This window comes from Cricetulus griseus (genome assembly GCF_003668045.3).
Source record: "Cricetulus griseus strain 17A/GY chromosome 1 unlocalized genomic scaffold, alternate assembly CriGri-PICRH-1.0 chr1_0, whole genome shotgun sequence".
In the NCBI taxonomy this organism is placed as follows: Eukaryota; Metazoa; Chordata; class Mammalia; order Rodentia; family Cricetidae; genus Cricetulus; species Cricetulus griseus.
The window spans coordinates 219,449,922-219,937,860 of record NW_023276806.1 but is presented as its reverse complement, the minus strand read 5'-3'; the positions used below and the strand labels follow the sequence as shown (position 1 = coordinate 219,937,860).

The 487,939-nt window shown below is 40.5% G+C and overlaps 5 protein-coding genes across 6 annotated transcripts; 2 read left to right on the top strand and 3 right to left on the bottom strand.

Annotated features, from left to right (window-relative positions):
* The first annotated feature begins 1,235 nt into the window (after window positions 1-1,235).
* On the top strand, window positions 1,236-263,685 carry Ppp1r9a (protein phosphatase 1 regulatory subunit 9A). Its single transcript, XM_035451403.1, has 20 exons — window positions 1,236-2,621; window positions 149,820-149,952; window positions 155,385-155,505; window positions 164,582-164,686; window positions 179,498-179,633; window positions 185,001-185,066; window positions 201,711-201,866; window positions 213,872-213,925; window positions 216,604-216,833; window positions 218,147-218,243; window positions 218,339-218,510; window positions 233,112-233,269; window positions 233,717-234,020; window positions 243,420-243,507; window positions 243,602-243,685; window positions 254,452-254,737; window positions 256,586-256,705; window positions 258,727-258,909; window positions 260,211-260,409; window positions 263,558-263,685. The coding sequence occupies exons 1-20, from the start codon at window positions 1,236-1,238 to the stop codon at window positions 263,683-263,685; spliced, it is 4,206 nt and encodes a 1,401-aa protein (XP_035307294.1).
* A 5,029-nt stretch (window positions 263,686-268,714) lies between these two features.
* Window positions 268,715-292,770, bottom strand: Pon1 (paraoxonase 1). Its single transcript, XM_027389881.2, has 9 exons — window positions 292,697-292,770; window positions 286,221-286,291; window positions 284,404-284,459; window positions 283,894-284,062; window positions 280,748-280,874; window positions 277,475-277,675; window positions 275,977-276,058; window positions 272,099-272,227; window positions 268,715-268,873 (listed from the first exon to the last, which is right to left on the bottom strand). The coding sequence occupies exons 1-9, from the start codon at window positions 292,768-292,770 to the stop codon at window positions 268,715-268,717; spliced, it is 1,068 nt and encodes a 355-aa protein (XP_027245682.1).
* A 23,983-nt stretch (window positions 292,771-316,753) lies between these two features.
* On the bottom strand, window positions 316,754-344,265 carry Pon3 (paraoxonase 3). Of its 2 annotated transcripts, XM_027389882.2 has the most exons (9): window positions 344,192-344,265; window positions 342,635-342,705; window positions 335,945-336,000; window positions 330,704-330,869; window positions 326,473-326,599; window positions 322,553-322,753; window positions 320,665-320,746; window positions 320,317-320,445; window positions 316,754-316,962 (listed from the first exon to the last, which is right to left on the bottom strand). In XM_027389882.2, exons 1-9 carry the CDS (start codon window positions 344,263-344,265, stop codon window positions 316,804-316,806), a joined length of 1,065 nt encoding a protein of 354 aa, XP_027245683.1. In that variant the 3' UTR covers window positions 316,754-316,803. The 2 variants fall into 2 exon arrangements, with proteins under 2 accessions (XP_027245683.1, XP_035307708.1); XM_035451817.1 differs by lacking the exons at window positions 335,945-336,000; window positions 342,635-342,705; window positions 344,192-344,265 and having other exon boundaries at window positions 326,473-326,565; window positions 330,706-330,866.
* Window positions 344,266-347,876: 3,611 nt separating this feature from the next.
* On the bottom strand, window positions 347,877-381,834 carry Pon2 (paraoxonase 2). Its single transcript, XM_027389883.2, has 9 exons — window positions 381,687-381,834; window positions 371,991-372,061; window positions 358,887-358,942; window positions 355,809-355,974; window positions 355,159-355,285; window positions 352,162-352,362; window positions 349,976-350,057; window positions 349,125-349,253; window positions 347,877-348,501 (listed from the first exon to the last, which is right to left on the bottom strand). The coding sequence occupies exons 1-9, from the start codon at window positions 381,758-381,760 to the stop codon at window positions 348,343-348,345; spliced, it is 1,065 nt and encodes a 354-aa protein (XP_027245684.1). The 5' UTR covers window positions 381,761-381,834; the 3' UTR covers window positions 347,877-348,342.
* A 64,986-nt stretch (window positions 381,835-446,820) lies between these two features.
* Window positions 446,821-483,319, top strand: Asb4 (ankyrin repeat and SOCS box containing 4). Its single transcript, XM_027389884.2, has 5 exons — window positions 446,821-447,007; window positions 455,098-455,397; window positions 477,305-477,795; window positions 482,018-482,131; window positions 483,131-483,319. The coding sequence occupies exons 1-5, from the start codon at window positions 446,821-446,823 to the stop codon at window positions 483,317-483,319; spliced, it is 1,281 nt and encodes a 426-aa protein (XP_027245685.2).
* The last annotated feature ends 4,620 nt before the right edge of the window (window positions 483,320-487,939 follow it).

Here is a 487,939-nt window from a genome sequence, read left to right as displayed (position 1 = left end):
ACTCAGAGAAACCTTTCTTGTTTGCCTGCATGGGCCATGCATGCATCCTGGGCCAGGAAACGAGTTTGGAGCTGATTTAAGTGAAAGTGTGGCCTTCCTCAGCTGATGGTGCATGAGGGTGATGTGTTTCGGTCTAATGTTAAGTCAAACCAAACCAAACCAAAATGAAAAAAAAAAATGTTTAGAACTGCATTGACTACTGGCATATTGATAGAAAAGCAAGCATGCATAGTGTTTGCCTTTTTCTTTTTCTTTTTTGTTTATCCCTTCAGCTTGTACTAAGTTAGGGGCCAGAAGGAATAGACAGTTCAGGGCTGTGGAAGGACGTGTCATGGTATACTTGATTTCTCACTGTTATGTCCTCATGCATTTACTCCCATGAGACTCTGCATCCCACACCCTGATTAATAATAGCCTCTTGGCTAGGAAACTTCTCAAGAATGCATAGAACAACTTATAGTGGAACTTGATTGACATTCCAGAACTTACTTTTTGTTTGTTTTGTCTTGGAATAGCACTGAAATTGTTACTTTGAGCAGGTTGTAAATGAGAATATTGGAGCAGAACCACCAAATAAGCCTCTGTAGGCAACATAGTTTGAAAACATAGACTCCAAACTTTTCCCTGCTCTTCAGGATTGTGGAAACTTACCAAATGAAATGGCCATTTTGATGACTTTTTGAGGAGTATCTGAATTGTCAAGTTCTTTCACAGTCATTCACAGAAATATCCAAACAGGCTAAAGCATTACTGTCAAGTGTAGGGAAGGGGTGGGGAGGAATAGGAGGTGGTGGTTTGTAAGGTTCTCCAAGTTATGTTTGAAACACTTTTGTTACCAATGACCATTCAGAATAACTTTTTAGCTTCTTAACCTTAATGTCCCATTTGGAAGTAATGCACTAGCAGTGCGGCTAAACCACTTGGGACATAAAGTGTATGTTAAATGTTGGTTGATTAGTTGACTAATTAGAAATTCAGATAAACACATGAATTCAGAAACTCGTTCTTTTCTGTTACAGATGAACCTGTAGCCTTGCTTTGAAAAAGCCATTTTATGTAACTCTTGACTGTGAATAAATTGCTAACACCCCCGTTGGGATCATCCCTGGAAAAGCCTGCCATTTGAGAGGTCCTTTACTTGCCCCAATCCTGGGCATTAGGAAGAGAGTGTTTTTCCTGTCTGTTGTTTTCCCCCTGATCATTATGAGCGTTGGCTTTTCACCCTTGAAGTAAAAATGTTGAAAGCCGAGTCTTCAGGTGAAAGAACCACTCTCAGAAGTGCCTCTCCTCACAGGAATGCATACAGAACAGAGTTCCAGGCACTGAAAAGTACTTTCGACAAACCTAAGTCAGATGGGGAACAGAAAACAAAAGATGGAGAGGGCTCCCAGCAGAGCAGGGGTAGGAAATATGGCTCCAATGTCAACAGAATTAAAAATCTATTTATGCAGATGGGTATGGAACCCAATGAGAATGCTGCTGTTGTTGCCAAAACTAGGGGGAAAGGTAGACCTTCATCCCCTCAGAGGAGAATGAAGCCCAAAGAATTTGTGGAGAAAACAGATGGCTCAGTGGTTAGGTTGGAGTCCTCTGTTTCTGAACGAATTAGTAGATTTGACACAATGCACGATGGCCCTTCATATGCTAAGTTCACAGAGACTCGGAAGATGTTTGAGAGAAGTGTGCATGAGTCAGGGCACAATAATCGCTACTCCCCAAAGAAAGAGAAAGCTGGAGGGGCTGAACCACAGGATGAGTGGGGTGGTTCCAAGTCCAACAGAGGTAGCAGTGATTCCTTGGACAGCCTGAGTCCCCGGACTGAGGCTGTCTCCCCAACAGTGAGTCAACTGAGTGCAGTGTTTGAGAGCACTGAGTCTCTGGGTGCCATCACTTCTGAGAAGGCTGAAAACAGTGACTACTCAGTGACTGGGCATTACCCTCTGAATTTGCCATCTGTTACCGTTACCAATCTTGATACCTTTGGCCACCTCAAGGATTCTAATTCAAGATCTTCTCCAAACAAACACGGTGTTGAGACGGAGGATGCTCAGGGTAGTGCAACTCCCGAAGTGGCTTGGAAAGGTACCTCTCTAGCTTCATTGCCGAGTGAAGAGATACAGCCGAGCAAGGAAGCTGAGGACGTCACGTCTGCTCAAGAGACTCTGGGCAGCATTGGCAAGGATATTGCTGAAGAACCCTCTGCTGAGAACCAGGCAATGCCGAAGTCTGGTATCCTCTCCCCACAGAACCAAGCTTTAGGAGATGCTGAAGCTAGTGTGGTGGGGAGTGGGACAGCACAGCCACAGAAGAGAGACCTTACAGGTGGTGATGTAGCCTCTCCCGATGCTTCTGCTTCCAGCTGTGGGAAAGAAGTACCCGAAGACTCAAACAATTCCGAGAGTTCCCACGTATACATGCATAGTGACTACAACGTGTATAGGGTGAGATCCAGGTATAACTCAGACTGGGGAGAGACAGGCACTGAGCAAGACGAAGAGGAAGACAGTGATGACAACAATTACTATCAGCCCGACATGGAGTACTCCGAGATCGTTGGGTTGCCTGAGGAGGAAGAAATCCCGGCAAATAGGAAAATTAAGTTTAGTTGTGCTCCGATTAAGGTGAGTATGCTTTTTCAGATCATTCCCTAAGTTCCCTTTCAGCACTGGGGCCTATGCAGGATAGAACTGACAACTACTAGGTTTTGTAAGAAATTCCAGGTTGTTGGTATGCACCTGTTGTGGGGTGATTTCAGGCGTGTGGTGTTGGGGAGGCATCAGGTTGTTTAATGTGATGTACGGTGGGCATAAAGCAAGGGAGAAATAAGCAAGTTGAAGAAGTTTGTGAGGTACATTCCAGTGGCGTGGAGTCTGGATACAGGAACACTGAAATACATCTACTTTTACAAGGGGTTCCTTAAGATTCCAGGTCAGTAATCACATTCTGCGTCTACATTGCAAAATACCGGGTATAAGGCACACTGGGGAATTCATGCTAGCCTTGAAATCATTTTCTTTATTTACTTGCTTTAATGTGTTGGAGTTATTCCCTACTTCAGTGTAAGTGGATCGTGATGCTGAACTTCTTTATTTCTGTTTGAACTGCTACTTGGTTGTGAACATTTGCTTTGTGGAACTATATTAGCTGACAAATACTTTGTATGCAAAGCCGTGACTATACACAACTTCGATTTCAGAAATTGTTGATGTTGCTTTACAGTGAAGTTTTGTGAAAGGAAGCATAGCCGACTTGCCATTCGTGGATTTATTTTTGCCGCTTAGAGACTGTATAGGTGCCAATTGAATTCGGGTGTTTTATTCTAATGCTTTCACTTAAGTAGCATTTAGTGTAGATGAAGAGCAGAAAGTGTCTGAGCAGCGGGTGTGGGATGGCTGTTATTAGTGGGAAGGAGTCTGGGGTTGAGTATCAGAATCCCCTGGAGTGCTTCTTCACGGTGTGCTTGCCCACCAGATTGGTCCTCGGACTCTGGCATCATCTTTTCGGGGAGCCTGGGGAGTTGTGGTGCAAGTGTGTTGTTTGATACCATATTCCAGGGTGTCCATGCTCTACAGATGAGAGACCTGGAATTTGATAACGTATCTTTGTCAATTTGCTCCTCAAAACCTAAAGTCAATTGTTTTTTTTTATTTTTTGTCATATGAACTTGCATATGAAGCTATAAGGTAGACAACTTACATGGAAATGCCCCCAGAAAAGCCTGCTACTTCTGTGATTATTATTATTAATAATAATATTAATATTATTAATATTCAAAATATTATTTTGAAAAGCAGTAATATTCTATGTAGTTCTGTGTAGATGCTAGTAAGGCGGAGTTTTACTTTATTAGCATAAGGTAATGCCCTGGGTTAGAATGACCACATGCAGTTCGTCTGTGTTTAAAGAGATTTAGTTTGAGAGTAAGCTGTGCTTTTGTATCTTTTAATACTTAAGTCTCTCTGTTCACCTGTCCTTGGGGTTATTCCCACTTTTAGGCACCATCTTCAAAGGTATCCTTTCCCAAGCCTGTCCAGGGAACCCCCAAAGTCTACTATTTATCTGTTCTTTGAGCATCATCTTTCTTGCCCCCCCCCCCCCAGGAAGGAGCCATTAAGGTTAAACTGTTTTAAACTGAACAAGAGATGTGTAACTGAAAAACTCTTCAAAGAGTTTGTTAATCCCAGCCACTGACTGCTTAATGCAGGGGAATAGCAGATTTTGAATTTATCATTTAGTGTGTCAGCCATTGAGCCTCATGGACTATTAGCCTTGTATTTGGGTCCTCTCATGCCCAGAACATAACTGCGTAGTATGTTTTTGTGATGGATTTTAAAGGATTGCCATTGATGTGAACAAACCAGCTCGTTGCGTATGAAAATTTTAAATTCAGACTTTCTGGTGTCCGTTGCTTATAATAAGTCTGTTGCTTCTTTCATGCAAACTGGGTTTCAATATAAAAGAGAGATAATGTGTGCCTTTAGCTCTTTTCATAAAGAACTTGGGTCATGGTAAGATTTGAGTAACTGAGGGCCTTTGGCTTTCATTGCACAGTTAACGGGACTAGTTGGAGAGAATTAAGTTTGCAAACAGAAGTGTCATTCTTATCTCTTCTGGAATGAATAGGACAATTACTCTTTCTTGTTGCTTTCCTTGTTTAACATGAAAGTGGATACACTGGGACATTTGAAAGCTGCTTTCTACTCAGGGTGGAGAATTGTTCACTCCCCCCCTTTTCTCCCTTCAGAAGATTTGCTAATTTAAAAAGCAAATCCAGCAAGTACTGTTGTAGGTTCACCATGTGTGTACCATGCTGCTAGCTGCAGAGAACACTCACTTCTGTCCGAGTAGCCTGTGTCTGGGATCCAGTAGTCAGTCCTTCATACATTTTATTTGAAATAAACTCAGGTTAAATAGTGTCATAAAACTGTGCCCAACTGTCCTGTGTCTTTTGCGTGCTTTGATAGTTCTTGTCTATACTTGATGTGCTGTGACAGGGATTCAGTACGTTATTTGAAATAGGATACATTCACCCATTCACTGTGCATGCTTGCTTCTCTCCGTAAAGCTTTATTAGGCAGTGGAGAGTTAAGATCAAAGTCTTTTTCTTTGATAGTTTCAAACACTTTCTCTTTGAGAAGCAATAAAGAGCATGTTCTTTACAGAAATCATGTCTGAGAGTTTTATATTCTTGTTAATCTTTTTCTTTACTAGGCAAAATTTTCTCAACAAAAGTGCTTCATTAGTCTTGCGTATGAGCTTTGTGGGTGTGATATTGTCTCTAATGTCTAGTTCAGTTCTCTTATAGAGATTTTGAATAAATGTTACCTTGAGATGTCTTAAATCTGGACCCGGAAAAAAACCCAACCAAACAAAAATAATAGTTGATCTTTGCATTATATTCCTTGTACTCATATTCCTAGTTGTTTGAAAATGGTTAGATTCACTGAGACATGGTGGCACATGCCTGTAGTCTTAGGACTCAGAAGGGTGGACCAGCTGCGTTGAAAGTTCAAGGCCATGATGGGATACATAGTAAGAAACTACTTCAGTGCTCGCCCCTCATCCAAAAGATCTGATTGTATTGCTGCCTAACACTTAGAGTAATTTCCCTATCTTTCACAGGCACAATTGTTTATAATTGTATAGGTTGATGTATTTAATAGGGTCATGGAATATCATAATATGATTATTAATAGAAAATACAAACCTTACCTTGAAGATACAGGGTAGGAGAATGTTATGACCATGTTAATTTCAGGTATAGAATTATGTTTTAGTTTTCGTAAACTTCTCAAAACTAAAGAATTTAATTAAAGGAATTTAATTAAAGCAAATGTGCTTTATATCAGTGAAGACCAGCAAAAGTAGCCTTTGTCACTATTTTTTCTATCATTTTAGAACATTTATTGAGCCTCTAGTATGTATCAGGAAGACTGTGAATAAAATCCATGAGAACATTTGTCCAGAATTGTGGGCATCTCATTAACAAGGCTTTTCAGTCTTATGTGCTGTGACCTTTGTGAGGCCACCACAGCCTCATTAAGGAACTCATAAATAACCCTTTCTCTTTTGCTAGAAGCCTTAATATTCTTTAGGTTTGTATTCTTGAACACTGCGCCATCTGAAAGAGAGTTTCTGAACTCCCAGCAAGTATGAGATTGCAGAATTAATGTTACAGTGCATTGTTATACCTGCTCGGAGTGCATCTCAAACTGTGTTGCTCCTTAGTGATCCTGTATTTGAATGACAGGCAAGAGCAGAGGCCCTTTTTCCCATTATAGGAGTCTTGGAAGATGATAGTTCTCTGTGTACTCGCTGCCTCGTGGAGGCTCAGAGTCACTGTCCTGGGCACAAAATGCTATTTGTTCAGTTCTGATGTTCAGAGCAGAGTTCTGAGACCCAACTTTTTGTGTTTGTGGGGGCTTTAAGTTTCAACAGTGCTTCTTAAACTGAAATATCCATGTGAATCACTCAGAGATCTTGTTAAAATGCAGATTCCGTTTCTGTAGGTGTTCCCTGAGAAATTACCTTGGTGCAGTGATTTGATCCTGAATACAGTGCTGAGCCATTGCAGAGGCGATGCAATAGAAGCAGTCAGCAACCAGGTTAAAATGACTGAGTCTGGAATTTCTCAGCTCAGTTTAAAACACAGACCCAGAAGCAAGAGGAGGTCGATCCACTTAAGACAGGAAGCATAGTGCAGTGCTTGCTTAGTATCTCTTGAAGTTCATGCTACCCACTCGTCTCATGAACTCATGGGTACATAGTGCTCACTTGTCTTTCTGTTTTCTTTCTTTTTGTGGTGAGTCTTGCTATGCAGCCTAAGCTGGCCTTGTCTCTCTCTTTCACACCAGCCTTCCTATGTTGATGGCAGGGCTCGGGACCAGAGCTGATCCCGGGCAGAAATCATTTAGTACAATATCAACGTACTAAAGATACACTGGTCAGTGTTGATACGGGACGGGCACACTGGGTATAGTGTGGCTTTGCAAGCTTGCCTGATGATTAGCCACAGGGTTTTCTGTTTGTTTGTTTTCAAGACAGGATTTTCTCTGTGTAGACTAGACTGTCCTGGCACTCAGAGATCCACCTGCCTCTGCCTCCAGAGTGCTGGGATTAAAGGTGTGCACCTCCACTGCTCGGCAAGCAGTTTTATTTGCTTTCCTTGGGGCTGTCCCTTGCCATTCCAGAAAAAAGAAAAAAAGAAAAAAAAAGCAGTTGGGGTGTCTGTAGTGGGTAGCTTTATATAGGGAGGTGGCACAGTTGTCCATCTAGAGATGACCTGAGATGACGTCATGTTTTAGTCCCTCGGCCTCTTTCTTTTTGCCATATTTTCTATGTATTCTAATTTTACACTATCAGGTGGTTACTAACTTACCTGATGTATTTTATATTTTAAATATCTCATCAGAATTTTGTCTTTCTCTACCAGTTTACATACTCGTATCTATACATACCCAAGCCTATGGTGCTTCTTTCTCATAATCTATTTCCCACATTTGATGTTACTCCTTAGGACATTCATTCAGCATATTTGTTTATTTTCATTTTGGGGGGTGAGGATGGGCAGCGCTGGGTATTGAACTTGGGGCCTTAGGCATGCTAGTCAAACAGTCTAATGATGAACTAACTCTCCAGTCTCTATGTTTCCTTGACCTCTATAATAGAATTTAATATTTTAAAATACTGTTATAAGCTTATTTAACAGTAGGTCTGGACTAGAATCTAAGAGTTCATAGTTGCTTATTTGCTTTTCTGTTCCTATTTTGTTTTTGGAATAGGATCTACTTAGGTAGCCCTCCCTAGATGGCCTGAAGCATGTTTTGTGGCCGAGGGTGGTCTTGAACTCTTGGCAGTTCTGCTTCAGCTATCTAAGTGCTGAGATTGCAAGTGTATGCCACCATATCAGAGAGGTTCTGCATTTCTAACTAGGCCCTAAGTGGTATCGATGCTGCTGGTGCCCAAACCCCAAACCAGAAGCTGTCCATAGGATGCTCAACAGTCTGCTCCTCAGATGTGGCTGTGCTAGCAGCTTGTGTGGAAGAGGATTCTTTGCCCATGAAGTAAGACTAAGTTGCAGTTATATAAGGCACCCTGTTTCCTGATGCCAAAGTGGATTATGATCTTTGAATTCAGAGTGAGTTTAGGTCATTAAAACACCACACCCTAGACCCTCCTGTGGCTTTCATTATAAAGGGAGAGAAGGAGGAAGTATTTGGTTGACTGAGAAATTCCGTTTCTTTCATTCTTTAGGGCATCTAAATCAATAAGCTTCTAGAAGAAAATATAAGCATTGTCATCTAAATTAGTTTGTTTTTATTTGGATTACTTTGAAGGCATAACATTGAAATTGGATTTCCTCTTACATTTTGATGTTTTATAAAGTGACTATGGTTCGTAATGAGGCAAATGAAAAATGCCAACTAATTGAATATACTATGCAGAATCAAATAATATATGTAAAAATCAGTCCCTTGCCTAAAATTCAACACTGTGTTGTACTCTTTGTTCTTGTTCACCGAGCAATTACCATTTGTTTAAAAAGAGATTTTTTTCCTACAGGAAATTATGTTTGATGTTTCCTTGCATTTCATAGCAGAATTTGAAGTTTTTACGAAGCATAACTGTTTTGTCTTTGCTCTGAACTTTCTCATATGAACACAGGTTGCTGGATTCATGAGCTTTGTAATTAAGATGCCAAATTTTGGGGGAAAATAACTGTTACTGTTCATAGATAGCTTACCTTATCAATCCAACTGCTTGTCTGAAGTAATTTGATTTAAATCTTATCTGCATTTGATTCTTCCCAGCGTCTTCATTACCACACGCAAAATGGTAGCTTAGGGATTTTTTTCAGAAACAAATTAAATTCTGAGCAAATGAACAAACAGTGCTACCCTAGACTCAGAAAACAATTTACTGCTTTTATGATGCTTTATAGTTTTCTTCCTGGTCACTTTTTTAAATTTCCCAAGTGCTATTCTCTTCAAGTTGCTAACACAGAATCTTAGAGCTGCAACTACTTAAAGTAATGTAAGTTCCTAGTCCTTCAAGGAAGCCATCATTAGCACTTCCTGGAACATCATCTTTCAGCATGAATAATTCTTCTTATGTGGAGTTTATTCTTTGGAAGGTAAAAGGAAAATTAAAAGGAAGGTCATGCTAGGTATCTGTTCCCTTGTTTTTGTGTATTGAATGTTGATTTTCAATTTTGTATTGAAATAAAATTCAAACATCCTAAAAATTCAACATTTCTAACATACAATTTATTTTTTTTACAGTGTTGTTCAGCCATCACTGATATCTAATTCTAAAATGTTTTCATCATCCAGAAAAACAGCTTCAAGCTTGTTGTTAATCATTGCCAGTTTCTTTTCCTCCATCCTTTGGCAAACGGTAATCTACTTCCTATCTCCATGATGTGGCCTCTCCTGGATATATCATATACATGGGGCAGGAGCTTGCTTTTTAAGAGAAGGTTGGAGATACAGTGAACATGGCTTGTTACATTAGAGAGGATGCAGACTACAGGGAAGTCTAGACAGCAAAGACAAGAAGACACATACCATCCACCTTTTCATGTATTCATCAGACAGAGAAGGTTCAATACCCAGGAAAGCAGAATGCAAGGTGGATGGGGAAACTGGTGACTGTATGACAGAGGGTGACTGGGATAGCTCCCTTGCTTGGGACAGCACACTTCCCTTTCAGGGAGAGGTGTTTCAAAGCAAGGTGTTGGAATGCTCAAGGGAGACCAAGTTGTCCTCCATCCTTGAGTGATCTTTCTACCTCTGGTTCGAAATTGCTGGTATTAAAGTTGGGCACCAGCTTGCTCGATTTGTGGTCCTGTTCAAGTGCTCTAAAGGGCTGCTGTTGGAACAGGAATATGTAATTCAGCACAAGGTTTCAGAAAGGCCCACTTATGCTGATAACTGATTTCCATTGTTAATGCTGTTTTTCTTTTTTCTTTTTTCTTTTTTTTCATGGAAGAAGGAACACTTTCCCCAATGATACTATGTTGTTTCTTTCCTACTGTGTTTTGTTGTTGCTTTCAGTATCTTTTATGTTGATTGGAATTCTCTATGGGCAAACTTCAGTCTTTACTTAAACACTGTCATTGTAGATTTCACAAGCTTACTTGCTGTAGGAAGGCATTTCATTTCTGTATTTATTTCCATGGAAACATACCATATATATTGCTCTTAACTGTTATTAAGCGATAATGATAAAAATATCTCTGAGAATTAATGTGGTTAGTCTCTAGACATGGACAGATCTGCCTCTTGAGGCTTTGGATTTCTCATGTGTAATTGAAATTATCTAATTTGTGGGTTTTACTAAGATCATTGCTTATGATAGACTTTTGTAATTCTCTGGTTGTATCTTAAATGTAACCATAGTGGACAATAATCAGATATATTTGTAACATTATTTGAAAGAGAAAATTTAAGGGTACCTTTTGTTAAGCTGTTACAACGAATAACTTACATTGCTGCTGAATCTCATTTGCACGCAGACTTCTACTAAAATCTTAAAAGTGGTTAAAATATTAAATTGAAGGAAGTCATTTTGATAGAGTGGGTTTGAGAGCAGTGTGGCTTTTGAAAGTATGGGTTGACTATATATTAAACCCCTGCTGAAGAACCAAGAAGAAAGAAAGAATTTTTGGTGATCTAGTTGCTGACATATTAATTGCTTCCATTCACTTTTGTTCTGGAAATAGCTTCATAGCATAGTTCAGCATGATTGAAGTATTGATAATTTTTTTTTTTTGCACAGTTCCTAAATTTTCAGCTTAACTTGCTGGTTCTTTCTCACCAGTCTGTACAAAGAAATGGAACCGCTTATGTGTAAAGACACTCAGAATTTTTATATCCTAAGAGGAAGTTTTGTTTGCTTATTTAAGTCTATGTCACTGGGATTTTAAAAGGTGTATTTGTAGTGTTTGAACTAATCCCTGTGTATTTGTGGAGGAATGGAGGAAAAGTTAGGCAAGAAGTTTTATACAGTGTGCTGCTTTGACTATCCCAGCTCTGGGACTGACCTGACTGGGTAGACTGAATGACACAACAATACAGAAAGCTGGGATCCGGTGGACCCTGCTCTCTGCAGTGGTCCTGAAACTCAGTATTTTACAGAGGAGGAACAGAAGGGGAACAAGGATCTGGGTAGCTAATCTTTTAGGAGGTCTCCATAGGAGGAGCAATCTCAGGTTGGAGTTGTGGAAGTCTCTGTATACAAAGCCAATGTCTGTACTTGGACCAGGGTAAGGCCTTGCCATTCTCATGGATCTCATTTGGGTTCTGGACATGACTATGCTCATGTCAGTAATACACATCACACATACTGTTCCCATGAAGAAAGTATCTATTTTCTCTTAGAAAATTTAACACTGAGCTGTGACCTTAAAAGCAAATAAGTCTTAAAAAAATAAGACTAGCTGCTTGATACTTAACACCTGTCTGTTAATCCTAGCAAGAGGATTAGGTATTTAAAGTCAACTTCGCAGTTAGGTTAGTGTTCTATGTGAGACCCTGTCTCAAACCAAAGCATCACAATCACCATCACCATCATCATCATCATCATCATCATCATCATCATCATCATCAATGGTAACAAAAAAGAAAGGCTGAAGCTGGCAGGTGGCAGATACATTCAGGATGCTGAGGCAGGAAGGCAAAAGGATTGAGAGTAGGAGGCTAGTCTGGACTATATAGCTACACTTTGTCTCAAAAAAAAAAGGTAAAGCCTAGACTAGAAATGAAAATGTAAGATGATGCAACAGTGTGTTAGTTACTTTTTCACTGTGATGATAAATATCTGGCAGAATTGATTTAGGAAAGCTTTGCCTTGGCTCGTGGTTTCAGAGGGTATAGCCCATCATGGCGGGAAGGCATGGGGGCCAGAGTGGTACAGTGCTTGCCAGTGGATAGATGGCGAGGAGCTCCTTGAGTGGTGGCAGACTTGTGGCAGAGTGTTCAACTGGAATCAAAAGGCATCACTTCCAAAGGTCTACCCTAATGACTTCCACCGGCCAGGGTCTGCCTCGTAAATGCTCCACAGCTGGTAGCACGGACTCCAGACTAAGTATTCACAACAGGAACCCAGACAAGAGGAGAGGGAGTACTTTTTAAATTCAAATGTAACCAAGTTGGACAAATAGAATTGAAGAATGATAATTGTCCATTTATGTTGCTCTAACAGAGTGAGTTCATTTAGCTCCTGAGTTCAGAGACTGGGAAATCTGAGACCGTAGTGGTGGCATCTGGCAAGGGTCACGTAACATGACCAAGGTGAAGGGCACTTGAACACATTGCACCATCGCATTCACTTTGATGACCACAGGTGCTCTCACTAATGCAGTCCCCTGGGAAAGGCATTGATATCTTTGAACAGCCCCTTCTCTGTTGTAGCTATAATCCCTGTATGGGAACTTTTGGAGGGTGTGCACAAACCATTGCAATATTATGGTTGAAGTCTGCACTGATTTTAAGTATCTGTGTATAACTCTAAGTTAATGTTTAAAATGAACCAACATCATATTTGTGTGTGTGTGTGTGTGTGTGTGTGTGTGTGTGTGTGTGTGTGTGTGTGTTCGCATGTGCGCACGCGTGTGCGTGCGAGTGTGTATGCATGCATGAAACATCTAGAATTTAAAAAGATTATTTAGGATAGATTTCAAAAAATACAATTATCAAATTACTTTAAAGCCCTTGGTACCTGTGAGTTTGAGGGAAGCCCGGTCAACAGAGTGAGCTCCAGGACAGCCAGGGCTATATGGAGAAGCCCTATCTCAAAAAATAACAACAAAAAAGATTTCTAGCTGGGCAATAGTGTCACACACCTTTAATCCTATCACTTGGAAGGCAGAGACAGATGGATCTCTTGAGTTCAAGGTCAGCATGATCTATAAAGCAAGTTCTAGGATAGGCAGAGCTAGAAACCCATCTTGAAGCAACTAAACAAACAAAAATCCCTTGGTACATCCTAACACATTATTCTTCAGAAAGGTCGTGTTCTCATTACATTTCATTAGAGTATTTTTTTTTTTTTTTAGAATATTTGTACCACCAAGCATTGTTTTAAAAATTTCTGTAGGTAGCTGTGGCTGCTACTTATTATAGTTTCTGTATATTGTGTTGATTTACCAGCAAAGGTGCAAACTTTCATTTGTTTGCAGGCCATTTTATTTACTTTTTTTCAGGTGCAGCCATTGCAATTCTTAGTCAGAGTAGGCATTACTCTCCCACTAAACTATATCCCCTAGGTAGGTTTTACTTTTCTTGACAGCCAACCTTACCCACATGGCCACAGTTACGCTCAATGACCTTTTTCTTGAGTTCTGTGCTCACTGCCTTCTGGGTCAGTGATTGTTTGTAACGCTTACATTGCAATGTTATTTGTGTTAGCAGAAAGTAAAAATAACTCATATTTCCAGTAACAGGGGAATGGGTCAATTTGTCATGATGTCTGCATAATGTGTTACAGGATACTGTGTAGCTCACGATTTCTTTATAGAGTTTTAGAATATTCATTTATTTTATGTGAGTGTGTGTGCCTGAGTGTGTATCTGTGTATCCCAGGTATGCCTGGTGCCCCTAGAGGCTAGAAGAGGGTGTCAGATCTTGTGGTATTTGAGCTACAGTTTTAAGCTGCTTGGTGTGTGCTGAGAATCAAAACCAGGTCCTCTGCAAGATCATTAAGGACTCTTAATTGTGGAATCATCTCCATGTTTTCTAAGATGACTTCAGAATGAGTACTCACAACAAACAGGATAGTTACATACTTAATATATATTTTAAAGCATTTTTTATTTTTGAAAAATATGCATCTATGTTATGATAAATCTTTCCGCCACCCACTTGAGTTCTGCCCACCACGTAGATGGCCAGAATAATACACAGAGACTTATATTAGGTACAAATGCTGCTTGGTCAATGACTAGGATTTCTCATCTGCTAGCTCAGTCTTAATTATCATAAATCTATATATTTATTTTATAAGACTTATCGGACACCTTCTATTGGCATCCTCATCCCAGGATCACATGTTGGCTCTGGAGGAAGAGAGAAGGCGCCCACTTCCTTCTTCTCTTGTTTATATGTGAGTCTCCCTGATACGTCATTTCCTGCCTGGATTATCACTTCTTTACTGCATTCCCCAGAATCCTCCTTAACTCCTAGTCCCGCCTAACTTGCTGCCTCATTGGCCAAACAGTGATTTATTCAATAATCAATAAGATGAACATACATGGAAGTATATTCCCCATCACATCTAGGTCAAAGATTGTAGATCATGTAGATCAAAATCTTAATTTGGTCTCTTGGTGGAGAGAATCAAGGTGAGTTGGAAGGATAAAGGTGATGCTTGAAAATTGTTTATGCTCTTCTAGGTTTACTAGACTTTCAATAATGAGTATGTGTTCCCTCTTACAAGGACTGGGGATGTAGCCTGGCATGCATGAACCCTGGGATCAATCACAAGCTTGTGGTGCAGGCCAGTAATCCCAAGCACTCTGGTGGTGGAGCAGCAGCGAGATCAGAAGTTCAAGACCATTCTTGACTATATAAAAAGTTTTAGGCCAACTTAGACCACATGTGATCCTCTCCAAAAAACAAACAGGGTCCAGTGAGATGGCTCAGCAGGTAAAAGAGCTTATTATTTAAGCCTGAAGATCTGAGCTCCATCCCTGGATCCCACACAAAGGTGGAAGGAAAGAACCAATGACACACACACACACACACACACACACACACACTTACACAAATCCTCCTAAACAGAAAACTTATTTCATGGAAAATGGTGATAGGTAGATGCAATTGGATCAGCAATAACAATTTAAAGAAGTTGACAAAAATATTTTAACAATTTTTGTTATTTTAATTTTATTAATTTTTATTTTGTTACTATGTATTACTGTGTGCAGAGATGTGTGTGCATACACCATGGTGCATGTGAAGGTCAGAGGACAACTTGTGGCAGTTGCTCTTTCCTACTATATGGGTCCTAGAACTTGAGCTCAGATAGTTGGGCTTGGCAATATGTGCCTTATATGCTAAGCCATCTTGCCAATGAGAAATACTTTTAAAAGTTTTTTAGTGTAATTTTCTTTGGAGGACATATCACAGAAAATAACTGTGGTTGAAGGTATTAAGAAAATTGCTACACTTACTATGAACCTCAGATTGAGCTCAAACTCACAATCCTCCTGCCTTAGACTATAGTCAGCTGCATCCTCAGTCCAAGGCAACACTAACAGATACAGCATCTAAGGTCTTAGCTGCTCTCTGGGAAATGTTTATTGAGTGCTGAGGTTACCTGCGTGGGTTACCACGTCCAGCTAAATTCATTAAGTTTATTTGATTGTGGGAGCAAGGATGAACTTAGGGCCTAAAGTAGGTAAGTCCTCTACTGTTCAGCTGTATTCCCAGGCTGAGTTCATAATATTTAACATTTGATTAAATTGATCGTGTGTTTGTGGCTAAACTTTTCAAGTATGAGAGGAAAGAGTTTTGAAATGATGACAGTACCATTTCTGTAGGCATTAGGTGTTTCCCTTGAGTTCGGCTATTGCTTTGATATTATGTTGTGTGATTTAAAATATTATTTTGGAAACCAGATATAGTGGATTTGAAATGCATCCAACCTTAATGAACAATCTGAACTAAAGATAACAGTGTGAGTTCCTGTCTAGAAAGGTGAACAGAGATGTCAACACCAGTGTCTTGCTTCCATATAGCCCCGTGGAAAAGAATCACACACAATCAGTTGAAAACAGGATTTTGAAGTCTAGGCCTCCACAGAGTCCCTTTGACCATGTTTCCTGTTCTGCAACAGCAGCCAATATGTAGTTTCCTGTTGTTCCTGACAAAAGTATTGGCTGAGAGGAGATCTGTTTGATGTATGAGTGGCCTGTATAGTAGTATATAATATTTTTAGTTCGAGTCAGAGAGTCACTTCCTCTCATGTATTGGACTGCTTCCACCTATGAAAATAATGTTGCAGCATATAGATGATGAGAAACACATATTTGTTGTGCAGCAGAGCTGTGAAATTACAAATTTAAAGTATTGCTTCTGGTCTAATTAGATTAACTGATCATTCTTACTGTAGAGTTTTCAATAATCTGGCATCTCATGAGTTCTAGTGAAGTCCCAATTCAATCATCTTACTGTGTAATCAGAAATTTTATCATCACTTTTCATTATGTGTTTTTTATCCTTTCCTGAACATAACTAGTGACTTGTGTAGTATTCCATGGACTTCTGAGTTGTGGTAGTGATTCTTGGCTGACCCTATATAAATATATAGAACTGCAAGGACCTTTTCCTTTAGGAAGAGGCAACACTAATGGATGCAACATCTAAGGTTTTAGCTTAACTCTAGAAAAATGATTACATTGGAAAAAGACTTTACAGTTCAAGGATGAAAATACTTTTCCTGATTATGACTTTGAACAAATTTCTATAAATTTCTCATCTGTGGAGATTCGAAGCAGTGATATTGCTCGTGGCTAAGTATGCATATGCCAAGTTGAGCAGAACATTGTGTTTTCCGTGGAGGTTTTGATGAGTGAAGAACTTTGTATTGCTGGCTCCCTCTCTAAGTAGTGAGTAGCACCTGTTGGGAATGGCAGTGACTTCAGGAAATGGACCATTTGCAGAAGGAAGTATCTCCAGGGAACTTCAGTTGTGAGAAACCAGGTTTTGACTCTTGCCATAAGAAATTCTTACCTGAAATCTAGACTCCAGGTGATTCAGTAGAACCCTCAGAATCTATTCTTGGTATTCAAGGAAGGTTGAAATAAACTTTGCGTAAAAAAGAAAAACTTTAAAAATATCCAGATGAACGCCGGGTGTTGGTGGCGCACGCCTTTAATCCCAGCACTCGGGAGGCAGAGGCAGGCGGATCTCTGAGTTTGAGGCCAGCTTGGTCTACAGAGCGAGTGCCAGGATAGGCTCCAAAGTTACACAGAAACACTCTCTCTCTCTCTCTCTCTATATATATATATATATATATATATAATATATATATATATGTGCATGTATGTATGTATGTATGTATGTATGTGTGTATGTATGTATATATCCAGATGAGTATTTCTGAAGGCATCTTATTCTGTATTTAATATTTAGTTAAGTGATTAGTCTGAGTTCACCAGAGCAACAACCAATAGAATGTCCTCTCTCTCTCTCTCTCTCTCTCTCTCTCTCTCTCTCTCTCTCTCATGAATGCCCAGAGAAACTTACTTAGAGAATTAGCTGGCCCACAAGTTTATAGAGTTTGGAACATCAATGTGCAGGGTGGGTTTCTACACTAGAGAGCTGATGTTGCTGGCTAATTCCTTGCTAGCGGGCAGCAGTGTGGTATTGTTCTATTATTCAGGGTTTCCAGCTAGCTGGAAAAGCCAACACAGAAGGAAATCTTACCCAAAACCCAGTCACAATCAGGCATGATGGCAAATGTCTATAATCCTAGTACCTGGGAGGTAGAGGCAGGGTGATCGGGAGGAGTTCAAGGTCATACTTGGCTACATAACGAGTTTGAAACCAGCCCAAACTTACTTGAGACCCTGTTTCAAAAATCTAAGTAAGTAAAATAAAATGGATATGCCATAACAGAAACATGTAGAACAATGGGATGTTTGACCCAGCACTTAGGCATCAGGCTTCATCCATAGTGTTAACCATCAGTCTGTTGTATGATCTATTCTCTGAAGCTGTTCCAGGAAGAACCATGTGTTTTCCCATGAGTCTTATTGAGGAAATTGCTTCTGTGTTGTCTCTTTTTTCTTGGAAAAGCTGCCAAAGAAGGGAACTTCCCCATGCATCCTAGTGCAAGAGCACATGTTTGAAACCTGATTCTACTGACTAGTGGGCCCCTATGCCCCAAGCTTGGGTCTCATTAGACTTCTGAGGCTGGTCTCCAGCTCCTGGGCTCAGATGATTCTCAGATCTCCCCAGACTATCCCAGTAGGCACACAGTCCATATCAGTTGCCCTTCATTTTCTGTCCCTTCTCTCCCCCACTGGAGGGGCCAAGTTGGAATGATTATAATAGTATTTGTCATGTATGCTGGTTGTATGATTTATTTATAGGTAACGTCCTTCAAGTTGGCTGCTGAGGACCAAGGTGAATGATTCCATTACAGATTGCAATCTTTCTAGCCAAAGCCCTGGTTGACTACAGCTATGTGCTCTCTTTCATTTGGGAAATCTCAGTCTATTGCCCTGTAAAGTAATGACAGTTCATAAGTAAAAGAAAACGTCATTAAAGTATGGTTGTGTCTGATATGGCTATGAAGGAAGAAGGGTGGGTATTCATTTTGCCTTAACTTTATTTCTGCTTTGAGTGATCACTCAAGCTTGTAATTAGTTGTGAGAGAATCTGAAAATTGAGGCTACCTCAGAAAGTTGTAAAGGTATTTAGAACCTCCAGCAACTCACCAGATCTTTGATAACGTAAATGTGCGAATATATTTGTATTCTTCCAATGAAAATAATTGAAATTTAATTAAAGGCTGTAATTGAAATCAGGCAGTGGATATAGGAGCAAGAATAGTTAGTTAGAGGGCAGCCTGGGCTAGTGAGACTGTGTCACAAGAAAACAAAACAAAACAAAAACGCCTTCTCCCAAAGGCTATCAAATTATGTGTTTCCTACAATGAGGTTTCTTTTGGTTTTGGTGATTGGAGAGGCATTTGCTTTTGGGTCCCATCTTTGCCTTCGCTCCCATAGTATTGATCTTAGAAGTGTGTAGTTTCCGCTCTAGAGCTTTGCTGTGAACATTGGTGGTTGGGTGTTCCATTCTCTGATGAAATGCTTAAAATGTATATTTTATCAAGTCTCTTCCTACATTTCTATTTCCCTCCATCTTTCTTTCTTGAGACTGTCTCTCAAGTAGCCAAGGTTGGCCTTAAATTCCCGAGCCTCGTGCTTACATGGCCTGAACTGTGATGGCAGGCACACACCTTCATGTCCGGCTTTTCTTTTTTTTTTTTCTTTTCTTTCTTTCTTTCTTTCTTTCTTTCTTTCTTTCTTTCTTTCTTTCTTTCTTTTTTTTTTTTTTTGGTTTTTCGAGACAGGGTTTTTCTGTATTGTTTTGGAGGCTGTCCTGGAACTAGCTCTTGTAGACCAGGCTGGTCTTGAACTCACAGAGATCTGCCTGTCTCTGCCTCCCGAGTGCTGGGATTAAAGGTGTGCACCACCAACGCCCAGCTTCTTGATGATTTGTAAATAGTTAGTAATAAGCTATATGAGAAAAAAAGGCCTTGAAATCCTTCCTTTCTTGTTTTGCTTGTGTGTGCGCGCATGTGCGCGCTCATGCTTATAAATTGTATGAAGATAACTGACAGTTGTTATTAAGATGAAATATGAAATGGCTTTGCTTATTCGTACAAATTTGTTTATATGCAAATTTTCTTCAGGCACAATTGGCTCTTAATATTACCCCAAAGGTTTCTGTATATTTGGTTTTGAATATATAGTAACTTTATTTGGGATTACATACATATTTGGAGATACATTTTTACAGCATTCTTGAGATGGGCATGTTGGTGAATACTTGCAATCCTGATACTTTGGTGGTAGAGGCTGGAGGATCAAGAGTTAAGGTTACTCTGCTATGTCTGATAATAATAAAAAAGTGAAAGTCAGTGTTATATTCAACATGGACTTGTTAAAATAGACACAATCTTCTATGTTCTTCTAACGCTAGCCCTCCTTTTTAATTTCCTGACATGTTCTTATTCCACATTGCTGAATCTGACAAGCCACTGTCTTGTCTAGGGTCTGCCGTATGCCAATCCCCTTATAGCAAGTGCTCTTGCAAGAAGCCACATCTCTGTGGGAGAGGTAGGCACCTGAGCCAAGCTGGAATTCATTGGGAGTGGCACCCTGATGGAGGTGTGCTCGGCTTCCTGGGAGTGCAGAGCAAGGGCACCAGGCTTCCAGAGGCAAGCCAGAGAAAGCCTCTGAGAGGAGGGGAAACTCTATTGTAAAGGTGCAGTCAGTTTTAGCAGCTAATGAGACAGATGTGCCACACAGCCTTAAGAGCACAGAGAGGAGAGAAAATGTTGTCTTTTGAAGACTAGTTTAGCATTGCTCATGCTCTGTAGGGCCAGGCAGACCAGGAACGTTCCTTCGGGCTGAACTAAGTGTTTTGTCATACTTTTTTCTGAGATGTGTCATTTACTCTGGGAGTTTTGAATGTGGGCAGGACTGTCTAGGATTAGAGAAACCACACTGATAGAGAGTGGAAGGTGAACTACATGGGACATACGTGAGCGGGGCATGGAGGCATCCAAGTGAACAGGCTGTATTGTTGGGGTCTAGACTACTGAAGAGCAAGCTAGGGCAAACTGGCCTAGAAAGATGGTGAGAAGTGCTATTTTATATAAAACCAACCCTCCATGGAGGCTCCTTTGTGGGTCTGGAAGTGGTGAGTAATGCTGTTTTGCATAAAGCAAACTTTTAATGGAGGCTCCTTTGTGGGTCTGGAAGTTGAACCCAGGGCCTCGAGTTTGCTGGGTAACCAGCAGTCCACATCCTTCTGAGTGAAAAAGCTAAGAACAGTGATTTGAAAAGTGGCACTTCAAAGACATTTGGAAACAAGGTTGGAAAAATATTTGAGAACTACAAAGGCTTAACAACTATGCTCGTAGATGTGTAGGTAGTTCATCAGACTTGGGGACTGGAGAAAAAGGATGGACCCAGACAGGGAGGAAATACTTCCAGTCTGGAATGGGAAGGGGGCACAGACATTCCTTCCAGCAACTTTCTCGTCTTTCTGGTAAAGTAGGGTAGCACTACTGAACTATAGCAAGTATGGGCTTAAAATAGAAACTTGGCGCAGTGCCCAAGGTTATTGACAGGTTGCGAACCAGAGATCCTGAGAGCCCTGCTGCGTTTGCCCAGGTCACGCAGAGGCTTACTGTGTGCACACTGAGGAAGTGTGTGGATGGCCGGTGCCTTCTGCAGAATTACTTTGCATTGTTCACCCTGAGCCTTTCTTTTCTTCATCTGCAGATCCCTTGGCACCCCGCCCCTCTTCTGTCTCATACAAGAACTGTAATGAGCAGGAAACAACCCCCTAGAGCAATGTATGTGAATACTAGTTTCCAGAGGCAGGAAGCCAACATAGTTTCCCTTCCACGTTTTTTGTCTCTACTCAGACATGGTTTCATGGTATAAGCCTGAGCACAGCATCTTCCTGTCTAACTCATGCTGTAAGATTCACTAAAGAGAGCATGCACATGGGTCTTGTGCCAAAAAGTATAGCTAGTATTTGGATAATATACTGTGTGCCTTCTTCATTCACTTTATAACTAACTTTAGTACGTGACATATGTTTCCAGGAACCAAACTTCACTGTATGATGTTGGACCAATAGGAAAGAGACTAGTATCTGTCAGAATGATTGCTTCAAATGAACTGGATCATCAGATAAGAGCTGTAAGAATATCATCCGTGATGGTTGAAATGAGGACTAGCCCTCATAGGCTCATGTCTTGATGTGGTCACGGAACTTTAGGATATTGACCCTTGCAAAGAAAGTACAAACTTGAGAGCAGATAGCTTTACTTCACTTCCGGTTCGCACTCATTGGTGTGTGTGTGTGTGTGTGTGTGTGTGTGTGTGTGTGTGTGTGTGTGTGTGTGTACATGTGCATGCTTGTGTGTACTTGCGGAGGTTAGAGAACAGCTTGGAGACAGTTCTCTCCTTCTAACTTGTGGGCTCCAGTGACTGAACTAAAGAGGTCGGGCTTGCTGGTAGGTGCCTCCCCACTCTGCCATCTTGTCAGTTCCTATATGCTGCTTTTTATTCACAAAGAGATTGGACTACATCAGGGCCATATGACCTGTTACTAGGAGAGGTCTTAGGGCTTTTACCCATCCACTCTTGTTCCTTGTTTTCTTTTGTGACTGGTGTTACATGCCTGTGAAGTGTGTATAGCCATGCAACAGAGCAAACCAGCACACTGGAACTTGAAATGTGACGGGGATCTAAAGCCAGTAAAAAATTAACTTTGTCTAAAAATAAACGCAGGGACATGCACAGACTTTTTTTCGATGTTGTATGCATTGGTATGCACTCATGTATATATTTCTAGACACATGCATACACACACACACACACACACACACACACACACACATGCACACATTTTTATATGTGTCATTCATAGACTCACAGTGTTCTGCATCATGCAGGATAATGTTAGTGTTTTAAAGACAGATATGTTAGTAAACGAAAAAACAGATGTAGTTTTCCATGATTCTTCTTGAAATGTGCAAATTTAAAAGGAGCTTAACTCAGATAAATTTATTATATTTCAGTTTTTAGCCAAGCCTTCTCCTCTGAAATACGACCAAAGTGAAGTTAAAATATTCTGAACTATTTGCAGAAATACCACTGAAGCATGAGCGTATCAAAGTGTTTAAGTCCTGAGTGAGTTTAGGTAGACAGGCGGCGATGAGAATAGAAGGGGAAGTGGGAGGCGTTCTCCTCCCGTCTCAGCTGTGTGAGACACAGTTCCAGTGTGCCCAGGAAGAGGGATGAATACTGCCATGTGTTTCTGTTGCCAAGACCCAGTGGTCTTTATCCCAGAAGAAATGGGGCTTTTTCCTTGTTCCTGCACAAATTTTTATGTGGGGACAATCATATTTAATGATAAATATAAAAAGAGCTGACATTTACCTGGCTGGACTATTAGAAGCTTTATGCTAATTCACTTGATCCTTACTGGCCCTAGTCTTTCCTCAGTACTGGACTCCCTAGCACTGAGGCCTTCAGCATTGAACCTGCAGTGTGCCAGACCAGTACATGGCCTGCCCAGATCTGGCTATTGCCTGGGCTAGCCTCAAACTTACCATTTACTTCTTAACTGTCTCCAGGGGTGTGGCATCCTTCTAACTTTAAGTTCTGATTGCCTGCTATGAGGTAACACAGTCAAAATGGGATCAATAGAGAATACAAAGATCTATAAAGAACATTTTTCTTGAGAGTGTACACTTAGAGTCTGGCCTCAGAGAATTTTTGTCAAATGTTCTGGGTGGAAGACTAGAAGCAGAGTGGTAGGTAGCTCCATAAATGCAAGTAAATTAGGAGACGGCCCATGAACAATTTGAATGTGGAATTCTGTTGGACAACAATTTGGACTTTTGCTGGGTCTGTATTCTCTGCCCAGAGGAGAGCGATGGGCCAGGGATCAGTAATGTGTTTCCTTGTATCAGGCTCACTGGCTACACAGAGCATAATAGAGTCACAGCAACACACTTAGCAATTTGATGTCAGTCCTTGCTGAGAGAGCAGTGGCTTTTGTTGAATCTTCTTCTAATGAGATCTTTCAGGATCCCTGACTATAGTGTGAATTTGAGAGCTTCTCATCTAGTGCTCAAATCTAGCCTGAATTTTATCATCCAAGTAGTTCTCTCAGGTTTATAGAAAAGAATGTTTTCCCAGCCTCCTTTTTTCTTTTGTCACAAAGATTTGGCCTTTGAATTCAGAACAGGTTCTGAGGAGTTAGGAAAATATGTCAAAACATCTATAGTCATCGATCCACAGAATCGTGAACGTGTTGTATGTAGTCTGTAATCTATGATTTTTAAAGCTTTCTCCAGTTTTCTAGATTACTTTTTAAACTTAGTTTTTTTTTTAAAACATATATTATCATCGTGTGAGAGAGAGAATGGTGTAGGTGTCTGCCACTTTGCATGTGTGGAGTGAGAGGGCCGCTTTCTGGAGTTGGTTCTCCCTGTCTGCTGTGGATTCTGACTTGGGGCATCAGGCTTGTAGGCAGGTGCTCACACCTGATCATCAGCTGCAGGTTACCTTCTTAGTATTCACGTTTCCAGAAAAATGCATATAATTCTTTAATCATATATTCATTTTTACAATTCATTTGTTTGTGTATGTGACTTGGTGAATTTCTGTGCCCAAGGAGACCAGAGGGTATCAATTCCCTGGAATTGGAGTGACAGGCAGTTGTCAGTTACCTGATGCAGATGCTGGGGAGCAAAGCTTGGTCCCCTGGAAGAATAATAGCAAGTGCTCTTAACCACTGAGGCATTTTTCCATCTCCAATATAATTTTTTTGATTAGCAATGTTTCTAATAGAATATTATATATTAAACTTGGAATATAATTCAACGTTAGGACATACAGATTTCAGATTCATTGATCATGTATGTTGTGTATGTGATATTGGTCCTTAGCACTGAAAATTTAATTCTTTGTTGAATCCGTTTGGGAAACTTTATACTTGGCAAAAATCCAAAATAATAAATAACGAGATAATTTTTGTTTTGTTTTTCAAGACAGGGTTTCTTTGTGTAGCCCTAGCTGTACTGGAACCCACTTCGTAGATCAGGTTGGCCTCAAACTCACAGGGATCTGCCTCTGCCTCTTTCCCCAGTGCTAGGATTGACTTTATTTTGCAATTTCCGAATCTGCCAACGTTTCATACCATACAGTGGGGTTCGTTCCAACCAGCAGAGCAGAGGCAGGTTTAGAGACAGGCTTAGAGAGTAGAAACAGAAAAGGAAAACATGTTGGTCATCTGAAAGTGTCATTCTCAGTTGAGATTAAACAGTGTGGCACAGTACCTGATAGTGAGTGTTGGGCTGACGTAGTCCCTTGCTTTGTGCAAAGACTGACGCAGAACTCTTATCATGTAGAATTCGGCCTCCTTGTGAAATCTGCCTGCTACTCCTCTCCTGATTTTTCAGGTCTGAGAACTTGCTTTGATTCTGAAATTTGGAATGTTCGCTCCGGCAACTCAGTTTTAATTTTCCATCTGATTTGTTGGGGCCTATTATGGTTTAGATGGAAACAAAGGCCTTCTATAGGCTAAATATTCAGTATTTACTTATAGTTAGTATTTACCTGCTATTCTCAGAGAATCGCAGGACTGTCCCTAGAGACCACGAGGTTACATTCTAAACTTCTCCCTTTGCCCTGATCTTTCTTGGGTTGTTTGGCTGCTGTGACTTTGGGAACACACTCTGGGAAAGTAAGTTGTGTAGGTTTAGGACAGAGTAAGAAGTAATTCTTCCTTTGCATGTCTGCAAGGTCAGTCCCCACCTCTTCTGCTTCAAGGCTGTGCTGGGGCTGTGCAGACTTGTGGTGAGACACGCTGCGCTGGGAAACAGTGATTCCTGCCTTTCTTTTCTTTTTTAGGATAGTGGTTTTAGCTAAGAAAAGGAAAAGCACAGCTAAGGTAATGCAGCTTCTGCCCAGAATAAAGCTAGATGATATTGGCGCACAGACCGGTTTTGCAAGTTCATTCCAGAAACCAGAGTCTGGATTGAATTATTTTATTTCATTTTTTTGAGGATTCCAAATCAGCTTGGAATCAGTTTTAACATTGTGCTGTCCATCCCATGATAACCATACTGTTGAAATATTCTATTTTGTTTAAATATTGGTAAAAGTGAAACAAATATTTTGGGAAATCTTTATATTTGGGAGAGATACTTTGAACAGCAATTTCACCCTCCAGAGAGAGCCCATTTGCGTAATTAAGTGTAAATTAAAGCAATTTCCCCCAATAACTAGGTTTAAATGCTGCTGTATGGCTACCAGAGAGTACAATGGGCATGGGATAGATGCTGTTCCCATGAACTCCTGCTGGTAATCATTAGCTAAGCAGGTCTTGTGGGTCTCAGGTTCCTCTTTTGTGAGATGCAAAGGTTCTTTTAGTTGGTCCCTCTAAAGTCAGTTTTCCTCAGCTCCATCTCTATGTGATATTCCTTGTTCACAGTCCACCTCTTCCTGGGGAAGCTTTATGGCTGTCAGGTGGAGGTGGGTAGCATCCTCCCTCCTCAGTGATGCTTGGACGCCAGGGAATCAGTGTGCTGTTCTCACCCCTGTGCCTTCTGTCTTAGTCTTATTTCTTACAAGGCACTCCTTCTTCTTACATCATTAGAATCTTCCACCAAGTATGCAGTGTGTGTGTGTGTGTGTGTGTGTGTGTGTGTGTGTGTGTAGTAGTAGTAGTAGTAGTAGTAGTAGTAGTAGTAGTAGTACTAGTAGTACTAGTAGTACTAGTAGTAGTTAAAAGGTAATGTAACAATTCTAATAAGAAATTTTAACTAATTGTGGAAAATATTTCCAAACAGTAAAATACCATTTTTTAAAAATATGGTTTATTTAGTAAATTATGTGCCCTTGATTATTAATTTGCTTCCTTGGTTTTGGGTAAGTCCTGTTCTTAGAACAATCCTAACCCTAACCCTAACCCTAACCCTAACCCTAAGCCTAACCCTAACCCCAACCCAACCCCAACCCCAACCCCAAACCCCAACCCCAAACCTAACCCTAACCCCAAACCTAACCCTAACCCTAACCCTAACCCTAACCCTGAATACTTTACAAAAGTAAAACACATTATACTTTCTTTTGTCTTCATGGTTCTTGCTTTTTTCAATTAATATTATGACAGTTAATAGCCATGTAAAGTCATACCACGTTTGTGGGGCATTTTTCAACAGTTTTTTAGTATAAATAAATTTATAATTTATCTTCTCTTCATTGGGGATTATTCCTCCCCCCCCCCAACACTTTTGCTTTGATTTCTGTGTCCTGATACATCTGTGCACATCTGTAAGCATTTGGGTTTTGATCTCTCCAAGTGCTGCCTGGAACCCCATCCTGCCTAAGAAGTGGGTCATGTGTTACTTTTCTAAGCTCCTTGGACATCCGTCTAGGATGGGTGGAACCAGTATGGAGGGACACAGATAGTATTGCTGCATTCCAGCGCCAAGTCCAATATAAATTGTCACAGCTTGGAATCTGAAAATCAGTATCTGTATCCTCCATTTCAGAGTTCTAGACTTTCTGTCCCCCCCCCTCCGCCTTTTTGTTAAAGACGTGGTCTCATGTAGCCCAGGCTACGAAGGTGACCTTGAACTTTTGAATCCTTGCTTCTGCCTCCCAGTGTTGAGATTGCAGATATGCTACCATGTATGATGAATCTTCTGCAGACTTCCTTAACATTGCAGTGACAAGGTTTCCTGGTTCATGTGGATTGTAACACAGCTCTCCTGACGTCTGCTGCCATCAACATGGAGAACTACTCTTCTCTTCGTTGCTTCAGTCTCAGAAGCTTCTCGTGACCCACTTATTCAGGTGTGGTTTCTTCTAGAAGGAATGGTTTGCAAATCTCTTGGGATAATTCTCCTAATTAGAAATCAGAGAGGAGAACTTTTATATAATCAGCATTGTGATCAAGTAAAAAAATGCAGACTTGAGAGACAGTTTTCTGAGACAGCCACAGCCATTGACTCAGCGAGAGACCCAGGCTGTAGCTGTAAACAGACATGGCAGTATGTATTAAGACAGGGTGTTGGTGGGATTACAGGAGGTCTTGAGTGTGAGTCTAAAGTAGATCATGCTTGAGGAAAAATGTTGGTACCCTTCTTCAGATACACGAAGTGTGTTCTGTCCTTGGTCCTTGAGGGAAGTGGGGTTGCACCATAGTTCATTCTTTTGTTTTTTTTTTCTTTCTTTCTTTCTTTCTTTCTTTCTTTCTTTCTTTCTTTCTTTCTTTCTTTCTTTCTTTCTTTCTCTTTCTTTCTTTTTTTTTTTTTGTAAGGAAAATCATACCCAGGATCTTCTCATCTTCTAGTACTGAGCTGAATTTCTGGTCCCCAATGTAATGAATGTGTCTATACCATAAGATATTTTGGTACAGGAGAGGATTATAGTCACTAGCCTGCATTACAGAGGCTATAGATACCTATTCACTAGTTGTAGGATATGTTTGGCATGCCCGTAAACATCTGTTTAGGAAAATATGTGCTGACTGTGGCAGTGCCGTTGTCCCTATAAGAGTGTATCTCTAGTTTACCACAGCTATTGATAAGTTCCTAGCTTTGCATTTGTCTTTCAATGTATGTATGTATGTATGTATGTATGTATGTATGTATGTATGTATGTATGTATGTGCCATGGTATGTGTGAAGGTAAAAGGACTTCTTGGGGGAAGTCAACTCTTCTTCTACCATGTCAATTCTAGGGACTTTAGGCTGAGCAAACACCTTTACTCACTGAGCAATCTCTCTGACCCTCACCTCCGTGTTTTAAAAGAAGTATTTAAATGCTTATTTTTTTCTAAGCAGGAAAACAATAAATATTTTACAGACAAATACATTATTATTTGTTCACCTGTACAGCGCTGCTAAGCCAAGGACTCATTAATATCCGATGAAGCTGAGTCACTGGGAAGCATGGGGCATAGTGGAAAGATGTTGGATATGAAGTGAACAGGGTCAGGGTTAGTACTTGTCTCTGGTACTTTCTAATTGTGTGACTTAGTGTATGACTGTTTGCAGCAGGGGTTGCTTTATCTAGGAAAGGGACATTGATACTTTTTTGCAGTGTTATGTTGGGAATTAAATATGCACGCATGGACACTTTTGAAATGGACAAGTATTATCCATATTGAGAGCATCTACATTGCTAGATCCATTATCATGGTAATATGTAGAGCAGTGCCTGTGGCTCTGTGTTTAGTAAGTACTTGCTGAATAAATGAGCAAGGGGAATACCCACATGCAATTTTACTGCTTTCTACTGATTTTGGTTTTGTGGCATTTTCATTCTGTAGCCCACATTAGTTAGGAACTCACTGCATAGCCCAGACTGGCCTCAATCTCTTTAGTATTTTCTTGCTTCAGGCTCCTGAGTGCTAGGATTATAGATGTGTGCCAGGGTACCTGGTTTAGAATTTTCTTTTAAATATAAGTTTTAAAGTTATCCCTCTGTATTTTTCTTCCTTCTGTATGCTTCAAGCCTTCTAGTAAATAGATTTTTGGCAGAAGCAAGATATTGCAAATAACTATTGCTCAACATTCCAGTGAGCTGTAGAGCACTTTAGTCAACAAAGCAGGTTGAGTGTCTGAATTATTTATATTGTTAAACAGTTGACATAAAAGCTAAGTGTACTAGTCAGGGCTCTTAAGAGGGACAAAACCAATAGATTGTATACATAATTATAAGGGGAATTTATCACATTGCTTTATCTGATCAGTGGCTCCATAACCTTCAATCTCCAGCACCCTCAAAAACATGCTACTTTTGAACCTGCACGGGAACGTGAGTCGTGTGAGTTTCCTTATTCTGCTCCCACTTAACCCACTTAACCCAGCCCCATCCTGTTGGGTGGTGAAGCCCACCTTCAAGGTAGTTTGTGCCTGCTCCTTGGAACCCCCCCCCCCCCACACACACACACAGAGAGAGAGAGAGAGAGAGAGAGAGAGAGAGAGAGAGAGAGAGAGAGAGAGAGGCATCTCTCAATGTAGTCAGGTTGACAACCACAACATGAATTATTTATTAGGCACACTGTCTAATCAATCAGGGAGATATTGATTAGGCAGATATTATGTGTTTACACCCAGGGGATTATAGGATGTATCACGGGCAAGACTAGTTTACCCAGCCTTACTGTATGCACCAAAGATGCGTTCTCCTCCTCCTCCTCTCTCACCTTGACCTATTCTGATGACTGGCAGGTTGTATCTATGCAGAGTTTTGTTCTCTGTCCTTCTGTACCACCAGGGCTTGATACCACCTCTGACACACTAGCCCATGAGAGGAAAAGACAAAAACCATGGTTTAATGGTATTTTTACAGAAAAGAACTCGACACATAGACGTGATGGCTGTTCTCAGTTAAATTCTTCCAATATGTCATGCCCTGTGCTAATAATAAGTAACATAGGCAATAACTGGTTAATCCTCTCATGATACCTACAGGAATCAGCTGTTGAAATTTCACATTTTACATATGAACAACAGGAATCTGCACAAAGTTAGACCGTTTCCGTGGTATCACGTGGCCATCCATTTCTCTCCTCCAACTTGGGATGATGAGTATAGTGTACATGCTGCTTTTCCTTTAAGTGCATTTGAGTTGCTGTGAACTTAGCCTGTTGAATCTCTGTGAGATTCTCTCCCTTTCTAACTTATCCCTGTTGACTCCAGAGACTTCTTTTTCATTTGTTCTATGAACTGAAGAGGATGCTGTGAAGATCAAGCTTTGAAGTAAAAATGAACCAGTGCTGTCGGCCCCCAGTCATTAACAATAACTCAGGGACCCCTCCGAGTTCCTTGAAATGTCTTCATTTACTTTACCTTTTCTTCTCAAGCATAATTTTTCTTAAAAGACCATGTAAAATCAAGAAATAAAACAATATTGATAATCATTGTATTATCAACTTTAGATTAAAGGACTTTCAAAATGGAAGACAATCTGATTTAACATTAGGAAAATTATTTTATGAGTTGGAAATTTAAAAAATGAAGTTAGGTGACTAGAAATTTTAGAGTGTAAACTCTGGCAAAGTAGACCTCGCCCAGGTCCCCTTCTTCCTAGAAGAAACAGGTCCATGACAGGGACAATACAATGATAAAGCAGAGAAAGCTGGAAATTGTGAGGACTGGTGTTCCACACACTGGAACTGTGCCACAGGTCTCCTTATGTAGTCCAGGCTAGCCTCACATGGGCAGTTGTCTTCCCTTAGTCTTCTGAGTGCTTGGACCACAGGCATCCACAGCCCACTTCTCATCCCCTTAAAAAGTGTGTTGGGCTTGCTTTGTCGTTGCTTATGAAGGACCAACTCTTTTTCTAACTGAGAAATAGCAAGACAGTTACACTTAAGAGATGAGTGAGGGAGAAAAGAGATTTCAAAAAAATGAAGGAGCTTAGGAGCTGCTGCAAAAATCAAAAAGGCAAGCCTGTTCAGAATTGGCAAGGAGAGGATGAAGCAGCGATCAGGTGTGCTATAGGGAGAGGCTGGGACATGCACACTCACTCGGGTGATGGTGCGCCGTGTCTTTACCGGTATCTTCATTGTGTGTGTGTGTGTGTGTGTGTACACATGTGGTGCATATGTGAATGTTCAGGTATTCTAACGCATGCTTGCACCTCTGGAGATCAGAGGTCAGTGTTAGCCTCTTTCCTCTATTGCTCCTTCCTTATTTTATTTATTTTTGAGACAGGGTCCCATTGAGTCTGGCACTTGCTGATTCATGTAGACCAGCCTGTCAGCAGGTTCTGGGACCCTGTCTTCCTGCAAACCCAGCACTGGAATTATGGGCTCAGGCCACTGTTCAGGGCCTTATCTATGCCTGATGAGGATCTGAACTCAGGATCTTATGGCTGCTCATCGAGCACTTCATTTCCTAAGCTGTTTTCACATCTGCACACATCATTATGCCTTATGGGTGGATCTGTATCTGTGTGTGTCCTAAGAGGACTCACTGATAAGTCTGCCTTCCACAGGAGGACTCACTGATAACTGAACTCCATAGGAGGACTCACTGATAACTCTGCCTTCCATAAGAGGACTCACTGATAACTCTGCCTTCCATAGGAGGACTCACTGATAACTCTGCCTTCCATAGAAGGACTCACTGATAACTCTGCCTTCCATAGGAGGACTCACTGATACCTCTGCATTCCATAGGAGGACTCACTGATACCTCTGCATTCCATAAGAGGACTCACTGATAACTCTGAGCTCCATAGGAGGAATCACTGATAACTCTGAACTCCCCAGTGACTTTCTTTAAGAAGATAGTATGTTTGCATATTTCAGAAAGGAGCATATGTAAAGTTTCCTAGGACATAATTTGATATTAAAATAAATGTGAAACTACAGTAAACTATTACATTTTTAAGGTTTTGCTTGCTTTGTTTTTGTTTTGCATGGGATAACCTATTTTTCTAAAAGTAGAAATCACTTTCATTTGTGATCCTAGAAGGTTTGTGGCCTACCAACCATGGGGAACCTTATTTTAATTTAAGTATCAAGTTCTTCAACCAAATTATAACTTTTATGTGTCTTCAAGTAATCTTTTCAAATCCATCTTGATGATGAAACACTTTTAACTATTGTTGTTTTTAGAGAGGGTCTTATTACATCGCCCATGTTGGCCTCCACTTCTGGATCCCACTGTCTTAGCATGTCAGATCTATTTTCTTTCCTTTCATGTGCATATACATGTCATGCATGCATGTGTTAATGTTTACTTTCTTGCACCGGGGACTTATTTGTGTTTCTATTGCTGTGAAGAGACACCATGATCATGGCAACTCATATACAGGAAAAACATTTAATTGGGATGGATGGCTTACAGTTTCAGATATTGCGTCTGCTATCATCATTGTGGGACCTAGTGGCACGCAGGCAGACATGGTGCTGGAGAAGGAGCTGAGAGTTCTCTATCCTTGATCAATAGGCAATAGGAAGTGAACTGAAACACTGGGTGTGGCTTCCTCAGTGACACTTCCTCCAATAAGACCATACCTAATCTAACAAAGCCACACCTCCCAATAATGCCATTTCCTCTGAGCTTATGGGACCAAATACATCCAAATTACCACACCTAGATATGTTTAGAGGCCAGAGATCTGTGTCTGGTGTCTTCTTCTATCTTTTCTTTATTTTTGAGACAGGGCTAGATTGGCTCAAGCCCCAGGATTCTGATGTTTTTGCCCCCATCTGGTGTTATAGGTGCATTCCTAGCTTTTATGTGTGGGCCAAGGATCTGAACTCAGGTCCTCATGCTTCTTCTGAAAGCATTCTACCTCCTGAGCTGTCCCCCTCACCTCTAGGTAAACTGGGAAATGAGAAAAAAAATCACTGAAGTCTCAGAGAGGCAATATGAAAGCAGTCAGGACGAGCGTGGGCTTGACTATTTAGTTCTAATTTTCACACCTTTGTGACTTTTTTGTCATTTAATGTGTGCGTGTGTGTATGTGTGTGTGTGCGCACACGCTTGCACGTGTGCACATGTGAGCATGGGCATGCATGTTCCATTACTCACATGTGGAGGTCAGAAGGTCATTTTCAGGAGTTGGTTTTCTCAGGGAAACCATGCAAGTCTCAGGGATTGAACTCACGTGGTCAGACTTGACAGCAGGCACCTTTACCTAAGGAGCCATTTGACCTTTTTTGATCTTTATTTCCTCGCATACAAAAAGGGATAATTTCAGGATAGTTTTGTAGGCTACAAAAATGAATATAAAGGGCTTAGATTTTTGGCCTGAGATCCAATATTCACTAAATCCCGAGTTTGTCTCTGCCTTTCTCTTCTCAGCTGTGATCTGCCTCTGACTCTTAGTCCGTTTACCCACTGAAAAGCCTTACAGTGCTGTGAGGACAGATTCATTCTCTATTCTCATCAGGAAATGACTTCCTCCTAGACTTGGACTGGTGAATGTAGTATGTGTACCTATCCAGGAATAAGACAACTGTAGATGTAAAAAGGCAGAAGTAAGGAGACTGGAGGGTTGGCTCAGTGTTTAAAACTCTTGCTGCTTTTACAGAAGATCGGAGTTTGATTCCCAACACCCACATAGCATTGCTCACACTGCCTGCAATCAGCTTTGGAGGGACCTGGTACCTCTGGCTTCTTTCATACCAAGGATGTGAGTATACTCACACAGACACATGCACATAAAAAAAAAATCATTTTCAGAAGGCAGGCAAACCAGATGAGTGGTTCCAGATGTTTACTTTTGTAAGTAAAGCAAGATAGAACACAGTACACTCATTTCTGTAAGTTTGGTCTGAACCTGCTTTTACATGACAGAGAAAAAAAAATGGATCCAGAGATTGTGTGCCAGCAAAACTGGAAGTACGCATTTAAGCCCATGCTTTAGGAAGTGCTTGCTGGCTTAAAAGGTTGGCATAGTTTCTTTAGGTGAATATTTTCACTTAACATCCAAGCCTGGGTTGGGATGCTCATGGTTAAATATAAAGGAGCTCATCTTCTAGCTGTTTTGAGTCTGTTGTATTGGTTCTGTATGAGCTAAAGGGATGTGGAATTGTAGCCTTTACTTATCCTTCTTGGGTTGTTTGGTTTTTCTTACAGATTCTTTGTGAATTTTCTCAAAATTGCAAGTTTACTCAAATTGAGATTGCTGATTAAGATAATTTTATAAGCGTTTTTATTTATAACATCTAGTCAACTGTTTTCATCTCTCTGGGACAAGCAGAGGCCATCCCATACCCCCCTGAGGGGTATAGTTGTCTGTTAGTAGATTCTGTGAATCTCTCCTTCAAGATTGTTGGCCCATAGATTAGACTGTAAATAAGGATTTTCTAAACTTTGTTTCTACAAACAAATGCTTTGTGTTTTCACATGAGGATTTCCTAGCTTCTTCCACTTGGGATCTGTAGAAATTGTGGGAATGTTCCTTAGTACACAAGGTAATAATTTCTTAGGGGAAATCAGAAAGCAGTATTTCCTGAGATAAGTTAACTTTGGTTAGACCCATCATTTCTTTTGCCCTCGAAGGGCTGTTTCCTAACTGTCTACAAGGAGACTTCCCAAGCACACACAGTGTATGGCGGCATCTGTGGTGTCCACTGTCCCTTGGCCATCTGTCCTGAGCTACTGGGGGTGGAGGGGGGCAGGCAGTATGTTGGATCTGACACGAATAGAAACAGGGTGGAAATTTAACAAAGGAAGATCTTCATCCTTGTGACATTTAAAAGACAGATCCATGAATAAATGCTTCTATATAAGGCAGGCAGCGATCACTTAAAACAGAGGTTAGACAATTTGATTTCTTGGCAATATGGAGGAGACACAAATCACCGAAGGCCAAATCGTACTACATCTTAGTAAAACTGAATGTTGGTTTTTAACATACAGCAATTCTATTTTCTGGCTATCTTTGTAAAGTTACCTTTGCCTCTGCCCGTAGCAGTCATTGTCTTAGTGATCCTGCATCTCTAGTCCATTCTAGTCTAGTCCACTCTGAACCTATCAGCCTATCCTTTCGAATCCTCCCCTTTTCCTAACATGAACTTTTTTTTTTTAAACTGGTAGTACCTCTCTCCGTGTCCTTAAAGATGCATTGAACTTTTCACATGTAATGAGAGAAATTGTTTTGACTGCAGTAAAAATAATGTACTACTGAAAACAACAGAGGGTTCTTCTCTGTTTCTTCCCTCGGTTAACGACTCTAAATTGTCTTCAGGGGGAAGAAGGCCTCTCAGTTCCTAAACCTGCAAAGACAGTTTAGTCTGAGCTTTGACACCAGTGATCAGAGTCATTTTCTTTGACAGATTTGCTAATTGTACAAATTCCAGTTTTATAGCCATTTAAAAGAAATGCAGTTTTTGTTAGTTCTTTGAGTAGTCCATGTAGTTTTTTATTTTCCTCTCTGAACTCCTCCCAGGTCTCCACCACCCAGCTTGTGTGCTGGCTCCCTCCCTCTTCACCTCTCACAAACCAAAACAAAATACCCCCCAAACAGAAAAAGAACAAAATTTGCCCAGTTTTCATTTTTTGTCCTCTTTTATGTTCTCTCATTTTCTCAAATAAATTACACTTGCATTTGTTAGTAATATTTTAGATGCCTCTGAAAATTGAGAATTACTGTAGAATTTTGGTGAATTTCATGCTTCCAGTGAATAGGGACAATGCTTTATGGATGTGTGCAGTAGATAACACATGGGAATTCCTGGTTAAAATTTCAGATGTGTGCAGTAGATAACACATGGGGATTCCTGGTTAAAATTTCAGATGTGTGCCGTAGATAACACATGGGAATTCCTGGTTAAAATATCAGATGTGTGCTGTAGATAACACATGGGAATTCCTGGCTAAAATTTCAGATGTGTGCAGTAGATGACACATGAGGATTCTTGGTTAAAATTTCAATTCTCAGTCCAGATTCTCTGGCTGGTTCTGTGATGTTCTGTGATGGGCTGTGATGCCTGTGTAGCGTGATCAAGTACTTCCTGAAAAAGTTATGGTATTGAAGAGACAAACTTGGTCTTGAAGACCTGTGGAATTCTGTCTCTTATGTGAGTCTGCATATATCTGTCTTAATGACATGAGTGTATACCTATATATCTTACCAAGAGAAGAATGTACATGTAGGAAACGATGGTAAAGTCATTCAGAAATGTCAGCTCCCTCATTTCACTCAGGATTAAGTATTCCCATGTAAGTCGTTTAACTTTTCTGCTTTCCCTTCCCCGGACAAAAGGGTGATTATATCTCCTCAAAAAAGATTGGGAGCCTTTTTGACATGTACAATAGACAGGAACTCCTGAGGTCAAGTGAACATAGCCAGCGTTATCTGGATAATTAAGTTTGAAAGTCTGAAAAAGACAAAAGAGCCCATACCATTTTATATTTTAGGGAGAACATTTAACTAATTAAGTTTGATTCATTGCACTTGTCCCAGTTCACTGAAAAGCTGCTGTCTTTGTTTTGTATGATATTGCCATGAAACTGCCACTGCAGTCATTTTATTTTATGCCCAGTTCTTAAATATCTTCTTGCAGTTAAGCCATAGCCAGGAGACAGTGATGTTCTATTAATGTTTATCAGTTAAATTACTCAGAACTATGACATATGCCTTTAAATTTGGAAATGTGCTGTCAGATAAGAAGCTATAAACATATAACTATATTTTGGTCAGACAGTTTAAGATTTTAAAGATTTTCTTAGTGACAGATTTTGGCATATATGAAGCACTGTAGGGAAAAACAAAACTTGCTGACAAAGAGGTTTGCTCATGTCCTTATGCATAGGCTTACTTCTTGGGTTTTGTTTCATTAGTTTGAATATTTTTAGTTTTCCTTTTTAAGTTAGTAGCTCTCAATAGTTCTGGGATCTAAATACAATGTTGAGACCTCTAGAGATCCTTAAATGGCTCAAAATTATATGTGACAGTAAACCCATAGATTTTACACTTAGACTAGGAAATGCTGAAAAATCTACTGTGGTGTAGACTGAAGTGAAACACAACGGACAGATAAAGGGAAGCCCAAGTGGAGCATCACGTTTGGGCTTTGAGTATGTTGGTGTCTTCAGTTCCAGAGATACTATTACTTAAGGAGATTGGGATTTTTTTTTCCCCAACAAAGGGAAATTGTGTGAAAGTACACACTTAAATATCAAACCATTTCCTTTGTCTGGAGTGGGTATATGGAACTTGGGGAAGACAGTAAAGTTAGTTCCTGCCTTTTGGAGGATTATTAGAAACCTTAGGGTTTGTCATGGAGGCCATGTGTGTGGGGCTGTGTCCACTGCTAATGTGAGAATCCCATAGTCAAAATCAGGTGACAATGAGGCTCTGGCATGTCACTGCATGGGGCTGTGTGTCTTCTCCTTGTAGAGCAGTCATTTCCAAAAGGTTAACGTTTCTGCGACATTAGGTGTGTCCTTTTGACAGGTACCCTTTGGTATCCCACCTCACTGGTGGCCTTTCTCACCTTTATCTAAAACTTAACAAGGATCCCACATGTCTAAGTGTGTTGAACAGTGAAGGACACATGTTTTTAAAGTCTGTATCTCCACTGGCTTGTCTCCTTCTCTGTTATTTGTACTTTTTCTAAAAAACTTGGGGTAGAGTGACCCCAGACTCAAATAGTATATAAGAGCAAAGAGCATTTATTTACCAGCATATGTGGGGTCATTCACCTGCCCAAAATGGTGTGGACCTTGAGAGGAGTGTGCAGTTATGTCATCTCAAATATGATTGGTTAAACAAGTAGCAGTTATGTTAGTATACTTTTCATTGGCTGAAGTTTTATCTTCAGACACATTTGGGTAAGTTTCAAGGGGGTTGCAGAAAGTGTCCTTGAGACACTGTGAGGCTGATTCGGGACTTTTTCCTGTGCTCTCCTTCCTCCCTGAATGTAATTTGTTGATAAATGGCCCTTTAGGGGAGAGACCCCTCTATGTCCCTCTCAGAGAACTGGAACCTCGATTCAGTAGTGAGAGTGGGCGAGTTTAATGCATTCAGGACATGCTGGCAATCCCAGTACTTGAAAGATGCAGGCAAGAGGACAGACAAAGAGTTCAAAGTTATAGTGAACTAAAGTGTAGCCTAAACTGCAGTGCTAAAAACCCAGGAAAACAAAATTTCTTTCTTTTTCTTTTTTTTTTTTTTTGGGAGTTTGTCGAGGAAGTTTGACATTCCTACGTCTTCACATTTTATCTAGTTTGATAATGCAGGAGCTGGATTGTTTAGTCAGACAAGTAGGCCAGTTCTGTAGTCTCTTTAGTTTTGATGGTCTTTCTTTATTTTTGATGATCTTTCATTATTTCTGCCTCACAAACTCATTTTGTTAAATCTCTAAAGATGGGTAATGTTTGGCATCAGTACAGGCTCTCCCTACTTTGTGTTTCATGAGAAGAGAATAGGTTTTCTTATTGATTTGTACCATGTAATATAGAACTGATTTATGAAACTGCTTAAATGGCATCTTTTAAAGCTGGGAATGGTGGCACATACCTGTAATCTAATCACTCCAGAGATGGAGGCAGGGTTTCAGAAGTTTAAAGCTAGCCTCAGACACATACAAGTTCAAGTTCTAACCTGTGCTACATGAGACCATGTGTTCAAAAAACAAAACAAAACAAACAAACAAACAGAAACAAAATCAAAACCAAAACAATACAAAACCAAAGGGGGAAACAACCAAAGAAACAAAACACCTTATTTTAGATGGATTGGCGTTCCTTTGAGCCTGGGATTAAAGGTGTGGGCCATCACACCCAGCCCCAAGTAAAGCAGTGTTAAGGTTTTGCTTACTTTTACCCATCTATTCTGAGAGAGCACCTATGCACTTCACAGGCCTCTTATAAAAGAAAGTTTATAAGCAGATAAGACTCATTTTTAGAGTAGAAATTGGCTTAGTGGTCAGGCTATTTAATGGTAGGTCCTTATTAACATTAATCATTGACCAGCCAAAAGTGTGGCTTGTGAGTGTCGATGGAAATGGAGACTTAATTTGTACTTAGTGTACAAACAACATCACAGCTGCCCAGCAGATGCTCAGTACGTTTGGTCCTTCATGAGCTGGTAGGACTTTCCATACAGAATGTTTCCTGACGTCCAGGCCAATGTGCCTCAATGTATTTCCCTCCCAGGCTCTGTGGTGTCACAGGAAAGCTTACAATTAATTACCCGATGCCTTTTCTTCATCCATCTCTCCCTTGCAGAGTTAATGTTCCATTCATGTCTTTATTCTCAGGTGCTAGGTGACTTCTTGACCGATGGTGGATGCACGTAAAATGCTCACTAAATGATTATGTTCATCTTGTTCAGATCTTTGTTTGTTGTTAATTTGTTGGCATCACGGGAATAAACAGGTAAGTCCTGAACTATAACTGGTGGGCATGTTAAACAGGAGCTCTGAGAGAAGTAGTTCCATGTCATCCCCAGAGCAGAGCCAAGTTCTGAGATCACACTTCTTTTTCTAGTCTTATTGATTGTGCATTCATTTCCATTCACAAAAATTGAGAGCTGGCTAAAATCCCAGATTACAACAATTTCTTTTCTTAATTGACTTTGTAATTTTCAAAGAAAAGAGACATTTTTGGGGGATTGCTGCCCAGATTCTCTTTAAGGCTTTTAGCAGTATGATTTAAAATACCAAGGATGTCTATAGCTACATATTTTGTAGCTCATAAAGCTGGAAAATATAGTTAATGAACAACTGCTAGAAAGTTAATAGAAGTAGTTAATGGACAACTATTTGGAGGTAGGAAAAACTTTATTAATATCTGAACTAAATCCAGGGATTTTTCATCATCACATTGTAAATGTAGTTTGTCTATCAGTGAAAAATGGTATCAAGATTATTATTTCATTTCACCTATGTATAGAACCATTTTCTTATGTTCAGTGTTTAATACTTACAGTGGCTGGGGTAAGTTCTGTGAATTCAGATTGTGTTAAAAATAAACAGCCACTTTTAAAGCCTGTCATTGCTTACTGTTATGTAGTTGTTACTTCTGAGTGTGGTTGGCAGAAATACTGCCTGGAGGAGATGCTGGTGGTGATTATTTTGAGGCAGTAGTCTTGTTGTGTAGCTCAGACTAGCCATGAATTCATGATCCTCCAGCCTTAGCCTCCCAGGTTCGGGATTATAGATATGCCTAACTTGCCCATTCTAGCTTTAGAAAATAGTTTGGATGTTTTTCATAGTTTTAATTTTTTAAAATTTAATTTAGAAACAATCTTATTTTACATATCAATGCCAGTTCCCTCTCCCTCCCATCCTCCCATGCCTCCCATGGACGCCCCCTCCCATGCCATCCCCCATCAACTCCCCAGGGAGGGTGAGGCCTTCCATGGTGGATCATCAAAGTCTGCCACATCATTTGTGGGAGGGCCTATATGTTTCTGGGCTGAGACAGTATCCCTCCATGGGGAATGGGTTCCCAAAGTCCATTTGTGCACTAGGGATAAAGACTGGTTCCACTGTTAGAGGTCCCATAGACTGCCCAGGCCTCCTAGCTGGCACCCACATTCAGAGGACTTGGTTTGGTCCAATGCTGGTTCCCCAGCTTTATGACTGGGGTCTATGTGTTCTCACTTGCTAAGATTATATACACTTATCAGTTACAAATTTAAATACCTATTTTTTTGTTGTTTTTTGATAAATACCTATTTTTATATTTAGTTTCTAAATTCAGTTTGTCAAACACATTATTTTGCTGTAAGTTTATAAAATTTTAGTAGCTTAAGGATTTTGAGTACTATTTAGCTCCATTTAATCACTTTTATTATTTGTGTCATTTATTTTACACACCAACCACAGTTTCCTCTCTATCCTCTCCTCCAGTTCCCTCCCCTCACCTCCTTTCCACTTCTCCTCTGTCTCCATTCAGAAAGGGGCAGGCCCCCCATGGGAGTCAACAAAGCAGCTACATTCAGTCTTAAATGACCTAAAATTTTATGAATTTATTTGGTTTCTTTCCATATTTTCATAGGAACTGACATAATTTCTGGGGCAGTGAGTTGGCTCAGCAGGTAAAGGTGCCTGCTACCAAGTCTCATCACCTGAGTTCAACTTCAGGACTTAGTTGAGAAATGGTGAGGAGTGACTCCTACAAGTTGTCCTCTGACTTTTGAGTGCACACATTCTTATACATGTGCACATAAAATAAATAAATGTCATAACAATGTTGACTGCAATAATTTCAGTGGGTCAATTAAACTCCTGGTGCCTTCTAAGCTATGTGAACTGAGTTGATAATATTTCTCTTTATAACCATGAATCTAAACAAACCAGTTTTTCAATTTTTAGTTTTCATTGGGATTTAAAGCATTGCTGAGCTGTCATCCTAATAGCAAATTCTTTTGTTGTAAATATTTGGAATATGATGGATTTTTGTTCTGGAATATCAGTTGGCATACTTCATTTTCCTATGTATTTTTTATATTTAGGAAATATTTTCTCTGGTTCACATCTAACTATCCTTAGCATTAGTTTAATTTGAGGAATTTTTGTCTAATATTTGAATTGCATGAGGAACTTGGGCAGGATCTGTAGGGATTCTGATTCACTTGTTTCATAATTGGTCAGTTTGGTATAAGATATTCTTGTCAGTTCCTTCTCACCCATCTCTTCACACTCTTTGCTGTAATATACGATAAGACTCTATTTCTTAAAAAAGCAGTATCTTCAGATCTTTGATCTTAATGGAATTCCTGTCTCTGTCTTTCTCATACCATCTGGCAAAAGTGTAGGTGTCTTACTGATAGTAAAAATGTCTGATTGGGTGGGCAGTGGTGGTGAATGCCTTTAAACCCAGCATTTAGGAGGCAATGGTAGGTGGTCTCTGACTTCAAGGCCACCCTGGTCAGAATGAGGTCCAGGATAGTCAGGGTTACACAGAGAAACTCTGTGTTGATAAACAAAAGCAAAGCAAAAAGCAAACAAACAACAACAAAAACCCAAACAAAACACCCACCTACCCACCCACCCAACCAACCAACCCAACCATAACAAAATCCCAAACCAAATCAAACCAACAACCAAGTCTCAAGGGTTCGGTCAGTTACAGCTCCTTAGGTCATTGTTTTGATGCTGAGTGCAACACTTTGAATTCTATCACTCCCTGGGCTCTTCTTCAAGTGACTGGTGTGTGTATTTGCTGAAGTCTGAAGAGAACAAAATGAGTTCTGTTGAATGTACATGGAAAGCACGCCGAATGGTATCTTTGTATTATAAATGATAGCCTCTGTTCTTTCTGGGTTAGAGTCAAATAAAGTGGAGGGAACTTTGGATCTCTTTTTGGAAATAGGAGTAGATAAAGGGGAATCATGAAGTGACTATATTCTGGCAGGTGTTTTACGTGGATTGATATAAGTTCATTTCATGCATGCAATAGCTCTTTATAATGTGATTGACAGATAATTGTGATTGACAGGTTGGCGTCCTGATGCTTTGTCAAAGGTCACCAGCCAGTGTGACCCAGGGTTTGAATCTACATCTTTGTCTTTGATTTTTTAATCTTGATCTAGTTCCTTGTCTTGCAGAAGTGAAATAAAAATACAGTGAAGATTGTGATGGACAGGTTGTTTACAATGCATGTTTAGTGAAGAAGTCTGGTCAAGTGCACTCCCTACAGTCTTTGCTTCAGGTCTGTGAACTCCTTTGTTGGCAGGGTGATCATCCTTTATTGAACTGGCCTCTTGGCAGGTTCCCATGGACTTTTCCCATGTAAATTAGTTTGAAACAGGAGAAGGTTAGAGTCAAGTAATGATGGGATAAGTTTAGTTCAGAAGGGAAGCCCCACGTTAACTGATTTCCAGAGTCAGATTGATTTCTTTTCTTTCCTCTGCTTCATAAGAAAGCAAAGTTTGCTAAAAAATTAGCAAGGTTTGCCCTCAGAGAGAGAACTAAGCCTCAGGAAGCTGCTGCCCCTGTTTTCAGGTAACTGGTAAGTCTTGGTCCTGTCAGATGCTTGGTGATTTTCAAAATAGAGTGACTAACAATATCTTATGTTCTTTTGAGAACCCAGTAAGTTGTCAAATTATAACCCCGTCGTTATTTCCATTTCATTTGTAAGTAAATAAAAAAACAATACAAAACAAAACAAAAAAACGGGCAGCCAAATGTGCAACTAATGCAGAAGGAAAAATGGGAGGGAGGATTAACTACGAAGTTCCTTATAAAGATCAATTTAGAGGTAGGAGTTCTGGCTGGTTATCTTTCTAGGGAGTTGAAGACTCTAAGGAGTTATTGTTATTTTTAGAAATGACTGTTTCCCTTTGCTAAGACTATTTTGAAGTATTTGTGGCCATTGCAGAGCCATATTTGGGCACAGTTATTCTTTAGGACAGCAAAGTGCTATTTAAAGTATGACTTAAAATATTTGCAAAACATTTGTTGTTTACTATTTCGCACACTTTCATTTCAGTTGTGATTTGAAGACACATCCTAGAATGTGTTCATGTTGATAGAATCAATGTGTTTAGTTTTGGGTTCTCCTACCCTTCTCTTGTCTTTTCTGTTTTTGAGACCTGGATAGCCCTGCAGGACTCTCCTTCCTTAGCTTCCAAGTACTGGTAGTACAAGTTCAGGTTAGTCATCTTTGCTTATCTTATGAAGCCTGCTGATTAGTAAAGAGAAATTTGACCGCTCATTTTGTGTTTAGCAGGTGTCTTTTGCAAATGTCCTGAATCTTCTGCTAAGTTACTATAGATACAGAAGAATTCCTGGGGTTCTTCATGCCTCAGGTAACTCCTTGGTCCTAATTTATGTCTTACTGTACATCAGGAATGAGAGATGTCCTCCTTCTAGTTCTAGAGAGAGGTGATAATTGGGAGGGGGGATACAATTAAAGCATTGTAGCTACATGTGTCACAGAAAACCCAATAATGTACAGTTAATACACAATAGTAGTTATAATGAAAAAACTCACTTTCTTAGAATCACTTTGTGTATAGTCTATGTAGTTACTACTTCTTTATATAGAATGAATAGTTATGTATTTGTTTATTTAATAGTGTTGACGTTTTGATACAGGGTTCTGCTGTGTAGCCCAGGCTGGCTGAAACTCTGACTCCTGACTCATCTGAGATTAAAGGTGTGTGAACCATTATACTTGACTCTGGATGAAACAAAAAACCAAAAGAAAGCATAGTTTGTGTTGAATCCATCTCGAAGTGAACTCACATTGTACTTTTGTGCTGTTTATGATCCTAAATTTTTGTGATCCATATGACTCTGCTGTTTTTTTCTGCTTTTAATTCCATTGTCTACCATCAACTGTCTGAGCATTCCTTAGGCTTTTAAAGAACTTCCTGTTAAAACAAGATAGATATTATTATATTAGAATGTAAATTGAAATTAATGGATTAAAAGGACTCTTTCTAGATATAAAATTTTTAAGAGTTTCCTATATTGGGAATGTGTATCTTGTGATGCTAGTGTGAGCTTCTTTTATGTTTTCCTATAAGAAAACCTTACCTTTCTATTTAGAGACACAAAGAAGTTATTCCTTACAAGAAGAAAAAAATCAAATTCTATTTATTCCTGTATGGGATTCAACCAAATAAGTCAAGTTAAAAATAAAATAATTAATGAGCAACATTATTTCTCATTAAAAATACATAGAAATGATGCCTGTATAATCTAAAACATGTACTTCAAGTGCATTAAAACCTACTTGTTTTAAGCTAGGTTTTGGGTGCCTGAGTGGCTACTGAATCATTGACTTCTGCATTATGGGACTCAATATGATTTCTGTTTCATATTAACACTCTTCTTGATTTCTGCGTCTTCGGGTTTCTGGACAGGCAACAGAAGAACATCTTTGTGGATTTGTTTTCTCTTCATATAAACTCTATTGGTGGAATGATTTAATTTTGACTATATTTACATATATTTACATATTCAAAATTCATCTAAGAAATTGCTTAAACACAGGGAGAAATATAGCATGAATAATAAAAACCCAGAGACAGATATTGGGGTTAAAGCTGAAGATCATAGAAGCCAAACCACTAGAGGCTTCTCACCTCTACCAGTGCTCAGATGGAAGGGGTGACCCACTGAACCTCAGACTGAACTCTTTCCACCAAACATCAGCATGTAATGCCTCCTGACTTATATTCCTCTTTCTGCTCAGCCATATCACTCCTGACTCCACCTCCCTAGTGCTGGATTAAAGGTGTATGATTCCAAGTTCTGGGATTATCTTTGTATGAGCTCTGTTTCTCTGATTCACTCTTAAGTAGCTCAGGGTGGCCTTGAACTCATAGAGATCCATCTGCTTTGTGTCGATGGATTAAAGGTGTGTGCCACTACTCTCTGAGTGCTGGGATTAAAGGTGTGTGCCACTACTCTCTGACTGTGGCTCGATTTGAACTCTGATCTTCAGGCAAGCTTTATTAGATCATAAACAAAATATCATCACAGAGAAAAATCTATTGAAGATGTTGTTTTTAGGGAGTCAGGCATTGAGGTTTACAGAGCCACTGAGCCTTTATACATGAACAAACATTTCTCAGAAAAGTAAAGTCAGCTATGCTCCCTATTGGAGACTTCCCTGTATGAGCAGGATTCTTTTGTTGTGTAAACTTAGCATTTCATGCATTGGAAAGGGATTTTTAATTTACCAGTTTAACAACACTAAATTTACATTGGTCAAACATGGAGAATTTGTAAGCCTTTCTGAGTTTTAATATGCCAGGTAACTTAGTTTTTTAACTGTCATTTCTACTTAATAACAGCTTGAGAAACACTTCATACACCATAAACTGCTTTTAATGGATTTGTAGAATTCTTCAGATGCCACCCTTAGAAGTTTCAATTATCCTGAAAAGAAACTGCACAACAGGTCACGTCATAGCCTTATCATACCTACCTCTCACAGCTGCAAATGTCCTTTGTTTCTTTGCCTCTGACTGCTCTGTACTGTTTATATAAGTGGAATAACAATTAACAGATGGCCCTTTGTATTTCCTTCTTCTCTTAGTGTAGTTAGTCTTCAAGGTTCATCCATGCTGTAGCATACATTGACACTTAATGCTGTTGTATGGTCAGAAAAGATCCCACTGTATAAATATACCACATTCTATATACTGTTCCTTAGTTGATATTCAGATTAGCATTCCATTTCGGTTATTATGAATAATGCTTCTCTTTATATTTGTGTACAGGTGTTCAAGGAGAAGTAGGTTTTCTTCTTTAGTGTATATATCTAGGATTTTTTTTAGTATTTGAAACACTGATATTTCTTTGTTAAACATGCTTCTGTATAGGCAGTTTCTGTATAGATACTTCCTCATCAATTTTATCTTGGAGAATGTGTTAGTTACTTTCTGTGTTGCCATGACAGAACGTCAGACAAAATCAGCTTAAGGATGGATTTACTCTGGCTCACAATTCTGCGTACAGTCCATTGTAGTAGGAAAGTCATGGTGGCTGGAGCTCAGGGCAGCTTGTCTCATGGCATCTGTAGTCAGGAGGTAGAGAAAGGTGAAGGCTTGCCTTTAGCTCCCTATCTATAGGACCCCAGTACATGGAATGGGGCCACCCACATACCCATGATTAGAGTGGATCTTCTGCCCCAATTAATCCCACCTAAAAACTCTCAGCAGACATGTGCACAGAGTGTCTCCATAGGGGCTCTAGGTGCCATCATTGACTATGAAGATTAACTACATAAAGTAGTTGGTTTTCTCCTTCTAGCTGTTGCAGTGAAATCTTTCATACTTCTAATTTCTTTCTTTCTTTCTTTTTTTAATTTGAATTAGGAACAGGATTGTTTTACATGACAATCCCATTTCCCTTCTCCCACCCATCCTCCCCTACCCACCCCCTCCACTAAAACCTTATCTGTCACATATCTTCTCCGCTCCCCCTGGATGGAGAGGCCTTCCATAGGGTGTCATCAGAGTCTTTCCTTTGGGATAGGGCCTAGGCCCACCCCCATGTGTCTTGGCTCAGGGAGTATTCCTCTATATGGACTGGGCTCCCAAAGTCCACACCTATGCTAGGGATAAATACTGGGCTTCTACAGGAGGTCCTGTAGATTGGATAATAGGTATAGAAGAAGGAGAAGAAACCCAACTCATACTTCTAATTTCTTAAGCAGCAAATACGATAGGAAGATCTGAGCAATTTGATAAGCTTGAAACACCTATCTGTCTGCTCCTGTTTTCGAATTCAGCAAATATTTATCAAATGCTTACTTTGAGAGTTTGTACAAGAACTCGAGGTTCTTGTGTCTTTTGAACAGCCAGTGCCATTTGTAGGGCTCTTTGAGGGACAAACCAGTAAAAGGCATTCATCAACAGTCAGATACCAACACAGTGTGTGCCCTGAGTAGTGTCTAAGTGCCTGAGGACCTCAAAGGAGTTTTTCACTGGAGGACAAGGTGCAGGCTTTGGAGTATGGGTAGATTTCATAAAATTCATACTTTAGCAACTCTCAGGATTCACACAGGTATTAATGCACAAATGAGATTTTATGATAAAAGCTACTTGGTCATCAGTTTATGCTTAACTGGATGAGTTAGTTGTCAAAGTGAGCAATCAAGAGAAGGTTGGGATGCTTTTCTTCCATTCTATTTCTTCTTCCCCTTCTTAGCCTTTTTAATTAAGAGACAATATAAAACAGGCTGATGTAACTCAAAGTCACTTTTAAATTGGACTAGTTTAGTTACCTTCAAAACTCTTTGGTACCAGAAAAAGTCAGATTTCCATTCCTTTTTAACTATCAAATGAAATGTGTGTGACTCTGGAATTCCCATTGAGGACAATCCCTGGTCATCACAGTTGTTTTTAGGTAGGAGTGCTTGCCAAGTAATCAAAAGCCACTGGAAATCATACTAACAACTACCAGAAGAAAACCACAGTCAACTTTGCTCATCTGTTAAAAATTTCAGGATTTAAAAATTGATCCACATGTAAGTCTTTTTCTGCCCCGCTAAGCCCTCATTTCCTTTAAAAACCGATTCCAGGCTGAGTGTCATGTTATTGGCCCATAATTCCAGTATTTTGAAGGCTGAGGCAAGAGCGTTGAGAGTTTGAGACCAGCCTGACCTATATAGTGTGACCAGGCTCACAAAGGAAATAGCAAAACAAAATAAAACAAAAAGCTCACCTGATTTATTTCATTAAAATTTTTCTCACACTATTGTTTTTGCACAGTAGAACCTGTTACGTGGTTTGTATTCTTACTATGATTTGGTTTCAGATTAAAATAAAGAGAGATTTGTGTTATGGGCACAGTTATCCTGGTGCACAATGAAGGAGACTGTGCCATGAATGACAATGCTGATTTCTTCTTAAACTGTGTTGCAGGCTCACTTCGAAACCTCATGCAAGCTAATTAATGCTCTACTGCTGAAATGTTCCCAGCTCCCTATTGTTTGTGATGGCTATCCTTGGTTGTCAACTTGGCTACATCTGAACTAACTAAGACCCAACCAACTGGGGTATTTTCTTAATTAAATAATTTGAAGTGAGAAGTATGTACGTATGTATGTATATATGTATATATGTATATATGTATGTATGTATGTATTTCGGTTTTTATAGACAGGGTTTCTCTGTGTAGCCCTGGCTGCCATGGAATTCACTTTATAGACTAGGTTGGTCTTAAACTCAGGGATTGGAAGATATCTTTTAATCCAGATCTTTGGGGTGAGAAGATCCACCTTTGATCTGGGTCACACCTTCTGCTGGCAGCCTATATAAAGGACATGGGACAAGGAAGCTTACTTTCTGTGCCTGCTTGCTCTTGCTGGGCAAATCCATTTTCTCCATTAGTATTAGAGTCTACTTTTTGAGGGTTCTTGTGTATACTAAAGACAAGATAAGACATCCAGCCTCATGGACAACAATACTTGTTCCAATAGTATTTTTGGACTTTCCATTGGTAGACAGCCATTGTTGGGATAGTTGAACAGCAGCCTGTAGGCCAGTCTAATAAAATTCCTTTCTGTATCCAACTATCTATCTATGTGTCTATCTATGTATGGATCAATTCATTGATATGCCTGTATATAGATTTAGTCCATTGGTTCTGTTCCTTTAGAGAATCCTGACTAATACAATGCCTAATGAGTTTTATTTTGAAAACAAACTTATTATTATTGTACATGTGTTTGTTATATATGTGGGTTTGTATGCTTAAATGTGTGTTTGGAGGTCAAAGAACAATTTTGTGGAGTTGATTCTCATCTTCCACCTATGTGTGGGTACCTGGATTAAATTCACTTTGAAAGATTTGCACAGGAAGCTCCTCCAGCCATTGAACCATTGCACTCGCCCCATAATGCCCACTTTCAATTTATAAGTGCAGTTACTTTTTTTTTTCAGACATCCTTGGCTTTGTAGTCTACTCATTATTCATGGTCTTGTTGTATTTATTTGGTGAATTGTGTTTATTTGGTTACTTGTCTGTTCTGAGTTGTAGTTGCAGATATGTAAGTGGGTAAGCTTCACATTGACTTAGCTTTCATGGTTTTTTTAATGGCTACAACAACATATTACCAGAGAGAAGGGAAACAACCTTTCTTAGATGAAGCCCTGCATTCCTAATATATGCTGTTAATGCTTTTCTTCCTGCTACAAATGTGACAGGCTGCTCATATTCTGGCAGTGACCTCTAGCTTGGCCTTGCCTTAGCTGCTATGATGGCTCTTTGTGTGAGTATTTTCTCCACCTTCCTTTTGTCATAAGAAGCTCAGTGTTATCCCTTGAACAATAGATTTATGATTCTTGTAGCATTAGCAGGATGCTAATGCTTGTTCCAGCTGTGTTTCCTGGGTTTGGCTTTCCTTCCCAGGCACTGGCCTCTCCAAGCAAGAAGAAAATGAATGGAAAATGAAGTAGTTTTCTCTCATGTGTGCTGGCGTGACTCTGAGAAGATTGATCTGAAGATAGGTGGAGAGCATCTGAAATATTTTTGGTTTTTCGTCATCTGAATGTTATTGCCAAGTCACGAGGCTGCTCTGATGCCATCAAGGAGGCTGCAAGTTAGAAGGTAGAGGGGCTTGCTGAAAAGCTATCCCGGTTTAAAGTTAATCTGCATTTTCTCACGATAGGTTTCTTTTTCTCACATTCTCTTGAAGTCTATGAAGAACAAGTGAATAGGTGCTTAATGGCAAGCAAATGCTCCCAGACAGAGTGATTTAAAACAATAACCGGAAGTAGAAATTACTTAACACCTTACAAGATGTTTCCTTGCTCAAACCAGTGCTGAGATTTCATTTCCTTCTTCTTTTTTTCTTTTACGAGATTTTAGTCGCTTGCCTGTTATCCTGTGGGGAAAGAAGAAATACTAAATACTAGAGTAAGAACTGCATCCAAGACGTCATGAAATCCACTGCTCGTGTTTGCATATTTTGGTTGTTGTTTTTTACTAAGGTATATCTGCCGTACATCCTAAGAGCCTCATTTTGAAAAGGGTCTGTTAGGTGAATATGGGGATGCTGACTATCCCACTGTGTTCACAGATATAGAATTTGTATTGGGAAGAGAGATTACAGATTAAAGAGTATCTTGTGTAAAATCAAGCATGAGGACAGGCATGGGAAAGTCTGCTCAGTGGGACTTGATTGATTTTAATATGCCTGATGGAACCTTGGCATTTGGACATGATTATGATTATTATTTTTGGCACAATAATCAACTAGTATTGACTATTGTTAAGGAGAGATTTTAAAATCATATGCTAGGTAGATGACTGTTAGGAGATGTACCGTAATACAATAAGCTAAAAGAACAAGTTTATTGAGAGCTAAGGAAGTTTGAACCAAGCTTTCCCTTGAGGTGTAGATATGATAGGATGGAAGTGGACAGTAGAGACGTGGAGTGATGGAGGTATCAGACGAATACGAGTGCAGTTAATTACTCAAGGAAGAGTTGTCGTGCTGAGAGAGCATTTGTAACCTACTGTCGAGGATGGAGCGTGGTGAGACGAGGGAGGCGAGGAAGGAGAATTATGAGTTTGTAAGTTATACAAAGATTCAGACTCAGGAAATCTCACACTAGGATGGTGAGAGTTCTTTTTCTATGATATTCCTCCCAGAATAATGAGTTCTGAGTTGGAAAAGAGGATTGTTCTGCACTGAAGCCTTTGTCCACACACTAGGCTATAAAATGCTCTATATGAGTTTGATTAGACTATGTAAGTCTATACAGGTTTTGGAGCAGAGAAGACAGAAATGCTGTTTTATAGATATTAATTTGAGAGGCTGTGGAGGTGACTCAGCAATTAGAGCACTGACTCCTCTTGCAGAGGACACAGGTTCAATTCCCAGCACCCACATGGTGGCTCACAACTGCCCTTATCTCCAGTTCCAGTGATTCTGACTGTCTTCTGATCTCAGAGGCCACTAGGCATGCATGTGGTACATGCAAAATGCATGTATGTATATGTAAGTGCAGGGAATACTCATACACATGAAATAAAAAGTAATAAATCATTCTTAAACAGTAATATTGGCTTAAGGAAGTACAGGGGCTTTACTGGATCTGCTTTGATTTGGGCTCCTCCAGTGGTGTCTTTTCTGGGTGAACTGAGTATGTTTTGGAGGGTCTTCACTGCAGTGTGACACCTGTAGAGCTTGTTAAAATTAAACACCTTTGGAGGTTCTGGTTTTGGAAAGAGGAACAGAGGGCTCAAATCTTTATTTCTGAAAATAGTTTTGGCAGTTCTGAGATAAATGAAGACAGTTTTTTGTGGAAGATACTAGGATTGTCATAAAAGGAAAAACAGAAACTAAGGAATAATTTTGCAAGGAAATGGAATTTGTGTTTTAGACAAGTGGAGGATGATCTTTCTATCTACAGTGAAGTTGGTAAGATAGCCAAGGAGAAAGAGCTTTTGTTGTTGTTGAGTCGTGTACATCTGTCTGTGTATGGTTGACATCCCAGAGGAGGATGTTGCAGAGAGAACAAGCACATAGCCTTTTCTTCTCATTACCTCAGAACATTGGGGGCACTTATGGATTTCTCTAGAGAAGTTCCTTTAACACAGCTTCGTTCTTGTTTCCTTCTAAAAGATCATTGACATTCTTGGTTTGTTTTCTCAACTTCTGGGAAATGAACATAAATGTTTTTTGGCAGACTCAGCTGGTCTTGACACGGCAAGTAGTATTTTCACCTCTTCTAGATGGCTGTTCAGACTATCCGGTAGAGCACATGAAAATAATTCTCAACCAAACGGAGTGCTAATAGTCACAGCAGTAATTTCTGAGCAGAGCACATACTTACTTGGCTCTGGGCCTTCTATTCCTTACTGTTTCCATACAGGCATTGGCATCTCAGCTGTCCACGTAGTCACTGATACAGCCTTATTTGTGAGCCATTCCTTCTTTGTGTGTGAGAACCTCAAAGAGTTTTTCACATAATCTTAACTACTATTTTACATTTTCAGAAGTTAATTCTAATTTTTCTTAATTTGGAAAATGAATACTCCTTTGCACCAGTTAAAAGGGTGTGGACGTACAAAAAGTTCTTGTCTCTAAATCAAATAATCAGTGAGATTGTACTTAATCCTCAAAATTGCTACAAATCACAGTGATAGAGGAAATTTAGTCTAATAGTTCATTCGCAGATGAAGAAAAGCTTGAGATCGAGAAAAGGATCGAGACCTTTGGACAAGGGCAAACTTTGTAAGAGTTAAATATGTCTGTTCACCCCTGGAAAGGCTGGCTGTCATCGAAACTGCACTGCGTGAATGCATGTGGCCTAATGTAAAGTGACTCGTTCCTAAACACACTCAGAAATGCAGGCCATGTTGAATCCCCTGAAACCTCACCCCTACACAGACACTTTCCAGCACACGAGCTGCTTGTGTTTCAGAAGTTTATGTGTAAGGCAGCTGCTTGGAACTCAGAACACATCCCCCAACCCCATATTGAAACAGTATAAAAATATTGGCTGTGTTCCCAGACCAGCTAGCAAACCTTTTTTTTTTTTAAATCCCAAATGTATGCACCTTTATTAACTGTATGGTTTTACTTTATTAAGTTGACAGTTTTGATTCTGTGAGAAAACGCATCCAAATCATTTGAAAAAGATGGGTTATCTGTTTGTGCTTATCTGGCCCAGAAGATGTCACTGGGCATGTTGGTAGCCAGAGCTGCACTTGTAAATAGCTCCTTTTGTCAACCACAAAGCAGTGCATTGTTAGGTCCCTGTGTGTTGATTGTTTCTGAAGGTGGACTCAGTTTCCCTTCTTACTCTTTTTAAACTTCCCTCCTGTGGGTTAGAGGTTGTTTGCATTGATTTGGCTATGAAATGGCTAGTGTTCTTATATTCTAGAACTTGAATTAATTGGTAATGTTAATTGTCTTATATGTAAAAGACACTCACTAGACACTGTTTTTTTTTTTTTTTTTTTTTTTTTTTTTTTTTAATGGATTCTTTCACAAGGATGCTGATGATTGGTGTCATACAGGCCAAAAGCTTGAACTGTTAAATAAATTATCAATGATACAAGCATGTATGCAAATAATTGTAGCATTACTTATTGTATTTAGTCTTAATCCTTTGGAATTTTAGAACCATATGTATTAAATTACCTGTTATGTTGTAATTAATATGCTTTATTTAAATTGTATTTTGCATTGATTGGTCATGTTTTATCAATAAATGGTTTTTAAGTTTAAAACGTCCTGTTTGGGGCTGAAAAGAGCTAGGTACAGTAAGCCTTGTCTACAACCCTAGGTACTTAGAAAAAAGAGGCCAGAGAATCAGGTGTTCAATGTCATCCTCAGCTTCATAATGAGCACAAGCCGAGCCTGGGCTAAATGAGAGCCTGTTTAATCCTTTGTTGGTGTCCCTCCTCCTCCCAGAATAAAAACTAAAGCTCTTTTAGGTTGGGCCTTTTATAGAATGCAGTATCTTGATGGGATTGCTGTTGCCTTGGAAAGAATTAAGGATCAGGAACCTCTTGTTTGTTTAATCATTTACATTTACTCTGTATTATTTAATATCTATTTCACATGGTTCTCTTCTAATCTGGCATAAGATAGTCACAAGACAGACATGGCCACTTCATCTGTCATATTCTTGCTAAAAAAAAGTACAGAGACTAAATCATGATTAAGTAAGTTGAAACATAGTATGTGGGGATGTTTTGTAAGGGTTGATAACTTGGTTAATAGATTGATGCTAGGAGAGTCCAAAAAGGCAAAAGTCAAACATGGGTTTTGGGTCTAAGAAACTGGAGGCTTGTAATTATATTTCTTTACTATGGGGAAGATTGTAGGAGATGGGGGCTTGAGGAGCAGGGGGGCTGGAATTAAGAGCTTTTTTTACAACTGAGTTTGAGATACTTTTGAAATTGAAACTGTATGTTCCGTAAGCATTAAGGAAACAATTCTGGGTTATAAAGACAAAGTTTGACAGGAAGACTCTGAAGGCACAACCCTGGTATAGTTCATTATTGAAGGTGGGAAGTTAAGGAATCAACAAAGGAGGACAAGCAGAGCAGCCCCTGGTCTTTCAGGAGAGGTAAATACATGCTGCCCTGCAAACCAAGCTTAAAAATGTTTCATGAAAATGGGAAAATTGATTCTGTTAAATGCTGTGCATTATTGAACTAGTATTGGAATTAATCGTGATAGAGGCCATTGAGGGAATTGTGATGTCTCATTAGAGTTGTTTCTATGAACAGGAGTTTCTCAAAATGTAGGCAGTGGAGGACCTTGAGTTCCATGGGACATATTTTTTGTTTCATGCAGGGGTTGAGGAAAGAGGGAGACGCACCACATCAGGAATGATAGAGCTTATGGAGAATGGTGGCGTTTGTGTGTGTGTGTGTGTGTGTGTGTGTGTGTGTGTGTGTGTGTGATAAGGGATATGGTGTGTGTGTGTGTGTGTGTGTGTGTGTGTGTGTGATAAAGGATATGTGTGTGTGTGTGTGTGTGTGTGTGTGTGTGTGTGTGTGTGTGTGTCTGTGTTTCTGTGTGATAAAGAATATGTGTGTGTGTGTGTGTGTGTGTGTGTGTGTTTCTGTGTGATAAAGAATATGTGTGTGTGTGTGTGTGTGTGTGTGTGTGTGTGTGTGTGATAAAGGATATGGCGTGTTTAGCCCTAAAGTCTTGGGAGTAGTTTGTAGAGTGATGTCTATGAATGTGGACGGCTGGGACAGGATGACGGAGCATCTGGTTAAAATGGAGAAGTTCAGGTCTTCATCTTAACCTGTGCATTAAAGCGGTCATATAGGTCATTTTGCTAAGAAATAATATAGAAAGAAGTTGTTTCAGTTTCTGAGATCTAGTAGATATGGGGCCTGCATGTTTTTAATCAAATTGTGATTATGGAGTGGACTGAGTTTTATGTGGCACATGAATGCTTATAGAAAAATAAATGCTTGATAGACAGTGCGTGTTACAGACTTTCCCTTCAGTGGATTTCTGAAAGCCTGATAAATCACTGTAGGTGTGAATAGTACTTCTCCTCTGGGCTGCTTTCCTTAGAGGCTTCTTTATACTTCTGCATTGCCAGTTAATTCCTCAAGATGTTTCCTGTCTTGATTTTCTTTTTTTTCATGAGTGCTTTCCCCAAAATAAACACCAGTTATATTTAGAATGAAATAATGACAAAGTATAAGGGGAGTCTGAACACTATTTCAACTTTTCTACATTTCTGCAAATTCTAGATGGAGTTATTTTTTATTATTAATTTGACTTAGATGTATTCAGAGCAGTATTTTTCTTAGACATCAGAATTTTTAATGGGAGAGTTGAGTTATTAAATTACATTTATGGAGCTTTCTGAACAAATTCTGAAGTGACAGTTTGTTTACTATTAGAATTTACTTGTTTGAACAAACTCCTATGTGTTTATAAATCAAATCAAATTTGTTTGTAAGTCTACCACATCTATGTAAATTCAAGATCACAATTTTAGTTTTTCAGCAATAAATTTGAGTTTAATAAGGAATAGGCACATTCTGAATCCCCCCCCCCCGTGCATCCCTGTCCGGCCACTTCATGTGAATTTTGTTGGACCTTTGTCAGTGCGACGTGTATAGATTACCCTTATATTTTAGCACAACATAATGAGCAAGTTAGTAAATTCTATTTAGCAATGGATTCAAAGGCCTGACAGTACTTTTAGGTTATTTATAGCTAATATGAACTTCATTTTATTTATTTATTTTTTTGAGAACTGTTTTCATTTGACTTAGAATTACTTCCACCCGGTGGAAGATCCCACTGGATCTTGGACAGTTATTACCTCTTAATTTTCCATAAAGGATATATATCTTCTCATTGGTGGCTTGGTAGAAGAAGAAAATTTGTTACTTAAGAATGATTAGTTTTGAATTGTTACTGTCTTCTGTGTCCTATGGCTTGTTATTTAATGTAGTGGAAACCACATTCTAGAATTGAACTATTTTTTTTTTACTGAGTAATTTCCTCAAAATAAACTTAATTCCTTTTTAGAATCAAATAATGATATGGTAAGAGGAAAAGAATAGTTGTGCATAACTGCTGTTGTTTTTGATTTACCTTTTTGGCTTTGTTTTGCCTATTAGTATTTAGCTGTGAAGACTAAAATAGTAGATCTGAAAATTCATATGCATTGTAAATTGATGACCTCATTGTTGTTGTAAATGTCTACATCAAGCCTTGTTTAGGAACTTTGATCACAACTTGTAATTCATAGACAAATTCACTCTTCTTCCCAGCCCAGTTGTGTTTATGTCTGTTATGTTTGTTACTGTTCCTAATCCTCTTATGTGTTAAATGTAGAGATAAGTTTCATTAAATAAAATTTATATTGCACAGGACATTCTCATGCTCTTCTGCTCTACTCTGTTACAGTGTTGCAAGTAACCTAAATTCATTTCTTAGCATCAACTAGGTATAGCTTTTCCTGTCCTCGTATATTTCCATGGTCTTCCATACCTGTGGGAACTTTTATTATACCATTTTACATGAAATTAACTTGTTTTTAATTCTTATGTGATTAGTGAAAATAATGAGTACTACTCAAAGCCCACTGGTCTTCACCATCAAATAATATAATATAGGTGTGCAGTGCAGTCATTTATCCTTTCGTCTAGTCATTTCTTCATGGTAACAGTGTTTCAGGTTCTGAACTGCTGTTGTATATTCAATATAAATAAAAGGAACCGAACCTTGCTTCCCAAAGTTTCCAGTGTGGTGGAAGAGGTCATACACAAGCAAATAAATAGTTTTACTTGTTCAGCTGTGTTGAGAACAGCATGAGGTGGGGCTTGCTCAAAGCTTTTAATGATCTCATTTGTGCGTAGCTGAAGGAAATGCCAGCCAGGTATTGTTCCTTTGGTCTTTATTGACAGCTACCCTTCCCCTTGTCCATGGAGGGTGTTCTACTCTTCAGTGGACCTTTGGAGGTAGGTGGTCAACACTGTGCTTTTTAAAAAAGATCCATTTGTATAGAAATTTTTCATTTCAGTTTCCAGTTTAGGATTAGTGTTACATATGTATGTATGCGTGTGTGTGTGTGTGTGTGTGTGTGTGTGTGTGTGTGTGTGTGTGTTTTATGTATGTATATATGTGCACATGTATATCCAATTATAATTTTCTATTTTTAGTGTTTTCAAACTAATGTCCATATTTTCTAAGTCATGAATGGAAATTAAGGCTGCAAGAAAGGGTTTTCATGATTGGGTAGCTGCTCCAATTTTTCTCTACTTCTCTCCAGAAAATGGGATTTTAAAGACTATTAAAAAATAAAATATTCATCTTTATTTGGCAGGTGGGAGAAGGGAAATGCTTTCTTTCCCCTTTCTCAGGCACTTGCTCATTGTTTTCCAAGTTGCTTCTTATCTTATGTATATTCAGATCACCATTCTGAATTCCAGCTTAATTCTCTTGGTAAAACACTGTCCCTTGAAGGGCAGTTCTTTTCTCATCTTAAGTTTTCTTAATAATAATAATATAGCTTAAAGGTAAGGAGATAATCCTCATGTGTATGTCAAACTTTGTTTGATTTAAAAACCAGTTACAGGGATATTTGCAGTTGTTTCCCGGTCTTGTTACTTTGGATTCTCCTGGGCCAAGAGACCTAGGAGTTTGTCCAAATGGGAAACTCTGGTTACAACTAAAATACCAGGAGATGCTGTTAGAAACAGATGTTGGGAAGATGTGGACATATTCCACATGTGTACATCACTGCTGTGAAGATTGCTTAGTTCTACCAAATACAAAAGCAAGACCAATAAGGAACGTTTGCAGTTTGATAGGATTTCCATATCTTTCTATATCCTAGTTTTTATTTTAGACCCAGGGGATTAAATTATGCAAGAAATGCTAGCATTTTTTTAAAGAATCTGTTGTGTAGAACACATTAGATATTTTGGAAAATATTTTCAATAAAGTTTTTAAATGGTGACAACAGTATGAACTTATGTAATTAGTGAACTGGTTCGAGGAGGTAGTTTTCAGCAGGTTTGTTTAGGCGAGAAAGAGAGTAATTAATGTCCTTTAATATAAAGATAGGATTTGCATTGTCTGAATTTTGTTATTCTTACATTTTTTGTTAAAAGAAGCAGAAATGAAATGAGAAGATAAGTTTATAAAGAATGAAATTAAAAATTATGAATAAATATATATGGAGAATAAACCACAATCACACTCTCATACATAGAAATAATAATGGGTCTTAAAATATAACAAGTCTTACATTAAATATATGTTGAGGATTTTATTTCACTATTATTAAAGAGGGAACCAAGCAGATTACAGTTCCATAGACAGCCAAGAAATACAAATTTGTATGGAGTAAAAATTGGCTTTTCTACACTGTTTCTGTTGACTGAACTTCCATGGGACAGGGTCTTTCCTTCCTCTCTTCCATTTGCTTGTTAGTTTATTGTGATACTAGGCCCAAACACAGTCCTCCTGCATGTTAGGCCAGCATTTTAATGTTGGGCTATAGGTTCAGTTCCCAGAATTTTTTTTCATCTTCACAGATGATTTGCATTGCTCCCAACTGTACCATTACTTTTAAGCTGTGGAATGGGTGGGGACAATGGAAGGTTAGATGTGGGTGACAAGGAAGACTCTACTCTGTTTGATCTTTGTCCTCCTCTCCCTCCAGGAGCTCAATGTTGTATTTTTTCTGATAGCTCATAGTGCATTCTTTGCCTTTCAATATAGACTTTACTATAGAACATGTCTTCAGGTAGCAGTCATCTTTCCTCAAGTCTTCCAAGTGATTCTGGAGGATTCTGAAGCCTGAGCACTACTGTTTTTTATGTAGTGGTGGAGAGATTGAGTGTATTGGTGGCATTTACAGTTCATATTTTCTTCTGTCTACACATTATATCGTGAATAGTCTATTCATTATTTGAAAAAATTTAGGTCAGATTGCCCTCATTCTCTGTAATTAAAACAACTTTTTAAATTAGCGTACAAAATAATGGATTTTTATTCTGACATACTTGCTATCGCCTGTAGTCATAATTTTTCACCCTTTTATGGACTGAAGAGGAATTGTACATGCCATCTATACCTTGAAGTAGTTGTGAAGTTTTTGACATTATTAGAAAAAACTACGCTTCATAAAATTGTGCTTCCTACAATGGTTGGTTGATGAGATAGATGTTCATGTTTCTAGTTTATCTTATAGTGGGGTTATCTGAAAGTAGGCTTTGCTCAGATCAGGGCTTAGTTATTTAGGAGGCTATAGATACGAAAGAGTGCTGGATGTAGACGGGTGTCTATTTTTCTTTTATGTCCCTTACTTCATGATGATAGTAAAGGCAGCATCAAGTGATCAAGGCCCTCGTGATTTCAAGAGCCTGCTGTCTGGATCTCAGCCTTTTTTTAAATGTATAAAATCAGGATGATTGAATTGAATAGTGTGCAAAGTCATTTTAAGCACTCCGATCAAAGGGCATGTTGTTATCACATGGTAGAAAACATTGTCATGTGTGTGGTAATTGAGAGCGGCTTACCATTTTCCTTCCTCATTTTGCCCTTTGCTTTTCAATGTCTGATTGGCAATGGTTTCTCCTTTTAAAATCTCTCTATGGCAATACAGTTGACCACTAACAGACTGCATGTGTATAATGCTTGCTAATTAAAAGTTTGTGCAGAACTGGTATGCCCATGGGCTTGTTATAGCAATGACAATAATGGATACATCTCCACCTTCTCACCCCAAGTTTCCTTGAGCTCTTCTGCATGTATTTATGCTTGGGTGTGGTGAAGGGTCAGCCATGTAGAGGGAGATTTCACGGAAAGAGTAGGTCTAAGGTGATCTGGAAGGCACTGCCACGGATTGCTCTTCATGGTCTCTGGGTCTGCTGATCTTCCTTCTGTCCCTTTGGGAACAGTACAGCACAGATGTCACATGAAGAATCTATGTTTTTAGTATTTATTTTTATGAGTACAAGTGTTTTGCCTGTATTTATTTTGTGCACCACATGGGTCCAGTGCTGGTGGAGGCTGAATGGGGTGTTGGGTTCCCTGGCATTGGAGTTATGGTGGGTGCTGGGGACCAGATCCCTGTCCTCTACCGAGACATCTCTAACCCAGCACCCTCTGTTCTTAATACATGGAAATTTTGTCATGAATGGGTGCAGGATTCTTTCCAGTACTTATACTGCATGTGCTGAGCTGACCATAAATATATTTTAAGTTGTGATTTGGTGAATTATATTCTTGAAAAAATGAATTAACTATGCATTTTTGGGTGGAATAATACATGATCAAAATATAATATCTTTTCAAAATAGTTTGATTTAATTTTCTGATTTGAATGATGAATTCTTTCATGTTTGTGTATCTGGGAAATTTTTCTTGTCTCTGTTTTTAAATTTTATTAATTTTTCTTTTTTGAGGCAGGGTTTCTTTATTAGTTGTGGCTGGCCTCAGACATGGGACCTCTTGCCTGGGTGCTGGAATAATTAATTGCAAGGTGGGAGGCACTACCATGTCTCGCTCACCTTTAGTTTTGAAGAATGTTTCCACTGATTAAAATTTTAGGTCAACAGTTCTGGCCTCTCATTAATTTAAAGGTTACTGTGTTGTTCCTGCCAGGATTGTCCACAGACTCTCCTTTCCTCCTCATGTCTTGGCTGCTCCAAGGAAGCTTCCTGCTATCAATGATTTTGAGTAATTCATCTTAATGTGTGAGGAGCCATTTCCTCCAGGTATCTTGTGCAGGAGCAGCTTTGTTGAACTTCCTGTATCTGTGAGTTTACACCATTCATGAAATGTGGGCATCATCTGTCATTGTTTTCTTCATATTCATTCCTTTCCCTGACTTTTCCTTCCTCTCCATTAGGGATTCAGATCCCAAGTATAACTGGGATCTGACTTCTTTGATCAGATCAGGGCTTAGTTATACTTTGTTATACTTAGTTATACTCTCAGTATAACTAAGAGTTTCTGACTTCATGATGTTCTCTTTAGTATTTAAAATTTTCTTTTATGCCTCTTCAAATGTATTAAGTTTAATAAATATTTCTTCTTCATTGTCTTCTCTGCTGTTCATTCCATCCTGTGTATTTTTTACTGCAGACTGACTTGTCTTTCCTAGTCTATGCTTTTCCCTAAGTGTTTGGCCAGATAAATGCACTTACAATGGCAGCTTCACTGCCTCATCTGTGATTTTTACAATTTTCATGTCTTCTGTGTTTTACTTGATTGATTTTTTTTCTCAGCATAATGGTTCCAAGTCCTGCTTCTTTAAGTGTTTGAGAATCATTGGTTAGATTTGGGCATTATGAATGAGTCCTCTGTGTTGGATGCTTTTTTATCCCTGTAAGTGCTTTTTAAAGACAAGATGCCATGTATCCCACATTGGCTTAAACATGTTATGTAGTAGAGGGTGACTTTGAACCCCTGATTCTCCTGTCCCCACCTCCCTTAAATGAATATGCCATCATGCCTGCGTCCTGTATTTTTAAAATTCAAACAATTTGAATCATTTGTTTCTGATTTAAAACTTTATTTTTTAGTAGGACAAAGGCAGTATTTGGTCAATAGTCTATTATTCTTTACTACTGCATCAAGGACTTTATGAGTATTTAACTCCATGCTTAAAATTTATGTTTTGCAGTATGGCAGGAACGAATGGATGCACCTTGAGGGGAAATGTTCCTTGACCTCCGGCTCATGCTGTTCTGAAATTAGTTTGTGATGAAATATTGGACCTAAATACTTTGCTAAAAGGTTAACATTTCTAAAGGAAAATAGAGAACTTTTTCAAGTCTTAAAGATAAGAAATGATGTTTTAAACAGGACACAAAAGTCTAACTGATAAATTTGACTTTGTGAAAAGATAAACCTTCTTATAGAAAGACATTGCCAGGAAATGGGTATGAAAACTAGGGAATATGAGGAAATATTTGCCATATACATACTGAACAAAAGAGGCATTTAACGACTTTGAAAAGAAGCCCCACAGGTGTGTCAGGTTTTCAGATTGTCAGCCTTTAGTGATTCCCTGCTAATTTGCGCTGGTGTGTTTTTTACTTCAAGCTTCTTCAAGATACTGTCTTCATAAAAATCTGGAAATTGATTGGATATTATTTCTTCACATGCCCTTTCTGACTTTGTCTCTCCACTTCATGGATTCTAATTGATTCAGGTTGTTTAATGCTGTCCTTGGTTGTTTAATGTAAAAAGACCTGGAGGTCCCGGCCTCGGCCTCTCATGTATCCATTTCCAACTTTCCTAGGATTTTCAAATTACTCAGAGATTCACCTGAACATCCCAAGTGCTGGGATTAAAGGCATGTGCAACCACACGGCCATATTTTCTAATTTTTACTCATTCCTGGATTTAAATTGGGTGTTGGATGTTCTGTATTATGATGCTTGGTGTCCTAAATATTCTTCCTTTAAACTTCTTGAAGTCCCGTCTAAGTTACTGTGGTTTAATTTGATTTTCTGGAGATTTTTAGTCAAAGCTTTATTGGGGTGGATCTCCTGACACCTTTAAGCAGGGTAGGTTGGCTCTGCTGGATGTCACATTCCTTGGACATTTAAGTTCTTGTACTTTAGTCTACTGGAACTCAATGCCTCTAACCCAGGGAAAACACTCAAAATTATCCAGTTGACCCACCCTGCTAGTAATTTGCCCAATATTGTGACTTTTCTGACACAGACTTTAAAGGTTGACCATAGATTCATAGACTCAAGGGATCTCTGTCCACATATCTGGAACTCTTCACTTTGCTTCAGGTTCTCTAGCAATGTGTCCCACAAAGTTCAGTTTAGTTCTGCCTGCTGATCTTAGTGAGATGCGCATGTACCACAGGAAGTGCCTGGTGGGATGAGATTTTCATTCTCTTTGCCCCTACTTACTTAGGGATTGAGGGCCTGGACATTTTTTTGTCTCTGTGTGCAAAGTTATTTTTTCCCCAATTTTGTAGTTTACAGTGAGGGACATGCTCGATTTCATTTTTTTCCATTGTACCAGAAGTAGAGTGGGTCCTGTTTTTTAAATAGAGGTATACAGTCATGATGTTATGTTATATAGTCACGTGTTATCTGAGGTTATTTCTATTGTCCTGTAAGTACTCATGAGCGGTATCCTTTTGCCCCTCTTTTGTTGGAAGAAACTCCATATGGGACCTCAGTATAGAAAATAGGTAAAAACGCCATTGTTCTCACTTAAACAAGGTTTAGCTCTCTGATATTGTCTTTCTAGCCTTGAATTAGTCTTGTACTACTGAAAATAAAATCTGAAGACCAGTGAACTATTTACCTTTCTCATTTTACATAGGAGGAGACAGACTTCCAGAAGGTCAAATGTTTTGTTCTGAAGTAATGGATCTTAAGCTGTCTGCCTTCTGAGTCGTTCCAGTGTATGAAATAAGACCTCATATATCCTAACTGTCTCTTATTTTCCTTAGGCAGTTTGATTTTTTAAAAAAAGTCTCTCTGAGTTCGAGCTGTTTCAGCATGAGATTCTTAAACTTCATTTCTCATTAACATTTCTGTAATGCATTGGGTTCACACGGGCTCTAAGCTTGTTCAAACAGTTTTGGAATAGTTTGTTTTAAAACAGTGCAGGCTGGAGTATGTAGCGACATTGCCTTGTATAAATGAGTCTTTGGGTTCAATACCCAACCCGGAACCACAAAAGAAAAATAATGGGCTAATAGCATGGTTCGGCAGGTAAAGGTGCCTGTTTTCCAGCCTGGCAATCTGAGTTTGATCCCCGGAATGTCCATGATGAATGGAGAACCAGAATCCATAAGTTGTCTTGTGACATCCACTCACAGTCTGTAGCACTTCTATGCACACTTAACGCATGCTTATACATGCAGGCACTCATACTTGCATGCATGCACATGTACACACACACACACACACACACACACACACACACACACACACTTTTTTAAATTAAAAATTCTGGAATGTCATATCCAAACTTTAAATAGTGGATTATGGACTGTGACCTTGGATTGCTAGGGAAGGTGGTTTTTTTTTTTTTTTTTCATGAAGGAATAGTGGAATGTCAATGGCTTATTCTGCATTATTGGCAAAAAACTACTTTGTGTACTCCTGAGCTGCTTGCAATGCAAATCTAAAAATGGACAATTTAATGATTACATTCTGAAAGCCATTCTGTATTCAGCTCCCACTTTATCAGCGTGGCTGTTGTTAGAGAGTGGAGGCAGCCATTGTAGATTAGTGAGGGTAGCAAGGGTGGGCATGCATTAGTGTACCCCTTCCATGCACTGCTTGTCGTTAGCCTAGCCTGTATATATGGCACCTGCTCTATTATTGTACGCACTTTCTCTTAAAAGAGCAAACCAACAGAAAACACCAAGTAATAGAATTGTGCAAATGTCCTTACACAGCCTTAGACCCAAGACACACTGAGAAACATCTATGATGGCTATTACATACTTCATGAATAGCTGTCCACTGAACAACTGAATTATATCCAACCAAGCCAATAGAACATGTCAAAAAGAAATGGCTCACAATGTGTAACTGAGTTGTGTTTATTTATAGAAGAACAGGATAGCTTGTTGGGAAGAATAGCTGAATTATCCTGAGTCTGTCTGTCTGTCTGTCTCTGTCTGTCTCTGTCTGTCTCTGTCTGTCTGTCTGTCTGTCTGTCTGTCTGTCTGTCTGTCTGTCTGTCTCTCTCTCTCTCTCTCTCTCTCTCTCTCTGTGTGCTGTTTGTGTGTGGTGTGTGTGTGTTGTGTGTGTGTGTGTGTGTGTATCTTCTGTGAGCTGTGCAGGGAAGTTTGCAATCACCCATCTTGTGCCCTGGATACCCAGCAACTTGTTTTACACATAGGAAGTGTTTATGGGATGATCTAGGGTTTCGTGCACTGGGTGGTTTTACAGTATTTGCTTATAACAGGCTTACTTACCATGTCTTGGATAGCTATTGTCTTGTGGCTGTTGTTGATTTCATGTCCATTCTCACCTACATATTTCACACATGTATAGTTTATTTAATGACCTTTAGTGGCCATTTCTTCTCTAACACTTTGTAGTTTTGATATTTTTAGATCTTATCCTATGTAATAATTGTTGCTTTTTTTGAGTATTCTTTATATCCTAAATAGCCAGAATTTAGTTTAACTTTCTTCAGTCAAAGACCTCCCTTCCTTCTTATTAGAAATATAATGCATAACTTTTTGACTGTTTGAAAAAGGTAGGGTAACATTGGAAAGGCTTTCATGGATACCGTTTTGTTCCCTAACATCTGTATCAGGTAGCTGGAAGATAAGGTATGCATATGATATAGATAGACTAATTGGCTCTTTTCTGCTTATTAAGTTAAATACAGGGTTAGGACTCCATTCTTTTTGCTAATCTCTGTACTATTGTTAGATATTATATTGAAGAAGCAATAGATGATCCATTTGCTTTAATTAACTTTATGAGAACTGGCTTTCAATTTTGATTAAAGAGCATATAAGGAAATGGCATTTGAACTTTGTGGAACTAATACAATTAGAAAAATCGGTTATGACTTCTTATAAAGATTATAATGATAATTGTCTTTCTTGAGCTCTATTGTAACATCCGTGTTTAATCACTTGCTTCTGATATGAGCAGATGGTGAGAAAGCACGATTCCCAGGTCTGCTATAACTGCTGTGGTAATTTGATGTTTCACAGATAGGAATTTTGACTGGTGGGAGGCTGGTCAGGAATTCCTGTGTCTCAGGGGGCTCAGATTGCTTGGACTGGAATTGTACTTGTGCTTGGGTTCAGGGATGTCTGTTTTAAACACAGACATGGACTGGAATTATAAATGAAATTTGAATCTTTTTGTAAACCACCCCAAACCTCTTCCTTTGTTAACAAGTTGTGACTTAGCAATGCTGTTTCTCTTGAAGATATTGAATAATCATAACACTGATAGATGTATATTCTCATGAAAATGCATAAAAGTTGAAAGTCAAAAGTAGTCAAGCTTTTCATGAAATATACCTTTATGTCATGTGGTACACTGTCAGGGGCTTCATTCTGAGATTTAACAGATTGTATTGCCTTGTGGCTCTCAATCTTACCTGACATGAGGATAATAAGACAATATGTGAAGAGATTTTTGTCAATTTCATTCTTGTCTGGCAACCCACTTACTACAAATTAGCCAAATAGATTTTGATTTCTATATTCCCAGCTTTTAAGTTATTTTTTGCCATTTAAATATTAATGTTACTGTCCTCTCAAAGGTGGGGCCTGTATTAGAGCTATTCTGAATGTATGGAAGACAAAGGAATTCACTAACATCTGGAAGCCCGTGCTTCCCAGAAGCACACCTGAAAAACAAACAAATGTCTCTGTTGTTTCTGATTTGCTCTATTTGGGGGGAATATTTACTCCGAGTTTAAGCATGTACAAAATTATTAGAATGTTTAAGTATTTGTGCATCATAAAACCTGCTTTTTACAAACCAGGTAGTGTGCTGTTCAAGTAGCCCTTCTAAAACTGCCCCCCCCCTGCCCCTAGCTGCTGAGGCTGGCCACTGTGAGGGATCTGGTAAGGACTTAAGAAGATACCTTTGTAAGAGTGAAGGTTGGCATTCATCTCAAAACATACCACCCTGCTGGATAAGGAGAAGCTCCAGAACTGTCCAAAAATATATTTAAAATATGACTGTAGCATTTCATGTGTGCAGTGCTAAAAATAACCACAGAACAGGGTTTCTTTATGTATTATGGAAGTTCTACAGTGTTGACCTGAACTTTTCTATTAAGGGGTATTTGAAGCAGGGTCAGCATTATTTTTTGGTATTTGGGAGTTTGACCTGTAAGTGCTAGGAAAGAAGACTTAAGGTGCAGTTGGGATGGCTTTCTTCATAGGACATGTGGTGGTCAGATGAGGACTTGAGGCCAAAGATGGGTCAAAATTAGGGATTCCTTCTAGGAGGGCAAAAATTAGAGCTTTGATTGCATGCTTATTAGTGGGATTAGAACCACAACTAAAAGGACAATTTTCAGATTTCAAACTATTCCATGTCCCCATGGGAGAAACAGAATTAGAATTAAAGTGTAGGAAAGAAGCCTTTGGTATCTGCTCCTAGGTGAACTAGAACTGTGTGAGACAAAGAAAAGATAGTTGTCTTCAGTCTGAGATTAGGCAAGTAAATGGCACCCTGAGGATGCTCCTTCCTCTCTCCCCAGCCTTGTACTGTGAAGGGCTTGGTCATCTATCTCCCTTTAGTCCTTAGAGCCATGACAATTTGTAAAGGAAGGGCTCCTTGGTGTAACATTGCCCAGTGGGGGTGAGAGTGAGTGTGTGATGCAGTCTTGAGGTCTTCTTGTTGGAGAGTCGCCACTAGCATCATAGCCAATAAAAATGCTTTGTCAGTGCTTGTGAGAGGGGCCTTCAAAGATTTGTCAGCAAATCATCAGAACTTCACCTTTCACCTGACTGTCTCCTGTCTTCAGGATTCCATAGTAGGCTCTTTTAGAAAGATGTTCTCATTTATGGAAAACTTTAGAGCAGTCTTTGTGCATCCTTCTGAGGACAAAGACACATGCAGAGACTGTAACTAGTGCATCTCTCTAAAATGAATGCTCTGTTGTCACACAACATGATCACTTCTGTTTCCTTATTGATTCCAAGTGACACTATTAAGAAATTAGGGAGAATGTAAAACATAATATTTAAAAAAGATTTTTAAAAAAATTCTGAAAACTTTCACAAGGACACAAAAATATTTATTTTTGTCTTTTGACAGGAATCTTCTCTTTGGGTGAAAACTTTTAAATTTGTATGTAACTTCTCATGGCAGTCATTTAATGTGAGAGGTAACTCAAATCCAGCTCAATTACCCCTCAGTTTTCAACCTGTGGTGTCGGATACCTGCCTGTCTGCTTCTGCAGATCATACTGGCACTGTCTTCAAATTACCTATCTAGCGTTACCCCAGAGGCCATAGTTTGAGGAAGGCCCAGGTGTGGCTTACTTGGGTATTTCCCTTGTGCAGTTAAGAGTTGAAAACCACTGCCTCAGAACAGCCTTTGGAATCCTTGTTATAAGGCTGTTTAGTCAGAGGGGAAAAGAACAAATGCATTGTGATCCCCGTGTGTTCATTCAGATGGATGAGGCTACAGGCCCAAGTGAAGGCCTTCCTTTTGTGTTCTGTACAGTGTGATCTCCATTGGCACTGGAAACAGTCTTCAGGGTTGGGTTGTGTGGCATTTCTTGGTAGCACAGAAGGTAATAAATGGATTTTTTTTTTTTTTGTAGTCTTGCTGTCCTTGACTTTAGGTAAAAAGTTTACTCCTTGACAATAAAAAGTCTACCGTCACCTACATTTTTAGCATTTTATATGAGATTGGGCATGCTCATTGGTGGTATGGCCATAAAGTTCTATCATTTTAGGAATAAAAAGTACTATGTTTAGAATATTAGAAAAATATATGAATGGAATAGATCTGTGTGTATCACTTCAAACCAAAGAAGTTTGACAGCATTCCTCTTTGCTTTCTGGCTGAACTGTGATAGCCCAATGAAAACATTGGGACGACCCCCCCCCCCCCGCAAATAACAAAAGCTGTTAAAAAGAGTGGGAGAGAGAACACACCCAAATTCCAGTTTATCACCCAGAGTCTATGAGAAATGCTTAAACTCTTTAATGAAAACTTGCTTTGTCATTATCTCATTTCTGCAAAACTTTCAATAAAATCAACTGTGCTTTTTAAAATGGCCACTTATTCATTGAAGGAATTCCATGCATGTAGAGCTGTCTAGAGATTTTTGACTCCAAAAGAAACACAGCTTAATGAAAGCACTTTGAATGCTGTGTGACTGAATTTAAGTTTTTGCTTTTATTTTTCAAGAGTTGTACACAGTTTAATGAGTTAGAATTGTCATCCTGTACTCATCAGTTAAATATACTTTTGGTGAAAGACTTCATCCAACATACACTCCTGCACATTGCTACAGTGGAGGGAAGGACACACAAAGCTGGTACTTCCTACCTGCTTACAGATCTGTCGGGTGTTTCTCTGTGAGAAGTAGACCATGTGTTTCTGTCACTCAGCAGGAAGGAACTACTGATTATACTTCACAGAGATGATAGTTTTATTTTTAAATGGTAAATGACACTTTTGTTAGTAGACTGTGTTAGAATTGGCGTTCTGTTGGTTGTATTCCTAGACTCTAAGCACTATGTGGGTAGGGATTTTGACTGATTAGATCACTATGGAGTCCTCAAAGACGTTAAAATGCTTTGACTGTTTACTGTATTTTTTTTTTTAAATTCTTCATTCCTTTTAAGTAGTTTTTTTCCATAGGGCTAACTTTGATGACATTTATAATTTATGGAGGACACTCCATATTAAGAATTTATTTTATTTATTTCCCCCTTTCCATACTTTTTAAATGATTTAATTTTATAGAGGCTACCAGTTTTAAAAACAATGACTTGAATGTTAATGTTGTATCTTTGTCTTATTATATAATTTCATAAGCACTTAAATAAAAATTTAAAGCATTGAAAGCCATGTATTCATAATTAAACTTGCTAAGAAAATTCACTCAGAATCACAAGGGTAATCAACACTTTAATATACATTTCAAATCTAAAAAGCAAAAATTCCAAGGATGGTTTTGAATTACAGATCCATCTGTTGAACCTAAACATCATTTCATTTTCAGAAATACAGTTCTAGGCCATCTTAGGACCATATGTAGTGTAGAGGGTGATATTCACCACATCTGGTTATGGTCAGCATCTCCCCAAAGAACTGCTAATAGAATTTCCTTAAGATCTCCGGTTTAGAAAAGTGTCCTGGCTACATTTTTTGGAGCCTATATAAACAAAGACTATACAACTTACCAGCCTATACTTGTGAATTTTTACCTCCCTCAATGAACAGATGATAAAACTTAATCAATTTCCCTATCTGTTACTGATATATATTATTATTCCAGCTAAAAATAATATGAAAGTTGATGATGAGCAGATTGGACAACTTTAGAGTTGGAAAGCATGGTAGCATCTTTAAGTATTGGTACCATTTTTCCAAAGGAAGTTTTACAGAGTGTGTTTTTGTGCTTTGAGTCTTACATTAGCCAGATCTGTTATTTTTTTTTTTTTTTCAGGAATTCCTCTGAAAGTTCTGAACCTCTTCTTTTTCAATTGAAGTGAGAAGGAAAGAGAATTTCAATGTTAAGGAGACGCTTCATCCCTGTGTTTATGACACAGTATTCTCCTAGGCCTTTGGTTTGATGTAGTGCGGTGATCTGTTAACTCTGATGTCTAAAAGTACCTTCACAACACAACAAATTTGCTTGTGACTCATTAGGAAAATAGCTTCTGGTAATACTTTTCTTTTGGTTTTTTGAGACAGGGTTTCTCTATATTATTTTGGAGGCTGTCCTGGAACTCACAGAGATCTGCCTGCCTCTGCCTCCTGAGTGCTAGGGTTAAAGGTGTGCACCACCAACACCAGGCTGCTTCTGGTAATACTTAAATAAACCAGCCAACCAACAATCGTCTATTGCATTCCACTTTAAAGAATTGTTAGTTAAGTCCCAATTTTGATATAGATTGTAGGTCTGATGGTCTGTTTCTTCATAGTTTCTCAACCAGTCACTGTCTTACTACTGCCCTCTTCTCAGTGAATGGCATTATCAATTTTTAAATGACTTTCTTGAACTCTCGTGCCTTTGGAGTATATAAGTTTGTTCTAGACTGTAAAGCAGTGCTTTTCAGCGCAGGCGTTGGGGACAGGGAGGTGCTTTGCTGTGGGAGGTTGTCCTATGCAGGACATTTTTCATTGTTCCTGTCCTTCATACATTGATGTTGGTGCTGCCTTTTGATAATGTGCGATAACCAAAAATGTCTAGACATCACTGAATATTCCCTTGAGGGCACCATTTCTAGTGAGAACTATCACTGCTCCAGTATAGAAGGAGGTTTTGTGGTGTGTGGTTCCCTTTTCCCACACATGTTCCCCTAATTAAATGTATGGACCCAATAATTTTTACTTAATTAATACTTACTTCAAGTCCTTATTGTACTCTGTTGGAATGGTAATTTTAATTTTATAGATATTTTATTCTACATATAATGTGGACTAAGAATGGTATAAACAAAAATGATGACTTCAAGACTTTCTTAGATGTGTTTTAAATTTTGTCCTAGCTGGTTGTGGTGACACCAGCCTAGAGGTCTGTAATTCTAGCATTCAGAAGGCTGATGCAGGTAGCTCTTGCATTTGATGCCAGCCTCGAATGGATACATAATGACACTCTGATGACTGAAAGGGATCATCGTTTACCAGGCCCTTAGATCCTATTTTTATAAATGTATTTTGGTTAGGGTAGGCTGTTCTTCACAATAAACTCAATGTGTAGTGGCTCAATTCAATAAAGCTGGTTTCCTGCACTCATTATAGTTTTTCTGCTTCAGGTTGGTGGGGCTCCATCCAGAGATTGATGTTTTAATCTAGTGGAAAGGCAGTGCCCATTGTTAGCTTTCTCGTCCAGCGGGCAGGTGAAATTCTGTTGCAATAGAGGCGCCTCTGCTACCTTAAATACAGTGGTTTGGAGTGGAGTGTATGCATTCTACTTAAATTCCATTTGTTCTTGTGGTGAGAACATGGTTTCATGGCAACATCTGTCCCAGGGAAGGAGAAAGAGAGTGGATGTGGGCTCTCCTTTTAGGTTCCCCAGAGAAAGAGGGTGTTGCCCAGCCTGCTCTGGCATTGTGCTCTGGTTTCATTTCTGTTGCCATGATAAAACACCCTGGAGAAAAGCAACATAGGGGGCCAAATAGGCTTACAATTCCAAGTCTCAGTCTATCATTGTGGGGAGTTCAAGGCAGACACTCAGGCAGCTGGTCATATCTGCAGGCAGGAGCGGAGGGAAGGAATGCACCCGTCTCCTGTTTGCTTGCTTCTGCTTACAGCTGCTTTGTCTAAGGACCCTGTTTAGGGAGGTGTACAACTTTGCCAGATGCTGGGCTTAGATTACTGAAGACATAGCCTAATGAGGAGAATAAACACATACTCATAGACTCCTGATTCTTGAGTGTCAAGATGCCAGAGTAGTATATGTGGTTTGTGGTTCCCTTTCTACAAGCTATGTAGTTAGGCAGGAAGAAAGCAGAGTGGTCTACCAGGAAAACCATATTTCTTGCCAACTATGGTGAAAGAAAGACCCCTCCAATTTTATTATCACGAGCAACTTTGCAGTAAATAATTGATTCTATGACCCCCCTCCCCGACCTTCATATTAAGTCATTTATTGAATGATGTATCTTATTAAAAGCCTCAGAATGCTTAGATGACTTACAACGGCATGGATTTAGCCTTCTCCTGAGAGGGCATAAACCACACATGGTTTCTAGAATACAAACATCAAAGACTGGTCACAGCCATTAACTTTCATACCTTCCTCTAAACACACTGTGATTTCTGATCTTCCATTTTTCTTTGCAAGTTTGACAATATTTTAAGTGAAGAGAAATTTGTTCTTCTACTTTTGCTCATCCTTTTGGTGTCTGTCACTGAATCCCACTCATCATGAGTTTGTAGCAGCAGTTATGTAATATCCCAGTTGAAGGTTGTCTCTTAGTGCTTATCATTGACGGAGCTTTTGAACAAGACAGATTAACACTTTATGTGGTTAGAAGGAAGGCCTCGACATAGCTGCTTCTTCCTCTTCCTCCACCTCCACCTCTTCCTTCTTTTTTGACCTCCTCCACCTCCCCCCCATCAGATGTCTGGGTTTACCATTTTATAATTTAAACATAAACATTGTTATGGGAAGAATTATGTTGCACTATCCTCATTTATTCATGCACAGCTATGCACAAAATACAAAATACCAACATTAGCATTGCACACAGTAAGTGGTGAAAGCAGTGAATTGGTTTCTGTGTGAGAAAATGCAGCCTGGAACAGAATTTCCCCTTTTGGTGGCACTTTCTTTACTTAGTCTGAGTTGCTTTAAGAAACAGTGCTGCTTTCTGAAATTTTCCCTCTCTTGAAAGACACTTTTCATATTAGCACATTACTGCCAAAATATTTCATGCTAAATAGTTAAATCTGGAATGAGTGTCAAGAATAAATATCTGGATTAATTGTACCAAAATTAAGCTTGTACTTTTAAATGTGGAAATACAGGAAGTCTCTTTTGTGGGGTTGCTTGTTAAAGTAAAAATGTGAAAAACTTTGTTTAGTGTGCATGATCTTTCAGTAGCATGGCTTTTCTGTTTGTAGGCGAGTCTGTCAGATTCTGGTTTGTCATATGAGCTACTGATTCTCGGGAAATAAGTATGCTACCTATTTTTGTAAACAGAACAGTCAAGTTTAAGCCTAAGATGGAGGTTCAGATATGTGTATTTATCTTCATGTCCCTTTTACAGATTCTTTAAAATAGTCATATGCATTTGTCTTTGTTTCTCTGAACCTATTACCTTCTTCAGTTCCTTATATTTTTATTTATTTAATTAAAGTTTGTTAAATACATATTTACTACTAATCAGGAATTATTATCGGGACTGGTATTTTAAAACTACTTGAGGGAACAACCAACCCATTAAAATAATTCACAGTTGGGTGGCTTTAGATTATAAAAGAGGCTCCGTTCAGTGAGTATGCTTTAGCTTGGCAAGAGAGCACTTTCTGTGTGTTCCTCTTCCTTGTGAAAGACTTAGAGGAAAACACATAAAGTTTTAGGTTATGAAAATTCAAAAGGGAGATAAAACATTATCTGAAGTGATTGATACTCAGTATATACAAACACACATAATATGAATAGATGTATATGTCTGCATTTAAAGATATGTAAAATAGGCACATAATTTCAAGAAGATACATAAAAATGGTGCTAGTTGCACATTTTCTATGAATGAAGAATATATTAAAGATGGTAAAATGTATTTCTTACTAGATAGAAAGAACAACAACAAATGCTACTGCATCCCAGAATCCCAGTCTGATGGGGGAACACTGGAATCACCAGTTTTTGTTTGCCATCTGTATTTACTGCAGTATTGTGGAGGAGGCATTTTTTTCTTTCACTTATTGATATATATTGATTCATAGATCCTTTGTTTGTTTGTTTGTTCAACACCAAGCTGGCCTTGAACTCACAGAAATCTTCCTACCTCTGCCTCCCAAGTGTAGAGATTAAAGGGGTGTGCCACTATAGTCATATTTTCCCCTCTTTTTGTCTAAATAAATAGGAAAGGTTTTAAGTCTGACATTGTAAAACTATAGACAGTAAGAATAATTATCAAGTAAGGTTTACAGTCACACTGTCCAGTCCATTTGTTTTTTGCAAAGTTGGAGAAATTGCACTGTGTTTGAGCAGGTAAAAGGCATCTGTCAACTTTAGAAGTGTGTTTGGACTCTATAACCAAACTGTTATGTAAACCTCTATCCATCCATATGAAAGGATGGCATGCAATGACAAGTCATGAGGACTCTGTAGCCAACAAGATTTATCGTGTTTCATCCAGTCTCCGAGCTGTTCCCATGCAGAGGGATCAAAATCTACGTTACCTGTCCTGTAGTCTTTCTTGGCTTTTACTTTTCGTGTTTGCATCCAAGATCCTCAGGAGGTCTTCCCCAGTCAAATGTGATCCTTACTAATTTTGAAGGAATCCATAGCTTTTTGTTTCCTGAGGCAAAATCTGCCTCAGTGCAACGTATTTCCTGACTCCAATTCTAAAGCCAAGGCATCGCTAAAGTATATAGGCTGCTTTAATTCAGCGGTCTCTTCCACAAGCCAATGTTTCTCAGCAGCTGCTGTTTGCTCATGAGCATTCAAAAAATTCAGTCAACAAAGCACCATATAGGATCCAGGTGCCCTCTGTGTATTTCTCATACTTATATGTCTTATTATTTTTATATCACTTTATTCTTTCTCTAAATACTTTATTATTTTACACTTGTTTTTCTATGACTATATCCATGTTTTACTGGATCTATTTAACAGTTTTCTCAGTCTGGACTACTTTACTGCATGTCTGCATCCTTATCTGACCACAGGAGCCAAGCCCAACCCCACTGTGCAGCTCCACACAGGGTCCTGGCTGGGTCAAGCTCACAGTCAGAGGCTGGGAATCACATCTCTGTACTCCATGGCCTGCCCGAGAGACTGGGGGACTAGGAAGCTGTGTCTGGCTCCATGTTTGCATGTTTGAAACTTTTTTTTTTTAATGCTTTTTCAGATCCTAAATAGAAATAACTTGTCCTCACATTGCAGGCCATATGTAGTCGGAGAGCACACAAATAACAACATGGAGACTTATTAATTATGAAAACTCATCCATTAGCTTAGGCTTGTCTCACTAGCTCTTATAACTTAAATTAACCCATCTATGTTTTTAATCTACATTTTACCACATGGATGTTACCTCTCTCTTTCTGCGTGTCTGATTTGTTCTGTGTTTCAGTGGCATCTCCTGGGCACCTTGATTATTTCCTCTTTCTGTCTCAGCCTGGAAGTCCTGCCTATCTCTCCTGTCTAGCTATTGGACTTTCAGCTTTTTATTATACCAATCACAGCAACACATCTTCACGCAATGTACAAATATTCTGCAACATGCCACCACCACCTGGATGCAGAGCCTTATTTTATCCTATGGATTATAACCTATTAGTGAGGGTTAGTGTCTTTCTCCAGCTCACCCAATTTTAGCCTGTTAGAGGTCATTTGGCTACTGTTTCCCTTGAAAAATCTCAACCATGCATTTAGTTCTCTCTTCTTCTGTGGCACATGAAGACATTCACTCTTATTCTGTACTACTGTGTCCTTGTGCAAGAAGCAATTCTTTCCCCAGGAAGCAAGGCTTCTCTATCCCTGTGTGGTATTTGGAAACCAGATCTTTCCTCTTCATGCAGAAATGTGTGTTTTATGTGTTGCTTTGATGCTTTCAATAGAAAGACACCATAAGCATTTGGAAGACACGTACCAGCTTTTTTATTTGTCCACACTTAAGACCTGCCACACCTCTAGAATTGCTTAGTTTACTCACAAGGTAATGATGACAAGCTTCATTGATGTCTTCATTTTGCCTTCATCGCTAATCTCAGTTCCACCAGATACACAGTTCTGATTGGATGTTGTAAAGTAGCATGAGTATCCGAGTATCCGTGAGGGAAGTATCAGCAACCTTGAAGATAAACAGAGATAAGAGGCTGAAAAACAATGTATGTAAAGTGTTATGGGCCTTCTGGAATATATTAAAAGATGTAAGCTACTATGCTTGGATTCTTAAACGGAAAAGAAGAGGGATTGAGGAGGAAAATATGACTAAAGAAATAATGGATGAAAACTCACCAAATTTAGAGAAAGATTACTTTAATGATTCAAGAAGTTCAGTGAACACCAGAGAAGATCAATTCAAAGCAAGTTTTGTCAAGATAAATTGTCCGCAGACATATGAAAGAAAAATGTCTTGAAAAGCAAGAGAAACTGTCTCCTTACCCATCATGAAATCTTAGTTTAAATGACCACAGATTCCTTATGTGAGGAAGTCACAGATGCCAAAAGATAGAGAAATTAAGAAAAAAGAATAAAAATGACAGACACCAAGAATGTAAATGTAAGGCTTCGTCTCAATAGCACCATGGAGACTAAAGGACACTCATCAGGTCTGTTAACTACCTGATGACGTACATTTTGGAACTCAGATGAAAAACACTGGAAATATCAAAACACGAGTCTACCAATATCATTGCTAGAAGAAAGAGACAATATGAAGAGGGATTCCTGTCAAGGAAAATGAATTGTTCTGATACAAAAAAAAAAAAAAATTGAACATACCCAGGTGTGGTAGTGCACACTTGTCGTCCTAAGATTTAGGGGTTGAAGCAGAGGGATTGCCACAATTTTGAGGTAAGCCTGAGAAATATAATGAGTTCAAGGACAGAATTGTGTGACTCTGTCTCAAGCAACAAAAAAGCCTCAAAGGCTGCCTTCTGCATGTATGCACACAGAGTAGAATAAAAGTCATTGGGAAAGTTGGAAATCATGGATGTAGATGCAAGAGTTTTAAAGTTAACAGGTAAAGTACAGTGACAAGTAAAGGCATCTTAGTGTGCTCCATCTTAGAATGTAGGGTCCATTTAACATTCTGCAGTCAAGTAGAGTAATTTTATAAAGGAGAACATCACTTTATAGTCTGCTTAGTCATTTAAACTACAGGACACCAAGTACTGAATAATAATTAGGAAATTCCTCAAACAGTATGTGTCCATGAATGACTTACAGCTTATATGTAATGGTGAAAGAAAAGGAAAGATCAAAGCAAGACGGCCTGCTCTCACCACTTCTGTTCAACATTGTAAGCAGGGGCTAGCTACTGTAATAAGACAATTAGTATGGGTTTCCTAAAATCCTGGTCCCTGTGGCATCTGTGAAAATGCCTTTATTTGGAAGCAGAACTTTTGTAAGATCAATGGAGGGGATACTGATTCAGAATGGGTCTTAGTGCAGCATGACATATTTAATACAAGAAAACGTGAAAGAACCAGAGGGAAGACGGTCATAAAAAGATGGAGCACAGATTAAAATATTGTTTCATCAAAGCAAGAAAGTCTGGGACAACCAGAAGGTGGAAGAGGCAAGGCTGAATACATGCTGAGAGGTTTCTCGGGCACTGGCCCTACCAGAGCCTTGATTTTGTACTTAAAGATTCAAGAATTGAGACAAAGTACATTTATATTGTTTTAAGTTGCACTGCACTAAATTTATTATTGTAGCCCAAAGAAATGAACACATCAAGTAAAGAGAACAAAAACAGAAAGATTAGAAGCTGAGAAGTCCTACTGTCACCATCACTGATTATCGAGCTGAAAATATCCAAAGGACATGACATACAACTTCCAGAACTCATAAGGAAACTCTGATTAAAGAACAGGATTAATGTGATGGTCATTTGTATGCATGTAGCCTAACGAAACATGATAAAAAATGAAATTCAAGGAGTTACATCTGTAATACAGCCAAATCATTAGACTGAAAATATTCAGAAATTTTCTTAGGAAAATAAAGAAATAAAAAATGGTGATGTTAAGGCATGATCATGAGCTGAAGGAAATATTATTAAATCATCAGTTTTCCTAAAGTTTATTTATAGATGCAATGTAATCCCTATCACAACCTCACTCCTGCAGTATTATCCAATCAGGGCTCCTGCAATATCATCCAATCAGAACTCTAGCAGGCACATTTTGTGGGGTAGAAACCGGCCAACTGATTATAAAATTATGTAAAACAATAAAAATACATAATAATCATTATGTACTGTTTTACAAACTAAGTTGAATAATATATTGTGCCTGTGTAAACTTACAAAACTGTAGCAATTTGGCATTATGAACTTTTATTCACTGTAGAATACAGAAATAGAACCATTCCTGTATAGTCAGTTGCTTTGCTCTTAATGATGTGTGTGGCCTCCCATGTGCCATGCCCTATGCGTGTGACTCAGAGGGAAACCTCAGTGTCAGTCTTCACCTTCCAGTTTGTTGGAGACAGTCTGCTGTTTGATGTCAGGGACTGCCCTGACTAGCCTCCAATCTCCCTGGAGCAGTACTGACATTGCAGGTGTGAACGATGACTTCAGCTTCTGGGCTCAGGGGATGCGGATTGTGTTCTATGTTGCCATTTAGGCTGGAATATCAGAGTGTTTTTCCTCACACTTAAGAAGTGTTTTGGCATCTTCTGCCAGTGTCAAAGAAGTCATGGCAGACCAACTTGTATTTTACAGGTAAGGGAAAATCTCAGACCCTTTTTAATTCTTGACAGTAGTTAAAAGAAGAAAGAAAACATATTTTGAGAAACTTCAATGGGTCAACTGGATATCTACCTGAAAAAACAAACAAACGCACAGTAGCCATATTTTATCTGGGAAGAAATTTAACTGAATCATAGACAACCACGTCAACATTTAAATTGTGCTAAGTAGAAAATAGCATAGAACTTAAAATTTGAACCTGGCAGGGACTGGTGGCTAATGCCTTTAATCCCAGCACTCAGAGGAAGAGACAGGCAGATCTCTGTAAATCCCAGGCCAGCCTGGTCTGCAAAGTAAGTTCCAATACAGCCAGGGCTGAAGTCGGGTTTAAATGAGTTCTTTAGACCCAAGATAAATGATAAATAGTGATGGGGGAAGTGCTTCTGTGTGTTTGTCTTACTGGATGATAAATAAAATACTGTTTGGCCAATGAGGCAGCAAGTTAGGCAGGACTAGGAGTCAAAGAGGATTGTGGGAAATGTAGTAGAGAAGTGGTGTTCCAGGGAGGGAGTGACATAGCAAGGAGACTCATATTTAAGAAAGGAGAAACAGGAAGTGTCCCCTTTCCCCTTCGCCTGCCCCAGCGGCACCATGTGAGCCACCGGCAAGAGAGGGTGCCAGCGGAAGGCATCCTCTGTAAGATAAGTCTTTTAAAACATATAGATTTATGATAATTAAGACTGAGCTAACAGATGAGAAATCCTAGTCATTGCCCAAGCAGCTTTGTACCTATAATGTTTCTGTATTATTTTGTCCATCCACACGGTGGGCAGAACTCGGGCAGCTGGTAAAGACTGCCCACGTGGCTGTAGGGCTCGGGTGGCTTTTGGCAGAAAGATTTATCTTAACAAAATAGGTGTTTATTAGGGAAGCACTTACAGAGATAAGAGTAAATAACCGCACCAGCCTTTCTGCTCCAGAAGATGCAGTCTCTGTTCTCCTGATGCTCTCTGTAACCCAAGAGATTGGGAACCAGCCCCTCTTCTACCTGAGTGGGTCAAATCTATACCTGAAACCACGCCCAAAAGGTGTGGCCACCACTGCAAGTTTACTGTCAAGGCAAGATGCCAATACACAGGGCTACATAGAGAAACCGTGGAGAAAACACATTTCCAAAACATTTATTAGGGGATTTGTGTTCAGGACCTCAAATACTCTTTCAGTATAACACAGACCAAGCATCTCTAATCTAGACGTGCAAAGCTTTGATCACTTGACATCATGGTGGAAAATTTTGTACCTGTCTTGGTTTGATGAGTCACATTCAAAATGCAGGCACACTTAATGTGTAAAGTCATTTTCAGGCTATGGGTATAAGTTACAAATGAAACATATGCACTATATGTCATTGTCTCTTGACAAATATTCTATCCAACTTCCAGTTTTTAAATCCCAAACACTTCTGGTTCCAGGTATTTCAAATAAGGCATAGTAGAGCTGTTATAAGAAGACAGGCCAGTTAAATAGCTATGGGCATTGTGAATCATATTTTATAGAAGATAGTATATAAATGTTAATAAGTATAATTCATTATCAGAGTTCCAGTGTTCCTACCACATCATTAGAATGGCGAGCAGATAGAGTCACAGGAACATTGACACAGAGTGGGGTAAATGCCAAGCAGAATATCACTTAATATACAGTTTGGCGATTGCTTAAAAAGCTAATCACCTGGCATCCAAGACAACCATTCTACTGTCTGTTTACACAGGAGGGATGAGAACATGCACACACAAAGATGTGATGTCGACCTCAATGTTACTTGTAGTAGTCAAAGCTTGAAACAACCTGGTGCTATTCATAAGCGAGTGGATAATAGTGTTCTGTCTGTTCTGGAGCCTCCTACTCAACAATAAGCAGGAATAAGCACCGTCTCCCTATCTCTATATTGCATTTAAGTCAGACCCCCACAAAGAGAGCATGTATCTAATATACTACTTACCTATAGCTCCAGAAAGTGCAAAGAAATATGCAGGGACATAAAGCTGAGCAGTAGTGCCTTGCCCAGAGGTAGAGTGGAAAGTGGATTACAAAGGATGGACTAGCCCTTTTGCTTGTTGGAGTGGCAAGGTACCAGTAAAAGCAGCTTAAGGAAGGAAGATTTATTCTGGCTTACCAGTGGGTGCAGAGTCCATCATGGCAAGGACGGAGAGGCAAAGAGAGGCTCGAACTGTGATGGTGTGAACACGAGTCTGCTGGTCACGTTGTAGTCAGAGTCAGGAAGCAGTGTGATTGATGCTCAGTTGGTGCCTCTCCCCCTCCCAAATTTTAAATTCCCCCATCTTGTGGGAAGGTGCTGACTACATGCCAGGATGGCTTTTTCTCATTTGTCAACCCTTTCTGGGAAGACTTCACAGATATGCTCAGATGTGTGTTTCTTAGGTGGATCTAAATCCAGTCATGTTGGCAGTGGAGATTCGGAACACAGGATCACAGAGAAGAGATGGAGGACTGGTAGAACTATGTTCCCCTCCTCGATTATAAGGGTGACTTCATGGCTGAGTATGGATGAGAACTCAGTTGACTGCTTCAAATCGAGTCTTCATAAATTGGCAAAGGAAACTTTTTCAAATATTTCATTTTTTAGAGTAATTTTAAGTTCAACTTCATCATACAATAGAACTTCATTCTTTATTTGTTTCCCATGTGTTTTTATATATTTTTCATGAACGGTCTTCATTGAGTTTACTTTTATTGTCATTTTTATTTATTTATATTTTAGGACAACATTCAAATATTTGTATTTCATTAGTCCCCACATTTCTGCACTGAAAGCTTAGAGTCCAGAGATCACTGAAGTTTCTTCTGTCTCTGAAATTCTATATTGTGACTATGGATAAGTAATCTTTTGGGATGCTGAATTGCTTTGGAGCACTGGAACCAGACCAACAATATCTAAAAAGAGATCATGTTTAATCTTTTAAGATAGTATTTTACTATTGCAATCTATAATGTAACATGAACTAATCAGAATAAAAGCCAGTCAAAGATGAAATCCCAGTCTGGACTAGTTAGAATTCATAATCAAGAATATACACCAAATTAAAAGAGAAAATGTTAAAGGTGAATTAACATGTTGTGTTAAATATTTGGAATAATTTGAAATAGTGGTCACAATTTCCCCGCTGAAAGGAAGTTTAGAATGTAATAAAGCATGGCACATATCTGTTTCCTCAGCATTTGGGAAACGGAGGCAGGAGGATCAGGGCCAGCCTGCACTGCATAGTGTGACTCTGTTGCAAAAATTATTTAGTAAATGGCCCATTACTATATTGCTCATATAGCTATAGTAGTTAACCCAGCTAAATTTTAATTTGAAGTCACAGTGATTTAAATATCAGATACACTTTCTAGGACTAGAGGGAAAATATTGTAGTTGTCCAAATAGACAGTGAAGTTTGTGTGCAAGATTGAAGAAAATCTACTTATATTAACAACAAATGCTTTCTTTGAGGTTTAGCACTCTTAAAATATATGTTCATGAGTTCTCCTCCAGTGTACTTAATGCACAAAGAACATCCTGTCTAACATACACAAATAAGTCCTGCACACAGATGTCCCTGGCGACAGGAATGGAACTCTACAGCAGTAGTAGTAGGCGGGGCTGTATTGACATAATGCCCTCTTTGAGTAGAGCCTGCAGCGGGAAGGTAGCTTTGCTGACCAAACGTTGTGGTTTCACTCTTTAGCCCATGCTTGAGCAAACAAGGAGGTCAGTGTGAACAGTCTGTTTGCCAGTTGGTCTCAGAAGAAATTCTCAGAAGTTATTTTTAAAGAGCCAAGGCAAACAGAGCTTCTGTTTTGGGTGCATGTGTCACAGCTGAACCTTGTGTTTGAAGAGCTTCATTTGATACTTTCTGCCTCTGGGAGGGTACTCTCTAGACTCCATCCTAGACACTGGAGCATTGATGGATGGAACATATAGTGCCTCTGTGTGCTCTCTATTCCAAGTACATTCCCTCCGTCTGTCACAGTCATTTTCACATGGCAAGGTCGAGTTTTGTGGCTAGCAAGCATGATTTAAAACAAAGGCATGTCAACAACAGTTGAGTTGTATTGTTGCTATCTTTGTTAGTATGTCCTATGCAAATGGAACTTTCTGGCATTCTGAAAAGTGAGCAAGTATTAAGCCCATTGGAAGTCAGTCAGATTTTCATCATCATACAAAGAAGTATTAGCAGGGTTCCATTTTGGCTTTTTTCAACCAAGATGTTTCTCTTGTCTCTTCCCCTAATATCCCACTCGCCACTGTCTTCCTTTCTGTTTTTGTGTTACTTATATCCTTTTGCCTTCCCCCACCCTCTTTTTTCAGCTCCTCTTGCTCTCTACTCATGGTCTCCTGTCTATTTTCTTAGCCCAAATCTGCCTTTTATACCCCTTTATCCACAGGCATACAACATTAGAAGTTAGGATCTGCCTATAAAAGGAACATGATTTTTGCCTTTCTGAGTTTGCATCACCTCACTTAATACAGTACTTTCTAGATGTAGTTCAAATTCTGATTCAGGAAAAAAAATCCCCAGAAAAATAAAAAGAATCATTGTGATCAAGATAACCAATATCAGGCAACTAGTTATGGTATTAAAATTGTAAACCATTAGAACACACTTTGAAATGATACTTAACTGTTTAACCATAGGTGAACACAAGGAGTCCAGAAGGCCTGTTTTTTTATAAATGACTCGTTTTCCTTACTAAATCTGGTAAAGAACTCCTGGGTATGGCAGACTTGTGACATACTGTGGCTAAAATTAGGATAATTTCCAAACAGGGACATACAAGTCCTGGAGCACAGTCACCTATATCAAAACATCATTTTTACTGTAGCCCTGAGTTATTTGCCTTGTGGACAGTGATTTCAGACACATTTTGACTTGTTATTTCTGGTGCATGCTTTGTGAATGAGAACTGACATGAGTTGTTGTTGGCATTTAGTTTAGGAAGCGATTGCCTTGTATGTTGTGTTTATCTACAATAGTGTAAAAGACAGTAGGTTTTCCCGAGTGTGGCAGCTAGAATGGAGTGTATGCTCATGCACTGCATTGCCACAAGAGTGCCCATGACCGTGGCACTGTAGAGGAAGGAGTCATGGCCACATCATGTCTTGAGCCTCTCTTAGTCACTGGAGATTATCCTTCAGGGAGCATCCCAGGTTCCCTTGTACCAACTGAGTTCCTGGCCCTGTGCTGTTTCTCTCTTTTCAGGTGTTTCAGTGTTCAAATCCCAGCTTTGGAATTTAGGTTCACAGCCCTGGGTATTCAAACCGCCATCAGGATAATAGTGTGTAGTTGTTTCAAAGCACCGGTTTCTCTGAAATCGTGATTGTAAATCTCAAGCTAAGAATTCAAGTAAGAGATATTTACTAATCCATTACTAATTTCCAGTCATGTAGGAAAAATGCTTATGAAAAGGCACCATTCAACCTTATTTTTAGTTTGCTGTTGCTTAAATCAGCAGGTTGATTTAACTGAACTCTCTCAGCCTTTAGTGGTGTTCTGGATAGGCAGGAGATACTAACAGCGTTCATAACTCTCACACAACATGTTTGGGACCAGAGTGTCTGTGCTATCAGATTTTGAACAGTTTTCTTAGACTTCAGCTATGTTTCTAAAACTTGTCAGTTTCATATTTTTCAGTGTTTTAGATTTCCAGGTTAGGAGTGCCTGTGTTCCATTAAGTACCCCTGAGACTATGATCATGGAGAAACTATATTAATATGTTTTGTTGAAAAATGTTTTTATGTAACTTCTTTTTGCACAAATTGAGATCAGAGAAAGAGACTGACACATATTTGCATATTTTAAATGTTGATTTTCTAGACACTAATACTTTGTGTCATCACAGTAGAGTTTTTTTGTCCAAGATTTTGTTCTGAAATTGTGGTGACAAAGAAAGAAAGAAAGAAAGAAAGAAAGAAAGAAAGAAAGGGTGATGACTCAAGAATATTGACTCTGTAATCAACCTTCGCAAAGCTGCAAGATAGGAGCATCCCAAGTCAGGTTCACTACACTTTCTTCCTTTAAACAGCAGAAAATATATAGCAGTGTCCCCTCTTATCTATAGTTTTACTTGTTTCACAAAATAGTTCAAAAGTATTAAGAGGAACATCTAGAAACAAGCATTAATAACTTCAAATACTTTGTGCTGTTTTGAGTAGTGTCGTGAAATTTTGGACCATTGCTTTGTTCATTGTATCCATGCTAACTATATTAGTCTCCCCATATTACATATTAATTTCTGTTATTAGATCTACTACTCCAGTGTTGCAGTGCTTTTGTTCAGGTAAAAACATTGTGTCACAGTATCTGTGCCCTTCACCTCATTAATCCTATCACATAGGGTGATTATAATGTGTGTGTGTGTGTGTGTGTGTGTGTGTGTGTGTGTGTGTGTGTGTGTCTGTGTATGAGAAAGGTGATGATGATATATTGATACATTGTATCACAGTACAACTGTTTGTTAGTGTCTTTAGGGATTGATTACAGCATCTTTATGATAGCAAATATCCAAGAATGCTCAAGTACCTGAAATAGAGTGCCTACTTACATCCTTTGTCCAGATATGTTAAACCACCCTAGACTACCTGTAACACCTAACATGATGTAAGTTCTATGCATATATTGTTCCTCTGTATTATTTCCTAAATAATACTAACAAGAGGGAAAGGCTATGCATGTTCATTAAGGCACATTTTCCCTAACTATTTTCCATCTCTATTTTGTTTCAATTTTGGCTGCAGGTAGCTGTGGTACAAGACTGTATATTACTATAATTGTTTTAACATATTGTTACTGTTAATTTCTTACTGGGTCTAATTTTAAATTTAACATTTTTGGGGGTATATGAAAAAATTATACAGAGCTAAGCACTTTCTGCTGCTTGAAGTGTTTGTCTGAGGTCTTAAATGTGTTTCAGTGTATGAGGGGAGACTGCTAAAATTTTCTTCCAGTTTACCCACAAATCATTTTTTAAGTACTTCCCAAATTGTATGGGAGAAGCACCAAGTAGTTAGTGTTGAAACCAAGCACTCGGTCTACGCTGCTGTAGTAGGGTTGCTTAGTGATCAGACCATGGGATTTTAAGGCTGAGTGGCTCATGACCTGGTTCTGAGTGTGGAGTTCAGGAAGTGTGTGTGGGAAAAGGGCAGTTGGGCCTTCTGCTCAGAGGTAGCTATTAGCAAAGGAGTCATGTGAGGCAATGGACTGTCAGTCTGGATTATCAGAAGGGTATGAACCAACCTGGATATGTTGGGCTTGATTTGCAGTTTTATTTTGTGGAGACGGGGTAATAACTTTGTAATAGCTTTGGATGTCCTGGAACTTGCTTTAGAGATCAGGGTGGTCTTGAACTCACAGAAATCCACTTGCCTTTGTCTCCCCAGTACTGGGATTAAAGGTGTGCGCCATTGCCACCTGGCATAACATTACTTTCAGTAAACAGAAATGTAAATTTGGGAAATCATTCAAGTTAGTACTAGAAAGACAAGTAGAAATGGTAATGGTAAAGATCAGAAAATACCCTTCAATGTTCAGATTGCTCTCTATAGTTTCTGTGCTCAGTCATTGAACTGGAAAGGCTCTGAGCCAAAAACTCAAGGACAGAGTTGCTTTTCTGTTGCTGTGATAAGATACAATAACCAAGGCAACTTATTTGAAAGAAAGAGTTTATTTGGGGCTTGCGGTTTCAGAAAGTTAGAGTCCATGAGCATCACGGCAAGGGCCACGGCAGCACGCAGGCAGCCTTGGTGCTGCAATAACTTCCGAGAGCTTACATCTTTAAACACGACCATGCAGCAGGGGGCATTAACTGGGAATGCCAGTGACTTTGAAACCCTTAAAGCCTGTCCTCAGAAACTCAGCTCCTCTAATGAGGCAACACCTTCTAATCCACTGGTAACCAAGTATTTGAACCTATGAGCCTATGGGGCAGTCTCAGTCAAACCACCACAGTCAGGTTCCTGTCTCTTGACACTTCTTCAGTACCACATTTGTGTCTAGAAACAATGGCCTTTCCCCCAGTCTGTCCTTTTCTAATCCCACTGGTGAATATAATCATCTATGGAACAGCATGATGGGTAGGCATGATGCATCCTTGAAATCACAATCATCAGAGACAAGGTAGAGAATTTCAAAAGTAATGCCATCTTGGGCTACAGAGTGTGTTCTGGGCCACCATGGCCAACTCAGGAAGAGAGCCCTTGCCAAAGTAAAATCAAGAAAAGGACAGTATTTGTTGCTCAGTGTTAGAGTGCTTCTCTAGTATGCAAGGTTCTAGACTTAATACCCAGCCCAGCAGAAACAACAACAACATGAGGTGGGGCCATGGTGTGTATAAGGAACACAGAAATTAGTGTTTCTATTTGAAATTTGAATAACTGAAGCTCAGAACTCTGGTTCCCAGTTCTATGTCTCCTTTCATGCTGGTTGAGGTTGAGATGCAGCTTGTTTTTCTTATGGACACACCCACACCCCAGATGGACGTACTCACAGCTGGACATACCCCTGTTTCAGCCAGACATAGCCACACCCCAACAAGACACACCCACATCCCAGACAGACACTCCCACACCCCAACAAGACACACCCACATCCCAGATAGACACACCCACACCCCAACAAGACACACCCACATCCCAGACAGACACGCCCACATCCCAGCCAGACACACCCACATCCCAGCCAGACACACCCACATCCCAGACAGACACGCCCATATCCCAGACAGACACACCCACATCCCAGACGGACACGCCCACATCCCAGCCGGACGCACCCACATCCCAGACGGACACACCCACATCCCAGACAGACACACCCACATCCCAGACAGACCCACATCCCAGACGGACACGCCCACATCCCAGACGGACACACCCACATCCCAGACAGACACACCCACATCCCAGACAGACACGCCCACATCCCAGACAGACACGCCCACATCCCAGACAGACACACCCACATCCCAGACAGACACGCCCACATCTCAGCCAGACACGCCCACATCCCAGACAGACATGCTCACATCCCAGACAGACACGCCCACATCCCAGACAGACACGCCCACATCCCAGACAGACACGCCCACATCCCAGAAAGACACGCCCACATCCCAGACAGACACACCCACATCCCAGACAGACACGCCCACATCCCAGACAGACATGCCCACATCCCAGACAGACACGCCCACATCCGAGACAGACACGCCCACATCCCAGACAGACACACCCACATCCCAGACACGCCCACATCCCAGACAGACACGCCCACATCTTATCCCTTCTCTCCTCTGGTTACTGAGATCATACTCAGTTAATAGACTGGCAGCCTCATCAACAGTTCTTCAAATATGTGTATTACAAAAGAAAACCCAACTCTTGTGTGTTCATTTAGCATAAGCCTTTCTTTTTTCGATTGAATGAGAAAGCTGAGATTCTGAGGAACTAGCTCACCCAGGAAGACTTTCTTGTTAGTCTGAGAGGAGGATAAATGGAACTGATGGAATGCGCTCCCCTGTCTCTCCTGTCTAAATACCTGCATTTTGTGTCTTAATATCCCGACCAGTGCCGCCTCTCACATGTAGCCTTCTCTGGAGACTTCCACTCTATCTAAATCATATGCTTGATTCTCTACTTTTGCTCACATAGTGCATGTTCAAGTCCTTTGTGGCGCTCTTTTTATCAGTCTGCAGGTTCTTTGTGAACACACATATGTCATCCTTGCCTGGCTCAGTCTCTCTTCCATTGCTCTTTCTCACTAAAGCAAAATGTACTGTTTTAAATTCACCACATTTATCAATAATTTCCTTTATGGTTAAGTAATTTCCCTTGTTTTAGTTAATTAGTTAAATTAACTAATTAGTTAATTAAACTAATTTAGTTAGTTTTCCATATATATACATGGAAATATATATATATATATATGCATATATATATATATATATATTTCAAATACAAGATGATGAAGATACTCTCCTATATCCCAAGCACCTCAATTTTGTTTGTTCATAGTAAGGCTTGAAAACTCACTTGAAGTTGTTACTATTTCTTTTTCTGTCAATGTGAGATCAGCTTCGTCCCATGTGTTGGTATCTAGCAGTTCTAGTCCTATCTGTTGAAAACTGTGCCCCTTCCCTACTTCCATGAAGTGTGAGGTTGTCCTAAATGAATATATAAATTGAGTCTTTGGTCCTCAGTGTTACTCTGTTTGTGCTCTACTCGCCACTACGTGGACCCTTTCTGTATGATGGGGTCTTCACACTTGGTTCCTTTTCAGGATCACTTTGTTTGGTCTTGACTTTTTGCATGTCTCTGCATAATCAATCAGCTGGTTAATTTCCACAGGGCCCTTTTGGGATTTTAGACCAAGACCATACTATTCTATAGCAAAACATGGAAGAGAATTGGCCTTTTCATGTTTACTCTTCAGTCCATATAAATAGGTCATGTGTCCTGTTACCTACATCTTTTTAAATGTTTCAAAGATTCTTTTTGAATAAAAGTATTATATTAGGCCTGGAGAGATGGCTCAGCACTTAAGAGCACTGGCTGCTCTTCCATAGGATCTGGGTTCAATTCCCAGCACCCACATGGCAGCTCACAACTATCTATAACTTTAGTTCTGACACCCCCACACAGACATAAATGCAGGCAAAACACCAATGCACATGGAATAAAAATAAACTAATTAAAAAGTATCTTTTAAAGTATGTCTACACATACATTTCACCTAAATATATTTCTATTTAGTGAAGTCTCTCATGTAATATTAAAATAAAAATCATGTGTTTTTCTGTCACAGCAACAAAAATAAATAAATTGAAAAAGATGTAGCTTGTGGAAATTCTTATTTTAAATTTATTTAAAATTCAAGTTTCCCTTTGTGTGCTTTGGCCCTAAAGGTTTATGGCATCTGATTTATAAACAAACTGATCCCTCTATTCATAAGTTTGCAGGGTTACCGGTTTTCAGAATTATGGAATATTCTTATTTGGGAAGTAATGAACAGTTGACTTAAAGTTTCTGACATTTATTTATTATTCATTCATTCATTCATTTATCATTTACTTATTTATTTGTTTGTTTATTTATGTGTGTGTGTAGATCAGAGCACAGCTTACAGGAACTGGTTCTGTCCTTGGCAGTGTGCGTTTCTGGGAATGGAGCTGAGGTTGGGGCTTGGTGGCAAGTGCCTTCAGCTGCTGTACCATCTTGCAGCCCTCAAATGCTTGACTCCAGAGTATTTGTAGTGTTACTGTGTTCTTTTGTTTATGCCCTCATTTAATTATTTGCATTATCTAATGAGTGACATTATAATTTTTATTGACAGCAGATAGAAATTAAGAACAGGGATGTTAACTAACTTGTCCAGTTCCATAGCACAGAACCTTTTCATGCTATGATGTGACCAGGCCATGTCTAACCAGAATGTCTTCAGTCTAACATTTTGTCTGGTATCAACAACTCCTGAAGGCAAAACAGTATTTCAGGATGAGATGGTCATTGATTATGATAATGACAAACTGGAAGCTCAATATACCAGTTATTGTAAATTTTATTCTGTATGTTTATTCTGTATGTTAGCCAAGAAAGAAGATAATATATTTTGTAAATATTTTTATTTAGAGCACTAAAATCAGTTTTACTAGTTAAAGACATTTTTCCCATAGTGCGGAGATGTGATGGATACACATAGTACTTATTAATGTTGTGTATTTGTGAGGTATATAAAATATTTTATATTTAAGGACTGCATTGTATACAGAGCTCAGGAGTTTTCGGATTGAAAATGTGACATTTTAGCCTATATTTATATATCTTTCTCTTTCTGTCAGTGACTTTCTGCCATTTTGCCAAGTCTGTGGGAGTTTTATGATCTGCTGTCCTCTGAGATCTGTGGATTTGGGTAGCATTTTGCTGTGATTTTATTGGTTTTGGACTCAGGAACTAGAAATACAGTGAGTGCAGTTCACTATTCATATAACAAGATTTAAGGGTGTTTGGTTTTGAAAAGTTTCTTTGGTTCTCTTATATTTATTTCTATTTGAATAATGAATAAATGGAAGGAAACACCGTGCATGGTTTCTGGAGTTATGTTTAAATAACAGATCCAGTCGTCAAGGAAGGCTTTCAGAGTATAGATTTATGACAACATGGATTTTCTTAGAACAGGAGCAATTTCCCTCAAAATTTCAATGCCAGTCATACTAATTTTTCATTTTATTATTCGTTGTCCATTTTATTTCTTAAAAATACTTTTATCCTCTTATTTTTTATTTTTTTACATTTTTGTTGTTGTTTGTCTTTGAAACAGCACCTTATAGCTCAGGCTGGCATGAACTGGCTATGTAGCTAAGGCTAGCCTTGAATTCTTGACCCTCCTGTTTTTGCTTTTCAGAGGGTAACAATACAGGTATGTGTAACCATACTAACTTTTTAAACAACATTTCTTAGCTATATGAACATTTGCCTGGCCCGGGTACCATTTCATACTTAGGTAAAGGCCTTTAAAATTGGAAGAGTCTAAATTCCCTATTTTCAAGTTAGAGTGGAATGTAGAAAGACATGTAGATGTGCTTTGACTGTCTCCTGTGTACTTGAAGCTCTTGTGATGAGACCATGGGGTGAGCACTGCTTTAAACCGGAGCTGGCAAACTTTGATTCTGAAATAGACTTAAGGCCTGAACCCAGCATTTTGTTTGATGAAGAGACACAGAATAATATAAAAGAAGAACAAAAAATTTAGGAGAATTTTTAAGACACGTAAGTAAAAGAAATATTAGTGTGTACCATGTAATAAAGGGGAGCAGTTATGCTTTTAGCACATAGGTTTACTGATAAGCATTCATATTACATGATGAATAAGGTGTGGCTCATTCTAGAAAACAGACTGTATGTAGATTTTACAGGAAGACTTCTACAAAAAGGAAAGTAGTTATTTTTTTTTGCTATTGTTAGATGTTCTAAAGTAAGTGTTTGTTTAACTTTTTCAGATTGGCCTTGAACTCGTGATCCACCCACCTCTCCCTTCAAACTGGTAGGACTGCAGGCAGATGTTACCAGGCACAGCCACGATCATTAATCATAACTGAGGAATTGATTGGATTGAGAAATCTCTAGGACATTAGTGAGATGTATTTCTGGATGTGTCTGTGAGGGTGTCCCAGAAAGGGTTGTATTCTGGGGCTCTGGGTGTGTCTGTGAGGGTGTCCCAGAGAGGAGGGCTGAATTGTGAGGCTCTAGGTATGTCTGTGAGGGTGTCCAGAGAGGATTGTACTCTGGGACACTGGGTGTGTTTGTGAGGGTGTCCAGAGAGGATTGTATTCTGGGGCTCTGGGTGTGTCTGTGAGTGTTTCCTAGAGAGGAGGGCTGTTTTCTGAGGCTCTGACTTCATGAGTAGATTATTCTTTTAGTGATTCATAGTATGGTATATTTACTGTGAGGTGGTAGAAGAGGAGGGGCCTCGTTGTAGGGCTTCCCTTTGGTATTGTCTCAGACTGTGGCTGTATTCCATTTCCCTGCTCCCTAGCTGTTATACTGGGAATGGCCCACCATACCTTCCTCACCATGATGGATGGACTCGTTGGGAACTAGGATCCAAAACAAGTCCTTCCATCCTCAAGTTGTTTCCATTAGTAGGTGTTTAAATCTTGGGGGTAAAATCCGTACAAATTCATGCTTCTCATAGTTCTTTAACTAAAATTAATGGCTTTTACTCTGGGGAAGAAGTGACAGGCAAGCAGTGAAGCAAACTCCGCTACAGCCATGCAGACATGCTGAGAAGTGGATGGGGTCTTCCTAGGATGTTTACCAATGCGTTCACAGACACAGAATCGGCACCAATGGCCTCTATTTAAAAGGCATGTGCTACTTAGGGTTATAATAACAGACCGTCATACAGTATCACCAACAAGTGGCTTCATGTCCATTTGAATGGATGAAGACTAGAGACTTTTAATTACAGATGTGATACGTTTTCTTATATCTGAAAAATCTCCCAGATGCATCTTCTTACGTTAGGTTATAGGTTGGTACTGTTATAATATGCTATCAAACATTAATATACAGGAATATGTATATTACAGGATATTTATATTATATATATTTATATTACATATAAATATCCTGTAATATTTTTCTTCCTTTTCCTGTGTAGAGATAAATGATCTGAAAGAAACGCACACACACATACTTGTTCTTAAAGATTAGGCTAATATGAAAAGCAAATGTTAAAACTTCTGCTTTCATCTTTGATATTTTGAAACATTGGAAATCATACTTTGTATACTGATGAAATGAGAGGATTAGATAAACTGAAAATACACAGCTTTTCTTAGGCCCAGCAGAGCTCTGAGGTTCTAATGCAGTCAGGAGAGCTCCATACACCCACATGACGTCAGCCAAGCTCTGTGTACCTGGAGAAGCTGTCACAAGACTAGAGCCTGAGCTGGCTGGTGGTGGGGTCCTTAGGTGGTCATTGTCATAAATTTCTAGCCTGACTATGCAAAGGCTTAGAAATGTCTGCCTCTTAACCTTATGTGCACGCACTTTTCCTGGACAAACCCTATTGTCATCTCACAGTGGATGGCCAAGTGAGTTCCCCTGGTATCTCTGGCAAGTGATGAGCTGAAGCAATTGCAGATATATGCAGAACCTTCTCTTAAATATATGCTCCTTTTGGCTCAACACTTCATTAGAACCATACCTCAAAGTCACAGGAGTAGGACATTCCCTCCTTTGGGGAGTGGAGGAAGCCTTGAGTGAATGTGTTGTTGCCATGAGCACAGCCATGTTAAGGGTGCCAGTGCCTCAAACCCATGGGAACTGGCAAAGCCTTCTGGTCTATGAATGACTGTTTATGAAAGATTGACCGGTGTTTGTAGAACCTATCTATCACATTACAACTTCATCCTCAAAGATGACTTCAGCCTGAGAGTGCTCCCCTACAGACTTCATCCCTGGATTAAGGCAATCCTGCCTCCTGGTTGAGCTGTGTACCATAACCTGACTCTTATTCAGCTGCACACAATAAACCTGCCTCCTCAATTACATATAAAACAAAAGCGCACCATTTCCACCCTGCTTCTGCTGGTACAGCCTATGCACCCCCATAAGAGCACACAGCTCACCCAGTCCCAGCTCCACTGTATGCGTGTCTGTCTGTCCTTCATTCTTGTGTTGCCTTCGGCTTTCAGGACAACACTCTTAACACTTCAGTTCTCAATCATCTTGATGCTTGTATAAGGAAATAGAGAAAAAGCTGTGATGGTACCCTGTAGCTGGCATAGGTCAGAGACACAGGTCACAGAGACAGGTCTAAACAGAATGTACCTCTGTGCCCATGTGCTAACACCACACCAAGAAGGTTCCTGTCAGAAGAGTTATAGATAGATGGAAGGACTGCAATGCACAGACTCCCTCCAAGGAGGAGTGATGGAGAAGCCCATGGTTACAAAGGGAGACAAAAGGCACTGGCAGAACTCTCCTCCCCCAGTACCTGTCCCCGTGGCAGACATTTAGCTCAACAGCCAGGTGAACAAAACTGCTCAAACTGAAGGCTGCTCGAATGCAGCCTGCTTTGGAAAGAAAAATCACAAAGCATGCCAAAAATGGGATAAAAAGCACAGTCTTAAGAGGAAAAAAAGCAGTCCTCAGATATGGCACTCTATGCTGGAATTACCGTGACAGGCAATTTAAGATAGGTATAATTAATATGTTATGGGTTCTGGTTGAGGAAGTTGGCAATATGCAAGTCCTTTAGGTTATATAAGAATTGAGGTGGAAATTCTTAAACATTAAAAGGAAATGTTACATATGAAAAATAGTGAACAGAAATGACAAACATTTTCACTGTATCAGTCAACATGACCGAAGAAGGAATAAGGGAATTTGAAGGTATGTAAATAGTGACTACCCTAACTGATGTATAAGTGGCAACAACCATAAACAATGGAATAGAAAAGAGCATTGAAGAACCCCGGGACATTTTAAGAGGTGTAACCTACCCATAACTGGAATGGGTAGAGGAGAAAAAGGATAACAAGAAAGAAAACATAATTGAAGATTGATCATGGCCAAGAACCTTCCAAAAGAAAGTCAGAAAACTGTAGATGGAGAAGCTCAGAAACTTCCCAGGCGGCACAAATAGCCAAGTAAGCAGACAGAAGTGCAAAGCGCAAAGCCCACCCTGCTCACATTGCCAAAAGCCAGACAGAAAAATCTTGAACAAGCCAGAGGCAAAAAAAATCCAAACCAAATCAAACCAAAACCAAAAACCTGTTATCCCGCAAAGACTGTGGGGGATTGGCTTGACTATCCATGTGCCTGGATAGAGAAGCCTTGGTCATGAGCAACAATACAACTCTGAGGGAAGATCTCTTCTGGGAGAAGTAAGTGAGGGAAGACCCAGCCTGGTTGTGCGTGCTAAGGGCTGGAGGCCTTGTTGGAATAGGAGGGAAAGAGGCTGTTTCTTAGTACAGGTGTGTGCTCTCTGCCGTCTGTCTGCCATGATCAGGGAGCTGAGCAGCTCTGTGCTCTCTGCCCTCTCCACCATGTTCTAACTTGTCCATGGACCACAGTGGCTGAAATCGGAAACTATGAGTCAGATTAAACTTTTCCTTTTTTTTTTTTTAACTTTTTTCAACTTTTTTATTTGAATTAGAAGCAGGATTGTTTACATGACAATCCCAGTTCCCTTCTCCCACCTGTCCTCCCCTACCCCCCCCCAACTAAAACCTTATCTGTCACATATCTTTTCTGCTCCCTATGGTGAGGCCTTCCGTAGGGTGTCATCAGTGTCTGTTGTATCCTTTGGGATAGGGCCTAGACCCACCCCCGTGTGTCTTGGCTCAGGGAGTATTCCTCTATATGGAATGGGCTCCCAAAGTCCACACCTATGCTAGGGATAAGTACTGAACTGCTACAGGAGGTCCTGTAGATTTCCAAGGTTTCCTCACAGAAACCCATGTTCCTGGGGTCTGGATCAGTCCCATGCTGGTATTCTAGCTATCAGACTGGGGAGCAAGAGTTCCTGGATGTTCAGGTCAGCTGTTTCTGTGGGTTTCACCAGCCTGGTCTGGACCTCTGTGCTCTTCACTGGTCCTTCTCTGCATCTGGGTTCCAGTTCAGTTCGGTGATTAGTTATGGGTGTCTGCTTCTACTTCCACCAGCTGCTGGATGAAGGCTATAGGATGGCATATAAGTTAGTCATCAATCTCATAATCAGGGGAGGGCATTTAAGGTAGCCTCTCCTCCGTTGCTGAGATAGTTAGCTGGTGTCATCTTTGTAGCTCTCCAGATATTTCCCTAGTGCCTGATTTCTCTGTAAACCAAAAATGTCTCCCTCTATTATGGTATCTCCATTCTTATTATCATCTATTCTTCCCCTGACTCATACTTTCTGCTCCCTCATGTCCTCTGCATCCCTCCTCTTCTCCCCTTCTCATTCTCCTAGCTCCCTCCCCCCTCTTCCCGTGCTCCCAATTTGCTCAGCAGATCTTGACCCTTTCCCCTTCTCCAGGGGACCATGTATGTCTCTCTTAGGGTCCTCCTTGTTTATTAGCTTCTTTGGCAGTGTGGATTGTAGGCTGGTAATCCTTTACTCTATGTCTAAAATCCGCATATGAGTGAGTACATACCATGTTTGTCTTTTTGTGATTGGGTTACCTCGCTCAGAATGGTTTCTTAGAGTTCCATCCATTTTCCTGCAAATTTCAAGATTCCATTTTTTTTTCTGCTGAGTAGTACTCCATTGTGTAAATGTACCACATTTTCTCTATCCATTCTTTGGTTGAGGGGCATATAGGCTGCTTCCAGTTTCTGGCTATTACAAATAGTGCTGCTATGAACATCGTTGAACATATCTGGGAATAGATATTCACCAACCCCACATCTGACAGAGGACTGATCTCCAAAATATACAAAGAACTCAAGAAGCTAGTCTCCAAAACACCAAACAACCCAATTAAAAAGTGGGGTACAGAACTAAATAGACAATTCTCAATAGAGGAATCTAAAATGGCTGAAAGACACATAAGAAGGTGTTCAATATACTTAGCCATCAGGAAAATGCAAATCAAAACAACTCTGAGATACCATCTTACTCCTGTCAGAATGGCCAAAATCAAAAACACCAATGACAATTTATCCTGGAGAGGATGTGGAGAAAGGAGAACACTCCTCAACTGCGGGTGGGAGTGCCAACTTGTACAGCCACTTTGGAAATCAGTATGACGACCCCTCAAAATAATGGGAATCAGTCTACCACAAGATCCAGCAATTCTACTATTAGGCATATACCCCAAAGAAGCATATTCATACAACAAACTTTTCCTTTTAACTGGACTTTCTTAGAGGAAGGAAAAATCCAACTAACATGGGATCAGGAATACCTCCCCTTCTTCATAGATGTTTTACATGCCCACTATTTGTTTTGCTTTCTGAAAAATGATAGGAAATATATAATCCCTAGTAGCTTGTCAATTATATAGTTAAAATCAAGTAGAAATAGGCATAAAATAATAATATTAGTTTCAAAATTGTTATAAGAGAAGAAGTTAACATGCTGCAAGATTTGGGAAAGTTTGATGAATGACGCTGAACACTTATTTTATGTTTAAGCAATTAACTTGCTTTTCTGTTGTACTCTTGGAACTGACATCTGTCGTTTTGCTTAAAGTACTCATGGTTTTCATCCCCCAAACTTCGGTTTTATTTATCGAGAAACGAGTGACAAAATGTAGGCCATCTTCATCTCCACTCTTTCCCTCAGGACACATCTGTTCTCACAGTATATAATTTCTATTCTCTGAAGAGGTTATCTAATGTTCTCTCCATGTCTGTAGTTACAGCTCCGACCCTGGCTTGTCTCCCGTGATAACTGTGATGACCCCCCCCCATTACTTTCCTAGCATCTGTGCATTCTTCGCAGAAGGGATTAGCCCTGCTTCTCCCTGCTAAAATGTGCTACGCTTCTCACATTGCAATAGGGAAAAATCTGCCTCTTCAGCCTTTCTTCCAAGGGCCTCCCTCCATCTTTTGCCTCAAAGTATGTTCTGTGATTTCCAGGAGGAGCTATCCCATGAAATATTTTCCAAACTCATTAGACAGATATATCCATTCAGTGTCTCCTGGGTCTCTAATGTTTTGCAGAGTACACTTGAGAAGTCTTGGCCCTGAAGTAAGAATGTGAGCTTTTGGGAATGGGAACAGGAGGGAAACGCATGACTGAGGTCACCCTAGAAGTAATGAGCATGGAGAGTAGGACAGCTGCATATGAGGTCATGACATACATTAGTGGACGAGGCTCAACACGCTCATTTCTTCTCCAAGAATTTTAGAGTGGTCCCCTGTGTCTGTTTATAATCTGCAAAGACTCTGTCATGTAGGGAAAGGGGAGGGTAGCTTTCCTCTCTTAATCCCAGGAGAGAAGATCTCAGCCGTGTTTCTGGAAACCTGCATTGGCACAACCTAAAATCTTCTCGAGAGCTCTGTTTGATTTTGTGTCTGGTTGTGTTCCTCTTGACACTGTGTGTGCATGATAGTTTGGCAAATTTGGGAATAGTATTCTTCCATTTCTTTGGAATTTTTGTGGTGCTTTTTTTTTTTTAGAACCCTCTCTTTCAAAACCTATTATTTCTACTTATTTCATTACTCTAAACTATCAAGGTGACACTAGCAAGATGGCTTAGTGGGTAAAAGCGATTGCCACACAATCCGTAAGACCTCAATTGCATCCTTGGAACCTTTAGATGGAGAGAACCACCTCTGGAAGTTGCTCTCTGACATCCACTCATATACCCTCACCCCAATAATAATACAGAACATTTAAAAATAGGAGCATATATTTGATAATGCTTTCTCTCTCTCATTGTTTGTTTGTTTGTTTGTTTGAGATGGGGCCTCACTATGTAGCCCCAAGTGGCCTGAAACTCACAGTGACCCCTCCATCGTCTTATGTCTGGAGTGTTGGGATTACAGACATGGGCCACTCTGCCTGGGTATTTGAATAATTCTATCACCAAAACTTTAACTCATTCCATTTTCTTTTTTTTGTAGTTTTCTTGTAATTGGCAGGTTTTTTTTTTTTTGTTTATTGAAACAGGAATCATTGAGTATTGTGTTTTCATGGAGTAATGAATCAGTTTGAACTTATGAGATGTCAAAGCTGCTGTTAATGTTATATTTTGTTTTAGTTAGCATATTGAAATAATTAAAAACATCTCTCTCTCTCTCTCTCTTCTTTTTTTTTTTTTTTTTTTGGTTTTTCAAGACAAGGTTTCTCTGTGTAGCTTTGGAGCCTATCCTGGCACTCGCTCTGGCCTGGAACTCACATAGATCCGCCTTCCTCTGCCTCCCGAGTGCTGGGATTAAAGGCGTGCGCCACCAATGCCCGGCAAAAACATATTTCTTTAAACATTTCAATGCAAGTATAAGGATTTGAGGTACAGGGACCACTAGAAAGACTGGTCACTCAAATGGCATGGAGTGAATGGAGGTTGTGTTGAACCTCTACACACAGGGAAAATTACACAAAGTTATGTTGCACTTGTGTGGGTTCAAGAGAGCTGTCTATAGGCTTACTCACTTTGAGTTGAGAGTCCATCCTAACATCTTTCTTTCCAGATCCATCTCATTCCAAGGCCTGGCTATAGCTGAATGTGGGAAACAGGGCTGGCAAGGAAGGCTGGTATGAACTAACTTACATACACTAAGGTCTTAGTCTGGTTGTGTGTAGCTCATCCCCCACATACATACACACACAGAGAGACACACACTTCACACACACAGACACTCACACACACACACACACACACACACACACACACACACACACACAACACACACACACACACACACCACACACACACACACACACACACACCACACACACACACACACACAACACACCACACACACACAAACACACCACACACACACAACACACACCACACACACACAACACACACACACACACCACACCACACACACATACACACACACACACCACAACACACACAACACACACACAACACACACCACACACAACACAACACACACACATACACACACACACACACACACACACACGCTGATCTTACACTGCAGGTACTGGCTTTTCCAGAAGCTGCAGCACTAGATAAGGAAATGAAAACAGTAATGGGTAGGTTGACCTGTGACACAGATGTGTCATGTGAAATGAAATGGTCCCCCCCTTTTCTCGAAAAGTTGGATTAAAACCCTGTGTTCAGGTTTTAATCATGCTCCTGTTTTCAAAACTGGTTATGCTTTATTAGGACAGATGTCATGTTTCTTCACTAAGAGACCTTGCTGCATCAAATGAGTTTAAGAATGTATCCTGTGGCCCTGCTTTTGTATTTAGGTGTCTGCACCACTAAAATCCCAGTAAGTGAAAATAGCCAATGTGGTAAAGACACACTTCACTTATTTGGTCTGAAAAAATGCACATCCTGGATTTGTTTACACTTTAGATATTGTTTTCATTATTACACTACCTCTTCGGTGTGCCATACCCCTATGTCATTGATACTGTTATAGATAGGAAACCCTTGTTACCTAGATTAATGCAAAGCATTGCCAGGCTTGAATTCAGTTAGTAGGTTGTTTAATGTGAAGGAGAAAACTGCTGACAAATTCCTTTAACATCATCCATTTACTGAAATAAATTCCATGTTAAAATAATCTACCTGTTGAAATAAATAGACTTTGGCTGATTAGCTCTAATTTTAGAGGTACTGTGTTCTCTTATATGAAAACATTCTTGCTGGGGGAAAAAGTTTCCCGTAGGAGACAGGGAAGTTTCTCCACTGAGAGAGCTTGATAATTAAGTCTGTGAAACACACTGAGAGTAGACAGAGTAACAGAAGTTAAAGCCCCTTTGATTACATGCACGCACAGGGGACCTACACGAAACTTGAAGGGAAAAGAAGCAGATGATTGAAGTTTACAACGTAGCCTGAGCTACAGACAGGGCAGGATACTGGTCCTTATTTGGAGTTGAAGAAGGGAGGGAAGAAAATGTACTGGAGAATCAAGGTTTTTGTCATAGTCACCCAAGCAATACATTGTCTTAGCCAGCCTCAGAAGTAGATGGTGACTTGGAACCCCGGTGATGTGGACTCACAATCTCTTCCTTGGTGGCCAGATCCTGGGCGGGACTCATGAACACTCTGTTCCCTTGCAGAGGAGGAGGGCAAGAGATAGGAGGTGGGAGTCAGGGAGACCTTGGCCATCTCCTGTGTGACTCCGGCTGTCCACCCCACCCTGCAAGAGATCTTGGTTCCGAGGCTGCTTCTGCAGACCTTATCTTCTTACTTTGAAGTGTTCATGCTAGTGTCAGACTCAAGGATGTTGGTTTCTTAAGCCCAATGTATTTTAAGACAGATTTAGGCATTCTATTTCCAATACATTTTTTTTTTGAACCATACTGTTGTTGTTAGTTTTGTATTTGTTTCAGGAGATAGGGTCTCACTATAGAGGGTAGGCCAGCTTTGGGCTTCTCCTCCTGTTTCAGCCTCCTTAGTGCTTAGATACAGATGTGAACGCTATTTTTAAATGAGATTATTTTAGATCTTATTTTCACCGTGTTTAGGTAAAGGACTTGGGAAATTAGTTTCTGTAGAGTCACGAAGCAGATCTACAAAGACGAGACTGCTGGATTCTGTCTCCGCTTACGGTAAGGGACAGAATCCTGTTCTCTAAAGGTGTTTCTATGAGTGAAATTGGACAGTGACTTCTTGGCTTTCCCTCTCTTCTCATACAGTTGATGTGTCGTCACTTGGATAATACAGGAAGACAGGAGGGACTGACTTATTGAATTGTGCTGGACTCCCAGACCCCCAGTTCAATGACTATCCTTGTTTGTACCTTCTATAAAACTGAAGTGTTTTGGACTGTGCTGTAACATGGTGAATGGTGTTAGTGTGTGTGCTGTGTAACACTAGGATTGAAGCACATACTTTCCAAACCAAAGCTTAACTCCCCACTTCTCACTGCTTGCTCCAAGACATTTGTTTTCCACTCCTAATTCTATTTTGCCTCTTAGTAATTCCTCCTAGTTCTATCCTTAAATAACTAAGGCTCTCATTCATTAATTTGCACAGGTTTTTAAAGTAATTCTATTAGCTCAGACATCAGTTTGAGGAATACTTAAATTCCACTTATCTCAGAAGAAAAAAAAATAACAGGGCAGAGATTTTGTGTCTCATAGTTGGACTGAAAAGAGAAATGTGAAAAAGAATCCTTTGGAGGGGAGGGAGAACCAGGGGTTTACTGCAATTTAGTTGTTTGTAGTTAATTTCCAGTGGGGTCCTCCAGTGGCTATTCTAAAGGGCTTCCTCCCAGGCCAGCTCCTAAAAGCACACCTTATCCATCCAACACTCACACCTGGAGCTTACTCACACTGTGGCCGCCTCAAGTATGCTGGCTCCTCCCATATCCTCCTTTTCCCATCTCCTCTGCTGTTTATTGTCAGTCTGCATGTGCAGACGACTGCAATTTACAAGAAAAAATAAATAGGCGGAGATCAAGAATATAGTCTCTACTTTTCTGTCGTCAGTTTGAAAGATTTTAATGAGTACAGGTTCTAAATAATGTAAATCAGGAGCGTAAACGAGAAAAGGGACTGAAAAATAAAACACAATATGCAAAATTAGGCAGTATTACTGGCAGTCTTCTCCTGCTTGTTTTTGATAAAGTTTGAGGAAATTTTGGCAGTGGAATGAATTTGGCTGGAAAGGAGGGAGCTGGATTTGAGTGGATGGGGTTAAAAGCAGCAGAGATTCAAAAGCCATAGAAAACGCCGCAGGGGCTGAAGGTGAACAGGCAAAAGGTTTTGCCTCAGTAAAGTGGGAGACATGGTTACCTCATATGAAATACTTGCACAAACCATGCTTTATCCGATCAGAAATCAAGTGGAAAGGGTATGTTTAGTTTGAAGCAGCTAACAAAAGTTAATACAGTAAGCAGTAAGAGCTGCTGAGGAGGCTGTGGCATTTGCTCTCCTCAAGGCTGAGCCCTGGACTGTCGCTTTCTAGCTGGCTCACAGATGTCACCTGAAGCACATCTGCTTTTTTTTTTCCCTAGGTATTTATGTCCTGTGAATATGCGTGTTTTCCAAGGTGTTTTTGAGAGAGAAAATCCCAAGACCTACACGGGTAGTATTGGACTACATCCAAAGGATTCTTTCCATCCTGGATTTTAGTTTACAGGGACACCAGCTGGCTTTTATTTGCTACTACCCTAGGTCTTGTCAAAAGGCCAAAAAGCAGCACTACCAACTTCTCAATTCTTTCTTTCGCATGCCAGTTTTCAATTGCTTGTTTATAACAGTCTACCATCGTTAATTAAGTCCGGCAGTAAATGCCTGCACATTTTCTAATGAAAATCAACTGTTGGCCCCATTCTTTAGCCTAGATTCCAGAACCATCCCTTGGGTTTGTAAACCACCTGGCTCAGTGAAGTCCTCTTTCCTGTTCCATCTCGGGAAACAATACCCTGCAGCCACCTGTGAACTTGAGCCGGACACATCCTGATGTTTGCAATGGTCTGTTTCTCAGCCTCTGTGCTAACAGGTGGCCACTAGCTGCCTGGGTGTATCATTACAAGCCTGTGCACACTGACGAGATGCATGAGGGAGAGTGCAGAGGACTACACAATGGAGACAGCCCATAGATTCAACCTCTTTTTAAGTTTCTGGAGTTAAGATCTAATAGTCTCATTCCAGGTTATTTACTTTGGGAGAGGTCGGCTTCTCTTCCTAGAGCATATAAAACTAATTAAGGGACTAGGTGAAAAAAATGATCATCTTTCTTTAAAATAGCCTTGTTGTTGTTGTACATTTGTAGCACAGTTTTAGGTTCATAGTTGAAGTACCCATGTGCCTGCTTCTCCCACTCAGCCGCCTCCTGCTGTCAGCCTCTTCAACCTCTGGTCTCCCAGTGCTAATATTTTTTTTAATTCAATGGAACTATGCAGCCATGTCATTAAGAGCCAAAGTCAGTAATTTGTATTGGAGTTTCTCTCAGTGATACGCATTCTGTAGGTTTTGATAAATGCACTGGCATATATCGGCCACTGTATCTCACAGAATGGTGTCAGGGGACCCCCCACCCCCTTCCTCGAATACTCACCATTTCTACCCTAGTCCATGGCACCCAGTGGTCTTTTTTACAATCCTCAGATTTTCACTTTCCAGGGTGTCATGTAGAAGGAGCCATATAGTATATGAGTTTTTACTTACTAATATACCTTTTGATTTTCTTACTGTTTATCCATGGCTTGCTAGTTCTTTTCTTTAATCTCTGAATATTATTATATGTCCAATGTTATGTAGTTTATCATTTATCTATGAAAGGACATACTTATTATTTCAAAGTTGAATAAAACTGCCGCAAGCTTCTTCATACAAATTGTTTGTGCACCTACTCCCACCCCCATTTCCTTTGGGTGAATAACAAGGATGCAACTCCTGGATGGTGTTGTAACTGTTCCACGGGGTTTGAAGGAACTGAAAATGTTCTTCTGATGTAGCTGCACCAACAGCCAAGGGAGGATTTACTCTGAATATCCTCAAAGCTTTGGTTTTATACTTTGGCCATTTATATCCATGGAGAGGCATGGGGCATTGTTTTATTTTTCCCATGGCATGGAGCATCTTTTCTCCCGTTTATCCATCATCTGTATCTTCCTTGGAAGGTGTTTGCTCAGGTGCTTTCTTTCCTTCTTTGATCAACTTGTTTATTGTTGACTTTTAAGAGGTTTTTAAAAACCGTATTGTGTGGTTGCACACAACTTTAATCCCAGCACTCAGGAGGCAGAGGGGGTGGATCCCTGTGGGTTAGAGGTCGGCTGGACTACAAAAAAATTTCAACTAAGAGTATTACTGTTTAGTAAGTAGCTACAGAAGTACACATTTTGCATTCATTGCCTCTGACCATGTGAAGGAATTATATGTTAGCAACAGTTTTAACTTTAGGGAGATAGTAACTGGCCTGGAATCTGGAGAGAAGGCATTTTCAGACTTGTAGAGCATTAATTGGAACAAAGCAAACTGAGAAAGTAGTCAGGCCATGACAGAGGGAATGGGAAAGAGTGGAAATTCAAAAGGGTACAAAAGAAGGTAGAATGAATGAGTTTACCGGTTACAAATTCATTTAAAAGCTGACAACCACACATGGGACCACCGAGGTGATGATGCATCATGGAAAAGGGGTTGGTTCTTTGAGAAAATCAATAAGGCAGACAAACCCTTATTTGACCTAACTAAAAGAAGAGAGAGAATATCCAAATTAACAAAATCAGGGACAGAAAGGGGCTCATAATAACAGACACCAAGTAAATCCAATGAATCATTAGGTCATACTTTAAAGTCCTGTACCCCACCAAATTGGAAATTTTAAAAGAAATAGATAATTGTCTTCATAGGTATCAGTTACCAAAATTAAGTCAAGATCAGATAAACAATATAAATAGACCATAACACCTAATGAAATAGAAATAGTTATTTAAAAGTCTCCTCCCTACAAAATCACTCCAGCACCAGATGGTTTTAGCATATCTAGCAGACTTTCAAAGGAGAGTTAATGCCAGTACTCCTCAAACTGTTCCACAAACTAGAGACAGAAGAAACATTTCCCAGTTTATTTTACAAAGCCACAGTTACCCTGATACCCAAACTACATAAAGACTCAAAAAAAAAAAAAAAACAAAGCAAGAGAATTACAGACCAATTACTCTTATGGACATAAATGCAACAATACTCAACAAAATACTTGCCAACCAAATCGAAGAACACATCAAAAAGTTCATTCACCATGATAAATAGACTTCATCCGAGAGATTCGGGGATGGTTCAAAATACAAAAATTAGTAAATGTAATCCACTATATAAACAAACTGAGAGAAAAAAACAACACCCACATGATCATCTCATTAGGTGCTGAAGAAAGCATTTACAAAATCTACCATCCATTTATGGATGAGATTACTGATCCAAGGGACATATCTAAACATAATAAAGGCATTTATTTCCATTGAGCCTGTAACCAACATCATATTAAATGGAGAGAAACTCAAAGCAGTTCCACAAAAATCAGGAAGAAGACAAAATTTTCCACACTCTCCATATCTGTTAAATATAGTACATGACGTGTTAGTTTGAGCAATAAGACAACTGAAGAAGACAAGGGGATACAACTTGGAAAAGAAGAAATTAAAGTATTACTATTTGCAGATAGTATTATAGTATACATAAGTGACCCTAATAATTCTATCAAGGAAGTCCTCTAGCTGTTAAGTTCTTGCATCAAAGTAGCTGGGTACAAGATTAACTAAAAAATAGACAAATAAATAAATGAAATGAAATCAGTAACCCTCCTATATACAAATGGCATACAGACCGAGAAAGAAATCTGGGAAATGACACTTCTTACAATAGCCTCCAATAATATAAAATATCTTGGGGTAACTCTAACCAAGAACGTGAAAGACTTTCATGATAAAAACTTCAAGTCTTTGAAGAAAGAATTTGAAGAAGATACAAGAAGATGGAAAGTTCTCCCATGGTCATGAATCTGTAGGATTAACATAGTAAAAATGCCTATCCTACAAAAAGCAATCTACAGATGCAATGCAATCTCCATCAAAATCCCAATATAGTTCTTTGCAGACCTTGAAAGAACAATATTCAACTTCATATGGAAAAACAAAAATCCCAGGATAGCCAAAACAATGCTGAGAAAAATATACTGCTGGGGTCTCACCATCCGTGATTTCAAGTTGTTCTACAGTAAGGTATTGGCATAAGAACAGAAACATTATACAATGGAATCAAATTAAAGACCTGGATACAAATCCACACAAATCACGTGGATATGCTGAGATGATTTTCCGAACGGAACAGTTGACTGCACAGGCAATAGTTGCTCACATCAATAGTTGATACCTGGGACTTCATGCACTGAGGTGCTTCTCTAAGTCAAAGGTCACCATCAATCTGACACAGAAGCAGCCAACAGAATGGGAAAAGACTTTAGCAACTGCATCTGATAGAGGGCTAATAAATTAAAGAACTCAAGAAACTAGGTATCAAAAAACAAACAACCCAGTTAAAAATGCACTGCAGTTCAAAACAAAAAATTCTCAATGGAGAAAACTCAAATGGCTGAGAAACACTTAAGGAAATGTTCAACAATACCACCATGGAAATTCAAGTCAAAATTACTTTGAGATTCTTTCTTACATCTGTTAGAACAGCTAAGATCAATAACCTAAGTGACAAGTCATGCTGGTGAGATTGTAGAGCAAGGGAAGCACTCCCCCATGCTGGTAGGAGTGCAAACATATACAGCCACTATGGAAATCAATATGGCGTTTCCTCAGAAAATTGGGAATAATCTACCTAAAGACACAGTCCTATCACTCTAGGACATGTGCCCAAAGGATGCTTCATTCTACCACAAGGACACTTGCTCAACTATGTTCCTTACAGCCTTATGCACAGTGTCCAGAAAATGGAAACAGCCTAGATGTCTCCTAACCGAAGAATGGCTAAAGAAAACATGGTACAATTACACAATAGAGTATTACTCAGCTATTAAAAGAATGACATCATGAAATCTAAAGGCAACTAGACCCAGAAAGATAAATATAGTATGTATTCACTTATAAATGGACATTAGCTATTGAGTAAACAGTAAGCAAGCTACAATCCAGAGACCCGGAGAGGCTAGGTAAAGAGAAGTAGGCTAGGTAAAGGATTTCCCTGGGATAGGGAAATACAATAGATTTTAGGGTATATTGGGGGCCAGTGGCAATTAGAACAAGGAGGAGTTTCAGGTTGAGGAGAAAGATAGAAGAAAAAAATAACAAAACAAAACCCCAAAACTTAGACCCTTCATTACAAAGTATGGATTGATAGGCAGGAAGTACTGAAAGAGGTCTCTTTGAAGTAATGGTGTAAGAAGATAGCTGTGAGGTTAGCAGACTCTCCCTCACATCCAAAAGCAGTGATGTAGGGAGCTAGGAGCACAGTCAGCAAGTGTTTCCTCATCCTGTTTTTCTCAGAACCGCTGGGGGAGAAGATATACTAAGGGTTTCTTATGGAGTGTGGGTGGGTGTCGGGTGTTGGTAATGTCAGGGAAGTCCCAGTGACTGTAGTTTGAGTTAATAAAATGTAGGTCACATTTGTATTTCTGTTTTTCAGATGTCCATAGAAACAGCCAAATACAATGAAATGTAAATGCGTTTAAACAGCTACCAGATTCATAGCAACTCTTTTAGTCTTTGTGACTCCCTCTCCAACAGTGGACACCAACTAACGTGCCCCCATCAAGTGGTAGAGTCTATGAGAGTTGCTGATTTTGAAAACAAGTGTCCAGACATTTGCTATAGGATTCCAGGCTTCAGAAAGCACATGTGGCTCCATCCAAGGCTGTTGTGGTTTGTAAGAAAATTTGAGTGTTGAATGTAGTTCTCTGGCTTTGCTTCTTCACTGATGGTTGGACTTTATCTGAGCTTTCTAGATATGTCTGGTGCTTTGATCTGATCTGACTTCTGTATTTCTAGGTTCCTCCCAGAGCTGATGCTGCCAGTTCTCACACAGTGGTCAGGATGTTATCTAGCCTGAAGCCCTAAAGAGTGACTTTGCTTACAGGGACGCCAGCTGTTCAGTGGTTCTCATCATCGGTTTCCATCAAAGGCTTTTCATTTCTCTTTCTCAGAATAGTTTTTATAATATCAGGCTGTGTCATCTGATTGATCTGAATTTTGTTGATTTTAAAGAAGTTATATCCTGGGGGCTGGAGAGATGTCTCAGCGGTTAAGAGCACAGGTCACTTTTCCAGAGGACCTTGGGTTCAATTCCCAGCACTCACATGGGCAGCTCAGAACTGTCTGTAACTCCAGTTGCAAGGGACCCGACACCCTCACGCAGACATACATGCAAATAAAACACCAGTGCACATAAAGTAAAAACAAATTGTTTAAAAATGAAGTTATATCATTTAGATTAATATTTAAACATTTATGCCTGACTCAAAATAATGGCATCTTATAAAAATTAAGATTATTTTTTTAGACAGACACTGTTTTTAAATGATTCTGAAAATTGTATATGGAGTTACCTTTTATCAGTTCACAGAACCTAGAAGTTTGAGTTTTCTCAATTGTTTTATATGCCAGGGTTTACATTTGCAGAGTTAACAGTATAGAGAGAAATTTCTTTGGGAAATACTTCAGCCTGCTCTACAGAGCTAATTCCAGGATAGCCAGAGCTGTTACACAGAGAAACCCTGTCTCAAAAAAAATAAAAAGAAAAAAAAAGAAGAAGAAAAAGGAAAAAAGTATGTAACTTGACAATAATTGATAGAATAGCATCCAGTTTTTATCAAAGAACATATTTGGCTCTATCTTGCTTTTTGCATAGGGTATTGTGAGTTTATGTTTCTTTCCTAGCTTAGAACAATGCAAGGTTGGCTAATGGTTTTAAATTATTAATTAGCATAATTCAAATGTATAAATCTTTCTTTAAAATCTAGAAAGTCAATTTTGTGAGGCATACAAAGATAGTAAGGAGCAATGGAATCCATGTTTCAATCTTTCTTTGTTTCTTTAAGTGAATATACTTTAGCCAATATGATGCCTGGAACAAGGACAAATTCCTGTTCTTAAAGTTACACAGCAATGTTTAGACACTTAGTGTAAACTTTACTAATAAAATTTCAATTTCGTGTTCTTTGCTAATAATTTGAACGTGTTATATAGTGTATCATTTGGTAACTTTAATCTTTTGATTTTTGAGTTATGAGTGAGAGAAGCAGTTAGGATATAGACATATTTTGGTATTTATGTCAGAGAATTTAAAGCACAGAGTCATTCAGTCTCCTTCTTCCTGCTGGATACGTGAAAAACGATGTTCTGTCAGGTCAGGGTCTCTTTCGTCCCAAAGCTCATTGCTTCTCAGGTTCCCAGACTTAGTTATTGGCATCAGCTACAGCCAGGGAAACTTCGGAGAGCAAACTTGGAGACATTTCCAGCTTTCCTCTTCCCTCACCTTCTGTGTCCTTTCAGTTGCCAAGTACCATTAATCCTGCATCTGCAGTATCTCTTCTGCCCCCACTCCCTTCTCTTGTCACTGTGCCTGCTCTGTGTCATGCTCTCATTACTCCAACTCTGGAGAAATGCAGAAGCCTGGGAGTTGTCTTCTTGCCTTCAGCCTCTTCTCTTCCAACTCAACCTAGACTAAGCCCCAGAAGAGTGTTGATGCAAGAGGAAGGCTGGTGGGGAGGGGTGCTCATTAAAATGCTGCTGTGGTCCTGATCTTTCCATGCCGAGATGGATGTAAAGACTTGTTTAAAGAAGAGGGAATAAAACCCTTGTTTTCACGAAACCAAACCAAGGGGTGGGTGGAAATGAGCTATTCTCCTATCAGTGCGATGGTAATGTATGCTTGCCAGGTCTTTCAAGAAGAGACCTGAAGGAAAGGGAATGTGGAAACTTAGCCCTACACTGAGAGTCAAACTGCATTTTCTCTTCTATCATTGCTTCTGGAGGAATCTCATGTACATTTTGTGTACATGAAAAAGAAAAAAAGAGTGAGATTCAGGATTGGGGCACAGTGAGCAGCAGCTTAAGATGCTGCCTGGTTCATAAGGTTCAAATATGTTTTCTGAATGTCAGTGACACTGAAATGTCCTTCCTAATACGTTACATTATCGTGGTGTTAAAGCCAAGGAAGCTATTTTGGGGGAGCAGATATGGTGGTGCTCATTATAATTCCAACATTCAGGAGGCAGGGGCAGAGAGATCTTGAGTTCCTGTCTCAAAACAAAAACAGAAGCAGAACCAAGAAGTTGGGAACAGACTTTGGCCCAGCAGGCTGAGGGATATGAGCCGTGTTTTGTTTTAGATCTCATTCACCGCCCTTCCTTGCTGGACTTCAGTTTCCAGGTCTGTTAGGTGGAGTTAAAACCTACACTTCTCACCCTGCAAGTGCAAAGTGGCTGCTTGGGCAAGGCCTACACATAGGGACTGAGGGCTATTATCGATTAGAAGTCTGTGCATTTAATGTGTCTGTCCACAGTTAGACAGTGCTACACTCCCACTTACCCGTTTCTTTTGATAAAAGCTTTATCCTATACACTCTCATTCTTGACTTGGAGGCTCTAAACCCTGTTCATTCTTCCTTTGAAACATTTCCAGTTTCAGCTTTCTTGCTGCCACTTAGCACCCAGCCCTCCTGCTCCATCCATTTTTCTAGATTACAATGATGACATATAACATGTTAATTTTTCTCTTCTTCATCTGGCTTTTAAAAGACACACTCATCTCCTTAGAAGTAATGTTTTCCAGCAAATCATTACATAACCTCACGGTTCTCTCATGCCTATTTGATCATATCCTAATTTTAGGTCTAGCTTTTGGGAATTTCTAAAATCATATCATGTTAATTTTGCATCACGTCTCCTAGATTTATCATTGACCAGTTTTCCCCCTGTTTCTTACTACCTCTGACTATATTTCTCCTCAAGTCCTTACCTTTCCCAACAACACTCTTGGGTTTCTATACACTTTAAGACATTTCTTATTTTCCAACACATTTTACATCCAGCCTATATTTCACCCATTGAGTACTTACCATATTCCAGGATGGAATACCACATATTTGAAGCATTGCAGGAATCAACATAAAGCAACTCATGCAATTGCTTATCATCAGTGAATTGAATTTAACTGCTGTGTGCAAATATATCTTTATGGTAAAAATTTAAACATTTTCAAAAGGCATGACCCATTTATTATATATCTCACTTGTTTATTTTAGCAAGATTAATTTCCCATTAATACGTGTTAAGATTATTGTACATTTTATATTTTGGAAAGAATGACTTTTTGTTTTGGTATCTTTACTACCTGTGAACTTCTGAGCTTCAATTTCAATGCTTCAAGAGGTTCTTATCTATGTAATTAAATTGGAATGACAAAAGTTGAGTAATTTGTTAATTGTTTTGCAATTTTGCATTATCCAGGAACAAGCTTATAGCCACAGGATTTATGTGGTTTACACCCTTCCATGTAACAAGTCAATACATTAGTTTAAGTCATTTGAGGATAATTTCTGTGTAATACTGGGATACTGAGAGCACTTCTTCAAATCCTGATTACTCCAAACCCCAGAGCTCACAGTAGTCTGAGGTTAGTGAGTGTTGCTTTTGTAATGACCGTGGTAAACTTAGTGTTAGTAAATAACAGGCTTTTCTTTCTCTGATTCCTCCCCTACAATTTGATTTTGCCCCTGCATTTCTCAGTTTGTGCACATTGCACACACTGCTGTGCCACATTCCTGGAAGTTGCCAGGTGACAGCCAAGTCTGCCTGAAGTCATACTGATGACATTTACAGCTGCATATCCTGTCGCATCACCTTGGGAAACTTATCACCCCTCTCTCCAGACCCAGTATTTTAGCTACTATATTTTTTTGTGGGTATTTGATTTAAGAGCAGCCTTCAAAGGGAGAAAAACCAATCCACACAGCATTGAATCTTAAAAAGGACAAATCTAAATGGAATTGGGCATTATCTATGTCATTTAGACAAGCAGTTTCCAAGCCAGCCAGGTATAGCCCTACTAAAATTCTTGAGAACATGTCACATTACATAAAGAAGTGGTGACATTAGTAATGTTTATTGCCTTTGTTTCACTCTGTAATGCATACATTGTTTAATGACTTCACTCTTAATAAAAAGAGGCATTTATGACTCTACCAAAAGTCTCCTTAAGGAATGTGTTTGGCTTTTGTGCCCTTTGTTTCATCTGCTCTCTCACTCTTTTTTCTGCTACTTGTACCTTCCAAGTTCAGGGTTTTCCACTCAGCTAATCTGAGGAATTTCAAACATAATGTCACTTAACCACAGCTGCTTTAGATATGCTACAAATTATAATATGTGAAGTTAATCTTTTACTGAATCTGAAGGGAAAAAAGTGAAAACAACAAAACAAAACAGAGAAGCAAGCAAAATGAAGCAAAGTTAAACTGTCTACCGTACTTGAGCAGGAGTGGACCCCAAACTGTGACTTAGTGGTACGCACCTTGCTGTTAGTGTGACCCGAGAGGAAATGGTGGTGGTGGCTTCTTCTGCAGAAGTGGATAGTTATGTCCCAGTGTATTATTAGAAACTTTGGTTAGGGCAGAGAGGGTTGGTTGGGACTTAATCCATAAGCTCAGGTCCTTCCCCCTCTAGGGACTGGTGGATGAACTTGATGCAGTAAAGAAGCAGGCATGACTCTTCGAACCTCCAACTGGAGCGACTACCTCATTCATTAACAGCTCCCTTCAAAGTCACTTTTAGGCTTCTGCTTAGCCGCTTGTCACTTGCAATAACTTTCTGCATTTTAAAACCCATTGTATTCATTTTTTCATACATTTTATTATAATCTCATAGAGTAATTAATGATATTGAACAGCTGTTCTTAAATTTGCTTCACTTGCCTCCTTTTTTTTTTTGTCTCATTTTTCACTTGAGGTGTGGATAGATCACATCACCATTTGAATGATACTTCTTCTGGTTAAGTTGGAGTGACCACGTCATGCCTGTCCCATCTTTCCTTCAGCTTCTCTTGTGTCTCTGTACCTCTAAAGTTCATGGTCTCTTTTTGAGTTATTATGTGTATAGACATGTGTACCTATGACCTGAGTCCATTTAGAATTTCTTAAATGTACACTTTTCCAGGGCTGACCACTTGAGATTGGACAACCCATGTAGGAACTCGTCCCTTGGATTAAAGAGAAAAACACTCTTGCTCTGCAGAGCTACCTATCATAAGCTGGACTCTCTGGATGCTTTAAGTAAAGACAGTAGTCTGGGCCAAATGAAAACAGTTAACTAATTAATTTACAAATCCATTTCTTAGTATTACACATTATACTGGTAAAGGTAGAGAGTTCAGATGGAAATCAAAATACAGATCATTACAGTAGAATCCCAGGATAACAAGGGATTTAAAAAAAAAAGTTATTTGAATCATAAGGGAGTTCTAGGACGAGAACACACACACACACACACACACACACACACACACACACACATACACACAACTCATACATACATGCAAACACGTAAAAATCGTACATACATATACACACATAAACACACACATATACATAAATAGCACACAATAAATACACACATATAATATGCACATAAATACACACATGCACACACAGCACAACACAACACATTTTATATCTCCTAGCCTTTCTGGACTTAAAATAGGACTCAATACTACCAGTGTGTTAAAGTTTTCTAGAAACTTATAGAAAATTTAAAAATGCATAATGGAGCAGGCATCTTTAAAATGTTAAATGAATAAGGAGAAAGCTTTTGTTGGTATTTTAAGAGCTATAGTTGTCAATTCCTTTTTTTCAGTGCTGGGGATGGACCATAGCCCCTCCTTAAGTCGGGCAAGCCCCATTCCCCTGGTCCTGTGGTTTTGAATACTGCCACTAATGTGATGAAATGATGTATAGATGTTTAGAATTGTGACTTTGTATTCAGAATGAAATAGTGAATAAGGCATTATGTTCTGTCCCTTAACAACTGGATACAGGGTCAGTGCTGTGTAAGATGGAAAAACTTCATTATGTGTCCCAGGGTATTTAAACCACAACAACAGAGGTTCTTCAGGATAGTCAGTATAGAATTTTTCTAAAATCCTTCAGTGACTTGAACAAACCCCGATTCCCTCTGCTTCTCTTTTAATTAGACCTCCGCTTAGGCAGTTTAATTGAAGGGAAATTCTTCAGCTTACTTCACTTGGTAATTGTTCCACTTCTCATTTTCCTCTGACAAGGGCGATTGTTTAGCTCCTAAAGATGGGAGACGATCTCCTCCACAATGATGGAGCATTGTGAGCCAGGGAATGAATCAGGTGACCTTTCAGGGTGAGCGGAGCTGTCTACCCATGATTCTCTTCATTGTGTTCCAGATTCTAAAACCAGTGTCACCACACTCAGAGTCGCACCCTGCTTTTGTGAAAAGCGTGCAACAGTTGAAATTTGGCAGGGCATGAGAGCAACACCCAGCACTCCTGTGCCCGGTGAGAAAGTAACTGGAAAGTAGAAGCTCAGCTTCCAGATGAGGGTTTTGTCTCTACTCCTAGGTACAGTTGTTTGGGGCCGAGAGCAAAGTTATACATTTGATACATTTCCTTTACCCCCCCTCTGTGGTTCCTAGCAGCGCCACTAAATGCTTAAGGAAATAGCACAGCCTTTGCTGTCACAGAGTTCTTCTGCCTGTGTGTCTCCTGTTATGAGAGAAGGAGTGTTGCTTGGTAGCTATAGTGTCTGTGGGTGGCTTATCGAATGGAGGACTGCAGGGCTGTAGATATCTTGTAGATATTGTCAAAATAAACTTTTATTGCAAATTAACTGGCCAAATAGTGTGGCTCTGTGAATAGATCCTAAAGTCTAATGCACAAAGAGCAAAAGTGTGGATTTGAGTCGTGGCAACTTGTGTGCCGAGCATTGATGAGGTTTCTTGGCAGGGAAGCTGAAGGCTGTAGCCTTGGCAGAACTCTTGGGAGTGACTCGGAAAAACTATCACTCCTGGATTACTTGGTGGAAGAGAAGGCAGTTTCATTATTTAAAGACAGTTTCGTCTTGGATACTAATCTTGGATGGCGGTAAGCATGTGCCTTACTCGGAAAGTGCATCCCACCTATATCTGCTCACTTGCCACAGATCCCTCCGTGCACATGGGAAAGCTGTGGATGGGTCATGTTTGCACGTTGCTCGGAGTATTGCCTTGAGTTGTGCACACATTCACAGCTTTCTTAAAACTGAAAAAGAGCCAAGTGAATACATGGATGGTTTTTATCAGGAGAGTTGTGGGGATTTATGGGATTTGCAGTTGAGTCTGAAATATGTGCATAATGAAATACATATTATTTTATCATAAACCATCATCATTTTCCTTTATGTAATGGGCAAGATACAGTATTTATTGTCTTGAACTTATATGTGGGAAGCTCTCGCCAGTGGGAGTTTAGGTCAAGAGAGTAAAGAACAGAGCAGCTAAGAAGATGTTTGAGACCCACTTCCTTGGTCCTCCCTACCCAGGACTTCTTAAATTATTAACTTTAAGTGCACCCATCAAGAGCATTTATTTACATCCCTGTATTAGAGGATACTTCTGTTTTGATCTTAGTTGTTGTCTGAAGCTCTGGTGACCATGGGAACACTGCTCACAGCTGAAAAGCAGCTTTGGAGTTTATGAACTCAAGTCACAACACTTCGGTCATTGCCTCATTGTGTACCTTTGTTTCATTTGGTTTGATTCTGCAAGCACTTTACTTAGTGTATCTGTTGATTGACTAACACTGAACACCTGTCCAACCATGTGAACTCGTTCCTGAGTTTAACACCTGCTGTGAAAATTGTGTCCCTCCCGCGATGAGCATAATGCCCTTCTGATGGGGAAGTCCTTCTGTGCATGTTTTTCTTATTGATTGTTGAATAAAATACTGTTTGGCCAATGGCAGCAAGTGAGACAGGACTAGGAGTCAAAGAGGATTCTGGGAAATGTAGTAGAGAAGTGGTGTTCCAGGCCGGAAGTGACATAGCAAGGAGACTCATATTTAGCAAGGAGAAACAGGAAGTGTCCCCTTTTCCCCTTCCTCCTCCAGCGGTGCCATGTGAGCCACTGGCAAGAGAGGGCGCCAGTGAAAGGCATCCTCTATGAGAAGTCTAAAAAAAATATAGATTTATGATAATTAAGACTGAGCTAGCAGATGAGAAATCCTAGTCATTGGCCAAGCAGCTTCGAACCTAATACAAGTCTCTCTGTGCATTAATTTGGACCCTAACTCAGGTGGACGGCTGGTGTAGAGCACACACGTGATGGTGGGGCTTGGGCGGCTTTTGGTGGAAAGATTTATACACCCTTCATTCACTAGGAACACTAGACAGCATTTAATACTGTGCATTTTAAATATAGCACCAGAAAACACAAATGTGAAAACATGGCATTAATTAAAGAGCAGAATGAGTACTTGCATACACCAGGTTCAAAACAAGAATTCAAAAACTTACCTCATTTGATTTCAGGGAGAAACATTCTCCTTGGGTAACTAAGGATCTTAGGCAAGTCTGTGCTGCCAAATAACCACAAGAGTGCTATGCATACTGACTTTGGAATACAAGTTAATTTTAGCAAGTGGGTGTATTATAAGTATGGGATCCACAAATCAGAGTTGAATCTATAGCTTTATTTAATGTATTTAAGTTGTGGCGCAACTCATGAAGTTGCCTGAATAGTTACGGAGTCTAGAGGGCTAGTGGGAATCGTTAATTCTCAACTGAGCCACAAGTATACAAACCTCCCCTCCATCTACTCCTTCTTTTCTTCCTTCCTCTTTCACGGAGTCCATCCTTTGTTGTTTAGGCTGGTCTGTACTTCTCATTATAACCATGTTGGGTTTGAATTTGTGGTTCTGCTACTTGAGTTTCTCTAGTGTTTGGACTACAAAATATCCTTCTTAAGTACTAAAATTAAACACATAGTATTTAATAAAATAAGTTTTAATAAAAACTTCATGGTACTTGAGCTCCATTACCAATTTGATTTTCAGTTAAAGAAACTAAAGTTCTAATAGGTTAACTACTTCTTACAATTGATCTGCTACTATATTGTAGAAGTTAGATTAGACTGTAGTGGGTAGTCGCCCCACCCAGGGTTATCTGACCTGATAGAGCCAGTGTTTCTTGTCTGTGCTGGGACCCCTTTAAAGGAAAGACCGGGGTTGGGGGGAATCTTGCTCTCTTGTTCTGGCTTGTGTTTTGTGAGGTCAGACACCAAGGATTGGATAGGCAGCCTGGGATCAGCAGTGCTTTTGCTTTGTTTTGTACTTGTGAGTTTGTCTTTCCATTGTACCCTTTAACACATTTGTTATTATACTTGGTTGCTCCAACACTAGAGATAGACTTCGGTTGACTGTCCTGGTAGCCAGCTGTTTCTGTCATTGCTTGCAACTTTTGGAAGTTGCTCACTTGCACTTTCTGCTTACTCAGGTAATATTATTTTCCGTCTCAGGGCTTAGATGAGGTTGAAGATTAGATGGTCACGGTTTGTCTTTCCATTGCCCCCCTTAATACATTGGTTATTATAATTTTTGTAAATTCTTGCATCTCTGGAGTCCACATGTTTTGATTTTAATCTAATTTTATTTTTCTAACTCTCCAAATTCAATAGTTCTTAAACAAACACACCTGCACATACACAACAATAATAATGACAGCCAGTAATATTTTAAAAATTACTTTGTTTTATGATAAAATTTTATCTCGCAGCCCACACTATTGTGGAACTTCACATGTAGCTCCTAGGATGGTTTTGAACTTTCCATGGTTCTCCCAAGTTCTGGGCTTGCCATGGCGAGCCACCACTGTATTTGGCTAAACATAGTATTTACAAGAAACATTTTTTATAGAATACTAGGTATATGCCAGTCAGTGTTTACTGTTTTTGACACCCCAGAAAAAAATGAGGTTGCATATGTTGTAATTTGGACTGTTACAAGATAAGTTGACAATATGCTATTGCTTTTTAAACAAAAAAAACAAAACAAAACAACAAATCAGTTTTTTCCACAGATCAGAGTTATTTAATGTAGATACACAGCTTGGGTATAAGTGGGATATGGAAGCTACAAAGACTATATTTATTTATTTAGGTTTTTTAGGACAGGGTTTCTCTGTAGCTTTGGAGGCTGTCCTGGAACTAGCTCTTGTAGACCAGGCTGGTCTCAAATTCACAGAGATCCGCCTGCCTCTGCCTCCCAAATGCTGGTATTAAAGGCGTGCACCACCATGGCCCAGCCTATAAAATTCTCACTTGAACATTGTTTTGTGGTGTGTGTGTGTGTGTGTGTGTGTGTGTGTGTGTGTGTGTGTTTCACTAAAGAGCTGAGTTTGAAATCCAAGGGAAATGAGCCTCCTCCTAGATAATGGATGTACTCTCTGGCTTACCAGGTTCCATTTTTTCTGTCAGTGACTACAAGGCCTGTGCAGAGGTCCACCATGACAGCAGTATTGCAGAAACATGCCATGGTGTTTACTTGTAACTTCTACACTTGCATGTTCCATTCCCAAGCAATAACAACTCAAGACTGAATTAGAAAAGAAGTTGTTGAGTAGGTTCATAATTAGAAATGAAATCATTTTGATGGTTCTAATCTAATCTAATCAATGTCCTTATAAAATGTAAAAATTTGAACACATGTGGAGACAACAGGGACAAATAGAACAAAGTAAGATCATGAAGTAACACAGCAGAGGGACCAGTTACATGTCATAGAAAATGAACATGTGGCACCCTTTGTCTTGGCTTCCAAAATGTGGAAGAATTAAAATTCTGTTTCAGATATGAACTTCATGACACAGGTGGAAATCCCATAGTCTAAGATCCAAGTCCATGTGGTATAGACCCTGAGTCCATGTGGTGTAGACCCTGAGTCCATGTGGTGTAGGAGATCCAAACCCTGAGTCCATGTGGTATAGACCCTGAGTCTATGTGTTATAGGCTCTGAGTTCATGTGGTGTAGTCCCTGAGTCCATGTGGTATAGGAGATCCAAATCCAGAGTCCTTGTGGTGTAGACCCTGAGTCCATGTTATGTAGGAGATTGAAATCCCAAATGACCTGGAGCCGGTGCTCAACAGGTAAGGTCCATGCAAATGTTCAAGATCTGAAATGTGAAATACTTGTGGGCCCAAGCATTTGGGGAAGGGCATGCTCATCTTGTGTTTTAGTATGGTGCTCCATGTGAACCAAAGTTACTCTCTTAAATATCAAAGTATACAGAGCCAAGCATGAAAGATGCCAAAGCAGAACAAACAAACTAAAAAAAAAACAAAAAACGAAACAAAACAAAAAAAGAAAACAAGAGTAGACAAAAGAGTAGAGATCACGTAGAAAGGAGAAGGAACTTTAAAAATATTTGAAGGTTTTAAAATAACGATTTTTATGAAGAATAGGATTCTTCTGAAAGGGTGCTATTGAAAAGTGAAAAAGAAACATTAGAATATACTGTGAACAATTGAGGATTATCTAGGATAGTGAGGCTGAAACTGAGGAAATCCTGAAGGCACTGAGAGTAGGTTGGGAATGAGAAATGTCAGGTGGTAAAAGGTAGCACAGCTCACCCTGGGGTTCCAGTGAATTAAGACAGAGGAAAGGCCAGACCAACAATGCTAAGATGCTTGCCTAGGAGGAGAGAAGTACATGTGGGGATACAACCATGTGGAGAGTGCGCAATAGGGAATACATAGTCTTTCCCTAGGCACATCCATTGCACCAAAGTAAAGAGAACTGAGACACCCAGGGGAAAACATTCCCATCATTGGTCAGTAAATCTGATGACACTGAATTTCTCAGTTATAACAAAGAAACACAAAAGAATAACAGAGCAGTCTGGAAACCCTGAAAAATGATTTTCAGCTTAGAAATCTTCACCAGAATTGTCAACTCTGAGTGGAAGAAAAATATTCTCACATGTGCAGTATTTTAAAAGATTATTTTTATCTACTCCTCAGAAAGTGACAGGACTATACACCACAGAATGAAGGGAATTAATAAATGAAGAAGAAAGATATATTACTTAAATGAGATCCAGCAGAGCATGAAGGGAATTCCCAAAGTGATAGTGAAGTTTAGGAAAATATTTGGTCAAATGCCTAGAGAGCTTGCAGCCCAGATTGAAACAGTACCATAAAGACTTCAGCGGGGTGTCTAAGGCCAACAAACAAACAAGCTTGACACTGATGGAGCATCAGGGAGCTTACCCCAGAATATGGGGGCTTTTGTCATCCTTTTGGAATGTTTAGAGCTGAAGTAGTGAAAATACATAGAAATGCTATTCAAAAAAATAAAGGCAGTTACTAACTCTAGAGTTAACAAAGTTATGCAATGAAAAAGGTAATTTTATACATGAGGTGGCTTGAGAATAAACAACTCTTGTCCTGTAGCTTTGCCACTTTATATTATAGTAATATTTATTCTGCCCTATGTGTACGAAAAGTGACGTGTGGGGGAGTTGCTAAGAGTAGAAGTGGGCAGGATTCAGGAGTGTGTGGAAGCAGGGTAGGAGATTTTCTTTTTGTTATGCGCCAGGCCTAACAACACTGTTTGGATTTCATATTTTATACTGATAGCATTCTAGAAAAAAATGCTGATGCTAATAAAGAGAGCAGGAGTACGTTCTGGACGAAGATAATACATCCAGAAGAGGTTGTCAAGAAAAAGAGCAGTCTTTTCCTCCTCAGGCTGGGTGGATGAGGGAAGAAATCAGGGAACCAGTGAAATTATATCAGTGACCCACTTCAGGATTGTAGAAAAGAATATTCCGTGAACTGTTGAGTATTTTGAAGTGATATGCTCAGCAGTCAGTGAACCATGTCTCTCTGTGCTGACATGGGTGGTTAGGGTAGCCGCTGGTTTTCCTTGTTGGGCACTCTTCTGAGAGACTGAAACAAGAGCTGAGAGACAAGGACTGAAGTGGGGTGAGGTAACCACCCTCTGCTCAGGTGCTGGGGCCTTTTCCTCTCACACTGGGGTTGCAGGAGGTACCGGGCTGCAAGCACACACACCAAAAGGTCTCCTGCTCTCCAGAGCCACTGCTTCATTCCCTCCTGTTTCTTCCTGAGCTTTTCCCTTCAGGTTCTGATTTATGTCTGGGCACAGAGAATGAAGTGTGTGGGTGTGGGAGTGTAGGAGTGTGTGTTTGGGTGTGTGTGGGGGGGCGATGAGAGGGGAGGGGCGTGCTCCCATACAGGAGTATTTATGCCATGGTTCTCCAGGTTATTGGCTTAATTAGTTCACTTTGTTACCAAGGAAGTAACTTCATATTGTACCTGATTTTGTCTCGAAACCCTCTCCAAGTGCCTAAAGACTGTATGTGTCAACTTTAAATCCTTGCAAGCCTGGTTTCTTTCGTTAAATATTATGAAAGGACTTTTTATGCCAATGAGATGTGATTTGGCCTTAATCATGTTTGAAAGGAATGCTGTTGAATGGAGGAACAGCTTCAGAAAGGGACATTGAAATAATTGCTTGAGTAAACATAGACCACCACAGCCTTCTGATGGTTTCCTGTGAAATCATTCAGCTGAAGCAAATTCAGGCAGCTAATAAACGCCGGTGGTTCAGGAGAGGAAATGAACCGTCAGGGTTTTCTGTTTCATAGGAGCAGACAAAGGTACCCACTTGATGGGCTAGTCTCAAAGATACTAGCATACTACACTTTATTTATTTAGTTAACTATTTATTTTCAAATGCAACAGCATATTTAATGTAGAAAGGCAAGCAAGAGAAAAGTAATTTGTTGTGTGCCTGTGGGGGTCAGAAGACAACTTGTAGGAAAAGATTGTCTCCTTCTGTCTGTGGGTCCCAGGGATTGAACTCAGATCCTCAGACTTGGCAACAAGCACCGATACCTGTGTCACCATGTCATTGTCGCTAAAATGCTAGTTTTGTTATAACTATTTTGGTAGCATTCATCCACATGCAATTACAAGTTCAGGATCCTGATGAGGAATACTGTGTGTTTCTTTGGGGTATTTAGTCAGGTCATGCATTTTACCTCCTTTCAGTTATTACCCATTCCTAATTGGACGTCTGAACTATTGTTACTCTTTCCAGAGTACTATGAAATCACTATGTAAACTCTTCCGTATGTAAAGAAAGCAAGAAGTGAACAATAGCTTCCACCTTGACACTTGAAACAGCAAGGGAAACAATTCTTAGATGATCATGGGGATGATAAATCAGTAAAAGACAAGGATGGAGGAGAAGTCTTTACAGAATACCAAGGAGGACAGACGAGGTGCGAGCAATTATTTATATCAAACTGAAGGTGGGTTTTCTTTTTCTTTTTTTCTGTTTGGCTGCTCTTTTTTTTTTTCTGCAGATTTTTTTTTATTTGAATTAGAAACAAGATTGTTTTACATGACAATCCCAGTTCCCTTCTCCCTCCTCTCCTTTCCTCCCCTACCACCCCCCCCCAACTAAAACCCTACCTATCACATATCCTTTCTGTTCCCCCTGGATGGTGAGGCCTTCCATAGGGGGTCATCAGAGTCTATTCTATGAAGATGGGTTTTCATTGCCACTCTGTTGAATAGTTTCCTATGATTCCCTCATGTTAAATTCTCACAAAACTATTCCACCATGGCTGGGTGTGACTCAGGGCTACTGGTCCTGGTTTTCAACACCAATGACACCAGGGATGAAAGGCCAAAGCTAAGCAATCACATTTAGAATTTGTTTGAAAAATTTCAAATGTCTTGTAGAATTAGGAAGCAATATTGCTTTATTGTAAATTACAAGTATATTTGATGATCTTTTATAAAGAATGGAAAAATCATGAGATGTTAGGACTTGGAGAATAACTTGTTGTTAGCAATTACAGAAGGATTTATAATGTAGTGTGGCACACAAGGAGGAATGTTAGGTTGGGGTGTCTATGTCTGCCTCTTTCCCAAGCTCTTGCAAAGGGAAACAGCATTTGAACCTTGTCTGGAAATTTCTCAGGTTTTAAATGTTATTGTCTCCAGAACCTGTATCTAGTTGCATGTTTTTATTTAGCAATTTAGTATGAAATGAAATTGTGAAAAGTTTCGTTCAATTTACCCACTACTTTTAAGGAAACCATAGAAAATAAACATTTCATGGGGAAAAGGTGGGGCTGGAAAGCAGGTTCAGCAGTTATGAGCACTGAGAACTCTTCCAGAGGACCCGGGCTTTAATCCCAGCACCTGCATGCTGGCTCCCAACTGTCTAACCCAGTCCTAGGTGCTCTGGAACCCTGTTTCCCCCTCTAGGGTCACCAAGAATGCCAGTGGTCCATGGACATATAAATAGGCAAAGCATCAGTACAAAACAAAAAAGGAGTTTGTGAACAAGGTGAGCTAAGTGTAGTCTGCTTAGACCTTGTGCCACACCCATGCACATACACGTGGGGGTGGGGAGGGGGGGTGAGAAGGAAAATGTGTCTTTGCATATTGTGGTGGTTTGAAAGAAAATGGCCCCCAAAGGGGGTGACACTATTAGGAGTTGTGGCCTTGTTGGAGAATGTGAGTTGCTGAAGGCGCTGGCTTTGAGGTCTATTTTTCTCAAGCCTCCCTCAGTGTGACTATCAGTCAACTTCCTGTTGCCTGCAAGATGTAGCGCTCTTAGCCCTGGCATCACCTCTGCCTGTGCAGCACCATGTCCCCCTTCATGATGCTAATGGACTGAACCTCTGCAACCGTAAGAGAGCCTCCTCAGTCCAGTGTTAACTCCGTAGTTAACATTCGTTAACAGAGTTAGCATTAGTTAGCATTCGTTAACAGAGTTGCCCTGATCATGGTGTCTCTTCACAGCTATAGTAACCCTGACTGAGACATGTACATGGACAGTCATCGGAAGCAGCCCTTGTAGATCTGGAGGCTGTAATGCCACTAAACTTGGAAGAGCTCACTGGGCAGTTCCTGGTCTTTTTACAGCTGCTGCTCCGTACCATCTTGTGTCGTTTCTTCCCTCCATGTGTAAGGCAAAGCATCTGACTTGAAAGTCTGAAGGGTCAGGTTAGAGAATGCCCATCCTAGGTTTGGGGTAACTTTATGGTCTGTTCAAGGAAGGGGGCAAGGAAGTAATGTTGGGCCTTCCTACTTCTGCTGTTTCTTCCCTTTCCAGTGACAAGTATTGAAAATGTGTCCTGAACATGTGTGACTCTGCTGCAAATACAGAGAATAGCTGTGCTTCCAGGGTGTCAGGAGTGTTTCCCACTTGTTAGGTGAGAGGAAGCCACCTGAACTGAGCATCCTGAGTGCCAGCTGATCACAAAGAATAATTTAGAAGTCACGAAACAAACCACTGTTCAGCACCACCATGGTAATCAGCAACAAGAAATGAGTCTGTGATTCATTCCTCCAAAAAGGTGAAAGTGAAAAACAAAATGGAAGAAAGAAAGCTAAAATATCCCCAAGTTGGTAAATGTGGACAGTTCACAAATCTAGGTAGTCATGTAGCCATGAGAAAAATGAAGAGAATGGCTTTAGGTGAGGTGCAATCAAGTGGAAAAGCTGAAAGTAACCAGAGACAAAAGGAACATTGCCAAGTTAGGAACAACAAAGGGGAACGCACATTTCTTCTCCAACTCTGAACTAGAAAACACAGCAGAGGCACCGTTCGCAAGTCCTTGATGAGAAGGACTGTTCACATGCCTATGTAGTGTGAACATACCAGAGAGGGCCCCTTAGCAAAGAGACGGGAAGTGTGCGCCACCTTCCCCAGGGTGCTGACACGGAACTGAATGTCTGTGTTAGAAGAAAAGTTCAGGGGGAAAATCTGTCTTTGTTAAAGGTCAAATTGGACAGAGAATTCAGTTGTTTGTTGCTAGATCTGGGAAGGATTGTGTACTGAAAGGCAGAGAACAATCAAAAGGACACAGTAACAAAAAAGGAAATTTAGCAAAAACCTGGGAAAATGGACCTAAAGTCACTAAGAAATTATTTCTGCCAAGATTTACTTTTGCACATTTTTATCCTGGGACCCGGAGCACAGAGGACTGAATGGCAGTGATGGTAGCTCAGGGGCCAGTGCATGCAACTTGGCTCCACAAAAACTTAGTGTTTTGTCACCTTTGCTTTTAATATTTTTTTGTATATTTGACAATTACATTTTGTTATTTAAGGATTGAAACATTATAGGCCTGGATGTCCACAATGCACATCATCACCCTAAATGAATGATCTCGGAGACTTTCCAGGAAGTAGTCACTTTCTAAAATATTGTGTTTTTAGCTACCAACCAGTTTTTCTTTTAATGGATATTATCGTTGTTGATGCTGTCAATAAAAGGTATAGTGATAAATGTACTTTTGATCTTTTTCTAAGTTCATTATTTTGAGGTTTATGTGTATTTTCTGAATGTCACTATTGTCTGTGTTTGAAGCCATGTATTGCAGTGATAGTCCAGATTGCTCTTCTTGTGGGTGGTTTGCAGTTGATCTCTGTTACAGTTAGTGCCATAGCGGATACCCTAAAATAATGTCCAAGTGTTCAGGTTTCTAGTTTTTGTCTTCCCCAAATAGGGCCTGTTGCCAGTGACTTATCTTGAATTCCTTTCTATCTTGTGCAGTTGTAGATTTGCTTGCTAGAATCTGGTAATTATCATCAGGTCCCAGGGTTGTCAGTTCTGAATCCAGAGGGTCCTAAAAGCTTCCTCTAAGTTTGCTTTAGGCCTAACACTCTCCTAATTATTCTGTGTTTTTCTGTTTCCCTTCTCCATTAAAATATGTAGAGTAAAATTAGAAGTTGGGGCTGGAAAGATGGCTCAACACTGTAGACATTAACAGACATTTGCAAATCTAGCCCCACGGAATCAAGTACCCTCTCTGGCCCCCATGAGCTCAAGGCATGAACATTGTGCACATACTTGTAGGCAAAACACCCATACACATACAATTTTAGCAATTAAGCAAAAACAATAATATGGAGGCTTGTGGGCTCACATTTGAAAGTAGCTCATGATAAGTGGAAGCAAGAACATCATATTCATCGCCTTTCTGTTGCTGATACAAAATTTCATGATCACAAGAAAGAATGTATGTTTTGACTTTCTCTTATAGGGAAGTCATGACTGGCTGATCACATTGCATCTGTCTACAGGAAGCAGTTGGGGTGGGTGGGAAGTGAAGCAATGCCATCAACCCTCAAAGCCTGCCTCCAGTGATGTACTTCTCTGGCAAGTCTTCTGGAAGGTTCTATAGCCTCCCCAAACAGCACCACCAACAGGACACTAAACATTCCAGTACATGAGCCTATGGGACATTTTTCATTCAAACCACCACAGTACATATATTTTTAAACCAGAAGTCAGTGGAATTAATAAAAATGCCTCTTGGGTACAGAAAGACAGTTGGGAGACCAGAAGTATAGGGCTGATCTGTTGTATGGAGCAGGGCATTCTGCATATCTGACCCACTTGAAGTAGCTGTGCAGGGCTTGTAAATCTGCCTTGGTGAACACTTCTTCAGAATTCAGGTATGAGTGTGTAGCCCAGATGTTCACTTTGATCTCACTGAGACCTTATTAGCATGTTTGTCTCTTTGTAATCGGGTATGAGTCTGATATTTTATTTGAAGATAAATGCTTTAAGACTTGAAATGTGTCATAGCTGTAGTTCATTAGAACTTTTGCTCTCCTTGCTCCCGTTTTACACTACAAATAAAGCGCATTTCCTGTATCCACAGTATCATGGAATCCCTAATTTCATGAGCCAGCCTGTTTGTTAGCTTATAGTTGTTAGCTCATAGTGTATAATGCTTAAAGGAGTCAGAGTTGGGTAAGAAAATGTGAAACACGATGAAATATTTATAGAACTGAGCTAGGTGTCTGTGTTAGCATTTCTGTGGAAGACCAGGTTTCTATGATGATCATATATAGGCTACAAAACACATTCAGATGCATTTAGCCAGTGCTAGAATTTACGGTTTATTAACAAAAACCTCTGTTCCTGTTATGCAGTCATGGTCTCCTCTGAGGCTGTTTGACTGTAGTGCTAAATATTCCCAGTGTATCTCTCTGCACTGGGATCACCAGCTTGTGAGGCAGTGTGTGGTGGGAGTAGGCAGCGCCCTGGTCTAACTCCAGCCTGGTCTTTCAGTTGTCTGCCATGAAGAGATCATGTGGCCAGTGACTCTTAAGGGACATGTACCCTCTGAGAGGCAAAAGAAGTCACTAAAGGAAGTTCTCATCATTTCTAGTATCTTGAAATCTTGGAATTTCTTGAGATATTGGTAGGAGTATAAAATGAAAAGGTAAAGTGGAATAATAATGCATAAAGTTTAACAGAAAGGTGATCATTTTCTCCCCATCACTTCTCCTAATGGTGCAAACCTCTCAAAGAGTAATAGTTTGTTAATTCAAATAGCAAATGTAACGTAGGCAGAGCTATGGCGTGTCACAGAGCTGAACATTATCTGAGACCTTTACTTCACTTCCCTCATTTTTACAGATGAGGAAAATGGGGGCCTAAAAAGGGCAACTTTCTTAAGATGATTCGAGTGGCAATGCAGCTCTTCTGGGTCATCCTACTGGTGTCTGTTTATAACTAGCAATGCTAATGGGTTGCTTTCTCCATAGAAAATGGTTAAAATTTTTCATTTACATTTTTGTAAGTGTAGAAAATCAAAGTCTGAGAATATTTAACATCAGCAGCCCAGCTACCTTAAGGCAACTAACATTGTTCATATGTGTTTTTCAGGTGTTTTCCCAAGCACAAGCCTTAACTCAGAGATCTGACTGTGACTTTCAAAGTCACCCTTTCCTGAGAGAGGCACCGTCCCTGATTCTCATGGGGAATGGTGTCTTGTGCTGCTCATATGTTTATCCTGTATCCTCTTACAATTCCATTACGATACAAGATAACTAAGCATACAGAATATCCTCATGTGTCTGGAATATCTGGTACTAACTTTGAATTCTGGTAAATTTGAACTTTTTGCCCCAAATCTGAGAAACTAGATTAAGTATAGCAGCTGCATTTCTTCTGTCTTCCTCCTGACTTGGTCAGCTGCTGGTGACCATTCCAGGGTACTGGGAAGAGAATGCATTGCTTAGCCAGCTCCTGGACAGTACTGCAGAAGAAATGGCTGGAGGCTGGTGTGGTCTTATGTTTCCATGTACTTGTAAAACTGTGATTTCGTAGCCCAGAGGCTGACTTTTAAAAATTGCAGTATTTTTTAGTTTTAAATAAAGTTTTATTCTTCTGATTGATTAGTATGTTCCAGTCACCTATCACTGTAACTCAAGGGAATAATTTTTCTGTTTTCATATGATGAAAAAATTCTTCCACATAAACATGCATACAAAAAGCCATTGTGAACTAAGCCCAGAAAACTTCAACTGAAGCATGGTATTATTTTTTTGCTCAGCATGAACAGTAATTTTCCACTGAGCAGGCCTCAGCCAGATGTCTGCAAGGAATGCTGGGCTGACTTTCCTATATCATACTCTCAGAATTAAAATAAAAATGCTTTCTGACTAAGCTGCCTTGAATGGTAAGTCAGATCTTAGCCCTCCTTTGTTATTGAGAATTTAACCTGTGGTCGTTTGTTAATATTGAAGGTTAAACCTCAGTGATCCTTTCCTTGAGTTGCTGACAGCTTGACTGTAAGCATTCTCTAAACTAGTTGGCAAATATATGCTTATTATATTAACTGTGCTGTGGTTTTATTCTGCACTGAAGAATTACAAAATACGAAGTTTTTTTGCTCCCAGGTCTTGGGCACATCATTATAAACATCAGTTTTCCTGTTGTAAGTTAGTACTAGAAGCATTACTAACATGTAGATGAATTAATGTAAAATCTAGAAAGTTTACTTTGATAGTATATGGAAAGATTTAATGCCTATTTGCCATTCAAGATTCTCTTTTTGAATTGATTCTATCCTCTGTGTCTGTGTCAGTTTTCTGTTAATGAACACCCTCCCCTCCCCTTTTTCTTTATTGGGCACTGGATCAGTGCATGCTAAGCTAGTTATTCTATCACTTACATGCATACCTGCCTTATCTTCTTTTTATGGTTTAAGATAGGGTCTGCTATATAAACCAGGCTGTCTTCAACCTTTCGAGCCTTCTGCCTTGCCTCAGCTTCTGAAGTAGCTGGAATTATAGGCATGTCCCATTACTCCTAGCTCTGTTCAGGCACCTGTTTTCTTTTCTTTAGGTTTTTTGAGACAGGGTTTCTCTGTGTAGATTTGTAGACCATGCTGTCTTCGAATTCACAGAGATCCACTTGCCTCTGCCTCCCTAGTGCTGGGATTAAAGGCGCACGCTTGTTCAAGCACCTTTTAGTAGACTTGAAGGTTTGATAATTTAGAATTGTGGGCAATGGGTTCATTCATTCATAGTGATGTTCAGCAATAGAAGAAGTGTACAGAGGAAAAGGCAGGACAAGCCCTGTTGTGACAGAAGCAGCTTTCTCAGCCCATTATGGACTCTGAGTTGCTGATACTACTTTCTATTGCTACGGATGCTGAGTTGTGCTTCCTATCTGTAGCTGCTCCTAGACTCATTCTTGGATAGCCTGAGCACTGGGGATTATAGTAGAAGCTAGAGGCTCAATCAGACAGTAAGGGAGATCTCTGTGTTCATTTTGCCAGGTTATCTGGAAGACTTGAAGAGCTCTTGGGTTTTTGCTCATTTGACAGGGTCTCTCCTTGTGGCTCTGGCCAGCCTGAAACTTTCTGTGTATGTCAGGCTGGCCTTGAACTTGCTTCTTCAGCCCTCTCTTCTCTGCCAGGAATACTGGCCTTGAATAGCTGTCTTCACGAGAACTGTATTTACCAAGCAGCATCCCTTATAAGACACATTTAACAAGGTTCTTCTGTTGAGAAGAAATAATCCCAAGTGCTGGAGATACAAGAAGGGAAAGATACCCATCCTAGGCCGAAGATGCTAGATGGTGATGTGGTCTAAACAGTCTAGGAGGATTATCGTAGACACTGTCCTATTGCTGTGAAAAGACACCATGGCCTTATAAATGAAAGCATTTAACTGTGCTTGCTTGCCCAGAGGCTTAGTCCATTATCATTATGGTGGGGAGCATGGCAGAAGGCGGATGTGGTGCTGGAGAAGTACCTGAGAACTACATCCTGATCCAGACAGACAGACAGACGGAGGGAGGGAGGGAGGGAGGGAGGGAGAGAGGGAGGGAGGGAGAGAGAGGCAGAGAGAGAGACTGGGCCTAACATGGAATTTTGAAACCTCAAAGCTGACCACACACTCCACCAAGGTCACATCTACTAATCCTTCTAATCCTATCAAAGAGTTCAACTCCATGGTGACCAAGCATTCAAATGTGAGCCTATGGAGTCCTATTATTCAAACCACCACGTTCCACTCCCTCACCCCACAGGCTTATAATCATATCATAATACCATCATGGATTCAGTCCAGCTTCATAAGTCCCCATAGTTTATTACAGTCTTAACATTTAAAGTCCAAAGTTCAAAGTCTGAATCCCATGGCATTTTCTTAAATGTAACCCCAGTAAAATGAAAATCAAAGAGTAGATCACATACTTCCGATACACAGTGGCACAGAGTATACATTGCCATTCCAAAAGGTAGGGAAGGGAGCATAATGAGGAAATAGTGAACCAAAGCAAGACCAAAACTCGTCAGGGCAAACTATATATGATTGATCTCCATGTCTGATGTCAAACTCTTCAGAACCCCAACTCCTTTCGGCCTTGTTGACTGCCATGGACTTCTTTCTCCTGCGCTGGTCCCACTCCTCAGCAGGTGTCCCCCAGCTCAGACATTTCCAACATTTGGGCTTTCCAAGACAATTCAGGCTTCATCTTCCCATCTTCCCTCAAAGGCCTCTCTGAGCCTTCATGCAGGGACGCCCCTGACACACTGCTGGCCTCAGCTAGTAAAGGAGGCAGATTCAGTAGCACCTTTCTTGTGTCCTTGTCTCCAAATCCAGAAGCATGTGGCCAAAGATGCCAAAATCTTATACTTTCGGGGGCTGGAACTCGGCCCCGTCCGTCCTTCAACTGCCTTTGCCTCAGCTTTCTGTTGGTGGTGGTTTCCTTTGCTGTTTAAGCTTTCCTTTAATTCCCTTGCATCCAGTTTAGCTGGGTGGAGTCTTGCCCTGAGGTCACCACTCCCTCTGTTCCATTTAGCATCAGGTTTTAATTTAAACTTTTTATCTCCTTGAGCATAGGCTTTAGCTCCAATATACTTCTTGTTGTTTCTTTTGTCCTCATACTGTGTATTCTGTATTTCTCGTTGTTCAGCTTGTTTCTTCTCATTGTTAATATATGTAAGAATGATTAGTAAGCAGAGTCGTAGTGAAGCATGCGTTTAATCCCAGCACTTGGTGTTGTTCTTTTGTTTAAGTTAAAGAAAGCATGAGATGGAGATGGAACCGGTGCGATGGAACAGGAACCTGGAGATGCATTAGCCATAGAGTTTATTACGGGTGGGGGGAGGGGGAGGGGAGAGCAAAGAGGAAGAAGGAAGGGCCGAACTTGTGGAGGTGCTCACTTAAAAGGGGAAACTTGCACTGAGTCCTTACACAGCCCCATAACGAGTGAAGTAGCCATGATGTGGCCAGACAACACAGGGCCCTTTGAGCTGCCTAAGTATCTACCTGAATGCCGCATGTCCCACCCATTGTCGGGGGCAGGGGTCAGCATACTAGGTTTCAACACTTGGGAATCAGGGGCAGGAGGATCTCTGTGAGTTTGAGGTCAGCATGGTCTACAGAGTGGGTTACAGGGCGGCCAGGGTTACGCAGAGAAACCTGTCTTGAAAAAAAAAAACCTGAAACCAAACAAACAAAAGAATGATTACTAATAACCACATAGCAGAGTCAATACTAGGCTATTTTGCAATCTCTGTTAAAACCATTATTCTAAAAGCCCTTCAATTTATCCCTAGGAAGATGTTCATGACAAGGGTTAATGCAACCACATTCTTTGCCAAAACATCCCGAGAATGTCTCTAGACCATTTGCTAATATTCTTTCCCTCTGAAACTTCTTGGGCTGGGATCCCCTCAGTTCAAATCACCCTGAGTTCCGTGCTCCCACTAGAATGGCCCATTAAACCCTGCTTGAAGCTTTCAACCACTTTGGTCTTCCGTATTTCTCTAAAAAACAGCATGATCATGCCTGTTACAGCAATACCCTGGTATCAATTTCTATTTTAGTCACTGTTCTATTGCTGTGAAGAGACACAAATACTACTGCAACTCTTATAAAAGAAAACATTTCATTGAAGTTTGATTACAGTTTCAGAGATTAGTCCATTATCATCATGGCATGGTGCTACAGAAGTCCTTGAGAGCTACATCCTCATCCAGAGGCAGAGGGACAGAGGGGGGAAGACAGAGAGCAGAGAGAGAGAGAGAGAGAGAGAGAGAGAGAGAGAGAGAGAGAGAGAGAGAGAGAGAGAGAACTCTGAGCCTGGCTTGGGCTTTTGTTACCTTAAAGCCTACCACCAGGGATACACTTCCTCCAACAAGACTACACCTCCTCATCCTTCTAATCCTATCAACTGTGCCTAAGCATTCAAATATGAGCCTATGGGGGACCATTCTCATTTAACCCACAAGGATGACCAAAAGTTAGGCTGCACAAAATGCTAAATGCTGACAGAGAGACACTGTAGAGTAGACTGAAGATTCTCCCACAGTAAAGTCAGGGTAGACAACAAATTGAGACCTATATGTCAAAATTGACTTTTGTTTCTTCCAAAGTGAAAGACAGCAAAATTCTCTGCATTCAGTTTTGCTCCGCTCTGCCTCTGCTGTGTGAAGCCCCTCTCCGTAGATAAAGGGCCATTTGAGTCCGTCTCTTCAAATTGGTTTGAAGTACATAGTGCAAATTCTTAATTTCTTTGTGTCAGCCCAGCAGGTGGGGATGAGTGGCAACAGGTTTCCACATACCTGAGCTCTTATACACTGGATGGTTTGTGTTTGGGGCCTAGGAGAAGACACTAGCAGGTGGAATTTCTTGGGTTCTGACCACCAAGCCTAGGGGATAAGACTGAAATGGACTCCTGTGTTGTAATCAGTTAATCTGTCACAGTTGTAGGACATTCAGCCATAACTGGCCCCTTATCACTCAGGCACAGATGCTGCATTCAAAGCTACAGGGGGAACCAACCATTTTAATTAATCTATGCATTTAAATGCACTAACAACCACTGCAGTACTCCTGAATATTTTACGATTTCCTGCCAAACACTTATGCCTTACAACAAAACTTTATTTAAGCATTTCAGAGGACAAGCTAGGTATGTCCGAATGTAGTCACAAAGCTGACCACAAGAAGGAAGCAGAAGTGTTACTGGCAGAAGTAGAGTGGCCCTTCAACAATGAGCCAAGAGGTCTTTTTTCAGATTATCTATAGTAGGTTCTAAAATTAGTTCTAGAAGTATGTGCTCCTGTTTTGGTGAAATGTGGTCCCTGAGATGACACCCAAAACCATGCTGTTCAGTCAACTTTACAAGAATACAGTCTTGCAAATGATGATGTCAGCTATGGATTTTTACTGAATCATCTGGCTGCTAGTTACCTTTAGGGATTATTCTAAACTGAGAGCATGTGGGGATCTCCTTGTTTGGAAATTGTTTTACTTTAAACTTTTTCTTGAACTTAAGCAACTTTTTAATAATTTCAAATGTTTCATATATCAACACAGTGTTTTAATATCAGTTTTCTTGTGCATGAAGAATGTGTCTCAAACTAAACATGTTACTATTCTGTTTATAGTCCTTTGTGGAAGATATCAGTAACACATTGGTTGGTGACAATTCTCATTAACTGTTCATGGTGTGATGAGCAGAAGATGCTAAAAACATGAATGAAAGTGCTCCATCCTCAAGCTTCTGACAGTTATCTGAATAGAACATGTGGGCACTCATATGCATATGATGTAGCATAATGTGATGTATGAATGGAAAAGACAAGGGCTTTATGAATACTAACAGTACTACCGGGTTTTGCATACAAGGAGAATTGAAAGGAAATAATGTAGATAAAAGTGGATCTAGAGCCATTGAATCCAGGGCCATTGAACGAATGCCTGTCTGAGTGTTTAAACTTTGGTCTCCAGGTAATGGAGAGCCTTAGGGGCCTTTCTAAAATGTCCCTCCCACACCATTTCTACCACAAAGTAATGCTTGGCCAATCTATGTCATTTTTTCGACAGTAAAAGTGTGCATAGAGGAGTTACTGAGTCAGTTAAAATTGACTCTGTCCCTATCTCCCAGAGCTGTTTCCTAACCCCAGATGACATGATTGGAGCTTTAGTTCAGGAATGGCAGAGTGCAATGAATTAAGTAACAAGATATCTAACTCCTAGGGATCTGAACAGGCAAGAAGTAGGGAATGAGGGGAGCTAAAATGTATCAGAATCACATGCCTTTTGTATGTGGGAGTGTGTGGTTGCAAAGAGGACTATGTCTTTGCTCCCAAGTCCCTGTGGAGAGAAGGGTCCTGTAGTCCGCACATATGATGAACCCAGGAGCCCTGCCATTTTACTTGGGGGGATTTTGAGTTTAAGCTCACCTCAAGGCATCAAACTGGCCCACAGCTGTGGACTGGCTCTCCGGAATCAGAAGCCAGGTTAGCAGTGATATTATATCCGTTCTCATTAACAGAGCATTGGCTTTCATTTTAACAAAGAAATTATCAGTAAACTTTGCTGAATTCTTTTGTGTGAACAGTGTCTGAGGTCAGGAGACAACTGATTTAAAAAACAGCGGCTCTCACAGTATTTACAAGGTCATCAGTTCCATTTCAAGATGTATGAGGTTAGAGTTAGTGCTATTCAAGGGTCAGTGATCCCCAGATTTGATCATTAATCCCAAGATAATGGGTGTCTTGGCAGTTTCCTCTATAAACATGCCAAGAATAATATGACAGCATTGCCTTCCATATGTTTTGATAAAGATCACTGATTGTCTTGTTTCCTGCAAAGCACTTCTGCCTGCAAATAAGGGAACCTTTAGACAGTTAGAGATTTAACTGTGTATTGATGTTTTCAGTGACACCCAGAATCCACCAGTTACATTTGCCCCAGCTTCTTAAAAAAGTCAGAATGGAAGAAGCAGTTTATTTAAAAGGAAGCTAAGTTCTCCCCGCCTTGTGCCTTGTGGGGCAACATGCTTTTACATTTGCATCATCACAGCTGCCCAACATGCAGTAAAGTTCCTGGCTCACCACCTCAGCATCAGTGTAAAGAAGCCACTTCTGACCACTGCTGTCTGGGCTTCCGTTTCAGTCTGCTTTGTTCACTATGCCATGGCTGACCTCAGTTTGCAGGGTGTGAAAACGAAGCCCATTTTTTACTGAAATTTAATTTTTCAGTGCTGCTGTAGACATCCCTGCTGTGGTAGAAATGTCTCCTCCCTCCTCTGAGCATCTGGGCCTGACAGAGAGCTCAGAAATCAGGTTGTCCTTGTCTTTAACCTCCAGGTGGAGGCCAGCCCTGTTTCCTACAGACAAGATTTCAGATAGCAAGTATTCTGTGTAATTCCACACCTGCAATGACAGGTCGTTTACTGCTCTTGTCACTCCTGTGCCCCTCCTGCACCTGGCTGACCTTGAGGAGAGACCTTAGTTCCCAGGACTATACTTTTCTCATTGACTTTCTGAGATTGACTTTACCTTTACCCTCTTGCTGCATCTCCTTTGCAAGAGTTGTGTGGCCACATTCCAGCCTTCCTTCTGTTGGTGAGTGCACCAGGGGCATTGTCATACCAAGAGTGGCTCAGCCTCCCAAAGTGTCTACCCAAAGGCAACGATTCCAAAAATGCCTAGCTCACTCCTTTTCTTTGGGTGCTGGCCCTGCTGATCCTTTTCATAAATGCTCACTCTTGCCAAGAAAACCGCCATCAAGACTGTGTCTACCATGTGCTTTTATTCATAGGTTTACCGTCTGCCCAGAGCCCCACTCCTTGCTGAACTTCGTGCGCCCTTTTTTTTTTATGTGCCCCTTCTGCCACAGTCTGTTAAGTTGCTTCATGTTTTGTACTTTTATTCTTGGTTTTTGTTTCTACCTTTATGTGCTTCCAAGTTCCCAGCACTTCATTCTCCTCCCCTAATTCTGATTTGCTGACTGTCACCAGAGCTGGGTGAAGTCTCTGGTTTTACTGTTCTCAGGAAGTGCTCTCTTGCTCACCTCCTTCCCTGGAGGGACTTAATCATTGTCCCTTGTGGTCCTCTTGTCTAGTTAGGGTGTGGGTTAAGGTCACAGGCCATTCTCATTCTTACTGCTGGGCACAGCATCAGTCAGGGAACTGATGCTCAGTAAGAATTTGAAATGAATCATTGACAGACAGGGAGGGGCAGGGTGGGAGGGAGGGAGGGAGGGAGGGAGGGAGGGAGATAGATGAAGGTTAATTATTTCTAAAGCAGTAGTCACCACTTACATCTCAGTAGTTTGAGACACTTATGTTTAAATTTTTTTAGATTCTTTTTTTGGTGCCTTAAGTTTCTAATTCACAACTATTTTACATTGGTACATAATAGAAATGTGTATATATGTTTAATTGAAACTGAAAAAATGAAATTCATTTTAAAAGTACAATGGGCGCTTTTTAAAAAAATTATTCTTTTATTAATTCAAATTAGGAACAAGCTTGCTTCAGATGTCAATCCCTTCTCCCTCTCCCTCCCCTCCCCCCCAACATCCCACCTGCCCCTAGCCATCCCCCCTCCACTCCCCAGGCAGGGTAAGGCCCTCAAAAGGGGCTCCCCAAAGTCTACCCATCATCCTGGGCCAGGCCTAGGCCCTTCCTCATGTGTCCAGGCCAAGAGAGCATCCCTAAACAAGGGATGGGCTCTCAAAATCCCTTCTTTTTTTTTTAAGACCTTACATATTTAATATAGTGTGTTACCCCTGTACAAATGGAAAAAAAAATTAAGGTCAACATTTCTAGACCAGTATGGCTGTTACTTTTTGTAGAATGCCAACTCAACATGGTAAACTGGGATACTTTTTCCAATATAAAAAGACCAATAATGGCAGTATGTTATGCATCAATAGCAGCAACAGCTTTTCCAGGTTCTGCAGTCATTTGAACAAAATTGTAGAGACATACAGCACTCTACTTTTAAAAAAAAAAAAAGTAAAAAACAAAATCCCAGGAAACAGCATAGTTCTGTTACTCTTGTGGTACCTGGCACCATTTTTTTTTTTTTTAAATTAGCTTCTCAATCGTCATCTGGAAGGAAAGCATTCGGAGCAACATCATTAAAAACAGCTCTGATAAAGCATGGTCACTACTATGTATCATAAAGCAGGTCCACATATGAGTGAGTACATATCATGTTTGTCTTTTTGTGATTGGGTTACCTCGCTCAGAATGGTTTCTTTGAGTTCCATCCATTTTCCTGCAAATTTCAAGATTCCATTGTTTTTTTTTCTGCTGAGTAGTACTCCATTGTGTAAATGTACCACATTTTCTCTATCCATTCTTCAGTTGAGGGGCATCTAGGCTACTTCCAGTTTCTGGCTATTACAAATAGTGCTGCTATGAACATGGTTGAACAGATATCCTTATTATATGAATGTGCTTCTTTTGGGTATATGCCTAGGAGTGGAATTGCTGGGTCTTATGGTAGACTCATTCCCATTTTCTTGAGGAGTCACAATGGGTGCTTTTTATACACAAATAAATACAATGTTCTGTATTCTATCCTTGTCAACTTTTCTCTTGGCACTCATGACCAGTTAGATTGCCTCACAAGTGTGTAGGTTATAGTTAGCGCTTTGAAAGCTGTTTCCATAAAAACTCTATGGACTTTGCTGCAGGATGAAGACTTGAAGTGCTTGTTTCAGTCAAAGTTGAGTCCAGGGAGGAAAACAAGTATTGGTACATACCAGGAGAATTTTGCAAGTAATCGGCTTACACAAATGGAGTGGCCTGTTCAGGGATGTAATCTACAGGAATGACCAGGAAGCTAGAACACCAATGCGTAGATGCAGTTGCAATCACAGATGGGACTTTTGTCTCTAGGAAACCCAAGCTTTCTGCTGCTCCAGGCTTTTCAACTGACTGAATCACCAATAAAAATTACTAAAGATAATCTCTTTTTTTCCTTAAAACATCTACTAATTGTCAAGTTTAATGTTATCTACAAAGTACCTTCTTGATGACATCAGGAATAGTATGTGAGTGAATAAACAGTTGGGGGCAATAGCCTGGACACAAGGACACATCAAAAGGACCACCACAGCAACGGACGTGTCTGTCTTCATCCCTGTTTTTCTGAGGACCACCGGTAGAGTGTGTCACAATCCTTTCTTCCTTTGCACTGAAGCTAACCTTGTTATCTTCACCTGCTTGTTTGGCCCATTCATCAGCCCGTTGTTTTCTTTGTTATAATTAAATATGTGGGACTGGGTACCTTTATAAAGAATGTTTATTAAGATCACAGGTCTGAAGGTTCATGGGCATGGCAACATTCTCAGCTTGATTTTGGAAACGGTCTTAAGTCAGATGGCATCACAAGCAGGAGATGCCTCAGGGTAAGATCACAGTGTTACCGTCCTTTCCAAATGCAACATCCTTGGGTGACCCAAGACACTCATTGGACTCTGCTTCTTGGAGGCGCTACAGCCTTTCCCAGCCCTTCATCCTGGTGATCAAGCCTCTGACACATTAACCACAGAGGATGAACTCAAATCACATCTCAGACACAGTCGCTGACATTTTAGCCCCATTGATGGTTTGGTGTTCTCTTCAGCTCTTGTTGATCATCATATACTTTCTGGTAGTTCTATGAGTTCCTCATGTTAGGTATCCTTTTTGCTTAATGCACACATTTGTTTCACGTGGTCTACTTGAATGGGCTGTTTCATATGGTTTCCTATCTAATCTTGGACCTGAGGTACCAATCCCAAGCTTATGACCTTCAAGTTTGTTTGGTGTTCTTAGCTCTCACCAAAAATCTGGAAACCCTTGGAAGCTTTGTGTGTCACTTCCTGAGAATCTTGGTGGGTGTGACTGGTACCCACTTTCCCTGTCTGACCTACACACAGTGTAGTACTTTCTTCCCTCTACTTGGGGGAGTTCTGAATAACCTCTCTCTGTGGGTTGTTAGAACCACCTGCTGGCACTTACAATGGAAGGAGCAGCCAGAGCCAACTGCTATGACAAATGCTGGAGCAGAACTGCTTTACCAGCATGCCCTAATGTATTTGTTGGAAGGTACTCCCCTCTGGGAATGACCAGTTACTTATCCCTCTTAAAAAGTTGCCCCCCCCACCAACCCCTAAAGAGGTACCATTTGGGATAATTAGTCTTCTTCTTTTTTTTTTTTTTTTTTTTTTTTTTTGATGAGGACATATGCCCATTGGGAACTGTACCAAGGCCACAAATTTGCTTCATACTGGCTACCATTTGTCAGCGTGCAAAGCATATGTCTCTGATTTAAAAGAAAAAGCCCAATGAACTGAAAGAGAACATTGCTAATTTCTCATGGAAATGTTTAATTGTTCATAATAATCTAAAAAACACTTGGTAAACATGACCAGTAGCAGATAACTAAGTTCTCTGTTAAACTGACTACTAGGGAGAATAAAAAGTCACTAATTTGAACTTGTCCTAGAATTTTATAAATTTGAAATGTTCCAAGATTTCATTATTTATGCACTGCATTCGTAAGAACTTAAAAAATATCTTTTAGTACTTTAGCAACATATATTTGTAGATAAATGGTATTGTTTATGCTGAATTCTGATTTCTTATAAATAAGAGATATTGGACCTTCTGATTAGCAAGATGGTTTGCAGCAAGTGGCTGTCCTTGCCGAGTAAGCCCGACAGTCTGAGCTCAGTGTCCACAGGCCACCTAATCATGGAAGGCGAGCACTGACGCCACAGATCTGTCCTCTGACCTCCACGTGAATGCAAGCTCACATGAATCACCATACACAATTATAATAATAACATCTTTTAATTAAATAATTGTTTTTTGAGGCAGAATCTCATTATGTAGCTCTGTCTGGTCTGAAATTCAATATGCTAACCAGGCTGACTTGAAAGTCCCAGAGGTCCTCTGCCTCTGCCTCCCAAGTGTGGGATTAAAGGTGTGTGCCACCAAGCCTGGCAATAATCAATTTTTAAAATTTCTTATGTATGTGCTCTTAAGAATACTACTTATTTTTTATAATATGTATGGATGTGTGGGTGCATACATAAAAGATTTCATTTTATCAATACATATTGACTCTTGGCAGTCACTATAACTATTTGGAATTTGAAGTGTTTCTATCCTCTATATTTTATTTTTAATTATCTCTGTGAATATGATATTTAGTGCCATCACCAATCCAGAGATTGATGCTTGATTTTATCACAGATCTTTCTGCCAGTGCATTTCTATGAATATATTGAGAGAAATGACAACTTTCATCATTCAAATAATACACGAATAATATTACCAAGGTATATATTAAGAAGATTCAGCAATATAAATTCTTTTTTACTTTTTAATATCGCCACTAAATCTGAACACCATTCTGCTCATTTTTTCTGTAGCTGTAAGATAAGAACTGACCCCAGAAACTGTTCTCTGTGTTGTATAAGGGAAGGGTTACATGGCAAGAGGCTCATGTGGCAGGTGCTTTCAATGCCAGGACCAGTTGCCACCTCCAAGTGCCGTGGTCACATTTAAGGAGAAGCCAGGGAAAAGGAGTAGAAGTGCCTTGGTCCCTTTTGTGCTCCCTTAGACTCTAGGCTTTTGGAATTGATCTGACAGAGCAGAATAATGGACAGGTACACGTACTAATGATTAGCACACTTGAGCGCTCCATGGGTTATAGTCTGAGTTCTCACCATTTGCCTTTAATAAGGTCAGTAGTTTGGGTAATGACATCTCTCTCTCTTGACTCCAGTTTCTGTGTCTTTAAACCAAGACCACATCTTTGCAGTTACGCTGCGTAAGCAGGTGCTTCTTTTAAAGATGGACTAGCTAAGACGTGTGCATTGATATTACTGTATAACTTTAGTTTTACTCATGTTGTGTGCTCATTGTAAATCAGTAGGAGCTCTTTGTGTCATTGTGGTTGCTCATGTACTTAACAGTTTCCGAAGGCCCATTTTTGTTGTGCTTATTTCTCAGATGGTAGCAATTTTAGGACCCACAGACCACTCCACAAAGACCACCACTCAGATATGCAATTAGCAAGAGCTTTTATTTCTCGAGACAAAATTTCTGCATGCAGGGGTCAGCCATTTGGGTAAAATGGTAAATTGTGCAAGCTCCTTTTAAGCACAGCTAGGGGGATTCCGGGGTGGAGGGATCAGACCTTTTGCTGATTGGTGGATTCGAACCTAGAGGCAATGAATTGACGGCATTGGTTGGATCTGGAAACTTTACAGCTTCAGGATGGGGTGCCTAATTTTGGTCATCGTAAGGTGGCAGAGAACCTTCTGATTGGCTGGTCCTAGGCTGTGGTTATCCTTGAGAAGGCCAACTCAGCTCAGGGAACAAAAACTGAGGTCTAGTCTTTCGAACTTGGGACCTGTCATGAGGTCAGTCTGCTATAAGAGGGGGACGGCTGTTTCAACAATGCAGGAAGCCAACAGTGTTGGGAGGTCTTGTCTTTGCAATAAAATACCTTAGATGGGGAACCACATAGATTGGTTTTCTTTTTTCCCCTCAGGGCCTAGCGGCCAGTAGTCTTTACATAGCTACACCCCAATTTGAGAAAGTTGGAGGCATAATACCCTGATGTACCCATGAGGAGGATTAGAAATATCGCTTAGTGTACTAATGTCTTCCTAGATAGACCTGTCAGCATGACAGGTAGGTTATAAAAGTGGGCTTAATGTGCATGGGAACAAAAATAAATTGACTCCAAGGACCAAGAGAAAAGATTGAGCCTGGGGCAGCCCTGAATACCCTGATACTCTTCACTGAGTAGCCCAGGGTGGTCTTAAACTCACAGCAGTCTTCTTGCCTCAGCTTGTGGCCCTGAGATTTTAGCTAAGAGCCACCATCCTCAGCTTGACTTCTTACCTTCACTCTCTGGTGATGTGGATTATCCCGTGTTATTCTTTAGACTCCTCCCCGTCTCCACATTATCACTGAGTCCAGGGTTTGAGTCTGTGTGTTGATCTGTGTATATAAAGGAAGCCATTCATACAAGCAACACTTTCAGATTGGAGGGTCTCTCACAATCACCCTTTGCTAAATGATACTTTGGTAATTATCTGTTATCCAAATGGAACTATCTCCATGCTTTCCTCCTGACCCTTTTTTTTTTAACTGAATAGGGAAATAAAATTTTGGCTTTGTATTTGCATGCGTTCTAAACCATGTAGGAATAAAGAGTCAACAAAATTAGTAGTGTGATAATGTTAATAGCATGAATATGTAAAAAGCATGATGAGTTCAACTAGAATAGATGGACAAGTAGACTCAAGTGATCCATCCTTCTAACAGACTTGCATGTTTATGAGGGAATGTTGAAAAGCAAAAACTTACCATCAACTGTAGCTGTGAATGAAGACTTGGCCTCAGAGTGATATGCAGAGACCAGGAAGAATTGTAGGAGTCAGAGGGGTCAAGGACACCACAAGGAAATGGCCCACAGAATCAACTAACCGGGGCTCATAGGGGCTCACGGAGACTGAACCAACAACCAGGGGCCTATATGGTTCTGACCTAGGTCCTCTGCATAGGTGTAATGATTGTGTAGCTTGGCATTCTTGTAGGGCACTTAACAGTGGGAGCATGGGCTGTCTAACTCTTCTGCCTGCTTTCGGGCCCCTTTTCCTCCTATTGGATTGCCTTGCCCAGCCTTCATATGAGGGCATGTGCTTCGTCTTACTGCAACATGATATGCTATGTTTGGTTGCTATCCCTGAAGGCCTGCTCTTTTCTAAAGAGCAATGGAGGAGAAGTAGATCTGGGGGAAGGGGGATTGGGGTTGGGGGTGGAGGTTGGGACTGGAGGAGAGGAAAGAGAAACTGCAGTTGGGTTGTAACATGAGAAAAGAAAAAAAGGAAGGAACAAAAGAGTTGAAAACTGGTTCTAGACCCCAGCAGCCCCACTGTTGGGACTGATCTCTTTTATGCATAAGATCTTGAGAACTGGCCACACTATAAGGCTGGTGGCTCGGGTTCATGACCTTCATACTCCAGAAAAGGTAGACTCCACACAGCACTCTCTCCAACTATGGTCAAGAAGGCTTTTCTAACGTAGTAGTTTAAGGTAGAAATGATGATGCTAGCCATATGAAATGCTCTGTCAGAAGGCTCTGCGTACACTGTAGGTAAGTCTTCAGTCCTGTATCTGCATGCTTTGAAGAAAGATGCATTTCTCTGGCTCCCAAAGTCCATGCAAGCCAGAGGATATTCCATCTGAAGGACTTTGTGACAGCAAAGTTTAGGAGTGAGTTTAGGAGATCAATGGTTCCCAGTGCTGGGAAACTGTATTCAATGTGTATTTCTAGGAAAGCAGGTCCCCTCCCCACCCCTGTCCCGGTCCCTGTGCCCCCCCCAGCCCCTAGATGACACTGACTTTTGTTAGTAGGCTAAAGTGGAGCACACCTCCTAATGTGCCTTGTGGATAAATTGAGGCTCTTCAAAGAAAGAGGAATTCTGCCACAGATGGCCTTTGGGCTTCATCCACAGGACCAGATCTCTTGTCTCTGGCCTGCTTCCTACCATATAGGTTTTGTATTTTAGACATATCATATATGCAGAATTTACATGTATATATGCACATATCCATTGTTTCTGTTTGTTTGGAGAACAATGGTAAATAACAGTTTTTTGTTGTTGTTGTCTTTGGACCTACTGTGTTTTCTACCTCCTGTTATGTGAAGCTGGGACATTTTGTCTGTTTTATTGCTTGTTTTTGTTTCTTTCCTTAGTGACCTACACTAGACTTAAAATTTGTGAAGCAAACCTGCCTTTACTAACTTCCTAGTTAGTACTGTCTTCTGACTTTTAAATTTGAAAAATGAACAATTTTTTATACATCTGCCCTACCTATTACATCAGTTTTTAGAGCCGATCACTCTTGTAAAGTTGTTAAAGAGTCAAAGAGAATTTGTATAGTTTTATAGTACCTGAAAGTTTTTCCAAATTACGTAAGTATGTACAACATACTGTCCACAGATCTGGCTAATGTTGGGAGCTGTTAGCCTTCTAGGTTCCCTAGTCACAAAGCCACAAGCTAGGATTAACTAGCATTCATTTGAAAGATCCTAATTAGAAGTCTGCACTCCAAAGGTAAGTATTTTAAATCCATTAAGACAGCTTTCTAAATGAGGCAAGTTACAAATGGTTAAATGAGTGATGTGGGAGATTTATAAATTGGCGTAAAAACATCTTAAGTAAAGGGACTCAGAGCAGTGAGGCCAGTGTGTTTCTAGCTCTTGGACTGGTGCCTGGCTGGAGTCTTCTCCTTGGTCCTGTGCTCTGCCGTGTAAGAGTCTTGATTGATGCAAATAAGAGGCCAGACGCATCCTCCTGAAGAACAGTACAGCAGGTTTATGAAAACCTATTACCCAAATTACTTTTCAAAATGAATTAAGCACAGAATGTGGGGCTTTGCTGGATTTATGAGATAGGCTTATACGTTTCTTATACCTTCTGGCTCAGAATGTTTCCACACGTGGCAGAAGGTTGTTGGGGTTTTCTGGCACTGTAAAGCAGTGCAAGCTTATGTAGGTGAGAACTAAACCCACCTCCTTAGCATCTCCATGGACTGTTAATGTTGAATCCCAGCACTGAAAACGATGACCTCCAGTTTGGCTTGCTTCCTTTTGCAGCACAAGCCTTTCCCATCTCCTGGTCTACACATCTCCTGTTCTTAATGATTGACCTCGTTTCTGGATAAGGAAAGAGATGTTTGAAATTATACAGTGTGCCACAATGACTAGGAGCCCCTTTCAGAATGGTGTACCACCATTCTGTGGAGACTTGGACCATCATCCAGGCCATATTTGTTGTTAGTTGCCTATTAGAGCCTCTTTAATGGAGTCACTGAAATCCCAGGAGGGTGAGCCATGATTCGGCTAAGAAAGCTCATGATGAATGGAGTCCATTTGTGGGAGTGTGTGAGTGCCTGGCTTGTCCCCAGCAATACTCTGCAGAGCTATCTTCTGGAACTCAGCATGCTAGGACCTGGGACAGTTTCCATCTTTGATCTGTCAGGAAGATTAAGCAGAGCCCAGTCTGCAGCTGCAGCTGCAACCTGTGGAAACATGGGAGATGCCTTCCAGTTGTATTTATGGGGAATGTGGGATTTATTTTGACCTGCTTTGATGAAAACGGCTCACAAGGAAGTAACAGAAATACATTAGTTAACGTTGAAAAAAAGCTAGTTTTGATATTTTGGAAAAGTGTTGTTCAAAGTATTGACCATGTAAATAAGATAATGATTCAAGTTGGAATTTTACGTTTACTTTTATCTCATTCAGTTTTCACAGACTGGGGTTGCTGGGTCAGAAGTGCCCTTGCTTAGTATCATTGCAAACTTGTTAATCCTGAAAGCCTTACTGCTGGGAAGCTGAGATGAGGTCATTTTTTTGTTTGCTTTGATCAAGGAACAGAATATTGCTTTTTGGCGCTGAATCAAGAAGCCTTAGATTTAAACATCCTTTTGTTTGCTTTTCTCGGTGAAATAACACAGGAACAATGTGAAGGTGACTGAACTAAATATATGTATCTTGATGCTGTTGACGCTAGGGATCCCGGATAGTGCTATAGAAAGGGGAAAGGCGGGCCCTAATGCCATGATGATGCAGGGATTTCCGATTATTTGATTGTTAACCCTGTTTTTGCAGAGAAAGATAAGCATAAATAGTACAACTATAACAAGAAAATTGAAAGAATCAAGACAATGTAGATGGGAGGGGAAATATTAAGCTAACACAATCTTCCTTCACCTCTCAGAGTCTTCCTGTCCCAGACAAAATAGAAATTGTGACAAGCAATGACCTGTTGGATAATGAGAGTTCATTGTTCCAGACACAAGTAGGAATATTCACAGTTCTGTCTATGTTCTAATATTGAATTAGCTGTGTGGAGTTTTATTTAAAGAACAATTAAGGGCAATAGTAGATGAAATATTAACAACTCCTTTTAAAGTGAGTTGTGTCTAAAGAAATACCATCATAGATACTGCCTTGGGAAAGTGCCTCTGTCCATGTTGAACCAAATGCAATTTCATGGATTATCTCATTTCATTTTAATAACCCTCTGGGTGGTGGTATCATTATCCATCATCATCATCATCATCATCATCATCATCATCATCATAAAGCCTAGCCCTCCCTGCTCTTGTGGCTGGCAAATGCTACATAGCTGGAGAATTTAGGAGGATTTAAATTGTACTAAAATTAGTTCAGGGCCATTATGGTATCATGGTAATTGGGATACAAGTATCTGCAATGATTTCTTCTGACTCAGTTAGGTACAGGCTTCTTCAGTCACTTACCTGTCTGAGTATGTCACTGTCTTCTAAGCTCTGTTGGTGAACAGTCAGGTAATTCCTTGCTCTTGAGTTGTTAGGAATAGTGCTCTAATGAACCTCCTTGTAATCTTTATATGCATTTATGAATATTTCCATGAATCTTTGATGTAGCGTTTTTCTCAGATCATGGTTATTAATTTCCCCTCAAATGGATGAGATTTTGACATTAATTGCTCTGAATTTACAAATGACTGTAAACTGACATTTACAGCAAATTGGGACCAATGGTAGTCTTTGTAGTATTAAAGATTTTAGTTTAGAAAAATAATATGGGATTATATGTAGGGCTTTCTATATTTTATAGGGAAGGAAATCCTTCAACATTGTAAGTAGTAATCATGGGCCATTTTATAAGTTTTTCCATTTTTGTTATGTTTTCAAAAAGCTATTAATGCTTTGTATTATATACTTTAAATATTAGCATTGCACTACTGAGCTTATTAGTTTTAGTTACTGTTTGTTGATTTTCACACCTTTTCCAAGTCAATAATAGTTAATCTGTAATAATCAGTTCTGACTTTTCTTTTTCAGTTATTTATCTTTTTTTGGTCTGCATGCCCTGTAGTTTGTCAGACCATGAGTGAGCTTAACAATGAAAAGTGGCTTACAGTGTCTAGCACAATAGCTAGAGTTGCTGTTACTAAGTGACTACAAAAGGCTGGAAGTGAAAGATAAAAAGGGCTAAGAGAAAGTCAGGAGCATTATAATTTGATAAGGGCATAGGAAGCATATTTTCTGTAAAAATAAACAGGGCACCAAACTATAGTGGGAAATTACCAATACGGAGTCAGGTAGAAATATAAGGGTATTTAATAGGGAAAAGCCTTACTTACAGAGGGACCTAGCCAGCCAGCGTGTACAGCAGGTACAGCAAGTACCAAAGAGAAAACGAAAGCGAAAACGAAGTCACCCTACATCCCCTGACCACGCCCTCGCAAGCTTGTGAGGGTGTGGTCAGGCACACCTGTAGCCAGCCCCTAAGTAGGCGTGGCTACAGCTTCCCCTACAATTCCCCTTTTAGTCTAAAAGAGTATTAAAACTTAACAGTTTAAAGTATCCAGAATTAACAGTCATAAAGGTAAAATATAAGAAGCGAAAACGAAGTCACCCTCATCCCCTGACCACGCCCTCGCAAGCTTGTGAGGGCGTGAGCCAGCCCCTAAGTAGGTGTAGCTACAGCTTCCCCTACACCAAACTCCATAATACAGAGACATACACTTTAATGTAGCAATGTTTACTGTGGTGGAGAGAGCCAGGGGGACGCCCGGAAGCAGGAGACCGGAACACGGAGCGCAATGGAAGACTGGACAGAACAAGTCCACTCAGGCGCAGAGCATCCAAGGGCCTGCTTGTGAGAAGTGAAGCCCATGAGGGGCCTTAGTGTGTTTGCCCCTGTGTGGACACTATGTCTGTGCTCTTGGCTTATTCCAAATAAAAGAATCACAAATATTCCAGTAATGCATTTCAAATTTTACCCCGAGTAGCAGGAACTGTTGGGAAGGCAATAGATACATTTCCTTCATTGTTTACCTTCATCCAGTCTTCTTTATGTTTCTATTACAGCTTTTAATATATTTTAAAAAGCTTTTTACTGTCTGGTTTTAAGAGTTTGAGGGGAGACTTACAGAGCCTTTTCAGATGTAATTTAGATCTTTAATAAATTTTAAATTGACTTGGTAATGACAGCTTTTATTCTAGATATTGATTGCACTTTAGTAATAGATACATTTCTTTCTTCCAAAGACTCTTTAGCATGCTGAGCGATTTGATAACTACGTTAGTTCCTTTACAAATAGGTACATTTATTATGGCACTGTCTGAGGGCCACACATAGTCTTTTGAATGACTTAAGCTAGAAAAATACTGTCAATATCTTAGTTTTACAGTCTTTGAGCAATATGTTGGTAGCTATTTCCTAGAAAGAGACAATGAAAACTTAATTTAAATCTACATACAAGTAAATGACAGAAGACAGATGAGAGCAGTTTAGAATGGAAATCAATGACACCACTTCTGTGATTAAGATGTAATCATAGCGTCAATAAGCTACACCCGTGGGGCTAGTATAGTCCATATTGTAGGACAGGTTCAGTTTGGTGGTTTGGCAAGGTAGCTTTGATTTGCTTTACTCTACCATGCCCAGGAAATAGATCATTGCACCTGTTACTATATTCTGAATAAATACAGGTTAATGAATATTACTAGTCACACAAAGCAGTCTATGGCTACTGTTTTCTCCTAAATTATTGAAATTTACAAAGTGACTTATACATTTTAATTTAATAAGTTATTTTTATTTGAATTCAATTGTTCTTAACATCTTGATTAATTTTAAATATCAAATGGTTGTTAGTAAAAATGCAGCAGAGGTTGGGGAGATGGGCCACTAGGTAAGAGAACTTGTTGAGCACGCATAAGGACCTGAATTCAAATCCCCAGAAACCACAGAAAAAGGCAAACATGGAAACATGCATCTGTAATCCCGGAAGTGTAGGTGGGCAGAAACAGGAGGCTTTGGGGGCTTGCAGACTGCCAGCCTAGCTCCAGTTTCAGTGAGAGACCCTGTCTCATGGAAACAAAGAGAGCAACGGAGCAGAAGGCCCAGTGTCATCCTCTGGACTCTCTGTGGGCATCACACACAGACACTCACAACATATATACCACACTCTTGTTCATATACATATACACACTTGTGAACACATACATGCAAAATTAAAAGAAACAAGAAATCCATCCTAGGAGTGTTTCTCATTAAGATATGCCGTCTTTTCTGTATCATCATTTACTCTTGGCCTTTCATTATAGGTTTTCAACACATACTCCAATGAAGACTATGACAGAAGAAATGATGAAGTTGACCCTGTGGCTGCATCTGCTGAGTATGAGCTTGAGAAGCGTGTAGAGAAGCTGGAACTTTTCCCTGTGGAACTGGAGAAAGGTACAACAGGACTCCACTGCTTGCATCTTCGTGTCTCTCTGCTGGTAACATGGAGTGGCTTTTCCAGACTTCCTAAGAATTGAATAAAGTTGTATATCTCCTGAAGTTTACCAGATTTCACAAAGAGTTGGTGTAGATTTTGAGTAGCTAATTTATTAAATAACACCCTCATCTCTCCAGCTCCCAAACAAGTCAGTTGCTTTATCTGGCTGGGATGGTGTTTCAGATAGGAGATGAGCTGCCTACTTTTATGTCAACTTGACAGAAGCAAAGTCACTGGAGATTAGGGAGCATCAGTTGAGAAAATACCACAATAAAATGGGATATAAGCAGGCCTATTTAATTAATTAATATGTGATGTGGGAGGTCCCAGCCATTGTGGATGGTGCCATCCCTGGGCTGCTGGTCCTGGCTTCTCTAAGAAAGCAGGCTGAGCAAGCTATGATGAACAAGCCAGTAAGCAGCTCCCCTCCATGGCCTCTGCTTCAGCTCCTGCCTCCAGGTTCCTGCCCTGTGTGCATTTCTGCCCTGACTGCCCTTTGATAATGAACAGCAGTATGGAAGTGTGAGCCTAATAAAGCCTTTCCTCTCAAGGCTTGGTCTTGGTGTTTTGTCATAGCAATAGTAACCCAAACTAAGACAAATTGGTACCAAGATCATGGTGTATTGCTGTGACAGACCTGACCATTTATTTTTGGTACTTGCAGGGTGTTGCATTCAATCTGGACTTCCACAGCAGTATATCTTAGGGAACAAAGAAACAATGATACACCTCTTTTTTATTTTTTTAAGGAAGTAAGAACAAAAGCAAATGTATTTCTGGTATTACTATGCCATTTTCATCAGAATGGTTTTGAAACTACGAAATGTCACTGATTTCTATCATCAAAAAAGCATAAAGTTTAAGAACTAAAACATACTTAGCAGAAATAGCTATTTAGACCTAGCCCCCCAAGCTAAGGGAATCTTTTCCCATGGAAACAGGATGGTGGGCAACCTTTTCCAGGACAAAAGAAAAAATAGCCTCTGAGGGTCGGTAACTGATGATGCTGACCAGATAAAGTACATGGTATTAGAAGACAATTTAGTTTACTACTGCTTTTAAATTTAATCAGTTGCCCTAATAAAAGAGCATTACTTATAACATATTACTTATATGTTCTAAAGTAGAAAGAACTGTTAATGAGTCAGGAATTTCATAGTTTCCAAGTTGATTTTCCTTATGCTTCAACACCCTTAGTGATGGTGTAAAGTGTAGCACTACAGGGATTAAAATTCCACTTGTGCTTTTTTTTGTCTCTGTGTTTATTCATCAATTAAAATTATAAAACCTAATGCAGAGGAACAATACCAGCACATTCTCCCATTGGCCCGGCAGAATTCAAAGGTGCAGTGCTGAGACGAGATGCAGCCACTGTCTCTTGGCTCTTCAGTTGTAGGCGAGTTCTATTTAAAAGTGCCAAGTCATTTTTGAAACTGAGCAGCACAAGCCTGATGTGGCACTCTTCCTGTCATCCCAGCACACAGGTGGCAGAGGCATCTGAAGTTCAAATCCAGCTTAGGCTGTTGAATAAGATTAGGTTCAGAACAGCACAAGGCAAATGACAAGACAGGGAGAAACTATAAATGCAACAATATACATGACACAGAAAAGAGAAAATAGAAGCAGTAATAGTGCATCGTTTTTCATCTCATCGACTAGATCCAACCCTTGACAATCTTGACTAAAGGCAAATTAGCAATAGGTAGTAAATATATGCAAATGAACAGCATGAGAGCTGTTGGGCACTGAATTTCTCTGGCACAAATGATGAGTACCTAGAAATGATTTATTATTTTCTAACAATGTGAATCATCCAAATCAATGTAACATATTGGTGAGTTGCCACAACAGCAATTGGAATGATGTCTATTATATAAAACATGGAATCATTTCATTAGAAGGATATGGATTTTACAGGTAAAACATGGAAGTGTTTCATAGCCAGATGGCTTCATGACACATAAAGATTACACAAAACCAGTGTTGTTTAGACCCTTTTGTATCAGATAAAATGAAGGAAAACTCTGACACATGCCATCAAAAAATCCTGTTAAGAGATTTACCCAAAACTAATATACTATTAAAAAATGAAGGCTATAGTACCAACTCCAATTAAGAATTGTAAGTGATTTTATATCTAAAGAGAATACAGAAAATGGATTTTTTAGACATGAAAAAAAAGATAGTCCTTTTTTAATAGAGTTAACTCCATACAATTTTGAGGGAAGTCTGTAGTCATTTAAAAAGATATTTGGTAAAATTTAGGTTAAAAAACTGTATAAATTAGCATGTGATGGGTACTGTCTTATGAATTTTGCAAAGTAGAGATCACAAAACCAATGGAGAATTCTATCTTTAAGTTCAGGAAGTGTGGAAAATGCTTCAACTATAGCCAGAGGACAAACTTGGAATGCCATTTAAATTAAATCACCAGTATAAAGAGCAAAAGATAAAGTTTGCCAAACACCCCTTTTGCTAATGTATCCATTTCCCTATGTGGTGAGTCAAGCTTCTTTGACTGAGTTACAACACCTGAGATAATAGCTTACAGGCAGCTGATTTTAGACTATGGTTTCAGTCTATGGCTGTTGACCATTGTTTTGGAGCCTGTGGTGAATCAGTAGAGTCAAGTGTGTGACAGAGGAAGCTGCTTCCCTCTTGACAGCCAGGAAGCAGAAAAGAGGGAGACCAGTGATTGAGTTCCATGTATTCCCTTTAAGAGCACACCCTAAGTCCTCTATTTAAGCCCTGCCTCCTAAGGTACTGCCATCTCTCAGGGCCAGGCTGAGGACCAAGTCTTTCTAACACATGGCCCTTTAAGGGGACATGTAGCTGAATCCTAGTAGTATCTGTATCTATCTTTGAGATATAATTCAAATTTTAAAATATTAGAATTGGTAAGATAATTTGTGAAGGAAGAAGTCTGCCTCACGATCCATTAAAAATTAATAGATTTTTCCATTATTCATACTCACAGCTTGAGTAAAATGGGAAAATATTTCATTTATAATTAGCAAAATACTGATTACATTTATTACTTAAAATATCATATTTATTTATATTTTAATCTACAGAAAAGTCAACTGTTTTATTAGGTATGGTGACCCATTTCTGTAATCTGAACACATGTAAGGCTAAGGAAGGAGGGTCGACATAAGTTCAAGGCCAGCCTGAACTACCTAGTAGGTTCCAGACCAGACTTAAGCCAGCTGGTGGAATTACCATATTCCTGAATAGGAAGGCTCAGTACAGAATCAAATTCAGTGCAGTACAGATAGAACTTTCAACAAAGTTAATTTACAAGAGGATGTTGTGTAAATAATGATAAATTTTATAGAGAAAGATGCAGACCCAAGGGAAGTATGAAAATATGAAAGGCTTCATTTGCCAAATATTTCAATCTAATACAAAGCTTTGACAATCAGGACAAACTATACTGACAGTGGTTGGTCAGTGGAACAAGATAGAAAGTATTAATGTGAGAGAGAATTTAATATGCCACTAAGTTTGACATAACTCAGCATCTACCTGAAATACACAGTTGAGCACCTTCATTACATCATGTATGAGAAACTCTAAACACATTAAAATCAAATGCTAAAATGTAATGATACCATATTTGGAAAAAAATCTACAACAGTATCTATCACCTAGATTGGTGGGAATAACACAACCAAAATGGGAAAGTAGAAGTTAGAAGAGATAATACCAATTTGATTATATCCTGATATAGCTTTAACCTGATAAAGACAATTATGTCAGAAAAAAATCAATCAGAAAATGAAAAACTGAATTATAGCTAAAAGTTTATATCCATGATTCTCTAAGAATCTTCACAAATCATAAGAAAAAACAGACAAAAGTCAGTAGAGAAACTGGCATTTTACAGGAAATCCAATAATCCACAGTCCAGTGGATACAGGCTCAAATCTCACTGGCAGTGAAAGCAGTGTTATTTATATAAGAGGAATGACCTGAATGAAATAAATACGAGAAATTGCATGTATCCTAAGTACAGTGGGTTCCAATAGTCTTCAGTGGTCGCTCACACATTAGTGGATGTTCACATTCTCACACTGGGGAGATTCTTATGCCTGCAATCAAGGTGGACATGCCTTCAGCTGGACTCCACATCAAACCTCATTCAGGGGAGAATCCAGGAATCCAGGAGGATACTGCAGTGTTAAAGGCATTGAGAAACAAATGGAGTGTAAACATACAGGATCATCTAGATGTCCTTAGAACAAAGTTGTCATAAAGGCAGTTGCTAGTGACAAGTAATGTTCACAGAGGTCAATCCTCCTCTGAAGCACATTATGAATATAATAATAATTGCACAAAGTTATTTTAAATGCATCCTCTTAAATTTGTAGGTGAGTTTTCCTTTAATGACCCATAACTGCTGATTAGCTAGTAACTATTTTTTATGCTGCTGATAAATCATGATTACAAAGACTTTGAGGTTAGTAGAAAAATCACCTTGAATGTTAACAAAGCCTTTTTATTTTATTGGTGGTGAACTACATATGCTCATGGAAAGGACAAATGGAAATGTGAATAAGCACATGACTTGTAAGTGAATTTGAAATATAACTTTCAGTATTGCTTACAGGACCAATAAAATGGAGATAAAGGTGATTGATTGTTAATAGAGGTGTGATTTAATATACTGTGATATATCATCATGAAATATCATGCAGTCATTAGAAATGATTTAGGTCTATAAAAGTTTATCCATGAGGTATCATTAATTTTAAACGTGATGTTGAAAGAAATGAAGTCTCATGTGTGTAAAGGAAAGAAAAGCTAAATATACATGAGTGTGGGTATGCCTGTGTATGTTTGTATATATGTATAGGTAAGCCCATTAATGTATTTTTACTGATGAGTATAGGTGCTTGTATAGAATCATAGAGGATTGTTCTCATAAATTCAATCTTTATTTTTCTTTTGTTTTGCTTTTGTTGAGCTAGAAATAAAATGTAGTACATAGACATAGTTGGAAATTGCTTGACCACTGAGCCAACTTGAAGCTTCCTACAATCTTCTTAACATGAGTAGATGATATTTAAAATTATGATTATTGTCTGAGTGTGTGTTTTTCATGACTGAAACATTGCATAGGGTAATTGGAGACTGTTTTGAGATCCATTGATTCTTCTAGAACCAAACTATTGTCTTTCCTAGGACCCTGGTGGATTACCAACAGTGGTAGAAAAATGTCTGAAACTCCTGAATAATTTGGGGCCTCTTGATCTGTGGAGGCAAACAAATTATTTGTCCTGTGCACAGTAAAGAACAAAGCTAGAGGCAGCAAGCAGCCTCGATAGTTAGCTAGGCCAGCTGGTGCAGGAAAAGCTCTGTGCTCACTGTCTTCTCTTTCTCCTAGATGAGGATGGACTTGGCATCAGTATTATTGGAATGGGCGTTGGCGCCGATGCAGGGCTGGAGAAGCTGGGGATATTCGTCAAGACAGTGACAGATGGCGGCGCTGCTCAGAGGGATGGCAGGTGAGCTGCGGATGGTCTGTGACTTGAATCCCAGGGAACTGCCCCACAAGTTTCTGTCCGTGTGATTTTTCTTCTTTTGATTAAAAAAATTCTCAGGTGTGCAAGAATGTTAAAACACCTGGATTACTTTCTTATTGGTAGCAGAATATCTATGCAATCAATGTACATCTGTGTGTCTGCCTTTGTTTCTGTCCACCCGTCTACTTCCTCAGTGTGAAATGGGCCATGTGTATGGTTGAAGAGCATGTCCTGGGTAAGTTGATGTATAACTTTATTTCAGAAATGTACAAATGGCCAGACAGAAATCTCAGAGAAAGGCGCTGCCTTTGTTCCGACCATTCGGTTTAGCAGCTCTTACATGTAAATGTGCTTACCTCCTCTTTTCAGTCAACAGTGTTCACCCTTTTCACTTAATGGAAGCCCAGTATTTGTCTTTGGCACATTTGAATTGTCTTCTAACTCATAGAGTTCAACATGACCTTGTACTTTGGGATCATTGTTAACTAAAGTAAGAGAGTTCCTTGGGCAGAGGCCCTGTGGTGCTGGGACTGCTCACGTGGTAACTCTGTGCATATCTGACTGTCAGGCAGGTGATGCACAGCTTGTGTGTACCTGGTAAACGATGCTTCTCATCCTGGTGGACAGAACAAGAGGACAGATTTCATCCTGCTGTTTAGAATAAATGGCTTGAGGTTTAAAAGTTTGGGATTGTTTTTTTCTGAATTCTCCACTAAATATGTTGAGACAGCTGATGATCACAGGTAGCTGAAAGCATGGAAAGTAAGATCATGTGTAAAGGGATACTTCTGCAGTCTTAGGTTTTTATACATTTCATTCATCAAGAGACTATGTGTTGAATGCTTACATTGTGACATCAGTGATCTGTGCTCTGTGTATTTTAATTTATTTGCTATTGCTAATAATGTTGATTTAAAATACATTTTATTGCTTCTGTTGTGTATGGAAGGAAGGTAAAGTTTCTTATTACACCCTCAATTAAGTGCAGAGCCTGACTGTAAACCTGTGGTGTCTTAACTCAACAGTTAACATTTAAATAGTGTATTACAGTTTAACACGTAATTCATTTTCACAATAGATTTTAAAGATGTGTTATTGCAATACGTGTGTGTGTGTGTGTGTGTGTGTGTGTGTGTGTGTGTGTGTGTAACTTATAGATGTTTTTGGCATTTCTTATTTCAAGATGGTGATCATGTCAACGTTTTTATATACAGATTATCAGGAGTATCTCTGATTATTTCTCTGAAACTGATTAAATAATGATGAATTGCATTGGTATGTCTGCCATACAGTGCTTTTCTGCCCTTCAGAAACGTCATTCAGTGTGTGCCTCCTGGAGCAGAACTCCCAGATGGCAGCAGCTGCAACCCATTCATACTGAAGATTGTGATGTAATAGAATCTTCAATAATTTGAATGCCATAATTGCCCTTCAGTTTTTAATGCTTTTTGCACCCTTGTCCTTAACAGTGTATTTATTCTCTTAATTCATGTACATGTATGTGTGCCTGGGCCCCACATGCACGTGGCTCCTTACAGACACCAGAAGGCATCAGGTTTCCTGGAACTGGAGTCACAGTCAGTTGTGCTGTGGGTGCTGGGAACTGAACCCAGGCCGTCTGTTAAAGCAGTGAATGAGGGCCCTTAGCTGCTGAGGCAACTCTTCAGACCTTTTGCTTAAGCCCTCAAAAATGTTTACTGATCACCTGTATTTCTTCCTTTTAAAAGTCAACTATTTGGTTGTGTTTTTTGTGATTATTGGTGATTTTTTTGCAAGTCTATTCTTCATTGGTGTTGCAGTGAGAATCTACAAGAGGTCCATACCAACTACCTCCACTGTTTAACTGACAGAAATTTCTTTCCTGTTTCTCCATTTTACAAAAAAAAATGATTAAACACAACAAAGAAGATTAATTTGTAACTCTAAACTTAAAGTCTGTATTTCCTCCCTACGCTTAAATTTCTGTCAATATTGTTGCTTTCAAAATTAAGAGCCTACCCTGTGGTTCATGTGCCATTTCCTTCTTAGTCCCTTGGTTTATTTTTATTTTATTTTTTTTCATTCATTTATTTAGCTCATAAATAAAGTCATGCACAGTTATGATACACAATACAGTATGTTCACAATGGCATGGCTAAATTAAACCAATTAACATGTTGTATCACACCTATTCATCATTTTTGTTTTGAGAACACTTAAAGTATACTATCTCACAACTTTTAAAATATAGCATATTGTTATCAAACATATTTATCATGCTCTCAGTAGACCTCAGGACTTCACAGAGTCCATGCCTCTTGTCCAACTGCAGTTTTATATCCTTAAACCAGTCATTTCCCCATTGTTAAAATACCCACATTGAAGCCTAATAGCCACAATTCTGCTCTCTGTTCCCATATAAAGTTGAGAATTGTTCTTTCAAGGTCTGTGAAGAATTGTGTTGGGATTTTGATGGGGATTGCATTGAATCTGTAGATTGCTTTTGGCAAGATTGCCATTTTTACTATGTTGATCCTACCTATCCAAGAGCATGGGAGATCTTTCCATTTTCTGGTATCTTCTTTAATTTCTTTCTTTAGAGACTCAAAATTCTTATGGTTAGTTGTACCCCAAGGTACTTTATGTTGTTTGTGGCAATTGTAAAGTATGATGTTTCTCTGATTTCTTCCTCCACTAATGTGTCATCGGTGTATAGTAGGGCTACGGATTTTTTTGAGTTAATCTTGTATTCTACCACTTTGCTGAAGGTGTTTATCTGTAGGAGTTCCCTGGTAGTTTTTCGGGTCACTAATGTAGACTATCATATTGTCTGCAAATAGTGAGAGTTTGACTTCTTCCTTTCCGATTTGTATTCCCTTGATCTCCTTTTGTTGTCTTATTACTCTAGCTAAGACTTCAAGGACAATATTGAAGAGATATGGAGAGAGTGGACAGCCTTGTCTTGTCCCCAATTTTAGAGGAATTGGATCGAGTTTCTCTCCATTTCATTTGACATTGGCTGTTGGATTGCTTTTATTATGTTGAGGTATGTTCCTGTTATCCCTGATTTCTCCAAGACCTTTATCATGAAGGGGTGTTGGATTTTGTCAAAGGCTTTTCGGCATCTAGTGAGATGATCATGTGGTTTTTCCTCAGTCTGTTTATATGGTGGATTACATTGATAGATTTTCGTATGTTGAACCATCCTTGTATCCCTGGGATGAAGCCTACTTGATCATGGTGGATGATTTCTCTGATATGATCTTGTATTTGATTTGCTAGAATTTTATTGAGAATTTTTGCATCAATGAGGGATATTGGTCTGTAGTTCTCTTTCTTAGTTGTGTCTTTGTGTGGCTTGGGTATCAAGGTTATTGTAGCCTCGTAAAAGGAGTTTGGCAATGTCCCTTGTGCTTCTATTTTGTAGAACAATTTGAGGAGTATTGGTATTAGCACTTCTTTGAATTTCTGGTAGAATTCTGCGGTGAATTCATCTGGCCCCGGGCTTTTTTTGGTTGGGAGACTTTTGATGACTGCTTCTATTTCCTTAGAGGTTATAGGTCTGTTTAAGTTGCTTATCTGTTCTTGATCAATTTTGGTTAAGTGATAACTGTCCAGAAAATTGTCCATTTCCTTTAAATTTTCCAATTTTGTGGAGTACAGGTTTTCAAAGTATGACCTGAAAATTCTCTGGATTTCTTAAGTGTCTGTTGTTATGTCCCCCTTTTCATTTCTGATTTTGTTAATTTGCATGATCTCTCTCTGCCTTTTGGTTAATTTGGATAACGGTTTGTTTATTTTGTTGATTTTTCTCAAAGAACCAACTCTTTGTTATATTGATTCTTCGAATTCTTTTCTTAGTTTCGACTTTATTGATTTCTGCCCTCAGTTTGATTATTTCCCAGCGTCTGCTCCTCCGGGGTGAATTTGCTTCCATTTTTTCTAGAGCTTTCAGCTGTGATGTCAGATCTCTGGTGTGGGTATTCTCTAGTTTCTTCATGTGAGCACTTAGAGCTATGAACTTTCCTCTTAGTACTGCTTTCAAAGTGTCCCATAAGTTTGGGTATGTTGTGTCAACATTTTCATTGAATTCTAAGAAGTCTTTAATTTCCATCTAGGAAAGACTCTCAAATTCATGCTTCAAACATTGGACACATGGAACCTATTGGACAATCTGATTTTTATCCCAAATTTAGTATAAAAGGCCTTGAATTATGTTTCCCCCCTTTCTCTCATTTGTTTGTTTATTTGTTTGTTTTCTGAGATAGGGTTTCTCTATGTTGCCCTGGATATCCTGGAACTCATTCGAAAACCAGGCTGTCTTAGAACTCAAGCGCCACCACACCCAGCTTCTCTGTTTCCTTTCAATTGGACCAGAAACAGTTATTTCATATATTGACTCTATTCTTCATTATTTTCATTAAACTGACCATTCAATTGTTTTGTCCTCATTTATTTTACCCATACATTCTCATTATGTTATGTGTTTCTTTCTTTGGAGTGTCATAAGGCTTGGGTTTTGAGTTCATGGTCTAGGCCCTGTATGTAGGCCAAGTTTTTCTACATATTCATTGGTATCTGTTAGACTGCTTTAAGCAGACCCCTCCCCACTTTATCTCTCTCTGCCTTTGCCCCAAGAGCCTTCTTTTAAAAGTATTATGTTGTGTGACTTTTGGGAACAACAGTGCACCTCCAGTGTCATTTAGAAGTGCCTGTTCAATTTTCCGTTTCTGTCAGGAAGACTGCATTATTATCTGTGCTAGCTTTCCTCCTCGACCTCCATGCATATCTCATTTAGAGTAATAATTACCCAAACTATTGTGTATTAAAGTGTGTGTTATGAAAGATAATATGAGGAGGCTTTGAATTTTTTTGTTGTTGTTTATTTTCTAATCTTTGACAGGACACATCTTAGATGAGATCTTGTGCTAACCAAGGAATAGCTTACAGTGATTCATAGTCAAAATCCAAAGTTTTGTACAAAATAGAGTTAAGAAAATTGGACTGGAGTCATGGAACAGAAGCATCTGAATAATCATTTGTAGAAATAGAACATTACCAATGCTCTACAGAGGAGGGGGTGTCAACTGTGTACTTATCCCAATAGGAACAGTGGCGTTGATTTACATTTAATGCTTTTTAGACTTTCCATACTTCAGAAACTTTTTTTTAAAATGAGATTCATTTCTCACATCTGCCTGGTGTCAAGAACATGTTTCTATTTTTTTTTATGCCATGTTGGTAATAATCAACATTTTAAACAGCATGTTCTCCTCAATGCACCATACCTTCCTTACTTAGGTATGTCTTTTCTTCTTGTAGACTTGAGGTTCCTTGTCACCAAAGCTTGAAGACTTGAAGTTGAGCTCATCTTTCTCTGCATTCATTCCTTTTTCAATTGTTTTATGTTTATTATATACTTATAATAGGGGTCTTGCTGTGTTGTCCATGCTGGCCTCAAAATCCTGTTCTCAAGTGAACATTCTGGCCTCAGAATGCAGAATTACCATTGTTACTGCACTGTGTCACCACTTCCAAATTTAATTTATCTTTATGATTATCACATTGTTTTCTCTCAGTGGGACAAAGAAAATGGATTTCAGAGCAGAGAAATCTCCCATGAGACTTCTTGTCTGCTTTGGAGTATCCCTGCCCATCACTGGAAGTGTTCTTCGAAGGATGAAGGCCTGGTCCCTTCTCAGGATATGAGAGCAGATCTGATCACTTCTTATAAGACAACATAGAAAGCAAACAGAGGCAGTTTGAAATAGTATCTGCAGGAATACTCTTTTAGATTCATTTATTTGAAAAAGAAGACTTCTCATATATAATAATTCATCAATGATAGGATATGAGTTTATTATACAAATGTTACTCACTCTTAGTCACTCATAGTAGGTAAGCGATGTATACACAAAATTTGAAATGAAAAATAACAGTTATATTATCATCTCCCAAAATTAAGTACATCCAATCAGATTTTAGGCTCCATATGAGGAAAACTATAAAATTCTGATAAAGTTCAAATATGGGTCAATAAGTGGAGTTATATTCATGCTCAGAGATAGAAAAAATACTGTCAGCATTCAAATTCTCCTTAATTTTATCTGTGTATCCAATGAAATCTCATTGAATAATCTCACTAAGCTAATTTACAGATGCTTTAGTTTCCTTCCTATTGCTTTGATAAATTACCCTGACCAAAGCAACTTAGGAACTAAGGGGTTCATTCTCACTCACAATTCCAGAGGAAGGAGCCTTCCATGCTAGACAAAAACCTGGCATGGGGGGTGGGGGGCAGGTTGCGGGGATGGAGGCAGGCATAGGAAGCTGGCTGGCCACTTTTCATCCTCAGTCTGGGAGCAGAAAGAGCAAACAGGCGCTCCCTCCAGTGACCTCCTTCCTCCCACAAGGTCTTCTCCACAGTGCCAGCATTTCAGGAACAAGAAGAGTGCGAGTACATGAGCCTGTGAGGGACATTTCACATCCAGACCCACTACAGTGAGTGGGAAAACATAGTTCAAAAATTAAGGATAAGGAAAAAGTTTGAAGGCAACATTATCTGGCTTCAACATTTTTTTTTTAAAGCTTCGGGGATTGAGAACATATGGTATTTATAAACAAATAGATCAGCAGGAGAAAATAGAGAAGCCAGGAATAGAACTAAGGTTAACATTGTTAATTGTTTACAGTACAAAATCCAACTGGATCACACATTCCTAATTTCAGAGTATTTGTAATTTTCATTCATTAATACCATTCTTAGAGGATATTTCATTGTCACATGGCAAGAGACAAGTGTTCAGCACACAACTTAAGAAACAGACAGCTTCAGGCTGCAACCTTAGCCGCACTTGAAGTCTTCTGAAAAACACAAAACATATACAGTGGCATTTCCATGAAGTCTCTTTTCCCTTTTGGAGTCGTGAAATGCTTATGAAATGATTTGAACTTGTAAATTCAGAGGAGAATGCAAAGGGTAGTGAGTCAGATTCTTCTGCTCTCCCACGAGGGCCATGGAGTTCAGTAACCCCTGCAGAGCTCTCCCTGGCAAGACCATGGAGCCTCCTCGCTCTCACGGCTGCTTTTAACAAGGATGCCCCGACATGGCTACTGCTGCCACCACCATTGTCGTCAGAATCATCATCATCATCTCAGGTCTAGGACCAGAATCATGACAACTGTGGGTGGGGATGGGGTGGGGCCAGGCTCACTCTAAAGTACAGAAAGAGAAAAATAAGAAAACCAAACCACTACTAGAAGACTTGAATAGCAGCAAATAATATTTCTGCTGTTTCTGAGGCTCACTCTGCTGTCTAGGATGGGGTGGGAGCTGGGCACTGAGGTGTCTTTCTGTAGTGCCTCAGTTTGACAGGCTTCATAAGCCCACTAGATCAGTGCAGTGGATCCTTTAGAATTCCATGTTCAAATACAGGTGAACACCGAAGAACCTAAAAGATGACTTTTATGAGTATAAAATAAATAGGTCAAATATTTTATTTAGCTCACTGTCATTTCAGAAAGTAGTAAGAAAATAAATGTGATCAAAAGAGTATTTGATAGCTCAATGGTGGAGAACTTGCCTGCGTACCTTGGGTTCCATCCTCAGCATGTCTACTTCCCTTGCCTTCTCTAAGGAACAGGGTATGTAGTAATGCCAGAATAATAAAGCTTGGTTAGTTCTGAATCACCGTGATTGACAGTATATAAAAGATCTGAAAACACCAAGGATTCTTCGATTCCCATATGTTTGTTTAATTTTTACTGTGACTGAAACTCTTTGAGTCAAGTATATACCCAAGGACTCATGTGTATAAAAACAGCATATAGAAAGTTAATTATTTACAGCTGTGTTTATAATAGCTAAATTTGAAAATGATGCATGCCCATCTACAGAAAGTAGATACACAAAAGATACTATGGTATAGTTGTCAAGATGAATTAGCTAGAATTACAACTGTGGTTGCCAGAGGAAAAATCTCAAATTTAATATTGAGTGACTAAAGTACGTAATAAGACGAGAAGTACACTTTGCAATTTTTGAAACTTACATTATATTATGTGTATTCATTGGCATCTCTTGCTAGACAAAAACAGTTTGTGGCCATCTCTACTATAGAAATAAAGGCAATAAAATTATAGGAAAACAACTAAGGGGCTTCCCCATTTCTGTAATGAATTATTTTAAATAAAAAACATGATTCACATATCACACAGTGCTCATATTTGATCAAGCTGGAAATTTGGGTTCTTGAGTGTATGTTTTCAATTTCATACCAGTATTCCATGATGGCATATATAAAATGTATGTGTACATTTAGAACTACTTACACATTTCTCAGTATTAATAAAATGTGCATCTCAGGAACATACATAAATAAGCATACATCTGAGTGTATATAAGCATACACATGCACACGTGTGAGTATTGCATATTTGAAGCACTGATGCAGTCAGTCCCTGATGTTTTTCCTGAGGGACTAGGTGTTAGGTTCAAAGGGTATTTTAGCTGTATCTGTTAGATTTCATTAGGCACAAAACATGCTAGAGAGCTTCCAGGCTTTATAGTTACTTTTTTTTTTTAAGAATATGTGTGATAAACTGATTCCTTTCACTATTACTTTTCTAGCTTTTGATGGAACTTATTTTTTGTAATGTCTACATGTGTACATACTTGATATGTTTATGTAGGTATGTGTGCATGTGTGTTATGTAGAGGCTAAGAGAACAATTTTGAGTTTTGTTCCTCAAGGTGCTTTACCTCTTCTTGAGATAGAGTGTCTCTTGGGCCTTGGATTAGCTAAATGTGCTTGACTAGCTTGACAGCAAGCCCCAGGATTCACATGTGAACATTTTCACATGGTTTCTGGGTGTCAAGTTCAGCTCTCTGTACTTGGAAGGCAAGCCCTGTGCTAACTGAGCTCTGTCACTTCAATCTTGAAAAGATACTAAGGATTTGGCTACAGTCTGGAGCTTATTGTGCAGAAGATACGTTTGGAGTCAGCAAAAGTTTGGTCAAGTTACTTTCTTGGTTTAGCAGATGAGTTCACTGTGGGTGCTGTTTTCTCTTTTTCTCCAGAATCCAAGTCAATGACCAGATTGTAGAAGTGGATGGAATCAGCCTGGTGGGGGTCACACAGAATTTTGCAGCAACTGTTCTGCGAAATACCAAGGGCAACGTCAGGTAAGTCTGAGGCTTTCTAATGAGCAGCTTGGTAACTTTGTACTTTATGGATGGCAATTCCTCCATAGATATTTATAATTACAATGAAAATTTTGTCTGCATACTAAAAGAGTGGGAACAGGTCTGTTGCTAAGCTGTATGGTGTACCTTATGGTTAACACAGTGGAATTGCCATGGCAATGGAATTCCTAGTCACCACCTCAGTAAATAGTAATTTCCTTCTCAATTCCTTTTAGCAAAACCAGTTTTGGAACAATTGAAACTGAAATGGATGTTCACACCCCAGGGGCATGCATTATTATACAAGTAGACTGAATAATTTGAGGCAGTGCATTTTAAGAATCTGTTCATTGTTTTTAAGAGTCTGCCAGAATCTATCTTTGGTGAATTGTATCGTTCCTAACTTAATAGGACAGAGGGTACAATCTTCAGGCCTTGGAATTTACATCTAGTACTCTGGTTGTAACAAGTATGACTGTTAAATAAGAAAACCATCTCACCCAATTCTGGTTGAACTTTGAAATCAGTTTTATTTAATTAAAATTTCCTTTTTGTGAAAGCACTGTAAATATGTTGTACTTTGACAAAGTCTCATGAATGAACACTTTAAGGAGACACAATTTAGTGAGTGTAACTGTGAAAGTAGCTCAGTGCTCCCCTCGTTGAAATGAAACTGCTGGTCATTGTGAAATACTGTTGAGTGACATCACTGAAAAGAGGACAGCGGCATCCTTGGGCGGCATATTTGATATTGTATAAGCACGAGTTCCAGCTTTCGGCTTTGTCAGTAGGCAAGCATCACATGATGCTGAAAGGATGTCTGAAGGAATACAATGGGAACAAATGTGGACATGGGGTCTGGTGTTTCTACTCACAGTCTTCAGAAAGGCAGGCAAAATGATGTCATGGAATCCCTGCCATGATGCTCTCTGGCTCTGTGGGCTCCTTAGTAAATACGATGGCTGTTCTTCAGATTGCCCTGTGGCATCCACACATCACTTCCCCACGTGGTACAAGACTTGCTTGGCAGCTGCTCATTGGACATCAGGACAAACTCAAAGACTAAATAGGATGCCCATTCAACTGGTAAGAATGCATCTCAATTGGAAGAATTTGAAAGGACAGTAGGTCACACCTATTTTGTTTGCGTCCTCTCTATTGGTCAGGTCGTTAGTGTTAATATTTCAATACATGAGAAATGGCAAGTATCTTCTTTTTTTGTTTGTTTTTGTTTTTTTGACAGGGTTTCTCTGTGGCTTTGGAGGCTGTCCTGGAACTAGCTCTTGTAGACCAGGCTGGTCTTGAACTCACAGAGATTTGACTGCCTCTGCCTCCAGAATGCTGGGACTAAAGGCGTGCGCCACCAACGCCCTGTGGCAAGTATCTTCTTAAGTAGTTTGTCTCATTGCACTCTATCCTCTTTTCATTCTATACTACTACTATCTCTAGTAGAAGAACATATTTACAGCTTTGAAAATATGAAGTGCTGCTATGGAAAAGGGAATCGATCCTTTGTTTACTCCTGTAGTTGATCTAATACAGAGGAGTAGAAATAATCACAGATCCATCACAGCCACCTCCTCTTGAACACTGCCAATGGCCCTGCACTGGGTGTGGAAGCTCTTGGGCCTGTTGCTGGTGATCTCATCTGGCTGTGCTTCCATGCGCTCCTGTGGTTCCACAGCAATCATCATCCTTCAGACACGACTTGTGTGGTGTCTGTTTAATAAAATGCTGGTTGGCCAGTAGCCAGTCAGGAAGTATAGGTAGAGATACCAGACTAGGAGAATTCTGGGAAGAGGAAAGGAAAAGACACAGTCACCAGCCAGACTGAGAGAAAGCAAGATGAGAATGCCTTACTGAGAAAATGTACTAAACCATGTGGCTAAAAGTAGATAAGAATTACGGGTTAATTTAAGTTGTAAGAGCTAGTTAGTAATAAGCCTAAATAATAGGCCAAACAGTTTATTGTTATTATAAGCCTCTGTGTGTTTATTTGGGACTGAAAGGCTGCAGGACGGGGCAGGACAGAAGCTTCTGTCTACACTGTGTCAGAAGAAGACTGTAGCAAATGCACTGTACAGTATGTTTTGTGACATGTGACTAAGCTAGAGCTGGTCTGCACTGCTCAGGTGCTCAGCTACGGAATGCCCTGGTGCATGGTCCTGATACTGACAAAAACTGTGTCGTGGACCACCAGGGGACAAAGGATGACTTTGTCATGCATGCCAGTGTATAATTCCTGAGTAAGACAAAGCAGCCTATCAGAACTGTATATAACAGTAAATGGGTTTACAACTTGCCAGGATTTCCTTGGCTGTTTTGGTTGACTTTCCATTGTCAGTTTGAATTGACTAAGTTAGCCCACAAAGCTGATAAAGCATTAATTAGCAAATGCATCAGTCATCTACAGACAGGTCACCCTTCCCAGTGTGGATAGACATCATGCAATACCAGAGGTGCCGGGAGAGGTCCAGAAGGATGAATGCAAACTTTGTTTGAGCTAGAATGTCTCTTCTCGGGTTCTTAGACACTGGCAATGTCAGTCTCTGGCCCCGAGACTCCTGCCAGGACTTACTCCAGTGGCTCCCCTGTGGCACACAGAATCTACAGGGCCAGTTATATCTAACAAATATATATGTATGGATGGATCTGTTCACAAATCACATCTTTGCTGATTGCTTATTTTACTCTGTTTACTGCGTAGAAATCTAAGTTAGCCTAATAACATTGCCGTGTTGCCACCTAGCATTCATCCCATGACCCTCTGCTGATCTTGTCCTTGTAAAGCAGATTTTGTTCTGCTCCCTGTCATATCATTGTGAGCTGTACCCTCAGTCCACTTTTGTTGTTTTGGTAGGTAAAGTGAACAAAAACAGTGGAAGTGGACAGAATCATTGGCATAAGTGAAGAACCTGGTCTTCCACCATTAAGTGTGACCTCAGGACACTGGGAAAGACCTTCTGTTTCTTTTATTGGATACTCTTTTCTTTTTCTCACATGCACGATGTAACATGTGCAAGACCTTGGAGCTAGTACTACAGTTACAGAACAAAACCAACCAACGAATGACCAGATAAGAAAAAAAATAATAAAGATAACTTAAGTGAGTCAAGAAATACACCATGTTTGTGCATCAGTTAATTTTTCAACTTTTTCCAAATTAATCTGGATAACCCACATGGCACCCCAAAGTCTCAGCAGTTTGTTTTATAGAAGTTACTGCTTTTGAAACAGATCAAAGTTGGAGGGCTTTCACTGGCTGAGGGCTGTTATAACCAAGGCAGTCCCCTGGAGGTGTGAGAATCCTGATGAAAACTGAAGGAATTGACTGAGGCTAGAATATAGACCTCCACAAATTTCATTTTTTATTTTCTTTTCCTATTTTGGTTTTTTGAGACAGAGTTGCTCTGTGTAACAACCCAGACTGACCTGGAATTCACTCTGTAGACCATACTGACCTTGTACTTACAGAGATCTTCCTGCCTCTGCCTCTGCTTCTGCCTCCTGAGTGCTGGGATCAAAGGTGTGTAACACCACCACTGAGCTTAGTTTCATTTTTTAAAAAGAGATACCAGATTACTTCAGGGCAAGAAATTATACTGTTCTTACCAAATGGCTGGGAACCTGATTCAAAACAAGGCAAAAAGCTCCTGAGCCTCTTCTTGTAGCACAAATAAAAACCGGTTTATGGTCAATCAGAAACCTAAATGTATCAGCTAGAACCTAAATTCATTTTTAAGTGGGCAAATATTTATGATTTTGACTTAGTTTAAAAATTGTAAAATGTAAGAAAAGGTATAAAAGGAAATAATGGTAAATTGCACTAAAATTTACAACACTTTTCTTTTAAATGATCTTAATGTTACTTAGATATAAGTTTTTAGCACTGACTGTTTGGCTCTGGGCAACCGATTGGTGTGCTTCTCTCTCAGCTTTTACTCAGTTGCCTGAAATTCTCTATGTAGGGTTGAGGCTTCCTGAATTTTCCTCCATTGAAGTACTTGAGAAAGACAATTCACCAAAGGATGTTTTTTTCTGAGTACAAGAAATACCTCCCAGCGTCACTAATCATTGAAGGACTGCACATTACTCAACCATGAAACACTACTACTGTACACTATTCCAGAGGCTGCAGTTTTAAGAATTGGTAGTTTTATGTATTGACAAGCACTATAGATCATCTCGAGCATTTAATGGTGATGGGAATAGAGGTCACACAATTTACAAGAGTTTTGACAGCTTCACCACTTTCCTCCTTTCTCTCCCTTGCTGTGTGGCTGAAGAATACCTTCAATTTCCAGTCTTCCTGCTTTATAGTTGGATACTTTTTAAAGCACACACATGCTGTGCCTGCCACCCAGCAATTCTTCTTGTTTATTTACTCATCACACTAAGACAAATATCTATACAAGATATACACACAGGAACATTATTCATAATAGCTGAAAGAGAGAAATAATTGAAATGTTCTTTAACTGATCATTTGATGAACGAAATGTGCTATATCTCAGCCAGTGAACTACTTCCTGGCAGTGCAAAGGATCAGAGTACCCATACACCCATCTCCATCCATAGGAGTCTCAGAGTCATTACATAGAAAAAGCCAGGCATGTTAGGTAGCATTGTGGCTCACACCTTTAATCCCAGCAGAGGCAGGGGTAGATGGATCTCTGTGAGTAGAGGCCAGCCTGTTCTAGATAGCTAGTTCCAGGACAGCCAGGGATACACAGAATAACCCTATCTCAAAATAGCGGGGATGGGGAGAGAAAGAAGGGAAGGATAAAGTGAGGGAGGGAAGGAGAGAGGGAGGGACTCGAGCCACACACAGAAGCCAGGGTCCAGTTTGATACTTATTGTATAAACTAGGAAAGGCAAAACTATAATTACAAAATGAGTCTGCGATGACTCAGAGCTACAGGTAGAGGAAGTACTCACATAACCTGCAAAGAAGTCAGGAGTGCTTTTGAACTGATGAAAGTGTTCTATATTCATGACGTTGTTTATTCTACAGCGCATCGTTGTTAACAATCATCAGATTATCCAACTAAATCTTGGTCAATTTTGTTATCCACATATAAGACCGCAAAAAACTGAATTAAAAGTTGTGTGGCATTCTCTGTGATTTTCCTAGAAAGTATCATCGTACTGCATTGATGTTAATGACAATGGCAATGTGAGGAGGAGGAGGGGGGTCTCTAACAGTGGTCTGCCTTGTTGAAATGAATTTCTTAGTGATAATCTGTCTCTTTTATCACGCTGGGTACTTTTATTTTTTAAAGACATTTTATTGCTATTGGCTTTTCTGTTTTACCAGAAAATATTGCCATACAATTATGTGAATCTGAACTTTTTTCTTATTCAAACATGGATTTGCAACATATTTTTTGGGTTTTTGTTTGTTTGTTTGTTTTTTTATCTACAGCTATCAGCAGGACCTACTGTATCTTGGTCCATTATTGTGTGCTGGACATGGTTTCCATGCTTTTTATTCCATTAAAATTCTGTAATCCCAAACACTATATTTTTTTATATTCTAATTTTTTGGGGGTATCCATTTCAAAGCTGGCTCATGTGGACCTCTCTATAGGGTTACCTTACAGCACAGAGAGTGTCCTTTAGATGCAGTCATGTCAGTAACCAAGAACCTGTCACCATTTAGTGTGACATCCTTTTGGTATTTAAATTGATAAAATTGAGTCAGTATATCCCTCTCTTCACTCAAGGAGGTATCACTACACAATTAGTTTATTGTTATAAGCCTAATGGAGAGCCCTGAAAATGTATAGACTATCTTAGAAAAACTGGTTTTGAGGAATAATACTCATTTTCTTCTACTTTGGAAAGTTAAAAGATTGCATTTTCCCCTAAAAAGCAGAAAATATAAAGAAAATATAACAACAGTTATAAACCATTTGAAAGAATTAATTATGAGGGAAAATGACTAGATTCTATTTGAACTCCAGACGTCAATCTTAGCACACAAGGTACAGTACAGCATTGTTATAGATTTTATTTCTGCACGAAGATATTTCTGACAACTGCTATTTGTTCACAGTGTCACTCACATTAGGTTTTGCATGTTTTTTTTGGAAAGTGCCAGCAGCCTGTCTCCCACAGCCATGCATGTCCTGTGTTTTCTTTTTCAGCATGCGAACTGAATTGCTTTGAGATGGAGCTGTGTATCATGTGCAGGCCAGGCTTTTATAGGGATTGAAGTTATACTCAGTAGAAAATAATTAACTGAAGCTTAAATATTTATCCTCTTTGGAAGAAGCTATAATATGCAAAGGCAAATGTAAATGAATGAGTACATGTTTTATAGAGATGCACTGTGCACATGTAAACTCATGCCCGGGGCTCTCATTTCTTCATATGGAAACTCGTCTTCATTGAAAATCATGAATGAGCAATAAATCTTGAAATAATTTCAATTGACTGAAGCATTTCTATGATAATTCTTTGCATTATAGCATAGGTGACAACTCAGAGTTTTCCTTTTTATTGGAATCTTTGTTTTGTGATCGTGTAAGACAGAGTGTCACATCTATGGAGAGTGGCAAAGGAACTTCTACCTGTTTCTCCCCCAGCTATTCTGACTTCTTGATCATATTCTGTGTTACAAACACCGTCAGTCACTGTAGGCCATGCTCTTCCCCCAGAGGAAAATCCACTATGGATTTTACAACATGTGTGAAGGAACACTTTGTTTTGCTTTTGTCTGTTTTAATTCTTTGAGACTGGGTGTCACTATGTAACTCTGGTGGACCTAGAACTTCTATGGAGACAAGGTAGCTTTTAACTTAAAGCAATCCTCCAGCTTAGGTTCTGGGGTCACATGCCACCACCTCCAGCATATGGAGGAGCTTTTAATCTTAATTATGTAAGTAGACAACAATTGCTGGCATTAGGAAGATTGAGACCAACAGAGATTTCCCGAGACAAATTAAGGGGGACTTGACGTGATGAAAGAATTTCCACTATCACTGAATACAGTTTAGTATTTTGTAGATGAACAACTTAATAATTGCGTGCATATATATTTAAACCTGTGACATTAGAACTCTTAGAGAAATGCTATTTCCAGCTAGGATGATAACATTATGAGAAGTTTCTTTTAGGGTTACATCTGTTAAATAATGTGTAGTCTTTATGTTAGGCAACTTTTAAGAAATGGACTTTACCCTTTTAACATCAAAATATGATATAGAAAAAAATACCATAACTAGTACTACATTGGATTAGTACTGCATTAAATATGATATAGAAAAAATACCATAATTAGTACTGCATAAGAATTCACTTCAGTGAAATAGTGTTCATAATTAAGTTTAAATACTTCGAGTCTTGCTTTTAAAAGCTAACACATTTGTATACATGTATTTTTACAGATATATTTTATGTGTAACCTAATCCCAACATGGAAAAGAGCAGGATGTAAGATTAAGCAGTGAGACACAGAAGGCTGGTGTGTCCTTTATCCCTGCTGGCCCCATGCTTTACTGAAAGCAACGGGTGATGGGTGATCAGTTTGCCAGCATTTGCTCAATAGCTTCCAGTTAAATATTTTAAGAGCTGTACATTTCAGAGAAGGGCCATACAAGTGCCAAATTGGGGGGCGGGAGAGGTAAAGTTTGCAATATTTTATATTTAATTAAAATTTTAATATTATTTGTGTGCCGTTTTTGACTAGAGATTGTTTTAATTGGAACTTATTTCTGAAAGCCAGGCATTTATTGTTCACATACAATGTCTGGGCTATTTGCAATTTTAGCCTAGTTAATTGTAAATACAAAGTTAGCTGGTTTATATTTTAACAGCTCACCAGAAATTTTGATAAAAGAACCAAAAGAATCCCATGTATTGTAGACATATAAATGCCAATGAGTAGAACATGCATATTGCTTGGCTTCAAAATAGATGAAAATAAAAAACTGATTTGTTTCGGTTTACTACATATATAAAATATATATTTAGCATATATACACATATATTTGCCTAAAGGATTAGTGAAATACTCCCCATCAAATCTTGCTAATGACTTTTTTAAAACACTGAAAGAAACCATGCTGAAGACCCTAGACCCTAGCTGTAGACATTAACATATCATGACTATGGTAGTTTTAATAAAGATGGTGGCCATAGGTTCATATGTTTAAATGCTTGATCATTAGGGTGTGACAGTACTTGAGAGGGATTAGGAGGTGTGGCCTTGCTGAAGGAAGTGTGTCACTGGTGGTAGGCTTTCAGGTTTTAAGAGCCCAAGCCAGTTCCGTATCCTTCTCTTCCTGTGGAAGATGCCTGCTGGGTCTGAATATAGAACGCTCAACTACTTCTCCGGCACTGTGTCTGCCTGTGTGCTGCCATGATGATAATAGACTAAACCCCTGAAACTGTAAGCAAGACCTAATGTGTGATCCATATTATATAGATAGCTAGTAAATAAAAACAAAAGTCTTCTGAACATCCTTTTATAAAAATAAATTTTATCACAAAAAATTGAAAAAAAGATAGCACACACCAAAAATAACCAAAGCTTATCTGTACATCTTAATGATCTATATGGTAGGATAGGTAGTCAGAGCAGAAGCAATGGAGCTTAACACTGCATTTTACAATTCCACTATGAAATATGTTTTCCATACTTATCCACCACCCAAAACAATAGCAAAAATAAGCCATGACCGTTAGACCTAGAAAAGCATTTAGCTTTATGCCAGCTTCATAACTCCTGTCCATGACCTGCATTCAGCCCTTTTTCTAATAGTTAATTCTTCACAGTCAATTATTTTATGCTTTTCCTGTGCTTAACTTGAAACTGTTTTTAGAACTATGATTAACTAGGGGAGAATTGGGATGGGCTCACAGTAAACATGTAAATACATTCAAATACGTGGAATAGTGGTGCCTACAACTACATTAAAAGCAACAGTAATCAGTTATCAGTTGTTCTCTGAGCACCAAATGCCTGAGCTATTTGTATGTATTTTATAATACTTACTGTACTCAAGTTACAAATATAAAACTAAAGCTTAGAAATATTGACATATTCAAAGTCACAGAACCAATGTGGCTTTTATACTTTGATGGAATTATATTATCAAAACTACTTTTTTTCTTTTTTAGATGCTTTTAACACTTTAAAATGTGCTATTTAAATAATATCTATTCTCTTAAACCATAACTGAAATAAACATGCTAAATTTGATATTTCATGTTGAATTCTGCATTTGACAGATTGCTTACATAATCTAATCTAACATATTTATGAACTCAGCCAAACATAGGTCAAACATAGAAACATATGGAAAGGTAATTTAAGTGTTACATTTTTTTCAACAAGGTCGTTTTCTCATGGTTTTCATGCAGGTCAGTTCTCTTTTGTGTGAACTATGTTTTATTCTTGATCCCTCCCCCAGGTGGATGAGGTTAGATACTAATTTCCACATAAGGAAGATGAGGCATAGAGAGTAGGTTGTTTCCACTTCTGCATGCTTTCACCCTGGGTCATACTTGAAAGGATGGTGTTCTATTACAACAAATCTATGCCATGCATCATAATAGAGTACAGGCGTTAAAGAAGTGTGTAGCATGGTCTTCTACCGTGTCTCAGAAAAGCTGCCTAGATGAATATTCGGGTATACGTCAGCATGTTTAGACGTGAACCATTTTGTGAGCTCTGTTGTCTCTCACAGGCAATTCCTATGAATTGATGAAATAATTTCCATTTCGTCAAACAGTAAGATGATTCTGCATCTAAACTAGCATTGGACAAATAGTGTATTATGTTAAATTATGTGAATAAATTCAGAAAGCTCTGATGATAAACAAAAGTGCCCTTATGATTTAAAGTTCTGGTTTCTTGTGAAGTATTGGGTGATCTTTAGTTCCTGTCAAAGTTTGATCGTGTGTGACTCATTCATATCAGCTTTATCATAAATAATTCTGGTTTGGAAGCAGTGGTCATTTTCTTAAGATAGAAACATTCTGTGTTAGAGTTTTCAATTATATTTTGTGGTTACATAATTTATTACTGCAATATGTATTATGTTATCATTTGGGCATTTGTTGTTTAATATCTCATAAGATTTTTATCAAGACCTTCATTCATCTTTAGAATTAGCAACAACAGATTCAAATGTTTGACAAGAAGTGAAGTTCCAAATCTTATTTTCTCTATAAATTGTATTGAGCAAATGTCCTTAGAAAACATTTCATCATTTTCAGTAAACATTATTACTCCTCAAGATCTGCCCACATAATTTTCAAACAAAGGTAAAGAAGTTTGGACTTAAATGATCAGCACACATGAGGGAATATTTCATAAGGCCCTAACTCTAGGCAAGGAGCTATCGGCAGCTAAGAGCTCCTGAGGAAGGGAAGATCAATTTCCTTTCGGGACAAGACACTGAATGGGTTTTCCAAGCCTATATGGCCAATGCTAATTTGACTCGGTAGACATGTTTTGCATGTGGGGTGTGTGTGTGTGTGTGTGTGTGTGTGTGTGTGTGTGTGTGTGTGTGTGTACTATGTTTTAAACAATAATTACAAACAAAGAAGTCATGAATTCAAGAGAAGTTTGGGTGGCAGGGGAGGAATTGGAGAAGGAGGAGGAGAAATTGTATTAATCTGGTGTACTTTTATATCACATTATTTCCAAATTGACATTAAAAATGAATGGGTTAAATGAATTTGAATTCTATTCTTTGAGCTTTTGTTATGTTTTTCCTTAGTATGTATTTTGTTCATTACTCTGTCACTTTATAATAGATTAGTGATAGTACCTTAAGCCTAACTATGTGGTCTGTTTAAAAACACATTAAAAAATATGTGCATGGTGGCACACACCTCTAATCTCAGCACTGAGGAGGTAGAGGCAGGGATGCTCTTTGTGAGTTTGAGGCCAGCCTCATCTATATAGTGATTTCAAAACCAGTCAGAGTTGGGCAGTAAGACCCTGTGTCAAAAACAAACAAACAAACAAACAAACACATAAACAAACAACAACACTTGAAAAGTGTTGGAGAGATGGCTAAGTGGTTAAGAACTATAGTTGGCTTTTCTTAGGACCACCAACCAGCTCACAAATAAAGACACAGAGACTTATTAATTATGAATGCTCTGCCTTAGCTTAGGCTTGTCCTACTAGCTCTTTTAACTTAATTTAACCTGTTTTGAATCATCCACATTTTGCCTAGGGGCTTTTTACCTTTCTTTCATTCTGTATGATGAACTTCCCTGCTTACTCCATATCTGGCTGGGTGGCCCTTGGCGTCTCCCTGTCCTCTCCTTTTCTTTCTTCTTCCAATGCCTAAATTCTTCCTCCTATTTACTCTCCCTGCCTGGAAGTTCCTCCTATACCTCCTCCCTTGCTATTGGCCATTCAGCTTTTTATTAGACAAGTCAGATGCCTTAGGCAGGCAAGGTAAAACAGCAACACATCTTTGCATAGTTAAATATTCCACAACAAAGAGAAATTGATGTTCCTTGAGAGCACTGGGGTTTAGTTCCAAGTGTCCACATGATGACTTATGAGCATTGATAACTCCAGTTCCACAGGATCTGATGTTCTGACTTCTGTGGGCAACAGGAACATACATGGTGCAGACAGACATTCAGGAATAACATTCAAACACATAAAATAAACAAATCTTTTTTAAAAAACACACATAAAAGGCCAGTCTAGGCTTGTCTAATACAGCTGTTCTAGGATATGAAGTTTTTATATTTTTCTTTATATGTGTAATATGAGGTACAATTTCTGATAAATATGTATTTATCGAAACATAATGAATTTGAATATCAATTTAACACACTAAAGACTTCCTTATCATAGAGATTATAATATCTCTAGTTAAATCATCCTATGTACCTCGTAGCCATTCAGAACTCTCATTTTAGACTAGGAAACAAAACAAAGAATGCTGTGAAACCTTACTAACACGTACAGACAAACACAAACATGGAAGGAAGAAGTCAAAATGTGTTTCCTAATGGTAGATACATTCTTATTTCAAAATGCTAAGGTATCTACAGAAAACTCACAGAAATAGTGATTGAGTTTAACTAGATTGTAAAAGACAAATCCAGGATTTATGATTCAATTACATTTCAGCATTCTAAAATGTAAAAAATAGTAGTATGACATTTACTTCAGAAAGCACAGACTGTTTGGAGATAGAACAAAAAATTGCTTAAGGTCTGTGATATGAGAAAGTGACCATTAAGTAAAGACAGACATATCCCATGTTCATGGATCAGATGAGCTCATATTGTCAACATGGCTTTTCAAAGCAATTCCAGACCCAACCCCGGTGTGTTTTCCTAGAGAAAATAGGCAGCTGACTATAAAGTCTATATGCAGATGCAGAAGAAAGACACACAGAGGTCAAAACTTATCACCTAGTTTCAGGATTTACTATATAACAGCCATGGGAATATTGTATTGGTAGATTTATAAACACATCTCAGTGGAACAGACTGCAAAGTCCAGAAATCATCCCACAAACACACAATCAACTGATTTGCCACAATTTAGTCAAGTAATTCAGGGTTTGTAAAGAACAGTCTTTAACAAATGGTGTTGAAATCACTGGCTATTTAGAAAGAAAAAAACTACCCTTAGGACACATTGTACCTGAATATTAAATTTAACTTTGAGAAGAAATTTTAAATTAAAGGAAAAAAGATTTAATCATAAAGTAGGCAAAAAAAATCTTAAAAATTAGAATTCATTGAAACACATCATTTTTTATTTTACATGTGATTCAACAGTTTATTCATGAAAATCTTCTCAGTCTGCCATTGGCAGGTCTGTGTTTATTATTGTGTTGACAAATAGATGAAGAAAAGACTTGACAACTTCATCACATAGTAAGTGTGAATTCGTCTCCCCCACATGATACTGTAGATGGTCATCTGTTGAAGCAGAAACTGATGATTGTTTTAAAAACTCACAGACATAATTTGAGAAGCGGAGATGTGAAAGCATAAACTGGGAGAGTGTAATAGGTTAAACACATAAATGCATAAATGTACATTTTTTGTGTATACATATCTGCAAGATAAATAGACAAGGATAGGTACAAAGCATGTTAAGAGTCATAGCACCTCAATCATAAAGACAACTCACTTTTTAAAAGTGGATAAACTTTTGAAACGATATTTCATGAAAGAAGAGACCTGGATGGTAAAGTGTGAATTTAGTTATTGTCCTGAGAGCACTGACACCTGCAGATGCCCTCGAGAATGACTGATGCTCCACAGGCTGGCAGCACCAGGTGTTAGTGAGGATGTGCTTCAGGCGTCGGTCTGGTGCATTGTGAGGAGTCTATGAAGTGGTACCCTTTCTTCAGAAGACACCATGGCAACTCTTTGGAAAGTTACACGTGCATTTGCCAATCTGACTCAACTCTATTATTAATTATTTGCTAAATGAGAATGAAAACATATCTGTAAAGGCTCACATGCAAATATTTGTAGTAACGATACATTTTATCTAAAATCCATCTAAATTTTAGAGCTATTAATAGAAGAATACATGGCTCAAATACGTATCCCATACAGTAAAACATTTACCAGACACCACAGTTCCATTTAAGTGAAACTCCAGAAGATCAATGTGGAACCAGAGTGAAGGCGTTTTCTAGAAAGCAGTATGAGGAAATGCTTTGGGTTGATAGAAGTTCCCCATATTTTCATTGATAGAGTAATCATGGGCCTATGTGCTTGTCATTCTTATTGAACCAGACATTTAAAATAGATGTGTCTTACTGAATTTGAATTTTATTTGACAAAGAAAATCTATAGAATCCTTTTTATACTTGACTCCCAGAGGTAAGTGAGATAATGAGCATCTGAGCTGAATTCTAAGCCAGGTCTTGTTTGAAACTATGTGAACATGTTTTGGAAAGGCAATTAACTAGAAACATCTAAAACAAGAATTTTGATCTTCAGTGTCCTTATACAGAAAATGGTGATTTATGGTTTAATACTGGATAAAACAACATCCTATAGTCAAGGGAGATTTATCAATTAAGTGTAGAAAAGACTAAGCATCACATTTAAAATAATGATGCTAAGTGATATTTAGAATCATATGCTGTAGACATATGCATTTTTGAAAAATAGAATCATATATTAATGTGAAAGGGTATAAAATGTTAAATAAAACACATTATACCAGCAAGGGCTCACTCTCTCTCTCTCCCTCTCTCTCTTTCCCTCTCTCTCTCTCTCTCTCTCTCACACACACACACACACACACAATTGGTTAATAATAGCACCTCTTTTTATAATTTCTCTTTTTAAAAACAAATTACATCTAAAACATTCTATTTCTCCTCCTCGTTACCAAAGTGTTTGTAACTCAGCAAAAGTCAGTGTCCCTCCATTAGCCATCCAATGTAGGGTAAGGTCTATTAAAATGTTTTCCAAGCAGTTTTTGCAATATTATGGGACACTGTTGTAGAAGTGTTTTAGATTATCAGGTACAGGAGACAATGTCCTGGCTTCCATGTTTTAAGTCATCAGAATATGTAAAATACTGCAGGAGAGATTACATGTTATAGCTTTCCTGAGTGTTTTTCTTCATGGATGGTCCTTTATTTTCACCTTTCTCTTTCTTTGCTTAGCTGTGTGTGTAAAATCGCTTTCCTGGCTGAGTAAATCTATCATCTCTTAGCTATATGGAGTACATAGGTCATAGTACATTTTAGTCTAAAAAGCCTCTGCTCTGGCTTGAGTGTGGCCACTCTTCTTAGCTGGATGATTGTGACTATGTTACCCTATCCTCTGTTAACCTTTCCACAGGTTCATTATTGGGCGAGAAAAACCAGGACAAGTGAGCGAGGTTGCCCAGTTGATAAGCCAGACCCTGGAACAGGAGAGGCGCCAGAGGGAGCTGCTTGAGCGCCACTATGCCCAGTATGATGCTGATGATGATGAGGTAGGGACCACAACTGTTTCTTCTTGAATGTCTCACCATGTTGCTCCTGTATCAGGCTCTTTGCAGTTTCCTAAGGAGGATGTCATCTACATTGAGCTGAAATTCGACCTCTTGGAAAAGAAATATCACTTGTACCTGATAGTCTCTTATAAGTTAATCCATGGTGTCTGGAACACTGTCAAAGCAAAGCAGTCTTAACTTTTAACACACTATTGAAAAGAAATTCATAGAAACAAGCAGAACCCATATAAATAATGGCTGTACCTATTGTTGGAATTAGATGGTGTTTCTTTCTGCTTTATATGTTTTCAATGATTTCCAAATGTTCTAAAATAATATGTATTACTCTTTTTTCTCTTTGGAAGAATCAGTAAAACATCTAAATGAATACACACACATACACAAACAGACAGAAAAGCACTGGAGATAGCTGAGGTTTTCCAGAGGCTTCCCCCTCATCCCAGGAAGAGAAAGTTTTTTTGGATGTGTTCACAGTGATCTGTGCTAACATAATGCAGAGCAAAGCATTTCCACTAGTACATGTCCCATGACACAGGTACATATTGGAATGATCTTGCATCCTGAGCTCTGTAGAAGATCAAGTAAAATGAGTCAACACTAACTCCCAAGTGAACACGGCTCTCCGGAACCCTTGTGTGCTGTAATGAGACACAGACGCTGGACTGTTTCTAATGTCAATGCCAAGTACACACTGATAGGCTGGGACAACACACTTTATTACAAACACATTCAGATGTGCACATGTTTCACATTGCCATGTCAAAAGATTCATCAACAGTTTAGTTGTAGTATTTCATACTTCATAAATGTGTAAATGCTTAGATAAAATACATATTCTTTATGTCAGCTGAGATAGCACAGTGAGATTTCATACCTTCCACTTCTGCCCATCTGAATATATTATTTATCCAGACTATGTTTTTGCTTTTATCTAGGACTCAGCAAGAGATTAATGAGTGGACGTTCAGGTCTTCTTCATGTAAATTTTAATTTGGCATGTCTTAACCCAACTATATGTTAAATTTTCATGTGTTTATGGTATAACGAGGAAACAGTCTCCATTTCTTATATTAGAAGATTGCAGATCACATATCAATTAACATTTTGTTTTGTTCTACTTTTGTTTGTTTCTTGAGACAGGTTTTCCCTATGTTCAAGCTGGCCCAGGCTGTCTTTGAACTCATAGCAACCCTTTTCCCCTCAGCCTCTCTGCTTCTGGTGTTACAAGTGTGAGCCACCATACTTGGCATCAATTAACTTTTGATGGAAGAATAATATAGTAGAGAGCGTGTCCATGACTGAAATAGTCTCTCAGAATTATTTCCTCCATTTCCTTTTGCATTATGGATTATATTTAACATGAATTTTCTTTTTGTACTAGAAAACTAAGCATAAAAATACATTATCTAAGATTTTGAAACTAAACACAAGAGCTCCTCAAATATTTGACCTAGTTTTCAATTCCCTACTCTAGTGTTTTATGTTTTGTTAGAGGCATCTAGGCTGCATTTTCTACGGATTAGATTTTTGCCTCTCTACTCTGATAGAAAAGTTTTGTAACTGATGTTTCTGGGGCTATGGAGACATCAAGTAGTAGAGAAAGAAAAGGCTCAGCTAAGGCTCTGTGTCACTGTGTGCTTGGCTGTAAAGTATAGAGGGCCTGCTACATCTCAGAACTCCTTCTAGTGGCTAATGGCTCCCACTTAGAAAGGAAGCGTCTGGTCTAGACCTGTGTGTGGAAGCATGCAGATAATCCCAGCCTGGGGAAGCACAGGCAAGAGGCCTGAGGAGCTTGAGTTCAAGGTCTGCCTGATAGGATGTTGATTTTGTTTTGTTTCCCTGCATCTAACTAAAGAGAATATAGGCTTGCAGGTATGGGAGAGTCACTAAGATAACCCAGTCATTTTAAACCTCCTTCAGTAAAAATTTCATATCTCATAATCATGTTTCTTCCAGTTGCTTGAGGAATTGATTGATCACATTTAGCCCCCCAAAAGTTTCAATGTAAGCTTCTAAAGTCTCTCTCTCTCTCTCTGTCTCTCTCTCTCTCTCTCTCTGTCTCTCTCTCCTCTCTCTCTCTCTCTGTCTCTCTGTCTCTCTCTTCTCTCTCTCTGTCTTTCTCTCTTCTCTCTCTCCTCTCTCTCTCTCTCTCTCTCTCTCTCTCTCTCTCTCTCTCTCTCTATCCCTCCCTCCCTCTCTTCTTTACCTGCACCCTCTCTGTGTGTATTGAAGAGGCAGAGATAGGGAAGGAGGAAGGGGAGGAAGAAGGAGAGAAAAGGGAAAAAGAAAAGGGGGATGGAAAATGATTTTACTCTAATTTCATAGTGAATAAATGAAAGAATCAAGGAACATTTATGCTTAGGAACATACATCATACCAAGTTTCTAGTTGGTGTGTGGATTGTATTTCTTGTTTGTTTAAGCAGAGCAAGTAGAGTTCATTGCCACTTGAGCATGGGTTTTAGTGGGAGAAGAGTGAGTAAGCAGTGACCATAAAGTTTTCTAGGAGTCAATCTCACTGAACCTTTAAGGTACTGGAGAGAGATTCTTTTCCCCCTTACTAATCCAGTAACCAAGGGTTTTTGTTTTTGTTTTTGTTTTTGTTTTCTGCAGCTGTTCAGCTAGTGCTTCACAGATTTCAGGTTGGTGCCCTCTCTCTCTGGCCCCCGAGCCTGAGCACCACAGTGCGCTGTTTTTGAATGAAGCACACAGGACACCCTCATGGCTCTGTCTCTATTAAGAAACAGAATAACTGGGCAACAAAAGGTGTTAAGAGGATTCTTGTTTTGAGAGGTGGTGTTCCTTGTAGTTTCTCAGGTCTGTGAGCCTGTTCTGTATTTCCAATAAGAGGGACATTGAACCCTTGAAAACTTGCTTTGCTGTAGGGAGCTATGTTTAAGTATCATCTACATAGTCTAAAGAGAAGATTAATTGGTATAGAAATGTTTTAGAGAAGAGATTGAGTTGAATATTCTCATCCTTTTATGAGTTGTAACAGTCAAACTCAGAAACTCACTACTCTGTTAATGCAACTAACCTTGACCTCCTTGAAGTCAGGTTCTTCCCTCGTGTTTCTTCCTGTATTCTGCTTTCTTAGGTGTTCCACAGTGCCTTCTTCCCACCGAAAGCACAGGCAGAAGCAACCATTAATTTTCTGTTCACAGGAAAGATGAAAGCTGTACAAACAATGAAAATTTACTCCATTGTTAGAACTTCCAATGTTGGCACTTGATTCAAATTTTTAATTAATGCTACCAAATATTAAGTTGGAGGATTGGAGTGTTATCTCTGTTTTCTGTTTACTCTCTTCCTCTGTTAATGAAAAGTAAAATGACCAAGATGTGAGGGACATGAGAAGAACCAATATTGGATAGCCAATGGATAGATGGGCCTTGAATAATTGATTTAATTTCATATATAATTGAGCAGTTTATTGATTTGCGTATCTTTGTTAGGACAGGCCTGAATATGTACAGTCAGTCACAGGGCTTTTCACTTCTCTTGTAATTTGCAGAATCTTCTTGTAATTTCAAATTTAGAATCATTTTATTTGCCAGTATCTCCTGTGACCTTGCCTGGACACAGCCAGGAAACCCTCTGATGACACAGAGCAACCAGGTTCAACTGGCTACTTCCCAAGCAAGGCTGAAACGGGGTTACCCACAGACGGGTGCAGTGCTTCTGTTTTTGATCAAATTATGCAAGGTTCATTTTAACTTGGAGCACATCACGTTGACAGGTTGCTTGAATTGGCTGTACAGGAAACATCTGGATGTGAGAAATATTTCCTGCAGTTGTTACAGGACACTGGCCCCTTGTGAAGGGAAAGATTGTCATGTATTACTTACGCCTCTGTTCATCTGCTATAATGCTTTAGGAAAGTGTAAGTCATGCTCTGATAGAATTTGAAATGTATAGATCATCCTCAAACTATTTAAATTTCTGCTGCTTCTGCTTTTCTCCAAATATTTAAACTAGAAGAGTTTCCAATAAGCAAACAGCCAATTCTGTTTGAATTTGCATTCCTGTTTCTGGGCACTCTCTGTTAAGCATTCTAATTTGGAAAAGCACAAGTGGCCCTGTCTGAAGGCTGAAGAATAGGAAGGGATTCCCCAAAGAGCAGGTGATAGAAATCTGAAGGCTGAAAGATTCACACACATGCACATCTGCGCTCAGTGACAGCGCATTTCTGGGTTTAAGAGAACTGCACGCCCACTAGAATTTTGTTGTTGTCCGTCCGTCCTTCCTTCCTTCCTTCCTTCCTTCCTTCCTTCCTTCCTTCCTTCCTTCCTTCCTTCCTCTCTTTCCAATTTGAAAGGTAACCATGGAGGATTCAATAAACCCCTCAATTCACACGGTGCCGTGAAACTATGTGTATGGTAAAATTTTCAAGTAGAATTTGACAATGTTTGATCTCCCATTTTAATCTGGAACTGTTGATGTTCTGTGGTAGTGGCTAGGTGATATTCTGTTATTTTTTGTGTGGAATGTGTTTGCATTTTTGACTACATTTCTATATAAGAACATCATGCAGTTTGAAGTGCTGTGTGCTCAGCCTGGAAATCAAACCAACTGCAGTTGTGTCTCTTTTGGTTCATACTGAAGTTAAAAGAAGTCAATTTACAAATACTTTTTAACATGATATGATTATTTTACTTCCTTAAAGATCCTTCAATAGTGGAATATTTACCACTGTGTAAAGCCATTTATCACAAATGACATTTCAACCTCTCTTTAGGCAACAAACAGATTATAACATGCTAAATCGTCACCAGAAAACAAAGCTGTGTCTTAAAATACAACTTATTCTTTTCCTTTATTATTTGTTTTTGTTACTAGAAATTCATATCATTATAATAATATTGTGACACTTTGTCTCTTAGAATCTTTTCATGTACTGTATGCAATTTAAAGCAGCTTCCAACAGGAATATTTGTTTTTATTCCTTCTGTTAAAGTATAACAATGGAAGCAAAAGTGTAATGGAAATTGTAGTTGCATACATATTAAAAAGGGTTTACAAAACTAAATTTTTGTGGGGGAAAACATTGTGGGTTAGCACTAAGTTTGACTCAGGCTGTTTACTGATCCTGGTTGGATATAGTTTGTTCTATATGAGCAAGAGACAGAAATGTTTGTTGCTAGTCTTTTATTACTGTGAATGTAATAATGCAGAGAGACATAGTCCTGTGTCTCTGATCTGGGAAACTGAGCGTGGAGGTACAGCAGGCTCTTGTTGGTACTGGACAGTGTGTGGTCCAGCCAACACTTGAACCTTGATGTTTTTCTGTCCTGCTGTCTTGGGATTGGGAGGAAACCTTCTTTAATTGTTTCTGTCAACATTTTAGAACACTGTGGCTGAATTGCAAGGAATGTCTGGCAACTGCAATAACAATAACAACCGTTTCCTTAAGGTTTGTTTTTGGCAGAAAAATCTGCTTATCTGTACTCTCTTGCTCGGTGCGTGAAATTAAATATTCTACACGTCTTATTAACTTCCTATTCCCTAAAAAGCATTTCTGGAGCTCTCTGTTTTGTGTAGTGAATAATAATCTGAAAATAATGGTTTGAAAAATATACCATTCATTTTACATACAGGTCTGTAAGTTGGATCTACTTCCTAATATTTAACTATGGGTGTATTTAACCGCTAACTCTTTAAATGTTTTGTGATTCAAATTAAAGGGAAAACTTTACAAAGAAACTCAGTATTGGGGCTATATAACTTTTATGTAATACCGTGTACATGGCAATTTATTTCCTGCTTAAATATGTTTTTTTACCAAAAGAATCTTCTGATACTAAGTTAAGTTCTTAAATTTTCACTATATATTTGGTGAACATACAGAATAGACAAATCACAAACAGTGTTGAACTTTAAATAGTCATAACAATAGTGGCTCTTACAACAGAATGGTGTGTGGTTAAGAGGTTCATGAGCTGATGATAAGAAAGGCCTGACTCATAACCAGAACTAAACCTAATAGTGGTCCAGAGGCTGCAAATTTGTTGGATCTTTAAAATTCTTAAGCTATATCGTTTTGTTTCTAAACCTCACATTTTCACTGGTCTCCATCACTGAAACACAGAATCATGAGATTCTTAGAAAAGAGGCTTCTGAAGACTCTATTCTTGAACATCATCCTGTACCTCACTATGAATTTCAATAATATTCTTTGTGTATAACACTGATCACAGGTAGTGAAAAGTCAGGGCCACAGATAGTAAGAGTTAGGACAGGAACCTTTGCCTCAGCTTAGTCATCCTTTTGTATCTCATTTCCTTTGTGTGGTTTGTAAGAATTATAGTGGAAGTGTTTTAATTATATTTTTCCTATTCCTTTCTTTCTAGCTGCCACAGTATATATAATATTAGTCATTTCTGATCTAGATCCAAAAACAACAGAAAGCTCACTTTGTTAAATCCTTCTAGCCAACAAATTTATTTGAAAGTTTAGACTTTGTCTGCCGAGCAGCCTGATTGAGTGATTCTGTATCACATTGAAAAACACAACAGAGTTTGGAGTCCAAGGAGGTGGCATGGGGACAAGTATAAATGATATTTTCCAACTTTGAAAATATTTTACTTTGTAAATTGAATATAACTTTTACCAAAAGACTTCTAAAGTGCTGAATCACAGAAAGCAACATGCCCTTCTACCCTGGGAAGCCAACTTGCCTTCCAGTGGGCTATCAGTGAGTTGTGGTAGGCTCTGCCTTTTGTCTGCCTTGACTGGCATTCACGGTCTGGACTCTTGGTTGCCCTTGCATGTCTACTTCATCTTGTTTGCCTTTCAGGGCTCTGTTTAGGTTTCATCTACTCACCAAGCCCTCTGGGGCTCTCTAGAGAGCTAAACTCAGCATCTTTTGTATTTAATGAGCCAATAGCACCATGGGTATCACTACATTTTGTAGCTCATAAATACCTCCCATTAGCTTATTATCTCCTCAAAAAAAAAAAAAAAAAACAGGTCTTCATGGTTGATGATTTCTACTTCTCACAGGAGTGACCACAGCCCTGGGAAAAGTAGGAAAAAAACAAGAAATTGAACTGAATTGAATCATATGAATTAAGTAAAGATAAAATTGGAGAATAGATGTAATTTGCATTTTCCTGATGGCTTAGGATGTTGTACACTTCTAAAAATATTTATCACTGGGCATGGTGGTGCAGCCTTTAATTCCAACACTTGGGAGGCAGAGTCAGGTGAATATCTGAGCTCAAGGCTAGCCTGATCTACAAGGTAAGCTCCAGGATAGCCAAGACTACATAGTGACCCTCTCTTGAGAAGCAAAACAAAACAAAATTCTTACATGTTGGGTATTTATTCTTTTAAGAACTCTCTGTTCAGTTCCACAGCCCATTTTTTAAGTTGGGTTCATTATTTTCTTAGTGTTTAGTTCTTTGTATATTCTAGACATTAATCCTCTGTCAGATATATAACAGACAAAGATTTTTGTCCCATTCTGTCGGTGCCTCTTCAGTCAGTTAACAGCAGAAAAGAACTGTACCGAATGCAGGAATAGGATCAGTGTCACACAGAGCAAGGCTGGAGAGCGGATGGAAATAGGGAAGATGCTGGAGGCCCAATCACATCCACCCTTGATGCACGGTGACTGCCCTCCTCCCACCAGCTTCTGCCCTCTACCACAAGTGAACATGGCTTCTTACTCCCATGCTTGCAATAGAAACACAGTAGGCAAAGTAACCTAAATGATGTCGAGATCTGTACTGCACAGATGCCCTTCTTTTACTTTGAATATGTTAACTTAGAAATAGCCTTCAGTCACAGAAGTGATTTTCATGAGCAATGAAGAATGAATGGCCAGCAGACCCTGCCTCTACGTGGCAGCTGTGTGCCTGCCTCCATAAGCGATCCAATCCTTTGAAATTGGCATCATTGCTACACCTCTGAGTTCTGGTGTTCCTAATTCTAAAGGGATTTAAATGGCTATTTTATACAGATAAGATTAACATAAGAGAGAAAGGCATAGATCTTAAATGTATAATTTATTATTTTTATTATAGCACATTTTGAAATCAAATTCAATGAGGAACAATTTGAGTATGATAATATATACCAGTTTTTAATGTATTTAAGCTAAGAGTTTGCTTAAAAAATATTATCACCCCATCACATTGTAGGCCATTTCTCTTGCCCCAAATGGTGACCTTTGCAGTTATTCTCAGCCAGAAGCACTGTTCATTCTACTTGCTCATTCTACAGGTTAAAGCTGGCCAGTTCTAGAGTGACATTTTAATGAAATACATCTAAAGTGCTTGTTTTTATCTGGCTTCTTTCATTCATCTTAATCTTTAACACATAGTTATTCTAACGATACTATGACTGTTATTGGCTTGAGTTATTGTAGACAAAATGCCATGCATACTCTAAATTAAATGGCTATTTGGAGAACTTCGTCATATAGCTGGAATGCCATGGGCCACTATCTCTGTGGATGGAAGTAGATCCACCCCGGGGAAAATCGCTGATAAGCATAGCTTATTGCTAAATAGCAAAGAAGGAGACATTTTGTGTGAGAAATGAGTGTCATAGCAGCTTAAATATGTGCTGAGTTTTACAAGAAATACAAGCCCATCATTTCTTGGCTGTATTAACTTCAATCAAAGCTTACAGTTTCAAAGTACAAACTAAAAGGGAAACAAAATACCATGTATAACAAACAGCAGCAAGGGGAGGAGAGAAAGGAAGGTAAGGAGTGTGTACCATATGATGAAATACGAAGAAAGAAGACAAGAAAGAAAGATGAGGTAAATCATTACCAAGTATAACAAATTCTACAGAAGTTCTGTCTGCAGACATAAGAATAATAGTCGTATTAACTTCAATGTCAGAAATGTAGTAAAACCTTAAGAGTGTAAGGTAAAGGAACTAATTAGTTATAACCTTGGTCACAAAACCTAATGATGAGAAGTAAAATCTAAAATTAAATTCAAATTATGTAAAAGCCACTTAAGCATATCTGGTAATAGTTATCATAGGTCACACATCATGACTGGGTGTAACTGGGAGTGCTGTTCCGTCTGTCTCAAAATTGACCTCATTTTAATACCCAACAGTGTGCTAGAAAGCAGGAAGAGGAGAAATAAATTGGAAAAGAAGAAATAAAACTACTACAATTCCCAGATAATGAGACTGTCTATTTAGGAAACTTGAGAAGTACCTATTATTCAAAATAATACAAGGTTTTAGCAAATTTTCTGAATCCCTGGCATTAAAATATAACATGTATTTGAATGTCTACAAATAAAGAGCCCATTGTAAGTTTTAAAATATCACATTACTAGATGTCAAGAAATAAAGGGTATGTCAGATCCTCAAAGGGGCAATACATTTTTATTGAAATGTGTTAAATCAAATGTATGTAAGGCAAAGAAATTTCACCCATAGATCGGAAGACTCAGAGCTACACTGAGTCAGGGTTCTCCAAGTTGCTGGGCACATTCACTCAAGTTCTGGTGAAAATCTAAAGGCATTTTCAATGGCTTTGGCAACCAGTTGCTAAAATATATGTGAAAGAACAATGCAGTAAGACAACCCTATCAAAGCTTTAAAAGAGATGGTTGTATTGGATTGCTGTAATTTAGACAGCAGAGAAAATGAATAGGCAGACTAATGAAGACTCTAGACACAGGAACTGACATAGGTATTCTGTAGTAGCTGGGAAATGATTGACAAAAATCCTATCACTAAATGGCAGAAAAAAAAAAGCGAAGTTGAACACCCATCTCAATGCATACATCCCTCTGCAGGTGGATTGGCCAATCAGATATGAGAAGGGAAACCAAAGTGAAGAAGACAGAGAACAGTGCTGATATGTCTTTAATTTGAAAAGGAAAAGTTCCCTAAAAGAACATATTGAGAAGAGAGGACAGCATTATAATTAGGAACTCACATGTATCACACACGTACTTTAAAGAAAGTGAACCAGTAAGCCAGAAACTAAAAAGTCTTGAAAGTAGTAATGGAGTCAATAGGGAAAGACCACCTGTGGGTCCCTGACTTGAGCAGACATGCCACAAAAGAAGCCTCGGGGCAGATGATAACCAACTATTGCAGCCAGCCAGGAAGTGGAAATTGAAAACCAAAGTGGATACCATTTGGGACCTGAGGAACTGATTTAAGTTGGATATTTTAAGTTCGAGGAAGATGAGAAGTATATTCTGTGCACATAGGAAAATAGATTGGCCCAGCCACTTTGAAAAAACAATTTGTTACTGTCAAACAAAATTTATCCAAAAAGTCTATCTTTTGTTAAACCTCTTAGTAAAATAAAAATGTCATAGACATAATTTGTAGCTTACATAATGTAGCCCTGTAACAGGAAAATAGACGACAGCTGACATCTCTGTTATCATGAGCACACATAAATATACTGTGGTATAGTCACACAGGTCAGCAGTGTGTTAGCACTGATTCAGCAACTCACAACCAGTGCCCTGGGAATTGTCCGACTGTGCACAAGGTACAGAAAAGTACATCCCATTGTTACAAAGTTTTGCCAAAATAGTGATACGCTGCTGAAACAAAAGGGTAGTAAAACTAAAAGCAACCAGTGGCAAGAATGATAATATTCTAACAAAATTCTGCTCTAGGCCTAGTGACTGATAAGGAGTCAAGGACGCTCACCCACATGAGTGTGGTATACCTGTTCTGGTCCTCTTGAATTAAGCTATTAGCTCCGTAATTGTGGTTATGTCACTATTCATATTGCTGTGAATTTTATTTCCTATCTTGCCAACTTTGTATTTAAAAAAGGAAATCCACCATATTTAATATCTTATATTTAATAATTATGTGGCTATAAAATGAATGTAACACCGGGCGTTGGTGGCACACGCCTTTAATCCCAGCACTCGGGAGGCAGAGGCAGGTGGATCTCTGTGAGTTCCAGGCCAGCCTGGTCTTCAGAGCGAGTGCCAGGATAGGCTCCAAAGCTACACAGAGAAACCCTGTGTCGAAAAACCAAAAACAAACAAACAAACAAACAAACAAAATTAATGTAACATAGTTCTTAGTATTTGAGGACATAAAAATAGATTAAAACTGTATCATTTTTAGTATAAAAACCTTATGGTACTCCTTTATTATTATTATTATTATTATTATTTGGTTTATGTTAAAGACAGGTCTCACTCTATAGCCTAGGCTCACCTGGAACCCACTATGTAGATCAGGTTGGCCTTGAACTAAAGGAGTCTCCCTGCTCAGCATTGCAAGTGATAGGATTATAGGTACAAATTACCATGCCCAGCAGTACTGGTATTTCTTGCAATACACAAATATCCTTGGCTAGCCTGGGATCCACTAACTCATGGTGGGGGGTGGGGGACGGGATGAGGACGAGGACGGGACACACGTCTAGATCTGTGAGGAGTGTGGGGACATACTAGACGTTATCAGGTCCTGGGTTATACTTCTTAAAGCTTCCAGGAACACTGAAGCAAACACCTTTGCATCCCTGTGTAGCAGGCACTTGGCAAGAAGGAACTGCTTCCAGAAGGCATGCATATTCATGGGAAGAAGAGACTGGAATTCCCTCTAGGAGAGCAGAAAATTGAGGTTCTGTTTGTCGTTAGTATGTATGTACGTTATATATAAATATTGCATTGATGCCACTGGTGTTTTTATACTTTGTGCCACTGTAATTCTTTTATGATTGCTAGTGTGCTATAAGTTTTACAATTGTATAAATCAACTTTAATAGAAACTATAATGCAAACACATATCTGAGTTTCGATTCAATGTATGTTACAGAATTATTAAAGCAGTAATAACATGTACCCTTCTTGTAACCAGCTGTCCAGTTCTGCAGATTAAAAATTCAAGACAACACAAATCTCTCAACTCTTCCCACAGTTGTACTGGCATCAGAATAAATACCTCATTGTTTCCTGGGCAAGTAAAACGAAACCCAAGGAAGGCTGCCAGTTTGAAATTGCAGTGTGACATTTGAATTATAGAGGTCTGCTTTGGCTGTTGACTAGTTACTACAAGATCTTGGTGGGAAAACAAAAGATCATGGGTTGCCCCTTTGTGTTGTAGATATTTATCAGAAATGTAAAGACAAGTGGCATTCATCTATTTGCAAGTAGGGGACACTTATTAAAAGGAATTAAGAAAATTGAGTCATGGACCCTATAGTTTTGTCTCACAAGATGCTATTTTGCTGTGAAAGCTATATATAAACACTGTACAGAATTTAAATTGTTTTCAAGGCAGCCTTGAAAGTAGAAGTCCAATGGACATAGTATAAGAAAGCCTTTACAATGAGGATTTCTAGGATGGGAGTGTGAGTTTCAGGCTTCTGGTTTTACTTTTGTAATTTCAGTTGATTTTATTGTCTGTTTTTCTGTTACAGAAGAAACTGTGACAATGTAAGGGATGTTAAAGAAACAAAGTCCATCTGCCTGTAGACCAGAGATGTAGCACATGGTGGTGGTTAAAGTTCTTGTGAAAGGAGAAGTGTTTGGGCTTTCTTAATCACCCAAGCTTCTGGAAGTTTTTCCATTAAATTGAACAGTATTGTTTTGGTCCTGTAAAAAAACATCAACTGAGTCTCTCTCTCTCTCTCTCTCTCTCTCTCTCTCTCTCTCTCTCTCTCTCTCTCTCTCTCTCTCTCTCTAAGTCAGGAAATAATTCCCTGAGATCTCATGTGGTCCTCTTCTGTTGCCTTCAGGAAGTAAAGATCAGAGCAATCAGCACACAGTGATAGTTGTTTCAACTCATGTGGACACACACCTTGGCTTAGAGAAAGATTCTGATCCCAGTGTGACAATGTTTGCAGAAACACAGACCTTTACAAGCATCAGGGGAATTTCAGTGATTGTGGGTTGACTCCTAGGGAATCGTGAGATCTGTCCACAGGGCAGATGATAAGGAAGGGCATATAATGATCACTAGGAAAAGTAGCATGGTTGGGTTGCCAGTTGACCCTGTTTCTCCTGCAGTCTATTAGGTCTGCCATGCAACTTTAGGTTTGTCTCCAGACCAGACATTTTTCTATGGATATTAGCTGTTAGAAGGGAATGTTGGGCCTGGCATAGTGTGCATGCCTTTAATCCCAGAACACGGGAGCACAGGCAGGAGGATCTCTGTGAGTTTGAGGCCAGTCTGGTCTACGAAGCAAGTTCCAGGACAGCTAAGGCTACCCAGAGAAATCCTGTCTTGAAAAAAGTAAGTGGGAGTGGGAGGGATGTTGGCCCTGTTGGGGAGACTTCTCTTAAGACAGACAAACTCCCCTGGAAACCCACAGGTAGATCTTTGGACCTCAACTGCCTTCCATAGTGTTTCTAGTGATGAAGGTAACTCAGTGGAGGAAAAGCTCTTGGCCTCATCACCCTTGCCAGCAGCCACTCCCCAAGTCACAACAAGATTTAAAGATCTGTTATCACAGAGGTGGAATAGCGGGTTCTCCAGATGCAGATTCATTCCAGTTCCTATGCAGAAGTCAGCGTTAGGACTGCTGAGGCAAAGCCCTAGCTGTATAGGTGATGCCAGCGACTATGGGCTGTCTTTGAAAGTGTGTTGGGTGATCGGTGAGAAATAGCGTTAGGTTGAAGCTACACTAAGCACCAAGCATGGTGCCTTGTGAATGACATGGAGTTGCTCTCTGCTTCCATAACCCTGGTAGCTCCTCTCCTCCATCTTGGCCTCAGCTGCCAAGATGGAGGTCGTCTGCCCCTTCTATATGAACCGTGGGTTTGTTGGGGACTTTTGAGAAAGGAGATATTTAAACTTGTGAGTTCAAAACTCAGTCTCTCCTGGTCCCACAGTGAGAAGAATCTCTTGAAGGAGATCCTTCTTTGTAAGTTTTATATGTTTAGGGAAAGACTTGTTAAGTCATACAGCCATCAGGTGGCTGAAGAGACTCCTTCCAAAAAATGTCATTTTCCTTTGTTTACTTGGAGGAGAATTCCTGAGGGATAACTCAGGAGTTATATGCACCCTGTGGACAGTTATCCCCACAATGGAGTCATTTAATTAGATTGTATCTGGGGTGCCTCCTTGGTCCTGGAGGGCTTTCCTATTAGCCCCCCATTTGAGCCAGCTGGGGTTGCTGTGGACAGTGAAGGTCTCTAGCCCCTAGACTTCATGTGTTGAGGCTCCATCCGTTTACTGGTTCACCCAAATCTACTTGGATTACTGACTTAAGACAAATGGGAACATCAGTGCAACCAAGCTTCTAAAGTAAATCCTGAAGGGTTGTCAGATTTCTTTATCTGGGAGCCTGTGGGCTATAGACAGTGTCAGATCTGTAGGTAGGGCTATTCGGTGACTTGGAGTCCTGTTCACAGTACTCTGTGTTGTTAGACTTAGTGGATTCCCTTCTTGTTTCTCTTGGTCACTTTGACCTGTGGGGCCACAGGTGTGTCCATCTCATGAGGGAATCTCCCACATTCCATAAACTATAGAAATGGGAGAATCCTGCTGAGAAACGGTGTCTTCATAGATCCCTCCTTCTAAACGAGCCCTGTGAGCAAAGGCATGGGTGGCCTTTGTTTCAGACTAGCTTTTCTGTAAAATCAGACAGCCTGAGAATGAATAGAAATGGTGCCTCTTCTAGGGCAGTGGCAGCCTGGCTTACCTGTCATGTTTTAAAATTGTGGTTTCCTAAGTCAGAACCCCAGTAATCTAGCCTCTACTTGAGAACTCTGTTCTGCTAGCAGGTCCTGTGTTTGAACTTGGGTTTGGCAGCCATCTCTTAATTCTAGACTGAATTGTAAACTGTTAGAGCCGTCACATCTTGTTTCCTTCCTATATAATAGGTCTTTCCCTCTGTTTTCCATTTTTCTGTGAGGGGAAAAGACAGGCAGGCAGGCAGGCAGCACCTCTGATGGTGTGGAAATCCCCTGCTGCCATGGCCCTGTTTACTAGACATTTCCTATATCTCATTAAGAAGTGATGTTGTTTCTAAACATTCTGCCGTTGCCTTCCAGGTTCCCTCTAACAATCTGTCCAAGGCAATTTAGACTAATCCTTTCTCTAGACACTTTCTAGCCTTTGCCCACTGCCCATTTCCAAAGTCACATCCCTATTATTTTCCCGGACTTGTTATGGCAGCCTCCCTTCCTATGTGTACCCCTTTTCTCCTTAAACACTACCAACCACCAAAACATAGCAATTTAAAACAAGAACTATTTCTACAATACACTGTGAGCCAGTTCATCTGGATCTTTCTAAGCCCACATCTGTCCCAAGGCCATAAGTAAGGTGTCAGCCAGAGCTGTGGTCATCTAAGTGCTCATCTGGGAGAGAGTCTGCGTCCAAACTCACTCCCAGCTGTTGACAGGATGCAGAAGAGCCATTTCCATTCTCCCTCATGTGACTGTTGGCAGACCCCTGTTTCCTGCTGGCCATCAGCCAGGCATTTCAGTACCTCGTAATGTGGCCTCTTCCTGCTCACAACATGGATTCCTGCTTCCCACTACTGAGGGCTCAGAGAAAGCAAAAGACAAAAGAGGCAGAAGTCACACTTCCTGTAACTAACTTAGTTACTTCCCGTGTATTTAGCTTCAACTGAATTGCTAGGTTCCGTCCATACTAGAGAGGAAGGATTACAGTAGAATGCAGGAAGCAAGGTCACTGGGGGTCATTTTACCATTGAGACACCAATGCAGGAAACAGTGGCCCTGGTTTTGACTGTACCTTCTATTTTGGGTAGATAAAAACTAAAGGAAACATTAAAATCAATGCTAGTTAATGAACTAAGAAAATTCATAGAAAATACGTAAAAAAGGAACATGGATTTGAGTAGATGGAAGAGAATGTATTTGCATAACTTGAGTTAAAATTGCTACAATAATAATTTGTGAGCAGTGTGAAAAGTACAGTGAGCTGAGCTCTTGAAGTCTGGGGACCCAGGACTAGATGAGAATCTAGTATTGATTTTAAACGTCTCTCTGAGGCTGGTCATCAGCTAAGAGTTCTTGCTGCTCTTGCAGAGGATCCAGGTCCAGTTCTCAGCACCCACATGGGTGGCTCATGACCTCTTAGAACTCCAAGGGAGAATTCAATGCCTTTAGCTTTCAAGGGCATCAACAGGCATGTGCACATAACCCCACACAAACACACACATACATATGACTTAAAATAATAAAAGTAGAGCTTTAAAATATATTTTCCTCCATGGAAACTAGGCAGGAAGAATGATACAAACCAAGAAGCAATCCCAGATCAAAAGATGGGGATACCATAAACATGTAAAGACCTGATACAATGACTGAGTAAAAGGAGGAGGTCATTAATATACACCACAGGTCAGCATCACATGTATGTATTTTGTCGAATCCTCTTAATATCCTAAGACATTGAAATCTGTAACTATTCTCTGGAAAAGTAGGCCAGGAAAGATGCAAGCTGAGGCTCTCCTAGAGACCCGCTCTCTCTAGTTCCAGTGGCATGTTCCTGATGCACTTCTCTGGGGTTGTCCTGGAGAAATGAGAAGGGGAAATGATCCCAGTGAGGAGGTCTCACAGTCTCTAAGCATAGTCTTGGCAGTGGTATAACTTTGAATGTGCCGCTGCTGTGTAGTCTCACAACGGTCCCTGAAGAAAGTGCTTCCCAGCTCTGCAAATACTGCTCAGAGTCTTAAGTGGCCCAACATTACAAAACCAGGCCACACAGAAGTCACTGGCCCAGCGTGGGAAAGTCGATGTCTTTGTGAGGGATTTTTATATTCCAAAGCATGCATGTGCTTTTTGCTAAAATCCTAATGGGTGGAGAATTGTGGGCGCCAGTGTCTCATCTGAGGTCTTCCAACAGAGAGAAAGTTCTTTTCTATTTTCTCTCAAAAATGAGTCTGAGAATATATATATAACTGGATTCAAATGCAGTAAACAAATTCCCACAAACTGCATAATTCAGGCTATTTTTATGGTTAGCACCATTTAGTGTCCCAGAATTCACCAGAGTAAACATTGCTACAGCAAAAATTACTGCAAATGGTTGAACCTAACAACAAGAGAAAATCCCCAGTTGGGCCGTTTAGACCTCAGCTGCAGCTGTGCTTGACTGTATTTCACACTGGAAAGCTGAGATTAACAGGAAAATCGGTCTCCGCCATGGTGTGCAGATGTGGCCACAACTGTCTTAGTTTATTCAGCAAACATTTGTTCAGGGCCTACTGGATGCCAAACAGTCCACTGGCCACTGCGATTAGAGGGATAAATTGTACCTGGCACAGTTGAGGACCTTGCAGCTGATGGGGAGAGGCAGATGTGACAGAGTGTTCTGAGAGATGAAGGTGTGTGGGGGGGCATAGGGAAATGGGGGGAGGTCTTACTGGCCACAACCTCACAGGCTGTTCTGACATGAGGAGATATGCAGTGTAGACCATGGTGACAGGGGAGGGTGTAAGTAAGACACACAGTGGCACAGGATTCTGGAGTTTGATATAAACGGGTCCCGGATGCAACATGAGGAAAGGAGCCAATTAGAAAAGGAGCAGTTTCTGTCAGAATACTGACAAAAGATGCATGTGTGGAGACCTCGGGAATCATACTGACAGGACAAACGCTTAGTGGTCCTTTGGTTACCAGGTACAGGTTCTGTGAGACTTCATGCAAAGTGTCACCACCACTGGTACCAATAACAGCAGTCAACAAAGATCATGTGTGGTGCCTTTCTGTTAAATGCTTTTCAGTCCCCACGTAATTTAACAGTGACAAGCTCGGCCTGATAAGGAACTGTTTTGTTTGTTTGTTTTTCCGTTTGCTTTGTTTGTTTTTCACTTGACAGATAAAGCAATCAAAACTTTGGTCTAGAAGTTCACTTGCAAAATCTTAGGGCCAGTATTTGCACCCAAATCTAAGTGACCACACAACTAAGATTCTTTTTGATCCCCACGTCACCAGCTTCCTAGATTTTATAGTTTATGTCCCTTCAGTGAAATCTAGGCTAATGCCTACATCTCTTATGTGTGCTTCAGGCTCTGATGGGTCCCAGTGCTTTTCCTCCTATTAGCCAGAAGTACAGTTTGCCGAGAGGGGCACCCTGACAGGGTGTTCTTTATTATCATCGTCATTTAATAAAATGCTTATGCCCCAAAGCATTCGTGTCTGGAGGAAGTGTGAGAAGCAATGATGGGAGAATATTCTAGGAAGACTGAGACAAGAGTTCCACAAAATTAGGTGAGAGAACAGGTAACAGATAACTCGACAAAAATCTAGAGGAATTTTACAACTCTCTTCCCTGGCAGAAGTAATTTTCATTCTCTTTAAGGACACTGAAATAATTTTTAGTGATCACATATTCTGGCTGTGGTCTTTGTAAGAAAGAAAGCATGAAACACCCACCACTCAGCAGGCCCCTAAACCAGGTGGAGATTTGTCACCGTAGTGAACACGTCTAATACTTAAGAGAAAATAAATAGTATATTAGATTTCCAGTGATCCCTCTCTCATAATCTCCTACTATTGCTCCTGCTTCTCTGCCCTGTCCTTCCAAAGGGTCCTTTGTGTGTGTGTGTGTGTGTGTGTGTGTGTGCATGAGCACGCGCATGCTTGCTCAGGATGAGTACACTATGGGAAAAACAAAGACCGGAACTTCGGGTTCCAGCAGATACACGTGCATGACTTCAAAATGAACTGACTGATAATCAAAGCTGTGGATGCTGTATCTCAACACAGCAGGGACACACAAAAACCTTGACATTTGAGGAAATGTTAAAGAAGCATAGTCTTGGTGTGTTTCCCCTACAGAGTTTTAGTTTCGGTAGCTTGGTGATGGCATAGCACAGAAGAAAGAGTGAGGGTTCCAGGGGTTTGTGAGATACAGTTTTACAGCTTAACTAATGGTCATTGGGTGAAATCTCTGAGTCTCTTCCCCCACATTAGGAGCGTATATTCAGACACATGTCATCTAGTTGTTGAGCGCATATTGCTGGGCAAACATGAAGTTTCTAAAGTAGGGTTCTTTACTCCCCTACCTTTTAATGGGACCATTAAAAAGAAAAGGTATTAATGAACAGGGTAAACAACACAGAAAGGGATGGTCACTATTTGTCAGGTTTTTGCCCTCAGAACTGTCCATGCCACATCTGAAATAGATTACACAGTGAGATGAAGAATGCCAGGAATCCAGTTGTAAAGATTTTAAATCTGGTCAGTAGGAAGGAAGCTGGCTCTCAGGGAGATAGGTAGCGGCTGCAAGTTTTTGTGGAGCTTTTTTGAGGGGGAGGAGGGAGCCCTGTATGACATTGTCTGTCTTTCTCTACAAATGGCAGATTTGACCTCACTTTGAGGTTTACAACATGTTGCTAACCTTTTGTTCCGTATCATTTATTTTATTTGCAGGGTAACCATAAAAATAATTAAGATTTTCAATAAAGATAAAGGAGTCGGGAGATGTATTACTCTTCATCTACTAAGCATAGCTTTCCCAGTCCAGATGCTTATGGTATTCTGAAGCAGCTGCATCCTTTATTTAAAGCTCCTGACAGTAGGAATTGGAAATGGTTGGTGATAGAGAACGATTTCACAGAATTCTATAAGGCCCACATTCTTCAGGGCTTAAAACAAAAAAGACTCAAGGCAGTAAAGGGGACACAAGACAGTGGAAGACATACTTTGTCTTCGGGATGCTAATAACCTGATTGGAAGGAGGAGTACTAGTAAATGGAAAGATGAAAGCAGTTCCAATTTCAGCAGAGTTGGAAGTGATTCAGATTTATGGAAGAACGGAAGCTGGGAAAATAAAAAGTAAAAGAATCTAGAATTCTTAACAACATATATTTGCATAGGTAGTTGTGATAAAGTGTGTTGTAGACAAGGCCAGAACTATTGTTAGATGTAAGAATTGCTTCCACTTTTGATTCTGATGAAAAGACTCTGCAAGAATGCTACCTGAACTAGCAGCTACCTAAAACCAGCGAGCTACATTGTTCCACTAGAAGGGTCAATGATACTTGGAATGGCATTCAAGTTGACCCAAGACTGCCTTTTCTTGTGACATCATAACATCACACTATAATCTACAAAGTTCATGGTCAAGAAACATGAAATTGAATTAAAAAGAAAAGAATCTCTAGAGAAAATTCATAATAGTTTAAGATTATGATTTTTGCACTGGCCATTTATTTATACAGTTGTCTCGAGGCTCATACAGCATGTGACCTGGGCTGGTGGGCACGGGTTAGACATGCCTTTTGGACTGGTGTCTAAAGAATCCTAGATTTATAGGTGATAATCTGCCAGTTTTGTTCAAAATGAATGATTTAATACCAACTTCTTTTCCTTCCAGTCAAGATGTCTTTAATTTTACTTGAATGAGAAAGCTGGGGAAGGGGATCCAACTTTCCTGTGGCCAGTTTGAAAATGACTGTTCAGCATGAACGATCCCAACCTTATTTCTGTAGACAAATGCCTCGAGGTTGTGGTCTCCCTGCTAACAGTCCCTGTGTGAGGAAATAATGTCCAACAGGTGCCATTGTCAGTGGCCCACAGGCTTCTTAGGAGACGCTGTCCAATTCTCTGCTGTAGAGCTAAGGGCACGCTGAGGCACTAGGAAAGAAATCAGAGCACACCCCGGAGTTCAGAGAGAAAAATTTGTACGGTTGGCAAAATGCAAGATGTTTTTATTTGGAAAAGAGAAGTCTTAAGGCAATTGAGTCCTGGCCTTCTAGACTAGAAAGGACCACTTGGAGACAAGTGACCAGATTTCCTTCACTACCACAGTGGCAGGGTGAGTACACAGAGGGAAAGCAGCGCTCAGAGCCAAGGCTGGTTAATCAAAGGAGTCCATCACTCCATTGTTTGCGAAGGCTTGCTGGAAGGCAATATGAGTTTGTATCTGCACTTTATGTGTTGAAAAAGCTACTTCCTGAAGGAGCAGGGGTGAATTAAATGAACTTGGTCTTTTTAACTCACAGACTCGGTGATTTATCCTTAAATTACATAAGGTAAAGATGTCAGGCAATTATTTTGAATTATAGCCTCATACCCTGGTGCTGCCAAGAGGAGTTACTTTCCAATAATGTTGAGGAAGTCAGTGACAAAGACACACATTTATTTCAGAGGTCATGAACTCAAATACCTACAGGCTCCTGCTGGCCTTGGAAAGGAGCAAGCTAACAGCAGCACACCAGTTAGCAAAGTTTTGTGAACTAGAAAGTGCATGGCCCATCTAAGCTGGCCACCACAGCAGACATGGGCTCATAATCCAGCTCAGATCCAGCTCTCCAAGAAAAAGCTGGAAATCTAAAAACTTAGGTGATTTTTTTTCCAGACTAACAAGAGAGTTTTCCTGGCATCCTCTGCAGGTATAATACAGCACTTGTGTAGTTAGAAGCCCTGGGCTTGACCTTCACCAGTCCATGTCTCTGTAATTAACAAACAAAACACAACTGATTGAACTCTGGAGTGAGGGGAGTTAATTTGCTAAGGTTTCCAGAGACTTCATTATGGCCTTGCCAGCTCTGTAAATCTTGACCTCTGTCTGATTCCTTCCTCCTTGCCCCTGATAGACGGCTTATTTGCACAGGAAGTAGGAATTTTAGAGCACTACTTGTTTCCTAGGCATTGAGATAGCTCAGAAGGTAAAAATGTCTGCCACGAGGCCTGATGACTCATGTCCAATCCCTGGATCCCACATGATGGAAGGAAAAAACGGGCTCTCACAAATTCCTCTTGGACCTCTGTGTATGTACTGTGGCCTGTGTATGCCCCCACACATACACACACACACACACACACACACACACACACACACACACACACACAAATAAATGTAATGAATAAATTAATTATTTCCTTTAGCAACCTGATCCTATTTAGTAAAACTGTCAGATACTCCCAGTGTGAAGCAACTCTCGCTGCTGCTGTTCACTGTTAAATGCACATGTCTTTGTGGTCTACACTTGATAATTTGGATCTCTGCACTAACATTTGTGTTTAACATTGGGTGCATGAGGCATGCTCGATTTAAACATTAACCCTCTCACCATTTGGTGCCATGCTTTTCTCTTATACAAATTGTTTTAATAACAGCTCCATGTAGGATAAGGACAATTGTATTTCTGAAATTCCCTCCCTTTCAGACTGGAGAATATGCCACTGATGAGGAAGAGGATGAGGTCGGGCCCATTCTTCCTGGTGGTGACATGGCTATTGAAGTCTTTGAGCTCCCTGAGAATGAGGACATGTTTTCCCCATCTGACCTGGACACCAGCAAGCTCAGTCACAAGTTCAAAGAGGTGAGCCCTGACCTGCACAAGGTTTGCCTATGCCTGTTCCTTTCATTGTCAAATATCTTTTTATTTGTGGGATGAACTAAGAATCATCAGTTTTCTGATTGAAGCATTTCAACATTTTCTGAGTCTTAAATTTGAGAGTACAATTTTAGCTGATTGTATTGTATTCTACTATCACCAGTTTTAATGTTTGTCACTTGTCACAGTAGCAGCTTTATAACGTAGGGCATCATTTCAGGATGCATTCATGTTCCGTGTATATTTTTTACTTTACAGATGCTCTGGGACCTGATCATGACCTCTTTTCTCTAAGGCAGTTATTTTTCTAAAAAGCTGTTTTTCTTTGTTTTCCTGAAGTAGTTAGATTTCTAATAAGAATGACATGCCCAAAGGGTTCCGTTGAAGAGTTGAGTGAGCAGACATTGGACAGTTAATAGAGCCACCAAGGAATGGTGGCAGCAGGAAGCCATCACCTCCTTTGTCCTAAAGAAGCCATTCCATACCTACAGCTTTGCCAGATGCACCCCTGCTGAAAGTTGCATCTAGTGTAAGGGTGATGGATGCCCTACACTTCCATGCTGTCTTCCCAGACACACCTAGGCAAGTGAGTCTAGGCTATGCTCACCTTGTAACTGAAGAGCTCAGTTTTCTGAAGCACAGTGTTTCCTTTCTGAAGGAAGACCTGGATAGATCCTTAGTGTGCATATAAAGAACCAGGTAGATTTTTTTCCTCCAAGTTTGATGTTACAGGATTCTCTTAATTACCCGTTTTACTGCTTTGACATGACCACAAGCCACCATGACCTTGTCCAGTCTTACTTTGGGCCAGCTCTATGTTTTCCTACTGGATTCTGTGACCATGATTTTTGAACAGACTGTGCCTTCTGTCTTTGCACAGTTCTTGCCAGTTCATTAGCAGTTAAGTACTCACTGAATTACTGGCATCAGGCGTGTACTGAGAATTCATTGTATAGTGTATCTGACTTGATTTCTTCACATAATTGACAGTCTGCTCAGCATGTTTACTAAAGGTACTTTTACTAAAGCCCTCTGGTCAGAAGGCTTCGTCATTTTCCACAGACATTAGCACTGATGACTGATAGCGTAAAGAAGAACCATCTTAACTTTCCTTCTTTTTTAATCATTTTTTTATTTCATGCATTGTACCATATACCTTGATCAGAGCCACCTGAGCTCATCCCTCCCAGTACCCTCAGATACCACCCAGTACTATAACCCTCTCCTACTTTCATGTTGTCTCCTTCGGGGCCTGAGGAAAGCCAGAGAGTCCAATTAGTGCTAGCTGCTGGAGTATTGACAGACCTTGTCTTGGTCGTGAGAAGGTAACCATAGCTGCAGTAGGTCATGAGTGCAGTGGCCATGCCATCTCCAGGTGACCACATTTACAACATTTCTCTGCCTCTTATAGTATTTCTATCCCTTACTCCTCAGTGTTCCCTGAGACTTGTATGTGAGGGGGATACAGTTGCTTCATTTAGGGCTGAGCATCCACAGATTTGTTTTTTTCTCGTCCTGGGGAGTCAAACAAACCTAGGATCATTGAGTATCAGCCAAGTGCTCTGTCACTGAGCTGTGTATCTCTAGCCCAACTTTTCTCTCTTTAAAAGTTACTTTACTCTCAGTTCATCCAAGAAAACGTTTGAGTCATTTTGTTAGTTCCCTCTTATGTTATTTTTTTTTGTTGTAATCAAATTAGTAAGTTGATTTGTGGGAAAATGGCATCTTTCTCATACTTCTGGTTTTTTAATCAGAGTTTATGACTATATGTACTTCAAGTGTTTTCTTTGACCCCTCAAAAGTTGTATATACCCTTTATTGTTGTATAAATGTCCAGGCATAAGCAATGAAAGACATGACTGAAATAGCTAACAGCTGTTATAAGATTATCCTAGCCTCGGTGAGTTTGAGAGTCTTGCTCAGTTTTCAGACATGACAGTGACTGAAATGGCTTTATGAATTCTGAATATAGGAATTTCTGGTCCTGAAATTCTGTCATTATTGAATTTTGTGCAGTGTTTGGAGAAAGTTTTCTATTCATTTGAAATTTCTTATTAATAAATTTTATTCTGTAATAATTTCATATGTGCATATAATGCATTTTGGTCACTTCTGCTTTTCTGGAATCTCTTCCAGTCTTCTTTATTTCTTACAAATATCTTTCCTATACTCACTAATTTGGTTTTGTTTTGTGCCCCATGGGCTTTAACGAGGCCCATGACTCTCCTTTAGAACTAACGAGCCTGGGGTGTTCACCAGCATGTCTATAGCTAGATGCACTGGCTCCCCCTCTCCCAGAATCCCTTGGCTACCAGCAGATCAGCTGTAAGCAGCAGGGTTGGCTAACCCCTTCTTCTTCCATGCTGACTGTGCCGACCTATCCATTTCCAGAAGGCATCTGTGTTATATACAGTCTAACTCCCCTTTATCCATCCCTGTAACCCTGTCACTTCTGGTTTTATGTATTTTAAATTCCTTACTAGCTGCAAGTACAGTGAGGGGTGTTACAGCATCTTGATTTCTTGTGATATTATCCTGTTCTCACATGATACACTTTAACCCAGTTCTATTTTTGGTTAAGAGTAAAACATAGCACTGGGATTCTTTTGCCTTGTCTTTCTTTCATAGTATTTGAATTTCTGTTTAGTTTTATCCATTCCATATACCTGTATTCAAATGTGTTTCCTTTCAGTAGCCGATTTCTTTTTTCTTTTCTTTTTTTCTTTTCTTTTTTCTTTTTTTTTTTTTTTTTTGGTTTCTTGAGACAGGGTTTCTCTGTGGCTTTGGAGGATGTCCTGGAACTAGCTCTTGTAGACCAGGGTAGTCTGGAACTCACATAGATCCACCTGCTGCCTCCCGAGTGCTGTCATTAAAGGCATGCACCACCAACGCCCGGCCAGTAGCCAATTTCTGCACCTTACTCTTAATACATTACAGGAGTCTTCATGTCACTTAATATGTATAGTCCATTTATGTTTACTTTATTCACCTTAATATTAGAAATTTTGCCCTCTTGGCTTGTTTCTTTTTATTTTTCTGCCTGTCATCATAAATACCAAATTTTCTTCCATTGCCTAAAAGATAAGTTTTTATTTTATTTTCCCAGTAGTTTGCCTCAAATTTCAGTCGTTTTCCCTATCAGTATAATATAGAAAGCAGATCTGTATCTTTGCCATCCATCATTAGTAAAATGATGGCTGTAGCACGTTCCCTGTGACCTTTTCTGTTGCCTTTGGTCTGTTGTGTTTCAGGAGCCTTAGCTCAGTGTGCTGACAGATGTCCCTGTGACATTGGGATGGTTTCCAGCGCACCCCACCCACTTCCCCCATTCCCCCCCAACCCCCCCACTCCCCCACCCCGGGCCCCTTACTATGCAGAGACCTCATTGCTGCTATGGGTTCATTTACCCCCATCTCAAAGGCTCCCTTTCTATGGTCAGCGCCAAAGGTTCCTGTCACATGGCCCAAAATTTAAATTAGCAGTCAGGAGGTCACAGCTTCAGGGTATGGAGCAGGCTAGCCTGATTTACCACCAGGTGTGCATTGCAGGGTTGTGTGTAAAAGGTGAGAATCAATTAAATTACTGTCTCCTTCCTGAATGCTGACATTCCTCAGCTCCATGCCTTCACCTTTGCAACAGCACAACTCCCATGTCTTCTGTTCTCAAGAATTCATTCATTCACAAGCTTTCTCTCTCTCTCTTTCTTTCTCTTTCTCTTTCTTTCTTCTCTTTCTCCCTCCCTTTATTTCTTTCTCTCTTTCTTTCTTTTTTTAAATTAATGAATGGTAGCCTGAAGCACATCTGTGTCTTTACGCAGATGCAAATTGCTTTCAAGAGAGGAAGGATATAGCTTTGTTAGTTTGCTGTGTTGAACTCAAATGAAAGCATTCCCCTACCGAATTCAGCCATGTCTGCGTCTATTTTTTTCCTTTATTAATATTATCATCTACTTTCCTGGGGCATGTTTATTTGTTCATATGCCAGTTTCTTACAACTTATGCTTAGTTTATTGTCATGCTTTACTGTTCTTAACTGAATCTGCCTGGTGCTATGACCCTGCCTGTCTCCTACTCTGTGAGCATTCCCACTGACTTCACTTTAGGACCAATCTGTGTTTTTCACTTTCCCTGTTTTATTTTCATTTCAACTTTAATAACTGGAGCAATGATGTTGAATATGTAACTTTTTAATTAATCTAGCATTTTATTACATCGTCGTCAAGTATTTTTCCAACCAACTTATTTGAAAAATGATGCTTTAATTGTAGACTAATATGGATATTTGTGATTAAATTGATACATTTTAAGTGTTCTGAATCCTTAATCATTTTTCTTGAACCTAATAAGAGGATTTATAGTTAATTATACCTCCATATTATTTTTGTCTACTTTGATATTATATTGGAAGCATATGAAATATAACAATGATTTCCTTTTGTTTTTAGGTTATACTTTGATGTTAATATTTGACAGCCTCTTTTGTTGTAGTATTAAGTGTGTACCTACATCTAACAAAACCAATTACATCATTTTCTTTTATTGGAATTTTAAAAATGCACAATGTTAGAGTCTGTGTCTTTTACTAAGAAAAAATTGTCAGTTGAACTTATTGTAAAAATAAGTATTTGTAAAAAACTCAAGGTATTTGTTACTATTATTAACTCATTTTATGCTCTATATTTCCTTTATATTTGTTGGCTGTTACTACAGGTTATCTTCAGGTTTTTAAAATATATTCTTTTTACATAATTTTAAAAATTAAAAACAAAAATACCATTTGCATTTTCTTATGAACATGTTTGATAAAATCTTGATTTTTTAGAAAAATGAATATTAAAATTTTTATATTTTAAAACATTTCAGGTAGCTTTACAATATATTTGCAAATATTATGCTCTTCTGTTTTTCTTTTAAAAGTATTATTTCCTAATTCTTTGGTTTTTAATTTCTCAGAGAGTGTGTCTCTGAGTAATTAATTAGGTGTCTATGGTGGATATAGTTTTTGTGAGCTTTTCATACCAAGAATTATGTTCTAATTATTGTGACACCATGATAATTGGCTAGGCTTGACATCTTCTTCTTAATCTTTTCTTGTTTGTTTACTGAAAATGTTCTATGGTCAGCTTCATTGCTTTAAGCACATTTTAAAGAAGAGGTCTAATATCAGTCTGTATTTGAGTGCTTCTCTTCAGGCTGGAGTTTAGTTTTTGCTGCAATTTCTTAGAAATAGGCTTCCTAGCACCTCTCTCTCTCATCTCTCTCCTTTTTTCTCATACTCCCCTATCCGAGTACTGGGTGTAGGGGACAAAGTACTCTGTCACTGAGCTATGGCCCCAGTTCCTCCTTCTAATATAATTACTTTATATTAGATTTACATTGTTTTATTCTCATTTTAGTCCATTGTAAGTCTGTGTTTTGGTGGGGTTTTGTTTTCTTTTGTTTTTGTTTAATTTTTTTTTAAATAGCCCTCAGTTTTTATTATTTTTAGGGTGGTTTTATGTATTTCCTTCCCCGTGTCTGAGCCTCAGACTCCTGTCATCCACTTTGTCATTAGATGATTAGATATGCATGTAGCTGCAGATTCCCTCGTGACCTGCACCCCTTGCTGTGAGATCTGCTTTCTTAAGAAGTATTTCGCTCTTCTTTTGTTTGTCTTTTGCTCATTACTCTCTACTTTCTCATCTACGGGTATCTCTAGGAGTAACTTTAAGACACGTGGATTTCCTAACTGTGTTTGCAGTTGGTTTTCTTCTCCAAGTGAGATCCATAATATCAACAAATGAGTACTTTGTAACTGCAGATACAAATTTTTTGCTGTTTCATTTCCAAGGCAAATGAGGAAAAAGCAGACCATGCTGGGCACTCCAGAAGGTGCTGCCCGCTCTCTGGTATCTACTTGACACTGAGTTCTGCAGCTCCAGGTGTGCAAGTCAGCACCCTCCTACCTTCTCTTCCTGCTCAGACAGCTGCTTCTGAACAAATGTGAAATAGCAGGGAGGTGAGGGGAGCCTCCCTAAGGTCGCATTCTTTCATCCCCCCTTTTTTGCACTGGCTAGACTGGTTCTCCAGTAGCCAGGGGCGGGTGGTGGTATAGAGGGTTTGGACATCAGATGAAGCCTGGAGGTCACTATCTATCCATTTGCTCTCTCCTCATTTTCTGGCTTCTTATTTTGACTATTAGTTCAAGCTGAGTTAGACTTTTCTTTCCTGCTTTTATTTGAGTTTTGTTTGTTGTGATTTATTTTACTTGTGTGGGGGCATTTGTGTGGTATATATATGCGTGTAGGCACAAGGGTGCATGTTCACAAGGAAGCCAGAGGCCGCCCCGTGCCTGCGATATCACTTTCTCTGCTGCTTCTCACTAAACCTGAAGCTAGGCCAGAACACAGCACTCTCTCCAGCAGCTAAATAGATTTGATTCCTGTTTCTGAATACTTTATAGTCTGTGAACAGTTCTCTCTGTCTCTCTCTCTCTCTCTCTCTCTCTCTCTCTCTCTCTCTCTCTCTCTCTCTCTCTCTCTCTCTCTCTCTCTCTCTCTCTCTCCCTCCCTCCCTCCCTCCCTCCCTCTCTTTTTGTTTAGTTTCTGCCCTTTGGGCTAAGCGTTTTTCTGACTGACTTCCAGTGAAGCGGGGAGGAGAGAGGCTACATCAGAGTGTGAACCCGCTGTCATCTCGGGGCTGAGGTCCCCACCGCACTGCTTGGCAGCCGGGACTGCTAGCACTGCGAAAACAAATCTTCCTCGTTAGGGAAAGCTGAAGTCTGAAAGTGGTGTTATTTAAGTCTGTGAAAAATAAACTAGAAAAGTTATAAATATCCTGGAGAATAAATAAAGCCATCTCTATGGAAGTTTCATTAGCAAGTAGGGAGCTGTGAGCTGTTACTTCCTTAGTAGTAAACAGTTGTTTATTTTTAAAGGAGCTGTAACAACTGACTGTCAGATGTAACCAACATGTTCCTCATTAATAACCACACTCTGAGAATCAGCCCAGAGTGGCCTTGCTAGAGACTCGACCTGCGCTTTGTTCACTGCTCTTGGTGGGGACCTTTGCATCATCGGGTTGAGCTAGCTAATTCCAGCTTGTTTTGTGTATGTAGTTCCCTGAAAATAAAACCCACTTTTGTTGATACAGAGACGCCATCTATGAAGGCTTGAACAACAACAAAAAGGCAAGAATTTACCAATGATCCAATGGCATCATATATGGGCAGAAATGCCCCCAGCTCCTTCCTCTGTGGAGCCCACCCTGCTGTGGACAAAACAGATCTCAGTGCAGTGCAGAACTGGTAGTTAACAATCTGTGCAGTGCTGAAACCATCTCACCGAGTTCTGTGCAGATACCAGGTATTGCCCCCTGTGCAACAAGACAGGGGAATTCTGTGCTTATCTCATAGAAAATGTCTGCCTCTAGAAGACTCCTAAATCTCTCCTGCAAAGATGCAAAGATAACATTTTTCACTTCAAAAAAAAAAAATATTTTCCATTCCTGCACAGGCTAAGTAGGGTGCAGCAGTTGAAGCTGATTAGCTTTCTGCCCGTGTCTGGGGGTCATATGTGGATGTTTTAATTCAGTTACAGACATACACGCTCCAGTGTTCGTCTTACTGAAACCAGTAAACAGAGCCCACACACAGCAATACCCCTACGTTATGTGAAGTGAGACTTGGTGCTCATTGTAAAATTGTACATTTATGTCAGCTGAAATCCATGGGTGGACACTGGGGGTATCCATGTTATAGCTGACAGGAAGATGGCAGCGCCTGGTCTCACAAGTTAAGGACATAGTGTCACTAATGAAATATCGGTTTAACAATGAATGTATTCTAAGCTCCTTTGCTATTTTTATGTTTCTTTTCTGTATGTATTAGGGTGCTCACTCATGCACCATAGTGAGGTCAGAGGTCAGTGGATGCCTTCTTCTGTAACTCTCCCTCTTATTGTTTGAAACGGGTCTCACTGAATCTGGGGGTTCACAATCTGGTCTATACTGGCTGACCAGTGAGCCCCCAGGGTCCTCTTGTTTCCTCCTCCAGGGCAGTTACATGTGCACATAGAACTCTTCATCTTTTACATAGGCGCTAGTGTCCCTCGCTCAGGTCCCCAGGCTTGCACAGCAAGCACTTTGGCCACCTCCTCAGATCCCTGGGTTTTATTAATAATACCAGATTCTGGTAGTGTCACCAGTTTACGCTCAGTGTTGGGATCGCAGACTGCCCAGTTCGAGGCGTGATCTCTCATTCAGGGCAGTGATGAGCACATGCACCTCAAGATTTTCATAAGGGCTGAATGAGACATGATGCATCTGGCAACAAGCTGGGCAAGCTGATGGGCAGAAGTAGAGAAGCCAGGCCTGGGGTTGTTTGTCCTGCACATCCTCTCCCAGGGGTGCTCCAGGATGCAGTGTGATGTCTCTGAGCCTTTCTCATCTGAACACTGATTTGAACAGGACCTGATCTGCTCACTCCCAGGGCCATTTGCAGTAATAGAGGGGGCTGAAGAAAAACAGGCAGGTTCCTGCCAATAAAAAAAAAAAAATTCCATATTAGCAGAACTGTGGGCTGAGATTTCTACAAACTGGCTTTGGCAACTATTAGCTCTGCTATTTAAAGTCCTTGTACAGTGTTTTACTGTGTAAACTGAAAATGTTCAGCTTGTTTGTTTTTATGCCTTTCCTATTAATAGTGATGGATACATAAAAATTCTTTGAAAGGTACATTGCACCTAGTCTGAAAATAACCACATATCTTTCAGGCCTTGTGTCACCTAGGAAACCTTACAGTAGAGTTATTGTTTGTCTTATGAATGATGTCCAGATTTGCACATTGCACTCTGTACCTGAAGACTTCCCTGGTTTTCCTCACACTGCACTCTCACCAGTGGTTGCCACCCCACTGCTAATGAGGGCAGCCCTCTTCTTCTCTTACCTGTTTGGCGAGACTGGAGCACCAAGCTAACCAGACAGCGGTGTGGGCTACTTCGCATTTCTCCTTAGGTTCGTCCATAGTTTGGGGTACTAACCTACTATGTAGGAGAAGATGCTTGTGATTTGAATTCCTGGGCCCTGACCATGGCAAAGATGCCGGTCCCATTTTTTCTCCCAGTAGCTGCCAAATGTGGAAGCGTGTGGGGGATGCTGGGAGCTCTTCCCATCCAGTCCTCTCAGTTTTCATTTGGAAAGCTGAGGTGTAGATAAGGTCACAAGTGGTATGAGCAAAGACGTCTAAAGCCCCATGAAGAGGAAGGCCATAGGCCCTCCCCACCACTGGAGTTAGTCATCAAGAATATGGTGTCTGGCATTCCCTCGTAACAGTGCTCACTGCAGAGTCAATCCTTCAGGTAGAACAGATGTGTTTTTATTTCAGGAGTAGCTTTGTACGTGACATTTAACACCTTTTTGATTCATTTTTCTGAATGTCATCGTGGTGCTTTTTTTGGCCTAGAACTGGCTATGGAAACCAGGCTGGCCTTGAACTTGCAGCAACCCTTCTGGCTCTGCTGTCTGAGCATTGGATTGCCAGCGTCCAGTGGGAAGAAGTGAAATGGGGTAGTGACCCTGGGGTGTTTTAGATGATTCTCTCTAGGCCTGGATGCCTTTGTTGATGAATAACTCTTAATCAGCCATTGTGCTTTAAAGGCCTTACATGGATTATCTCCTCTCATGTCCCAGTGAGATTGCTCATAAACTATGAGGAAGTGCATTTTACTTGGGAGAAAATACAGGTGAGAGGTTAAGCAATAGTCCTACTGAATACCACATGCACACGACAAATATGATGAATTGGAGCAGCCTAACTTCTCATAGTAATATGTTTTAAACATCAAAGAGTAGATATTCTTGTCAATAATTGCTGGGGAAAAATCATCCAGGCATATGAATTTGCTTTACTACTGAACAATATAACTCGGGAAGATAATTCCCTGTCGTTGTGTAGCTCCCCCATGTTGCATATAAAGAATATCTTCAATGCCTAAATCCTGTTGGCCTTGCAGGGCGTTAGTTCCTGTTGGCAGGAGCGGCTATCATGACTTTATTGGAGAGAGACTGTTCCCTTCACAGTTGCTTGCATAGAGCCTCTCCTCGATAGATGTTTATAAAGTTTATCCTTATTTTTTTTTAAGAGAAATGGCACAAGATCAGAACCCAGACATCCAAATTGGAGTCTAATTTAGTGTTGATTTGTTTTACAACTAGACAGGTTGATCGTATTCTCTGAGCCTCAGTTTCGCCAAATCAGAAGCTGGAAGACTTTAGATCATCGTACTCACTGTGGGTACTGAGCCTGGGTGTCCTGGCGCTGTCAGCATCTGGAAGACCTATCTAGACCAGGGTTTCTGGGGAGCACAAAGGGCCTCCACCAGTATTTTCACTGAGAAAGCTTGGTGTAGCTTTCTTGCCTGGCACACTCACAGTCACAATCTGGGCATCTGTGCTAAAGGCAGCTTAGTGAGTTGGACCACTCACTAGACCAAAGGTATGAAACCAAGAGATCCAGACCATCTCAGTTCCAAAAGAGTGAAAATAAGATAAGCCATGGATGTTGTCTTTAGTCCATTTTAAAACGGTGTTGGGGTCACTCTCGACAGCTGGGTTGTCTACCTTGACAAATCACTGAGGTGGACCCTGGTGAACCAAGCCTGACAACTCCGGGCTCTGACTGTTAGTCAGCCATAAGCTGGGTGTTTGATCCAACCTCTTTTGAGTCTTCCTTGTTTCCCTTAGTATCCTTCCCATGTGTCACCAGCAGGCCAGTAAAGCCAAGGACATACATGCTAAAAACCCAGAGAGGAGCCATTTAGGAGGTGCTGTGGACTAAAAAGGTTACTTCCCATTGTAATTCCTTGGCTGACTGGTAAACTGCCTTAAATTCGCTTGGTTGTGGTAATAGCATAAGGTTACAGTACTTCTTGGACAGTTCTAATCCCAAATTGAACAAAAAAGAAAAAGAAAAAAAAAAGAATGTGTGTGTGTGTTGGGAGGGGGGTCTTTAGTAAGTTTGTGGCAAACCAACTCAGAGTACTGTGTGACCAAAAGAAGCAGGGTGCCATGTAAGGGCCATACACGCCTTACTTAGTGTGGCAGAAATGTTCCTGAATTTGGTAGCAGAGTGCTCCCTCCTTCCCAAAATGCAAAATGTAACTGGTGAAGGTGCCTCTTCTGACCTCTAAAACGGGGAGAATGGGGAATTTCAAAAACACCCTTTCCCAGGGAATTCAGAGAACAAATTGTGAACCTATAAACTGTTTTCCTTCAGTTCAGGGAGGGCATTCAGCCCTTAAAGAAATGAATGACGCATTGAAGACCCCTCCTTACAAAGAAAACAGTGGGGGGAGGGGAGCAAAGCAAACAGATGGCCCAGGCGACTATTATGTTGTAAAAAATGCTTTTTGAGGTTGGGGTCTTCACACAGGTAGATATTTGGTGGGGCAGAAATCTGAATCTGTACCTTTCCTGCTTTTAAAAAGAAGAAGGAGGAAAAACGAAAACAAACCCGGAGATTTCTCAGAGCCACTGCATCCATCCCCCTCCTTCCTCTGCCGCAGAGCCGCTCTGCGGAAAGTGAGAGCGACTCGCAGAACCACAGCGCCACCTTTCTGCAAGATGTGGAACTGAAGCTTCACGCTATGCAGGGCCTGTTGACTGCATGGCGCAAGCTGTTCAGTGGGCCAGCCTCAGCAAGGAAACAGCTCCGGGACTCTCAGATCATAAAGGAAGAGCCGCAGAGCACAAGAAATGGGTTTTCTTTTCTTTGGCCTTTGAGCAATTCAACTGGTAACTTAATCGGATGTTAGGGACTGTGAGCCATAAACCCTGCGTTTAATTAGTTTGCACCCAGTAAGTCATTTTACACGCTAGACGTTGTAATTTACAACCTGCTGCATTGCAGCAGTTTCCTAGGCTTTTTATTGTGTCATAAGATATTCTTCTCGCTGCTGAGTCTTTAAAAATATAGAAACACTCTTAGTTGAGAATTTTTTTCTTTTCAATTTTCAGTTGCAAATCAAACATGCAGTTACAGAAGCAGAGATTCAAAAATTGAAGACCAAGGTAAGCACCGCTCCGTGGTGTTTGGATTGTACTCTTTAAACTTCAGATACTCTGAGGAATTTGAAGCCTAGGACTAACGGATTTGGTCCTGTGCATTTGAGAGCATAGTTCCATGAGTTTCAGTTCCACTATTAAGTACAAAGACAGAACTTCCGGGAGAGCAAGCACATCGCACACACCCCAGTGAAAGCCACATAGCACTTCATATCTGAAAGAGATAAGCTCATGCATATTCTCTCTGATATTTCTTCAAAGAATGATATTTTTAATGGCTCAAGCATCTGAACTGTGTACTAATTTTTAAGTACAAGCTGGTATATCAAATCTCCTTTATGTGATTTACCTTATAGTAAGTAGATGGATTTTTTTTAGTTAATTACTAGAAGCAATGTATTATTTTAATGTGGCACATTAATTATTTTTTTAAAAAACTTCCCATGTCTAAGAATTAAATATTATAAACTCACTCTATGACACTGTGTAATTGATTTAGATCCAGGGGCTACTGGAAATCTTGAGGAATACTTAGTTTGCATTATTTAAATTTGTTGAAGAAAAATATGAATAAAAAGACAATATATTTTTAATCTATATGAAATGAGACATCAAAGTAAGCTGTAAAATTCTTGTACAAGAGACAGTTCTAGCTATTGTGTTCAGTTGTATCAAATGTATATTTTCAGAGACTTAAAAATATTTTTCAGTTACTTTCAAATTATTGTGTATTGCTTCCATGATCTTTTTAAAATTGAGATAATAATTACTCCCCACGACTAGTGATCTGTTTTCTCATTCACAGTGGATACTTGTTTGGGATTTTTCCATGTGTTTTAAATGGAGATGAATTAGTTGGACGACTTTGGTTAAATGCCATTCTCGACTAATACGCTCTGCAGCTCTTTAGCCAAAGCATGATTATTCATCCTCCATGGTGCCAGCCTCGCACTGTGAATTTTAAATTCTAAGTTAGCAAGTGGCTGGTACATAAACAACTGCTATAAAACATTACTTAGTTACAGATGCAGTAAAAACCTAGTACGTTTTACCGGAACTGTTTCTTGATGTTGAAAAGCAGATCTTCTTAAACTGTTGGCTACAAATCGGGAAAAGGAGCCCCTGTGTTTACGAAGCTCTCGTAAACAGGCTTAGGCATTGGACCTATGAAGATTTAGCTTAGAAAAGAGTACAAATTACTATGTTATATTTTTCTTCATAGACTGGTATATGATATCCACAATTGAAAATATGTAATTGTGCTTATTATCCATGTTAAATAGATTTCCTCATTTCAAAGTAATTTTTACTTTGTAACCTCTTGTCCAAATGTATTTAGTAAAAAAAAAAAAAATTCACGATCTGATACCTGTGATATATAAATATATATTTGTGTGAATGTGTATTCCATTTGTTCAATGTTATATAATTTCAGAACCTCTTCACTCTGAATACTGATAAGCTTAAAGAAAGCAGAGATGGTCGACAGAGCAGCGGCTTAAAGGCCATGTGGCTGTTGACAGTGTCCTTTAAGCCTCATCTGAACAGCAAGGCCAGATGGGTTTCAGATTCAGCCAGGAGGTCTAGAGAAAACTGCACTCTGTATCCCTAAGAATACATAGAGACAATAACAACACAAAGCTGTCTTTCTGATCCGTTGCAGAGATTTAGGTTAATCAAACAGCCATTTATATCTTTAGTTAGCCTTGTCTTTTATGCTTTGTGTAAATTAAGATTTATAAAAATATAGATATTTAGAAGACTCCCTGTAAGATACTGAGTGACAGACTGTGTCCACGGCAATTGAAATCAGGACCCTGTAACATTCTCTAAAGGGTTAAAAACACAGGACCAGAACCTGACCCTTAGAGGGTGATTATGATGTCCAAGCAGTGTTGCAAGGACGCTGAGTTGTGAGAGCACACGTAGATGCTTAGAAACCTGGACTACTTGTCTAAGTTTTAAGGAAAGTAATGCAAATGTAAGCTGAGTGACTAAGTCCCTTCTTAGCCCTTTGTGCAGTGGTTCTCAACCGATGGGCTTCAGAATGACCCATTCAGAGGGTCACCTAAGAACCATCAGAAAACGCAGGTATTTACACTATGATTCATGATGTAGCAAAAAGTACAGTTATGAAGTAGCAACAAAAACAATGTTTTTTTTGGGGGGGGTCTCCACAGCATGAGGGGCTGTATTAAAGGGCTGCAGCTTTAGAAAGGCTGAGAACCACTACTTTTCTGCATAGTGTGCTTCTCTTCCTCTCCCTTCCCTCCCCAACTCTCTTTTTAGTTAATTTTCAACTTAATGTCCTACATTTTATTTAACATGCTCTCAAAGGAAATGTGTTGACATATATTGCCGAATCAGTGACATGCTAGACATCTTTTCCTGCTTGCAGTATTTCAACTGCATGGTATCAAACAAAGTTCATGGGATTTGGAATCAAATTTGTGTTTCATCATGTATCAGATGGGTAACCTTGAGCAAACCATTTCCTTTTTCAAGCCTTCCATTTTCTCCTTTATGGACATGGAAAGAATTGTTGCTCTTCTTGTCTCCAGCTGTTTTGATGACTGTGGGCACATAACACTAGAATTTTATCTAGAACAAGCTATAATAGTGTGGACTGACAGTTGCTACAGACATACTTAAATGATCTTTGCCTTGGCATTTGTTTTCTCCAGCTGCAAGCAGCAGAAAGTGAGAAAGTAAGGTGGGAACTAGAGAAAAACCAGCTTCAACAGAATATTGAAGAGAATAAAGAAAGAATGCTGAAGTTGGAGAGCTACTGGATCGAGGCACAGACTTTGTGTCACACCGTGAATGAGCATCTCAAAGAGACTCAAAGCCAGTATCAGGCCTTGGAGAAGAAATACAACAAAGCGAAGAAGCTGATCAAGGATTTTCAACAAAAGTAAGCATTCCCTAATGATCCACATAACAGTTAAGACAGATGGGTGTCTGAAGAAGGTGCTTCCCAGATGGCTTGATACTGTTTAAGGGTGTGGGAAGGGTAGACTGGGTTCCCTTTCAGATCACAGTCACCACAGATTAGAAGAGCAACTTTTTCTCATGGGAATGTATTTGGGTGCTGCCATTTGACTCCCCATTACTTTTTGATAGGAATTACTAAAACATTTACACTTGCTGGTTCTTTCTGGAAGCATCTCTAGATGCTTTAGAAACCAGCAATGTAGCTGGAGTTGTACAGATACTTGGCTGACCGTTGGACATGCTCCATGTGGAGGAATAGTGTGGTCTGGATGAGGCTGCTTCTGTCTCCTCTTAGAATCAGTGACCACAGCCGTCCCACCCTGCCTCTGCATTTCTCCTCCTAGCTCTCAGGGACCCAGGTCGCACCAGTGAGGCAGGCCCCCACCACACCCTGATATGAAATTTCAGCTGCTCTGTTCTGAGCTGCAGTTGTTTTTCTCCCACCTCTTGGGCCTTGATGGAATCTCAGAGAGGATGCCCAGAGAGGCCGTCATGAGTTATTTCTGACTCACTCGACCAAGCACTAGTACTTGCTGCGGTTCTCTGTGACAAGCCTTGGAAGCTAAGTATGTGTGTCACGGCCATCGTATCTCTTTCCTGTCTTAGAAATAATATTTTAGTAGTTGAAACAGATAGCTGTAACAAGTTGTTTAAAAGAGGATAGTAGTTCTTTATTATTGTGAACTCAATACATTACCGTTGTAACTTTTTGCTAACTACATCTATCTGTAAGAAATGACCAGCTTTGCATATTCTCCCAGAAGCTCTCAGAATGGAGGGGTGTCCCCTTCTCCAGTATTACCCGTGGAGGTGTGAGTGTTCGCCTCGGTGCCCCTCCACTGTTTTTTCACTAGAGCGAACTCTTACCATCTACTTCCATCTGTTGCCTGATATATTGGAGATAGAGAATCATTTCTACTGACAGGAAAATTATCACCATTGAATTCCCTCCGGAGTCGTTAGTGCGGTCCCTCCTGTCCACACAGAGTGTGCATGCTCCAGATGAACAGCTACTGAGAACACTAGGAATACTTCATACTTGTGATTAAATCATGAAAGGTGTTTCTCCTTTCATTGCCATAAACTTTCCCACTAACTGTATTTGTTTTTCATTTATTTAAATAGCTCTCTGGGGTTTATCCCACTGTGCACTTGAGTGCTTCTGTAGTAGTCTACACATTTCCTCACTTACTGAAAGTTATCTACAATTGAACCTATTGTTTTCTTCTTAAGAGAGCTCGATTTCATCAAGAGACAGGAAGTAGAAAGAAAGAAGCTTGAAGAGGTAGAGAAAGCTCATCTGTTGGAAGTCCAAGGCCTACAAGTACGGGTGAGTTAGGGCTCTCACAGCCATGATACAGTGAGGCAGTGGTGCCTGGAGGGCTGCTGGACATTCCTATTTGTGGATGGCTTTTTGTTTTCTAGATCAGAGATCTGGAGGCTGAGGTTTTCAGACTTCTGAAGCAAAATGGGACTCAAGTTAACAACAACAACAACATCTTTGAGAGGCGAACATCTCCCGGTGAAGTCTCAAAAGGAGACACTATGGAGAATGTGGAAGCCAGGCAAACATCCTGTCAGGATGGCTTGAGTCAAGGTTGGTCTCTCCTCACCTCAAACCTCATTGTTTCTGACAGAGTAATCAGAACTTAAGTTCTTTTTCTGTCTTGGAGACCCCAAATCTCACACCACCTCCTAATATCAGGATAAGAGCCTCTTATTTCAGCTCATATCAAACATAAACGCTTCAGTGTAAATGGCAGGGTTCCAGCTAAAGGCAAACCCAAGCGTTATCTTTAGTGTGTCATGAATAAATGCACAGAGTAACTGCATTGGAAATGCTAGTCCATTTCTTCTAGTTCCTACCCTCGGAATAAATTCCTTGCTCATGCATCAGAGGACTGGTGGCCTGTCTCCAGCTCGCCGGACTCACTTACTTAAGATATTCTCTTCAGTTCTGTTCTTTATGTAGGGTCCTACTTGTACTCCTCATGTCCACCTTTCCAAAAACCCAAACAAGTAGAGAACATAGCATCAGACACACCCACGATCCATGAGTGTCATTTACATGTTCTCACACATTCACATTCTGTACATAGTTTATGTATATATCTGTAACAATAACTCTTTCTGCCAGCCTCCTGAGCCCTGCCACCATGTGGGCACCCAAAATAACATACAGAGACTTATATTAGGTACAATGCTGCTGGCCAATGACTAGGGTTTCTCATTTGTTAGCTCAGTCTTAATTATCAACCATAATTACTAATCTATATATTTTATAAAGACTTATCGAGGATGCTGGACAACTGCGTCCTGTCTTATTGATGATCACATGGTGACTCCATCTTTACTACATTTCCCAGAATCCTCCTTGACTCCTAGTCCCACCTAACTTGCTTCCCTATTGGCCAACAATACTTTATTTATGAACCAATAAGACAAACATATACACAGAAGGACTTCCCCGTCATCTCCTCTTTTCTGTCTAAATAAAAAGAAGGGTTTTAACATTAGCATAGTAAAATATATAACAAAACACTTATCAAGTAAGAACTATAGTTACAATATTTAGTCCATTAACATTTAGCAAGATTTAAAGAAAGTATTCTATCATCTATCCTAGCTACATATAAGTCTAAAGTCTTATATGTAGCTTATCTTTTATAATAACTAAAGAAAACTATAATCATAACTATCTGTCTCCAACTACGTCAAAGACCACAGAAGTATAATAGATAAACTCTAGAATTGACAGAGACATCTCGCTTCCTGGACAGTCACCCAAAGTTCTTCTATAGCGTTGGGGCATCCATCTTCAGCCTATGGGCCACAGTGTGTCTGGCACACTTCTCCATTTCAACAAGAACCCTTCAGTACTGTCTTGTTTCGTAAGTTCAGCAGTCACTTTCTTGTGGGTCCTGTGTGTCCAGTTTATACAGCAACAAACAGTCCAGGCAAGAGCAGTTTCTTGCCCAAATGGCTAATCTTGCCATGTTGAAAGCAAACTCCATAATGAGTTTCTCCCATGCCCATCCTCCTTTCTGACATAATTGGTGTGCAGGAGCAGTTGTGTCTCACTGTCATGAAAAACCCTAAACCATATACCACACAGAGACGCACAAGCATTTACAGAGAGATGTTTCTGATAATCAGCTGTTTATGTTGAAGCATTAGCTGCAGAAGTAACTTCTTGATCATTAAAAGTGCAAAGAATTGAAAAAAGTTCATTTAAATGAAGTCAGTGTTTAGCGATGTGAGTGTGCTCACTAGGTTTATGTCTTTCTGCTGGGTTGTCCCTAAGTAAGGGACAGTTTCTAAGTAGCGCCTCAAAGCAGTTGCTGGAGAAGAATCTGGAGGGTACACCACTGAGGGCTGTGCCTCAAGAGGGTCTCCAGATACTCTGGATTGGCCTTACTGTGTGGAGTATAAAAGTGGTGACAGCTCTTTCCTCTCCAGCCTACCAAGGTGGCTTGATACCCTGTGACTATGAGGCAAAGGTCAGTACTGCTGTTAGCAAGTACGGTTTTTATACCTGGAAAGGTATAAGATTGAAGGCAAAAGAGAATTCGCAGAAATCAAGCCAGTGTGGGTTTTTTAACCTTCATGAATGAGTGTTTACAGTTTAATTGTAGTTTATTAGAAGTACGGGGTCTTGCTGTGGTATACTCAGGCTATGATCAGTAACCAGTAGCCTTTCCCTATTATTCATGTCTCTCAGTTTGGAAATCCATGTCTTGTCAAACATATAATTAATGGTATTTATTAAATTATATGACTACAGAAGATCAACAAACTGTACTATTAACATGCTGATTTGGATCAAAACCTTACATTTCTTCTGAACCCTTTTTCTATTCTGCACCCTCCATTTTCCCACATAATTATCAGTTTCCCTAGCAACACTGTCGGTTCACAGTGAGATGTGGAGACTACTAATTCTTCCTGAAAGCTATCCCTGCTTGTAGTGGAGGTAGAATCGGTCCCTGAACACTTTAGTCATATACAAATCAAGCCATGTTCTTCCAACTTTGCATCCAGTGACAACCAATGACAAATCTTGAATTTCAGTCACTGGATCACATAACTTAAGTGGCTTGGCTAGTGACTAGATGGAATATTCTGGAAAGCACTTTTGCAAATCCAGTCTTTGCTTCTGTTGCCAAGGAACACTGAAGACTTAGAGATTGAGGGAGTAAGGCTGCACACCCAACATTGCCCACTCAGTCTTGGAAGACCATTGCCACCTTCTGTAACACAAAGTCAGCAACCATCATGGTGTCTGCCTCTTAGGTGCAGGGTTCTCATCCTGTCTTTTTGGACTACTGTCCAGTTCTTACCTGCTTCCCAGCTCTGGAGGCCTAAAAGGAGGGTTTAATGGTGCCGGGCTTGGCTTGGGGCAACTCCTGATGTAAGTCAGTGATAAACTGTGTCAGAGAGAGGGAGAGAGAGAGAGAGAGAGAGAGAGAGAGAGAGAGAGAGAGAGAGAGAGAGAGACAGAGACAGAGACAGACATACAAAGAGAGACACACACAGAGACATAGAGACATAGTGAGAGGGGGGATGAAGAAGAAAAAGAAGAGGAGGAGGAGGGAAAGGACCAGAAGCATCCATTCATCCACACTGACCCCTGTTCTAGAACAGAGCTTCCTGACAAGGTCTGGGGAGTTAGTTGACTCTCAATATTGGAATTCCAGGCATTTTTGAGGAATAAAACTAATTTTCAAACCTTACAAAAATGTACCACACTTAGAATTATGCTTTAACACTACTTGTATGTATCTTTGTCAGAACTAGACCAACCAATGCAAGTATTTCATTAAAATTTTAGCAAAAGGCCAGGCATGTGTTCCACTGCTTTAATCCCAGCACCCAGGAGGCAGAAGTGAGGCAAGCAGATCTTGATGAATTCTACAGCAGTGTAGTCTACACAGCAAGTTCCAGGCCAACCAGACAGACACAGTTAGAACCTGTCCCTACCCCCAAAAGAGTTAAAGATTATGCATACAAATTCATTATTTAACATATTCTAATTCTTTATTCTCCTCATAATTATAGAAAACAAATTTAATAGTCTCTCAGCAAGAGTTTTACTAGACCTTAAATCTCCTCTATTTTACACTGTATAATTGTCAAATGTTATTTTCCAACCATGAAAATGGTGCTTTTTTTTTCCATACTGTCTTTGCCCAGTGCTTCAATAACACTGATCTGTATGAGTTCTGTACCTTGCTTCCTAGACCTTGGGATGGTGGTGAAATCTGTGGCTGAGCTACCATGTTGCCTCATCATTAGACTATGAGGTTAAACTTAATTCTGATAGGTAACCTTGAAAGGCCCCTGAAATTCAAATGTCCATCCCGAGCGTCTATATAGTTCACGATTCTTATGGTGGCACTGTTTCAGCCTCAAATATTTAGAGTCTGTTTTCTTAGAGAGGGGTTATGCATGTTTCATAGACACTGAAAGCAAGTGTGGATAGATAAGAGGGAGTTACAAATGCAGGTAAATGACTATTGCCACAATGAAAGGGTGAGGAAAGTGCAATCTCATTTAAAGTCATGTGAACACTGAGTATCTGTTTCCCGGAATGTTTGAAGTGGCACAGACTTGCAAGGGGAAAAGTAGCTACTGGGTAGGAAGAGAATGGCAAATATGTAACAAGGAAAATAATTTGTGGGGTGTATGAAATCAAACATGGGAGAGAGAGAGACAGATGTAGAACTTAAGACACCATATACATATTGGAAGAATTCAGATAAAAGTTGTTTCAAATCAAAATGACTTTCATCCTCCCTAATTTATGCATCTAATAAGAATGGGGCCATTAGATTACTGGCACAGGGTAATCATGGGTTTAAAGTGGGCTTTAACTATCTAAAAAAAGTATTGGTTCATAACATTGTAAAAGTGGTAACCACTTCAAGTTCAAAGGTAACTGGGGTGCCCATAGGAATGTAACTCAAAGATCCCTGTAAAAGAAGGCATTGCTACCAGATATTTCTCACACTTACCTATTCAGGGCAGACTCATGGTTAGAACACACCGAATCTCATCTGTGGCAAAGTGTAAATGCAGAGCGTTCCATAAAGAACTTCATAGTTGGTGTTGGGAGGATGGCTTTATTGCAAAAGTGCCTGCTGCCCAAATGTGAGAGCCTGACCTTTAATCCCTTGCACCTGTGTAAAAATATGGGCGTGTTAACACATCTGTAGCCCGAGTACTTGGGAGCAGGCAGAGATCATTAGTCATTCTAGTCAAATGGGTAAGACTGGGTTCCTTGAAACACTCTCTCAGAGCTTGGGTTCTGAGAGACACTCTGTCTCAAACAATGAGGTGGAGGGCAGTCAAGAAAGTCACTCAACATGCCGGGCAGTGGTGACACACACACACACCTTTAATCCCAGCACAGTGGCAGGTGGATCTCTGTGGGTCTGCAAGAGCTAGTTCCAGGACAGCCTCCAAAGCCACAGAGAACCCTGTCTCGAAAAAACAGCATAAAAAAACAACAAATAAAAAAGAAAGGTACTCAACGTTGACCTTCAGCCCCACACTCAAACACATATCCAGATCTTGTTCCGTTAGTTGCTTACTGCATTTAAATACCAACTCTCCCATCTGTTGAGTATAAAGAAGTTCTTTAATGTTCCTTATCTTATAAAAGTAGAAAAAAACTATTAAAGAATAAACATATGGTGCTAATAAAAGTATTTAGGTGAATCATCTTAGTTAAGTTCTTGGTGCAGAGCCTATCTCCAGCCAGAGCTTAGTGCTGGCCACCAACCTGGTAGTGTAGACAGCAAACATTATCACAGAGCATTCTAGCTGTCCCTTTACAGCAATCCCTGTAATCTGTAAAGTTGTCTTAGCTGCTTTATTCATATTAAACTTTTTAGAAATATCCTGAAACAGTGAGACATGGCAAAGACCTAGTCAAAAGAGGTCCCAGCATGGTTCATCCTATGCATCTCTACATTGAGTGTATTCTAACTGGCAGGCTCCAACACTGCTAATGCTGGAGGGAAAAGATTGTAAACCACTGCTCAAATCATCATATTACCTGCCTAAGAACACAGCAGAAACACACCTAGTCCTGGTTTCTAAGTGAACCGGGGAGCTGGCGGTAGATCCAGCCATCCGGGAGAGGATTGCCACTGCCTCCATGAGGGTTGACACAGCTGACTCAGCAGCAACTCTGCCAAAGAATTTGCTCTCATTAAAACACAAGTCTTTGCTCCTTTTAATATTTTCTTGGTAGATGTCCATTGCTTTTGTTTTGCTTTGAGATAGATATCACTTGTGATCCTCCTGTATTGGTGGCCCACATCCTGGGATTACAAGTGTGTATTTCAGTGTTTTGTTTTTTTGCACAATACCCTGTAAGTAGGAGAAGCCCAGATGGTCACTTGAACTTTCTCTCTTGGAATCTTATCACCTGTCTGCAACATATTTGACCACAAAGTGTACCTTGTCAAACCAAGTACCAAGTAGATGAGAGTCTGTGAAATTTTATAGTCAGCACTGGTCTTAGATTATTTATGACCAGTTAGGTCTGGAAATGGGGAAACTTCTATTTAAGAAAGCTAGAGTTTATATTTAATGTACATGATTATAAATTAAGATTTCTCAATACCGACACAGTGAACTGCCTGATGTGTTGGTCCCTTTTTTGCCTGTTACAATGTTTAGATACATATCCAGAAATAGCATTGCTGCATTAAAGAAAAGATGATTTTTAAGTTTAAATATTTCCAAACAAATAAATAAAAATAAAACTATCCAATAAAAAAAATATGGTGGTGAAATCCTGAAGTAGAAGCCGAAAGTTATCAGGACAATAATTTCAAAGTATTTAAAGAAAAGAAACTGTCCACTTTTGTGGGATATTCCTTTACACTGTGTGAAGATGTGTTAGTGTGATTGATTTAATAAAGAGCTGAATGGCCAATCTAGGCAGGAAGAGGTTAGTCAGGACTTCTGGGGACAGAGCAGTCTCTGGGAAGAAGATAGGCAGAATCACCAGCCAGTCACAGAGGAAACAGGACATGCAGGAGGAGAGGTAAAAGCCACTAGCCATGTAGCAGGACATAGATGAGTAGAGATGGGTTAATTTAAGTTATAAGAGCTAGTTAGAAACAAGCCTAAGCTATAGGCCAAGCTTTCATAATGAATAAGAGGTCTCCATGTTGTTGTTTTTTTTGTGAACTCTTCAGTTTACCTACTAACTTTCAGTGACAGTGCCTTTAAGGATGAGAAAGAAGTTCGTCACTTGCAGCCCCAACCTCAGGAAGCACAAGCTGCAGGACCACAAATTTGAGGCCAGCCAGGACTACGCAGGAAGAATGTCTCAAAAGAAAAAAAAATGATACTTCAGACAAGCAAAATGTAGTTATTTTCTACCAATGATCCTTCATTTTTTCCTAAAAGATGGGCTTCTGAAGGAAATCAGCTGACCCAGGAATGATCTCAAGGCTCAGACCTTGAAAATCCAGTTGACCCTAAAACTGTTAAATATCCCACATTAAATACTAGTGAGCCAAATCCAAAAATATAACTTAAAATATGATGTTTCATGATCACAGTATGCCTGTGCAAAGAACACAAAGTTGGTTTAACATTTAAAAAGACAGCTAAAAGAAAATTTAATGTAGTTATTTCAGTGAATGAAAATGGACAGTTAATATTATCTATCTGTAATAAGTTGTATCCAATTAGAATTATGAAGGAACTTCCTTAACTTCATATCGTGAGAGTCAGAAGTCTCCAACAAACCTCCTATGCATAACAAATGCTGAAATCAGGAGTTCTCTTTAAAATTAAAAATGTGTCAGTGTTGCTCTATGAAAATGCTGAAATCAGAAATTCTCTTTAAAATTAAAAATGTGTTCAATGTTGCTCTATGAAAAGCACTGTTACCACTTCTCTCCACTGTTGACCTGGCGTTTCTAGAAAGTAATACCAGAGGAAGCAAGTTAAGGAAAACAAATTGAAGATTAAAGAAAGGAACAAAGTTATAATGCACTGAGTTTTAAAATGTATTGCTTGAGGATTTTATGAAATGATATTATTTGTTTTGCTCAAATCCACCTCCACCCTCCTCCCCTTCAGACCCTACCCAGAAGGTGGTTATTGTCATTTTAACTTGTACTGATTTGTTTGTTTTAATCAAATATATAAAAAACTCATAAATCTGTGGATTATAAAAATTTGACAGGCAATTATTAGACTAGTTTTTTTAGAGCATTTTATCTTGGGGTACTTGAGGATCTGTCTTCAAGCAGAAAACAAAAAGCAAACAAACAAATGAGGAAAAAGATTTTTTTTTCAAGCAAAATAATTTGTCTTAGGTAAGGTTTATATTGCTCTGACAAAAGTAACATGACCACAGCAATTCTAATAAGGAAAACATTTAATTGGGGTAGCCTGACTATATCTTCAGGTTTTCTAATGCTGCTGGTCACCATGCTTTCCTACAGTTGAACAGTACTTCTCCATTTAGGTAAACAATGTTCGTCTAAGGTAACAGGCTATACTTTCCACTGAAGCCTTAAGATTTGAATTCTTCCTGTACTTATCAAGGAAGCTGTCAATGCATCCTTTCTCCCTAGGCCTAACTCACAGGTAGCCCATGGTTCTACTCATAGAACTCTGAAGTCTCCAGCCAAGATGTCATTTGATTACATTTGCATTTCCTTGGCTTTTAGACTTTGTAAAATATCTGTTCTTTCAGAAAGGATAGACTAGTCATAGCGAAAGAATCCTGAGCTATGTATATGAGTTTCCCTAGAATCTAAAGCTAGGTTCTTTATCTTCCATATTCTCAAATTTTTTGTCTGCCTGTTGTAAGTGCAGAGCCTTGTAGGAGAGACTCTGTGGCCACCCCTCCTAGGAGCTAGCTACAGGTGTGCTTGACTACACCTGTCAGGGTGTGGTCAGGGGAGGTTCAGGATGACCTGTGGGGAATTCTTAAGGGGCAGCAGACACGTGGGAAGCTCTCTGGCCTCCCTAGCCTGCTGCCTCTGGGCATGCTCTGGCCTGCTGCCTCTGGGCACGCTCTGGTACTTGGCCAGTATTGTTTGAATAAAAATATCATAACCAGTAACTTCTCGTTATAGAGCCTCATCTTAAATCAGCTTTAAACCACATCCAGAAACACTACTCTAACATAAATAACTAAATTGCATTTCTAAGTCTTTTGAAATTGTGTTTGTGGGTATGGATAAAAAGAAATTCCTATATATTCTTTCAGCAATTAGCAAATAAAATATAGTTCATATAAAAATAAATTTAACCCAGTGAAAAGATTAGAAAATAGGAATAATCCTTTTCTGAAGTGGTAAGAAATCAGATACCTAGAAAATTTCACGAACATATTTCTTTATATTTAAATGTAATTATTATTTTGTTATTTTTTATTAGTTCAAATTAGAAACAAACCTGCTTCACATGTCAATCCCTTCTCCCTCCCCTCTTCCCCCAGTCCCCCTACTCTATCCACCCTCTGTTCCCCAGGCCTTCCATGGGGGATCCCCAAAGTCTGTCATATCATCCTGGGCAGGGCCTAGGCCCTCCCCCATGTGTCCATGCTGAGAGAGCATCCTTCCATGTGGAATGAGCTTGAAAAGTCCTTTCTTACACCAGAGATAAATACTGATCTACAACCAGAGGCCCCATAGAGTACTGAGGCCTCCTCATTGACATCCATGTTCAGGGCCTGTATCAGTCCCATGCTGGCCTCCCAGACAGCAGTCTGGGGTCCATGCGCTCCCCCTTGTTCGGGTCAGTTTTTTTTATTTTTAATAAAATAAAAACTTTTTATAACATAATCTAAATATAAATTTCCTTATTTACTTAAATAACTCCAAAAGAAACTACCAGCTGCCAACAGAATTAAGGGTGCAAGTTGCCTGTGAGTAGGTTCCTAAACAAAAGGAACAATACAACAGTAGGCTCTGTCTCTGAGTGTCATATTCAGTCCAATACATCTTCCCCATACAATACTGTTTTCTACAGGAGTGACCAGAAGGCGAGCTATATAGGGCCTTAGAACACCTGAAACAGCAGAACTAACCAAACTGGAATGGAATCAAGATGTCTCCAAGTGAAAAAAAAATAACAAATGTGTGCTTTTTTTCTCTTTATAGATTCATTTTAACTACACAAATATGTAAATACAAAAAATTGCACAAAACAAAATGCCTAATACAAAAATCTTTAATATTTTTAAGAATTAAGATGCTACCTGACCCACATCTCCTAATCCAATAGTCTAGTAAAAGTCTGCATTCTCCGTTTTCCTGTACGATTGAATGCATATTTTGCCATTAGGAAATGTATCTGTTACTAGTTTCTAAATATTTTAAGTGAGTGCTCATGATATTCCATAACTTGCTTTACTCTTGCTAATGTGTCCAGTGTCAGTCGGTAAAGACAGTTATGGGGTAGGTATTCCATAGCATTCACTCTTCTAACCATGTGGCGGTCTATTAGTGCGTTTAATCTTCAGAACAATGCAGTCATTATATTATGTCATTATCATTCCCATTTTGCAGTTGAGGATCCTCGGGGACCTCCAAGAGGTTAGGTAAATTGCCCAATTTTATGGCATGGCAGCTCATTCTGGATTCGCGCTGTAGGTCTGCTCTCACAGCAACTATCTCCCCCTGGCTCTCTGGGATGTTTAAATCTACTACCTGAATACAATAAGCACTAGCCCCCTATCCCAAGGGGCCCACCCTTTATGAACTTGCAGTCACTGTGAATAATATGCAGATACTGTTTAAGTTTCAAAACCACCAATGCCCCCAAATACCCAGCATTTCAGTTGACAATAGCAGAAACCAGGGAGAACTGTTTTTGAGGTGCCCAGTGCATAGCAGAGTAAACAGTGGACTCGATTCTTATTCAGCTCCATTCCTGAGCTTCCTGCTGCCTGGGTCTGATCGTCCAGCAGCATTCCATTTGCGTCAAAAACAACGTCAATCCAGTGGAAAAAGAACCGAATGACTCATAGCAGTGTTGCAGGGAACTGGTCTCAGTGTTGTATGATATATAATATCCTAATTTCATAGAGCATTTTCATACCACCTACTAAAATCATAATTAAATCCATTAAGTTGTTTTAAAGGATCCAATTTAAATCCATATTGAAACTAGTCTTGAGATGCAGGTACAGTCATGCCCCACCCACTCAAAGTTCCATCATTAGGTCCTGTCTGGAGGGTCTCTGAATATATCCATCTGCATTGTTTGATCTGTTTAAGACTGTTCTGCATTTGTATTTCTCCCTGCATTTGAATGGTAGACTGCTTCACAGACTGGAGGATCTGACGGAAAGAATAAATCAGAAAGCAGGAGAGAAAAAGTCAATTTTCCTCTCTGTGAACAGCACAACAAGATACACCAGAAAGAAGAGGGAAAGGATGCCTGAGGCCCGGGGCTGAGGAACCATGTTGCCATAGAAATGAGGATCTTTGTTAGGAAGGAATGGCAAACATGGCCACCTAAGCCCTTCCATCTCACAGCACGTAACTTAGAGACTAAGCCGGGTGGATTTCCCCTGCCACACTGCCATCACCTAAAATGACAGCTAATATTTTAGGCTAAGAGTTTTATTCCTGGGATATATACAAAGCCAAATAAAATCCTTTAGGGATTTAGTCTCCATGGTGTGCCATGCAGAGTTACACTGGGCATGTATTTCTTTATAGAACATAAAGAAAAACAGAAAAAGAGGGCTTGTGGCAGGCACAAGATTGCCCATGAAATTCACTTCCAGACACAAGAGTGGCCTTGTAGGCAGAGCATAGGCCTGTGCATGTGAGTTCTATCTGGACTATTCCACAGAGTGACTGTATGTACAAGTTAGTGCACAAATATGCAGCCACCTTTGAGCCTCAGTCTGCTATCATGAGGCGTAAGGTTGACCAGAATCCCAATATTCTTTGGAGTTGTAGTATTGTGATTCCTAAATTGTGTAGTAGAAGAAATAATACCATATAATGGATGAGTGACACAGATATCCGCTGCCCATAGTCAGTGTCTCCTGTTTCCACGCATTCTTCTTGGCTGTCATTGTGCATCTTCTCATAGACAGTGTTCCTTGTGCTATCAGTGTGACAGTTCTCAGCACCATGCCACTCTTGTGGTTCTTTTAAAAAGCATTTCTCTTTTCAGGATGGAAAATTACTGGTTTGTAATCCATAATCTCTGCAATCAGATGTCTCTGATACTTGCTTTAGACTTGCAAATGTTGTGGGCAATATGGTGTTGGCCTCTCAGTTAACAGATTTAAAGTCCTGCCTTTTAGACTTGCACTAAGTGAATCTTTCCTGGACATAATTGCATTTGTATGCACAATCAGTTTACACCTAGTGAGGGGATGCTGAAGCTGATGTTCATATCGCCATTTAAGATTGTCTAACAGCTGAATTGCTGGTTACTTCCTAGTAGCAGGAACAGTAGTCCCTACTTTCTTTAGTCTTATACCTGCAAATGAGTCCTTCTCAATTCCCCTCATTTCATTTGCTCAGTAAAAGCAATGGAGTCACTTGTGCAGTTGTGCAGACAGGATGCTGCTGCGCTGTGTTTAAAACAAGGGATTCTATTGCCAAAGGAACTGTACTGACACAAGTGGGCTGCGCATCATCCTTTGTCATCTACTAACCAAAGTTGTTAGCAAAGTAGCCAGACATGAGACCATCTGTGAAGTAATCTGTTTGTAGTTTTCAACACTTTTCTCTTACCTTTTCCACATTCTCTAATAAACACAGAGTAGATGCTGGAGAGCTGAATTTCCTAGACTGGTCCCATCATACATGATTTTGTAACTTTTAAAATTCATCTCCATGGTATTAATCTTGAGCTTTCAACACTAGCTAAATGGGAGTGGATAGCTAGTCACCTGGGTGACAGAGCCCTGGAATAGTCACAGCAGTTCATCAGCTGGCTGTGTAGAGGAGGGCAAACTACTCCAATTTTCTGGGCTTCAGGAGAGGAAACAACCTGCTTGCTTGTTGTCTCCTGGGTCTATAATAAGGAACAAGCAAGGCGGAGCGTGTGACAGTGCTTTGCATTACAGAGCATGCAATCCAACTCCAAGACAGAAAAGATGGAAGATGTGCGTGAACTGTGGTATTTTTAATTATATTATTGCTTTCATCTGTGTGGTGTTCTGCATTTTTATAGGTAAACAGAGATTGTAAGGTTGACTTTCTCCCAATTATCACAACTAATGAACTCTTAATGGGCAGCTGCAAATATAGATTTTATTGGAGGGAGGAAATTAAAGCGATGAAGGCGAGTTTTTTTTCCCTCCATTGGCATGTAAAAAGTAAAGAGACTACTAATTAGAAAACATCTAGTTATTCTTTATATTCGCCTGAGTGGCCTGGCTTCTCCCAGTGTTCATTCTTCACTCAAGTACAGGAAATGAAAAGTCGGACCTTCTGTAAACATTGTCATTCAGTGATGTGTCTCCTGGGCAAATGTATATTGAATTTTATGTGTTAGAACTATATGCCAATCGTTCAGTTTTATAAGTAAGAGAGAGAGCACCCGAGGCTCTTCAATGTTTGTGTTTTATGTGTTTAGAGCCCATTTTTAAGATAATGCTATAAAAAGGAATTGCCCAGGCTAATGATTATCATAAGAAATCCTTTTCTATTAGCACAAGTATATATTAGTTATTTGAGTTATGTGAGTTATGTGCTTATTTTAATAATTTAAATTCAGGGTCACTCAGTTAATTTCTTCAAAGTGACTTCATTTAATGACTATCATCCTGAAAAGATGAGATGGGATTAATCATCACACTATTTGATTTCCAGTAAGTGATCATGTTTGTGTATGTAAAGAGTAGCTCCACTTCACACAAATACTTTTTCTCTAATCAGTACTCATATACTCCTACCGTAATAGGTGTGTTCATGGGTAACCTTCCTCTGCCCCCTTTTACACGTAACAAGATTAAAAGTGTTAAGAATCAATTAAAGAAAACCCCAGGAAAGTTCTTGGTAGCCTTTGTTATCTCTTCTGCCTCTTTCTCATTCATCCTTTCTGCAGTTTGTGGTTTTCTGACAGAGACTCACCCATGTTGACTTTGAATTCTGGATGATTTTTGTGCCTTAGCCTCTGTAGTGCTGAGATGACAATCAAGTTCTGCCATGCCCAACTGCTACTATTACTGTTTTGTCTGTCTGTTTGCTTTTCTTTGTTTCTTCCCTCCTTCTTTCTCTCCTTGTCTTTTTCTCTTGATTCTTTTGTACTTTATTTTTAGATTTTAGAAAATTATGCGTATGTTTTGCTTGCATAGATGTGTGTGCACCGCATGTGTGCCTGATGTCTGGGGAGGTAAAAAGAGGGTATCAGATCTCCTAGACTCTGGAGTTAGAGATGATTGTGAGGTACCATGTGGGCGCTGGGAACTCTATGAAAGCAACGAATTCTTGTAACCACTTAGACATCTCTCTCTAGCTTCTTCTCTTGAGGTTTCTTAAGATTTAAACATTTCTCTGTGGGAAAATAATATAGTTTGTGGTGAGTAGAGAAAGTATTCAGAAAAAGAAATGAGACAGAGGCATCAACACCTTGGAATGTAACCTGGAAACTAATGCTAGAAGATGAAATCTTTCTCCTCTCTTCACAGTGCCAGGAGTTACACACTTGGGGTAGTTCAACTGTCTGTCTGTGTAGCCAGGCCTTCTAAGGAAACAGATTTATCATAAATTTGCTGCCATTAAATATATTCTGTTCTAGATTTTTTTTCAGTTTTTGTTTGTTTTAGCAGAGTTCAAAGGGGAACATATTAGATATTCAGACACTCAAGACCAAAGTTGTGTCACCTATTAGTGAAATTTTGGGGTGAAGGTCACCTTCTGTTACCCACATTTGACTTTGGCAACTAAGACTTCATTCATAGAGTTTCTAAGATCTCTTGTAACTTATCATGCCCCAACATGTGTGTCTGTAAGCAAATGCAAACCTTTGCTTTTCTCGTTGTGTTGCAGAAAGGCTTTATGCTGTCTGAGTGAGAGATTTTTGGTGTCACCTGTGGAAATTTAGACAAGCTGGAAAAATTGTCATCTGTCCCCCTGGTCACTGATAACCAATGATTGGGTGTCAGTGTCTGTGGTCTCTGCCAATCATAAACCCTCTCCAAGGGTTTCTCTCACAGATTAGTTTGCAATACTCTTCCTAGACTTGAATGAAGCAGTCCCAGAGACAGAGCGCCTGGATTCGAAAGCACTGAAAACACGGGCCCAGCTCTCTGTGAAGAATAGACGCCAGAGGCCCACGAGGACAAGGCTCTATGACAGTGTCAGCTCAACTGATGGTGAAGACAGCCTGGAACGGAAGGTGAGCACTTTCCCCAGTCAGCAGATGTACATTGGACGTGATGGCTGTTTTATTAATAGAGTCTGCATCCTCCTTGGAAAGAATTGGAATAGTTTACGTGTTTTGTTTCCTGAATTTGTATTCAATTTGCTATATGGTTGTCATTTAATTCTTTTCTCTATCCGTTCAGTAGGGTAACCAAAAGTATTTTCCATATTACCATGTTTCATGATGGTACCTTTGAGATTCAGCTGTTGGTATAATCTAGTGGGAAAATGGACATTCAAGTAACTGTTTCTACATGTTTAGGTGACTTTGTTAGCTGCATTATTTATTGGTGAGTAGTTATGAACTGTGCATTCTCAGAAATAAGCCAACATTCAAAGGTTTCTCTCCCTTTCCAAGTAAATGCTGCACAGCACTGACACTCGGTGGCATAACTTGCCCTGTAACCTCTTGTATCAACAGCCTTCAGACAGTCTCTCTCTAACCACACACACACACGTTACCAAATCGCTTCTGCCCAAGGGTTGGAGAGTTTCTTCTCCAGAATCAGATTTTGGTGTCGCGCCCCTCACCCCTGGGGCTAGCGGTGAGGTCTTCACATCTCCTGACCTGACCGAGTCTCAAGAAGGATCATGGCTGCCAGAAAAAGACACTCTCTCCTCTGCCTCGGGAGACACTTCACCCTCCTCACCTTCAAAATCTGATCACGAGACAGAAGACTCTTCTTGCCACCGTCAAACAACCAAGAAACCATTACATGAAAAAGGTATTTGGATTTTGTTTTGCTTTTCTGCTTCTGTTTTATCTGACATCATTAGTACCTCAGTTTGTACAGGATGAAACTAGATTTTTCTCATAGGCATAGATCCTTACAGTCTGTTGCTTTCCTTCTATGTTAGTGGATGAGAGAACTTCCACTTCCATGTTTTTGTTTGTTTGTTTGTTTGTTTTGTTTTAGTTTTGCCTGGCATTTTTATCCCATTAGCTTTCTCCGTGTTGACTATTAAAGGAATGTTCTGGAAACTGTCTAAAGGTTCTATACACTAGATCCTGGAGTTTCCATGAACTCTTAATAGCCGCATGAGGGCAAATATGAAGACTGAATGATGTCAGCCATTACCAATTGATTTTTATTTAAATAAGTTTTCACAGTAATGATCATGATGGTTATCACTGCAGTGATTAGTTTTGCAGTGTATGTGACAGGATAGCAATGGTAAAGATAAATGCAGCGTAGGTATAGAGTTAATAGACTTGCCTTTAAATTTTTCCTTTTAATTTTATGTGAGTGGGTGTTTTACCTATAGGTATGTCTGTGTATCATGTACATGCATTGCCCTCAAAGGTCAGAAGATGGGCTCAAATACCTGGAACTGGACTGTTGGATGGTTGTGATCCACCATGTGGGTGCTAGGAATTGGACCCAGGTCCTCTACAAGAGCAGCCAGTGCTCTTAACCATGGAGCCACCTTTGCAGCCCCTATACTTGTCTTTTTAATCATTTATTTTGGTATATAGAAGCAATAAATCTATGTTTAAATAAAGAATGCAGAGAAATATAAAGCAGGTTCCCTTCTTTATATACAATGCATTCCCTTAAAGTAACAATGTAGTTTTATTATGTTATTTTGTGTAAGTAATACAATATATATATATATATATATATATATACCAAATTATTTTGATGTATATATGTTTTGGTTTATATACTTGCATTTTTTACAAAAATATATATTTAACTATCACATGACTCTGAAACTTTGTTTTGCAAATAATATTTTATGGGCACCTATCTGAATAAACATTTAAATAACAATAGTCTAGACATATGTAACTGTCCAAGTGAAACCCTGTATCTGTCTATTAAGAATTATATATAAAAGCATTCGTAGCAGAGACTGGGGAGATGGATCAATTGATAAAATGCTTGTCACCCAAATGGGTAGACTCAAGTTTGGGTCCCCAGCATCCAGGAAAAATCTGGGCATGATGTCATATATCTGTAATCACAGCGCTGGGGGTTAAGGAGTTTGAATTAATACAGGCAGATCTTTGGAGCTCACTGGCAGCCTGTCTAGCCAAGTCAGTGAACTCCAGGGTTAACAATCCATGCTGTTTCAAAAAGGAAGGTGGGAAGAAACTCAAGTAAGATGCCTGGTATTGGTTTTTCTGGCACACAGTCACATAAACACACACACACACACACACACACACACACACACACACACACACACACACACACGAAAAAGATGTAATCATGGCAGCCCTTGTGTGTGATAACAAAACCAGTAAAATGGATAAATGAATTGCAGTATATTTGTGTAATGAGCCCATACAGCAGGAAACTAGTAAACTACACAAATATAACTGTGAATCTCTAGGACAAGACGTTGACTGGGCAAAGCAGATTACAAGAGCTATCTAATTATATGCATAGAGAGCAAAGCTGGTAGAGGTGTAGACAACATTTTGGTATTGCAAATGGGAATGGTAAAGTTTGCTCCCCGAATTAGGAAGAGTGCAAGGGATCTTGGTCCTACACATTGTAGCAGAGAAAGGGGTAGAAACAGTCTGTTCTGTTCATTTTTATTGGTATTCTATGCCTGTGTCATAAATATTCTGGATTTTAGCTGTCAAAAAGCACTGAACATACAAAGTTAATGGGTGGTCTTTTAATATTCAAACAACTCTAAAGAACTGATTCTTTTTAAAAAGCTTAAAGCAGACTGAGGAAATAGACTCTTGGTTCCCTGAAGAGAAGATTTGCATTGATTTATAAGTTATGAAAAGGAGAGCAGTTTCAGTAATTATCAGAGAGATGACATTTTGAATTAGTTGCCAAAATTGCCAGATCCTCAGACTAGATGGGAAGAATCTGCCGGATAGCAACCAAGCATGGAATGCGCCAGACTCATGCACTGTGGGTACCACTTCGTACCACTCCACACGCATTGTGTCTGCCAGATCAACAGATACAGGCTTTCTACAACTCCTTGTGAACACAGAAACCCAGCTGGCCCCATGGTGCTTTGTGACTTGTGATCAATGTTGGTGTTCTCCTGGGTTTCCTTGACGGAGTCCATCAGCTACCACAGTTATCTATCAAAGACAGGTCCTATACACAACTCTTCAGAAACCATCCCAGAGGCAAACACTGAGTATCTAGCACAGGACACTAGTGGAGGCGAGGGAATTCTGTCAGGCCCACCAAATAATCAAACATGGTGCTCAGGTTGGTGAACAGCTTGACCGTGAACTTGGCCTACTTTGAAAAGAATTAAAGGCTTCAGAACTTCCATTAATTAAAGCATGGTCATGATAGTACCTTTATAGGGATAGGCTTGCAGTTAGCTCTCCACTATCTCCTAAACATGCAGTTATTGGGAAAAGGCCAGGGCAGAAGCTTTTCCTAGCTGCTGGAGTCCCACTGTGTGAGTCTGTATTGCTGTTGGGCTTGTTTTATTTGGGTGTTTGCAGTGCTGGAGATGGAACTCAGAGCTTTGCACATGCTAGCCAAGCATCCTACCGTTGAGCTGTATCTTTGTCCCACAACTTGTCATCTAAAGGCATGATGATCAGCTCTCTGAGCTGTGAAAACTCCAGGGAACTTTTAGGAGCAGCTCAGTCTTATCTGGATTCACGCTGCATTTTCTTTCTGATTGATGGCTGTTTTGAAGTTGGCAGAAGAGTAATATGCAGATCTGAAGCATACCTCACGGGCCCTTAAACAGTAATGGGCAGTAGAATGAGAAGCTCTGCATTTCCATAGAGCTGCCTCGTCTGTGTGTGTCACCTTTGGAATTAATCATGACCAAAGAACAGGGCACAGGTCATTTCTTCTCCAGAGCCCAAGATCTTGAGTTTCCCCTCTTCCATTCTCCTGAGCTGACCATACTTCTGGGTAACTGAACAGAGCAGGTCATTGAACTTTTATGTAGTACCAGCTTAAATGGACAAGTGCAATGACTGCTATACCATACTGTCTTATTCACAGTTTCGAGCGCTGTAATAAAAGACTATGACCAAAATCCGTGTGGGGAGGAAAGGGTTTATTTCAACTTATACTTTCAGTTAACAGTGTATTGTCCAGAGAAGTCAAGGCAAGAGACACAGGGTGTGAATCTAGAGGCAGGAACTTATGCAGATGCTGTGGGAAGTGTCACATACTAGCTTGCTCTCAGCATTGTCTTCTAAACTCCTCCAGCTCAGCCCACTGAACTCTCAACACTCAATGGCTTTTCTAGCCCAAAGTTCCTGAGTACTTCCACAATCTTCCCCAAAACAACACGGTCAGGTCTACCCCACAAACCTGCTACCAGTTCCAGATGTAGTCAAGGTAATAACAAGATTAACCATCACATACTAACTGAACAGATAGAAATGGTGTTGGCACTTCATTCTTTCTTTTCCTCATTGAAAGTTTGTAGTGTAGGGTTTCCCCTGCCTTCGTGTTCATTCACATTTATTCCTGTGTCCATTGCACAGTTGCTGAGTACCTAATCTGTAACCAGACATGTAACCCGTGACAATCAGAATTGCATCCTTTTCCTCAGAAACTGCATACTAGAGTCCATGTCTTTCATGACCCGCCTCTTCTTCATCTTCTCCCTGTGTGTTTCTGCTATTTGTGCTCATTCGCTCTGTTCCCCACACTCAGCTTGTTTAATGACACACCTGCCAGCTCTAGGACCCCCTTGCCATGACGCAATCAGCATGTCGGAAAGTACCTTGCTTTCTTGGCATTCTGCTCTCAGGTTCTCCACATCTTGAAGAATATCAGAGACAACCCATCCACTGGCTGTTAAACAATGCTCTGAGGAGCTAGGTTTCTGATCATCAGTTTTCTAGAACCCCAGATTTCAGTAATATACACACATCTAATCAAGCACAGAGTGCTGGCTCGTGCTGCTAAAGTCTTTGAAAACCTTCTGTACCAAAACAGTAATTTCCTAGCTTATTTTGGGGGGATCAGCTGACATAATAACTACTAGCCTTCATTCATTCCATTTTCTCCTAGGTGGTGGATTCATAAATCACAAAGTTACTCAGTGAGCGTAAAATTAGAGTCAAATTAACTGGCTGTGTACACAGAGTGTGCCATTAGCTTGCTGATGACCTGCCTGTTTTCAGTAACCCTTTCTCACATTCCTCAGGGTTCTTCCACCCAATTCCCAATCAGCAGACCCAAGTGTCATTCAGACGTTAGGGAAATCCCAGGCTCTCTTTTGATGATACTGCCAGGGCAGGTACAACAAAGGTTAACCGAATGGGATCCTCCTTCAATAAAACAAAACTTCAGAGAATAAGGCTCTGTGACGTCTGGCATTCCTTGCTGTCTGAGACAGAGCCACTGCTCTATGTTGGACTTGAGAATTCTGGTGTGGCTTACCTCTGGCACCCTCAGTGTATGGCTCTTAGCTCTCACTAGCTTTTCAGTGAGAGAACTAAAAGGGGCTTTGTGATACTCCCAGGTACAAATTTGACCTCATGTTTATACTCTTGGCTAACACTGCACCCAACATAAATCTCACCTCCTTAACTTGGCCTTGGGCCAACCACCCTATTCCACAGTGGCTTTCACTGTTACTCCTGAGTCCACCCCCTTGTATACAATGACTGACTTAGTAGTTAAGTGTGAACCAACAATTTCTCATTTAGCTTACTCTTCTTTTTCTTCCTGGTTCTTCAGAAAGAGTGTGACAAATAAGTGATGCCTTCCCAGATGAGTAATGCAGTCATCTGGGTGGTGTTCGCCAGCCCAGTCCAACAGCACCGACCTGTTTGGAAGGGGAGTCTTACCAGAATGCAGCCATTGGAAGGGGAGTCTTACCAGAATGTAGCCACAGTTTTTCTGTCACATCAGCATCCCTTCAACCTACTGGGGCAGAGCAGGGTGGTTGAGAGAGACAGAGACTGAACATCTTCCCAACATAAAATATTTACTCTCTGGCCCATGGAGAGGAGGGAATCTTCCTGATTGCTTGCTTAAAAATATGCTTCATTCTGCTCACCACTGTTGTATGAGCTCTGGATATAGCTAAGTTCCTGGTTGCCATTTGTCTAAATTTTTCAATAGTCACTCATCATCATCACTTTCAGTCTGCCCAGTTACTTTAAGATGGTTTAGACATCACCGTGGTTTATTGCAGCCCTGAGGATCGCCTCTCGTCACCCTACTGCAATTAGAGGTTTCCTAAACCTGGCAGCATCTTCACTTGCATGCCATCATTTTCTCTTATATTTGAGGGACGTCAGTAGAAATGGAGACAGACAGAATCCCATAATCCACTGCCTCAGTGATTGACCTGTAACCGAATGCCAGTTACGTTAGCAGAAGCCAAGGCAGTATGTCTCCAAGGGTTGTAACACAGGGTTCTGTAGCCATAAGAGGCATGAAAATGCTTCCTTTTGCCCCTGCAGGAGCAGCTTTTTTGCTGAGGTTTTATCACTAGCTTACATATCAGTGAGGCTTTGTCTAGTCAAGGTTAATTAGAGCAAATTAAGCGCTCACTATCGATTTTGTACTCAACTTCTAGAAGTTGGTGTTCTAAGTTTGTTTGACCTTTAGCACACTGCCTGACATGGAGCACTTCGGGAAGCTTTCCAGCTTTGCAAAGTCTTTAGCCACTGCCCTTCTTGTTCACATGCTCCAATAGGCCTCTGAGCTTACGTGTATATACTGTGTAAAAATAATACAGATGAATAACTATGAGTAGGTACTGAGGATGGAGAAGATGTATGCTGCTCTGTTTGGTAACCACAGAGAAAGTGCAACTAAAGTAACCACCGAGGGCTTTAAAAAGAAAGAAAAGATAGGGAAGGTGGCGTGGAAGGTGGCGTGCTCATGGTGTGATTGACCACACATGGGGATTCAAAGGCAGGGGCTATCCCAGTGGCTGAAAGCATTGGTTTCTTCAAGATAGTGAGATTGAGTGTAAAGGCCAATAGCTTTCATTTGTCTCTGATTCTATAATTAAGGACCTTAGATACCTCACCCAATTACTAGGGAACCACAGACTATTCTGAGAAGAGAAGAAATAGAAAAGGATGGAGGGCATGAGGGACTGAATGAGGAGACACTCAGGAGAGTGCTTGAGAAGAGGAGGAGGCGTGGGAGGAGCAGGGCAGATTGCTACAAGAGACACAGAACGTATCATGGTTAGATAGCACTGAGAAGAAAGCGATCCATAGCTAATCACGGCCTTGTGGCTTCAGAACCCATGTTTTGTTTTGTTTCTTTTGAGCTTTGCTGTTTTATTGACTGAGACACTAGCACACAGTAGGCATGCAATAGACATTTATCAATGAATGAATAATGTAAATGCAGGAACGCTACATTCTTACCACTATTATTTTCTAAAGTATTCATGTAAAATTGAAAATCTAAAGTGCAAAGCATCCATGCTGGGTACATAGCCATTTGTGGGTAAGTTAAGCCTTCGATGTGCATTACACATTAGAGTGGAATCTTCATCTTAAATACACAGAATGCCCCAGGCTCCATGGTGACCATTACATCTGCAAACAGAGAGTTTAGCCTCTGATCATTTATCTCTAGATATTTTTCAGAACGAAATAATTTCACTATTTAAAAATAATATCTAACCCAAAAAAGAGAATAATGTGAAGGTAAAGCAAATTAGAAACTACTAACATGTGCTCATGTAGGAACTGAGAAATCGGGTCTTTTAAGAATAACTCTCCCAAACCCCTCAGGACACATGTTTTATCCCTATCAGAAAATAAGAAATCAGAGACACTGCGTGGGGAATACTATTCATTTCTTTTTAAATAGAGGAATAGTTCAGAGTTCAGGAGATAAACCAGGTCAGGAAGTGGATCTGGACAGTCTCATCATAAAAGAAGGGACATTCAAGTGTTTCATTGAGCAGATGTCATCAGGAGGAACTTTGGGATTTAGAGACCATGTATTTGTTTGGGAAACAATAGCCAAGTTGCTGAAGCTTAAAGTTGAAGTGCTTGGTCTGCATGCCTGATCTTCTGGTGGATCACAAAAGTCGTAATGGGGCAGTTTCTAAAACCTAATGGACATCTTACATAACACTAAGTAAATAAATATGAAGAAATGTAATACATGCCTTTCTTCAGCTCGTACCAACCCCATGTTGTTTTTTTGTTTTTTTGTTTTTTTTTTTTGCTGTTCTAAAGCTCTGACATATATTAAAAATTAATCTAAATGATTTAAATGGTAAGGGGCACTATTCTTTAATCTCGCCTCTTCATTTCAGTGTTCCTTGAAACACACTTTGGCAAATGTGTGAGATAATGATGTGAGGTTGCCTAGCAGCAAGCTCCGTGATGGGCAGAATTAGGGCTTTTAGTCCTAAGCTGTCCAAATAACTACAACCCTAACGGGTTATAGAAAGTCTTCATGAACATTGTCTCAGCTGTTCATCGTACCACTCATTAAAACATCTTCCAGCTGCCCCTGATTCAGAAAATAATTATGCAGGCTCCTTTTAACTTTGCACTGGCCTGGCTCTTAGGGGTTCTTTAGGATTGATATGGAAGAATTCATCTCATTTGTTTCTTTGGCTTCTATTAAGAAAATTGAAAACCTGCCCCTTTTTTAAGTATCCATTAGCAAAATCACCTTAGAAGGTAGCCATTTTTTTAATGGATTGTGTCACATCTGTGGCTGTTTAAACCGGTTACTGAAAGAATAATGATGCAAATACTCATACTAAACCTTCGGAGCAAGAAGTGGATTTTTGACACAGGCATCTATCTGATTCTTGTATTTCATCATGTCCATTTCAAAGAATTACTGTAATCTGCTGAGAGCCATTAACTAACAATGTGAAGAGCTCCCAGCTAGGAATCCTTGGTGTGTCTGCCCATGGGCTGCACTGCTGTAAATGCTTTGGAGCTGCCCTGGGGAACAGGGACTATGTGTGCTGGTGTCTGTTTAGAAATTTGTCTTGAGGTAAACAAAAATTATAAACAAAATTAACTTTTAAGGTTAATTGAACACTGTCTTAATGTCCATTTTCCTTACATTCCATGTGAGAATCCCTAGACATTAAAAAAAAAAATTTAAGCTAGGCGCAGACACTGGCAATTAAGAAGGGAGTTTTGCTCATACAAGCACATGGAATTTAAAATGCAATCTGTCAGTCATCCCAGCTGACTGAATGTGCTGAAATGTGGCACTCAACACTCTTTGCTGCAGTGTTTCATCTGCCTTGTCAAAGGTGGGATACATGCCATTGTTAGAACATGGCCCTACATTCACACTGAACCCCATTCTCAAAGTCTTTCTTCTGATGGACAGCATTTCTAGTGTCCTATTCCACGTTGCTGCTACAATGCTAATTAGTGTCCAAATCATTCGTGGAAGTGCAACTCAGTCAGCTCCAAGCCCTTGGAAGATTTGGGCATCTTCTGTGTCATTGTAGGCCAGACAGTTGTGCTCTAAAGAGCTTTTCATTGATACATTTGGCTTCTGCTTAAGTAGGTTCCCCCACACTCTGCCTTACCCTGTCCCAGAACTAGCTATGGACCACTAGTATGGAAGAGCTCAGAAGAGTATTTAAAAAAAAATATGTTCATTGGTGTTTTGCCATGGATGTTGGGTCCTCTGGATCTGGAGTTACAGACAGTTGTAAGCTGTCAGGTGGGTGCTGGGACTTTCACTAAAGTCCTTAGTAAGAGCAGACAGTACTCTTAACTGCTAAGCCATCTTTCAAGCCCCCAGAAGGGAAATTTTTTATCCTTAGTTGCTTTCTGAAGCTCCCAGACCTTAAGAGGTGATGCTTTCTATCCTGAGTTGAGATTCAGCAGGGTTTCTTCAGAAGGCAGGAAAACCCAAAACCAAGAAGGCTGTGGAAGAAGGAACATAGACCTTCAATGCCTCCATTAGAGCCAGAGCCAGGCAAAGTCACCATCACACCTGCTTTGAAGTGAAAGTATTTATTCTTGCTCATTTCATTCATCCCCACGTGTCTGTGCTGTAAAACTTTCCAGTTCAGTGTAATGCTCCCCATTATGCTGAGTTTTTATGTCCTGTAGACAGGACAGCCATTGTGTTCTTGTACATTGAATAACTCATGCAAAGCCCTTAGGTTCACAGATACACTGGCATTGGATTCATGGCTTAAAATATAATGCTAACTAATCTTTTCCCTATGTGTCTGTATGCTAGATGATGCCAATTGTCCGAAATCACCAAGAGCACCCAGTTCATTTGTGGTACAAGGAGGAAAAATTAAGCAGAAGTTTGTGGATCTGGGGTAAGCACCTCCTTCTGAGAAAGTAGTTCTCCATAAGGGAAGATTAAAAGATTGATGTTACTTTTCTCTTTCTGACCATGCCGTGTTATTGTAGGGCACCTTTGCGAAGGAATCCCAATAAGGGGAAGAAATGGAAAGAAAAAGAAAAGGAAACCAGTAGGTTTTCTGCAGGTAGCAGGTAAGGGTGGGTAATTAAGGTTATACATTTCTTTCTTTAGGTAACTCTGCCCCTTTTACTGTTAACCAAGGTCAGTGGTCAGTGTTTCTAAACCCAAGTGATCCCCCCAAAAATTGAACTATTAGTTTATGGCTCTCTTTAGTTACAGCTTTGGATACATCCATTAGTGGTTAACTGCCAAATTGCAGTCACATGAACAATTTCATTAAATATTTATCTAAATGCATCTGTGGATTAGACATATTTCAGGTCTGTTATTTTTTATTGGGTTTGTTGGTTGGTGGTTTTTGTTTTGTTCAGTTGGTCTGGCTAGTCACAATATTAATGCCATCCCTCTTTCCACATCCTCATCTAATACATTAATTTTGCACTTGGCACCAGGTTGGAATTATATATGCATGTAAGAATGACCACCATCTCTTGCTGGCCTCTGCTGTTTAGTCGACTTGAAGCATTATTGTCTGTACTTACATTTCAGTAAAGATTTTTATAGAGAACTAAGTTTTGAATAGGATGTTGTCAAGTTTTCCCTGGTCTACTCTGAGGTTATATAATATAATGTAGATTTATGTAGGGAGACAACAAATCATAGAGCTCTGAAGCCCATATGTGTTGGATTGACTCTCAGTTCTCCTAGTTCCTGCTTTTAAATCCTGGGCAAGTTGTTCAGTCATCTCTGCCTCTGCACTTTCTCTTATGAAATGAGTGTGATAATGGTTCTCACAAGGCTAGTGTGAACATTAAATAAGAGTACATATGAAGCATTGTAAATGTTTTCTAAGTATTAAGTTCATAAGTGGTATTCAAAAATAATATTAATGATGACAGCTTGCTGTTATTAACTAATAAGGGCCTAACATTTACCGACGTCATTTAATCCTTTTAATAAGATTGGGAAGACAGCTAGTATTGCCATCCTTTCTTGATGAAGAGTTGCACCTTCATCAAATTTGGTTCATTTTCCCCAAATTATACAGAAGTCAATGAGGACCAAGATGGGGTGTGTGCCTACTATCAAGATGCCTCTTCAACACAGTTTGCCAACCCTGGTTGCCAACACATCTAATAGTGACTACACAGCTTTACAAAATTGGGGGATGATGTTAACTCTTAGTGTTCTCTTGATGTCATAGAGTAGGAAAGAAACACAAGCCCTAAGACTATAAAATCACTTGGGGATCACTTGCCCACTTCATAGGTTGTGCCCTGCTGTTTCATTGTCTTGGGAACGAGGAGAGAGAATTTCAAATTTAATGAGTTTTGCTAGTCTGGTTTTCACTTATGTTCTACAATGGCTAAAAGAGTAGAATGCTCTCCATATTTGGAGGTAATCTCAAGAAAGTTAAATACATGTGAGACTACTAGCAATTTGAGCAATTTAAATCTGTGTGTTTTTAAAGGAAGGAGCAAAAAAATATATTTTGTACCTTCAAACTAAAAATTATTGACCATACTGGGGGGGAGGGAAATAAGCCACTTCCAGAAGAGCAGGAGCTGAGCAAAGCCACAGTGGGCAAACTCCGCCTGGGAGACAACACTGTCCCCCTTTTGATCTTCCAGGAACACAGTCTTGTCCTCTTTACTTCAAGGCTTCACCCAAGAAAAGCTTCAGCACAGATATTCTCAGAAGGGAGAGCGCTTGACTGATGTCGGGGTGGAAATCAAGTTTGCCTAGTTGGTGTTGGTGGGTGCTGACTGTACTAGAGCAGAGAGCACAGTGAGTTGGAGGTGGTGTCACCTGTACTCTGGTTACCACAGTTGGGGCCATTTTGAGCCACACCTGGACTGCTAGCTCAGCTGTCTCTTCTGCTCTGTCTTTGTAAAACATTAGTTCCTGTCCCACCTCATCACTGGACAAATAATTCTACCAACACCACAAAATAGTTTTCAACTAGAATTGTAATTTTAGAATTGTTAGTAACTATAGTAGAATTTTGGTAGGATAGAAAAAGAGCTTATATAATTGAAATAGAAAAACAGGAGAAGAGAGAACTTTCCTGTTTCACGAAAACCAATTTTGAGCTGCAAGAGATACTGGTAACGCTAAGCAGATCAGCTTCCATTCTCCTGTACAGGTTGGTAATGGACCCAGTGCCTCCAAAAGCACCTTCCCTGAAGAACAGAATTACCACCTTGTAGGAGCTTCATGCAGTTGGTCCCATAGGGCCACACAGGCTGGGGTCAGAGAGATCAGAGGCTGCAGGAAGCACCCCAGGGCAATCACAAGGAACAGTGGGGGTTGGACGCTACCCCATGCAGCCTTCTCAGAGAAGGCAGCAGAAGAACCTCAGAGAGAGCTAAGAATCTCATCACTTCAGCGTTGTGTCCTTCCCATGAGGTCCTTAGAGTCTGTTGAGGTCGTCAGTCAGTTCCAACCTGCACCATTAGACTTGAAAGAGTAAGACTTTCGGTAAATTTAGTCTGGGCTGTCACTTTTTCTTACCCACAGAGTTTACTCTGCTGTGTTCCTTGTGAGGACATAATAACTCAGATACATGAGCAGCGGGAGACACACAGAGAAAATAGATGAGGATAACGATCATAATAAATAATCCCAGAGAAGAAACATGATTTAGTGTGCACAGGAAACATTCTGATTTGCACAAACACCATAGGAGAGAGCATGCAGAAGCAGCTTCGCTTAGCAGAGCTTGTTAACCCTTAGAGGTACACACCTGCACTGTAGGAACAGCCGCAGCCCATCCTCAGCTTTAGAGCGGTGAACACTGATGGACAATGAAAAGAAGATGCAGTCCAGGCTTGCCTTACGTGTGTCACCTTGACTTCCAAATGTTAAGTGCGCACGGCATCTAACTTGGTATCCATCTCTCTGTGCTCCATCTACTATGGCTGCCACTGTCAGCTGTGGTTACGGAGCTGGTCTGTGGTGAGAATAGCGGAAAATGCAACCTCCTTCAAAAACTTAGTGGGAAAAAGGAATGATAAACATCTTAGTATTTACAATATTAATTGTATTTTAAAATACTTTTAATTTGGAGTTGTAGATACATCTACTATTAAAATTAGTTTAACTGCATCTCAGCATGTGGTTACTAGAAAATTTTAATAATGTGACCCACATTACGAGTCTATTATAAGGTGCTGTTCTGTGTGGTCACATGAAAAATAATAGATTCTAAAAAAAATAGATTCTAAATCATTATTATGTTGTAATTAATATGTCCAGTCATTTATTTATTATATTCTACTCTTAGTCTCTAAATATTTTGTTTACCTTCAGAAGTATGTGTTTTTGCAATGTAATCTGGTTCAGAAGTAAACTACACAGAGGGGGAAAAAAAGTAAGGTAAAGCAAAAAAGTATAGTTGGTACCTAAACTGCTTCATGTTCAGCAACAACTTTATAGTAAATACCATGTTAGCCGCTCAGTGACAACCAAGGGCATAAGTCAAAGTTCAAAACCTAAGTTCAAAACTCTGCTATGCCATTATTTTAGGCAAGTTATTTAACCTATCTGTGCCTCAGTTTTCTCATCTGATAAAATGGAGTCATAGATAAGTCCTCATGTAACCAGCTACAGACTGTTGGGAAGGCTGAGGGGGGGTTATATTTCAGTACATGTTAAGTACTGAAGGACAAGGACACGTTGCTGTCATCTTCATTTCCAATATTTAAAAGTTTGTTCAGAAGGAAACAGCATTCCCTGTGGGTATTATGCTGGCAGGCTTGTCCATCCGAGGATGACTTTCATCATACCTTGAGAATGGCGTGGAGGCTCAGAGATTGCACTGCAGGCAGCCCTTCACAGACAGTATTTCTCTCAAAATCTCTAGATAAATTATGGCATGCCAGCAAGTTTGTGATTGGATCCTATGCTAGGTGCATGGAGGACGTTTTTGCTCTGCTGCTGGGTAAGGCAGAGGCCTCCTGGACGGCCATCTGGGCTGAGTGGATACATCCCCATTAGCAGAGTGGGGACTGAGGTGAATACATGAGTATATACAGGAAAAGCCCTCATTTGTGCTTGGGCTGGGCCCAGAGAGTGTGCCACTGGGAGGTGCAGAGTCCCCTTTGTAGGGCTTGGTCTGGTTGACAAAATAATTGAAGAAGCCTGGGGGTTATCTCAGTGACAGTCTTATTTGAGTTAGAGAAGAAAGGGAGGCAGGTACTCTAGAGATCTCAGCAGTGGCTGGGAGAAGAAATAAAAGAGGAAGGAATACAGAGATATGCCATGGGAATCTTGGGGGGATGAACCCCATAGCCTTTGTTCCTCATAAGGGTGCACCCTTCGCAAAGGGTAATAGGGACCTCTGCACCCAAGCTGCACTTCATCCTTTCAGAGCAACCAAGGAGGAAGTAGTTCACCATTGCACTATGTGGCTTAACTGTGTCACCAGGTAAGAGCTGCTTTGTGTGTCTAGACCTCAGAGTGGGGCTGAGAGTAAGGAATGAAATCATTGTACTCTTTAGCTTCCTTTGCTGTGGTCCAGAAAGAGATTGATAATTGTATTTTCTATCATCAGCATCCCCTTTAGCTTTGTGGTCAGTTTCAAGCCGCTGCCATTGGTTCATCTTTAACATTGCCGTGGTTTCAAGAAGCTCGTGCTTATTCATCACTTGAACACGTGGCCCCTGCTGTTTTGTTTTTAATCTAGCAATAGAACACCAGTGCTTGAAGATGAATTAGAAGCATCTCAGAGATGTCCCATTATTGTGATTGAAATCTGCCTCCTTTTTAATTCTTTAATGTCCCATCTAGCAGGTTATTACTGACCACTGATCGTGCCATTTATCTCAGAGGAAGCTGATGTATTGCCGTCATGTGTCCCAGCTGGGCTTGGGAGGAAGTGGTTGCAGAGCATGATTTCACCCTTCCTTCTGCTTGGCCTGCCCTGTTATGAGCACTCACCTTTGGGCAGCCTCTGAGTAACTGCCTGGCTCTCGTAGAGCCAACTGACTTAGCCTCCAATGGCCTTTCCATTGGCTGTACATGTCAGTTCACAATCTGAAACTCAATGAAAAAAAAAACATTCCTAACAAGGAAACACTTTTGAATGAAGTTACAAAAAAAAAAAAAAAAAAAGGTCCTGGGCTCAGTCATTAAAGTGCTTGCCTGGCACGCATGGGATCCTGAGTTTCACCCCAGCCCCTAAAGTGATCCAGTGCCCCATAACCTGGAATCCCAGCACTTGAGAGATGGAGGCAGGGGATCATAAATTCCAGATCATTCCCCATGATACATAGCAAGTCTGAGGCCACCTGGGAGTTCTTGATGTTCTGCTTCAGAACAAAGAGAAACTTCCATTGAAACATCCTCTATTAAATTTGTAACTGTAAGCATCCTTACTTAGTTTGGTTGGCCTTGAATATAAAACCACAAATCTAAAGTGAGATTTAGTGGGCTGGAGAGATGGCTCAATCAGCTATTAAAATACTTGCCAAACGTGCATGAGAACCTGGGCTTAGGTCCCTGACACACACGTAAAAGCTGGGCTTGGCAATGCACATCTAAAACCCCAGAGAGAGACAGGTGAGCTTCTGGAGCCCCCTAGCTACCCAGACTACACAAAGGTGAGCTCCTCATTCCCTCAAGAGACCTCTTCAAAACAGCAAAGGTGAGTGGCAAAGAAAGACATCTGACATCTGATACTTTCAGCCTTTGGCCTCCACACACATACAAGCACATACAAATGAACTTGTACATACATCACTGGAATGAAGGGAGGGAAAATAACGAGGTTTAGATGATTAAAGCAAATTTAAATTTTCAGGGGTGTGTCTCAGGTACAGAGTGCGTTATTAGCATGCCTAAGGCTCTGGGTTTAAACCCAATCACCAAGATTAATGAAAATAGAAATTTGAATAAAAGGCACATTTTGCTTAGATTGGGGATAGCACACTTTTATTGAATACCTAAGCAGTAGATTTGTTGTCCTGAAATTAACATCTGTTTTGAGAGCATGGATCCACGTGATCCTTTTGCAGTTTCAGCTTAAAGCCTACAGAGGAAAGGGAATAGTTTGATCTTCTCCTGGGAGTTAGGACTGAGCTGTCTACTGTGACTCTAAGATGGACTCTTGGCTGCTGATCAGAAATTCCGGCCAAAGCTCTGGACTGGGAGCAGATGTCCAGGGTGACTGAGCCTGAACGCCAGATGGACATGTTTCTAATGCCTCTAACCAGGCTCTCTAAGTTCCCTGTGGATGGGTCTGGCCCACAACCTCAGTCTCTTCACTGGTCTCAGATTCTTTCAAAATTACTTCAGCTGACTTAGATAAGTGGGAGGCTGCACACACCCTCCTCTTACAACTATTACAATCTGCATAGTTCTGTGGTTCTTACTGCTCTTTCTGCCTGGCAGTTTGTGAACTGTAATGACGTTTTCATGGTATCTTACTTAGTTCTGAATTAAAACAACAAATATCACTGTAGGGTATTTAACTGAAAAGGTTGCCTTTTAGGGTGCCAGGATAAATGGGTCCCAGAGTATATGTAAGTGAGTTAATTGCACAAGAAACTTATTAGTCATAAACCATTTGACTACCAGGAAAGGTTAATACAGTGACATCGTTGGCTTATGAAAATTAAATTTGATGACAGTTGTTTCTTTTAACGATAAAGCACATAAGGGCTTACTATGGCAGGGACTGGGGATTCTTTGATTTTTTTTTTTTCTTAATGATAAGCCTTTGGCGAATGGGCCACCACAGGTAAAGGAAGCCCAGCACATACCTCCTTTGACTCTCTGGAAGTCATATTCAGATCCACTAAAAATCCATTCTACCTACCCTGATTTAGAGGAGAGAGGACGAAAGGAGGAAAGAAGAAAGAAAAGGAGAAGGAAGGAAGGAAGGCAGTCCAAACACAAGTCCTGCTGCCAACCCTTCCTGCTCCTTCATAGGCTCAAGTTCAATTTATCCCGGACAAAATTGGTGTTTGCTGTAGTAAACATGCCTGTTAGGCAGTTGCATCTATAATTCTAAAGTAATAGAGTATTAGGTGTCTTAATAAATATTCTAGTACTCTAGATCCAAGAAAATGGAAGCGAGTTCTTTTGTTTGAGAATAAAGGTTTGCACACAGGGGTTGGTTACACAGTCATGGATTTTTTTTTAAGTTACAGATAATAAATAGTGGCGCTAGAAGGCAGACACAGCAGGGCATGGCCATACTCATGAATAGCTAGAAAAATGAAACTCCAGAGTCCACCAGTTTGCAGCCATGGGACAATGGTGTTACCCTGGAAGTGGGCTCTCATTGCTTCCTGCCAGCTCTTTCCCCAACTCTCCATTATCATTGTATATAAGACTGCAGAAAGAGAGCCTCTGACAGAGGCTGGGGTTCCATGACCTTGTTCCCTGCTGTAAGAACAGCATGGCCTGGAGCCCATTCTCAATGTTGCATTACCTGTTCATACTCACTATTAGTCGTTAATATTTTCCTGGGATCCTCAGATTTTTGTCAACTGTTGTTTGCCCTCCATTTGCCCTGAAGTCTTTTTCATTCTGACTCGCTGCCCTGTAGTCTCCTCACAGTCGTGGTGGTCTAGAACCATTGTTACTAAGACAGTTGATTTGGGAGGAAGATGAGGTTACTCGCTTATGAGTTGCTTAGTTGCATCACTCCCTTGTAAACTCCCAGACAGTGGCAATCAAGTTAAGTACCACCAAACTCAGGTCCCTTGACTCAGCATTGTGCAGGCAGAAGGGAGTACGGCCTTCAGGACCATCTATTCCTTAGACATGCCTGGTCTCTAGGGTGTGGGAGTGTAGAGATGTGTCTGTGTTTCTCAACAGACCATTATGAGCATTTTTACCTGAGTGTAGGGACTTAGTTAAAGACAAGCCCTAGAAGTTAAGTGGTTAGATGATGAGAGCCCCAAAGAGCTTGTCTCCAGACAGCACAAGGTCACATTTTAGTAGGGGAGGGGACCAAACTGAATGATGAAACTCGAGAGTCAATCCCTGCACTAAAACTGGAGTCTCTAATCTTATCTCCCTCCTTGAAGTATTTATTAGTATTTCTTTACATTCTGGCTTGGATTGTTTGCCTTATGGAGATTAGATTTTTCCCCCTCTCCCAGAGGGGTGACAGGACAGCTGTCCGTTTGCTTTATTGCCATCTAGACTGATGTTTCCAGAACCCTTCACCTCAGTGTAGACTGAGGGGATGATAACTTCAGGGACTCAAAGTGCCAGAACCTGTGGGAGGAAAGTGAAGTGTATAGATCCAGGAAGTGATTTTTCACACAGCTTCACTGCTGTGCTCTGTTCTGTGGTGATTTGCATTGTATTTACAGTCAGGATAATCATAATAATAGAAGATGGAGCTATTTATGACCTGCCAGAATGAGAGGAGGAGAAGAGGAGAGGAGAGGAGGAAATAGAGGAGCAGAAATATTGAGTTGGGGGAAGAATAGAGGAGAGCAAGATGAGAGATACCATTTAGAGGGAGCCATTATAGGTCCAAGGAGAGATCTGGCACTAGGGAGATTTCCAGAGATCTACAAGGATGACATGAACTGACAATCTAGGCAATGGTGGAGAGGATAACCTAACTGCCCTTCCAATCAAAAGATTGATGACTACTTTTTATGCAATCCTAGAGCCCTCATCCAGTGGCTGGTGGAAGCAGAGGCAAACATCCACAGATATACACTAATCTGAACTCTGGAACTTAGTTGCAGAGAGGGAGGAATGAAGATCAAAGGGGTGGTACCAGGCTGGTGAAACCCACAGAAACAGCTGGCCTGAACAAGGGGAAGCATATGGACCCCAGACTGCTGTCTGGGAGGCCAGCACAGGACTGATCCAGAACCCTGAACATGGATGTCAATGAGGAGGCCTCTGCACTCTAGGGACCCCTGGTAGTGGATTAGTATTTTTCCCTGGTGTAAGAAGGGACTTTGAGAGCCCATCCCACCTGAAGGGATGCACTCTTGGCCTGGACATATGGGGAATGGCCTAGGCCCGGCCCAGGATGATGTTGTGGACTTTGGGGAGCCCCCGTTGAGGGCCCTACCCTGCCTGGGGAGTGGAGAGTGGATGTGGTGGGGGGTAGGTCGGGGGTGGAGGGGAGGGAGGGGAGGGAGGGAGAGGGAGAAAGGATTGATATGTGGATCAAGCTTGTTCCTAATTTGAACTAATTAAAAAAAAATCCAAAAAAAAAAAAAAAAAAGTCAGCTCAGAGCAGTGTTAAAATACGGATTCCAGGTCAACTTCCCTTCTCTCCTCCTATTTCTGAGTTGTGAATGTAACATCTGTACCAGCTTTATTTGGTCCATGGGCAAAGAATAATTGCCCCATCCGGAGCACACAGCCCCTGCAAGTGTGCTTTGGCTCAATTATTGCACTCATCTGTCTTGTGATAATGAGTAGCTATATTAAGAGTACAAAATTTCCCATTTTGTTAAAGCGTTAAAATGAAATTCAAGGTAGACCAATCTCCCCTTGATTGCTGTTATCATTGAAGATACCCCACTACCCCAACACACTTTTTAAAGACACTGTAACATGATTACATCTTCTGGATTCTTGGATGTGACCATGAATTTTATTTGCCCATCCTGCTATTTCAGTTTCACAAAGGTTTCTGTCCTCATTAGCTGTTCTGACAACCTTTTGCATCTGTATATCGCCTACAGTCTCCAGGATACTTGCATGAGGATTGCTGCATATGGTTCTTGTATTGTGTTTGGAAACAAGCCAGAAGATTTAAGACTTGGTTCTGTTTCTATCAATTTGAATTATAATCCAGAGTGTGCTTAGAATAAGGTGTAAGGAGACCAGGATTCAACATAAATGAGGGTTAGAAAGTATCTGAGTCTATGGTACCCAGGCATTTTCAACTGAAGGGGTCTCGAGCTGTTGTCATAATATCAACAGCTATGAAGAACTGGCTGCCATCCAGTTCATTTGTCCAATGATACTAACATTCACTGCTTCCAAATGGACACAAGCATTTTCTTCTTCCGCTCCTGAACAAGTATTTCCACTTGACCAGTAGACAAATACAAATATGAAAGTACCTACATTAAGTTTAAAAAAAAAAAAGAAAAACTGTTTTTCTCAACTGCCCTTGACTCTTTAAATATTTCTAGACTTTTACATTTATACTTTAATGCCTTTCGTGTCTCTTAATAAGTGTTAATCTGTTTAATTCATAGCAGTCACACATAAGATAATCAGCATATTCACTTTGTACAGATTGGGACGGGGTTGGGGTGGGGGACAGAGAAGGCCTGAGGCTACACACTCAGAAGGTGGCAGGCCCTCGGCTTTGAAGTGGCCCATGAAGAGGTCAGGCCCTATACTCCTCCTGTGAAATGACACTTGAGCTTATGATGAGAAACCAGGAAGCTGCATGTTCTGCTTCACATACCACATGCTCTGAAATTTCCCAACCACTCAGTCTTTGAGCCGTGGATGATGGGAGCATAAATCCAGAGGGAGGGAAAAGAATGCTGGCTGTGAGCTGGTGCCACTTGTTTGAAGGCTGTCCTAAGAGCATTATCTCAAAGGCTGGGCCACTCTGATTTTAATTCATCCATGCATACTTACAAAGGCACATTTTGTACAATTTTGCCATGGAAATAGCAGTTCAAAACAATGTATTATCGTAGATTCCATTTAAATGTAAAAAAGGTAACTATTAAAGTTAATGCTATAGCCTAAGGTGTTCCATTTTTACTATCCTAAATAGAACAGTTTCTCAGAATTTTACCTATGCAAGTGTCTCTTTGGAATTGGGTTCAGTATGTCTTTTGCCATTTCTTTGTCTAACATGCCCATTCTTTCCACACCACAGGATCTTCAGAAGCAAATTGGAGAACTGGAAAGCCAAGCCTTCCCCTGCGGCTCAGGCCTCCAATCGATCTCCTTGCATGCCATTCTCATGGTTTAACGAGAGCCGCAGAGGATCCTATTCCTTCAGGAACCTACCTTCAGTTCCAAGTCCCCTTCAGCCTTCTCCTGAGACACTAATTTCAGATAAAACAGGGTCCAAGGTAGACAACAGTGGTCTAAAAGAAACTGACAAGAAAGCCTCCAATCCTATCTCCTCTTCGATTTTGGGAAGGCCTTCTCACCTGTGTGTACACCCTGGATCTCAGGAGCCAATGCGCTAACGCTGCCATAGGCATGCATGGTGTTGCCTTTTGGGGAAAAATGCCTCACCTAACCAGCACCCTCTTTAATACTGGTCCCTTCTAGCGTGTGCATTTCTCTTCAATTTGCCTGTCATTCCACTTACTGCTATTTAATCTCGGTTTGACAGCTAAGCCATGCTGGGAAGGAGGCATTTGGATGATAAAACAGAGTTGCAGAAGTATACTAAGTATTCTTTAAATTGCCTTATGAAATCCTTTCACTGTGCTCGTCAACATTTACTGAAAAACAGGTCAATTTGGGACTGACTGTGTTCTGTACATTTAAGTGAAGCAAACAAACAGAACAACAACAATAACAAAAAAAAAAAAAAACCCACTGGCACATAGCACCTTCCTTACCTTTTGTATCAAGTCTACTTTTTGTAGAGTGTGCAGAGCACCGGTTCTAATTCCGCCTCCAAGTTCTTTACCGTTAGCAGAATTGGAAGCAATGTCCATGGGTGTGGTGCATTTCAAAATGCTTCGTGGTTATTTCCAGCATGACACTGCAAACCTTATCTAACATTTTACTGAAGCACATATGGTGGCTATCCTTGGAGTTATTTGATCTCCTTTTTCTTGGTGTTCACTCTTCTTTCCTTAACAGAAATGTGTGATTAATATTACTGAATGTACTTCCTTCCTTGAGGTCAGCAGCTCAAAGCAGCAGGCTGAAGGCCTGGAGGATTGCATCTCCAGTGATACCAAGGGTGACATTTTGTGTGTAGTACCTTGGGGCTTAAATATTCTACCAGCCTCACCCCTTTTTGGAAGATTATCACATCTTTGAGTTGGTTTGGTACTAAACTCTCTGAACTCTAGCATGGTGTTTATTCTCAGTGGTCAACTTAACCCAACACAAAGGAACCTGTTGGAGATCACAGCCCGTTCCTAGAGAAGTGCTGTATGAAACAGATGGCGTTGGGCAGTTGCTTAGCATTCATGGGAATCCAGCCTTTCAACAGTAGCAAAGAAGTTCTAGTCAGAATCAACCCTTTGGGCCTTTTAGTCTTGTTCTGGGACTTAGGTTTCACTTGAGTGGTTCTTGCATTATCTCACACTAAAGAGGGGTTCAGTATGCAATGTTTTTACAAGTGAGGCTCTGTGGCCACTGTCAAGTTGCTTTAACATCTGCTGAGCATGTTAAAGGAGTTCTGGGGAACCCATCCCTCCCCACACATGTCCCTCCCTAACCCCTGGAGGTTAGCAGACTCGTGGGTCTATGCCACACCAGTCTGTTTGGCTTATATTCCAACATGTAACTAGTGTTGTGTTGTCAGACCATGCCCTCCTCCAGAACTCATCACTCTGAAGGGCACATCCAGGAGGGGACCTGTCACTTCTCACAGTATTTATCACAGCCAGCCACACGCCATCTTTCCCAGGGGCACTGAGCTACCTTCCTGAGAGGAGCTGCCATCTGTTCCTCAGAACTCAGCCTCTCACAGCATCTTGTGCTCCTCCTTCCACTGTTGCTCATCACAATTAGGGTCAAAGCAGATGGGCTTTATTAATATCACTCCTCTGAGCAGTTACAGAGGATAATGAATTATGTACCCTTGGAGAGAAACTGAAAAATGCATCAGATGGGGAAAATGCCAAGGGTTTCCAGTCAGTCTCAGAAGGTGCACCATCCTGTACCACCGCCCAGTTGAAGGCCGTCATCACCAAACCAAAGTCAAGTCTCTTCGAAAGAAAACTGATTGAAATGAAGCAGTGGAGGATTTGGAAACACACCTGCCTCTAGTTCAGTCTGTGTGTTCCTGTAACATGACTTATTTGTTTTTTTTGCAGAATTTCACCTTCAATGATGACTTCAGTCCAAGTAGTACCAGCTCTGCAGACCTGAGTGGCTTAGGAGCAGAACCCAAAACCCCAGGGCTCTCCCAGTCCTTGGCACTCTCCTCAGATGAGGTATTTGAGTGGCACAATGGCAGAAATAAGTTTTTATGTCACACATTTCCTCCATATCTCACTATGGGAAGATATTGGAGGGTAGAGTTAGCACAGAAGTAATTAGCACTGAGGTTTTATGTTTAACACAAGGTCTTCTTCATGATTCCACCTCCTCTTCTTCAACATTAAAGAAAAGTATAGTTTCTGAGCCCCTTGAAGCTTCCCAGATATCCCTTTATACATATAAACATGCATGGTAAGGAAGCTAGGCACTGGAGAACAAGACTAGATCACTTGAAAGCTATTAATTATCCATTCTCTCTTTATCCAGAGTCACCCCTTCTCCCAGGCTCCTGACAGTCTTCTGACTGTGATATACCCCAAGTTGAACCATTGCAACCAGTAGGCACAGTTCTGGGAAGAAAATAGTGTAGGAACCATTTATCCAGATGCTGCTAGAGTGAGGTTTAGCATTGCTAAGAATTATCAGGAAGTATTCGTGCAGGAGAGAAGCAGGGTATGTTGGGATTGACGAGTTCTAAAAACTGGTGGGAGTGGGGGGCAAGAAACAATGTAACTAAAATATGATTGCCCTTACATATAAAATAATGGTCTTATATCTTTCTAATATGAGTTTTGTTCAACAAAACTCTGTATTTTTCCTTTTAAACTTTTCTGGTCATGTTTTTCTAGCTGGGCTTGATTTTGATGTAATAGAGTGTGCTGTGGATGTTGTGTGTCCCATTTCTGTAACACTCTTCTTCTTGGTTCTTTTGTTGCTACTCACCCAGAGCCTGGATATGATAGATGATGAGGTGAGCTATCTATGGGTTGTGTGTGATGCCTCGTCTGATTTGAATCTGCTTTTTGCTCCTTACATGACTTAGGAATCCAACACTACAAGAATACTTTCTCTGGCCAGGCGGTGGTGGCATACGCCTTTAATCCCAGCACTTGGAAGTCAGAGGCAGGTGGATCTCTGTGAGTTCAAGGCCAGCCTGGTCTGCAGAGCTAGTGCCAGAACAGGCTCCAAAGCTACACAGAGAAACCCAGTCTCAAATAAAATAAAATAAAAATAAAAGTAAAAAACACTTTCTCTGTAGGAGAGGGAAAAGATTACACTTGTTTACATTTTCCTTAAGAGGTGTTGCTAGATCAAGAGGCTCTGAGTCCTCCTCCAGAGTTCCTCATTTATCTCCCACAGCCATTATCTGACATGGTCCATTCTTTCCCACATCCTCTGCCTTCCCCTCAGCCAACACCCTCCTCTCTTCTCTGTTCAATTAGCTCACCAGGGTAACTCCTGCCTTTCCTCTGAGCCCTATCATGGCTTCATCTTCCCTCAGCTCAGTGCTTCTAGGAGCTCTCCTGCCTCCATGTACAAATAAAGGGGAGGCCTACTGTGGCTAGAGCCTGAAATTTGCAATGAGCCTCTTGGTAAGCTCTACCAACTTACCAGTGTATTGTCTAAGAGGGATCATGTAAACTTTCTGACCCTCAGTTTCTCTTAAAAGTCTTAAAAGTAACTGTGGATGTCCATGCCCCACTTTCCTCCCAGGGTTGCTTCCTGCTCAGATGAAATAATGGCTGTGAAATTTCCCTAAGAAGGCTTGAGCGCTTTAAGACCTTTTTCCATAAAGTGAAGGAGACAGTATTTTGAATGTGTTTTTAATGCAACTTTAGTGTCTTCGAATCTAAAGTGATATATTGAATATAGACACCTATGAAATATTTATTTTCTACCTCTGATAAAATCTCCATAGTAATGTATTATAAAATCATCAGTGTCAGTGTGTGTTTTCTCAATTTTCAACTTCCTTCCTTTGTAATGGTACTTTATTTGTGGGTTATTTTTAATTTTCCTTCTTACCAGAATCACTAGGTAATCGACATGTTTGTTCTTAGCATAAGTAGAACTATTATCATTTTATGATTTACAAGTAAATATGGCTCTTGTAGCTTGAGAAATTCCCTTGGTAGCATAATATGAGCCACGGTGTTTAAGTCATTTAACAACACTGCATACATTCCTATCTCAGATCCTTGATGACGGACAGTCTCCCAAACACAGCCAGAGTCTAAATCGGGCCGTACATGAATGGAGTGTGCAGCAGGTCTCTCACTGGTTGATGAGCCTAAATCTGGACCAGTATGTGTCTGAATTCAGTGCCCAGAGCATCACTGGGGAGCAGCTCCTGCAGCTGGATGGAAATAAACTGAAGGTAAAGAATTATATGTCTGTGTTAGGTTACCAGTTACATGTCTTACTTGTATCATCTGACATGTATTCATCAGCTGAGAGTGTTCTGCATAATCCATGGGGTAATTTTTGTCAATTCCCAGCAGAAAAGATCCTGAGTTATTTCTCAGTGGGAATTGAAGCTTCAGGAAGTTCATCAGGGGTTCTGACTCAGGATAGACTGCTGATCAAGAGAGTTGGGGACGCTTTCCTTTCCTTCCCCTGGCAACACGTGACCTCTATATTAACACCACTCACTTCCCACTGCACTGTTAAATTTTAATAATGGCCAATGTGAATCGTTCTTTCTCAGTTTCGCCTTCATGCTCCCTCTCCTACCCACTACTTGAAAACTGAAATGACATTGCCAACTTTCTCGCCCAGGTATAAGCAAGCCATCCCTCCCTGCCACCTCCATTGCACTGTCATTTCCACTCATCCAGCCCATCTCTCTTAGAGACTGAGGTGGCGCCCAAACCTATGGAGAAAGGGCAAGAGGAGGGTGAAGCCAGGCCTACCTCTCCCTCACCAGTCTCACCAATGCTTCAGGCCCCTGCGAGGCTGATGGATAGATGAGTGTCTCTTGACAGTCTTTGAAAAGGTTAGAGATCAATCAATAGCTTGTGAATATGAAGGCCCCATCGACAAGGCTGTCCCTGTTGGGGAGACGGATGCACCCTGCTGTTGATGCTGAAGGTCATGGAACATTTAAAGTACACAACCAGCTCCCCTAATTCTGAATTCTAAACTCATCCAGCAGCCTCATCATTATAATCTGAGCTTCCTTTATAGGTCTGCCTTTGGGGAGACAATGGCTAGAGAGATGCTGACATGGGTACCCTTGCCCCAAAGACATTTTTGGATCTCATTGTAAATAACTACATTGGCAAAAGAGAGGCCATTTCACTTCTTCCTGCCCTTCTTGGAGCCTTCTGTGACAGCAGGTGCTCTCTGCTACCCTTTGAAGATATTGATGAGTTTAGCAATACTGTAGCGGAAGGTTGAAGAAGCAGGGTCATACCCTTTTTATTTATTCGCTCATTAGTCACCAATTTGGAAAGCATTTTCTTAATGACTTCTGGAGTGCATTCTTCAAAGAGCAAAGCACAGATCCTCCATGCATACAGAATTTAGCAAGTGTAGTCTGCCTTTCCTCAGCTCTGACCTCCTCCATCTATGTTTAACTAAGGTCATGAGATTAAACATAGTGTGATGTTTTCCTCCTCATAAGCAAAGAGGTCAGCAGCTTTTCAGATTCAGTTAGTACATGTGTTTCATTTGTAGGCTCTTGGAATGACATCATCCCAGGACCGGGCACTGGTTAAAAAAAAACTAAAGGAAATGAAGATGTCTCTAGAGAAGGCTCGGAAGGCCCAAGAGAAAATGGAAAAACAAAGAGAAAAACTGAGGAGACGGGAACAAGAGCAAATGCAGAGGAAGTCCAAAAAATCAGAGAAGATGACTTCCACAAAAGAAAGCAACAGTGAGCAGTAATCCCTAGCCTCCTCCAATAAGTGGGGAAGCTTGAGGAAAGTCCTGTCCCTTCCTGCCCCTCCCCCCCTCTCCTGCAGAGGATGAAGAAGAAACTGAAGGGGATAATGCCACTGTAGGCGGTTTAAAGAACTGTGTGTTGGATGCACTCTTAATTTTAACCTCCTAAAATAACCCCAAGCCACCTTTGGTTTATTAACAAACCAGAAATATCATTTTTATCTTCTACTTACCGACATCCAGTGCTGTGTTGAGTGTATGGTGCCACTTGGAAAACCAGCCTGACCCAGCCAATGAGAGCAGGACTCACTCTGTGTTGTGGGTAGAATACCTAGAATTTTCACAGAGAGCCCCTGAAACTGAGGTGGTAATTGTGGCTGTTCATGTGCAGAGGATACCTGCCTTGTCATGAGGGAGCTGCACCATCTCCTGGGTTGCAGATTCTAGTACAGTGTGTAGAAAAGGCTCCCCTCAATTCTGACTGTACAGCAAGTCAGTCCTGTTATGGGAATGTGGGTGCCCAGCCCATAATTACCAGATGAGGGAAAGAACAAGCACATTGCTCCATTTACTGGGAATCAGAAAGAGAGGAAAAATAGTAGCTATTTGTTAACTCTAAAGAACACAGATTTGGATGTACTAAGGGGCTGGGGGGCTGGGGCGGGGCAACATATTCCTCCATGTATTGCTGAACAAAGAAGAGCAAGTCAGAGCGTAGTGCAACCATGGGTGTTGAGATCTGCTGTCTGGTTTGCCAGCGAGTGGAGCCCAGGGTTTCAACAGCACTGACAAACACAATACAGCCCCTCCCTCCCAACGAATCCGACAGGAAATTGATTTTAAGGAAACAAAGTTTTCAGGTTTCCTCTCCTGGGACACGTGCTGGCTGGTCTTCAGCCTTCCTGTGACACAATCAGGAACTTGTCACATGTTTTCTACTCAGAATTTCCCAAGTGGGCCCTGTTAGTGTTTTAACAAATGTACTCTTAAGAACTTAAAACTAGAAATACTGGTTGGAGATTGAGATTTGAGTATAACAGTCAACCAGAGAACTTTTTTTTTTTTTTTTGATCACACACAATTCTTTCCTGTGAAGAACAGCTGTCAGGTACATTTTAGAGACATTTTGAAAGCAATTCTCTTCCGTATTATAGAGATTTCCAGGTGTATTTAAGACATGGGGTGGACTTTATCAGTGTAAGATCTTACGCTTAAGGCCAGTATTAAGGATTCCAGTATTTCACCTACCTGAGCTGACTGCAGGAAACGGGGGCAGGAGAAGGAGAAAATAAACTCATCTTGAGACATTTCAAATACTGAGGAATTTTACTTGTTTGCTTGCCTTTAGTTTCGCTTCTTTTGCCTATGTATCTAACTTCCATTGCTGCATTGACTCTAAAAATAAACGGATGTCATCTATTTAACATGACAAATTTCAAAGTAGAACTAGAGGCCAGATGAATTCAAAGTAGAACTAGAGGCCAGATGTATTTTACTTCCTTTACTCCACCAGGCCCTTCTGTCCACAGCCCTGTGCATCCCTCCTCTGGACGCACAGGTCCGAAGAGCCTGCAGCAGGCTGCGGAGGTATGACAGGTGTCTGCAAGGATAGGGGTTGGCCACCTCCTCCCCTTGTGACTTTGTGACTTTTCGTTTTTATTGTTAGTTTTGAACTATATGAATCCCGAAATTATCTGAACTAGAAACTTAACCTGGTTCTTATTTCCTGGGCCTGCTTCCTTTTCTGGCCCAGAGCACTTCTGTTAACTTTGTTCCTTCCAGAACAGACACACTTCAGTCTTAAACATGACATGGAAGTAGCTTCATGCACTGCAGTTACCAGACCTGCTTCGTGGTTCTTGCTTGCGTAGAACACTGGGTGACTCTTCATGTCTTCAGATGTCTGATGATGTGCCACCTGTTAATATTTTGGGAAACCAAGAGACACGTTACTGAACTACAGATACCAGAAGACTAGCAAAAAATCAGGCAATAACTAATGCTTGCTATTATAGATTTTAGCCCTTTTTCTTTTCTTGGAGGTGGGGGACAAAACGAACCTGGATTGCACTGGAAGCTTCTTTGTGTTCATTTATAAGAGTGAGAACAGAAGGATGATCATTTTAAGTTGTGTTTACACTTTGATGGTATTTGAAAATGAATGTATATATTGGAAATGTCTATAAGTCTGACTCTGCCTGTAACTTATGATCTCTTAGATTGCATTTCTTAAATACAGTGTTCTTGCAACTTTATTAACACTTCAGTGCTTGGATCAGCGTCTATCTGACAGTTACAAATCAAATTCATTCTCATTTCATCATTTAGCTTATATTTTGGCCATTTTGATTTTTAAGTTAAATTATCACAATCTTAGACCAGAATGAATTATTTTAGCATTTCTACTTAAAACTGGTAAAATTGTAAAAGGCTCTTGATTGTATTGCTCAGCAATGGATAAAACATAAACTGGTTGATCCAGTGTGAAAACAAAGTGACTGACCTCAGACCTTGTGAGCAACCTGTTTTCCTCTTAGTTCCTTTATTGACTGTGGTGCATGGTAATAACTGAGTTTCCAATGTCTTGCACAATTCCTGCTTTAATACTGTAGTTTTCAGGGTTTATACAATTTAACAGAGAATTGTCGCTTTGTGGATGATGATGACTTTGGAAGTTTTAAATTATCAACAAATGAACAGAAATGGAATGTCTGCTTACTAGTAGCTGTATTCCAGGGAAGTCTTCAATAGTACTCCATCAGTCACCACAAGTGCTTTGGGTACAGGTGATGTTTGGGCATGGGGGTACATGGTGAAGCCCTGCCATGGGTGGAGATCACTATAGGAGTAGAATCTGGGTTGGGGTTCCACTAAAGAACTTTGTAATGGATTGCTACTCTAAAGACCATCTCCTTTGAAGTGACTCACACTTCTGCAATCATTTCTCCTTCCTCCTCAGAATCATAGAATGATCTGTAGTCCTTTAGCTGGAGTTGACATGAACTTCTCACTTCCCACCAAATATAGACTTTTAAAGTATCACAGTGGTTTATGATTGCAGTATGATAGGCACTAATGCCAAACCCAGCTTTCCAACAGGCACAAAATGGCCATTCCTGCCTTGTGTTCCTTTCTTTTAGGAAATGAATTGGCAGAAGAGAAGTGGAGATTACTGCCAGTCTCCATGCTAGACAGTATTTATCGTAGGATCCTGAAACACCTCAGGCCTAAGCTGCAAGAATGTCTACAGCTCAGATTTAGCGCCTGAGCCTCTGTGGATTGTGCTAAAGATGGAGAAGTCTCATCTAGGATCTTTGTCCAATAGGATTAACTTGTGCCTGAAAATTGTACAAGAAGTAAACAAATTTCATTTATACAACCATGCTTTTATAGACATGGAAGGGTAGATACATTTGAGTGGGACCATCAACTCTTAACGAGGGTGTTTAAGATGATTCTGGAGGAGGAAGGACAAATGATTCTAAAAGAAAACATCTATACACTGGGTTCGTATTTTCCTTTCATACACTGAGATATTTAAGAATCACCACTGGAATAACTAAAGACTCTTCCCACAGTGCTGGTGATATGGAACATCTCATTTTAGGGGACGGGCATCAGTAGGGGTCATGTCACTGGCTTCCACACTAAGACACTGCCTGAAGGGAAAGATAGTTAGGAAATGATAGAATTAGCTGTCATGTGTTTTCTTATTTACTTTGAGTCAGGGCTCTGCCTGTGTCCAGTTCTAAAGGTGCTCTTGTGGAGATGAGGTCCAAGAGTAAAACATCATTCCTTCTTCCAGAGTTGTCCAAATTGCGATAGGGCAAAGAAGGGACAGACTCAGAAGAAAACAGCATCGCAGGAAATCTGTTTGACTGATTCAGTCCTGCAAGTCAGACTGAAAGTGCTAGCTGATTTTGTTGGCAATTATCTTGAATATTTAAAGTCCAATGAAATTTAGTCATGATCCAAAACATTGGGGGAAAACATAACAAGAGAGAAAACACATTTTAACAACTTGAGGGGTAGCATTGAAGAAGCTGGATTGAGCAGTTAGAGGGAAAAGGAAAAGCCTATGTGATAAACTGGCCCTTGTGAAGTAACAGCAGTTCCATTCATGGGAGGCCTAGGGTCCTCACCTGTCTGTGCAAGGGTGTCTGTGAGGGATTGGAGAGAATGATTGTTAAGTCTGTGAGCATCTAGGCCTGGTTCTGTATCCTCAGAGTAGGGGCAGAAGAAGCTCCATGCTCCCCAGATCTTGACCCTATCCACCCCTAGTCCATTAGGGATCCAGCAATGTGCAAGACATAAGGAATGAGAGAACAAGCCACCAATTCTCAGTTATGTGCATGTCACTTGTGTAGGTGTCAGAACTGTGTGTGACTATATCCCCAACCTTACACACACATATATACCATAAGCACGTGGCGTAAAAATATACTATACATGGACTACAGTGATGTTAGTTAGGACCCTGGGCTGTAATCATAGCCTTATTGCCACTTTTTGTGTTGTGTATACATTGAATGGCTCTTAGATTTTAAGAGATTTTTTTTTAATGTCAGTATCCTACTAAATGCACTTACGCTTCTAAATGTTTATATATTTTGGTAAAATTGATTTATTAGATCTTTGGTATTGTATTTTAGCAAGATCAATTTTCCTCAAATGTTTGATTAATGCTTTGATGTCAAGATTGCACTTTTTAAAATTAGAAATCAGAAGATATTATGCAGCTTTGGGCATTTTCGACTGCACATCGCAGTTTTCTTGACTAAAAATTGCACTGTGTGTTCTTGTGTATCAGCTCTCTTCTCTAAAATGAGATCTTCAGTAGCCATGATGCTTATGTCACTGACTACTGGCTCTCTGGTGGCAGTGCTTCTGTCATGTGACCACTCTTTACTTCATATGCCATCAGCTTGCAATGGCATTTTGGTCGCCACCAAAAATAACACAATGGGTTATGAGCATATGTTGTTGGGAGGAGTGGACATCCATTTCTCCCACTATTTTATACACACACACACACACACACACACACACACACACACACACACACACACACACACACTTCTTGTTAAGGATTTAGGCATCCATTCATGAAAGAGCAATTGGCCAGAAGTACCTTAAATTGCCTTTACAAGAAAAGCAAGAAGTGGTTCTCAAGCTAGATAACACCTCCCAGCAACATCAGGTTCAATCAGTGATTAATAAAATCTCTAAGCATTCATAGATATACACTCAGCATCATTTAAGGTCATAACTACTGCTTTTGTATTTTCTCAATGATGTTTTGATGAAGCCACTTGCTCATCTGTTATGTATCACTGGCTAGCCTGGGCAGCTGAAAACCAGAAGGAAAATAAACTTCTGTTCTACTGTAAGACTGGATTTGTTTCCATATTTCTTTATATATTGCTAAGGGAGAGTGATTTGAAAAATCACTTGAGCCTGGCAAGTCTGGGTAGCGCATCACCTGAAACTTTTAATTTGTACATTTCGCTGTCTGATTATTTGCATGGAAGAGGCAATAGTGCCCCATCTGATCTGTTCTCTGGTGCTTGATCAGTGTCTGCTCTTTCAAATGGCATTCCTTACTCTTTGGTTTTCAGAGGCATTTGAAGCAAACCATACCATAAGTGGCCCATTGTTTTCTGTCCATCTAAAATACCTGTGATTAAACTTAATTTGTTGTGTAAATAAATTCCTTGCCAATGAGTATTATTGTTGTTAGATAATGAATGCAATAAAAGGAAATACAGTGACATGTCAGAGTATATGTTTCTTTTTTCTTCTTCTTCTTCTTTTTCTTCTTCTTCTTCTTCCATTTTCATCTTCAACTAAAACAAGCCCTGCCTGGGCAAACCTGCATTAACTGTCCATCAAGAGCAAAGTGCACAGTTTTCATGGAAATGAATCTAAAAATAAGTTTTAACTCTGGCAAAGCGTAAATTGGCAGCTAGAATTACACTTGAAAGCTCAATTATGGAACTGGGCATAAAGTTAAAGAGCAGGGCCTCCAGCTGAAGCCCCCTTGTCCACCTTTTCCCCTGTCTTCTGTCACTGCCTCACCGTCAAGTTTCCAACACCCATCAGCCAGAGAAAGGTGGATGACACATCCATTAAGCAGTCAGTCTCACACAACAAGAGGCAAGCCGAGAGGAAGCAAGCCCAGCCTAGTGCACTGGGTTATTTTAAGCCATTTTCATTCTAAGAGCTCAAAGACTAAGAGAGCTTGGATAAAACAAATGAAGACTAGCTACTGCATTCTGTCTCAGTCTCCCAGAATAAGGGATGTAAACCTGTTTGCCCCTGTATGTTGCATACAGAATGCATGTTAAAAAATCCCTCATCAAAGTCTGCCCTTCTTTGGCCAATCTTGAATGCATGCCATGGGAAATTGGATATCTTCATATAGCTTCATTTTTAGTTTTATTTTCTCTTCTTTCTTTCTTTTTTTTAAGAATCAGCTTTTATCAGTAGAAAGAATGAGGATGTGGTCATTTTACTGAAGGTGCAATGAAAGCTAGCTAGTCAAAACGTTTTTTTTAAAGAAGTGTATTGGTTCACTTTCTTAATTACCACATTCATTGAAAATAAGTTTAATTTGTTATTATTTTGGATTCCTTGAGATGAGATCTTACTTCATAGCCTAATTTGGCCTGGGATTCATGATCTCATGGCCTCAGCCTCCTAAGTCTAGAGTTACAGGCATACATCAGGATGCTTGGTTCCAAAACCTGTTTTTGTTTTGTATTTCCAATCTGCAGTCTTAAATGATAGTTTTCAGTTTCTCATCACTCCCCCAACAAATAAACCAACACCACCCTCAAAAAAGCTAAAATACCAGATAATTGCCATGACTATTACCTTAGAAATTTTTAATCTCTAAAGTGGCTGCCTTAATGTCCCACAGAAATAATCCATCATTACCATCTGTCTTCAAAAGAGAAAAATAGCAATATATCATGATCTCTTGTTTCATAACCAGCATAAGAAAAGTAGTATTTTTTTTCTTAGTTAAATCTCAGAAACAGCCAAAGGTTGTTGGTCTTTCTGTTTTTTAAATGTTTATCATCCTTTATTTCCCTTCTGTCTCCACTGTAAGTTAAAGGAATTAAAGACAACAAAACAAAAAACAAGAAAACAAAACCCATTCCTGGCACCAGCTAAACCTGAGGGCACTCAGCACCCTGCATGGAATTGGTTACAGACCACTCCCCAATTGAGTCATGACAAAAGCAGCAAATTCCTCCCTTCTCCAGGACAGTATAAACAGAATATATAATGTGTCAAGACAAGAGAAATCATATTTCGGTGTGAGAACCTTTCCTAAGAAAGGTTCTTGAAAGTCTCCTACATGTCATCACTGGGAAAATTGAAAAGTCCAGTGAAAAAGGAGAGAGTAACTGCAGTTCCTATTTCCAGGGGAAGTCACAGAGAGAAGGGGAAAACCAGGAGCCTGGCTCCATCCATTGGCTCCATGAGGTGCTGACAGTTGTCTTCATGATGACACCTTCATGACACCTACCCTAAGTGATCTAAGAGTCCCTGGAGCTGACCGTACTCTCTGGTTTTCTTAAAGGAGAACAGTGAAACAGAAATAAACTCACATGCTTTCAGGGATTGTGTATGTTACAGGGAAAGTATGTTTAGAGTTACATACAAGATATCACTGATTTTTCCCAATGCTATGTCAGACAGCATGGTATAACTAAAAGGAAGAAAAAACTGATTTTGGCTTGTTTTGGAGGGCTCAGTCCACATCTGACTCCACTGTTTCTTTGCCTGAAATAAGACAGCAACTCAGCCCCAGAATCTGCTGGGATCTCACCTCACAGCCAACAGAAAGCAGAAGGGAGCAGAGAGCTGGCCAGGTGTAATCTGTAAACACATTCATCCCAGTGACATAGTCCATCAGTGGGGTCCTTTCTCCTAAAGTTCCCAACACCTCCAAAAATACCACCCCTAGCTGAGGACCAAACATATAGCATACAAACCTGTAGGAACAGTTCATACTCAAAGCCTAACACAAATTTTGTAGACTTGACAAATTTAACCATTTTGGTGAAAGAGAGTTTTTATTGGTAAATGAAGTCTTCAAGTAGTCCAAGACTAAAGAAATCCTTGCTATTCACGTCTGTCGCCAGTGAACACTCTCATACCCTCTTATATCTAAGTTTAATGTCAACATTTGTGGGTCAACAGAGATCACGGTGATAGTCGCCTTCAACATGGAAAAGGGTTGAAATAATGGGCTCATTTTCCATGACATGGGTACATCCAGCTTGTCACAGATCACAATAAAGAGCTTTGTGGAACACAGTGCCAATCAGCACTTTTCCTTTGTACACAGAAGCAACTGTAGTACCTTGCAACACTGTGCCGTTTTCGGCATAAACCACAGTTACTTTGGGCTCTTCTGATAGAACGTTCTGGATTCGAAGCACCTATCAAAACAAAACAAAACAAAACAAAACATGAGGTTAATATTGTTGTTAAGTTATATAAATCAACTTTAAATGTGAAGTTCGTTTTCCCTTAGTCACATTATCTCATATAATTACATCAACTGTGTTCTGTCATAAAATTATTTTAAGATAGCTGTTTCCTCATATGTAATTGGTCATATGATGTTTAACAACAGTAGTGAGCATATGAACACACATGGCTAAGGTAGGGAATATAAATGAACAACATAGCTTGCATTTGAGACATTAAGGCATAGTAGGGAACACAGTAAATATGGGAAGGGGGAGTGAGCAATGGGTACATAGTTGCCTGACTGACATTTATGTCTGTTCTGTATATTTTAAAGATAAAGTATGAACTGAAACTTTGTTTGGGGGTGAGTGGGTAGTCATAACTTGATTGGCCTGTTGGTTGATTGCCTATGAGAGAGTCTTCGTACATATCTGAGGCTGGCTTTGAACTTGCACTCTCCTGCCTCAGGCTCTTTCTTGAGTGCTAGGATCACAAGTGTGTATGCACCACTATGCCTTAAAATGTCTGATTTTACAATGTAGACAAAGAAAATTGAAAGCATGACCCAAGAAGCCGCCTGTCTGTAGCAAACTTACCCACTCCTTTGAGTTTAAAGTCCTACTGCTACATAGAAAAGATTTTTAAGTTTAATTTCCTTCACTTAACTGAGAAATTTAATTACATCATATTTGACCATGTATTTCAATTCATGTTAAATTCACATATGGCATAACTAGTGTTTGGTCCTTTTGGGTAATAAAACAACTTTATATAATAAAACGTAATAGGGAAGGTGTCTTCCTGAGGCAGGGACATGGGTCAAGTCTTGGCTCTTTCATTCCCCATTTGTGTCTTTACTGAAATTAGATGGGTGAGACCAAATTACTTCTAAATTCTCTTTTGACAATGATAAAATACTGTGACTTGAAAAAAAGAAACCTATATCACAGAACACCCACTGTGACAAGCTAGCAAAGCCTGGGCATTAAAGATCAATGTGGAGGTTCAAATGACTTCTAATTAGGCTAGCTCCACAGATACATGTTTTAAGAAATTGCTGTGATGTTAACCCATTACTTACAAAAAATAGTTAAGGGTCCACGTCAGGTTCATAAGCCTCTTAGTCATAAGAACTTAGTCATAAGAACCAGATCTATGGGCAGTGCAGTAGATAGTACGCTCAAAGTATTTTATTCTGTGTGCCTTCCCAAGTTCATTATTAGAAAGGAAGCAATTTTTTCCAGAAAAACAAACCAAATCCTTGGTAAAGCAAAGGACCCAAGTTCACCAAATGAGCAAACAAGTAAGAACAATTAAAACTGAACATTCTGCCCAGTTTTATATACTGAACATTCAGCAACATACTATGTATCTTCAATTATATTAAAATACAGTTGAGCAAGGCTACTAGTGAAAGACTAGCGGAGGACACAAAAGAGTGACAATAAACACGACCATAATTCCCTGTAAATTTGGAGATGAGAGGGTCTTTCAATATGAATATGTAGGGAGAGGTTGTTTAATGTGTGTGTGTGTGTGTGTGTGTGTGTGTGTGTGTGTGTGTGTGTGTGTGTAAGAGAGAGAGAGAGAAAGAGAGAGAGAGAGAGAGAGAGAGAGAGAGAGAGAGAGAGAGAGAGAGAGGTATATCAAGTATAAACTTTCCTTTTCTGTCACTCTCCCTTAAACAAGTCAGTACGGCTATTTATATAGCATTAAGTATTTTAAGTGATCTGGAGAGGTTTAAATATGTAGGAGGAGATGGGCAGTGTTGACTCACACCTTTAATCTCAGCACTCAGGAAGGCAGAGGCAGACCGATCTCTGTGAGTTCGAGGCCAGCCTGGTCTACAGAGTGATTTCCAGACAGCCACAGCTACACAGATGAACCCTATTTTGAAAAGCAAATAAACAAACAAAAATATAGGAGAGGCTGAGATGTCCCTGTGGGTAAGAGCACTTGCTGTGCAAGCATGACTACTTGGATTCAGATCCCTAGCACCACATAAAGAGCTGGGCATGGAGGCTTGAGTTTATAATATCAGTATTGGGGGGTGGAGGCAGGAGGATCCCTTGCTTGCTTCTAGCTAATTGGAAAGCTCCAGGTTCAGTGAGAAACCCTGTCTTAGATAGCCAATCTTGACTTCTAGCTTCCTCATACATGTTCCCATGTCTACAGATGCACAATCTCACACATATGCACGAAACCAAAGTATACAGGAGGATGGATACACATAAATTATGTTAAAATACCACATAACTTCATGTAAGGGACTTGCGCATCTATGGAGTTTATATCCATAGGAGTCCCAGAAGCAGTCCATCACAGATATGGAAAGAGGCTGTACTGATAACCTGGATGGGCACTCAAGCCAGGTAAGGGAACCTTATACGGGGAAATGGATAGCACATGGATACAGCTCAGCTGTGTGACACCACTGTAATTTTTAAACTAGTGTGAATTCCCAAGTTGGAGGAACTTATTGCTGAAATAAGGATGTGGGCACCATCCAGTCCTTAATAGAGCTCTTCAGGCTCACATCCCCTAGGCTGACCAAGGCCTGTGTGGAGGGACCTCTCCAGCTTGACTTCCTGCATACTTGGGAGGTCTGAGGACCAGCGGTAGCTATCCAACCCCAGCCTTTGATCCCCTGGATAACTTCTCCCTGGTTAAGCCCACAGCAGGATGCTCGCCTTCCTTCACACACCATTCCATCTGTGTGTTTTGTTTTTAGTTTTTCCAGCGCTAGGGGACAATCCCAGGGCTTCACACATGCTAGATAAGTGCTTTCCACTGAGCTATCCTTACAACACAATATTCATTCCTTTCTTCTGGCTTTGGCAGCCATTTCCTGCAATCACACACACACACACACACACACACACACACACACACACACACACACACACAGAGGCATGCACGCACACAGCCCTGTATTACTGTATCAGCTCCTGTTGGTGTCCCTATACTAGGCTCACAGCTTTGTAAAAATAAAAAACCAAGTAATAAAAAGAATATTTGTGCCCTTCCCAGACTCTCACCAAACACTTCCACAAGCCCTTTAGACCTCTGAGAACTGGGATCGTCTGTCCCTGTGCCCACTGTTATTTGCACATACAAGTGAGAATTTTGTTTTCAATTGAAAATCAGTAGGGATAACAAGACCCTGTGTCCACTTCATCATGCAAACTAACCTCTGAACCAGGAGGGTTCTCAGAGTCGTAGTGGAAAATCCTCATCCCATTGGGATGGCAACCAACCCAGAGATCGCCCGTCACAGGATCCACGGAGATGTTATCCACAAGGGTATCAAAGTCAAGGACCTGCCAAGGTCAGAAAGGAGAGTGAGCATATGAAGAGCAAGCCAGAGATACATCAGGGGAGGCTGGCTTCCTGTTGGAGGCCAGAACACTGCCGTTCCCGGGGATACAATTCACCCCATTTCAGCTATGCTGCAGGGGTGCATCTGGCCTTCTGTCTGTGCTGGCATTTTGTTGGGTTCAAAGACAAGCTGGGTGTAGCAGATTATTTACAAAACAAAGACTGACTCTTCAGGGTTATATGAAATCATTTGTACATGAACCTAAAACTTAAAAATAAAAAATTTAAGAGCAGGATAAACCCATTCTTTCTAAAGAGGCATGTGCTTGTGATGTTTACAAATATTCCAAAAACAAACAATAAACATAGATTCATTTCTGAGAAGGAATGTGGAGGGGATGTAAGTTCCTTGAAGGCTAATCATAGGCGGTGAAGCCAGGAAAGAAATGGTCACCCAGGGTCTAATTCATGCCTTGAAGTTGAAGGAAAGTTTGTTCTTTCCTTCCCTGAAGTTATGCGGCTCCCTGCTCTTTTTTGCTGTTTCTTCTCTGACTATAAGCTGCAAAGGCAGGATGGCTGCACAGATTGCTGCCGTGCCTGTGCACCGGCATCATAAATAATAGCAATGATTCCTAATTCCACCATTCATCATCCTGGCTGCCTTCTACTGGGAAGAAATCCCATCTATTTGTTTACCTCTAACTCTCACTGGAGAAACAATATCTACTGTGTACTTGAGTCTAGCAGATTCGGTACCCAGGGACCCTGGAAATAACTGATCGTGACTCTCTGAAAAGCCTCAGCGTAGGTAGGCAATGTTAATGTGTTTGCTACTGCCCTCTGCTTCCTGCTCAAAATGAGAACTGTCCCCACATGTCCACGAAGGGATTAGAGGGCTCAGGCAACCTGGAAGAGCCCCACTCTCACTGTCAGGAGAGCTGTCAGCCTTCAGCCTTCAGTCAGAGACAGCAGGAACCGTAGGAGGTGGCTGAACAAGCAGTCCCAGGTCAAAAATCTACTCCCGGCTTTTTCCAACCCCCAGGAGCCATCCACCCAGTGTCAGCTCTCTACTTACAGGCTGACATTAGCTTCTTTAAGTGAGGAAAAGGTGTTATCTAATGTTCTACTGTTAGCATGGAGCAGGTAATTTGCCCATGGCAGATTCCATGGTGGATGGAAGCCTGCTGAGAATACCCGTGGAGGTAAGAGTGGGACAGAGAGGCCTAGGAGCCCATCCACTCTGCATACAATTACCACACACTCTGCAAGGCACTCAGCTCAACGCCTGGAGTGAGAGGCCTCTACAGACATAGCTCCTGCCTAAGACCAGCCACCATCCATGAGGCAGCCTGGTCTGGGTCCAGAAATGAACTCTTGCCCTGTAAATATCTAAGGCCCAGCCATGCTAATCATTGCTTGAGGTATCTCACATGTGGAAGACACTCAAGCCTAAATAAGACACTGGAGTGTTGATGTGGTAGCCCAGCAGTAAAGTGCTTTTCCCTTTCTTGCCCCTTTCCCTGATGGCCTGGTTCTGCAATCCCCAGCACTGCCTCAAAGAAATGCCCTAAATAGTTTGTTTTGTTTTGTTTATTCTTTTATGTTAACATCACAATATTTTGAGAACTCCAGCTGACTGGTGTGACTAATTCTTAATATTAGAGTCTCAGGGAACAGGAAAATTCTTTTTGCTATGGTAAAATGTAGGTAACATACCACCTGCCATCATAACCACTTGTACAAGGACAGCTCAACAGCATCAGGTACAGGCACATGTCTGTGTCACTGTCACCATCAGCCATCTCTAGAACTTTAAACAGTCCCGAGAGAAACTGCAACCATTAAACAACCATCCCTTGTTTCCCAGCTTTTGATAACCACCATTCTGTTATTCCAATGAGTTTAAAATATGAAACATGTTAAACTTATTTTAGTTATCTTACTTTGGGGGTAGGGTCTTGCTGTACAACTCAAGGTGGCCTTTGACTTGGAATCCCCCTATCTTAGCTTCCAGAATGCTGAGATTAAAGGTGTGAACCACTGTGCCTGGCTCTTAGGTACTTCAAGTGAGTAAAATCGTGTTATCTGCCCTGGGTTATTTCACTTAGCATAATGTCGAAAGGTCCATCCATTTTGTATCCTTCCTTTGTGAAACTGAATGAGGTTCCAATGTAGGGTGTCACCACATTTGGAGCGGGACATTTACCATTCACCTTCATCACAGATTTGATAATTAGCCTCAACAAGTTGTTCAAATCTCTTAGCACTCTAAAGCATTACTGAACAAATGGCAATTCACATACTTCACTAAAGGATTAGTAGCACTGGATTTGATGGGACAGCAGGGTGGAGGGCCTGCTAGGTTGGTTTTGTAATAAGAGATGGCCCAGTTCTGGTGGAAGCCAGATTTGACCACCCCACAGCCCTACAAGAACAGAGTCCTCACATTCCAGGTTGAGTGTATATTGAATTGGGTTTATTACAAAATTCCATAACTTTCACCTTGCAGAAGTATCTGCTGTTATAAGCACAGTGTGTTTTTATTCCCTAAGCCAGTTGGAGTGTGTGAAATTTTATTTCTCTGCAGCTAATATTAAACTAGCTCTGCCAACGATTTTTAATGTCAAACACGATGTTAGATTTGATGTTGCTTTGAGGCAATTTTCTCTGAGTGAGGCCCCTTGTGACAGTCCCTGAGACATGGTGACAGGAACCGTCATACAATTGACAGTGACAGTGCTTCATGCTGTGGGCATGGATGGTGGCAGCGTGGTGTCTTGTGGCTCTACAGGGACAGGGTCCACTTCATAATGTTATTTTTGAATAAGCCTTCCTTCCTTCCCTTTGTGCAATTATACTTTCTGACCAAAACTTTTAGCCTAGGCCAGAATTAGTAGGGGCAGAAGGTGAAGCCCTGATATGCAGCTGGCCCCACCACAGTGACTAAACAAATGTTTATTGAATTCTTATTAGATGTTAGGAACTCTTCCAGTAACAAACAGAAAAACAAATCTACCCTGGTGGATCCTACAGACAGTGAGGAAGAGTAGCAAGATGTGTAGTGTGGTGAAGTAAAAACTGACAGCACGAATAAAGCCATCAAGAAATCAGGACCTACAGTGGGGAGCAGGAAGCTGTTAGTAGTTTGGGTCATTAGGGAAGGTCTTACTGAAGTGCCATGTCAGCAAGAACTGGAAGTAGCCAGGTCACATGCAGCCATTGTGAGTATGTGGCTGTTGTAGAGGGCTGTAGAATGTCAAATACAAGTGGAAACTACTTCTTGGCATCTCTGTCCCAAGACACACACACACACACACACACACACACACACACACACACACACACACACACACAGAAGAGAGAGAGAGAGAGAGAGAGAGAGAGAGAGAGAGAGAGAGAGAGAGGCACACACAGAGAGATACACACAGAGAGAGATATACAGAGGGGGGAGAATGAGAAAAGAAGTAGAAGGGGATAAGCAAAGAACCTGGGAAACAACCCATCTTAAAATTCTCTGGAACAGAAAGTTTCAGAGTTCCCTGTGTGAGATGCCTGGGTTGCTGTTTCTCACTCTGCCAAGGAGCAAAAGTGAACAACAACACATGATGATAATGGTGGCTCTTAATAAATAAGTGAAAAATTGCTTCTCACCCACTCCAATTAGAGAATCCCTTTCTCCTCACTTTTAATTTCACAAATCAATTAGAATCTAATTATCACTCTGCAAACTTTTAGTGTTAATACATCTTACCTTCAATGGAGTTAAAGTCCAATTAGCATGCTTTTCATACACGTGAATCTTGTGAGCCAACAATTCAGCTACATAGACATACCTTCAAAGAAGAAAAGGCTCCGTCAAAGTGCTTGAAGTGATGCCAAAAGGCTGGGGTGTGATACCTCATCTTGGGATGGAACTTTGCTTACAAACTAGAAAATCGAATCCATCTCAAAGTAAACTCAACTCTGAAGAATTCCATGGGTCTGCAGGGCATGCAGCATATAATCACTGGAAAACCATTACCTAAGGTGGCAAGGTACTCACCCTTGATCAGCAGGGAAGAAAATGCTAACACCTGCTCTTAATACTTGCATTGCACACTGTTGCCTTTGATTTGCCAACCCAGTGGCAAACCCTAGGTTCTGCATGTCAGAGGGCAGTAAGTTTGGGTTTGGGGGAGCATCGGGAAACCCTCTTGATAATGGCCTTCCATTTCAGGACGAGAAAGAATGAGAGAAGACAAGGGTTTGGCTTCAATGCAGAGAAGTCTCTCTCTTCCTGTTCTGAGGCTGATCCAAACATAAATTTAGTAATTTGTGCAAGGTGTAACACCATACACCATAATGATTCTTGATGGGGCTAAGCACAGTGTATTCTAAAACAATTAAAGAAGTGTGTGCTAATTATTGTCTTCTGTGAGGATCTGAGACAATATGAACAACAGAAAACTGCTGTGTTACTGATGCTCTGAAATGTTTGGTGACATAGATGATGGGGGTATAGATGGATGATGGACAGATTTTATATGTTCATTCATGCTACCCAAACCTGGTGCCCAGACCAATAGTCATCTGCAAACTGTTTATTGCAAAACCAACATGAGGTAGTAGCCTATATCACTAATAGTTACATTGACTCTTCCATACAGTAAGTGTGGTGGCTTGAACAAGAATGGTCCCGACAGGCTCATATATTTGAATGGTTGTATAAGAGTTGGCTGAACTGTTTGGGAAAGATTAGGAGATGCATTGGAGGAGTTGTGTCACTGGAGTTGGGCTTTGAGGTTTCAAAGGCCTGTGGCATTCCCAGTTAGCACACCCCACACACCTTGTGGATTTTGTCTCAAGTCAGCTCTTAGCTCCTTCTCTAGCATCATACCTGCCTGCCTATTGCCTCCTGGTCATAGATCCACCTGGAACTGTGAGCCCATAACTAAATGCCTTCTTTTATAAATTTCCTTGGTTGATGTGTCTTTCATACAGCAATAGAAAAGTAACTAAGAAAGTAGAAATTCCTGGTAAGGAATATCTTGCTTTACATTCTGGTACAAGACCCTTTTCATAATACAGGTCAAACTACATACTATATTCACTCATTAGAGACTCCCCTAAATCAGTAGTTTTCACATTTTTCTCCCATCTCATTTTACTAATATAACCAAAAGATGATCATATTACATAGGAAAAGACTGTTCTAAAGCTATATAAGGAGAATCCAAATAAATCTATTGTGTCATAGAAGGCACACATACTTGCCATCAGGGGAAATGCCAATGCCATTAGCGAAATCAAATCCTTCTGCTAGCACCTGGACTTTACCAGCACTGTAGTAAACAACATTGGACCACGACAGACCAAGGTACATCTCCCAGGATCCTAAGTATGGGTCAGCAAAATAGTGATCATTCGTGGCATAAAAGCTCTCAGGTCCAACAGCAGCAATATCATTGACACTGCAATTAAAAATACACATGATTACACACAGAAAGATAGCACACGTTACATGATTATACATTGATACTTAGTAAAGTCTAGGCTTAAAGTCAAAATACAGGATGGAGTCCTCAAACTAACAGGATAGGCCAGAATCACTATGGCATCACTCCTAGCAATCTCCAAGGATATTAAGATCTGATTATTAATACAAATAATATTAGCTTTAGAGTAAATGTAGTGCTGTGTGTGTGTATGTGTTTGTGTGTGTGTGTGTGTGTGTGTGTGCTCAGTAAACATTGAATTAAGCAAGAGATCATGATCTGGGCAAGACAACGCACATGCCACTGACTCCTGTAAGTCAAGCACATTGTAACAGGGAGTAAAAACATTGATCTGGTAGCCCTGTGGTTCCAGCCCTATTAGCTGTGTGATCTAAGGGAGAATCAATCCTTTCACATGTTAGGGCCTCAGCTTCCTTATCAGGGAAGGAAGGAAGACAGTCTCTTCTATCATTTGCCATGAAGTTTCATGCCTCTTAGCCGAATGAGTCCATAAGCAAGACTGTTCGAAATAGGATGGTTGGCTCTCTCTTTCTGATTAGGATTCTCTCTGTGTGCTGCTGAAAATGTAAGATATATGAGTCCATTTTTCAGCTCTAATAGGTACAATAGCAAACACATAAGTGAGTCATTCCGTGCTGATTGAGGTGACAGAAGTTCCCTGGGGCCATGATCTGAGAGCAAATTATCTTCGCTCTACTGCAGAGTGCATAATGGCAAATGCGTCAGCTCTGACGCAGCCAGGGCTCAGGCGCGAGTGAGATGGGACCCAGAGCCTCAGTTTCTCATCTGTAAAGAGAGCTTAGACGATTTTCCCCTCAAAGTCACACGGCTCATTAGAGAAGCCTATGGTCGAATCACAGTGGGAATTACAATGAGACAGTGCTGCCAGCTCTGCCAGCAGCCAGACTCCCCGAGTCTTCCATCAACCGCAGCCACTATTACCGCAGTGGAAAAAAGTCCACGGAGTTAGAAGGAATCTGTGCAGGCTTCAGACAAAGACTGACAAGCTGCTCTTACTTCTCTTTTTAAAGCAGATTTTAGAAATTAGTATGCAGTTCTCCATGGAACAGGAGCAGATGGGAGCAGTTTGGAGCAATCGCTTTGAAATTGGGTATACTGTTTGAATCTGAGCCTGCCTGCTATGGTCACAACGTGGGGCCACAGCATGTCACCCAACTTTGAGACAGTTCCTGAAACTCAGTGTTCTTTCTGTAGCTTGGCGTGTTGGCTAAAGATGAGATGAAACAGTGAGTTTAAAGGCCTTGCCATCATGTCTGGCACACATAAAGGGCCAATAATAATAGCCGTGTTATTGTTATTAACAGGTTAACTTACAACGGATCTAGTAATTTGAATATTAATACTATAAACAACACTAAAATACAAAGCCACAAATGTGTATGACTAATCCTTGGGTAGAGAGAGCCAAATTTTAGTTAATTGTGACACTCTGATTCTATCTGGTCTGGTTCTATGCTGCCAATCCACAATATTTTCACATATGACCAAGAAAATAAAAACTCTGTTCTGCAAAATTGGAAACACTAGTGACTAAAAAAATTAATTTTCATGATTTCTTGTGACTCAGAGTACCAGCTCTGGCCTCAAGCTAATCCCAGATATATTAAAGGCTGAGGTTGTCTTCTGAGGCACATTGTACTGCACAGATAGGTCAGGTCTCAAAAACAATTAAATCCACGTATAATGTAATAATAATACCAAATTAAGAGGCTGTTCCCAAACAGTCAATAAGCCATGTGTTTAAAGCAGTCTGCATACAATTGACTTCTAGCTGAGACCCCTTCGGTCTACTCCTGCCACAATTCCATCAGCTTTTCCTCTTCTTTTGGTTCTTCAGATACTTGAAGGCCTCATTCTTTCTTTAAAACTCTCTCTCTCTGTGTGTGTGTGTGTGTGTGTGTGTGTGTAGTATATATAATGCTATAATATCCTGTGTCTCAACCCTACCTCAAGATCTGTATGTACTCAGGATGGCCTTTAGCTCCCAGTGGCTGGGATGATAGACATGTACCACCATGCCTGTTTTCTGTAGCACTGGGGATTGAAGCCAGGATTTTGTACATGTTGGGCAAACACTCTTTCAACTGAGCTACTCCCCACCTCCTAAAACACACTTGTATAAATAGAAACTTCCACCTCCAACCTATTCTCTCCATTTGATCGCATCCTAGGTATGCAGAAAACATGGGTGGGCCTTGGTTCCTACCTGGTCCATAACTAGTTAGCTAAGCTTTATCTAGTGATTTAACCATTTCCAACTCTCAGTTTCCTCATCTTCACATCTGCCAAGTGAGGTGGGAGAGGGGACACACAGTGTAAAACAGTGTATGCTAGATGGCAAGATTTTGCTAAGGGCCTGGAACAAGGCCAGATCTAAATGTACACAGCAAGGTGGATGAATGCTGTTCTTAAATTTTACAAGAAGGTACTACATTTCTTGAAAACCATAATAAAATTAATAGACATTATCATTATCGGGGAGATAATATTGGATTGTTTTAAATCTATCATTGGGCCCAGTTCTTCATAGGCTAAGTGAGAAGGTTAACTAGAATTGATGTCATCAGGTGCTTACTTTTCCCATGTGTTATGTTGTCCATGATTCTGACATGGAACCCAGTATTTCATAAGTAGTTTATAACACACCACTAGTAGATGTACTATAAGGATGTCTAAGATGCATTGAGATTGGGATCTTCTCTTATATCTGTCTGGAGATCATAGGACCATCTGAAATATTGGTCTTATAAGAAGCAGTTTTGTTTTTTAATTCCTCAGAATTGCTTGACTGGAGATCCTGAGGCTAGGAGCTAAACCATAGTGTCTACCCAGAATGGGGTAGATGAGGGAAGAAGGGAATGAGCCCACTCTTAGGGTCCCAGAGTTTCTGGAAGTTCTGAAGAAGAGCATTCAGAAGAGTTGAATCTGCCCTGGCCCAGATGAAAAGCTAACTGTGAATGAACCATCTTGCCATCAAGGGAACAGTCCACATAAGGCACTCCGTACCTAGGCAAAAGTTCATGTGTGATGGTTTTCAGATGCAAAAGTGATCTTTCCTCTTCTTGAAATTTAAACACCTCCACAGTGGACTTGTAGTTTGGATGGCTGACTACCAGTAGGTACACCGTCTTATCTGAGAGGGGATGAAAAACAAAAAATTGAAGCATTAGCGAAGCTCTCAGCTGTCAGTTCTATCTCCCCAAAGCAATTTCAACCCACCTCCAACTAGTACTTAGGATGTCAGGCAGATGGAATATTTTCATCTTGTAGAGAAAAGCATTTGTGATTGCTCCTAAGAAAAGTGGCTAAAGGAAAAAGTAGTGACAACCTCTAAAAACTTACAACTTCACAGAAGGAAAAAAAAATAAAAGCCCTGAACTTCAGAACCAACATCACTTGCACTGAAACTGCAGACAGCTTGTTAAGCTTTGATGGTTCAAGTGGTCTTCATGAGATACCAAGTTGAGGTAAAAGGATTGAGGGTGTGGGAACTGGACTGGACCGTGTGCCATTTACACAGTAGCTGGTGAGGTCGCATGTAATTGACACCGTGGAAGATGACTAGTGTCTCAGGAAGAATGTCACAGAGAGAGAGGGAGAGGGAGAGAGAGAGAGAGAGAGAGAGAGAGAGAGAGGGAGGGAGGGAGGGAGGGAGGGAGGGAGGAGGAGGAGGAGGAGGAGGGGGAGGATGACTTTGGGCATAAAAGGAAGTGCTCTAAGGAGTAAAGAAGGTATGATCAGAAAAAATGTGACATGATGCCACTTGCAGGAAGAAGAGATGAGAAGAGAAGAGAGTGGTAGCTCGCCATCTAAAGCTAATGTTTGGGAGGTGAAGGCAGGAGTGTTGCTTGTAGGCATACAGAGTAAGAACCCATCTCAAGAAGAAGAGGAGGAGGATGAAGAGGAAGGCAAGAAAGGGAAGCAGTGAGCTATCTCTGGAAATCTGTGGCATTACCAAGTTGGTATTTAAAGGGAAATGATCTACTCTTTAACAGACACAAACAGAAAAGCCAGCTCAGATAGTTTTTGATTGGCTCACCCAACAAGCATGTGTTTTTAATTGGTGTTAGATACTGCAAAAGAATATTGTAACATGAAAAAGAGATAGAGGGCACTGCAGTGTCGTCATAGGAGTTGGGGACCTTCTTTCCAACAAGATGGTGTTAGAGTAGAGACCTAAATGAAGTCAGAGTGAACTGTGTGCATATCTGGAGAAATAATATTCGAAGTTGAGGAAAGAGCATCCACAAGCGCCCTGAGGCAAGAGGCTCCTGATACTTTTGCTTACTAGTGAAGTAGTGATTAAAGCCCAGAGAAGAGAAAGTGAGGGATATGAGGCCACAGAGGGAGGGGCCAGGGGCAGTCTGGCTGGGGATTAGGGTAGGATCTAGGTTTAATCAGTTGGGACCATGAACAAGGAATAACAGGACTTGGGACTACTGTAGGAATCGCTGCTTAGAAAGAGGAGCATTTGTGTTAACGTAATAACACTGACAAAAAAAAAAGGCAGGAAAGAACATGAGAGGCATGTGATGGGACATATCAAAAGCCCCCAGTGACAGCTGAAGAAGGAAGTCAGACACCAGATGAAGTTAGGGATTAAAACGGGAATTAATCTTGTATACAGAAGATTCTACTTCTAGAAGTTGATTCTAAAGAATGCTTGTAGGTGGTCCATGTGCAAGAGTGTCACCCTGAAACCACTTATAAAGAGGTAAAAAGTGAGAGCACCTCCTTACATACAAGCAAATGGGCAGTGCTCAGGAGTCCCATGCAACCGAACCCCGAGAGCCCTGAAAGTGGGTCTAGATGCACAGACATAAAAAAATCTGCGGTGTAGTGCTGAAAGTGACATTCAGCTACAAAAGGGGTTAGTAATGTCCCACCAATTTTATTTTTCAAAAGTATACACATGCCAAACACTGTATTTCTTCGCATCTCTAATGTTTTAAAAGGCAATTAAAATGACAAAGGATGGGTGAGTGTATAGAAAGATCATTGATGTACACACACACACTCACTCTCTCTCACACACACACACACTCACACACACGTATATAATCATATTTTTGACATTTTAAGTTTAAAGTGGTCATAGGAGAAGAATCTAAATGGAAGTTTCTAGGACGATCCATCAACCATGGGGCTGAATACATAAAGGGAAAAATAATATTAGTAACCCATAGTTGGGGATATTTTCCTAGAATTTAGGCACAGACGGTGACCAGTTCGAAATGTCTAGATGAGGGAAATAAAGAGGCAGTCAAGTGATGTTGAACTGAGACTATGAGGGACTGCTTAAAGAGTTACAGAGACTTATTGGGGTACACAGGCAGGGAGCCCCGAAGCAGCTCACAAAAGCTGGACTATCGGATGGCGTAACGCTCTTGAAAGAGAAAGGAGGTAATAGATAGGTGGGAGGAAGGAAGTATGGGAGAAAGGAAGGGAGGGGGGGAAGGGAGGGGAGGAGGGAATGGAGACAATGGGTGATATAAATGAGCATTTTTTGTCACCTGGACAAATCTTAACCATTGCCCCAGTCACTGTCAAGCCAGAAGGATCCAATTCTTTAGGCCTGAAACTTGTGCACTGGGTGTTTTCCATTTTCAGGTGTTTCTGCGTGCAACTGAATTTAAGAATTGTTACGCTGCAGAGGAAATGGCACCAAACACACAGGGAAAGACGATGATTAAAGGCACCCTGGGTGTGGACAGCAAGTGCAGGCAAAGGCATCCAAATGAAAACGAGCTTCTGATTAGTGAGCAGAGCACCCAGGCTGAGAGAGCTGTGCAGGAACTCGGTGTCACTTTGCCAAAGCGAAGATTCAGGGCTGCAAAAATCTATGGCCCCGGATGCTGGGCTCTTTCAATTGCTTAACGTGGAAAACCTATTGCAGTTAAAGCTGGATACACAACTATTTTAGAAACATAATGTACATACTACTGTGAAATCGGTGGCTTCACAAATCTGAGATATTTAGCATTTTTTAGGCATTGAAATCATTTTACCATTGCTTCCTTAAAACAGAAGGTAAGGTCAAAAACCGTAAAAATTCTTCATGACTAGCCTTTCATAGGATGAGGAGAAAGAAATATTCATTGTTTGGCATACTTTTATCCTCTAAACTTTTTAAATTCACTATTAATTTTTACCTTCATCTGTGAATGTGCTGACTCCATGAGGGTTAAATGATGATTTATTCCAATTAGTTCCTCTAATTTCTAACTCCAACACTGCTGGGTCCTTCTCGTTCAAGTCCATCAGAAGTATTCTTCCAGGTTCATTGGCATCAAAACTTTTCAGTCCAGGATATTTCAGTCCCTAAAGGAATAGTGGAGAAACAGTAGGCATATCACAGATACTTCAAGAGCTGAGAGGTGATGATTGCCATATGTGTCCACAATAGCTGCTCTGGGCCATGGGTGACCACAGGGCAACCTCTTAACAGACTGACTAGTGTGACAGGATACTCTGGGAACCACAGGTTCCTTTATGGGTATCCCCTACACACCTCACATCCCGATCAGCCAAGCCTTATGTGAACAGAGCACTGCTCCCAGCCCTATGAGAGTAGGGCCCATCTCACTCTAAAGTGGACACTAGCATACAGAAGGGCCAAGAAAAAAAATTGTCAGTCCTGGAAAGTGACAGCCAACACTCACAGTGCTAAGGAACGCCAGTCCATTAGGCAGGATCTCTAAGTCTTCAGCACCTGTTTCTGCAGGAAGGAAAGCAGAGGACAGACTGTTTCAAACCATGTTAGGAAGCTGACAAACCTTTCCTTTAACTCCTCTCACTTGAAAACCGATCTTTGTCTGAGCCACTGTTTGCCAGGTTCGGAGTGAGCCTTTCCTTCCGCTCGGATTGAAGAATGCGATCATAAGAACATTAAAGAATGAATTTTAGCCAGGCCATTGGTGACACATGCCTTTAATCCCAGCACATGGGAGGCCGAGGCACACAGATCTCAGTGAGTTCAAGGCCAGCCTGGTCTGCAAAGTGAGTTCTAGGGCAGCCAGGGCTGTTCAACACTGTCTGGAAAAACAAAAGCAAAAACAAAATGAATTTTATATTTATTTATTTGGCAAAGTTTTATGTAACCCAGGGTAGCCTTGAACTCACTTTGCAAATTGAGGATGACCGCCACACGTAATGGGATGACAGACATGTGCCACCATGACTAGCTTGACTATATGGATTTTTAAAAATATTAATATCATCAGCAAGCACAATGATAATTTGTACTTCATTTACTTGCTTCAAATCAATGGCTCTTTATCTCAAAATCAAGATCGCTCAGAAAATATAAAACATGATTATTTGGAAAGAGTTGCTATTAGCCTGAACTCCAGAACTTGTAAATTCCGAGTACAGGTATTGCATCATAGTTCCAAATCAATTAAACATATGAAAACCATGTTAGAAATACAAGCAAACCCCCAAATGTTTGTCTTTTAAGTGGGGATATTTTGCTGATAGTCAGTAGCATGTATTTGCTAAGTATAAATACTCATAAAATATCTCTTCAAGTGAGTTACCACTTAAATACATTCAATTTTTAAATTTTCAGTTAACACAGAAACAAATGAAGTATTTGTTTATGTAGTCATACTCTTAATGGATGCATGTTTTTCAGATACCCATAATATTGGCAACAATATTATGCTTTCCTAGAAAAAGTGTGGTGGTGCTCATGTTTAAGAATACTACCTAAATGAGTCTTCTTGACTTGCTTTCTGGACTAGAGCCACATTAGACAAATAATTCTAAGAGCAAAAGCCAACAACCGCTACCCAAGCACAGCAAAAGCATGGATTGCAAATGAGTTGGCCTCCACTGGCAATGTTAGCTGATTGGTGGAAACAAGATGCACACTTGAGCTCTGGGATGCTCTCAGTTGGGTATCAGGGGTTACTACTTCTCCACCTTTTTATCTTTGCTGACAGGTCTTGCCTCCCAGGATGGACACCAGTAATTATCTTCCCAGCTTCCTTTGCAGCTAAGACATCAGCCTGTCCCCCAGCTCTGCCTAATGAGATCTAAGGGGAAATCTGCTGAGAACTTCTGGAAAAGACTCTCCTTGCCAGCACTCAAAAGAGGGGGCACATGAAAAAGCCTTGTGGTAATTGCCTGTGAGAGGGTTCATTAAAAAATCATTCTTTAGTTTAGGCTTTAATCTCCTTCCTCTGTCTCCCTTTTGCCAACTCCCTGGGTTTTATTACCATAAAACCATTGTTCTGGATATAATTTTTGTTCTGTTAACCAAACAAAACCCAAGAAAAACTGAAGTGTCTAGGTGATACAGCTGTGAGGTCAAAAGTCAAAGCCCATGGCATCTGTAAGCAGCTCCTGACTCCATATTACACTCCTGATTCAGTGTTGTAATTTTGGATAAAACTGAACTGGAGCATTGGCAAAATCGATAGTGAAATAATATCCTTGCACTGAAGATTTGACACTTCCTCATCCGTATACATACCGATTCCTTTAACAAAATTACAGTTGGGAAGGTCTACAGGAGTTACTTCACGGAAAGCAGTTAATCTTTTTCTGGAAAGGAAAAAAGAATAAAATAAACATAAAATTCACACGGCAGAGTTGAGGTGCAATAGTAAGCCCACAAAGTTCTCCTTAACTGTCTTTTGCCTTGGGTATCCTCCCTGAGTTAGTATTCCTGGGCAGCTGAGATTCTTTAAGACCAATGGGGACCCCAGGGTAGGACATACAGTTGAGTGGGGACTGTTATGTGCAGAGGAGGACAGATACATGAAGAGACATGTGGTGTCCTCCAGGCTCTGTGAACTTTGGCAGTCACAGGAATTATTTCATCAGTTGTCCTTGGATTCCATTGTGGAAAGTTAGGTTAGGTTGTGCAGCACAAGACTCCAGTTAATGCCACTGATGTCTGGGAACATCTCACAGGAAGAGCTTGTTATTTCTCTAAACATGTAAACTCCAAAAACATATGCTGCTTCAAAGTTCTAGATCAGTTAAACATTTGAAAACCATACTAGCAAAACAAGCAATTCAAAATGCTTACATTAAAATGGGGATACCTTCCATACAACTCGAGAATGTGTATTTTCTATTCTATCAGGCTCTGCAGCTCATATGGGGTATTTGCCTTTCAGATATGAAAATGCGGGTGTGTCCTAAAAAGTATTTACAACTTCAGAAAGTCGTATCCAAGGACAGCACGCAAAAAGTCATCACACATATGTGCTTTTCGTCTCTGGTAAGTACTGAAGTTAGGGATTTGCACATGACAGACAACGCTTTCCCTCTGAGCTGTAGCTCTGGGCCCATGTGGTATGTTCTTAGTTCTTATGGTGTGTTTGTTTGGTTTTTATTTGATTTTTCAGTTCTACTCAATTTGAAAATGTTGGTCATGATTTATGAAACTAATATTGTAACACTGTTTTTTTTTTTTTAAAGAGAACATACAGTAAATACTTGTAGAATACCTCAATAAAGGAGGGGTTCAAGATGTTAAGGGCAAAGGTCAAAACGCATGGCAAAGTAGATCACCAAGAGGGATTTCAAGCTTGTGGAATCACTGAATGTGTTAAAACTTGTGGAAGGATCCCAAAATCTCACTCACTGCATATTGCCCTATTTAAGTCTCTGTGTTTGCTCCCATCTATTGCAAGAGAAAGCGTCTCTGATGAAGGTTGTGGACTGTCAGCCTTTTGAGATGCTTACTGTAGCTCACAGACCTTTGACTCTTACCTAGGACTGCAGCACTCCAAGGCCAACCCCATCAAGCCATGTTTCCTATCTGAGCCATGCAACTTCACAATGGCTGTGAGCAACATTGGAACCAGAGAGATTACAGTTTCTTAAGCCCATTTTAAGAAATAAAATTCTACTTTTAAGTTTTTGTTACCCTTGACTTAAAAGAGACACTAGATAAAAATTCAATATACTTCGCCAAGATTCTTCTTTTTATAGTTTCAAACAGATTAGCCTTATATCTTCAATAAAATGGTTTTATGTTAAATATATAAAACTCTGTAAATAAAATTTAATTTTCATCATGTCATGAATTAATAAAAATTTACTCCCTCCCCCCAAAAAATCTTGTGGAAGGAGCCAGTGGGTTTTTTGAAGCCCACAAGAAGAGTAAGGGCAGTAACTCCTCACAAGGTCCACTAAATATGATGGGTTTACACAGGATAGAGAAAGGCCAATTGGCTCAACTGTTCTCATTAGATAAATCACGCTGAGCCAGAACCCAAAGTAGGCAAGAAGACAGGAAGACAGGTTCCCAATTTATAGCCCCCCTCCCACACACCAGGTTTCAACAGGACATCATTGATGTCACTCTTCAGGTCCTGCATGTGTCCCCTTTTAGCCCCCAAACCCCTCTCTTGAAGTTCTTTTTCCTGGTTATGTATGGCTATGGTTAAGTAGTTATGAAGTGCCTGAGCCAAGGTTAAAAGACAAATGTGCAGACAAATCTGCATTCAGCCCTCTCATTGAGCACAGTTTACAGGTGACACCACTGTCAAAGACCAGATGACACCACTGCAGAGGCCAAGATGCACACTCCTCTACCTGCAAGCCCGTATCCAGCTCTCAGAGTGTGTCTGTTCTCACTTGATCAGGAAATAGTTGTCAAGGGCAAACGTTCTGGATCTTATAAATAAAGTTCATTGTTTGAGAAACATCTCTGATTCCAAAGCCTCTGAAGTCCATCCAGAAATCACATAGACTTTACTGTGAACTGTTCTGTACAAATAGACACTGACTCCCTGCCAAAGCACATTAGACCCTTAAGCTATGCTGGCACTCTGCGACCCAGGTACTTCCATCTTGTGCTACCAAACATTCCTCATTTGTCTAGGTTTCTTTATGAAGGCTACTACATGCCAAATCTCATGCTAAGGTCATTTACACATACTTCCTCATTTAATCATTCGAGAAGTTTTGTAAATAGAGATTCATGTTTTCCATTCTGGGGCTATAGCTCAGAGGTAGAGTACTTGCTTGGCATATTCAAGCTCCTGGGTTCAATCTCTGTCTTCTCACTGTCTCTGTCTCTGTCTCCGCAACACACACACACACACACACACACACACACACACACACACACACACATTTCCCTTGTTCTATATGTGAAAACATCAAATACCAAGTCATTATGATATGAGCCTTTAATTGAAAAGGTACAACAGAGATATGAAATCCAGGGTCATGATCCAAAGCACTCTGTTTGCTACTTCTGCTTTGTACCATTTTCATTAGCCTATACTTTTTACTCCACTTTGAATGTCCTTTTCCTCATTACCCAGGACTCGTTCGTGCCTTCCATAGCTTCCTATGGTCTTCTGTGATGGGATCAGTAGCTCCTTCATTCATTTTCATGGACCATGACATATATGTTTACCAAGTCCCTTGACGTGGATTTTAATAATTGGTTTTTGGTTTTGTTGCTCCCTTTAATACTTAAATTTATGAGTGATGCTACACCACTTTATTTCCAACATGACTTCCAATGTGAACATGGAGCTTGTAGAGGAGGGAGCTCAACCAATGAATTGTTCTATGGCACTCCTAGTCTAGTATGTCAGACAGAGAAGATAGATACCCTAATCATCCAACGGGGCTGGAACGCAATTTAGCCCTAGCCATAGTTTCAAAATTATAGTAATATTCAAACATTATATAAACTATCCCCCAAACTCTCATTTGCTGGAGGTGTGGTCTCAGTGCATTGCTCACAGATGGGACCTTTAGGAAGTGACTGGGTCATGATGGTGTTGATCTAATTGATAGAGTAATGTGTTCATGGATCCATAATTGAATGGACTCTTTGAAGGTCATGGACACTATGAAAGGTGGGCAGAGTTTGAGGAAGTGGGCCCCTGGACCTACGGATTTGAAAATCTATCTTGTCCTCACGCCTTTTACTCTGATTACTTCTCTCTGCTAATGGTTATCACGTGATAGTTAGCTCTCTGTTCCCTGCTCTTACCATCTTGTGGTAGTTTTAATGTAATTGGCTCCCATAATCTCATAGGGAATGGCACTATTAGGAGGTGTGGCTTTCTTGGAGTAGGTATGGTCTTATTGGAGGAAGTGTGTCACTGTGGGAGCAGGCTGTGAGTTCTCCTATGCTCCAGATACCACTCAGTGCCACAGTCCACTTTCCTGTGGCAGCCATCACCGTGTCTACCTGCCTGCCACCATGCTCTCTGCCATGATGATAACAGACTAAACCTCTGAAACTGTAAGCTGCCACTTCAATTAAATGTTTTCCTTTATAAGAATCGGTGTGGTCATGTTGTCTATTTACAGCAAGAGCAACCCTCACTAAGACACACTCCCCTCATCATGCCCTTCCTGATGGGGGATGATGGCCTTCTGTATATATTTCTCTTACTGGTTGATGAATAAAACACTATTTGGCCAATAGCCAGTAGAGGCAGGAAGATAGGCGGGGCTAGGAGACTAGGAGAATGCTGGGGAGAGAGGCACAGAGGCAACATGAAGAGACGCCATGTAGCCGCCAAAAGAGTAGCAGGTTTGGGCATTCCCTGGTAGGCCAAGACCACATGGAGATACATAGATTAATAGAAATGGGTTAATAATTAAGACAGAGCTAGCCAATAAGAAGTCCTAGCCATCAGCCAACAGTTTAATAATTAATATATAGCATATCTGTGTGTTTATTTGGGGCTAAACGGCAGTGGGACCTGGCTGGAAGAAAACTCCAGTTACATCTTCCTATAGCAAGCCCACTATAATGGACCAGCCTTCATGGTCTTCAACTTTCAAAACTTTGAGCCAAAATAAGTCTTTTTGTTTAAGTTGTGTCTCTCAGGTTTTTTTTTTTGCCACAGTCACAAAATGTCTGACTAACACACCAAATATCATGGTCATATATGATAACTATGAAAATAAGTGATGTCAGGGATCTTATTATCTGACTGGTTTGTGTATCCTAGTGCGATGTGTGTTATTTTTCCATGAGTTTTAGGTAGAGAAAAGGTCTAACTTTTCTTGGCATTAACATGATAGGATAAATTCAAAGTTACAGAAATGAGATCTTATCTGTATTGTTTGCCTACAGGACACACTACCTAGCATAAGTGTATGAGTGTGGGGTAGCAGAGACATGTGGAATTAATGCTAGCTTGGTCATTCCCATCCAAAGACAGAAACACGGAGATCTTACACATTATGGTGGCAAGTATAGGAAGGAGCCTACTTGGTTCTCCACATCTCACAACCTCAAGGAAATGTCGTGTGTTGTTCTGGGCCCATAAAGATCTGACTACAAGGATGAACAGGACCTTGGTTTCTTCTTCGTTGCCTCGCCCATATCAGATGTTCAGGAAATTCTCCAAGGCACAGGCTGGTCCTGCACAGATTCCAGTAAACTCCTCCAACTCTTCGTGTCCATACCACACCCCTGCTTGCATATAATCCATCTCTGAGGAAAGTTGTATGTACTCTGAGGACAGGGCTTGCCATCATGTGTTGATATGACACAGTCACTTCTTTTCTCTTCCCTGGGCAGATTCCTGGCCTTCCTGAGTCTCAAGTGCATTGTCTCCAAATGGGGATAGGTCCTTATCCATCCCTGGGACTCTCTGGTTTCCGTTCCAACAAACAGGGTCTGAGTATCCTTTACCAAGCATACAAATCTTCTGGGCTGGGGGCATTTGCTAAGTAAGACTGATCAGATTTGCTTATCCAGGGAGGTCTTGGGTGCCTCTCAGACCTGTGGATCCTTTTGTGTTAAGACTTTAGGACTTCTGGTCAGAGGATATTGTTTCCCTTCCATCTCCTGCCAGAGATCTTTCAGGAGACTCTACACACAATCCCAAGTCTGTAATTTAACTGACCTTTACAGCAGGAAAAAGCCCCAATCAAGCTATAGAGATGGCTCTGTAGTTAAAACACTTGCTACCAAAGTATGAGGACCTATGTTATCATCCCTGGCACCCATGGAAAAACCAAGATACTGTAGTGTACACCTGTAATTCCACAATGCAGAGCAGACAAATGGGATTTCTGGGTCTCCTTAACTAGCCAATCTATGCATCCATGGAGATCTAGTTTCAGTGAGAGATGCTGCCTCAAAACAATAAGGTCCAGAGTGATGGAAGATTTCCAACACCAATCTCTGACATCCCCAGGCCCATACACGGGCAGGTCCAGCCACACACACACACACACACACAAACATACACTACACACACAAGTTTTTCAAGCCCAAATACTTTTCTAATGTTCTGTGATTTAAGAAACAAAAATGTCCAAAACCCAACTCTGTGGATAAAATTCTAAGTAGTCCATAAAATTATATAACTATTTAATCCCAAATAGTCCACAATGGTTAATTTTTTTACTTCAGAGTAAATAACACAATAATATTGACTAAGCCTTTTAGAGTAGGATGGTGTGTAGACTTTGAACCCTTATGGAAGATTATCCTGAAACTTCGGGTAATTCTCAGCCTCCTGCCCATTAACACCCTAGTGGTTTGTTAAATGCTTTCAAGCAAAGCAGGAACAAACAGCACTGAACAGCTGCTGAGTCCCAGGCTCCTTGTTGGTAATTTTCTGTATATGTCACTATGTCCAGTTTATTGGAGCATTCAAGGGTTAGAGACGCAAAACAATTTGCCCAAGATACCTTACTCAAAGCAAAACCAGACGAGTTTCCATGCCCCTCCCTCCATCCCCGAACCCACCGGACATGCGGGCCACACCAGGGAAAGGTTGTTTCCACATGGACCAGATGGCAAGCAGGCTTCCTGTCTACCTCCCCCCCCCCAGTGGAGCCTCCAATTGAGATTCTCTAAGCCAGAAATGTTTGCTACATCTATAGATTTTCCTGTTAAGAACCTGGAGCTACTTTAAAGTATGGAGGTACTCCTGGATCTGGTAGGGGTGGGGACCATGGGGCTTCAGCCTTCACCCCATATCCCCCAAAGCAACTTACTGATAGGAAGACTGATGGTTCTTGTAGAGTGCCAGCAACAGCCCTGCGATGGTGAGCCCTATCAGCTTGGCCATGCCTGAGACTCACAGACAGACCGAGTGTGGACAAGTGCAGGGACTCTGGTCAATCCTGAGGACTGCAGCCCAGAGGCTTGGACAGCTCTGGATTGGACAACCTGAGCTCGCCTGGAGCCGCCCCCCCAGTGCCACAGCTCTAGGTCAGCCAGAGTCCTCCAGCTGCACTCTGCTGCCCAGGTGCTTCATTCTCCTCAAGCACTCCAACCCATCCCCCAACTTTAAGGATAGAAAAGCAGAACAGGTGCTTAAACTGGTCTGGAAGGGATTAAGCAAGTTGGAGGAAACAGAGAGCCGTGGGAAAAAAATGAGCCAGGAGGGTAAGTAAGCCTTTCACTCACTTTGTGCCAAAAAGAAAAAAACAAAAACAAAACGATAATCCTTGTGGCTCAGAGGGGCCTCAAAACTTCACCATGATAGCAGCCAATTAACAACACAGAAGAGAGGGCTTTGGTCAGAACCCTTAACATCCATGCTGTTCTCACCAAGTGGACCACAGAAAGGTTGCCTTGCAACACCATCATTTCAGAGTACCACGTATACTTCTGAGTTTACAGACACAAGACTCCGCCATTCGGCAGCTCCCTTACTTGGCTGATATTAAACTGAGTATCAGCTGTGTACCAGGCACTGTTCTAGACGCTCAGAGGGATGACAAGTCTCTATGGGGCTTACATCCAGTGAAGGGAGTCAAACAAAGAAATCGTCGCTACAGAGGCTGGCCAATGAGATGACTCACTATGTAAAAGGGAGTGTTGCCAAGCCTGGCAACCCGCGTTCCATCACTAGGACTGACTAATGTGATGGAAGTGGACTTGAATTCTGAAGCTTGTGCTCTGGCCTCCACATGTACATGTGCTGCACATTTTCCTCTGAGCTTACCATGCATGCCCACACAAGTGCATGTGTACCTGCAAACATATAGTACTTGCACACACATAAATGTGTACACATGCCCAGAAATTGGCCTGTTCCAAACAAGTCTCTATTAATTATCTATTGCATTAAAAAAATGTTATACTTAACGTAATAGCTAAGGATAATGGCAGCCAGGAACTTTCCAAAGATCTCCCCCAAATACAAGCAATTGCCATTGCTCTTGGTTGCCCACTAGAACTTGAGGAGAAGACCCGTTATTGAAGACACCACATAGTTTGCTCACAGGACATAGTGAAATCAACTTGGTTCTGACAAGGAAGTGTCCTTGCTAGCCAGCTCTCACAGTACCAGGAGGTGCTATGCAGGCTGGGGTAGGGGGAGGAGTCTCAGCACTCTTACCCAGTCGTGAATGCCGTGAGCCCCAACAACAGCTGACAAGATATGGACATGGGTGCAATCATGGCATAAGTGTTGTCAGAGTAACCAAGTGTTTTCTGATTGGGTTGTAGGACTGTTCCATAGGAAAAATGCATGCCTGTTCCAGCCAAGGACCATGACTGCAGAGGATACAGGCCCCGGAAGTGAGCCTACTACCATACTTTTACTAAATGGAGATAGTATCAAACTGTTGTCTAAATTCTAATCTCTGTAACCAGATATTATTGCAGCTCCTAGACGTCATTGGAGAAATTTCATTGTGCAGTTGACTTCATTAATACAGAGACTGTCAGCTGGTCAAGATACAAAGAATACATGTCTATGGAGTTGGAATGCTTAGCCACAGATGTCCCATGGCCAGTAGGGTCTTATCACCAGGTTCTAGTGGGCAATGTATAGCAACAGACATGTATATCAACAACTTCCCCACAATGGTCAGGCACATCTCAGAAGCAAGAACTCAAAGACTTTGAGAGTTCAAAGTCAGGGCATGCTAATGGGGAACAGTATCTTTGGGAATCCAAAAGACCACTGAACTTACAAATTCCTGGAAACTATGGCTGTCAGCACAAGATGTGCTCAAGTTCAACAGCATGGAGAGGGTATATATGAAGTCCTACACCCAGCTAAAGAGTTACTGACAGTTGATGGCTGCTTGAGAAAGAGAGTCAATTTCCCTAAGAGTGTGGCCCTGATAGGTAGACTTGGCTCTAGCTGGTGGCCTTACTTCCTTGAGTACATGTAGCACAAACTGGACTTGATTAGAAAGAAAAGGAAAAAGAGGACTTGAAGTTGGGAGTGATTAGGGATGAAGATGGATCTGGGAGGAGTAGGGGAAATACATTGCATGCACATAGGAAGTTTTCAAAGAATTAAGACAAGTATTATATTTATATTTGAAAAATTACAAGGTTGACTAGGCTTCCCCCCATATATTATATCAGCACTAAGCAATTGCTGGACGTGAGGATACTCTTCTATGGATCTGCCTGCAAACTGGGCAGTGAACTCCAGGTACTTAGCCTTCATGTGTAATCAGCTATGCTGGATTGGACTTTTCATTGATATAAATGCCCTTGAGCCATCCACGTTCCTTTAAGAAACCCCAGTGAACTCATTGATTCACCAAACCTAAAAAGTGATGTTCCTTTGTTATCTCTTAATATCTACAGATAAGGAATCCAGGCACAGTAAGTTTTTGCCACATCATTCAAGCTGGCAGAAGAACTGGCAGCCATGGCTGTGGAATTTTCAGAAAGTTCAGCTGAGGTAGTAGCACAGACATGAAATCAGCCTTCAAGGTAACTCACGTGGTTCCTACAGAGGTGAATCCCTTGCCTTATAGGCTTGTCTCCAGAACTATGGCAGGACAAGACAGCCATTCTCTCTTACAGTGAGCTATCTATCTTCCAGAATGAAAGAGCAAGCCATCCTGATCCCCCATCAGAAGCCCCCACCTATCTGTTAAAAACCTAAGGTTGAAAGTGACATCCTAAGCTCCAGTCCACACTCACGGGCAGAAATAATTAAGCTCCACCTCCTGAGGGGGCGCACACACAAGTTGTCACAGGTATCTTGAAAACCACCACAACTCCAATCTGCCCCCGTGTTCCAGTCACCGACTCCAGGCTAGAACAACCCAGCCACTGTTCTCTCTCTAATCCCCCAACTGATCCTCACCATGGCACATTTACATTTCAGAAATGGAAATCAGATTACGATAGTTCCCCACTTCAAACTGTCCCTCCCACTGCTTCTGGTTTTTACTTTCCTGTCACATCCTACGAAGCCTCACAAGCCGTGGCCTGTGCTTAACCACCTGATCTAACTCCCCCCCCAGGCCCTCCACACTGTGTGTCAGGCACCTCAGCTGTGCACTGCTCATCACGTGTGTCAAGCTGGTGTTCTTCCTTACCTTTGCGGGGTGTCGGCTGCAATGCTCTCCCCTTGCCCTCGCTCACTGGCTGACTGTCCCTAACATTTCCTTCCTGCCAATCAGGGATTAGCTTGCATGTTACTTTCTCTGACAGACCTTTCCTAGTTTCCCTAGCCACAGTAGCTGCTCTCTGCCACCACTGCCCCCTTGTCCATATCACCAGGCTCTAACACCTCAGAGCTCATATCAGATGGTTGCTTCCAATTCAGAGTTAGTAGTGAGGATAATGAACTCTTTGTATGCTGACCACTTCCTCAAGCACCACAAACAACCTCCCACAACTTTGACCCTTCTACTACATCGAAGGACTCCTCTTCGTTGCACAACAGCTAGCAGCTTGGAGGCTATTGCCTGGAACAGCAGGTTCTCTATGGTGTTTCTTCCAAATAGCACTTTGTTCAGTTGTGACCGATAAGAGGTTGTGCCATGCCTATGACTCTCATTCTGACCACACCCTTGCTCTTGCAGCCCTCTTGTTTATTCATTCGCTCATCAGCCTACAACCTGACTTCGATCACCAACCTGTGAACTATGGAGTTGGGGGTGATACTGGGGGGGGAGGGTAGGAGGAGCTAGTTACCATCTCTCCATCTCCTACAGTTGTTTCTGCCACCCCACAGTCACTTAAACCCTTGTAAAGCATGAAGAAATGGTGACGGACAAGGATAAAGTGATTGAAGAGTTGGTGAGCAGGGGCAGACTAGAGGTACCACTTCCTGTCCCCTAACCCAGTTGTCCTGTGGCCAGCAAAGAAGCCAAGTGGTTCTGCTAGCACAGGGAACTCACTTGAGGTTCTTGCTTGCTGATCCTGTTTGTGTCGTGTCATTCTTTTCAACCCATCTTGTCTTTCTTTCCTTACCCAGCCTGTGTAGGTCCTCCAGAGCCAAGGGCAAGATTTGTCTACATCAGTCTGCGGAACATGACCGTGTGGCTGAGATGAAATGACAGAGACCCTTCACATTGATCACCTTCAGTCTTCCCATGGCCCTGGCACTCACAAGCTGATTCACCTGGAAGAAAAGGAGAAAGGGTGACTGCCCAAGCCAGAGGGTGCTTTCTGATTTCCTGGCCTCTTCCATTGCAGAAGTGCACACAATCTCTGAAACCAGAATTGAATAGATATCTTGAAATATGTCCCATCCAAACTGAGATCTGGCCTTCACTATCCCTCAGTCCTCTTGGAGATTAATCCCATGTCCAGGAGGAGTGGAGAGGTCACCTTAGTCCCTATTTCTACTCTTGACTTGTTCCTTTTCTTTCCCCAAAGTTCCCATATTAACAAGATTTCCAGCACAGGATGTGACTATAAAATCAAAAGAGGTATGCCAGTTGTTTCTGGATGGAGCTGAAGTAGTAAAGGCAGGGACATGAAGGGGAGAGTGGAGATTTAAACAGAGTTGTGGGAAATGCAGCATGTGAGGAACAACATTCTCATTTGTTTTCTGAGGGAGAATTAATCTCAGGTATGCTGGAAGGAATAGGGAAACATTAATCTGGTATGAAATTCTTAGAGTTTTAAAGAAATCTAGATTATGTAGGCCAACTCTATCATCTTTTAGAGGGCAATGATTAAGAGCCAAGAAACATGAATTAACAAAGGCCCATTAAGTAAAATGCAATACGTAAACACAGTGAAATATTATACAATTTAAAAAGAAAAAATCCTGTTATCTGCAAAATACCGATGATCTGCAAGACATTATATTAAATGTAATAACTCAGGTGAGAAAGAGAAATACTCTATGACCTCACTTAAATGTAATACCTAAAAACATTGAATTTACAGGAGTAGACACTAGAAATGGTGGCAACCAAAGGCTGGGTGGAGATTGATGGGAAGATATATGTCAAGGAGTGTAATATTTCAGTCATGCCAAAAACCAAAAAACCAAAAAACAATAAACTTGAGACATCTATTATACAAATTTGTGACAATAGCATGATGTCATTTTTTTTTTTTTTTTTTTTTTTTTTTTTGCTGAAGACTGCAAAGACAATAGATGTTGATTACTCTCACTACAGCAAAAGGTTAAGCATTGAACTTGAGGTAATGTCTCAGCAGTGTACACATACCATGCAACATCATCTAGTATGTGATAGATATAAGTAAACAATCTTTGTCAGTTGAAAATAAGTTTAGAAAAGAATAAACACAGGCTCTGTTCAAACAGATGAATTATCAATGTTTAAAGCTTATAGTATGAATCAGCCATAATCATGCAGTATATGAATCTCATTTCTAGTTTATTTGCTCAGCTCTGTGGTCTGTATAGCAAGACGTAGTGCTGTTTCCAGTATCTAACACGATCTCTGAGATTCAGATAGGTGCAGCTAGTTCTGTCTTGAGTTCCATGCCTGTGTGTAACATCCACATTCCACCTGACACACCCATTGTGACCAGGTCAGAAAGTGGGAATCCTACCCAGAAGAAAAGTGAAAACTCCCAGCTAATTAGAGATTCCCAGGGGACTGTCAATGACTTTCAATCCATGAACACTTTCTGGAACTCTTGTCCTGGCTTCTGTTCTCATCTGGTGTGTGTGTGTGGGGGGGTGTTGTTTATTTGCATCACTTTTGTTTTGACCATTTTAAATTTTTCCTTTTACTGAAAATAGTTTTTTCCCCTCATATAATATTGCCTTTAATCCTTCCATTTCCTCTCCACCTCCCCTCCCATCCAGATCTACTCTCTTCCTGACTCTAATTAGAATTAACAACAGACTTCTAAGGGATGAAAATAAAATAAAGTATGATTACACAAAAATGAACACACTGGCATTGGACAAAACAAACGAAAGGAAAAGAGCCCAAGAGAAAGCACAGGAATCAGAGACCCACTGATTCACATGCTTGGGAATCTCATAAAAACACTAAACAAAAGCCAAAATGTAGACCCAAAGGACCTGGTATAGACCATGCAGGCCCTGTGCGTGCTGTCTCAGTCTCTGGGAGTTCATGTGAGGCTTGATCATCTTGATTTCCAGGGCCTTGTTTCCTCGGTGTCCTCCACCCCCTTTGACTCTTACACTGTTTTTGTCTCCTCTTCCACCTGGTTCCCTGAGCCCTAAAAGGAGGAATTTGATGGAGACCTCCCATTTAGGACTATGTGTTCCAAGGTCTCTTATTCTCTGTACGTTGTGTGGCCAAGTGTCTCTGTATTTGTTCCAAACTGCTGCAATAGGAAACTTCTCAGCTAATAGCTGAACAAGGCACTGGTTCATGAGTACAGCAGAATGTCATTATTTTGTTTTACTCTTAGGCCAATGGTATTTGGTTTTACCCTGAGTCCCTGTGCCATCTAGACTAAGGTTCTTGGTTACACAAGCTGTGTCAGTATGGGTTCCATCTCATGGAGTAGATCTTATGCCAACTTAGATGTTGGTTGCTTACTCCCACAAGCTTTGCACCACCACTTTATCAGCATAGCTTGCAGGCAGGACACCAATCTGGACCAAAGGGTTTGTGGCCAGCTTGGTGTTTATGTTTCTCCCTTGGCAGTTTGCAGAGTACCTTCCTGTACCAAAGATGCTGGCACATATGGTTGAAGGCTCCATGTAGACACAAGCCAGACTTCTCCATACTCAATAAGTTGTATAGGAACAAAGTGGTGGCCAGCTTGGAAATTTCATTTAGATCACCATATATATATATATATATATATATATATATATATATATATATATGGAAGCTTCTACTGTATTAGGCTTCCATGTTACCCCTCAAATTGCCCAGAATTTTAGCTGTTTCTCCTTGTGTCCTCTTGTGCCCCTCCCCACTTGATCCTCCTTTTTCAGACCCCCTTTCCCTCCATAATTATCTATTCTATTTCCCTTTCCTAACAATATCTATCTGTACCCCTAGTAACCCCGCAGTTTGTTACTCTATACTTATCTGTGGTTCTGCAGATTGCAGCTTGGTTATCATTGATGTAGCAGCTAATATGAACATGTAAGTAAATACATACTTACATGTGTTTTTCTTGCTGGGTCTGAGATTCTCACTCAGTAAGGTTTTTTTGTTTTGTTTTGTTTTGTTTTTGTTTTTGTTTTTTTTTCCAGTTCCAACCACTTACCTACAATTTTCATGATTCCGTCTCTTTTTTATGGCTGAGTAATCTCATGGTGTAAATGTAACTATTTTCTTTATCTAGTCTTCTATTGACAGATAACTAGGTTGTTTTCAATTTCTAGCTATTATGAATAGAGCAGCAATTAACATGGTTGAGCAAGTTGAGCAAGTCTCTGAGGTAGGATGAAGCATCCTTTGGGTATATGATCAAGAGGGGTGGAGCTGAATCCTGAGTAATATTGATTCCCATCTTGCTGATGAGCTGATTTCCACAGCGGCTGTACAAGTTTGCACTCCCAACAGCAATGGAGAAGTGTTTCCTTTGTTTCACATACTTTGTTCCAGCTGACTTCCAGATTCGATCGATGTTGACTATGTAATAATAATTATTATTATTTTATGCATGACTAGAAATGATAACTATCAATCTATCTACTACACATTTAAAAATTATCAGCTAAAAATTTTTTCTATTCCAGAACCATGAAATTGAACAAATACAACTGAGTCCAGGGATTATGAAAATGTAAACATATGGGAAGTCATAGAAACGTTCTGAACTTAGCATTTCTTTCTCACCAGAAATTTGTATTCCAATATTTTTTTAAAGCTCATAAAAAACTTCGACTTTTAAAACCTCTCCTTTTTTCTTTGCCTCCATTAGTCCTTATTTCTTTTCCTTAAAGTGTGCTGCCTTACAATATTCCAGTAAAAATAAAACCAAGTTTACTATTGTCGTGCTATATAGGCTCATCTGGTAAGAATGTGCCAGAGCTTCATTTTTTTTATATCTAGATATGATAATTTTTTTAACTCTATCAACCCCAAACTAGAACTTCAAAATAAATAAACCAAAACAAATTAAACTATACCACTTCCCTTAAGCTACCCAGGCACCTCCCGAAGCTGAAACATTTAAAGATAACAGCAGGATGGAAACAACAACAATAAATAATTAAAGAAATAGAAACAAAAGCTTAAAGATAGAAACGCATTCAGTCATAAGAAAGAAGGTCTTCCCTCATGCTCAGTGTATAAATCTTGCCATCGCTATGCTGCATAGAGCAAATCAGAGAGTAAAAGCGATGTGTGTCAGGACGGCATTCCTATGAAGTCACTGGGACAGGCATGTGTGGAGATGCATGCAGACTAATAGTTGTTAGGGCTGACATCAGTGGACACTGGGAGAGGTGCTTGATGAATTTCCTTCTGGAGACGATGAAATACTCTGGCAGAAGGGAGAAAGGATGGTTACTCACTGACTGCTTGTACGCTGTTGAATTGTTCACTGTAAAATCGTTGAATGGTGAATTTTTCGTTGCATGAATTTTATCACTTGTTTTAAACAGAAAAAAACTATTTAAAAGTTGGCAGGGGTCGGGGGAAGACTAATAAAATGTGTGAATTCCTTATAAAGCTTGGAAGGAGCAGCATGAATTTTATAGACGAGGAAGAATAAAGAGGATGGCCACCACAGCGTCCAAGGATATTTAAAAAAAGCAAAGTGATCTTTTAAACTACTTTATTATATGAAAAAAATTAAAATCAGATGTAAAGAATGTACCCTAAAGTTATTGAAGCACGCAGAAAGACGTACATCATTAATGTTTGCTGACAAAACTTAGTCTCTTGTTTTGTATGTGTGTAGTGCATGTTCATGCAGTACTGTGCATATGTGTGTATATGTGTTTATGTGTGTATGTGTGTATGTGTGTATGTGTGTATATGTGTGTATGTGTGTTTATGTGTGTATGTGTGTATATGTGTATGTGTATATGTGTGTATGTGTATGTGTGTATATGTGTATATGTGTATATGTGTGTATGTGTATATGTGTATATGTGTGTATGTGTATGTGTGTATGTGTATATGTGTGTATGTGTGTATGTGTGTATGTGTGTATATGTGTATATGTGTATATGTGTGTATGTGTGTGTGTATATGTGTATGTGTGTATGTGTGTATATGTGTAGATGTGTATATGTGTGTATGTGTGTATGTGTATATGTGTATATGTGTGTATATGTGTATATGTGTGTATATGTGTATATGTATATATGTGTATGTGTGTATGTGTATATGTGTGTTTGTGTATATGTGTATATGTGTATATGTATGTATATGTGTATATGTGTGTATGTGTGTATGTATGTGTGTATGTGTGCATATGTGTGCATATGTGTGCATATGTGTGCATGTGTGTGCATATGTGTGCATGCTCGCACGTGTGGAAGGTAGTGGAGAATGCTGGCTGCCCTGATCTCTCATGCTGCCCTGTCACCTGGACACCTGGTCTCTTACTGAACATGGCCCAGCCATGCTCCTGTCTCTTCTCACAGAGCTGTGACCTCACATGCCCACAGTAGGCTTTTTACATGGGCTTTGGAGATGACTCAGGTCACCCTGCTTAGATAGGAAGTGTTTTTACCCCATGAATGGTCTCATTTTTCCAACAAAATTCCTACTTTGAAGTTTCCCAAAAAGGCAGCTTCAGTACCTGGCACCTTCGTGGGTGTGAACTCTTCTAATACTTCAAAAAGGAAAACCAATAATTTTTACATGAAATGTTCTAGGGAATAGAAAAAAAGAAAACCTCTTAACTCTTAGTCAGGTTGATAAACCTTGACATCAAAACCTGGTATATCTATTAAACATGGAGTAATTGAGATTGTAGACCTCTCTTTTTCATAAATGTGGACGTTAGGATTAGCCAAGTTAGTTTACAACACATAAAAAGGCAAAAACGTCAGACTCCAGGGGCATCTATGCTAAGGTCAAAAATTAGGTTTGAATTCTTAAATAAATTCTATAATTAACACGATAAAAGAGAAAACTAATAGGACAACCTCAGTAGATGCAGAAAAAGTATTTGTAATAGACTTGTTATACTAAAATACTTAGTAAATTGTAATAGATGGATTATATTCTAAATATTCAGACCAAGAGAGCCTACTGAAAGAAAACATTGTGACAAAATCAGACGGATGGAATTGAAAAGCTTTCCCTGTCTGGGAACATTCACTCTTGTTGCTTACACTCGTGTTAAATGGGAGGGAAGAAAAAGAGCAGATTTCAGATGTGGAAAGAGCTAGAAGCTCACTGTTCACATAGAACATGATTGGTGTGGAGATAATTAATAAACTGACTCTAGATAAACTATTCAAATTAGCATACAAATTTACCTATGGAGCCAGATGCAGAGGCAGTGTACATGATAACTTATGGTTGTGTACCAATCAGGAGATGATTGGTTGTTTTGTTTTTGAGTTTGCACACTTTATTAAAAGAATAAAACATAAACCGCAGCACACTAAAATGAACTCCATAATATACATTTCTCAGCACAAACAGGCACTGCAGTACTAGGACTTCAAAAAGTTCACTGTCAGCAATTAGGAAATGAATTATTTCAGTGTTGGAAAAAATGTTATGTGAAAAGATTTTGTTCATAAGATATTGATCATTACCTATGTCTTTTTACCCATGTAACCTAATTGTTACACTGAGCTAACAATTTCCCTATTATAGGCATTTTAAAATTGCCATTTTCCTGCCCAAGACAAATTCTTCCACTTTCTACATTCCAGACTATTGAATGTACAAAATCATTCTTTTAAAAAATCACACAAAGGAGTAACCTATTTCTTCATGCTAAAGCAAAATAAGCCAGACTCAGAAAGATAAACCTCTTTCCTTAATGGATGATGTCTAGTAATAAGTCTAGTAATAATGATGTCATCTTTACAAACTGAGACATCAAAGTAAAAGAACCTGAAGAGGGGAAGGGACCAATGAAACAGCCAAGAGTGGAAATCTGGAGGAGGCCTTTATCAAAATATATACTATATGCTTATGAAAATATGCTAATAAAATCCATTATATTATGAAATCAATATTTACAAACAAAAAAGAGGAAACTCCTCATTTATAGATGGACATGGCTGTGCACACTTTTAGTCTTAGCTATTTGGGAAGCTAAGATGGGAGAATCATGTCATTTAAGGCTATGGATTTTGGACTAGCGAAGGCAATACAGTGAGACTTTTGGTTTTAAAAACAATAGACTTAATTTAAACTATTGTAATTTTGGAGCAAATGGCTCATTTTCTAATAAGTAAAGCTACAGCTATAATCATAAAAAGAAACACATTTTGAAATGATTATCACCAAAATCTAATGAAATGATCGTTATATCATTTGCTCAACTACTAGACACTAAAGACACAACAACAAAATAATATGGGTTCCATCATTAACAAATAGCATCCGTATGCACAAATAAAAATTTGGAACCATGCAGTTCTCTAGCAGGCAAACTTACAGTTGTGTATTTAGGATAAAAAGCCCACTTAATAACTGGATTACTTTTAGGTCTGTAACATGATGAAAAGGGGACTATGAGAATTCTTGCAACACCTGCTAAGAGTGACAACTTCTTTCAGACTGATGCACTTTTCATTTTACGCACTGTAATTGAGGTTCTATACAAACAAGATTTTCTCTGGGATATGGATGTCAATGAGTAAGTCACTTATTACTCACTGCTAATAATACATGATAAAAGTAGAGGGTAGAGGGGTTGACAATTATGAAATAATCAAACAATCTAATTGGGATCATTTTGGCTTTAATTATAGGGATTTGTTATAGCTAATTCTCAAATTTGTTTCATTGTCTAAAACACAGCCACTATGTCAAATTCATCATGTGACTGCATGGCTGTAAGTAGACACATCATGTCACAAATTGATAGGATATCATTTGTGATGCTTCATGGTTCATTCACTAGTTGGTGATTGATTTCTTCTGGGCTTATGTCTTATTCTTTCTTAGAGCTGTATCTCAGTGCTGGAGCACTTTGCATGTGACATTCTTGAAACCCTAGGCTATGTTCTCAGAGCTACATGCAACATTTTATTTCTCTATTGTCCTTATGAAAGTAACTTTTTCTGTGTTACATATTAGTAAGGGAATGTCCATACAAAGACCCTGGTTAAGTAATGAAAGTATGGTGGCGATACATCATCTGAAGTGAGCATACTTCAACATAAGGTAAAGGTGGGCTTGCATTTTCTATCTGCAGAAATGGCTGTTCGGATGGTCAGGCCCTTTGCTGTGTGGTCGACTCTTAAGCAGTCATGAGCCAAAGGGAAAAGAGAAGAAATGTCTAAGCCAATAGGCTCTGAGTATGAGATATGTGTAAGGTTTGGTTTGCTTTCTGGCTTTGGTTTGTTTTCAGTTGTTCGCTCTTATTCCTTTCTCCTTTTGCAGTGTTGGGTAGATCCCAGGCCTCATTCATCTGACACACTCTCACAGATTGGACCCCCTCCTACAAACAACCACAGAACTTTCTTGCCTCCCCCCAGGCAATGAGGTTTAGAAAGGTGGAATTTTGAAAGATTAAGGGATGAATCACCATTGGCACTTTGAGACTGTCCCCGTCTTGAGGCAGGCAGGTAGCTCTCACCCTGGAGGAGAAGGACTCATCCTAGGGCTGGAACAGTTAGTTATGGAAGGTTGTTACTCATATTGTTAACTCTTTGGAAACCAAACAGCAGAGCGGTACCCATATCTCAGTGGTTAACGGCATATGGGTACAGCCTCATCCAATGTTTTTTTTTTTTTTTTTCTGTCATGGAAATTGATAGCAATGTGTAGATTGCTCCATCTCCACGGCATTCAGCTCTTCCTTCCTAGGGTCTATGGTGTTCTACGGCTGAGGAGATTCACCAGTTGGTTTGAAGAAGCACTGAGATCACCCAATGTGCAAAGCCTGCAACCTGATAGGCACAATGCTGTATAAGTATTCACCGTTCCATTTCCCAGGCATCCTAGGTGGACAAGGCCTTTTCTGCTGTGTGGGGAAGACAGTACCTGCCATCCCTGTATGCACTCACTTTCCCATTGATGGTGTATGAGCTTCCCTGTCCCACTTCCCCTTCAACACTCGCCAATCCCAGCCTTTTCATGTTCGCTGGCCTGGTAGACATCAAGCCACTTGAAAGAGTTCTGCAGTTGGCACTCTTCTGATCACTAAGGGTTCCTGGCATCTTTCATGTGCTTCATTTTTCTCTTCTCTGTAAATTGCTTCTTCACAGCATCTACCCTGCTCCTCCTTGTGGTTAATATCCCCACTTTGTTAATGTCCCTAACATACTGCTTGCTAATATCTTGTCAGCATTCAAATCTTTCTTATTCTGGCATTCATCTATCCTCTTGCCTTGGAATGAGAGAGGCTATTACTAGCCTCATTCCCATAAGGCTCCCCTATATTTTCTATTGTCACACTGCCCATATTTCCTAGAAGCAACCGTTACCTAGATATTTCTGATGACCACCACCTTCATGTTCCATCTGGTTTAACCATTTATGTGTGCATCCTCAAACATTGGAACTCCCCAGATAAAGACCTACAATGTGGATTCATTTTCAGCCACTTTAGCTCCACATTTCATGCGAACTATACCCACAATGTTGTGTGGCTCTGCCTGCATGGTACAATGTTGTATTGTATTCTGATCATTGTATTACTTTGTCTATTTCAGCTATGGGCACAGCTGTTTCTAAGATTTAGTTTTGTTTCGTGTCAACTTCTTAAACTCAGTTTCCTTAGTGATGATAGAATTATACAACAATTTCCAGATTTTACTAGAACTTTGTTAGAAAATACTTGCAAATACCTCACCTGGGCAGCCCAGTAGAGCTGATCCTGTTAGCAGGGGTACAGGTGATCAGGCACCGAGGGTATGAGCATGGGAGAGCTGGCCCCACTACTCATCTGTCACGTGGTAGCGAGGGTGAATGAGAGATTCCCCTTCACTTCTCACCATCTGTGGCAGGCAGGAAACCTGGCCTCAGGGTCATGAGAGCAGGAAAACTGGCCCTGCCCCTTGTTGCCAGCTACATGGGGCAGTGCTGGAGAGCTTACCTTGGTGGTGAGGATGAGGGAGAGCTGGCAGGCTGACCAAACCAGCCACCACCTATGTCCATACCCACCCCAGCGCCCACTCCATCCATGAACTGCTGGAGCTCATAAAGGAGCCAGTTCAGCAGATCCAAAGATGCAGGATCTTCATAACACAGGGCAACACTGGGACATCGAAGAGCAATTCCAGGGAAAACCCAGTATCAATAGCATAACAGAAGTCAGGGCCTCGAACCAGACCAGAGATTTATTGCAATGAACACTTACAAGTAAAGATGCATGGACAGTGTGATTCACTGTGACACAGTGCAGCTTCCTTGACATGATGAGATGTTTTACTTTTGAATTTTATTTTATTTTATTGTGGGGGGGAGATTGCAAGGGCAGAGGGAGGATATTAAAGGATTGTGAGATAAATGGGACTGGAATGCATGATGTGAAATCCACAAAGAATCAATAAAAAGTTAAAAACTTGCAAAGAAAAAAATATCATGCATCAAAATTAACCAGACTCCAAGTCTACATGTCTCCAAAAACTTCTATGCTGAACGCCCATTCTGAAGCTGTGGAACTTCAGGGTCCTGGCTGTTCTAGAATTCACTCTGTAGACCAGGATAGCCTCAAACTAAACAGGATCTGCCTGCCTCTGTCTCTGAGTGATGGGATTACAGGTGTGCACTGCCTCTGCTGCTGCCACCACGGCCACCACCACCCGGCTGGTAAACTGGTTTTGATCTCCAAGATAATAGCGTTGCCCCACAACTAATGGAGTGGAAAGCTCTTAGTCCTAGTTGGACCCGAAGACCGAACTTTTCACAATGAGTCAAAATAGTCATCCCGGAACTTTCCAATCTGTTTCTTTCATAGTGCTGAGGTTTGAACCAACAACTGTGTGTACATCACACAAGCAAGCACTCTGTCACTGGACAACATTCTCAACCCTTTCAATTTTCTTTTCTTAACTCGAAGCGTGGTCTTGCCCAAAACTGGCTCAGAAATCTCCATGTTGCTCAGAATTCAACTGTGCCTATAATAAGCACAGTTCTTTCACTTAATATGTATTATTTTCAATCCTTCTGCCTCAGTTTTCCGGTTAATTAAATGGTAGTTACTAGTGGTAAACACTAACCACTATGTTAACTGGATTTATAGAAATCTGAAGCTCAGATGCCAAAGTCACACAATCAATAATGGTCTGAACTGAGGGTCAAGTCCAGAAAACTAACCTCCTTGGACTCTCCTTGTCTAAAACACCATGAACTTCCAGGAATGTCTGTATCTAAAAACAACATAATCATCTAGCAATGTCTGTTTCTAAAATACCTTGATCATCCAGCAATGTCTGTTTCTAAAACACTATGATCATCTAGCGATGTCTGTATTTTGTAAGCCTCTATGTCTAAGGAGGTCTCAGTTTCAACCACTTAAGGTGAGCTTAAACATACAGGGGTTTGAGCCTAGAAGTGGGATTCTACAGAGCTTTAAACACAGGGTCAAAGGAGAGTTGGAGGAACTGACGTGTCATATTGTTGCAAAACCGGGAATCACAAAGTAGTCTGTACAGCTGTTTTCCTGCAGTAGTTTGAAAGGCGGGTCCCTTTGACAGCCAAGGAACAGAATGTTTGCCTGTTAGCTATTGCCTGATGCCTTTGTCAGAGAGCCATGAGAAAACTATGGACTCACGTAAGAACTGGTAAATATAGGGGAGAAATCTGGGCTGGAGCCGGAGCCCAAGAGTAGAGAGTTTTTGCCAAGTATGCACAAAGCCCTGGGTTCAATACTCAGTATTATAAAATAAATCAGTAAAATGAAATGATAAAAAAACTAAAAATCTGGAGAAAATATCCAAAATAGAAATACAATTCAGTCTCTCAATAGCAGGGAGTAATTTTGTGACAGCCTATACCCTTCCCACTGTCTCCCCATTAGGAAAACCAGGGACCCAGCACTATGGACTGTAATGGCAAAGCTCTTCCTTCTTCGCCCACCTTTATTCAGACAATCTCCAAGGAGACAGAATTTAAACAAGGAAGTAAGAATCGGATCATGAAACCAGGAAGTAAAGTCAGAGCCAGGCTTTGAAATGAAATCTGGGTGCCATTGTTGGCACAGACACTAACTGGAAGTACCTAGATACCTATTGAGTTTCCAAGGTACTTGTATTTCAGAAGCGACTAGAAGGAAGGCCAGCCTAAACATGTTCTGACTCTCACCCTGACACCTCTAGAAAGCAGGTTATTAAATACAGTCTTTCCAAGATCCTTCCGATTCTGCCTGGAAGCATAATAGACCGGAAAACATTGGGAACTTCGGGATTGCAGAGGACCTTAGAGAATAGATGATGGCTAGGCTGGGGGAAATTTCAGTTCCTCTGGGATGGGATAGGCTAGTTGCTAGGCACTGCAGACTGTTGAATGGAATGTCCATTTTTCCATTTTATTAGAACGGACCATTGTAGCTTTAGAGGTCACACTCAACTATTGCACCCGGATATGATGGAGACAAAGTTTCTGTTTTCTAGCCTTGTACTTCGGCCACATCTGCCACTCATGTGGACATCAGAACATCACAGAGTGACATTGAACTTTGAGCTAAAGGCAGGCATTAGATGAAGCTTTGGTGAGAAGGCAGAATTGAATGTGAAAGGCAGATGGATTACTCACTGAAATTCATTCTGCACCTCTCCTGGAGCTCATTTCTCGTTGTTTGACACTACCTAGCTCTCTTTGCCGTCAGTTGAGTATGGCCATATACCTAGCTTTTAGCACTGGGAGGGGACAAAAGTGACAAATGCCATTTCTGGTTCTGGGCTATATTGCTCCTTTATATCTTTTGTCCTTTCTCTCTTTCCATTTTGATGGACCACAGATAGTGTGATCTGGCTTCCACCCATGGATTGGAGCAGCAACATGCAGAAAGTCACGCACTGCTAACTTTACTCTGTAATAGACTCCCCACTGACCTGCATCCTGAGGCTTTAAGAACCCCAAAAGCTCCTGTCCTCTGACTTTTAGTTGGGAGGGTAAAAGAAGAGTGAAATCCAGATTGGGTGTGATGGCTCATACTGGTAATTCTTGCTCTAATTCGGCAGAGGAAGAAGGATCTCAGAGTTCAAGGACAGCCTGGGTTGCACAGCGAGACTCCCAAAAATAAAGCAAAACAAGAAAGGAAAAGAAAAGAATCATTGTTCTCTCCATGTTCTCTTTATTGAGTGGTCACATGTTGGCTTAATATTTTTTAAGTAGTTGTTAAGGCAAATATTCTGCAAAACCTAAGGCATGAAAGAGTTCCTGGCCTCTCACCACCTCACTTCCCCCACCTCACTGCTCACACTAAAGGACTGTTTTATATATAAATATATACATATATATAATATATATAACGTTAATATATATATATATATATATAATATATATTTGTTTCCTGTAAGAGTCCTGCCCTTGTACCAAGCACCCTCTTAAAGAATTTCCCTCAAGGCTTAGAGGTGTAGCTGAGATGGCATAGTGCCTGCATAGGGGCTAGATTTAATCCCAGTATTCACAGTGGTGGTGGACACCTACAGTTGAAGGACTTGGGCAGTAGTGACAGGAGGATCAGAAGTTCAAGGTCATTCATGACACATAGAAAGTTGAAAATCAGTCCAGGCAACATGAGACCTTATCCCAAAATAAAACAACACTCTGTTAAGCCTTTGCCTCACTAGTCCTTTTCAGTGTGTCTTCTCTTTCCTGTGGAGACTAACAAGTAGAGTCTTTGGAAATTAAGAAGAGCCTCTGGGAGCCTGAATGGTGGCCCAGTAGGTGACAACCTGACTCAGTTTCAGTTTGTGGAACCCACATGTCAGAAAAGAGCCAGCTGTGCATAATAAACAATAATTAAGTGCATAATAAATAAATAAAAATGCTCTTCTTAAAAAGATGTGGTCCCAGTTGCAAAGAGGGAGAGTGATGAGCAAAGGGGTCAAGACAAGGCTGGTGAAACCCACAGAAACAGCTGACCTGAACAAGGGAGAGCTCATGGACTCCAGACTAATGGTTGGGAGGCCAGCATGGGACTGATCCAAAACCACCTGAATATGGGTGTCAGTGAGGAGGCCTTGGCAATCTATGGGACCTCTGGTAGTAGACCAGTATTTATCCCTGGTGTATGAATGGACTTTGGGAGCCCATACCCTGTGGAGGGATGCTGTTTCAGCCTGGACACATGGGGGTGGGCTACACCCTGCCCTGGATGATATGACAGACTTTGGTGATCCCCATGGAGGGCCTCACCATCCCTGTCCCAGGGTAGTGGAGGAGGGATGAGTTGGAAGGTTGGTAGGGGTAGGGGGTGGGGAGGAAGGGAGGGAGAGGAAGCTGGGATTGACATGTGAAGCAGGCTTGTTTTTAATTTAAATAAAAAATAAATTTTAAAAAAGATGTGGTCCCCTGAGGACTCTTAAGTAAAAGAGAAATAGATGTCCATTTTTAGGCATTGAATTATTATTCTACTAAGTATCAAATTCAACAGAGATTAATAAAGTTATCGTTTTCTAGTTATTTTCATTTTATAAGATTTCCAAATTTATTGATATAAAATAGTTTATCAATTTTTCTGTCTCTCTAGTGCCTGTGACATCTACACATTTTACTTCTCACTTCTGACATTGTATATTTGAGAATATTCTTGTTCATCTCATTAAGTGTGTGCTATTTTTGTTTTAGTTATTTTTAATCTTCTTAAGGAATAAACGTATAGCTACTGTTGAAGTTTTCCATCGCTACTGTTGAATTTTTCCATTAGATGTTGATTTTCTGTCTCAGTAGTTGTGCAAGCTATCATTAACAAGTTAATCCAGAACACAGCTTCTTAAAGTAATTAACCTTTGGGGATGTGCAGTTCTCATGAGCAAGCAAAACATCCATTAGTTACATGGGTCACCCATCTTCGGTAGCGGAGGGCACTATGCAGGGGTGTGAACACCAGGAGGTTAGCATTGACGGGGCCTCCATGGCAGGATGGCAGGCATCTTCCAGCAGGCCCAGCTCAAATCCCCTTCTAAAATCATTTCCATTCATCACCTGTTCTAAAACTTCTTTGGCTCACATGTTGTTTACAAATGCTACTTAATTTACAACTAAGATAATTTTGTACGAATTTGTAATTTCTAGGAAATTGAGCCAAACTCAGTTGATTTGTCACCAGACAATTAACATACATTATTGTCCAGGATGGAGTTAATATTTATATATATCCTTTGTGAGTGAGAAAAAAATATGTGCCCTAATTGTTTGGTACAAGTTTGTATTATGTTAATTCCACTGAATAAGGTGGAACATATGTACATATATTTAAATTTCTATTTGTACTGATATCTAGTAAATACAATTAAAATCAGTGCTTTCTTACTATAGTTTATTTATGTCTTCATCCTTGTAGTTCTGTGAGTCTCCCTTTTTAAAGATTTTATTACAAACAGGGTGACCATTTCTTTCTTTTTATAGCTTTCTTTTTTAATTTTTAAATGATTTATTTATTCTTATTTTATATGATGTTTTGTCTGCCTGCATGTCTGTGTGAGGGTGTCTCATCTACTGGAACTGGAACTAGAGACAGTTGTGAGCTACCATGTGGGTGCTAGGAATTGAACCCGGGTCCTCTGGTGCTCCTAACTGCTGAGCCATCTCTACAGGGTGACCATTTCGAGTCACTGTCAGACGCTAGAGAAATGGCTTAGAAATTGAGCATGTGTACTGCTCTTGTAGAGGACCCAGGTTCTGTTCCCAGCACCACAGTGATCTGTCCAGTGTTACTCGTAACTCCAGCTCCAAGGGATCAGATACCTTCCTCTGGACTCTGAAAGTACCTCCACACACACTTGGCATCCATAGGCACAGAAATAAAAATGAAAGGTGAACCTGTTAAAAACAAAACAACAAAACAAAACAAAAAACTACAAAGTCATTGTATCTTCTGGGGCTCCTTTTAGTCTGTGGTATAATTTTCTCATTTATTTTGATGAATGACAACACAGCTCCTTCCACCTTTGAGTTTCTCTAGGGTCTTCAGATTTGATATTCTGCATATGGTATGTATTTCTAATCTGAAATATGATTACTTGAAGTATTGTTTCCAACCTTCTCTTCTGATTAAATTTGTTACAAGCTAACTCAGCTTACTTTAGGCACCTTGTCTCTTTTAGATGTCTGTCTACATTTCTCTGGTAAGTATATCTGTGGTGATATTATGTTTATGATCTAACAAATAAACCTTGCCTGAAGATCAGAATACACAGCTAAGTCACTAGTTAACCATACACACATTAAGCCAATAGTTAGCCATAGAGGACCCCAGCACTTGGGAGACAGAGGCAGATGGATATCCAGGAGTTCAAGGCCATTCTCGGATATATGAGAGTGAATCAGTCTAAATGAGAAACAGAGTTCACACCTTTGATCCCAGCACTTGGGATGACATGCCTTTAATCCCAGCACTAGAGAGAATGTAAGCAGGAGCTCAGTGCAGTCAGACAGAGCAGTCTGAGGTTCTGTGGAAAGAATTGCAGTCTGCAGTCACTCTGAGAACAGGATCACCCCTCCCCCTTTGTCTGAGCCTTGGTAGAGTTAAGAACTCTCTAGTGGCTTGGCTGCTTTGCTTTTTTGATATTCAGCTTGAACCCCAATATCTGTCTCTGGGTTTTTCTTATTTGTGCTCTATCTGTCATATGTTACATGTACTCTCTCATGGGCTGTCTCTCATCCCCTTTCTTTCCTATTCTTTTGCTCTTAGTACCTGACACAACCACATATTTCATAAAAACTGACCTGTAAAATTTGAAAAATTTGAGTCTGGATTATTCACTACATGATTCATGTGATCATCCATTGTGTTATCTGAACATCTTTTGACCTTGCATTCTCCTGCAGCCTGCATAACTCCAACAGGTAACATACTACTTGCCTTTAGGAAGTTCACTGATGGATGTTGGGTGATTATCCAAGGACATTTGCCTTGGGTTGCCAATGTCTTAGAAGTCACTCTTACCAGACTGTCCAGTAAAGAAAGACCTCTTGGGTACTTTGGCAGTAAATAGTGACAAATGTATGCCTCATATTGCAAGAGTCTTTGTGAATACGTATTTGAACAATTTTCAAATTGTTATACTCTTAGATTTTTTTATTCATTAGTGTTAAGATTTAAATTTCTTCCGTTTTATTTTATCTAGTCCAAGTGTGTATTAGGTTCATTAGGTCAGTTCTTTTAGTTTGCTGTTCTCCGAGTTTAAGCTTGTCTTTTATTTCTTTAACATTTTAAGTAGTGTTGTCAATCATGTCATCATTCCAGTAAATATAAGTTCTTTGTGAGCTTATTTATGCTGTAATTTGTTTCTACTGTTCTGTTCTTATTTATGTAAACTTTTCCCTATATTTTTCATGAATGCCTACTTATTGTCCTTGGGAAAATATTTATAGGCTTTTCTTAACACATAGTATAAAGTCACAAGAGGACCTGTATTTGTTTCTGCAGGTAAGTGATAGTTCACTAACAGGACAAGTAAGCTCAAAACTTGATATGTTATTGCTGCATAAAAATTTAGTTGGGACATATGTATGGTGAACCGGGTGATTTTTTTGAAGCATTATAATATTTAAGTCAGGATAAAAATATCAGTCTCCTCAAACATCTACCATTCTAGGTGGTGAAAACATTCAAGATTCCTTACCCTAGATTTTTGAAATAATGAGAACATTTTTGTTATCTATATTAATCTCTGGGTAATAACACCCTTAAACTACTTCACTCTTTCTGTAACTTAGAACCCAATGATTAGCGTTCCTTCTCCATTCCCAGAAAACCCCTACTCTCTTGGTCTCTGGTAACTACCACTCTACTCTTCGACTTCTCAGGGTTTGAGGTCTGTTTTGACTATTCAGTTGGAATCTGAATTATAGAGGCATGGGATCATCAGTTCTACCAACATCTGGTCCTTCCTTCCATTTTTCTCAATGCCAAGGCAACTTTCCTTTTAGGCTTCTGGGAATAAAATGTGGGGATGGTTTACATTTGCTCCGACCTTTGCTGGATATTCAGCTCTTTGGAGTCGTAGGTTTTAATTTAGTTTCTTTTGTTCAGTAAAGCCTTAATAGATGAATTTTAAGTAATTCAGAGAATGTGAGGGTTGGAGATTTAAAAAATTGTCATATTACTCAAAATGTACCAAATTATAAGCATGTATGGCCTTAATTTCTGTTTTTATTCTGAATCTTCTTCATAACTACATTTTGCGTATACATGAAGACTTGCATACTCGTGTATACATGTGTGTGGAGGTCAGAAAACAACATCTGGTGCTGCTCTGTAGGCATCATGCACGTTTTATGTTCTTTTGTTGTGTAAGTCAGGGTTTCTCAGTGGCCTGAAGTACACCAAATATGCTAGGCAGCCAGTCAGCCAGGCCCAGTAAATCTATTTCTCCACTGTTGGGATTCCAGGCACATACCACCACACCTAGATTTTTTATGGGGGCGTTGGCGATCAAATTTCATTCCTCCTTGTGTTTGTAAGGCAAACATTGTAACAACTAAGCTAACTCTCCATAACATATAACTATGTTTTGAAACATAAAATATGACAACCACCTGTAATATTCAGCTGGGCCATTCCTTCCTTGAAGCAACAAAAGTTATAAACTCTTCATGTCTAAATCAGAAATGATTACAAAGAGTAAAAGAGTACCATTTTATCCTAGTACAAAACGATTTGCAAAACTTTTAACTAAGTGATGTAGAGAAGTCTCCTTAATTCCCCATCACCGGAAGATATACGTATGTGAGGGATGGTGCTGATGAGTAACCCTAACTGAAGTTGCTAAAGGGAACATGGGTACATTGATGTTCATCAATGATTTGACAGATGTCATCATTGCGCATGTGTTTTGGTGGTGGTGGTGTTTTCTTTTTTTTTTTCCAAGAAAGGAATGTCTGTATTTTTTCAAATCAAATCAAGTTTATGTTTGTCCTTAGGACATGCTGTTTGGCCATAATAATTTTATTCATTTTAGGTTTATTGGTACCAATCAGCTGGAGTGCTCACAAAATGTTTATTGAGTTGACAAGTAGAGAAAGCCGGAGATGGCTAAAGATAGCTGTCCCAAGGTCCATCTTGTATTCAGAGCCAAGAAGATTAGTGACATTCACAATGCAACTGTAAGTGTAAACGAAGTCTTATTCAAACAAGCACATCAGAACAGCCTGCACACTAGGCTAGCTGATGAGGCTTGTCTATGTCAAATATCCAGAATCCCATTCCCTGTATGGCTATATTTTTGGGCAAAACAAAGTTCAAGGCAGGCTTTGGGGTCTCAAGATGAGAGTTGTAGGTCAGGATACTTGATTGGTAGACGGTGTGCCACTCAAGAGAGAAAACAGAGTAAAAACTGTAAGTAGTTAAACATCAGCTTTTTCACTAGTCTGGGCTGCAGCAGAGCCAGACTATCACAGTTACTGGAGGCAATTTTGTAAGCAGTTACCAAGAGACATTAATCTAAGAGAGCACAAGACTTCAGTTGTCACAGCCTGTACATCCCCCCATATACAGAATGTTGGGGCTACTCAACAAAACAGAACACTTGGGTTTCTGGCTGCTCCACTAACTTGACTCGATTTCATAGGCAGAAGTTTCTGTACTCCTTTTCTCCATAAGAAAAGCCATACATACTCCCCCCGTAATTGCAAATAATTACAGTTCCATTTGGTATTACAATTTTACTTTTGTCCAATGTGAAATTATGAAGATTTTTGAGAAAGACCTAGAGTTCACAATACAGAGCTTTGTGAAACACAGTGCCTATGAGCATTATCCCATGGTACACAGAAGCCACAGTGCTGGCCTGAAGCACAGAACCATTGTTGGCATAGAGTGTGTTCACCCTGGGTTTATCTGACAAAACATCCTGGATCCGTAGTACCTGTCAAGAGAAGATCACTCATTAGTATCCAAGAAAAGCTATCTAGAGATAACTCCCTTCCCAATAATTCTGGGACAAATACATACTTTCAGAAACCAATAAGCTAAAAATCTGAAGTGTATCTGAATTAACTTTTCTCCTAACAAAGGTACTCCCAACAACATCTCCACACTAAAATAGACTAGCTGTTAACATTAATCAAATTCGTCTATAGAGACCTTCAGCAATTTGATAATTTGGAATCCTTAGAAAAGAAATTTGGGCCCCATAAACACTGGTCTAACTCCTGACTTGGCAGTAGTTCTCTGACTTTGAATGTGCCTTTGACTGAGCTTATAGCATGAGGACAGAATCCTGGGACAAGGTGACTAAGGAACAACCAGTTGGCCAGTCAGCTAGGCCAACTTGCTAGTCAAAAAGGTGGTAGTCTTCACTGCTGATGGACCATGCATCTGTGAAAGGGCCAGGAAACAGAAAAGAAGCACAGGGGTTTGGAGGCACCCCTGCCTAGGGCTGTTATTGATCCCCAGGATTAGCTCACTCAAGTTTTGCTAATCAGTAAACAAGCAACTTCTCAGGTTTCCAAGTAGCCTGGATAAAGTTCACTGGGCAGGGTGGGGGTGGTGGATGACAAAGACCGAATCAAAGGAAAACAACCTACCATGAAGCAAAGGTTTCCTTTATTGATCTTTTGCAATAGAATGAAGCTTCAGATTGTTTTTTGTTACCTTTCATTTTTGTTTTCATTCCAAGCTCCAACAACTTTGTTTCGAGTTTGCTACATGAAAACAAAGGAGCTTGGATCTCATGCCAAAGCACAAGACGGCTAAGGGGAGAGGGGTCAGTAACTATGGCTAGATAAGGCTTATTTAGAATCAACATGGGTTTTTGAAAATAGGGGCGTGGAAAACAGATCAAGTTTTCAATTATGTCATGATGATACTTGCATTCCCTTTGTGCTGGATAGTTTTATGTCAACTAGATACAAGCTAGAATTATCTGAATTTCTCAGTTTCTCAATTGAGAAATTCCTTCATAAGATCAGGCTGTAGGGCATTTTATTAATTAGCAATTATGGGAGATGCCATCTCTGGGCTGCTGGTCCTGGGTTCTATAAGAAAGCAGGCTGAGCAGGCATGTTGAGCAAACCAGTAAATAGTTCCATGGCGTCTGCATCAGCTCCTGCTTGATCCTGCCCTGTTTAAGCTCCTGTCCCGACTTCCTTTGATGATGAACAGCAATGCTGAAGTGTAAGCCAAATAAATCCTGCCCTCCCCAAGTTGCTTTGGTCCTGGTGCTTCATCACAGCAATAGTGGCCCTAACAAGGACACACCTAAAGCAGACGCTGTGGCTGGGAAGCTCTGTCTGTCTCTAGGAAGGCAGCAGGGTATATATCTGAATAAGGGCAGGTGTGTGTGTGTGTGTGTGTGTGTGTGTGTGTGTGTGTGTGTAAAATTTTAATTTCAAAAAGAATCTAGGACAAAGTCAGAATATGTTGACTATTTTTATATAAATATAAGTGTGAAAAAATTAATAATGAAACTACATAAACTTATGCCTTGCTTTAGATTGCTCCATATAATAAGTATCAGCGATACAAAAAGGCTAGTGGGTAAACAGCAAGTGTGTGATGGAAAGCTTGTATTCACTATTTTCACTATCTAATTCCAGAGCAAAAGTTGATCTACTTTGCTGAAACTTATTGTTGAAATTCTATCTAACTTTACTATTACATGCACACACACCCTGCTGAGGCTGTTTACTGCTGGTGTGCATGTGTTTAGGGCTGCTTACTTGGGACTGATAACCTATCAGAAGGTTCATACTTGGAAAAAACTGATTCTCTTTCTCTCAGCCGCCATTGACTGGCCGTAACTCTTCATTTAGAGGTAGGACTTTGTGATATTTTCCTCACCCACACTGACATGCCAACTGCTGTTGTCATTGTGCGGTTCTTATATATAATTTCTTCTAGACATTACTGGGAAACTGCACCCATGAAACCTCAACAATAGGATTGCCTTCAAATATTTCTTGATGCTCAATAACTGATTTCATGACCGATGTGTTAATTTCAAATAAAAAATTTAAAAAAAAAACCAGCCATACTCTTCAATAGAAATGACCCCTCCTGGGTCAATGAACAAGCTAAATTTTGAATCTCAGTTTCTCAACTCCCCAAACATGTCATACCTTTCTTCAAGCCACACCTTCTATTCTCTTCTCTGTCTTCAACCCAGGACCTGTCCATATCTTTTCACAGGCATTTCAGCCCTCTACCTAACTGTGCTGTTTTTTCCCTATACAACTTACCATCTGTGTGAGTTATATGTTCCTTTTGTAAGTGAACTTATATGTTCACTAAGTGTCTGTCCCCTAAGAATAGGGGCCTTGTATGCTTGTTTAAAGTTTTATTTTATTGTTTATATTTTTAGTAAGCATGTGTGATTGTGTGAGAACATGGGCATATAAGTACAGGCATAAACATGACCATCCCTTGTAGAGGCCAGAGAACAACTTTCAGCAGTTGGTTCTCTCCTTCCATGGTAGACCCAAGAATGAACGTAGCTCATTGGGCTTGCATGGCAAGTGCTCTTTACCATCTCACCCACCAGTGCATGTTTCATTTTCTAATATAGCCTAAACATTAGAAAAATAGCTGGCAAGATGTAAATGTCAATAAATAAGTTTTTCCAAGAATGTGTGAAAGGATTGATAGCTGTAGTTAAGTTCAATGGAGTTTACAAATGTATATCATTATTAAACTCTATGTCATAGGAATGCAGTGTCTTATGCAATTGGTTTAAATGCTATAGATAATTCAATGGTTTTTCACTTTAGAAAAATATACTTTTAAATTTTAAAAATAATCTTTAAAAGAAAGCACTCTTGAATACTTTCCTATTAAAACCCAAGAACAAACATTCATCTACTTCAGAGTCTCCAGTTATTTAAACCCTCAATACAGGCTGTCTGAATGGAGATGGTTCTACACATGTCTCCCTCTCAGCCTCCCTGCAGCAGCTTCTCAGAGCTTGTCTTCATTAGAAACACCGTGGGACCACCTATGTCAATATAAACTATCTGGCTCATCTTTCTTCATTACTCTCCATAGCAAAGAAAGCCCTCATGAAGTTAGGACCTACTGTCTGGCAATGACATTACATTGGCCCCAGGTGGCTGAAAAGACTTAGGAACACCATCTCTTTAAACTGCTAATATCTCTTCATTTTCATTAAAAAGTTTTGTTCCATTCTGGAATATGAATGTGACCCACATAAATCCCCTCAATATCATCTCAGCAAATGTTCACTTCTGCAGACTTGCCTGTGAATTCAAGTATCAGTACTTACTTCTGACCCTGGAGGATCCTCGGGGTTGTAGTTCAATAGCTTCATGGGGTTAGGATGGCACCCTGCCAAAATATCTCCCGTGGCAGGGTCAATGGTCAAATTATCCACTAAGGTACCCAGGTGAATGACCTTCAACAGAGAGAAAGTAGTGAAGATATTATCTCAATGTAATCTGCCCTCCCCACTCCTACCACTACTTCTTGGTACTGAAAACTGGTATTTTTAGGGGGCTTTGTGATTGCACTCTAAAAAAATGTCAGTAGCCATGGATCCTTAAGAACATTTCTGAGTCAAGTATGAGATTTATGTATGGGGCCTTGTTGTGTGTGTTGGGTGGGGCACTCTTACCTTCACTTGAGTTAAATCCCAATTATCATGCTTTTCCATTATATGAATGTTCTTAGCTGTTACATCAGCTACATAGACATACCTGTAAAGTAAACAATGTTTACAATTAAGCAAGTAGTAATGAAATACAGCACTGTCTTCTTTTTGGAGAACAAATATAAAAATTCATATTGGTTTGAAGCACTACTGTGATGTCTTTCTACAATATTATAAAAGTAGATTAACAGGGTGGTACTTTAATATTATTGAAATGTCCATAGGTTTTTAATGTGAAATGTGACCATGCAGTGAAAAGTAGTTTTGTAGATGACATATAGGCTCAATCTCATGACTTAGGAGTTATTAATTTTTGTCAATTGAATGAGGTAAGAACATCTTTCCAAAGCAAAAGAGTCCATACTTCCTAACTTGGGGGTGGTCACAAAGCTTAATCACACTGTGTTTCCAAAACAGGAAAAAATGCTGAGTCATTGCTTTTTGTTGTGGTCATTTTTTGTCTTGTTTTGTTTTCTTGGGAAAGGGTCCCACAATGTACCTCTGGCTATCCTAGAACTCACTATGTAGATCAGGCTGGCCTCAAAATAACAGATATCCTCCTGTCTCTACCTCCCAAGTTCAGGCATTAAAGACATGCTCCACCACATCTAGTCTAAAGGCATTTTCTACAAGGATCATCTCCACTCACAATCTCAAATCTAAATGATATTATTCATAGTATTCCTCTGTTTTTAAAAGCCGTTAAGTCTCAACTATTTGCCCGGGATGTTCTCTTGTAAAATTTCATGAGGCAAGCTTTCTTGTTGGATTATCTTTGGATCATCAGCCCCCAAATAACAACATGGAGACTTATTATTAATAATAAAAGCTTGGCCTTTAGTTTAGGCTTGTTTACAACTAGCTTTTATAATTTAATTAACCCATATTTTTTAATTTGCATTCCGCCACATGACTCTGTTACCTCTCCTTTAGCATGGCATGTCTGACTTGCTCCGAGTCTGCTGGTGAAATCCATGCCTAGATTCTTCCTCCACTTCCTCTCTCTCCCAGAAAATCCTACCTATCCTCTCCTGCCTACTTATTGTATATTCAGCTCTTTATTAAACCAGTCAGAAGGTATCATGATAAAGACATATCTTCATAATGTACAAGAGATTATCCCACATTCCCATGCTTCTTAAAAGTAGTCACAGAGTTTCATAAGTCTGCAATTGTACCATCACTTGTCTAAGGTGTAGTGATATCTTGCTTGTACAAATAAAACCTATCTGAGGGTCAAAGAATGGAGCTTGTCACTAGCTAACCATAGAGCTCTGGAGATCTGTATAGACAGACAGGAAGCGAGCTAGCTGGGCAGAAACAGGATATAAGCAGGGAGAAACAGGAAATCGAGCTGTTGATTGCTGAGACATTAAGGAAGTAAGGTGTGGTGGTTTGCTCCTTCTCTCTGATCTCTCAGCATTTTTCTCTATATCTGACTCTGGGTTTTTATTACTTAGGCCAATTAAGAACTCTATTTACACTAAGGCAGCTTCTCTTTTTAATTAGAGCTTTTAGTTAGTATGGCCTTATACACATGGTTAAATACCTTCTGGGGTTATAAGGGGCAAAGATATTGCATATCCATCCTGCTTTTAGAAAGAATGTTGGAAAAGAGTGTATTTAGTTTTGTAAGAATTTGGAACAAAGTCCATATTTTTTTTAGTCTCTCTTTTTTTTGAGGAGACTTAAAATTCAAGAGAACAAATAGTTATTAGGATCATATTTTTCATATGAACACTGGGTACAACTAAGTCCTCTTGTTGACTGCTTGAACATAAGGGAGTTCTTGAGGCAAGGAGCTCTTCAAAGTGTCAAGGGCAAAGGGCAGAACCATTCTGAAAGCACATACTTCTGGTTTAGTGAGACTGTGATTCCATTGGCAGAACTAAACCCTTGGGCCACTACTTTGACCTCTCTTGGGCTGTAGAAAAGAACGTAAGTCCAGTGGAAGTCCATGATCAACTCAAGAAGTACCAAGAAGTAGCTGGTAAAGTAGTGGTCTCTTGTAGCATAGAACTGCTCTGGTCCAAGAGCCACAATGTCATTCACACTAGAAAGAAAAAGGGAGAGAAACCCATAAGATATTTGAATATCTTGATTATTAACAAAGCCACTAACATTTATCTAGATCACCATGTCCCTCAGTTTTAAATGATAGACTAGAATTAGATGAAATAACTAATCCCATAAAATGTTCAGATTTTACTTCCACATGTTTTCTTTTGGCTATTTATGACTTTAAGTAAAAATGAATATGTATACTAACAAACTCTAGATTTGTAGATGTTAATGATGGTTTGCTGTGACAGAGTATCTTTGTTTTTCCTCTAGAATTAGGCTTAATTCTTAAAGTTAAGCACTGTCATGTTACTTGTTTTGACAAAAAAGAAAAGATATGTATATGGCATCTTTTCTTTGTGTGTATTTGTGTGCATATGCACATGTGTGTCTAGAGAGAGCAAATCAGAGGTTAACTTCAGGTGTACTCTCAAGTCCCATCTACCTCTATTATTATTATTATTATTATTATTATTATTATTATTATTATTATTGTCAGCCTGGAACTCCCCAAATAGGGTAGGCTGGTTGACTACTAAGCCCTAAGGATCTACTTGTCTCTGCTTTTCCAACACTGGGATTTTGAGTACATGCTACCTTGTGTAGCTAATCTTTTTCTTTTCTTTTTTTAATATGAGTTCTGAGAATCAAACTCCAGTCCTCATGCTTGTAAGATAAGCATTTTACTGACTGAGTCATCTTCCTAGGACCCAAGTGTGGCTTTTCAATGAAAGACTTGGAGAGCCAATAACTGATCCATTGTATTTTCATATTAACAAGCAATTTTTATGAGGGTATACTATTTTGGTCCTCTGAAAACCCTAAGTGAGGACAATGTGACACTAAGTCCTGATCAACACATGCAGCTTGAATGAGGAAATAAAAGAAAACCACAGAGTTTTGACCTATAGGCATTCCCTCCTGTCATAGCTTAACCAAGTCTATCTTGATTGACATTTAAGTTTTCTTTAAGCAGATAGGATAATGGGTGATACACTTCCTTTTTTTCCTCCTTCCTTTGCTCCTCGTCCTCTTCTTCCTCCTCCTCCTCCTTCTTGTTTTGGTTTTCTCTGTATAACAGCCCTGGCTGTCCTGGAACTAGATCTGTAGACAAGGCTGGCCTTGAACTCAGAGATCTGCCTGCCTCTGCCTCCTGAGCACTGGCATGAAAGACATGCAGCACACCCAGCCTTTTTTTGTTGTTGTTCTTTATTTCAAGAAAGTGTTTAATGTTATAACCACTAAGTCATAAAGACATGTATATTTTGGAAAAGAAAAGAAATGTGACTTGAAATTAAAAAGAAAGATGAAAGGTATTTTACGTGTGTGTGTGTGTGTGTGTGTGTGTGTGTGTGTGTGTGTGTGTGTCTACAGTGCATGTGTAGAGGTCAAAGGACAGCTTGCTGAAATCCAATCTCTCCTTCCACCATGTATGCCCAGAGATCAACCTCAGATTGTCAGCTTTGCTAGTGAGCACCTTTACCCACTAAGCCATCTCATGAACCATTTTTGTTTCAAACAAACACAATTTTAGGAAAGGGAAATTTAGATGAGGAAAGGAAATATTTTGCAATTTTCATGCAGTGTCCCCTATCACTGGCCTATTTATCTTTCCTGAATCATCCTAAGTGCCCCTTCTCCAGAAAGATCTCTACTGACACCATAAATTACATTAATATGCTGACTGTCACTCTACGTTAAATCCCCTTAGCTTCCTTCTGTGAGACTCTGTCTTAAAATTGTACTTGCTGCTCAATGTGCGTGTGTCACAGCCCCTCTCAAGCTCCTCTTTAGGTCCTTGACACCTCTCCTGCCTATTTCTACTGCCAAGTAGGAGCAGATTCAATCAGTTCTGACAGATTTCCCACAGGTACCACTTCACCTTACCTTACCTTATATCTTGGCCTCTTGCCTCCCACTACAGACTTGTCGCTGTCAAAAGACAGGGCACCACTGGGTTTGACTTGTACATGTACAAGTGGGCAGGATAAGGATGAGAAGGCCCCCTAGGGTACCTTTAACTAAAAGGAGATGAGGTTGCAGGATAAACTTTTCTCTCTTTTATCTTGGTCAGATCATTGTGAAATGAGGCTCATGTTGCCTCTTCAGGGTAACCCCAAGATTTCAAGCTGTGTCATAACTGCACTTGGTAAAGGCTGTCTTGACAAGGCTTCCCACAGCTTCCCCATGTGTGTATTTCCTGGGTCAGTAATAGTAAGCTGCCATCAACTGTATGGATTTAAAACAACAGGAGTTACTCTAACACAGTTCTCAGAGTAAGAGTATGGGATCGAGGAGTTAGCAGAACCATATTAGCAGAGCCACGTTCCCACATTTCTGTGGGAAGACCTGTTTTTTTTTTACTTCTCCAGGTTCAGCTAGCATCCATTCACTGACTTGGAGATCTCTCCCCCCAGTGCCGGTATGGATCTCTCATTGCTCGTCATCCTTCTGCATCTGTCTGCCTTCTTACTGGGTTAAGAATATATCCTACTGCAGTCACACTTCTTCTGTAGTTACCTCTGCAGGTATTTTTCTAAGTAAGGTCACATTTTGAGGTATGTGTGGTTAGGAATTTAAACACATATATTTATATAAAATTTTAGAAAAGTGGAATTTGGAAGGCTTGGGAATCATTTTACAGCTTTGTAGGACCTAATTCAACTCATAACCTTCCCCTTTCTTTATTTCAGGATTATCTCTGACTTAAGTTTTCTAGGACCTAACACCCTCCCGATGGTTCCCTGGATCAGGTGTTTTCTCGGACCCCTTCTGTTAGGTCATATATTCCTCATAACCGGCCAGTGAGGTAAACCTGGTCAATGAGAAAAGGCCTCATTTTCCTATGAAATTGAAGCACATCGTAAGTGGCTTATCCCATTCCCCAGAAATCCTGGGAGGTTCGGGTCCACTGTGGCCCAGAACCTAGTGCTATGCTTACTTCATAAGAGAAAAGCCCTTTATTGTTTAAGGCTTGAAATTGACTACCCACTAAAACAAATTTAATTTTACAAATTCAGTAAAAATGGTGTAGATCATTACAAATTAAGAATGCAACTTGGAGCTGATGGACCCAGGCTTCCATGATGCTTATGCCAGTAACAAACAGATTCAGGCAACCTACCTCGCCCACTACTTCTAAGAGACTCAGTTTACCCTTGCTTGTTACTAAATGCTATGTGAAAATTCAGTTAAAGTACTTTGACATAGCACTGGGTACATAGTCAAAAACATTTAATAAAGGTAATTTTCTAAAGTGCCCACAGGTACAGGTTTGTTTGTTGGATTTTTAAATCAAATTCTTCTTTTAAAAATCAGATACAAAGAAATAAGCCATCCGGAGGTTGTTTATAACTCACAGTGGGTAAGGCTCAGAGAACACAACCTACCAGGACAACTGGAGAGGGAGTAGGTGTTTAAAGAGAGAACAGTATTGAGTTGCTGCGGCAAAGAGGTTGGAATTAGAGCTGAGAATCTAATTGAGCACCTTTATAGGATTAAAGAACTTTCAAAAAGTTGGAAAATATAGAGACATTCAATACTGAACATGGCAATTTCTACTGAGGTCCCACCACAGGAAGCTCTCGAAAAGCTTTAGAAGAAAACACTGCTGCAAAACAAATGTTTAAGAATGCCTGCTGAACCAAACAAAACAATGCATACAGAGGAGGTGTGAAATACAAAGAAGCATGAAAGGCTTTAATTCCATACCTCTTGAGAAGTTCATGTTTTATAGTTTTCAGGTGGACGAGAGAACGTTGTTGCTCTTCGAATTTAAATATCTCCACAGTGGAGCCCATGTGAGGATGATTCACCACATAAAGATACACAGTGTTGTCTAAATGGGGCGGTTGGGTATAATGTCAAAGGAAGATGTCATTCCCAAGAAGTTGACTTTGCTTGCCTCCATTATTTAGACTTCTTTAAAAACCCGTTCATCTCCCAAGGCTTTGGTGTTGTCCTGAGATGAGGTCTCGCTTAGTTATACAGACTTTTCTTGAACCTCTAGTCTCCAGTCCTGAGTGGTTGGGACTAGATAGGCATGTGCTACTTACTACTGTGCAAGGGTTTCCTTTAGGTGTCTTGCATGTCCATTGGATGAGTCATTAACACAGTGCTAGAATCTCCTGTTTTTGAAGAAATTGAAACTCAAATAGTGGGTAACCCGGTAATTCTACCAATTCCAAGGATCAGAGCAAAGTATGAGTGTCTGTGCACTGAGCTGTTCAGCCTCACCAGCATCCCCTGTCTTAGGGGAAGATACAGTGGGAGGTAAACACCTATAGTTTCCCTAGATGGCCTTTCATTAAGGGACTGAAAGCTGATCTCTACCGAGAAAATTAGGGGCGTGTCACAAATGTCTACATTTCAACGAAAAGTTCAAGAAATCTCAGGGCATGTGAATGCTTTAAAACAAACAGTAGTTATTTGCCAGCTACAGAGTGAACTAGAACTAGTCAAATACCTGAGGTTGAGTAACAACTCAGTGAACTCCGTGGACAGTAAAGTAAATATACCAAAGGAAACAAACCAGCTAAATCTGAGTATCACCAGCCTCAAAAATGTCCCTACCTTCCTGTTTTCACTCTGGAATGTTAACTGTTGTGAACGAGACTGATATCAGTGCCCTTTCCTGACTTGTCAGAAGGGCATAGGTCTGAGTTTTTGAGGGACTGGTCCCATCCTCTCACTGTGGAACTTGTTCTGTTTTTGGTCTTATTCACTTCCTTCATGTAGACACCAAACAGGTAATGGAGCAAGTCTGAGCCCCGGCATGCCAAATATACACTCAGGGCCCCTGAACACCTTGAGCTGTTCTATGCAAATCAGGGGGAGCTGCTCCTTTGCTAAATCTCTCCTTTGATCTGATCTTGCTGTGTTATAGCACCCAGCCTTTGGCAACAGAACTGGGTTGAATTTCAGGCCCTAAATAAACAGACACTTTTGTGGGCTACAGTATAGTACAGAATGGTAATCATTCAGGCTGCCCTGGTTTTGCCCATGCTTAATCTTCTGCTGGATCTTCTTCTTTCCACAGGAGAGAGAGAAGCTTTGTGAAGATTATTTTATTTTACCTCCTTGCTCTAACCTGGCAGTTCTCTGGGAAAGGTTTTGTTCTGGTGAAATAGCCCCTTAATTAAGGAAGGTGACTAATGAATATAACAGGCCATTAATCATATATATTCAAATTCTGGAAGCCTAGACATATGGCTGGCAGTTAATCTATAAACTGATCCAATCTTAAAATGCCAGCTGCCGATAACCCGAACTCTAATGTCCCATACAGTGAAACAGTCTAGGTTAGTCTGACCACTTTATTACATAGGCTCTCATGGAGTGTGTTAGCCAGCACAGGGTCAGGCAGGCAAAAAAGTTTGGTTTGGGGGGGATTAAGTACAATGTGGTTCCCACGTTTTACCCCATAAAAGACACAAGCTAAGTGAAAACACCTGGCTTCTAACTCAGAAGCAGCCATTTGCTAAGTCAAGTCAGCTCTGCATTGCATTTCTCTCCACTCAGCTTCTCCATCTTATTAAGTGGTCTATTTATGAGCTGCCTTGCCTCACAATAACCATATTCACATGGTCTCTGAACACCTGTTTGCTCAGGTCCTACTCTCTCTTAGTCACTGTACTTGACTCTCAGATTCCAGTAATGAACATGTTACATACACTTTTATGGTGAATAAACTTAGAGAAATATACCTGGAGAAAAAAATTAGCAAGTAAAGTATAAAAAAAATGTTGGATGAGGGAGATTCCCTCTTCATTACAATGGCCCCCACATTCTCAATGGATTCACACATGCATTAAATTTAAATTAGTTTGCAATTATGGGCTATGACCAAGCAAAATGTATCAGAGATTGTTATTTTCTGAGTGGATAGTATATGATTTGTTTCTGGGGAAATTCTGCAGATATGAGTCCCATGTCATTAAATTTGGTCTTGCAAAATGTAAAATTTAGTGAGTTTTAGTATATTCATAGAGTTGGGTAGTAATAACCACCACCTAATTCCAGAATGTTTGCATCAGCCGCCCCCCCTCCCGCCCCCGAAAAGAAATCACTCATTGTTTAGCTGTTCCTCTCCATTCCCCACCGTCCAGCCTCTGCCAACTGCTGATCTACATTTTGTCTACAGTTTTGCCTACTGGATGTTTCATGTAAATGGAATCATGTAATTAGTGATCTTTAGTGACTGAATTCTTCCGTGTAGCCTAGCATTTTCAAGGTGCATCTGTGTCATAGCACACATCCCAACTCATTCTTTCTATTGTCAAATGATGCTCTCTCATGTAAATTATATTGCATGCTCATCAGTTAAGGGACATGTAGATACCAGGAGAAATGCTGCTATGAACATGTGTGTAGGAATATTTGGGTAGAAGTGTTTCCAGGTTCATTGATAACACACCACAGAGTAAAGCTGCCATGTCACATGGGAACACCATACTCGGAACTGACAGACTATTTGCCAAGGTGGCTGCATTATTTCACAGTATCACCAACAAAGAGGCCCAGTTTCTCGACATCTTGGCTTGTCTTGTGTGTGCGTGCATGTGTATGTGTGCCTGCGTGGGATGCTCAAGCATGTGCACATGTATAAATGTGGGCTACACGCACATGAGTGAGTATGGAAGCTAGAGCAGGACACTGGCTGTCCTGCTCTATTGTTCTCTGCCTTATTGCCCTGAGCTAGGTTCTCTGGCTGAACTGGAAGTTCACTATTTTGGCTACAATGGTTGGCTGGTGAACTCTGAGGACCCATGTGTCTCTTGTCTCAATATTGGGTTTTCAGGAATAAACAGCCATACTTGGCTTTTTAGGCGGGTGTTGAGGATTCAAACTAGGGTATCTATGCTTGAAGAACAAAAGTTCTATTACCCACTGACCCATGTACCCAGCATCTTGTCTCTTTTATTAATGTCATCCTTGTGGATATGAGGAAGTGACTTCTTTTGACTTGACTCACATTTCTCAAATGGATAAAAATTGTCAAATACCTCTTTACATCTGAAGGGTTATTTGTATACTTTCAAAGGATAAATGTCTGTTCAGAAACCTGTCCATGGTTAAGTTAGGTTATTTGTCTTTTGGGTATTAGGTTGTGTGTTGGATAGCTTTATGTCCACTTGCCACAAGTTTGAGTCCTTGGAATTGAAGGAACCTCAACTGAGAAAATGCCTCCATAAGTGCCAGCTGTAAGGCATTTTCTTAATTAGTAATTTATGTAGTAGAGCCCAGCCTATTGTGAGTGGTACCAAACATGGGTTGGTAGTCCTAGGCTCTATAAGAAAGCTATGATGAGCAAGCCCATAGCAGCACTCCTCCATGCTTCTGCATCAGCTCCTGCCTCCAGGTTCCTGCCCTGTCAGAGTTTTTTCTCTGACTTCCTTTAGTGAGGAACATTGATGTGTAAGTCAAACAAACCCTTTCCTTCCTGACTTGTCTTGGTCATGGTATCTCCTCACAGTAACAGAAGACAAGTTGTAAGACTCTGGGTACAAACTCTTAACCAGACATATTATTTTGCAGACATTATCTGTCATTCTTTGGGCTTTTTTTCACTTTCTTGGCAGTATTTTTAGGTACAAAATCATGGTTTCAATTTCCATAATTTCAATTATCTATTTTTCCCATATGCTATTTTTGTGTATTATACTATTATTTTCAAAAGGCCTTTAGTTTATATGTTTGATTTCTCTGAACAGTATTCAACCAGGTTGTGGGAGTCAACTAAGAAGAGTGCTTTCCTCCCATCCCTCCTATCCATTCTTCTTTAGAACAATATTTTGTAAACATTATCATTTTTGCAAAGGTTGTACACATTTCTTTGGTGGAATAGCTCCTGCCCTCTACCCTTATCGTGGATGCCGAGAAGAGGGGGATCTATGACAACTCTTTCCCCCATTTCCCTTATTCATAGGTATTTAGGTTTTACCTTTGTCAATGAAGGTACTGATCCCATGAGGATTCAGTGATTCTTTGTCAAAGCCATCACTAATTTCCAGCGCTTGCGCCTTTGGGTTTTGCTCATTCAGATCCATCAAGAAAATTCTTCCTGGTTTGTCTGGTGCAAAGTTTGGCATGCCTGGATATTTTAATCCCTTTAGAATAGAGTCAGTATACAAACATATGCATATTACAGGAAACAAGGAGGACCCAAAGACAGACATACATGGTTCCCCGGAGAAGGGCAAAGGGACAAGATCTCCTGAGCAAATTGGGAGCATGGAGGGAGGGGAGAGAGAGCTAGGGGAATGAGAAGGGGAGAAGAGGAAGGGTGAGAAGGACATGAGGGAGCAGGAAGGTTGAGTCGGGGGAAGAACAGAGGAGAACAAGATAAGAGATACCATAATAGAGGGAGATATTATAGGTTTAAAGAGAAATCAAGTGCTAGGGAAATGTCTGGAGATCTACAAAGATGACACCAACTAACAATCTAGGCAACAGAGGAGAGGCTACCTTAAATGCTCTCTCCTGATAATGAGATTGATGACTGACTTGTATGCCATCCTAGAGCCTTCATCCAGCAGCTAGTAGAAGTAGAAGCAGACACCCACAGCTAAACAATCAACTGAACTAGAATCCAGTTGTAGAGAGGGAGGAGTGATGAGCAAAGGGGTCCAGACCAGGCTGGTGAAACCCACAGAAACAGCTGACATGAACAAGGGAGAGCTCTTGGTTCCCAGAATGATAGCTGGGAAACCAGCATGGGACTGATCCAGACCCCATGAACATGGGTGTCAGGGAGGAGGCCTCAGAAATCCATGGGGCCTCCTGTAGTAGATCAGAACTTATTCCTAGCATAGGAATGGACATTGGGAGCCCATTCCACATAGAGGGATAGTCACTGAGCCAAGACACATGGAGTGGGCTTAGGCCCTATCCCAAAGACTATGACAGACTCTGAAGATCCCCTATGGAAGGCCTCACCCTCCCTGGGGAGCAGAAAGGGTATGTGATAGGTAGGGTTTTAGTTGGAGGGGTGGTAGGGAGGAGGGGATGGAGAAGGAACTGGGATTGACATGTAAAACAATATTTTTCTAATTCAAATAAAAAGTAGAAAAAACACCAAACATAAGCATATTTAAATGAACCAGTCTACACACATACATATTTAAATGAATCGGTCTTCACACACATGCTTATTTAAATGACATTTTCATATGGAAGCCCAAATCTCAAAGCTAAACAGAAATGTTCCAGGTTCTGCATTTCATTTCAGTTTGGAGGATTTTTCACTCTGTCAACTATAGCCTTTATCTAATCTGGGGGCAGAGAGTCAGCAATGTCATTCCAACCTTGACTGTGAGTACAGGAATAGCCACGTTTGTGATAAGGAAGCATTTTTAATATAGAAAGAGTGGAGCCACAGATTACAATGCCAGGGACTAAGCTGTGTTACTTTCTCCAAGTCCTCTGGTCTACCAAGGTCTTGGGTGGTCGTCTATCAAATGAAACAACTGAAACTTACATTGGCTAAGATCTCTCCAATCTTGATATCTGATATTTTCCTTCCCTGAAGCATAGATAATGGGTGTGTGGTTTAATTCTATTGTTCTTTTCCTGCCACTACTTATATTAGATAGTCATAATTAACATCAGCCACAAGTCAGCGCAGGGAGCTAGGATCATAAAGATTCTGGTTTTTTTTTTTTTTTTCTTATAGGAATGTCTGAAAATTCTAATTTAAATCTTTATTCCAAAGAGTACAAAATATTCATCCTAGTACTTTGGACAGTGACCCTTTCTACCAATGTGAGGAAGTATTTATCAGTCAACGGTAGACATCCACAAGGTACTGAACCTTAAACATACCCTAGTTTCTTGTGCCAAACATTGAGGCTGGTTTATTTTACACCAAGTGTAAAATAACTAAACAAGTCAACAGTTATTTCATGGTCACATCTCTTCCTCATCACTCTGAATTAACTCCAAATAGATCGGCTTCTTTCTTCCCCTCAATTGCTAATCTAAATATTCTCCATATTCTATTCTACTGCCTCTCCCTGTTTCTCTTTCTGCTCTCACTCTTGCAAATACATCAAGTTTCTGGTCCTTCAATTGCCCTCTCGCCTTAGGGTGGCCAGTAATCTCTGCTCATACCCATCCATATCTTCAAGTGTTTTGAAAAGATTTAGTCATTCTTATTTTATGTTATATGCATGCTTGCATATACATACGCATGTTTGAGTACATGCATGCTTGTGTTCCATGTGTGGGCCTGTTGTCCTTGGAAGCCAGAAGAGAGTGTGGGACACCATGAAACTAAAGCTTTTAGAGAGAAGTGAGCTGCCATGCTGGTGCTAAGTACTGTACCAGGTACTTTGGAAAAGCATTAGTGATCTCAACTGTTGAGCCCTCTCTCCACCCTCCTTCAATATTTTCTTAAACACCCCCTCATCCAAGCCTTGCACCTCAGTGCTGTTGAAAGGATGTTTCTGAAGCCATCATAGGAGTGCTATCTGCTCTTGAATTTCCCTTCTTCACCATGCCCGAAGGAGGGATGGGCAGGGCCTGACTCTCTTGGATTCTGTTTCTGAGCCAGATTCTGTGCCATCAAGTAATGAACCTCACTAAAGAAGCAGAACCACTTCCTTCTTTGGTGGATCCTCTCTCTGCTCTTTCTTCACCTGGCAAAGCTCTTAAGAAAGGGTACACCTTCAGGCAAAAATGGGACATCTACCTCACAGCATCAAGCTAGTCAACATTCTAGCAGGGAACATGGAGGAACTCTTGAAATGCTATTGTCACTTGGTGGCTGCTAGGAGAGGAAAGGTCTATTTTCTTTAAGACCATGGCTCTAGTCCCACACCAATGAGGATAGATTCCCGGTTCATCGATATCTATTCTTCTCAGTTAAGGATGCCACTTATTCCATCACACCATAAAATTCAGTTCTCAGTTCCCCTCCTATAGCTAACCTGTCATTAAGTTCTTTGACTCAGAGAATGGCAATACCAAGGGGGGGTCATCTAGCCGTTTGTCTGAGTTATTCATTGTACAGCCTTCTTCTGCCACACCATGAATACATGAAAGGGTATGTGTATGTCTCAAGGCTGCACATCTCTACAAGTACCTTGGTATTATGGAAACAGATGAGGACACTGTCATCCAAACAAGGAGACTAGAAAAAGATTCAAAAGAAGCAAGAGTAAGGCACTGCAAATAAACATGGCTTGGAGGAAGAGTGCTAAGGAAATGCTTCTGGGAGGAGGTTTCTGTCCATGGCATTCCATTGGGTTAGACCTGGTGGCAGCAATCCCACTGTATGCTAGTAACAGCACACAATCCCACTCCTACTGCTCATCACTGGAAATAGTGGCAGTCACCTCAAGAAGCGGGCTTCTGAGTTCCCTCGATGCATTGTGGGTATGTGTGGGCATTCACTGAAGTCTTCCACACCATCATTCATCCTCACCCCTCAAAAGATCAACATTATGCTGGGTGCCTGGGGTGCTCATGAACACATCCAAGTCCAGATTCAAGGGACTTAAAGCCACATGATGTCACAACAAGCACCTATCAGGATAGGATGGTTCCCATGATAGCCCATCCACATCCAACACCGCCACCAAGGAAGACTGGCTGAGGAATCTGTGTACCTCCACAGGGAGGCTTCACTGAGAAATAGAAGTTAATGGCAAAGCGGGAGGATTGGAGTTAGCCTGTAGGCAAGAAGCATGCCAAGTCTCAAAGCTGGGGAAAAATACCTTCCTCGTCGCTTTAGAAAGACTAAGGATGTGTATTTGCATAGATCACTCTCTGAATGTGCAGCTTCTGAGCATTGTCAAGGGAGGCGGGAAGGTCATAGGAGAGACCAAAGAGAACAAGCTATTGAAAGCAGGAAGATGAGAGACAGAGCAAAGAGCATAAATCCTAAGCTTCAAGTAGGAGTTGCTAGTTCACAGAGGGATGAAAAGAGAAGGGATGCCGACATCTCTCACACATTGTTTGGGATGAGAATGTTTCCTTTCTGTTTAGCAATAATTCTGAATCTCTGTTGCCAGGGGGAGGCATATGGTAGGAAAGACAAATATTTCCTAACAGCAAAGACATCTCCTAACTATATGGAATGATTACTTTTGCAGGTCTGTTTGGCATAGCCCTGAAATCAAACTTGACAATAGAAAATTGAGGTCAAGGAAAAAGAGCCAGACAGTTTTGTTTTATCTTTGAGTTTGGAGAAAAAGTAAAGAAAGAGACCCTGCCTCCTACCATTTAAAATTCACGGAGACATTCTCTGTGCTATACTGTGCATACTTAAGAATCTGGAAATTCAGGTCATGGTTCCTATAGGATGATCCCTCACTTTGAGCCAAAATTGTTTAGACCTAAAATTGATGTAAGTTCATGGTTTGGGAAAAATGAAACATTTCCACATGAAATTCTGGCAACAGAAGTTAGTTCACACTAAAAGTGTGGTAAATCTTCTCTTTCAAAATCTTGGACCCAAGCTGTGGGGACTTAGCTGGGCACTAGAGTTCATGAATGGTATGCACACATCTCTCCTTTCAATATCTAACAAACCCATAAGAACAAAATCAGCAAACAAAATCTCAGACCCTCTTCCAATGTCCGTGACAATCTTCAACATCTATTAAAAACACTTCTTTTGTTTGCTGGTTTTTTGTTTGTTTCCTAACATGGCTTCTTGGTCATTTAAAATTTGTTGAGGTGGCATTGAAAACAAAATACACTTTCTCCTCTACTCATGGAAACACACTGAAGGAATAGCCGTGAGTCCAAATATTAAAGTTACACTCTTCAATATCTCCAGCACTCCATACATAAGCAGGCATGGCAAGAACACTGGTTAGTGCGAAGATGACTGTCAGACACTGAAGTACCACCTAATAAGGCAGTGATGGAGCTGAGAAGCAACAAGACAGATCTGAAGACTAGCCTGAGAGTCAAATGGACATCAATACACATTTAGAGACCCTAGCTGAGCATGCAGCTGACCACAGGGAGCTGCCCACATGAGGCAGCCAGAGTTAGGTGTGCCTGCCGTGTTCTAATTAGCCCTCCAGATTGCGGTTTGGCTTTTGTAGGTGACTGTTCTACCCAGAGGTGGGAAGAACATGTAGGGGTCCATCTGGCATCTCGAGCTGGAAACTTTAATGCACTGTCTATACAGCTATTGATGTGAGCATCGGAGCAGTTGGCAAATACTCACAGTCGAGATAAAAGCCAGCCCACTAGGAAGTATATCAATATCTTCAGAGCCATTCTCTGCAAAACACAAAACAGAAAATAATCACAAAAATGCATATGTGGGGCCTTCAAAGAAGAAGTTCAATGGCTCAAACTTTTGAAAAATGCACTGACACTTTCAACCATTTATTTGGGAAACTATGGTAGTGTTTAGGAATCCCACAGATGTAGCTGCTCAAATAGAACATCTGAGTCCATCTCCACAAGCAAAATTAAGCTGGTCTTTAGGATTCCATTTCAGGAGGAAAGTGCAAAGCAACCTACCCTAGAGAAAGAAATTCATGCCCTAAGTTTATTCTTTAAATTATAACTTGGAGATGTTCTGAGAAAGTCGACGCTATTCCCCATGAGAGACGGTTCCTCACATCCTGAATTCAGCCATCACTGAAAATCTTCCAGTGAAGTCTCCATGCTAAGTGTTCCACATTCTACAACCTGTCAGACCAAACACTTAAACCACACTCAATAGGCGATCTGTGTGATAATGATCATTCTTGGGACGGGCTGTGGCAAGAGATTGATTAGAGAGAGTTGGGTACATTCACTTCTTCCATAAGAGCCTTGGGCATCTTTCTGTGGAAAGAAGTATGAAATGTGTGAGCAGTGAGAGAGAGGAGGATGTGATCTAGCAGCCAGAGGACCTGAATAGACATGGGGGAGGGGATGATTCTGGAGGTGGTGATTATCGAATACAGCTACCTATATTCCACATCAGAGCTCAGCCAAATGCTCCTCTGAAGAGGTGACATTCACACTGTCCCACCGTAAGGCAAGATCTGTATTCTCACCCCTTGAGCCTGGGGGGACTTAGAAGTTGCCCTAACAAATGGAATGGGGTAACTCTGATGCCATGTGACTTCCAAGGCTAAATGTCAGCCCTAGCGGCCCTTGTGTACTCAGTCTCTTCCTTCTCTTCGTCCTTATGTTTCTTCTTCCCTCCTCTTCCTCCTTTTCTTTCTTCTTCCCAATCTCTCCCGAATCCCCTCTCTCAAAATTGTACCTTGGGAGTGATAAGTGAAGTACAGAAGTCTGGTTTTTCAAAGCCACAGAGCACAGAATGTAGGGAACACAAAAGGTGGGGAGAAAAGCTAGAGGATCCTGGGTGGTTTGTTTTCAACCTTTGACTCATCTTTGCTAATGCAAATGGAACAATTAGACTGTCTTCACTAAGCCTGTCAATATTATAGGAAGAGTAATGAGGACTTTCTTCATTTTGAGGCTGGGTCTCCCTCGGTAGCCCAGGATGGCCTCGGACTCATGATCCCTCCTGCTTCAGCCTCCCGAGCACTGGAATTAGAGACGTGTGTCAGTATGTCCAACCTTGTTGTTCAAAGTCACCAAGTGTGGGGAGGTCTTTTACACAGCCACAATAATTGGAACACATGGGAAATGGTTACCTGGGGAAGTGGATTATTAGGTTGTCACTAGGCAGCACAATAATGAGAACAAAGCCAGAGAAAATGTAAATTGGAACTGATAGAAAAGCAGGTGCTGACAAACAGAGCCTGAGGAGAAACTAACTAACCTGGAACTAGTAATGTAAAAACTAAAACTAGCCGGAGTTTCCCGGTTCCTAAGCATTTTGGCTCATCAAGTTTTACCTATCTATGGTGCCCAGATGGCTTGAAAAGCTTGATGCTATTTCCATATGGAGTGAAATCCACACTGGGAAAACCCACACAGCAAATGAAGCGATTTTCAGCATCACAGTTTGGTTACTTCTCTGATAATTCTCCCACCTCTCAGCCCTTCTTGGTTTCCTGTTGCTTTTATCTCTCACTCTGTTCTGAATATAGAATAAGGTCTGCTCACCCTTGCCTGTTTCTCCAGGCAGAGCAAGCAAACAGCCTAGTCCTGTGCTTTCAGTTTCCACCCCCGTGCTCTGGGTTGTCCAATCAAGTTATTTTTGCAAGTTCAGACTTCTACAATTGCCCAATACTAAACACACCACCTGGTTTCTCATGTTCAACAGGTTTTAAACAGATTTAGAGGTTTCTTTCCTTCCTTCATATTTTCCATCTTACACTGGCAATGTATTTCTATCCCCAGGCACCCAGAGCAGGGAACTTGGAGCTATCTTTGCCACCTCCCTTTTCTTCATCCCCCCCCAAAATATCACTTGTTTATCATGTATGTACTTTCAGGGAGCTACAGTAGTTTCTTAATAGGTAAGCTTTGCTCACTTATTCCATTGTCTGTACTGACATTCATCTTCTAAACTACCAAGTTGATCCTGCCATTCCCTTGCTTAAAGTCTTCTGAAGGCCTGCTAGAGCTGGCAGTATAAATCTCATGCTCCTTGATGTAGATTCAAATCTATCCACACCTAGGCCGAGATTCAGTTCCCATGATCTTGCCTTCCTGGATCCATTCTGTGTATTGATGCTTCCTTGAGTAGTTTATGAGTCATTCATTTGTACACACACACACACACACACACACACACACACACACACACACACACACACACACACACGTCTTCATCTTCCTCCTGGTCTAGACCTTTCTTACACCTTCCTTACTGATAGTGGGCTACTGAGCATGGGGCCACTGCTTCAGCCTTTTTCAACCTCTCCTGGGTTTAGCATCTATCTTTATGTGCAAATATGGTTGTCTGAGGGTGACTCCAGGGTGACATTTTTCACACTGTGCCCTGTGGCTACTTGTTAGCTTCCTAATAGACCAAAAGCCTCCTAGGAACAAGGCCTGGCTTTAATTCAATGTTGTGTCTGTGTATTCTACATAACACCTGTCTTTTCATTGTAAATGCAAGCTGTTTAACTTAATAAGTAAGCATGTTAGCAATTTGAACTTTGTCTCAGTTTGGAGCTAAATGATCTGAGTAGAGGTGTCCCAGTTTGTAGGGATGTGGTTAGGAGATTTCACCCGTCCAAAGACATGAAAAAGAAACACATTCAGGAGAAACATTATGCTTCCATTCTGAATTGTGATCTTCACAGTTCTCCTCTGAGCCTGAGCCATACCAGCAGAGGCTGCTCCTGTTCATAATGGACTCTCTATAGAGATGCCCGCCTGGCAATGCTCTGTGAGTTAGAGGTATGAAATGCATTTTCCCTTACAGCATTTTCACCTTAAAAGGGTTCATCAGTCCACAACCCACATTGCAATTTAGTTTCTTTCTTAACATCTGTACAAGATATTCTGAGTTGTGTGAGCTCTGATTTGGCTCCTTTTCTCTCCCAGATACCATTTTATATATCTCCCAGGATAGTATCACCCTGACCTAATGTGCAGGACCCAGGGGTGCTGTGTTCTTTTCATGACTCCCCACCCCAGAGCCTAGAGAAGCTTGCACTCCAAGGTGGAAAAGCTAGACTGACAGCATTCCCACACTCCCCTTCCCTCATCTACAGGAAATGGACACAGCAAGTCCCAGGCATAACAACAGCAGGGAAACCAGTGGGAATGAGGGGGTCCTGTCCTCTGGGCTCTCCCTCATACCTGTCAGTACACAGCTATGGTCAAAACCCTCAGTTCCATCCTTCCTGAAGAAGCACCTATTATATTTCAACCTATCAACCCTACACAACTTGCCCTCACTCCAATAATTTCTTTCCTTCTTCAATCATTCCCTGTAAGTAACCCAAAACAGTGTAACTCTTAAAGTTTACTATATGTAGTTTTATTATTTTGTATAGTTTCTATAGATTATATATTTTTCTATAAAATTATATATTTATGTGATGTTATTAAAATGATATGTTATTTGTATAATTTTATTATTTCATACCTTAGGGAAATGCCAGCTAAGAAAACAAATGGAATTCACTATGGAGTAATAGCACATCTTAGAGACCAGGAAGGTGCAGATGGAAAGAAAAACAGAAAGGTGCAAACTTGATAATCCTGCTCACAAAAAGCCCAAATGCATTCAACTCATATTTCAAGTATAGCTCGGGTTAGATGCCAAGAGATGCCACATACCTTTCTTGTTGAAAGCATTCTCAATCCTCATAGGCTTGGCAAAAAGAAAAAGTTAGTACGAAAGGAGAGAAATGAGGTAGCATTATTGAAGGGAGAATTATTTTACCTTTTGATCCTGTGAAAATACTGAGGAATACATTTACAATCCCAGTACTTGGGAATCCAGGCTAGCAGGACTGTGCATGAATAAAACCAAAAGATAAGAAAAGAAGGAGGAGCAGGAAGGGAGGGAAAGGAAAAATAAACATCCAGAAGAGTTTTTTTTTTTTTCCACTGATAAATTATCTTTGAAAGTTCGCTCTTAGCCGAGGCTGATGGTACAAGCCTGTAATCCCATCTACTTGCAGTCCACACAGGCAGATTACAAATACAAGTATGACTGAGCTATACAAGGAGTTCAAGGCTACAAAGGCTAGCCTGAACAACTTAACAAGTCTCTGAGTTGTAGATACAGACTAGGAGTAGGGTGTTTGATTAAATATTCATGAGGTTCTGGGTTAGAGCCCTGGTAAAGCAAACACACACACACACACACACACACACACACACACACACACACACTAAATAAATAAATAAATAAATAAAATAAAATAACAAACAAAACCGGTCTGGTTGTAAAGAAAATAAAATCAGAACTTCCTTCAGCTATGTGCCTGCTGTGTTCTGCTTAACGTCCTTCACTTCCCCCACGGTGTTGCATGAAACCTTCTACTATTGAACAGTTTGGGCTCCTGACTAAGGTCTTTTTTGCTATTTCTATTTAAATAAATATCTAGTCGCCTTCTTTTGTTCAGTTTCCATTTGGTAATCTTCTAGCTATTTGCATTTTCTCTTTCATAAGACTTTTTCTGGAATGCCTATAATAAAAACACGTTGTCAGTAGATAAGACATTATACATCAACATTATATAAAAAAGACTGCAAAGGCATGGAAAAAACCATCCCAACCCTAATCTAGGTGAACATCAAGACCATCAGGAAATTAACTCAATCCCTCTGTATGTCAGTTTCTTCCATGTAAAGCACTGATAGTGTCATCTGTTTTATAGATCTGTGTCAAGGACAGAGCTTGCAAAGGAGGCAGGCACCTTTGACATGGGGGAAAATAATCATTAATATTGTCCTATTATCAGATGGTCTTCGGTCATCCTAACATGTTCAGTTCTTCAAACACAAGATATAAATATGCTACAGATGCAAAGCATGGCATGTTACTTTTTTCTTCATTTCGTCTAAGCAAGTTTGCAAATATTAAAACTATTTGGGTAATCAGGCTTACAATCTTAACTCTAGCTTTAGTTTCTCAAATGTAGTTGACTTATATAATTTGAGACTTAGACTAGACATCAAAAATCCTCTAATCTAATTATCCCTCTAAATTGCTTGGCAAGTTCATGTTTTGAGATGTATAGGTTCTCTGTGTGAGAATATTACTCTCTAGATCACCGGTTCTCGACATGTGGGTCATGACCCCTTTGGCAAAACTCTGTCTCCTAAAATATTTACACTATGATTCATATCAGAAACATTACAGTTGTGAGGAGGCAGGGGGATGACAAGTTCAAGTTCATTTTTTTTTTTTTTTTGCTATGTATTGTATCCAAAGGCAGCCTGAGATACTTCAGAAATGGTCTCAAAAGTCAAAAAACAACAGAGAAAAGACAACATTATTCTCCTTCAGAAAATGGGAAGAGGTAAAGGAATAGAAAAGCAAAACCAAAGGGTTTCTTTTCTATTTTCTATTTTTTAAGCACATATGGAAAGAAAGAGAAAATCCAAATTCACCTCACAAAATAAGCTGTGTTGTCTCATACCAATAAATAAGTTACAGTCTTTGACCCTAGGGAGTTTATAATCTGATAATGAAAGAGAACACCAGCTCAGAAATAAATCGTGTGGTAGGCGTGGAGTCAACTGAGATTCAAAGTGCCCTGAGAGTGAGGAGGAGAGAGACGAATCTGTGGCTGACTTCAGTGAGCAACTGTGGGGGAGAAAATGGCATCACAAGGGCAAGAAAGACAAAGAACACATTCCTTGGCGACAGTGAGAAGACTGGGCTGGGTTTTCGTTTCATTTCCTAGTAGCAAACTGGAGGCTTGCAGCCCAAGTAAACAATGTAGCGGGGGCCAAATAGGTGAGGTCAGTGGGAACTGAAGAGACTGCTGCCCATCGGTCCCCTGTGGAAGCAGGGGGGACAAAGAGGAAACCAATGGTCATAAGGTTTTTAACTAATAATGGACCAGCTGTGGGTTGAGGAGCCTTGGAGGGAATGGCAGGAGTGTGAAGCTGAAGTCAATAAAATGTGAACCTAAATAAACAAAATTGGCCTCAGTGGTGGAGAAAGACCTTCAGTTTGAGAGGCGAGAGGTATGGCTGCAGAGTTGAGGTGTGATATTTTGGAAAGACATCTAGGTAGGCTGAAAGTCTGAATATATATGAGATGTACTTGTCATGTTAAAGAATGTTAAAGAAAAAGGATACATGAAGTCAAGATTGTCAAGAAAGGGGGAAGAGGCCAACAGTCAAGAAGTCGCAGGTGAAATTCATCAGATGATGGAGAAATACCCTTTGTATGGGGTAGTCTGGGCAAAGTCATGTGCAGAAGTCACACCACCACCAAATAATAGGGAATGAAATCATGTAGCAGACTCAGGAAAATATTGACCAAGAAAAGCTGCTGTCTTCTCTTGGTCCTCCTTTTGCTTACCGAGTCCCTCAATCAGGTAGCAGTTCTGTGGTTCTATGGACTTTATTTCTCGTGATGTAGTAATTCTTTCTCTGTAGAAGATAAAAATCAACATGGGGAAACCAACACAGAGGTCAGAGCCCTGCATCCCAGCTCAGTATCTAAAAAGACGTGGAGGGCCTCCGATCTCTTTCCTGTTTTTATAGATGGCGTAACAGATAAGCAGGCAATGCCTTTGGTTTATAGTTACATAACTGACTCATGTGAGCACTGTGCTAACTTCCCAGCTATCGCTGAAAGAATAAAGCATGATTCGATACCAAATATAAGACCCCATATAATGCTAGGCAGAAATGAACAACATTATTCATTTAAATGAACAAAACAGCACCATATCATGTTTTAGAGTATTATGTATTATAAATCTTCACTTTCTCCCTTTCATCTTCTCTTGTTTCCTGTGACCTCCTTCCTCTAGCAGGGGGGGAAAAATCCACATTTCTGTGAGGTCTCCAAGAGCCTAAACCTGTAACTTTTGCTCTGTGTTCTTTTCAACTAAGCTTATGCTGACTTACCTTAAAATATGTATGTTCATTCATGAACCTGCACCCCTGCCCCGTGATAGTTGTTAACCAACCTACTTTTCAGCAGTGTTCTTATTTCTGCAGTGCATCCTTCTAAATATCGCTTAAAATATTTACTAAACTATAGGCAAGAGCCGGAAGTTAGATTTATCTTTCAATCACTTTTCAAAAGTACTATTTAGGTGTAGCTCTGTGGAGGCGTGCATTGTCACCCTAGCTGTATCAGACACAGGTGTGCATATGCCTGACCCTTACATTCACTATCTGACGATTCTGTCACTTGCTGTTTGGGGACCAAGTGCAACAATGAGCACTCCCAAGCTGGACTAGAAAGTCTTGCCAACAGACATCAGGTATCTGAACAGATTGCAGCAATGAACTGAGACCAGCCTTTCCGCACAGAAAGAGTATAAACACGATGACAAGCGAAGGCCTTAGCCCCACCTAGGAATAAGGCTTAAAAAAAAAAAAATTTAAAATTTCTTTCAGACCAAACTGACTGCTGGAGACAAATTCTGGGATGGCTGTCCCTGCAGACTCTTCTACTTCAAAATGTCAACTACCCTTCAAGCCAGTTGCATCTGCAGGGTTCATCTCTCTTCCTTGCTTCCTGACTCATCCTCCAGTGTGGCACAAGTTCCATAACCCAGCACTTTCAGTGCCTGGGTCAGCTATAAATATCCAACTGCCATTATGGTCCCCTCCCCCAAGTTCAGCACTTCTAAAGGACTTTAGCATTTCACAAGGGCAATGTTTCAGAAGACCTGGAAAAGGTTCCTAACCTTCAGAAATCAAACGTGGGCTTTCCCACCCTGGTCGCCTAGAGAGGCAAGCACCGCCCCCTTTCCTATGAGTGATTCTCAAGGGGGAGCTGAGTGGGTGGCACAGCTGCCTTCCACCCATTAAGAAGTTGGAAGCAGGTTGTCCTTAACGTAACTTGGACCAGAAAGGAAAAAAAGGATCAGAAGACATCTCCATGGAGGTGTCCACTCACCTAAATGTCAGAAGCCTCTCCCCTATTAAGGCCAAGCTGGCCCCCAGCACGGTCAGCACCACTAGCTTCCCCATGATGTCTGGGTGCCTAGAGGCGAGGAGCCTCCGCCTAGTACTGCTCCCAGAGGACAGGGTGGAGGTGGGGGGCGGACACGCGGTGGCCCCGCCCACTAATCAGTCCCCTGTGCCCCGCCCGCCTGCTCCTCCTGGCAGGTGCATCGGTCCTGTCCCAGGCAGCAGTCAGCAGTCTTTGCTCTCTCCTGCTCCAAGGCTCAAAGCCACTTCTCTGCTTGAGTTTCAAGGAAACTTTTGCTCTTGGGATTCAAGACCACCTATGCCGGGAGAGATTCAAAGGCACCTTTGCGCGCCGGTTCAAGGCTACTTTAGGCGCAGATTCCAAGGCTACCTATCGGTGCTCAGAGTCCAAGGACAATGGGGAAAATGTTTTCTGCCTGGGATTCGGAACTCCAAGACTCTAGTCAGGGAGCCGGAGCCGGTTACCTCTGGCTAAGGTCAGCCAAGCTCTAGGTAGCTCCAGTTTGAACTCACAGTTGGAGTCCTTGTAGAGTGAAGACAGTTTGTTTCTTAAAGCTACAGAACATAATTAATTTCAGCTCCACCAGGGAACGAAGGTGGGGAGAGCTACATGGGAACACAGAAATCACTCCTGAAACCCTGTAGAGGGGGAGAAAATCCTGAAAGCCAAGTCCTTTGACTTCTCCAGATGTCAGCGCTCTGGAATTTGGCTCCAGATATTCGTGGTGCCTTCACGGTGCTGGACATGGTGAGAGTCCAAGTCCATCTGTCTGGGGACTGGAGGATGAGCCGAATACAATAAAAAGGACGTAGCTTCCGTGGGAGGTTCTTGCTATTCTTTCCTGTGGACTGCAGGTCTTTCTGGTGAAGACCACACATTCCTCTTAGATCAACAATACCACTGGGGAGTCTGAAGATGACAGGACACACTTCAGCAGTTTAGGGAACATTGCACCTTCAAGCATCATCGATTTTTATTTACTAACAAGAGGTTTATTAGATGTGGTTTGGGAAAAATGTTATGACATCAGTTCTTTCTCAAAAGATATCTTGGTACCAGGCAAAGTTCATTTTGCCCAGTGTGCCAATCCCTTAAGGCTTTCAAGAGTTTGTTCTCAAACTAGCCAAACAAAGAGCAGACAGTCCCAGGTCTTGAGGTCTGTTCTCTGAGGATAGAACATGGGGATATTTGCTGTATAAAGAAGCAGGTGAAATCTACTTGGAATTAAGAGCATTGAGAGTCAATGCACACGTTATCTGTCTTCATGACCCTCCATGGAACACATGAGCATGCAGCCTTTAGCGGATCTGGGGGTAGACTGTATGGCCCACTAAGCCAAAAGTTCTGAAGGCCTGGAGTTCATCTCCCAGAAAAGTAGTTAAGACAACCATTTTTATTACCCATTCATCAAAGGTGTCGCTACAACAATATTACTAGGAGACCAATATGCAGTTGCACGGTTTTCAATATTAGTAATGAATAGCATCTACGTGGAGAAATCAGTTGAACACTCAGGAGGCTAGGGCAGGAAAACCAGATGTCCAAAGCCAGGCTGGGGCTAGATAATCTGGTAAGAGCTGGGTTTTGTTTTTGTTTTAACAGAAGCTGAAAGGAGCGATAGCATTTCCCTTGCATTCCATCCTCTCAAGACTTTGAATGTCTAAAACCTAGTGAAAAGATCGTCTTCAGGAATGATTAACCCATGCCAAAAAAAAAAAAAAATGAAGATAATACAGCTGATTTAATTTTCCTTGCTCCTCATAGTAAATGAAACAGCCAAGGTTTCATTTAAAAGAAAGAAGAGTAAAAGTAAAGGCTGATGAGATGGGTGGATCAGAGTGTTTGCAAGAGGTTCTGAGTTGGAATTCCCCTAACCCACATAAAAGCTGAGCATATGGTGCTAGCTGGAACACAAAGCTTCAGTGTCATGAAGACACCTGTCCGAAGTCAATGGAATGGAGAACAATAGAGGAAGACATTTGAATATCTTCCTCTAGCCTCTGCAGGCACATGTGTATAAACACGGCGGGGGGGGGGTCCCTAATATATCCCCCAGGAGTGCCAAATCACAACTGTTGTTTTGGACAATGATGACTTAATCACTAAAATGATCCCCTCAGTATATAATCATAAAAGGTCACCATAAATTAATATACATTATACTTATAGTTTGATAAAACAATTTCTCATACCCATTGATACCCCACATTGGGATTTATTAAAACCTTTCTTGTATACCTGGGATAAACAATGTATGTGCTTATTAATACATACTCACTTTTGCACAAATGAAATTTTGAATAAGTGAAATGGAAAGCAACTTTACTTGATACCTATTATACCCTGGTATTTTCTTATGAATGTGTCTTTTTAGATAGATAGCCATTGTTAACATCTCCTAAAATCGAAAACATTCCTTTCTTGGATTGTGTTCTTAGGAAAACAATATTTAATCTTGCCTTAATCACCTGTGAACATTTCCCCCTTAGATAATGAAAGCAGCAAGAAGCATTAATCTCCTTGGCCTGAAATATATCCCTGATTCATTAACAGAATAAATTGAAAAATTGAAAATAATAAATAACAGAGAAATATAAATACAAAACAGACTAAGTGAACCAGAGCCCAAGTTTAAGAATACTTCTGCAATTTCAGTTCTAAAGCCATTAAATCATTTGACAAAATGCAGAACTTAAATTGGTACCTTGGAAGAAAACACACAACAGAACATAAGATATACAATAGGGTTCTATGGCAGTAGCTTCATATAATTGCTAATGGCACAGGGTCTGGCATTAGAAACAGATTGATATTCACCCTTAGGAAGTGCATGACCTTGACTGACTGTGAAATGTTAACGACGATACAATATCGACATCTTTTCCCTCTAGGCTGCAATTAAGATTAAGTGAAATAATGGGAGCGCACTCCCCAATTGTTGGGCATTCGATAACTAACTGACAAGTGTCTTAATGATAATGAGGAAGATGGAAAAGTGAAACAAAAGTCTTTGATAAGTGACAATGGTGATTTATGTGCAAGTCCTTTATAATAAAATTTTAATAAAAAAAAACGTAAGTGACAACAGAAAGAAACACATTAAATTCTCTCTTCAGGACTCTTATTGGAGCTAGAGGGGAAAAAATGATCCCCTTGTGATTTTTGTCGCCCTTAACTCTGACCTAACCAGGCAGACTTGGACAGCTGACCACACCTCTCCTGGCTTCTGGTCACAGTTCAGTTTACTGAGTAGGTAAGATGCCAACCCCAAGCCTTTATCTCTTCTTTGTATCTAAAGTGGGCTTCTATTTAGGAAGAGAACCTATAGGAGATGCCTTTAGAATTGAACATTTGAAGGCTGCCTGTGGCATAGGTGGGTGGGTATCTGTGAGTATGAGGCCACCTTGATCTACACAACAATTTCCAGGTCAGCCAGAGCTATGTAATGAGATTGTGTTCCAAAGAAAAGGTAAGTAAATAAAAATTTGAGCTACAGTATTCAGTTTTTTTTTCCCAATAAGGAGCCCCTTTACACTGAGCTTTCATGAGAGATCAGCATGACCATTCTTGCCCAATCAAATCCCCTAAAAGTCACTTCTTTCCCATTCTCCTGAGAATCCGCTTCAGGAATTAAACACAAACAAAAACCTGGGTTGTGGTTAGTCTTTAATACACTTCTAACTTGTAAAACAGTAGACAAAGCTGTAAGTACAGAACATCAAAATGTTATCTATCAGTAGTCCTGAACAGGCACACTGGTCACAGCTTGGGGACCCCGGACGCTGACACTTTGATGGCTCGCCCTGTTTCAGTGGCCTCCCACATGGTGAGGCACAAAGTTAAAACCCCTCTGTGCAAAAACATATTCACCTTATCAAAAAGCAGCTTTCTTATTTCTCCCTGATTGGCATTTTAAAAAAATACCAATAATAAAGTTAATTTTCTGTTGATGCTGAAAGTACATCAGAATTGTAGGCCTTTCCTTTGAAATAAAATTAGCTATGTATGTGGTATATTCCTAGGTCAGTGCTGACGGTTAAATTCCCTCAGAATTAGCAATTCATCAAAAGATTGTTTTGCTACAACTTATTGTACTTGCATGCCAAAAATACAACTTAGAGTTCACAGTACAAGGCTTTCTGGTATAAAGTGCCTACAAGAAGTTTCCTATCGTAGATGGTCGCCACGGAACTTCCCTGGAGGACAGACCCGTTGTTGATATACACTGTAGTTACTGATGGCTTCTCGGATAGAATGTTCTGGATCCGGAGAACCTACCCAGAAGATACAAAGTATTAATAGAGAATCCCACACACCCATGCCACTCAAGCACCAATAATCCCTTGTCTTCCCCAAAGACACATGATTAAGAAGGCATGCTGTGGCAAACAGCAGTTACCAATCTCCTTAATGCTTAATTTAATGTACTTTCTCCAGTCTTCAAAGAAAGGACTTTTAAAGTACCCAGTCATGCCATGCCAACACAGGATTTTGCATGATTATAGCAATTCAGCATTCATAGAAACAGGCTCCCACCACTGTGCCCACCTTGATACTACTTCAGCATCCACAGAACTCATGTCGTGTTGTGAGTTGACAATAATCCAGATATTTTTAAACTGCCATTATACCACATCAACAGGACTCATGTCTTTATGAAAATGACTTTTGACTAGTTTCCACCATAATTTAATCCATCAAGAGATTACTTTTCTCAAAGCATTTGAACAATGTAACATTCTGCCAATTATTGGCTTAAAGCAATTACAAAACTACCTCCCAGGTTTATTGTGTTATTAGTTTAAAAGAACTAACAAATCATCCTGGTGACAGTTTATTGCATTATTAGTTCAGAGGACTTGAATAATTAAGGTTGAAAAACTCAAAATATAAAAACCTCTGATGATGGAGGATGGTTCGGGTCATACACGAAGAGCTTCTGGCCATTAGGGTGACAGCCAACCCAGATGTCACCCGAGGAAGGATCAATAGATAAATTGTCCACCAGTGTGCCCAACTGCAGAACCTTACAAAGAAATAATGTCAATATCTAAGTGATGCAAACAACCTGATTAAATAATTTGGAGCTAACCTTTCCTTTCCTATGCATATGGGGTATTAGACACACCTCCCTATACCTGCCCTCCTAACAGCGATACTGCCTAAAATAAATTTAATAAACTGGCTTGGAGCCATTCTTCATCTCTGAAAATAAAAAACCTAGGGTGATAATCCATCTGTCCGAATAATAAAAATAATGAACTCCTTTTGTTTCCAAAGATACACAGTGACCAGATAGCTTAAGGAAGTCCATCAAAGCAAGACAGGAAATTCTTAACCAACCTAAAATATGTGTTTGTTGGCAGACCGAAAATAACAATGGTGGGCAGCTCAATTTCTACTTTCATTTATTATTGAAAAAACTGAATGTGCATAAATCTTCATTTGAAAAATCAACTATTTCTTTTCAATTGTGAAAGGTCTTATTGGGATTCATTAGATATCATCAATACCTCATGGAACAGGATGCCAATATCACTCAGTCCACTGCTGGCTGCAATCACTGTCCTACCCAGTGACAGCTGCCAACAGATGTGTCTTGTTGGAGGAAGGGGATGTTGAAGAACGTAGATGGCCGCCCTGTCTATACCCTTGCTGTGTTCTCAGTGTGATATTGTTATAATTAGTCCAGCTAGAATACTGCAAAGAACCATCAGTTGATGTCTACACATACAACTAAATATTTACCTTTAATTGAGTTAGATTCATATTAGGCTGTTTTTCCAAAACATGGATTTCATGAGCTAGTATGTCAGCAACGTAGACATACCTGTTCAGAAAAGACACTGATTAGCACTTTCTGCCAACAGAGATGTCTTCATACAGCAGGAAAGAGAAAGTCCTGAAACCTGCTAAGATTTCATGGGATATGTAGGAAGAATGCTTGATAAAGGTCAACTTTTATTTTTAAAAAAGCCTTCAAAATCAGTTCAGCAGTACAACAATCATGGGTATCAAATTAGTTTTTAAAAGGTTTGTAAGAAAAATATCAATTAGATGTGAAGTTCACAATATTTGCCATTGAAATAACACAAAAAGTTTGGTTTTATAACAAAAAAGCCATAAGCCATACATTTTCACATCTTTAACATGGACATATAGAATTACATGGTATGGAATACTTCAAATATTAAGGAATATGTCCTAATGTTTAATAAAAATATTAATACTCACATCATCTTAATATTAAGTATTTATCCAGAACTGCATGTCTATATCTAAGGGGCAGTGGGTGAGGTTAACCCATGAAATTGAAATCCAATATTCCATGGTAGCTGTCTTACTGAGCAGTCTTCCCACATGAGGCCAAAATCCCTGACCTTGTAACATACACACAGGGAAGGGACACATTTTTGCTCTTCAAACATTTCTAACAAGTTCACCAGTTCAATCTGGTTTGTGCACATGAAACACCCAAGTCAATAACGTCCCAGTACCATGAGACTGAAGAAATGTCAGGGTACTGAAAAACTCTCAAAGGAAGGGTCTCTTACACCAGAGCAGGGGAAGGAGCCCGTTCTGAAAGCAAGTGAGCCAAGGTAAAGGGATGTAAGCTATAGATGGGTGTCAGCAACGTAAGGCACCCATTGTCTTATGGGAAGTGTGGGAATAAGAAAGAGAGGGTGAAGCTACTCATTGCAGCAAGTCCAGACCTTCCCTCCCTTGGCCTGACAGGGCCTGGATTCTACTGCATGCTACTGTTTGTTTGTTTCTTTTTGGAGACAGGGTTCTCTGTGTAGCTGTGTAGACCAGGCTGGCCCCGAACTCACAGAAGTCTGCCTTCTGAATACTGGGATTAAAGGTGTGCGCCACCACTGACTGGCTTTCTACTTCATGCTTAAGAAAGAAGTAGCTTGATGACAAAGTGACAGCTGAGGCCACCAGTGACAGGATATGTCCTTTCCAGCTGGTGCTGCGGTGGACACTCACAGCCAGAGGTGGGGATGGGCTAACCGACCACAGGCAGAGCACAGTGGCCCGAGTACAAAAGCTGAAGGGAGGCTGACAGTGAGCTGCAACAGACACAGAAATCCGAGAAGTGGGGAAAACACAGATTTGACTGGAAAGGGCAGACTGGGCTAGTGAGAGATGGCTTGAACTATCTATATTTGCTTCCTAACTAAAGAGGAAAGAACAAATTGCATCACACAACAAGAACATCTAATTGTCATGCAATGTCAAATTCCTTGTGGTAGTTTAAATTGTTCAGTGCAGTAAGGCAGAGGAAAACTAAAACTAAAAATAAGAAGAGAACTTTTGGAACACAATTCAGCAACATCTATTAAGATTAACACTGAAAAGATTAATAGGAGGTCTGTGCACTCATAGGAGTTCATTCTACAGAAATTTTGTACAAGTATTCAAGTAGGTGGTACTCACCATAAAGTAACTGGGATTTGAACCCAGAGCTGGGATTTGAACCCAGAGCTGTAGAAGTCCAAAATTCTAAAGTTTAACTATTATGTTTTAATACTGTTTTAGGGAATTTTTACTTTAAAGTAGTAATTGGTTTTATTGATTGTGGTGCTAAATGAGAAGCACAAGATGGTTTTGATATAGAAAACAAATAAGCACATATCCGTCAACAAAGAAATAGTTAGACCAGTTTAGAATGATTATTGTGATAGAACAATATAGTCAATAGAATGACATCAATTAATTAACTTAAAATTTTGTTTTGAAGGGGTTTTAAAACCTGAAAATTTTCCTTTTGTCTTATATTTAAAACATCAAGTCATTCTATTATAGTGTTATTTAATATGCAAACTATAATGCTACACCTAAAATTAAAAAGGATATATTGGAGCCTCAGGGATTTGCTTATCAGGACAATTTATTTAGGAGAAGTGAAGATGCTACGTAAAGAGTTGTACTTTTTGTCAGGTGAAATATTGATTCCATTGGCTGAATCGAATCCCTCTGCCACCAGCTTAACTTCATCTGGACTGTAGTAAACAACATTTGCCCAGCGTAGGTTCAAGTACGTCTCCAAATACTTTAAGAAAGGATCTGAGAAATAGTGGTCATTGGTGGCATAGAAGTGGGCTGGCCCAACAGCTACGATGTCATTCACACTGAAAGAGAAAAATAGCATGGGAGAGGAAATTAGAAGCCTGATTATCTACCTCCTTGTAGAAGATACCATAACTGTTCGCAAGCATTACACAGCAGGGGTTCAGAATTTGGGGAGGGGTTTTCCACAGAAAATAAGACTATAATCACATGACAATGGTCCAGATGACACGATCCAGAACCATAGGCAATGCCCTATGGTGACAACGGCAAGAGAACAATAACATACATTTCAAGGCAGTTATGGCAGAACCCTTTGTAGAAAGAAAGATATCCAGTCAGGGGCACACACAGTAGAGGAAGAAAGAAAGTGAGTTCAAACTCAACCAGAGTTACACACTGAGACCCTGTCTCAAAAGAAAAAAAAAGTATTATTTTATTACTATCATCTTTGACACAGGGTCCCCGGTAGGCCAGGCTGGCTTGGAACTCACTGTGTAGCTGAAAACGTCCTTGAATTCCTGATATCCTCTACCACCTGGGTCCTAGTATTACAGGTGTGTGCCATCATGCTCAGCTAAAAGCATGTTTTCTGACGCGAACATTACAGGCTTTAACAACTGCCTATAAAGAGCTGCTCAGGTGTGGAACTGGACAGGCCCTGTCTGTCATTAGGCTGTCAGTCACATTTATCCCACCCTCATTTATTCTGCTGCTGGACTTTCCCGAGGTCTCTTGCTTAGTCATTAGTCAAACTAAGGTTGACTGTTCAATTTCTACCTGCCTCGCAAAGCTGCCAAGCCAGCAATGAACAGACATTCAATAAACACTTGCAGAGAGACAGATGATGAAATGGTCGGAGAACAGTGCTTCAAGAGAGAGATTGATATGCTAAAAACAATTACCGTTGCCAACCAGCTAGGCAAGGGTGTTATTAAATTGAAATTCCAATTATCTTATGCAAAAATTTCTGAAAGACCTGCTTTCTTCTCTGTCAAATGAAAAATACAGAGCTACAAGGAAGGCTTTTTTTTTCTGGAAACACTCCACAATTCAGACTCTGCCTGACTGGTATTCATGCTCCTGTTTATTACGAAGTGCATTTTGGGGAAGAATGATTGGACATTGCATGCTTATAACCTAGAGAGAGATGTAAAGATTAGAAAATATCTATCAAGTTTAAACTTCAAGCAGGAGTCCAGTGCAAACTGAGCTGGAAGAAATCCACGCACTCTGCATCAGTGTCATTTTGGTGGTAGTAGTGCCCTTCCAACTTGGATACTCAATTCTGCAGGGACATTAACCCACAGCTATGATGAGCCCCTCGAGTGTGCTTTCTATAAGGCCTGGGAGCCCCACCAAAGACAAGCTACTCCTCCAGGGAAGGACAGGGATTTGAGTGTGAAGTTATTGGAGATGACGGTGACAGCCATGAAAAGTGGCAGGGTTTATCTTCTGTTCTCACACTGGGCCTGAAGAGTGTCTCCCTGAAGGCTGCTGTTTCATCATTTCTCAAGGAAGTTCATTCAGAACACTAATCATTATAAAAGTGCTTATCAGCCATACTTTCCCTTATCTATAAGGAAACACACACACACACACACACACACACACACACACACACACACACACACACACACACACACCACATACATGAGACAGAGAGAGACAGAGACAGAGGGAGAGAGACTACGACAGAGATGATGAGTGGCCTTTATCCAAAAACCTTGGGACACTAGAAGTATTTCTGATTTTTTTTTATAATTGCAAGAAACATAATGAGATCTCTTTTGTGGATGAGACCAAGTCTAAATGTATGTCTACATTTCACTTAGACATAAAATGATAATATGTATTAGTTTTGTGAACATTTCATACATTTTTACAATCATTTTGATTATATCTACCCCTTACTATCTCCTTCCAACTCCTCTTGGACCTCAATGCCCACCAAGTCTCCCTTTAAATTTCATGCTCTCTTATTTTTTTAAAAAAATCACCCAATGAGTCCAATTACTGCTATCTGTATGCCAGGGTGTGGAAGCATCCACTGGAGTATGGTCAGCCTATTGGGGCCACATCCCTTAAGGAAAAGTACATTCCCTCCCCCAGAGACCAACAGCCAATAGATTCTCAGCGAGGGATGGGGTCTCTTGAATCCCTTCCCATCCAGACTAGGATGCTGACTGCTTGATACTGGGCAGTTCTTGCATAGGAAACCACACAACACTTAAAAACATGTACAGGAAAGAAAACATCATAGTGTGGAATTTCTGCCTGTAGCATCCTGGCTCAAAAAGACTCAAACTATAGGACATCCCAGACTTTGGATTTCAGTTTGGAAATGCTTAACCTGCTTCATACACATGTACATTTATAAACTCCCAAACTACATATAAGGTATCATATGTTAGGCTTTATATAATGCATTACCTAACAAAAGGTGAGAGAATCACCCAAAATAACTAGTGTTTAAGAATGTCAGCAATACAGTCTGAGACGATAGCAGATAGCAAAGCAACTGTCACGCTTGAATGAGGACCTGAGATCAATCCTCACAATTCCATGGCAAGAAAGCCAGATGTCTAGCACATGCTCCGAGTCCTAGATGGATGGGTGGGAACAGTATCCCTGGGGCTCCCTGGCCACCAGGCTGAGCTTACTAGGTAAACTCCAGGGCAATGAAAGACTCTCAAAAACAAGGTAGATGGCTCCTATGGAATGATACCCAAGGCCATCCTCGGCTACACACACACACACACACACACACACACACACACACACACACACACACACACACCTATAGATGTACCAGAGACAAAAGATATACCAGGCAAATGAGGACAAAAGAAAAGCACCTTGGAAGGAGCTCATGCTTAATTGTCTTGAGATGCAACAAAGAATTTTCTTCTTCTTCAAACTTAAAAATTTCCACTGTATTCTTGAATTCCGGGTGGTTCACAACAAAGAGATAAACTGTGTCATCTGAAAGATGGAAAGGGCAGAGTTAGTTTCGTAAGACATACATGCAGGCCCACTGGGCAGCAGGGTCACTTCCATACCATGGGCATGGAAAGGTTGAAGGCACAAGCTGTTCAGTACCCTATCAGATCATCATCTTGCTGGTCCTTCTGACTACCATTGGCCTGGTATTAGTTCTGATCACTGATCCCCTGACCTTTAAGAAGGAGCGGCCCCCCACTCTACACACAGAATCCGGCATAATGCGTTCGTGGGCTCAGAGATACAGGTCTTTTTAATCAAGTGCCCACGGGTATATGAGAAGGTCAGGAAATCCAAACCTTCCTATGGTTGTTAACTGCCAGACATTTCAGAACACAGCACAATGTGCTGCAAGTGTAGGAGACGTGTGAACATGGCTGGTAGGAAGAACACTGGCTTGTTTCATGAGGTCATTGTCCTTTCTGTGCGTGTGCATGCACGCATGTGTGTTTCAAGGCTATTTCCCATGTTCATGTCTTCACCTTGGTAACTCATCAGCTCTTACCACCATCTATGAAAGTGCTAATGCCATGCGGGTTAAATGAAGCCAAATCGAAGCCCCAGCTGACTCTTAATTCCAGTGCCCTGGGCTTTTCTTCTTTGAGATCCATCATCAGGATTCCTCCAGGCTTATCTGGTGCAAAGCTGTGGAGCCCTGGAAACTTGAGGCCCTTTGGAAACAATGAGAGGAAAAATGAAACACAAAGGCTTAAGTATCTTCTTGAGTTATGTATGTACTGCACATGAACGATAAGCAACAACTCCAGTTAAAGCTGGTGGTCTGCAGCCACGAGTACAAAGAAAAAGGTGGGCTGGACAGCTAGGAGCACAGAGAAACAGAGAAGAAACAAACGATAGCTGGGAGCCTGAAAGATGAACAACAGATCATTTTGTGGAGCCCTGACAGACTATTCAGGTCAGTTCTCTGGAAGGGCTACCAAATGAGTGGCAGAGTGAGAGAGTCCAGGCAGAGCTGAGGGTCAGGAGAGCGGACAGTCACGTATGAACTGAGAAAACCCTCACATCCCAGGCCTGCACTCCACAAGAGGCTGGAAGGAAGGCTTGAGCCTGGCAGACGACTGTTGGTGTTACCTTGAAAGGACATCCCTTCATACAGACATGGGCAGTTCACTCCACTTCTCTGTGGCTACCCCCATTGACATTTCAGGACCAAGAAAACAGATCTTTTGTTCCTGCCCTTACTTCCCTGACATCCATGTTCCCTCAGCATCCAGATTGTGACAGATTATATAACACACCTTTAACCAAAACACTCATTCCTTCCTACCTCAGTCGGATTCTGAGAAGAGATTTTAGAATGGCTTGAAGGCCTTTTGCAACAGGACGTTCTCACCCTCCCTGCCTCTGCTGCCATCTCGCACCTCATCCCACGACTGTCGACTGTCGTCCATACCAATAATGCCTTAGGCATCCAGGCTTCCTGACCCTCTTTAGCAAGCAAGCATGTTCTCACAGCACAGTTTACTCCCAAACCCACTGCCAGGAAGAGGGAGGGCTCCATCCCTCAGTCTGCTTCCATCTATTCCAGATGTCACATTTCTCTGAGGCTGCCTCCAAGCACAGTCTCTGCCTGACCCGATCTTGTCCCCTTACTCTATCTTACTTTTCTGTGTCCCCGCACTGCCACTGGCATACATATGTGTTAATGCCTGCATGGGTACCGTGTGGTGGGCAGCATTGCATGGAGCAAGGGAGAAGTGTATAAAGTGCTGAGACTACCACTGTCCTACACCCAGCTTGTCTGCCCAATCCTCAGTCCTTGTGGACTCTTCTTGCCTAGCACGAGTCTCTTCTCACCAAATGGGCAAGATTCACCCTGGGCAATGTCCTTAACCAGACAGATGTCTTCTCTATTCCCAAATGACACCATGATGCCACACACACACCAGAACCTTTACTCCCCACTGCATCATCCCTTTGTCATATCTTGACCAGAATGGTAGGAACATAAGCCAGGACTCTTCTATTTGCTGCTAGATGCCAGGACCTGGAGCATGGCAAATATATCAGTCCGAAGTGTCTCCTTTACCCTGTCCTGGATCATCATTTTCATACTGGTCTGTTAGTGGACTCTATTTTGTTCTTTTTATGTATCTTATGTATTCTGGTACCAACCCTTCTACCATGCCAATACTTAATCACCAAGTGAGAACCCATGTCTGAATGGAGCACAGTTAATTACTCATTCTTTGGTATAGCCCAGGGAACATCCTGACACTTTATATGTTCATTCTGAGTCTAAATCTTCTTTAATTACTAACAGTCTGTTAGGTGACTTCTGGGTTGTTTAAAAAACCAGAGGGTCACATTATCTGAAAAGAATGACCACTTTTTGTGTTTTTGGTTTCTAACTCACATTTGTTTTTCTTGTTGTATTAGGTCATTAGGTATTCCAGTTGAGTGGCAATAGTTTTGGAATCCAGTGACTTTCTCTCCTCTTGGACATTAATGGTAACATGGTTCATATTTTATTTAGAATGGTGCTTGCTAGCCAAGTGGTGGTAGCCCATGTCTTAATCCCAGGAATCTGGAGACAGAGGCAGATGGATCTCTGTGAGTTCCAGGCTAGACTGGTCTACAGAGTGAGTGTTCAGGACAACTAAGGCTGTTATACAGAGAAATCCTGTCTTGAAACACGTACCACACACACACACACACACACACACACACACACACACACACACACACACACACACACACACAAAATGGTGCTTACTGTTGGTTTCTGGTAATTCCTCTTATTTCCAGCTACTTTGGAACTTTTAATTGAGAAAATATTGAATTGTATTAACAGCTTTCATGCATTTGCAGAGATAATTTGAGTTATCTGGCTAACTAGAAGATGCAGAGTCCTTCTAATTTAAAGAGAAACATTACTGGTGACAATAAACTCTGTATTAATTCACTACTGTATTCAGTTTACTAATGCAATATAGTTATGTTTTATGTAAATTTGAGGGCACAGTAAAAACAAAGACTTGTTATACACCAAAATGGACATAAGAAATCCTTAATTTTTAACATCTATCTGCGATTGCCTACATTCTTGCTGCCTGGCCCAATAGGCAGAATAAAATGAGCTGTTTCAGTACTTCGTAACAACTCCATGTCAGCAGTTTAATAATCTTTTTTCTTCACTTACGTCTTTCAACAATAATGTGTTTCTATTATGAGGCAGCACTACGAGAGAGTGAGAACTATTCATAATCATAGTAACACCTTTAACTATTCCAGTATTCCTCTGCTTTAAACATTTGCTTTATTTCTATTTTGTTCAAGGCAGAGTTCCTTTGTATAGCCCTGGCCATCCTGGAACTCGCTCTACAGACCACCAGGCTATGCAACAAGGAGACAAAAGGCAATTGATCAGTTTGCAAAGACTGTTCAACTCTACACTCAGAAAAGCTTAAGGACAATTCTCAATCCAGCCTGACCTGTCTTTTTTCTCAGAATTTACTTTGAGAGGTAAGGATTTTAAAATCTGTTTCCACTCTATGGGCTTAAATGAATGGCCGAGCAGGTCCGTTCCTGGCTGCGTGTGGGACAAGCAAATGGTACTCACCACACTAAAGAAAGCCAGACCATTGGGAAGAACATCAATGTCCTCAGCACCCGCCTCTGCAAGTTCAAGGAAGAGATAAATGTCATTATCAAACTCTGCTATTGGCTTCAGATAACATAACTGCAGCTTTGTTTACTTTATCTGAGTGTCTATTTCTTTAGGGATGGTTCCAATTTCTTTTCCAAGGCACTATTGTTTTTAATAAATGTCAGTCTATACCCTCTCCCACAGTGAACTTCTGACTTTAAATGCTAGATATTTTATGTTTACTCAAATCAAAGTCAAGTTATCACCACATTTTCAAGTTCGATACAGAACAAGTTGACATCTGCACACTTCTAGGGTAAACATCCAGATGTCTGTATGGAAGTAATTGACAACAGGGGAATATTACTTCCACAAGGAAAGGCCCACAGTCATTTAACCATGCAAATCTCCCGTCCCCCTCTCTGCTCATTCAGTCTGAAGCAAAAAGACATTTTTTCTCATTAACAGAGAGAAAACACCTGGGATTTCATATTCCCTCTCAAACAAAAAAATGGAAAAGAAAAAGTGGTTATTTGTTCTCATAGCAAATAAAACTTCCAATTTAATCTTAAAATTATAGGAAAAACTAGGGAAATAAAATTGATGAAAAGTACCCTGGACCTATTCCCACCCCTGACTCCAGTCTCTGGGCCAGGCTACAATTGCTATTGATTGTTATTGACTGTCTGTGGTATCCTCCACATAACATAGCAAAGAATTAGGGGGAAGACCTTCCCCACGGCCTCACTGTACACATTTCACAGACAGATAATAGAGATCCAAACATAAGAAAAGGATAAAAATGGCTTATATTAAGCCAAATCATGACACATTCTTTCAGTCCAAAAGATCCAATCGTCCTCCTTAACACCACTCCAAAGGTTATAGCTGAGAAAATTTGTAGGCTGTCAAAACCAAAAAGCATTAATGCCACCATTCTGGTTTTGATTCATGACTCTGCCCATAGGTGGCTTGGCTCTCCCCACCCCTTTACTGGATCACAGAACAGAAAAATAACACAAGGAAGTTTACTTTACAGCAGTGACCCCTGTCAGGTCGTCAGAGGGAAGTCTTTTTTTTATTCAAATTTCCATTTAATTTCTGTTTAAATTCATTCGATCTGAAATCAAATATCCTAATACAGTAAACAAAACACAAGGTGAAAAGCAGAAAAAGTGTTGCCCTCATATCACTCCTAATAAGGCAGTTGAAGAACTTATTCAATAGACGCAAAGCCAGCAAACACTGTCAGAAACCCATCTTTAGGTGCTTCTCCAGAGAATCCAGGGAAATAATACTTGTGCTGTGGTGTTAAAAGTCAAATGAGAAAGGTACTGTATTAATCAGCAACAGACCACAGGCCCTGGGTGACAAATATCATTATGACTGTTTTGTTCAGCTAACTAGTATCTGTTTCTATAACAAATGCAGATGTTTGGATATTGAATCTTTTGAGGTACTAACCATTTTCAAAGCCTCAAAATCCATTCTTCATACATTCAACATTTCTCATGGGAATAATCTTTGATCTAGCCCTTGTAAGTTAGGAAACATACAACTGACTGAATAGTTTTGAAAATCTTATAAACAGAGGCTTAAGCATGCTCTAGTGGTGAGGAAGGGTCCCCAGGTTCCTGGAGGGCCACAGATGGGCTTTAGGGAATCTATGAACCTGCTGAAATTCTATTAACTTAAAAATGCCTTGTTTAGCAGGGCGTTGGTGGCACACGCCTTTAATCCCAGCACTTGGGAGGCAGAGGCAGGTGGATCTCTGTGAGTTCGAGGCCAGCCTGGTCTCCAGAGCGAGTGCCAGGATAGGCTCCAAAGCTACACAGAGAAACCCTGTCTAGAAAAACCAAAAAAAATTGCCTGTTTATATTGAAGATAAGAACTTTTTTGTAACAAGGATCATTGGTTTATAGCATATTCACACAAGGCTCTGTAGTAAACTATAATGTCTAAGAATCACCTTGTATGTTCAACTTTTGACATTAAGCACCATGCGATTATTATCATCTATGAAGCCCATGCTTGAGTTGTTGAAAGAAAAGAAAGAGACTCTTACAATGCTTAATCAGTTCAGGAGTTAATGGTCTTTGGCCTCTGATGGCACCCCCACACATGTGCGCATAGATACAGACACACAGAAACACACAGTCTAACACACTCTAAAGATTCTTTTTCTGGGCCCATGTCTTATAAACTCTATCAATTTCACCCCCCCCAAAAAATCATTTAAGAAAATTTAACTTCATGTACACATCTATGCATATAAAAAATAACAAAAACATCACCAGTGTTCTTCGAGTGGTAGACGGATGATTGGTTTCTGTTTTCTACTTTATTCTTTCTGCTTTTTAATCTTTCTACAGGGTACAGGTATAGCTTTGTAACAGGATTCACACCTGGCATGGATGGGGCTATGTCCATCCACCAACCCCAAAACTAAATGCATACATAAGTTAATGGACAAATAACTCAATGACAAGATAACGATACAATTTTCTACAACAACAGTAATGCATTAATAACTAAGAAGACAAATTTAAAAGATACTTCATTTCAGCCACATTGTACCTTTTTTCTGTTTAATTCTATGGCCCCACTCCAGTCAGGAAATTGAATCCTCTGTCTTGCTTACTTTGGAACATTTTCCAGCTCTACTTGCCCACGTTCACATTTGTAGCTAAGATCACAGTAGGCTTTTATCAGCTCCCATCACCCCTTTCAATGACTCCAGTGCAATCATTTCTGCAGGAAAAAGCTTTCTTCCTTCTCAAATTCAATAGTAATATCAGCAGTGATAGCTGCTAATGTAATTCAGTGCTTACAAACTATTTGTAAGTCATTTCCGTAATTTCAAATAATTTCAGTACAATAAGCAGTATCATTTTCTCATATTTTCTATATAAGAAGCGGGAGACTCTAAAAGGTTAAGCAAATTATAAGTTGATCAATCAATCAATCAATCAGTGTCATAACTGGGATGGTAGGATTGGAGTCCTTTGGTATGACTTACAAGCATCAGTCTATTATTTACTCAACTTTCTGTAAGAACCGAAGCCTGGTTCTCCCTAAAACACCACACTTGGCCAGCAAGATAACTCAGTGGGTAGAGCTTGTCACACAGCCTGTCTGAGTTTGAGTCCTGGAACCTACAGAACCTACTCCCCAAAGTTGTCCTCTTTGACTTTCACACAATGGTAAATTAATAATAAATAATCAAACAAATATACAGATTTCACTTTGTAAATCCAGGCATGGAAAATTCCAGAATTTGGGATTTTCTCCCAAATTTTTGTTTTCTTGTCTTTCACTAAAATCATCAATTCAAATCTTGAAGCTTTCTTTAAAACCTTTTCTCTAGAAATTCTTCCCTAGTAGATATCTGCTTGAGACCATTTTTCTTACTTCAGCAACTGTCTATCTGCGTCAGAGAAGGCCAGTGGTTTTATGATCCCACACTCTCCTGCTTTCCTCTTAGCAACAGACACGTAACAACACAGCTGCCACAATTTCTTGCTGACATTGATGACCATGTGTATAAGTTCAGGTCAATAGGACATGAGGATAAAAGATATACACACTATTGGGCAAAATAAGATAAAAAAAAAAAGATGTGCATTCTTTCCTACCCTTTCCTGCATAGAAATTCGAACAGATAAGGTTGTAATCTTGGGCAAAAATTGAAGCAATATGTTGGGCAGTTTTATTATGTCATTAACCTTTGCTCCTGAATGTCCACATGAAAAGCAGCCTTCTGATCACTCTGAGCCCTTCACTAGACTATTGTGTAAAAGAAAAATAAAAAAAACTTCTTTAACTACTGTAACTTTCTGACAGCAACTTAGGCCTTAATACAACCAAAAGGGTATATGTGTATTACTGTAGCTTGTCTATTATTGTTATTGTTGTTGTTATTGAATCCCATTTTGTACCTCCAATTAGTCCAAAATTCTTAAAATAGACCAAGGTGGCCTTGAATTTACGATGTTCCTTCTGCCTGGGCTCCCAAGTTTCAGGATTACAGGCTTAGATCACCACACCCTCTAAATTTTTGATTCACTACTCTAGTACATATGCCAATCACTCAGAGAGAAGATATTACATTGAAAAATAATTTACAATATCTGATCTCTTTGGCTCTCAGATTCTTATGTGTCATATAAAGAAGAAAAGGTAATATAAATATGTATCTCATTGGTTTGTGCTTGCTTGTCTAATTTTTACACAGGTAGACTGTGGAATAGATGGTAAAAGCTCTAAACCCAAAATGAGCTCAGAAGAGAAATGGGTATGGTGATTAAGAGACTAGAAACTTTGTCTTAGTCCATAAGTCTGAGTGCCTAGCTTTTGGAAAATAAGGTTGTTTTGAATCTTAAACTAAGCTCAACTCTACCAGTTCTTGACATTATACTTTTTATTATGTAGATGCTGGTATTTCACTAAATTGTCAGTAAATGAAAGCTTGCCTATAAGATTGACAAGGAGGAATTTAAAAATGCAGTAAGTAGTAAACTCATTTTCTTCACCACAGAAAATATGCATCTTGTATGGTATATAGTTAAACATGTTACTGGTTAAGACAGAAAGATAATATGATAGGATATATGATAGAGACACATCCAAAACAGTTAAGGGTTACAAAAAGTTCATTTCCAGTGATGATTCATGTAGCCTTGGTGAGTGTGTGTGTGTGTGTGTGTGTGTGTGTGTGTGTGTGTGTGTGTGTGAGTGTGTGTGAGTGTGTGTGAGTGTGTGTGTGAGAGTGTGTGTGTGTGTGTGTGTGTGTGTGTGTGTGTGTGTGTGATGGGGACAGAACACTAGCAGGAAGGAGTCTCCACTCTTGAACAGATTGATACCAAGTGTCAAGTTTCTACTAAAGTTTCCCCAAATGGTTCATCCTTAATCTTGTGCCTACCACAAAAATGTGCATTTGTGTACATTGGGAATGCTGGTCCAACAAACTTATTCCTTGTAATCAAAGACCATCAGGTAGGTAAGTAACTGCTGTCAATATTTATACCCAGAAGTTTTAGTAACCATTACACATTGCTAACATGGCACTCAGCGAATGCTCATTTGGTGTGTTCTAACCACAGAGCAAAGGCAAAACAGAATGGAAATAAGACACAATTGTAATTAGATCCAAAAATGTATCCCAAATGTGCTTCTAATTACTTATCGTCTCCGCTCTGTTGGCTTCTGAATAGCCTCAGAGGCATTAAACACTTCAGGAGAGGGGGCATAGGTGACATATTCCCCCCTTCTCTCCAATTCCAGACAGCAGCTCACACACATCACAACATAAAGGTCACAAACAGAGACAGATGCCTGTTCAGAATACAAATGCTGCTGGGCTCTTTTTCCTCAGAGGCACACTCCATTCCAGTGAGCTGTAACAGGAACACATTTGGCAGTTTGTCCAGTAATGTGTCTGATTGTGCCCTATTGTCTTCTCTGAGACTGAAAAATCACAGAAGGTGGTCTTCACAGAGCTGGGGGGTGTTTAATAATGTGACAATTATTAACTCAAGAGCCAAAGTAACCAAAGGGTTCAGTGACCCAGCCTGCCAGTCTTGTCCAACACCCTTCATAGATGTCTCTTGGCTCTTGCCAGACCAGTTCTGAGGTGCTCACTCTCCCTCCCTCCCTCCCTCCCTCCCTTTCTCTCTCCCTCTCTCCCTCTGTCCCCCCCCCCACCTCTGACAGGAGGCAGGATAAAGTAAATTTCTGGATTACTTGGGACTCCACAAAACCTTCAGTTCTAGAACTGCCTACATTATCCAGCAGAAATCAAGTCAGCCTGGTTTTTGAACCTGAGTCTGGGTGTTCCACTTAAATGTCTGGACAATAGTAAGAAAGAGAAGCCCCATGAAAACTATGGAGAGTAGGGAGGAGGAACTAGGACTCGGAAAATAACAAAGACAGCAATGGAAAAAAGGGGACAGAACTCATAAGAAAGAGGGCCAGCAGCACACCTGTAGGGAAACTCTTGGGAACACAGAGACTGCGTTTGCTGAAGCGAACTTAAAAGAACTAAGAACTTAAGAGAACTAAGTCCCAATACTGTTTGGACTTAGTATTGTTATAAATTGGTGGCATTATCACTTTTGTCAACTTGATGGCAATTCATTGATGTTTACCAAAATTTAATTTCCTAAAGAAAGAAGTCTCTCTCTGTTATGGAGCTATTCACAGACATACAAATGCAAGAGCAACGATGATCACTGGTTTGTGTAAGGAACCCTTCAGCAGGGTGAAGAGAAAATCCAAAGAACAGGAGGATGTGTGCACCAGCTGTTCATTTCACAAGGAGTTAGTATGTAGAATGCATAACCAAACACCAAAATTCAAAATCCAACTGAAAAATGGGCAAATGTCCCCAGTAGACATTTAACAAAAGTAGATACACAAAGAACTGATAAAAAAAGGTGAATGTCTAATTATTAGGGAAGTACAAGGCAAAACTACAGTAAGATATATCTTCTTCCTTCAGAATGGCTCAACTGAAAAAGACCCAAAAAACAAATGCTGGTGAGGATGCAGAGAAAGGGGAAACTGTACCTACTTGCTAAGGGGTATGGTGTGTGTGTACATAATATAATCATTGTGGGTTAAAAGTGCAGAAGTTCTTGAAACTGAAACAAACTACATATGATCTAGCAATCCCTCTACTGGATAGATAGCCAAAGAAATGAAGTCATTAAATCAAAGATATATTTGCATAACTATGCTTATCACAGGATATTTAAAACAGGTATGATGTAGACTCAATCAAGATGTCCACCCATGGATGAGTAGACTTTAAAAAAATTGGTAGTCCTCATTTGTAGCTATTTTAGAGTGTTATTCTGCTATAAAAGTGTGAAGTCTTTCTTAGGGTCCTCCTTGTTTTCTAGCTTCTCTGGGTTTGTGGATTCTAGGCTGGTTATCCTTTGCTCTATTTCTAATATCCCCTTAGGAGTGAGTACATACCACATTTGTCTTTCTGTGTCTGGGTTAACTCACTCAGGATGGTTTCCTCTAGTACCATCCATTTGCCTGTGAATTTCAAGATTCCATTGGTTTTTTTCCACTGAGTAGTACTCCATTGTGTGAATGTACCACATTTTCTTTATCCATTCTTTGTTTGAGGGGCATCTAGGTTGCTTCCAGTTTCTGACTATTACAAATAATGCTGCTATGAACATGGTCGAACAGATGTCCTTGTGGTAAGAATGTGCATCCTTTGGGGTCTATGCCTCAGAGTAGAATTGCTGGATCTTGAGGTAGACTCATTCCCATTTTCCTGAGAAACTGCCATACTAATTTCCAAAGTGGCTGTACAAGTTTGCACTCCTACCAGCAATAGAGGAGTGTTCTCCTTTCTCCACATCCTCTCCAGCATAAACTGTCATTGGTGTTTGTGATATTAGCCATTCTGACAGGTGTATTATGCTATCTCAAAGTTATTTTGTTTTGCATTTCCCTGATGATTAAAGATGAAAGGGACAAGATCTGAGCAAATTGGGAAAAAAGGAAGGTGTTGGGAGAGGTGGGAGAAAGAGGAGTGGAGAAGTGGGGAGGAGAACACGAGGGAGCAGGATGATCGAGCTGGGGGAAGAACAGAGAAGGACAACAAGAAATGGAGGGAGCCATTATAGGTTTAAAGAGAAATCTGGCACCAGAGAAATGTCCAAATGTCCAGATATCGACAAGGATGACCCCAGCTAAAAATCTAAGCAATGGTGGAGAGGTCACCTAAAATAACCTTTTCCCTATAATGAGATGGATGACTACTTTAAATGCCATCATAGAGTCTTCATCCAGTAGCTGATGGAAGCAGAAGCAGAGATTCTCAGCCAAGCACTGAGCCAAACTCCTGGAATCCAGTTGTAGAGAAGGAGGAGTGATGAGCAAAGGGGTCAAGACCATGCTGGGGAAACCCACAGAAACAGCTGACCTGAGCAAGTAGGAGCTCACGGACAGCTGGGGAAGCAGCATTGGACCAAACCAGGACTCCTGAATGTGGGTGTCAGTTGGGAGGCCTGGGCAGTCTATTGGGTCTCTGACAGTGGAACCAGTATTTATCACTAGTGCAAGAATTGGCTCTGGGAACCCATTCCCTATGGAGAGATACTCTCCATATCTCAGGGGAGGGACTAGGTCCTGCTCCCAAATGATGTGACAGACTTTGATGATCCCCGTGGGAGGCATCATCCCCCCTGGGGAGTAGATGGGGGTAGGATGGGGGGTTTGGGGGGCATGAGAAGATGGGAGAGAGAGGGAACTGAATTGGGATTAGTATGTAAAATATGATTGTTTTTAATTTAAATAAAACTTTACTTTTTTAAAAACAGGTGTGATGTCTTAAGCCAGCTGTGGGGTCATATAGTTATAATCACAGCACTTAAGAGGCTGGGGTAGGTAGATCATGAGTTTGAGACCATGTGGAGCTAAACAACAACTGGTAGGCTAACCTGGCCTATACCATGGGACTATCTCCAAACCAAAAGCAAACCAAAACCTCTGTAAAACAAAAATGAAGAGCAAAGGACAATAGCCTCTTGTTTGCAGTAACAAGGCTAGAACTGGAAAATGTTATCTATCAGAACAACAAGGCTCAAAAAGACAAGTGGTAACCTAGTCTTATTCAATTGTAGAAACTAAAAAAAATAAATTTGTCATATATAAATAGAGACCATATAACATGGGTCAGGGACAGGGGAATAGCAGACGGAATAATTCATACCAAAATAGGGTTGGAATTTGTCTTAATGCTCTATAGCACAATGGAGTAAATTCAGTCTACCATTAAGTAGGTCCTTTAAGATAAAAACAAGGGGAAAGTTGAAGGTATTCAACACTTAGTAGTAATAGTATCTGAGGATGGAAATTTAACTCATTTGATTTAATTTAATCATTGCAATTTGCACATATGTATAAAATTTTAATACTGCACTCCAAAGAAACATGAAGAGATGTTTTCCATTTAGAAGATAAAAGTTAATAAAGGAAAACAATCTGAAATCTACATTTTTGATATAATTAACAAATAAGGTTTCATTGCATAATCCTATGTATTCTAACCAAGCAGGAGAAAGCTAGTTACTTAGTTAGAAAGTCTGAGTGTTAATCTGGTTCATGTAAAAATTTAATAATATGGCATAAGACTGAAGCTGCTCTATAATATCTTTGACAGAAAGAGTACAATGGAAATCTTGTGCACAATTCCCCTTGAGGTTTGGTTGGAAGGAAAGTTGACCAGTTACCAGTTTTCCTAATTTGGTCTTTAGTTCAATATTTGTTTGATTTTCTCCTCCTCCCCACTTCAATCTTTCCTCTTCTCATTTCCTCTTTTGTCTTCTTTTTCTCCTCAAACAAAAAATACCCCTCTTAGACAAAAACAAAAACGAAAACTTCCAACTCTCTTATAGCAGCATTCACATAGTAGTTCACTAGTTTTTTACGTCTACATTATTTATTTGGAGATATTTGGGTTAATTTGATGAAAACTCTAAAAATGTAGACCTCCTTTCCAAAGCCATGACAATAGGGTGTGCTATTCTACATCAAGCATTCCTTCAGTTTTAAAATATTAGGCACTTCAATCAAAATGAATACCGTCATTCTCCCCCCACCCCACTTTTGCCTCTGAGGTAGTCTGTGGAATTCTTTTGCTGAATTAATACGGTTAAGATGAGATTCCTCAGGGAAATGCTCTGTAATCTGGACAGAAATTTATATGGTAAGAGATTATAATTAGCAACTCAATGGGTAAACAAATGTGGCAATGGATTTTTTTTTAGCCTTAGAGCCCCACATGGGAACCCATACTTTTGAGGTGGAAGCAGAAGTGTTGTTATGAGTTCAAGGTCAACCTGAGCTACAAAGTGAGTCCCAGCTTAGGCAGGGATACAGAATAAGCTCTCTAATAATGAAAATATATTTACCACTCCCGAATTTTACACTTCAGATGATTAAACTATGAACTCTGCATTTTGCAACACATACTTTTTAACATTTTAAAGAAACAAAAAGCCTTACAACACACCAAATGTACATTAAAAGGAGACTTAACAAATAAATGATAGAACATGGAAATATTAAAAAAAATAATAAGCAGTTTGAGGCCAGCATGGTCTATACAGTGAGCTCCAGGCTACTCGGGGCTACATGGACCATATCTCAAATGAAACCAAACAATCAAAAAGCCCCAAAACCAATAAACAAAACAATAACAAAAAGAAATGTGGTTCAGTTGGTAAACTGCTTGCATTCCATAAAGATCTGAGTTTGATCCTAGCTAGGCAAATGAAAGCTACTGTCTCCAAACAAAATGAAGAAAAACAAGGTAGATTGCACCCAAGAGACATTAGCCAAGGTTGTCCTGTAGCCTCCACACCGATACACGTGTGAATGAGTGGGAGAGCACAGCGTACACAGATGTATGTACGAGTGCGCGTGGCCCACCCCACACCTGTACACATGGACACCTGTCCATACCTGAGGGATAGATCTACAGATCTACATGTGCCAGCTCATGAAGCGGCTCACACCATTCAGGAAAAAGCAGAGCAAAGCAGAAGGGACAAAGCTCCATCAGATGCCATTTGTGAATGTATAGTTTTGCCTGCCTGTGCACTAAGTGTATCGGGGAATTAAAGGGTTTTATCTGTGGAGCCACCTCTGTGAAAGAAAGAAGTTTGCTGAAGACTGTATACAACATTCCCACTTTAGATTGCATTTGAACATATAATGTTTATATGAACTCAGAGACAGTACTGTTCAGTTGTCTAAGAGGAAGGTAGTTTTGTGGATAGAAGTGGGGAAGACAAAGTATTAAGTGAAAACTCTGGTTCAGAAATATTCCAAACTTACCCAAAGGTGTTATCGGCTATGAGGAGCAGGACACTTCTGCATCATACAGATTTTAGTTTGCTTAAAAACAATCCAACTGTCTATTTTTGTGCCAGTACCAAGCAGTTTCCAGGACTATAGCTCTGTGATAGAGCTTGAAGTCAGGGATGGTGATGCCTCCAGAAGTTCCTTTATTGTACAGGGTTGTTTTGGCTATCCTGGGTCTTTTGTTTTTCCATGTAAAGTTGAGATTTGTTCTTTCAAGTTCTGTGAAGAATTGTGTTGGGATTTTGATGGGGATTGCATTGAATCTGTAGATTGCTTTTGGCAAGATTGCCCTTTTTACTATGTTGATCCTGCCTATCCAAGAACATGGGAGATCCTTCCACTTTCTGGTATCTTCTTTGATTTCTTTCTTTAAAGACTCAAAATTCTTACAGTACAGGTCTTTCACATTTTTGGTTAGCGTTACCCCAAGGTATTTTATGTTGTTGTGGCATTTGTAAAGGTTGATGTTTCTCTGATTTCTTTCTCAGCACATTTATCATCCATATATAATAGGGCTACTGATTTTTTGAGTTAATCTTATATCCTGCCACTTTGCTGAAGGTGTTTATCAGCTGTAGGAGTTTCCTGGTAGAGTTTTTCGGTTCACTTATGGAAGGCCTCACCCTCCCTTGGGAGCAGAAAGGCTATGGGATAGGTAGGGTGTTAGTTGCAGGGGCAGGGAAGGAGGGGGAGGGAAAGGGACTTGGGATTGACAAGTAAAATAATTTTCTTTCTAATTAAAATTAAACAAACAAACAAACAAAAAAACAATCCAACTGTCTCTCCCCTGGTCAATGCTGTCTCATAGAGGCTGGAGGGGCATATTGTTGCTTACTTCCATACTACAGCTTTTAGAATATTCCAAAATAAAACAAGAGCCCAAGAGTTTTAAAGTCTAAAAACCTCCAAAGTCCACATTGTAAGTAACTAGTAAGTTTTGCCCATGTAGATGCTGCTGTGTATAGCAAGAACAAAGCAGGAAGCAAGGTGTTTTGATATCTGACTATCTCTAATCACACCGTGGGCTACCTTTCAGGAAAGCCCGCATTTCTATAGCTGTTGATAAGTTAATAGCAATTACTAAGAATCCACTAACTCCTAGGGACTTTGGCAGATGGCGAAGGTAAAAACCAACAAGACAGGGACTCTGCCCTGGAGGCAATGACAGAGAAGGTGGAGAGGCCTGCTGTGTCTGATGCAGAACCAAGGTGCTCTTAGAAGCTGCCCCCCCCCACACACACACATAGCTCAGACAGCTTGTCACATCCTATATAGAGTCAGGAGGGTAGGACACGCCCTGGTTATTTGCTCTCCCTTCTGTGTTCACAGCTAAGAAGATTAAATAGGAAGAGTTCAATGTTGCTGCTTCTGGTGGTTTGAATGAGACTGGCCCCCATGGCTTGTATATTTGAATGCTCGGTCCCCAGTTAGAGAAGGTGGTTCCCAAAGATTAGGGGGTGTGGTTTTATTGCAGGAGGTGTGTAACTAAGGGTGGGCTTTGAGGTTTTGAAAGCAGACCTCGTCTTTCTGCCTGCAAGCTCTGGCTCGGATGTGAGATGCTGGCTACTGCTGCAGTGACATATAGATTGTATGTACTTATGCTTGCTTTCTGTACTCCAGGTCGTGGTGGTCATGGACTAACTCTCTAAAACTGCAAGCAAGCCCCTAATTAAATGTTTTCTCTTATAAGTTGCCTTGGTCATTGTGTCTCTTCACAGCAACAGAAAAACAGCTGCTGCTGCTGCTGCTGTTTCAAATAAATAGCAGTAAGCATCAATTATACGTCAGGGAGAAGACCAGATGTTGGTGACAGGCTGGTGAGCATGATCAATACTGATCCTACTTATGTAAAATGTACCCTCCTTCAAAATTCCCACTACTGGTTGGCCACTAAGATATCAGAACACAGACTGTGGGGGCAGAAGGGGGGCATATAAAGTTTTCACTCTACAAATGCAATTCAAAGATGTCCTCCAAGGGAACCCAAAAGCAAACAATAAGCATATACACAATTAATTAGCCTAAGAAAGAATACAGGAAACCTAAGATCAAAAGGAAAGGGCCAGAGAGGTACCTATTGATCGTATGAGCTGTCCTAATAATTGCTAAACTACAGTAAAGGCGCAGACAGGGCTGGCAGCAAGCACTGGAAGGCACCACGGACAGCGAGCACCTTCTCATACATACCGATTCCTTTAATCAGGTGGCAGTTTGGCAGGTCTACAGATTCTACTTCTCTGGAGGCTTTAAGTCGATTTCTGGTGAAAAGAAAAAGAAAACTATTTGTGTATGTGTTCCCTGATTCACCTCAGAAAGGTTTTCAAGTGGTGTAGAACAAGCCATAAAGGAGATTGGGGGGGGGGATACAAGTGTAGGAACATACAAAGCACAAGAAATAACATTAATCCCATAGAGCCCTCAGTTCTCCACATGGGCAGCGCTGGAAGACAGAGCTGTGGACTCAATAAATAACACTTGCTTGCAATTCCCTGAGCAAATATATACAGAGCACCAGCCGTGTACTCTCAGGCCTCTATCCTGGGAAGAGAGGGCAGGTGTCCAGCTGGAAGCCCAATGTTCTGCTGAAGATACAAATGAGGAAAAATGATGGTGACCCTCTCACTGTAGGGAGAAGCTACCAAGAGAAAAGGGCTGGGGGAGGGGGTGCCTGCTGCCAGGGCTGGCCAGCTGAGTTCCATCCACGGGACTTACGGAGTGGAAGGAGAAAACATTGCCACAAGTTGTCCTCTGCCTCTATATCGGTATCCTTCTCACCCTGCCATGCTTACAAAGTAAACATATGAATGAATTTCAAAAAGAAAGAAAGAAATGAGGATGTGGCCCCATTGGTAGAGTCCTTTCATGATTCACACAGGGCCTTGAGTTTGCTCCTCAGTGTGGTGGCACATGGCTTCCATCCCAGCACTCAGGAGGTGGAGGCAGGATGGCCAGCAGTCCGGGTTCATCCTCGAGGACATAGCGAGATCAAGACCAGCCTGTGATGCATGTATGTCTCCAGTATTTAAAAACTTTAAAAGAAACTAGCAATTTCGCAGAACCTAGTTAATAGAGAATTTACAAAGTTTCCATCCTTAACGATAATATTTTGGGGAACTGGAAGTTTGGAGAAGAACAGTAACATTTGTAACTAACATAATGACTCTCTAAAGTGCACTTTGTGGGGGTTGTTTAAGAAAGACACAGAACGAATAACAAAGGAGGTGAGTTATCTCCTACTTCTCTTCCACCCAGAGACCTGCCAGGCAGGCTGGGCAAGCACACAGGGAAACTTTTATTTTGAAGGCCACATACTCTCTGCCTTCTGCTCCTCTTCTTGTGTTCTCCTACTCTGTCTGTTCTGCAGCCAGCAAACTGACAACTGGACCGCAGGGAATGTTACACTTCAGTGTGGTTTCCACAAGCCTTACATTTAAGAGTCAGAGCAGCAATTTGCGTTGTTCTCCTGTGTCCCAGTCTCCAACCCTCTGCCTCCCTGAAGGGCTTAGCCAAAAGGAAGAATGCCTGGATAACCCAGAACCTATGGGACCATGCCAACTATATACACTGTGGCTGTTCATACCGTATGTAAAGTTTACAGAAAAATTCTTTAAATGTATTATTTTATTTATTTATTTGGTTTTTCAAGACAGGGTTTCTCTGTGTAGCTTTGGAGCCTATTCTGGCACTCGCTCTGGAGACCAGCTAGCCTCGAACTCACGGAGATCCGCCTGCCTCTGCCTCCCGAGTGCTGGGATTAAAGGTGTGCGCCACCAGCGCCTGGCTAAATGTATTATTGTTGTATGTGAGGATAATGTGTGTGTTGGGGGCTGTGCAAGCAGGTCTTAAATATGCATGAGGTCGGAGGAGAAACTGGTTCTCCCCTTCTACCTTGACATGGGTTCCTGGGATAGAATTCACCATGTCAGGCTTGTAGGGTAAGCGCTTTCTGCTCTGGGCCATATTTCTGGTGCCAAAATAAAAGTAACACAATCAAATAATATTACATTCCTTGAAATGCAGCCATAAGGCAAATAAATACTATGTGAGTATGTAAATGCAATAAAAATACATTAAATAAAATTTTAAAACAAACAGTAGAATATAACAAATCCCAGTTCCACATATTCCAAGAGCAATATAAGAGGTAAATAACACAACAAGAAGTATAAATATCTATAATTTGCTATGGGTCTAAGTTGGTCTGTTTTATCTGATATACCTCAGTGAATTCATTCAATTCTTCAACTAACCCAGTGAACTGGGTACCATCAAGTGCATCTCACACATGCTAAAGAAAACCAACCCAGAAAGACAGAAGCAAGCTTCTTTGCAGCTGTTTGACAGCCTTTGGTCTTCTCCTGGCTCTTTTCTCAGACAAGATCTGGATTCTTGGGTTATTAGTACCACACAGCCAGGACCCCTGGCAGGTCAGTGGCTCCCTGCAGGTCTCAGTCATCTTCACAAATACAGTAAGGATGAACCTAGAAAGCTTCCAGATTTCACCAATTTCATGTGACTGCAGAGATGCACAGATACATCTGGTGAACAGGTTCTAGGAAGTGTCATGTATCGTTGTCATGGCTACTGGTTGCTTATGAAGCCTGCTATACGATACACACCTAGGGATGATGACAATGCTCACCAACCTTTTCAAAGGTCAGCTGGAGGATCATTAAGTCAATAAACTGTGTAGCTTAATGTAATCTATTCAGGTAGCAGGTTCTGATGTACTGTTACTAAAAGGGCCATCTTCAACTATGTTAGGTGTACCATGCTATCTTTATTTTTTTTTGATAGGGTTCCTCTTCGTAGGCTTTGTAGGCTGTCCTGGAACTAATTCTTGTAAACTAGGCTGGTCTCAAACTCACAGAGATCTGCCTGCCTCTGCCTCCCGAATGCTGGGATTAAGGACGTGCACCACCAACGTCCAGCCACACCATGTTATCTTTAAAGATGCAATCTACCTACTATTAATACTGTAGAGTTATGTGAGAGCTGAGTGTGACTTTTAGCTAACTGAATAATTTTGACCTGGATCTCCTTTATTAGAAAAGAAAAAAGAAATTTGCTTAAGTCCTCTGTGGCCCAATTGCCCCAGTAGGTAACTGCTGGCCATTTTTCCTAGAAGGGCTCTCTGCCCCTGCTATCTAGTAGACTTCTATATACCCCATATGCTATGGCTTCTAAAACCAACACTACTTCCAATTTTCACCCTTCTTCCATTGTCTTCCCACTCCAGAGGTGGGAAGACCCTGACCTTTTTGTATTTAGGTGTATTCAAAGGAGTTGAGTTTTGAAAAAAGAATTGTTCGTAACGGGAAATGCACAAAAAGAGAGTTAGCTACCTCCCTTTCCTCCTCTACAACTGGAATCCATACAGAATGCTTGGCACAACTGCAGCCATCCTGTACTCTTGAGAAGGATGAGGCTGTAAAGTCAAGGGTGGATGACTAAATCATACAAATACACAAACAATCTGGTTCTTTGATTTCCATGTGGTTCTCTCAACACAGAAATAAAATTACTAGTCTGGACTGTAGGATAAACACCACTTTCAGTGTATTTGAGCTATCTGGCTATGGACCATGAACTTTTTCCTGACAGTCATCAACAGGAAATCAATCTCTTTTTCATTCTGAAGACAGCAGTCCCCACCCAGACTGGATCCTGACAGAGGGCTGTTAGATGTCTTCTTACCTGAAGACAGGTAGTAGTAAGACATGCAACACAATGGTGCAGTGTTCTAGGAGTAAAGGGAACCCTGCAGCCACCAGCCAGACCTCTTCTCTTCACCGTATCTCACTGCCTTTGAATTTAAAAAAGTTGACAGGGCTTTATCTTCTGTGCCCACATGTATATAAAAAGGGAACTTTATCTGCTATACACAGACTTAGGAAGCCATTTGGAATTCACCCCTTTGGCCCCTGCAATGCTTACACTAGGTAACTGAAATTTGTGCTTAAGAACGTAAACCTGGGGAATTTTGTTCAATTGCAGAGAAGCCAGGAAGCCGTGTGAGAACTGGGCCATAGGGTAGTAGAAACTGAAGAGCCACCTAGAGCGGTCCTAAGGAATTCCCTGTTGGGCTCACCAGCTAATCTCCCAAGAAGTCAATTATCTACATGTGAGTTAGAGAAAGAAAGGTATCTATCTAAGAAGATAAGAAGGCAAGAAAGCAAAAGGGCATTCTCCCCCACGTGTCCATAAATCTACCTTTTGGTTGGGGGTATAGATGATCTGGAGGAGGACTTGCCTAGCACACACATAGCCTTGATCATCCCTGGCTCTGCATAAACTAGGCTTGGCTGCACAAGCTTGAAATTCCAGGACTCAGCAGATAAAGGCAGAAAGACCAGGAATTAAAGATCATCTGGGGCTACATAAGAAACTTGAAGCCAACCTGAACAACATAAGGACCTATATTTTTTTCCTTTTAAAGCTGATTTACTTATTGTCTAATATAAAGAAGTTCTACTGCTATATAATGTATGTGTATGCCTGTATGGTATATTGTGCAGGGGATTATTTGTGTATATATGTATACACGCATGTGCAGAGGCCAGTGGTCAACCTCTGTTGTCTACCTAAATAGCCGGCCAGGTAATTTTTTTGAAAGAGGATCTCCCACTGGGCTTGGAACTCACTGATTGGCTAAACTGGCTGGCCAATGAGCTTCATTCAGGGTTTACCTGCCACTGTTCCTCATTCCCACTCTGTGCAGGGAGGGGTTTACAGATGGACACTCTTGCTGATGTTGGGGATATGAACTCGTCTTTGTGATGGCCCTGTGGTCACTTTACTGACTGAGCCATCTCCCTACCCAGGCAGTTCTAGACTTTGGACAAAGTGAGCGGCACATTGTAGTCACACAACAAATCATGAGGAGGAAGATGTACACAAACATACACAAACAGAAGTAAAAAGGCTGAGCCTTCTGAAGCGGTCTGAAGGAAATCCTAGAGCTTTCTGTTAGAGCGGTGATAAAAGGCAGTTGACATCAGCTGCTGAGATGGCTTACCGGATAGAAGTACATGCTACTCAATCTTGACCTGGCTCATATTGATAGAACCTAAGGTAGATAGAGAGAACCAACTCCCAGATGCTGTCCTCTGACCACATTCACACACACACACACACACACACACACACACACACACACACACACACACGTGTGCATGACAACAATAACATTTTTAAAAGTTTTGAAGATACAAGCATCCAAGCAAACTGTTGAGACTGTGTCTTGGGGTTCCTGCCCACGCTTTGTTCTCCAGTGTACTAAAGACTCATGACTCGTCCAAGTCTGTCTTTGCAAGAGACAGCAGCTAGCCTGGGAGTGCTGGCCTACTTCTACTTTCTCCCCTTTTGCTCAAGAAGGGAGGGGCAGAAAGGTAGCAAAGGAGCAGCATCCTCCCTGGGGAACCTGAGCCAGCTACAGCTCAATGGGATAAAAGACAACTTCAATGACATTTATCCATTGGGGACAAACTTAACGAAAATTTATCCATTGTTTATCTAAAATGCAAGTTGAAATTTAAGTGGGCATCCTGGGAGAGAGAAACAGCTTGACAGCTAAAGTCCCATTTTTAATAATTGAATAAGCAGATAGAAGGCACTAGTTAGAGCCAAAAGAGCCACACAAAGCAGCCGCCACCCTTTCGCCTTGCCCTGAAAAGCCTTTCCAGCAGGGGACTCAGAGCACCCTGCTCTTTGAAGTAGGGTTTGAGAGGAGGAGGTTGCATTTGATCTTGTCACTACACTGCAGGCAGGAGACTCAGGCTATGCTTCAGTCACATGGTTACCACAGTCAATTCACAGTGCCTAGTTAAATCTGCCTTTAGTGTAATGATGTCACAAACTGCAATGATTACACTCAAAATATGTTATATGGATATGGTTAAGAAGATTGGGGGCTGATGGCTCAGTGGGAACAGTGTTTCCTGCACCAACACAGGGACCTGAGTTTGACCCTTGGCACCCATGTGAAAGCTGTACACAGTAGCACAGGTCTGAGATCCCAGTACTGGGGCTGCAGAGACAGGGGAATCCATGGAGTCTACCAGCCAGCCAGGCTAGGGGAATCAGTGAGCTCCTGGTTCAATGAGAGATCCTGTTTCAAAGCATACCATGCAGAAGAAAGTAATTGAGGAAGACACGAAATGTCCATCTTCAGCCTCTGAGTGCATGCACACACTCACACACACACACACACACACACACACACACACACACACACACACACACACACACGAAATGGTGCTCTGTTTATCTAAACTCAAATGTAACTGGTAAACATGATTGTTTTGGGGGGTTGGGAACAATCTAACACTGACCCCACACACACACACACACACATTCTTACATCAGCCTCTCTGGGGCTTCAACTATCCAATAAAGTCACCAAGTCACCAGCTACAAAATCATTGCTCATCAAAGTTTACCTCGGTCAGGGATTTGTAAAGAGAGTTCGCACCAAGCTGTAAACTACCTACCCTCTGAATTCACTGAGTGTGTGTGGGCGTGTGGGTGTGGTGTGTGTGGGTGTGGTGTAGTGTGTTTGTTGATGGGATGCATGCACACATGTACATACATGTAGAAATCAGATTAGGACCCTGGGTTTGCATCCACCTTATCACCTAGAGACAGCCTGGGTTACAGGCATGCATGGCCCTGTCTGATTTTTACGTGAGTTCTTTGTACCACAAGCTCTCAGCACTAGTGATCCCTCCAGCCACATGGGTTCTCATCTATGCTTACTTTTCTTAAATTTGAAACTATACTGGTCACTCAGAGGGTCTTAAACTTTGGACTTGAAGGTTAGTAAGAAAGGGGAAAAGTTAACTATCGACTGAGCAAAACTCAGCTTGTGGAAACACTAATGATTTAACCGTTAGTGACCACTGGATGAGCCCAGGAATTTTTGTGTCTCCTTAATACTGAATGCACAAAGTCACTTAATCCCTAAGACCTCAAAAGCACAGGAAACCAAAACAGGAGACTACATCAAACTGGAAAGCTTCCATTGAATGAAACAACCAACCAACAGATTTCAGAAACAGCCCACAGAATGGGAGGATACATTTGCGATACACTCCATAGTAGTCAAAACCTGTAAGAAACTTGCATAACTCATTAGCAAAACAAAACAAGAGAATAAACTGAAACCCAAATAAGCAAAAGCCCTCAGTAGAATTTCTTAGAAGACAAACGATGGCCAAAGTGCTTATGAAGAAATAACCAGCTTCACCAGTCATCAGGGGAAAGCAATTCAAGCTCTCCAAGAGATACTATCTCACTCTAGTCAGAATGAGAGCTGCCAAAAAGAGACAGAGCAACAGTGAGCACGTCTCTGTCTATACTGGAGGTTGAATGCATGGTCCCATATAGGCTGGTACTCTCCCATTGAGCCACATGCCCTTTTCAGAAAGAGAGCCTTTTTAAAAGTCTGGGTGATGATGTAAAATGCTATGCCATTGTGAAAACAATATGGAGATGCCTTAAAATGTGTTGAAGTAGAAGTACCATATAGATTCTAGCCATGTCAACACTGGATATATAGCCAAAGGGAATGAAACCCCTGCTGAAGAGATGCTTGCATTTGGATAGTTTCTTTGCACTATACACTACAGCTCCCAAATGGAAAGTCCCTAAGGGCCAGCCACAGAGAAAGGGGAAAGGGCAGTGTGGTAGACCTTTAAAGTGGGTTCTGCTGTTGTCTTCAGCAGGGCAGTGACTATACAATAGTGTGTACTTCGAACTAGGAAGAAAGGCTTTTTCCTATTCTCATCTGAAAAAAAAAAATAGGGCAAGTGCTTACGGTGATGGCTGTGCTAATCATTATAGGTCTGGGAGCCCATAAATATGTACACTTATTGTATATCCATCAAAAACAAAACATGGCCCAAACCCATCTAATGCATGAACGTTCTGCAGAGCCATTACATTGGCCTTGGCATTCCCTACCACAGGCTTAAGCGTTCCTCCTTGTTCCAATGCTCCTACCCCCACACTTGGTGTCTTAGCACCAAGTGAGGCTGCAGCTATGGGACCCTGGAATTATCTTGCAAGCCACACTTTCACTTCGGCCTTGTCTCTCATTCCTGGGGATGCAGTCTGGGTCTCCTTTATCATTTCCAACCCTCTGTGATGCTCTGTTTTCCCCACATCCAGTCCAGTAGCTCTCAACGCTGATGATGCATAGTATACACAAGAATTACCAAGAGAGAGATGTGTGTGGTCTGTGTTTTGATTTTGTAGCGTGGTGCTGGGGCTGGAACCCCAAGCTTCAAGCATGCTGAGCAACGATCTATCACTGAGCTACACTACAGGTCTTTAGGAAAGAGCAAATATTAAAGGAAAAAGAAAATCCTGTACATCGTGGTGGTGTGTGCCTGTAATAGCAGCAAGTTGGGAGACCAAGAATCCAGAGTTTCAAGACTAGACTGAGCTTCAAAACAGAGGATATAGCGGATGTAGCGTGAGACTTCATCTCAAAACCAAGAATTATATATATATATATATATATTATATATATATATATATATATGCAAACCAAAAACTGAAGTCCTAGCCCCACCCCGACCAATTAAATTAGAATTTGTCACATGGTGCCACTTGGATACCAGGGTTCCAGGAGATCCTTTAATGAGGCCACTACTGCTCTGTCCTTATACACTATTTTGTATAGTACAAGACTCCTTAGATCAGCGGGATGCTAAACAACCAATAAACACTAACACTCCCCTTTTGCCTATCAGAGAGAGCCCAACTTCGAAGCCTCAGACACATGGCAAGCCCTGTCCTCCAGTTGCTGTTCGTAACTTTCCCCAACGTGGCCTCTTTGCTGGCACTACACTTGCCACAGGGGATGGTCAGCTTCATGCTTCTCTCCACCCCCCAGCTGTCAGATTGCTCCTCCTTCCAGAACACCTTCAGAGGGCGGCTTCTTTTCTCTTTAACTCTATAAGGATTCCATTTTCCTGTTTTGGATATCCAGTTCCCATATTTTTCTCCTGTATCAAAAAGGACTTCATTGATCCCCCAGGGAAGACCTCACCCTCTCTGGGGAGCAGAAAGGGGATGGGGGAGGGGAGGAGGGGAGGGAGAGGGATCTGAGATTGACAATAAAACAAGCTTGTTTCTAATTTAAATTTAAAAACAAAACAAAACAAATCTGGACTTCATTTAGGGTTCCCAGTTCTCTACAGGAACCTGGGGCAAACATGTCCCTACTACCTTGTAGGCACTCAAATGTTCTGGAACTCTTTTGCAAGAGGCTTATACCCTTTGAATTGGTAACTTGAAAGCCTGATGTCTACCCAGAAGGTTTTCTCTGTAGTTAAAATCTGACCATCGCTCGTTCTGCTCCTGGAGCTCTGGTGAATAAATAAGGAAATGATGTAAGAACAGTAGCTGTCTGTCTTCTTTGATCTCCAGAACCAAGACTGGAGCACCGAAGTTTCCCCAACTATTATATTGGAGAGGCTTGGGTTCCGGCTGTGGAGAACAGCACCAGTGACCTGCAATAAAGCTGTGTAATTAGAGCACCCACGCATGAGTAATGGTTTTGTTTTCAAATTAAAGCACTGGGTTTGGCCCTAGGGAAATTTGCAAAGCTCTCTCTTGTCCGCCTAGGCAGAAGAACCTCGTCACCAGCCCAGGCTGGGAAAAACTTTTTACAAAGTGACTAGGTCGTGATGGCGGTGGACTGGGCCAGCTGAATGGGACACCGGTGATGATCCAAAGTTCTTCCCTCGGCCTGGTCCCCTGAGCTACATGAGCTCTAGCTCCAGTGCGCCCCCCTCCACCTCTACCCCCCCGCCCCAAGCAGCTGGGCCATCCCAGCCTGAGGATCTTCGACCCGGGGTCCTCGGCAGCACCTACCTGAGCGCCAGGAACCGCTCGCCCAGCAGTGCCAGCCCGATGCCCAGCAAACTCAGTGCCACCAGTCGCCCCATGGCGCGGGACCCGCCCGCCGTCTGGCTCCGGCCTGGCCGGGCTGCACGGGACGCTGGGCCAGCTCCCCGCCCCGAGCGCAGGGCCGCGCCTGCTCCCCGCCCAGAGCGCCGGCTCTGCAGCCCAGACTCCGCCCGGCGCCGCGGCCTCGGAGCACAGCCGCACATGGCCGCGTGGGAACCCGACTGAGCTGCCTGCTTTCAAAACGCCCCACGCGCTGCTGCACCTGCTCATCGCCTTGAGAAACTTTGGAGTGACCTCTGTGGAGTCTGCTTCTTTAGTCAAATTTGGGCTCTGCTTTGGTTGTTTTGTTTTGGTGTTTGGGGGGATTTTCCCCTCTCTTTTTATTTATTTTTGGTTTTGAGAAGCTAGGAATCAAACCCTTACCCTTGTCCGTATTAGGCAAATACTGAGCCACACCGACAACCATAGAGTAGTTTTGTTGTGGGATTTCTGTGTAGTATATTCATGTTATTTAATATTAAACAGTGTAGAAAATGTAGTTATTTAATATTAAACATTATATATAAAGTATACCATATATATTAAAATTATACTTTTTTTTCTTTCTTTTTGTTTTTAAAACCAGGTCTCACGTAGTCCAGGCTGGCAGTCAGTGAACTTCTGATACTCCATATGCCAAGTGCGTGGGCCCCTCATGGCCCTCCCTAGACTAATATGCTTTGGTTTAGAATTTTTATTTCATATGCATGGGTGTTTTCTTTGCATGTGTGTATATGTACCACATCCATGCCTGCTGTCTACAGAGGTCAGAAAAGGGTGTCCAATACCCCCGGAAGTTTAGCGAGTCTTCTTAATGCTCAGCCATCTCTCCAGCTATGATGTTTCAATATTCCTTTCCTCTTTTTATTTTTTTCTTATTTGAAAAAAGAGAAAAAAAGAAAAAAACAGTTGTGGACAGGCCTTACACAAACTTAGAAGTGGAATTGCACTCTTTTCTATTAAGATTTATTTTAGACTAAAATCCCTTAAACTCAGAATTCATTGGAGTATTAGTAAATTTTCCCTCCTTCCTCCCTTTTCATTTTAATTCTTATATTTATATACACTTATATTTGATACTTGTGAAGGAATAAAAATATATAAAGAGGGAGCTCACTCAATGAGATTACAACAGCTGCTGACTGTAACTTCGATAATCTGAAGTGAGTTTCCACTTGTTTCCAGGTTTTAACTCTCACCTGCAATATAGAAGTTAAAAATCAGTGGATTCTTAAGGAACATCATTCTTTGACAGTGTTCTATTGTTGTAGCCTAGGCTGACCTTGAATTTGAGGCTTTCTTGTCTTACCCTCAAGAGGGTTACCAGCATATGCTGCCACATCAGGCCAAACTTCTGTCTTGTAACCAACCCTTGAGGAAAAGCAGGTGCCAGTTTGTACCTGGCCCCTTACCAAAGGGGAAAAAAAGATCTCTGTGCTCCACACATCTGTGACCAGCCCAAAGGGACCCTGGGTTGTATCTAATGGCTGATGGAGAGCTGAACAACTGTCCTTTCTAAGTCCCAGAGGCTGTATCTTTGATGCACTCTCCAATCCAGGCACCTTTGCAAAATAACATTTGCTAGTGCACAGGATTAGATGCATGGGGTTTCCAGAGGAACCAACTACATTCAAATGTGATTGTTGAAGTGTTTGAAAAATGCGTTCCTGCCACAGAAATATAGTAATGCCACACCCCTCACACCCTGGCACAGGGACCATTTTGTGCCCTTCCTTAATGGCACCCATGTGTTAGGTGTGATCTTTAACACATCAAATAAAAAAGCTCTAGAAACATTCTTTCAAATGAAGACAAAGGGCAAGGGTTGGGGACCAAGTGCAAAGTTCAGTCTCCCCATGAGGCTAAGGCAGAGACTGCTGCATTTTGTGTTTGAAACTAGTCTAGACTAGAAAAAAACTCAAATGAGGATCATCTTGTTATTTAAATACAATGTAACAACTATAATTAACTGTGAAGCTATTACTTCCTTTGGTAACAAGGTTTCATTAATGCTTTCTTACCTTCATAAATAAAAAAAAATTACAAAATTTCTTCTGTAATCAGGTAGTTTTTTTCTCCTTCATCCAAAATTATCAACAGATCTGAACTTCCTTCCTTCCTTCCTTCCTTCCTCCCTTCCTTCCTTCCTTCCTTCCTTCCTTCCTATCTTCCTCCCTACCTTCCTTGTGTTTTTCTTCCCTTCACAAGCATCCTGACTCTAAAATACACCTTCAGATCCTTCTATATTGTCCAGGGACCTCTTAAGTGAAGAAATCTAGTTTGAGACATGACTGACTGGATAGACAGGTATGGAATTCTACTATCTGTGACATGAATCAGCACAGAAGATCAGTACTTAGAAAGGTGTGGAGCTATTACCTAAGCCCCTGGCTTAAGTCTGAGAATTTGTTCAAGGATTCCTGGGTAGTCTGGGGTGCGGGGATGGGGGTGTAGGTGTGGGGAGGTACCTAAGCATCCGTAGTGTACTGGGAGGCAAGACTCAGGCAGTGCCTCTTCCCACATGCCCTAAAATGAAGTCACAGAGCATGAAGTTTACCTAATTCTGTGCTATTCTTAAGGTCTAGGAAGATCCCAATAAGTTGGTCCTTAGAGTATTTATCACCAAGCTCAGACTTGCCCACAGTGTTTCTGGACAACAGCTGGGGAACAAGAATTCGCTGGCTGACTTCAGTCAGCATGGCCACCCATTGATGACTTGTTGCTCTGGGAACAACATTCTGGGCTTCAGCACACATCTCAGAGGAGCTAGGAGAAACCATGCTTTACTTATTTAGTTTGAAAGACTTGCTTTACTTCTGCGTGTTTGTATACCCATGTGTGCAGGTGCCCTTGGAGGCCAGAGAGGGTATTGGATTCCCTGGAGTGAAGTTAGTTACAGGTGGTTGTGAGCCATACAAGGTGTACACTGGGACCAAGCTCCAGATCTCTGAAAGAGCAGCAGGTTCTCTTAAGCCTTGAATCACTCCCTGCCAACCATGCTTTGGTTCTATTAACATAGCCGGTGAGGTCAACGTCATTCTATAATCTTCATGTGAACAGTCCTGTTCACCACACTCTTTCTGAATGTCACAAGGTGAAGCAGTGTCTCTTGAAGAAGTCCCCACAATTATACTCAACCATTGGGCATAACTGCCACCATTTCTTATAAACAATGTTTCTTCTTTGGTTTGGACATCAGAAACCCAGCTTCTCCACACACAAATGCTGGTTAATTACTGGATTTCCTGAATAACTTAGCTATCCTTTCAGATATTGGGGATCTTCATATTATAAGGTAACATCAAGAATGTACCTCCTGTTTTGCATGGTTTCTGGCTACTAAAAAACCAGGTGATTCAGTACAAACCAAAGTTGTTTCAGAACCTGCTTGTGTATAGATGAGTCCTGATGCTCCATATGAAACAGTATTTCTCAGTGCTGTGGCTGGTTTGAAATTAGAAATTTGCTGTCCTTAAGCAAAATGTCAAAATAATAATAATAATGCCCTTTTATCAATGCTTCTCAGCTTTTGTGGGGGAAGGACAGGTTTTTCGTTGCCTTTGTAAAAACACAATGAAAGTGAATGACTGGGAAAATGAAGTAAAATCCCAGACATCTAAAACGAAAGCTCAAATCTTTCATTTGATTCAGCAGACATAAATTTTTGTCCCATTTCCATAACAGTCTTTAGACACTTACTCTCAATTTTTCATGTGGACCAGAAACAAGGGGTTCCCAGATTGGAATGGTTCTGGAAGCACACTGCCTTTCATGGCCATGCTTACAACATACCATCCCATTGTGACTTTTTTGTGGTCTTTGCAGAGCATTGTTATATGTACGGCTGATGGGGGTTTGTGTAGAGGGTCTCATGATTTTGGCAATTTTATGTAATATGTGACACGAAGTTTGTTACCCCACAAACTTTTTTTTTCCTTTTCTTGCCTATGTTTCAAAAATGGGAACACCTATCTTGCTGCCCTATTGGCAACAGTGTTTTACTCATCGCACAATAATAGAAACATGTGTACAGAAGACATCCCCATCATGGCACCACCCACAGTGGATGGTCCCTCCCACATCCATCATTGATTAAGAAAATACCCTAAAGACTTGCCTACAGCCCAATCTTGTGGAGACATTTTCTCAATTATGGCTCCCTCCTCTCTGATGACTTTGACTCGAGTCAAGTTGACATAAAATTAGCCAGTACAACAAGGAAATTAATTTTCAGACCCTAGTCTATCCTAGTTATATACTTTGCTATCCATGGTAAAAGCAGACAAGAATGAGCAAGCAATGAGAGCCTCAGAACATGGTCTCATGTCAAAGTATCTTGAGAGAACTTACAGCTAAACTTCCTATGTGTTCAACTGCCTGCTTTCCTTAATTTATGAGCTATTTATTATGTTCTGTGCTGTTGAGAGCCAAATCTCAAGGCTTGACATGAGATCCTAGGCCATTCTTGGCCAGCCACATAGTTGTATATTAACCTTGGAGCATAGGAGCTCCTTAGAACCTCAGCTCAAGAAAAAGACCCAGTCTTCCAACCACAGGCTCAGTCACCTAGGCAGCCAGTCCTGGACCTCTTACTCATAAGTTCTTTACCGTGCCAAACATCCTCTTTGTGGCTTCCTAATATCCTACCTATACCAACACCTGGTGCACAAACAACCCATTCTGTCCCTCCCCATATCCTGCTCTGCTGACTATATAAGCTAGCCTGAGAAAAGCAAAGTTTGCCACTTGATCAGAATCCTGTCTTGTGGTTGTTCTTTCTGCGTATCTTGTCCCCATTCCCTATCCCTGACTCTCTTGCCCCAGTTTGACATCCTGCGGGTTGGGACACTGTGTCTCCAAGCAGACTTGCCCTGTTTCAGAGGAGGAAGAGAGAGGAGAGAGAGAGAAGGGAGAGAGACAGACAGACAGACAGACAGAGACAGAGACAGAGAGACAGAGAGAGACAGAGACAGAGAGTGTCAGACTTCATTTCAACTTCCATTTCAGGGACTGAGACTTTGGGGTTTTATCATGCATGGGTGTAAAACTGCTCAAACTTTTAAGGGATTGGAACAACTGTCAAAGGTGAATAAAAGCAAAAACCTTTCATCTGTGATGACATGGGATGAAACGGGAGATCGTTGAGTTAATTGAAATAAGCCAGGCACAGAACATCTAACACAGCATCATCTCAGGTGTGAAATCTACAAGAGTTGAGAGTGGACAGGAGAATGGAGGTTATCAAAGGCCAGGGTAAAGAGGAGGGAAAGTAGGGGAAAGGTTGATGCCTGGGTCCTAAGGTATGGTTAGATAGGAGCAAGATGTACTGTTGAGCCATTACACAACAGGGTGACTATAGATAACAACTGCATGCTGGAGGTCTCAGAACACTAAAGGAAATGTGTGTTTATTGAGAGCTGATTATCTTGACTCTGACGTGAATGTTATCGAAGGTTTACACATACCAGAACACCACATGGTACCTCATTAATACACCATTATTACATTTCTATGGGTCAGTTTCAAAGTAATTTGTTTTTCTGAAAAGAGTAATAGCATCAATGAGCCAGTAGAAAATTTGTTAGAATGAATATGTTTAGGCTCGATCTCATAGCTTGAATCAGGCCGTGCCTTCCTGCAGCTTCTCTGGGACAGACAGTTAAGAAGCACTTGGTGCTTGTGACTTGCCAGCTCTCAGTTTACGGAGCCTGACTTTGTGTGTTTGAGGTCAGGTTGGTGTTTACAACAGTGAGATGCTGCCTGAAAGGGAAAACAGAATGAAGGCTGAAGAAACCTCATCATCAGGCTAGTTGAAACTGGCTAAGCCAGTTGGAAAATTGGTTATCTCTCTAAGGCTGACTTATCTGGGAGGTCTGATAACCACCATTGTTTCAGCTTGGGGACCTGGAATTTGGGGCTGTGACTCCTTTTGGTCTCTTCGCCCTGTCTGCTGGAGCCCTAGTGTAGGAGGTTAGGCTGGAACAATAGTCGCCCACACAATATTTATATTACTTGTTAATCTTGTGTGTTTGTGTTTGTGTTTGTGTTTGTGGAGGGGAGGCTGTGGGCACACACACATGTGGAAATCACGAGAGAACTTGTAGGAGTCCATTTTCTCCTTTTCCCATGTGGGCCCTGAGGACTGAATTTGGGCTGTCAGGCATATAGAGTTGGGTATCTTTAATCACTGAGCCATCTTAACCATTCAAGGTGTGATTTTGCTTTTATTTTTTTTCTTCTTGTGCTGGAACTTAAACTAGGGGCCTCACACATGACAGGCAAACTCTGCCACTAAGTTATATTTTCCTAGTATTTTCCCTGTCTCTCACTTTAATCCCCCCACTGCCCAGTTTTCAAAACTCCTTATACTCCTAGACATCAGAGTTATACTGAAACCCCCTCGCTGTTTAACATCTCTAAATTCTCTTCAACTTTTTGTATTATCACTACCAGGGCATCTTTCCTGGAAGGGCTAGGTCCTAAGCTGATAAAAAACATTCCCTTTTACACCATGCTAATGGTTTTCTTGATTGCTTTTGCTAGCACACATGTATCCTTTAGTGGTTTTCCTCATCTTAACACTTCTTCTCATGTGACCTAGCCTTCAACTCCTGATCATTCTATAAGACATCACCACTGCCATGGTTATTTGGGGAAACTCAAGTTCCCTTAGTCTCATTAAAATAAATAACTTAAAAATTGACTCAGAAGGAACTGCAAGGACAATTGTATTAAAGTTTGAGAGGAAAAAAAAACAAAACAAAAACCAAACAAATAACAAAACAAACAAACAAACAAACAAACAAATCCAGGACAGGGAAGCTGAAAATCCCAGCAGCCACCAAGAGGAGGAAAGATAGAGAAAAATAATATCATGCCTTTTAAGTTAGACATAGAGGTCAGAAGAACTAGGGGAAAGGCCAAGAGCCAGGGAAAGCCTGCTTAGGAGTGCTGATCTCCAGATCCAGGCCAGAGGGCACCCAGTTCCATGTTTTTGAGTCCCAAAGCAAAGGACAGCCCTAGTGTAAGATATTTTATATCTGAGTTGTCCCTTGTTGTATCTGGGAAATGGGATCCAGGACCCCTCCTCCATACACACACAAAACCCTAAATCTGCTGAAAGTCAATTTCCCTTATAAAAATGGTGTGTTACTAACCTACAACCTACATACACCCTTCTGTGTAGCTTTCAGTCAGTCTGCAGAGGCAGATTGCTGATAATACGCAATACTACGTAAATGTTATTCAAATGACTGTTCAGTATTGCTTAGGGGATAATGATGAGAAAAAATAAGTTTGTATCCAATATATACACAGTGTTGCTTCAGGTATTTGGTATCCATAGTTCATAGGATTCATACATGTAGAGGCCACAGATTTGGAGGGCCAGTTGTGGATGAGGCCCACAGGGTATTGTAGGTACATGTGTTTTCCTTACATTCTAAGGTTCACTGTGCACTCTTACCTAGTAAGAATTATTTAAAACACTCTCCTGGCAATTAGTTTAAGTACTGAGTGATCTAAAAGATGCACTAATTCCTCCTTTGGAATCTAACCACAGCATCTGTTTGTTCTGACAAACAGCTGGCTCATACAGACTGCTTGACAGTTCCCCACTTGCCACAGCACACAAAGGAGAGGACAGAGCCCTGCCTGCCCCATATCAGGCTTGGAGGATTGAGCCAAACCCTTCAGGAGGAAACAGCTAAGAAACAGGTGAGGTGGGCAGATAAGCAGGACTGTGCTTGTGGACAGTGTCACAGACTGGTGGAGTTTGACTGTGGCCTGCAAGGCCAGCTCTGCCCTGTAATGAATAGAGGCCTGGGGTCAGATGAGGGCCGGTGGTGATCCGTGAGACGCAAATCATCAGGGACTCTTTGGATGAAGACAATGATAGGAAGACAGGAAACTGATCGTTCAGGCCCTGCTCTGGCTTCCGGCGCACATTCTCAGCTACTTTAGAGGACTGCGCATGAGAGGCTTTGAAGTGCTATTTTGGAGCATTCACTCCAGTGTTTCATTTGTTTTTCTGGGCAGAAGTGGTTTGCTGTTTACTATCTTATTTTTAAGCCTGGTGGGGTTTTTTTGTTTTGTTTTGTTTTGTTTTGTTTTGTTTGTGTGTGTGTGTGTGTGTTTATTTGTATTTCACAGAAGCTACCGAGCTTTAGACTGCTTACCAGCCTTAAGAGGAAGGTGAGCTCATTCTTGGCATAAGAGTTTAAGTGTACACTTTTTTCTTATCTCAAACATAGAGTCCTTCTCATCTGGGTTGACTTACAACTTCCCCCCTCTAAAGACAAGGGCCTTTTACAGGCATTCCATGCTGATGTAAGCCATCCTCCAGAGAATGTTCTTCATTCTCTGGAGATGATGGGTGGAATTCACATGGCAGCCACTGGCGTAGCACCCAAATCTTCAGGCTCTGGGCTTCTCCTCTTTAATGTGTGGACTTAAACTTATGCAAGCCCCACCTCACTTGATCTGCTGCATCACAGCTCCAAACGTCATCCAAGGCTCCCTAGCACGGGCTTTAGAGGCTCTATCACTTTCCTCCCCTCCTGCCCTCTCCACCACTCTGCTCCCCTCCTCTTCTTTCTTCCTACTCCTGTCTTCAATTTCTCCTTGCCCTCTGATTTCATTTGTTTTTGTTTCGTTTGGTTTATTTCTTTGAGACAAATTCTCACTGTATAGCTCCAGCTAGCCTGCATCGCACTCTATGCAGAACTGATGTGCTCTCTGTTTTCTTGATCTTCAGAGAACACTGAAGGATGTTTACCTATAGTAACTCCATTGGCCTTCCCTTTGCTAAGTCCCTTGTAAGTGACATCTTGACTATGTAGGAGAAGATACTGTCTTTCTCAGGCTCGGTTTTGTGGCTCAGTGGTAGAGCACTGGCAGATTGAATGTAAACCCAGTACCCTAAATCCCAAGTTCCTGGTTTCCTGGGTGTTGTATGGCTGTCAAGGTTTGGGTTTTTTTGTTTTGTTTTTGTTTTTGTGTTTTTCTAGACAGGGTTTCTCTGTATTGCTTTGGAGCCTGTTCTGGAACTCACTGTGTAGACCAAGCTGGTCTTGAAATCACAGAGATCCACCTGCCCCTGCTTCTGCCTCCTGAGTGCTGGGATTAAAGGCTTATGCCACCAACAACTGGCCTGGAGCAAGTTTTTCTACATGGATTTATAGCACAGAATTTGATAATCCTATAAATGCCACTTATCAGGGAAAATAATGTGCTTCACTGTTCTATTTCTTAAGAAAATTAAGTGTCTGGCACAGGAGTTTTCTTTTTATTGTAATTTGTTTTTCCAAGCACAGGTCTAGATCCAATCACACTTTGTTTGAAGGAGAACCATCCTACTTTGGCTCTAACACAGTTTTCCCTGCACTTGGCCTTCTCTTCTAGACCATGTCCAAAGCCTGAGTTTCACAACCAATCTGCCTACAGGGTCTCTCTGGACAGCAAGCAGGAGCTTAGTTTCTCAAGAGAAACTCTGTCTTTAGTTCTTTGAGAAGAGAAAGTTTGCTTCTGTCAGTCCTTGGAAAATTTGGTCTTGTGTGACAATAGCTCCTCACCCCAGTGCCCCCTTTGAACACTCTTTCTTCCCTCAGTGGGGCTCCTCAAACCACTGTAAGATGTTTTACTCTTTGCTGTGGTAATACAGACAAATACAAATACCTCTCACCATTAGTGCCAAAATTACATTGTGAAACCTGTGTGTATCTTTTGGTCTTATGCGTTATACAAATATCTCAAGCAGGACTTGGGTAGAAGCAGCAGTACAGGGAGAAAAGCTTTCTGTTGAGAATAGGACCAAGGTTAACGGCCTGTGTCACACCTGTGTTTTAAGGAGAGAGGGGGGACTGTTAGAAAGACGCTAACCTAGTGTAAATGCTATGAATCAAACTCTCAGGATGATTTTAAGCTATATGGGAATAACATATCCCTTCCAGAGAAGAACTCCATGACACTTCTCCTGTGAGCCATGTGGCAGAAAGTCATTCGTTCCCTTCATGAGAGGCTTGACTTCCATTTCCTCCAAAGAAGAAACATAACCGGCTTCCCTGTATAATACATTGGAGGTTTTCTTAGCCCACTGGGGGAATCCCTGCATCACTGAGCTTTCCACTCCCTTTGAAAACACCTCCACTCTGAAGGCACACTCCCTGCTGAGTGAGCTGTCTTGATGGCTATTTGCCAGGAACTCTCAAAGCTGCAATTTGCTCTCATTGCTGATCAGTGTGCAAGGCTGCAATAATTACATGATTTCACCCCATAACTTATAAGTGGATTCAATGTGTGTGTTGAAAGGGAATTAAAAAAAGAAGGAAGGAAAGAAAGAAAGAGAGAGAGAGAGAGAGAGAGAGAGAGAGAGAGAGAGAGAGAGAGAAAGACACTGACCCTGCTGACAGAATGCAAGATGGGCATACCTGAGTTGATAAAGGTTTTCTTCATTGTTACTTTCACAAGTAATACATGAACACTTTGACACTGCAGAATATTTAAAGACTACTGATAAAATTAAAGTCTGTTAAAGTTAACACTAGGGCAAGTCATGGGGTTTTGTTTTGTTCTATGACTCGGTCTTATGTGGCCAGGATGGTCCAGTACTGCTAATGATGCCTTGAACTCCAGTCCCCACCTACCAAGTGTTGCCATTATGGGCATGTGCCCCATGGCCAATTCCATGGGTATTATTGCTTACATTACACTCTATTTTCTTCTTATCATTTAAATTTTACATGATTATATATGTATACTTACAAATACATATAAAATATCTTTGATTTTAAAAAATATTAAAATTATAGGCTACAAAACTTAATTTTTATATTTAAGGTAAAACTAGCAAATCTTATAATTCTATTATTAAGAGTATCATAACAATTGTATGTAAATTTATTTTTTAATTAATATTAAGCCTAATTCGTGGGCACAGTCATCTAGACTTGTTTGTATCAAATTGTGTTCATGAAACCAAGATTTGCTTTTTAAATTCTGCATTTAGGAAACAATATTTTCCTAAGAAATTAGGTAATTCACATATTAAATAAATTATATTTATTAAACCAATAATTATTAAAGTCTCTCAATAATTCTTTGATGTTTATTGAGCAAAGATTAATTTAAAATCACTGACCTCAATAAAATGTATGATAATATATTTAAAATTAAAACCAAAATACTATTATTCAAGTAAAGTACCATTCTAATGGACCAAATTATACTGATTATTGAAATAGAACATATATCCAATTTTAAAATATATATATTATTTATTATTTTTAAAGTATGTGCTAGTGTATAGTCAGCTTTGAGCTTCCTGATTCCAGTGTTGGGAACAGAACCCAGAGCTTTGCCACAGTAGTGTGTTCTTTTAATCACTGAGTCATCTCTCTAGACCCAGATATCCAACTTTTAAACATAAAATTATTGATAATACAATTGATTTACTGATATTTACATACTTATTTCAGGTTTTCTTGGGGTTTAATGACAAATGAAAATTAAGGTCATCACATGATTTTTTTAAGTTACTTTTCTATACTTGAGAAGTGCTTGAATCAGAAAAGTCTAGAGTCTTTGTTATGGATTTCCCACCCTGATCTGAAAATGCCTTGCCCTAAATGAACACTCAGAGACTTATATATAACACTGTTGGTTGAGACTAGGTCTTCTTATTTGCTTGCTCTGTCTTATTAACCCATTTCTTTTAATCCATGTATTTCCACGTGGTCTTGACTTACCAGAGAATGCTGGACCTGCAACTCTTTTTCCTGCTACATGATGACTGCTCAATGTCTCTGCAGAGAAGAGAGCGATTTCCTATTTGTCCTTGCTTATATCCTGATTCTGCCCAGCTACGTCACTTCCTGTCTAGCCAATCAGCCAATCAGTGTTTTATTCTTTAACCAATAAGAAAAACATATATACAAAAGAACATTCCCCATCAGTCTTTCTCTCCCACCTAAACTTTTTAATTTTTAAGGTTATTATTATTTTTATTATTTACATATGACGTGTGAATATGGTGCTTGTATACCAGTGTGAACATGTGGAGGTTAGAAGACAGTTTTTTCGTATGTGGATCCTAGCTTCTAATTTTTATGTATGCTGCATTTATATGGGAATGTGTGTGTATAGAGGCCAGAAAACCAGAAATCAGCTACACAGGGAGGGTAAGGAGTTTGTGGTGAGGTGTGGAGTAGATAACAGAACACATATGATATGAAAGTTGGAATAGCAATACTGGGGGGTAGAAAATATTTAGTTGGGATGGGGTGGGGAGATGCGGAGATGGGGAGAAGAGTGGTTTGGGGAAGGTGTCAGCCAATACTAAGGATGTCTTGGAAAGCTGTAAGTAAACCTGCTCTTTGGTAAGCTAATTTAAAAATGCTTGTTATAGGGAAATGAACTCAAAACAACTCTGAGATACCATCTTACACCAGAATGGCTAAAATCAAAAATACCAATGGCAGTCTATGCTGGAGAAGATGTGGAGAAAGAGGGGCAATCCTCCATTGCTGGTGGGAGTGCAAACTTGTACAACCACTTTGGAAATCAATATGGCAGTTTCTCAGGAAAATGGGAATCAGTCTACCTCAAGATCCAGCAATTCTACCCTTGGGCATATACCCAAAGAATGCACATTCATATAACAAGGACATATGTTCAACTATGTTCATAGCAGCATTGTTTGTAAAAGCCAGAACCTGGAAGCAACCTAGATGCCCCTCAACTGAAGAATGAATGAAGTAAATGTGGTACATTTACACAATGGAGTATTACTCAGTGGAAAAAACAATGAAATATTGAAATTCACAGACAAAAGGATGGAACTGGAAGAAACCATCCTGAGTGAGGTAAACCAGTCACAGAAAGACAAGCATGGTATGTACTCACTCATATATGGATATTAGACATAGAGCAAAGGACTACCAGTCAACAATTCAGACCACCGACGAAACTAGGAAACAATGAGGACCCCAAGAGAAAAACACATGGTCCCCTGAAGAAGTGGAGGAGGACAAGAACCCCTGAGCAAATTGGGAGCATGAGGGAGTAGGAAAAAGAGAAGGGGAGAGGAGGAGGGGGAGGAAATCAAGAGTGATCAGGAAGACTGAGACAAGAGAGGAATAGAGGAGAGCAAGAAAGGAGACACCTTGATAGAGGGAACCAATATAGGTTTAGAGCAAGGTCTAACTAGGGATCCACAGGGATGACCCCAACTAAGAATCTAGGCAGTAGTTGACAGGCTACCTTTGATGTCATTCTCCTATAATGAGATTGATGACTACCTTGGTTGCCATTCTAGAGTTGTCATCCAGCAGCTGATCAAAGAAGAAGCAGGCACCCACAGCTAAACACTGAGCCATACTACTGGAATCCAGTTGTAGAGTGGGAAGAGGGATGGGCAATGGAGCCAAGACCATGCTGGAGAAACCCACAGAAATAATTGACCTGACCTAGTGAGAGCATGGAGACCCTAGTCATAAAGCTGGCGAACCAGCATTGGACAGAACCAAGCCTTCTGGTTGTGGGTGCCAGTTAGGAGGCCTAGGCAGTCTATGGGACCTCTAACAGTGGAGCCAGTCTTTATCCCTAGAGCACAAATGGACTTTGGGAGCCCATTCCATATGGAGGGATACTATTGCAGCCCAGATACATGAAAGAGGGCCTAGGCCCTACCCCAAAGGATGCAACAGACTTTCATGATCCCCTGTGGAAGGCATCACTATTCTTGGGGAGTAGGAGGGGGGTGGGTTTAAGGGTCAGTGGGGGGGCATGTGAGGGAGAGGGAACTGGGATTGATATGTAAAATAAGATTGTTTCTAAAATTAAAAAATGCTTGTTATAAGAGTTTGTATGGAAGTACTATGTATGGAAGAATAGAACACTCCTAGAAGCTGTGGATTTTTAAATGAGAACACTGGCACTGAGGGTGGGTTACCTCCTTATGTACTGTTATCAGAGAGTCTCTTAAGGTCCCTAAAATATTGCGGGCTACTGGTTGCTGATTAGACCTAGGTAACTTGACCTTAATACTAAAGACATCAATGCTTTGGTTGCAGAACATAGAGATAATAAGTTGGGACTAAGTTTGCCGTTTCCTCCATTGTACACAAGCTGGGAGTGGGGGGTGTCATCAAAACGGTACACAGCTGTAGAGCCTGTGTTCTATACTACTGACCTGCTAGAAAATATATGTCCACTTGCTGTGGAATAATCCTTTCCTACACTGTGAAGATTTGTCACTCAGATTGGTTTAATAAAGAAGGTGACTGGTCAATAGCTGAACAGTATAAGGTTAGGCAGGAGATCCAAACTGAGAATGCTGGGAGAAAGAAAGGCTGTGGAGTCTTAGAGAAGATGGAGACAGCAGCAAGATTGGCATTCTGTACTGAGAAAAGGTACCAAGCCATGTAGCAGAGCATAGATAAGAAATATGGGTTAATTTAAAATGTAAGAGTTACCTAGTAATAAGCCTGAGCTATTGGCTGAGCATTTGTTATTAATATAAGCCTCTGCATGCTTACTTGGGACTGGTGGCTGGGAAAGAAAAGTGCAATAGTAGCATGACTCTTACAGAGTAACTGGTGGTTAAAATGAGAAATGTCCCTCCATAGCCTCTTGTATTTCTTCCTTTAAGGGTGATACTGTTTGAGGAGGTATATGGAAACTTCAGGAGGTGTAAACTTTCTGGAGGAAGCATGGCATTATGGAAAGGCTTTGATAGTTGCACTGTCCCACTTCCAGTTTTCTCTCTGCCTCCTTGTGTGGTTGACATGTGGTTTCTCTGCTTCTCAAACCTAGTACCATGTCTTCACCACCATTAGGAACATGCAGTGATATATTGTTTATGATCTAATAAAGCCACTGAAGATCAGAATGCAAAGCCAGCCACACAAGTCAGCCATACAGGCCAGGAAGGAGTGGCACACAGTTTTTATCCCAGGACTCAAGAGAGAAGCAGATGGGTCTCTGTGAGTTCAAGGCCACCCAGAGCTACATGAGAGTGAATCAGTCTAAGAGAGAAACAGAGCTCACGCCTTGCCTTCAATGCCAACACTAGGGAGGAATATAACACAGGAGTTCTGGGTCTCATGAAGCATTCAGTCTCCAGCCATGCTGAGGATTCATGAAAACAAGATCACTCTTTCAGCCTCAGGTAGATGTCAGAGATAGTGGCTGGCTGCTTTACTTCTCTGATCTTCAGCTTCAACTCCAATATCTGTCTCTGGGTTTGTATTAATCATGACACAGGGACATCCACCCTTCCAGAATCAGAAGCCAAGGCAAACTCTTCCTTAAGTTGTCTTTGAGCATGGTATTTTATCACAGTGACAGAACAATTAGTATAGTAACCAACTTTCTTCTGATTGGATTTAAGGCCCTCTCAACAGGAAGGAATGCATGCTTGGTACTCTAAAATTGGTCAAAAGACCTTCAGAGGTCATAGGCACTAGTAGAGTAGCTAATATTATTGCTTATTAAGTAGGCATGGTGTGGCCCCCAAGGATGGCTGTGATCTCAAGGATGGAGCCATTGGCTCACATGATTGCTGTTTGACTTTTGCAAAGCACACATTTGCATCTCTTAGAACACACAATAAAACCAACAGTTCTTTTTCAGGCTTGAGAGTCTTATACCTGCAATTCCAGGCCCCAACAGACTGTGGCAGGAGATTTGCTGTGAGTTCAAGACTAGCCTGAGGACAGAGTGAGACCCTTGCTGCAAGTTCAAGACTGGCTTGGGGACAGAGATAAAACAGAACACCTAAAACAGTTCTCTTACTCTTCACTACTGTCTTAGATGACAATGCATGTCAAAGATTATTCTTGACACCTTTCCCTGACCATTCTGCTTCCAATATTTTGGTTCCTCAGCTGTCACCAACATTTCCAATCCTCTAAACATACCATCCCTTCATTTCCGTGCCCTGTTCTTCCCTGAGTATTCTGAAGCTTGCTTTCTCTCCTTATTCAGATCTCCATTCAGAAAGGTGTGCCCATCAGAAAGGCTGGCCATCTGCGAAAGACGCAGAGAGCATCTTGTGTGCATTGCCCCCCTCCCTCCCCTCTTTATGCTAGCTGTAAATGGCGATGGCCATGATGGTAGAAACCTGGCACATTTTTGGGACAGTAGATTCTCTATTACATGCAAAAGAGATTTAAGACACACTTTTTTCTTTTTCTTTACCATTTTTTATTTGAATTAGAAACAAGATTGATTTACATGACAATCCTAGTTCCCTTCTCCCCCATCCACCCCTAACTAAAACCCTACCTATCACATAGCCTTTCTTCTATTCTTCACCTGACTCAACCTTTCTGCTCTCTCATGACCTCTGCATCCTTCCTCTTCTTCCCTTCTCATTTTCCTAGATCCCTTCCCCCTCTTCCCATGCTCTCAATTTGCTCAGGGGATCGTGACCCTTTGTCCTCCAGGGGACAATGTTTGTCTCTTTTGGGGTCCTCCTTGTTTACTAGCTTCTCTGGCAGTGTGGATTGTAGGCTGTTAATCCTTTACTCTATGTCTAAAATCCACATATGAGTGAGTACATACCATCTTTGTCTTTTTGTGATTGGGTTACCTTGCTCAGAATGGTTTCTTCTAGTTCCATCCATTTTCCTGCAAATTTCAAGATTCCATTGTTTTTTTCTGCTGAGTAGTACTCCATTGTGTAAATGTACCACATTTTCTCTATCCATTCTTCAGTTGAGGGGCATCTAGGCTGCTTCCAGTTTCTGGCTATTACAAATAGTGCTGCTATGAACATGATTGAACAGATGTCCTTGTTATATTAATGTGCTTCTTTTGGGTATATGCCTAAGAGTGGAATTGCTGAATCTTGTGGTAGACTCATTTCCATTTTCTCGAGGAGTTGCCTTACTGACTTCCAAAGTGGCTGTACAAGTTGGCACTCCACAGCAGTGGAGAAGTGTTCCTCTTTCTCCACATCCTCTCCAGCATAAACTGTCATTGGTGTTTTTGATTTTAGCCATTCTGACAGGAGTAAGATGGTATCTCAGAGTTGTTTAGATTTGCATTTCCTGATAATTAAGGATGTTGAACACTTTCTTATGTGTCTTTCAGCCATTTTAGATTCCTCTATAGAGAGTTGCCCATTTAGTTCTGTTCCCCACATTTTAATTGGATTGTTTGGTGTTTTGGAGACTAGCTTCTTGAGTTCTTTGTATATTTTAGAGATCAGCCCTCTGTCAGATGTGGGGTGAATATCTTTTCCCAATCTGTGGGCTGCCATTTTGTCTTTCTGACTGTGTCTTTTGCCTTACAGAAGCTTCTCAGTTTCAGGAGGTCCCATTTATTAATTGTTGATCTCAGTGTCTGTGCTACTGGTGTAATGTTCAGGAAGCAGTCTCTTGTACCAATTAATTCGAGGGTATTTCCCACTTTGTCTTCTAATAGGTTCAGTGTAGCTGGGTTTATGTTGAGGCCTTTGGTCCATTTTGACTTAAGTTTTGTGCAGGGTGTAAAGCTTGGGTCTATCTGTAGTCTTCTACGTGTTTGCATCCAGTTATGCCAGCACCATTTGTTGAAGATGTTCTCTTTGTTCCATTGTATAAATTTGGATTGTTTGTCAAAAATCAAGTGTTCGTAGGTGTGTGGGTTAATATCAGGGTTTTCAACTCTATTCCATTGGTCTACCTGTCTATTTTTATGCCAATACCAAGCTGTTTTCAGGCCTGTAGCTCTGTAATAGAGCTTGAAGTCAGGGATGGTGATGCCTCCAGAAGTTCCCCTATTGTACAGGGTTGTTTTGGCTATCCTGGGTCTTTTGTTTCCCCATATAAAATTGAAAATTGTTCTTTCAAGGTCTGTGAAGAATTGTGTTGGGATTTTGATTGGGATTGCATTGAATCTGTAGATTGCTTTTGGCAAGATTGCCATTTTTACTATGTTGATCCTACCTATCCAAGAGCATGGGAGATCTTTCCATTTTCTGGTATCTTCTTTAATTTCTTTCTTTAGAGAACTCAAAATTCTTATGGTACAGGTCTTTCACATTTTTTGATGGTGTTACCCTAAGGTATTTTATGTTGTTTGTGGCAATTGTAAAGGGTGATGTTTCTCTGATTTCTTTCTCCACCAATGTGTCATTATTATATAGTAGGGCTACAGATTTTTTTGAGTTAATCTTGTATCCTGCCACTTTGCTGAAGGTGTTTATCAGCTTTAGGAGTTCCCTGGTAGTTTTTCAGGTCATTTATGTAGACTGTCATATCATCTGCAAATAGCGAGAGTTTGACTTCTTCCTTTCTGATTTGTATTCCCTTGATCTCCTTTTGTTGTCTTATTGCTCTAGATAGAACTTCAAGGACAACATTGAAGAAGTATGGAGAGCATGACAGCCTTGTCTTGTTCCTGATTTTAGAGGAATTGCATTGAGTTTCTCTCCATTTAATTTGATGTTGGCTGTATATTGTTAAGACACATTTTAAGTAAATAGTATGTTGGAGAAATTACAGGCATGACCTGGTGGCCAGCCTCCTTGGTACACTGTGCTCCTAAATAAGAAGAATGGCACACCATGCTCCTGAAGTCAGAACACTGAATTCTGAAGTAGCCTCAGTAGCCAGTAGCAGGCCTGTGGATGAGTCTGCACTCTCTATGTCTCCTTTAATGTGTGTCTTCCCACAGAGACTGTGGTGGTGTGAGCACTCACTGTCCAGTGCAAGGTAATGTGTTAACCATTCAAACAGTCTCCAACTGTATAAGTGATTACTCATGTGCAATAAATCAGACATTGTTTCCTGAAACCCTCTCTGGATGTGTCTCCATGCCCTTTACTAGCCAATGGGCTTTGCTGTCTTGGTGGGAGACACCCCGGCATTGCAGGGAATTCCAATGTCTATTTCTACTGGTTCTATCAGCTGTTTCTTTGTATGTTTATCCATACATAATCAATGCTCTTTCTCAAGATTCTGGGGACTTCATCTAAGGGTTAGAGTGTACATTTTTATGTGATGCTATGTTCAATCTCTTTCCCCTGGCCTTCTGGGGGTGAAGGGATACTGAGAGGGGAGGCTTTGGGGGAGAGACAGAATAGGCTCCTGGGATGGGCATGTCTCATTTGTCCTGACAGTGACCATTATCCTAAGGTCCCAGTTCTTTCCAGTAGAATCCACTGCATGTATTACTGCTGCCCATAGATGGATGTCCTGGATGCTTCTTGTGTTACACAGAGGGAAGTATTGGATGTTTGACCTACTTGTTTATTCTCACTGCAAGAATAGCATGATGGTTCTCTTTATTGCCTTGCCCCAAGGCTGGTCCTGCTTAAGAAATATTGATATTATTTTAATTGCATCTCATCTTCATTTAGACAAACAGAATTTTTTTAAATTTTATTATTAGTTCAAGTTAGGGAACAAGCTTGTTTCACATGCAAGTCCCTTCTCCCTCTCCCTCCCCTCACCCCATCCCTCCTCCCCCACCCCCAACCTACCCCCACCCCATCCACCAACCACTCCCCAGGCAGGTAGGGCCCTCAACGGGGCTCTGCAAAGTCCACCAAATCTTCCTGTGCTGGGCCTGGGCCCTTCCCCATGTGTCCAGGGCCAGAGTGTATCCCTTCACATGGGATGGGCTCTCAAAGTCCCTTCTTGCACCAGGGAAAAATACTAATCCACTACAGAGGCTCCCTGGAGTGCAGAGGCCTCCTTATTGACATCCATGTTCAGGGGTCTGGATCAGTCTTGTACTGGCCTCCCAGACAGCATCTGGGGTCGATGTGCTCTCCCTTGTTCAGGCCAACTGTTTCTGTGGGTTTCTCCAACCTGGTACAGACCCCTTCGCTCTTCATTCCTCCCTCTCTTCAACTAAATTCCCAGATTTCAGCTCAGTGTATATCTGTGGATGTCTGTCTCTGCTTCCATCAGCCACTGGATGAGGGCTCTAGGATGGCATAAAGAGTAGTCATCAATCTCATTTTAGGGGAAGGGCTTTTAGGTTATCCTCTCCACCATTGCCTGGATTGTCAGATCGTGTCATCCTTGTAGGTCTCTGGAGATCTCCCTGGTTCCAGATGTCTTCTCGGGCCTATAGTGGCTCCCTCTAATATGGGCCTATAGTGGCTCCCTCTCATCCTACTCTCTCTCCTCTATTCTTCCCCCAACTCAATATTTCTGCTCCTCCATTTCCTCTTCTCTACTCCTCTTCTCCTGCTCTTATTGTGGCAGCACCCTCTCCCCTACCCTCGTGCTCCCAATTAGCTCAGGAGTTCATGCCACTTCCCATTCCTGGGGTCCATTTATCCCTTAGAGTCCTTCATGATAAACAGAAATTTATCTTTCATCCATGTACATGAAACAGTGTCTTTTTCCTAAAATAACATTTTTTTTGGGGGGGGGAGTCATAGGGTAAGATTCTCTAAAGCCACAAAATAGTACCACTGAGAATTCTGATGTACTGTCTATGAAAACCATGGTGGCTCAATATTATAACCAAGTACAGAATCACAGGTACTTCCAGCATTTGTGTGTATTCTTTTGGATTTAAATGAGACAGGATTCATGTAGCCTATGACTATGATATACTATTCATACACCACAAAACCAGTGCATTAAAAAGTACAATCCAATTATTTTTTAGTGCATTCACAGAGTGGTTTGTTAACAGAATTTGAAACCATTTTAACACATTCACAAAGAAACGTGATACTCACCTGTGATAACTCTTTTTCCTACCCCGCCAACCCTCTGCAGACACAATTTCATTTTTGCCTCTGTGGATTTTCCTATCTTTTTATCCATGACAAAGCACACACTAGTACTTCATTCTTTTCATGGCCAAGTAACATTTTGTTGTAGCCGGCACAACCTGTGAGCCATCCTTTCACCATTAGGTGGGTATGTGGGTATCTGTGTTGTTCCTACTTCTTAGCTATTTCAAATAATCCTGGGTAAACTTCTATGGGGGGTCATTATAAATGTCTCAGGTTTCTACTTAGATTCAATTTATGGTGACAGGGATACAGGACAATCTCACCCCACAACTCAAGTGTTTCTCTGCCCCTTAATAGTCACTTACATTCCTACAGACTAATTCCACCAGCCACAGAACCATTCTCTGTCAATACAGTTTGTCACTTTGAAATGATTAATGTATGGAATTAAACAGTACCCCATCCCTTTGAGATGAGCTTTCATTCTATACGATAACCTTGAAATCCATCTAATGTGATAAATGCATCTGAAATTGGCTTCTTTTTATTGTAGGAGGAAGTTTCTGTCCCACCTGGTCCCACAGCTGTTTAGTTTCAAATAAACCTATAGAGGCTTATATTAATTATAAACTGTTTGGTCTATTGCTCAGGCTCCTTTTTGGCAAGCTTCTTAATTATTAATGCATTTCTATTAATCTATGTACCTCCTTGTGGTCTTGGCTTACCGGAGAATGCCTAGGTGTCCTACCTTCTCAGTAGCTACATGGCGTCTCACTTGAGATTTAGTCTCCTTCTTCCTCTTCCCAGAATTCTCCTAGTCAAGGTAGCCCTGCCTATACTTCCTGCCTGGCTACATCCTCCATATTCATTAGCCAAACTGCTTTATTCACCAACCAATAAGAAAAACATATATTTACAGCATACAGAAAGACATAACCTATCATCTCCTCTTTTCTGTCTAAATAAAAAGGAAGGTTTTAATTTTAACATAATAAATTTAGAAATACAAAATAATTATCAAGCAAGAATTAACAATATTTAGTCCATTTATATTTGGCAAAATTTAAAGATAATATTTTATCATAGATCCTGTCTTTGTAAGTCTAAAGTTTTACATGTAACTTATCTTTTATCATAACTAAGGATAACCATAATCATAACTGTCTTCAATCCCATCAAAGACCCCAGAAGGATAATACAGAAACTCTAGAATTGACAGAGACATCTTGCTGCCTGGACAGTCACCCAAAGTTCCTCTATAATGTTGGGGCATCCATCTTCAGCCCATATGCCAGACTTTTCCATCTGGCAGACTTTCTAATGCAGTAGGAAATTTGAAAATCTGTTCTGTCTTGTATTGGCAAAGTTCATCAGTTGCTTTCTTCTGTAAAGCAGGAACCCTAAAGGACCATCCTGTCTCTTGGCAAGTTTAGCAGTCACTTTCCTTTGTAACCTGCTTGTCCAGTTTGGACAGCATGCTTACTGTCAGCAGTCGAGTCAAGGGCAGTTGCCCAATAGGTCAGTTTCGTCACATTGAAGGCAAATTCCATAACAAGTTTCTTTGATGCCTAGCTTCCTGTTTCATGTAATTGGTGTTGCCAGGAGCCAGGAGCTGTTGCGTCTCATTATCAAGAAAAACCCTATTTTAAATGCTATATTCTGTAGGTCTTTGAAAGATTTTTGAAAAATACCTATTTATTTGAAATATATCTCTGTATATTTATAAAACCTAACTAACATAACTGTAAGTTTTGAATATCATAGGTGATTATAATTTGTATTTAATTATACATTACATTTTAAATGATCTGTATAAACACAATACCTAAACTAGAGTAGAAATAAGCATATAACAAAATCCTGGCTGTAGTGGTCTGTGAGGCCGAATGGTCTCAGCTGTTTGGGGTGTTGGATCATTACTATTGAGAAGCATACCCCACCAGTAGGGACATATCACTGTTTATTCACCCAAAGAAGGCACTGCGATAGGTGCCAGGTTTTAATGATGACAAAGAGAGCTGCTAGGAACAGTCCTTTACTGGTCTCTCTATAACCATTTTCAGTTCTCTGAGATGAACCCTTGGGAGTACTCTGTAATTGTTAAGTGTTTGTTAAATGTTTGGTCCTTTAGCTTCCCAGGGCTGGGACTACAGGTAAGAACCAAAATGACTATCTCTTATTTACATTTCAGATGGCTAGTTGTTTTAGTTTTCTATTACTGTCATGATAAATGGGGATACACAGATTTGCTAGGGTATAGGTCTGCAGGTTAGAAGTCTAGTACAGGTCTCCTGATGTTAGCAGGCCATTGGCAGCCTGTCTTCCTGTCCTTTCTGGAAGGTTCATGTGGAACTGAACCTACCAACTTGACCTTCCCAGCTTTTTCAGCCTCTGCACTTCCTGCCTTGGGCCCACTGGCAAACCCTGTAAGGTTGACTTCTCTAGCTATTCCATTGTCACAGATTCCTGACTGCAGCTAGGAACACTTGTCACCTTTTAAGGATTTATTTAGTGAAACTGGATCTCCCCATGGACAGTCCAGGATCTGTCCTCATGTCAAACTTTTTAATATCAGTCACACAGTGTCACTTTTGCCAGTAAGGAAGCATTGTCACAGTCTTCAGAGATTTGTATGTGGACAATTCTTCTACTCACCAAGAAGACAACTGTCAGATACTCTATTAGGGCTCTCAAAAGGAACAACGTGTGTGTGTGTGTGTGTGTGTGTGTGTGTGTGTGTGTGTGTGTGTGTGTGTTCATTCATATACATACCTAGGCTGTGGACTGTGGTCCTAGCACTCAAGCAACAACTGTCTCCCAACTGGAAAAACCAAGGATCCAGTGGTTTTTCAGTTCATGGGACTATGTAACAGTAACTCTTTCTGCCAGCTGCCTGGGTTCTGCCGATGCTTTAGGGCCCCCCAAATAACACACAGTATCTTATATTAGTTACAATGCTGCTGACCAATGACTAGGATTTCTTATTTGTTAGCTTAGTCTTAATTATCAACCATAACTACTAATCTATATATTTTTATAAGGACTTATCTTACCAAGGACGCCGGCCTTATGTGTCCTCTCTTCCTGGGATCACATGGCGAATCTCTCCCTTTCCTACACTTCCCAGAATCCTCCTTCTCTCCTAGTCCTGCCTTACTTGCTTCCCTATTGGCCAACAGTGCTTTATTTATCAACCAATAAGACAAACATACACAGAAAGACCTCCCCCATCAGGGGTTAGGATGGTTTTCAAATTTGTAAAACCAATATGGAAGCTCCTTAGGAAGTTGCCTCAAGATCCAGCTATACCACTCTTGGTTTTATACCCAAAAGAGACTCCATCCTACCACAAGGACACTTGCCTAATCATGTTTATTGCTGCTTTGTTTATAATAGTCTGAAACTAAAAACAACCTAGATGTTCTTCAACCAAAGAATGGATAAAGAAATTCTGATACATTTACACAATGTAATATTACTTAGCTGCTAAAAAATAAAATTGCTGTTTTTTGCAAGCAAATAGATGGAGTGAAGTAACTCCAACCCAGAAAGACAATAAGGTATGCATTCACTTATATAATGCTCTTAGCTGTTAAGTCTTTGATAAGGAATCTGAAAACCAGAGAGCCCCCAGATAACACACAGTATTTTATGTTAGTTACAATGCTGCTGGCATAGAATATAGAATAAGGAAACAGTGAAAGGGGAACATAATAGATAGTTATGGATGGACAAGTGAAGGGAGGGAAACAGGAAAGACAGACAAGCTTCTTAAAATATATACATGTATGAAGGTGACTTGAATAAAATTGTCAAATAATGGGGGAGACAGAGCTCCAACTGGACATCTCTTGTCACCAAATGAAGATTCCAATACCAGGTATGGGTTACATCTAATCAAGTTGTTGCCCAGTGCCACCCCATAAGAACCCCCAAACAACCCAGGCTAGTGGCTGTTCTTTAAAAACTGGTAGTAAGTCCCTAATGCTGAAGAAAATACATGTACCACTCAGTGGACAGAGATGTTGAGCTGGTGCCTAACTGGAGCCTTCACTCTAGTGAATAGTGTTCATGGTACTAGAAGTTTTACTCTGCATACTATCAAAGGAGAAAGTAAACAGTAACCTGGTTATAGATGGTTTGATCTATAATGATGACATGCCTGCAAGACGTGCTATTGCAATAGTGGCACAAAGCTTATGGAAGTAACCAACCAAACTATGCTTTGATTCAAGGACTACTCCATGAGATGGAACCAATCCCTGACACTGCTTAGGTAGCCAAGAACCTGAGACCAGATAGACCATAAACTTAGGGAAAAATCAAATACTACTGCCCCCCCAAAACAGACAAACCAACAAAAACCAAAGAAGTAGCAATTAAGTGACTCCTAATAGCATTCTGTTATATTCATGAATCAGTCCCTTGCTTGGCCATTATCAGAAAAAGCATCATTGGAGATTCTTTGTCTCTTGTTTTGTCAGGGACAAATTACAAATTTTTGTTACAAGTCCTTTGGATATGTAACATGGCTTTCAGCTTTGTGTTCTTATTGAATTCCTGCGTGTGTAAAAAGGTGTCTCTATATGTGTTTCTCATGCTTTTTCTTGGGCTCTTTTTCTTATGATTGTTAATTTGTCCTATACTAATTTGTTTATTTTTGTTTTATTTTATTTATTTTAATACTATTCTTTATATGCCTGATTGTTTTCCAATGAGAGATAGAAAAGGTTTATCTGCAGATGGAAGAGGAAGTGGGGCGGATCTTAGAAGAGTTTGGGGAGGGGTTACCATAATAAGGATATATTGTTGAAAAAATAAAACATTTTCATTAACAAACAAAAAAAGAGTGTGTCCCCTGATAGGCTGACCATGTTCCAGTGAATGACAACACGTGTGAGTACATAGGCAATGCAAATTGGATTTTGTGGGTTATTGAAAAAAAAACAGACAGGAACTGAGAGGGGTGAAGATGGGAGGATTTAGAAGGAGGGGTGTGGTGTGAATATGACCAAAATACACTATATGTCATTCGCAAAAACTAATACAAATACATTTAAAATTGTGCATAGGAAGTCCACAAGAAATCACATCATAAGATAGATAGTACAGTTTAGTAAATTCAAAGTAATTGAGATCATAAGAACAATGTTCTTATGAATCAAGCATCAGAAAAAAATCTTCCAACACTTGAGAATTAAATAGTCTACTTCCAAATGGAGGTGGCCTCAGGGAAACCTTTTCAAAATAAACTGAACAGAATAAAAATTTAGTCGGTAAATCTCAGGAAAACCACAATGGGATATAATTACGTATTTTTCAGAATTGCTAAATTTTTTTAAATGCAGTAATAACTCCAAATATGGGTGATATGGAAAAAGTGCACTCTCCTACAGTTTTGGTAAGAATATAATGTGGTTACTTTAGGAAATAGTTTTCAGTTTCTTTCTTTAAAAAAATTAAGGTCTTTTATATATGCATATACATCTCCATTTCCCTGTCTCTGTCAGTCTTCTCTGTCTCTCTGTCTTCTCCCCAACCCCATGTGTGTAGGCACCTGCAGACCAATCACAGACAATAGCAAAAAAAAAAAAAAATAGAACTACAGACAGGTGCAGTAATGTAGAAAATCTCAAGTGATTATGCGGAATAACGAAAACCTCCCTCAATTATATACTGCATTGTTCCACTCTTATAACAATTTTGAAAAATACATCATCTTAGGATTCACAGGGTTAGGGACACAGAGGCTAAAAGGAAGGTAGGTGTGGCTATAATTGGCAGCACAGGCAATTTGTTGGAGTTGATTAGTGTGTTGATTGTGCTGGTGGATATGGAAATCTTCAGAGCAGCAACATTATTTAATATGCATGCACACATGCAAACATACAAATGGGAAACGGATAGAATCAGTATTTTTAATTAAGATCAAAATCTTGAGGGTGATATTTTTACTATAATTTGCTAAATTTTATTTTTTGATGGAGACTAAGCAAAGTGTATATGGTAGCTCTGTGTCATTCAAATCTGTGTGGTGTAACCAGAGCAATACATAGAGGGATTTCATTATAATAAAAAGTCTAGGCCAGTTTGGGGATAAGTTTTCTCAGAAAGTGATGATGACATGAAAGCCTGCAAAACTAGCACTATCCTGTACAAATAGACTATGGATATGAGTGTAAAATGTAACTACAGAGGGTTTTTGTTGTTGTTTTAGAAGAAAACATAGGAGAGACTCTAGGATCTAGGACAAAAAGTGCTAACACAGTCAGCAAGGACATGAATTCTCAAAGGGAACAGCCAGTGAATTGTAGTTATTCTAAATTGTAGGTACCTGCTCTTCAGAACACCCCATCATTAAAGCAAACAACAGAGACTAGAGGTGAATGTCTGTTAATCATACAGCTCCTAAAACAGAGAAAACCCATTACTCAAATATCCAAGATGAGTGACTTGCTAAACTAGGCAGAAACAAAATAAGCCAATTTCTAACACACAAGAAATTTGAAAAGACACTACACCAAAGTTTGTATGTGGCTGGTACAGTAATCCTAGCACTGGGGTGGCAGAGGCAGGCAGATCTCTGTGAGACCAGCCTGGTCTACAAGAGCTAGTTCCAGGCTAGCCTTTAAAGCCACAGAGAAACCCTGTCTTGAGAAACCAAAAAAAAAAAAAAAAGAAAGAAAGAAAGAAAGAAAGAAAGAAAGACAGACAGACAGACAGACAGACAGACAGACAGAAAGAAAGAAAGAAAGAAAGAAAGAAAGAAAGAAAGAAAGGTACTCATAATCCTCATAATGGTTAATCTTGGTGTCAACTTGACAACTTGATGACATCTGGAATCAGATGGCTAAGGATGTTGAATATATCTTTCAGTGTTTCTCAGCCATTTGTGATTCCTCTATTGAGAATTCTCTGCTTAGATCTATAAGCCATATTTTAATTGGGTTCTTTGCTTTGTTGATGTCTAACATCTTCAGTTCTTTATATATTTTCAGTTTTAACCTCTGTCGGATGTGGAGTTGGGGAAAATCATTTCCCATCCTGTTGGCTGTCATTTTGTCCTATTCACGGTGTCCTTTACAGAAGCTTTTCAGTTTCATGAGGTCCCATTTATTAATTGTTGATCTTAGTGCCTGTGCTATTGATGTTCTGTTCAGAAAGTCATTTCATCTTCAAATAAAGATGCATTGACTTCTTCCTTTCCAAATTGTATCCCTTGTCAGTTGTCTTATTGAGTTACGTAAACTTCAGTACTACATTTAACATACATGGAGAACATTGACAACATTGTCTTGTACCTGATTTTAATAGAATTAATTGCTTTGAGTTTCTCTCCATTTAATTTGATGTTGGCTATGGGGTTGCTGTAAATTGTCTTTATTTTCTTTAGGCATGTCCCTTGTATTCCTAATCTGTCTATAAATTTATCATAAAAGGTGCTGGGTTTGTCAAAGGCTATTCTAGCATCTAACAAAATAATTATGTGGTTCTTTTTCTTTCATTTTGTTTAGATGGTGAATTGCATTGTCTCATTTTCATATGTTGAACCACCCCTAGATCTCTGGGATGAAGCCAACTTGATCACAGTGGATGATATTTTTCATGTATTCCTAGATCAGTTTTTGAGTATTTTATTGAGTATTTTTGCATCTATGTTTATACAGGAGATTGGTTTGTAATTCAATTTTTGTTGAATATTTGTATGTTTTGGATATCAGGATGACTGTGGCCTCATAAAATGAATTTTGCAATGTTCCTTCTGTTTCTATTTTGTAGAATTATTTGAGGAGTATTAGCATTAGCTGTTCTTTGAAAGTCTGGTAGAATTCTCATTAAAACTATCTGGCCCCAGGCTTTTTTTGACTGGGAAACTTTTAATGACTGCTGCTATTTCCTTAGGGGTTATAGGTCTATTTGAATTATTTATCTGATCTTGATTTAATTTTGGTAAGTGGTATCAATCAAGAAAATTATCCATTTCTTTTAGATATTTTAATTTGTGAGTAAAGATTTTTAAAGTGTGGCCTAATAATTCCTTGGATTTCCTTAGTGTCTGCTGTTATGTTTCCCTTTTTGTTTCTAATTTTGTTAATTTGGGTATTTACTCTGTCTTAACGCTGTAAGGGTGTGTCTGTTCACCATCCTTTTTGTCAGCTTCTCCTCCCCCTCCTGCTCCTTCCTCTATGCGTGTGTACACACACGTTGTCAGGGCTTCCTGTTGAATTAGTTTCATCATTATCAATTTTTCCCCTTTAAATTTTTCATTATGCACTTTGCTTCATCTAATTCATCTAACACAGCTTCTCTGATTTTCCTTTGACAAGCATTTTCCTATATTCTTCTATTCTTTTAGCTTTAACCCGCCAGTCATTGTCCAGAAGTGAGATTGGTAGACAGCAATGAGTTGATTAGATTGTCATTTTTTAAAAACTTCTATTCTGCCATTCTTTATGTTTTGATTGATGTATTTGTCCAGTTATACTTCAGGCAATCATTGCTATTTCAGAGATCTTATCTATCTTGCTTTTTCTTGTTATCTCTATTTGGTACTTCTGTGTTTTCCCTTCCCTGTCTTCCTGTGGGATAGTGGAGTGTGTGTGTGTGTGTGTGTGTGTGTGTGTGTGTGTGTGTGTGTGTGTGTGTGTGTGTTTACTTACAGTGTAGCCCTTGAGAGTGTGTTGCATGTCTTCATTCTGTGTGAGACAAAATAGAATAGCAGCTAATTGAAGTCTACTATTGTTAAGGTTTTTCATTTTAGTTTCTACTCTCAAATGAGTTTTTGTTTCTTTGGTTGGTTGGTTTGGCTTGACATATTTTTGTTTGTTTGCTTTTTGTTTTTGAGACAGGGTCTCACGATGTATTCCTGGAAACTAGCATGGAACTCACCATGTAGGCTAGGCTGGCCTAAAATGCACAAAAATCCACCTGTCTCCACAAGTGCTGGAATTAAAGGTGTGTTCTACCATGTGTAGTCTCTAAATCTCCAGCCCAGGATTTTGTTCTTTTTCAATTGCAATTTCCTTTTACTGTTTTAGTTAGATATATGTGAAGGGGGAGGGGTCATGTGCATGTGGATGCAGGTGCCCAGAGGTACTGGATTTACAGAGCTGCTGCAGTCATGGGTGCTAGGAACTGAACTTGGTTTCTCTGTAAGAGCAGCTTGTTCTCTTAACCACGGAGCCATTTCCCCAGTTAACCCTGTCATAAATTTTAATAGACTGTGCTTGAAAAAAATTTAAGTATTCACAGATAGGATGGATTTTTATGAACTCTCATGGTATAGCCCAGGCTGGCCTCAAACTCATAATCTTATCAGCACGTGGTTTAAATTTTCAGAATATTTACCTATTTATTGTATTTGTGGTTTCCTCAGCTTCATTAATTTTGTTTTATTTATATGTCCATGTCATGTGTTGTGGGGGGAGGGGGCGGAGGATGTACATGTATCCAGGGAGCTGGAGTTACAGGCAGTTGTCAACCACTGAATGGGTGGTGGGAACGGAACTCTGGTCCTCTGGAAGAGCATCAAACTTTCTTAATCATTTAGCCATCTCCCCAACCCTTTCTTCAGTGTTTTGAACCTCTTCATCCATGTATTTACAGCCTGTGACCCTGTTGACGTTGAGGGCTGTGCCACTGCTGGGCTAGGCCAATTTGGATGATCAGTGCTGTCAGCTGAGTATTGTCTGGGCCCAGGATCTGCCACAGTCATCGTCTGTGTTGATGTCTGTGGCTCCTGAAACCATTGAAGATGGTTCTGATGTCAGTGGTCTGGGCCACCACCTGGGGCCACATCAGTGCTTAAAAGCCACACTGTTGTGGTGGCCGTGCTGATCCAGGTGGCCTGCAGTGGTGACATCTTGGGCCCAGTCTGTTGCCTAGGACCTTGTTTGGGTCTGTGATTCTACCACAACCAGGGTCTGTACTCACATCCATGGCCCATGTTACCACCAAAGGGCACATAGGTGCCCAGGGGCTGGACTGAAACCTGTGGCCATGGGGGTGTCCAAGGGACATGCTGCCACGAGGGACATCCTCATCTGAGTGGCCTGCGCTATCACCTAGGGCCACGGTGTTGTCTGGTTCAGGGCTGCTGCAGAGGGCCATGTCTGGGTCCACAGCCCTATAGCAGCCAGGGTCTCCTTTTTTTCACTGAGAGTTGGGCAGATGACCTAGATCCAGCTGGCCACAGGATTGTGATGTGCACAGGGCCACGGTGATCTGGGTCCCACAGCAGCCAGGGTCTGTGGTGATGTCCTTGGCCTGTGTTAGCATGGAACCATGCTATGCTAGCCAGCTCCACCTTTCACTGGCCCTGGCATGGATAGCACTGACCCTTGCTGGATACTGCAGCAGGTGAGCTGGCCCTACCTTTTAGGGAAGATCTTGCCCCCTTCCACCCTGGGAAAGACGTCAGCACCCTTCACCATATGTGTACACCTGACCTAGGCGGAACACTAATGCTTACCTGTTGTCTGGGAAGCAGGTGAGCAGAATCTGAGTGAGGAAAAGCAACAGAGCTGACTCCGGCCCCATCTGCCGGTGATGGTGATCTGGCCTGCACCGGCAAGGGAAAGATGCCCTCCCACCTCCTCCTCTTGCTACCTGTGGCAGACCAGAGAACTAGACCACTGGGTCACAAGAGTAAGAGAGCTATCCCTGTCCCATCCCAGCTGCAGCACACAGGCAAGCCAGTCCTGGGCAGCACATTAGTGCTGACCCTGTTGCAGTGGTGCAGTTGAGCCAGTCCTGAGGGCAAAAGGGGAGAAGAGCTGACCCCACCAACTCCTCAAATTCCACCTACAGCAATCAGGAGAGAGGGCCCCGTGCCTTGATTGGGCAAAATAATAGAGCTGGCCTTGGAGATATGAGTGAGGGGAACCCTGATTTATAGGCCAGAGAGTAGAACTGGCCCCACTCCTTACTGTAGATTACATTGGTTGAACTAGTTAAGTGCTGGAGAATCCACCTAGGTAGTGATGATGAGGGAAAGCAGGTAGGCTGACCAGCCCAGCTACCACCTAGGCCCAGAACCAGGACTATGAGATGGTCCATCCCAGCATCACCAAATCTATGAAGTGGTGAAGGTGATTAATCTACAGATCCAAAACAGCAGGATTCTCATGGCACAGGACAACAGTAGAATATCCAAGAGGAGCCCCAGTAAGAGCCCATTGTAATTGTGTAGCAGAAAACAGAGATCTCTAGCCAGACCAATTGTGGTAATGAACATTGGCAAGAAAAGGTCAGTGGACTAAAAGGTAAACTGCATGACTGAACAGGCCACATTGCAGCCTATTGATCTTTTGTTATTATCTTATTTTTGCCTGAAACTCGATTTGTTCTAAAGTGTTTTATATAGGTTTCTTAGATCCAACTGTCTCTCCTGACCTTCAGGCTCCCTGATTCTTTCCTTGTCCTCCCCATTTTATTCATAGTCCATTCAGTGAAGGTTAAGTGATGACACTTTTCAGTTTCAGAACTTCTTTATTTTTCCTGTTCTTGTTTTTTTCTTTCTTTCTTTCTTTCTTTCTTTCTTTCTTTCTTTCTTTCTTTCTTTTTTTTGATTTTTTGTTGTTTGAGAGGCTGTCTTTCTATGTAGCCCAGGCTGGCCACATATTTATGATCCCCTGCCTGACAGGCTTGCACTACCATGTCCAGCTTTTCTCATTTTCTGCTCCTTTAAGCGTTCATGATTGCTTATTGAAGCATTTTAACAAAAGCTCAGGTGATTGCACTACATGGCAATGTCTGTGGAGAGCTGCGATGCGCCTCGCCTTAAAGATGGCGCTGGTTTCCGCCTTCCACCATCCTGAGGGGGAGTGTTCTCTGGAATAAGCAATTCCTTATTTGGCTTGGTCTAAGATTCAAACTTGCATCAGCAAATGCGAGCCTATCCGCCTTAGCCACGTGGCATTCTGGGGTTGGCTGGCAAGAGTGCTTTTAAGCTGTGGGCGTGCTTTCCCTGGGGTCAGAAGATTGTTTAAGTTTCCTGAGTAAACTACTTAAGGAAGAGTCTCAGCGTTGCGTCTTCCTTGCTAGTCGAGGTGGTCGCGACAAATGTCTATCCAACTGTTGTCATTGGTCATTTATTCTGAGACTGTTCTTGTTCTTAGTATGTATTAGCTTGAATTGTGAGGTAAGAATTGAATTCCTATTAGATCTTCTGCCCTAACGGACTATCCTAACAAGTTGGTGTACTGATACCCTTCTGTGTGCTGTGGTTCAAAGGCAAGCCATTTAAGATGGCTTCACCTTCATGATGCACAGGTCAGGACTCTGCCTCCCACAGTCCCAGCTGGGTGGATAGTAAGATGTCATGTTTTATTGTAAGCCAAGCTTTGCAAAGACCAAGGTGTGACCTTAATTGTCTGGGGGTAACATTGTCACATTAAAATGTTGTTCTAAGTTGGAGGTCTGTAGCCAGCCTAGGTGGGCAGAGGCAACTCTGTTGTTGCAGGAAAAGGGTGAAAGCTGAAGTTTTGCAGGAAGCCTCTGAGGGAGGGGAACTCTTGAAGTCAGAGTCTGTGGAACATGCTAAGAGAATGGAAGGGAAAATCTGGGGCTCTGTCTCTTGGTCCTTCCTTGGCAGTGCCTTGTGGCTGTGGGCATGGTGTGATGCTTTGCCTAGTGTTCACTCCAAGAAGAGCCAGGAAGTATTAAGTGGTTTCCATCTTTTTGAGGGCTATTTTGCTCACTTTCAGAGTTCTTTCTTTCTTTCTCTGTAAAACTTTCAGACCTGTTCACTGTAGGTTGGTCGCATCCAAACCCTCAACTCCCTCCCTCTAACCTTCTCTCCCACGTCTCTCCTGATCAACTTCATCTCACCTTTTTTCCTCCATAACCCAAGGAGCCCAGCTATTGATGCCACTATGAACTTGGGTGTGGGTGGGCTCATTCACTGGGGCATGACCCACCTACCAATTACCACCTTTCCTAAAGAAAACTGGTTCTCGTCCTGTCGATAACCGCCAGCTGCCACTATCTCCTCAGCCAGCAATTAGACACCAGGAGCCCCTTATCACTTCTTGCTGGAGTTTTTAACTTGAGCTTTTGCAGGTCTTGTGCAGGAAGCCTAAACTGCTGTGAATTTATGTGTGCAAAAGTCATGTCCAGAGGAGAGTGTTTCAACAGGGCATCTCCTTCATTTTTGAACTCGTAGGTTCTTTGCACTCCCTCTTCTGGCATGTTCCCTGAGCTTTGGTGAGGAGTTTGTTGTAGAGTTTTCTTGTCCTGCCAGGTCCTGCTGCCCTTGAGCCCCAAAATAAGCATATAAAGACTTGTATTAATTATTAAACTGTTCACTGAAGTCTAGGGATTTTTGTTGGCTAGCTCTGTCTTAATTATTAACCCATTTCTATAAATCTAAGTACTTTCACGTGGTCTCCTCTTATCAGAGAAGGGTCCGGAACTCTTACTCCTTTGGCTGCTACATGTCATCTCTCTCTGGCGGGCTCTCTCTACCTACCTTTCCCAGCATTCTCCTCATCCTAGTGCCACCTATCTTCCTACCTCATTGGCCAGTCAGTGTTTTATTCATCAACCAATCAGAGAAACATATATACAGAAGGACGTCCCCATCGGGGATTGATGTAGATGATCTCATCTACAGCTGAACACTCACACTAACTAGTCTCTTATTCTCAGCACTTTGAAGAGTTTTGAGTCTTTGCGTTAACTTTTATCCTCTGCAATACAAAGCTGCTCTGACCAAGGTTGAAAGCAACACAACTTTATGGAAATAAGCATAAATATTTAGAAGGGAGTTTGACAACATGACTATTGCAACACCATTGTGGTGGTTTGAACAAGAGATGCCTCTCTTGGTTCAGGCATTCAAACATTCTGTCCCCAGGTGGGAGCACTGGATGCTGAAGTTATGGAGAGATACAGCCTTGTTGGAGGAAGTGCTTCATTCGGGGCAGGATCTAACAGCTTAAAGCCACACCCTACTTCCAGTTTATTCTCTGCTTCATGTTTGTGTTTGAAGATGTAATTTCTTAGCTTCCTGCCCCTGCCACAGTATCTGTTGCTTGCTGCCACGCTTACCTGATGTGGTGGGTTGAATCGGAATGCCCAATATAGACTCATGTGTTTGAATGCGTGGCCCATAGTGGCTGGCAGTATTAGGAAGTGTGGCTTTGTTGGAGGAAGTGTTTCACTGTGGAGGTGGGCTTTGGGGTCTCATATGCTCAAGCTACTCCGTTTGGCTCACGATCTCCTTCTGCTGCCTGCAGATCAAGATCAAGATGTAGAACACTTAGCCACTTCTCCAGCACCATGTATGTCTATCTTCATGCTACAACGTTTCTTGATATGAAGATAATGGACTAAACTTCTGAAACTGTAAGTCAGCCCCAATTAAATGTTTTCCTGCACAAGAATCGACGTGGTCATGGTGCTCTTCACAGCAATAAAAACCCTATCTATGACACCCACCAAGTTGAACTCTCATCTCCCTGGAATCATAAGCCCAGATCATTTTTATTCCTTCAGGTGCTTTTGGTCCGTGTTTTATCATCGCAACAGAAAAGTAACTAACACAAATATCAATAGTTTCCCCAAGGCCTATGGCTTCCTTCGTCATGTTTATAGCACCAGGCATTCACACCCTGCTGTGGAACAAGCTTCCAATTCAGTCCAGAGGGCAGTTGGTTACCTCCATAATCAGTCCTGCTCCTACTACTGGACAGTGGACACATTCTGCCTGACAGGTCTGTATTGTAGCATTCAGGGTCCAGAGCTAGGTAACACCACTGATGTCTTTTCTATCCTAGCAACCTACATAGCACTTCCCAACACTAGAAAAGCTAGCCAGCAGGGAGAGAATTTCCTGTTCAGTTCAAGATTGATGTCTCTTTGTCCTGTAACCAAAGTATGTGGTATCTTCAGTAATGGGCCCTTGTCAGATAATTATAGTGGGAAACCAAAAACAGTGGCAATTGTCTGTGTAGTTTTGGGTGCCTTTGGAGCCTTCTGGCCATTAACTCAGGGAAGCATCATGCTTGGCACTGAGATTTTCATTTAATAATTCATATCTTCTGCTGATGGGGGAGATCCTTCTGTGTATATGTTTGTCTTATTGGTTGCTAAATAAAGCACTGTTGGCCAATAAGGAAGCAAGTTAGCTGGGACTAGGAGAGAAGGAGGATTCTGGGAAATGTGGGAAATAGAAAGAGTCACCATGTGATCCCAGGAAGATAGGACACTAAGGCCGGTGTCCTCGGTAAGATAAGTCCTTATAAAAATATATAGATTAGTAGTTATGGTTGATAATTAAGACTAAGCTAGCAAATAAGAAATCCTAGTCACTGGCCAGCAGCATTGCAACTACTGAAAGTCTCTTTGTGTTATTTGGGGGTCTAGTGTGGTGGCGGAACTGTGGTCGGCTGGTGGAAAGTGTTATCCTTATATTCTGCAAATACCATTTTCTATGTATAGTTAACAAAGATTTACTCGCATGCTGTGGGCTGCCTCTTCACTCCATTGACTAGTTTCTTTGCCATACTGACAGGTTGTAGTTTCATGAGATCCTTTCTATTGACTGTTCTTTTTATTCTCCATGCTACTGAAGTCTTAGAAAGCCATTACCCATGACTATAAGCTGAAACATGCTCCCGACTTTTTAGTGTCTTGGGTCTTATGGTGAGGACCTTGATTCACTTGGAATTGAATTTTGTGTAGGTTGAGAGGTAAGGATCTAGTTTTATTTTTCTGCATGTTGAAATCCAGTTCTGTAAACAGAGGCTTTTCTGTCCCACAGAAATGTGTTTTCCGGTTCCACAGCCACTTTTAAAATAATCACTCAAAGGCTTAATACTAATTGCAAACTATTTGCCTATTGTCCAAGCTTATTACTAACTAGCTCTTACAACTGAAATTGGCCCGTTTCTGTTAATCTGTATCTTGCCATGTGGCTTCTTGGCATTACCTCTTCTCTAATATATCTTGCTGCCTTGGTGGCTTACTGCCATCTGTCCCTGGCTCCGCCGTTCTTCTACATGTAGCTCTGCTCAGGTTTTCCACCTGGCAATATCCTGCCTTGCTATAAGTTAAAGCAGCTTCTTTATTAGCCAATGGTAATAAAACAGATTCACAGCATAAAGAGGGGTTTCCCCACAACATTTCCCCCTTTCTGTCTAATCAAAAAGGAAGGCTTTAACTTGAACCTAGTAAAATTACATTCAACAAACAGTTATCAAGTAAAAATTACAATTAATAATATCTATCCTATTTGACAAAATTAAAGAAATTATTTAATTATCTATCCTATCTTTATGAGTCTAAAGGTTCTCACCTAGTTTATATATTATAATATAATAATAACTAAGAAAAACTATAATTGTCTAGTCTTTAACTCCATCAAAGACCTGAGAAGGACTAATATTATCTAAATAAGCAGGAAGTGCAAGCAAGCAACTTCTGAACGATACAAAAAGATACAAGAAATGACAGAAACAGCTGGCTTCTTGGACAGTTACCCAAGGTTTTTTTGTTGTTACTGTTGTTGTTTTTGAGTTTTGGTGTGTGTGTGTGTGTGTGTGTGTGGGTGTGTGTGTGTGTGTGTGTGTGTGTGTGTGTGTGCTGTGTGTGTGTCACAGAGAGAGAAAAGGAGGGAGAGAGAGAGAGAGAGAGGTTTGGTTATCCAACTTTGACTTATAGGCCTAGAATATCTGACAAACCATTTTTAGAAGCAGGGACATTTGAAGGACTGTCCAAACCTGTATCATCAAGGTTCAGCAGTTGATTTTTCTTGTGTCCTATTTGTCTTTATTAGACAGCATCCTTACTGTCAGTGGCGGAGGCAAAGCCAGTTTTGCCAAGAAGAAAAACTCCATGTGGAGTGTCTTTAGTGCCCATTATCCTGTTAAGAGTAGATCAGTGCTGCCAGGTACAGATGTGTCATTTCAAAAGAATTTTAAGTTATTAAAATATTTTAAATGCCATATTCTGTAGGCCTTTGAAGTGTCTGAAGATTACTTATCCATCTGAAATATATCTCTGTATATGTAGAAAACCTAACTAATATGACCTTAAGTTTTACTATTAGAGATGACGAACTATATTTTTATAAATTTGTATTTCTTAATTATACATTACATTTTTAATTGAGCTGTATAAACACAATACCTTAAACAAGAGTAGAAATACACATACAGCATAACAAAATTAACATTAAATTTATATCAATAAATAAATTCTATACCAATTTAAAATAGTTTTTTTAGATTAAGATAGATTTAATAATCTACCCCTTTTTCTGTTCTTATATCATATCCCCCTTTCTTCTTTTAGAAAGAGATTGAATATGACCAATAACAACTTGTAACCAACAACCCTTAAATGTGTGTATGAAAGTTTTCATTGTAGAAGATCTTTTTCTTTAGTTAGGTTTATTTCCATGTATTTGAGGAGGATACTGTTATGAAAAGGACATTTCTCTGATTTCCTTTTCAGTATGTTTGTCATTGGACATAGGAAGGTTGTTGGTTTTGTGTGTTAATTTTGTACCCTGCTACTTTGCTGTAAGTATTTTATTTATCATCTGTAAGTGGTTTCGTTTTGGTTTTTTAATGGCGTGTTTAGGGTCTCTCAAGTATAGAATCATCTGCTAAATGAATACTTTTACTCATTTGTCTCTTGTTTGTTTCCCTTTTATTTCATCCTCTTGCCTTATTGTCTTAGCTAAGACTTCAAGTGCTTTACTTATTTGGGGAAGATACATTGGACACCTTTGACTTCTTGATATTGGTGGAAATGCTTTGAATTTTCTTTCCACTTAGGACTAGGTTAACTATAGGTTTGTCACACACAGCCATTATTAGTATGTTGGGGAATGCTTCCTTCCTCTCTAGCCCATCCAGGACATTCCATGGAAAAGGATGCTGGGTTTTTGACAAAGGCCTTTGCTGTTCTTGGTGGGATGATTGTGTGGTTTCTGTCTCAATATATTCATATGACAGATAACATTAATTGATGTCTGTATGCAGAACCATCTCTGCAGCTCTGGGATCTGACCCAACTTGGAGATGATAGAATGAGATTAGCTTGTTGTGATGAATAATCTTTTTGATAGGATCTTGAATTTGGTTTGTTAGCACTTTATTGAGAATTTTTGCATCTATGTTCATCAAGAAGATTGGTCTGTAGGGTTTTTTTGTATCTTTATCAGGTTTTGGCTTCAAGCTATATTTATTCCTCTTATTTTGCTGTAAAAAGATGTCAGAAGCAATTTACAGACAAAAATGTTTATTCTGGCTTATATTACAGGGGATAAAGTTTGTTGTGACAGGGTGGCAGCAAGCAGAAGGAAAAGGAAGATGAAGATCACATCTCTACAAACAACAGGAATCAGAGGAAGCAAACTGGACATGGGGCAAGGGTATGCATGCTCTAAGCCTGTCTCCAGAGACATTCCTGCTCTGGAAGGGCTCCATATCTTAGCATTTCTATTACCTTCCCAGACAGTACCACCAGCTACGGCCAGAGTGTTGCAATAGGAGGCATCGTCACTTAAACAGTACAAAATGGAAATACTAGCTTCATAAAGAGTTTGAAAGTCCTCCTTCATTTTCTAGTTCATGGAATAATTTGAATAGTTTTAGTCTTCATTTTCTTTGAAGTTCCAATAGACTTCTGCAGTGGATCTATCAGTTCCTGGCCTTTTTGTAGTTGAGAAACTTTTTAATTATAGTTTCAATCTCTGTTTATGGATCTTTCAAAAATATTTATTTCATCATGGTTTATTTTTTGTGTGTTGTCTGTGTCTAGGAATTCATCCATTTCTTTCTGACAGAATAGAGGTTTTTAAAATATTGTTGATTTCTGTTATAATCTCTCTCTCTTTTCATTTATTTTTTCTTTTTTTCCCCAACATAATATGTTTATTAATTATTTGGGAATTTCATACAATGCACCCCAATCACACTCATTTCCCATTCCTTCCAGGTCCACCTTCCCACCCTAACCCCCCCATAAATAAAAATACACCAAGTTTAATTTGTGTTACCCATATATTCATTGAAGCATGTTCAAACTCCCAGTGGCTGGCCTCTTAAAGCTGAGTCTATCTCCCTACTCCTCCCTATAAAAGCCATAAATTGTCAAGAGCTATATTTTAGCATCTTTATCACAGTTTTTAAGGACTCTTCAATAGCTTTCTCTCTGGACTCTTTGTGTGTGTGTGTGTGGTGTGTGTGTGTGTATGTGTGTGTGTGTGTTTGTGTGTGTGTGTGTGTGTGTGTGTGTGTGTGTGTGTGTGTTTGTGTGTGTGTGTGTGTGTGTGTGTGTGTGTGTGTGTGTGTGTGTGTGTGTGTGTGTGTATGTGTGTGTGTGTGTGGTGTGTGTGTGTGTGTGTGTGTGTGTGTGTGTGGTGTGTGTGTGTGTGTGTGTGTGTGTGTTGTGTGTGTGTGTGTGTGTGTGTGTGTATGTGTGTGTGTGTGGTGTGTGTGTGTGTGGTGTGTGTGTGTGTGTGTGTGTGTGTGGTGTGTGTGTGTGTGTGTGTGTGTGTGTGTGTGTGTGTTCAGGGGAGAGGATGTCACAGAGGCCTTCAATGACTCTTTCTCAGTCATGAGTCTGCAGTTACCAATACCACTGCAAGACAAGCTTCATTTCCCATAGCAGCCTTGGCAGCCACAATCACAGACATCACCACGGTTTCTGGCGACAGCACAAACCACAATATCAATCAACATGGCCTCAGGTGGCAGTAAAGACCACAGATACAAACATGGCCTCTGGAGGCATGAACAATAACATGGCTTCTGGTCTCTCTTTTCATTATTAATTTTGTTAGTTTGTGTCTTCTCTCTCTTTTACTTAATTTATAGCTCTTTTAATCTTGTTTATTTTTAATGTTGATATTTGTTTTATGTAGCTATGTGGGTGGAGAGTAGATGGTTTCTGCATGTCAATACAGTGCCCTTGGAAGCCAAAAGAGGATGTCAGATCCCCTGGAACTGGAGTTACAGCAAGTTGTGGATGCTGTGAATGAGCAAAGATGCTCTTAACTGTTGAGCCATCTCCCCAGCCCTTTTCGGTTTATTGATTCTTTTTTCATTTGCTTTCACAATTTATTTTTATTCCTATTTTATTATTTCCACTCTTTATATTGATTTTTTTCTTCCTGTCTACTTCTTTTGGATTTGGTTTGTTCTTGCTTTTCTAAGACCTTTAAGTTATTAATTTGAGATCTCTTAAATTAAAAAAGTAAATTACTGCATACGGATGTTTTGTCTGCATGCATAATTGTGTGCATGCCAGAAGGTGGAAAGAGGGCATCAGATTCCCTGGGACTGGAGTTGCAAATCCTTGTGAGCTGAGACTCTAGCTGTGGTCTCTAAAGTGCAGTGAGTGCTCTTAACTGTGCAGCCGTTTTTCCAGCCCAAGTCCTCCCAAAGCTTTTGTTATGAAGTCTTAGCACTATAGGTAGTAAATGTTCCTCTTAACTACCTTTATTGTGTCACATGGATTTTGGTTCGCTGTCTTTTCATTTTCATTACATTCTAGGAAATTATTTTCTGTTTTCTTTGGCCTAGTTATCATTCAAGAGTGTGTTGTTGAGGCTCCATAAGTTTGTGTGCTTTCTGGTTCTGTCATTGTTAATTATAATGCTTTGTTTCATCATGGTAATATAGTATACAGGGTGTTACTTCTGTTTTCTCATACTTGTTGAGACTTGCTATTTGTCCTAATATATGACCAGTTTTGGAGTTGGTTCCACAGGTTGAGAAGAATGTGTCTTCTTCAGTATTTGGATGGAATGTTCTATAGATGTCCAATTGATTATGTCATTTAACTCCAAAGTTTCTCATTTAATTTTTGACCATATGTCTTTTACATCAGTGTGGGTAAGATATTGAAGTCATCACTATCACTTTGTTGAAAATGATCAATGGAGGGGCTGGAGAGGTGGCTCAGAGGTTAAGAACACTGCCTGTTCTTCCAGAGGACCTGAGTTCAATTCCCAGCAACCACATGGTGGCTCACAACCATCTATAATGACATCTGGTGCCCTTATTGGTGTGAGGCATACATACAGCCAGAACATGGTATACATAATAAATAAATCATTAAAAAAGAATAGCTCAAAAAAAGAGAAAATGATCAATAGTTTTATAACTAGTAGTACTTCTTTCATGAAATTGTGCGCATGTTTGTTTGATGCACACATGTTTTGAATTGTAATATTTTCTTAGTGCATTGTTCTTTCAGTGGGTGTTAAGATCCACACTGCCAGAGAAGCTAGTAAACAAGAAGGACCCTAAGAGAGACATACAGGGTCTCCTGGAGAAGGGAAAGGGGTCAAGAATCCCTGAGCAAATTGAGAGCACAGGAGGAGGGTCAAGGGAACTATGAGAATGAGAAGGGAAGAAGAGGAAGGATGCAGAGGTCACGAGGGAGCAGAAAGGTTGAGTCAGGTGAAGAATAGAAGAAAGGGTATGTGATAGGTAGGGTTTTAGTTGGGGGGGGTGGTAGGGGAGGACGGGAGGGAGAAGGGAACTGGGATTGTCGTGTAAAACAATCTTGTTTCTAATTCAAATAAAAAAATCTGAAAAAAGAAAACAGAAAAAAAAAAAAAACAAAACAATTCCATGTCTCTTCTGACTGGTTTTGTTTTAAAGTCTGTTTTGTCAGTTGACTGTTCCCTGATGGGAGATGTTATTCTGTGAACCTTTCTCTTATTGGTGGATGAATCAAACACTTCCAGACAGGAAGACTTGCAGAGCTAGGAGAGGAGGAGAAATGCTGGGAAGTGTAGGCAGAGAAGAGTCATCAGGTAAAGGGCATGCAGGGTGTTCTCCTGTAAGATAAGGCCATGTAGAAATACTTAGATTAATAGAAATGGGTTAATAATTAAGACAGAGCTAGCCAGTCAGAAGCCCAAGCCCCTGGCTAACAGGTTCATAATTAACATAGCGTCTGTGTGTTTTTGGGGGGTTGAGGCAGGTGTGGGACCAGGCTGGCAGAAAAGAGCCTCTGCAACAGTTCCCAAGTGCCATTGGTTTGAATTCCTTTTTTCCATCCTTTTACCCTAAGGTTGTTTCTTTCATTGATGGTATGACCTTTTTCTTGGAGGCAACAAACAGATAGATCCTGTTTCTGAGTCCAACATGTTACACTGTATTTGTTTATTGAGGATTTAAGACTGTTAATATCCAAATTTATTATTGCGGTATATACTTTAACTTATGTCATTTGTTGATTTTGTCTTGTTTTCTCAGATCTATTCTGAGCAACTGTCATGGTTTTGTTTATTCCCTGATCCTCTTGAGTATGTTTATCCTTCTCAGACTGAAATATTCTTTATTCTCCATCAAGCTTAGTAGTCATAAATTCCTTTCATTTGTTTTTAGTGTGGAGTTTGCTTCTCCTTTAATTTCAATAGATAATTTGACTGGGCATAACAATCTGGGTTGACAGTTGTGATCTTTCAGAGCATGGAACACGTCTTTTCAAGTGCTTCTGTCTTTAAAAGTCTCTGTCAAACGATCTGATGGACTTGCCTTTATAAATGAATGACTTGACCTTTCTCTCTTATAGCTCACAGTATTGTATTTGATTTTTATTTTTAATATTTTGACTATAATATGTTTCAGAAAAGTTTATTTACTGTTCCTGTCTATTTGGGGCCCTGTAGACCATTTGTGCTGAGATGGATATCTCTTTCTCTAGATTTAGGAATTTTTCTTCAGTGCCTTTCCTATGGTACTCTTCTTCTTCCAAGCCTATACTCTGAAGGTTAGGACACTTCTCATAGTGTCTCAAAGGTCTCCTATGTTCTGTTATTCATGTATTTGTTTAAAAATGTATTGGTCACCTTTACTGATTAATCCAACTCCTCTACCTTGTCTTCAGCCCTGACACTCTGTTTTCTACATGACACATTCTGTTGGTGAAGCTGTCAACAGAAGCCTTTGTTTTGTTTATTGAGCTTTTCATTTGAAGCATCATTTCAATCTGTCTTGTTTTCAGTAATTCTATTTCTTTATTCAATTCAATTTTCATAACTACTATTGTCATCTTCATTTCACTCATCTCTTTATTTTAGTTCTCAGGAAGTATATCCACATCTTGTTTGAGTTGTTTCAACATAGTTCTAATCATTACTTTGAATTCTTTGGAATTTCTTCCAGGCCATTCTTATCAGAGCTCATTATTGTGAGATTAGTAATTTGGAGAGGAGATATATTATCTTAGAATAATTATTTTAGCTTTTTCTTGTTCTTGTGTCTGCACTGAGATTTTGTTGACTGAGTAGCAATGCTAGATAGGGGCTTAGAGTCCAGGGTCAAGAGATCAATTACGTGTTGGTTCCAGGAGGCAAGGAGAAGGCTAATGTGGTCTTGGATCTCAGCAACAAAGGGCCCTTAATCTGTTGTCACCAAGATATAGGAGGAACCAGATTTTTTAAAAAGCTTTCATTACATATATTCACTTATGTTCTATGAAGGAGGCAGATGTGGAGTTCAGAGAATATCATTTAGGAATTCACTCTCTTCTTCCACCATATGGATTCTGGAAGTTCTATTGGCTCTTCAAGTCTGGCAGCAAGCGTTCACACCTAATGAGCCCCCTCACAGATCCAGAGAGAAGACTTTTAAGAAGGCTATTTTCTGTTTGTGATTGCTGCCATTTCTAGATCACGGCTTGTAACAACCAGGCCAAGGCTCTCATGGTGCAGTAAAAAATTCTGAAAATGCACTGCCAGGTTGTCCCCAAAGCTACAAGGTCCACTCTTCTACATTTTCCAACCTTTTTTCAATATTTATTGTTGTTAATACTTTTATGTAGAATTTGTAGGGTGTGTGTGTGTGTGTGTGTGTGTGGTTAATTCATTAGTTAATTAGTTGGTTGGTTCGTTAGTTTGTTTATTGAGACTGGGTCGGTTTTAGCCCAGTTAGCTTTGAACTCAAAAATTGTCCTGTCTCAGCCTTACTTGGGTGTCATCATCACTGCCTTCCTTGCTCCTGCTTTTTTTCCTCAGGTGCTTTCCTACTACACTTATTTTTATCTTTCTAAGGTTCTTCTCAGAGTAACTATGTACACTTTTATCTGTGACAGTAGATTTTTCAGTGACACTCATCTCGACTGCTATTTGTAGTATTTCAGTGTCAAAGAAGCAGGTTTACACATGGTAGATTCAACAAGAATGAGAAGACAAAGGATATTTTTCCTGTGCTCTTATTTATGTGTAGAAGTCTTTCAAAATATTAATATCAAATTATTTAAAGTCTCATTTAAGAATTATGCTTGTCAAAAAACCCAAAACAATATACAAAGAAATTTCAAAAAAAAAGTACGTGTATCAATTACTATAGCATTTGAATAATTCTACCAGTATTATTTTTTCTTTACCTATATAAAGGAAGATTTAAAAATGAAATTAAGGTACTGTTAGAATTAAAGAACAGACAAACAAAAGCCCTAAATCCAAATCCTCTTCTGGTCAAGAGAATAGAATCTTTGGTCTGGCTTGAGACCAGTTGTGTGGGGTCAATCACTTGGCCAGCATACCACCCCTAGGAAAGCAGGCTTGCTTTAAACCATGCTAAAGCAATAGGTGAAATAATTAGCCATTTAATGAGATGATGCACTTTTCTTTCCAAGAATTCTTGCCCCTAGTTACCAGGCAACTCAGAAAAATGTAGCCACTCCTTTTCTTCTGTCTCTTTTCAAATCACGCTCCCCCTAGCACTTTGAGTTTCTCCAGTTTTCGGGGGGGCTTCCTTACTCTTTTTCTAAAGCATACTTCCCTGCCCTGTGGCCACTTATCTTCTACATGTCTAGCCCATGCCATCTTAAATGGTTATTTGCCTCCTCTCCTTCAGTCTCCTCTGAGCAGCTGCCTTGTTTTAATTATTGTTGTTGCTTGTATTGTTTTGTTTTTCTAGTAAGATTGTCTTGCACTTCAGTTTGAGTCCATTAGTAATTTTTTTTTTATTAATGAGACTAAGAATTCCAGAAGGTGCCTGATTTCCCCTGTACCAGTATTGGATTCAATGACTTGTTAGAAATCAACACTAACTTATTTTTAGGAATATTATTATGATTGACTTCATAGACAAATGGTTTCCAGAATGACCTGTCAAAAACCTAAAAAATAGTGCCATCTCTGTCATTATGTAGGTAGTTGAATATAAGGTCATTTTGAAAGGTAATACAGGTTGGTTTAAGTCAACTTCAACCTAATCATTTATTTTAATAATTACTATTACTTATTATTTACCACTGGAATTAACATAGGCATACTTTTAACAAAAAAATAAATCATGAGATGTAAAGATTTAAATTAAAGTGAGAAATAAACTTCTCTTATATTAGATGGATTAGTACAATTATGTAGTAAAACCCACTACGATTGTTCAATGGAAATGTGGTCACACTGTGTTCTAAATACTCAAGCTTGTACCCATGGGTTAGTGCTGCTCTCAGCTTTTGTCAGATAAGCCTCTATTGCAGTGGTGGTGATTAATGTAGAGACTCATAACTGGTTGAAGTACCAAGAATAAGGGATGACAGGATGTTCAGGCCTAGTGAGTTACCTGTATCACTTCTCCCAAGGCTCAAGGAATATCACAGAAGAGAAGAGTCAGGGAATGGGGTGGTATGTTGCAAAAACACACCTTATGGACATTTCTCTTTGGGAGTGGTGGTGCATGCCTTTAGTCCTACCTTTAGGGAAGCAGAGGCAGTTAAATCTTTTCGAGCTAGAGGCTAACCTGCTCTCCAGCGTAAGTTCCAAGCTATCCAGGGCTACATAGTGAGACCTTGCCTCAAATGTTTGTTTATATATTTGTATATGTGTATATACACATATATTTGTACACACACATATATTGTCACTCAGTTATATACTCAAGTTATTCTTCTATTGTCTAGTTCTATTATTATTTACTTGATCTAACAAATTGAAGCTGGAGTATAAAGTCATCTTCTACCACTGTTCCTATAAATCCTTGCCCTTATTTTAGCGCTACATATTTGGAAGGTAGATATAAATTCTTAAACCTCAAATGAGCAATTCTGACAGACTTTCAGCATATCCAAGGGCTTCATTCATCCCTTTCTTCATGGAAGTTTGCTCCTTGGTTATATAGTCGAGAGTGTGAATCTCTTTTTTTTTTTTTTTTCCCCAAGTCCATCGAATGCAAAAACATCACCTGGACTAGTAGCCATAATCTAATTACCTTAAAATTCTGATTTCTATTATTTGAACATAAGTGTGTGTGTGTGTGTGTGTGTGTGTGTGTGTGTGTGTGTGTGTGTGTGTGCTCACATTAGTAATGGCTAATAAACACAACAAGATAGTCTGGTGGATCGGGATTAATAAATAAAGGCAACATCTAAGAGCTGGTGAGCAAAGGATGCTCCTGTTCTATAGAAAACAATGCTTTAAACTCGTCCCATATTTTGTAATTATTAATCAGCCAACTGCTCTTTCCCAGATTAGCTCAAGGCAGCTTCAGTGCATTTGATGAAGTGATCTAAAATTGAAATTAGTCTTGAACACATTGCATCCTTTCCTGGAACTAAAGGTTGCTCTCTCAAGTCCATTTTGTTCATAGTTGGCCTTTCTTTTTGGTGAGATGCATCAACAATAAATTGAGAGAATCTGGGTTCTCTCCATTTCTCTTTTTCTTTTTGGAGAGCTAATTTCAATGATTGGTTTAAGAGGTCTCCACTGCAGCTTTTAAGGTATTTTATGCTACCAATCTTGGCTTATCATGAGTTCAATTTATATAAACTGGGGGAAGGTATGACATTTTATGTTTATTGTCAGTGGTAAGTTACTTTTCTCAATATTGAATTCTAAATTAAATTCTGCAAGAATTACATAAAGCAGTTCTCAACTCAATTTACAGCTACGTATCTGTCACCTTTAGGAATACTGTTACATTTTGAATTATCTGCTATAGCAGAAAAATTAAAGGATAGACTTGAGAAAAATATTAATGCTAGGTGGAGGGTATTTTAAAACACAGCAGCACTTGATTCCTTCCCATTCCTTTATAAAGACAACATTATGCCTTATTTTTCAACCAATATAATCACTCTTATTATAGTCATAATTTATTCTGGGTATACTTGCTCAGCAAGCACAATAAAGGTGACAGGGAAGCTATTTTTTGACTAAGACAATATGAACAGTGCCCCCTGGAGTCCCTGGTTCCTGTGCTTTCTCTGAGGCCAGATACTGAGGTGTCAAAGTTCAGGAGGATGCTCGAAGCAGTCTAGTTTGGGAAACCAGGCAGGCACATTAAAGGGTGTTTTTCATGAAACACACACAAAAGCAACAATGAAACACTCAAAAATCCCCCTGTGCTAGTGCAAAAGATGAGCTCACAAGTGTAAAGTCATCTTCCAAGTTCCATGGCCTCATTCCCTTTATAAAGCTAGCAACTGAGAGACATCTTTGCAACAGAATAGGGCCATGTAACCTTTACAACAAGTGCCATTTATCCAATTCCTGATGGGCACCTGGCTCAGGCAGATGAAGTAAACCAAATTTAGTCCCGACTCTGGTGCCTTACAGTGGTACTTTTTGTGGCAACAACATAGGTTATTCTGATTCTCCCAACTGTGCGTGTGAGTTGGAGATAGTTAACATCTCAGCCCTATGAGGTTCCTTGCTAGAACATAATCCCTTACTGCATGTTAAAGCAGCTATTGACTTCAGGCAGTGAGATTGTGTGGTTGGGGTATACTGATCACAAATCCTCAGACACATTACAAAATTGTGTGTATACTTGGGTGTGTATAATACTATCACCAGAATATGAACTAAGACCCACAACCAACCATGCCCAAGCATCATGTTTTTTAAAGCCCTGTAAGTCAAATCAAACTTGACCTTAAGCCCTCACTCTGCCTCTGATGACAGAAAATCCAAAGTCACTTATTATCGATATTCTCCCAGTCCAACCCTCAGGCAACACAAAGGTTCCTGAGCTTTTGGGGTGGTGGTGTGGGATTCCTATAATTGGATTGGCAGTCCGTATTTCTCACAACCTCAGGAGCACCATTTGCATCTCAAGAGACTGGACCACATTCTTGGAACAGGAGGGAAGGAAAAATAGAGCATGGAGCAACTCACCAATTAACATCTCAATAAATTGTCCAGCCACGTGCATTTTGTTTTTGTTTTTGAGGGAAGAAGACAGTCCATACCTTTTATTAGATTCTCAAAGCAGAGAGCGGCTGATTTGATCCAGCAATGGATGCATGTCAAACCTCCGAGCTCCACAAAGCAAGAAAACATCCCATTTGCATTGCTTATAGACCCTTTTCACAGTGCTGACACATCTATGAGCTTTGAGTGGCCTCATTATTTTTTTATTAAATTGGGTCAGGATGGGACTCCCATTCAACCCAAATGCAGATGGGGTCACTGTGAATGAACCGCAATATACACAATAGGTAATAAATTCTGGGAAATGAAATCTGTCATCAGACCACTTTTTCACTCAACAAAAAACCAAGATGGGATCTAACATTAGGACTGCAGCCACCCCCCCTCAAAAAAAAAAAAAAGAAAAGAAAAGAAAAGAAATCCTCCAAGATAAAGAGGCAGAATTGCATTCACTGAGTTAGAAAGCAGGAGGATGGGGGGGGCAGTAGAGGAGAGGGGTGAAGGAGGGGGTGGAGGAGAGGGTGGAGGGAGGAGGGCATCTTTTATATATTGGACAGGAAAGGGCCTGAAGCTCTTTGCTCATAAGTACATAAAAGTACTGAACAGAAGAACATTGCTGTAATGGAGGGAGCGTGTGTCCAGCATGGTCTTTTCATAAATAAATGTGGATACCTGAATGGGAACATCAGCCCATCTTCAAGTACAGAGAGAGAAAGCTTTCAGAGGAGCAGGAAAAACACTCGGATTAATGAAGAGAGCCTGCACTAAGTCATAGCTGTCCTTTTAAGTGCTCATGGCAATGATTATTTCTAACTGGCGTTTAATTTTGTACAGAATCCAATTGATCAGACCCAGAGCCACAATTAATCGCTTGAATAAGAGTAGGCACAAATGGATTCTGTGGAGAAGTACGCAGATGCCCAAGTACCATTTTCACTACTGTCCTGGCCATGAACGCCATCCCCTTGCTGCTTACTGTTGCCTTTAGATGATGCTCAAGTCACTATTTAGGACAGTTCAATTTAGTCTTTTGTTATTCTGGTTCCACAGTTCTCTGAGAGTTGAAAAGAATCAGGGCTCTTGGCATTTCAGTGTGTCGCGCAATCATGCTTCCTGTTTCTTTTGTGTGTGGGAATGGGGTTTCACACATATGTGTGGATGCACCTGCATGTATATACAGGACAGTGTGGAGGCCATCGGCCAATCTCCAATGTCACTCCTGCTGTTCAGGCACTGACTTTTTTTTTTTTTTTTTTTGAGGTAGGGACTCTTACCTGTAGTGGGATACTTGTATACTGTGTGAAGATATATCTCTGTGATTGATTTAAGAAAGAGCTTAATGGATAATAGTGGGCAGTAGGGGGATAGATGGGGTTGTTGGGCAGAGAGAATAAGTAGGAGGAGGAATTTAGCCTGGGAAATGAAGAAAGAATGAGGGAGGAAAGAAAAGAGAGAAGTTCAGCTAGCCAGGCAGCTGCCAGACAGACAGACATGGAGGAATCAGGAAAAGTAGGACATACAGAATGAAAGAAAGGTAAAACAAAGCAAAACAAAATGAGGTAAAACATAGATGAAGAGAAATAGGTTAAATTTAAGTTTTAAGAGCTAGTGGGACAAACATAAGATAAGGCTGAGCCCTCATAATTGGTAATGAGACTCTGTGTCTTGATTCGGGAGCTGGCTGGCATACCCTGAACTCTGTATCCAGGGGCTGGGCTGCCCTTCCCCCACAGGCTCATCCCTATAGAACCCTGCCATGTTGGTTACCCACCTCTCTTTTACCTTTTGTCCTCTTGGCTGCCGTGTCCAGTTCCCCTCTCTCCCGTCTCCCTTCCCTTGTCCCTTCTCCTCACATGACTCAGGGTCATGTCTAGGCAGGTGTCTCTGTCTATGGTTATGTTCTTCCTTTGATCTCTAATGAACTTTTTCCTCTACCATACTTAAGAGTAGTCATGCCCTTCCTTTCTTATTTTATTTTCTCATCCAGTCAATAGTAAGCAGTCATTTTCTTGAGTCAAGGTCAGATTAGAATGACCAATGTATGTACAGTTTTGTCTTGTGAATTGTAGAACGGTGAACTTTTTGAGTTGGAAAGATTCTCAGATGAGGAAAATGGAGGCTTGGTGAGGAAAGGGGCATGACAAAGATCCGCATCTGCATCTAATGGCCATTTGTTGAATGGAAGGATGGTGACATTCATCGCCACCAGAAACAAATTTCCTGTGTGCCAAGTATTGATATATCCCCTATAAATGTGGCCTGTGACCTACATGTAAAAATGGAGAAGAATTAGGAAATTGTGTGAATTCCTCATCTGAAACAGAGGGTTTTTTGTTGTTGTTGTTGGAAAATATGATTATACTTGACACTTAAATTTAGCTGGCATTTGTTTTATGTGTTTGTTTCCAGCAGGACCTCCTGTCATCTAGACTGGCCTCCAGCCTTGAACTCCTGACCCTCCTGACTGAGATTGCTGTGCCTGGGTTATTAGTTTGCATACTTAGTTAAAAAGTGGTACTGGTTTATCATGCCAAACCCATTGTTTACTTGGGCTTTTATGCTTACTATATTTTCTTTACACATTAAAAAAAAAGACTCAGTCACATGTGGCTAATTATGAGAAGCAGCAAGGGATTTCAGTTAGTTTGTTGTTCATTCAAAATCCCCCAGAATCTACGGAAATAAATTCACCAATATGTAACGTGGCTCAGTTGACACACTTCTGATGCTTAGGATTTAGTAAGTTTTACTTCCTATTATGTCAGCCTTATCAGATTTATATATGAAAAGTACCTAAATGGTGGATTTCCATATAAAAGAAGAGGGCATTATGATGTATGAATTTTAAAATAGTGGTTTCTGAGAAATTGCACTGTGGTAGTCCTGCTTTCCTGGGGTTATTCAACAGCACTTCAGCTTATGTAATTACCACACATGCCTCCAGTACAGAGCCCACAAGGCTCCCAGGTTGGTCACCATGGCAACAGATTCTGAATGAAGTAGCCCATCCTAATACACTGCCTAGAGCTTCTTCCTGGAAAGTTTTATTTATTTATTTAGTTAGTTAGTTTTAACACATTCTTCCAAATTACAGCTATACAATTTCCAACCATTTGTTCTAGTTTTGTGTAGGTATAATGTAACTCCTAAATGCCTGGCCACACACAATTTCTTGAGTAACAAAGGAAACAGAATATAAAAATTTAAATAGAGATTGCTTTTTCATCCAGGAACCATTTTGAAAAGATGAAAATAACATTTCGGGATAGGAACCATGTGGCGGGACAGCCATTGGAAGGAATCAGCCCCTTCTATCTTTATAATGCCATGAGAACGTTTATGTTTATTTCTAAGACTTCTAAAATCCATAGATACAAGCAAAAAAAATGCCTTTTTAAAACTTTTAAAAAAAATGAGGGAACACTTGTTGCAAGCCCCTGCATTCATAAATATTGTAACTAATGTTTTCTTTAACCAATAAAGCAGAGAACCCAGAAACCTGCTCAGAGTCTCTGACCACCCCCACCCCTCCAGGAGGCCTTTAACCACTGGCTAAGGCTGTGGCTGCTGTCACAGCCGGTCCTGTTTGCTGTTTGGACAGGCCTTGCAGCTGTGAGAGTGGATGGAAGAGGGAAGGCTGACAATGCTGGGCCATCACCTAGGAAATACGGCTTCAAGGCTTCCTGCTCCATCTACTAATTCACATGAAAATCCAGGAGCCTTTCTTCTTTCCTGTATTAGGAAAGATACTTGCATGTTTAACTGCCTCTTTAACTGCCTGGGTGGCAGCTCTTTTACAAAATAAGCTTAGGGTTCTTTATGTTAGAGTCTTCAACTTAACTAATTTTATTCAGTATTTTCATTTCCTGACTCCTTGGTATGACTTTGATTAAACTCCGGATCATACCTTAGGACCTGTGCCCATTGGCTCACTTCCTTTTGACCTCCAGTAATCTGTGGTTGAGGAAGGATCCATGTTACCATTGTGGCAAAAGAAGGCACACGGCCCCCTCCAACTGCTGTTTGCGCCACAGAAGTCAGGCATGGTGTTGAATCAGCTCTAATTTGCTAGAGCCCCAGGGCCAGAGTAATTGTCCTGGGGTTTTTAATACAGACTCATTTGCAAAATAATGTGGAGTCGTGCTTGCTCCTCTTGCTGATGGAAAAGAGGAGGGAGGAAGAGAGCAGGCATTTTCATATGCCCAGTCTCCAGGTATATTTAAAAACAGAATGCTCAAACAAGGTACACCCGACTGAAGACAGACTAAACAGCGAGCAGTGATACTTCCCGTGAGGAGTGAAGGCTTTTCTTCTGATACCTTGAGTGTACCTAGCTGACTCGATACATCTTTCTTCTTCTTCCTTCCTTCCTTCCTTCCTTCCTTCCTTCCTTCCTTCCTTTCTCTTCCTTCCTTTCCTTACTTTTTCTTTTTCCTCCCTCCCTCCCTCCTCTTCCTTCCTGCTTTCCTTACTTTTTCTTTTTCCTTCCTTCTTTTCTTCCTCCTCCTCCTCCTCCTTTTTTTTTTTTTTTTTTTTGACAAGCTTTCTCTGTGCAGCCCTAGCTGTCTTAGAACTGGCTATGTAGACCAGGCTGGCCCGGAACCTATACAGATCCACCTACCTCTGCCTCCCAATTGCAGGATTACAGGTGTTCACCACCATGACTGAAGAGTTCATGACCCTGTGTGTCTTAAACTTGTTTGGGTGTAAAAAAGCAAATGTTCAAATGTTTGGCTCTTGATAACTTTGAGATCCTAGCTCAATGTCCTCTTGCATCAGTAGAGAAATATCCTAAACAGAGCATTATAGAGTTCAGGGGACTGTGTGTTAGAAAAAATAGCAGAGCTGATAGCACTGAAGGTGTAGAAATTCACACCCATCCTCCAGGCCATAGAAGTGAAGGTTAGTAACGGTTGCTGCTTCTGGAGTATTCATGTACACCCGGCACAATCCTGGGTGTTTTAAATATGCCAACATGGTCTGCTTTATGTGACAAGTACTGTTATTATTCACATTTTTCTAGATAAGAAACTGAAGACTACAACCTTCTGTCTCGTATCATAGCAGAAAGCATAAGGACTGGAGGATGGGTGCGAATTTCCACAGAAGGCAGGTATGGTGGGATTAGTAATAAATTAGGAGATGTTTAGCAGTCTGTGGGCTGTCCTCAGGGCTGAGGGAATTAGATACATGAGGTTTATATCTGTGCTCATATTATCTCCCTGCAGAATAAGTCAAAGTGGAAATCACTTTTCTTCTGTGACACTTAGAGTCAGGGCAGTTGCACAGAGCCCCGAGAACAACCCAACACTTAGATTAATTATGTGTTGTCGACATCTCCAAAGTCTTCATTTTTGAACCAGGGACACCCCATTTTCATTTTTCGCTATGTTTCACAAATGATTGCTATGGGAAATGCTGGGCAACTCACAGACACTTCAAGGGGAACAAAGTTCCATCTCCTGGTGATTCCTTTAGAACTTCGAGGCTGTGAATCTGCAGTTGGCTGGGAGTAGATTTGCATTTTGCTGCAATGTAATACTTTTCCTCACAGGAGAAAGCAGTCAGCTCGCACTAATAGGGGTTTTAATGATGTTCTGCCAGAGCCCATGTGCACAGCCTCGAGCCAAAAGGCTCAGGAAGAGCTTTGAAACCAACAACAGTGTTAACCACAGAGGGAGCCTTTTGCGGAATGATAAAACACGGTTACCCTCAGTTGCATGTACATCTGGCCCCATGTAGTACTCTGCCGGAAAAACTCAGGTCCATGGACCAAACTTCAGTTTTGTCCTCCTGGAAGTTTGCACTTCCAACCCAGTGGTGTTTGCATAATGTAGGCATACTACAGTAATGTCAAGATTTACCAAAACTCTTAGAGAAAACAAAACGGCCCCAGTACCAGAAGCCAATCTGATAAGCGCCCAGTTTCCTCCAATGATGTTTGAGAAATTTGGCACCGGCATAAATGACGGCTCACCGGTGGTGAGTTTCCGTGGAGCCACTGGCTGTTGCAGCTCAGGCTTTCTCTGAAGTGAGGGGTAGTGAGTGGAGGACTGTCCCCAACAGCACAGTTATGGTACCAGTGAGCAGAAACTGGCTGGTGGGGAGGAGGAGGTCAGGTTCTCAGAGAAGACAGGGAGTTTTGCACCTCTTTCTATCAGGCAGAAGAGTCAGAGCCTTCCTCCTGGAGGAGAGCTGCTGGGGTACACTGAATTAATAATGATGGCTAACATCTTCTAGCATTTACTGCGCCCCAGACACTCTTGTAAGGGCTTTACACATGTCAACTTAGTTAATCCTTACAACAGCTCAATGAGGTACATATTATTATCGTCTGCTTTTAAAGGTGAAGGGCGGGAAGCACACAGAGAGGGTAAGCGGCTAAGTCAGGAGAACAGCTGCCTGGCTGCGGGAGCTACAGGTTTGTCCAGGACAATAACAAGCCCTGATGAGTTCCTGGTGGGGCCTGGCTGAGTGTGCAGCTGCAGAGCCGGCGTCCTGTTTGTCCTCACAATAAGCCCCCATTAATGAGGGAAGCACGATTGGGCTTCCTTGCTCCGGCAACCTGAAAGAGCCTATAGAATACAGATGCTATTGTGAGCGCTTTGTAATCTGGAGCCCCCCCACCCTCTTTTTAAAAAAAATAAATAGAATAATCAACTTCTTAATGTATCCATAGGGAATTCAGGAAAGGGATGAAGAAGCCGCTTCTGTTTTTGAGGCATTTGCAATCATTGTTGGCGAGACAGAGCCAACAGATGGAGAACAATGGGGAGAGACTCAAGACCTGGTGTAAGCAAGCAAACAGCACTGTGGTCTGCCTGCGAATGGTGTGGGAAACACAGGAAGGCAGGCGCTGGGGCTAGGAGGGGGATGGGAAGGAGAAAGTCGGTGGCCCTGAATGCATTTCCTAATCCTCAGACTTTGCTTTCCTGAGCTGAAAACGAAGCCATAAATTATCTTCAAGACGTTTTCCAGCTTTGACATACAACGAATTTTGATCTTTTATGCAAGTAAGATTTTTTTTTGTGTGTGTGTGTGTGGTGTTTATTAAAAGTCAGACACACCCGCTAACTGATATGCCCAGATTCCAGCTCACATGGTCAGACTGTTACAGTTTCTCTGTGAGCTCCCAAGTGCATACAAATGCCAGATTTCTGTTCACTTGGCAACTAATCTAATGCTAGTAACATTATGCATTTAATATTCTAGTTATTTGTATTTCTGCTTTTGTATCTAAATATGAAATTATAGTATATTTGAACGCCAGAACTTAATAACTTGACTGATTTGATTTTTCAGAGAAATAAGTTTACCAATTAGGATACTCAGACATCTTGCTTGTTATCAGTTAATTTTTTCTTGTCTTTGTATATGTTTTAAACATTTATTTACTATTTATTTGCTTATTTAGTTTTTAAGGCATGGTCTCACTATGTAGTCCAGGCTTAAATTGAGCTATGTAGTCCAGACTGACCTTGAACTCTCTTGGTCACTCTTCTGCCCGAGCTCCCCAAAGCTGGAACATTCACACAGGACTATACTATCATACATGGTTGTTCGTTTAAACACTTCAACATAGTCTACATACCAGTAACTGCTGATGCCCGCTAAGCTGAGGGTACAGTTTAAAACAGATGAGAATGAAACAAATTTTTAAAAATTGATTTATGTGTCATTAGGGATGCTATGTATTCAACAGTGAAATGTTTTTATGCCAGAGACCTATGCCTAATATTAAAAGAAAACAAACCATTAAGTTTCTGGTCACTGAACTGAAATATGGAAATCATAAAGGAAGTGGGATTCAGAAATCACGTTTGTGGATGGTTCTTAGGTTGGCTTTCTGCAACATGGACTACTCCTTGGAGCACATGGAACATTAAGTGTGGTTTTCAGACCAGCAACATTGACAATGAGCAAGTTCAAGGCAGCAGACTATCAGAGATGGCCCAGTGGGCTGTTGTACCTCATGTACTGACTCTACAACTTCTCCACACTTGAGGCATCAACAAGACAGTGTGTGGTCATGCATTATAGCCAGTGATTCATTCCTTACACAGCCCTTCACAGTGCCTACCCAATACATAATTTATATATAAAGGTAGAGGACAGAGCGCTCGCTCAGTGATTCCTTATAGCAGGTTGTTTACAGCAGGATTACGATTAAACTAGAGAATTTTTACATCCAAATTGTGTCCCCAGTGTTGTCCATTTTCCCTGTTGATAGTTAATTTTTCTGGTGAAGGGGGAATTACATGCTTCCCCTCGGTCTTCTCTCCTTGTCTTGAACCATCGTGGCATCTTTGCGAAGGCTAGAAAGAGTCTTGAAGAGGACTCTAGAAACAAAGACATCAACTCACCTAACCTCTTAGCTTCTATTTACCAAATCCCTACCTCAAATACCATTTCTTCAGTGAAGTCTCTCTTGATCCCTCAAGCTAGTTGATAGAATTTCTCTCTTTTATAATGTTGTTTCTCTCCAACTCCCATGGTTTGGATTTCTGTAGATCAGATTTGCATTGTGTGAGTTAGTGCCATGTGCTTTCTTTCATTTACCTGTAAGTGTTGAGACTTGGACTGCATCTTCCTTACTGTCTCTTGGGTTCTGCCTTGTGGATCCTGGTAACACCCAGTAATAACTTAGTCAGTAGCTGTTGAATTATGGCTTCCAGCGGAGCCAGAAATCCATTAGATAGCTTTCAGCCAAGGCAATTTGCTGTACAGAAGCAAACGCTTTGTGTTTGTTCCTAAGTACACCTTTGTAGGTGACTGACATGCATTCTTCTAACATTTATAGAACGCTCATAGTTGTGTTAAGAAAGAAATCCACCCAGGAGGAATGGAGAAATGCAAAGAGGTTCTGGAGAACAAACCCAGCTCTTTCATACCCTGGAGCTACCAAGGGCCAGCTTTAGACATTAGAAAGGGCCAGGGCAGGGAAAGGAGGACAAATCTTTGATTTCACACTCTTGCCTGGGGCCTTGACTAACAGTAGCTGCTGTTTTAGTCTCCATCATGGCTTCAAACCGTTTTAGAAGGGACTCTGGAAATCTCACTCTGGTGTTATGGGGGAATATTATCAACGTAAGAGGAAAACTCTGAGCATGAGAAGCAAGCTTGTCTTGCTTTCCCACAGCCCCAAACAGACTTCTAAGACTGGAAAGTATCTGAAGACATAGAGTAGAAAACACCATCTACTTATTTACACCACTTTTCTTCACACAAGCTCAGTAAGAGCAAACAATAACGAACGGACAGCTACTGCTCCTCCCAGGAGGAGGCTTAATTACTTTTTTGTATCTGTTAGATGCACATCTTGAAATGATTCCATAACATAAATCTATCGGAAAATTTCATCAGAGGAATTCATTAAAGGAAAATTTGATCAGCAAAAATATGGTTCATATGGATTCAAATACATTTTATCTGCGTTTGTGATTTAATCTAGACCATGTTTTTTTTTTTTTTTTTTTTTTATCTGCATTGGCTCTTTTTTTCCCCCTTTAAGAGATATTGCAGCTGGTCTTCCCAGGTTCATTTTTCAAGGAATACTGCCATCATGTGGTTTGCTGTGTCAAGACCGCTCACATTCCAGTTCCTTCCAGAATACTCTTTGTGGCTTTGCAGCTTGAGGCTGTATCTGTGGGTTCCTTTCCAAAAGATGAATTCTTCAAATTCTTGTCAAAGGATGAACTCTGGTCCAGCCTTTGACTCAATTTTCTGGTTACTGTATCAATCCTTACACATGCAACAGTTCTCTATCCTTGACTGTCTTATACAAACTTGCAAAATCCTCACACATTCATCCACTTTAAAGTCGGTAGAATGCTTTTGCCTTGCACACTCATGGAGCTGCCTATTTTTTTTCCCCCGTGATGCGTGGAAAGTGGCGGAGGCTGAGAGAACATACAAGAACTGTAAGAGGGAGGTATTATTTATGGTGCTGAAAACTCCTAAACGAGTGAAATTGGACTCTACGTAGTAATTAACATGTTTGAATAAACAAACAAATGGTGTGGGGGTCTGTATTTTCTTAACAGAGAAGACCTGTCAGGACACTGTTTTTCAGCTCCAACTCAGCTCCACACAGAGTATCTGTATACAGACAGAAAATATACATCCCTTCTCCCACCCCTCCCCCAGCCCTGCAGCTTCACCCGCTTGACACCCCCGACCCCAATCTCTCTGCAAGAATGCAGACTTTACTTTGTATTCAGGGAAGTATGTTAAGTACTATCCTAAGACGCAAACTCAAATCCATGCATCTTTGCACACAGCTCCGTGGCTTCTGTGAACTCTGGGTGCTAAAGGGCGTCCTGGAATCTTGGGAAAGACAGTGTGGAAGCCAGCCCGATTTCTTTACCACATGAAAAGGAAGGGCAATTTTCTTCCTTAACTATGCTTTGGCTTCAAAATTTTATCAGAAGTAAAGGGAGAATGCAAACTCTGCCCGGAATACAATTGTGGGGTCGATGCTTTGATTGAGACAGAAATATGGGGAATTATTCCCATGAGCTGATTTTGTGAAGTGTGTGTCGGCTTGAGGGTGGAAAAACAAGCTGACGCTGGTGTTTAAACAGGCTGGAAGGGCAGTTGCTAGGAGACCCTCAACACAGCTCCGGCATGCTTTGTCTCAAGAACCCGGCCTTTTGCAGTCATAGAAGACATTAAATGTATAGTCTGTCAAAATTTAGGTGGAGGAAAAATTCAGGTGGACCAATGCTTGGTTATTGCTTGTGTCAATCTAGCTATTCTGACTTCCATCACTCATTAAAGATGGGGTTTGAAAGGGGAAAAAAATAGCATTGTGCCAGGAACCAAGAGCCTCCGGAAATGCTCAAGGGAATTAGTTACAAATGCAGTTTGAATACTCCTATATGAAAGGCAGATGGTCTGAAAACCAGTTCCGAGAATCAGGCAGCCTCAGCTAAGTGATCACTTCAGTGTTCCGAAAAGAGGACCGCCAGTCCACAAACACAGAGTTCTAAGAGGAAAGGCGAGCGAGCGGGACTTTAGATCCTGCCGTTTACAAAACAACCATTTCAGTCATTTGTGGGAACCGTTTAATAGACTTTTATGAGAAACACACAGGCTTCCAGTTGGCGATTTAGACCTAGAGATGCACCGGACTTGAGAGCTGGAGGTGGCTTAGAAGTTCTTCTAGCGCCCCCAACTGGCAGAAGGCAAAACCTGACGCAGCTAGTGGACAAGCGAGGTCTATAATGGTGCTTGCTTCCTTCTGGAAGGTTTTCAGAAACTCAGGCAAGGTTTGTAAAATAATACCAACCTTTGCCAGTGCTCAAGATATTATATCCAGAGTGGGGGAAGTGTTTTAAAACATAGCAAAGAGGAAATTCTTGAATTTTGTGTTTTGAATATTTTAAGTACAACCAGCCAGAAACACAATCTGGGGCCCCTACTCTCATCAACTACCTATCTTTCTCAGGAGAGTCATGCTGTTCTGTGAGTTTGGGGACAGAGACAATCAGCAACTCTTTTGTTGTGCTTGTTTGTGTACAAAGCACCTGCTTGCTGTGTGTTGAGTCACTTGCTTCTTGCAAGTCGAGGAATTCTTCAAATGAGCTGGTGTGCTCAGTTGGAGGAACTGTTGAGTGGGTATCAACACAAAGTTTAGTTTAGCCTCTGCATCCTCTTGTCCAGATCTTTGGTGCTCAGAACCTGTTGCTTTAGTCCAGAAAGCTCTGCCCCTAAATAGCCATCAAGGCTCTCTCTGCCACTTTCTCTTTCCTTCATTCTAGGGGAAGCCAACTACGTGTTGGGAGGATACTTAAGCAGGCTCCTGGAGAGACTGTGTGGACAGAAACCAACTCGTCAGCACTAACTTGTTTGTTAACTGACTAAGGTGGTTTGAAAGGGCATCAGCTAACCCCTGGCCTCCAAATCACGTGAGGCTCCAAACATCACAGAGCCAAGACAAACCTTTGCATTGTGCCCTGACCTATGAGAGATTATAAATGATTACAAAGTTGTGTTAAACCAACACATTTTGGGGACTATTTGTTAGGAAGAAAAACAAAAAAAGACCAACTTGCAAATTCTTTGCCATCTGTCCTTGCAGAGTTCCGTACAACGTCTGGTTCTTAGTTTTCCTGACTTCTGCATTGTAAATAATGACAATAATTTCAATAACAGTACTAAATGGCTTGCCTGTTGATATAGAAAGCTTTGGATCCCATCTCTGCTGAAGCCCATCTACCACTGTTGTTTTCCTCTGAGCTTGTTGGTGTTACCTGTTAATCTAAGTAAACCTACAGCTAAAGTCATCTCTGCACATGCTTTAACACGAAAACTATGTGAAACAATGACAAACACACCAATGCAGTGTGTCCTGAGATTTTACTCAGCACTTTAAGTGTGACAGGAAATCTCTGAATGCAGGGTAGTGGGCACGTAGCAAGGGTACCTCAATTCATCTACTGCAAAGTCAGAGGGGCCCAGGGGCTTCTGCTTTCATGGAAATCCTAATTTGTGAGAATATATTTTAGAAGTCTGGCTTCTTATTTCTTCCCTGTGGTTTTATTTAACTATTGTAGCTCAGTGGTGTGAAGTCCATGTTTTTAAATGTCATAATAAACCAAGGAGCCATTTGTGTTACAAAGATGACACACAGTGGGTAGCTTGTGTTGCATGGAGAGAATAGGGCCCTGGACCTTTGTGTCTGCTGCCTCAGGACCTCAGGGAGTAAAAGGGGGTCTTGGGTCCACTTGCTTCAAAGTCATTGATGTGTCAGGAAGGTCTTCCTACCATCAAGACCAGAGGACACTGTCTGGGGCATGTCATACAATAATAATAATAATAATAATAATAATAATAATAATAATAATAACAGATTGTCCAAGATGGAGTTTTCATTTTAAGAGCCAAAGAAAGAGGCTTGCTGACAAGCCAGACTAGATGGTGTGAAACATGGCCACTTCACAAAGTAGTCTCCTGTGGCCTAAGGGATGGATGGTTGTTTGAAGCTAAGTCTAGATGATGACAGCAGGTCTCAGGTCATGAGACACAATATTCCAGATACATTGCAATGATTTTGGTGAGCAATTTAATTAAACTTCTATTTGTTTTTTTTCCTCAAATAATTTCTGAATTTTATTCTTTGGTTTGTGGATAAACCAGTCAATACTTTGCTTTTAGCAGAATGGTAGAAAATAACTTCCTAATTTTGTGTGTTTCTTCATGAAACTTGGCTTTCTCAAAGTATTTCACCAAGATCCATTTACTTTTTAAGTTATTTTACCAAAGGAACTTAAAACTTTTTTTAAAAAGGAAAGCAGGCACTGGGGTTGTGCTTACCAAATGATAGTGACTCTTCCACAATGCAGTGATAATCCCTCTATCTTTGGAAGGAGATCAATGGGCTAGTTATCCCAGAGAGAAAAAGCAGAAGTTCCAGAGGAATTGACAGTCTCAGATTGGCCTTTTCTAGCCAGGAAGGCTGGAGTCTTGCTGGATTATGAGCAGAGATACCATTGATCCTGGGGTTAATGACCCTATGTGCTCATCCCCACTCACATTCCTCAGTGTGCGAGTCTTGTTCTTCATGGACCCTGCATTTGGGCTGGGGGTGAAGGGTCACAGGAGCAAGGCTGTGTCTGGAGAAAAGCTACACAACTTCTCAATTGGTTGTGCTAAAGTAGCCATGTGTCTACCATGGATGGAGGTCTCATAACTAGAGGCAAATGGTTGGAACCACATACTCTATGGCCAGTAGAAGCTAATGGGAGCCAGTCTGCCACTCTGCATTTAGTTCAAGGATGAGGGTCCAGTAGACAATGAATCCATTCAGGGCCCCTTTACCCTCCCGCCTCACATGGGTCAGGTCATACTGGTAATTTATGGCATTGTGTCTTCTACACTGGTTGTTAAATATTAGTGTTTTAAAATATTGTTTCTGCACAATTTAAATATTGTATCCCTTTTTCCTTGGAGTCCCTTTACAGGGAAAACCAGAACTCTCAAAGATACAGTTAATTCCTTAGATAGTGACTACTTATCTAAAGAGACTGCTACATATTTGGGTCAGGTTAAATATATTTCTTTGGAATAAAATTTCCTTTACTGCCAAGTAAAATGGGGGATATTGGTGAGAGGGGATCAGAGCAATTTAATTGTCACAAACCAGATATTCTGAATACCATGTAAAAAGTTTACAACTTTGTGGAAAAAAAATCCATTGGAAAGGCAATGGAGAATCAGGGGAATCAGAACACCCCCTAAGCCATTAACACACAAAAATGTACTTCAATGGAGATTTTTGTTTTTTGTTTTTCTTTTCTTTTCATTACTTACTATATTTGCAGTGCACTAGGTTATACAGTGAGTACTCAATAGGCTTTTGCTGAAGAAATGCAAGTTCAGTCAGCTCTCCCATAAGAGTCTAACCACAAGTTCAACAAAAGCAGAAAGTCATGTTAACGGTCCATGGGGGACTAAACCCAGGGCTGAACAAGCAATTCATGTCTCTCACTGTCCCACTCCCTCTTATTTCCATGTTTCTTGCTCTCAAACTCACACTTTTGCTGCTGTCTTCACTTTAAAACACACAGCAAAAGTTCAAACTAATAAACTTTTAAAAATTCAAATAAGAGTGAAAAATGGGTAGAACTAAAGGACAGCATTAGAAGTCATGGTAATGGGTGTTTGACTGAGAGAATGTGTGGACGGGGATTTCTGGTGGGCTTGAACTGCTCTGCGCTGTGTCTGGGTATTGAATATACAAATCATTATGATTTGATAAGCTATGTGCTCAGGACCTGCCAGTTTTGTGTATTTATGTTACACATGAGCATATCAAGTGAAAAGGTATGCTGATTTGCAATCATGTTTATGTACTATTCAAAAATGTAAAAAAAAATATTCACATTGCTAATTATTCTGCAGGCATTTTTCTGAACTTATCCACAATATGTAAATTATGGCTAATTTGTATTCTAGTTAGCACTTGCTATTCTTCTTAACTTTAATGATGAGAAGTAAATCAAAGTGAGTATTTTTCTCTCCAACTTACTCTGTTGCAAAACTAGCACAGAGGAGCTGGAAAAACAAAATAATTAAAACTAATAGGTAACAGCATAGCATTCCTTAGATTTTCAAGCTCCCTAACTCTGTCCACATTTGATCCCTGTGTTCTTTCAGTCTCAGTGCCTCTTGCCTCTTGTTCTCTCTCTTCTTTATATGTCTGGACTATTTTAAAACAAAAGTTTTAGAGGTATTTGGATGTAGTTAGCTCAGTAGTAAAACAGGCTGTGTGAGACCCTGCGTTTGATCCCCAGCAACACACACACACACACACACACACACACACACACACACTTAAAAGGACAAACAAAAGAGATGTGTTAGAGGGTGTGCCATTGATTATGCATCGTATTCTCTGAGGAGGAACACTATTCTTTCACACAGCCCGAATACCTGACTCACATCCTTTCAAATCAATAATCCCAGATTAAAAAGTAACATCATGTCTGCATTTGTAATTTGTCTAAACAAACACAGTTTTTCCTAAAATGATCTGAGAAATAAAAATCAGTATTCAAAAAAGTTCATTCACTTGTTGCATTTATTTGTTTTTTTCTTCAGGTTCTTTTTTCCTCCCTAAAATGTTACCCGACCCCCCCCATTTATCAGCCCACCCTGCTTTTACATAATATTGAAAATTTTCAAGTCTAGGTTACTGGCAAACCTTCTGTTTGTTTTTAGATGTGCATAATTAGGCTCGGTTTTACAGGCTCATTTCACAAAATCATTAAAGGTTTTTCAGCAGCACGTGTGTCAACAACTGAAACAAATTCTCATCTTTGGCTATTAGTTACAATAAGACACCAGAGCTCCAGCCAGGCACCAGATGTTTTTGTTGAGGAGAAAACATAAAGAGCATTAAGAGCTTTTTAAATCTTACACTTTCACTTTGGTCTCTTACAAGAAATAATTGTGACATCTCATGCTCGGAAATGTGTCACAGGAGCTTTCCCTCATATCGACACCACGCACTGCGGAAGGGACCTGCTTACGTATCTGCAGTTTAAACGATCTGAAAACTCAGTGACAGCCTGGGAGGATATTTTGAAGTTTGAAATGATCCCTATATAAATAGAACGGATCAGCATAACTTTGGGATAAAATTAGCCGGCAGTTTCTGGACTCTGCAGCCTTGCCAGTGTGCTGGGTGCTGCTCTCCTGATAAATCATTGCTCTGCTTCCACATGGCACAGAGGATGGAAAGCATCATTGCTCCTATCAGCAAAGCTGGAGCTACCAAGTTAGTTAAGAAAAATTTTCTGGAGGCTATAAAGTCAAATGATTTCGAAAAGCTGGAGGCTATTTTAACCCAGAGGCAGATAGATGTGGACACGGTGTTTGAAGTTGAAGATGAGAACATGGTTTTGGCATCCTACAAGCAAGGTAAAAATTATAGAGGTGGGATTGTTAAATTGTTATAAAAATGATCTTTAGGGGAGTGGGGCAGTTTTTGTCTTTAAAGCAGTTGTTCTTATTGTTAGTGTCTGTTTAGATCGTCTCTAATGTTTAACTTTCCTTCCCTTTAAAACTAGGATGCATTTGGGCTGGTTTGTATATTATACACACATTTCTGACTATGTACATTTCTGTTTACTGCTGTTTTCCATTGTGCCTGGAATTTGGGATCCTGGGTAGTTGTATTTGCTATGCACGGTGTGTGTTTAGGACTTCTCTTGTGTCCGTGGTGGTATAGAATAAAGAAAACGTCTCCGACTCTCGTTAAAGACGCTGAGACCTCCGTGTGACAGTGTGGCTGTTGGGGGTTAGGCTGCTGAGTCTTTGCTAACAGCCACTTACAGATAGATCATCTCTGTGTACGTGTGGGTGAAAAGGGGGACTTTTTTTTCCCCACTCAGAGAGTTAATGAATGGAGAAAGCTTTGCCATAGGGACCTCCATGATCTGCGTCGTTTTGATGGGTTTCAGTGCAGGAACAAAAGCTCAACTCAAAATACCATAAAAATAAAAGTTAACTTTTATTTTTCTTTTCTGCTGGGCTACAATCATAGAACAAAAAATCTGAAAGGCTTAATTAAAAATCTCTGCACAAAAAAAATAGGAAAACAAAAATTAGAACAGAAAATTTTTCATTAAGGTTTTCTTATTTTCTTTCTGAAAATCCTGTTTAGTAAATCAGAAATAGATTAGCACGTTCATTCTGATTTCTCAAATCAACTAGCCAATGTGAAAACTTAAGGATTTAGGCCATCTGGTAAGCATGTTGCAAGGAAATGCTCTGCTCACCCTCATTTCTGCCTAAAGAAAATAGGTAGGAAATTCTTGGGAACAGAAAAGGGTGTAGTTGTTTATGCTCAGATGTAGTCCTGTTTTCTATTCCTACAAAATCGTTAGTGTCACCGATTTCCAGATACAAATGCTAATAGCATTTATTTTTACCTAATGCTCTGTGGGTCTGGAGGAAGCATAAAATGGTTGAGGCTAGCTGCTGCATTTTTTGTTTTGTGCTTTATGATAAATTGTCATTGCTGCTTTGTCTGAAAAATGAAGGTGTCTAATTTTTGTTTTTACAAAGTTGAAGGGATTCTGTTGAAGGAAAAAATATATGCTACATAATTAGACGGCTTGCACCTTGTGACTTTATTTAATGATACTATCTGAATGCTAAGTATATTTTATAGAGATTAAAAACAACAAACTCCTATGTGTGCCACATACAATAGGACTCACATTCAAGCCGGGGGTAATTGACTAAGCAGTGATTTGCAAAGATCACCTTTGCTTATTTCCAAAGCAGGTAAACCCTGCAGACAGCACAAGCACTCAGAAGTTCAGGGAAAGGGAACTTGGAGGAGTGTGCAAGCCTGTGGGGGCAAGCCTGGTGCCATAGCCCCCACAGGAGAAGAAGCTGTTTTAAATTCTTTTTGTCAAAGTGAGCCAATTCCTGTGGCCCCCATGGAGCTAACTTTTTATTTATGCTGATGACTGTTTTCCTAACATTCAGGCTATGGGATGTGGTTTTGAATCAGGGGCAGAAATTTAATCTGTCTCCAAAAGAAAGAGCCCAGGCTCATGTAGGTATCTGTTGGGAAATAACAGGACTTGGGTTTGAAGCTTCAGGGCTGTTTAAGAAAGCAGTGTGTGCGTGTGCACACAGTATAGGTAGAAATACTTTTACTCTGTTCACCATGAATATGAAAGGCTCTGCCTTCAGTCATAAGCCTAGGGTGAAATTCCCATTTTCTCGAAAGTTACTTGAAACTTATTTTAGGTGCCTGCAGGCTTAATACCAGCCCTTTCACAATTAAGTGTAGGCGTGGAAGCAGTAAGGAGAACCCCAGTTTCTGGCCCAGTAAAGTAGGTCTAAGTGGTGATATCAATGTCTTACCTCACAAAGGAATTCTCAGAACAGTGTGGGACTGAGCAGTCTACAACTGGGTAGTTAATTAGTCAGTCAGCTCCTTCTGGGGTTTGTCTAAAAGACAGGAACCACCTCTGTGTGGATTTGAAGGACATGTGGCTGGATTACTGTTTCTGATACTTTTCTTTTTCATTAAGTAAAAGCAGACTTTTGGGATGTTGAAAGACTACATGTTACACCTTGATTTGTTTGTTTGTTTGTTTGTTTTTGTTGGTTAACTATTCGGAAAGGCTGTACTCCTAAAAGTGAACAAGAAAAATCCACATGACACCCCTGTGCAGTTTGATTCACTTTTACAAAAGAAGGGGAGTACCTCCATCCCCAGCATCCACCGGCAGAAAGGGAACACAGTTGTTTACTCTCGAAGAATGGGTGTCTCCCGCTTAGGTATTCTTCACCTGATAAAAGAAACAACGTGTGATACAGGCAACAAATATGGCCACCTGGAAACTTTCTTACACAGCAGAAAATATGATCTACAGTCAACAGTCCATTATCCTCAGAGGGGTTAGCTGGTCTGCAGATTATCCTCAGGGGGGTTAGCTGGTTTGCAATCAACCCCTAGGTAATTTTAGTTTCCTCTGAAACACATTACATCCTTTTCCACGGGATTTCAAAAAGTGGTTGAATTTGTTCCAAAATACAGCATGTCTCATCTAACATCAAGATCAGCACTTGAGGGTAACTCAGAGAATGCCACAGGCTAAGACATGGATTTAGAATGTAAATATCCCCCGACTCCAATCTAAAATGCATTAAGCACACCCGTCATTAAAAGATGACCCCCAAGGAGACTGTGCATTTTGTGAGGAGTGGAGAATGGGGGTATTGGGTCAGAGAGCTCTTTCCTTCTTGCTGTTCTGGCTCTTTCTCCTTGAAAAACCTCCACCCCTGAAGGCCACACTTTAAGCGGCCTCCACAGTCCTTCTCAGTTTGTGCCAGGGGAGGGGGGTTACCTGGACTTAACATCCATTCCTCAAATCACATCTCTATCTCCCCCCACACCCTGCTGTTCTTAGCTTTATCATGAAATCTTCAGATAAAATCCTGACCTGTTGATTTAAAATGCCCTCTTCTCTCGCTTTGTAAAGCTAACAATCAAAATGTGCTGGCCTGCATTTGAGACAACTCCCAGGAAACGACAGCAGAACTAGGTGGTTTTTAAAGTGGAGAAAAGCAAGCAAAATATCATCTACTGGACAATCATTTTATTTTTAAGTGTTTACTTACTGCTTGCAAGTGAACCACAACAGATTGTGGCGATCAGAACACACTTGGTGGTTCTCTCCTTCTACCACGTGAGTCACGAGGTTCAAACTCAGGTGCTCAGGCTTGGCGGAAGCTCCACCTTGGCCATCTTGAAAACCCCAGATAATCCCTTTAAAATACAATGGCCCAAAGAAATCATGAAAACCCAGGTGAATTTTTAACTATTAGATGTGACTACCCCGGTTGAAAAGTTAAGGGACCGTGTGACATAGTTTATGCTCAGACAAATAGAAACTCTTTAGGGTAAAGTGAAATTAAGGAGAAATCTCTAAGGCTCTCCCTCCATCATTTTGGTTCCCACTCTTAGCCTGTGTACTGGAACCACGGGCGGTGTCTTCAAGGCTATTTTCAAAGCATATCCCGGCTGCACACTTCGTTTTTTCTGCAACTGTATGTTTTGGCTCCCTACTGAGACGGGCAGGATATCAAACCTCTATCTCTGGTGTGAAACTCCCTAGTCAGCAAGGTTAAGGAACTCCCTTTATTAATCACTGTAATGCACTTTAGGTTTTTCGTTTATGGCCCACAGCCTCTTCTGGTTCCAGGCATGGTAGTCGTATTTTTAATTAAAATAGCCAATGAATTTGTTTTCACTTGAAAAGTTTCTGGCAGGTACTCTATCTGCTTTCTTAAGTAGCAGCTGATGTCCAAAGTTATCATGAAAGCTTTTTTTTTTCCTAACAAATGATCTCTTTCTCACCTGTTTCTCCTGGTTTTAGAAAGTTATCTTCCTGTTTTCCTACGGCTGGCCCAGGGGACTTCCTCTTTCCTAGTAGCTGGAAACTTTAAAACTTTGTATTCAGTTTTAAATCTCTTAAAAACTTTGTATTTCAAGCTTGCTTCCTTTTCCCATTCTCTAGGGAGCCTCTGAGAGTTATCCTGAGAATATTAGCTATTAAAATAGTAGCTTAGAATTGCGCTTGGGTCTATAATCTTTCAGGGCTGTGTAAATACGTGGACATGGTCAGAGCAAATGTCTGCTAATCCCTGCGCAGCAGCAGCGTGTGCGAGCTTTGGCGGCAGCCAGTAGCTTCTCCAGCGTGGGGCTGCTTTTCCTTTGATAACATTAGCGCTGATAACTGTTGTGGAGCCTGGGCTTAGCTTTAGTTTAACCAGAGAGGTGCGTCCTCTCCAAGCGCTGGAGCCGAACCAACGCCCTTTTTCAAAAGTGGGTTGTAAACCTTCCCTTCTCACAAGTTTCTTGAGTGAGGGGGCTTTCTGTCTAGCCTTGCAGCCCTATAACTTCAGCTTTGGGTTTAAATGAAGCACTCAGATGTGTGCACATGAGGGCTTGTTCTGCACTTTTTATTTTTTATTATTTATTTATTTATTTTGGTAAGGATGAAACTTCTAAAACTTTTTTAGGCTTTTTAGCTGTGTTGGGGGAACTGAAGATCAGAGGCAAATTCTGACAGTATTTTTTTTGGGGGGGTTGGATTTTGAGACTTAAAATTTTTTTTTGTTACTTTTAAAGCTCTTTCTGCCTTACAGGTATCTTTGACAATGTGAAACATAATCTGCTCTGTCCCTCCCCATTTTCTCTATCATCCCTCCTCCTTTTTCTATCCCCATTAATCTCTTTTGTTCCCCTGAACAATTTCATTTCTATTTCATTTAGTCTGCACACACACACACACACACACACACACACACACACACACACACGCTGGGGACACAAATGAGAGACAAACATTACATTTCCAAGACTGCCTTACTGAGATCATTTCCAGGCCTATCATTTTTCTGCAAACAATATAACTTCATATTCTCTGCTATGGCTGAAGGAAAGCCCCATGGTATCTACAAAAATTCACATTTTCCTCACCTGCTCTCCTGCCCTTGGCACACATCAGCCTATCACAGAGACACTCGCCATGTTTGCCATACCACCCTCTGCTACACCTGAGTCATGGAGCCAATGTGTCTAACAACAAGCCTTAGAGAGTTTAGCACCCTCCCCTAGTGGTTGCATGAACTTGGGTGTATCCTGCTACTCTGTCTCTGCCCACACTAGGTATCCTTCATGGAGGCTCTGCCAGAGCTCTATGTACCCTGCGTGTAGATAGCATGTGATACAATGAAGATGAAGTACATAAGCAGATTACATTATCATGGTTCAAGGAAGGGCAGCCATGATAGTGAATGCTACAGATCCCGTGTGGATGGCTTCTACTAGGGGTTCAAGGGCAGCCATGATAGTGAATGCTACAGATCCCGTGTGGATGGCTTCTACTAGGGGTTCAGAGTGGGCTAGCCTTGTTCATGTTGCAGCCTCTTTTCAGGTGAACCCTTTGCTGAAGCCAGGCTTTCCTGAACAGGCACCTTTGTCTGCAGCTTGTATACATGGGAATATGAGTGGCTTTCCCCAGAGGGAGGTGGCACCTTCTTCACAACCCCTTGCCCCCAAGAGCTTTGTCTTCCTCTTCCTCTTTAGCCTTTCCCTTGTGCAGTCTGAGTACACAGTTCAGTGGCAGCTGGCCTCTGCAGACGTGCATAGAGCAGTGCCTCCCAAAGGTAAATATTAAGAGTAAATCACATTCTAGGTTTGGATGCCCTGGGAAGAGTGAGCTATGAGAGAAAAGGCTAGTGTACACAGTGAATTCACTTCACTTGCTTCTGGCATGCTGGGACTATTGGCGGTTGCGTGTGTGTGTGTGTGTGTGTGTGTGTGTGGTGTGTGTGTGTGTGTGTGTGCAAGCATGTGTGCATGCGCAAATTCTGATCTTTTGACACATCAATGTTAACAATAGCACAGGAATTGGCACACCTCATCTTCAGTTTTGGAAGCTCATATGACCTCAGATCTGTTGCTCCATAAGTGTAAGTGTACTTATTTCCAGTCTTGCTAGAGAGCCTGTGCTCCAGCCCAGTTTTAAGCGTTGACTCTTATTCTTTTCTCTGCTCAGTACAGCTGGCTTTCCCGTTATGCTACAGGCTGAGTTATCCAGGCTCTCCCAACACCATTTCCAATCTCCCACCAAAGTTCTGAAGCACAGAGTAAAAGCAGAGACAGCATAGCCTGAGCCCACAGTCATCTGTCCCCATGGTCAGCCCCCTAGGTGCGACTAATAAGGTGCTTTCTTGTCCCCCAAACACACTGCCATGGAGTCATGGATTTTTAGAAACAGTTCTGCTTTAGGCTTGTTGAAATCCTGGTGGTCTATGAGCCCGATTCCCCAGGTAACAGTTATGATTATAGGAGACACAGATGAACCTGACTTTTCTAAAGCCCAGGATGACCGAATGGTCCATGTAATAAATAAGCAAGAAAAATTCCATTGGTGCTGCTGGAAATTTAGGAAGAAGAAACACCATTAACAGACAAATACATTTCCACACCAGCAATGTGGCTTGTTTCAGGTACATTCGGGAGCATCTTCCGGTGTGTGTGTGTGTGTGTGTGTGTGTGTGTGTGTGTGTGTGTGTGTGTGTGTGATCTGTATCACAGGCTTGGAACTGAACCTATAGCTTTTCCACAAAGACAAACACAGATGGAAACCCCACCTGGCAGATATACCCAGTCCATGAGATTGGACGGAAGCAGGTGATTTGTGGCTCTAGCAGGCTGAGAAAGTGGCCATCTTCTCGTCTGGAAAATGAGAAGCTTGGGTTGGATGGTCTTCCCATCCTGTGTTTCTTTGGTTTTACATCAAAATTGGTGTTTTCTTGACCAGCTCTCTGCTGTTTCTTCCAGGATCATTTTTTCTATCTTAGGTGGGAGCAGGCACGGGTTTGCAATCAGTGGCAGCATGATGGCACCTCATCTTTGCCACTAAAAAGCAGGCAAAGTTACACTCTGGTTTTCAGGTTCACAACCAGCGCCTTTCTAAGCAGTTAGAGAAGTTGTCTTTGCAGGTTTCTTATTGTGGGATGAACTGGGCATGGTGGAGTGTGCTTTTGGTCCCAGTTCTAAAGAAACTGAGGGAGGGAGGATTGCTATGGGTTCAAGGCCCATCTGGACTACACAGTGAGACCCTCTTTCAAAAAGCTGTATCAGAAGAAAGGAGGAAGAACCTTTTAAGTAGTGAGAATAATCTAAGATCTTAGTTCTTGGGACCATTCTCTTGACAAATTTGTGCCTAATTTGGGCACAGTTATGTGTGTGACACACTTGGGTTCCTTGTTTGTTTTGGCTGCTAGGAACTTCAAAGACAGCCTTACAATGCTGTTCTAGTGCAAGCACTGAATTTATATTTTGTGAACCTCTCTTACTTGTCATTTCCTCCCTTTGCCATTATTTTTGTAGATCAATTAAAAGAATACTGCATAAAAGTGTGTGATTTGCCCAAAGCTTTTCTTTAGAAAGAGATACTGGATATACGAACAGGCAGGCAAAATATTGGCATGGGAAATTAGAATAAATTCAATCAAATCCCACACTGACTGACAGCTGTATTGCAAGGATGAAGAATGGAGATGAATAAAATTTATAAGCGTGTAATTGATAACTTCAGAATGATACAAACACACTTAAAACAAATTGAAATAAAAAAATTTTAAAGTGCCGCATGTAACTTAACCTATAAAATAAAACGCAATCACACACATTGCAGTTTTAAGCTAAAGCACTTTTGAGATCTAGGAAGGCAAAGCAAAAGGACATGAGACCAGGAGCAGCAGAGATGGGAAGAGCTGGAGGAAACGTGACCCAGGGCCGTCCTCAGAACCAGACATGGGGAGTCTTGTCAGTGGACAGGAGCAAACTCCTGAACCATTTTCCCCTTCAGTTTTATAGATGTGACCAAAATAAAACACCTTGTCAAAATCCTCACAAAACAGGGGGAGACTCTGGGACAAAAGTAAACTCCCTTTCTTTTCCTTTCCAGGCTATTGGTTGCCCAGTTATAAGCTGAAGTCTTCCTGGGCAACAGGCCTGCACCTCTCTGTCTTGCTCGGCCATGTGGAGTGCCTGAGGGTACTGCTGGATCACAATGCTACCATCAACTGCCGGCCCAACGGGAAGACCCCTCTGCACGTAGCTTGCGAAATGGCCAACCTCGAATGCGTGAAAGTCCTCTGTGACCATGGAGCCAAGCTCAACTGCTACTCCCTGAGTGGACACACGGCTTTGCACTTCTGCACCACACCAAGCTCCATCCTCTGTGCCAAGCAGTTGGTGTTGCGAGGTAAGACTTAGTGGGTGGCTGGGATGTTTCTATACAGGTGTTTTGTTCTATGTGTTCATGTATACATACATGGGTTGGGGACTTGGTCACCCCCTCCTTGCCTCAGGCAATGTGATAGGGATTCAGGTACCCTCAACGTGATTCAGGGTCTGAGATCATTATATACATGAGTATTTACTTTTTTTATTGGTTTTATACTGTGTGTGTGTGTGTGTGTGTATGCGTTGCTCACTGAGGTCATTCAGTGAAGATCACACTGAATTGTAATTTTTCAAGGAGTAATGAATCCTAATAAATCAAGTGTATTGATTTTCAGTTACTTAACATGCTTGTTTAGCCCTTATTATGCACCACGGATTGTGATGGCAAAGAGAAAACAGTTTCTGCTCTCCACTTATGTATGTATAAATGTATACATGAATATATGTATGCATATATATTTCCATAGCAGGGGATATACTATTAACAAAATAAACTTTAATTATAAAATTTCAAGGAGAAAAAATCATCTATGATAGGAGTGAACTATTACAAAATGGTAATGACTTCTCTGGGCCAAGCATTTGTTGTTTGCCAAATAGTATCCCATGTAGGGCAGTTTGCACACTCCTCAGTCAAGGGCTTATCCGCTTTGGAGAACCAAGGATGTAAGCACTTGCATGTAGATTCACACACTTCTATTTCCTTGTAATAAATATCTAGGGGGGAGAAGATAGGGTGGACAGTTTTATTTATAAGAACTGAACCCCCCCCCCGTTTTCCCAAAGTGACTGGACCATTTTGTATTTCCACTAGCAATGTGGGAAAACTCCAGTTGCTTGCTATACTTGCCAAAATTGATACAGTAAGATATTAGCAAAAAAGTTTAACTCTCTAATAAGTATGTAACTGTGTCTCATTGTGGTTTTAGTCTGAATTTCCTTAAGGGTGCTGTGAATGTTATATGTTTATTTGACAGGTGGATATGCACTTTTGGGAAATATCTGTTTAATTCTTTTGCTCCTTTTAAAATGACGAGCTGCTTGCTTTTGGTTATTCTGGATACAAGTCCTTTACTAGATCTGCAGTTTGCTCACAATATCATGTGTTTCTCTTTCCCTTTTCCTGCTTTCTCTTCCTTTCTCACTCCTTTTCCCTTCTTCCCCTATTTCATTCCCTCTTTTTTCCCTCCCTCCTTTTCCCCTCCTTCCCTTGTCCCTTCCTCCCTCCCTTCCTCTCTTCCTCTCTTCCTCCATCCCTTCCTCCCTTCCTTCCTTCTTCCTTCCTCCCTTCCTTCCTTCTTCCCTGCCCCCTCTCCATGACAAGGGCTCAATAAATATCCAACTAATGCAGTCCTGGAATTTTAGAGTTCTAGCACTTGGGAGACTGAGACAGGTTTCAGGCCAGTTCCAGCTATAAAATCAATGAGATATTCTCTGAAAAACAAAATAAGCAATAATATAAATAAAGAAGAATGAATCTAGACAGAGACGTGATAAATGCTAACTTTCAAATAGCCAGCGTCTAAGGAGGAGCCAATGAGGGACAGTGGGATAGACTGACAGGGAAGGTGGGGACCTGAGCCTGCTGGGATGCCAAAGAAGAATTTCTGAGGATGGGTACTTTGGGCCTTTAGTAACATTTCAAGGATCCAGTTTTCCAAAGCTGAGATGGGGTGAGATCTGGAGATGACAGGACATATCTCCATTTTTCAGGTTCATCACAAAAGATGCTTTCCAACTCCAGGGCAGATTTGGTGATGGTAAGGTGAGGCCATTCAAATATGATAAGGTCCCCCTCAACAGTACTGGGCAGTCATCAGCAAAGATGAGGGAGAGAAGGAAAGGAAGACAACCACTCAAGAGATGTAGTAACACCACTGAAACCCTAGATGGTACTTCTGAAACTGTGGGAGTAAAGCAGGCGGGGTGGGGGTGGTGGTGGTGGGGGTGGTGGGGTGTGTGTGTCAACCTGGCTGCTGCTTCCTGAGGAGGGAGGGGAGAGGGAGGAGGAGAAGGAAGAAGAGAAAGAATGAGAGCAGGAGAACAAAGGTAAGACAGTGAGGAGAGACAGACAGAGTGCCAGAGAGATAGAGTGAGGAGAGAGACAGAGAGACAGAGTGAAGAGACAGAGACAGAGTGATACAGAAAGACAGAGTGACAGAGAAAGAGAGAGAGCACAAGACAGGGAGAGAGACAGACAGACAGAAAGACAGACAGATAGACAGACAGACAGACAGAGACAGAGATGGGTGGGTCAGTTTACCAGCTCACTCAGTTTCTATGATGCCAGAGCATATGCTTCCTCACTCATATTAGATTGGGTTTTAAATTTTTCTCATATTTTAATTAATTGACAATTTAGATTTGGTGTCATTAGAAATTATAGACCTATTATTCTGTTAGCGAGGGCAGGAGGAATACACAAGCAGTGCTCTGCCTGCTCTCAAACACTAGCTTCCTACTTTTAAGCATTTAGAATTTCATTTAAGTGTTGAATGAAATACGATGATGGCCACCATCTATTTTCCTCTTCTAAACCCCCCAGTTGCCCCTAATATATTCCCCTTCCTACTTCATCCTTTTTTTCCCCTTCTTTTTAAAATAATTCGGCGAACCTAATTAGTGCTTCCATTTAAGCGTGGTTATGGGGCCATCTACTGGAGCCTGTGCTGCCTAGCAGCGGCTGCGTCGACGTGGTTCTCAGAGGCTGTGTTCTCTGCAGCTGTCAACTGCTGAGAGCTCTGTTGCCAGGAGCGAGGCTCATCTCACACACCGGGAGGAATATTGACAACACACACCAGCTTTAAGTGGGGAGCCCTGCTTCTGAGATTAGAGATTCATTTCGGACAGGCAGGCTTTTGATCCAGGACTCCTAATTTCCCCCCCAGCCTCAGATTCAAGCTTTAGCTATCCCCTCCAAACAAGGCTATTCAGAGTTGGAGAGAACAGAAAAGGCGAGCTTAACACATTTAACTTGAGTTTAGGACAGGGCTTGGCCACACCCTGCAGTCTTCAGAGCAGCATCCCTGTCACACATCCACTTGATATGACTGAGGAAGGAAACCACTTGCAGGCTGTATGCTGGAATTTCCAAGATTTACACGCACACGCACACACACACACGCACACGCACACGCGCGCGCGCACACACATATATATCTTTACAAATATATATGTAAAATCTTAAATATCTGATCTACTTTCACCACCATAGACTCATGTATACTACTAAAAACTTAAAAATTCTTGTCTGTTTAATAGAATATTTTGTTATGCTGTCTGCATCCCATGGACACATTAACTGATATATAAGAGTGTTTATTTATACGGACAGGTTTCAGTTATTTATTTAGGGTCTCACATTGTAGCTCTGGCTGGCCTGGCACTCAGTCTAAGGTAGCCTCCAATCTGGAGGAACCCTCTTGTCTCAGTCTCTTGAGTGCTGGGACTACAGGCATAGGCTACCAGATTTAGCTAATATTTAAAGATTTTTAAATAGCCTTTTGTAGGAGAATATGAACTGTATATATATATTTTTCTAAAAGTTACATGTGACTATGTGTTTCAGGAATTACTATGTAAGTTATTCATCAAACATTACCAAAGCTAATATTTAATAGTATCTATTAGTGTGTGACTGCTCATGTGCATGTGTGTGCAAGCACACACACACACACACACACACACACACACACACATTGAGCACACCTGCGTTCCATGTGTAGAGGTCAGAGAGCAACTTTTGGCAGGTCATTTGTCTCCTTCCATCATTCGGGTTCATCATGTACCCTAAGAATTTTTTTTAAAGGCACATCTGTAAGTTAAGACCCTTGGTTTCAAGAGTTTTTTTTGTTGTTGTTGTTTTGTTTTTATAAATAGGGTCTCAGGTAACCCAGGCTGCCCTCTGACTTAGTATGGAACCCAGGATGACCTTGAACTTCTGTTTCCCCTGCCTCTACCACCCAGTTCTGAGATTGCAGGTGTGGGCGTTTATGTAGTACTGGGCCTCATGCAACCATTTTGCCCCCTGAGCTTTATCTCTAGCTCTCTCTACCTATTTTGAAGTATGACACCTGGCAAATAGGAACCAAAAGGCAACAAAGTTGCAAATGGAATAACCGGGGAGGTTTTGGTTTTTGTCTTTTGTTTGTTTTGTTTACCATTTCTTTCGATGAAGGAAAAATCAGGTCAATGCTGGTGGTTCAGTCCTCTATTCTGGAGATTCTGGAAGACTGAGGAACCTGAGTGCCTTCCTGGATGGACACATTTATGTCCTCATCCCAGGGAGCAGCACTTGCCAAAACAGCTCCAGGAGCCCTGAGTACATGGCTGCACCCCTACCAGAGAATTAGTTCGTGTTCACAGGTAATGAAAGGAAGCTTCTGGTCAGTTTCACACCCCGGGTCTCCAGGGAATTCACTTGAGGGCTGAATTCTGTCTTCCTGAGATTGTGTTGTAGGCATTTTGGGGAAGAAGTCACATACATCTCTTGATGACTGGACACAGGGAACGGAGGCAGCACACAAACAAGAAAATTAAGCCAGGCTAAAATGAAACTCAGGACCAGAGAAGTCCATTAGAGGAAGAACTAATGCCATGGCAACTGAATACCCATGTAATTTCGTTTGCTATTTAATGGACTCTTTGTGAAAAAGTGCTCTGTATGGAAAGGCTAATTGAGTCCAAAAAATTGCAGGCAATTTTCTCTTGAAGTATTTTGTCCTATTTTTTTCATTGTTGTGGAGCCTTTGTCCCATGCTGGATTTTGCCTGCTATTTTTCTGTTTGCCTTTCTACTTAATGCCACCATCTTCTGGCCTTTGTTTCCTTTGGTATTAGTATAATGGTGTTTATCAGTTGAGAGGGCTTATTTACCTTAGAGAAAATGTCTGTTCTTTGTTTTCTGCATTTCCCTACGAATAAAGAGAGTCAGGTCAGGTTTGGTTGGCTACTAAGTAGTGCAATGTTTCCCTCTGTCCATCCCCATCCCTAAGAGGAAAATGAACACTGCTTGCTTGGCTCCACATGAAGCAAATCTGGACAGTAGGAGAAACTTGTTACCTGAGGAAAGCTATACAAATTCAAATGGCTTCTAACAGAATGGAGCATAAGGGCAATGTAAAGATGACCCTGCCTTTAGAAAGAGCAGCCTCTGATCCTGAGGGCCGTAGTACTATAAGTCCCCTACTGTGTAGGAGTGCCCACCCTGGTCAGTGATGTACAGCCTAATAGGGCCTTCGTTTTAATAAGGAAACAGCCACACCCTGCTGGGTAGACGTCTCTCTCTCTCCCCATCTCTCTGCTGTCCACATTCCCATGGCTTGTGCTGTGCTTTGTGACAGCACAAACCTGACCACTTCACTCATTTGCAGGCCACTCCAAAGATGCTTGCCACTTCTGCTGTATTTATTGGAAGTACACCTAGGCAATTTGAATTTAGTTTTTTCTTTAAGTTTAACACTGTTTGTTAAAGTTATTTTTAAAGGAAATCATAAATCACCATTAGAAATAAAATTTAAAAATAAAACCAAAGGGAAAAATCTGTCACTGCACAAAGAGAGAAACAGAAACAGAATATTATAGGCAATGACATTGGTGACTGCCACCTGCTCAGACATCTTCCTCTATCAGATGTTGGGGGCTGTCTCTCAATCACCTTGTCTTCCTAACACTGTCTCCTTTCCCCGTCTCCTGTACCGAAGGAGAGAACTGAAATAAGTTGGTGGGCCCCAGCTCATACCCAGCAGGTAACAGTTTCTCCAGCCTCACGGTGTCTCTTATGGGGAATCATCCTCTACTTTGTAAAGCACAGCCTTCAGCAAGGCTGTGGAAAGTCGATGGTCTCCCAGTGGTGGACCAGTCGAAGCATCCTCTTTCAAATCAAGGCTACTTTCTCCACAGATCTTCAGCTCTGTCCTGGGGGCTGGGGGTGGGGTCTCAGCATAAAGAGAAAAGAGGAATAAATAATGTATGAGGAACAAAAAGGAGACAAACTGCTATCACTCCATGCAATTATGCTTGCCTACATTAAAAAAAAAAAGAGATCTACCATCAAATGGTTAGAATTAATAATTGAGTTTAGTGGTTGTCTTGCATTCCCAGTCATTCTACCAACAAATCAACTGGATTTCTATGTACTAGAAATAAGAAACTATAGTAGTAGGAGATGATTTATAATATCACAAAGAATTAAAGAAATCCAGAAGATGTATGTAATAAAGAGATGGAAGAATACAAGCTATTTGAAAATTATTAAGATATTACACCCAAGGTTCATTATGAAAAATGCAGTACCCTGATTATTATTTTCCTTATTTTACTTCTCTAGTTTAATTCATCTGGTGTTTATATATTGCCAAATAACTACCACTTACTTATGTATAAAAACAGAAAAGATGAAACAATGTAAGTTTCGTGGCAATCAGAATAATCTTCTCCCTTTTTGGGGGCACCTGTCTGCATTAAGCCATTTCCTGTTCCCAGGTTACCAATGTAGTTACATTATAACCATGAAGCTGGATACTAACTAGGGTAAAAATGTCTTTAAAAAAAATCATTATTTAATCTTTTTGTCCCCCCCCCACCTGCTTAGATTTCTGTGTACCCATTGGTATTTTAAGCCCATTTTTGTTATAAGTTTAATTTTTACAAAAGCATTTAACCTCAGTGAATCTTTTAATCAACTTTATTTCCTGGAGAGGTGGAGAGTCCCTTCCAGATCCGTCAGTCTTGTTCCTGGGGACTGCTGTCACCCTGGGGACCTTTCCTTGCCATCCTGAACTCCCTCTTCTCTTTAGGTCAGAGTTCCCGCCCCAAATCATGCCTTTTAAAATCTTAGTTTGTTGCTTTTTGAACTGACCATATCCTTAATGGGAGTTCTGAGATGATAAACACCACTCAGCGCAATCACTGCCCCTGAATTGACAGAGAAACCAGGGTTCATAATTACTGCCCTCTAGAATGAGAAAAGCATTCCTCCAGCACCACTGCTTTTCAAGATGTAGTTGCAAAGTCTGAAGCTGTTTTCCTGTTCAGCCTTTGCTTGTGACCCATGATACTCTTTCCTGCAGAGTTTTAGTTTTTCTTTCCATACTTGATCTGAAATTTCAAAAAAGTCTACCTGACACGTTTCTTTTCATCTACTTTCCTGGGTCCTTCCAAACCCCACCCCACCTCTCTGTCCATTCTGGAAAATGTTCCTGGATGTTTTTCTGCACGAATTCTCTCTTGCTTTTTTATGTCCTCTTTTGCAAATTGCTATTGTTTGAGTAGTAGCCCCTGTGCTACCCCTGTGACTGCTCTCGGCGGCTTTTCTGTCCTACAGGTCTCCCTCCACCTCTGTGCTTGCTTTCTAAGAGCCTTGCTCAGACTGTCTTGGTTGTCTTCGAACCCTTGGCTGTCTCCCTGCATCTCAGATGGAATGACTGAAATCCAAATGAAGTTTATTAATTATTAGTTTTATTCAGTCTAGGGAATTGGGCTTGATTAGTCATTTGAGATTTTTTTTTCTGAATAGATTCTCTACAGGAAAAATGTAACTGGCTTCTTCCTAGAGGTTCAAGGCCAGATTGCCAGTATTTTAGGTAGCGGGTCACAGTTATTGCAAATACAGTAAATACACCCGTACTCTGGGATAGTACCCCTTTATTCTTGCCAACTAAAAATGTGCTTCTGTGTGAGGCTTGAAAATAGTCTTCTGTTCTGAAGATCACTTTCTGAGGGCATCATTAAACTGCATGCTCTGCTCTATATTCCAATAGGATATTGTTATATTCTCATAGGCTATTGTAGTTTTGTTTTATGGTACTTACATTTGCTTAATTCTTTGATTGATATCTACTTGTGCATGAGAACAGATCTCTTTTGTTTTTGTTTGTTTTTTTGTAGCATGGTCAAATTCACAGTGTGTTTTATATGTGGACAGTTTGATCTATGTTAAATCTTCAATGATGTTGTTAAAAGCATCCTGCTACCATTGCTGGAGAAGTTGTATTCAGTCCTTGGATTATTGTACTCATGGCTTCACTCCCATGTGGGTTAACTTGTCAGATGAGAGAGTTCAGTTATATTCAGTGTATTTGAGATATAGTAAGCTGTGGACCCAAAGATTTCTGTTACCTGGTGTCATGGATGGTGCTGAATATTGCAAAAATTGAGAGAAGGAAACAGAACTGAGGATACTGACGGCTAAATCAAGGGTGTCCGAGAGAGTGAACAAAGCTTTTAAGAAGTATTGTGAGGATCAGGCAGGAGAGAGGTATTTCTTCTCTTTTTAGTAACACCTGAACATAAAAAATGATGGAAATTCTACTCTATGTTCAAAGTTTGAAGACAGGAAGGAGGTAGAGAGAATTTGTGGTGTGAGGCTTCTGAGAAGTTTGGGAAATGAGGTCTAGAGAAGGTAGTAAGATTGCCTTTGGAGAGGAAAACCCCACTTCTATCATGACCTAGAGTGGCTGGGGAGTTGCTCTATGAGTTGTCAGGGTTTGAAGACATCTCTATTTGCAGGATATTTTCTTAGGAGATCAAGTTATAAGGAAATCCGGGACGGGCAAGGATTAAATGCTAGGAGGAAGATGTTTGGGATAATGATTCTAGTGCAAGGGAAATATGTTAGGAAGATAAATGCTGGGCCAGCTAGAGGGGCCAGCTAAATTTGCCTGCTGACCTTTGAGATGGTACCAGTCTTGTTCCCAAGGTACCACAACAGCAGTGTGATCCTTGTCACATGTCATTCAGATGCTGGGAGCAGGCACTGAGACCAGGCCTTGATTCCCTCCAGATTAGTGCCACTCCCAGCATAAGTGGATGCTCTGAGGAAAATGGAGGGAACTTGAAGTTTTGGCAGTAGAGGGACAGAAATGGTAGGATGCAGACCTATCTGGAGGGGATGGGCTGACAATAAGGAACTCCTAATGGACAAAGGGAGTGTGGGGAAGAGTGGACAATTCCCAGCACCGTTATAACAAATAGTAAGTAAGCAAGTTGTAAATACAGAAGCTTATATCGGAGAATTGGAGTGTGAATTGGTGATTGCCAGAGACCAAACAACTTCAGTAATGATGCAGTCCAAGCTTGACACTGAGTAGAAGCCACAGGGGAGGGAAAGTTAAAGGGGAGGGAATGAAATTCAAAGTTTGAGAGAGCAGGGCATCTGGTCAGCTGCATCTGTTAGACACCAAAAGAATGGCAGGCATTTATGTACTGAAGAAAAATGTAATTCAGGTGTTGGAATCTACAGAAGCTGATGGGGAAATAAATGTATTCAGCCACGGCATTAGATGGAATAGCTGAAGAAGCACAGCCCTAAAGAACCAGGGATGTTCTTTTTATTTATTTATTTTTTCCAAAGGAATTAGGGAGTAATTGGAAGCAGCAATAGGGAGTCAGATATATGAAAAAGAACACCCATATACTGAAGGCCAGAGCTAAGCATCCTACATTCGTTGTTTGAGCTTGGAACAGAGCAAAACTAGTTTGGTCACCATGGTGACCAACGCTATGTCTCTGGGCTCATTAATCCTATGTTCCAAACTAAGCACTTAGCAATAGCTTCTGAATAAATGCAACAAGGCTCTGCATACTGAAAAGGGCACATTCATGTTAAGCAGGGGAAAAAGGTTTTCAATTTCATTCATTAAACTTGAGTAAATAATTTAATATCTTTGTGTGCCAGTCCTCCAAGCTAATGAATAAGGATAAATGCTTAATGGAAAAAGCTTGCTTAATAAAGTTAACAGCATCAGCTCTACACCTAAAAGAAATTGATGTTACCAGTATATATGCACATGAAGGAGGAAAATGGAAAGGAAAATAACGTATATTACGCATGTACCGAGTGGGTATGTCAGGTACTTTAGAATAAAACGTCTCATTTAATCCTTTGACAACCGTGTGAAGTGCACATTATTTTTCTCATCTTTGAGATGAGAAATCAGAAACTCAGAGAAGTTAAAGAAGGCTCAGGCAGCCCATCTCATCTGAGCAGGCTCAGTGCTGTTTGCATAGAGTCCATGTTGGTCCGACTGTGGCTTGCTGCAAACTGTATGACTCTCGCCCTTTCGAGACAGTGGACTAATTAAAGAGTTCGACAAAAACTGTGTGCTCTCTCGACATGATCTGAGGAGACTAACATATCAGAGTCCCCCTAGCTTGGAAAGAGTCAAACACCGTGAGGTATTGTGGGAGGTTTTCCTTGAGTTAGAGAAGACAGTAAGTGTGCCTAATCTCAAGACATGAGAAACACCTGATGCTTCCATAGATCCCCAAAGCAATAGTTTGTCCCTACTTTATCATTTCCTAGCACACTGAAGATTGAGTTTTCTAAACAGACTCCCCAAAGGGAGAACCATTTTGTACTTTTGAATAGGATAATGCCTTCATTTGGGTTTTCTGAATTTCTGCATCAATACATGTAAGTGGAGGTAAGTGACTGAAAGAAGTCATATTAAAAAATCCAACCATTCATTTTCCTTAAAACTAAACTCTGTAATTAAAAGTATCACTTTGATTGATTTCCAAATTTCTGCCTCCAGCAAGAAGGAATTGTAATAGAAAGTAATAGAAACAGCTGGGTGCAAGGCAAAGCTCCAGCCTCCAGCAAGAAGATGCTACAATATCCTAAGCAATAGAAACAGCCTATTGGCGTAATGCAAAGGTCCATCTTCTTCTGAACTCACTTGTCACTCAGTTCCTTTTTTTAAAAAAAAAAAGTTTTGTTCTTTAAAAATGCAATCACTAATTATTTGTCTTTACCTATGAGACTATTCCAGTAAATGTTCTCAAACACAAACTGGGAGATGCCATCCACAGTCATCTCCAGCATTTTCAGAGGTCCTGTGAGAGCCTTTTCTCCAGTGTGCCTACTTTCCTTCTCCACCTCGCTCTCTTGCCTTTCAGTTCCCCTTCAAAAGCCATGTGTAGTTTTCTCTCTAAGCTTCAGCCTTGGCGTTTTACCTTTGTCTTATAGCTAGAAGCTTCTAGAACCGGAAATTAAAGGATGACATTTTCTTGGGCCCTGAACTACTTTACTTTTTCCCATCAACACTTCTATAATTTTTTTTCTTGCTTAAAGGAGCCTGGATCTCATTATCCTGTGAACATTTTAAACACCATTTAGCAAAAAGATATCAGATTTGGAAATAGCAAGGCAGTGTTTTCATTGTAACCTCTGCAAGTAATGGCTTGCAGAAGATAATCTAAACAATTCTGCCAGGGCTCAAGGGCTCAGAGTTGGAGGTAATGGCTAAACCAACAAGATCCCGGGGCTCTCTTCTCAGCTTTCTATTAATCTAAGTGAGAAAACTCACAAGGGGGAAAAGTGGCAAAAAGCATCAGGCACGTGTCAGCCCCTAATACATTTCTTCTACTCATTGGTAGCCTGTGGGAACTGAAGGAGAGCAGACACTTGCCTTTTCTGAGACAAAACATTTCCCCAGCAGTGAGAGGAGATTTTAGCCAACATCACAGAGAGGCACCTTCAACACAGAATCCCTGGTCTTTTCTCACTGTGGATTTAGGAGTTCGGTACCCAGTGCTCCTCCTCTACCCCAAACCTTTCTCCAATTAAAGGGGCCAGACTCAGTTAAGAAGCAGCATGATAGAAGTAGAAAGTAAATTTGCTCTCTATAAGCAAGGTGGAATTAATGTGGATGAGGGAGGTAGGGAGAGCCTTGGGAAAAGGCAGGCTGGACTTCATAGCAACTGTAAGAAATCCAGGTTTGTTGGCACATACCTGCAATGCCAGCCCTTGGGGGACTGAGATATGAGGATGGGGGGTTCTAGGCCAGGCTGGGCTATAGATCTCAGCTTTGCCTTTAAAAAGGAGTTAACATCTATGGTGCCTTGTTGCACACCTGGACTTTCAGCCATGCTCTCCTTAACTTTTGCAACTATCTCATGAGGTGAGCTATGTTATCTCCACTTACAGACTTAAAACCAAGCAGTGGATTAGTAAAACCAGATTGTAGTAATAGTGACCTCAATGCTGAGGACCTTTGCTTCCCAGTAGGTGGTGCTGTCTCATCTTTGCCAGTGAGAGTGGCAGCTAAGTCCGTCTTGGACTTTGCAGTTGTCCTGTTCAGAGAAAGTTTGTCTCCACTATAACCTGAATATCAATCTGTGAACTCAAATTCTCTGGTGTTTCTGATAAGGGAAAAACACAGTTCTTTAGCACTTCCTCCTTTGCTAACATTTCTGCTTGGATTTGGGTAGGCAATGGGCATGCTCTGCCTTGGTTGTGACAAGCTAAACTCAGAAGTCATTCCTAAGAATGTAAGTTCTTCGGTAAGATTTCCTGAGTTAAAATCTTGAATCTTATTCACTAGTTACATAAAACCAAGGCCTTGAATCTTAGCTCTCACCTATTAAATGGAGGCACCATTAACAGGCCATGTGACTCAGAATATTGGAGGTAATGGTTAAACTACACATAGGGAGCTCTGGGCAAAACAGCTGCAACCACCCCCAAAAAACTGTATTAGCAGAAGGTATTTCTCCAAGGTCTTCTTCCTAACAGCCTGGTATTACCTGTCTGCAATCCCAGGTACTCAGCAGGCTGGGGCAGCAGGAGTGCAAATTCAAGATCACTTTGATCTACAATGTGAGTGAGCTTAAGGTCAGTTTAGACAACACAGTGAAACCTTGTTTCAAAATTAAAAAAAAAAAACCCACTGAAAGTAGCTCAGTTATAGAGTGCTTGCTATAGCATGATGCCCTAGGTTCAGCTCCAGTAACACACACACACACACACACACACACACACACACGAGAGAGAGAGAGAGAGAGAGAGAGAGAGAGAGAGAGAGAGAGAGAGAGAGAGAGAGAGAGAGAACAAAACTGACCACAAAATAAGCATAATAAGCATAATTGTTTCCTTGGGTAAAGGAAGAAGTGTATATTCTTTTGCTTTTTCAAATTCATAGCTATGTAAAAAAAAAAAAAAAACTTCCCTTGGATTAGCCTCTTTTTCAGTTGGAGGACAATAAAAGCATAATTTTCTATAGAAAAACAACATTTCAACAGCTTCAAGTACAGGTGTGGTTTCACTTCATGCTCAACAAGATTAATGCAAGATTGTGTAGTAACAGTCCCTTTTCCCCTGGCCTGAGCTATTTACTCTTATCCATGGTGACTTTGCTAAATTTTAATCAGTGTTTTTGGAATTAAAAAGATAAAAGAAAATGAAGTAATCGTCAGCTGGCTGAGCTCCGCCGATGCATGCATCTTGTTTTCTAGCCATACATCTACAGAGATATCTTTTCTTTCAGGTTCAGTAACTTTAAAATAAACAAAATGATAAATAAACATGGGCTGTTTGAAAAACATCTGCCTCCCAGGGGATGGGAAGCAATATTGTGAGGAGCTGGCAAATAAGCCTTGATATGAAAAAGATTTGCTTCAGGAGACACACGGACCTGGTTTGTTATCTCTGCTTCCTGTTTTCGGCATGGCTGAAGAAAGCAAACCATAGCCATTCTTCAGCTATGTCTATGGAAGGTTTCTCTGAAAACAGGCAATGTTGAAGGAGACCACTGCAAGGCCCGAGCTGAGTGGGTGTGAGCTGGTTTGCGACTCCTTTGCAGGTCCTCAGCCCTGTGGACTGCACCTCTTTCTCTTTCTGACAGTGAAGCGTTAGTATGTCCCTACAAGTTTTCCTGTCTGAACTCAAACATGGCTGTGTCCGTGCTGTCCCAAGGTTTCAATACCATCCAATGGTTTTTGCTTGAGATTCCCTCAGTCATCACTCTATTGTCCTCTAATTTCTGCTCATAGGCCACCACTAACCTCCTTTCTGTTTCTGCATTCTTGTCTACTCTGGACTTGATACACGAATGGACTCACACAATCAGTGGTCTCTAACTGACTTCATTCACTCAGCATAATGTTTCTTCAAACAGTGCAGCAAATCGAGAATACATCAGCATTTCATTGCCTTTTATCAAAGAAAAATATTCCGCGGAATGGAAGAAACAAAGTTACTCTCCACTTTGTGCAATGAAAAGTTCACAAGGGGATTTCCAGTTTTTTTCTCTCAGAGAAATAGCTGTGTGTCACTTGGTTAAGGAGACGCCACATCATGATGAAGAAGCCACAGCACTGATTAGACTGGGCTTCCTGAGAGAGCAAATAGAGGACATTTGATTCTCAGGTTTGCCAGCTGCATCTTGTAGCAGGGGGGAGTGAGTGAAGAAGCTCTGTTGCCTTATGCCTCAGGCATTTGAATGGTGTTACAGAAGCACACTTAACTTATTCAGGTGAAATTATATCCTAAGGAAAAATTGGCATATATTGTTAATCAAAGAAAAGTTGAATGACTGAGCCACAGTCACCTGGAAAACTTCAACCAGTGACTCAAAGTGAGCCCAACAGTGTGGGCGTGGCCAAGCATTTCTCAGAGGATCCATAGCTGGCAGGTCCCCTTCGGTGTTTGACAATGGTAATGCAGTTATCCCCAGAAGAATCAGGGATTGTGACTGTGAGTTTGCTGAAAGGACTACTCATAAAGGCTTGCAGAAGGGGTCAGGATAGAGACAAGAGGAAAGAAGAGCCAGAAGCCTCCATCTTCCATGAAAATAGAGGTGTCACTGGAGTTGGTGAGATTACGTAAAAAGAAAGGACAAAGCCCAAAAAACCTCATCATATGACATAAACTGTAAAGAACAGCTGACAGAGGGTGAGGAAGTGGTGGTTTCTGCTGACACATAGGAAATCAGTTCTCAATTTCACACGGCAGAGAGTGCAAGTTCTAGAGTAATGGGACCGTAAGGACAACGGTCTTCCATTTGAGATCTCATTTAAGACAAGACTGTGGAAGATTACAAGGAAATATCTTTGCTTTAGGCTGTAAACTGAAATGAAAAGATTGAAACAAGAACAATAACACCTAACTGAAAATATGCTTTGGTGACAGTTAATAGCAAACTTAACACTGTACAAAATTGCATCCTTGACAAAGAAGCAGACTTGAGAAACAATAGCAGAACTCATGGAAAATGAAAAGCTCTGAACAGGGGCAAAATGAGGTCTAACCTTTAAATAATGGATGTCTTGAAAATAAGACTAGTGTTAATACGTGAGACAATATATATATATATATATATATATATATATATATATATATATATATCTTGGGGAATACTCCAAAATAGATTTTATCAATATAGTGATAAAGGAACACTGAACTATCATGTTTTGTTTTACCTCCATAGAAGTCTATCCCACCCTTCAAATTGAGGCAAATATGTATAGTTTTCCATGATGATGCAAAAAGGAGATCATGACAAATGGCCTTGTTTCTATTTGTATCTTTGAGGAATGTGACTAAAGAATGGTGATTAGGAATTTCTTATCAATGATGGTATCTTGATAATGAATAGGTAGCATTTTAGTTATAGTTTATATTGCTGGGGTAAAATACCATGACCAAAAGCAACTTGAGGAGGAAAGTGCTTGTTTCACCTTGCAAATCTCAGCCATACTCTACTGCTAAGGGAAGTCAGGTTAGGAACTCGAGGCAGGAACCTGGAGGAAGGAGCTGATATAGAGGCCATGGAGGAGTGCAGCTCACTGGTTTCCTCCTATGGTTTACTCCATTTGTTTTCTATCCAGGACAAATGGCATGGTGGCAGTGCCCATAGTGGGCTGGGCTCACTCACATCAATCAAGAAAGTGTACCACAGGTTCTCCCACAGGCCAATCTACCTGGTGATCATATTTTCTTAATTGAATTTCTCTCTTCCAATGTGATCCTAGTTTATGTCAAGTTACACAGCACAAAAATAACTTTTTTAAAGGAAGGTTTTATAGTTTTCAATATATAAGAAAATATTTCATCTAAAAGTGTGACCATTATTTCATAGGGATAGAATCAAATATGAATTCATTTGGAGATACATTGGACAGGTTTTGTTCTTAGAAAATTTAATGAAAATTCTAAATGTAGGCACATCTTTACAATATATGAAGTTTCAACAATAAAAATAATAAATCACAAAACAACTGACTAAGTAAAAAGCAGATTATTTGTGAAGGAACAAGACTTGGCAGACTTCTATTTTTCCATAGTATTCAGAATTTAAAACAAAAAACCTTAATAAATGCCCTCCTCTGTGGAATTGAAATGATGGCCTCGTGTTAGTAAATCTTTTTACTTTATTTATTTTTCCATTAAGGTCTGAGTTGCCCACTCTAGCCTTGAACTCACTCTGTTGCTCAAGCTGACCTTGATCTTGTAATGCTCCTGCCTCAGCCTCCATGTAGTTAGTATTACAGGCTGTGCCACCAGCCTAATCTTTAATTGTTACTTTTAATACGTGATCCCAACAGATAAATAGCCACAGGTTCTTGACTTCTTAGGAAATATGGCAGGATTTATCCCACTTAAAATTTTATTGGGCATGGACAGCTATAATTGGTCCATGTATGATACATGTAATATAGTCGTGAAATACGTTTGTTTTTATTCTGGTGTCTCTTTAAGTTACTAAATGTTTTGGAGATAGAATTTCTCCCCTATTGTGAAATGAAAGCTGAGGCAGATTCATGTGCCTTCAACTAAATCCTGGGTAAAAAGAAGTTGTCCATCCAAGAAAAACCTTCAGTCTCAGTTCAAAAGTCAGGTAACCAGAGCTGACTCAGAACCCAAATTTGATTTAAACTTAGACTTCTCTCCTTCCTTTCTGGCTGTTGTTCCCCTGCTCCAGAACCGAAACATGTACCACAGAGAGGACGCACAGTTTCCTGCCTCTGGCTGTCCTCCTTGCTACCATCCCTTCACAAAGCCTCAGGGCAGTACTAGAGAAAGGAAGGAAGAGATGGGGTGTTTCTGAGGACTCCCTCATGTCTTCCTTGTCTACCTTGAGGATTCTGACTTCCTGAGGTACACCCTCTTGGCCACTTCAAGTCTTGTGGTTGCTTAGAGCAGTAAAGCATGCAAGCTCAAAGAAATAAATTAAAACAATGGTGGTTCACTCATCACTCAATCCAAGGCAATAGTCAGAAATGATTCAACGAACATCAGCTTTAGAATGGAAGCTGTCTCTGTAAACAAAGAAAAGGAGAAGAGAGCTGAGTTGGGTGTTACTGTAAAATCCTACCTTAGAAGTGTATAGGGCAAAAGACTAATACCTTTCACACAGAGATATGCCATCTGAGTGTTCCATTACTTTTTAATTATTTTTTATTTACTTAAATAATATATATTTAGAAAACTCTAAGATTTAATGCTACTGTAACAATAGATATTTCGATATAGTAACATAATAGAGATCTAAGCTAACTCCATTTTACATATAAACATAAAACACTTTGGAATTTTAGATAAATATGGGCATTTCTGATAATGCAATTATAATAAAAATCAGGGTGATATTGGTTTTATGTGTTCAGAACTTTCCCAAGGTGTTTCTCCTTTGAGAGTGCCATTCATTAGGCCAATATAAATACTCTCATCAATCCTTTTTATATTATTTACGATGGCCTTTCCCAAATATTAGCATACTGAATTTCATATGGCATCTCTGTAATTTATATTGCGTGTAAGCACATTTTTGCTTGTCTATGTCAACTATGACGTTGTATTTGTTTTCAAACATTACGAGTAAAGCAAGATTATTTTATTCACACATGTCACTGCAGAATGGGGGAAGAAAAGATATGTCTTTGAGGGTTGGGAAGAACTGTCGTGGGCCATTCCCTGTTTCAGCACCCACCTTGGCCCCAGAAGCTCTTCAAGAAATAAAGGTATTTGTGCAGGGAGAGGAGAGCTTGTTTAGGGACATGCAATGGGAATGTGACACATGTCTGCAGTGATAAGGTCCTGTTTGCACTCTCCCAACCCCTAGACTTGACAGAAATAGGGGAAGTGGAGATAGGTGAGATTGGCTGTCAGGGCCTATAGGGGTAGGTAGCAGCAGAGGGAGCCATAGAGATGACTGAGTGGACATTACTATAACCTGTAGCAATCGCAAGGAGAATCCTCTAGGGATCTCAGGAAGGACTCCATGGAGATACAAAGTCAGACCTTCCTAAATCCATATATAGATCAAAATAAGGTCCAGAGAAAGCAAGTATTAAGCACCCCCTTCAAAAAAAAGGCTAGGTTGTAATTAATCTGGGTAATTGTAGAACCTGGAAGTAGAAGTAGACTATTGTAAGGCAAAGACAAAGAAAACACCAACAAATCAACCCACAAGAAAAAATTGACTAAAGTCACCATCACTATATTTAGGAGAAATCAAACTTCAATGGCTAAAAGGTATCCCATTAGGATGGTATATGCTTTTGTCTTAATTGCAGAGCTCATAAAAATGCAAGTGATTCAGAAAGTTCTATGTGCAAGCAAGCCTATTTGGACCATTAATCCAAGAAGACATTCTAATTGTTAATAACTGTAAAATGTCTAGCTAAATAAAGTTAAATTTTAAGAAATGAGCTTCTTTTACCTTCTCAGCATGAAATTAAAAATTGCAACACACAAGAATATGCAAGAGTGCCCATAGAAGCAGCGTTTGGAATAGCCCAAAATGGGAAATGTCTCTCACTAGTAGCAAGGACAAACTGTTGATAATTTGTGCTGAGAGACAGAACCAGCAAAAAGAACAGAGTAGCAAACATCACCACAGAATGTTGAGCAAAGGAAGTAAATCAGAACAATATGTTCTTATGGCTCTTGTGTTCAAACTTAGAAAAGAAAACCAAACCATCTGGTTTAGAGTTCTACACGCAAGTGGAAAGACTAAATAAAAAAGAAATGGAAAGAGTTCCCTATATGAGCAGGTTTATGAAGCAGCTATTAGTCACCTCTGGCTGGATGAAGTTCTAATCATCAAAGAGTAGAGGGCAGGGAGCTCCTTTACATAAAGAAATGTTTGTTTTCACACCAGGGCATGGTGGTTCACGCCTTTAATCCCAGTACTCAGAAGGCAGAGGCAGGTTGGTCTCTGTGAGTTAGAGGCCAGCCTGGAATATATTAGTGAGCCGCTACTGAGAGTGGGGAGGGGGAAGGATGGAGGGAGAGAGGTATTTGCTTTCTTGAACTGGGGTATGATTACAATAATGTTGAAGCTGTGCAGTTAAAGTTTTGTGTATCAAGACACAGCCCTTATGTTATAAGCTTGAGTGGCATCCCTCATGCAGAAGCCCCAGTCTCTAACACTTAGCTGGTGATGGTGCTTGGAAACAGTTACTGAAGATGCTGTCCTTGGGGTTACAATGAAGCCACTCTGGAGTGGGGTAAGCCGTGTGGGTAGCATCCTTCTTTATGACCATACAGACAATGCCACATGGAGACAGAGGTCAAGATTGGCATGACAATTCTACAAGGAAAGGGCCACCAAGGCTCACCAGTCATTACCAGAAGCTGAGATGGGTTCTCTTTTCAGAGCTCCCAGAGAGAACTGGCCTTGATATCATTCTGTTATCTCCATTACTGCAGGGAGACTCACTTCTTTCATACTAAGTTTTATTATGGGAGCAGCTGAAAAGTAATACATTGTACTTTCCTGTTAAAAAGTAGCTGTAAAAGTTCCACAATGTTGTACTTCTGGGCTCTAATTTCTTGGAGAAATCAAAGGAATCTAAAATAAGAAAAGCATTGTATATTCTTTTGGAAAGTTCTGGCCAGAGACACAATTCAAGTATAAAAATGAGAAGTTCCAGCTCAGAAAAGGCGGCTCTACCATGAATTCAGTTATCCCAAGAGGTCAAGGGGCAAGAGTAAACGTCCAAGTCCATTAAAACTCAAAGGCAGTGCTCACCCTAAGCTGGCCTGTAAAAATTTCATTCTGAATCTTTGATTCTCGCTCTTACTGGAAAGTCTCCAGCAGCTGAAGTGACCCTGCACACGGCTTCCTTCCGGGAAGACATTTGTACTTATTCCATTTCACTCAAGAGCAGATACCTGACTAGAAAGAAGACCTCACCCAGAACCCTTCCAGGTCAGAACACTGGTGACCCAGTAAAGATGGCTTTGATTACAGTTCTGCCTCCTGCAAGGGGGAAGAGCTCTGTGTCTGCCGAGCCACACACTTGGAGAAACCTCACTGGATTCCTTAATCAGACACTGAGCCTACTTGTGTGAGAATCCCCTTCTTAAATGTGTTCTGAATAATCAAGGGGTGCTGTAAATAAAGCCAAGAAGGAGCTACCCATGTGGGAAAGCCATTTTTAAATTTATAAAATGCAATAGCATTTCTGGTACATCAGGTTTTCATACAGCAAACAATATAAAATTTCCTGCAGAAAAATAATAATGAGTTGGAATAGAATTGTAATAAGGGATTTTTTTCAAGCCAGCCTGTCTGCTTGCAAATTCTGCTTGCAAGCTCGCTAGCTTGGTGTATTTCATGCAAAAATCCAGGGATGATTTTCTCCAACTGTAAAATTAGGATAAAAACTGCATCTACTGCCTAGTTACTGGGAAAATTCCATGAGGCAATGTACAAAATCCATTTAGGTTACAATACTGTACAAGGTCCAATTCCAAATTAATATTAATTATGGCAATAACACTACGACCACAAACAGTAATAACAACAACAATATTGGTCTTTTGAGACTTATATTTGAAGTACCTATGAAAATTTCCAGTAGAATTATTTATCATGTTAGCAGCCCTTAGGGGTCATTTGGTCCACCCCTTTAAATTAGGCAAAGAAAGACATTTCTAGTTTCTCAGGATAATCATTCTAAGACTTAGTATTTTCTATCAGAAAAAAAAGTTCAAACTGGTTTCTTGGTCTGCTAAGTAAGTGGGTTGCATGATAACATTTCTAAGGCACAGTCCATGCACAACCAATTGTCTACAGATGTTTTTGTCAACTACAGTCTGTTTTTCCTTTCGGCGACTATTTCTATAATGCTAACTTCTACACTTCTCAATGCAAACTATGACTTTTAGGCTCTTTTTGTGCTAAAGATGGTGTGTGTGTTGTGTGTGTGTGTGTGTGTGTGTGTGTGTGTGTGTGTGTGTGTGTGTATGTGTGTGTCTGCGTGAATGTATGTGTTCGTTATATTCCAAAGACATAGCTCCCATTAGGCTGTGGTCTCAGCCTAACTACTGGGAAATTTTCACTTCACCATAATCTGTTTGCACCAAACTTTAGATCCATCTGCTTTGAAAGAGATGAAAGACACTGTTTTGTAAAACACTTAAAACAATTTTTAGGGACTGGAGAGATGGTTCAGTGGTTAAGAACATGTTGTTGATTTTGCAGAGGGCATGGGTTCATCACCCAGAACCCCCATTGGGAGGCTGACAACCACATGTAACTCTAGTTCAAGGGGCTTCTGCATGCATACAGAGACAAGTGAGCATACATACACTGAGAAGCAAAATTTTAAATAAAAAACCCCACAAATTTTAAAGTCCATGGCATGAGCTACAAGTTTTTAAAATATAGCCCTTGTTTTTATGTTTAAAATATATTTATTTATCTATTATTATTTGTGTGTATACTTATGGAAGTTGGACCCACCATGTAGATCTCAGATATCCAACTCAAGTAGTCAGAATTTGGTGGCAAGCTCCTTTACCAATTGCCAACCTTGAACTTTAAAAAAAAAAACCAAAATATTATACTTTAACAGTGTTTGGTATCTTAGCGGTATAAAATATTTTGTTATAGACATCTCTTACTTCCAAATCCACGTGGGTATGAAGAGCTGGAGTCCAGCAGTGCTTGAGGCTTAGGCAAAGAACGTTAGCTCCTTTTCCGGGATCCATTTGTTGGTACTTGGGAAGACAGCAGTGTTGGCTTAAGGAGTTACTTATACTAAGGCCAGGAACAGCCCTTTATGGCTGGGCAGGAGTCCTGCATGACAAGCAGAAGTTAAAGAGAACCGTGAGGAAGAGTCTTAGTCACACACATGAAAGAACCACAAACACAGACAGGTTTTTAAATAGTCTGCTTCCATTGCCCTTCACAGGTGCAAACGTGAACATGAAAACCAACAACCAGGATGAGGAGACGCCCCTGCACACAGCCGCTCACTTCGGCCTCTCTGAGCTGGCTGCCTTCTATGTGGAGAACGGGGCCATCGTTGACAGCATGAACGCCCACATGGAGACCCCGCTGGCCGTTGCCACATACTGGGCCCTGCGCTACAAGGAGCAGGAGTACAGCAGGGAGCACCACCTCATCTGCCGCATGCTGCTGGACAACAACGCTGAGGTCAACGCCCGCGATGACGACTTCAAGTCCGCTCTGCACAAGGCTGCCTGGAATTGCGACCACGTGCTCATGCACATGATGCTGGAGGCGGGAGCCGAGGCCAACCTCATGGATATCAACGGCTGTGCAGCCATCCAATACGTGCTGAAGGTCACATCTGTGCGCCCTTCTGCACGGCCTGAGGTCTGCTACCAGCTGCTGCTGAACTACGGGGCTGCACGCATCTACCCCCCACAGTTCCACAAGGTGAGGCTGCATCCCGGGTCTAACTCAAATAGAGGTGTGCTCACCTGGAGGGTGATTCCAACTGTTTCAGACTCGAGTCTTCAACAACCATGTCTGACCTCTATAAGCCCTCCCCAACCTGCTCTACATCTGTTTGAGCAGGAGATAGAAAGTCAGTGAATGCATGAGGACAGGCAATTGTTCCCACTCAATGCCTGGCCTAAAGACTACACAACCTGCTTTGGAATGAGTTAGCTTATAACCAGGAAAGATCTGCACAGTCTTCCTACTTGACAAAAGCTAACAATAATGTCAGCTAACACATAGGGACCAATAATGACTTGGAAAGTGTTCAGTAGATTGTTATAAGCCATTTTGTATTTGTTAATTTGATTCCTTCAATAATTCTATATGGGATGCACCATTCCTGTTCTCCAGAGGAGACTGAGGCACCCTGTCATGTCCAAGCTCTTGCAGTGGTGGGATTAGGACCTGGCCTTAGATAATTTGATTCAAGGATTTATTCACGTAATGTCATACAGCATGACCTCTTTTCTGAACAATACTAATTAATAATCTCTAATGGGCTGGCAGGGACCAGATGCTAATGATGTTGATATGACCAAGACAAGGTCATATCAAGTAGTTTAGAGTCTATTGGGAGTCTATTGGGAAAGAAAAACACACAGAGAGGTCATTTTAATATGCACAGTTCATGATGAAGCAGAGGAATGCAGGAGATGTGAGCATCAGGTTAATGATGCTCATTAATTCCGTAGTCAAAATAAATGTTACATTTAAAACAAAGAAGACACTGCAATTCTCAAAGTTTAAAGAAGCCAAGAAATTTGAGGAACAGTCCATCTAACTGGTGTGGGACCACTACCTCCTACACACACACACACACACACACACACACACACACACACACACACACAATTTCAAGGCATCCTGCCTGAGTGTTCTGTCTTACTTTGGTAAAAGGCCAGGGACTCACCTGTGGTCCTGCAATGTGAGGACAACTTAGGAAAACAGTTGGGAGGTCGGGAGCACAGTCGGAAGTGCTGGTGGACGTGTCCCTGTGGTCCAGCACTGGAGAGTTATAGGCAGGAGGCCAGCCTGGGTCGGATAGTAAGACCGTGTCTCACAAAATTGAAAGAAAAGAAGAAACCAAACAAGTAAACAAACAAAAAGCAAAAACACACAAAAAAGAAAAGAAAAACTAATGTAAAATAATAAGAATCAGTTAAGAGTAGAGAGTTCACCTACAAATTTTCTATAATTGCTCCGTTCTTGCTTTTCTTTCTTATCTCCACTTGGTCATCTATAGCTCATTCATTTTAGATTTAGACATTCTATTCATAACAGGAACAACAACAAAAAAAGGAATTGGAATCAGATTTTGGTCCCACTACTTCTATAAGGGATTATTTGGATAAATTACTAGCTCCCTAAGCCTCAGTTTCTATGTCTGTAAAAATGGATATTCTTGGCTTAAATTCATTGGCAACAGTATCTGAACAGAGTCCTTTACAAGAAGAAAATTTACACATGTTTATAGTGCACCACACATATGTAGAGGATGGGACCAGACATTTCTTTCTCTTCTTCTTGCCGTGCTTTTGGCCCCGGCAGATTGGCATTCCATTTCTTACCATCATGGCCTCTATCTATAAACATCTTTCATGTTGTCTATTTCCCACTCCTTATACCCCACCCACACCCCACCAGGCTCTTCTTGCTACTTATAGTGGAATTACAAAAGTCAAGTAATTGTCTCCTCAATACAGCTCACTTAGAAAGTATATTTTGATGGGCTAGGAAGAAATTAAGAGAACACTTGTTGCTCTTGCAGAGAACCCAGGTTCAGTTTCCATCGTGTGACTCCCAACAGCCTATAACTCTAGCTCCTGGATACACACACATGTACACTAAAATGAATGAATAAATAAAATTTAAAAAATAAAGCTTATTTTCTATATTTATGCCCTCATACCATTTCCTTCTACAGAAAAGACTGGAGGGGATACAGGTGATAAAGGTACCAGGGAAGTGTGGTGCCCCCACTCTGTCAGTCAGAAATAAGTCTTCTCTTTTTTTTTTTTTTTTTTTTTTTTTTTTTTTTTTTTGCATGAGATACTATTTTAAAATGTTTAGCATGGTAGCCATTAGCAAAGGATGCCATGGGTCTTAAGATAGCACCAAACATCTTTGAGCACTAAATCATTGCTGTGTTCCCAGCTTGGGAGTGGGAGCTGCTGGGACAGGGCCTGGAGACCTCATGCTGAGCTCAGTCCTGAAGCTTACTACTGGGTGAGCCAGTGGAGCAGGTATCTCAGAATGTAACACCACCCCTCCGAATTCTCTTTTGAATGCTAAATTAGTGAGAAAAGACTTTCAAAGTGCTTCTGCTTTGCAATGAGAGGTCTTGGGGTGGTGTGGAGGTCTGAAATCTTTTCCCACAGAGACAGTTATTGGCTATTAGGGATGGAAGTCTAGTGATGGTGGACACTGTGTCTGCTTGGCTATGTACTTGCTGTCCAATTTATGAACACCTTCCCCCAAGTTCCCTATTTGCAGGTAGGAGCCCTATCAGCAGCATGTAAGCAGAGAGTGGGTGTGGGCTGCCCACTACTCTGGTAAGGGTGTTCAGCCAATTTCCCCATCCTTGTCTTCCTTGTCCCTGGTGCCTTTGGGGCAGGGTAAGCACTTCTATTACTATCCCTGCATGGTGGTTCCTCTAGTGTTTACAGTTAGTACACAGTCTTGTGTCTCAGGGAACACTGGCTGCACCAGCAATGTTTGATGCTTGGTTGTGCTCCTCAAGCTTCCTGAGGCCTGGCTGATTGCTAAGGAGATTTAACATAGACATGATTATTGCTGCCTGGATGCAACTGTCAACAGTTTCATCTGAGGCTACCCCTCAGATGTGTGGGAGAATGGGGAAGTTGAAGAAAAACTATTCAATTTACTATGCAGATGCCTGAAAGTGATTTAGAACACTCCTCCCCAGCCAGACTCTCCTAAGAGAAAGTCATCTTTACGACAGGCAAATGACTGACTCATTTATCCAGAAGATAAAGTGATTTGTTCTCTCCTGGATGGGGAATTCGGTTTCCTTATTTACAAGGAGCAAGGTCACAGCTGCAGATGCTGTCTTCCCAATGCAAAGTGAATGGGGAGAGGGCACATTTCACTGAGAGCCACCATATAAATTACATAAGTGAGATGGTGGGGGTGGGGAGAAAGATAGGGTCTGCGATTGCTTTCCAGGGTACGGAAGGACATTTGATTTTTTTTCTCTTCTAGCATAATTCAAAAGGAAGCGACACCCCAGGGAGCCAAAATCGAGATTTCTTGTAGGGCAAGAAAGACATTTTTTTCTAGGGAAGCGAAAGAAAGATAATGTGAGGATTTGGGGGAGGTAAGGGTGATTTCTGCCATTGAAAAATGTTGTGTATGAAGCCCATTGCTCAAGCTTCCCTTGATAGTAAGTGGGTTTTTTATTTTTGTGTATGTGTGCACAAAAATATAGCACTATATAAGATTCAAGGTAGCTTTAGGTTAGTTTCTTACTGAAGTGTCTTACAAGTGGCATTTGAAAAACTTGGGCAACATCTTTAATCTCTCTCTCTCTCTCTCTCTCTCTCTCTGTGTGTGTGTGTGTGTGTGTGTGTGTGTGTGTGTGTGTGTGTGTGTGTGTGAATCAACATGGAGAGGAGTCTTGCAAGAAAGATGGGTGTTCCAAATTGTGCCATCTGTAGAACTCACACAACCCTACGTGCCGCAAAGACAGTGTAGAAGGCTCCATGTGAGGCTTTACTGATACTAACCAAGAGATGCCCTTCCTCTCACTCTACCTCAGCCAACCGGCAGGGAGATGTACATTATTCCATACATGTGTGCATACACACACATGCACACACACATGTGCATACACACACATGCACACATGCCACAGATCTTTATACTTGTCCTTCATGAGATTTGAACCAACTAGCTCTAGTCCAGACAGCTCTCTGGCATGGGATTGTTAATTCAGTTCTTATGTTTGACCTTTTTCAATGCTACCTTTAATTTTGGTGTATTTGGGGGACAACGTACCCTGTATATCCCAGGTCAGCCTTATACCCAAGTCCTGCTTCGGCCTCCTTGGAACTGTGATCATAGGCACGTGCTAGTTTGTGAGAACCGTGGATTGTGTGCGCACACTAAGTGACAAAAGTCTCTGTTTTCCCCTCAGGTGATCCAGGCTTGCCACTCATGTCCCAAAGCGATTGAAGTTGTGGTGAACGCCTATGAGCATATCAGGTGGAACATCAAGTGGAGAAGGGCCATTCCTGATGATGACCTGGAGGTGAGGGTTCTCTCTCGAGCTGTGCCTTTCTCTCTCGAGCTGTGCCTCTCACTGCTGAGAGCCGCCAGGTCTCCAGATGCCTACTCAGCCTTCTAATGCAAAACACGGGTTTAGAGCATGCTTCCAAAGCTTTCTCAAATACTGTGAAATCAAGGATTATAAAATTTAAGCACACGGGTGGAAATCTCTATCTATGTGTGTCTGTCAAATATGTGATATCAAGGAGCCTCTTGGGGGGAATTTCTCTGTAAGAAATTTGAGTAAATATATGGAGGTGACAGTTTTATTTCCCATCCATTTAAATGAATTAAGTGATAATATCCAGTATTGCTCACTCAGAATTTTTTTTACAGGAAAGTACAGTGTTTTGTGTAGATATTTCGCTCACTTTTAGCTATGACTAAGCGGGAAACATGATTTCCGAGTCTGCTGTGAGCCACACGCAAAGCCCTTAGTAGAGCCATGCCCTCACTTGTGGACGTAGGGGGTTGGCTCCACCTGTAAACTAGCCCTTCCCACAGAGCACCCTGTTCTTGATTTTAGAAGTCAAGGTTGTGTCTAATACATGCGAGGTACAAGGCATCAAGTTCCCTGGGCTTAGAGGCGAATAGTTTAGTTGTATGATCTTATTCTGCTAATGATTAGCTCTTTTACCTTTTAAAGTGAAGTTAGTAGTAGATGTTACCAGATGCATAGAGTGCAAGCTGTATATTGAGTTAAATTGAAATTGCCGTTTTGGTTTACTGGTCCCGACAGTTAAGCCTGGTAGTTTATATCATGTCCTGGATTGTGAATGCATTTCCCCTACTCTTACCAGCATCGTCACACCTCACTTCCTGACCTTCCCATTTTAATTTTGTGCTCAATTTTGCTCACTCTCAGAGACTCTAGGAAGCTATTCTTGTGTGTAAAGTAGAGATAGAGGCGTCCTTGTAGATTTTTGTCTATGTAAGCTATGGAGCCTTCTGCAAATTAACCTATCTTGTCTTGCTTTTCCAGAAACACTGGGATTTCTACCACTCTCTCTTCAAGGTGTGCTGCAACACTCCCAGGACCCTCATGCATTTAGCGAGATGTGCCATTCGGAAAACATTGCACGAAAGATGCCACAATGCAATTCCCATGCTGTCCCTCCCATTGCCATTGAAGAAGTACTTGCTTTTGGAGCCAGAGGGAATCATTTATTAAGTCTTAGGAGACAACAGTTCCCAATCCTAGATGTTTAGGTAGGCTCGCTGGGTAGACATAGTTTGCATGCATAAAATGGTACTTGGGTTGATTATAAGACTTTAGGGATTTCAAAACACTTTACAGACACCATGTCATTAATCTTAGAGTAGCATGCCAAGGGAAAATAAGCAAGCAAAGTTAAGGAATTTTCAAAGACATGACTGCTTTTAGAAGGCAGACTCCGATGCAGCAGTTAATAGCTCTTATAGTGAAAGGTTTTATTAGGTACCTGATGTACTTTGTAAAACTTCCATATATGATCTGATACGAAAAGGGACCCACATTTTCTTACAACCCAATCTCATTCTCTACATTTTCAGTATTAGGTTTACATGACTGTTTAGTTTGCAAGGTAGCAGGTTTTGTGAGTGGTCTCTTAGGCTTGTTGTCTCCCACCAACGACCAGTGAGCAGATGTTGCTGTTATTAGTTTTAGAAAGGCCTCCTCCCCAAACCAAAGTCATCCACTCATTTTGGTGATAAATGCACAGGGGCGCAATGGGAACAAGATCTCTGAGTCAAGATAGAAATGGGAAGAAGAGAGCAATTCACTTAATAGTCGAGGAATAGACATTTCAACACACTTACTGAGCCGGACACTGGAGACCACAGATGAGTCTAGCAGGGCTCCTGTCCTCCAGGTCATATCTTTAACAGAGGGTCCAAACATACAAGCAGGTGACTGCAGTATGAAGTGTCGGGGCGAGAGTACAGGTGCAGACTCTTATTTAGTGCTTACCTTTTGGAAGTGTGCTTTTGACTTGAAGTGTGTGATTTCTTTTTCGTTTGACCCATGAAGACAAAGCATGGAGAGTTATGTAGAGGGACCTGCTACTATTCAAGTACATGTCTTTGAGTTTCTCCTAATAATCCATATAGGTTTTATTTTGTATGGTTTCCTATTTAGTACCTTCACAGACCCTGAGGGAAATATTCTACACTCTGGCTCCCATGTAGATGAGAAAGAAGTTGAAGGAATTGAACAAAAGTGGTTTGAAGGAAAAGAACTTAGTTGATTTTCTTGTCTTTTCATGGCATAGATTGATATTTTGGAATATTTTGGATGTTAGATAAGGAACCTGCATTTTAACAGTGGCTGCCTTCAGACTGTAAGTAGAAAGACTTTGAAATGCTGAAAATTTAGGAAGCGTAAAAAGAAATATGTTGTAAGACTTAATGTTTCCTGGTAGAATCATGCTGGTAGGTTTCTTGGAGAACTTTGCTTTGCTAACTTGCTTCTCACTGATTGCATTGAATTAGTTTATTGCCTCTAGGAACTGATTTTGTAGTAGTTAAAGTAGTAGTGAAGTGTAGACTGTGTACCAGCTGTAGTGGGCAGACTTTTTATTTGTGTGTGGCCTTGCTTCTTGTTTGCTGTTGGATTGCTGTGTTGACTAGCAATGATGTCAAATACTCCAGTAGTTCCCCACTTAGTTGTGTTTGCAAATTGAGACCCACTTACTCCCAGTGTTGTGTGGAAAAACCCATAGGTTAACATGATCATGTTTTTGAAGTTGCAATTTAGCTCAGCTAATTTCAGAAAAAAATTCTGTATTAAAATGAGATCTCAATCATAGAACAGAATGTTGAATTTGTAGATTACACATAAAAAAGTGGTTTGCTGGACTGAGTGTTATTTAGAACATATCCCAGAATATTCAAAGGGTTGGATGTTTCTTTCCATCACAGTGAACATTCTGGCAGAAAAGTCTGTGATAGACTGATTTACAACAGGTAAAGTGAGCTAAGGACAAGCAGAAACAGTGTTCCTCATATAGGAGATAGAAGTGTTTGTCACTGTATTGCTGTGTTGGAATTTTTGCCTTAGTCTAGCATAGAATATGTGGTTACTAGCTTTGAATTGCTTGTGTGTGAATTTAATATGATTATCTCTGTAATATGACCTTTAACATAGAGATCTCAAATAAAAATAAAGCTTTGGTGTTCCATCTCATTGTTGTGAGTTATTTATCAATAAGACTCATCTTCCTCACACAATATTGACTCTTCAATGGTGACACAGAAAAAAGAAGTTACTCATATGCTACTTTCTTCAACATTAAGAAAGAGTGGCAGAATGAAGAATTGTGTCTGTCAACAAATACTGTTTTCAAGAGAAAGTAAAGGGGAAAATGTCACAGGAACAAAATAAAATGGAAGCTATTGCCATTTTAGTAAGTGTACTTTAATAATAAGAAGAAAATGGAACCGGATGCATCTGGTCCACTTCTCACCATCTCTGGCATTCTGGGTTTTTCATTTCCCTCCATTCTCACTGTTTACTTAGCCCTGGACAAAGCCCCAGAGGAAATTGTACCCTCATGATGCCTTTGTACTTTCTGGGAGTGCTTTCTGTAAATAGACATTTCATGTCCCAAAGAAAACAACCCTCTTCAGAATGTTCCAGGAGAGGTGGCAGCTTTGATAAGAGAAAGAGCCTCCTCTCTGGTCTTCCGCCTTCTCTGCATCCACACACTTGTGTTCTTGTTTGTATTCACCCAGGGTTACAGCTCTACTTGTCCTTCCATTTGGAGCCCAGTAGGTTCTGATAATAACTCGGTAGTCAGAAGAAGATGGGGGTGGTGGTAAGAAAAATAACAAACCATTTGCAATGATTTATTAGCCTGGGATGAGGCAGTAACACATTCCATCTTGGTTACTCAACAATAATTGATGGTGACAAAATCACGAAGTTCTAAACTCATATACTTTTTGAAACTTTTAGAGAAGAGTTTAACTATTGACTAATTTTCTTTGAAATGCAAGTATTACAACCAGTGACTCCTTAACACCTGCTATAGACACATGCTATAGACATATACTTGACACATGCTATAGACACAAGCTTGACACATGTTGGGCAGACGCATGAGAATCTGGGTTGTGGCAGTTGTCTTCTTATCCTGTTTTTCACCCTCATCTCATCCCAAATTTATGGAAAATAGTATATCTCTTCCCTACTTGACTTTTCACATCTATAAAATGGAACTAAGAGTTTTACTTACCTCACAGAATTTTAATGGGATCATTGTGAGGGCCTAATCAGTACAGAACATGCCATTTTATTATTATCACCACCTTTAATACCATTATAGTCTCTGTAATTTACAGATAGGTTTCTACCAGTTGGGGTAACATGACCTTTGACTAAAACTATCACTGTAGCAGATGTCTGGGAAACTTGTGTTCACTCTCACCATGTGGCAGGCTCTTCAGGGATGGGGGCCAGTCAGTGAGGACAGGGTAGATAAGATCTGGAACTTATCTGGGCCTCTCTGAGGTGAAGGATGACAGAGGAGAAAACATTGCTGTGGAAGATTAGCAAACTGTCAATGACTTTTCGAAACATTGCTCCCTTATAAGCAAGTTTACACGGGAGGAAATGGCTCCTTTTTCTATCTGGTGGGTTGTAGGGTCACCTGAAAAATTTCCATGTGGACAAAGAGGGTGCCCTTCTGCTTCTGTCTTCACTGAGAAAGGAATAGGAGGACCCAAGGAGTGTGGCTCAGCAGAAGATTCCCAAAGGCAGTCTCTATTCATCACAGAGTCAAAAGAACTAGGAAGACTGGAGAAATCTATTCATGTATTCTTTTTCTTGGAAAAATACATTTATCCCTGCTACACATGCAATGAGTTAAAAGTGGATGAAACATTAAGTAAAGTTCACTTTCAGAGCCTGGCGGTGGTGGCACACACCTTTAATCCCAGGAAGAGGTGGGCAGATGTCTGAATTTGAGACTAGCCTAGTCTACAGAGTGTTCTAGGACAACCAGGGCTACACAAAGAAACCCTGTCTTGAAAAAAAGAAAACAACTCAAAACAAACAAACAAACAAACAAGCAAACAAAAAACAAAACCCCTCCTGCCCAAAAGATTCACTTTCAGAGAGTCAGTGCTTTAGTCTATTTGCTTTTACTGAAGAAATCAAGAATGGAAGAATATAGTATCTTTTAAAATTAGATACTACTTGAGCTATTTTTATTTTTGTTTTTGTTTTTTTTTGTCATAAAATGATTGATTGGGTTGAGTTTTGGAAGCCATATTTGGAAGCTGTACTTCAGTGCTACATTGCTGCCACAGATGAGATGCAACCCATAACACAGGCTGATTTTCTTTTCTTCCCTCCTGTCTTTTTAAGCAACATGAAGTAGATTAGTTTTGTTTAAATTTGTTCTTTACTAATTGGTTTTCTCAGATAGAGGTATGCCTCAATGATGTTGGGTAACGGTTATGCAAATATATGCTAATTCAGTGCAGGAAATAAAATAGGGATGCATTTTGTATTTTCAGAATTAAACATGTCCCTGAATCAGTTAGGTTTTTGTGCTTAGCAAGTAAGGAGGAACTAACAAAACAGAGTTCTTATGAGGGGTATATATGAGGAGGTGGAAGATGGGTGATCAACCCAGGAGCCCAGATACTGTGTGCTCAGAGACATAAAGGAAGACCTACCCTCCCTCCCCTTTCTAAGTCTGGGGAAAGGTGAAAGTCAGGCTAATGGGCAGTTAAGTGCTAATGGAAATTTTAAGTCATTTGATGGAGGAAGGGAACCAACTGTACAATGTGAGTTGCCCTTCTG

Bases quoted from the DNA above. Each gene is read 5' to 3' on its own strand.
- Ppp1r9a (XM_035451403.1), top strand. From the start codon at position 1,236: ATGTTGAAAGCCGAGTCTTCAGGTGAAAGAACCACTCTCAGAAGTGCC. The intron at 218,244-218,338 runs GTGAGTTAGGGC...TTTGTTTTCTAG, and splicing joins TCCAAGGCCTACAAGTACGG to ATCAGAGATCTGGAGGCTGA. The intron at 258,910-260,210 runs GTAAAGAATTAT...TTTCATTTGTAG, and splicing joins TGGATGGAAATAAACTGAAG to GCTCTTGGAATGACATCATC.
- Pon1 (XM_027389881.2), bottom strand. From the start codon at position 292,770: ATGGCCAAGCTGATAGGGCTCACCATCGCAGGGCTGTTGCTGGCACTC. The intron at 286,292-292,696 runs GTAAGTTGCTTT...TTTCCTTTCCAG, and splicing joins AACCATCAGTCTTCCTATCA to AAAAAGATTAACTGCTTTCC. The intron at 276,059-277,474 runs GTATGTGTGCCT...TCTTCTTTGAAG, and splicing joins GGCATTTCCCCTGATGGCAA to GTATGTCTATGTAGCTGAAT.
- Pon3 (XM_027389882.2), bottom strand. From the start codon at position 344,265: ATGGGGAAGCTAGTGGTGCTGACCGTGCTGGGGGCCAGCTTGGCCTTA. The intron at 330,870-335,944 runs GTGAGTATTTGC...TCTATTCTAAAG, and splicing joins GGCTGGCTTTTATCTCGACT to GGATTAAAATATCCAGGCAT. The intron at 322,754-326,472 runs GTATGGAATTAA...TTTTCTTTCTAG, and splicing joins AAACATGAACTTCTCAAGAG to TGTGAATGACATTGTGGCTC.
- Pon2 (XM_027389883.2), bottom strand. From the start codon at position 381,760: ATGGGGCGACTGGTGGCACTGAGTTTGCTGGGCATCGGGCTGGCACTG. The intron at 355,286-355,808 runs GTAAGAGCTGAT...TCCATCTTTCAG, and splicing joins TAGCACTTTCATAGATGGTG to ATGACACAGTTTATCTCTTT. The intron at 350,058-352,161 runs GTACAACTCTTT...TTTTCTGAACAG, and splicing joins AATATTTCACCTGACAAAAA to GTATGTCTACGTTGCTGACA.
- Asb4 (XM_027389884.2), top strand. From the start codon at position 446,821: ATGGAAAGCATCATTGCTCCTATCAGCAAAGCTGGAGCTACCAAGTTA. The intron at 455,398-477,304 runs GTAAGACTTAGT...TGCCCTTCACAG, and splicing joins CAAGCAGTTGGTGTTGCGAG to GTGCAAACGTGAACATGAAA. The intron at 482,132-483,130 runs GTGAGGGTTCTC...TTGCTTTTCCAG, and splicing joins TTCCTGATGATGACCTGGAG to AAACACTGGGATTTCTACCA.